This window comes from Natator depressus, chromosome 11, assembly GCF_965152275.1.
Source record: "Natator depressus isolate rNatDep1 chromosome 11, rNatDep2.hap1, whole genome shotgun sequence".
Taxonomy (NCBI): Eukaryota; Metazoa; Chordata; order Testudines; family Cheloniidae; genus Natator; species Natator depressus.
This window is the reverse complement of record NC_134244.1, coordinates 29,375,826-29,952,541: the sequence shown is the minus strand read 5'-3', so window position 1 is coordinate 29,952,541 and position 576,716 is coordinate 29,375,826. Positions and strand designations below refer to the sequence as shown.

Here is a 576,716-nt window from a genome sequence, read left to right as displayed (position 1 = left end):
GGGATGGTGGCTAGAGCTGGAGAGGAGTCAGCTGTTGTAGGGTTCCTTTCCAGCAGAGGGACTCCTCGGTAATAGGCTAGGATGGTCCAGCAAAAGGCAATGAGGGAAATAACACTTGTATGGGGGGTGGGGGAGAGAAGAAGAGGGAAGAGAAACAGCTGGAATGTGTCTGGTAGGACAATTTTTATTTGTCGTCATCTGTTTCTGCTAAAGGAAAAAATTAACATTGTGCTTCTTTCATGATATTGGTAACAAGGAAACACCACGGCCAGTAGAAAGTTTGAAAGCTAAATGGGTCATTTAGGAAATGAGTCTAGAATACTATCTTGCATGATAGCTTGGATAGTCAATGCATTCCTTTGGGGGGAGGGGTTATTCAAACATTTTCTTTGGTTTTAATCCATAGTGCTTCATGCCCCTCAAGATTTGTTCTGAGTTTTGGATTTAAATGAACTTCAAATGTCAGCATGAAACTCAGATAAAGCCATCAACGTTCTCCTGGTTTTCTCCATGAATTTCACATGGTTCCACATGAAAACATAAACTGTCCCAAATTTGCTGAAAGCTGGGTGCAGAGTCATTAAAATGGCTGGCAAGCCCCACGGAACTTTTTATAAAATCCAGCTTGAGGTACTTTGTAACAAAACCCTGAATCAAGGATGAGATCCTCATCCTCTCCCTGGGCTCTTTACACCAGAAAAAGGGCTGGAGCAGTGTAAAGGGCTCCCCAAAGCCCTGTATCCTCTGAGGACCCCCTCACAAGCCATGGCACAGGGCTTGTGCTGGGTGCCAGGTCAAGGGGCATGTTGGGGGAAGATTGCGGCCCGCAGTACTATGAAGATTCCAAGCAGTGCTACAGCGCAGGGAAGCAGCTGTGACTTAGACAGGCCCCCAGGGTGGCCTAAGTTACACTGGGGGACAATGCAGACCCTGGAGCGGCCCAGGATTGGGAGGAAACAAAGGTCAGAATGTCACCATAAGTGCATTTCCCAGGATTTCAGGATTCACTGCTAACATTCAGCCCTAAGCATCTGAAAGCACTTTATAAACATTAATTAAGGTTTACAACACCCTCATTAAAGTAAATAATGGGAAGGGCACTAGCATGGGATACCTGGATTCAAGGCCTGCTCTCCCACAAACTTCCTGTGTGATTTTGGTCAAGTGATTTAGTCTCTTTGAGCTTTAATTCCCCTTCTGTAAAATAGGGATAGTAGGCACTTCCCTACCACCCAGTGGTGATGTGAGCAAATGTACATTAAAAATTGTGAGGCACTTAGATGCTTGGTAATGGGGACCATATAAGTACCTAAAAATAAGATAGATATTGTTATTAGTAAAGCCATATTATTATACCCAGTTCACCACTGTGTAAACTGAGCCTCAAACGGATGAAGTGACTTGCCCTCGATCATATGGTGAGTCACTACAGAACTGGAAATAGAACCCAAGAAATCTGATTCCTGATTCGCTCCCTCATTCTAATATCTACAGAGCCACATGAGAGTTTATCAAAGATGTTTTGAATTAGCTTTGCAAAGAGTGGATGTTGTTCTGAATTCACTGTTGCTTAAGAGTCTCAAAAGTATGATGACTCTCTAGTCTTTCTGCTCTAATAAGTCCACCTTCTGGATTCCTGAGCAAATGCATTAGTATCCCTAATTTCAACAGTTAGTGTACCTTCTCCTTAGTTGAAGTGGAAGATGTACTTCTAATCCCTGTGAGGATGGATGGTTTGCCCTTTGAAACTGTGACATCACCATACTGAATTGTGTCATTCCCAGCTTTAACAATGAATTCATAATGATCATTTTACACTCAGACAATGGATTTTATTCTAGTCATCCCAAAACACTTCACAAATTTAAGGCTCGATTCTGAGTGTCACTCAACATGAGTAAGAGTTGCAGAATCAGGCCCTTCACAAACTGAAATGTATACTATGCACAGGTATCATTTCACCTGCCACAGAATGGCAGCCACCTCCAGGGTGAAACACAGCAGCTGTTCAACAGCTCACAGGAACACTAAAAAAATTCAGGTTTTCAATGGGAAGTGAGAATACATTTTCAAACTGAAATTACAAAAGGGATTTGTGTAGTTAGAGATTAGCTGGAATTTCCTCACAGCCTCAGGCAACACAAGAATTATGGCTGTAAATTTCTAGGAGTGATATAAAACATGGAAATCCCACAGCACCTGACATACCCATAAGAAGGTCAGGTATTTGGGGGATGGGGAGTATCCTTGGGCTGTGAGGCAAATCAATTATTTCATTACTCATCCATCTCTCATTCAGAGCCAGCCCTTGTTTGTGTTTGATTGCTGGTACTGATAATGATGATGTGGAGAATTACTGTGATGAGAAATTGCAATCAGCTAAATAGCAGAAGAGGCTCCCCTTGGGGAAGGGTAGACTAGAATTATATAATCCTATGCCAAATTGTTTGGGGCTTGTACCTTTTTGTTTAGCTGACGGTAAACCTGTGGGGAGTGATGTAGTGAGTGAATCTAATACGTATAGGACATGCAGCATATGTGCTTTCTTTATTTCTGTTGTTGCAGCCTATTAATATGCAACATATAGCGTCATTTTATTATATATTAGCATTGCATTCTAAGGCAATATATGCAACGTTTGTATCTATTCTCTTGCCTTACTTTGAAACATATAATCTGGCATTCATTTCCTGCAAAGGCATTGTATAAATTGGGTGGGGGTAGGTGTGTATTCCTAGCCAAAAACTTGGTTGCACAATAATGAAGGTAGCCACACACCGTATACCTGCCACAATAATACAAAAGCAAGAAACAAAAAGTTGAGCCTTCTGCAAGAACATATCCTCTACTCTCACAGCCACAGACCTTACACTTCCACAACTACTATTTACCACAGGACTGTTGCTGGAACTAGGCCAGCTTTCCAGCCCATCCTTTACAAAACTGCTTCCTCCAAGCACACTAGACTGCTGATCAACCCTCCCTTCCATACATCCCCTTCACCACACTACCTCTTCCCATCAGTATTCATTGTGGTGTTTGGTGAGTAGTGAAAAGAAATGTAACACAGTCTGCCTCACCTCACAGGCCAACTGAAGATGTATGATGTATAAAGGATGTCCAAAAGAAAGTCTATATTCATTAGAGCTGAGTGAATAATGTAAAAAATTCATTCAAATGGTTAAATGAATTCACTTCAGCCATAAACACACACCTTTTGTGTTCAATTTAAATAATATTTCAGCAATCCATTCAGCTGACATAAATATTGCCGAAAAGCAAATTTCTCAGTGAATGTTAATATCTTCAGTAAAAGGCACTAATTTAGAGCATGCTCATCCAATTAGGGAAGGGTATACTGGAAGGGTGACATCCCACTGGTATGGGAGTGGTCTACAGTAATTATAATAGTGGTAGAATGTATTCTGGTAAATGGAGGAATAGAGGGTTGTACTATTAGGTGGCTTAACTTTTCTTTCTTTGGTTTTGTGGATTTGTTTAATCTATGTTGTCTGTGAGGCAACCTTAAATATACTAGAATCACATTTTTGTGTGGGAATCTGCTTGTAGGCATGTATGGAAATATTAATATTAATGAGACAAGTATAAAATACAATGTTTGGGGATTTGTATTAATTTGTTTTAGTTTTTAGGATACTGCCTTTAAAAGTAATGACGGTCCCTACACTTACTCCCTCCAGATGGTACATTTTAACAAAGTATCTCTGAACAGATACCACACGTCTGCAACAGCATTTAAAATTCTATTCTACTCTGAAAAGTAGGAATCTGGGTTCCAGGTCTATGTTGTCTAGATGATTTTCATATCAATTCTGCTCAGCTTACAAGTACTAAAATATTTTCTCTAACCTCCCATTGCTGCAAACTCGACCAGCTATCTGAAAAACAAGCTGTCCTTTTTCTGGCTCATGCGTCCTCACCAGTAATAAACTCTAGGTGGGCCAAATTCTACCTTCATTTCATTACATATGTGCAGTCCCATTGTCCTCTAATTCTGCTTTCAACTACAGCTGTGCAACTATGGTGCCATAATCTAGCCTGGCTATTGGAACCTGGTTAATAAGATTTGGCGCTGCTGCCCAGTACAGAATAAAACACTGCTCATTCTCTTAGATGTGTTGGCTCTGCAGTACTTATACGAATAAAAATTTATTTTCTGTGAGCATAAGTGACTTTGTAAGCAGATATTAGATATGCTGTAAATACACACCAAAAGTAGAAATGTTGAGTAAGATGGTGACATTGTTACATAGTCACTAGTTTTAAAACTAGTACCACTTTTCAATAATGTGCCACTGTTGTACTCATTCAAAGTGAAATCCAATAGCGCTAGATCTGTACAGCATATTGGCTATCTAGTTCAGAAACGTTTAGGGAGTTAAAAAATTAAAATGTACTTTTTGGTAGTTACCAAACCCTATTTCAACAGTGAATGAGATCAGAGCCCAAGTCCATTTTATAAAACATAATTTAATCCCTGTACTTCATTCATTATTGTGATTGCATTATCATATACATGATTCATCAAGTTAAAAGATATGCAGATAGCCCTGTGGACATATAATGTACATGATGATATTTCATTGACAAAAGCAGAACATAATTGCATCTTAAGCACTGAAAAAAGTAGTGAGCTTATTTGGTAAGAGTTGAAAAAGTGCAAGTTTTCCTTTAATTGCAGCATGTTTCCTGCTCCCTTTGCTTTTTCATGGGAGCACTTCAGTTTTCAGAAGTTGTCACTGTATACATTCTGGTCCCTCAGGCTTCTTGGGTAGCAAATAAGGAAAGGAAATCTGTCTAACAGAAAAGTCTTGTGGGATACTATGGTAAAGTATATGCTATGTTTCACTAGCACTGCAAATTCAACTCATCCTTGCATTGAATAAAACTCCAAACCTTTAACCGTTTGGTGATTGGCCCGTCCATATGTAGTTTGGGGAACACATTTTCTAACCCTTTCAATTTTGTTCAGCAAACATTTGAACATACTGCATGACCATTTTAAATTAGTTTCACAGATCCATAGGTTGAAACCCCAAACGGATGACCCCATTATAAATGGTCTGGCCAAAACTGACACATCTAGAAGTGGTACTGTCATGAGATCTGGCTGGAAAACTAAATTCAAAGTCTTGAAAGACAGGGAAAAAATCACAAAATATTTTTACAGAATTTTTCCCTCCACTTTTCTTTTGACCAACTCTAATCTTTATCCTAGCCACAAAGTCCAAGGATGGGGACATTTTCTACACTGGAAATGTACCTTAATGAAATATATTTGATGCTCTTACTGTATGTGGTCTCTTGGCTGCCTAGACTCTGTCCATCTGCTAGAATGGCTTTGTGCCAGTTCATAAAGTGATCTGCCAGAACAGATGCCAAGAAATCCCACAGCAAGGAGTTTAGATATTCAAATTATATAATGTTGCTAATGCCGTGTGTCAACCCTGTTGACACCTACATTTTATGAAAGATGATATCTATGTACTGGAGGAATTCAAAGATTATTCATAGGTTATAAGGCCAGAAGGGACCATTATGATCATCTAATCTGACCTCCTGGATAACAACACAGGGGATTTGGCATTCACGGGCACCAGTAGTTTTACAGGAAAAAGACAGTGGATTGAAGAACCCTACATCAGGAAATTGATTTCTTCCCATCATTAAACAAAGCAACTTCTTATTTCTAATTGTATCCCATATCATCCCCTTTTCTCATCTAATTATAGTGTCACCACTCCTTCCCTCCACTTTCTTGCTGTCTTCTGTGCCTCCATGTATACTGGCAATGCCAACCTATTCCTATGTGTCAGATGCCCACACTTTCATCATTGAAATCCTTCCTGAAAGTCCCCTTCTCTCAGGAGAAATGCTAACTCATGCCAATTAATGCCATCACCCTAGTCATGTAAAAGGAATAAAGTGATCTACATGGTTACCTTGCTCTGAGCCCCCATGTATTTTTGTTAGATCTTAAACTTCTTGGGTCAAATTCAAAGATGATGTGTAAAGAGAAGGTGAACCTTGAACACAGTTCTCCCTACTATTGTGCAGAATCAAGTACCTAGTCAGAGACAACTGGGTTATTAAAGAGCCTGCAATGTTATCTGATAAGGCCTGAGTAATACATGTAAACTTCCTACCCTGGGTTTTGCCAGAAGCTGGGAACGGGAAACGGGATGGATCACTTGATGATTACCTGCTCTGTTCATTCCCTCTGAAGCATCTGGCATTGGCCACTGTTGGAAGACATGATACTGGGCTAGATGGACCTTTGGTCTGACCCAGTATGGCCATTCTTATGGTAATCAAGTCACAGATGATGATAACCAATACTTGCCACTGACACTACATTACCAGTGTGAAATATAGGGCAAAATCACTGTAAGTCAGTGCCTTATGGTCTTCAGCAAAACCACAGTGAAGACCAGATAGATAGATCTAGTCTATACTAAAAATGTAGTCTTCTCCAGCCTGGTCGGGACCAAAGGGTCTTCCTTGGACTTTCACGTTTCCAGTGAACAGTCACAAACTAGTGATCCAAACGGCATAGCTACCACAGTCAGGTGTATGAGCAGTGCAGTCCCCACAACATAACATAACTAATCGCTACCTTGAAAGGAGAGAAGAGACCTGCTCCGTTACAGAAAACCACCAAGAAATCCCACCCATGAGGATACAATTATTATACCATACTGGCTATAGCATCTCCATAGCTCAGCTATTAAATACAGAAAAAATGGCTTCAAATTAGCTCGGATGGAATAACCTGTAAAAGCCTGATCCAACTGTCATTAAAGATCATGAATAGACTTCTCTTGGCTTTGAGCGGTTGCAGACATGTATTCCACTCAAGTGTCTGTGTACGCCCAATATGCCAAAGCAAGATAATTTTGCCTACCACTACCCACAGGGGCAGCACTCAAGCCTTCTGGCCCCTTAGCCCCTCCCCTGACTATTTAAGGGCAGTGCTACCTCTGCCCCTCAGTTACTTCTTACCCCCCACAGTTTGAGTCAGAGTGCTCAGTGTGGTTTTTATCTCAAGCTTGTGTCCCAGTGCTGTCTGTGGTTTTTTTACTGTATATAATAGTGGTTAGTTTACTAGTACCCTTAGATTTAGTTTATTAATAATAGTTAGATAGGATTTGCCTGGTGTGATACCCTCCCTGGGTTTTAAATACTGCCTGTTGTGGGGTAGCCATGCCCAGTAGTGACCCCTACATTCAATGTCTCTTTTGCCTTGGGAAAAGAACATTAAAGAAAGGTTCTCGATCTGCAAGTCGTTCAAGGAGAGAATTCAGGTGGCCAGAAACTTACACTTGAAGCAGCACCTTATGTAACAGGCCATGAGGCCCACTTCGGCACCGGGGATCTCCACAAAGTGTCAGGCCCCCGGAGGGCATCTGAGCCAACATGGGCTGTTGTTCAGCAGGATTCCAATTTCTTTCCCAGGAGGAAGAGAGACCATTTTCCTTCCTCTGGTCCTCCTAGAAAGATGTCTCATAAAACAGACTGCAGCTGTTTCTTCTCCCCTTCTAACAGGAGTTCAGACTGGCACCATGAATTGTCTGGTACATGAGATAGATCAAGGCCATCTACCTGCTCTCTGGTACCAAGGCAAGAGCAAACGAACACCAAACCTTAGACTCCAGTACTGTCTGCAGGACATCAGTTGAGTCCACTACTGATGACTTGGTTGTCGGCACTGACTGTTTCCATGCCAGTGGTGTATGAGGCAGCATCAGACCTGCTTTGCCTGTCTGTTCCTCGCTCTCCACTAATTCAGGAATTTTCAGCTGTGGTGGCTTAATTGGAGTCCTTAGTTGTGTGAGCTGGTTGAAGACATGCTGTTATTGTCAGCACCATCTTCTATGCCTCTTCTAATTCAGGGTGCAGAGTTGAGGTTGCCTACCTTTTTGGTACTGAGGGACTTATCAGCGCAGGTACTATTTTCAATGCCGATGACCACTCCAGTGCACACTGCATATATGGGACTGGTGCTGGCTTCAGATTCTGTACCGAAGTTTGCTCTATTATCGAGTGTGAGGCCCCTATCAGTATTTAAAGCACCGACTGGTTTACTTTTGTTGGTACCGTGCATCCTGTGTTCTGAACTTTGGATGAGGCTCCTCCAGGGGTAGCTCCTTCATTGCCTGTGGACTACTTGGAAGGTTTCTCAGGGTCAGGCTCAGAGACCTCTTCCTCACTTTCTCAGTATAATTCTCGAAAGTCACCGAGATCCCCTGGCGATCACCATTGGTATTGAGACTGGCACCATTTCCATAGCAGGGATACAGGCCCTTGGCCCAATTCCTACTTATCACCTATGTCATACTCCTACCCAAAGTGGCCTCACTAGGACCCGTGGCATGTTATGCAGTCAGCAGAAATTTTTCCCAGAATCACAAGCAATCTCTGAAGACCAGTGTGCTGAGGTCCATTTTTGCAGAATGGGGCATCCTGGCTATCGACCTGATTGCAGGGAAAGACAAGAAGAAGGGCCATCAATTTTGCTCTTGAGTGGGTTTCAATCTAGACACTTTAACTAATGTTTTCCACCTGAATTGGGAATCTACACTGATATATTCCTTTCCCTGATCTCACTCATTTCTCAGCTTATTCTCAAACTGGAGCTGGGTAATACCAAATTAATTCTCATTGCACCAGCTTGGCCAAGAATGTTGGTTCTCTGGCCACCTCAGCCTATTTGTTCATCCGCCCATATCTCTTCCTCTTTATCCTGACCTACTGACTCAGCACCATCATCAAATTTAGCATCCAGCACTGAGCAGTTTGCACTCACGGTGTGGATGCTGCATGGGTAGATGAGGAGCAAGAATGCTGTTTGGAAGCTGTTAGACAAGTGCTACTCAATAGTAGAAAACCTTCCATTAGAACTGTCTATTTGGCCAAGTGGAAGCAGTTTTCACTTTGGTCACTAGCCTGGGAGAGTGAGCCAATGCGAGCCCGCATTTATGACAGTTTGGAGTACTGTTACATCTTCAGCCCTCTGGTCTCTCTCTCAGCTTGTTGAGCGTCCACTTATCAGCAATCTTGGCATTCCATCCTCTGATCCAAAGGAAGTCAATTTTCTCGAACTCTATGATAGTGAGATTTCCAAGAGGAATCATTCATCTTTTTCCAGTGTTGAAAGAAGCAGTTCCTTTTTGGGACCTTAATATAGTGCTGGTCTTCCATTTGAGGCAACTTCATAGAATATCAGGGTTGGAAGGGACCTCAGGAGGTCATCTAGTCCAACTCCCTGCTCAAAGCAGGACCAATCCCCAATTTTTGCTCCAGATCCCTAAATGGCACCCTCAAAGATTGAACTCACAACCATGGGTTTAGCAGGCCAATGCTCAAACCACTGAGCTATCTCTCCCCCCTAAACTTGTTCTCTGTCTCTACTGTGCTGAAAGACAGCCTTGCTTGTTGCTAAGTTGCTAAGAAGAATAAAAGAGCTTCAGGCATTAATTGCAGAGCCCCCCGTATACTCAGTTGTTCAAATACAAAATGGCCCTAAGGCCACATCCAAATTTTTTGTCTAAAGTAGTTTTGTAGTTTCACCTTAACCAAATAATTTACTTACTAGTATTCTTTGCCAAGCTATGTCCAAATGCAGATGATCAGCAGCTTCATGAGTTGGATGTTGGACGAATCTTGGCATTTTATTTGGAGAGGACTAGACCATTTCATTTATCACATCATCATTTTGTCTCCTATGCCGATCAGATGAAGTGTCAGGCAGTCTCTGCACAGATAATATCCCGATGAATAACTTTCTGTATTTCTATGGCATATGGAGTAGTTCATTGATCTAGGGCCCAAGTGACATTGATCACATTTCTCAACAATGTTTCAATATTGGACGTTTGCTGAGCTGCTGCCTGGTCTTCTGTACATACTTTTACCAAACACTGTGCTATTACAGCTGATCTAGATCAGATGCAAACCTTGGGAAGGCAGTTCTGCAGTCGTTCTTCAAGTAGACTCTTTGTCCACTTCTTTCTGATACAGCTCGTGAGTCACCTGAATGGAATTCACACCTGCAACCACTCGAAGAAGAAAAGATGGTTCCCTACCTGTACGGTAACTGTTCTTTGACATGTGAGAGCAGACTTGCATTCCGTGACCCACCCGCTGTCCCCTATGTATCGGAATCTCAACTCTTGACGTTCGGTGTGAAGGAACTAAGCAGAGTTGGGGCGGCCCTTAAATAGCCAGGGGTGGGGCTAAGGGGCCAAAGGGTGCTAGTGCTGCCCTTATGGGTGGTATTTAAATATCACATTAAAAATTCTTCATATATTTTCAAATTTTTAACTTTATTTTAATTTTCTTAAATGGCAAAAATAAATTCTGTGAAATAACATCAAGGGACTGATGAACAAAGTTAGTTAAAGCATTTTATGTGACAATCCATCATTCACTAAGGGCTTGATTCTCATTACATTACAGCAAGGTCCTTTGACAATGTTGTAGCATGGTAAAGAGCTCTTAAAATGGGCTTTGCCAAAATTAGTGCAAGTGAGAATCATATCTTTGTTTACCACTGCTCTCTTTCATTTCTTCTCTATTATTTTACAGTGGTTTTGTCAGGTTTTTAATTCTGCAGTTCCATTCAGAGTGTGTGTGTGTGTATGTGTATGTGTGTGTATATATATATTTATATATATATATAACACTTGACATATGATGTAGTATGAGAAATCTGTCTAGTGGTAAATTAAATATAAATATTTTAAAGAAGAGAGTACTACTAAAATAGAGAATGAGGAAGTGGTGTATATTTTATACATTTCATGTTTTGTGACCTCTTTTCATCTAGACAGTAAAGAAAGTTTAAAACAAAACGGACAGAATAGGACAATGTACAATCTAAGTTAAATAATAAGTGAAACTTTAGTCAAATGAGAAACATTCATTATCACCGAAATACTTGAAATTACATGGGAAACAGCTACAGCAATTGGCAGATTACGATTCAAGTACTTGAAAATTTTTATGACACTGAAAAGTATATTTTAAAAAAGAGTGTGAGAAAAGGTTCAGAATATAGTGACAGCTCTTAAAAAGTCCTAGTTTTTACCTAATCATAAGTAGCTAAGGTTACCTCAGTGTCTGCAGGAGTTTCTTACACACTTCATAGAACATATCTTACATAGTTCAGATGCTCACCTTATCTATTGCAAATTCCTAAGCCCCTGTCCTGTGACAAGCTCCATGTGAGGTGGATTGTCACAGGGTCCTAGAGGCTGAGCCCCAGCCTGAGCTTGAATGTGTACACCACAGTTAAACAGCCCCTTAGCTCAAGTCCTGCGAGCCTGAGTCAGCTGCCACAGGCCAGCCGTAGGTTTTTAATTACAATGTAGACATACCCAAAGAGTTAACTGAAGGATCAGGGACATAAGGTCTGAGCCAAAGCCTGTTGAATTCAATGGGTGTCTTTCCACTGACTTCAGTAGACCTTGGATTTATTTCTTAATTAACTAAGGCAATAGCCAACATTTTAAGGGCCACTGTTTTATATTTGTAATATTCTACGTATTATAAATGAATTATGGACTTAAATTTGAACTGAATGCATGTAGGGTTAGGCCTTTAAGACTCTTATAAAGTCAAATATCACAGTTAGCGTGCACCCTCAAATACTAATGTACTCTATTGTAGTTTTGAGAAGCATACACAGGGAGAACAGGTGAATTTCTAGCCATACTTGGATGAAACCAATAATAGTCTCTTCATAATTAATACAATATTAGGATCATTATTTTTAAACAGGGAACTATGCATGATTGAACATATGGATTTGGCTGTGCGGCAGTATAAATAGGGAGAGCTGCTTTTCTAAATTCTGCTATTTATCTTAAAAAAACAAAAAAAAAAACAAAAAAAACCCCCACACTAAAGTTTGACTGACACTAATTTCCCGAACAAGATACCCTAGAAACTCCAGTTTATCTCATAAAATCATAACAGACAGGGTTTGTGATGTCCCCTCTGCAATATTCTTTATTCTGTCAGTTTATAGCATTTGAAATGACGGAAAGAGATGCGTTCCTTTCATATGCCAGCTAGAAGAACAGAACCTGTCACCAACAGTGTAATGTGCTGTGTATTATCACTCTGACTGATCCAGAGGCCCAGAGACTGTCATCTTTTTAGACTGTACAAGTCAACACAAATAAAACTGAGGAGGCAAATGATAATGTCTGAGATAGATCCAGGCTCATTCTGGCCATTACTTTTTATTCAAACCTTAGAGATGACATGATGTGAAAAATGAGCCTGTGTCTAGTTCAGTGCCCATTAGTGTGTGAGCACATTATCTTCCACTTTTCACATTGAATCTCTCTGTACACAGCATGGCAGTTATATCTATGCAGCCCGTCAGCTTTAGGGTTGTGAGTACCTTTTTTTGCTTAATGTATAACAAATATTGCACCTAAAATGATATATTGCAAGCACTCTTGGACACATTTTTTAGGAATGGTTCTTTACACACACTTCACACATTTTTTCCATAGTGTAGAACTGATATAGGTCTAAACTGGTTCTTTCAGACTTTAAAAAATATTCTCACATTGGTGTGCCATGAGTGACAATGAGGTACCTGTTTACCTTTCCATTAAAACTAGATCTATAGCCACACAAGTTCCTTACTATTGTACAGTATCCAATTCATCTGCATTTCTGGAAATCTAATGTATTCACTTTCATGAATGGGAATGAAAAGTGTAATTTTGCAACATGTACAGTATATGTAGACCTTTGTTTTCTGTAATAATTGATTATCTAAGAAAAATAGACTGTTTCTATGCTACTGTCAGATGACAGGATCCTTACACTGTCTGCATATCCATAAAATAAACATCTTTGTTGCCTGCTGATGTGGAGAAATCAATTAATTTTTCATATCACTCCTTAAGTGTCACATTATTTTTGCCAGAGATAGCAAATTTCACTATGAAAATGTGCCTTTCAACAACTCTATTGGATACAAAAACTGACAGACCTCAATGTGTGCATTTGCCGCCTTTAAAAATAACAGAAGGAAAACCATGCTTCAGACATGAATCAGTTTCCTGAGGAGTTTTTAGCACAGTCACTAACACTATTAATACCCAAGTAAAATTCTCCTGTACTCTCCTGTATAATCTTTAATTACCCCCACCAACCCCCAAAATATCCCCCAATTACCCTGTGGGCAGAATTATGCATATTTTTAAAGTTCTCCTAGGGATATAACACTAAACGTTAGGTTGTTATGGTTCAGTGGTTTAAATTACAGTGTACTTAATTAAACCAGTGTAAAAAACGGTCATTATTCCATATAATCTGAAAGACTTTGATTAGTGATTTTTTTTTTTTTTTACTGTTACAGTATACTTAGCTTTGCCATTATGTTGTCATTTACTAACACCTTAGCATTGAAAGATGCTTTCATGGCTATAGGAAACGTAAACAGATGAGAATTACTATCTAAAGAAGTCAGGGCCTAAGTCCATCCTGTTGCTGGGGATCCTTGACTTATTGTACTAAAAGAGGAGCAGAAGCAAATAGACTTTGTGGTTGGCCATTTGTTTCACGTCAGAAAGTGTAAAATTTCCAATCTCGGAATATTGTTGTGTTTAGTTAATTTATTACATCAGAAAACGACTGAAATACTATGACGTGTTCTTTCTTTCAGAAACCTCATGGACATACCATATCGTTTGTAGGAACAGTAAAGAATAATAATTCAAAAGAGTGGAAGGAGCATTTGTTTTAAAAGATGTTAATTTTCTGTATGTATGGTTTGTTACTACTAGTCTTACCCCTTTGGTTAAAAAACAAAACAAAACTCACGTACACAGAGTAGGCAAACTCACTGCTCTCATGTACAAAAACTGTTGAAAACAGCAGCTCACTTTATGAATGTAAGATGTTGGTTTCATCATGTAGCTGCAATATTGTTAACTCATTCAGCAAGATGAATGGTTTGTGAGAGCGTAGTATCAGCTGAAAGGGCCTCATGGTCAGTGGATACTAGTGGGTATGTGTCTGGAGAAAGTGAATTATTGCTTGAGCACATGGGAAACTTAAGTATTCACACCTCACCTTCTTATAAATCAGTTCTTTCCTTCCATATACAAATGTTGTTAAGGGTCTGTTTTAAGCAAAAGAATTATGAGATTATGTTGACATTACAGGCTGAAAGCCCATTCTTAACTCTTTATATTGGGCATAGACATTGCAGAAGTATGTATGATCTGCAGTATATTATGCACCATTGTGTGATCTTTGTGATTGCTGAATACTGTGCTACTGATCTCTCTCTCTCTTTATAGCACTGCCAGAGGATACAACACCCAAAATTCCATTGTCTGGTGCTAGAATTTCATCTTGAATTTTGGGCGTATAATACTCTTTATTACATTCTGTGTAAAATTGGGACAATTACACCATTTTCCCAAAATTCCATTGATACCAGTGTGATTACTGAAATGTATTGTCTGCACAAACAAACAGAATACTTAAATAACCTACAGGTTATGATTCAAACCCATTCTTACTGAAGAATTACAGAGGAATGGGCAGTTAAACAGTAAATTTTCAATCCTTCATTACAGCAATGCCAAATATAGAATCATGTGAATTATTAGGAAAATGTGTATAAAAAGAGACAACTAAATATTTAATTATTTTATATTTAAAATAATCTGTTTTCCTCTTTTTCAATTATAGTATTCTACCATTATTTTGTTTAAATAAATTTTGAGAGAGTCATATTGGCAGGACTCATATTATTTCCTTCCAGTTTCTCAGACAATTTTGAAAGCTATTTCTGTAATCAAGGAGATGGCAAGATTTCTTAATACAAAGTTCAATTTCAGATGGTTTTATGCTCAAACTCAAAAATCTGATTGTCTTTCAAATGACTTTTTGGAAATTATTATTTCCCTTTAACTCTAAGTTATTTCAACATGTACAAATCCATAAGGACTGATATTCCCATAAATATACATCTAAAGAGTCTTTCTTTCTATAATTTCCTCTTAAAGACAACGTCCTTGTTAGAAGACTTCCAAAAATGAAATTTTCAGCAGTAACTGACAATCTACTTGGTACCATATTGGACATGGCTGTAATAAATGTTCCCAAAACATGTTATAAACATTTACAGTTCAATATAAAACTTGAATATGTGGGAACAATAGGATTCTTCTTAAGCATACCCAGATAGCAGCTTCAGATTTACCCAGAATTGACTGAATTACACACTTGAAGCTGAGTATTTGTCCCAGTATAGTTGAGCAACTGTACTGCTATAGCTGGAATAATCATGATTTTGAAGTGATTGTCTAATTAGCTGCAGTGGGCACAAACAATGGGACTATTTCCTTCAAAATTCAAAGTGAAATACCAAGCAATATGAATATTACTTTTATAACAGCAGAGGGCAGCATCATATGTTGGATATAGAGATCTCACTACTACATGGGGAGGAAAATAAGAGGACAAAAGGTTGAATAGCTGTTTTATCACCTATGCAATAATAATGACAATAACTCCACTAACACACCTTTCCCCTGGGATAATAGGAAGTAACAGAACTGTGTGCCCTTTTACTCTCTTGGATTATGACATTAATTTTTATAACTATAAAACTAGAACAAATATTTTGGTCTTTTCACACCTACACCCATGTAACTTTGGATAAATAAAGCCTGTTTTCTATCAAGTTATTCTTGTCAAAACATTGGTTGAAAGTTTTATTCGTTAATCTCTTACAGTTGTTACTTGTAAGCTTATTTCCTCTGCTAGGTAATTATTTTATTCTAGTTGGTCTAGCCTCATACTGCCATCCAACATCACAATCAAAGTTTGAAGAAACCTTCAGATTCCCATTTACTAACTCAACTAAGACCTGGTACATTACAAAAGGGTGATGTGTTTGATAGGCATTTAATCCTCCTCCTAGAGGTCACAGCACCATGGAATTAGCTTTGCAGATGGTTTGCATACAAAGGAAAGATGCAGTAAGTGTTACTATTATATAGTTGAAGGGGTCACTGGAAAGAAAAAGGTTGCTGTAGGCAGAAGGAGTAATGAATGGCCCATATTGAGATACCTCAGAGTGTTTGCTACTAAAATATGTACAAAATCTTTAGGAGCAAACTGCCTATCTGAGTGTGAACCTTGCTTAAAGAAACGTGTAAACAAGAGAAAAACATGTAACACTATGATCCAAAATCAATGCACAGATGATGAGCCCTGAAAAAAATTCTAGTGAAATGAGGCAGCTCATGCAATTATGATGGTATGTTTACTGATGCTTCAAGCACCTTGAATCACTGGAGGATGCAGTTTTGCCTTCAAAGATGTTATATCTTGGGGGTGGTCACCTGATCTAAAAGGTCTAATTGCTTGGGATGATTTTCCCTTTAAAGTAATTTATATTGCTGAAAGGATGACTCCCTTGGGAGAATATTCTTTGAAATTGTTGCTAACACAGAAAAGATTTTTCCTTCATTCAAGAATATCTTCTTAAATTTTGCAAATTCTCAAATTGCAAAGGAACTCTTCCGTTTGAAGAATTTTATGCCTCTGAAGGGATTCCTTTTGCCATGAGAACAACCATTATATAAAGGGTGAGCTGGTTCTCTCCTCTTACCCCTGCCAACAAAATCTGTGGCTCTAAGTGCACTAAGAAGCATACAGTAGCATCTACAGCAGACATTATGTAGTGAATCTTAATTAGGCATATGCAGGTAGTTCAAAATCTGCTCAGGATAGATTATCTGAATGAATACTAGTAAATTATCTTTTTATTATCCCTTTATCGTCCGCTGGGGAGATTGGATGGGATAGCAAGCATCTGATACTTTTTCTTCCCTGGGCTAAAGTGGAAAAGAAGCAAAATGGTGAGGGGAAAATAGCACACAGGGGCACTAAAGTTACATGTTTAGGGTGGATTCCTTAAAAAGAGAAGAAGAGACTATGGTGACATATTATGGAGTCTGCACAGGTGGAGAAGCTCCAGGTACTGTAGTGGCTCATAGCAGGTTGGGGTTCGGAGTCCAGTGAAATAATGGGTAACATTTTCAAAAGCACCTAAGTAATTTCGAAAGCTAATTGATTGTGTCTCCTTGATTTAGGTGCTTTTGAAAATGTTACCCCTTTGTGTCATGGTATAGGAGTGGCAGCGACAAAGCTTGGTGAAAGTCTTTTCTTTTTAAGTTTGCACTGTACCATTTGAACATGGCATACACTGATTATTTTTTTTTTGCCTTTTCACATGTCACTTTAGCCTTTTTGTACCAGTTTCCCCATTTGCCATATGGGGGTAATAGTCCCCAGGGTACTAAAAATGACAACAGGAATTTCTTCACAAAGATTTCAAATATCTGACAGACTAGAAGAACTAGAGTAGGATGCTGTTGCTGCCACCATTTTCGATGCCAGCTATATGTACTCTCCAGGGGAGCTTGCTGAATCTAGCTCCGTGGGCGGGAAGTCTCGCTCTGAAAGTGACAGCATTGTAAGTCTAAATGAAACATGATATTGTACCCTCAGTGATCAAGAGGAAAAGATTTTTCCACTTGTCCACATCAAAATTAAAATAAATGAAAGAAAAGAAACAAAGTGCTCGTCCTCCTATCCATCTGTTTGCAAAATTTAATATCCCCTCACCCCCCAGAAAACAACCAATACATTGGTTGCTGGCATTTTACAAGATGTTGTTCAAGGGACACATGGATACAGTGTCTCCCCAAAACATTTGGAAAAATTCTTTTATTTTTCTATTGTAATCCTTTATTTTATGGTGCTTACAGACCAGAATGTGGGCAGTTTCCACCCTTATACCATTATTATGCATTTAAGTTTGCTCATTGCCAATCATTATCCTTGGAAATATGTGGAACAGTTAGAGAGATATCATTGGCAAGAACACTATCCAACTGAGATCTTTTTCATAAGGCCTTTTCCCTGCAGACATGAAATGTCTATATCTTAAATTTACAAAGGTTGGGTTTGGTGCTTATCTTTTATAGTATATGGAAACAAGTCATTCAGGTGAGACTGCTGTAACCCACAAAAGTTTTAAGATGATATCTATATGGAAAACCCTGACTATTTAAAATGTAGTTTGCTCTCAAGGTACCCCCTGTATTCCTATCAGAGTCCTCACCACACATTCTCAAATTCTGGCATTCAACTTGCTTTTGCAAGTATAGCTTGAGTTCTGAGTGAATTTCTGAGTCCTTTGTTTCATCTTAATCTGTTTTCTCATCCACAGTGTGAACTTGGCACAATGGTCGGCACAACTGTTAGAATTCAACTATATAATGTCCAGTATAAGAGAGAGAGAAAGAATTCCATCATGGATTATTTATCCAGATTGTTAATTCCCTGCACAGATGGTTCTGCATAAGACAGTGACAGAGAAGAGTGGCTTTTTAAGCCAATTAAATAGAAACCTTGTCCAAGAAAGATTTTCAGAATGCCTACGCATCTGAATTCATGACGTATTATACTGTGTATTGCGCTTACATTGCCACCCCTCTCCCTCAAGCATTCTGCTCACTAATGACATGTCTTCTTTCCATTTCTCCATCAAGTGTCTCCACATTTTCTCCCCCTGCACAGAATACCCTTTCTGGATCAGTCCACAAGACTACTCCTTCACTTAACTGAAAACCCTCCTGAAGACCCATCTGTTCTGCAATTCCTACAAGTAAGTATGATGGCATGATTGTAGGGTAACTTGGGATTGTCTACACATAACATATACACTTAGAAACCACTATGTTATTAAGACTGTACTTTTAGGATGTGTCTAATCACCAGTTGGTGGCCACTTAACTTGTTTGCTATCCCCCTTACCCTTTAGTCACCTATTTGTCTGTATCTGGTCTATCTCCTCCTGCCCCCCCCAAGAGTATAAGCTTTTTGGGCAAGATAATGTGCATTCTTCTGTGTTTGTACAGCACCTACAAGATTGTGGGCAGTACTGGAAATTAATAGTAATGATGCTATGGAGAAAGTGAATAACGAAGTGTTGTTTACTCCTTCACTAACACACGAACTAAGAGTCACCTTATTGGGTCCCCATTAAGAAGCACCACTTTTCAGTTTTGGTGCCCAAGGAGATAAGGAATGTGATTTATTCTTTTTAGTCAGTAACTTGATACTTGTAATTTTGCTGCATTTTGTTCTTTTTATCCTCCTTTATTTGATTGATATAAGTTTGTGTAGCTAAACTAATGGTTTCCTTCTCTCTTATGTCTTTTTCTAAGATTCAGTGATTGGGCTTGTCTTTGGCTAGAAGCAAGACATCCTTCAATGAGTTGCCCCAACCCCTGGGCATATATAATTTCATGTGGGAACTGGGGAAAGAGGGGAATGAAAGATAATGAATTGGAACTAGAGAGCACCAAGGAGAACGAAATTGGTGGGTAGCCTTGTTTTTCATCTACTAACAAATGGGCTGCTCTGTTTTCACTCTTTCAGATCTGAGGACTGTTAGAGATGCTACTGAAGACATGACCAGAGGGCAGCAGTAACCCCCGGTAAATGAAGTTTGTTACATGATGGGATTGTTCATCTTTTTCATATTTCACTAGAGCTTGAATTTACTTGTCCAACGTGTATACACTTATCATTTTGAACATATCTGATGCACCAGGTCTTAAACCAGGCCTGGGAGTTCCCAGACATCCACTGCATCCTGGCCTCCACCCTATATCTGCTGAAACCTGGTAGGCCAGGAAGCTAATAGGACTCAGACTCAGCCAACGCACCACCCGTGGGATTGCCTGGCTTCACCAGTTGGTCCAGCCACACCATTTAAGCCAGAAGGAGGCATGGGAAGGCATGAGCAACAAGGTGATTTCCTGTTGTGACTACATAGGACATTGCTCATGCCTGCCTCCTGCACCCAACTCTGTTCCTTACTCCTGCCTTGCTCCTGGCTCCTGCCTCACCCCTGACTCTGCTCCTGTTCCCACCGTGCTCCTTTTTTGTTCTTGATCCTTGCCTCTCCTCTAATTCCTGCTCTTCTGCCTTGCTTTTATCAGTTACCAGCCCTGGCTCTGATTCTGTATCTGGCTTGGTCTTTGGCTCTAGCATTTGGTATCTGACCTTGGCTCTGACCCAGACCTTCAATTCTTGATTCTGACTCTGGCTTGACCCCTGGTTCTGGTAATTGGCAGTTGACTTGGGTGCTGACACTCAGCTTTGTTTCCCACCCTAGATTCCTGCTCTGACTACTAGGCCAGACCACCTACACCCCAGTCCATAACAACATGAAAACCTGGAGCTAAAAAGCAAAACTCCCTATACGCAGGAATACCAGCTCTCAGACTGGGCCCAGCAAAGCCCACATGCTATGCCTGTTCATCACTGATTGAACCTCTGGAAGTTTAGTGCAATGACTTGCTAATTCAGTATTCACCTGCTGAGCTTTGCGAGTCATTACTCTGAACTTCTGCAACATCCTGCATTACACATGCATGCACTGCACCATTATTTACAGATGCAATGAGAAGAAACCAGATAAGATGAGTCTTTGGGAGAAGGAAAGATATATAACAAATACAAAAATTAAAACACTCGGGAATAAGGCAAATACTGAAAGTAAGAAGTGGGAATGAGACAAATATTGGATTAAGACAAATACTGCTGTAGATTCCAATGTCAATTCTAATAGTGATGGTGAAGATTGGAGTCTGTTGACAGTTGAAGATGAAGGGCTAAGGCAGGAGGCAAAAAATCTTCTAGAATTTAATCCTGTGTCATTGTATTATTTGACTCAGCTGACTCAAATTACTGGGATATAACCGAATAAACTTAAACATGAACAGTGCACTTAAATACATGAGAATCCAGTAAATTAATGCATATTCTTCATAACTAGAAGTTGACAGCTATGGCAATCTTTGCATGTCATCTAGATGTTCTAATATACTTTAATTGTAAATTTTGGTATTTGGACATATCCAAAATAGGTGGTGGGAGGGAGGGGGGACTTCTGAGAGAGGGAGAGAAATAATCCATTTACTGAAATGTAGTGATGTAGAGAGATATAGAAAACATTTCAGATCTGAAATAGGAAAAGGCATTTGTTAAACAGTTATTGCATGCATAGTAAATTATTTAGAAACTTACTGTTCAACTCCATATATGAATGTCATTAGGAGTCCAGGTTTATCATCATAAAAGGCCAGATTCAGCCACTATTATTCACATTGAATAATATCTTACTCTTGGTGCAGTCCCCTTCAGTCAGGATGTTAGAATCTGGCTAAACGTGAGAAAAGTGATACTGTAGTGTTTTAGGTCATCTGTGAACCATTTTATAATATCAGAAGGGAAAAAGGATAACATTAATTATCAAAGAAGAAATAGGGAAACCCAGAAATTAGGGGTATGGTTTATGAATATTGATTATGAATTTCATGACTGGGCATACAAGTGACAGGCTATTTGTTTGAAGACAAAATTATTAAAATTTATCTTTATTTCAACTGGCAACTTAAAAAAATACTGACACATCCCAGTTTAAGTATTCAAGGGGAGATTTTTAAAGGCACAAATGACATTTAGGTGTCCTCTTTATTCCAATAAACTTCTTGTGTCACATTTTAGTATTATCCCAGGCCATAACAAAATAATAGTCAGCTGACCAACAAAAGAAAAAAAATAAACAAAACCATACACATCCATTCATACACATACTCCTACATGAAAGTTAACTCTGTGGCCTATTGGAAGAGGCAAACGTCTTCCTTCCAAATTGTTCAGTCTATATCAGAGCTCCCCACCTCAAACAGTTCCAAAAATGCCAAAGGAATGACCTAAAATCGTCTACTGTACCATTTAAAAATTATCTGTACGTGCATGATTTCTTCAAACATACACAGAAGTGTTTTTGGGGGATATGCATGATTCTAGGCATTGTGATTGAGCAGAGGTGCTTTGGGGGGAGGAGAGGTGGCTACATGTACAGAGTGACAGGGTTTAAGGCCAGAAGAGACCACAAGATCATCCGCCATGAACTTAGTGGACAGCACTTCTATGCTAAAGACAAAAGCCACACGGCTGTACCATTCTGACAATTTTTCACGGCGACTTGTCAGATACTTTGAGAAGAGTTTCCTTTAGTTCTAAAACTGTGGGCCTGATTCTGAGACGCTTTACACTGCTCTGGTGGTGTAAACAGGCATTTAGAGTGTATATTAATTACATTTTCACTTATTTTAAGGTTGCTTTACAATGCCAGGCCAGTATAAAGTGACTTTTGTGAAAATGAGAATCAGGCCTTGTGTATTGATCCCTTCCTGGAAGCATCTGAAATTCTGGCATAGCCAATACCTCAGGCATTGAGCTGACACAAAAGGATGCTTTCTCCCTCTCTCCAGACTCTTGATCCTTTCTTTTCTTTAACCTCACCTATTATGCCTGAGCCACATGTACAGTGTGTGGGTTCACAGAACATTATGTACAGTATATGAGAAAGTCATGGTATTATGTACAATATAGTAGTCTATTGTGTTGTTTAGGCCATAATAAAGAAATACCTAACTACATGTGCATGGAATTGTGTCTGCATATGCAGTTTTCTGGGCAGCCCTTGGCTTCTGTTGCTGTGATAGTCTGGACTTCAGTGGGCATATTTTTACTTCCAGAAATGAAACAGGTATACTTCAGGTACATACTTGTATCCTCAGCCACACCCACTGTTTTTTCCTTCAGTAAAACAAAAAGCCACATTAAAAAACTTTCTAGAAACCACTCCTTCAGTTCCAGCCAAGAATGATGTTTGTGTAGCTCCCATGTCTCTTGTTACTTGTGGTTAGTCTTCTGCTCCCCATATCCTGCCTGTCTCCTCCTGTTCAAGTGGACACCCATCTGGACTAACCCCTCCTGCTGATTAAAGAATGAGGGATTAGCAGTCTCCTAGGAAAGCTCCATTCAATTTGCCTCAACTGAATGGATGGATGGGATTACATTATAAGAGCTTTATGGATGGATGGGATTACATTTGGGGAAATAGGTGAATCCTTAGGGTGCCATCAAGCCTATGAAGGACTCCCATGCAGAAAACAAATCATTTTTATAAGTCTGATATTTGTGTCAGGAGACTAGAAAGAGAGATTTATTTATATGCTTTGTAGTTGAGAGTGTGGAGACAAGGGAGGGATAGGTGTGTCTGAGTAGGGGCATACTAGAATGACAATTAATTTCAGCTGAAAATAAACAACATTCTATAAAAGTCTAATTTTTGAAAGTGAAGAGGCCTCTCGCTTATTTTTTTGTCATCTGAACATCTATTTGCTTCTAAGCATTCTCAGATAATGAATGAATAGAATAACAATATTCACACATCTTAAATTGTCAGTACATAAAGGGTTCTGTTCTGATCCTTTGTATTTATGTGAACATATTCTGTTTCTCCAGATCTTCTGCTTGGCTTAATGGGTGTCCATGCTGCATACTATGTTTCTTTTATGACATGGAACAAGCATTAATGTGTAGTGGCATCAGGGTGGGGAAGTGCACAGTTCAAATTGTACATGTGCATCCACGTTCAGATTTACTCACAAGGAAGCACCTATGGTACCATTTGCTTTTTTACTGTCCAGTTGCAGATCTGGGTTGTATATCTTCATCTTGGAGCCTTGAGCTGTGTCTTTTGGATTATCTACATTTCAACATCTTTGACCAAAAAACCAGACAATCAGTATATCCCCTCTTGTAAGGAAATGTGGACACTGGAAAGTTCAAGAATTCAAAACCTGTCTTATTGCTGCTGCCTGGACAGATCCCAACTGTCTATTCCTCCTTCATTCTGTCGAGTCACTTTCATCATTGTATTGTCTGTGATAATGGCTGTGATACTCATGGCCATGTGCTACAGAAAGCCCTTAGACTTTCTGAGTCAGCAAGAAGCTAAAAATGCCAGAAGTCTGATAGAGAGACAAATTTTAAGTGACCATTCATGTGACCCAAAAGAATCAGGAGCCAAATTTTCTCTCGTACATTTGGGGTTATTTTGAGGACTTCTCTTGAGATAGATCATAGAATCATAGAATATCAGGGTTGGAAGGGACCTCAGGAGGTCACCTAGTCCAACCCCCTGCTCAAAGCAGGACCGATCCCCAATTAAATCATCCCAGCCAGGGCTTTGTTTGATGGTTGTCTAAAAGGTTGGTCTCTTGTACAGGACACAGAATAGTTATGTATCTACCTACAACAGACTGCATAGAGATTCATGTGTAATCACACATATACACAGTGGTCACAGTTAAAAGTTTCTTCTGTTTTGAACAATGTTGCGCGTTTGAAAGATATTCTGTATCCTTAAAATAAGAAACACTGGCACAAGTAATATCTCTCAAAAATGGAAGAAACTTTTTAATGTGCCCATCATAAGTAAGTGGTGTGTGTGTGTGTGTAAGGGTAAAATATATCGGTGTGTGTTTATGCTCTGCCCTCTTTAGGATTGCTACTTTCTATATGAAAAATATGAGGGAGAGGTAGTCAAAGAAAATACCAACAAATAACATTAATTATAGCATCAAAAATTTATCACTGAAAAACAATTAAAGACCAGAAGAAACTTTCTTTTAGGTTTCAGAGTAGCAACCATGTTAGTCTGTATTCGCAAAAAGAAAAGGAGGACTTGTGGCACCTTAGAGACTAACAAATTTTTTGGTATGATGTCCATCTATTTGCATTTGGAATTTGTTAGTCTCTAAGGTGCCACAAGTCCTCCTTTTCTTTTTTCTTTTAGGTAACTGTCAGTGTTGGGTATCAGTGGAGTTATACAGAAAATGAAGGTGGAAAATAAATAGGCATAAAAAGCTATTTAGGGACTGTGAAGAATACATATTTAATAGTTTTGATAAAGGTTTAAGTTCTGAAAGAAATGCAGCAGCAATATTGAGAAAAACCTACATGAAGTAGTGAAACCGAATGAGAAATTGATGCTTTATTTATTACACTGCAATCATCTTCATAATATGCTTGAAGATAAATGGTTAGGCATTCTTTCAGGAAAAAAAGCATAGCAGAATGTTGCATTTGACATAGTGATTATTGATAGTGATGATAAAGTTCAAAACATTGAACAGTGAAAAACCCAAAAGCAATACTAAAAATGGTGGAGTGGAAGTGGAAAATTATGTGAAATGTTAGGGATGTTTCATTTCAGTACCTCTGCCTAATTATACTATCAGCAAATTGTAAAATACATAGACTAGATAAATGTCCCATTAAGTCTTTCACTGTTCACTCTGGGTGCTTGGTGGTGTGCTTGAATAATGAAATATGTAGAAGGACTTTTATCACATGGGGGCAAAAGATAGCAATTTGACAAAAGGGTTTTTTTTAAATTTGGTCTATAGAATAGTATTGTATGGTAATGTATAGTATGGTACAGTATAATAAACATTAAAAAAGCGTGATCCATAAAATATCTGATACAATTCAAAAATGGTTGTACAGTACTAAGCCAGAATCTGTGCTCTTTCACAAGTAAGTGGAGATGAGCCCTGATGTGCCTTCTGAGCATTCGAACACAATATGCTTAGAGTTTAGCAACAATTTTCAAGCCTGGGGGTAGAAACTTAGGCTCCTAAGACTATATTTAGGCACCAAAATGTAATCTATTTTCCAAGATGCTATGAACCTGCAGCTCCCACTGAATTCAAAGGACTTTTCACATGTTCTGCACTTTGCAGAATCAGGCCACTATTATCTAGGTGCCTAACTATGGATTTAGGAGCCTAACTTTTGCACAGAGACATAGCTGTGTACTGGGTGCATATCTTTAAGAAACTATGGGAGAAGGTTTCCTCTCAATAGCAGCAGTACAAATCTCATTAAAGAAACTAGGAGTTGCCCCTATGTAGCTGAAAGGTGAATTTGGCTCAACCACGGTGACATACATTAGCTTCATACCTGTTTCATAATAAGCCCTGGACCTGCAAAAGACTTAAGGATATGCCTAATTTTGAGCCCAAGACTAGTTCCACTGATTTTAACAGGGCTATTCATGTGCTAAACATTAAGCTCATACTTAAGTCCTTTGCAGTACTGGGGCCAGGGTGCACAGTTTCCAACAAGATTAAATGGTACAGCAAATGGTTGTTTTCATGGCTTTCAGGGTAACTTGCAGACACTTTATACCTATCGTATCGTATACCTATTGGTTTAAACATATTGATGTTTGACTTAAGAATATAAAGTTGGCTGTAGTGAATTAGGTGCTTCAAATCAAATTTGATAATTATTTACTTATATAAATCTTCTCTGAGCTGATGACAGAGAAAGCAAGATAGCCATATGTTACACTAAACTCAGAAATACCACACACATAAAATCTCTCCTGTTAGTTATACAAGTATCCCTGATAATAATATCTTCTGAGATGCTGAAAGGAACTTCTATGCAACATACTATGGGAATGCGAGAAAACATTAATAAATTCAACACTGGTCTAAGGCTGAAACTCATTCTGCAGAAAGCCATCTTCAGATCACAATGGGCATATGCTAGAATGAGGAAAGTAGGAGTGAGAGATAATATAAGGTGTTAAAATTATGGATAGGCCAGGAATGGATATCAGTTACTCCTACTATTGAGATGCAACTTAGTTTATTTTTTTGGGAATGAAATAATAATTAGAATTAATCAGATTTTAAACAGTGCTAGCCCAAGTGCTAAATCTTTACAGTAGAAGATTCGAGCACTGTGTGCCCCAGGAACATTTTTTGCTCAGAGCAGGTGCAATTACTAAAAATACCCTATTACTTTAAAAAAAAAAGTGTGTGTGGGGGGGAGGGAGGATGGGGGAAATCCACACCAGGTTTGACTATTGTAGACTTGTACAACTTATTTAGTGAGTCATTGAGTTCTACAAGAATTTGTAGAATTACAAATTGTAGAATTAATTTCTGGAAATATGGTTCTCCATTATAGAAATGTAGTGGTTGCATTTTTCACAGAACATTTTTTCTAAGATGTTTGCATTAATAGGGACTACAATTTGCAGTATTGCAAGGCATTGAAATTATTTTCAATCTTCTTCACTATAATCTGTGATACTACTGCTATTAAGTTCTTACACAATGCTTTTTATCCATATTGCTTTTCACCGAAGTAAAAAGAGCAAGTGCTATCTCTATTGTTTTCATTATATCCAAGTTCATCGTAAGTGGATGCACTATCCACTGTTCAGAGTACAGTTGGTAGCATATTCAATTCCAGATTCAAACAGTCATGACTGTTTTTGACCAGTTTATAGAATGGTTGAAATATTTTGAAAATTGAAAATTTCAAGGCAAAGAATGTGGGGAAAATATTCATTTTTGATGAGCTCTAGCTAAGTCCAGGTCTGGGTCAGAAGTTTATAGCTTTATATCTATCTCTGTAAGAAGCCCAACCAAAACTCGAGATCTGACAATCTTCAAAAAATTTGGAGTATTAGGAATCCATTCTGGAATATTTCAACTTTGGGCCCAAATTTTACCAGGTTCACAATTTTCTGATAGTATACATGTGTCCTTTCATAATAAAAACAAGTGTCTATGGGAAGACAGAACCTTAAACTTCACTAACTGGAAACAGAGTTGAAAGTAAAAGTAATTATTTAAAATTACAGAGATCCAGAGTAATTTTACCTCAGAGTGCACAAAGTCCTATGTGGTCACTGTTTAAAGGTCAGCAAGTGCCAAAAATTATCACGAAGTGGTAAAATCCTGAAGCCATGATATTCCACCTATGTTGAAGGTTATTCTCTTCCCTGCAAATTGAATTTTATTGAATAACATTGAGTTTTTGTACAAAAGTGACTCCCCAAAAGAAAAGTGGAATTTTAAGGCTCCAGGTCTATATTTGAAATACCATAGTTGTTCCCTGTACTTCATATGACAAATCTCAGTTACATCTCATGCTGTGTAGTAGCTGCTTATAAATGTTGACTTTCAATGGTGAGCACTATATCAAGCCCTGCTGGTTGCTACCTACATAGTATCAACAATTATAGTCTCCAAGTTTCAAGATGAGATAAATTTGTAATTCTTGAATCCAAATCAGGACAAAATACTGTCCATTTGTTCCAATTTCCTAAGTGTTCTTCAGCTTCTTAAGTGTTTCCATCCTGCCGTCTCCTTTCAGACCCAAACTCTGCATGCTTTATGCCTTCGGTTTTCAAACAAAGAATAGTCAGTTAGTGATTTCTGTTGGAGCCACAGTCCTTTTTCAAGTCCTTTCTTTCAGCTCATGCTGTTTCTCTCATCCTCAAACTTCATGGCAGTGCTTTCTAATTCAATTGTGCTTAAATTTTTAGCCACCTGGAAAGGTGAATTAATATCCAAACCATTTTTATGTAATGTAACCCTAGAAAACTGCTATATTGGACATAACATCAAACCAGTTTAAATTCTCACTAATTCAAAGCAAAACTATTCTGCAACACCATCTAGTGATGCTGAAATGCACATTCATTATAAATATATATTTCTAGAGCTATTGCAGTAACTATCTTAAATAATTATACTGTGATGGTATATACAGGTTATTATTCAATATTCCTGCACATATATATTGCTTGTTTGGGAAAAAATACATTGAAAGGAAATAAAAATAAACTGTATATGCTTCCCTGAGATGTAACTGACTTGCAGAAAGTGGAAAGATAGTACAAAGATGGGAGACCATATAATATGCAACATTATGTTTATAGGAATAGCTATCTAATCTATAGTTAGAACAGTTTAAAGGATAGTTTTTGTTCTTTCTCTGAAACACAAATACACATAACTATCCTATGTTTCAGAGAATGTTTCTGTCAATTCAGAGAAACATAGGATATGTATCCTATACATATTATTCTCTTTTACATATTCTAGGTATGCTTCAATCTGAACAATTTACATGTCTGGGATAATGCATCAATTTTTAAAGGCATTTCAATTTGTAAATATTAATAAATTAGAGATTCTTAGATGAAAATAATTTATGTGAAAAGTGTATTATTATAATAACACTAATTTGTCATTTTATACAGATATACTGAATATAAAATACTTCTCCAGCAAAGATATTGCTGATAGTTTTTCTTGAGGAAGGTTAAATTGTAGGGACTTAAACAGGTTGGCAGTGTCACATGAACAGATTAATGAAGACCAAACTACTGGAGTTACTGCACTGAACTAAAAAACACTACCAAAGATAAATTACTAGCTAGATAGTAATAGGTTAGTTTTGTTTATGCTGTAGCCTCTCTATGACATTTTTGTCTTCTACTGCTTCCAGAGAAGTAGATGGACTTGTATAAAATGTAAACCTTGTTGTACTGTGCCTTTCCAGTACATTTTTTCAGTTCTGTTAAATGTATTAAAAACACCAAAATCACACTTCTCTCTGTGGCAGAATTTAAATGTCTATATTTTTAAAATAACTATAAAAAGATTGGTCTTTCTAAAATTCCAGGGGACTACTATATCTATCTGTCTACACAGCGATGGTTTTAGAGGTGGGCATTTTAATCTCTCACCTCAAAGATTTCTTGTATGTAATCCTGTTTGAGAGAGAGAATAATATCTAATACTTGTTCATTAGCATTATTCATATAACTAAAACGCACCACTGGGACTTAAAGTGATCCACTCCGTCAATTATTCTCCTGCTCCCATGCCAGGTGGCACACACACTCTTGCTACATGTGTGTTTGAATGCATGCATGTGTGTGAGAGGATGTTTGTGGTATGGAGGAAGGCTGAAAGACTGGATTGCTACAGAAGAAAGCATCTGCTATACAGTGCAGTTTAACAGAAGAGAATTTAATAGCATATTTCAACTCTTCTCTTTGCTGAAAACTCTTACTGTCCTAGGATAGTATTAGGTCCTGATTATGCAACTTCTTTTGTATGGTTGGACAGGCTCCATGAGGCAAAAATATCCATCCGCGTGTAAGAAATTGCAGGATCAGGGTCTAATCTATTTATAAACATTTTAATGACTCGTATGTTTTGCAAATCTATTTAGTACATATCACATTAGTAATTACATTAGTACATATTACATTAGTAATATTTAAGGTTATAAAAGGATTTCAGTTGCAGTCTAGTCTCCTGCTTTCGCTTGCTCTTAACCTCCCAAAACATTTTCTTTTTGAGCTTTTATTTTTCTATTCTTGATCTGTCCCTGAAGGCAAAAATTGGGGGTAATTCTATTATTAATTAATTATTATTATTATTTATTTATTATTATCTATATCACAGTAGTGCCTAGAGTTCCCCACTGAAATTGGGGTCCTATTGTGCTAAGCACAGTACATACACATAGTAAGAACTAATCCTGTAACAAAGACTGTGTTTAAGTGATTTGGGGTTATGCAGTATATAGATTAGAAATGCAAAACTCTAAAAGTTCCAGTTCAGTCTGAAATTAGTTCTCAGTGAGGTGTAGCAAGTTTAATAATACAGAAAAAATATTGAATTTAACTTACAGATGAATTCTAAGTTCATAAACTAACATTCTGAGTAGCATGGGGCAAATGAGGATGGAGACAGACATCTGGAAATTTTGACCAAGTGGCTGCAAAGTTATTTAAAACACACTCAAAAGGCAAGGCAGGGAGGATTACTTCTGAGGGGTGACCTGTCTGGGCAGAATCAAAGATGGAGGAGGGCAGGTGAGGCTGCTCCCTGGCTACCCCTAGCCCTTGCCCTTTGAAGCTCTCTTGTAGAGCCCCATAAACATTTTAGGGCATGACCCACCCGCTTAAACCAAGGCCTATGAGTCCTTCTATTGCAGGGACTGCCAGGCCCAAGATTGTGGGCCTGTTACTGTGCAGAAAAAACACTAAGCCTCATAGAAGTGCTCAGAATTCATTTCCAGGAGAAGTTAATTCCCTGTGTTGAAGAAGGGTGCTTAGCCTCTACCCATGATTCCTTGAAATCCTGTCACACCTTGTTTCTGGCCATCCTTAATGAAGGGGAAATCTGTATTTCCACTGCCACGACTTACTGCCCAAAGCTCTGATCCTGTGAATCTATAAACATGTAACTGTGTCCTAGACCCATTCGGAATCATTACCCTGACACCAGCTCCAGTCTTGCCAAATTCAAGCAAACTATTGCTACAGCCCAAAATATGACAACAAACCCAGAAGCTAAATGCATCTATGCAGTTATCCAACAATATTTTCAAACCTGCCAGTGTAACCCACACACCTCCTGGGTGTGGTGTTCTGTCCCATCTAGTGGCACCAAGACCACGCAGAGAGACATTAACGAGGAGTCCAGTGGCACCTTAAAGGCTAACAGATTTATTTGGGCAAAGGCTTTCATGGGTAAAATACCCACTTCTTCAGTTGCATGGAGTGAAAATTACAGATCCAGGCATAAATATATGTTGGCACATGAAGAGAAGGGATTTACCTTACAAGTGGAGAACCAGTGTTGAAGGCCAATTCAGTCAGGGTGGATGTGGTCGACTCCCAATAATTGATGAGAAGGTGTCAATACCAAGAGAGGGAAAATTGCTTTTGTAGTGAGCCAGACATTCCCAGTCCCTATTCAAGCCCAATTGATGGTGTTAAGTTTGCAAATGAATTGTTGTTCTGCAGTTTCTCTTTGAAGTCTGTTTTTGAAGTTTTTTTTTTTGTTGAAGAATGGCTACTTTTAAATCTGTTATTGAATGTCCAAGGAGATTGAAGTGTTCTCCTACTGGCTTGTGTATGTTACCATTCCTGATGTCTGATTTGTGTCCCCTCTGATATGGAGAGAGATTATGAGTCTGCTCTACAGCCTTAGCTAACAGCCAGTTGTCCCAGTAAGCTCCAGAGGTCCCAGGTTCGTTCCCCGACGACCGGAGTCTGTCGGTGTTACACAAGCACCACTCAAAGAGGGTTCCAGTGTCCAGCAGTGCCAAAGAGAAAGTCCCAGCATCTGGAGTCTCTGAGTCATGCCACATTGCCTGGAAAGCAAAGCCATCAAGCAGCCATCACCAGAGATCACAACAGAGGTGGAAGGTAGGATTACTGGCAACAAAGGGAAGCAGAAAAGGGCTTGTTGGGCTCCTTTATAGATTGTTTTGGCCCACAGGCAGCCAACACAAATGCCTATTAGAGGTAATATGAATTTCCCAATGAGTGGGCTCCCTTGTAAGAGAAATGCAGAGCATCCAGTATCTCATACCGTACCATGCTCCCAGAGGTGTATGGATTATTCACAATGAAATTCAAAAAGCTCAAAACTTGGACATTTTCACATTTCATTGCAAAATCAAAAATTGGTTCTGTTTTCACAAAATGTTCCTGCAAAAATTGGCTCATTTCAAGCTAAATTATTTTCACTGTGAAAAGGTAAAATTTCATAATTTTGCAGCCAGATTACTTTTCCAGAAGGTTGGTCAGATGGTCTTTTTGTAGCAATACCCCCCGTCGCCATTTATTAGGATGATTTAAAGGGAAAGGTATTTCTGTGGGAGAGTAGAGCTTGGTCCTATATAAAGAAAATTTTCAAGTCTAAAGCGTTGGTTTAGCTTCTTAAACTGATCACACACAGTGCTGGTGATTGATGGTAGAGAGGCTTAATAGGAGTGGCAATATAAACAGCGCACAAAGATCAGGAGGTTGCTGAAAAGATGACATGAACTTAGAAATTACTTTCTGAAGTATTTTTGAACCTGAGCAATCCTTTTCAGGTGGTTGGTACAGTGTCAGTACAGTTTATTTCCATGGAGAAGAGGAGTTGAAAAAGCAAAATGTGGGGTTTGTACCTGTGTAAGAACAGGTATCTGAGGAATTCTGCTATTCCAGACAGTTTTTCGGAATTGATGTATCATTCTGGACAGCAAGAAAATGTATTCTATAGGCAAGTAGATCAGTTAAACTAAACAGCACCAAGTTTTACTTTGTAAGGTTAGTACTGTGCATCTACTACTGGAACTCAGCAAACCAATTAAATAAAAAGAGACTAAACATGAATCTTCATTCAAGACCTTAACCAAATATTTGTTGAGGTTCAGAAAGGCTGGATAGTTATGTTTGCCCATTATTTTTTATTTTGTGTCTCTACGCTCCAGGGTTCCAGTCCAAAGCAGCAAGGCCCACGATGCCAGACAGAGAATGTTCTCATGCTATTTCCAACACAAAGAGCAGCATCACCTTTTTCATGAGATGCTCAGATCGGTGCTGACATTCAAGAGCTCCAGGTACTTTGGATTGACATCCAAACTTTTAGCTGCTCACCTGAACTCCCAAACCTTCATCTGTTGTTTCTTCCTTAATGAAAAATGGGTGACTCCTTTGACCAAAAAATATCTTTGCCAGTTTTAGTAGAATTCTCTGTTTTCCACTAGATGGATATGCCTTGACTCCCACACAATGGAGTTTCTTTGTGCTGCACAGCTGATCTCTGCGGTTGTTATTCCTCCCTTTTGAAAATGAAATGGAGTAGCCTTACTCTTCTTCACTCTCATACTTCAGTGTACAGTAAATAAGCATCTCTGCTGTTTTACACTCCCAGACAGCCAAGAGAACCATTTTAGTAACTGGGGACACAATCAGGATTTTGTGGCTTTCAGAGGGGACTTTTTTAATTTTGAGGGGACTATGGGCCTAAAGGGAATCTCAGTAAGCACCCTGATGCAAATAAATATTTGATATTTGCACTACTCTAATAAAATGAATTTTAAGAACTTCCCTAGTGTTGTTACATGTAAATTTGATGCTAAGGTCAATAATATCAATGTCATTAGAACACTCTTGAAGACAGAGTGTCTCTAAATTGTTTCCCAATAGTGCAATATAAATTAGATTAAAATGCATTATTGAATGTTGCACTAAGGTATTATAAAGCAGTTTCACAAGATAAAAATGTGTTTTCATGTCTATTTCCAGAAAATATAACTACATTTCTTTACTACTACTTTGCATTTTAAAGACAGAAATGCACCGACTTCATTCAACAGGATTAAATTGAGATTCACTGCTAGTTTCTTCCTATGTTTCCTGTGCATTGTAGACCCTCAGTTACAATTTGACTGTTGTTTCTTGGTTTTTCAATAAGATGTCAGCACAAAGTATTATCTAAGAAGATATGGACGTTAACCAAAACCTTGAATCTAAACACACCCACCTTTCACAAGGGCTAGGAATCTAAACTTGGGTCTGGTGTCACAGTTGACCCCTGTACAATACTGGTAATGTACACATAAATAATTATCATCCTAATGTATCTCTATAAAGAGCTAAACCAAATTCCCAGATCTAAACATCTCCTCCATCTCTAAATTTTAGGACAATTTTTGTATGCACTGTTATTGCCATGATGGCCCCAGGTTATTATTAGAGAGACAAAGTGGGTGTGGTAATATCTTTTACTGGATCAACTTCTGTTGGAGTGAGAGGCAAGCTTTTGAGCTTACACAGAGCTGAAGAAGAGCAGTTAGACTCTGAGCACGTGGGCAAGACCCACCAGCTAGACATTTGGGAGAATTCTCTGTAGTATCTCTGAGTCCTCCTTATCAAGTGTCCCATCACCAGCCATTGGAAATATTTGCTGCTAGCAGTTGCAGGTTGTCTACATGCAATTATAGGCAGTCTCATCATCATACCATCCCCTCCATAATCTTATCAAGCTCAGTCTTGAACTCAGTTTTGGTGCTCCAGTTGAATGTATATTGGAGCAGATATGTGGCAATTTGAAGGAGCCAACCCCTAGTTGGTAGAATGAGATAGATAGAAAAGTAGGTGTCACAGATATAAGTGATTTATAGCTTACAGAAAGAATAAAAACTTTTGTGAAACTGCTCTGTGGGTTTGCTGGTTACACATTATATTGTAATGGGCACTGTAGTTTAGGCTAAAGAGAGAAGCAATCCAAGGCTGATATAATTAACTGGATGAGCATAATTAATCTCCCCCTGTGTTTACCCTGAAGGAGAAATGTTCATGGATGCAAAGATGAAATATGATGAATGAGTGGAAAATGCAAATGAATTCAGTGGAATTCAGTGGTCTGGGGGGTGTATGGAATATTTGTTGGAAAGGGAGAGCTGGACTGGTAACTTGGGGTTGTGAGATAGTCTATAGAAACATTAGTAATGTAATGGCAAGGGAACTAAATAACCAATTAGGATTCCCAAACTCCTACACCGGACTAAGCCCCAGCATCACGATTGCTCATCTGCCAACAACACTTCCACATAACTCATCTGCCAACAACACTTCCACTTCCTTGCATAGGGTGAGCACTGAATACTCAAAATGGCTGCCTTTGCATAAATATTTTAGTAATTTTGGAGGGGGATTGAGGTGGGAGCAGTGATCTTGTGCATTGGGGTAAGTTTTCATTCCAGACTGAAACTTAAGACTGTTTACTGTGATATGGAGCTCCCTGTTCAATTTCTAATAAAAGTAATGACTGTTTGAGACTATGTCCCACACAAAGGTCCTAATTATAGGTATAGGAGATATAAAATGTATGTCCTGTTTTCCTGTCTTCCCCTTCCTTCTCCCTTCCCCAAAACCTCAGATTTCTATTTCCCTTTGATTAAATGGTTCTCCAACAAGCTACCTTGGACACTTCAATGCTGTTCCTTGGAAGACAGCCAGCATCCCCAAAAGACTCAGCACCATCATGAGATGTTGAATACATAGTTACAGTGGATTTCATATTTCCTGAAATTAACTCCCCTATTCATCTGTACACTGAATTGGAAAGCGAAAAAAAAGTTTGGTCACACCACCTGCCAGCTAGTAGCATTATATTAAGTGCTTACTAGTTAAACATAGCTTAAGATGCTTGAAATGTGCATTAAATCTTAAACCCATTATTTACCCAGCTGAAAACCCCCAAAACTTGGTTCTAATGAGCATATTAACATTTGTGAATGGTCTGCCTTTCAAATATATTTTCAGACTAGGTATTTAGTGTCTGCTTCTATTATTCAGTGAGTTCTAGCCTATACAAAAATAGTTGTATGAGAAAAATTTAAAAGACCTTTTACACTTGTATTGCTACCCGGGGGAAAACATTCAGTGCATTCAGCAGATTTTCCTTCAGCATGAAAAGCTATTTAAATGACTATTACTTTAAAAGCGTTCCCAATCTTCCTTCTCTGGGCTCTCTCATCCCTATTATATGTATTTATTTTGAGTTTCTAAAATACACCCATCCTCTGCTCTGGACACAGGCACAAATATTATCAAAACAGCAACTACTTATCTCCATGTACCAAAAGAACAGTGAATTTTCCCAGATCTCACTGGCTCCTTCCACAAAGCTCTGCCACTACCACTAACCAGCTTCTCCTCTCCCACATCCAGAAAAAGCATGGAAGAACAAGAAACTTTGCTATGTGACTGGAAGGACAACTGATGCAGCCTCCAGCAAACTGAGCTGGAAAGCCATCTCCACACTTTGGAAACCCTTACTGAAAATGTCCTGCCGCCAGCCTCTTCCTGAGTAAACCAGGAGTTGTTAAATTGGTCACCTCCGGTGATCTCAGATGCCACAGGAGACAGGGACAGTCTCTGAAGTAACTAGGACACAAGTCATTTAAAGCTTTATTGGTGTAAAAAACCAGCAGCCAGAAACAAACACAGACTCAGCGGCCAAGTTGAAATAGTTGTTTGAGGATAACCAATTCCAGAATAATTTATTGGATTAACTAATGAGACCCTGGTTTTCCAGCGCAGACACAATTCAGTGCACTTTAGTTTCAATGTGAAGGATAATTTGTGTAATTTCAGGATGGAAAATAATAACCAGTTATGTGTTCTGCCATTGAAATACTGAACCTTGAAGCAACAGCATATCCTTAAAGCTAGTCCTAAATAAGTGGCTTCACTTATCATTGATCATTGATGGACATTGACATTTGCTGGAGGTCTGAGCTCAGTAAGTGCCTCCCCTTGCCAGAATCTCAACACCCAGGTCTGCTTGTCAATCATCTGGTGATTGAAACTGATATCCTTGCTGAAATCCATAAACAACTGGGAGGTCTCACTGTAAGCTCAATGATTTCCAAAATATATTCAAACATTCAGCTGGATGTTTTATTGGTAATGTTCAGTGTGTGTGAAATGATAAGGGAGGCAGGAAGGAAGTCACTTATATGCATCATAAAGATGGATCAGGATTAATCAAAACAATATTTTTTACAACATTCTGTGAAGTGGTGCCAGCTGATTTAACTCCAATCCACGTGACACACACACAGAGTACCATGCTTCGTCTTATCCAAATGCAAGATTTGTCAATATCAGATAATAAAAGGGAGACACAGAGGAGCACAAAATATACCAATATCTAATTCTGCTTGTTATATTCTTTATTATGCTGTCTTCCTTAATGTAATGTGTCTAAGATGCCATCAGGCAAGAACCCATTGTGAATAAGCTGTCAAGTTTAATTGGGCCATACAGTTAAAAAAATTCTTTAATAAATAAATAAAACTGTCTCTGTGTGACTCAAAAATATGAGGATCTGGGAGCTCTGAAAGCAATTCCAATAAATTCAATAGGCAAAAATATCCTATCCTTAAAACACTATAATGTATTTTAAAGGATAAATAAATAATTGTAATTCTTTACGTGGAAGTTAAAATTCAGTGTGGGCTGCAGCCTTAAATGAAATGATCTGTTCTGCTGTTGCATGAGGCTTATAATAATTTCTATTTTCTAACAAAGGTGGCTCATTTCTGTGGAATTTGAATATATCTAAATCACTGCCAGGCTCTGAGGACTAAAATCTGATCTGTGTTAATGCTGTTGTAAATCAGTCATGTAAAGCATCCAGGTTCTGTAAGTCAAGTTTTTTTTTAACCCGATTATTGCTATTTCACCAATTAGAAATGTTAAAATAGCCACTAACTTTGGAGGTCCTGCAAAATACAAATACTAATTTTGCAGGTCTTACAATATTCTGTGCTCCCCTGATGGCTGTTTAACAGCAGCTACCTGATCAACCTCACTCCCTGAAGAATGTTAATTATAAGCCCATGATACTAGCAACAACAATGATTTAGCATGACAAGGACATGTGTGAGTTGCTGCCCAGCCACTCTGCTGTGCTAAGTTCTGCTCCTTTTAAAACTGCAGAAAACAAATCAATATTTGCCAAATGGCAAAAGTAATAACACTTACAATTTTTATAGGATGTGTGAATATTACCTATGAGGGCACAAGTGCTTAGAGTTGGGTGAAATTTTTCAGTGAAACTTTTTTGATGAAAAAAGGAATCAGTGATACCTTATGTATAACTTTTGTTCATTCACGTAGATTTTTGTCAAATTGTTTCAAAATCAGAAAAAAATGGAAACGATTTGTTTTAATTTTTTGAAATTAAACATTTCAGTATTTAATGCAAAACAACATTTCATTTAAAAATTTCATCTAATTTTATTTTTTGAACATTTAAAATGTTAAAAAAGGCTCAGAATCAGAGCAAAACATTCAACACACAATGAATCTTTTAAATTTTTTGGTTTGCCCAAAACTTCAAAATATTTTGTTTTCATATTGATCCAAAACAATTTCCCCCCAATTTTTCAGAATTGCCAGTGAACTGAAAAATCTGTTTTTTGTCCAGCTCTACTGGTATCCTTAGTCTCTCTCCTTTCCCTGCACTGAAATATCTTCAGGCCCAGTCTGTCGCCATCACACCATGAGATTTTGTCCATATCACTCAAATTCCTCTCCTCATCATGAAGGTATTTGCTAGGTCCATCTTGAACACTGAATATTTCATAACATTAGCCATTCTCAGGAGATTTCCACCACCAGCTTCTTGCTTGAATTCAGTCACACCCATGCTAAACTAGGAAACAGCTCCCTTTTGGTTTTGGATCCAACTTGGCATATACACCACAGAGGTAGATGTGGGAATTCAGATCTGAACCTTATTTCTCAGCATTTATACCATGTCCATCATTATAGTATCTGATGTACTCATCTGAAATTTTAAAGGGATTGAATTTGAAGATATTTTGGGTTTCTCCCCTCTATTACTGAACAGACTAAATCAGTGGTTCTCAAACTTTTTTTTTCATGGACCACTTGAAAATTGCTGATGGTCTCGGTGACCAACGACTTAATGATCTTTCCAAATATTGTTTGTACCATTAGCTAACTATTGTAAAGCGCTTTGGATAAAAACACTATATTAAAAAACCCTTAATAATAATTAATGTTTTTTTATTCTACGAATAAAAGCACACAACTCATATTTTAATATCAGTAGTCTTTATTTCAAATGCAATGGATGTGCCTTCTGTCCCCTGCTGCGGCAGCCCCTGAGCTGGGGCTGGGAAAGGGGGGGCGTTCTCCCTCTCTCCCCCATAGCAGCAGCCCCAGGGTGGGACTGGGAAGGAGAGGAGTCTCTCCCCTGCCACAGCAGCCACAGAGCTGAGGCTGGGAAGGAGGGCCGTCTCTCTCCAGCAGCCACAGCCCTGGAGCTGGGGAAAGTAGTTTCTTTCAATGGCTGCTGCAGCCCCGCACATCCCAAATCCCCCCACCCCCTTTTCTCACCCCACTGCCACCTCCCACCTACCCCCTATTACTCCAAGGCCACCATCTCACCTTACATGTACATCTTCTACCGGGTCCATGCACCTAATTAGTGGAACCACGCCTGCGTGGCTCCACTAATTAGGAGGGTGGCCCTTCATTCTCTCGTGTGCAGCCGCTCAGGCGTGCACCTAAGAGGGAACTATCCACGGACCACCTGAATGGAGCTCACGGACCACAGTTTAGACCGCTGGACTAAATTAAGGTTATATAAGTTTATTTATTATGATGATTATGCTCCCTTAAACCTGACTGAATTATTTGTCTTCTCCCTCTGTGTAACTGAAGTATAAAGGACCCTGATCTATTAAATAATTGTGTAATATACTAAAGGGAAAAGAACAAGAGATAGTTTACTCGATATGGGTTTGAATTTTTCAAGGAGTTTCCTAGAGCTTTGCAGGACTGGTGTGTTTATCTATTGTGCATGTGCATGTGTGTGCATGTGACATGAGACTGCTTATCTTTTGAAAGCAATGTGGGAGATGTCACAGATGTCAATGAAAGGTAGGAGAAGTAACATTAACATAACTGACCAAAACACAGGTGGAGAATTTCTTCGTTGTTAGAAGAAAACTGTGTAAAGAGGACTTTTCCCAAACAAAGCTCATACAACCCTCTTTTTCTGTTGCAAAAACCAGCCAATGTCCTAGGCACCAAACCTACAATGAATTCCAGATATTGGTAACTAGCACTGCACAGAGCCTCATTGACTCCAGTTGTGGCTGTGTGTGTGCACAGGAGCTGTTAGCTCGAAGCTCATTGTAAGTTCAGAACCTTTCTAAAATACAGGAAAAAACTTGCAAATGTTGCAAAAGGAAAGCGGTGCACAGAATGTTGTGTTTTTCCTCCCGTGCTCTGATTTACATACATATTCAATAAAAGTTGTACCTACTACAATGCAACCTCAGTAAACTCCTACAGCATTCCTCTCCATCATGTAGTTTGTATAATTTTCAGAACAAAGCAGCCCTGCAGCAAAGCCTTCGATTAATTATTAAAACATTCTGAGAATTGCTTTATTCATCCGAAGAGCTAACTAAGGACCATATAATTCTGAGTTATTAACATATAAATGCAAAAGAAACAAAAGTCCTGATACAGATATTTTGTACAAAATAATTGTTTCCTTACTTTAACAAGGTCAAATAAATAGAAAGATGTAAACTTTTGATGCACTTCAGTTCACACTGTTATGCATTCATCAATATTCCTGTAAATAAATGCTTAATAGCATGCTGAGGGTATTAGGAAGAAAACAATAATGAACAAGACCTGGAGTAAGAGAGAGCTGAACAAGAGTGAAAGAAACAACAAACATGTTCTTAGGAAAAACAAACATGCACATCCTCCAACAAGAGGATCAGATATAGCAGCATAATACCTTAGGGCAGTGGTTCTTGGGCCACGCACAGGTTTGCAGGGGGTCCGCCAAACAGGGCCAATGTTAGACTCGTTGGGGCCCAGGACAGAAAGCCGAAGCCTCGCCATGCGGGGCTGAAGCCTGGGGCCCTGAACCCTGCCACCTGGGGCTGAAGTCAAAGCCTGAGCAACTTAGCTTTGTGGGGCCCCCTGTGGTGTGGGGTCCTAGGCAATAGCCTTGCTTGCTCCTCCCTAATGCTGGCTCTGGCTTTTATATGCAGAAAACAGTTGTTGTGGCACAGGCGGGCGGTGGAGTCTTTAGAACATGTTGGAAGGGGCCTCCGAAGGAAAACGGTTGCGAATCCCTGCCTTATGGTACATTTACAAGTAGTGTGCCATGTGCACATCAAGATGTACAGCAGTGACACGTTTTTGAAAGGGACATAGACGAACAGGAGAGAGTTTGGTGGGGAGCAACAAAAATGATAAAGGTTTAGAAAATAGCACCATGAAGAAGCATTATGAGAGCTGGGCGTGTTCAGAGTAGAGAAAAAGAAGACTTAAGAGAGACATGACAACTATCTATAAAGACTTGATAAAAGGTTTGGAAAATAACACTGTGAGGAAAAGTTACGAGAACTGGGCATGTTCTGGGTAGAGAAAAAGAAGACTGAATGGAGACATGATAATGCTCTAAAAACACGGACAGGGATGTTTTCAACAGGACAGGGACCAATTATCCTCATTCGTCAATGAAGACAGAACAAGAAGGAATGATCTTAAGTTGCAGGAGGGAATATTGGGGAAAAAAAATTATAAAAAACAGTTGGCCTATAGAATAATCAGACACAGGAGGTTATGGAATTGTCATAATTGGAGCTGTTCAGGGGTAACTACATATCCATCTATTACAAATGGTTATAGAATAGGAATTTGGATGGAGCTGAGCAGAAACAATTAAGGAGCCTGGTAACAAAAGGGAGGAACTGGACTTACTGGTGCATTAAGTGAAACCAAATATTATAGAGATAATAGAAACATGGTAGAATACTAGTCATGACTGGAGCACAGGTACTGAAGTGTTGTTGTGTTGTTCACAAAAAGACAGAAATAAAGGTAAAGTTGGTGGAGTAGCATCATGTGTAACTGATGAGGTAGACTGTAAAGCAATTAGAAGTGATGGAATTGCTGAAACAGAGTCTGTTTGGGTCAAAATCACTTTGGGGAAGAAAGGTAACAGAGGCTCCACTGGAATAGTGCTTGGGGTCTGCTACAGACCCCCAGGATCTGATTCGGCTATGGGTAGAGACTTTAATATTTTAATGAACTAACTACCACTGAGAATTGTGTGATTATGGGAAATGTCAATTTCCAAGACACTAATTAGAGGACAAATGCTATTAATAATGGTAGGGCCCAGATATTCCTGTATGTGATAGCTGACAGATTTCATCACCAAATAGTCATGAACCCAACAAGAGGTGATGCCATTTTAGATTTAGTATTGGTAAGGATTGAGGACCTCGTAGAAGAACTGGTTGTAGGAGACACAACCTTGGTTAAAGTGATCATGAGCTAATTCAGTTTAAACTAAATGGAAAGATAAACAAGGTGAAAGAGAGGCTGTGGATCCTAGAACAAACAACACTGATATGACAGAACTGCAGACATTTGCCCTCTTGCTGTTCAGATTCTCTTGCTGTGAGATGGCAATTTGAAAGCCTTGCCATAAACCCCCTCAAGAATACCCAGGGAGGTTAACAAACTTCTATGAGTTAAGGAATAAAAGTCATGAATAAAAGGAACAGAAATGGACAATGGAAAACACATATATAATATAACTACTTCCTGAGACAAGGAAGAGTTGGAGAGAAAAGCCATGTTAATTATCTCATTACAAGCCTATCATTATTATTATTAGTGATCCACATACTTCAAGAAATTTGTTTGTCTTTGTAAAAGAGACTGTAACAAAGAATCAGATTGGTCTATAAAATCAAAAGTCATAACCAGTATAATAAGAACAGACCATTTAAACAAAACTCCCATTAAAATCATTGGTGTGATTACTAAAATATCATGATCACTGTAGAAACTTCGATAAGCAATCTAACCAATGCCATTATATTTAAATATTGCTGAATAAAGGACTCACAAATCTGTCCATTGCACTGTGTTAATGGATTGTGTGAGATGGGACATGGCTGCTATTTTACTGATTTTGGTGCAAACTCAATGAAGGTGTGAGAATGAAAGTTTGGTGTGAACACACACTTCTATAGCTAGTACTTGCTTTTGTTTTATTTTTAATTATTATGAAAGTGGAGGAAAGTCAGCGTTGAGCCGATGTTTTTCTTTTTGCCCCTTGCTGAAAAACACCAACTAAATCAGTGGTAGGGGAATTTTGACATATCCAAAATAGTGTGTCAGAGTAAAGGACATACTAGTACAGGTCTATTAAGCATATCCTAGTAAAGGGTGGGGTTTTTTTGGGGGGGGGGGCGGGCGTTGGTCCTAAAAGGACTACAAGAACTCCTAGACTCTTCAACTTTGTCTTTCTGGTTTCTGTGAGAGTTAGGCACTGATGGAGAATGTGTGTCTCAGTAAGTGGGAATTATCCTTTGACTTCTGTCTTTTCCTCCTCCTCCTACAGTGCAGTGTTCTACAATGGAAAAAAAAATCAGACCAGCTTTTCACTGACAGTGAGAAGGTACACAACTGCGCTTCAAACACTGGGTGGCTAAATACTGCAAATAACTGAATTTCAGGGCCTTGATCTGCAGTCTTTTAAGGGCAGTTCTCTCTGCGAACAGTCTGCAGGTGTAGTGTAGTTGACTTTTATATACTTCTACATAGCTTTGCCTGTTTGCTTACCTAGTCCTTTTTCATCCATATCTCATCTGTAAAAGACTTAGGAGCTGAAGAATATAAGACTAATGCTAAGATACTTTTCAATGGCGTGAAGTGCCCCTGAAAGAGTAGATCCCAATGAAAGCCAAGATGTTGCTTTCTATTATTTCTAACACAAATCTTTAATTTTTATGACTTATCTCATCATTCTGTAGATCCAAAAGATTTGATTTAAATAAAAATATATTCCCAATGTATTTTGCTGTCAATTTTCTCTAATTTTTCTATTTGCTTAACCAATATTACCATAGTGGTATTTACTGAGTCTGGTACTTTCAAAGGAGTCTAAGGGAGTTAGGCACTTGCATATGACCCCTTTCCCTCCCCACACTGAAATTCATCTATCTCCCTTAGATGTCTGAAAATCCCAACCTTAAAATGTTTCCTCAGTTTTCCTTTTTGCATAAACAGAAATTATTTTGGGGGTAGTTCAGTGAATAAATCTTTTCATATAGACATTTTTGCACTGTCTGATATGTTTTCGTATCACCTTCATCTATCTTTGATGCATGGTGTTAAACATGCGTCAGGTAAAATGTACTATAAGTAAAATTTACAAACGAATTATCTTTTGGAAAAACAAATCAAACTTTACCATTTGTACCAAGTGATGGAACTTGTCATTCATTATCATTCTTTGTTTTTAAATAAAAATGATTTCCTTAATAAAGAAAATGCAGCTCTGAGGTTAATTACTACCAAGTTTTAGTACATTTATGAACATGGGGAGGGGGTGAGTGGTTGAATGAGCACATTCCATTAGTAATGTGCAGGACCTAATATTAACAACTAGTCACTTAATTCAAGCTCACAAATATATGAAGACAAATGCATACATAGCATCTGAAATTCTCTTTCTCTCTCTCAAATAGACCTGTACTCTTTGAATTCTCTGTGTGGGTGAAATCAAAGTGCAGAACAAACACTGTTTTGATATGGCTTTGAAGATGATAACAGCTTCTAACAGAGAAGAAGGAGGCTTTCGGTCTGCAAGAAAGCAATGATTGACATGACATACAGCCGAAGAAAAGTTTACCTTTTAATGAGCATGCAGTAAGAACCTCTCCAAGAATGCTTCTTTTCAGTATAAAACATTCTAGCTACAGTAGATTTCAATCCTTTATTGCAGTCATTCATAAAGCGACACCTCTTCTTTTAAGCAAAAACATCTTTTGAATCAAATGAGCACACTTTAGGATCAAGATCCATACAGGAGGAATTATAGCATGCCTAAGGACTTTTTTATCCCTAGTACAAAGTTTTTTAGTAAATTCCTACAATGCTTTCCTTGAGTGGCAAAGCTTACCTATGCATTCTAGTAAATATTGAGATAAAGTGGGGATGGGAAGGGAGTTAAGTCAAACTTTGATAATTTCTGAAAGGCTTTTTTAAAAATTAAATCTGAAGTTTTATAGTTATATGTGTGTAATAGTAAACTTTAACATTTGTCTGTGCAATTGCAAATTAAGCTCATGGAAACAAATTATGCATGTTCAAAATACTATATGCACTATCATATTATGGGGAGAAATTTGAGAAAAATATAAGTGCACAAGTTCATATTTTAAAGGACTTCTATATACATATTCTATAGTCTCTGCTTTATGCACCTCAGAGCTGACTTGGTTCAAAAGAAACATTGAGAGTAGAAATTGACCTAAATGAGGTACTTCTGTCCTTATATATAGCATTTTCTTCAAAAACATATGAAAATCATTTTGCTAAGAATTATGGTTTATTCAGTTTCTACAGGGGAAGTTTCAGAAGCATTTTCTGTGGTAACCAACCATTTAGGCACTTTGAAGACTAGGTGACTCAGCTGGTGTCAGCAATTTTCTATTTGGCACTGGTTAAAATTCTAAATGCATCAGGTTGCATAAAGAGGATGGAGGACTCAGGTTGCAAATTTCTGTAGAAACCAAAATAATGGTTTGACCTGCTCTTATTGAAGTCAAGGGAAGTCTTTCAGCTGGAGTTGGTCCTAGCCCTACAATAACAGTAGAATGAACCTATTTTTTGGACATAGAATCCAAAATGGCGATGCTGTGAAGCAGCAGAGGGTATTGTAAACTCTTTGTTTAAATGCCTATGATTGTTTATTACACAACTTTATATTTACCTGGAAATTGCACTTTGTGAAAATCTTTTTGCTATGGGTTTCAGGCTCAAGCATATGGACAAGGCTCCTTCATTTTCTTCAAAACCTGGGTACATAGGAAGGTTCATGATTCATCACGAAGGGCCTTTTATCTGAAAGAACCCCAACCCTACCCCCCACATGCAGAGTGTGTGGTGTTTCAGGGACAGTGCATACACAAAATACTGTAAGTATTTTATCAATAGGGCTTACTGTTTGGCATTGTATTTTAGACAGATTTGTGATGAAATGATCTGGGCCCAGGATGGGGAGGCAGGCTCTCTGGATTTCTAAATCTGGCTTCGACTTAGTGTCCTCGGACAAGTTTCTTAACCTCTCAGCCATGTTTTCTTCATTTGTGAAATGCAGATAATGCTTAGTTACCTACTCACAAGGAGAAGTTGCTTTAAACATTAATTGATAGCTGTATACATACTAAATATGAAAAGTTATATATAATGCTATTATGTTTTTCAGAAACAGAAACAATTAAAAAATGAAAGTAGACATCTAGACTCTGAAATACATTCTCTACCACATTACAACTGTAGATCTAGTTTGGCATAAACTATTTCACAGCCTCTCTTAAATACAAAGTGCAGCATGTTTAGCTACCATAATGCAACACAGTGCTAGCCATTTAGTTTTATTCATTCATTTTTATTTAGGAAAGTTTTCTGCTGGTATCACAAGTCCTACGGACTCATTCCTTTATATGCGAAAGCAGGATGTTCCTCATTTGAGATGCACAAGCAGTTTGGAACATTGAGCCAAGCTGTCTCTGAGGATAATCTCTGGGTTTAGTCTCTTCCCACATTAGAAAATTCATAGGTGGAGGCAGGTTTGTTGTCTATCTTGACAAAATGCATAGATCTCCTCTTGGTGATCTTTTAGAGCTGAAACATTCATTAAGTGTCTTTACTGCTGTCCAGGATACAGCAGTATCGCAAGTCTCTGATAAGGTGTCAAAGATATTGTGAATTTCCTCTCCAGCATATCTCACATTCTGACAATGTCTGAGGATGATAGAATTTCTTTAACTACTTGCTCTCTGTATCTTTTATCCCCATTTGAATCCTGGAAAGGAAAAAGTGGCTTCATAGTTTTGCCACACAGTAGTGCTTCTGGTGAATTTTGCTTTTTTTTTTTTTTGTATTCTCAGTATTTCCTTTTATTTCAATAGTTCTTGTAGTTTCCACACTTAAAGGGGTTTATATTCCCTTTGAAATATGCAACTGCAGTTGGCACTGAGAAATGTACTTGCATAATAAAGAGCAGGGTGGACAGAGCAGTTGACTCACAAGTACAATTTTTTTGTCTTTCTTCAGATCCCTCTTTATTGTACATTTATTCCCCTATTATGCAACTGGATACATGTGAGCTCTGGGTACATGTGAGCACAATTTACTCTGGCATGGATTCCACTGAATTCAGTGAGACTCTGCACAGGCTCCATGGCAGGATTGGGGCCTTTTAAGGCAAAAATTGATTCTAATATGTGACTACTGTGATATAGGCCTAATGGCCTGTGATCATAGGCCTAATGGCCTGCGATGGGATGTTAGATGGGGTGTGTCATAAATATAAAGGGAAGGGTAAACCCCTTTAAAATCCCTCCTGGCCAGAGAAAAAATCCTCTCACCTATAAAGGGTTAAGAAGCTAAAGGTAACCTCGCTGGCACCTGACCAAAATGACCAATGAGGAGACAAGATACTTTCAAAAGCTGGGAGGAGGGAGAAAAACAAAGGGTCTGTGTCTGTCTGTGTGATGCTTTTGCCGGAGACAGAACAGGAATGGAGTCTTAGAATTTAGTAAGTAATCTAGCTAGATATGTGTTAGATTATGATTTCTTTAAATGGCTGAGAAAAGAACTGTGCTGAATAGAAGGAATATTCCTGTCTGTGTGTCTTTTTTGTAACTTAAGGTTTTGCCTAGAGGGATTCTCTATGTTTTGAATCTAATTACCCTGTAAGGTATTCACCATCCTAATTTTACAGAGGTGATTCTTTTCTTTTTACTTCTATTAAAAGTCTTCTTGTAAGAAAACTGAATGCTTTTTCATTGTTCTCAGATCCAAGGGTTTGGGTCTGTGGTCACCTATGCAAATTGGTGAGGATTTTTACCAAACCTTCCCCAGAAAGTGGGGTGCAAGGGTTGGGAGGATTTTGGGGGGAAAGACGGGTCCAAACTCCGTTTTTTCAGGAACCCAGATAAAGTTTGGTGGTGGCAGTGGAAATCCAAGGGCAAAGGGTAAAATAATTTGTACCTTGGGGAATTTTTAACCTAAGCTGGTAAAAGTAAGCTTAGGAGGTTTTCATGCAGGTCCCCACATCTGTACCCTAGAGTTCAGAGTGGGGAAGGAACCTTGACAGGGTGGGATCTGAGTTACCCAGGAAAGAATTTTCTGTAGTATCTGGCTGGTGAATCTTGCCCATATGCTCAGGGTTTAGCTGATCGCCATATTGGGGTCAGGAAGGAATTTTCCTCCAGGGCAGATTGGAAGAGGCCCTGGAGTTTTTTCGCCTTCCTCTGTAGCATGGGGCACGGGTCACTTGCTGGAGGATTCTCTGCTCCTTGAAGTCTTTAAACCACGATTTGAGGACTTCAATAGCTCAGACATAGGTGAGATGTTTTTCGCAGGAGTGGGTGGGTGACATTCTGTGGCCTGTGTTGTGCAGGATGTCGGACTAGATGATCATAAATAGTCCCTTCTGACCTTAGTATCTATGAATCTACTGTAATGATCTGCCACTGTGGGGCGATGAAAGGGTAAGTTGTTGCTGGGTATATTCTGATTAAATGGATTGGGTTGCATAATGAATTAAGTGGAGTTTTTTGGGTGCAAGGAGCCCCACTGCTCTTCTTGGTAATGAGTGCTAGAATTTTCTCAGTGGCTACTTCTAACCATATGGGCTTTCAGTTCTGGAACAAGCCACCCATATGGTCCAAAATTGCTCTGGTTTGCTCACTTTCAGGGCTTCCTACAAGGGGCATCTATTGGCATTAGTTGATGCAGAGGGTGGGTTTTAAAGGGGAGGTTGATGAGGGTTATCGGTGAGGGGATGGGAGTTCTGTGGCTACTTAATTTTATTGTTCATGGAACTTATGGCAGTGAAATTTAGACCCTGAAATAGGCACTCCTTCTTAGTTCTCTACAAATCTCAATAAAATAAAGTATACCATTTAATTTACTACATCTCCGGTGAGTTTGTTTTTCCATTTCTTTCTGGGTCCCTTTCTTTCACTCTATTGTTTCAATTTTGTCTTTTTTCTGTTCACAGAATATCAATAAATTGGTGAGGATTTTCCTAGAGCAGTTCATTGTTTGTAATTGTTCAAGTGTTTTAAATTGAACATATTTGAACCTGTAGGGATGGTGTGATCTTTTTGAATAAGTGTTGCTTTGTGTGTTTGATGTTTTGAATTCCATATTTTGGTTGTGCAGTTAGTCTCTTGAGCCACTTGGCAGGTTTACTGCTCGCAGATTGGCTGTCTTCAATTTTGTAAGCAGGAGGCATGTTTGAACAAGTCAGTGGGCTTTGACTTTCTCCGATACGAAAGAAGAAGCATGTGATAGATTTAGAGATGCGATAAGAGGAACAGAGAATCTTGGGATGCTATAGAGTTCAGAGCACAGAGAAAGTTGTGGAAATTTCTGGGGCAAAGACACGTAATTCCTTAAGAGAATCTTGAACAATCGAGAACAAGTATTTTACAAGTAACCATCTCATTCCTCATTCACATTTGAATGGCTGATTTCAATGGGAACAGAATAGAACCAGGCTCTTAAAAAGCATAGCAGGAGAATGGATGAAGCACTGAAAGAAAAAGGTGACATCAAACAATATGAGAAATCAGAGATTATAAAAGAATGAGGAATGGAGAACTAGACGCAGAATGAGAGGAGCCTGAGAAGAAGGTTAGGGTGATGGAATTCTAGCCAAAGAGTGTGAGAAAGAGAGCAAAATTTGAAGCTCCTGAAAACAGAGCATAAGGCTAAAGAGCAGCAGAAACAGATTCAGCTCTGGATCTGTGTGATCAAGGGTGCTGTGCCTGAAAATGTTGTTTGCATGCCAAAAAGATACTTTAGAACAGTTTGGTTTAAACATTATTGGAATCTATTGGTATGTTCTAGACTACTATAGAGTTTGTCTTCTAGCTCCTGCCAGGATTTCACTCCTTGTCTTTTCGGTAGCAATTTCAACAACATAGGTTTCAGAGTAGCAGCCGTGTTAGTCTGTATCTGCAAAAAGAAAAGGAGTACTATGCTCAGATAAATTTGTTAGTCTTTAAGGTGCCACAAGTACTCCTTTTCTTTTCACAACATAGGTGTGTGTTTTTTTCCAAGTGATTTTGTTTGGAGAAGTAGGAAAGATGGTAGTCTTCCAAACTATAGATTACATTATTTTTAAATCTGTAGTTAGCAAGAAGTAGTAATGCTCCTGATAATCTAGTCCAAGTTTATGCCTGCTAATCTTATGTTAGGAGGATAAATATTATTATTTATTTGACATTTATATTGTGGTTGTACCTAAAGGCCACAACCAAGTTGGGCCCCAATATGCTAGACATTGTACAAACACATAATAATCACAGTCCTTGCCCCAAATTGTTTATCCACTAGGGAAGAGAATGGAACCACTACATTTATTTTCAGTTGTTATCCAAATATGGACTTGAACCATGGCTTTCACAGACAAAAAGTCTAATGCACTAACCTACACCATCACCTTGTTTCCCCACAGCTTTTAAATGATTAACGGGAGTGGAATCTGCTCCTTTTCAGCCAGCTCACATGGAGATGTATAAACTTCACTCCATCCCAGACAGTATTCATCCTCTCAGTCCCTTTCTTTGGCCAAGCATAGTGCTCACTCTGGTTCCAAATGAACACAACCCTATTCAGACTGCACTAATATTGTACATACAACACATATATAGTAACCTAGCATTTCCGGGGAAGATTCATAGAATCACGGAATATCAGGGTTGGAAGGGACCTCAGGAGGTCATCTAGTCCAACCCCCTGCTCAAAGCAGGACTAATCCCCAACTAAATCATCCCAGCCAGTGCTTTGTCAAGCTTGACCTTGAAAACCTCTAAAGAAGGAGATTCCACTACCTCCCTAGGTAACCCATTCCAGTGCTTTACCACCCTCCTAGTAAAAAAGTTTTTCCTAACATCCAACCTAAACCTCCCCCACTGCAACTTGAGACCATTGATCCTTGTTCTGGTACCACTGAGAACTGTCTAGATCCATCCTCTTTGGAACCCTCTTTCAGATAGTTGAAAGCAGCTATCAAAACTCCCCTCATTCTTCTCTTCCGCAGACTAAACAATCCCAGTTCTCTCAGCATCTCCTCATAAGTCATGTGCTCCAGCCCCCTAATCATTTTTGTTGCCCTCTGCTGGACTCTTTCCAATTTTTCCACATCCTTCTTGTAGTGTGGGGCCCAAAACTGGACACAGTACTCCAGATGAGGCCTCACCAATGTCGAATACAGGGGAACAATCACGTCCCTCGATCTGTTGGCAGTGCCCCTACTTATACAGCCCAAAATGCCGTTAGCCTTCTTGGCAACAAGGGCACACTGTTGACTTACATCCAGCTTCTCGTCCACTGTAACCCCTAGGTCTTTTTCTGCAGAACTGCTGTCTAGACATTCGGTCCGTAGTCTGTATCAGTGCATGGGATTCTTCCATCCTAAGTGCAGGACTCTGCATTTGTCCTTGTTGAACCTCATCAGATTTCTTTTGGCTCAATCCTCTAATTTGTCTAGGTCCCTCTGTATCCTATCCCTATCCTCCAGCGTATCTACCACTACTCCCTGTTTAGTGTCATCTGCAAACTTGCTGAGGCTGCAGTCCACGCCATCCTCCAGATCATTAATGAAGATATTGAACAAAACCGGCCCCAGGACCGACCCTTGGGGCACTCCACTTGATACCGGCTGCCAACTAGACATGGAGCCATTGATCACTACCCGTTGAGCCCGACGATCTACCCAGCTTTCTAGCCACCTTATAGTCCATTCATTCGGCCCATACTTGGCAAGAATACTGTGGGAGACCGTATCAAAAGCTTTGCTAAAGTCAAGGAATAACACATCCACTGCTTTGCCCTCATCCACAGAGACAGTTATCTCATCATAGAAGGCATGACTTGCCCTTGGTGAATCCATGCTGACTGTTCCTGATGACTTTCCTCTCCTCTAAGCACTTCAGAATTGATTCCTTGAGGACCTGCTCCATGATTTTTCCAGGGACTGAGGTGAGGCTGACTGGCCTGTAGTTCCCAGGATCCTCCTCCTTCCCTTTTTTAAAGATGGACACTACATTAGCCTTTTTCCAGTCTTCCGGAACCTCCCCCAATTGCCATGAGTTTTCAAAGATAATGGCCAATGGCTTTGCAATCACATCCGCCAACTCCTTTAGCACTCTCGGATGCAGTGCATCCAGTCCCATGGACTTGTGTTTGTCCAGCTTTCCTAAATAGTTCTGAACCACTTCTTTCTCCACAGAGGGCTGATCGCCTCCTCCCCATGCTGTCCCAGTGCAGCAGTCTGGGAGCTGACCTTGTTCATGAAGACAGAGGCAGAAAAAGCATTGAGTACATTAGCTTTTTCCACATCCTCCGTCACTAGGAAGCCTCCCTCATTCAGTAAGGGGCCCACACTTTCCTTGGCTTGCTTCATGTTGCTAACACACCTGAAGAAACCCTTCTTGTTACTCTTAACATCTCTTGCTAGCTACAACTCCAAGTGTGATTTGGCCTTCCTGATTTCATTCCTGCATGCCAGAGCAATATTTTTATACTCATCCCTGGTCATTTGTCCAATCTTCCACTTCTTGTAAGCTTCTTTTTTGTGTTTAAGATCAGCAAGGATTTCACTGTTAAGCCAAGCTGGTCACCTGCCATATTTACTATTCTTTCTACACATCGGGATGGTTTGTTCCTGCAACCTCAATAAGGATTCTTTAAAATACAGCCAGCTCTCCTGGACTCCTTTCCCCCTCATGTTATTCTCCCAGGGGATCCTGCCCATCAGTTCCCAAGTCTGCTTTTCTGAAGTCCAGGGTCCATATTCTGCTGCTCTCCTTTCTTCCTTGTGTCAGGATCCTGAACTTGACCATCTCATGGTCACTGCCTCCCAGGTTCCCATCCACTTTTGCTTCTCCTACTAATTCTTCTTAGTTTGTGAGCAGCAGGTCAAGAAGAGCTCTGCACCTAGTTGGTTCCTCCAGCACTTGCACCAGGAAATTGTCCCCCACACTTTCCAAAAACTTCCTGGATTGTCTGTGCACCGCTGTATTCCTCTCCCAGCAGATATCAGGGTGATTGAAGTCTCCCATGAGAACCAAGGCCTGCGATCTAGTAACTTCTGTTAGTTGCTGGAAGAAAGCTTCTTCCACCTCACCCCCCTGGACTAGTGGTCTAAGACTCCCACCATGATATCACTCTTGTTGCTCACACTTCTAAACTTAATCCAGAGAGTCTCAGGTTTTTCTGCAGTTTCATACCGGAGCTCTGAGCAGTCATACCACTCTCTTACATACAGTGCAACTCCCCCACCTTTTCTGCCCTGCCGGTCCTTCATGAACAGTTTATATCCATCCATGACAGTACTCCAGTGATGTGAGTTATCCCACCAAGTCTCTGTTATTCCAATCACATCATAATTCCTTGACTGTGCCAGGACTTCCAGTTCTCCCTGCTTGTTTCCCAGGCTTCTTGCATTTGTGTATAGGCACGTAAGATAACTCGCTGATTGTCCCACTTTTTCAGTATGAGGCAGAAGTCCTCCCCTCTTGCGCTATCCTGCTCATGCTTCCTCCCGGTATCCCACTTCCCCACTTACCTCAGGGCTTTGGTCTCCTTCCCCCGGTGAACCTAGTTTAAAGCCCTCCTCACTAGATTAGCCAGCCTGCTTGCGAAGATGCTCTTCCCTCTCTTCGTTAGGTGGAGCTCATCTCTGCCTAGCACTCCTCCTTCTTGGAACACCATCCCATGGTCAAAGAATCCAAAGCCTTCGCTCCAACACCACCTGCATAGCCATTCATTGACTTCCACAATTCAACTGTCTCTACCTGGGCCTTTTCCTTCCACATGGAGGATGGATGAGAACACCACTTGCGCCTCAAACTCCTTTATCCTTCTTCCCAGAGCCACGTAGTCTGCAGTGATCTGCTCAAGGTCGTTCTTGGCAGTATCATTGGTGCCCACGTGGAGAAGCAGTAAGGGGTAGCAATCCGAGGGCTTGATGAGTCTCAGCAGTCTCTCTGTCACATCGTGAATCCTAGCTCCTGGCAAGGAACTTCTGTTCCTTCCAATAACATACCAAAGAAGAGTTCCTTCAGCACAACATGACAATCAGTCATTCTTAAAGCAGGTCTCAACTCTAAACACCTCTATACCCCAGACTGAGGTAATCTTAAATTGTCCTTTAAATCAGCTACTGTACCCAATGACTGGAAGATAGGTAATGTAACACCAATATTTAAGCAGGGTTCTAGAGGTGATCCTGGCAATTACAGACCAGTAAGTCTAACGTCAGTACCGGGCAAATTAGTTGAAACAATTGTAAAGAATAAAATTGTTAGACATACAGAAGAACATAAATTGTTGCGCAAAAGTCAACATGGTTTCTGTAAAGGGAGATCATGTCTTACTCATCTATTAGAGTTCTTTGAGGGGGTCAACAAACATGTAGACAAGGGGGATCCAGTGGACATAGTGTACTTAGATTTCCAGAAAGCCTTTGACAAGGTCCCTCACCAAAGGCTTTTACGTAAATTAAGTTGTCATGGGATAAGAGGGAAGGTCCTTTCATGGATTGAGAACTGGTTAAAAGACAGGGAACAAAGGGTAGGAATAAATGGTAAATTTTCAGAATGGAGAGGGTTAACTAGTGGTGTTCCCCAAGGATAAGTCCTAGGACCAATCCAATTCAATTTATTCATACATGATCTGGAGAAAGGGATAAACAGTGAGGTGGCAAAGTTTGCAGACGATACTAAACTTCTCAAGATAGTTAAGACCAAAGCAGACTGTGAAGAACTTCAAAAAGATCTCACAAAATTAAGTGATTGGGCAACAAAATGGCAAATGAAATTTCATGTGGATAAATGTAAAGTAATGCACATTGGCAAAAATAACCCCAACTATACATACAATATGATGGGGGCTAATTTAGCTCCAGCTAATAAGGAGAAAGATCTTGGAGTCATCGTGCATAGTTCTCTGAAGACGTCCACACAGTGTGCAGCAGCAGTCAAAAAAGCAAACGGGATGTTAGGAATCATTAAAAAAGGGATAGAGAATATCTTATTGCCCTTATATAAATCCATGGTACACCCACATCTTGAATACTGTGTACAGATGTGGTCCCCTCATCTCAAAAAAGATATACTGGCATTAGAAAAGGTTCAAAAAAGGGCAACTAAAAAGATTAGGGGTTTGGAACAGGTCCCATATGAGGAGAGATTAAAGAGGCTAGGACTTTTCAGCTTGGAAAAGAGGAGACTAAGTGGGTATATGATAGAGGTATATAAAATCACAAGTGGCGTGGAGAAAGTGAATAAGGAAAAGTTATTTACTTGTTCCCATAATATAAGAACTAGGGGCCACCAAGTGAAATTAATGGACAGCAGGTTTAAAACAAATAAAAGGAAGTTCTTCTTCACTCAGCGCACAGTCAACCTGTGGAACACCTTGCCTGAGGAAGTTGTGAAGGCTAGGACTATAGTAGAGTTTAAAAGAGAACTGGATAAATTCATGGAGGTTAAGTCCATGAATGGCTATTAGCCAGGATGGGTAAGGAATGGTGTCCCTAGCCTCTGTTTGTCAGAGGGTGGAGATGGATGGCAGGAGAGAGATCACTTGATCATTACCTGTTAGGTTCACTCCCTCTGGGGCACCTGTCAGTAGACAGGATACTGGGCTGGATGGACCTTTGGTCTGACCCAGTATGGCCATTCTTATGGTCTTATGTTCATGCTGAATTTTCTTCTCCCGTGTTACCTTACCAAAGCTTTTCCCTTAGAAGGGATAATTCGTCACAGTGTTTTTTAAGTTTTTTTTTAAGTTTTAATTGTATTTAAAGTTTTAGAAAAGTACAAAACAAACAAAGCTGCAGAGAAAAAGGAGCAACTTCACAAATGAACTTCTATTCAAGAATAGATCCTAGGAAAATATTGTTTGGTAAAGATGGCAAAGCTGTAAATGCTAGAAAGAGATAACTTGTCATAATACCTCATGAACTTTGAGAAGTTCACTACAGTCTACCGATAGCCTGAAGAGAAATGAGCAAGACAGTGTGTTTGACCCCTTTAATGCTGGAGAACAAACTTTTTAGGCCTTCATTGTTATAGATTTTGGAAAATGTTATGCTCTGCTGAATGAGCTTCTCCTTTAGTGGATTCAGGCAGAGCAAGTCTGAGGCCTCAGTTCTGGATACCTTAGATTCCCTTGCTCCACACCATCATCCCTGCTTTTTGTCTCTCATCCCTCCAGCACTAAACTGTGTATGGAGATCTACACAATTTCTGTTTTGCTTTTTTTTCTGTGATCCCATTCTCTTTTCTCTTAATGGCATGGGAGTCTCAGTGGCATTCCAAGCCCCTGCCAGGTCAAGAAGTAAAAGACAAAAGGCACCATTTAAACCTAGGTCTTCTGGTTGGTAGTGCAAGTCACCAAAGCAGTCAAAAAAAAGCTGATTTTGGAGTAGTATTGAGTCATGAGGGCTGCAGACATGTATGTTATGTAGGGCTAGGCATATTACTGACCAATGGTCCTGCCATAATTATATGTAGCATTCAGACAAATTGGATTTTACAGCTTTTCCCTGATAAATTATTCAGTATTTTGGGGGTGAGAACTTAGGGTGAAATAGTTTTCTTTTATTGTGAGAAATAGGTTTGATATTTTTGGGGTGCTCAAGATGCCCTCTAATTGGTTGATTTTCTTTTACATAGCAAAACAGAAGCAGTGATGTATTTCAACATGCTCACAACTGGTGTTTGGTAAAATACAGCTCCTTGCACTGCCGGGGAAGCACAAACAAAAGAGGGCATCTTTGGCCCTGCAGTTTTCCCTTCTCATCTCAAGAAACTACATGGAGCAGACTTCTATGACTAAATCTTCCTTGTAAACTGACAAACATAGCTTGCTCCCTGTCTCTCCTTCAGGGCAATACTGAGGGACTTCAACCCCAAAGCAGGTACTGGAGCTACCAAGCAGAGCTGCAGAGTCAGTTCCCTTCCTCACCACATCCCCCAGAAGTCGGGATAGAAGTAAGGAATTCTAACCAACAAGTGACAGGTTTCAGAGTAGCAGCCGTGTTAGTCTGTATCCGCAAAAAGAAAAGGAGTATTTGTGGCACCTTAGAGACTAACAAATTTATTTGAGCATGAGCTTTCGTGAGCTACAGCTCACTTCATCGGATGCATCAATCAGTTTAACCAACAAATGAGAGCCTCAGCAAGATCTCACCCTCTGGCTATCCACTTGGCTATCACCACGCACCCAATGTCACAGAAGCATCAGGCATGAGTGGACACCCATGAAGAGAACACAGTTCAATGAAGGAAAATAACCAGTTCAGCTGAGACAAAAACACCAAACACTGTTATAAAGTCCTTGGGCTTGATTCCCGCCACCCACACACAGCCAGAGTTGTATAAGAGCATCCATTTTTTCCTCCTGTTTTGGAGGGTAAAAGAAATCAGGCCCCCTGATTTTTTTATTTTTAATGAAAAGTGGATGTGTAGAACCCTAACTCCTGGTAGACATTGTCAGTGCACATGTTTGCATAGAATGCCAATGCCTGGAAAATAAGCTGCTTACTTTCTTGTGAACCGGCATATTATAGAGGGCAAAGCTGGTAAACCTTTTTTTACAAAGATATATATATATATATATATATATATATATATATATATATATATATATATATATATATATATATTCAAAGCTTGGCATGTCCCTGATGCAATCAGTACTAAGTAACAGCTAACTGTGCAACAGCTAACAAAACTCAGCCGTCTGCACTTCTCCCACAAAACTCCCCATCCAGACATGATCCCCACCAAAGCAATCCCTCTGCATCAGCATGAAAAAATAAATGCACCTCGCAGCATGCCCTAAAAATCAATAGAATATGACTCATTTCAGTTTATTCTATACATCTGGAAATGATAAATATCTTAGTTTTTATCAATGAATTAGGTCTTTATTAGCTGAAACTTTTGTGAATATCCCCCAACAATCTCTTCCTGTTCTTTTGAAATTTCCTGCCTTAACTTTATTGAAGTGTAATTTGCCATATATCAAAATCCAAAGCAATATTGTACAACATTATTTGTAGAGCTAGAGCTCAGCTGGAAAATTCATACCCAGATTTCAACACCCCTCACCTCCACACACAATCAGTTCAGTCTAATCTCTAATTATTTCGTCATTATCAGTAGTAGAATCTTGCTAATTTGTGCTGTCAGACACTTTGTGAATTGCCTGATTATTTTGAGTTAATGGGCAATTGAACAAACACTTATTGTTATTTATTTGTTCAGCATATAGGTGTGCATGGCTGTTTGCAGTCTAATAAAAGGCCCAGTCCCTGCAGAGAGAAACTTACATTCTGTAGCAAGTCCACCATCACTAAAACAGTCATCAAGCAAGGATGCATTTTGTTCATTTATTTGCCAACCATAGTTTAGTTTAATTATTTATAATGCTTGCTCATATACTAATAAATGTATTGTGTAGTATGTTTTGTAGAAGTAATTAAGTTTTAATAATAAGAGACTTCACTAGAGACCTCTTTTAAGCGGGGGAATGGTCCTGCTATTGTGGGGAACTTTCCTGGCTTCTGCACTACCCCGGTGAGGTGGGCTACCGAAAGGATCTGAATCCTCGTTTCCACTTCCTTTACCCAGAAGCCTCCCTGTCCTTGAGGACTGCCGTTCCACTCTCCGGTCTGGCAGAGTCCTTGTAACTCCAACAAGGCTGGGCCCAGGATTCCTGGGGGGCTCGACCCCCAACCCTGCTGCAGTCACCTAGGACAGGGGCTAAGGTGTCCCCACTCCCGGGTACTCTCTCTGCCCTGGGCACTTCTCTGACCCACTGACCATTACATACAAGTTAAAGCAAGTGCAAGTCATTTAATCAACAATTAATTAAAAAAAGAATAAGGAAAAATGGGAAAGTTTAAAGGAAAACACATCACCCTGCTTTGTGGCAGGGAACATTACAGTGTCTCTGGAATGTCAGGGCAGTTCACAGTCTGTTCCTTATAGGTTCCAGGCCTTCTTCTCAGACCCTGGCTGCACTGCAGGGATGCTGCGGGTTGGACACTTGCTCTGGTAGTGACCACACGCCTCTGGACTTTGGGTGGTGGGACCCTTCTTTCCAGCATCAGCCCGCCGTCGGGTTAAGATGCCCCTCACAGTCTGGCCTACAAGGACCCTTGGCTGGGGGTGTCTTTCTGTGCTGGGCCCTTTGCCCAGGATTCCCCCTTGGCTGGCCCCAGTTGCTCACCACACCTGGCTCCAGACTGCTCCAGTTCCACTGTTCTAGCTCCGGCTCCCACTCCACTCTGCCTCAGCACTGATGCTGCTGCTCTGCCTCCAGCCCCCAGCCCTCTGACTCTGGGGCTGCAGCTGTGCTCCCAGCACAGGATCTGCTCTCCCTGGGCCGTGTCTGTGGCTCTGTGGCTGCAACTTTGCTTCCTAGTTCAGGTTGGACCCCTGCCCTCTCCTTAGCTCAGCCCCACTCTGTCTGACCCAGGCAATTCCAGCTCACATGGAACCAACCAAAACACCCCCACTGAGTCTTAGTAAGGGGACAACAGTCCCCTTACACTCTGCTATTCAGTTTTTGCTGTGAAGTTGGGAAAATCAGCAGGGGTTTGAGCTATGGGGAGTGCAGAACAGTAAAGTATGATTTAGCAAGATTTTGCTATATCTGAAAAGAAAATAATAGGGCCCAGATCCTTTGTTAGTGTAAACTGGAGTATTTCATTGACATCAGCATGGCAATTTTCATTAGCAGAGGATCTGGCTGCAGGTTTGTTTTTTATATTTGGCCACTTTAGTATTTTACTTGGCCAAACCCACAACGACTGGCTACATGCTACCCTATGAAATGGAGTCAGAGTTTTGATGATAAAGGACTTAGCAAAGGTAGTGTTGCATTTTGATGATATATGCATTGTAGTTCCAGCCCAGAAGAGCCTGTTGTTCTGAGACCCTGAAATGATGTATCTATTTGAAGGCCACCATATAGGTATTACCTGAAAATAGTGTTAGTCAGTCAGTAAAGTATGAAGTATTAGCATATGAAGCAGAGAATTCTGCTAGTAAGATGTTGTTGGATGTGCTTTTCTATGTTTGCCTGGATTTGCTTTCTGACAGACAGTACTGCACAATGTTCTGGAAAGGTTTTGAGTTAGATGAACTTTGTGGATGGAACCCTAACCTAAACTTCCCTAGGTTCATATAAAGTGACAGCGGCTATGAATTTAACCAAATATCCTAGTGCACTTCAGATCTTGAGGCTTTTCCCCTAAAAGTGAAACAATTTACAATAATGGGAATCAGATGGCTCAAGAGATAGATAAAGGGATACAGAGTATTACACCTATGTGTCACTGATTCTATTCTAGGTCAGGTGGAGAGCAATCAAAAGTTGCTGCTGTCTGAAGGTTGTGTGGTGTACTATGTACAATGAACCTGGTGGGCTGTGCAAGATTTCTAAACCCTGCATTTCCCACAGAATGCAGAGAAACCACATGAGCCTCCATGGATGTGGAGAGGGATGATTTGATGATATGAAGTTTCTGAGGGCTTGAAACTGAAGGTTCTCTTTAACGTCTCAGTTGCATGTTCTTGCACTATTTTAGAGGAAGAGAAGATAGAAAGAGGATTATTTGAAAACTCTGAATTGTGAACCTTGAACTGTTCTTATAAATACATTAAGTTTCAATTACAAATGCGTCTCAAATGTTTTCCTCCTAGATGCAAGTTAAAGTGGATTAACACCCATTATCACTGCACCTTTGTAATGAATTAATATTCACAGATTTGTTTCCCACAGGTAGAGCCATAATTTGAGTGCAGTTTGTTTTGGCTTCCCACAGACTGAAACTGTAGATGAAGGGCAATATTAAAGTATGCTCAGACACCCTGTTATTTTCTGTTGAATTTAGACAAGCAATACATAAAAGATATTTAACAATTTCCCAATCTTGGCAGAAGATCAAAACAAACATATGTAACAATTTTCAAGAGAAACACCTGACATGCTATGCTAACTCAAGGCATGATATTTCACTTGTACATAATATGATGTTTATTCACACTTCATTCTGAGACTAGTATTGTACACTGCACTGTTTAAAATTAGAAGAAATATTTAACTATATCTTATTTGGAACTTGATTGTAGGTCATTGGGATATAGATCCAGAACAAATATAATGTACATATGAGGATATGTGTACTGTTTCCTTAAATCTGAAGCAGGAAGATCGGTCCTGGAGTTGATTATAGGCTGAAATGCTACAGTATAGTGAGAGTGTATAAAGCAGTAGAGAGAGTGGCAGAGTAGTTTTAAAGGACAATAGTGTTTTCTTTATTCTAAGGAAGTTTCTTGTTCAGTGTTAGAAGAAGGCAACACTTTTTGTGGTTCTTTTCTTTACAGGACAGTACATGCGGTACCACAGCTCAGAGTCAAATTAAGAGAGCATTGCTGCAAAGCAATTGAGGAATTGTGGCAATATTGTCCCCCGGGAAGGCTACTCCAATTCGAGACTGAGTGAGTTAGTACTCTGGAGTTTCCATTGTAAGGGATACTGGACTCCCCTAGCCCCAACTCTTCAGAAATAGCATGGGATCAGCCTCCCAAATCAGTAGATCTCCTGAGTTTTGTGGATAGCTTGTACCTCCATCGGGCTCCTGATCCCATCCAATCAGTTGACAATGGCTAGGCAGTGAGCCTCCTGACACTACAATTTATTAAGCTAGTCAGAATTGCTTCCCCATTTACCTTGTTCACCCCTCTCCTTACCCACACATCTCCTACATTTATTTATTTTATTCACATGTTGTTACGTTGTTACATGTTTAGATTTAAAACTCTGTGGGGGCAGGGACTATATTATTTATATGTACATACAGTGCCTAACACAATGGGATCCTGATGCCCAATTGTTGTTTCCAAGTGATTGTGATGGGGCAGAGAAGCCCCATACCAGCAGAGAAAGGGTTAAGGAGAGGTTTGGGGCACAGCTAGCCCTGCCCTGCTATACTTGCAGTCAATGCCAAGCCTGGAGGGGAATAAAAGGAGAGAGCCTGGCTCAGTTCAGGGCTGACTGGTCAGGAAGGAGGGACAGAGCTTTGCTTGCAGAGTTGTGAAGACAGGCCTGCTAGCCCGAGCAGCCACTTGAGTAGAACTGCTAGCCCCTCAAGAAGCGAGCAACGCTTGAATCAGAGACTTTTTAGGAACTAAGCCTGAAGGAAAGGGCAGAACTCCCGCCCCTTCTCTCCCTCTCACCCCATCCCAGAAGACGGGGATGGCCCAATATTAAGTTATGTTTGCTTTTTTTTGTAAAATGTTTTGGGGTGGAGACCCTCAAGTCCATCCATCAGGGGTAAGACTGAAGGGATAACTAACTGTTGGGCCAAACTGCCTTGTTGGATACCAGAGATACAGACTTCTTCCCCATAGGGAGACCCATCTTGTGTTGAGGAGTTGCTCCAGCCATACCTTACAGTGCTTCTGCAACACACATAATAAGTAATAATAGTAATGCTTCTACTTGGTACCTTCTGGGTCTTTAGCAGCATGGCTTATGTAGAGCTGTGAGGCTGGAGTCTCCTCCCAGGACCAAAATTCCTGAAACCACTTTTCAGGGGGAACATTCTCATTCAGAGGGAGAAAGGGAGTTGAGCTGAGTAAGCTGACTGGGTTATTATTAATTCATTCACCATGTTCCCTCAGAGTAATGGACAAGGGAGGCATCAAACTGTGGAGAGTGGTTCTCCCTGTAGCCCAGGGTTGATTGGCCAGGAAGGAGGGACAGAGCTTTTCCTGCAGAGCTGTGGAGACAAGTCTGCTAGCCAGAGCAGCACCTGGGGTAGAACAGTTAGACCCCCAAGGACCAAGCAATGCTTGAATCAGAGACTTGTTTAGGAACCAAACCCGAAGGAAAAGGCAGACAGTCCCTGTCCCCTGGAAGATTGGGGATGGCCCAATATTGAGCAACATTTGTAAGTCTAAACCCCAGTAGTGCACCTATGACGGGACTTCTGCAGGATCTGGAGAGAACTATGCTGTAGAGGCATCACTCCCCATTCCTGCCTAAGCTGGGACCCAGCCCGTTTTTGTTCCCTCCACTACTCTATGACTCTAAAAGGGCTTGTATCCTGAACAGTATAAATTAGACCCAGAAAGCCCAATACTTGGGTTCAGCTAAGCTGTGCTTGAGTAGGACCCGGTGTGAAGGGCAAAGGTGGCTATACACAACCTTTATACTTCCTCTAATCCAGGTCATGGCTGACAACCGTTATGGCCAAAGCAAAGATTAGAGCAGTCTCTGGGCTCATTTAACTTGAGCCTGGCTGCAACGACCCCCAAATAACAATTCTAGAAGCTGGAGACTGCTGGAGCACAGCAATGGTCTAGTCCACCTTTTAGTACTTAATGGCTTCCTGCTCTCCTTGCAATCATACAAATGTATGTTGTTTAATTAAATTAAATTGTATTTCAGTGGGACTACAAACATAAGTAAAGTTAAGCATGTGCATACATATACTTTGCACAGAAGCTAACACCTTAATGCTCTTTTATACTTCATCATGTAAAGCACCAGGGAGTACTGATCATGTAAAACAACAAACACTGAATGCATGTCCATGCCTTACTACTCCAGATCATTCTTTGGGCCGGGGTCCAAGTCCTTTGGGTTGTGCAGAGTCCTTGAGGCCATCTGGGCCCTGGAAAGCAAGCAGATAGGCCCCTGGCCCCATGAGGCTGCATCTGATGAGTGACCTCTTTCTCCTGGAGCCCTTCACTCAGTTTCTGTGATCTTGCTCTTTCCTGCCCCATGCTTCCTCTTCCTGGATGGCTTTAAATACTTTAAGATTTAAGTACTGTCATTAATCTTAAATAATTCCCATTGTATCTATCAGGGTATACATGATACAAGACCTGTCAACAATGGTGGATCCACATTCAGATAGGCATTCATAATACAATACCAATCAGAATTAATAAATTGTACAGATGTAGTCCCTGTTGTTTTTACTTTAACAATATTTTCTTAAATTGTGGTTGTATCTGAAAAGTGATTGTAAAATTGCATCTTTAGTGTGTCCCAGTGGTTTCCAGTTAATTTTCAGCCCTCTGAAGTCATCTGTGTTTGTTCCTTCTCATATAAAATCTCCAGTAATCCTCAACCAATTTTGGGGTATTATAAGTGTAGTTATGTGTAAAGTAGAGGTATGACTTGACAGGGTCAGATTCTGTATATATTTCAGTTACACATCACTGCTAGTTCTGGTTCTGGGGCCTCGGTTGGGGCAGGTGATGATGAACATAAAGGAAGGATCTAGGCCATCTTGGATGAGTTTGCTGGGGTAACTTAGAAAAATCATTTTTTTACTTGACCTGAAAATCACTGAGCTACAGTAAATGTGGATCCTACAATTACATTTTTGCAGAATCATTTCTGCAGAGCAGAGATGGTACAGGTTAAAGAGAACTACTTTGTGAAATAATTTAGAAAGATTTAAACAAACTCTAAATTAAGCTTTGCTATGTGAGTACTATAGAGGATTGGACAGATACTGCCCATAAACCTATGCAACCCCATTGTGGCCAATAGGTGTAGGTGACAGCAGAATTTTGGGTGTGAAAAATAGCTTCTAGTGGAGGGATGAGACCAGAAGAGAGAGCAGAAAAGCAAGAGCACCCTAGAGAGGAGGAGGAGGACAGATGCAAAGGATTTTTCTGATAATCAAAGTGCAGTCACTGGAGATCAGTGATGAAGAGGTAGGAAAGTGTTGCTGAGGGCTACTTACTCCTCACTAATCTCTCACTTTGCTTAGATTACCAGATATCATACTGCCTCAGCTCCTGGGCTTTTGCTTTCTCTCTGATGTGGTTCCACATAAGAGATCCAGCATCTCCATTCTGTGTGTCTTTCCCACCCCCCGCACTGTCTGATGACTCTTGAGCCTGCTATGCTGCCATGGGAACCTGCATGAGACAGTAGGCTCCCATTACATTTATTCCCTTTCATCCCTTTTTGAAAATGAATTAAATGTGTTATGGTGACATTGGCATGAAAATGTGTCCTGACTCAAAAGACTTGAAATTTGCAATTTTTGATGTTCTGATATGAGTCTGTAAGCCAAAAATATGTAGCTATGAAGATTGACAGCCAGAAAAGCTGTATATTCAAAACTTGCGAGTTCATAAATATTTACACATTTGTATGATCACTACTGGCAGTAATTCTCACTTGCCAATTAGAAACAGGCTGAGACTGAAATAGCTGAACTACGGGAGAATGCATGGATTATCACAGAATCATAGAAATTATAGATTAAAAAAATCCATTACAGCAGCTCATTTAGCCCACCCTCTAGGACTGCAGGTATATTTTCTAGTGCTGGTGCTTTGTCCAATCTTATATTGCTAAGAACATGTAAGGATGATACATGTAAAGAATAGCAAGAGGCTACAGCCTTGTTTATTGGACAAAACAGAAACAATCAACACAGCAAACAAAGGATTGTTCTTGTAGAAAAGGCGGACACAGCCAATCTCCCCACCATAGAATGCTACTTGTGCTGGTTTATAATAATGAAATTATATATTGAATTATATATAATTTATAATGAAATACATGTGTACTACTATGTTCCAGTCTAGCCAGTCCATGGACCAACTTGGGCATACCACTAACCAAAGCCTGGCCTGTTGGTTTACAATTTACTTCTGTCTCAATGAGGGCTACAGTGTCCACAGGCCAGGCCCCCTCTGCCAGTCTCTAATAATGAGACATCCTGAGACATCACATTTCCTTCAATTACCAGATTGAGAGATAAAGACCACCTCCCCCAGTCTAATAGGCTTGCAAATTTCCCATACAAGAACTATCCTGTCAAAATGTATGATATGTCAGTTATGAATTTAATAAATTACCTGACCACAATTTCAACTTAGTGATACAGGAAAAACAATCACAATATATTAGTAACATACAGCAGATGCAGAAGATATTTATATAGTTTACACAACCAACTGAAAGAGCCAATTCCTGTGCTTCAATGTATGGACATGCTGGTGGGAGTAATGCTGGAAGGAGAGAGGAAACAAAAGGACCTCTCTTCCCTTAGAACTTACCTTAAGAGGAGATTTGATCAACCCCTCCAACCAATCTTATGCCCAGAGGGCATTCAGTCACGCATCCCAGTGAGACAATGGTTGGCTGGAAGGGGATGTAGGCCCAGGCTATCCACCTCAAACAATCCTTATAGGAGTGCTTGACCACCAACAGGCTGGAGTAAGTGTTGCAAGTTCTCACTAATTCTCTTGCACGACTGTTGCACAATCTCATAGATTTTCATGAGGGTCCTTTTCTTATTTCTTTTCTTAATTTTTAGATATGCCCCTTATATCACAATAATAAATCCCTTCCATCCTTTTGGTTTACAGTTTTCAAATACATGTAGATGGTTATTATGGCCTGCCCGTTAGTTATCAGTTAGCCAAGCTGTAAATATTTATCTCTTTTCATTTTTCCTCTTAAAGAGATCCTTCTAGTTTCCTAATTATCTTTGTTGATCTTTTGTGAAGATCCTTTAGTTTGACTACATATCTTCAAGTGCTGAAATTAGGTAGCCCACTCTATGAAGAACATACTCATATATGGGTTAGGTGTTCTTTATCCTACACAAACTAACTGAAGAGATACTGCTGAAATAGGACCACTTGGACCCATTAGCATTCAGCACCAGTGCCATGATATAAAGGAAAATTCTGATACTTGAAGAAATATGAGGGAGGAGCCCAGAGGGGCAGCAACAAGCTATGTTGCAAAAGGAAGAGGGAGAGGCTAATATTGCTCTCTCACCTTTTATTAATGCAAACATCTTTTCAGTGCTCCATCTGCATTAGGTGGAGGTTACATTGTAAATGATGTTCCCCTAAAATACTTTCAGCATTTCAGTCATCATGCAGGAAGTCACTGATATACAAGTTCTGGAAGGCACTTCAATCTGTAGCACGAATCTGTAGCATCTTGTTGAAATTTGCATTATGCCATTTTACATGTGGTTATGTCTTGTGTCTAGTGATGCAATGTAACCCGATATAACCCCACTTGACATTATGCAACAAAAATGTCTTTTATGCCATGTCTCTTTTTCACCAAAGAGAATTGAACTGTGAAAAGTAGGTATTTTGAGCCTGGAATGGTTCTTTAATGTGGTATCTTGGAGCAGATACTTATGTCTAATTAGTAAAGTTTGACTAACACGATATGAATTTTCATTTGTACACATGTGGTTTTTGGAGTCCTGCCATTTCTCAAAACAGTAAGTTTATTCTGAAAAGTAAAATAGTGAGATTTTTCTAATTTAGCTGTATCTTTAATTTGTGTCTGACTTGAGAAAGATGATAAAATTATCTAACCAAAAATCTTTGATCTCATTAATGAGTTTTTAAAATTAAGACAGTATTAAAACTAAGCCAATAAATTAATCTCATTGTCTGTACTGAACTGACTAGAGACTTAAATACAACTTGTGGGCCTGGAAAACTTTGATATACAAAGCTGATACTGACACACACATTTGTTTGTTTCACTGGTCCCTGGCTTCATTTCAAATCAGGTATTGAAAATAATGAGCACACACTGATCAGGCGGTCTGTTTTTTTTTTCTTTAAATTTGAGGCACAGTTTGCCTCAAATCTGGTTTGCAAGTCAGTGTCTATCATCTGTTACACTCCCTCTCTCTTTGTAATGTTGCCATAGCTGATTCCCTGTAAGAATAAGTTGGACAGTTACAAGAGTCTCGCACAACTGACTTGCGTTTCAATTCTATCTTCTCCCAGTGTGATAGATGTGTCAGTTTCAGTAGGGCATTATGGGTTGCTAGATAGTTTAGCAATCAAAGTTAGCAAGGTAGACTACTTTAACATCTGGAATTTCATACCTGCCAATCTGCCTGTTTCTTTATCCCAAGGGACATCTTTAAACGCCTGGCCCAACCTACCACCTCCTCATTCAATGTAAATATGCATCTGAAGTAGGCAGTTTTCAGTTAGGATTTCAGATTAAGCTACTAGTGAAAAAGGAAGGCAGCCTACAATCTACCATTAAGTAGAGATGGCCCGAACAAAAACTTCGCATTCAAACACCCTCTAAAATTTTGGGAAAAACCTGTATCTGAACTTTTGTGGCTCTGACCCTAGGGTATATTTTTAATGCCCTGAGAATGTGGGAGAATGAGAAAATACTTAATGATGTACTTTTTTGAAGTGGACACCAGGGTAACAATAGATATCTATAAAACTCCACCAGTGAGGAGAATTAAGACTTAAAGAGAGCAAGTATCATTTTGTGATTGAGACACTGAACTGGGACTCAGGAGATCTGGATTTGTCTCCCAGCTCCACTAGAAACTTCTTGTGTGACCTTGGACATGTCAGTTCCTCTACTATACAATGGGGGTAATAATGCTTCCCTATCTCACAAGAATGTACTTTATGTAAATGAGATGCTCAGATACAATGATGATGAGCACTGGACAAAAGCTTATAAATAAATAAATTAAAAATTAGAACAACTTCTGATTATAAGGGAGAGCTCTGTGTGAATCTTAATTGCTGTAATTAACATTCAGTTTCTATGGTGATTGGTGGGACTCCTAGAAATACCTTTGATAGATGATAGATAAATGATTATCTGTATATGTATTGTCACTATTACAGTATAGCAGTCCCATTAAAAAGTCACCATTTACTCACAACTTGTACTCAGTATTATGGAATATGCTGCATGTTGACAACCACTGTAAATACTCAAGATATTTAAAATTACTATTTAGCATTATAGGTAGAAACTCCCTGATAATTCCGTCTCTACACTCATCTGATTTCTAATGATGGTACACTGAAAGAATAGCAAATCTAGGGTGACCAGTGTTCTGTTTAATACATATTGTGTTTATAGAAAAACTGTTCAAACAGATAGATACTGAGATGGCCATTTTATTTACAGATGAAAAAAATAACCAATTGATTAAGACAAATTATTTTACTTTGTTTTGATTTATAGACTACCAACTACCCAGCTCCAAACATAAGACCATTAGTAAATCAATACAGTCTCTATATCCCTCATCCCAGATTCTTCCCAAATGCTCGTGCAAAAGATGGCAGCATGTGCAATAGGCTAACAAAATTGGATTGTGATAAACCAAAGAGAGAAAGAAATTTCACAGTGGAGAGGTCCTCACAAGAATGTCTTGCTGGCTGTCTCCTATCTTTTATATCAAAGAGAATCCAGCTCAAGTGCCTCTGCTACCTGGAAGTGCAGCAGTATGGTCTGGAGAGAGAGGGTGCTAAAGCTTTGTAGGCTAAAACAAATATTTAAGATTGAACCTGGAAACTTACAGACAAACATCTGAATCTATAAGGTCCTGTAATAAGGTGTGAGAAGTGTCTTTGGTTTCTTGATCACACATGTAAAGATTTCTATACATGAGTTTTCATGCAGTGTATACTACAATCTTACCAGCCTGAGACATAATTCAAACTAATATTTCAAACTAGACTAAAGTTTCTAAAGAACACAAGGAGGGACACAAATGTTTGTAATTTTGCATGCATTGCTATATCATTTCAGTGGTAACACTGAAGATTAGTCAGCCTATCCTTCAGGTGGCTTATATTTTATTACATACCTTGACAAGACTGCTTTAAAAAAGAAACGTATCCACAATGTACACACAAAATTAATGTTTATCCTGAAATACATTGAGATTAACAAAGAGACACTGAAAAATGTTCTATCTTTGACCACTGCAATGAAAACTTTGATTTGCAGTGTGTAGTATTTAACAGAGCAAGCATCATAAGCCTACAAGAAGAACTGCAGCTGGTTTCATTTGCAGTATCAGAGCTGGTTAATTTGCGCTATAGCCATGAAAACCCATAAATAAATAATGCGCGGAACCCTTTCCCCCTCCACCAGCCTCCTCGATTTACAGAATTAAACATGCTGTTGCAGGGAATCTTAACCTGAACCCTAAGCAAGTTTGAATCAAAATCCTTTTGTTTTATAAACTGTCATTGTGTTTTTAAGCCCTGCAGAATCATTCTTTGGATTGTGTTCCTACTTTTAAAGAAAATCTGTTTATCGTATTTAGTCAAGCATTTTAGGGAATACACACACTCTCAAAATTATAGTAATTTCAGCTAATTTAATTTTAAAAGTAATTTACAAAGTTTTATAAAAGCACTGAGTTTTTTTTGTTTGTTTGTTTTTTGGTAAGGGAAAAATATTCAGTATGGATCACAATGAACTTCTTCAGAGCATACAGCTATTTGTACATTGTTTCTTATTATGAATCCATAAGGTATCAATTCATGTACTTTAGGAATTTTGATTGTACAACAGACTTTGCCAAACCACCATACTGACTTTTATCATTTAAATTCATGAACATTTTTATTGGTTTTAAAGACTCTCAGATTAAACTGTGTGGGTATTGAGGCAGGAGGAGAGCTGGAAGATTTTGAGAGCAAGCAGTAGTTATTTTTTTTTTCATATACCGAAAATGGATAGTACTACTGTAGTAATGTAAAGGGAACTAATTAGAACTGATTGGATCTAATCAGGATTTCAAATCCTAGACTAATCTAGGATTATAAAAAATGGACATTTTAAATAAAACTAGAGAAATGTATATTTCTGGATCACAATTTCTCCTGTAAATAAAACAATAAATATATAGAGATATCAGTGAGCTATATGAAATGACAGGAGCACAAAGTTCTTATTGATATGTAGGTGCAGCTGAAATGAAAATTTTTGTTTATAGGCCAAAAGATTTGGATGGGAATTTTTGTTACATGCTATATGAAATCAACGCAACAATTCAAAAACATGTGATTTGTCTGGCTGTATATTGGTCCATGCTTTTTGCCTAAATTAATAAAAATAAAAGAAGGATTTTAATAATTTACTTATTTATTTCAAAAGCTTCCTAACGTTGGTGATCTCTGCAGGGATCCTGCAAATTATATTTGGGTTGATACTACATTGGTGCTAAAACCACATCAGAATAAGGACCTTTATCAGTTCTAGGAACTGTTAATTATTAGGAAAGTCGTCTCCTTCTTTCCTTTCCTTTCTTTTCCTTTTTCTTTCTAACTATGGCAATAAATCTTACCTTGTGAGATTCCCCCAACCCCCTCCATAAAATGACATAGCTACTGTAATTCAGTCTGAAGTTGGGGCTGAATTTGCTCCATATGCCATACATTTAGACATTAGTAAATTGAAGTTGAGTTCATGTGTGTAACCCTTGTTTGCCTTCATGCGAGAAACATTAACAAGAAATATCTATCTTGCTAACACACACTTCATCATTTAAAAGTTTATTCCAAAGGATTAACTCCTTGAGTGCCCCACCCTCTGGCACTCCAGGGCCTCAGTAATTAAGTTCCCTTTTCGACAGTCGAAAATATGGATGTAAAGCATATGTTCAGAAACCTAAGAGGAAGCCTCATGCAGTGATTTCTAAAAAGGACTTAAAAAGTTACAATCAGAAACTGGAAAACAAAATATATTAAGGAAATAAACAAATAAAGCAGCAGTTCTAGCCAGAAGGTGTGTACTATAGCTGCATTACTCATTGCATGCCAAAATCACTTGCTTTGAAATCTTACTAAAACAAGAAATATTTTACAGTGAGATTTGTAATTATTGTCGGTATCTCTGCCACCTGTGTGTGTCTGTATATACATATGCATGTGTATGCACGTATTTGTGTTTTTGCAATATGTACATATTGTGGTTAAAAGCTTTACTGTTTATATTATCTTGCTTATAACCAGGTGTAAAAATAGAGTGATACTTGTCTGTAATTAAAAATGAATTCTGAATTTCTACATGTTTAATACTGATTTTTTTTTAAATGAAGGATTTAACTTAGCCTTTGCATTTTCATTTAGGGCAGGAAAAGCACTACCAAGCAACAGCACAGCAAAACAAAGCTACTGCCATGTGTTTAATACACTCAAGAAAAAGGATTCTCAGACTTCCTGAGCTGGTCTTGTTGCTCTTCTACAAAATAAAGAGGAGCCTCTTTAAATAATAATGCCACTTAACTTGATTTATAATGTGAAGTGTTAATTGAACTGAATCATAAAAATATCATGTGTTAACTGTACACTATATGTCCTGTTACCGAGTAGTCTTTTTTTTTGCTTGGCTAGAATTACAGGTACAATTTAAAAATACTAACCACTACCACTAAAAATCACATGCATTTTGTCTAGCACTGTTTTAGTGTTTAAAAAAAGTTTTTCTTTAAGATGGTCTCTGGTACGTGGAAGGAAAAGAACCCTCTGTTTTTTACAGAACGATGACTGCCAGAATATAGCAAGCAATGTTTTAAGGGAAAAGAATCCTGGCTGTAAATGTGCACAATATTCCACATTATATACATGTCATTTCTGAGTACTGTTGGAACGATGCAGTGTCAAATCTGTATGACAGATTGAGGTGAAAGCTGGGAAGAGAGAGCCTGTGAAGAAACAGCCTTGACTGAGTCAGGCACCCTATAGAATTTATCCTGCAGGCTATAAGTAACCAGTTTCATCACATAAAAGGAGGAAAGGAATAGGGATAATTGTCTACTAATTTAACTATCTCAGTTGGTCATACTACTATTTAAATTACATTTCAGTGTAACAATGCCATCTAGTGATGAAAATCAAAATGATGTTTTCAACCACATCACATGGGAGCAGGATGCCAAGCTACAGTTAGGTGCTTAACTATTATAAAGCTGTTCTATATAATATCTTGATGGTTAATCAGTTGTAACATCTGGAATACAAAGTAAACAAACATGAAACCCTGAACAAGTTTCCTGCCCTCAGTTTTCTGACAGAAGGAAAATCTTTGTATGTAAAAAGCTTTGTATGTAAGTGAAAACACCCAATCAGTCTCTGTTAGCCTGAGAACTGAGCTCAGAAGAAACAACTGATATCTGTTTATTCAAGAGAGCTTTCAAATAATTTCCACCCAGGAGCAAGCTTATTTGTTTCATCTTTACTTTTCAAAAGTATGCTTTATAAACATATCTTTTGCTAAACTGTACTTACATATTCTTCACATCTGTCCTTATTTGTTTTCAACTTTTACGGTGTAACTAACTATTCCATTAAACAAATCAGGAGATCATTTTGGTCACACCACATATTGCCTGTGTATTTGTTCCTCATTCTTTCCTCTGGCCAAATCCTTTCACAGAATTGCTTTTCCAGGCAAATATTCCTGCAGTAAAAGGAATATATGACTTATCCCAGTTGCTCATGCTTATTTTGTCTAAAATGCTAATTGAATAGGAATAGTAAATACCTGTGTTTTTAAGATTAGGGTGCCTCAAGAGAAAATAAAGCAATTATTTCAATAATGCTAGTGTGTGTGTGTGCTATATTTTTCTCCCATGCACAGTGTGTGTTTGCATTCTAACACTGCTGAAATTTGGCTAAGATTTATTTTTTCTCTCTGACAGATCATAAGGAATGATCACAATCAGGAATAAAGAAAATAAATTATTCATATAAAAATGGGCAAAATGAAACCTTGCAGCCCAGAAACTTAGAACTTACACAGTAGTATACAACTTTCTCTTGTATAGCATCTTTCATAAAAGGCTTTCTGTAGTTCGATGACACAATGCAATATTTAGTCCTGATTACAGTAGGCAATGGTTTAAAGATACTAGCCCAGATCTTGTATTCCTCACCAAAGCAAATATCTTTTTCACAGCTTTAATAAATTCTTATTTATTTCAATTTATGAAGGTGGCCTCATGGATGCTCTAAAAATTTCCACTTAAAACACCCTCACATACATATATGAGAAATCTAGTTTACCTGTCTATACTTCCACTCTACTCTTCTAAACAACAGCTAATACCCTCCCTATTCTACCTTCCTCCATCCCAGTCAAACTCACCCCTCAGAAAAAGCCTTTGAAAATAGATAGGCTTTGCAGTATGACCTTGACTGGCAGACTACGTGGAGACTGAGTTGAGGGCCCTCTATAAGAATGGCCATATCTCAGATCATCTGACTGTTGGAGTCAGATAGTGAGAGGGGGTCTCTAAGACAGGAAGCAAGTGCAGATTCTAGATTACAGGTGTGATACTGTTTGGCATGCCATGCCACTGACCATATGAGTAACTGATGTGTCTGGGTGGTCTACAGGTTTAATACCATGTGGAGTGTGTTGAAATACTGGATGGGAGGTTACAAAACAGCTCAGTTAACATTAATGCTCCACATCCAGAAGAATAAATTACAATGTCCCAGACAAGTACAGCGGAAAAAAACAGTCTTAGCCATTGTTCTGTTCTGTGGATTCCTGGGATTCAACAGGCTAACACATAAGTAACAAAACTGGGATAAATTTAACCAAAGGAAAATATAGCATTGCCATTTCTTATGGTGATTTCCTCCAAACTACAAACATATCTGTCCCATCTGGAATGAGCCTTATCTAGCTGGCTGTCAGGTAAGCTCAACTTTAGCTAGGCACTGGGGAAACTCTATTGACCATCCATGGCTGATGAAAGAAGTTTAGTTGAGTGATATCCACATACCAGTGGGGCCCCTCAACTCAAGCCACCTCACTCTGTCCTGCTGATCTCACTCCCATTCACCTTGTTAACAGAACTGGTCAGAAAATGGAGTTCGGGGGTGGATCATGAAAATGTTTAAATCTGTTTTCCTGAAGATTTCATTTCTATTACTTTTAGCCCACTGTACATATTAAACAGGTTGAGTGACATGATGAAACACTGCAAAATCTCATGTGAAATAAGTGTTAGGGCCCACCACAGCACTGGGATGACTCCTGATGAATGATGTTGGAAATGGGGCAGAGCTGGGACCTAGTGACCTTACCACTAAGTGGCACCACTGGTAAGTCCAGCCCCCATTTGAATGCTTTCCTGCACACCCAGGCACACCCAAGGAGAAAGCCTCCCCAAAGGGGTGCTCTGCAGGGGTTGGGGAAATGAAATGTTTCCTCAAGGCAGTGGAGCATCAGCAGCACCTCTCCACAGCTACTCTTGAAGCCTCACAACTACACCATGGTGAGTGCATCCCTGCTTTTTGCACAACTGCATGGATCCACTGGCCAGAATGTGGCCCACGCCACTGAAAACACACTTCCAACATGGGTAATTCTGGACAGCAGCTATCTGGGCAGGATTTCAGAGGTCTGGCCCAGTGCAGCGCAACTGCATCAGTCCCATTGTGTTCTGGACTGTGTGTGTCCTTGAAGGTGGCAGAATTTAAATTATAACAAAACGGGGAAGTTCTGCCCTCAGATTGTGTGTAGCATTCACTGACTTCAAAAAGAGTTGATGATATATATCTGAGGACAGAATTTGGGTCACCGTGACTTAGTACATTTTGAATTTATAGAGATTTTCAAAATCTCAAATTGCTCCTCCGATCTTCTGGAAGAAAATGATCATATTAAAAACCACATACACACCCCCCAAAATCATCATGATTTTTGATCTAATCTATCTTTAATGAAGATGGGCCTAGTACCTAAAGAAAGTCCTCACTACTGTTGTAGAGGAGCATATTTTTAGTGTACTGCTTGGTGGAATTAAGACCCAAAGTTCCTAGTGACAGTAATGGGAAGGCATCAAACAAAAGCACTAATCACCATACTTGGCAGTTACATTTTGAGGGTTTTTTTTGTCCTATCTAACCAAGTGGTTCAGTACACTCTGAAAGCTAGGCTGCCCCCTTGCAAGCATATTATATGTAGAGGAAGTTATACCAGCACTGAATTTCCTCTGCCAGTAGCTCTGAGTCAGAATCTATGCTGGCACAGACATGTAACTTTATCTGGCTCTCAGTCTTCATTTCAACCCCCCCGCCCCTTCCAAAAATCTGACTGGTTATTATTAGACCATTACAAAACTGTCGTGGCACTCCTAATTTCAATACACCAGTCCATTCAATACACCAGTGGTTCTCAACCCTTCTCATACTGAGACATCTCTCTGATCTGGCTTAGGACCCTCCTCCCACATTTAGTGATATGGGAAGAGTGGTCATGAACCCCAAATTGAGAACCTCTGCCCTATATTACCTCTATCCAGGGCTCAATTATGGTAAAGTATCAATATCTTTAGTTAAAAAGGAAGTTTCTAGTCCTCATGATTATGAAATAAATCTTGAAAATGTACCCTGAGAATAACACTGACACTTGTCTGTCTGCAGAAAGTCTGAAATAATAGCTCTGAGAGGGAGAACTACCCCAATCATCTCAATGGAGTGTTAAATTCAAGAGCAACTGCTCTTGAGCTCTGTCAACACCATCCCAACAATGGAGTCTGACAGAAGAAGTGTGCAGAAGGCTCAGCCTACTCATCTATGGTATGTGCCTGCTTAGGTAAATACTGGAAGGTCCTCCCACTCCCTACTACTCCTGCCTCTCCTGGGGGAGAAAAAGGAACCCCATGCTCCCACCCCTGATTCCTAAGAGGAATAGGGGCCTGCCACTGCTCTCAGAAGGAAATACGGGGCCTTGCTACCACCTCTGTCTCTCCACATGGGAGAAGCAGCATCCTGCTACTGCACTTCAGCAGAGCAATGGGAGGATTCCACGTCAGCCTGGATTGTCTTAATATGGCCCTGTCTCTACAATAGACCTGCCTTGCTTGTACGCACATCTATGATGCTATGTAAGTAATTAATAATATTTCAACAGAACCCCTGCACACATTGCTGATGACCTTTGCAAGTGAGGTCCAACTCATCTTTGCAAAAATCATGTGAACTAGTCTAAACATTTACTACACATCTCCTGTACACTTCTCACTATCGTAACATCTGTTGAGTTATCCTGTTACTCTATATAACATCAAGCTTTACCTTAGATTTTGGACTTCACTCAACTTTGCAGTTGCTCCTCAAACGGACTTTCTTAGGTTAAACAACAGAGATAATGTTGACAAGGGACAACCAGTCTTAGTTCATTCACATCAGTAATCTTTTGAAAATAGTTGTTTTCCTAATTACTAACAGAGTATTTAATAGTTATCTAAGCTGTGATCTCATAGAAAACATCAACACTGTTTCCCCCCTCCCCTTCCAAATGATTTAAATTGGTCTGGTGCTTGTTAACTGCAATAGACTCACAAGTAAGATGTGCTAGGAACAGAGAGGGTTGTAGGCACCAGGCCAATAAATATTGTAGGCTGTATAGCCTCATATTTTGGGGTGTTGCCTTACTGAAAAAAGTGACAAATGTTGGTTGAGCACCTGCTGCTGCCTTGTTAGAAAATTAAAAATATATAGAGGGAGTAACATGAAATATATTTCATTTTAAAATATTGCATTTGTAAATGAGTATGTATAATTAACAAATGACAGTTGTATTTCTTCTCTGGCAGTTTTCACACTGTTGCCACCATACATAGTTGTTAATTTACTTTGGACTACAATACCTGCATCTTTTTTTTAAGCTTTAGATTCTCTGTCTCCCATCCCCACTTATATATGCATTATGTGTGTGTATCTATACATCTATCTCTGTATATGGTGTCACGGGTTAGCCAGGTAGCATCATACTGGCGTGAGCTGAACGCTGAGGGTATATCTACACTGCTAGGAGAACTTGAGTTAGCAGACCCTGGGTTTGTTAATTTAGGGCTTCAGCATCTACACTCATTTGATTCCCAGATTAGGAATTGTTGAACCCTGGGTCCCAGCATTATGTAGGCCCGAGTCTATCCACCTATATCCCAGACTTCATAGTGCCTTCCCAAAATGTGGCTGCTCTAGCCCTTTGTTCCTGGTGCAGAGTGGGAAAACTTGACTGTCCACCAAACTTGACTGTCCAGAAGACAAAGAAAGTAAGCCCATGCGACAGTTGAATACTTTTGGTGGACTCCCAGAACACAAATCCAGTGGGGCTACATCTTCATTGCAAAGCAATAGGACTTGAACCCTGGGTCCTGGATTGACTGATGCTTGGACCCACCAACTTATGGGGTCCTAGGACACTGGTCTAAACCCTTGGTTAGTGTGAGCTGTGTAGATGGAAGAGGGGGATTAGGCTTGAGCTTGAGTTCAAACCCTGGGTTTACATTGCAGTGTAGACATAGCCTTAAGGCTTAGTTCTCCAGGGAGTTGAGAGAGAGAGTGGCTTGGTAACTGGGCCCTGAATTACTACTATATTTACAAGCTGAGTAATTAACCTAATCTGGGTGCACATGTGTACAATTCCCTTTATCGTTACAAAGAGTTCTGTGTGAGCATCTTTGGGGGACTAGACACCTTATTGGATAAACTATATTGCTTACAACAGGATACTTAACCAGAGTATGACTTGGATTTCTGACAGAAAGTATACTTCTACCAAGAACATAATATCTATGCAGGAGACTTGCTGTTTGTATTCATCTTAAAATGAACTACTCTCCGTTTCTGTATCAACTTTAAGACTTCTACATGGTTCTTGTGTTTCCTACACCCTCTCAAGGGCCTACACATTGCCCTTTGCTGTCTCCCTAAAGATCTGTGCCCCCAAAGCCACATACACTAAAGTACATACTGAAGCTTAAGCTGGTGAATAAAGCAGGTCAAAATGTTTCAAAAAATCATTTTTTTTGCAAAATTAAAAAAAAATTCTTTGGTGTTTTTTGACCAGTCAGCAGAGTGGTTTTCAATTTTTTTCAAATTCTAAGTTTTTAATGAAAAAAATCTGCATTTTCTGGACAGCTCTTTTCGTAGGAAGTCTCATTGACTTTGGTGGGACTACTCATGGGTTTAGGGTAAAGCCTATGCATAAGTGTTTGCAGGATCGTGCCACTCCCTCTCAACTTTGTGCCTTCTTTCATGTTGTTGCCTATTTGTAGAACAGCCTCCTTCTTCTCATTCACTAAGCATTCAGCTCTTCCCTCAAATCTCTCCTTAAAACTCACTTTATTCTTCTAGCCTACTCCTGCTGATCTCCCAAGGGTCTGCTCTAACTCCCACACATCATCCTCTAGAGAGCTGTACTGAAGCCAACCACATATGACTGTGTGCTCCTCAGGACAGAGAGCATCTCTTACCATATGCCATGTGCACCAATGTTGCTCTATAAGAAAAAATAACAATAATAAACTTTTCATCATTTCTTAAAGTATCTGATGCATTTGATTTCTAATGACATTTCTTCACATCTTCATTTGTTTTGATAAAATCTTGAAAGACAACTTTAGATAAGATAGTGCCATGTAATCTGTAAAGTGAAAGCACATACTCTGTGTGTATATGTTTTATGCTGTAGCTCAATTCAGCAATGATGGTAGGAAATTCATGAGGACCTAAATGTTATTCATAAATGTATGTAATGATCAGGTAATAATAAAAAAGATCTCAACTGTCAATAAATGTCTTGATGGATTTAAAAGGAAAATAATACTCCAAGAAGAGATTTTTTCCATAAATACAAGTTCTAATGTTTTGCATCCACTGGGGAGCAGGTTAGGAAAAAAAAGCCCAATAATTGACTCAAACGTTCACCCAGAATCTGAATTGAACTTTTAATGGGGTTCAAAAAATAGTCTAATTAAATTCCTTTCCTCTCATATTCCATCATATCGCTGAATTCTCAAATTCCACTTTTTACCCAACATTGAGTGTGATTCAGAAATGAATGTAGATAATTTTGTTTAGATTTTTATATTTTGCAAGTTCATACAATTTTTATGAAATAATAAATCTGCATAGCATTACATAGTTAGATATTCACATACTTCAGACACAGATAATATTTTCCCTTTATAATATTTATAAACAATGACAGTGCTACCTCTTGAAAATTAAATCCCCACCATTGTCCTTAGAAAAATGTCTCCCAAATGGATTTTGTTTCTTTTTAATTCACTGACAGATGTGGTAAGTACGGTATACAAACAACAGCCCAATGTCATTCATGTCTATTGTCTGGAAACAACAGAATGATTTTGCTCAAATTATAAATGGAAACTTATGGGGTTGGAATAATGACCAAAATGGTACTGGAGCTTTTGAATGACACCGGATAATGTATTTTACAAAGAGCATCTTTCAGATAGATTGTCCATCTTTTCACAATCTTTAAATGGGAAACGCACAGACACTGAAGTTTTGGCAAAACATCTCAAAATTGTTGGCTTTTTTCTTTACATGTACAATAGTGAGTTTACAGCATTAAAGGAAAAATCTTGATCAGAAACTATCTAAAACTGATAAAGATGCTGCTTCTACAAGGAAGGAAAATAATTGTTCAAGGTAGTACAGAAGATGGCAAAGGCAGTACTGGGAATTGTAATTATAAAGGGAGTACAAAAACTTCAGCAGAATAAAAGTAAGTGAAGGCAAAAGGAAGGTGCATTTCAAGAAAAAATTCTAGACTTAATCATTTCTTTAGGGGGGCTTCAAAGCAATAGCCGTTCATGAAGGGATCCTGCACTTCACTGAGTAGCCTGGCAGCCACAAGACAGGATTGAGGGTCACTTTCAAAAGTGACCTCAAGTAATGAGCATAAGTAAGGATGGGAAGATTCCACTGCCCTCCTAAAATATTTACCAGTAGCTTCCCACAAGTGGAAGCTCACTCCCTTGAGTTGTTTAAAACTAGACTGGGCAAAGAGCTAGAAAACACACTGTAGTGACTGCAGGCAGTCTTGCACTGGGATTTTCTAAGAATGGACCAGTGATCTATTAGATCTTTTCATCTCTAATTTCCATTCTACTAAATCTTGTTCTCTTTTAAAGTTTATAATTTGCAGTAAATTATGGCTCATAGCAATAAATAACTTTGTCTCTAAAATTCAGTGCAACTTTCTGTACAGTAGTGTGATTCAGTTTAGTATCTGTTGCCATTTGTACAGAGGCAACTGATGTGAGCTGATTGTGGTGAATAGTAGAACTCTGAAACTCAAAAACACCAGTATATCCCACAAAACTGTATAAGGGAACGCCTACTCTTATTAATTATATTTTATGAATGTAGTCTGGGATAAGACCGATCTATTGTCACTGCTACCCTCATGTTCCAACACAGATTGGTTTTTAAGCTACATTTCTTTCAGATTAATGTTATGTGGGAAAATATCTCCCCCTAGTGTTTATGTCCAGTCATATTTTTCCCCATCACAAATATTAGGTTTGATTATCTATCTATCTGTCTATCTATGTGGTCTGGAAATCATTAACATCCTTTTTGGTGTTGTCTTCTCCTACTTTCATGCTTGAATCTTATGGTTCCTGCTGGAAGGGTTGTGACTGCTCTAGGACAGGCCATCATGTATTTAGGAGGTCAAGGAGAGTAAAGGGAATGGAGATCTGCAGAGTAAATCTTCGCTAGAGTTGTGATGGGGCACTATATGAGATATCAAGGAAGCAAAACTGCAGTCAGTGTATTTATGGAAGTACAAAAGGTAGTGATCTAAGTGATCTGAACTACAGGTTTGGTGACAGAAATAAAACCTTGGGAAATACAGTTTTTCTGAAGTAGTTAGCATTCCAGATCCACAGAGGGATCCTTGGTTTCACACCATGGCAGTTTGGGAAACAGCTGGATTTCCCCAGCTGCCTCATGAGGTAGCCTGACTCAGTAAAGAGATAACAAGAATAGAATCAAGGAGCTTTCTTGTTCATGTATCCTATCCTAGGATGGCAGGTTGATTTATGATGACCCCTAAATTGATGGGGGACAGCATGTCTTGCCTCCTCTTCACCCCACAACAAGTAAGATGCTGGGGGAGTAGACCACCTTGCACCCCAGAAGACATCTGAACAAAGATCGGGGGTTATATGATGCTGGGACCCTTCTTTCCTAGAAGTCTAAAACAAGTAAGTAGAAGTCTTGGGGATACTTGGTGGGAAAGGGGATCTGAGGGCTTGTAGGATGGGTAGGATGGTGAAATTTGTCAAGAAACTGGTGGAAACCCCACTATGCACGCACATCTGCAATGTGAAATGGCTAGGCCTACTTCTGATGATTAGTGGCCAGGCAGAGACAGTTATCCTAGAGCACTGTTTGCTTGAGGACTGGGAGGAAATATCACCCTTGAGTTCCTGCTGTCAGCTCACCTCCCACTTCAAGAAGAAACCTGTCACTCCAGAGCAGGAGCTCAGCCTTCCCAACATGGAGATAGAGTAGCGGTTGTAGGGCCACGTGGTTGGTTCTGGGTCAGTTGGCTGGTAAAGCGATGGGGCTAGACAGAGGAACCACATGGCTGTGGCCTGAACATCTGTTTCTGTTGCTTCTGGCAGGAGCCAGTTCAAATGCAGCCTGAAACCAGGGGTGGGATGCAGGTTGGGACCTGAGGAAGCAGCCTGCAGCCAGTAGAGGAGTCCTGACTAACATGGTCACCATCACAATGAACCATGGCAATGCTGCAGAGACGGGAATTCACCACTCCATGCTCACACAGCACCCAAGAACCAGGTGTGCTATAGAGTAAGTCCTCTGGGAAGTGTAAAGATACCACCCTTCCTAGAAGCTCTTCATGCAATCTTTGATTTCCTGTGACATGTTTCCTGCTGGGGAGCAGAAATAAAGGAGCCTAGGACAGGGCAGGTGCAGGCTACAGCCGGGGAGTAGCAAGAAGTTTTGTTACTTTATTTCTGTACATAGTTTCTGTCCTAACAAAGGGTTTATCTTGAAACCATTCTGCTTATCAGAAACATCCTATATCACCCAGCACTACCTGGGGCAGCAGGTAACTTGCTTTGGGCCTTAGAAACTGGGCCTGGAGGGCTGTGTGGGCTTTTAACTAGGTTACAGAGTGTTGCTGTGGTGTCTATTTAGGATGGGTGTGGGGGGTATGTGTGACTTCTTATAGCTGCACTCCCCCCATGGAGCAATGTTCTGAGTGCTGGGTTCATTTCTGGGGTTAATTCCTGCCTCCTGAAAGGGATGTGGGAGGCAAGCAGGGTTCTCTCAGACACATGGCATGGGATTTCAGATCTATTTAATGAACCCCATGTGCCCCCAGCACAACCCCAATGAACTTTGCATGGATTCATTCCAAGTAGTCTCAACATTTTTGAGCTCATGCTAAGCTGAAACTGCATGCCATCATAGACCCCTGCAAACCTAACCAAGGGGTTTTTTGGATACAAAAACAGTGCGAACCATAGATAAACCAATGGGTTTTACACAGTTCTTATGTTAATTTGCATGTAGAATACCCTAAATTGCAGACTATTTATAATTAATTTCCTGTATATTTGCAAAAATGTTTGAAATGTCTGGCACATAAATGAAAGGAAATGGGGAAAACTGTCAATGGAGTTGCTGAATGACTGTTGCCTGCCATTAATTTCCAAAGTTATTTCTCTTACAGTATAAAAATGTTTGGTATGGTAGCACTTTAAGTTAAGTGTCTCAAATGTGCATTTAATTTAGATTTAATAACACCATTTTCCTTATGAAAACTCAGTCAATTATTGAAAGCATTTCTTGAGGTTTAGCAATTATTTAAGAGGTGCATTTACTGTAAAGTAATTAGCTCAAATGGCAAGTTCAGGGAAGTAGCATATTTAAAACAAATTTAAATATTTGTTAGTAAAAGGAAATATTGTATACCTTTATAATTTGATAATATTTAAATGATCTCATAAACTTTTCGAAACATTTAAGAAGATAGGTTATGCATATTTCCAGGAGAATTAGAGATTTAAAAAAGCAAGAACTACCTCTAGATATAATGTAACAAATTTTAAATTCCCAAAGCAATAACTTAGTGTGATTGTATTAAAATGAATCAGTGCCCCAGAATCCCTTGCATACCAGATCATGTGGAAATTGAAAGAGCAGAAGGAGGAAGAGGGGCCCTGAAATATAATTTTTTAAATAATGACCACCAGGGCATGTTGCATTAAATATATATATACAAAGGAGCCCGTGTGAAGGCAGTACAACAAGGCAAATATGATAGCCTGACGCCGGCCTACCAGAGAGATACCTACCAATACAACAGAAAAAAAATTCTTTATTTCAGTCACTTCACTCCATGTACCAGTTCCCAGCATGTCTGTTCTTTAGTATCACAGACCAAAGCTATGGCACCTTGGAAGATTCTTATAGGAATCTCAGGCCCCAGTCTCTGTTTTCTTATCAAGTTTGTGCTGGTCTGTGCTGCCAATTAGGTTTCTCATCAGTGACAGACTGGAATTACTACTTGGGCTGTACCTACACACCCCTCACTTGATATGATGAAAAGCCAACTAAATTAGCCTTCTATGAAATTCTGCCATACTCTTAACTCCCTAGGCATCAGAATGTTAAATTACTTTTCTTCTCTGGCTTGGTTTCTTTCATCAAAAAGAAAGGCACAACCTTTCTTTGTTCTGTCTCTTGCTTTGTCTTCTGCGCTTACCTCTCTTTATCTGTTCCTTACACTCTGCTTCTGTCCCTGTAGTAGGCTGAATATTTGGGCCAACCTGTTTATAGGCTTTTGGCATTCAAATAGGCAGGAGATGCAGTCATCCCTTCCCTCCTTGGTACAAATCCCAATAACTCCACTTCATCTTTGCAGCCATGAGTTGCTTGTCCCTTAGGAAAATGATTAAACCTAAACTTTGGTTTACAAGGACTGACCAGTTTCTAGGGTTCCTTGTGGCCTCTGGGAAGAGGGTCTGAGTTGGAATTCTTGGGAAAACCCAGGCATGACCCACCCTATCTCTTTCCCTCCCTGTTTCAGACCACCTTTCTCCCCTCCAGCATGTATTCTGTTTCCCATCTCACTCTGCAGTTGGTTTTACCTCCTTTTTCAAGCTAGGAAGAAGCAGAAGGAAGGTGGCACTTGACTGCAACTTATAACTTTACTGGAAACTGCCAGATGCTGCGGTTACATATAAGGTTTGTTTTACTGAACATATAAGGAATTAGCTCTTGGAAGGAATGCTTACTGTCAGCTATGGTGCCATTTGTTTTAAAGACTTAGCATATCATCAGTACTCTTTTCTTCTTTAATCCTACTCTCTTTTTAACCAATACAATTCTACTGCTTATACCCAAGCAAACAAACAATATACAGCTAAAAATGTTATACAACTGAGGTTGATAGTGAGGAAGAAGCATCTCCAAACTGGCAACCTGTAGTGAATGAGGAGGAAAGGCAGTGGGGAAGTGGTTGGCTGGGGTGAAGCAAGTATGAAAAAAACCTACTCACTGGGAAGAGGATTTCTGGGCCACAGTAGCTAGTCAAAGGGAGTAAACTTTGCTCCTGATTCTAAACCTTAACGCCTCAGATTCTGAGAATTGAGCTGCTCAGTAGAGCCATAATCTATACTAGGCAGCAGGGGCTGGTCGAACCCCCAAACTAAGATGGTGTTACTATATGAGCTGTCTTCAGCTGAGGAAGTGAAAATTCCTTCTTCTCTAAGGTCACTTTATTTCAGCATAATGTAATATACTGGCAAGTGTTTGAGATCACATTTCCCTCCAGTGGAAGGATCTAGAAAAGATAAGACTCTGCTACTTAGGTCATGGCTACACTTCGAGCTGGAGGTGTATTTCAAGGTCAAGGAGATATTCCCACACTAGCTCTGACCGAGCTAGTGCACTTAAAATAGAGTGTAGCTACCATGGCACTAGCAGCAGGAGGGGCTGGCCACCCCCAGTAGGTATCTAGCATCATGCATGGGTACATACTTGTTGTGGCTAGTCTCTCCCACCACTCAAACCAAAGCAGCTACGAGCTAGCATGGGTCTCCCTCCTTGAACTGAAAATTGCATCTCCAGCTCAAAGCACAAGACCTACCCTTACTGAGAGCTAACAGTTACTCCTTTTGCTCAAGAGACAAAGGCTTTTGATGCTGAGGGTTCCAGTTTCTCTCTCCATTAATGTATGCAGCCACCTTTCATTACAACAATGGACTACTAGGAGTTGGGAGCAATGCTTTAGTCAAAGATTACTTTATATGAATGGTTCTCAAACCTCTCTGCTGGTTATATTACAGATCCTCTCATGGACAACGTCTCCTCCCAAGCTGGCACTCCTGAGTCCACACCTTCTTTGTGACAACTATTTTGCTTGGGTATGAAAACGTAGGTGGAGCCCATCCAGATGTTACAGTGATGGACACAGTAGAAGTACCTAGATAGGGCAGTATTAAGGAGATTAAAATAAACTCACTTCAGTTAAATGGGTGCAGCTAGGTGGTTATATCCTTTTTTTTTTATTCCCTGTCCCTGCTTTCATTCTTGCCTTCCATGCATACTTTTTGGTGTGCTGTTTTTCCTGCTCAGGGTCTAGGGTTTTACATTCATTATTCTGATTTTTCCCCATCATTTTACAGTTTGGTGCTGTCCTCCTATTTGTTTTCCATCACTCCAGGTTTGGGGTCTTCTCCAAATCAGATCACCATTTAATGTACAACAAAGAAACTCTTGCTAAAGAAATACATGAAGCAGGTGCATCTAATTCAGAGAGGAGATTGTTTTTAAGTTCAGATGGTCAGAAAAGACTCTGGAAACCTCAAAGTGTTATGGACTGGGCAGGAAGTATCACTGCTTGAAGACTGACTGACATTTTGGGAAAGAAACAATTCCATGAACCACCTGGAAATGTTCCAATGACCACTAACGGTCCAAGGGCCACAGATTGAGAACTTGTTTATCGTCTTTCTCCCTTTGTACATGTATCCTTTCTCTGCTATGGGAATTGCATTGCCTGAAATAGCACTAAAATGCCTTGCCTAGACAGAAACTGAGATGTCTATGTTCCAAGCTCTTAGTTCCTACAACAAAAAGCAGTCTTTGAGGGACATAGTTATAGAAAAATAAGTCCCCATACAAAAATCTTATATTTGTGTGTCTAGAAACTATGTGCTCATATACCATCAGATACCTGCATAAATATGACTGAAAATGCTAAATTTGTTTCCTGAAATTGAATTATTCATAACTGAATAATAAAAGTCAAAATGAGCTCCAAAACTTAACACATCAATATTGACATGTATTTTCACCTTTGAGATGCCTAATACTAATTGGAGATAATACTCGGCTATAAAAACTAGAAAACAACTGAAAATGGGTACCAAGAACACAAATGAATTTGAAATACATCTCTTTTTGTAGAATTAAAGAAAACTTGGTTATCCATGTTGATTTCACCTTATCAAATACTGATAACAAGTTACACCTTAAAAGATGCGTTCATTGTGACTGAGGAATTTGTATTTATAGAACCACTTGAATGTGATGACAAAATCCAACATTAACAAAACATTAAAAGTAAAACTGTGGCTTGTCCTAATCATCCACACAGAGGAGAAAGGTAACGTAGAGCAGCTACCCACGTTAGAGGTTACAGTGTCTGGAAGAGCAGCATTCAAAAGGCAGCTATTCCTTCTTTCAAACAGAAGGGTGGCAGGCAGCCAGGATTACATGGCTCTAAAGGTATGTCTATACTACCCACCTGATCGTCAGGCAGCGCTCGACCCCCGAGTGCTCTCCCATTGACTCCTGTACTACAGCGCTGCAAGAAGCGCAGGCAGAGTCAACGGGGGAGCGGCAGCAGTTGACTCACCGTAGTGAAGACACCGCAGTGAGTAGGTCTAAGTACGTTGACTACAGCTACATAATTCACATAGCTGAAGTTGCATAACTTAGATCGACCCCCCCCCCCCCAGTGTAGACCAGGCCTAATATACCAACCATTGCAGCTGATAGGAGGAAAGGGGGAAGTAATCCAAAAGAGGTGAAGGCAGATGCAGATTATTCCCTCCACCACCAAGAGCAAGCAGGGAACCAGGGTCTGAATTATGACTCTGTCTCACCATTCAGTCACTTCTCTACTGCTGGGGCAGCTGCCCCTTTCACAACAGTAGCAGTAAATCCACAACAGAGCCTTAAATGGTTTCTTTCCAATCATTTTCTTGAGAGAATTGTGGTAAGGTTTTAAGCAGATGTTAGCTAGAAAACATGAAGAAATTATACTAACTTTGAATTTCTGAGGGAATTTTGATAAAACTTAAAATCTGAGAAGCAAAGAGACTAGCTTGAATCAAAAAAATACTCCCACAGTCATTTTTATGTTTCTGCAGAAAACATAGCTCAATTTCTTTAACTTTCATCTTTTGTGTTAGCTGGACTGAAGAATAAAAGGACAAGAGCTACAATCAAACCTTCTCCATTGGATGGAAAGTTTAATAGCTTCCAAAATTTCTTTGCAAAGAGAGAAGCTGCTATGAAACTCTTTCCAAGTACCAGTAAGAGACAGAAGAGAGCCAGCAAAAGAACTAAGAGGTTCTTTTAGAAAGATTGGAAGATGTATAAATCTGGAGAGATGTGTATCAAATCTGGATAATAAGCTGACTTTCAGCACAGAATCAGAACTACGGGAAAAACCCTCATTAGAGGAAAGAGGGCGTTATAGCTAAAAGGATGAACCAGGAACACTTGGGAGAGGCAGCTTTGTTGAAGAAACCAGACACAGTAAGAGCATTAATTTCTCTGAACTTCTCAGGGATAATATCACCTTCGGCAAAAGTGCAGCTAAATCTGTTAAGCCCACCACAGAGCTGCTCAAAATATTTTGTCCAAGGTTTTTATAAGAAGTGTTTTGCCAAAAACAAAATTTCTCATGGAAAGAAATTTCTATTCTTGACTAAAGCTTTTTTGGTTTTTAGAAAAATAGAAAACAAACATTTGGGGGATACAGCTGACAATTTTTGATATATTGTACAAAAATGCTCAGCTTCTCCCCATCTCATGCTTTCCCTACGCTTTTCTAATGGGGAAAAAGAGAAAGTTTAAAAAGAGAAAGTAACACTTTCATTTGAAAAACTGTTTCTTTTTAAAAAGAAACACACAATAAAAATGTTACTTTCTCCATGAAAGTAACACTTCAGTACTTCACAGTGAAGTCACCTTACTACTGTACAAGGTCTGATCTTTACTAGTGAAGTCAATGGTAAAACTCCTATTGAGTTCAGTGGTGCAGAATCAGGGCCTAGAAGAATGGTAAAACTGACTTCACTGGCAGCAGATTTATATTGTTTATGGAGCAACTAAACTCAAAATAATTCTTTAATTATTTTGCTTATACCCAGTCAGACAAATCAGAAGCATACTCCCTAACTCTGAAGAGGTTGGAGAAGAACTGAAAAAATGAATTTGACAATATTCTTTCTAGTATCTAGAGTATAGTGCCTAAGCAATTATCTATAGACATTAAAATTTAAAAAATGGACTGCAATCTCTCTTATACATTAAACTTTATGGCAAAGAGAAGTTAATTTAGAAATGTAATGATGTTGCCCTGCCATTATGTTCTCTCTCATCTATATCTATAATGATCTAGAAAACATGGCATAGGAGGAAAAATATTGTTTAGTCTGGAGAAGAGATGACTAAGTGTGGACATAACAGTCTTCAAGTACATAAAAGGTTGTTATAAAGAGGAGGGTGATAAATTGTTCTCCTTATCCATTGAGGACAGGACAAGAAGTAATTGTCTTAAATTTCAGCAAAGGAGATTTAGGTTAGACATTAGAAAACACTTCCTAAATGTAAGGGATAGTTAAGCACTGGAACAAATTACCTGGGGAGCTTGGGGAATGTCCATCACTGGAAGTTTTTAAGAACAGGTTAGACAAGCACCTGTCAGGTGTGGTCTAGGCAATAATTAGTCCCGCCTAAGTGCTGGGGATTGGACTAGATGACCAATAGAGGTCTCTTCCAGTTCTGTATTTCTATGATTCTATAATATATATATACACATACACCATTTTTCAGAAAAACTAAAATTTTGTCACAGGAAAAAAAATGTTTTTTGTGGAAAAGACATTTTTTATTGGAAAATAATTTTGACCAAATGTTTGATGAGCTCTAGTAGCATTTCCCCAGCTCTGCACAATGAACATCTGATACCAAACAACACTATCAGACACCAAAGAGCTCTTTGTTTATGCCATTTATTTGATTGATTTTATTAGGGCTTTGTGACTGGATTGCATCTTATTAAATGTAAAGAAGCAGTTTTAGACTATGCTGTTTCCATAGTAACTAAAATAATGGTGGGCAAGCATGCGGCCCATCGGGGTGATCCACTGGCAGGCTGTGAGACAGTTTGTTTACATTAACCGTCTGCAGGCACAGCAGCCTGCAGCTCCCAGTGGTTATGGTTTGCCGTTCCCAGCCAATGGGAGCTGCCGGAAGCGGTGTCCAGCACTGAACTAAAGTATTTAGTTTGGCAAGTGTTTACTGACAGCCATTAGTTCCATATTAAGTGAACTTTATTAACTGTTTGCAGCATATAGCTTGTTAAGCATGAGGAGAAAATTCTCTGTGAAGCGTCTCCCAGAGGAAGTGGCAGAAGGTCAATGTCTTGGGATATTTAAAATTAGACTATAGAAAAAGATTAGAAGAAGTAGGGAAAATTCCTATATGGAAGGGGAAATAGACTTAAGTCATCCAGTAAAAGTCTAAAATAAGTCCATAAAATAAAGAGTTAATATAATAGTTTTGATCACCTATGTAGTTAGACGATAAAAATAATAAACTGTGTCATTACCATATCTGAAAGAGGAATTTCCTGGAAGGATTCTCTGCTGTTGGAAATACCACATTAATGTACACTACACACTGCATTCAGTCCAATAGCAATGTCTCAGTCCTGGCTAAAAATTATATTTGAAAAGGAAATAGTCATAAAGCTAAAATGAGAAGGCATTTACTGGAAGGGGATGTAAAAGCAGTCCTGACCTTATTTTCCACACTAGGACACTCTTGCTGCAACAATTTTTGATCCTTTTTGTTAATCTGTTCTAGTTTGCTTCATTTTTCTTTGTTGTACACAACACTGGATTATCGATCAGTCTTTCTTTGCAAGCTTTCTTCTTAAAAGTGCACTTCACCACCACCTTTTTAAAGAGGTGCATGGCTAGTATCAGTCCAGCTCCTGTTGATGATGGGAATCACAGGATTAAATGCTTTGATATCATTTTGAAAATGGAGAGGTATTTATCATTATATTAACTTCTGACAGTACTGACTAGCAGAATTAGATCCTAGAGCTATCCACTAAGGGGCGCTCCAACCAAACTGATAAAAGCACCGAGATAAAATTATATGCTCTGTGTCTTTGGTGAAAATCTAGCACATATTTGAAGTTATATTTTAGTCTTGCGATCTGTTTGTCATAGATACAAATATTGCCACTGTAGGAACACTGCCCAAACCACTGATATGCTTATATAACTAGTTTTAGAAGAAATAATAATATTTTGCTCTGTGAGAGTAGACGTCAGAGGCAGAGCTGTTCAGGAACTTATTGTGTGAATGCTACTGTATCGGGGAATGGAGCTGTATAAGCATCATCAATACAGAGGCAGAGTGAAGATAAAACTTCTGACTTCAGAATATTTAGGCCACAGTTCTGTAATGGTAACCTCTAGTTGTCTCATGATTTTTCCCCCGAGGAATCTTCAGGAGGGATTAAACTTTCCTGAAGCACAATTCCTCTCTCAGCTGCACAGGGAAGAGCCCATTTCTGTTTGGAGGAATATACCCAGCTTCCTTAGTAAAATGACATTCTCAGTTATTCCTTCTTCTGGGTACCAAGTAGATCTACAATGGCACCTCTACTTTCTGTATCATAAAGTTGGCTTCTGCATAACTTAAGGGCTTATGCTGATATCGTATGTCTAGCTGCATTGGTTATTCATCACATGCACAATAATTGGATCTAATCAATTTTTGGTATCACAGAAACTGCTCACTATACTTTTTTTAAGGTAATTTTAAAAGCTTTTCTAACTTTATATATAATTTATAGTTTGTTTATATTGGAGACTTTAATAATTCTCAAATTGGAGTTTACTTTCTAAAATTTGTCCACAAGAACTTTCCTGGGCCTCTGCAAAGTGCCTGGATTTTTCCTTTATAAACAAATAAAGCTATCTATATATATGTGAGCATTCCATTAAAAAAAATTAAAATGGTGCCTCCGCTTTTGAAATTTGAGAATTGCCTTAAATTAGTGGCTTTAATGAAGAGCTCTTATGTATTTTGGGAGATAAAGATCAGTTTTTATGCTGTAGGTGTTCAGAACACTCTTTTCTGCAGCTATACCATGTGAGCACAGTGGGGCACTACAACTACAGATTCTACCTTCTAGTTATATAAAAATGTCTGCACATGGCATCTCCTTCTGCAGCCTCTGCTTCATGGATCTTTTGACTCTTGATGGCCAGATTGTAGTACTTCGTGAGTTATATTTTTGTTGTTTCCACTTAGTCTTTGGGGCAGTAGATTACTAGATGTTAAATTTTCAGCCAAAAGAACATATGAGCAAACTGCTGATGCTAGAGACTTTTAATGCAGCCCATCACATGGCCCCATGTTATTTCCTTCTAAGGGCTTGTCTTTGCCCAGTTTTTGCACTGATTTAGTTAAATCTTGTCGATCTAGTTAAATCAGTGTAAGCCATTAGTGTTAGCATTTACATTGTTTTAAAACTGTTCATATTAGTTTCAGCTGGTGTAAGTGTGTCTACACTAGGGGGTTGTACCGATTTAACTAAATATGTTTAAAATTAATTTAATTAAGTCTGAACAAAAATGAAGTATAGACAAGTCCTAATTGGCATTGTTTGGACTATAAGTTTTGTCTTTCCCATCTCATGAAGATCTTCTCATCAAGATGGCTGACTCTAGTAATACTTGGTCACTTAACCTGTGTTGGATTTTGAACCGTTTATTAGACATACATTATAACTAAAGGTGGTTGGATTTTTTTTTCTTCTGAAAAACACTTTGAGGTCTTGGTGAAGAATTAAAAGCCAATATATTTTGTCCCAAACCCCAAATATTTCAATTTGTAAACGTCACCACACTGCCTTGTGAGAGTTGTGGTTTGGGTGCCTTATGCTCTCAAGTCTCTTCTATAGGCTGGGTTTCTTTGTATTCAATAACATAGAAATATCAGAAGTGGAATGTTGGTTTTCCACAAGAAGAAAATATTTTTCACAAAAATCATTTTGTCAAATGCTATTTTTCTTCGAAAAGTAGTTGCGATGGAAAATTTTTGACCAGCCCTATTTATAACTTTTGATGGTTATGCCAATCCATATGTTTAGTCCAGGAATAATTGCTTTAGGGCTAATGCTTTCACTTTTCTCCCTCTAAAAATCTTGTTGAGCCAAAGTTATGGTGGAGAATAGGTTGCCCTTTGAAACAAAAGTAAAAGAATAGTTCTGTATACTTAAAAGAATTCTTAAAAGTCAGAACCTAAACCCACCTAAATCATCTTCATGCAGCTGTTTTCCACTCATCAAGGTCCTCAACAGAATGGAGTGGACAGTCATGTACCTTCAGCAGCCCCAAGGACACTGAGATTTGTGCAGATCATAAAGTCAGATAGAGAGAGAACCTTTGAAATGTCATCTGATCAGGGAAAGGATTCTGACAGACCTCTACTACATTAATATTTTCTTTCTGTTGGGAGTGAAAATGGTACATAGACATGTGTCACTGGCTAAGTAGGTGTGTTTCAGGTAAATATTTCTGGAGTGTAGTTTTAGATGTGAAAATTTATTGATATAATTTTTTATATCCAAGCATCTGTTCTTGATACAGGTGAACTTTTATTCTTGTAAGAATATGATCAAGGATATTTTTCTCCTGTACTCATGCCGATAGTATACTGTTTGACTTCTGTTGGGAGTTGAGATGAAATATGATAATATGATAATAATTATTGTACTGTAAACCAGTGGAGTAACCCAGCCGGGGGGAGGGGGGGGAGAGAAAGGTTAGTCAGCAAGGTCTCTTCTCAGAGTTTAGATTCACAGATCTTTAAGGCTAGAAGCCAGTCTTTTGATCCCTTCTCCCTCCACCCCTTGGTGTGGGCTTTTTCCTCTGAAGAGCTGTGACTCTTCCCCTGAGTACCTGTACAAAGGAAGGGGGAAGTCTTAACTCCTGATTTACTGGAGACTAGGTAGTGACCCCGGCAATGTATTATAACATGCATGTAATAATATAGTTATCAGTGTTTTTGACTTAGAGATATAGAGATAAGGGTGTATTGTTTGAAAAATAAAAATTAATAAACTTTAAAAATAACTAAATGGTAGAAATTGAAAAAAAAATGCAGGTCACGTTCCAAAACCATATTTAATTCTGTACTGGTAATGCCTTCTATATACAGGTTGAAGACCCCCACTGATTTCCATCTAAAACTTAGTTCTGCTCTGTTGAATATATGATATATTTCATGACTACTCTTCCAACTCATGTCAGATTTCATACAAAAAAACTACATTAAAGAACATTATTAGGACTGCAAAGTCAAGCATGCAAATGCTAGGAAATGAGAGGATAACCTTTGCAACATTAATTCTGTCCCCTTGTATGCCTTATGATAAAGTCTTGAATTACACTATGACACACTATTTTTATTGCTATTATTTTACAAAAATATTTGCTGAAAGTTTTAAAATCATGAAAATACTATAGATGGGGAAAAGTCAGATGGCAGCATTACAGGTGGCGAGCATTTTAAGTGGTACATAAGTGTACTGACACTCTCATTTTTATGAAACTGTGACCTTTAATATTTACAAACTTCTTTTTAGTTATGGATACCAAAGTTCTTAACAAAGTCTGCACAGGAAGAAAATAGAGCTTGCAGACTGAGTTATTGTACAAATTCCTAGGGTTTTAAGTGCACTCAAAATATCTAAATCTCCTTGGGCCTAGTAAGCATTATTAATGATAATGGTAGAAAACCAGAGTTATTGGCTAGTGACTTGATTTAAAATCATGTCATGTTCTGTAGTCTAGATTTTGGGGTTTTTCACATATTGTACAAAAAGTACTGGCAACTTTATATTGTAGTCATTCCTTACAACTCATGGTCTATAAAAGATAATGAGGTTTTGGAAACAATCTTTTTGGCTTTTTATAGAAATACGAGCCATTTCAAATGCCTTAGTCATTTTATGTACTCTTAGGACCACGACCTGCAGTCAGGCAAAATTTTCATTGGTGTCAATGAGAATTTTACCCGAGGTAAAGATTTTTGGACTGGGCCTTAGAGACAATCACATTATTGGTGTTAACAGTTCAGACTCTTCCGAGAACAAGCCCGTTATGGTTTATAGTTCACTTTGAGTTTTGTATTCTAGTATTTGAAGTAGAAGCTATTCTAGTCCCTATTTAAATTCACTCACCATCCTCTTCAGCCTTCAGTCAGCTAAAATTAAAAATGGAGCTGAGAGAGGGGCTATGTCCATCTTTTATGTCCCTGTGACGGGGTGGTCACCCTGCCATGCCTTGAAGGGCTTAAAACAGCTCTAAGAGAGGGCTATAGCCGGAGGAAAGCTAGGCTGATTGGGGGAAGTAGCTGCAGGTGGGGCCACACCCCAATCAGGCCACAGCTGGCCCTATAAGAGGGCTGTTAGCCAGAAGCTGAGACAGATATCCTCTAGCTACACAGAGAGAGGAGGACTTGGCTGCTGGGGAAGCTGAGGAGGGTACCCAGAGCAGAGCTGGGGAAGGGCAGAGGGAGCTGAGGAGCTTCAGCCTAGCAAAGCCCCAGGTAAAGGCCCATGAAAGGGTACTAAGGCTGCAGAGGAGCTGCCCAGACCTAGACAGAGGCCGCTGGTCTGACCCCCCTTGCTGATGATGAGTGGTACAGGCTGCCCCAGGGAGCGGGGGCTAGACGAAAACTGATAGTAGCCACTGAGGCAAAGGAGGGATGGGGGTTGGGGGTTCCCTTGAGGAGAGGACAGGTCACCCAGACTGAGGGGGTACTGCCAGGGGCAGAACCCTAATCTGGAAGGGCACTGGGGTCCGGAAGGGGCATGGGGCCAGTGGCAGGCGAGACACCAACCAGCAGAGAGCGCTCCTGGCTGAAAAGAGCTGATTCCCTGGACAACCAGCAGGAGGTGCCGCAGCAGTGAGTCGTCACCCTGTGACAGTCCCCAAGAATATCAGACTTGTGGGTTTGAATGGTATGCATTTAGGGCAAAGACCTACCCTTACCCTGTGTGTCTGTAACTTAAAGCCCCCTGTATCTGAGGTCCTGATCTATCTCCCACTGAAGACAATAGGTCTCTTTTTTTCATCTACTTTAATAGGACCTGGATCAGGCCCTGCAGAAGGGGGTGCTCCTTTATTTTCTGTATTCTTTAATGATGATTTATGTGTATTAAAGTAGTATCTATACTGCTCTAAGTGCTGTACAAGAGTCCTGTCCCTGCCCTAATGAGCTTGTAATCCAAAAAAGATGAAAGCAGAAAGAGGGAGTGGGAAAAGGGGTATATAAATCAGTGAGCGAGCTTGGGTGGTACTACAGATGTCTTTTAGGGGCCTTTGTTTTTTGTTTTGCTTTTTTTAAAATTATGTGACACAGTACAAATGGCAGGTCTAAGGAGAGGCAGGGAGGGTGATTGTGTGTGGGCAAGGGAATGGGAAGATTTAAAGATGGAAATGTGGTAAGGAGCATGAGGAGTAATCGATCAATTATGTCTACAGTTCATATGCAACAGATGTGAAGTTACAGCAATGATAGGTAGTTGCAAGAGATGTCGAGGTCAGCTTCTGCTGTTGATCTTGGCTGATGAGTGGGAGCAACTCTGATGGCTTAGGTCTTCTAAAAGCCTCCCTTGATGGCCCTTTCTACTCACCTGGACCACAGTGGGTGAGAGGAGTGGAGAAGTCTTTTCAGCTACTTCCCAGGGCTGTAGAATAGATTTGGTGTGTGGGAATAAGGGAGCTACCTTGACTGGACTCTGCCCATGCCCTCTGCTACTTCTGCAGCAAGCAGAGGTTACCAAATAAACAAAGAAGGGAAAACAAAGTAACAGAGTAAAATGACAGAGGTGAGATTAGGTACTTAAGTCCTTAATAACACAACATCCCCATTCCTTGCAATCATGGCTAGCAATGTTTTCCTTTCCAGTTCCCCATTCTTGCTGAACATGCAAGAACTGGTTGCAAGTGGGAGCTGAGGTGGTAACACTTCATTGTAAAAATCCTGGACTTCTTAGAGTCTAAGCCATGACCTCCAGAGGAATGTCTGTCTGTGTTTGGAAGGGAGGGTAATCCCTTTCCTTCTGGACATACTCCTGTGCGTATGTACCCCTCTTCTGGCTTGGCCCTGATTACCATGACACTGTACAATATGCCAGGCAGCCTATTTCTTTAAGTACTTTTCTTACTTTTAAGCATTTTTTCTTATATGCCCAGAGAAGACAGATGGTCATAAAGTGCAACATATAAGTGTTTGGGAAGTTTCCATTTCTTGCTCCTATTTTGTGGGAAAGGGTGACATGTTTGAACATAAGTTACACTTTTTATTAATTATGTACCATTATATTTTATGCCCAACTACTCTGTGCTAAACTTATTATTGAGGCAATAACAGATGGAAAAGAAGCATTTCCAGGCTAATTCAGAGGTTGGCCATCGCTGCAATAGGAGGACAGCAGTTTAACAGCAACAAAAAGCTACACATCTCTGGTCTTTACTAATTTGGTGGGAAACTTAAATGAGAATGTGGGAAGAGGATTTCCATAAAATGTCTAGTGGTGATGCCAGTTGGGTTAAAAATGTAGAAGAACTCTACTTTACTTAAATGGAGCTTAGATGCTATGTTTTACATATACACACTATAGTGGCTGTTTCTGCCATATTGTTTTCAGAACAATAACATAGTTTTGAATAGACAAGTGAGAACAGATCATCTGTTCTGTGGCCTAGCCTTTTTCTGATACCTCATACCTAAGGCTACGATTTGGTCATGGAGGTTGCGGAAGTCGCAGGATCTGACTGTGACAGAAGTCACGAAGAGGTGGGGAACTGCAAGGGTATCCTGCCACCTTTGACAGCCCTGGCAGCTCCCAACTGCAACGGGTGGCGGGGTACTCTGCAGCTCCTGGCTGCCGCGGGTGGTTCCTCACTCCCGGCCACAGCAGGTGGTGGGGGAAACCCCCTAGCTTGCGGGCGGCTGTGGGAGAACCCCGAGCTCCTGGCAGCCAGGGGTGGCCTGGCAACCCCCAAGCTTCTGGGCAGCAGGAGTGGCGGGGGAACCCCCAAGTTTGCAGCCAGTGGCAGGAGAGCCCCCGAGCTCCTGGCAGCTGGAGGCAGCATGGGAACCCCTGAGCTCCTGGGCAATGAGGGAACTCACAAGCTCCTGGCCACCAGGGATGGCGGGGGAACCCCTGAGCTCCTCCGTGGTGGTGGCAGAAGATCCCCTGAGCTCCCAGCTGCCATGGCACCTGGGGCTGCGAGCGCTGTGGGTACCTCACAGCTCCCGGCCCCTGCAGGCAGCAGGGAACCCCCAGAGCTGCAGGAAGCAGGGGTACCCCGCAGCCCCCAGCTGCTGCAGGTGGCTGCTAGCCCCTGCGCAGCTGCACCTGTTCAGGCGGTGTGGGGACCCCCAGACTCCCATTTTGTTCCAGACATTCTTAGTAAAAGTCAGACAGGTCACACTTCCCTGAATTTTTCGTTTTTGCCCGTGACCTCTCCATTAATTTTACTAAAAATATCCATGACAAAATCTTAGCCTTACTCATGCCCTTCACTGGGACTTTTACAGTATTTTTGCTTCTGCTACTTTCAGCACAGTCCACTGCATATCCACTTTGATTCTTTGTAGGAAACAGCCCTTTCAGTCCCTTTTTGCCCTTTCGAATATGAACTCGTTACATTGTTGCATAAGGAGAAAAACAGTACTGTCGCTGAACTGCTTTTCTGGGCAAGTTATACAATGTACATCAAACAATGTTAAGCTCGTACCTAGACATCTCATTTTGCCCTCAGCTCATTTTTCTTGCTTTGTAACATCTACAGCCTGGACAATGTTTGCATTTACTAACTGAACAGATCTTAACACAATCCACCAGTTAACTGTGTAATTCTGTCAGAATTCCCTTACATGTATTCTCCATTATTTACCGACATAATTATAATGGGTTTTTAACTGCTTCTCCTGATCATTTAGAGTTTTCTTTATTCCTCCAGTATTCTCTTCAGTGACCTCTACCCCGATCGCTTTAGTTAATTTATTTTTACTTTGTTTATAACATCTGTGAACTCCCAATGAAAAAGTAATTGTTTGGACATGATGCTTTTGCTGGGAGACTGTTTGTTTGTTTTTAACAGTTTAAGGTGAATAGAAAGTACATAGAAAATAGTATCTCAACGTCCAAAGCATGCAAAAATAGATGTTAGGACTCATCACTCTTTCTGTAATCACTAAGGAGCAAAGGGAAAATGAGGAAATGAGATGTGGGGGCTGGAAACTGTTTGAACAAACCTGTAGATGGAGGCTGGAGCAGAGATCAAGGCCAAGATTATAGAGGGGTATGGAACAAAGGAGATACAGAGCTGAAAGAAGACTGAATAATCAGAGCAGAAGGCTTGGAAAGGAAGAGAGGGTCCTTCTCTGAAAGGAAGGCTGTCATAAATATAAAGGGGAATAAATATAAAGGGTAACACCTTTAAAATCCCTCCTGGCCAGAGGAAAAACCCTTTCACCTGTAAAGGGTTAAGAAACTAGGATAACCTTGCTGGCACCTGACCAAAATCTCCAATGAGGAGACAAGATACTTTCAAAGCTGGAGGGGGGAGAAACAAAGGCTCCCTCTGTCTTTGTGATGCTTTTGCCGGGAAGAGAAGAGGAATGGAGTCTTAGAACTTAGTAAGTAATCTAGTTAGATATGCGTTTCTCTTTTGTTTAAATGGCTGAGAAAATAAGCTGTGCTGAATGAAATGTATGTTCCTGTTTTTGTCTTTTTGTAACTTAAGGTTTTGCCTAGAGGGATTCTCTGTTTTGAATCTGATTACCCTGTAAGGTATTTACCATCCTGATTTTTACAGAGGTGATTCTTTTACTTTTTTTCCTTCAATTAAAATTCTTCTTTTAAGAACCTGATTGCTTTTTCATTGTTCTTAAGATCCAAGGGTTTGGGTCTGTGTCCACCTATGCAAATTGGTGAGGATTTTTATCAAGCCTTCCCCAGGAAAGGGGGTGTAGGGTTTGGGGAGGATTTGTGGGGGGGGGCGGGGAAGACATTTCTAAGCGGGCTCATTCCCTGTTAGACGCTTGGTGGTCGCAGCAATAAAGTTCAAGGGCAAAAGGTAAAATAGTTTGTACCTTGGGGAAGTTTTGACCTAAGCTGGTAAAAATAAGCTTAGGGGGTTTTCATGCAGGTCCCTACATCTGTACCCTAGAGTTCAGAGTGGGGAAGGAACCTTGACAAAGGCTAAGTGCATGTTGTCTTAAGAGAGTGATGGGTTTTCACAGAGGAAGAGAGAGAACAGTAGAGAGGGCTAAGAAATAAAGCAAAAGATCAAACCTGAAATAGAGAGCAAGGGACAATGTATCATGAAAAGATCCAACTAGGGGGTCTGGTCAGCCAGGGAGGTTCTAAATCAGAGACTTTTTTGCCTAAAATATGATATAAAGCATAGATCTTGGAAATGGATCCATGAAGGCATATCCCTTCACCCTATGAAGCCCCACTGACTTCATTGGGGCCATGGGGCTCTAGTTACTTCTAGTAACAGGATCTGGCTCTCTTTAAATTCAAAATGTGGTTAGCTTCTAGTAAATGTAATTACTGGTCCTAAGAACTGCATGATAAGGCCTTAAATAGTGATGATAGCTTCTAAATTCAAGGCTGGGTCCCCATCAAATGCAAATCACCGTTGCCTCAATAATGTGAATAAAATGACAAAGATTTACGCCATCTGGGAAACTGTCCTGAAATATTTAATTACAATATGTTTTTTTAATAAATAAAAAAACATAATTTGGTAAAATCATATGGAGGCTTTTGAACAATTATGAAGTCTTTGAAAATCCCACACATATCTTATCCCCCAATAAAGCCGAGATGGAGTTAATATGATCCATCTGATTAAACTTTTTATTATAAAGTATATGTGATATGTTAATGTTTAGTTATAAAATTGTAATGAATGAAGCTACAATCTGTTGATATAGAAGTTCTGAACCATTTTACAACTGGACAGTTTAGAGCTACTTATTCTTTAATACTGGATAATATAACCTACATCATAACTATTAATATTGTTTAAAAATAAAAACAAATCCTAAAGAAGGGAAGAGTGGGACTGGCAGTTTCAGAGAGTAGAAATGATAGCAAATATTGGAATAAAATTCTGATGTATCTGTTTTTAAATAATTTGTCTTTGTATCTTAGTTGATATCTATAAATGTATAATGCTGTCTACAGTACCTCACAGGTTATGTTGAGGCTTAATTAATGTTTTGACAACATTTTAAGATTCTGGAAAGGAGTTATAGAACTGCAAAAATCATGCATGTTTGCACACAGCTACCATAGCTATGAGCTGTCAGTCAAAAACATGACTAGGTGTGGATGATTGTCCATCAGTTAATGTTCAGTGCCTATCCTCCTAGTTTTAGTTAAAATGATTGAGCAGTTGAGAGCCTCTGACCTCTGTCAATATCTCTGATCACTCACAGCAGGACTTCAGCAGGTGTATGGTATTGATTCCACTGGTGGACAGTCTTCAAATACACAGAGGGAAAATATCAGCTCTGCAGGCTTGGCAAAATCCAATTTTTATATAATTTTGATGGATAATATTTTAAAGCATTTTTCTACTTTTTATCTATTTAAATTTTCATGGTTGTGGGAAATTGAGTGGGTCAGATAATTATTTAATGATAATAGATGTTGGGATTCAGAGTTAAATGTTTATGACAGTTAAAACACAAATTGTCAACATCACATGTCAAAATATACAAATTAAATATCCTTTAATCAAACTCTAATAAGTTCTTAAGCAGCATTTTTTTGCCTATCTGTAAAATTTGATTATTGATGAAAATATCTTGGTTGGTCTGTGTGTGTATGGCAAAATTGACGTTTAACGACACTTACTGATAAAAATCTAATCCTTCCAATCCTACCTATCTGCTACATTTATTACAACTGAGCATCATTTGGCTCTGTCTTGTCTGGAAAGAGTAGACTGAGTCAGCTTCAATCTCTTCTCCAACCATTCCCAAAAGAAGACAAGGCAGGTAAAGTAATATCTTTCATTGATCCCAAAGGGTCACTGCTCCCTCTGCCTTGAGAACTTTTATCTGTGAGCCACAGCAGGGATCAGCTCTGCCTCTCATCTTACTCAACATGTATGGAAATCCCATGGGGGAGATAATACGGTGACATGAACTTCAGGGCCAGCAATATACAAATGACAGGTCTAAATTACCTTCACATACCAAATACAGACAGCACCTTCACCTGCCTGGAGAGTAGCTTACTGAAAGTGGACTCTATAAAGATACAGGTGAAGTATGTGAGAAGAGGAACCTATCTTTAAAAATTGGACGAAATCATATCCCTCTCAACAGAGCACATCTGCAGCCTTGCTGTGAAAGAAGCACATATTGTCATGGGCTCCTTCTTGCAGCCTCAACTGCTTCTGCATAACCAAATGGTATATGAAGCCAGAAATACCTCTTATCATGTGCAGTTGCCCAGGTGGCAGCATGAACACAGGCTTAGCTGCCTGGATCCAGGTGTTTATATCTTCTAGCCTCAGTTACTGCAGCACACTACACAAAGAGAGAATAGAAAATAGCAGGAAAAATCTTCATTTGGTGCAGTTCTAATATTAAGAAAGTAGAATATTTTAAAAAAGGAAAAAAAATCACCCTTTACAGAGTACACATTTTTGGGTTTAAAGTCAAGCTTCCATCCACAGATGCTACCTTTTGCACAATGGTAATGTCAGTAGCAGTGCCCTACTACCCTGTGTCTTTGAATGTGTTAGGGTTCCTTGGCTAAGGGGTAGGAGACTGCTTAAAGCACTTACATGTTATAACTGCAATAGGTTAGTCTGGGAAATATCTCTGAGAGAGAAAAGACCAGGGGGTATGATTTCAAACAAGGTTTCCTGGAATGTCGTTATGAATGCATTCAGTAGAAACTTTGTAGAGTGCTTTTATAAAGTAATGTTTACATCTGAACATGTACAGCTTTTAAAATAGAATAGTAGTTTTGAGCTTTGTCATTGTGCTAGATGAATGGATATATTCTGATGTATAATAGGAAACATACTATATTTACAGTATGCTAGGGAAAAGAGGTATTCAGAGTGATGATTCAAACGTTTTTTAAAGAGAAAAATACTGGCCCTCACAACTATAATACTCAATGAACCATTGTATAAACTTGTAAAATGACTAGTCCAAATCAATCTATCCTTCATTCAGTGATGGATAATTATTTTAGCAATGCACCAGCTGACTCTTATAAGCATATAGCAGCCAGGGCTGGCTCTAGGATTTTTGCCACCCCAAGCAAAAAAATTTTTGGCTGCCCCCACTTTTTTTTTTTTTTTTGTGCCTGGCCCCCAGCTCCGCCCCAAATCCCCAGCCCCACCTCCTCCCCCAGGAGTGCTGCATTTCCCCCCCCCCAACCTCTCGCCCTAGCTCACCTCCACTCCGCCTGCTCCCCTGAATACGCTGCCACTCCGCTTCTCCCCCCTCCCTCTCAGGCGAGGGGAGAGGCAGCGCGTTCAAGGAAGCAGGCAGAGCGGAGGTGGGGGGGGGGGTTGTAGAGGAACCACTCCCCACCCTAGCTCACCTCTGCGCCGCCGCCTCCCCCGAGTGCACAGCCGCTCCGCTTCTCCTCCCTCCCTCCTAGGCTTGCCGCGCCAAACAGCTGTTTCGTGCGGCAAGCCCGGGAGGGAGGGGGAGAAGCGGAGTGGCGGCGGTGAGCTGGGGCGGCGGGGGCACATTTCTAGGGGCTGCATGGCTGGTGCCGGAATACCACCCCTAGACATGTGCCACCCCAAGCACCTGCTTGTTTTGCTGGTGCCTAGAACTGGCCCTGATGACAGCACTGATACATGTCTAGTGGGCAGTGACAATGGATCAGCAACGAACCACAACTCCCCTAGATTTCAGGATGCCTTCTGCAGAATGTACCTATTGCCTTTGGAAAGGTGAGTGAGATCTCCTTTATGTGTAATAGTCTCAGCAAGAAAAATGATACATGAAACCAGTCTCCATTTTTCTGCAGCACATGATGCCTTCAAGACAATACAAAGCAATAGGCTAATTATTATTATTACCTACATAGATTTGGTGACTTATTTAGCCTGCTAGTTTGGCTGAGAGAACATCAGCCTTTATGTCTTGACCAGATTTCCTTTAAACTTGTATATTTATGTTAAGTAACTTGATGATATACTTGCTCAAGAGGGGAAATTGCACCACTTGGAGAGCAGGGAGAATTTAACAGGAGAAAATGTTTGATTATATAAACTAGCATTTCATTTAAGACAAATATAGGAGTCCTAAATTGTTTTATCTGTGTAATGGTTGCAGAATGAGCTTTAGACCCCTTTTAGTTCCTCTCAAGCGCACCCCTCAGATGACAGTCCTCACTACCTTCACCTCTGTCAAGGCTGGGACCATGTACTTCAACCACTCTGGAACTGGCAGTTCCCCTGTTTCCCAGCCATCCTTCACACACCAAGCCCAATTTTGTCTGGCACCTCTTACACCAGGGACCTATGACCAGCAGCTGATTAAAGTGTCTCAGAAACAGATTCTCCAAAACAAAACATTGTTTGTTCATTCACCCAAAGGTACATAGAGATCAGGGATGGGTTACAAAACCAAAGGCTTGTGTACGTTGTTCTTAACATCCTTTCCAGGGTGGGATCAATTCCACTAAGCCCAGACTGCCCTGCAAGAGCTGAGTTGGACCAGGTGGGTCCAACCAGCTAATTGGGCTGCAAAGAGAGGAGCTTGAGGCAGTTAGAGAGCTCACCTGTGAGCAACAGACAGGGCTTCCTGTCAAAGACAGAAAACGGAAACAGAAGGGTTAGCAGGAAGAAGGCTGCAGTCACTAGCTGGGAGTGTTTGAGGAGCTGCAGAGACAAGTTGCCTAAAGTCACTCTGGGGAGGGAGTGAAGTTACTGGTAAACCCTGAGGAGTGGGGAAGGCCAGGTGGTATCGAAACAGCTCAGAAAAAGGCAGTAAGGTGTAGAGGGTCCCTAGGCCTGAACCTGGAGTAGAGGGGGGGCCCAGGATCCCCTGCCAGCCACTGTGGGAGTGGTACTGTGAGGGAGTGTAGCAGAAGACTGCCTCAGACTGCTGGAGAGCAGGAACCTTGATTTGCTACCCTGTGGGTGGGGAAACTACAATAGTAACCACCAGAGGGCTGGTCATGAAGAGGACAGCTGTATTGCCTGAGAGCCAGAGAGGGGCTGCAGAGGAGAAACTGATGTGGTGTAATTGCTGTAAGGGCATTGACCTGACCAGCTAATCCCCAGAATTACCAGCAGGCAGCACCATCCAGTGGTGAGTAAAGCATCCTGTCACAATTCCCTTTGATTTTAGACTTGGGTCTGAAGAATAAACCTTGCTAGCCTAGCTGGAGCCAGGTATAGGCATTCATCATGTAATAGCTTCAATGTGGGATGGGGATCGTTCATAAGGTATTTTATCTCCTTGCTCTCATTGTTTTGTTTCCTGTTTGTCTCCACTCCCACCTCACACTTAAATTTAAATTCTGTGCGGTCAGGCAGGATAATCCCAAACAAATAAACTGACATGACTATAATAAAAAATTATGCACAACTCCCTCATTCTCCACACCTTGACTTTTCTATGTCAGTGCCTTTTTTTTGTAGAGGTTTTAAGGACATAATCTGCAGAATCTGTTAATTTGTAGCTCGTAGTAATAATACTGTAGTTCCCAGAGCCCCCAACTGAAATCAGTACCCTAATGTACTAGGCACCCTACAAATACATAGTCAGTGACAGTCTGAAAGCACTTACAATTAGAGCTGGTTAGAACACTTTTGGTGAAATGAAAATGCATGTGAGACTTGCTACCTTGGTGGTTAAGGGACTGTCCTAAGCTGTAGGAGACCCTGTTTCAAGCCCTTGCTCTGCCACATTCAGAATGATCTGGAATGGAAAAACTCTACTCTGGATCAGCCAGAGCAGCAACTGGAATCTGTTTGTTTTTGTTTTGTTTTTTTGCGTCCCCCGCCCCCCCCATCCCTGGCCAGTAGTCCACCCATCAGGCCCCTCTGTCCAGTTTTGGTCCTAAAATGGACATTTAGGCACAGTTCCCTTTTTGTGAAAATACTGGAACAAAAAACCCCAATCCTTTCCAATGTGGTATGAAAATAAAATTTTAAACCTCCTTACAATCTAAATAAAAAAGAGAGGGTGAGGGAAGGAATTGTTATCCCTATGTTTTAGAGATTCGGAAGTGAAATTTTGGTGGTTGAGCTGGTAATTGAACCCAAATCTGCGAAATCCCAGTCCAGTGCCTTAACTACAAGAGCATCTTACCTCTTGCTACACAAAGTGCTAGAATTAGAAAACAAACATGACCATTTGCTTTTTAAAGAAATATTTTTTTATTGAGTAGCACACGATATGTTGCCTTCTTTCATGCTTTAGTGAGTTATGTTGATGAGATATTTTACTTGATTGACAATGTAGCACATTTGTCATTTGAAAAGGAATTCTAGAGACGACATTTGCAGTTATTTAGCCAAGCAATGAAGTTATTTCAGATGTTTGTTCTTTTTTTTTAAATTTAGCCACAGAACTGGTATTAGTACATGTTACTAGGAGATGTGCTGAATGCACACCTTAGTCAAGCAGTGCAGCATCAGGTGTACATGCATTGAACAAGTAATTATGAAAATGATTAGAACTTGTTTGCTTCTAAAAGACTAGCACTTCTAAAATATGGCAATTCAGCTTCACTAATGTAGGATTGTGCAAGTGTTCTATTTCTGTCACTACAATGAGGACACTTCAATAATAACTGAAAGAGAAGACTGGCTTAACAGCACTCATATATGTGCTGCCATAAATAACATAGCATGGAAATTGTTTCATATGTTTTCATTTTTCTTGAATACTTGGTTATCTACAGTTAAATAAATGACTTTACCGTTTTGACTATGAAGAATTGGTTGCTTCTTCATGATTGAGGGAAGTTCTGTCGTGTTGATTAAACATTAATAGCCACATCAGGAAGAAAGAACAGCAGCATTTGCCAGAAGAAAAAGCTTTCTCATTATGCAATTTTCATGGAATAGTCCTTCTGCCAGACTTCTCCTGTGCTCTCTATTCCTTGGCTGGAATAGGTGGTCTGCTAACCTTGTGGTTGTGTTGCTGGAGTGTCTAGGAGCACCATCCATGGGCCAAAATCCCACTGTGCTAGGCATTGTACAAACATCTAACAAAAAGATGGTCCCTGCTCCAAAGATCTTTCAGTCTAAGTACTGTGGCTGTATTTTTGCAAAGGGTGCAGTGGTACTCTTATGTGATTACTCTGAACTGGGCCAGATCCAAACCCTATTGAAGTCAGTGGGAGAGTCTCAATTTATTTCAATAGCCTTTGAATGAGGCCCATTCTATATTCTGAGGCTTATGGCTTTGTTTTATGGTGGTGCCAGGGATTGGTAAACATTGACTGGTAACTAGTTCTGTTCACTCCATGCATTCAAACTTTTGCTATTTCTTTTAACAAATTGCTTCTGACAGTAAGAGAACTAGCAATGAGAAAAACTGGGTACACCTGGGGATGAAATTCTGCCAGCACAATACAGCTGTCCAGCAAGTAAAGGTGAGTGGGAGCACTGTGTGGCTGTTGTGCTAATAGTGCCAGTATACGGATACCAGTGTAGCATATGAATTTTCATGGCGGGGGGAGAAGAGGTTGGCAGCTGTGTTAGATGGCTGTAGAGTCTATCATTAGTTCTGTGTTCATTCCTACCATGCATATTTTGTAGCAAGCAGCCCTAGCATGGAATGTCCCCCTGGACTTTGCTGTGCATGCTCGTACAGCTGATTCTATTGACGGCAGATCCATTTGCAAGGCAGATTACCCAAGAGTGGTATCTGAATCCAGATAGACATGTTGGGGATTTGACTCTTTTCTAGAAATTGTGTTGAAAGATGTCTGAGACTGCATTTTTTTTAGCAGTAGTTAACAGCACTTGCATAGAGAGCATGGTTGGAATATGTGTAGTGAGCTCTCAAAGCAACCAGCCATGGTAGTGAATGTTAACATACACAGAGGCAAATGACTAAAGCAGTGGCAATTGCTGGATATTAATGTAGGTGAATGGTAGAAGAAGCAGCCACTTCTGCCTTCACAGACCATGTACATGACAGTGACATTTCCCATAAACATTGCTATCATGTCTGCTGCTGAAGTGCACTTTTTTCTGCCTTGATCTGCTGTGGAGTGATAGGGAAGTGATTTTCTGTGACTTGAGCAATCTAGCTTTTGAAGCTATAACCATGGTGCTTACAGGATTGTGTCCTGATATAGGAGTTTGTCAGTAGTATAAGCTATCTCATGGCTGCACATAGGATGTCTCCAACAGATTAATTACATTTTATATAGCCCTGTGGGATGGTGTTGAGTTGTCTTTCCTGCCCCCCCCCCCACCCCTTCAATTGGAGAGACAATTCCTACATTTCAGTTATTGGTGTGTTTAAGTGACTTCTTGTTGGCTACCTTACCCACAGGTCTATTACCCTGTGACAGCACAAGCCTAGAGCCATGTTATTTATGGATATGAATAGTAACTATTGACCACACTGCTAGCTCCAGGTACCTGTAGGCTAGCACCATTTGAACAGGTGTGTGTTTGTTTGTTTGTTTGTTTTGGTTTAACTGTTTAGCAGGTGTAGTGGACCTTTGTGCCATGACTTACCAGCCCACTGATGGCTGTTCAGGTTTATGTCCATTTTGTACCTTTTCATATAGTAGGGATAGCAGAGACCAGCAGAGCATCTTATAGAAATAACCACACCCACTTTGTATTGCATCTGCTTTGGCTTCGGCTTCTGTGCTATAGTGGCAATCAAGGACCAGCATGTCTCCTGTACAACTGGGTTATGTAGCTAAAGGATTGCATCTGCAACTACTGCATCCCCAGCAGGCACTTTATTCAAACATTGCACAACAATTACACTAGCACAGCAGCACAAAATAGATGGAACATTCAGGACAATCAGAAGCACTATCTGTAAAATATCAGATGAATTTAAATGAATAAGTTTATATTTAACAGTGAATGCCACAGTGCAAGTCTTTACTTCTGCTTAGAAAGTGTCTTCTTTCAGTATGTTGGAGGTGAACAAAGGCTAACCACACCAATGTGAAAAACGTTTCAAAATATATCTTAATTTCCCATTGAGACCAATTAGCTTTAATATTTAAATCCACCAAGTTTATTTGAAAATATTGTAGGATTTATTTTATCTGAGAATTATAATTCATCCCCTAAGGATTCAGTTACAGATAAATCTTTGTGTACAAGGCAGAGGATGTGTAATACAGGAGCAGCTCTGTGGATCTGATTTAGATAATGGCTGCTGGAACACACTTTCAGTTCTTTACCTGAAAATGATTCCTCTGCATTCCAAGTGGCAAAACTAGTACAGGCAGATGTTAAGTACTTCATTCATCTTCTCTTAGCTATGTCATTAGAAAACCAAAGTAACTCAGTGTCTAATGAATCTATTCATTTTCTTTAAGAGATCAGATGTAGTCCTTACTATATAACCACTTCTCCACACAAGTAAAATAAAGGTAATCTTAAACATTCTAGTTTCCTGACTGCTACATTAAAATATTTTCCATGCAAAAGGCATAAGTAAAAAAATCATCTGGAAACTTGGCATGTGATTTCCAAAATGTGAGGGATGCAGTCTTTATCAAACTCTGTATATTAAGCTTGGAATAGTATAGGGTGAAAAGATGGAAATAGATTTCCAGGCTGAAAAATACACAATGGGCAATATTTCCAAGAATATTTTTGCTTTGCTTTCAGTCTGTGTTAAACGTCCTCCTGTGAGGAGAACAAATAGCTGTAATTATGAGAGACAACTGTCAAAACAATGTCTTAGTCAGAGATTCCTTAGCTACATAAAAAATAAACCCAGTTTATCATGATGAGGCTCAACTCGGCAGAACACATGACTTCCCAAACCTAAGAAGGGGAAAATGTATAGATGAGTTTCCTTCATCCCCAGGTAGCTCTCCAAATGATTCAGAATACTATGGGGAACCTTCCCACTCTATATGCTTTCTTAAAAATATAAATGATACCTATTGTGTTACCACTGGACCTTCAGCCAGCAATCTTCTGAATATCTATGAGGAATACAATAAATAGAGAAGGAGGCAGGAGACGGGTAAGAAGAAAACATTCTTTAGCTATGCTTTTGGATTGTGCTGTTTGAATAGATTTCTCCCAGCATCTCACCCTCCAAATGGTAAGGTTTGGGAAAGGAAAGCTGCAGGTCCTTGAAGAATGGAGATGTCTGGATCATTTGGAGGGAGGGCTAGAGTTAACTAAATCATCCCAGTTTTGTGCACATTCCTAGACCTGAATTCATCATTCATGGACTCCAAGACTCCAATCCACCATCATTTTGAGTTGTGTTGAGGTTCAAGCTGAATTATTCACAGAGCTCTGGTTGATACAGTTGTCTATATGGCATTTAACTTTTTTAATCCCTATAATCAGCAATAGCTGCAATTAGAATGCTGTTTGGCATTTCTACTGAGTGTACCATTCCTGTTTATCAACTATGTGGAAGATAGGAATCTTACTTAACGAATGACTGCTAATTTTCCTTTTCTACTATAGGCAAATGGACTTTTTAATAGTGCTAACTTTGCAGAAACTGTTTTGAACTAAAAGTTCAAAAGTCTAGAAGTGGATTTGGGAAAGTTAAAACAAAGCCTTTCCAGTTAAGGGGCAGGAACATATACAACTTCAATTTCTAGCTTTGTTATACAGTAGTTTTGGCATGCAAAGGGGGTTACATGAACAAGGTGAGCAGGTTTGAGTGAATGGTTTATTGACTTCAAAGGGATAAACAGAATTTGGATCACAAGTCATTCATGGTCATAGGCTAGGAGAATACAAGAAAATAACATTTTGTTTTGGGAGGAAGGAAAAAATCAGAAAATTGGACTCAAATGAGATTGAAAGCTGACTAAAAAAACTAATTTAAAAAGCAAACATTTAAGCTTTGTTTAAACTGCTTAACCTTTTCAATGTATGTTAAGAGCCTAAGATTGGTTAAGGCTTCATAGAGTAACTTTCTAGTTGCCATTATTTCCTTATTTTTCCTGTTCATTAGTGAAGAGCATTCATTTTGTTTTTGATGCAGAGTACCTTTTACATGAACACGACAAGATCACCACAAAGGGGAAGATTTACAGTTTAATGAAAATGTGCTTTGAACCATGAATTGCAAAACACCTTTTTTGAGATTCTACATACAAGCTTATCAGTATTTATTAAAGGATCAAAACCTCTGAGAGAAATAATTGAATTACAGCTTCTGTGGAAGTTTGAATTCATTTGTGTTTCCTGTAATTGGCCCCAAGACCTATTCAAATGGAAAGGGGCAGAGGTGGGGCATCAGTTACCAAAAAAGCCACTTTCCTGGAGCCAGAAGCTGTATGCAATACCGATCTTAAAAATGGGGTAAACAAGTACAGAGAAGAATATGGAGCACAGTAAAAAAAAAAAAAAAAAAAAAAAAAAAAATAAAAAATGCAGAGGCTGATCATTTACAAGTAATTAAGTCCTGTTATGGCAAAACTGTAAAGATTTAAAAATAAACCACTTAATTTGTGTATATATAGTCAGGCTCTTACCCCATGAGGAATCTGATCATTTTCCAGTAGTGCACTGAGTGTTCTGTCATGTATGGCTTATTCTCTCATCCTGTCCCCAAAATCCCTTATTTGTGGCAGTCTAGCTTTAGGGGCATGATCTTCTTCTTCTCCAGCTTTGGTTGGATTTTTTTAAAATAAAGGGACATTTTATGTTATGTATTAGAGAGAGAACAGTTCCAGCCCAATACTTAAAACACAAGGCTAAGAAGATCTGAGGAAGTTTTCTGGACTGAACTTTGACCTTAATCTCTGTGGCTCATCTTACTATCTATAAAATGAGGGTGATGATTCCTTTGTTTTGGCTTTCTTATATTGTCAGCTCTTTGCAGCAGGTACTCTTACTTTGTGTATGTTCAACATCTAATACAATGGGACCCTGATCTCAGCTGCTCGGTGTGCTAATGTAATAGAGACAACACTCTTGACAAGGACACACATTTAACGATGAGACAGACTTAAGATCAAACTAGTTTTGTAAACCAAAAAATGATACTCCTTTTTGTCCAGAGCAGCTAGTCAATTTTCAGTATCTGGCAGGTTGTTTTCATTAGGAGAAATTGATTATGGAGTCTGGTATTTCTTTGGTGCAGTCCTGTTTGTTTACAAAGAATGTACAAAGTCCTGTTTCCTTGAACATCATAGGAATGAAACAGGAGATCATTTGTTTGCTCACAGCTCCAAGTCTTTTTCAGCTAGCACTTTACACAAATGTGTTCTCAGCATTTCTCTCAGGGTAATGCTACTGGGGTGTTCTCTAGCTGTGCGTGGGGCTTCTTTGCTCCTTCTGTGTTTCTGCTGCTTCTCACTCAAACTTCACCTGCCCCTGCATATGTCTGCATAACTTAAATTTTGCCTCCTTGTGTATATGCATTATGATAGTCTTTAATTATCTTATTGTGTACTCTTTTCCCATAGGACCCATGCCTCATTCAATATATGGGATGAATGGTGCTTACACAATGAATCCCTGTGTAGTGAATGATTTTCTCTGTAGAATCTCTGCCTCATTTGCTCAAAGTGTTGGAAGGTGTGTCAAGTACAAGGTAAGGGACTATAGGAAAAGTCTTGTGGTGACTGTCCCACATGAGAACTCGCTTCTAATCAGGACTTAAATTCAGCCAAAGCTGTCCAAAGCAGAGCCCTGGTAAATTATTTTCAAACCCATGGAAACCCCTTGCCTGCAGAGTGGGCACGGGGCTCTGGAAGATAGTTGATGAGAATTTAAGCCCTGCGTATAGCCCATAGAATGTCATGCTATGTGGTGCCATGCAAATCACTTATTAAATCAAAAATTTTCACAGGTGGCCATTAATTTGTGTCCTTTATTTTCTATGTCCCCAACTTGACACCTGGGTCAAATATATAGAAGTGCTGAGTATTCACTATACCTTATGTCAGTAGAAACTGTACATGCTGAGCACCTCTGCAACCAAGGCAGTGTGGCCTGGAAGACTGAGCACAGGGTTAGGATATCCTCTGGAGAAGGAGAGCTGGTTGGGAATCTTTGAATGAACTTTTTTGGTCAGAAAATGCTGATTCATCAAAACCAAAACACTTGCAGGAAAGAGTGAGTATTTGCTGAAAAGTTTCAAAATTGTCAGTGTCCACTTCTAATATTTTATAAATGAAAACATTCTGTTATAGGGTTGAAATGACTTTGTTCTGAAACATACATTAATTTAGAGTCGGGGAGGGGGAAGAAGGGGAAGCTTGAAAACAAAACACTTTGTGTGACCCGATCCAAACTTTCTTCATTTTATGAAAATTTTCCAGATTTTTTGACTTCTCAACCTCGTTAGAGACTCGGAAAAAAATTTGAAATCTCAAATTCCTCTTGGACAGAGAACTGTTTTCCCATCCCAACAGTCATCCTGTGTTCTGTTCCTGGCTTTGCCATTGATGCACTATGTGGCTTCAGGCAAGCCTCTTTGTCAGTTTCTCTATCTGTAAAAAGGAAAATAAAATCATCTTACAGTGAAGATAAATGTATTGATGTTTGTGAGGCACTCAAATTCTACTCCCATAGAAGGACCATGGGGAAATGCAAATTTCTGTATTATTACAGGCTTTGGATGGTAGACAGTAAAGAAGGAAGGTAACAAAAAATGGTGCAGATATAAATCTTGAACAGCTGCCTTCTTTCCTGCATACCATCCCTACTGCTCACTGAATGAGGCAGGGTCCTGGGGGAAAAAATAGAATGTGATCATGTAACTAAAATTTAAAAGGAGTACTAATGGCACTCATTGGATGAAGTGAGCTGTAGCTCACGAAAGCTTATGCTCAAATAAATTGGTTAGTCTCTAAGGTGCCACTAGTACTCTTTTTGCGAATATAGGCTAACACGGCTGCTACTCTGAAACCTGTAACTAAAATTGTATCTTAATGTGTATGCACAACAGGTTGAATTAAAGTTGCAGGGGAATAACCTTAATTATTGTATTAGTTTTTGAGAGCTTACTTTGCAAATAACATGTTAGCATAGTTTTTAAAGTAATATTATGATATTTGAAACTGTCCTTTGCTAGCACAAGAACAATGTATTGAGTTCATTCACAGTGTCTTTGTTTTTAATTAATCACACTTAGCCAGCTTCTTAACTCATAGTCACTGAATGCAGGAAAGCCACTCAAATTAATAGCCCCGGGGTACTAATTTTTCTGGTGATATTTATATTTTGAGAGATACTTTTGTTTGTAATATTTATAGCAAATGCAAATTCCAAAATTGTATACAAGTTGTGATGAAAATAGAACTTTACATCCATATAGACAAGTAGTAGTAATATCAGAAATGCTTATCCAATAAGGGAATAGCTACACAAAGTATCTTCACTGACCTATTGCAACTAACCATCAGAGAGCCAATACTGAATATTCACAGGAAACTAAAATTATTCCACGTTTTTTTCTTTGCATTTGTTAAAGAATGGATAGATTTCAGCAAATCATGATCTATACAATTATTGAACTAATCGTGGGCCAGTTCTTCAGCTGGTATTTTCACCATGCTGACTTACAATGGAGATATGTTGATTTACACCAGTGGAGTATCTAGCCCTACTCAGTAATCACTCTATACTTCATGCAAGGAATGACGTATTTTACATATTGCATTTTAAAATGTCTTGCCAACACAGCACAACTGTTTCTATGCTGATGGCGCTACAGTGATGATTGTGCTGTAATGGTAGACTTCTGAAAAAAAAAGCCATTGTAGACACAGCTATACAGCCACGTTCTCAACCTCTAACTTAAATAGCTCCACTTATTTACCCCCTTTTATCAAGCCAATATTCTGTGAGATGCTATCAATATTCTATCAATACTCCAATATTCTGTGAGATGCTATTTATAAGCTTCTTCCTTTTGAGTATAGCCCTCCCACAGACTGGGAGTTTTCAGTATTGAATTAAAATATCTGTCGGTTGTAATGGCATTTAGCAGTGTGCTAGCCTATTGCAGGTGCTATTGGTCTGAGACAGGCAGCTTCAGCCTGTTCCTGCTCAGGCACAGGATCCTACAGGCATTTGGATGCCATTCAGATTAATGATACTGAAATTGTGGGGGTGGGGCAATATATTTTTATTATCTTGTAAAATGATCTGATTCCTCTAAAACAAATATGAACTTATTAGATCCATGTTCTGGAAACCAGGACTGGAATCCTTTTGTGATTTCTCATGCTTATGCATTTTCTTCAAATTGTGAACAAAATGCCCTGGGCTGAAGGGAAAATTCTGAGCCTAACGCCAGGCATGAGGAAGTAGGCCAAATATTCAGAAGCTATGGGGGAAGGAATCCTCTTCTTGTGATGAGGAGCTCACTGAGTCAGCAATCCATATCGTTCCTGCTCCACTTTGCAGCAGCAGATCCTCTGATCCTGCCCCAACTGATGCCCTCTGCCCTACTCTATGCTGTCACTGGAGCAACTCACACTGTGTGCCTCATAATGTGACGTGACATGATTGCAATCCTCCTGGGAAGTGGCCTTGCATGTAGTTCCCCTGTCCCAGAGGAAGTGCTCCATTTCTGTGGACAAGACTCCCTCTGCATTGGAGCCAGAGAGCTTCTTAGTTGTTTTGACCCCTAAAATCCCTTAAACTTTCACTTGCTTTTTCTGACTCAAACATTATATACGAGCTTCACCAACAACTTTTATGTGATGCAGCCACAGTCATTACCCTCAGGCTCTTTAAATTAAAAATTCAGCTCCAGAATAATTGGGTGAAACTTCCTCTGAAATCAGTGGGAGGAGTTTACTTATGCCCAATGTGAATTTAGCCCTCTGTTTCCAGCCATAGCCTCTGTGCATCTCAAAACTAAATCTGAATGTTTTTTATAGTTTTCTTCTGCATGAGGTGTAGTAAAGCAATCCTATAATAATTTCCCACCAATGCATTAATCAACAGATTTCTTTTATTTTAGGTCAGCATCCATTTGTTAGATTGCTAAATCTTGTCCCACTGGTATTGTTTTCTTTTCTGAAAACTTTTAGCTTTTCACCACGTTGCCTACTTTTGATCTCAAGCAACTTGTGTTAGCTTTTGAGCCAGTGTCATTCTCTGTGCTTGAAGTTCCATCTCCAGACTTGTTACTTGACATGTGTGATGTCAGTGGGACTGCCCATGTTAGTGCTATCCAGTGTGAGTACAGGTTGAAGAATCAGGTTCTCATTTACTTCTAATTCTCCCATGATAACTGACTGTGCTACATATTTGAATGTGGAATGATGAGCATTGATAGCACGATGACCTAACCTTCCAAGTCTACGTTTAGGCATTCTTCCCCTTTGTCTGTTAGTGCTTTGTCATCACGGAATAAACCTATTTATCTATTGTAGGTATTTATAGGGCTCACATATTAATGAATTTACCTTCCCAGTACCCCTGTGAGGGAGGTAAATATCCCAATTTTACAGATAGAACCTCTCTGCCTCAGTTTTCTGGCCTCAATCCTGCAAATACTTTTATGCACTTGGTTAACTTTATCACCATGAGTAAATCGATGGGATTACTTATGGTAGTGAAAATAAGCACGCATTTAAGTGTTTGCAGGATGAGCACATAAACAGTCTGGCAGAGCTGAGATTTGAGACTCCAGCCAGTGCCTTAATCATAGGCTCTAGAAGTAGGGGTTCTTAGAGTGGTTTCCATCATATACAGGGTTTAACAATTTGGTTCAATGGCTCTCAGCACCCCCACTATACAAATTGTTCCAGCCCCCTGGCCTTATCCACAAAACCATTCTTCCTCTCCTCTTTTAACATCACCTCACTTTTTTGTCCTGCGTTCTTACTGAACTGCAAACCTGTTCTACAGCTTCATAGCATGGTTAACTGTTCCTGGTGACACATCTTTTAAACTTCTGTGTAATGTATTTAAATGTCACTTTCTACTAAAATATTCTAAAAACAAAAAATTATACTTCTTGATTAGCTGGTAATAGGAAAATATTACAGAACTAGTTTAGTGAACTTCTGTTTTGGGTACCAACTTTTTCTATAAATAGTTGCCCATCAATGATTTATGAATAAGTTTTAATCTTCATTGTTAATTGCTGCTCGTGTTAAACTTGAACTTGTCTCTTATGAACTTTATCGACTCTCTTCTCGCATTCTTCTTTCAGATTTTCCATGCATTGATAGTGACGTTCACCCAGAGTCTCACATGTGGGTACTGCCTTTTTATCATGTCTGCTTTTGAGAAGTATCCACTAGAAAGTGGCCCATTTCTATGTCCAGAATAAAACTTCTTTAAAAGTTAGTTGATTTCAAAGTTTCTGCCATCTGCTACACTCCTTTGTGTCTAATCTGTGGCTTGACAGAGCAGATGTGGTAGGACAGATTTCTGATTGACACCAGTGCTAATCTCAGACCAAGTTCCTTCCATTTAATTTATAGCAGAGCCACATGAACCATCAGAAAGGTCATGTTTGATGAGGATCAGCTTCAGAGGAAACTGCAGCTCATGAACAATATTCTATAAAAAGAAATGGGAAAAGCTGAAAGTGCTAGCAAGAAAGGAAAGTGAACATCAGTGTTTGATATGGTAGACTGTTAACTGATGTAATGGAAATGAAGATCTCTTGCAAAAGATGTGTACAAGTGAAAACTGGCCAGCTGTTCCTGTTATGTCATCTGTCTCCATAATTTAGTTTAAATAACCTCAAAAACTCCCACAAAGCAAAATCATCTTAGTATGCTTCATACAATTCAGCTTCTAAAATGTGTCCATTTATCTTGGTCTTGTCTTTTTGGCAGATCCTGTGCAGAATGTTATCGCTCCTTTTTCAAGAATTCTGCCAAAATTACATCTGTTCTTTGACTTGTTGTTTTTGGTAGCTCAGAGCATTCATTCCATGTTGATCCAGAATATTGCAAAAATGGAACTAATTAAGTGCAAGTACCTCAAACTGGATAGGGTACTTCTAATAAGTTTGGGTGTCTGTCTGAATTATCCAAATGAAATAGAAACCAAAACAGACACCACTATTTTGCAGCTTTAAATATCCATACTGGCTATATTGACTCCTGATGTCTGAAAGTGGATGTGATGCTGTTTTATTACGCCATGTGCTAATTGTTTGCCTCTAGAAAAATGACCCACAGAGAGGGAGAAACCCAAAAGAGTTTGCAAGAATACTATGGTGTAAAAGGTTTCACTAATATATCTGTTATAAAACCAATTGGGAAAGAAACTCCCCAAACCTTGAATTTCCCAGAATACAAACATTGTATGTGAGATTACAAAAGAAATACTTGAATCTAATCCAGGTGCCAATTAAGATATTAGTTTTGGCAGATGCCACATCTAGGTCCCATTTACACAGAAGCTGAGAGTAACTTGAAACATGATAAAGAAACCCCTGTGCACATGCTAGCTGAAATGCTACCAACTTCTACAACTAAAATACAGGAGTTGGTAAAATACCTTTGTTAGGATATAGAAATTCAAGTTTTCAAATATTATACTTGTAGATGGCCAGAGATAAACCAATAACTAATTCACTATCACTGGTCTGTCCATGATGGGTTAATAAAGTTAGAACTTTAACTCTTAAAGGACAAAAATAGAGATTCTAGATAGGGCTTCGTTTTTGTCATGGAAGTCACGGAAGCTATGACTTCTAGAGGCCTCTGTGACATTCTCTTTTTCAGCCCCTGGGGCCGCAAACTGGAGCTGGCAGCCAGCGGGGCCCTGGCAGGGTTCCAGCCTCCTTTGGGTTCCGCTGCAGGGTTCCAGTCCCGGGCCTATAGCCTCGCATTGGGAGGGAGGGTTGGGAGCCCGCAGCTCCCAGCCACTGCTGTGGGGGGGGGGGGGTAAACCATGGAGCTGCAGCAGCAAAAGTCACAGACAGGTCATGGGCAATAAACAAAATCACAGAAGCCATGACCTGTCTGCGACTCTTACTAAAAATAACCATGACACAATCTTAGCCTTAATTATAGGCCATAAACTGACAAAAATATACTCAAGAAAACGAAGGTTTCAGAGGGGTATTAGGTTTCAGAGGGGTAGCGGCATTAGTCTGTATCAGCAAAAACAACAACAAGGAGTCCTTGTGGCAACTTAGAGACTAACAAATTTATTTAGACATAAGCTTTTGTGGGCTAGAACCTACGTCATCAGATGCATGGAGTGGAGAATACAGTAGCAGGTATATATACATAGTACATGAAAAGATGGGAGTTGCCTTACCAAGTGGGGGGTCAGTCTAACAAGACAATTCAATTAACAGTAGAATACCAAGGGAGGAAAAATTACTTTTGTAGTGGTTATGAGGATGGCCCATTTCAAACAGTTGACAAGAAGGTGTGAGTAACAGTAGAGGGAAATTAGTATGGGGAAATTTAGTTTTTTGTAATGACCCATCCACTCCTATTCTTTATTCAGGCCTAATTTGATGGTGTCCAGCTTGCAAATTAATTCCAGTTCTGCAGTTTCACATTGGAGTTTTTTGTTGAAGAATTGCCACTTTTAAGTCTGAGTGTCCAGGGAGATTGAAGTGTTCTCCTATGGTTTTTGAATGTTATAATTCCTGATGTCAGATTTGTGTCCATTTATCCTTTGGCTAAACCAGACAGTCTCTATGCAAATGTACATGGCAGAGGGGCATTGCTGGAATATGATGGCATATATCACATATATCCTTATGTCTATACATACATACACAAATAACCAAAGAAGCCAACTTGGAATCCTCCACCCACATGATAATGGGTAGACTGACAACTACAGCTAGTTTATTTAAACCAAGTAACAGTGGCTCTATTAAGAAGATGGCAGCCTACCTATGGAACCAGAAAAGCTATTACAAGAGGACAGAAGAATTACTACTTTGAAGGCTGGTGATCAGGTGAGAGTAATAAGACAAATACAAAGATGTTCTAACATCCCATCTGGGACAGTTACCTAGGCCAAGATCTTCAAAAACAGAAGCTTAAAGCAAGGCTTAGTTCTGCAAAGCTTCAGTCAGCTCCAGGAAATCTGTGTTTTGCCTAACCATAGATCAGATCATTAAGGTCTGACTTCCTTCATTTTCCTGACTCCTTTCCTCCTGCACTCTCTCTACCATATCTACAATAATAATATACCTTATTAGCTGAAATTGTACCTCTAAAGAAATATCTCTCTCTAACTGCGTCTTGGGATTTTTCAATTAACTATAGCTAGACCCTGTTTTAAAAACTTGCCATGGATAAATCTATAGTTTGGATTATGTTGGAGCGATGCACTGACTCCAGGCTTTCCTTCTTTGTTTGCTGCTTTCAAGTCATTCTGCTGGGAGCAGTGGTTGAGAAATGCAAATCAAGGGAGGTACAAAATATGCCGAGATAGCCTCTTGGAAATTTTACGGCTTGATGTTTGGTTATGAACAGCACAGCAATTAAATATTAGTTTGCTAACTAGGATATAATTGAGTAAGTAAATATGGAAGGATAAAAATGAGGATTCTTTATATGCAAAGAAAAACCTTTAATGTAATTTCTTATTCCATGTTGTTATAATATGTTATCGCCTAGAAGTTCTTATAAACTTCTCATGAACTGTTATAAAAAAGTAAAGTAATATTATATATCCAAGTAAAGTTGCTTTGCAAAAGACAGGAACACCATAACAAAATAACATTTTCAAATCTGAGAGAGGTCAGTAGATCCCTGATCTGAGATGACAGATGTGTGTGAAAACTGGTTTATCTTTGGATTATGGATTGATACTCCAGAACTCTGACCCATTATGGATAGGACTCAGGTGTGCTGAGGTTTGGTAGAGCAAATAATGAGCGCTGTAGAGGCAGAATGAAAAAGTTAATATTGACAATACAACACAATGGTAGACAGTCAAGTTTTATTTTAAAAGGAGGAATTTTTTTTCTACACTCCACTTTGTAAAGAGGGCTATACAATATACCATGAAGACATGACAGCAAACCTATAATGATGCTTTTCAGGTTTCATTAATATGTTAATATAATTCTATGAGAGCTACAAGTGCAAAGCAAGTTAGACAAGAAATTCTTGGCCACTGTTACAATATAAATGAATGCTCTAAAAGCTAATCAGTTTTGGAATGAATTTTGATACCAGATAGCACTTTGAATTAGATGCTCTAAATAAGCATTTAACAAACAATTACAACAAATAGCTCTGGTTTGTTAACTATAAATTGTTAATAACTGTCTTATTAGTTGATTATGATAACTAGGACTCTAGGCAGCAGAGACACTAAATTTGGACAGCTGACTAGGTAGCTGCAATACCTGGGCTATGTGGCTAAGCTGCCATGGAGTTGACTTTATTAAACTGTTGTCAAACCAAGAGCTTTGTGGCAGTGTCAGACATTCATGTCCCTCTCTCTTTTCTGCACCTCTTTACCCTAGGACCAGCATCATTTGAGTAACTCGAAACAATAGCCATGTTTGAAACTTTTGCACTTATCTGTCTTTCCCATCACCAAAAAAAACCCCCAACAAACAAATTTTGACTTGCCTTCCTCACAGGGCGAGTCGTGAGGACTTAATCTTCCTATAGTGCTTTGAAAATGTAAAGTGGAAAAAGCTGAGATGCCATTTGGTGACTCTAAGCATTTATTTATTGCAGTAGCATTCAAAAGCCCCAGTTACAGTTTGGACCCCATTGTGCTAATGTCAGTGCTACACTCTTAGGTAGGTATTTTGTCTCAAAAAATTTACATTGTAGAAAGGGTGGGAGTTGTTAACTACCATCACTCTAATTGCTTTGCTTGTATCTGTGACATGTTAGTTCTGTGGATCTGTCTATATATTTTATTTGTTAAACTTCAGGTTTTTGGTGATGGTACTCTGGAAGTGGGGGAAAGAATTGCTAGAGAAGGGAGAAAGACCGTGAGGAGGATAATGGACAGGGAGACTGAGAGTGAGTAGCTGAAGGCTTGTCATGGTAGGAGGAGGTGAGAATGATGGGACACAAAATGAGAAGAAATCCCAGAATCCAAGTTTCAGAGGTCAGTGAAAAGATGGTCAGTTAGAGGCTTTTGAAAATACTTCCTGGCTGCAGCTCCGGGTCCCCATGTTGGAGGGTAGGAAGGGAGGCCACAAGGCTTGGTGCCCCAGGAGGGTCCCTCCTGGGTCTGGTAAGGAGTGGGCTAGAAGTCCCTATTTCCTCAGCTGTGTTAAGACCTGTATAATCTGCAAATGGCTTCCGGTGTGCAACAATAATTTTATTGGTCCTACTGACTTAATGTTGCATACTATGTGCTAGTAAGTTTGTGCACACACTGCCATTATCTCCATATATCACTCCTTTACAGCTTTCTTTTCTATATATAATTTCTGTAATGGGGCATATCTGTTCTGGGGAAGAAACCCAAAGAGACTTCCATTATATGCACTTTGCAAAAAAAAAAACTTCAGCTACTGCCGTTATTTACACTGTGGTCAAGGGGAAGGAAGTCCACTGGTCCTAGTGTCTCAGGAGGATCTCTGGGTGATGGAAGCACTGGGAATCTTGGAAGGCTCTTGGTAAAAAAAATATACAGTGTGTGGAAAGTGATTTAGCTAATTACTGTTCTAGCCACTATATGCGAGAGTATGAGTATGTCAAAAGATAAATAAAAACCCCTCATCCGTGGTGCCCTCTTATGGTCTTCAATTCTGATTGATTAGTAGGAATGAGTGAGGTGTTGATGCTCAAATTAATAAACTTAACCAAAACACCTTTTCATATAAATGTACAGCAAACCATTTTGTGATGAATCCTTTCATACTTTGCAAGTGTGGCCTGTGCTGTACAGCATGCACCTATGTTTGAAAATATTTTGCTCCATCTCCATTGTTCAGTGCCCCTTTGGGGGTTTTTTGGTCAGGTATTTGGAAGCTTCAGTGTCTCCTCTCAAGTCAGGCATTAACAGATTTTCCCACTCTTATGGTTTCTGGTGTTTTTGCTTTTTTTGGGAGTGAACTTTTGTTGTTTGGGGTTTTCATAAAATCTTTCTTTACAGTATAAAGGAAAACATTTGCTATCCCATGAATAAAGAGTCCAGAGGTGCTTGGTAGTGTAGATTGTTACTTGCTTCATAGAACATTGTGCAGATGAAAACAGAGTAAAATTTTCCATTATATGCTAACAGCCATGGATGGACCTATCCTCCATGAACTTATTCATCTATTTTTTGAACCCTGTTATAGTCTTGGCCTTCACAAGATCCTCTGGCAAGGAGTTCCCCAGGTTGACTGTGCGTTGTGTGGGAAAAAAATACTTCCTTCTGTTTGTTTCAAATCTGCTGCCTATTAATTTCATTTGATGACCCCTAGCTCTTGTGTTTGAGAAGGAGTAAATAACACTTCCTTATTTACTTTCTCCACACCAGTCATGATTGTATAGACCTCTATCCTATTCCCCCCCCCCCACCCCAGTCATCTATTTTCCAAGCTGAAAAGTCCCAGTCTTATTAATCTCTCCTCGTAGGACAGCTGCTCCATACCCAATTCGTCGGATAAATGTAGGGGTATTCACCCACGAAAGCTTATGCTCCAATACGTCTGTTTAGTCTATAAGGTGCCACAGGACTCTTTGTCGCTTTTCCACACCCCTAATAATTTTTGTTGCCCTTTTCTGAACCTTTTCAAATGCCAATATATCTCTTTTGTAGGGCTGTCACATGATTAAAAAAAAGTAATCGCGCCAAATTAAAAAATAATTGCATACCATTTTTTAAAATATTTTTGGATGTTTTCTACATTTTCTAATGTAGTGATTTCAATTAAAACAGGAATACAAAGTGTACAGTGCTCATTTTATATTTTTATTACAAATATTTGCACTGTAAAAAACGAGTTTTTCAATTCACCTTATATAAGTACTGTAGTGAAAGCTCTTTATCATGAAAGTGTAACTTAAAAATGTAGAATTATGTACAAAAAATAACTGCACTCCAAAACAAAACAATGTAAAACTTCAGAGCCTACAAGTCCACTCAGTCCTACTTCAGCCAATCGCTTAGACAAACAAGTTTGGTTACAATTTGCGGGAGATAATGCTGCTCGCTTCTTATTTACAATGTCACCTGAAAGTGAGAACAGGCATTTGCATGGCATTGTTGGAGACGGCATCCCAAGATATTTATGTGCCAGATGTGCTAAAGTTATATCTCTTCATGCTTCAACCATATATCCCTTCATGCTTCAACCACCATTCCAGAGGACATTTGTCCACGCTGATGACTGGTTCTTCTCAATAACCATCCAAATCAGTGTAGACCGAAGCAAGTTCACTTTCATCTTCTGAGTCAGATGCTACCAGCAGAAGGTTGGATTTTCTTTTTTGGTGAAATTTAATTTCAGTTGGTATTCTATTGTTTAGCAGTGAGATTAACTCAAAAAAATAATTGTGATTAATCACAGTTAACTCGTGATTAATCAACAGCCCTCCTTTTTTGAGATGGGGTGACCACATCTGCACACAGTAGTCAAGATGTGGGCGTAGTATGGATTTATATAGCTGCAATATGATATTTTGTGTAGTCTTATCTATCCCTTTTTTAATGATTCCAGCATAGTTAGCTTTTTGACTGCTGCTGCACATTGAGTGGATGTTTTCAGAGAACTATCCACAATGACTCCAAGATCTTTCTTGAACGGTAACAGCTAACTTAGACCTTGTCATTTTCTTTGTGTAGTTCGGGTTATGTGTTCCAATGTGCATTACTTTGCATTTATCAGCATTGAATTTCATCTGCCATTTTGTTGCCCAATCACCCAGTTTTGAGACATCCTTATGTAGCTCTTTGCAGTCTGCCTGGGACTTAACTATCTAAACTAGATTTGCATCATCTGCAAATGTTGCCACTTCACTGTTTTACCCCTTTTTCCAGATCATTTATGAATGTGTTGAATAGGACTGGGTCCAGTACAGCCACTGGGGGAAACAACTACTTACCTCTCTCTATTCTGAAAACTGACCATTTATTCTTACCCTTTTTCTTATCTTTTAACCAGTTACCAGTCCCTGAGAGGATCTTCCTTCTTATCCAATGACAGCTTACCTTGCTTAAGAGCCTTTGGTGAGGGACCTTGTCAAATGCTTTCTGAAAATCTAAGTACACTATATCCACTGGATCCCCCTTGTCCACATGCTTGTTGACTCTCTCAAAGAATTCTAATTGGTGAGGCATGATTTCCCTTTACAAAAACCATGTTGACTCTTCCCCAACAAATTGTTTATCTATCTGTCTGACAATTTTGTTCTTTACTATAGTTTCAACCAGTTTGCCCGGTACTGAAGTCAGTCTTACCAGCCTGTAATTCCCGGGATCACCTCTCGAGTCCTTTTTAAAAATTGGCATCACGTTAGCTATCCTTTCGTCATTTGGTACAGAAACTGGATTTAAATGATAAGTTACAGACTACAGTTAGTAGTTCTGCAATTTCACATTTGAGTTCCTTCAGAACTCTTGAGTGAATACCATTTGGTCCTGGTGACTTATTACAGTTTAGTTTATCAATTTGTTCCAAAACCTGCTCTAATGACACCTTAATCTGGAGCTTTGTAACCTAAAAAGAATGGCTCAGGTTTGGGAATCTTCCTCACATCCTCAGCCCTGAAGACCAATGCAAAGAATTCATTTAGTTTCTGCCTTATTGTCCTTGAGTGCTCCTCTAGCATCTCTATTGTCCAGTGGCTCCACTGGTGGTTTAGCAGGCTTCCTGCTTCTGATAGCTTTTTTTTTTCTCTATTACTTTGAGTCTTATTGCATTTTCCAGTGCTTCTCTCAATAGTAATGCAACAGAGTGGGCTAGCAGTGTATACCACCTGCAAGACAGTGCCAAACGATCTAAATGGGCTTAATCCATGTTGGTATGCATGTGTATAACATCTGTATCTCCAGCAGCAGTGTCCATACCAGTGGATACTCATGTACAAAAAAGAGAATTATTACCTATAATGCTAGTTTAGTAGTAGTTTAAAGTAGATTGAATCAGGATGGGGAACTCTCATTGCACCATTCAAAGAGGAGAAGAAACTGCGGGGGGAAAAGTCTGTTAATCAACCGCAGCAGAAGATGAGGAGCTGTGCTCCTGATCCTTGCTTCCCTTTTCTCCTAAACTATTTTTGCTTCTCAAAATGGAAGCATGAACTGGTCTGAACAGATCCTCTGTATATCAATGTCCTTGATAAAATTAAGCTTATAGATATTATCGTGTTGCTAGAAATGATCCTACCAAGCTATGTAGTTTCAGGTTTGAGGTCAGAGTGCAATGCTACAGGAGTCGACTAGGAAGATTCTGAACAAAAGAAAAGCAAACATTCTTTCTGCTTCCCCTGCTAGAGCCTATGCTGCCTCCACTATTGTAAAATCAGTAGGTCTAATGTGCTGGTGATGACCAGGCCAGTGGATGCTTCCACCATGAAAAACAAAAATGACAGCAAAGGAAGCCATTTTTGCTTTTATACTAATGATTCCTTTTTTCCATCCACAGTGTGTAAACCTGATTTGTTCACTGAGCTTTAAATGAGATTGTCCCCACAGAAATTTGTATCAAAATTAGTGTATCCAAAAGATAGACTTGCTGACTTTCTGCATGTGGAACTACAGAAGCAGGGATTTATTTCTTTTAAAGTGCCATTCTACTATCGCTGAGAGCGGGAATCAGTTTCTGTAATCTTTCTTCTAGTTCTACCCATTCTTCTGTTTCTGAATCTTTTTTTTTTTTTTTTGGTGCGATGTAAATACAGTCAGGTACCAAAATATGGTATTAAATCTAAATATCAATCTTCTATTCTTCAGTCAAAAACAGGTTATTTCACTGAAGGAGAGCTTGACTTAGTGCCTTTCCCCCAGAGGAATTCTATGAATTGCCAAATTAGAAATAATTTGGACTACCTAACTGGAAAAGAGTTCATGTATTTATTACTTATGGTCCAGACTTGCATCTCTTACTGTGCTCATGTCCACACAGGCCTCTCTTGATCTGTCAGATTTTTCAGGATAGGGAGTTTGTCTTCAGTTGTGTTTTTCATACAGCACCCAGCATTATGTAACCCTGATCCTGACTGCAAAATATTAAATATTAAATAACAACAAAACACCTGTTGGGCACTTCAGACTGTACCATCAAATCCACTTTCAGGCTATCTATAGGATGTAGTGTACCCAGAGCCTATAATTAACTTGAGAAGGCTTGGAAACATCTGTCCTGGATGGCAGGCCAAGTAGTTTTTCATAGTTGATGTTAGGATTGTCACTTAATATTAAAAATCTGAGATTCAGTTTGTTACATGTGCTCACCTTATGCTGTTTGCTGTGCTTGAATTGATTTTTTTTTCTGGCTTAATTCTGGTTTGTCATGCAGTCTGTTTGATTCATGGGAGCAATGATAATAAAATTCAACCTTTCCCTTCTAACCTGGGGCCTCATCCAAACCCTACTGAGGTCAGTGAGAATATTTCCATTGATTTCAGTGTGCTTTGGATTAGACCCCTAATATGTATATATTCTCAAGTCTGTGTATCTATTTCTTCTTCTTTGCCTTTGAATATATTAATATATTCAATCTTGAGTTGAATTAAGAGTCTTAATTCATAGACTAAGGGACAAACTGTCTCCTTTTTCTCCCAGATAAACCCAGACTTCATTAATTGTTCTAACACTAATTAGCATGTCTATTTTGCATTTTAGCTATGTAGTTGGTTATCTGGCTCTGACTTTAATGATGCGGGATGGAAATTCTAATGAGAGAGGATCCATTGTGTGTACTATTTACAAATATGACCGTTTATTTAAATATATTTTATAAGATTTATATGCTTATGCTGCTATTCCAATCTTGTCAAGTTAAATTTATTTTAGCAGTTCTTTGGCTAGTTCAGAACATTCTATTTTAAAAACTGTAGGGTTACTATAGCCTGTAAGAGGGTTTGCTTCCAAACATGTACGATTATTTGTTTTTAAAATACTAATGTTAACACTGGGTTCCATAGATGTATCCACCTAAAAATTGGTGAACAAAGCACAAAAAACACACTGAGCCACACCCAGAATTCATAGAACAGCTATATTGTAATGCTCTTCTCACCCATATTATTCACTGAAATTGATTGTAATGCAGCTGTAAGAGGTACCTTTTCTACACTAAGGGCAGTGGTTCTCAAACTTTCCAGACTTCTGTATCCCTGAGCCCCACCACCTGAAGCATATAACTTAGCTTCACAGGGCCGCATGGGGCTCCGGGGTAGCAGTGGCCAGGGGCACCAAAATACAAGTTCACCTAGGGTGCCATTTTCCCTAAGGCTGGCCCTAAAAATCCCACATTCTTTCATTCAAAGTAGGGTCCTAGAAACATTTTGAGGGAAAAGTGGTTTTTCAAGAAAGAATTCTAATAAATGACAGGGCTGTAAGCAAAAGGCACATGAGGCCTGTTTCTCCTCACTTATGCCAGTCTTACACTCCATTAATTCAGCTACATTATTCCTCATTCTCACTGATTGTGAGAGGAGAATTAAACTCAGGTGCCTAAATTAGGAGGTGGTGTAAGCACTAAACTTGTATCCTGCACCTACTTAGCTTTCTGAATGTAATTTACATGCTGAAGGGAATGAAGTAGTAGGAGAAACAGGAAGATGTATGGTAAAGTGTGGTGGGGAAGGGGTGCTGTTTAATCTGTGCTTTTTCTGATATCCTCTTAACTGGTTTCCTGTTAATATCTTCTCTGCCCATCAACCATTATAGTCATTTTGCATCTTCACTTGATGAATTGCCATTTGTCCCCATTTTTTGACCAATTTGCACCAATGCTTAACTTACTTAACTGTTAATGATGATTTTGGGTTAAAGATTTTAAAAGAATTGCATCTGCTTACACCAGGACTGACTTTGGCCCAGGGAAGATAGAAATAAGGGACTAAGAAAACTATTTTATCTGAAATTGTTCTTGGTTTTTAAATAAGTGGGAGATCTTCTGAATTGTGCCTATGAAATACAAATTTAGAACTTTTTTGTGTGCATATGTAGTGGGAGAGCAGGGTATGTTCAGGCAATATTCTGCATAACTGTTACATTCCCCTTCTTCCTGCACCTCAGTTTAACTCCTTGCTGAAGCACAAACCAGAGTTCTGTCTTCTAGGACTTTTTGAAAAAGCATTACCTGGAGTTAAACCTCAGGGTTATGTGTAAAATCCTGATATATGGATGTTAATGCCAGTCAACTTCAAAGATACAGTTTTAGTAAAACAGATATTTAATGCACAAAACACATTGTAAACAGTATTTGAAAAACTATGAATAAGTTTTACACAAAAGCCATTAAACAGTAAATCTACTGGTGTTCCTTTTATAGATGTGTCCCCTTTTTCTTTGTTACAAACATTCAGATATAAGGTTTCAGCATAACATTTTTCTATACTTCAGCATACACATCAAAACACATTCCCCTCTGATCTTCTGAGGTGATGTGTCTTCATAATGTGTCCACAGTATGTAGCGTGTGTCACTTGAACTCTTCAGAGCTTGAGAAATGACAGTATCTCTGTCCTTTCAAACATTTCAGAACCCTGTCAGCAAACAACCTCCACTGCTAGCAGCATTCTAGCCTTTAGGTTAATAGCTGACTGGTCCTCAGTTGCTGATGAAACAGAAGCCTGCAGCCCATATCCAATGTAGTACAGGTATTGGGATCAGCATAGATGTAAGCGGGGGAATAGTCCTGCTATTGTGGGGAACCTTCCTGGCTTCTGCACTATCCCGGTGAAGTGTGCTAGCGAAAGTGGGAGCGAGGACTCAGATCCTTCCTTTACCCAGTGGCCTCCCTGCCCTTGAGGACTCCTCTTCCACTCTCCTGTCTGGCAGAGTCCTCATAACCCCAACAAGGCTGGACCCAGGATTCCTGGGGGGATTGACCCCCGACCCTGCTGTGGTCACCTATGACAGGGGCTAGGATGTCCCCACTCCAGGGTACTCTCTCCGGACTAGGCACTTCTCTGACCCACTGACCATTACATACAAGTTAAAAGCAAATGCAAGTTATTTAATCAACAATTAATTTTAAAAAGAATAAGGAAAAATGGGAAAGGTTAAAGGAAACACATCACCCTGCTCTGTGGCAGGGAACATCACAAACAGTGTCTCTGGAATGTCAGGGCAGTTCACAGTCTGTTCCTTGTAAGTCCCAGGCCGCCTTCTCAGGCCCTGGCTGCGCTGCAGGGATGCTGTGGGTTGGACACTTGCTCTGGTGGTGGCCACACGCTCTCAGGCTCTAAGTGGTAGGACCCTTCTTCCCAGTGTCGCCCCCGCCCTGTCGGGGTTACAATCCAAAAGTGGCCTGCAGAGCCTCTTGGCTGAGGCATCTCCCTCTGCTGGACCCACTGCCCAGGGTCCCCCTTGCTCTCCCCAGCTGCTCACCACACCCAGCTCCGGACGGCTCCAGCCCCAGCTCCACCACTCTGTCTCAGTGCTGCTGCTGCTCTGCCTCCAGCTCCCTGGGCTGCTGCTTTGGCCCCTCTGCCTCCGGTTGCTACAGCTCTGCTCCCAGGACAGGTCTGCTCTGCAGGCTGCTTCTGTGACTCTGCTCCCAGCACTGACCTGCTTCCTGGGCTACTTTTTGGCCCGTCTGCTTTCTCTGGTCTGTGCCTCTGGCTTTGGGGTTGCAGCTCTGCTCCCAGGACAGGGTCTGCTCTCTCTGGGCTGCTTTTCTGGTCCCTCTGGATCTGGCACAGCTCTGCTCCCCAGCTTAGCTTGGGCCCCTGCTTTCTCCTTAGCTCAGTCCCACTCTATCTGACCCAGGCAAATCCAGCTCACTCGGAGGACGGGACCTTCCTGACTCTCTGATTAGCCTGCCGACGCTGTCATTCAGGCTGACCGGGCCATTGGCCTCTCCCCATTGTTCCTGGGGACTATCAGTCTCAGGGTCCTGGTTTCCCATAGACCCTTCCCCTTTTAGTACTGGGAGCTAGCCAACCAAAACACCCCCACTGAATGTTAGTAAGCGGGCAACAGTCCCTTATATATACATTTCCTGGATCTCTATAAGGGCCTTTCACTACAGGACACCCTTTTCTCCCCAGAAGCTCAGCTAAGTCAGACAAGAATTCACATACCTCACTAAGTGCTGCCCCAGTTTCTCTTTCAGTCACACAGAATCCTAGTTTAAGCACTTACATTTAGCGACCAGCTAAGTGCTATAGGCTCTGCAGCCTATAGGGGTGACAGATGTTTTCATTAGCTCTTGCTCTAGGTCCATGAAACACACACCTCACTAGACCAAACATCATAATGGAGGACTTCCCTAGTAAATAAAGCTGGACTAGCATTCACCTGCATACAAAGTGAGGGAATCAACCCTCACTGTAAACACACCTTGATTCTACGTTGATCAGCAGCTGAGTCCATAGTGCTTTAAACGCCTCTATAACAGTCTTCCCCCAACCCCTGTGCTCCCTGACTGGCTCATCTCTGAGTGACTAGGGTGTGACCTGCTAGGTTCATTGCTCATGACAAAAACTTCCTGTACAGCCTCAGAACAGCCACCAAACATGTCTGGTAATAGCCTGTTCTGAAACTGTTCCTCTGCCTTGTTCTCTACATATGTGCAAAGTCAGAGTATCCAACTAAGATACATGTCTCATCCCTACCACTTCTCTTTCTCCTCCCCCCGGAGAAACACAGTTAAATGCTTCGTTACTGAGAATGTATGTAACTAATTGATGAGGTGTATACTCCTCATGGGCTCTGAACAGATTAATGTGGGCCTAAGGAGCCAATTAGGGTAACTGGCTGCATCTGGAGGGAGAGCCAGGCTCAACTGAACAAGAAGCCCAGGTGTGCAGGAGTAGGCTAGATTATAAAGCTAAGAAGTTTGCAGTAGAAAGATGCTGCAGTCCCTCTCTCTGGAAGCAGGGGTAAATGGGGAAGAGGCTAAACACTGAGCTTCTAACCCTGGAAGGAGTGTCAACCCCAAGAGGAGTTGTGGGGAAAGAGAGTCTGAGAGGGCTGTGTAGGAAAAAGCCCAGATAAACAGCAGCAAGGGGGTAGGACTGTGTAGATTTTGGTTTCTTGTGATAGGGGGCCCATGCCTGGAACCCAGTGTAGAGGGTAGGCCTAGGTTCCCTACCAGCCATTGGGAAGTGGCACAGGAGCATTGAAGATGCAAACCGGACAGCTGGTCTGGAGAGACTTTGTTACCCCAGAAGGGGACGGCTATATAATGACCTGGCTCAAAGGTTCAGTCGTGAAGAGGGAGCTCCCAGAGTCATGAAGAGAGAGATGGGTCCCAGCTTGAATAACTGACAGAAGAGGGTGCCAGACTGGGTGAGAGCTGTTCCCCTGGAGGTGCCACCTTTTGGTGAGTGAACCCTGTCAGTTTTTGCAAGGACCTGGAGAATGGTGCTGTAGTTCTCCAGGCATAGCATGGCAACACCTGCTGTGTTTCTAACATATGCATCACTTTAACTCCTCCTTTCTCTCTCTGTCTACTGTAGTGATAAACTGCATGGTATAAACCATTATATGAGCAAATAATATTCCAGTAGCTAAACTAGAAAAAGGTGAAAAATCAAAGCTTGCTATTTTTAGACTGTTTAAAGTTCATTAAACTAATGGAATCTTAACTGTCAATCACAACAGACGTTATTACCTCATGAGAACAGTCACATGGAACATTATATTTAGAGATTAGAAAGAAAGACCAATGTCTACCTTTCCTTTGAAATTCAGTGGAACAACATGCCTGCTAAGTTAATAATCATTCTTAAATAGCACAAGTAGATAGGGACTTCTAATCCACAGAGGCCCTTTCTTGTGCACTGCACCATTTCAGAGACGGCCTATTATACTGTAAGTGCCTCTCAAACTTTTCTTTTGCTATCTTGGTGGAAAGGAATGAGCATTAAGCAATTCCGCAAAATGACTGTGACTCACCATTTGAGACGGTCTTTAAAACAGAAGATAGCAGTATAAAGGGAATGAAATGTGTATGTTTTCATTTTTCAGCAGAGCCTTCTTCATACCGAGTTTGTGTCAGTTGTTATCTTTACTGTGATTTCAAGTGGTTTTCACTCATGTGCATGTGGCAACTACATTAGTATCTGAGACAAAATATTGTTTTTATAATAGGTAGCAACACTAAATTGTTAGCCTGCATTATGAAACATAATTATTTCTTTAAAAGATAAGACACTTATGAAAATTATGAGATTCTGGGCATTAGATGATCACAACCTGGAATCAGCAAGAAATTGCCTCCAAGGTGTACTGTGCAATTAGGAGCGCTAGTTTCCTGTGAAGCACCAAGCATTACTCTATCTTGGGGAAACTAGTCTGTTCCAATAAGAAATTACTGTTTGAGGGCCAAATCTTGATCTTAATCATATCATTATCAAGCTGGAGTAACCCACGAACTTCAGTGGCAATACAGTGATTAAAATCCATTGGAATTGTTCCAGACTGAGGCAATGCATAACTGTTGATGGGGGACGGGGGCGGCACATGACCACCCCACATGTTGCCTCTGGATCTAGAGCACAGGTTTTCAAACTGGGGCATGCCCCATAGTCGGGAGAGAGGGGCAGAGGAATTCCTGCTGGGTATCGGGCTGGTGATGCCACCTTCACCCCCTGAATCCATCTTAGAAGCTGCTGCTAAAAGGAAGGCAGGGCAAGACTCGCAGCAGTGCGAGGGGAGCAGTTTCTCCTGGGCAGAGCCCCTGCTATAGGAGTAGGTGAGCGGCCTATTCCCTGGGAACAGACATGGGGCATTTGCCCCAGGGTAGGCCGCATAGAAGGCAGCGGGAAGCACTGGGACTCCAGCAGCAGGGAGAAGCAATCCCATGTAAGCGGGGGAGTGATAGGAATAGAATCATAGAATATCAGGGTTGGAAGGGACCTCAGGAGGTCATCTAGTCCAACCCCCTGCTCAAAGCAGGACCAATCCCCAATTTTTGCCCCAGATCCCTAAATGGCCCCCTCAAGGATTGAACTCACAACCCTGGGTTTAGCAGGCCAATGCTCAAACCACTGAGCTATCCCCCCGCCACTGGGAGCTGTGAGGGTGCTGCCTGCAGGCAAGAGCAGTCCACAGAGCCTCTTGGCCCCCCTGCCCAGGAGCTGGACCTGCTGGCTGCTTCTGGGGCATAGCGTGGTGCCAGGACAGGCAGTGAGCCTGCCTTAGCCCCACTGTGCTGCTGACTGGGAGCTGCCCGAGGTAAAGGGTGCACTCCAGAAGGCCCATCATAATTCTTTTGATAATTGGGAATACCTTGTGGATATGGATGATGTAACTATTTCAAACATCGTCAGACAGGCAGTCTTGCCAGAATTTATTAATTGCTTCTACCAGCTCTTCTCTACTGAAGCAACTTGCCTCTAGTTGAATGTAATGCTTCATTGAATTCAAAGCCAAAGCCACAGAATTCCAACCTGGGAACATGCTACAAGACCACTATTGTTGTATACATCCTGCAGAAGCATATTGAAACTGCTGTCACCTAATGGAGCTGTTTAATTTAAGGAACTAAATGGAAGTTCCTTAAAAAATGTTTTTCTGTAAATGGCAAAACGGTATCTTCGAAGGCTCATTACTTTGGAAGGGAGAGACAGAGTGAGTTCTGACTATTTTTATTCCATCAGACTTTGGAGAATACTATGGAATCTGCAGAAGCTTTGGTCATTACTTGTGGGTGGGAAAAATATTGCAGTTTGCAAAAATTGGACTGGGTGTAAACTTACTCACCTAACCTGCTCCTCTAGGATGTTTTGTTTTTCTTGGCACAAGTGACTTACCACCCTTAGCCTTATTATAAGTGAGAAAGGAATGAGTTGGCACATAAGCTCTTGATATTATGAATGTTAATAGAATTTTCTTACATGATCTTGCTGTTAAGCAGTTGCTTACTGGTGCCCATAAATGTAATAACAGGATACCTTCAGCTTATATAGCACCTTCCTCTTGAGTATGTGAAAGCACTTCATCAATAGGAAAGAATTAAGCCTCACAACACAGATGTAAATTCCACCCCTCTCCATTTTGCAGATGGGGAAACTGCGACACAAAGATGAGGACAAACACATTTACACATGGGTGCCTAAAATTAGACACTTTTAAGGGACCTCTTTTTGGAAATGCTCAGAAACCCATCGTCAACTGAAGTCTAGTGCTCAGCATCACTAAAAATCGCACCCTAAGACTGTTAGGTTACCTAAATAAGTGCAATGGGATCTGTGGGTGTGCAGTGCTGCTAAAAATCAGGCCACTTATTATTTAGGTAAAAATGGTTTTTAGGTGTCTACTGTTAGGCACACAACTTTTAAAACGTTGGCCTAAGTAAGTTCACACACATTCCACCGTAGAACCAGGAACAGAACCCAGATATCCTGAGTCCTTGTCCTGAGTTCTAGCCATAAATCCTCAAACACTCTACATTGTGGACTGGATGACCCATGGGATTGGTACTTACATGCAAAGCCTCTGCCTGCTAGGTCATTTTCTTAATTTGCTGTTGCTTCTTCTGTCATTTACTTATTGGGAAAATTTCTTTAAATTTGTGCTTATACATACAGTATGTCCAATATTTGTACAACATTGGATTTGGGAAAAGTAACTTTTGAAGGTTCGTTTGATATTCAAAGTAAAGGCTGATACAGTGCAAAACTAGACTCAATGGAAATTCACTACATTTACATAAAGGGTACACCAGGCAATCAGAGTTGCTGTGTGAGAAAACATGAATGAAAATATCACTCTTTAAACACTGCACTGCTTTTCAGAAAGCAAGTCTGTAGTGATTTGAACCTCATTTCTATCCCAACCTTCTGTCCCTTGGATATATGGGGGTGGGTGGGAACTGAGAGGAAGAAAGGAGTTGGCATTTCTGTTGTTAATGTGACGTCACATTTTCCACTCGTTCCACTCGTCTTTCACGGTTCAGAATTATTTCTGTTCTTCTACTGATCTATGGATGTAGTTTCATTGACATGATCTCCCTGATTTTGAAATTCATAAACTGCAACTCTTGGAAAGGATCCAGGAGATCAGAGAACTGAAATGTCACTTATCAAAGTTAATTAAACAGGGAAAGGTCCTTAAATAGTATCCTGAGTGCACCATTTTTAATAGGATAGTTACTATATCACTGACTCAATTACCAAGCCCAAAATTGATATAACACTGTCCCTAGGGCAGGAATGGGCAAACTTTTTGGCCCAAGGGCCACATCTTTCCATGGGTATGGAAATTTTGTGTCAGGCCATGAATACTCTCAAAATTGTGGGAGGGAGTGCAGGGTCTGGCTGGGGGTGCAGGCTCTGGGATGGGGCCGGAAATGAGGTCAGGGTGTGGGAGTCGGCTCTGGACTGGGGCAGGATGTTGGAGGTGTGAGGGAGGAGGTGAGTGCTCCAGCTGGGGCTGCGGGCTCTGGAGTGGGACTGGAGACAAGGAGTTGGGGATATAGGAGGGTGCTCCGGGCTGTGACTGAGGGGTTTGGAGGGTGGGGGGGAGAATCAGGGCTGGAGCAGGGGATTGGGGCATGGCAGGGGGGGCAGGCTCCAGGCAGCGCTTACCTCCAGCAGCTTCTGGAAGCAGCAGCATGTCCCTCCTCCAGTCCGTATGCGTTTCCTGGCCAATGAGAGCTGTGGGGGCTGTGCTTGGGGTGGGGGCAGTGTGTGGAGCCCTCTGGCTGCCCCTATGCATATGAGCCGAAGTGGGCACATGCTGCTGCTTCCGGGAGCCGTGCAAGCCATGGCCCCAACCCCGCTCCCCAGCTGGAGCACCAGAATGGGAGCTCGAGGGCTGGATTAAAATGTCTGAAAGACTGGATGCAGCTGCCGGGCCATAGTTTGCCCACCTCTGCCCTACTGGGTTCCTCAGCAGTGGGGATCAAACTTGGGACTTCTGGATCATAGATTCCAAAGCCAGAAGGCACCTGTGATCATCTAATATGACCTCCTGAAATAACACAGGCCACAGAACTTGCCAAAGTAATTCCTAGAGCATATGTTTTGATGTAAAAATGGTGGATTCTTCCACACCGACAATGACCCTTGGTAAATAGTTCCAGTGAGAGTAATTAACCATTAGTGTTGGGTGGTGGTGTGTTTTTTGCTTTTTTTAAGCCTTATTTCCAGTCTGAATTTGTTAAACTTCCAGCCATTGGACTGTGGAATACTTTTGTCTGCTAGATTGAAGAGCCTGTGATCAAATATTTGTTTCCCATGCAGAAATTCCTTGACCTTCTCTTTGTCAAGCTAAATTGATTGGAGTCTGTCACAATAAGGCATGTTTTCTGATCCTTTTTTCTTTCATTTTCATGGCCTCTCTCCAATTTATCAATATTCTTCTAGAATTATGGACACCAGAACTTAATGCAATATCCATAAGTGGTCGCACCAGTACCAAATATAACTTCTCTACTCCTACTCCTCTTGAGGCATCCAAGGAATGCACTAGTCCTCTTGGCCACAGAATCTCATTGAGAGCTCATGTTGAGCTGATTATCCATTACCATTTCTAAATCTTTGAGTGTCTGCTTCCTAGGATGGAGTCCCCTATCATGTAAGTATAGCCTACATTCTTTGTTCCAAGATGTATATGTTTAGCCATCTTAAAATGCATATTGTTTGCGCCCAGCTTATCAAACAATCCATATCATTCCATCAGTGATCTGTCCTTTTTCATTATTTAACCACTCTCAATTTTGGGGTCATCTGTAAATTTTGTCTGTTTTCTTCCAGGTTGTTGATTTAAAATCTTTACATAGTATAGGGCCAAGACTGATTCCTGGGACCCCACTAGAAACACACCCACTTGATGATGATTCCCTGTTCATTTTAAGACCTGTTAGCCACCATTTAATGTGTGCCATATTCATTTTTTCTATTATTTTAACCAAAATGACATGTGACAGTACCAAGTGACATGCCCTCACCTAAGTCTCTATTATCTTTATCAACCAAACTTGTAATCGCCCATTAAGATCCCTTTTCATGAGAACGTCTTCTGCCTGAACTAAAAGATCCAGCACTCTGAGCCAAGGATGGAGCAGGCTCATCTATCTCTAGTTGGCCTAATTGCCACTAGAGGGGACAGAGCACAACACCAAGCAGGCATAGCTTACATTGAGTTTTATTCACCTAGTATCTTGTTAATACCAAATTAACAATGAGCACAGTCAAGTCATTATTATATTGAAATGTGTTTGCTGTCTTGTCAACTCTTCACTCAAAAAATAATCTTTACAAAAATCAATCTTCTTATTTTGACATCAATATAATTTAAAATGTTTTGATGATCTAACAGCAATCTGTACCCTATTACAAACACTAAATAGGGGAAAAACATCTGCTAGACAAAAAAGCAGAACATTGATTAGTCAACCTTGTTTGTGCTGGCTCAAAGAGGGCAAGTGTACAGGGATTAGTGGGGGTAAAATATATTACACAATTCATCATTTTTAATTATAGACTTCAATTATGTGGAGAATAGTGATTTGTCAGATTAATAAATTCCTTAACTGTGCATCCTTCAGTAGCTGCATCCTTCAGTAACTGCAAGATGAATGAGAACAACAGTTAAGGAATTTATTAAACTGACCATGAAGCAAGCAAGTTCAAGCACTGCCTGCCTACTCGATTACAAAGCAAAAACAAAACACAGCTTTAACTAGTGGAGTGATGTACTGTACTAAATGTACCATGTTACTAATTTCTATGGATTGTGGGGCAAGGTAACTGCATATAAAACCTTTCACTTCTAGAGTCTCTATTTCAAAATGCATCAACGGTGACTGATTTGCTGCTATCTGACTTTTTTTTCCTGTGGTTTTGGTGGGCTGCTCTTTGAAGTGTAATAGACACAAGCTTTGTTTACTTAGGAAATTGGATCAGTTTATAAACTTTACTAAGCTAGTGAAAGTGGAGTCCTTATGCACATAAATTACTCTTAAAATGGAATAGGAGTGTCCATGTAAGGGGGCTGCACCAATTTAACTAAATCAGTTTATAAACCGATTGAGTTAAATCAGTACAATTTTCTCATGTAGACAAGGCCTCAGTTCTATTCCTGATGGACAGATGTTGATATCGCTTAGCACTAATCAGTATTGCTATACGGCTGCCCTACCTCGCGGACACATTGGCATGCTAGGTGCGCGGTGCACCTGCCTCAGTTTCCTTCCTTCAGAATCTCCAGTAACTTCCCACAAAATTTCATGCCTTGACATTACCCTTCCTTGGGGGCAGTTTATTATTAAAACATAGTGCAAATCTGTCTCTAATAAAAGTTACCAACATAATCCACTTCTTCCCCAGTATATATAGTCCTTACAATCCCAAGACATAATATCCCACATACCGCACACCAGTATCACCTGCCACACCTAGGTTCCTAGTCATCCTCTTCTGTCCCTCTGCCAGAGGAGCCACCCAGCCTGAACGTAACCTCAGTCTTCCCAGAGGGAACCCTCACAGCCTCCCTTTTTGAGGAGATCTTCCTCACCATGGAAGCATCCCTGCACTCTCCTCTCCTGGATCCAGCACAGAGATGTCAACGGATAAGCCCCTCTGCTGCTCTCTGGCCTTCAGCTTTCTCCAGCTCTCTGGCTGTGGTCCTCTGGCTTGGGGAAGTCAACCTGCCAACCTCTCTTCTTGATTCAGACTTCCCCCAGGATCTGTAAATAGTCTCCTAGCTCCAGTGGCTCTCATCTGCCCCTTTTCTTGACTCTCTCAGATAGTTCCGATTCATGAGATCTCTCCCTCTCAGCTTCTCTGATCCTTTATAGCCCCAGGCACTGCCATAGCCTCTTAATAGGCCAAATGGGAGCACCTGTTCTGGCACAGTGGCTATATATCACTTACAGTGACCAGCTGCCCTGTGATAGGCATCCTTATGGAAAATCTGAGCCCAGTTAGAAGAAGCATGGAAACAGAACTATACCCTGGTGCTCTTCACTCCTGTTGCCTACGCTGTGCCTGGTAGAGAGGTAAACTGAAGATTTCGTCTTCTGTGTGATCAAGCCAGTATCTTTCAAAGGCTTTACATTCACACATACCTAAATATGTGTACATTCAATACAAAAAGTGTGGAAATGCAGTTTAGGTGCTGAAGTCCTTTTCTAAATATTATAAGAAAAACCTAAAAATGTCTTAACGGTGCAGAAAAATCTTCCACTTTAAATGGAGCTCTGGATTAGACGTGATATTGCATGCTCTTGTTACAGTATCTGAATTTAATGAGCATGTGGGGCTTCTTCCTGAAGGAGGGAGATTGAAAAGGTATTCTGTCCCCCACCCCTCCGGTGTTACTGTCTCACCCTGGACAGATTGCACCTATCCCTGGCAGAGATCTGAGTGCTCTGCTTCCCACATTTGACAATACTTGTCATGCCAATAAAGTATTGCTGAATAGAGTGCCAGTGCCAATCCTGTGTGATTATGCATCTGGGAGGGTGCAGGTGAATATGGCGGCTGGCTGAGTGTGAGGAGTAACAAAGGGGTGATGAGGAATGGAGATGGCAGCAGGGACAGCCTCTAGCCCTGTTTTGACATGTTATCATGGGCCCTTTAAATCCTGGCAATTTTGCCTTGTTTGAATGCAGTCTGTCAGCTTTGTCGTGGGACAGTTCTTTGTTCCTTATGAGGTGCATTCTCCATGCAGAAGGGGGGAGTTTATCTGACCTGGAGGAGAATGTTCCTTGTCATCCTGGGACTAGCGGAGGGCCCAGTGCAAGTCAAGGGAATCTGTGTATAGGGAGTGCTTAGAAGGGAAAGGGCAGAGGAGGTGAAGGAAGTACATGCCCTACACTGGGCTCTATGGGAAATGTGTCCCAAAGTTAAGCAAGCCTTCCTTGAATCTCTCAGCATTGTGGAATGCATCCTTAAGGAGACACTGCTGAGGCCCTTCCGGGCAGCCTGGCTCCAAGGAAGTCTCAATGCATGGAAACTGGGCAGGAGAGCGGATGAGCATTGTGCAGAACACAGTGTGAGCTAGTGAAGTGGTACATGGCTTCTTCGGGTATTGCCTACTGCCTCTAAGCAGACTAGTTTGGTTTGGTGACATAAATTCTACTGGTTTTTTTTTGTTTTTGTTAAAAAAAAAGATGGAGCAAACTGTGCAAGGGAAACTTGTGGGATTTTTCTCCCCAAGGGGGCCTCCCAAGGATTTTCTATGGGGGAGGCAGTCTGGCCTCTAGAAGTCCGTCTTCCCCCCTCCCCCGCCAGCAAATAATTTAGCAGTTGTTGGCTTCTCTAGATCTCTGCTCTTATCTGATGCCCCAAATTGCAGTTTGCATGGGTGAGCTTCATGCTTATGTAACTAAGTAGGTGGTAGGAAAGATTTCCGTGACCTTTATGGGTAATGGTGACAACTCTCACCCACACAGCAGTTTGGACTGAGCAGGAACAAGCCTTCCAGCTTGGACTGACAGACTTGGGCTAGTGGGGTTTGTGCCAGAGCTCTAGAAATAGCTGGGATGCCCAAGATCCTTCCTCTGAATCTTATGGTTTCTCTTAAGAATCATGGAGCCTCTGAGGTCCGCTAGTTGTCTGTGACCTTGGCTTGTCCTTCAGTTAAACAGGACACCCATTCTATGAAAGCATGCACCTCTTTCCTGCCCCAAACTTCCTGTTTGAGTCCCTCAAGTTTACATGTCCCCCTACCATCATCTGGTTTCTTTGTTCTGCTGCTGGGAATTTTCCCTACAGAGAAGTTGGAGGTACTAGCTTCTCCCAGCTTCAGCCAACCCATCTTTCTAAGATGCTGCCACGTGAATAGGCAACCAGTAAGATTTAGCAACTGTCTTCCCTGGTTCCACATACAGGTATTCCATGATGCAACGATTTAATAGCTTCATAACATCCATACAAATTCCTAAGCTCTACATCGTAACACACACACCAAATGAATAAGATACATGTTAGTCTACTGATCATGCAGACGTCTTGCAAACCCTGACCTAATTCCATTTATTTTTACAGAGCATCTTTCCCACAAAGTTACTCGGTGCTTTTAGGTGAGAAAATGATGAGAAATCTGATGCTTAGTGAAAGTACTCATTGAAATTTGAATGCTTTCAGTGCACTGCATTTCATTACTTTAAATTGTGGCCTATTAGGTACAGATATGGGCAGAAATGTATAATACTTTGCATAGAAAAAAATGCAGAAACACCCCACACATTTTTTTTGCAAACATATAACTATAAAGCTTCTAAAGTTTGTTTTTTTTCTTAAAAAAATAAATAAGCAGAGGCAGGAAACATTAAAATACTGGAATTTGGAGAACCTGTCATTGTTCGCTCTGTATCACATGACATGACAACAAACACGTGAAAGATATTCAGTGGGCAAAACAGAAAGTTAGCAAACAAAGTGATTATGTCCTGTAGCAGACACCTGAAATGGGGGAAGTGGAGGAGAGGCGAGTTGTCATTAAGCAAAATCATGGTTTTTTTCAGAATAAACCATAATGCTTGCAAGCTCTGGCATATAAGTGAAATGAAACAAGCAGGGTTACTTAAGAGACCAGCTCTTGATTTGTATATGTGTATGTACAATGCACAGGTAACTGTGAAATAAAGATTTTGAGGGTGTCAGGGTTCTGATAACATCCTGCTCACCACAGGAACAAAACTGAAATGGTTTGTGATGTCATCAGTTTGCATCTAAATGGATGGCTTACAATGCTAGTTTCCTGTGTGGTGGTGGGTTTTTTTTTTGGGGGGGGGGTATATTCAGCACATAAAGGTAGAATTGTTCGTAATTTTTTTATATTGTATAATGTCTGCTCATCCCCAACAGTAACAAAAACGTTGGACTAAATTGATGCTTGCTGGGCTCCTCAGATTTATCCCCAGGGAGGGCTCTGCTACGCTATGACTGAATTACCACATCCTTTGGGCACTCTAGCCATACCACCTTCCTGGGTGGTGCTGGTCCACTCTGGTTGTTTCTCAAAGGTGGTGAGCAGGTGTTCAGGTACTCTCCATGACTGCATCCCTTCACCCCCAAGACAGTGTTGATGCTGACAGGAGATTGCAGAACCTAGCACAAGTATATTTGAATTCAGCCTAGGTCAGACTTTTAAACTGCAGTGGAAAGATGTTTGAGTTCAGCACTTACTCATTGGTCTCTTTTCTTGCTACCTATGTACTTCTGATCTGGAGCCTATTACTCTCCTGACTAAAGGCTTTTGCTGATATCACCTTAGGAAGAATGTCCACTGCAGTGTGATATAAGAGTGTTCCAACATGGGGCTGTAGAACCTATAAAGATATCCCCAGAGCCTTTCTGAGGTAGCCTCAATGGATGGAAGTTTGTGCATCATTAATCGGAGTGTCTAACTACTCCCACATTGAATTTGGAAGCCAAACCAAAAGACAGTGAAGCATTAATTAAGCCAAGGCCCACAGTGACACATGACAGCATCCAGTGGTGAAAAAGAACAAAAGAAAATGACACTCAAGCTGTTTTGCAATTTTACACTTACAATTTGATTTGACTTTGTGTGGGGTTTTGTTATGACCCACTGACTAGTTCTCTGCATACTTGAATTTTTGCTTAAGAGTGCATTGTACACAGAACTGTTGTCAAATTTGGCTTGGGAATACCTAAGTGGCAAAGTGCCATGTGTGGTGTGTTTTTTTTTTTTTTTAAACTTCCCTTACAGATTGTTGGGTACAACCTTTTTAGTCTTAGCCAGAGGCAACAGAAGGAGCCAGATTCTGATCCCCACTTTGGCTTCTTTGCACCAATGACTTATTTTGTCACCTTATCGCTCCATTATCTGGTATTTATGTAGTAATTAAGGAGGGAAGTAGTCTAACATGAATACTCTTGAAACATACAACTGTAAAGCTGTAGAGAGATCAGGGAGAAAACCCTTACTCCTGGGAACCATATACAAATAAAATAGGGGGTTTTGGTGGTAGCAGAAATCATTAAACTGTCTTTCTGAAGTCAAACCCAAATTCCCTTGTCTTAGACAACTTGGGGATCTTTAGGAGCTGGCTGAGACATGTAGGGCAGATTAAGTAAAAACTGTGGCTAAAATAAGAGCATTGCATGTGACCTCTATACGCTGCAAAACCGAGCTGAAGTGCTTCCAGAATCTACAACTTAGCCTCTCAAAAATCAAAGTAGCCAATGATGTGAGCTAACCCCATCTTCGTGAGTTTCCATATGATAAAAATAATTACTTACACTGTTTGCTGAGTACCCTGGCAGCCATGAGTTCAGGCTATTATCATACTTCCTTTTATGTGACACTGCTCTTCAGTGTCTATCATGTACATCAACAGTGGCCTGATGGTATACATTATTGCTAGTTGGATGAATTGCTGCTGTTTATGATGCATATTGCACCATAGGTGGGTATCTTGTTTTACACACAACTCAGAAAATAAGTTCCCTGCAGCATGGGGCTTGCGATGTATAGTCTATTTTAACTTAAGGAGAAATTGTAACAGCCCTTGAAGATGCAAGAGAAAAGAAAACCAGGGGAAATGTAAATATCACTGTCCCAAGAGTAGTTTTCTAAGAAATTCAGGTCATTGATATTATTGCTGTGTACAGTTTAATGCAGTTTTGACTAGTGAAGGCATTCTAAATTTGATTGTGTATATGAAAAAACAGTGCATGATGACGACCAGAAAAAATAAAATACTGACTTTCAGCTACTACTGAAATCGGAAGCATAATTCTCCTTGAACTTGATGTAGCTTCTACACCAATACATTTTGGAGTTGTAACAGAGGCTGGCAACGTGGCAGGAGGATGTCCTTGTTCTCTATGAATACACAATATTTACAGATTCACTAGCTGTGATGAACGCCATTCAGCAAACAGCTGAACCTTCCTGGGCTTTTTTAAATTGGCAGCTCAAGCATAACAAATGAAACAAACGTTATATTTAGAGCTAAGAATAATTCTGGAGTATGAAAGAACATGCTGTACAAGACGTACACAAAAATGCAATACATACTTTCAAAGCTTCTCTCCACCTGAGTATTGTTTCCCTTGTGATATGGGACTGTTCACTTTAAAAGGGTTGATGTGCAGCAGTTTAGAGTTTACATTTTTTTTTTTTTGTTATTGCTATTGAGAAACCATGAACAAAGTGATACATATTTCAGCTATCTAGGGCACAGCCCTTTTTAGGTATTCCCTTTTCTCCTTTAATTTTCCCCCCTCATTCGTTCTTTGGAGTACAGAGATCATACATTGCAGTAGGAAAAAAGTAGTATCGGTCAGACCACGAGTTGGGTGAGTTTGCCAAAAAGGTTTTATTTCTCCACTTGATGGAAAGGAAACACAAAAGGGGTGTTTTAGATCACATGACTCGTCATTTGGAATTAATGTCAGGATCTCTCTACATCAGCTAATTGAAATGATTACGTTCCATCCTGACTTTTTTTTTTTAAATTTTCCCTCATCCCCTTCATTATGGGCCAAAATCAACAGCCCTTACTTGGGCAAATGTTTCACTGAATGCAGTGGACTAAATCCTGGTCCCAAAAAGTTAACATATTACTTCAGTGAGGTCTTCAGGATTTGGTCCTATTGGGTAATTCACTAACTGTTCCACGTAATGGAGTACAGGAAACTCTTAAGCCTAAAAGTGTACTTACATGGTGAAGACAAGGGGCCTGAGTCTGTCACTTACCTTGGTGTAAATCATGAGTCAAGAGTCAGAATGGTATAGGAGTGATGTTAGTGAGAGAATCTGGCCCAGTATATCCAAACTGCTGTGTTTGTTTTATATTTAGTTTGGTTTGTGGATGAAAATTTGAAACCGAAAAGTCAACATGGTGATGTGTTAACTTTTTTGGTTTCTGGGAAATATTTCATGAACTATAATACAGAGCTAACGTATTTCTTTAAGGAGAAAGATTACTTTTATCTAAATTCAAGACTATTTGGAATTTAATAAATTAGCTTCATGTGATACAAAACCTATTTTAGCAATCAGATTTTTAAAATTATAGGAATGCTGGTTTTTACATACCAGGTCAGACTGTAGGCTCATAGTCTGACTTCCTGCTCCCTCTTGATGTGGCAATTTCTCTTGATGCTTCAAAAAACAGCAAATGGTAAACATGTCCCACTCCATATATAGACATACATGATGAACCTAGCCATTTATGTATTAAATACTGTACATGGGGCGCAAGAACCTGCACCAGAACCACAATGGATTCAGTGCTGTCTATGTTAATAAGGGTGGGGAGGCCTTTGTGAGTAAGCAAGTGAACTAGGGTGCAGCTAGCACTAGATGGTTCCCTTCTGGCTGTCCTGACCCTTGTAGTGGTGCTTTAAATCCTGAAGGATGAAATTTGATTTCCCTGCTATAAAGGTTGTACTCACCCCTGTTGGTATTCCAATGGAGCCCTACCCCCCTCCCCCACCCCTCACTAGGTCTCATTATTACCCACTAGAGCACAGCCTTCATAAATTAAGGTTGCTTCTAATGCATGCTTGCTTGCTTCCATTCCCTGTGTATATGTGACAGCCACCCTATTGGCTGACACACTCTGGACTAAACCAGGGATCTTCAAAGCTAAATCATGAGCCCCTGTAGCTTGCTAGTTGCTGCTGTAACAGACTCCTGTCCATTGCAGATCAGGCATAGAGGGGGACCTATAAACCACTGGTAAATGTGTCACTGTAACCCTGAGAAGCCCTTGATGTCAGCTGGCAGAATTTTCACCGTTCTGAACAGGAACTCCATCAGGCCTGATGATCTTGGTACAGTTAACACATTGCTGTCACAGTATTTATAAAGAATGTTGTGTGAGATCTTAGATGAAAGCTGGGATCATGGTGGTCACTAATTATGAAATGTAGATACTGATTATATTTAAGATGTTATGTCTATATACTGAAAATGTCTTTATAGTTAATATTAAGGTGTTACTCCCTAGCAGAGGGGAAAAAGTGGTTTTTCCAGGCAAAGGAATGTATTTTCAGATGTCTGCCTAGGTTCATATGTAGATTCAGCATCATAAAGCCAACACAATGGAAGCCCTATTTACTTCAGAAATAGGTCAGCAGGGCAGGGGGGATGTGAAAACCAAGATTATAAGAAGACACATTAGCGCAGTGGTCCCCAAACTGTGTAGGTTGTAGGGGTGTAGGGTGGAGTGGAGGAAGGTTCAGGAGTGTGTGCAATGGCGCTCAGGCCAGCCCTCATGGGGAGCAAGGAGGGAGCGCCGCTCTGCCCCTGGCCTCAGCTCTGCCTTTGACCCAAGCTCCTCTGCTGAGGAAGTCTTGGCTGTGCAGTAATGGGCGGGAGGGCGTGGGCAGACTCCATTACTGGTAAGGGGGGGCATGACCGAAAAGTTTGGTCACCACTGCTTTAGCATTAGCAGCCCAAGAAGGGACCCATGGGGGAGAAAACAGTGAGTTTGGGGAAACAGAAGAGGGAAAAAGACACTTATTCTTCACTGAGGGAGCACAAGGACCATGCTTTTTGCATTCATGAAAGGTGGATCCTGGACATGTGAGCTAGTGATGCTAAGAGGCTGCTTTAAGTGAGAAATTGCTTTAGACAAGGATTTTAGCCTTAAAGTTACGTTTAGAATCAAAGAGCCTGATGTACCTTTTTTGTTTGGATTGTAACCTGTTCTTCTCATCTTTACACACTAGCTCTTAAATCTTAATGTCGGTAAATAAACTTATATTTGTCTTCACTGTAAGTAGATTCTGGTGCTGTGTTATAAGGAACCTGAATCTGAGTTGTACCAGTCAAGCTGTGTGTACACAGTTTCTTTGGGGACAGCTTACACGTCGTCTTTAGCATCAAGCCTTCTTTCCCTGCAATGGCTGCTCAAAATTCCAGGTTGACTCATGGCTTGGCTGTCCCTTGGGATCTTGCCAAATCCTTGTGTATTTTAGGGGAAGGAAAGGAGAGGGGCTTGCAGTTGGAGTACCAGCAGTCGGGCCAGAGGGAAGGGGCCCATTACCAGTGATATAGCAAAGAAAGGTCTTAGAGGTGGAGAGGCTTTTGTCTTCACCCACATGGGCACTTCTGCTGCCTGCAATACCCATGTTCCTCTGGCTACACGGTGGTGGGACATGCCTTAGTCTCCTTTTATGCATCCAGAGCTTCCTTCCAGCTATGCCTGTATCTGACCTTCCAGATCCTACCAAATATTTAAAGAAAAGTTTGAAGAGGGGGGAAATAGGAAAGACTGAGAATAGAAAGACCCCCCCCCCTCAATCTCTTTGTTGGCCAAGTGCTGCAGAAATACTCATCTCTCTTGTAAGGTCATAAAGCTTCTCAAGAGGATTTAAGCCCTTCAGCTTGTAATGTTTATGGCTATTTACAAGATTTTATGTAACTTATTCAATTAGGAGAAGAGGCATAAAAAACTGTGGATCTCAAAGTTCTGTTTTGCAAGTATCCAAGATGTGACATTTTTAAAGTAATTTAGCACATGCTACATTTCTCCAGTCCTTACTGAAAACTTGCTTTTCCACACCTTTTATTTTTTAATTTGCTGCAGAGCAGTTATCCGGCATTTTGCATCATAGAGTAATTTAAGTATACCATGTCTACACAATAAGCCTGATTCCCTCTAAAAATATTAAATAGAAGGCACATTTTCATCTATAAAGCTGCTATTCGCTTACAAGTAATTTGTGTATCTGAAATCTGATATAGAGGTAAAGTAGTTATCTGTGAAGTGTCAGAATGGGAGATCAAGCTGTGCCAGTATCCTCATTAATGGTAAATTTCAGAGTAACAGCTGTGTTAGTCTGTATTCGCAAAAAGAAAAGGAGGACTTGTGGCACCTTACAGACTAACCAATTTATTTGAGCATGAGCTTTCGTGAGCTACAGCTCACTTCATCGGATGCATACTGTGGAAATTGCAGAAGACATTATATACACAGACACCATGAAACAATACCTCCTCCCACCCAACTCTCTGCTCGTAATAGCTTATCTAAAGTGATCATCAAGTTGGGCCATTTCCAGCACAAATCCAGGTTTTCTCACCCTCCGCCCCCCCACAGACAAACTCACTCTCTCTTGCTGGTAATAGCCCATCCAAAGTGACCACTCTCTTCACAATGAGTATGATAATCAAGGTGGGCCATTTCCTGCAGAAATCCAGGTTCTCTCACCCCCCTCCAAAAACCACACACACAAACTCACTCTCCTGCTGGTAATAGCCTATCCAAAGTGACCACTCTCCTTACAACCTGCATGAAAATCAAGGTGGGCCATTTCCAGCACAAATACAGGTTTTCTCACTCCCCCACCCCCATACACACACAAACTCACTCTCCTGCTGGTAATAGCTCATCCAAAGTGACCACTCTCCCTACAATGTGCATGATAATCAAGATAAACTTGGATTTGTGCTGGAAATGGCCCACCTTGATTATCATGCACATTGTAGGGAGAGTGGTCACTTTGGATGGGCTATTACCAGCAAGAGTGAGTTTGTCTGTGGGGGGGCGGAGGGTGAGAACCTGGATTTGTGCTGGAAATGGCCCAACTTGATGATCACTTTAGATAAGCTATTACCAGCAGGAGAGTTGGGTGGGAGGAGGTATTGTTTCATGGTGTCTGTGTATATAATGTCTTCTGCAATTTCCACAGTATGCATCCGATGAAGTGAGCTGTAGCTCACGAAAGCTCATGCTCAAATAAATTGGTTAGTCTCTAAGGTGCCACAAATCCTCCTTTTTTTTTTATTAATGGTAAACTGGATTGCCTGCTTTTGACTACAATGGAAATGGTTTGTAGTTCCATCCTTATTATAATTTGCTCTAGTTTCTGTTCTTATTAGAAACTTTTGCCACAAGCATAGATTAATGTTGTGCTGTTTCTCCTCTAATCTTTGTTATGCTAATCAGCATGGAGTAAGAATGAAAATGCAACCATTAAAACTGAGACTTCATCTTCAACATATGTTTTTACGATGAGAAAATACATAACTATACCAATCCTGCATTTTAATAAGAGCATTTCACTGAAGTCTGAACTAGCTGCCCATAAATTAATTCAGCAGTATATACAGGGTATCTGAGACACAGACAGCATGTTATCCATGAAATCATAAATTCATTGTGTAATTGTCCCCACAGATGGGGGTTGGTCACTAGACAGCTATTTTACACTATACCTCTTCAGATACCTGGGAGCAGTTTAGATATAATGCAGATCAAATTCTGAATGCACTTCATCTTCTGGGCCCCATAAGCTGTAGCATGTGTTTGTGTCCACAATAACAATAGAATCGTAGAAGTGTAGGACAGGAAGGGACCTCAATAGGTCATCTAGTCCAGTTCCCTGCACTCAAAACAGGACTAAGTAATAACTGGACCATTCCTAACAGGTGTTTGTCTAACCTGTTCTTAAAAACCTCTAGTGATGGAGGTTCTACAACCTCCCTAGGCAATTTCTTCCAGTGCTAAAGTACCCTAACAGGAAGTTTTTCTCCTAATTTCCAACCTAAACCTTATTTGCTGCAATTTAAGCTGCTGCTCTATACTCGGAGGTTAATAAGAATAATTTTTCACCCTCCTCCTTATAACCTCTTATGCACACACTGTTATGTCCCCCCCCCAATCTTCTCCAGACTAAACAAACCCATTTTTAAAAAATCTTTCCTCAAAGGTCATGTTTTCTAGACTGTCATGGTGCTGACTCACCACCACAGCGCCTCCTGCTGGTTGTGCTGGGAATTAGTTCTCTCGGACCACCAGGGCACCCTTTACTAGCAGTGTCTCACTCGCCATTACTTCCACTTCTTCCACCATCTGGACCCACGTAGGTCCTGGACCAGAGCGTCCTCTTCGGGACATGGCCTTCCGGCTGTGCCCTACCCTGCTGTCTCCCGCCTTTCGGGGGACAGGCGGTCCTCAGTCCTTCCACTTGCCTCAGTGGCTAACTGCAGTCTCTAGTCTAGGCCCTGGCTTCAGGGGCAAACTGCAGTCTGGATTTAGGCTACTGCTACTTGCCAAAGAGGAGAGTGAAAGGGGGCGGGGGAGGGCGGCAGACCTGGGCCTGACTACTACTCTGGGTCCTGACCCAGGGACCCTATAGTTGGCAGCCACTTACTGCCCCTCCTCCTAGTCCCACTGCCTACTCTCCCTGGGCTCTCCCAATAAACCCTTTTCTGATTGGCTGGGTTCTGCACAGCCTCTCCAAGGCTGCCTTAAGCCGCCTTCTGCCTGTTTTGGGCAGCCGCCACACCACACAATAATTTTTGTTGCTCTCTGGACTTTCTCTAATTTGTTCACATCTTTCCTGAAATGTGGTGCCCAGAACTAGACAAAATACTCCAGTTGAGGCCATATCAGCATGGAGTAGAGCGGAAGAATTCTCATGTCTGTCTTGCAATGCTCCTGCTGATACATCTCAAAATGCTGTTGCTCTTTTTGCGACAGTGTTACACTGTCAAGACATCTTTAGTTTGTGATCCACTATAACCCCCAAGCATTCAAAAGTCATGATCCAAAAACAATATATCATGATCGTTTAAACGATCATGAGTTTTGGGTTGGTTTTTATTTATATGGCTTTTTAACATTTAAGCTTCATGTTTTCAAGCTTTTCTTCACAAGAATAAAACAAGAAATCTTCTTTTAAAATAAAAGCAGAGATTATCGTATAATCTCTCAGGGAACTGGGGCTTCATGGAGAACACCAGATATTGTGAGGCTTGCAATAAAAATGGCAAGAATTGGCTACACTTCAATAAGCACCCACATGCACAGTCCAAAAGAACAGGTTTACTACAGTGGTTCTCAAACTTTTGTACTGGTGACCCCTTTCATGTAGCAAGCCTCTGTGTGACCCCCCCCTTATAAATTAAAAACACATTTTTTTTTATACTTATACCATTATAAATGCTGGAGGAAAAACAGGTATTGGGGTGGAGGCTGACAGCTCGCAATCCCCCATGTAATAACCTCGCGACCCCCAGTTTGAGAGCCCCTAATTTACTAGGACTGACTGAAAGGAAAGACTGAAAGTACACCAGGTATAATGGTTTAGTTACAACAAAAATTAACATTCCATGCCAAGATTTTCAGCATTCCAGACTTTCAGTGATTTTTGGGTATCACAGCTTGAGAGCTCTTAAGGGGATTGATTTTTTTTTTCAGAGGGTCAGTGTTTAGCAATCAGTCCCTATTGTGCCTTTAAGTCACCATTCCCACTGAGGGTATACCAGATGCGTGCTGCCCCAATGAGAGCTTCAGCATGCATTGTGTATGAATTGGACAAATGCTTCCCAGAGTTATGAGTGGTGTAATGATGCCATGGCCCTAGTATCGCCTTGAAAATGGTGCAGGATCTGCTCTTTAAGCAGAGGAGGAGCAGGCCTGTGATCACCTTTTCTTTGGGAAGAACCCAAAGTAGTTTGCCTTGCATAGCCCTTTCACTAGATTCAGATTGTGCCTGGTCCCCGTATAGAGAAGCCTCTTGCATTCTATCTCCTTCATATACTAGCACAGGGCTGGACAGTCTAGTCGTGTGTGTGTATATATGACAAAAGTCTTGTATATCTGGAACAAAAGACTGGGATTTTGTTCACTTTATCACAAATGTGCAGTTCAGTATACAACCACAGATTTGTTACAGAAGTCTGGATTTCAGCAAATGACTTGCCATTGGGGCCTAGTTTTCAAATATGAGTGCTGTATTAAAGTTTCCAGAGTGTGAGCTTAGGCATGTAAAAGCAAACATTCTGATAGAGACAAAGTGAATTTATTTGAAAGTTGGGTTCAGTTTAGTTAATTATATTTCCCTGGATGGAAAGGTATTTCTCAAAGTACCCATTTCTGGAAGATGACTTCCAACCATGAAGCATGGAAATTAATAACAAGTAGCCTGCATAAAGGTGCTGATATCTAACTTTGGTCCTACATGCATTTTGGTTGTATTTCTATTCTATATTAAATCTTAGACATTTTATAGGCAGGAACCACTGCAATCAACAAGATAAATGAAAGCATTATCTTTATAAATGTTATCAGAAATAAGTAGTTTTGCTAGTACCTGGGATAGGAGGCCAAGAGTTAGTTTATAGGCTTTTTTAATATCTGTTTAAAAAAAACTCATTACTTTTGCTGTTAAACTCTGATCTTGGATTTTCTTCTTTTCTGTAATTAATTGTTACTAATCCCACACTCCTTTTAGCAACAAAAATCAGTTGCAATGTGTTTTCCAATACACAGAGTGTTTGTTTCTATTCTGATTAGGAAAGAATGTTTTTACATTAATGCTTAAACTGGCATCCAGGGACACCGCTCCCTACCCCTCCTCGCGGCTTCCATGCAGGAAAGGGTGTTCCTCCACCTGCTGCGCCACACATCCCCTCTCTCTGAGACCCCTGAATATGGAGCTCCACTTCCCACCCCACATGCATGAGCAAGAATGATGAGCTTGTTCAGATCTCTGTTGGGCTTTGCAAGGCCTTAGGGAAGAGGTTGGAAGATCACTAGTGGTCCCATAATGCTCGCCTTTCTCATGACCTTTGGGAAGCAGACCCTCAGTAGCTCCCTTATTCTTGCTCTTGTCTAAAGAGCAGCATCCTGCTGTTCCCATTCTCCATATCGAGTGGCAAGGAGGAAGAACAGGCTTCCTCCCTCCACTCCAACATGGACAAAGGGTGGCAGAACAATCTCACCTCCCTCTCCTAAACAGTAGAATTAATGGACTATTGGAAATAGAAGGCTTAGACCTAGATCTGGTCAGTACTTGGAATTCATGTTCCACAGGAAATTCTGAAACTTCAATGACTTTTTGTTTTAAATTGGAACAAAATAGTCCAAATGTTCTGTTTTGACTTTGATTCAACTTTAACAATATAATTTAGTACTATGTCATATCACGACATGTCAATCTAGATAAAACATTTCATTTTGAAATTAGGCCTTAATTATTTTTGAATTATAATATAACCATATAATTGATTTGTATTCTAACTGGTAATATATATAACTGAGTCTAAATTAAACAAAATGAAACATTTTGATGGTCCTGAATCAAAACAAATTTTTTTTTCCATGGAAAATCTCAAATTTTCAGCTTTTTGTTCCAAACTAGAATGACATTTTGTTTTTAAACGTCTGAAGTTCTGGTTCCTGACCGACGCTACTAAACTATAAAACTATTTTTACATGATCCCTTATGAACAGCTTGCAGAATTTCAGAATGAGATGAATGACGGGATGGAAGTCTGTTGCTTTTCTTGTCTCCCCCCCCACAAAACCCCTATTCTCTGATACCATCGGGCAATATAAATTCTTCAGTATAGCTGATACAGTATTGCAGGTCCATATACAGTATAAAGTACTAACTATGCTGAAAATGCTGTGGCATGAAAAGTGAAAGACCTAAACACAGAATAGCAATTGTTGCCTGAGAACTCTCGAGGTACAACATAGACATAGACATCGCTGCTCTCAGCAAAACAAGACATGCAGATGAAGGCCACTTGAGGGAAGAGGGTGGAGGTTATACTTTCTTCTGAAAAGGAAAACCAGCAAGTGACAGGCGAATACGTGGTATTGGCTTTGCAATAAAAAACCTTCTAGTCAACTGCCTGACTGAGCTCCCCATTGGCATCAATGAGCGCCTTATGACCCACCACATCCAATCAGTCAATAAGTCATTTGCCACTATCCTCAGGGCATATGCATCAACTCTTGAATCTGAAGAAGAATACAAAAGCCTAGGGTTAACTCTGAACATTGGCAAAACAAAAGTTTTCCACCAGCCAGCTCCCAGTCAATCATCAGACCTAGCAAGGAAGATCTATGTCGACAAGGAAGAACGGGAAAATGTAGAATATTTTACATATCTTGGCAGCCATCTCTCACAGAGGGCAGACATAGATCTTGAGATTCAGCACAGATTTCGCTGTGCCAGCCATGCCTTTGGCAGACTGTCTTGCTGGTGTTTAACAATCTCAACATCAGAACACATGCTAGACTTTTGAAGCCCAACTCAACTCTATGGCTGTGAGACATGGGTGACCTACAGAAAACACGTGAAAAACCTGGAATGCCAGCACCAGCATTTTCTTCGGAAGATCCCCAACATAAAGTGGGAGGAACACCGCACTAATGTCAGTATCCGCACAGAGGCCATCTTCAATGTTGAGGCCCTGATTATCCTGCGTCAGCTGAGGTGGAGTGGGAACTGTGTGCACATGCCTGATGTACACTTAACAAAACAATTGCTGTGCGCCCAACTCACCAAAGGAGAAAGGAAACAGGGAGACCAAAAAAAAATGCTTTAAAGATACCCTCAAGATAAACATCAAGAGATGTGGCATCAACACTACACACTGGGAGACAGCAGCTGAGAATAGGGGTAATTGGCAAAGACTTGTCAGAGAAGGAATGTCCACTTTTGAGGAAAATCACCTTGCCCTTGTCGCAGAAAAACCCAGGAAAAAAAAGGAAAGACAACTGTCACGCAGCAATCATGGCCCAACCATGTCTTCCAACACCACCTGCAATGTCTGTGGCTTAAGAATCGGACTCCTCAGTCACCAAAGGACCCATGGAAAAATAAAACCTGTGAAAGAGATAATCTTCAACTTCGAGGGATCACAGACGATGATAGTATAAAGTTCTAACTATGCTGACAATGCTATGGCACGCTGGCTTTTCAGCTCACAGCAAAATATTCTTACTATTTATTTTTGAAACCTTGACAACATGCTTGGTAATGTACCAACCATAACATAAAGGCCGCCCCTGTGTCAAAGTGTCTACAGTCTAAAATGCAGATGTTAAGAAGGTTAGCATAGTAGGGAGAAGTGGTGGTAACTTGCTCTTTTTTTTTTATTAATCTTGCAAAAATAATGAGCCATTTTGTCTTGGGGCACTCTGCAAGTTTCAGTGGTGATTTTGAAACAAAGAACCTAGGTCACTTGATAAAGGCAATGTCACTACAGGTGGAACTTTCTAAAGCACCTGCACTATAGGTCAAATGGCTGAATTTGGCTTGTCTGTCTGTAAATACAATTTTAGACATTTGCTGGGGGCTTAATACTAACCCCAAACCACAGAGGCCTTATTGTAGGTTACTCTGCCACCTCTTAATAAAGGAAAGGAATAACCAACTGAAGCTGGAAGAGATAAAAATCAACATTTCAGTGTATTTTGTAAGTAGAAAAAATATTGAATATTTTACATGTGACTTACCTTCCAAAACCATGTTGGAATTTATTTGTGTGACATTGGAGTATTAAATCAGGCTTTATTTACTTGGGAAAACTAAATTCCAGGCCCCTTCCCCACATTCCAAATATGCATAGCTATTCAAAGCACTCTTTAGTGTACACACAGAGCCTATAGCACTCTGCAGTCCTGTAATCATTGAAATAGAATTAGGGGCCGACCACAGAATTTACAGCTGTCCACAGAATCTACAAAAGTCTGAGCGAGGAGGGTGAAAGTAGCCTCTGGTGTCTGGTAGTACAAGAGGCTCTGAGGTATCACTCTTGCTTCTCCCTTTATCTGGTGGCCAGTGGTGAGTTCAATTTCTCCCTTCTATGTGGCAGTAGAAACAGCTTCATGAGGGGCTCACCCAAGATGGAGCACTCCCTCTTCTCTCTAGTGATAGCAGGGGTGGCTTAGAAAGGGGAAGGTCTACAAACAAATCCCAACCAATGCTTTGTTGCTGCAGGATCTGCAGTTTGAAGATGCAGTTACCAGCCAGCTGCAAAGATGGGCATAGAGGTTCTGCAGTGATCTGTAGGATGCTGTATGTATCTGTGCTGTAGAGGGACACATTATCTATAGCTTACCCTCCCTCCTGTTCTTTCCCAACCTATTTGGACAGATCTAGCTAATTTAAGCAACCGAAGTTGCTAAGCAACCAAATTACTGTCTGCATCACACAGAACTCTCTACCTTGAGCCAGATGTTGAAATGTTTCCTTGTATGCCTTGTCAGCAAATCAAGAAAATATCTTTCCCATTCAGAATTTTTCCACATGTAATAAAAATCATGTACTAAAAATTTAAATAGGAATAGGAGTTCCTGCGTGGGGTTTTACGGAGGTTTGATTGAGCAATTCAGGGTAAATGCAGCATGCTTTACCTTCTCTCTTTGAGTCAGGTAGTATCTCCCCCAGAGTCATCTTATACAGCAGCAGGTCACGTCATAACACCACATGTTTTGAACCATGGTCAACATGGTTCCCAGTTGACTGACGTCTCCCTGCTCTCACTCAGCATCTCACTGCCAACTGACCACCCAGAGAGACCATGAAACCTCAACTACATCAGGCAAGGCCCACCTTAATCCCTGATGGGAGGAACACCGGGAACTCTGCTTGGGCAGGGCTTTGTATTTAAACCCAAAGAGTATGAGAGAGCTATCTTCACAACTGGGCTTCATCTGGCTGCTGCTTGGACCCCTTGCCTGCTGCTACAGACTCTGACCTGCCTGAGACCCGGTATCCTGACCTTGGGTGACTCGGTCCAGATTAGTGCAACTGGCTTCTGCCTGATTCCTGGTAACCTGAACATGGCTCTACCGAACCATGTTGCTAACTGCTGGATCAGGGTGCCTATGTCCTGGCCATGACCAGGGCACTTTGACAGATCTCTTTAGTTCACACACTTTACCTGCTTCCACTGGTTTGTGTTCACCAGTGTCCTTGTTAATCAAGTCTTGTGTGTGCGCGCAGTCATTTCTACCATGTCAAGATCCACTGTTGTGGTTTTTTTTTTTTACTGACTCTTAAATGTATATTTACATGCATTTGCCTGGGGGTCCTCTCATGAATCAGTAACTGGATAAAAAGACAGGAAACAAAGGGTAGGAATAAATTATCTGTTCTCTGAATGGAGAGAGGTAAATGACCATGTCCCCCAGGGATCTGTACTGTTCAAATATTCATCAATGATCTGGAAAAAGGGGTAAACAAGTGAGGTGGCAAAATTTGCATATGATACAAAATTACTCAAGATAGTTAAGTCCAAAGAAGACTGTGAAGAATTACAAAGGGGTCTTACAAAACTGGGTGACTGGGCATCAAACTGGCAAAATTCAGTGTTAAGTGCAAAGTAATGCACATGGGGAAACATCCATCCCAATTATACATACAAAATGATGGGATCAAAATTAGCTGTTACCACTAAAGAGAGAAATCTTGGAATTGTGGATAGTTTTCTGAAAACATCCACTCAATGTGCAGTAGCAGTCAAAAACGCTAACCATTTAGAAACCATTAGGAAAGTGATAGGTCAGACAGAAAATATCATGCCACCATATAAATGCATGGTACTCCCACACCTGGAATACTGCATGCAGTTCTGGTCACCCGGTCTCAAGATATATTCGAATTGGACAAGGTACAAAGAACAAAAAAAATGACTGGGGTCTGGAACAGCTTCCATATGAAATTGAGAGATTGAAAAGACTGGGCCTGTTCAGCGTGGAAAAGAGACGACTAAGGACGGATATGAGAGAGGTCTATAAAATCATGACTGGTATGGAGAAAGTGACTAAGGACGTGTTATTTACCCCTTCACATAACACCCAAACCAGAGTTCACCCACTGAAATTAATAGGCAGCAGGTTTAAAACAAAGTACTTCTTCACACAATGCACAATTAACCCGTGCAATTTGTCAGGGGATGTTGTGAAGACCAAAACTATAACTGAGTTCAAATGAGAAGTTCATGGAGAATATTAGCTTGGCTATTAGTCAAGATGACCGGGGTGCAACCCCAGGGTCTTCGTGTCCTAAGTCTCTAACTGCCAGAAGTTGGGACTAAACAACAGGGGATAATCACTTGATTTAATCCCTTGTTCTCATCATTCCCTCTGAAGCATCTGGCACTGGCCAGTGTCGGAAGATGGGATACTAGGCTAGATGGACCATTGGTTTGACCCAGTCCGGCTGTTATATTTATGTTCACCCTTCCCTTACTTGTCACTTGTACAGTGCTGTGCTGCTCCTCCACTTTTGTGACATGCATCCGCCCCTCCTCTTCTGTCCCCTGACAGGTATCGGGTTTTAGGCATGCTAATCAGTGGAGCCTGATCCTGAAGGCATGCTCTGAGGACATCTACATGATCAAGCCCTGCTGGCAACCAAGAGAATGGGAGTGGGGAACACCTAGTCTGAGACTCCCGCTTTGGAACAGCGAGGGCTTCAGCTTGTGGTAGAGCTCCAAGCAGCTGATCAGCTGTGAGGTAGCATTAGGGCTTAGGTGCCTTTGCAAATGCTGACCCACAGTGGGGGAGGCAGCAGCTTATGGTTTTGAGCATGTCAATGGTGCCCAGATCAGAGGTTCTCAAATTGTGGTCCGTGGACCACCTGTGGTCCGCGAGCTCCATTCAGGTGGTCTGTGGATAGTTCCCTCTAAGGTGTGCACCTGGGTGGCCGCACAAGAGAGAATGAAGGGCCACCAACCTAATTAGTGGGGCCGCGCAGCATGACTCCACTAATCGGGTGCCTGGACCATGGAGAAAACAAACATGTAAGGTGAAGTGGTGGCCTTGGAGGGAATAGGGGGCTGTGGGGTGGGGAGGGGGCAGTGGGGTGAGAAGAGGGGGTGGGGGGAATTTGGGACGTGCAGAGCTGTGGTGGCCAGAGAAAGAGGCAACTTTCCCCAGCTCCAGGGCTGTGGCTTCTGGGGAAAGACACCCCTCCTTCACAGCCCCAGCTCAGGGGCTGTCACGGTGGGGGAGAGAGGGCACATCCATCGCATTAGAAAGGTAGATACTGATATTAAAATATGAGTTGAGTGCTTTTTTTTGTGTGTAGAACAAAAAACATTTTTTAAAATCACTTTTATCCAAAGTGCTTTACAATAGCTAATGGTGTGAACAACATTTGGAACATTAAGTGGTCTGTTGAGACCCTCAGCAATTTTCAAGTGGTCTGCAAAAATAAAGTTTGAGAACCACTGGCCTAGATGATGGGTTTAAGACTGATGATGATGAACTAATGAGGAAGTTAGGCATTTAAGTACCTTTGTGAATTTGTCCCTAAGCACCCATGCCTCCTAGTGAAAGGCTAGAACTGAACACGTGAGAGACCTGCCCAAAATGGGACTGTCAGCCATGAGTTTTAAATATCTCAAATGATGGGGAAGATAACTATTCTGGTAATCTTGGAAGGTTATTCCACAATTCCATCATTAGGAAGTTTGCCCTGAAATCTGGTTTAAATTTCCTTATTTTCGCCCATTTCTGCCCTTTGATATTTGGCAGCTCATAGTTATATTAAAGCATGACCACTGAAAGAATTGTAAATCTGATATGATATAAACAGTGTAAATCTATGAACTGCACGAAGGAACAGCTAATATATAGAGTGCATACACAGAACATAGGGCCACTTTTTTTCACTTTGGCTCAAATCCTCTGACCCAAGTTTGGGTTGCAGAAAGCCCTACACGCTCCAAAAAGCATGAGATTCCACATCACAGAAAGGGGCAGAATGCAAAAAGTATGTGTGCACACACAACTGTTTGTCCGATATGCTGCTAAGCACAGTTTTAGTAGACCCCAGCAGGAATGGGGGTGGGCCACAGGAAAGATGGGTGGATCTATGACTACGCAATCTACCAGTCATTTCCACCTGCTATGAGTGTAGGGGTTTGGTGTACATGAAATGGGCTGCTGCAGCAGCCCTGAGGTTGTAGTAGTAACTCCAAAGCAGTTTTTGCTGCTACTCTTTGGCCTGGGAGAGAGGATTCCTCTCACCAAGTTTATTCACGTAGTATGCAGCAGGAATCAATACATATTTCTGTAATTGTAACCTACTCCAATTTGTATTATTTGACTTATGAAATTAAAGCGTATTAAGCATTGAGATTTGAGAAATAGAAAAGAAATGTGGAGGTTTAAATCTTTAATCCATTTCTAATTTTTGTAACTTAGAAAATATCTAATGCTTAGAAAGTGCATGGCAAACACAATATTCTTTGTATTTTAAAAATGGAAAACCTAACTAAAATCACCTGTCTGTTTTGAATATTTGCTGGAATTTAGCTACTAATTGAAAATAAAATGACCAATTTATTATAAAACTGAAAATATTATATTTAAGCTTCAGGAGATGCAGCTTTTATCTAAGCATATTTTTAATCTCCATCTGACACATTAAATAGCCATCTGCAATGCAGATAAGACTATATTTGCATGCAAAACCTGAATTTTGCATGCAAAATAATGCAAAAAAATTTGCATTTCCTTCCTTCTGTAATAGTTCTGATACAATCCCCTCACACAGATTCATTAACTGCAGAGAATTTTTTAGAAAACTTGAGGTGAAGTATCTTTGTATGTGATGCTCCAGATATTCCAGGGCCTTTCATCATTTTGGTTTACACAGTGTTTTCCCACTTGACAGAGGGTATAGGTTTGGTCACATTGAATTAATCCATCAGCAAATGCAGTCTGTGCAACTTAATTTGGAGAGAAGGGGGGAGGGGAGGGATGATGTTAATAAGCTTAACTTCTAGGCAGTGCAGCTTCATTTAAGAAAATATTCCTGGGAATCTGAATTAGCTAGCTCTTTGCAGTTTAGAAATTCAAAAACCCAAGTCTTCATAGAAAATCATTAACCTTTATGTTGGGCACTTAGGGATACTTACTGTAAATTAACCTGTTAAATAAACACTGACCATAATAAATTAGAACTCTTAACAAGCAGAATTTTTGATATCATTCATTATCAAAGCAGATGTCTTGCATATGTGGAATATTTCTGAACTGTCAGTGTTCCTTGTCATCAGAAAAAGGTTCTAATGAAGCTTATTGACACAGACCAGCAAATATTTCATTGTTACAGCAATAAATTGAGAAATATGTTCATATATCTGTTTATGAAACACATTAGGGCAAGATCAGTCAGGAAGTTTATTTAGTTGTTGACTTGAAAATGGGTGATTCACGAGCGATCCAAATTCTTGGCATAGTTATTTCACAACTATGGTAATCATGTTTGGCATGTTCAGAACACACATGCTAGTTATATTTGATTCAGAACCTGGTTACTGCTCTTAAATGAAGAAAAACTGAGTTTCTCCATTATATTACTTGTTCCAGCCCCTCCCAAAAAATTTTTAAAAAATCCACAGCTATTAACCAGAAAATATCAGGATGAACATCTAATATTAAGACTGAGTCTCAAAAACGTAACTTCAAGTATTAAGTAAACGTTTGTATATCCTAATTCTTTCCTGTAATCAGTGCACGTGTATTTGAAAATGTACTACAGCATACGACTGCAGTAATTAAAATATTCTAAAATACTATTACTGTAGAATGATAGAATAGAATATTTTGCCTGCCTAATACATAGTATGTATGTAGTCTGTATTTTTGAATATCTACACATATAATACGCACACATCCTCACAACACCTCTGTGGGGTAGGAAGATCATAATCACTATTACGATTTTACTGATGGGGAAGCAGACATGCATCAGAATCATTTAAGTGAATTGCCCTAAGATCACCAACTTGCTATAGGCTTTACATAGAGTCTATAGTTGATCCATGATTAGCATTTGGCTCCTAGCCTCATGCAGAACCCACGAGATCATAAAAAGAAAAGGAGTACTTGTGGCACCTTAGAGACTAACCAATTTATTTGAGCATGAGCTTTCGTGAGCTACAGCTAACTTCATCAGATGCATCCGATGAAGTGAGCTGTAGCTCACGAAAGCTCATGCTCAAATAAATTGGTTAGTCTCTAAGGTGCCACAAGTACTCCTTTTCTTTTTGTGAATGCAGACTAACACGGCTGTTACTCTGAAACCACGAGATCATGTTGCTCTTCTAAATATCTCTAAACAAACCTGGTAATGTAACGTTGTTCTGTGAATGTTATTGGACACCTGGAATTGCATCCTTTTTTTAGAAGGGTTGATCATTAGAAAATGCCTTTTGTATTCAAACACTCCTGTTTGAGAATGGGACATAACTTTTCTAAACCCATTTAGCCCATGCCTATATCTTTCTTTTTACTGCCACCAGCTGCTGATAGGTCTCCCAGACACAGCTGACCGCAATGGGCCGAGCTGAGAGCAAGATCTTACACAGTGGAACTTTGGCTTCAAGCCAATTCATACCAGCTGAGGTTCTGGCCTTGTGTAATATTTGCCTCTTAATTTACCTCAATGGAAACACACTATTATTGATGCTATATATATGTGTGCCCCACATATAAGGGCCAGATTTTGCCAATTTGCACCAGCTGAGGATCTGGTCCATTAATGTTTCAGTGCAAAAGAAGAGAAACTGCAGGGATACAAAGGACAAAGCAGTTGTCAAAACCAAAAGTGTAATTCTATGGGAGAAATAAGTGACATACATACAAGACAGTATACTCTTTTTAACTTTAACTGCTGCTATTGATATTAATAGCATAAGATGTGTAATCTTAATCATTAATTGTTCTAATACAATACCTGTGTTTCATATATTTTAATGCTAATCTTGAAAAGCTGTAGATTATTTATCTAACCTGTTTGATTATTCATGTGGTCTAGATCTGCCTGTTACATTATTTCAACTTTAAAATAATGTTCTGCTCATTAACTTAGCCAATGTTAAGGTTTCCTAGCAACACACTCTAGATAAACTGTACTTCTGCATCCCTGGGGTCCTTAAAATAATCTGCAAAGCTGTATCTATACTAAGGTTTGATTTTTTTTTTTCTTAAACAAAAGCCCCAAACCAAAACACAACACCCTGAGATATCTACAACTGTTAAAGTATTTAATCTATGCTATAATGCATTTTAAATTAAAATATTCACATGGTGGTATGGAAATGACTTCAAATTTGGATAGCAGGTCTTTATTGTTATTTACTAGTTTATTTTTTTATATAGTGTCAGTGGTGTACATGGTACTTTAGAAAGCAAGAGATTAATTTTATCTACCCATTTACCCTTAAAACAGCTGGCATCTTAAGAGAAAGCAGCAGCAGCGTTGCTCACTTGAGTATTCGAAGAAATGATATACAGTCGCTTCACTGTGTGGTAGAATTAATATGCCTACTATCATTCTCGCAAGGTTGCTATGGAAATTCCAAATGCTTTCAGTTTTAATACTCTGAGATTAGGGAAATCACACAGGGCTCAATTCTGCCTCCTTTACTCTCTCACTTAGTAGTACCTTACTTTGCAATTATTCCCATTTATTTGAATAGACCCTCCCAATATGGGTTGGCCCAGAGTCCCTCCAATCTGGGGGGAATATTAGGAGGGGCATTCTGTGTCAGACATGTATTTAATTTGTCAGACCATTGTGTGGTAGGAGCATCCATAGTCTTTCCTGCCCTGATGAACGAGGTCAATCAGTCTTTCTGTCCCATCCCTATGATGGCCCTTCCTTCAGATTAGAGGCAACGGCATGGCTTTGTTTCATTTTCTCATACTAATCTCCACATGATAGTGATGGGAGAAGGAAGAGAAGGGGCAGGTGGCTATTGGTGATCTAATCTGGGAAATGCTGATGGAATATAGTATCTTATTATTTTTTTTTCTAATAGTCCCTGAATTTTTTCGTCAGGGGAGGGGGATTGTAGGCCACTGGTCATCTTAGGCCCCTCACTTATCTCTTACAAGAACATAACAAACCATGTCACATACTCATACAGATGCTACAGTCGGCAGTGGAAGTTGAACCGCAGAGCTTCATCACCAAAAATACAGGCCACTGTCACTTGTGTTAAAGGAGAGTTCCTTTAGCAGTTGGAAGGTAAGAGGCTGTATAGTCATTGGGCCAGCGGGGTTATGATTATGCTCACTAGGCTTGTGTATTACAAGAATGTGTTCTGTTGTGCCAGTGACATTCTTACAAGCCTAGGCTACATGTTTATGGGATTAAAATTTGACACATGGCATTTGTTTAAGCCATAGCTTTGTTTAAGCTCTCCTTTGCATAGGGAAGTGTATTTCCATTTATTTGACTGAGGCCTTCACTCTAAATTTAGACCATTCTCATGTTAAATGTCTCCTAACTATAGGGACGTGACCTGAATTTTAATCGGGTGATATAACTGAGTCTCACCATTAGCTTACAGTGAAATAATGTATTTGGAACATGGAATCCCAATAAAATTACTGATAATCAGAAGTCTTATCTGTGCCATTAAGGCATGAGACCAATACTTCATGCAGTGAAGAAGTGCAGGAATAGAGGCAGTAATGACAGATGGTTTTATCTGCAGACAGGACAGAGACACATGTCCCCAACACAGGCACATGTAATAAGGATCTGCAGGTACATGCAAGGGATTGGAGCTAGGGCCCAGCCTCTCTATCACAAATCTCCCAACCAGGCAGTTTTGCTTGAAATGGACATGTGTGCTGCTTAGAAACTGATCTCTTGTTTTTCTCCCACAAATGTTACGGGGAGGAGCAGGGAATCTGAGACACAGTAGTGCTTGTTGAAGCCGAAGACTAGGAAAGGAAGGGAAAAATACAGAAAAAGGCTTCACATTTTGCTTATCATGAAGCAAACTTAAAAATGTTTCCACGTGGCAAGCTGGTGCGATGACTCAACAGAAGCTAAACAGCAGTAATCAGCAAAGATTTTTCAGCAGGGACAACCTGTTTCAACATAAATCAAACCATGTAACCATAAGCAAAAAAAAATTACTAAAAGATTTCCGGACCCCAGGTTCACCTCACACCTGGGTTTGGAGCCATGCTTTACCACAAGCATTCTCCACATTCTGCCCCTCCAGAAGCCATTCCTACAGCTCTTCCTTTTGAATGGTGAGAGAAGTGAAGGTGAATGGGGAATGGTGAGAGAAGTGAAGCTGAGGTTCATCTCTTGTGCAGTGGTGATGAGGTAGTGCCCGTGTGCTCCTTTATCAGAGGTACACAAATAGCAAAACAAGTGCTTTCATTCTAGCCATAGGAACATAAGATATTCCATACTAGATCAGACGAGTGGTGGTCCATGTAGTCCCATATTCTTGTTATAGGGGGGGCTGGAAGCCCAGACTACTAAGGTTGCCTAATACTTCCTATTAAAAGAACCTGTTGATACTTGCTTATAACTCTCTTCCAAGCTGTAACCATTTGGGTTATTTTTTTTTTTCTTGTTGGATGTCTGTTTCAGGCTAAATCTTTCTGGGAAATTTCAGTCAAAATGGTTCAGCATTTCCAAGAACAAGGCTAGGGAAAATACTAGCCCATGCACCCTCCCTCAACACTCCTAAAAACCATACATTGCACCTCATTCCTCCTCTACCTCCTCTTGCCCCCCGCCATGCATGTGGTACATCGCTAGAACTCACTCTGAATCCCCATGTACTTCCCTCCCCATGCACACAGTGGCTACTCAGAGCTATGGCACTATAGAAATATATAAATATAATTTAATAAAATGAAAATGAAACTTAAAAATACTGGAACTCTGGGTTGAGGAGCTTGCAAGGAAAGCTGGTAAACTCCTGCCTCCAGAGCCAAGTGGTTTGCAGTTCCTTTCTTCTGAACTAACTATCAAAATGTCTCTAGGCCACCCAAAAAGTCATAAATTCCAATGAATAGCTAGGCCTGCATTCAGCCTAAACAGATTTCAAAAGCAATCTGGATAGCTCTTCCAGTTAGAGAGTGTTGGCTGACTTTTCCAGAACAACAGGGGTGCTAGAGTAGGGAACATCTGAAACTGCTCCGGCAGAGTTCCTAAGCTCTGCCAGATCAAAGTGGAAGAGGAGTCCTGGACTGAATCAATGGCTGGAGGAGCAGGGGTGCTAGCAGGACTGGGTATGGTAAAAGGGGACCAGAAGGCAAGGGCAGAGCTGATTGAGGGATGCCATCGCCATCTGCAAAGCACTATCCTACTGCGTGAGTTACAGCCTTCCTGTCATTGGGACCCATTTTCCAGCCACTCCACTCCTGCTCCATGATCCCCCTGCTTCAGGAAAAAGCTTCATGGTGTGGGCTTGTGGGTCTTGGAGACTTTGCTAGTGGAGCTTGCAAACTCCCTGTCAAGTGTCCACTTAGGTAGCTACACACACATGCATCGCACATCTGTATTTGAAGTGACATAACTTAGTTTTCACACACAAGTGTTTTTGTTTACCACTACCATTACAAATAACACCGCTGGTTAGTATAACTGACAGAGATTAGAGAGGATATTTTTGTTCATGTATTTACTTTGTCCATTGGAGAACAATTAAATACTGAGTTTCACTGTTTCCTCTGTTTAGTCAGTTTTCTCAACAGTTTGGGTGGATCTTACATAACAGGGATAAGAGAAAATGATTGTAAAACCACAACATTTGTAAGGGAGACTTACGGGTAGGCATAATATCTGAAACTACTTTTAGCTCACTTTTCTTTAATAAAAAAAAAGGCTACATGTGAAGTTGATGTGCCTTGCTTTAAGGGTTTGAGCCAGTGGCCACTGAAGTCAATGAGAACTGGACAGTGAAACTTAAAGACTTGACTTAAAATATTTTGCTGTATATGCAATTTTTACACAGTGAAATCACTGTTAAGTCAAAAACAGTTGTCTTCCAATCAAGAAACTATAATAGGGAGGGACCCTGAAAAAAAACAGAGGAAAAGATAATCCCATAATGTAATGGAAGGAAACATAGTACAATTAGAAGGAAAACAGAATCAGAAGGTAGATACTCTGAGCAGTGGCACCCATTCAAATATTTATTTGGGTGTGGGGGGAATTCTGGTCCCTGTGTACTACGTTGCAATGCCACTCACTGAAATTTGGCTCAGCCACCCATCTGTCTTCTGGAGGGGCAGCCAGGTCAGCTTTCAGTGTTGTTGCAACCACACAGCTGGAGTATCTATTTAGTATGGAAAACTGCTTAAAAGTGTATGGGCCATGCCCCCCAGGTTTTGTGTTTATGGAACTTTGAGTTAAATATCCATCAGACATGGTACACACTAGTTTGATGTGGGAGATATAATTTAATTTTCCTGGTCACTCTATTTGTAAAATTCCTTTTACTCAATAATTTAAAGTGTGGCTTTACATTGAAAAGCAACTGTGTAAAAATGTCTCTCTACTTAACAGCTATGCTCCCTGTGTGGCTATGGAGTCACAGCTGATTATTTTTAGCCCCAAAGTAAGGTTGGTTGGTTTGTGTGTGTGTGGTTTCCCCCTCCCCCACCCACTTTTCCTTTCAGCACAACAAAGCAACACAGCCAGGAGAGCGAGCTGGATTTTCTTATCGATAGCCAACAGAATGGTTTATTAAGGGTCAGGTTTCTGAAGTGCTCAGTACTCATAACTGGGCCAGATTTTCAAAAGTGCTAAGCACCCACCTTTTATCATCAGTGGGAGCTGATGGGTGCCAAACACATCTGAAAATTTGACCACTTATCTACATGCCTAAATGGAGGCTGTTGGGTGCTGAGGTCTTTATCAGTCAGTTACACCAGTGCAACTCCATTGTTGACACTGCATTTGCGGTGTCAAGTGAGAACATAACATGAAGACAGTGGGGTTGCACAGGAGTAAATGAAGCATAATTTTGCCTGCAGAATATATATTAATGGAGGGAGATGGGGGGGGGAGAAAACCCCCAACAGCTTCTCTTTCAGAGCTCATGCTGAGTTTGCAGTCCCAGCAGTTAGAAAAACAATATTTTTATTCATGTAGTGAGCAAGTGACATATAAATTAATTAGATAAATATAGATCCCACACTGAGAATTTCACTTAATCACTTTTCAGCATGGAAACATTCTAGTCTGATAGTATTTGCCAATAGGCAGGAATTTGACTATTTACCACTTGCTGTATTGCATGTATATTAAGTTTCTCTGAACTCTAAAGTTTCTTGAGTTTTTTAGGTTTCTAGCTTATTGGGAGCACTGTAACAGTGCTTTAGTTCACTAATAACCCCACTGGGGCAAGTCCTCACATGGTCTAAAACTGAGGATCTGCCAATTGGCTTCTGGGACTATTTATAAAATAGGGTACTATTCAACATGAGTTAAGTGATCATAACTGGCCCATAATTAGTAGTTGTTGTTGTCAGCCAGGAGATCTGTTCTTTCAAGTATGTCTTTATTGAATGCTTTATAAACTCTCCCATTTTTTAAATAGAGTCTCCTTTGGTTTCCTTCTGTTAGTTCTTTTTCAGAGATCTCTTTAAACTTCAAACCATTTTCAGTCCCTGAGTTGGTTTTAAAAGCCTCTCATGTCCAGAAGGTGCCAAAAATATTCATCTCTTTTGAATGTGGCTTTATCTAGTTCAGACTAATTGGGTTTTTGTCTTATGTTAGGTGACTGCTGTGTTTACACTTTATAAATGTAAATTTTAATGAGTAATGGATTCTTCTAATAACTACTTTCTACATTAATTAAGGTCTTTTCATTATAATGACTGCTGACTCTTTCTGTTTACTGGCTTGCATATTTCATGGTTATCTCATCTTAATGATTGTAGAAGTGGGGTATTAATCACAAGTGAATGGACAGACCTCTGTGGAGCCCTATTGAAGTCAATGATGGGGGATGGTTCACAGAATCGGCGATTATGTAGAGTAGGTGGCCTGAGCATCACATGCAAATGGTGGGGAGAAGCAGTGCCTATTATTCTAGCCCAGTGATTCTGAAACGTTATTGGTTTGCATAGCATCTTAAAAATTTACTGTGAAGTGAATGGATGGGACATCTAGCTCATTTACCATCAGTGGCACACATGCCACAGTTTGGGAACCCCTGAAATGTAGCCCATATACTGTCACAGATTGGAGGCACAGATTTCCCTTCCCCAACTTGCTTCCTTAGGATTTTATCTTCAAAAAGCCAAAGTAATCAGACTTCTTGCAGGTGCAGTGAATTTCATCCTAAACAAGTAAAGAAAATAACTGAGAACCAAGCAAAACATGCAGATTGTCACGAAGTGAAGCTGTCAAAGTAGAATGAAAATCCTTCTCCTTTTTCAGCTGTAAGGACTAATGATGTTTCCCACTGGAATATTAAAACTGACATTCAAGAGTGTTACCTCTTGACATCAAATCGGAATACAATGAGGGCTGGTATACAGTGGTTCTACAGTGAATTTCAATGATACCGGGCTAAATGTAATTGTACAAATGAAAGTGTCCTGTCAGGCTTTTAGAAGTACGTCAAGGGCTATCCTTCAGAATCAGGTTTTTAAAGCTCCACCCATCTGTTAGCACAATAATGATGGTGTGAATAAGATATCCAGCTGTATTTAGTCTATTCAAAGCAGAAGTGTAGAAAGAGCATATTTTAAATGCAGTTTCACTCTGAAAGATGATTTTGTAATCGTTTGCAGGTTTGTTTCTCAATTTTCATATCCTATTTGTTCAGCTTACAAGTAAAAAATGTTCAAACTTTGAACTCTGCAAACTTGATCTGGGAGTCAAGAGGGTTCTACAGGACTTCTGTATCATCACCAACAATAGATTCCAGATGCCATATTCTACCTTAGTTACACCTGTGCAGGCCCACTGTTTTCTAATTGTGTGCTCCGCTACATCTGTGAAACCTTATTGTTACATCAGTGCAATTCCATTAGTGCAAAATTTGATCAGGTAACTGGAACTTAATGAAAAATGTGTTCTCTGATTGATTGTGTGAGCGAAAACAAAATCCAGCTATGAAGTGCTAACCGGAATAAAAACCAGCTACATCCATGCCTCAGAAGCACTCCTCCTTTTTGAAGTACTCTTCTCAGCTTGTAGTGAAGCAATGACTCACCGGTGCGGCATCTCTTGCTGGTCATCTTAGGAATTAGCTCTTGTCCAGCCCAGAGCACCCTCTGCAGGCTGGTGTCTCACCTGCCTTAGGGCCCCCATGTCCCTCCCGGACCCCAGTGCCCCTTTACCTCAGGATTCTGCCCCCAGCAGTACCCCCCTCACTTTGGGTCTCCCTTCCCAGGGGGAACCCCCAACCTTCTAAGCCCACCTTGCCTCAGAGGCTATGCTAGTCATCTAGCCCCCACTTGCTGGGGAAGACTGCAGTCTGTAATGTCCACTCATCATTGGCAGGGGGTTAGGACCAACTGCCTCTGCCTATTCCCAGGCTGCACCTCTGTAGTCCCAGTACCTTTGTAGACCTTCACCAAGGCCTGTAGCCTGGGGTTTTACCAGGCTAGAGCTCCCCAGCCCTATTCCTCAGCACTGCTCCAGTTCAGGTACCTTCCTCTCAGGCAGCTAGCCCTTCTTCCTCCAGGGCTGGAGAGAGACTTCCACAGCTCCTGGCCCATAGCCTTCTTATCGGGGCCAGCTGGGCCCTGATTGGACTGGCCCCAGTTGTGGCTGCTTTTAACCCCTGTTCTCCTTGGAGTGGGGCAGCTGCCCTACTACACAGCTGGACAGGAAAACTGAATATCTTCCCCCATGCCTACTCACCATGCTGCTGCTTTACACTTGCTGCCCAGCCAATAGTTTGTGGTAGAGGTACATGTTCTTCTGCTCCACAACTTTAAAAAGAAGCAGGGAGGCTAGAACAAAGAATTCAGAAAGAATCTGGAGAAAGCAGTTAGGCAAGAGGAGGTTGTAAAAGCCTGGGAGAAACCACATCCGGATTCCCATTTTGAACTAATTGAGTACTAGGAAAAGTGTCAAACATTTATTGCACACCTAGGAAAGCTTTTGTTGTTAAAATGAAGGGGGGGGGAAGAAACTAGACAAAGGCAAATTTACAGTTACAGTATCCTTGTAGCAGTAAGGAAGTTACATCATAGATATCTATTTTCAGTGATATAGTATACAGTTGTATGCAGTATACTCATAGCAAAAAGATTATGAATTTTGGTCCTTTTAATACCCATGTTGGAGGCCTTCCCTATGAATTTGGGGCCAAACTCTGTTCTCACTTCTACTGATCTATATCAAGAGTAACTACAATGCAGTTAGTTTGAATTCTCACTGCTGTTAGTGAGAGAGGAACTTAGTCTGATATGTAGCCAACCTTAGTTGTGAGGTCTGGTGACACCAACACAGGGCCTTTTGAAGAGGAGGATAAAAAAGGAAAAGGGTAATTGAGTTGATGCTTCTTGTACGGGGGGGGGAATGAAAATTACTAACTTTTTGAGGTTCAGTTGCTAGGACCCCAAATTAACAATTAAATGCATGTTTTTGGGGCCTGAAATTATGCCACCCATTGTATCATGACCTCTTAGTGTACTCTATATGCTCAGGTGCCTGCATTTATTATTCCACTGAGTAATTAATAGAAAAGTATTTAAATAACATGGACTCCTTACTGTCCTTACTTAATAAACCTCTTTAAGTTACTGAACTGTCAAGTCAATGTTGAAATTTTTACAGTGGTTATTCCATTTTAATAAGAGGGGAAATTATAATGTGATAAAACTTAATGACCATGTAAAACATAAAGGTGCAGCACAGTCTAAATCATGTGCACCCATGGATGTAAAAAATCAACTGAAAAGTGTTTCAATTTCATGACTCTTTCAGAAGACACAGACCTAGCAGGACTGTAATTTTGCTCAATAAGTTTGATAAAGGAAGATCTTGCAAAACAAACAAAAAAAATGTTAATGAGGGAAAATCCTAATCCAGATGTCACAAACACTACTTCTTGTCCCTATCCTTTACTGTGCACATACTGGACACTAACATTCACTAACTTTCAAAAATTAAGAAAATTAGTTAGGGAAGTGGATTGGACTGAAGAATTTATGGATCTAAAGGTAGAGGAGGCCTGGGATTATTTTAAATCAAAGCTGCAGAAGCTATCGGAAGCCTGCATCCCAAGAAAGGGAAAAAAATTCATAGGCAGGAGTTGTAGACCAAGCTGGATGAGCAAGCATCTTAGAGAGGTAATTAAGAAAAAGCAGAAAGCATATAGGGAGTGGAAGAAGGGAGGGATCAGCAAGGAAAGCTACCTTATTGAGGTCAGAACATGTAGGGATAAAGTGAGACAGGCTAAAAGTCAAGTAGAGTTGGACCTTGCAAAGGGAATTAAAACCAATAGTAAAAGGTTCTATAGTCATATAAATAGGAAGAAAACAAAGAAAGAAGAAGTGGGACCGCTAAAAACTGAGGATGGAGTGGAGGTCAAGGATAATCTAGGCATGGCCCAATATCTAAACAAATACTTTGCCTCAGTCTTTAATAAGACTAAAGAGGATCTTAGGGATAATGGTAACATGACAAATGGGAATGAGGATATGGAGGTAGGCATTACCATATTTGAGGTAGAAGCGAAACTCAAACAGCTTAATGGGACTAAATCGGGGGGACCAGATAATCTTCATCCAAGAATATTAAAAGAATTGGCACAAGAAATTGCAAGCCCATTAGCAAGAATTTTTAATGAATCTGTAAACTCAGGGGTTGTACCGTATGATTGGAGAATTGCTAACATAGTTCCTATTTTTAAGAAAGGGAAAAAAAGTGATCCGAGTAATTATAGGCCTGTTAGTTTGACATCTGTAGTATGCAAGGTCTTGGAAAAAATTTTGAAAGAGAAGGTAGTTATTGACTTCAATGTCCTTGGTAAATGGGACAAAATACAACATGGTTTTACAAAAGGTAGATCATGCCAAACCAACCTGATCTCCTTCTTTGAGAAAGTAACAGATTTTTTAGACAAAGGAAACGCAGTGGATCTAATTTACCTAGATTTTAGTAAGGCGTTTGATACCGTGCCACATGGGGAATTATTAGTTAAATTGGATAAGATGGGCATCAATAGGAAAATTGAAAGGTGGATAGGGAATTGGTTAAAGGGGAGACTACAACGGGTCCTACTGAAAGGTGAACTGTCAAGCTGGAGGGAGGTTACCAGTGGAGTTCCTCAAGGATCAGTTTTGGGACCAATCTTCTTTAATCTTTTTATTACTGACCTGGGCACAAAAAGTGGGAGTGTGCTAATAAAGTTTGCGGATGATACAAAGCTGGGAGGTATTGCTAATTTAGAGAAGGACAGGGATACCCTACAGGAGGATCTGGATGACCTTGTAAACTGGAGTAATAGGAATAGGATGAAATTTAATAGTGAGAAGTGTAAGGTCATGCATTTAGGGATTAATAACAAGAATTTTAGTTATAAGCTAAGGACGCATCAATTAGAAGTAATGGAGGAGGAAAAGGACCTTGGAGTATTGGATGATCATAAGATGACTATGAGCTGCCAATGTGATATTGCTGTGAAAAAAGCTAATGTGGTCTTGGGATGCATCAGGAGAGGTATTTCCAGTAGGGATAAGGAGGTTTTAGTACCGTTATACAAGGCACTGGTGAGACCTCACCTGGAATACTGTGTGCAGTTCTGGTCTCCCATGTTTAAGAAGGATGAATTCAAACTGGAACAGGTACAGAGAAGGGCTACTAGGATGACCTGAGGAATGGAAAACTTGTCTTATGAAAGGAGACTCAGGGAGCTTGGCTTGTTTAGCCTAACTAAAAAAAGGTTGAGGGGAGATATGATTGCTCTCTATAAATATATCCGAGGTATAAATACCAGAGAGGGAGAGGAATTATTTAAACTCAGTACCAATGTGGACACAAGAACAAATGGATATAAACTGGCCACTGGGAAATTTAGATTAGAAATTAGACGAAGGTTTCTAACCATCAGAGGAGTGAAGTTTTGGAATAGCCTTCCGAGGGAAGCAGTGGGGGCAAAAGATCTATCTGGCTTTAAGATTAAACTCGGTAAGTTTATGGAGGAGATGGTATGATGGGATAACATGGTTTTGGTAATTAAATATTCATGGTAAATAGGCCCAATGGCCTGTGATGGGTTATTAGATGGGGTAAGACCCGAGTTACCAGGAAAGAATTTTCTGTAGTATCTGGCTGATGAATCTTGCCCATATGCTCAGGGTTTAGCTGATCGCCATATTTGGGGTCGGGAAGGAATTTTCCTCCAGGGCAGATTGGAAGGCCCTGGAGGTTTTTCGCCTTCCTCTGTAGCATGGGGCATGGGTCACTTGCTGGAGGATTCTCTGCTTCTTGAAGTCTTTAAACTACGATTTGAGGACTTCAATAGCACAGATATAGGTGTGAGGTTTTTTTGTAGGAGTGGTGGGTGAAATTCTGTGGCCTGCGTTGTGCAGGAGGTCAGACTAGATGATCATAATGGTCCCTTCTGACCTAAATATCTATGAATTTAATGCTACCTCAGTTCTTGTTTGTTGTATAATGTTATGAAACATTATTAGTGTAGGTTGCCTGCAGACTATAAAGGTCAACATAAATGAATAGCATACTTGACAAATTTAGCACTAAGGTAAAATAAAAAGAGCTCTTGGTATCATCTACTATATTTATCATTAATTCTTTGTTTGGTGTATAATAGGAAAAATGAGCCTCAAATTACCATATCCCTAGACAGTTTTGAGCTTGCTGAGCTTCTGTCGAACAATTAAATGTCACTTGAAGATTTCTCATATTTAGGTTTATTTATTGCTGTCACTTGCTAAGTTTCCTGGGAAATGAATTTATCATCTTATAAGAGAGGAGCCAGTGAGAAGCTAACTTGATGACCGTACTAATTCAGATCATTCAAAGACAAAGTAATATCCTTATGTCTTGAAGTATTAATGTGACAACAAAGGAATAAATTAGTTATGTTCTAGGATTTAAATATTTTCAAGTTAGATGCTGTGCAATTTGAATGGAAGAGAAGAAAGCCAAAATTAAATTAAGCCTGCTTAAAAAAATGAGATAGAATCTCTTCCTTTTCTAAGTGTAAATCTATAATTTTGCTCACCAATTCTAATGTACCAAAAAAAAAATGGATTTGTTTTACTTCTATTTGTATAGTGAGCACAGTCTTACTATTTTCTCATGTTGCACCAGATCTTCATTTGGCAAAAACTGCCTTGACTTCAATGGAGCTCTGCCAGTTAAGGTCCTGACCTCATTGAAATGTTTACCTTGTTATTCTTTAATCTCACTTTCTTTTGATATATGAATTGGTAACTATGTATTTCTTAAGACTTTGAATGGAAGACGTGTAGTTATAGTTAAAACATAGGACTAAGGACATGCATAAATTTCCACCTTAGTTTGCACAACTTCAGCAATCTAAAATTTTCATTTATCACCACTTACTTCCCTGTATGCTACACCTGCCTAAAAGGCCCATGATCCCTTTTAATCCTATCTCAATGTTTTAAACAAATGCAAGGCATCCAGGCTCTGAAGAGTTTGTCATGTTTATAGACACACACATATTTGCAAACTGCTTTGAGATCATGGGGCTAAAGGTGTTTATAGAAGTACAAAGCCCTTTATGTAATGCTGAGACTGAATAAGTGGCATAAACTCCCCCTTTTTTCTCTTCCTGTTTGTGTTAATAACTTTTGAGTTGCAACTCCTCTGTTTGGTTGGTTGGTTGGTTGGTTGGTTTTAATATCACCCAGACAGTTTTATCTTCTGAGTGGAAAAATCTGCACTCATTCAAAGCAGGTGCAACCTTCCCATAACATACATATATATGGCTTTCTTTAATTATACTTTTTTAGTCTTCCCACAAACCATCTGCACGTTCCCAGCAGAGAGAATCCTCATCAAGACCACCTATAACTAGCTTTTATCTTTTTACTTCCAAAGTACTCCTTACATTCTAGCTAAATTAATGCTAAAATTAATTAGCAAGTCAAGATTGCTAGAGGGTTTCCATTGTGAAGAGAATGGCATCAAATTATATATCAGAGTTTTTGCCCTGTTTTTCCCCAGTTGGACAAATGCAACAGATTCATAAATTGTTGCTCTAGTTCAGTGTTTCTCAGACTTGTTCCACCACTTGTTCAGGGAAAGCCCCTGGCGGGCCTTGCTGGTTTGTTTACTTGCCGTGTCCGCAGGTTTGGCCGATCGCGGCTCCCACTGGCCGCGGTTCACCGCTGTAGTGGACATGGCAGGTAAACAAACTGGCCCTGCCCTCCAGGGGCTTTCCCTGAACAAGCGGCATCCGAAGTTTGGGAAACCCTGCTCTAATTAGTACATGCAGACTATGACCCATATACTGCACGCTAAGTCTGCTATACAGTGTTTCTTATTTTAGGGTGAATTTAATGCTCATAAAAGCAATCAATCAATCAACAAAGGCTAGAACCAAAAATACTGCACCATGTGGTTCTGTGTTGTTACACAGTTCTGACAAAGTCATAACTACCCATTGCTCAAAAAGGCTCCTCCCATGCTCTATTTCTAACCACTAGGAAACGCTTCTCCTTGCATGGTTTATGAGAAAACAGACAATTACATGTGTTAACTTAAAAAAATACATTAGCTTTCTTGTATGAGATCATTAAACAGGACAAAAGAGTACATCTGATTTTTCAGCCTGGCTACTTCCATTCCATTTTGGAAATGTACAGCACATATGTACAGAATTTTGCATTTTTTCCCCACATATGAAAGTTCACTCATGCAAACATACTTGTCTTTAGTTTGTTCAAACCCCATCAATATATTGGAATTTTCAGTAATACTTAGATGTTGAAATTTTTTTCTCAACTTTTGGATGAAAAAGATTTTTGATACATGATGATTTTTCACAAAGATTTCTGTTTTGATCAATATTTTGCAACTATGAAAACAGTAGTTTTTTGGGTTTTTACAAAGGAAACCAGAAACATTCTGGATTCAGGTTGTTAAAAAAAATCAGTTTTTGACTTTTCAATGGAGTGCGATTTTGATTTAAAAAAATTCTAAAAAATGTTCAAAGAAAATAAAATACATTTTTTGTCAGCTCTAGTAACATATCAATAATACTATATATTATTAAAGACATAAATGATCACTGGGATCTAGTGGAATGAGTTTTTCCTACTGGTACAGCACCTTACTCTCTAACATTGTATCTGGTAGCTGAGTAATTGCTAATATGAAAATGACATTTTAATTATGCTAAATATAACTAAATTATTGAGTTGAAGACAGTAGGGTATCTTCACCGTGAGACTGCTAGTATTTTCATTTTAATGCTAACTATTGTACTTGCTCACACAAACCCCCAGTGAAGTTCATTGGAATTTTCCCAAGTGAGGACTAAAGATAAAATCCTTCAGGCAGAGAAAGCTCTAGACATAGTAGAAAATCTGAGGATAGAAACTGGAGAGGCTATTCAAAACTCTGCAGCCCCTTGTCTCCATGCCATGAATCGATCCGCTGAATCTGTCTCCATGGGATCTTAAAGTGGTGGGGGCCAGGAGTAGGCTGGAGTCATGGTGAGTCTGAACTTTGCAGATCCACTGTATACTATAATCCTCTCTGTATGTGGGCATGTAGTGGGTTGTGCCTGTTTCTTGAGCCATGCAATAGTAGCTGTTAAGCTGTTCAAGTGCTCCATGCAACCTGCCTCTCAGTTGTAGAGGGTGAGTCTACATTCAATTCCTGCTCTGCTCCAACATCTGTCTGTATATCCCAGGCTAAGCGTTTTTTCTCAGATTTTTCACAAGTATCCAGAATGTCATCTGCAGTAAGGACTTCAGGGCTAAGTCCTTCTTTTTCATAAGAGAGCACGTTGTTTAATGGTAAAAGGTTTTTTTTACAATTATTGATCCAGTTCATTATTTTAAAATGGAGAAATACCAGTAACAAATGGGCAAATTCTCAGTCCTTAGCAGCATGTAAAATCTGCTTTGATGCTGCTAAAGGCTGTATTAGAATATATGGTTGCTTCAACCTCTTCTCCTTACAGCCCCTGCACTCCCTGTACCACCATCTTTATTCTGTAAATGATAGAGACGTGGACCTCAAACAGCCTGAGGGAGAAACTTTTAGTAAGCGCTAGAGAAGTTTGGCCCTTTCATAAAAAGATTACAAATGGACTAATAATAATTCATCTTAAAAGAGCCCATCTTATGTTTCATAACATAGAATTTTACTCTGTCTAGATTGAGCGAATATTTCCTCTCCTGAGGAAAGAAATGTTACTATGGTTTATCACCAAGATTTCAAAAGTACACTGCAAGTGATTTGAAGGAAGAGGTGGAAAAATATGTTCATATTGTGTTGCCTTTCTGTCTTTCAAATGCTGAGGTAGAAAGCAAATAAAAATCCAAGCTAAACAAACGTGTTAAACTTACTATGAAGCTTCTAGGCCATGGGCAGTTTGAGAGAACAAATACAGCTTATCTCTGAACATGCCCAATAGTGACAATGCTTCTAAGGTTTTGACCTATACAGTGTCTCTGTTAAGTTGAATTATCATGCATCTTCTTTGTAAGGTATGATAAGTAACCTTCAGTAATAAGTCTTTCAGGGTCTGTTTGTACTCCGACTGAAGTCAATAGGGGAGTTTTTCCATTGGCCTCACTTGGGACATGATTGGGATCTTATATAACAATGCATTTATTTCTCAAGAAAAGATTAATAGAATAACATTTTTAAATGATCAATACTCCTAAAGTCAGCTGTATTTTAAGGCAACACATAGCTCAAGTATTTTGACTATTCCCATCATCTTAAAATATAACATATCATGCTGAAACACCCTCCAAAAAACTGAGCGGCAATGGGGATCAAATGAAGCTATGTGATGTCTTTCTATGTGAGGCTTGAGCAGGTCTAGGGTTCTGTATAAAGTGGGTGTATATAATGTATGAACTAATACTCAAATTCTTTATTCCTTTATGTAAGAGTGAATTAAATTATATCAAATACTTCATAAGTAATAAGCTTAGAGGTCCAGATCCTCAGAAATTCCCGTGGGTTATTTTGTATCTCTTGGTTTTAGTCACATTTTTGGTCAACTCTAAGGCCTTGATTCAGCAATGTACTTAATGTGTTGTAACTTGAACCAATGTGACTAGTCTGGCAAGTAGTCCCATTGACTTCAGTGCAACCTCTCAAATCTGCACATGTTTAAGTGCCTTACTAAATAGAGATTTTTTTTTCAGTCAGTTGCCATGGCCCTGATTCTCCTTCTCTTACACTGGAGAAATAATTGAGCATAACTACTTAGACGTCAATGGAGTTACATTGGTGTAAAATTGGAGTGATAGGGAAAGTGGGCTTCTTGTTTCTTAAAAAGCTAAATCATCTTGGAATTAAACAGCTGCATTTCCAATTTTCAGAATGTAGCGGATCCCTAGGAGTGGAGCTTCAGAGGGTGCATACCAAGGAACTTAACTGACCTCCCATTATCACAGAATTTTAGTTAGCTAGAATTCAACACAGGTGGTTGCTGTGTATTAGATGTGATCATGATTGTGGTATGTGGTACGGTATCCAGTTAGTGGATGAGAGCTAGGCCAATGACCGTGTAACCTATGCCAAATGATTGGGCCTAGGGAGTAAATATTAGTCTTTTACCAGCAATTTCAAATGGCATACTCACTATTTCCCATTCCAAAGGCCACAAATCAGTGAAAATGTATTAATTTTGTTTCATACAGGAGAAGCTATTTATAGCTGCAATATCAAAGCAACTTTAACTACCAAAACTTGTTTTCTAGTTTAAAAAATACTGTAAAGACATGGACCACTAAAAGTGACAAGTCAGCATTTTGTGCAATGTGAAAATAGTTCAGTACTTTTACCATGGTATTTTCCAAGGCTAACATCATAATTTAATTTTCAGTTGCCTACATTGTTGTAATTAGTTTAACATGATCCAGCAAAATTTTGATAATTCGTGTTGTCCCCTCCAAAGAGAGGGGGAAAAATTTAACTCTATTCCCAATCTTTGGACAGACGGGGGCTATCGCTCCCTTCCTGTTTCTGTACTCTTAGGACACTAATATGGTCATACTCAAAAACATGTCAGTTGTCACTGATAGCCAAAAAATGTTACTACAATATTTGCAATATTCCTCAGCAGAGGGAATAACTAAGTATATTATAGGATACACTGTAAATAACTGAGTTGAAGCAGTGGCAAAGTTAAGTGGTACCCTTTTTCATCTGAGTAGTCAGCTGGGGTTCTGCAGGTTGTTTCTGGTAGGAGAAATTGATGATGGAGCCAGGTCTCTTTTGAGGTAGTCTTTTGTGTATTTACAAAGAGTGTACAAAATCCTATATCTTTGAACACAGGAGGAATGAAACAGGAAAGAATTCCTTTGCTCACAGCTCCAAGCCTCTATCAGCCAGCACTCAGCCCACGCTCTGTGCTTTTCTCAGGGCCATGATCTCAATGCTTGTTCAAGCTGTCTGCTTCTTTCTGTGGTGTTTCTCCTGTCCCCCTCTCTCACATACAAACATCCCCCACCCCACTAAAAACAATACCCAGCCAAGTCCCTCTCCTACATAGCTCATTCCTCAGTAGTCTCATGTGCCTTTGTTTTGGGAGGCAATGTGCCTGTTTCAGGTGGAGGCCACCTTATTATATAAAGGGATGAAATTTATCTTAAATGAATGGTGGTGGTCACACCCACCAGATCCATTGATATTTCTCAAGTGCAACATAGTACTTTCCTTCCTGAAGATTTGACAGGTCTAAAAGGATTCTGCAGATTATTTTTATATAACTAGTATACATAAACACACACTTATTTTCACATATCTGTCCTAGGGAACAGCAGATAAAGTGGCAATCTTCCAATAGTTTCCATTCTGTGTCTCAGCCAAAAATTTACAGCAGAGCATGTTACCTCCCCTTCAAAACCCCTCCATCTATGTCCCATCAATCCATCCCTTCCCCATCTATTACTTGTTTCACAGTATGTAATTTTGCTAAAAAGAGCCTTTTAATTGTTCATCATTGCAAATGTCCTATACTGTGAAGCAATTCCTGTGCTGCAGACAAGTCAGAGGGACTCCTGGGCTCTGCGGTTTCTGTTATGCTGACAGAACCCAATAACGGATGTTAACAAATCTGTTTGTGGTTGGCCAGATTGTTTTTCTTTCTGGATTTCTGGTCACAGAAATCAACTGACATGTTTTTAAAACTTATTTTTATTGTTTGCAAGATGAGAGTTTAACAGAGCATGGATACAAATGTAATATACAGTGGTCCTTCTTAGAATCTTACTTTGTCTTCGATGTTGCTGCTCTTGTGACTTTTGGCTCTATTTAGACATCAGTGGAAATGTTATACTAATAATGTTGAATATGGATTTAGGAACCTAACTTTAGCAAACTCAAGTTTGAAAGTTTTTTGAACTTATTTTATTATGTTTGAGTTATTTGTTTAATTTACATCTTCACTTGTGTCTGTTTTAAGGATCCAGAGTTGGCTCCAATGCCAGAGCATCTCACAGGGTCAAATGGTGTTACCCAGCCTGTTTTTCCCCCCCAACCCCAACAACTCTACCCATGATCTTCTGGAAGATCCTGGCACATTAAGGGGTAAGTTTGCAAAGAACCATTGGGGAAGCCGAGGTTGGCCTTGGATTTCTCTCTCTGTATCCCAAATCCTCTGTTTTGCCATGCACCTGCACCAGAACCACAATGGATTCAGTGCTGTCTGTGTTGCTAAGCGTAAGGAGGCCTTTGTCAGTGAGCAAATGAACTAGTGTGCAGCTGGCACTAGATGGTTCCCTTCTGGCTCTTCCATTCCTATTCAGGTTCACCACTTACTTTAAGTTTCCTAATTATTTTCCATTCCTGGGGGAAAATATGGAGTTTGTACTTCTTGAAGACCTATTCTAACAGCCTGCATGTTTTGATTAACACATTGAACAATGGATCTGAGGTTTGAGAGTATCTGCATAAAAATGTAATATTATTTAAAAAACAGGCTTTAAAAATAAACAGTCAGCTGTAGAAAGATCAGATCTCTATCAGGTCTGACTAGAATATCCCAGCAGAATGAGTGATTGCCTAGGGCAGTAAGATGTTATTCCATGAACTGTTGGTATGGGTGACACTGGGCATCTAAGGGCAGACATTTGCTGGTTCTCCTACGGCAACAGAGCCCCTAGAGCCAGCTCTGATATATGTATAAGGAAACAAGTGTTATTTCTTATCTAATTAAAAGTTTGTGTGAGAGACTTCAAGGATTTGTATATGCAACAACATGTGTGATTTTTCTAATTTATTATTCAAGTAAGTGGTGCAATTCCACAACAGAACAGATAATTATATACAAAAGGCCAGTAAGTCACATCAGGTTTCAGAGTAGCAGCCGTGTTAGTCTGTATTCGCAAAAAGAAAAGGAGTACTTGTGGCACCGGTCAGTCTCTAAGGTGCCACAAGTACTCCTTTTCTTTTTAAGTCACATCACTGTTCCTTTATTCATGCAAACAAGATGGTAAGACGTTGTGTGATAAATGCCTAGATAGCGTTGCATATACAGTCATGGTACCTGCACAAGTAAACAAAGCATATAATTGCCAATGCATATCTTTTCAATTTTGCAATGAAGATCTTTGATGTGTGTTATGCCTTTGGTGTGCTTTGATAGTAGTGTAGTGCTCTATTGCTTGCAAGCATTGGTGTGGAATGTTTCTGCACTTACAATAATGGTAGTGCTCTTTTTTGACTGAAGTCATGTCTGCAACTCAAATTTAAAAGGTCACAGTGAGGAATGAAGGTTAAGTACTTCTAGGTTGTCAAACTCTGTGGTCGTTTGTTGCTTCAGTAATACTTTATTTCTCTGCATCTATCATTTTGCTCCATAATATACTCTTGTACAGAAAAAATTAACTTATTAAAATACAAAAGACATTCTGAAATACAAACAGAGACATTGAACTCACTGCAGAGCCCAACATGATAAATATGAAATGAAAAGTAAATATGAGACATCCTGATTGGAAAACTATATTTTTATTGCACAGATCTGATTGTAGGTTCAAATGCTTTATCTGCTTTGCATGACATTCATTCTTTTTGGTTTTTATCTCTCGCTACTATGTACAAAATACTTGCTGCCCCTTCACTGGGAAGTGGGAAAAGGGATTTGACTGATGTGGTGACATAGGTGTTGGTCCCAGTACAGGACTGGCATCCTCTCATACATTAGGATGTGGTGACACTGAGCCTATGCAATGACATTCATTGCTCAGGTTGGAAACACATCCAGGATACTGCAACTTCTGTGCTCCTGCTAGCATGTATCAGTAGGTGATGGGCTCTCCAGTGCTCCTTTAAAAATATTTTATAACTAGCACTAGAGTGAGCTGTTCCCTAGCACTCCCAAAGGCATTCTCTCTGCAGCTATCCAGCTCTGCCCAACTTCTTCAGCTCCATGCCCCTCACTGACTGCCTTGTGCCACAGAGAGGACAGAAGCTACAACTTCTGGTAAAATGAAGCTGTGCTTCAGCAATGCAATTAAGCTGCCGTAATAGAGATTTCAGTTCCTTCCACTGTAGCAAATCATTCAGACAGCCTTTATGGTACTGCCATTTCATTATCGGGATCTGATTCTTCACTCTGTTTTCAAGCAACTCCCTCATTAGTTTAAATGGGCGATTTGCTTTTAAATGTCGGCACTGGGTCTTTCTGAGGAAAATGTTCATTGGCACCTGTCCTTAAAAAGTGGCAGCACATTATAATAATGCCATGTTTTCTAGTAAAGTGGAAGATTGGCATCATGAACACTATATAAAAGCACTGAAACCCACTTGTATGGTGCCTGCATGAATGACCCTAGTAAAAGTGGACACAAACTTTACTTTAAGAAAAAATCATTATTGACGAGAGATGGGCTCCAGTGCAGAGGCCAAGCAAAATGGCTTTGCATTGGGGAACTTGGTGGATGTTGGGAGGAAAGCAAGAATTAGATCCCTACCCTTGAGGGCAGGGAAAGGAGCCATTGCACAGCTTGGCTGCTTCTACACCACAGCTTCCAGCTGATCAAATTGGTTTGGATAAAAGATAAACTCAGATCTTTGTCTGGCTGAACCTGGGTTTTCTCTGAGAATATTAAAAGTTTAGGAGACTCTTGGTTTTATTGTTTCACATTTTTACTTGTCCCTGCATTTCCATTTGTTACCTGGTGCAGGAAGTAAAACAGATATAATGCAAGACAAAACACTCCAAATGCAGTTTCGTGTAAGGAGTCTATTAGGAGCTGTACCTGCTATTACCAAATCTCAGTTTGGCCCAAAGTGCAGATAATAGACATCCATTGGACTGAAAGGAGACAAGAATATAATCTGAAGTCTTATTGGACCTTTTTTAGAGGTTCCCTATGAAAAGTTAAATGTTCAAAGACTAGAAAGGTGTAAAGATATGGAGGAGATATTTTATATGCTGTAAAATATCTTGTAAATCTTCCCTTCGTGTGTAGGGGAATTATTTACACGAATAATAGTTCCACCCCTTGGGTGAATACGTGTGTGCATTCACATACGTATTCACAACAGCTAGGTTTGCCTTGTATGTAACTGCATTATTATAAGTGACTTAGGTTTGATCCAAAGCCATAGAAATCAAGGGGAATCTTCCTATTGATTTCGAAAGCCTGGAAAACTCTCCTGGAGAGGGAAGATGAAACTGATAAGATTCTTCCACTTAGGTAGCTGGAAAGCCAACAAATTCTGTTTTGGTTCAACCCACAAAAAATGTCACCATTATGTTTTTGTCCTGAATGGAGACAAAAATTTTCCAAAATCTTCAAATTTTCCACAAACTGGAAACTTTATTTCCTAGTCAGCTCTTGCTGAATTGGTGCCTATTAGGGCAAAGATCTACTTTAACCAGCATGGCAGAGTCAACACAAACAAGCAGTAGGGAGCTGGATTTTATTCTAGCACACTCAATCAAAATTGTTATCGGATCCAATCACACATCTTTACTACAGAAGATGTCATTCAAAAAGAACTCTTATTTTCAGAGGCCAGGATTAGTTTGCAAGGATGTCAATTAAATACAATTTTACTTATAAACTAACCTGAAATTGAACCAATGACAGACAGTCAATGTCTAAATCTATAGTGCCAGTTTGAAAGTCACTTTTCAAAGTTTAACCATGTTTTAAACATTCTTAAAGTATCTTGATTTAATTTTTCATGGCTGTCTTAAAATCTATTAGTTAATATTTTCCAGTTGAGCTGCAAACTATATTGGGTTTAATTAGCTAATGTTTTCAAAATGATCTGAAGATTAAAAGCACTGTGGAAGCACTAAGCAATATTATTAAATGAGTATTGTGCTCTTACAAAATTGATTTTGACCTCAAATACACTGCTTCTAAAGAACTATTAATATCCATTCTAGCTTTGCATGTTTTTTTTAAAATGCAGCAACAAAGTTGTAAATTACAACAATTCTCTATCCTTTTTGATTCTTGTAATTTAGGAATAGGTAGAGGAATCAAGGGGTCTGTTAATATCTCTAAAGCAAATAATGTAATTCAAATAGACTAAAAAGAACTAAAGTATATTCCTGTTAGTAAGTGTAGTGAGTAAACTCTTTTTGGTGGCTTAGCCAGTCCTCTGGATGGAGGCCCTTGAATATTAAGTTATGAAATGGGGTACACAATTGTAGCTGTAGCAACATATTTGGTATCAATAAATTAATCCAGCTAAATTTGCAACAGCTAGGTTTCCAGATATACTGATTTTTTGAAGTAAAGTACGTAGACATCAGGGCTTTCAAAAAGCCTTCCCAGTATCATGTAATATGATGTCTAGTATACTGAGGACAAAAGAAAAGCTGCCTGAATGTTTTTGCTTAACAAGAATATTTTGTTTCCTCACTGAATGAAAGAGTATCAGTAAGTCTGAAGATTTTGATCCAGAAGTGTGTTAGAAGGATGGGAGCTTGTTAGTGCTTAAAATTGTGACAGAATTGTAATGATTTGATGTAGTTCAGACAGTGATGATTTATATTGCTAACACTTTTGAATGAAGGCTTTCTCAATCCCTGAGAACAATGGGGAGTATGCTGCATGGAAATGAACCCAGGGGATAAAATTGCCAATTAATTGATTGGAATCTGAGTTTTATAGTCTGCATTCTAATTGCTGAGACAGAGCATGTTTTAAGACTACGGCTAATGTGGGTTATATAAATTCTAGTACCATAAATATCCACACAAAAAAGTAGGAGCTCATCCTCAGAAACACATGACTGCTTTCATTTAACTGGACATGAATATGATTTAACATATTCTTTCACATCTGCTTTATTGCATTTTGGGGGCATATATCTATTTTGTTGCAAGGATTAAATCATCTTGCAAGGGACTTCCAAATATATGAAATGAATAATTTAAAATCCATTATATTTTTCAGCTTATGAAGTGCTAGCTCACAAGGAAAAGGAACACACAGCTGGAAGTCCCGTTCAAATACAAAATGCATACAGAGGTTAACCTAACTGTTACATCATGTGGTTTCTCTCAAGAGTTTGGGACAGTGTCATAAGAACTAATCATGTTGGGTCACATAACTGTGTGGCAAGCTATCTTAGTAGCATTACAATTTCTCCAGTTGAAAACACAATTAAAGCATGTTACTATTATGCAAAGGTTAAATAATAGTTAGGCACTGATGATCTGGTATAGCTCACTCTTACCTTCTGAAAGGGCTACAGGAAGGTTTTAATTTCATCAGTTTAGACTCAGGCCCAGACTTGCAAATGGTTATGTAAGTGAGTCACTTTATGCAGATGAGCACAGTGGGACTGCTCATGTATGTAAAGTGACTCTCATGCAGGACCGGGCCCTTAGATTAATCTTTGAGTTTTACCAATGGATTTACGTAGAAGATGTATCTGTACCAGTAGCTGTAGCCTAAGTGTATCAAAAACCCTGCTGCACCTTGTGTGGCTGCCTGTTCCAATCCCAGATAAAGTGGGGAGAGTTGAATGCAAGGCTAATGAGCTAGCATTGTTTAAAAAAATGAAACAAGAACACAACCTCCTTGGTAGTCTGTTTCTATAACTGGTCAACGTGAACACTGCCGACCCTTCATGCTATGTGCATTCTTGTGGTGAAAGCCAGTCTGTGGAAGCCAGAACCCTGAAAAGTTTGCTGCTGCTGCTGAGCCTGAGCTCCAGGAAAAAAACAACTTCAGAGTTGGTTATTGGAATGTGCGAACAATGTGTCAAACAAATATCTCTCAGTCCATGAAGGAGATGGATGACTGTAGACTCAATCCTGGACATCAATAAGAACAGATCGATAAATGCAGATAAGAAGCACATCGAGCAAAAGGCAAATCATCTTGGGTATATGGGTAAATTTAATAAGGACAAATGCAGAGTACTCAATTTAGAAAGGAACAATCAGTTGCATACATACAAAATGGGAAATAACTGCCTAGGAAGGAGGACTGTGGAAAGGAATCTGAGGGTCAAGCAAATATGAATCCACTGTTGCAAAAAAAGCCAACATCATTCTGGGATGTATTAGCAGGAGTGTTGTAAGCAAGACACGAGAAGTAATTCTTCCGCTGTACTCTGTGCTGATTAGGCCTCAACTGGAGTATTGTGTCCAGTTCTGGGAGCCACATTTCAAGAAGGATGTGGACAAATTGGAGAAAATTCAGGGGAAAGTGACAAAAATGATTAAAGGTCTAGAAAACATGACCTATGAGGGAAGATTGAAAAAACTGGGGTTGTTTAGTCTGGAAAAGAGACGACCGAGGTGGGACATACCTTTTCAAGTACCTAAAAGGTTGTTAAAAGGAGCAAGGAGAAAAATTGTTTTTCTTAACCTCAGGATAGGACAAGAAGCAATGGCTTAAATTGCAGCACGGGAGGTTTAGGTTGGACATTAGGAAAGACTTCCTAACTGTCAGGGTGGTTAAGCACTGGAATAAATTGCCTAAGGAGGTTGTGGAATCTCCATCATTGGAGATTTTTAAGAGCAGGTTAGACAAACACCCGTCATGAATGGTCTAGATAATACTTAGTCATCCCATGAGGCAGGGGACTGGACTAGATGACCTCTCAAAATTCCTTCCGGTCCTATGATTCTATGATCTACACCAGGGGTCTCCAAACTACGGCCTGCAGGTTTGATTTGTCTGGCCCCCACAACCAACATTGCATCGGGCGGCAAGACCCCAGCTGGCAGGAGCCTGTGGTGGGAATCCCAGAGCACTGGCGGGCTGAGCAGCTCAGCCCACCGCTGCTCTGGGGTTCCCGCTGTGGGCTTCTGCCAGTCGGGGTCTCAGCCCGCTGCCAGCCTGGGTTCCTTCACCCAGGCTAGTAGCGGGTGCTGGGTGGGGCCAGCGGCAGGACCCCGGCTGGCAAGGGGCCAGCAGTGGAAACCCCAAAGCGGTGGCAGAACTTCATGATGTCACTGCATTCTTGCCAGGGTCGCAGAGCCAATGAGCACGCAGTAGGTAGGTTAGTAGCGGCAGAAGGAACCGGATGTGTGATGAGTCATTGTTGTTTCCCTCGGTTTTTGCCTTGGTGCTTGTCAGACTAGTGACTAACGTATATTCGTTGTGTTTACGTCTGTTGCTATTGGGGCGATTATGTCGGGAAAAGGACAGAAGAGAGAGGTTGATTCTGAATGTCATGTGTTTAAAGAACAATGGAATGTGGACTTTCGTTATCGAATCAGGTAAAGCATTGCATTTAATAGTAACTAAACTATCGCAGTGCTAAAAGAATACAACATTCGTAGACATTATGCAACCAAGCACTTGTCGAACTACTCTCAATTTACGGGAAAGCTACGTTCAGTTAAATTAGAATCCAAGAAACGTGGCTTATCGTCACAACAGTTTATATTTAAGAAGAAGTAAACCGAGAACGAAGCTGCAACAAGAGCCAGCTTCTGAATGGCACACCTATTAGCAAAACGAGGAAAACCATTTACTGATGGTGAGCTAGTTAAAATATGTATGATTCAAGCAGCTGAAGAAATATGCCCAGAAAAAGTAGATTTATTTAAGACAATTAGTGTTTTGGCGAACACAGTTGCTCGCAGAATCGAGGACATTGGCAGTAATATAATTTTCCAGCTGAATGAAAAAGCTAAGAAGTTTGAGTGGTTTTCCCTCACACTTGACGAGTCAACCGATGTTTCCAATATTTCACAGCTGCTCGCGGGGTTGGCAGTAATTTTGAAGTTATGGAAGAGCTAGCTTCTGTGCATAGTATGCATGGAACAACCACAGGTGAAGAGATTTTCAAAGAAGTTGAAAAGTCGCTTTCTCAATACAACCTGCAATGGAAACAACTGAAGTGTGCGGTTCAAAAAAAGGTTTGGTTGGACAAATCTACAAAGCTTGTGAAAGTGCGGTCTGTCCCAAATCTATGAGTCTTCATTGCATTCTTCATCAGCAAGCATTGTGCGGGAAATATTTGGATTTGTCATGTGTTATGGAACCCATAGTTTCAACCATGAATTTCATTCGCTCGCATGGACTTAACCATTGTCAATTCCAAGCATTTCTGGTGGAAATAGAATCAGAATATAACGATTTGCCCTACCACACTTCAGTTCGATGGCTTAGCTGTGGAAAGGTTTTGTCACGATTTTTTGAGCTTAGAACTGAAATTGAAATGTTCTTAAATAAAAAAAACAAACAACCTCTACCTTTACTCTCAAACAGTGAATGTCTTTGGAAATTAGCTTTTTTCATAGACTTGACCAAGCACATGAATGACTTCAGTCTTAGACTACAAGGGGAAAATGGGCTTATCTGTGACATGTACATTCAAGTAAAAGCATTCAGGCAAAAACTTGTTCTTTTTGAATCCCAACTGATGTGGGACTGCTTTGCTCATTTTACATGTTTATGAAAAGTTCAACCAAGAAACTGAATCACGATTCCAAACTAGGTTTGCACAAGAAATCATTTCTGATCTGAAACTACAGTTCCAGGAGCGTTTCTCTGACCTTGATGTGAATGCAGGAGAAATACAGATCTTCCAAAACCCATTTGATTGTGATCTCGAAAAACTGCCACCGGAACTTCAAATGGAAGTGATTGACCTGCAATCCAATGACTTGATGAAGGACAAATATAAGGAAGGAAATCTGGTAGAATTCTATAAATGCCTGCCAAGTGATCAATATGCTCATGTAAAAAACTTTGTCCGTGGATTAATGTCAGTGTTTGGCACTAGTTATGTTTGTGAAAAAACATTTTCAATGATGAAATATGTGAAATCCAACTACAGGTCGACCTTGTCTGATGAACATGTACAATCAATTTTGATAGGGAACGCTAACTTTGAACCACAGCTAAATGCAATTTTGTCAGAAAAACATCAGTACCATACTTCTCACTAATCCTAAAATAATTCTTTTTTTAACGATTTTGCATATATTTTTTTCACAGTTGCTTTGGCCCGCAAAGCCCCTTCAAAAATCTAATATGGCCCTCGTCTCAAAAAGTTTGGAGACCCCTGATCTATACTGCGCAAAAACAAAAAACCCCAAACAAAACAGCAGTGAATCTCAGAGTCAGCATCTAAAGACTCAGGCTTGCAGTACTGCAGTGTAGATGTTCCTGCTCTGGCTCTGAAGCCCAACGGGGGTGCGTCTCAAAGCCTGAGCTCCAGCCCAAGTGGGAACATCTCCACTGCTATTTTTAGTGCTGTAGGCCCAGGCTCTGAGACTTGTTGCCATGAGCTTCTTTTTGCAGTGTAAAGACGTACCCCCCCACACACTCTTACTTGGTTGGAGTGCCAACAAACACTCAGAGGGAATAGCGTTCATAATGACAGATTCCATGGGAAAAGTCACTCAAACTGCAAACCTATTAACTGATGTATCATATATGCTAGATTCCAAACCATATTCCTAAAGGTGTCAACCATATAGTGCGATGCCCCGACAGATGGTCATAGCAATGAGTTCTACAATTGTCTCCAAAGTGTGACTGACAGAATACCTAAACGCGGTTTGCTCTCTGTGATTATGACTTTAATGCTAAAGTAGGATGTAACAACTGATGAATGGAAAGGGGGGGGGGAAATTGGGTTGGGAATCATCGACCAAAATTGGGACTCATTCCATTGTGCTTGCAAATACTGTGTTCCCTCATATAGACATACACAAAGAAACATGAAATTCACCAGATTGCAAAACAAAAAATCAGATCGGCCACATCTGTATTAGCTCGTGATTCCAGTCATCTCTCCAAGACATAAGGGCATATTGAGCTGTAGATGTTAACAATGACCACAATCGGTTAAACTGAAATTGTGGGACTTTAAACAGAAAGCAGTAAAGAAAATCAGCAGTACAAAACTGAAAACAAGAGTAGCGTAAGAGATCTGACGTGTGAACAACCAGATAGTAGACTGATGTGACACTGGTGTGAAACAGGGCTGCAACCTGACAAATAGATCAAGTGGGACTCAAAATTAGTTGTGCTGAACAAAGCATCCTTGAAACCCAGACATCAAGCAGTAACACTACAAAACTATCAATAAAGTAGAAGCAAAAATATCAATAAAGTAGAATAGCTCACCTATCTGAGCAGCACTGTATTAGCCAATGGAGACCTCAAGAAGGAAGTGAATTAAGAATAGGAATGGTATCTATAGCATTTACTAATCTGAGCAATGTCTGGAAATCAAAGTTATACAGCACCAGAACAAAACTGAGAATTTTCAGTTCAAATGTAATTTTGGTGCTAATATATGGCCACTAAAGCTGGTGGTGATAGACAGAAAACTGGATGCCTTCATAAATAAGCACCTACAAAAGATTCTGGGCTTCAGATGGACAGTCTTAATCACTGATTTAAAAGACCCAAGAAATCACCAACCAGCAGCTCACTTCCATCAGATTCAGAAGGCAGTTTTGAATGTATTTGGGGCAAGTACTCAGGATGCCAACACAGACTCACACATGAAGCTGTGAAGTAGAAACCAACTGGTATCTGGAAAAAAGGGTGTCCAAGGGAAACATTCAGAAGAACCCCTAGTAATGAGAGAAGAATAACTGATTTCAGCACAAATGGAAACAGTAGCGAATGAGAAACTGGTTTCCACCCTGTGCACCAGCATAGGCACAGGGAGGATGTAGTAAATATATCAAAAAGTGAAAACTTCACTCATTCACTTAAAATGTTGTCTGTATGTCTCTCCTCTTCCTTCTCCCCGGTCCGTCCCCGCTCCAAAGGCCAAAGAATGCAAAGGTGGGGCTGAATTCTAGGAGTTACGCTGAAGGAGCCAAACTTGAGTACTGGTTATTTGGCACGCAGGCCATTTAACACTGCACTTGACCCAAATAAATGCCTGGTTTCTGTGGGGGAGAATTGGTCACCCCAATAAAGCGACATTAATAAAGTTGCAGCCCTCTACTTTAAAATCAGTCCCCCTGTCTGTCCAATCCTCATGCATGTCCTGATCAATAGGTGGCTAATGTGAAAGCCCAACATCTGTTTCACTGATTGGATTACCCCAAAATGTACAGCTAATAGACCTAGCCAGCATGACTGCAGATGCTTGCTTTTTGTTCTCACAATCTGTAGAAATAAGTCTGTGTTCTCAATACCAAGAAGTGGTAAAATATTTTTATTATTTTCATTACTGAGGTGTTTGCATGAATGTTAGGGTAAAAATGTTCATTTTTTTAAAAATTATTTTGTGAAGTTTGAGAGAATGTGGGTTTGCTACAATATCTTTGGTCTAGCCGGTTCATTTTAATAAGAATATTAATTTTGAATGAGTCTGTCACATTCATATCAGATCTTTATATAAGAACAGAATCAAGTAGAAGACCCCAAAAAATTAACTTTACACATAACTTCTCAGACTCTGACTTCCGTTTTCTCTGCACATCAATTATAAAAGACTATGCTGTCTTTAAAGTCTTTAACTTACTGTAGCTCTGTGTGAACTCTCCAGTAAGCATTAGGATGACTCTTCCTATGGCTCTTGCTGCATAAATTAGCCCCAGCAAAGAACTGAAGATTATTCTGGCCAGATCCTGCTTTGAAGCTGTCGTCTCTCACAGGGATGAGCTGGCCTTTTTAAAGAGAGAACTCCTCACTCAGCCACCTTGTGGTCACCTCCACAGTGGAGGCTAGGGGAGGAGGTGACTTGATGTATTTGTTTGCAAGATGGATGATGCCTTTCCAAAGATAGATGTGCCTTCACTTTCCTTATCCTCCAGGACCCAGAGTGAGCTCCAGGCTCTCTTCCATACCAGCATGGAAATCTCAGCGGTTCTGAGTTCATCATTTCCATAACATGAGCTGGATTTTCTAGATGTGATGCTGGTGAGGGACTTGTAGAAACTGCTGGTCTCCAGCAGGTCATGAGACTCTTATTTGTAGGATCCTTGGTGGGTTCTCTCTCTTCTGAGCTCTTCAGTCAACTCCAAGATTGAGGTAGAGAATTGGCAGGGATGTGGATCTCAGTTGACAAGTACTCACCTCATCAAATCATCCCATCTTCATCGCTGGCAGGCAATGTTAGGGAGGATACGACTCCCAGAAAAATGGCCTTTTAGCTGTAGATAATATTGACTGCTTTCCCTTACAAGATTACATTCCACACCTCATGGTAGATCAGCTCTTCTGTCTGTGCTCTCCAGAAAGCAAATGGAATTAAATTGTAAATACACTGTGTAAATTCCAGATATGCTTTCTGCAGCAACTAGCATAATAAGAAAATAGAAGATACTAGGACATGTGGCTAATGAGAGCCCTGGGTCATTCCATGAAAAGAAGGGCTGGGGCAGGTTTAATCATTCTGGTGGTACTTTAATATTCTAGAGACAGGTAAAATGTCTCTGGGACTTTCCTACTCATCTTGAAACCGAATGACCAGAAAGAGAAGTATTCTGTGCCCTACTACCACTGAGGAGTGATAAATCCCTTTGTACTATTTTACTTTAAAACTTTTCCAAGATCAGAGCAAGGAACTGACAGTCAGGAATACAACCCAAGTTTCCCTGCTTTAACCACTGGTCCATGATACTACTCCTACATGGCCTCCCCTCCAAACAATATGAGCTCGTGCCTTTGTTACCCTTGCCACTTCTATTCCCTTTGTCTATCTGCAGATGATGTTCTGTACCCAAAATTCCTTATAGTCCCAAAACAAAATGCTACATTAAGTTGTAGTTACAGTTGAATACATATTGATAACATAAGGGTTAAAGCATTACAGGTATGTTATAATTCTCCCCAAAACAAGTCTTTCTTCCTCAGCCAACTGTCTAATCGCACAAAGCCGAACACCCTAAACCCGCCCCTTCCCTGAGGCCCCTCTCACTCCATCCTTCCCTCCCTCCATCCCTCGCTCTTCCCCCACTCTTTCACTTTCACTGGGCTGGGGCAGGGGGTTGGGGTGCAGGATGGGGTACAGGCTCTAGTCTTGGAGGTAGGGCTGAGGGGTTTGGAGTGTGAGAAGGGGCTCTGGGCTGAGCTTGGGGCAGGGGTGCAGGCTCTGGGAGGGAGTCTGGAGGCGGGAGGGAGCTCAGGGCTGGGGCAGGAGTTGGGGTGCTGGAGGGGGTGTAGGCTTCAGCCAGATGGCGCTTACGTTGGGCGGCTCCTGGAAGTGACCAGCATGTCTGGCATCTAGGCTCAGGGGCAGCCAGGCACCGCCCCTGCATCTCCCATTGGTCACAGCTCCTGGTGAATGGGAGCTGCGGAATCAGTGCTTGGGTGGGGGCAGCACGCAGAGACCCCCTGGCCACTCCTGTGCCTAGTTGCTAGAGGGACATACCAGTTGCTTCTGGGAGCTGCATGGAGCCAGGGAAGATAGGGATCCTGCCTTAGCCCTGCTGCGCCACCGACCGGCCTATTAAAATCTTCTGGATTGCTTTCAATAGCCACCGGGAGATGGATTCTGGGAGACTCCTTGCCATTCCAGGAGGGTTGGCAACCCTATCAGGACATGAAGAGTATAGATAAATCTTAAAACAAATAAAAACAAATCTTAAGTATGGAAACACAGTGTTCTTTGTCAGCAGAATAGCAAATGCAAATTGTAAATGATTTTCACAATTCTATGAACAGCTAGAAAAATAATTCTACTTTTCCACACAGACCAGCTTATTGCATTAGAGCTCAGTGCAATTGAATGTACAAGGGTTAAATTACATTTAATGACAAATCCTGTTTCCAGTATGCAGCATGAACAAGTGGCTACGCTGTTTGACATCTAGAGCAGTTGGACTGGTTTTAGGACTGTTCAAGTATTTGTATACATTCCCCTTCCCCCGCCCCTCCCATTCCACCCCACCCGACCTCCAGCCATGGGAAAATGATCTTATAGCTGCTGAGCCACTTCCCCCTCCCACCAGCCTCTCTAAATCTCCCCTATGTACTGGGATGTAGAAAGTCCCTAAGAACATAGCTCTATAGTATGCATGGAGTGCAGACACCTGTGCAGACTCCCAGAATCCTACTCTCTGCACAGTTCTATAGTGCCCAGATCTCGATGCACCTGTGGAAGGTTGAGCAGGCTTTGAATCTTACTGAGAAACTGGATATGCAAAAATACTGCATTTAAATTGTTGATGGGGAGAACTCTGCAGTTTTATGTTGCTTGTTCTTTGTTCTGCATTTTCCTATCTCAGATGTACTGTAAGTCTCAGAGGACTGGAAATGTGAAATGTATTCCCAATATGCCACAAATACTACAATTTTAGCAATTTTAACTATTTTAACCTGTGCAATACAAATGTTTCTAATGAGATTTTAAGTAGTAGGTGTCAGGTTTGCTAAAAAATGATGTGCTGATGCCCAATTAAGAAAAATATAGAACTATAATTATGCCTAAAATACTTCTCACAACTCTTCCGAAAACCCACACTTGGCCACATTTCCGAATCACAGAATGATTAATTACCTAAACAAAGCTAAATTGAAGTGGGCCCAGTAGTTGCACTGTATTTCTGAGATACTAAAGAACTATGCACGCAAACTCTAGTGCTTTCTTTTTTTCAGACTGTGCAAGCTTCCCTGTTACTAATGTGTGTGGTTCACTGAGCTGAATATTTAATGACCTGAGGCTTTTTTCAGCTCAGATAAATAAGAACTTGCTTCAGCACCTTCACTTTACTTTGTCAATAGCATATATTCTTTAGCACTGAATCTTTATTTTTAGGAGCCTGATTTTATAGATGGCAGTATGGTATTCGCCACCACACCACAATGCTTCAGGGATTAAGTTAATGAGTAGTAGTGTTCAGTCTGTATTTGGGCCTAATCCAGTTCCTACTGAGTTCAATATGATTTGGATCAGGCCTTTAGTTACTACATTTAGGGCCCAACCCTCCATTTTACTCAATGAATACTTATATGGATTTGAGGGCTTAGGTGGCTCACAGGCCTTGCACTGACTCTCTGTATATGGGTGAATTTTGAACTATATAAATAATAATCAACAGAGTAAAATCTTTCCTAGCAGTGCATTATTTGACCACCATGCAACCTTAAAACACTGTTTCATAAAGGTTGATGTAGAAGAAAGGTTTCCATCTGCACAATCAGATGCATGTTGTTCCACAAAAAGAAATGAGGCTATTTTGTTGCCATTTCAGGATGAGTCTAAGATAGTTACCAATTTTCTGCAGATTCCATGCAATCACAGCAACAGAACATTAAATGTCAAGAATATCCTGAGGAGACTGAATTTTGAAAGAGTCACTAACTGGGCATTCAAACAGAATCTATAGAGAAACAGCCATTGGTAAGATCTGGAACAAATGATCTTTGGAATAGTCTGTGGTGCAAATGAAGGAGATGACAAGCTTTTGGATATGATTGACATGGTAGAAAATGAGAGGGCCTATATTGAACTGGATTGAAAAGTTAACTTGAGATATTAAAACCACTCAAAGTACAATATCTATACCTACAAATCACACCTTTTCAAGAAAAAAACTGAGAAGTCTACAAGTTTTGGCTTGCATTAAGAACCCGTCCTAACAAATGGGAATGCAGGGAGAAATTGGCAGGTCCTGTTCAGTCTCCTCTGAAAAATCAGTGGAAAACCTATCCTGTGCATTTATGGAATCACAGAATCATAGAAATGCAGGGCTGAAAGGGGTCTCAAAGTCATCAAGTCAACTCCCTGAACTGAGGCATAACCAAGTAAACTTAGAGCAACCCTGACAGGCAGGCCGGCTGACATGGTGGGGCAAAAGGGGCAATTGCCCAGGGGCCTGGGTGATTTAAAAGGGCCCGGGGCCCCTGGCTGCCACCAGCAGCACAGCGGGGCTAAGGCAGGCTTACACCAACTCTCCATCTACACCAACTCTCTCCCCAGCTCCTTCTGTTCTCCCACACAGACCTGGTCCCAGCTGTAACATCTGGCAGTTACAGCCTGTTCCACATGTAGCTCCGTACACCGGTCCTAGGGATTTCTCTCTGCATCTGACTTCTCTAAAGCTCATGGCTCACCAGGCAACGGCTGCTTTTCAAATCGAGCCTGGCATAGGCGGTGCCTCCGTGGGTGCTCTGGGGCTGGAGCACCCATGGGGGAAAATTTGTGGGTGCTCTGCACCCACCAGCAGCCAAGCGCCCCACCCTGCCTCACCACCACCTCCTCCTCCGCCTCCTCCCCTGAGCATGCTGCGTCCCCGCTCCTCTGCCTACCTCCCAGTGCTTGCCACTGCCAAACAGCTGTAGGAAGCTCCTGGAGGGAGGTGGGAGGAGCGGGAATGTGGTGTGCTCAGGGGAAGAGGCAGGGCCAGGGTGGGGATTTGGGGAAGGGGGTTGGAAAGGGGGTGGGAGGGGGTGGAATTGAGGCGGGACTTTGGGGCAGGGGTTGGAATAGGGGCAGGGAGGGGGTGGAGTTGGGGCAGGGACTTTGGGGAAGGGGTTGGAATGGGGGCAGGAGGGGGCTACTGCACTGTCAACAAGGTTCAAAAGAGTTACCGTTGGTCATTTGAGATCTTTAGCTACTGTTCTATAAAATTAACTAATATATGCTTTGCTGTTATCTGTAGATGGAAATATGATGGACAAATGGCTGGGAATAACCTCAGCAAAAAGAACCTTACTATCCCAAATATTCTTAAAAAATATCTGCATGCAGATTATTTAAAATCCTATGCTAGTCATTCAGCCAAGGACTTCATCTTCCAAGGTGGCAGAGATTTCTTGTAGATTTGCCATGTGAGCTGATGCATAGAATTGCATTATCTTCATTTTTGCATTATCTCATCTTGGCTGAATACCATGAAATGACAAAGTTCAGATTTAAGTGGTCTAATGCCCAAAGATGAAAGTATTTAAGTTATTGCTCATTTCCTGTTCAAGGGGCACCTGAGAGCAACCTTCACATTGGCCAGGTCAATAACAAAATTAAGAAGGGACATTTTCTAACTCAGAGTGTTGCAGCCAACAGGAGGGATTTCTTTATTACACCTTGTCTTAACTGATAAAGATGAACTGATCGCAGAACTAAAAATTAATGGTTGCTTAGGTACAAGTAATCATGACTTCATCTAATTTATCATGTGCAAGCAGAATAAAGTCCAGATCAGTACTATATATGCTTGGTGCTTTGATAGAGCCAATTTCACAAAACAATTGAAAACAATTATGAGCCAAATCAGCTGGGAGGGGAAAAAAATCTGAAAAATGTAAATGATGATAGGCAATTGTTTAAGAACACTTTACTAGATGTCCCAAAAGCCACAATCAAAGAAGAAGGCCATGTTGATTAAAAAAAAAAGTGGTTTGGTGAGAAAGTGAAGGTAATTTTTTAAAAAAATAACAAATGGAACAACTGGAAGTTGATGATTAATATTAATCAGAAATTAGAAATTGTAGAAAATTGATAAGGGAAGCAGAAGGGCATAAGAATCAATCTATGGCTAGCAAAGGACAATAAGGAGTTTTAAAAATATATTAAGAGAAAAAAGAATCCAAACAATGGAACTGGTCCATTACTAGATGGAAATGGTAGAATTAACAGTAATAACTTGTCAACTGCTGGAAATGGCCCACCTTGATTATCACTACAAAAGGTTTCTCCCCTGCTCTCCTGCTGGTAATATCTCACCTTAAACGATCACTCTCATTACAGTGTGTATGGTAACACCCATTGTTTCATGTTCTCTATGAATATAAATCTCCCCATTGTATTTTCCACTGAATGCATCAGATGAAGTGAGCTGTAGCTCACGAAAGCTTATGCTCAAATAAATTTATTAGTCTCTAAGGTGCCACAAGTACTCCCTTACTTTTTGCGAATACAGACTAACACGGCTGCAAGTCTGAAACCTGTCATTATGCAAGGCACTGAATTTAGCCGTATGGAGTGGAAATCTATCAATTTCATGAAAAAACTTGTACAGATACAGACAGACATCATCTTCCTTTCCAAATGCAAACAGATGGACATCAAACCAAAAGGACTGAAGGTAAAAAATCCATTACAATCTACATACCACACAGACTATGCTGACAGCTTGTGCCACACGCTCTCAGAGAAACTGTGGAACCACCTGATCAACATCCTCTATGGCAAACAGGGAAAGATTAAGAATGAGCTCTCAAAACTGGATACTCTCATAAAAAAACCAACCTTCCACACAAACTTCCTCGTGGCTGGACTTCACAAAAACTAGACAAGCCATTTACAACACACACTTTGCTTCTCTACAAAAGAAAAAGGACACTAAACTATCTAAACTACTACATGCCACAAGGGGCCACAACAGTAGTTCCCTTAACCCACCTACCAATATTGTTAATCTATCCAACTATACTCTTAGCCCAGCAGAAGAATCTGTCCTGTCTCGGGGCCTCTCCTTCTGCCCCTCCACCCCCATGAACATGATACAGTCTGTGGTGACCTAGAATCCTATTTTCGACGTCTCTGACTCAAGGAATATTTCCAACACACCTCTGAACAACATACTAACCCACAGAGACCTTCCTACCAACACTACAAAAAGAAGGATTCTGGGTGGACTCCTCCTGAAGGTTGAAACAACAGACTGGACTTCTACATAGAGTGCTTCCGCCGACGTGCACGGGCTGAAATTGTGGAAAAGCAGCATCACTTGCCCCACAACCTCAGCCGTGCAGAACACAATGCCATCCACAGCCTCAGAAACAACTCTGACATCATAATCAAAAAGGCTGACAAAGGAGGTGCTATCGTCATCATGAATAGGTCGGAATATGAACAAGAGGCTGCTAGGCAGCTCTCCAACACCACTTTCTACAAGCCATTACCCTCTGATCCCACTGAGGGTTACCAAAAGAAACTACAGCATTTGCTCAAGAAACTCCCTGAAAAAGCACAAGATCAAATCCGCACAGACACACCCCTGGAACCTCGACCTGGGGTATTCTATCTGCTACCCAAGATCCATAAACCTGGAAATCCTGGACACCCCATCATCTCAGGCATTGGCACCCTGACAGCAGGATTGTCTGGCTATGTAGACGCCCTCCTCAGGCCCTTCGCTACCAGCACTCCCAGCTATCTTCAAGACACCACTGACTTCCTGAGGAAACTACAGTCCCTCGGTGATCTTCCTGAAAACACCATACTGGCCACTATGGATGTAGAAGCCCTCTACACCAACATTCCACACAAAGATGGACTACAAGCCGTCGGGAACAGTATCCCCGATAATGTCACTGCAAACCTGGTGGCTGAACTTTGTGACTTTGTCCTAGAATCATAAAATATCAGGTTGGAAGGGACCTCAGGAGGTCATCTAGTCCAACCCCCTGCTCAAAGCAGGACCAATCCCCTATTTTTTCCCCAGATCCCTAAATGGCCCCCTCAAGGATTGACTCACAACCCTAGGTTTAGCAGGCCAATGCTCAAACCACTGAGCTATCCCTCCCCCACATAACTATTTCACATTTGGGGACAATGTATACCTTCAAATCAGCGGCACTGCTATGATTTCAACAATTTCCATCCCATCATCAACCTCAGCCTGGACCAGTCCACACAAGAGATCCACTTCCTGGACATTACGGTGCTAATAAGCGATGGTCACATAAACACCACCCTATACCAGAAACCTACTGACCACTATTCCTACCTACATGCCTCCAGCTTTCATCCAGACCACACCACACGATCCATTGTCTACAGCCAAGCTCTACGATACAACCGCATTTGTTCCAATCCCTCAGACAGAGACAAACACCTACAAGATCTCTATCAAGCATTCTTACAACTACAATACCTACCTGCTGAAGTGAAGAAACAGATGGACAGAGCCAGAAGTCACCTACTACAGGGCAGGCCCAACAAAGAAAATAACAGAATGCCACTAGCCATCGCCTTCAGCCCCCAACTAAAACCTCTCCAATGCATCATCAAGGATCTACAACCTATCCTGAAGGACGACCCATCACTCTCTCAGATCTTGGGAGACAGGCCAGTCCTTGCTTACAGACAGCCCCCCAACCTGAAGCAAATACTCACCAGCAACCCCACACCACACAACAGAACCACTAACCCAGGACCCTATCCTTGCAACAAAGCCCGTTGCCAACTGTGCCCACATATCTATTCAGGGGACACCATCACAGGGCCTAATAACATCAGCCACACTATCAGAGGCTCATTCACCTGAACATCTATCAATGTGATATATGCCATCATGTGCCAGCAATGCCCGTCTGCCATGTACGTTGGTCAAACTGGACAGTCTCTACGTAAAAGAATAAATGGACACAAGTCAGACGTCAAGAATTATAACATTCAAAAACCAGTTGGAGAACAATTCAATCTCTTTGGTCACTCGATTACAGACCTAAAAGTTGCAATTCTTCAACAAAAAGACTTCAAAAACAGACTCCAACGAGAGACTGGTGAATTGGAATTAATTTGCAAACTGGATACAGTTAACTTAACTTAGGCTTGAATAGAGACTGGGAGTGGATGGGTCATTACACAAAGTAAAACTATTTCCCCATGTTTATTCCACCCCCCCCCCCACACTGTTCCTCAGATGTTCTTGTCAACTGCTGGAAATGGCCCACCTTGATTATCACTACAAAAGGTTCCCCCAGCCCCCGCTCTCCTGCTGGTAATATCTCACCTTACCTGATCACTCTCATTACAGTGTGTATGGTAACACCCATTGTTTCATGTTCTCTATTTATATAAATCTCCCCACTGTATTTTCCACTGAATGCATCCGATGAAGTGAGCTGTAGCTCACGAAAGCTTATGCTCAAATAAATTTGTTCGTCTCCAAGGTGCCACAGGTTCTCCTTTTTCTTTTTGCGAATACACACTAACATGGCTGCTACTCTGAAACCAGTAATAATACAGACGGTAGAACTGTTCAGTAAATACTTCTGCTAAATTTTGGGAAAAAACAGATGCAGTCTAATTATATTACCCTTTCCATTCCACTACTGTTTGAGGATGTTTAAAATGTCTAACTTTAGTAGCTTCTGTTTAAATCAGCAAGTCCAGATAACTTTCATCCAAGAGTTTTTTAAAAACTGGTGCATTAATGTTGATTTTCAATTTGTCTTGGAGCACTGGGGAAGTTCCAAGAGACTGAAAGGAAGCTAAAGTTGTGCCAGTTTTTTAAGAAAGGTATACATGATGACCTGGGTAATTACAGGCATGCCGGCCTGACGTTGATCCTGGGCAATACAGTGGCTTATATGGGACTTGATTAATAAAGGAGGGTAATGTATTTAGTGCAAACAAATTCTGTCAAACTTGATATCTTTTTTTGATGAGACTTCAAGTTTGGTTGATAAAAGTAAGTGTTGATATAATATACTTAGACTTCTGTAAGGTGTTTGAGTTGGTACCACACAACATTTTAATTTAAAAAAAACTAGATATAGAATTACCATAGAACTCTACTACCCCCATGAAGCACACTATAATCCGAATGGTACTTCGGTTACCCTTGCTTGATGCAACTGACTGTTTAACTACCACTAGGTATCTAACTTAACTGAGGCATTTGCAAGGGACTTCCCACAACACCTGGGTAATGCCAATAGTCTCAGTCAGGTCAGCCAACAGGACACAGTTCCCACTGATGGATGATCTCCCTCCTAGGCATGGCCAAGGGGGACACATCTTTGTACTTAGGTTTCTGGCCTCCCCTCAGGTTTTGATAGGATGACTATGGAATCCTATTGTCACACTTCTGAGTCATAGCAAAGATTATACTAAGATGGCATCAGTCATTCACTCAGTGTTGGTTAACTATATAAAGGTTATCTGAACTGAAGACATACCACGTGACTCTATGTTAACCTATGCAGTTTTAATTGTGAGGATTCATAATGAACTGCTTGTGAGCAACCTCTAGATTAAGACTTGTTCACTGGAGAAATTCACTTATAATTCAGGGTAATGAATCCAAAATTTTCAAAATCTGTTCATAAACAATTTAAAAAATATATAAAGAGAAAATTGGTCAAATGAAATATTCATTGTGAATTATCTCCTCAGTTCTAATGATTAGGTCCCAGCATATGCAACTCTCTATTTTTTTCTTCTTAATTAAAACTAACTTTAAAGTATTAGTTTTTTGATCCACAAGCATTCAAACATTGAAATTCTATTTAAGGATATATTTACTTAAATAAGCCTTCCTACAAATCCTGATAATTTGAACGATAACTTTCACATAATATTATTTGCCTTATTAAAACACAGCTATGGTACCAGTAATGCTGAAGGGTCTAAAGCAATGTAAGATTTATCATTTTCATGTCTGAGCATCATGAGGACCTTTTTTTGCCTTTTACTGGGTACTATGTAGTTTATTATCTCATCTGTCTCTTCCACTCTACAATATAGACAACTGTGACAACCTTTTGAACTTCAATAAATGTATAATGCTCAGGGTTATATAGCAATAGGAAATTATCATTTTTGCCCTAGCTATATTTGAAGCCTTTTAAGCTCTAGTCCTTTAGCAATTACTTATCATTGAATCATTATACTAAAAATTCCTTACCTCTAAATCTTTGAAGTGTAGAAGAGATTTTATTGCTTTTTTGGTATGTCATTAATACTTTCACAGTACATGTGATTTGAAGGTAGCTATCCTATGTATTATAAATGCCTGGAGATTCCATTTTAAAATGTTACATATAGTTAGCAAATCAATGAAATGAATTCCTTTATTATTGTTATAATTATTTAACTAAGGTTAATAGTGCAATATTATTAATAAGGAAGCATTGTGGTAAAGGTATTGGACTTGGGCTGAAGAGATCTGGGTTCAATTCCTGGCTCTGCCATAGACTTTCTGTGTAATATTGGGTGGGCAAGTGACTTTTACATCTCTGTGCCTCAGTTTTCATCTGTGATATTCCTTTCTCTCACCCTTGACTATTCCTTTCTCTCACCCTTTTGTCTTTTTTTGCTATTTCGATTGTAAGTGGGGACTATCTCTGTGTCTGGGGACCATGAAAAGTTACATCAGTACAGCTATGTGTCTCAGGGCCATGAAAAATCTGCACCTCTGAGAGATGCCGTTAAACCAATTGAATTCCCAGTGTAGACAGTGCTAGGTCCATGGAAGAATTCTTCCGTCAACAGAGCTGCCGCCTCTCAGGAAGTGGATTAACTTTGTCATTGTAGTAAGTGTCTACACTGACAGTGCTGCAGCTGGGCTACTGTAGCTTTTCAAGTGTAGACGTAGCCACATTGTACAGTGCTATGCTAGCGTCTTTTCTACAGGCAGGGTTCCTATAGACAAGAGCTTATTAACTATACAACCCTGGTTCCTCCCTGAATAAGAGAGGGACTGTGGGAAAAGTAGTACGTAATCATGAAATTTCAAGACTGTATCATAATGCCTATTCAAGGGGGTTGAATTGTTTGCACAAGCAACCTTAATACTGGCATTTTCTAACTTTTGAGCTCTTGATCGTGCAACCAAACATCCTTTTAATGTAGTTTTTATATAGTATACAACTAATGAAAAGACTCTTGTAGCAGCTCTACATTAAATGTGGTCCTCTTTTCTAATCTCCTCTCTTAACTGAATATTCACTTTTATGACATTACTGGCACCATCCTATCCCATTTATGGTACTGAGCCCTGGTCTACACTGGGATGGGGGGGGGTCAACCTAAGATACACAACTTCAGCTACGCGGCTAGCAGGCATTTACCCTGCATTGTGGAAAAATCAGTGTTCTAATGGGTTCTTCAGTATCATCCTTTTCCATTTCATCTGCTCAACAGAAACTTATAGGAAATGTATGGAAGAATTGTTCCTATTTTCAAAATTAATAAAAATATCCATTTTTATATTTACCATTACTCTTTTGTCAGCATGAATGAAGCCTATAATTAAATATTAACATGAATTTAAAGAAAGTCCATAGATGTATTAGAGGACATTTTAATCAATCGAACCAATTCAACGTATTCCTTTTCCATAGCTTTAAAGAGTCTGCATATTTTATAACTGTGTAACTGGCTTCTCTAAAAGTGATATATATATATAACCTTACAAAGGAATGAGTTTTATCTTTGTCACTTCTACCACTCTTAGCTGATGTCCTTGTCGCTTTCTTTAAGGGTTAGTATATATCCCTGCAACATGTTTCTCAGTGAAAAGTTTATCCTTCTACCAGCTTCCCAATGCTCCCTCCCAGACCCCAAAAATGCCTACTTTAAAACAGGTAACTCCAATTGCTAGTGAGATATATGACATTATGCCTAAAATAGCAGCACACACAAAAAAAAAAAGAGCAGCAAGTGTAACAGCATTTGTAATGGATGCTGCATCTTCTGCCCTTTCTCCTTGAATCAGCAGTTAGTCTTCCTGTTTCTCGAAACAACTGAGTCATTGTTAGGATTGGGTGAACCATTTGGGGCAAAATAAGAGCTGTTCTAAACATTGTTCCCTGACTTGATTCCAAACTTGTTTCTAGGTTTATGTTTGTCTCAATATGCCTAAATGAAAGGGCCCTTGACCCTGACCCCACCCACTCCCTATCCACGGAGCTGTTACTTTATAGGATGCTGTGGCAGGGCAAGTAATCTCCTCTCTTGGCCTCCCTACGCTTCCTTTCAAATTTGTTTCTTCTTGAGCTGCACCCCTTGATCCAAAAATACCTTTTCCTCCTTATACAATTAATGGGTTTTGTGGGGAGGGACAGTTCTCATGCTCTGGAGCACAATTGGAGGGGGAAGTCCTAAAGACCTGTCATTTAAAATGCCTATGCAGTTTTGAAAATCCCACTAGGCACTTATCTGCATCTTTAGGCACCTAAATACCTTTAAAAGTCTGGCCCTGTGTACTTAAACTTCACTGCCACACAGGAGGCCAAATTCTGCTCTCACTTCTATCCTGATGTCAATAGTCATTCCCAATTTACATCCATGCAAGCGATACCAGATTTTGCTCCTGTGTCAGGAATGTTTTCATACAAAATAAAATGGGGGTTCATTTTCTTTTATTCCACATGAAGAGGACTTTTGCACTATAAGTCCACATTAACTTGCATTATGGAAACGGTGCTAAGTGGGTCTGATAGTTGTTGGAGTTTTGTGAGGGTTGGTTTTTGTTTTTTGGGGTTCTTTTTACTCCAAATGCACAAGTGTATCATGTTTGGAAGTGTACAAGCGTCTGTCCTGACTTCTGTCAGCTGGCTTCAACATTTTGCTGGGAGGATCTTCAGTACAGGGGACATCTTTTATGGCCATTTAGGCACTATGTTGGCTCTAGAATAGAGTATATAGTGTTTAGGGTAGACACTAGGCATTATAATAGTTGTTCCACTTGTGTATTACATGCGATCGTACTTTGCTGGTCTAATAAAAATCCCATGCCCTGGTGAGGGAGCATAGTCTAAAAGTTAAAATGGAAGATTGGTAGTCAAGGGTTCTAGATTTTTATATTTGGCTCCACCAATGACTCTGTGTGAGCTAGGGTGGTAAGTCACTTAAATTTTCAGTGCTTTGGTTTGCCAATATGCCAAATAATAGTACTCATCTCTCAGAATGCAGTAATGCATAATCTCTGCAGTTCTTGGATTCAGCCTTGCTGTGCCTTACTGCAGGACCTAAAGGGGTTGGGAAAAACATGGCTTTGCCAACTTTTGTAGTTCCCCGATTATGAGGCCAGCCCGGTAAATTAGAGCAGTCTCAAGGCTGCTGTAATCTATGCCTTGCTGCCTATAGCTGCAAGGCGCCATTCTAGCAGCCAGGAACAGCTAGAATACTGGGTGCTCTGACTATACCCTTCTTTCCATAGCCACTCCTACATTCAGACTGTGATATGGTTAGCATGAAATCATTATGCCGGCTGTTCAGGTAGCTGGTTAAGACAGGTAGCTTCACGCCTTGTTGTGTCACTGAAGTGGTGCAAAGGAGATATTTTGTAACAGAAAATCCTCCCTAATGTTCATAATGATCTTTGATCTGTGATCTATTACAAATTCAAATAAATGGTTTTAATGTCTAAAATGTCTTTTAAAACGTCATGACTAAATAACTTGATGTAGCAGCAAGCTTTTTGCAAAGCATATTGGAAAGGTGAAAAGATGCCTTTAAATTCACCCCCCCCTTTTTTTTACACCTCAGGGTATGTCTACACTATGAAATTAAATCAAATTTATAGAAGTCGGTTTTTTAGAAACTGTTTTTATCTAGTCGATTGTGTGTGTCCCCACACAAAATGCTCTAAGTGCATTAACTCAGTGGAGTGCTTCCACAGTACCGAGGCTAGCGTTGACTTCCAGAGTGTTGCACTGTGGGTAGCTATCCCACAGTTCCCGCAGTCTCCGCCGCCCATTGGAATTCTGGGTTGAGATCCCAATGCCTGACGGAGCAGAAAACGTTGTCGCAGGTGGTTCTGGGTACATGTCGTCAGGCCCTCCCTCCCTCCGTGAAAGCAACGGCTGGCAATCATTTTGCGTCTTTTTTCCTGAGTTACCTGTGCAGATGCCGTACCATGGCAAGCATGGAGCCCACTCAGCTCACTGTCACCGTACATCTCCTGGGTGCTGACAGACACGGTACTGCATTGCTACAAAGCAGCAGCAACTCAATGCCTTGTGGCAGCAGACGGTGCAATAGGCCTGATGACCATCGTCGTCATTTCTGAAGTACTCCTGGCCACCTCGGCAAGGTCAGTCAGGAGCGCCTGGGCAGACGTGGGTGCAGGAACTAAATTAGGAGTGACTCAACCAGGTCATTCTCTTTAGTCCTGCTGGCAGTCCAATTGTACCATCTTCTGCTGAGCAGCCAGGAGATGTGGATAGCTAGCAGTCCTACTGCACCGTCTGCTGCCAACCAAAGATGTAAAAGATAGATGGAGTGGATCAAAACAAGAAATAGACCAGATTTGTTTTGTATTCATTTCCTCCCCCCTCCCTCCCTTCGTGAAATCAACGGCCGACAATTGTTTCGGTGAGGTCTGTCAGGGGCACCTTGAAAAGTTTAATGGAGATTCAGTCCTGCCTGAAATATTGGGGGGAGGGATAGCTCAGTGGGTTGAGCATTGGCCTGCTAAACCCAGGATTTTGAGTTCAATCCTTGAGGGGGCCATTCTGTGTGACAGTTGTTTTTGTTTCTCCTTGATGTAAAGCCACCCCCTTTGTTGATTTTAATTCCCTGTAAGCCAACCCTGTAAGCCATGTCGTCAGTTGCCCCTCCTGCCATCAGAGCAATGGCAGACAATCGTTCCGCGCCTTTTTTCTGTGCAGACGCCATATCACGGCAAGCATGGAGCCCGCTCAGATCACTTTGGCAATTAGGAGCACATTAAACACCACGCGCGTTATCCAGCAATATATGCAGCACCAGAACCTGCCAAAGCGAAACCTGGTGAGTAGGCGACGTCAGTGCAATGACGAGAGTGATGAGGGCATGGACACAGACTTCTCTCAAAGCACGGGCCCTGGCACTGTGGGCATCATGATGCTAATGGGGCAGGTTCATGTGCTGGAACACAGATTCTGGGCCCAGGAAACGAGCACAGAGTGGTGGGACCGCATAGTGTTGCAGGTCTGGGATGATTCCCAGTGGCTGCGAAACTTTCGCATGCGTAAGGGCACTTTCATGGAACGTTGTGACTTGCTTTCCCCTGCCCTGAGGCGCAAGAATACCAAGATGAGAGCAGCCCTCACAGTTGAGAAGCGAGTGGCAATACCCCTGTGGAAGCTTGCAATGCCAGACAGCTACCGGTCAGTCAGGAATCAATTTGGAGTGGGCAAATCTACTGTGGGGGCTACTGTGATGCAAGTAGCCAACGCAATCAAAGATCTGCTGATATCAAGGGTAGTGACCCTGGGAAATGTGCAGCTCATAGTGGATGGATTTGCTGCAATGGGATTCCCTAACTGTGGTGGGGCCATAGATGGAACCCATATCCCTATCTTGGCACCGGAGTACCAAGCTGGCGAGTACATAAACCGCAAGTGGTACTTTTCAATAGTGCTGCAAGCACTGGTGGATCACAAGGGACGTTTCACCAACATCAACGTGGGATGGCCAGGAAAGGTACATGACGCTCGCATCTTCAGGAACTCTGGTCTGTTTCAAAAGCTGCAGGAAGGGACTTTATTCCCAGATGAGAAAATAACCATTGGGATGTTGAAATGCTTATAGTTATCCTTGGGGACCCAGCCTACCCTTTAATGCCATGGCTCATGAAGCCATACACAGGCAGCCTGGACAGTAGTCAGGAGCTGTTCAATTACAGGCTGAGCAAGTGCAGAATGGTGGTAGAATGTGCATTTGGATGTTTAAAAGCGCGCTGGTGCAGTTTACTAACTCGGTTAGACCTCAGCGAAACCAATATTCCCACTGTTATTACTGCTTGCTGTGCGCTCCACAATATCTGTGAGAGTAAGGGGGAGATGTTTATGGCGGGGTGAGAGGTTGAGACAAATCGCCTGTCTGCTGGTTACGTGCAGCCAGACACCAGGGCGGTTAGAAGAGCATAGGAGGGCGCGGTGCGCATCAGAGAAGCTTTGAAAACCAGTTTCATGACTGGCCAGGCTACAGTGTGAAAGTTCTGTTTGTTTCTCCTTGATGAACCCCCCCCCCCATCTTGGTTCACTCTACTTCCCTATAAACTAACCACCCTCCCCTCCCCCCTTCGATCACCGCTTGCAGAGGCAATGAAGTCATTGTTTCTTCACATTCATGCATTCTTTATTAATTCATCACACAGACAGGGGGATAACTGCCAAGGTAGCCCGGGAGGGGTGGTGGAGGAGGGAAGCACCTGGAGGGGTGATGGAGGAGGAAAGGACAAGGCTACACAGCACTTTAAAAATTTAAAACTTTAAAACTTATTGCATTCCAGCCTTCTGTTGCTTGGGCAATCCTCTGGGGTGGAGTGGCTGGGTGGCCGGAGGCTCCCCCACCGCGTTCTTGGGCGTCTGGGTGAGGAGGCAATGGAACTTGGGAAGGAGGGCAGTTGGTTACACAGGGGCTGTAGCGGTGGTCTGTGCTCCTGCTGCCTTTCCTTCAGCTCAACCATACGCTGGAGCATATTAGTTTGATCCTCCACAGCCTCAGCATTGAATCCTGCCTCCTCTCATCACGCTGCCACCACCTTTCAGCTTCAGCCCTCTCTTCAGCCTGCCACCTCTCCTCCCAGTCATTTTGTGCTTTCCTGTACTCGACATTGTCTGCCTCCATGCATTCATCTGTGGTCTGTCAGTGTGAGAGGACAGCATGAGCTCAGAGAACATTTAATCGCAAGTGCATTTTTTTTGCCTTCTAATCTTCACTAGCCTCTGGGAAGGAGAAGATCTTGTGATCCTTGAAACACATGCAGCTGGTGGAGAAAAAAAAAAAGGGCCAGTGGTATTTAAAAAGACACATTTTATAGCACAATGGGTACGCTCTTTCACGGTAAACCTTGCTGTTAACATTACATACATAGCACATGTGCTTTTGTTACAAGGTAGCATTTTTCCTCCCCCCTCCCCATGGCTAACAGCAGGGAACATTTCTGTTCAGCCACAGGCAAACAGCCCAGCAGGAATGGGCACCTCTAAATGTCCCCTTAAGAAAAGCACCCTATTTCAACCAGGTGACCATGAATATCACTCTCCTGAGGATAACACAGAGAGATAAAGAACGGATGTTGTTTGAACGCCAGCAAACATACACTGCAATGCTTTGTTCTACAATGATTCCTGACTACGTGCTACTGGCCTGACGTAGTAAAGTGTCCTACCATGGTGGATGGAATGAGGCTGCCCTCCCCAGAAACCTTTTGCAAAGGCTTTGGGAGTACATCCAGGAGAGTCACGAATGCCAGGCCAAATTAATCATAAAACACGCTTGCTTTTAAACCATGTATACTATTTAAAAAGGTACACTCAACAGAGGTCCCTTCTCTGCCTGGCAGGTCCGGGAGGCAGCCTTGGGTGGGTTCGGGGGGTACTTGGTCCAGGTCCAGGGTGAGAAACAGTTCCTGGCTGTCGGGAAAACCGGTTTCTCCGCTTGCTTGCTGTGAGCTATCTACAACCTCATCATCATCCATCATCATCATCCTCGTCCCCAAAACCTGCTTCTGTGTTGCCTCCATCTCCATTGAAGGAGTCAAACAACATGGTTGGGGTAGTGGTGGCTGAACCCCCTAAAATGGCATGCAGCTCATCATAGAAGCGGCATGTTTTGGGCTCTGACCTGGAGCAGCCGTTTGCGTCTCTGGTTTTCTGATAGGCTTGCCTCAGCTCCTTAAGTTTCACGCGGCACTGCTTCGGGTCCCTGTTAAGGTCTCTGTCCTTCATGCCCTGGGAGATTTTGACAAATGTTTTGGCATTTCGAAAACTGGAACGGAGTTCTGATAGCACGGATTCCTCTCCCCATACAGCGATCAGATCCCGTACCTCCCTTTCATGCTGGAGCTCTTTTGTGATTCATAGTCACCTCTGCTGATGAGCTCTGCACTCACTTGCAGCTTGCCACGCTGGCCAAACAGGAAATGAAATTCAAAAGTTCGCGGGCCTTTTCCTGTCTACCTGGCCAGTGCATCTGAGTTGAGAGCGCTGTCCAGAGAGGTTACAATGGCGCACTCTGGGATAGCTCCCAGAGGCCAATACCATCTAATTGCATCCACACTACCCCAAATTCGACCTGGCAAGGCCAATTTCAGCACTAATCCCCTTGTTGGGGGTGGAGTAAGGAAATCGATTTTTAAGAGCCCTTTAAGTTGAAAAAAAGGGCTTTGTCGTGTGGACGGGTGCAGGGTTAAATCTATTTAACTCTGCTAAATTTGACCTCAACTCCTAGTATAGACCAGGGCTCAGATTCTTTGCTACAGTTAAAGCATGGATAAATTACGTTGGGGCAAAGATAGAACTGTGTGTGAGATGTGTTTTAATTCTAGTTGTAGAAGTTCTTTGTAAAAATGTATTTTAATTAGTGATCACAGCTTGTGCATCTCTTTGAGTTTAAAACTGGGCATATTATATCACTTGGAATATTAATGGAGAAGCTAGGATTTTTCCATTTAAGTGAACCTCACATTCCATGACAAAGAAACAGCAGGAAGCATTTATGATTAAACTACTCCTTACTAAAAATTTAAGATTTTATCTTTTTCAGGTGGGAAACACTTATTCTTCAGTAATTAGGCTACTCTAATTGCAAAAACTTTGAATTAAAGGTACCTTGAATATTTAATGCTGCTCATCATCCTGCTGATTTGTCCTTTATTTTTTCACGAATAGTTCAGTGAAACATTACTGACTACTATTTTCAAGAACAGTGGGGTGTTTTTAATTCCTGTCAAGACATTTGTTAACAGATGAATTAATAAATGCCAAAATTAGGGTTAATTAGCACCTAGCCCACTGTGAGTGCACAAAGGATGGGGAAATTGGTTCGGAGCAGTTATGGGTTTATGGACTGTCTCCACCTCTAAAACAAGAATGTAGAGAGAACTCTATCAGTGGAAATTAGAGCTAGTGAGACTTTTTTGAATTTTGATTTTTTTCAAAAGTTTTCATCAGTTAAATTTTTGATGAAAAACGGGATATATTCTTCACATTTTTCAACCAACTAGAGAGAGGTTTGAAATTTTTTTAAATTTTAATTACAACAAAATACTAGGAATTTCTAGTAGGGGGCGGGATAGCTCAGTGGTTTAAGCATTGGCCTGCTAAACCCAGGGTTGTGAGGGGGCCATTTAGGGATCTGGAGCAAAATTGGGGATTGGTCCTGCTTTGAGCAGGGGGTTGGACTGGATGACTTCCTGAGGTCCCTTCCAACCCTGATATTCTATTATTCTTGTGATGAGGGGAAAAAAATCGCATTTTTTGACCAGCTCTATTTAAAACTCTATTTCATCTCCCCTCTGCTGGCTATTTCTGTAGATGAACAGAATAGGGCCCAATGTTTCCTTCATTCAATTCATTACTCTTTATTTTTGTGTAATTTAGCTTGCTTTGAGCAACTTCCACAGAACTCTATCTATTGAATCCCCATTAAGTGCCATGGTTGAATTTATTTCTAATTCACCTTTTTCTTTTAGATATACTAATGTTAATTGTATTTTATATTTCAGGGCTATTTTGGCTGGTAGATTTGAGCATTTACACAAATGTGTTGCAGTTGAGTGTTTAGTCTTTCTGGGCCTTTGTGTAACATCCCTTTCAACATTACTGTGGGCGATATGTAAACAATGTGTCCTATAAACTGCTTAAGAAGAAAAATGGCCTTTTTTTTACCTAAAGTGTGTGTGTATTTGAGGGGAAAGGGGAGTGTTTCTGTTTTTACAAAAACATGGAAAATGTATATCAAATGTATGTTATTGAATGAAATTTAAACCTGCACACACCACATGCAAAATAAACTCTTAAAGACATACTTCCCAATGTAAATAGTCACAGACAGACCTCAGGTGGGTGGGAAACTCTTTGACTTGAAGACTATAGGTTTCCTACTGCATCATCCCCCCAGGTAGTCAGGATTTGGCAGTTCACTGAGGACGAAATACATGCCTGTGCAAAGGGTGAGCTCAAAGCCTCTGCACCAGTTAAGTCCCACACAGGCCCTCACTCAAGGACTTAAGTGGGACTTCAGTCATGCACATGCCTCATGCTGCCCCTCTACACCAGGTGAATTTCACCCTGTGGAAGCAGAGTGTGGCCTGTCAACCCTGAAGATGTCCTAAGGCATCAGTTTTAGCTTTTCTAGGGTGACAAAATAAATACTATGTTGCATGTAAGTGAAGGCCATTGAGCACAGGTCCTGACCAGAAACACTGTAGTATTCCTCTGGTCTCCTATGTCCATAGTAAAAATGTCGCACCTGGCTACCAGCTGCCATTGCTTCAATCCCTGGACCAGTGCTAGAACAAACCTTTCTCAGAGGGCAGGTGCACAGTAGGACTCTGTAGGATTTAATGTTGATATCAGGGTGGGGAGCATGATGCCACTTTGATGCACCACTCTTTTCTTCAATGGACTTCTTGTCAACTGGGCAGTTTTTCTGCTTATTTTGTCTCTTTTTCTGGCAAAAAATGGAAAGGTTGATCTGGCCCACCATTTCCAGCTAGCAACTGTAATTTCATGAAAGCTTTTAGCTAACTTGACAGTAGCTGATAGCATTGTGCGCAGTATTTATAGGACCTTTATGGTCAGATGACATGAGAGTGTGCATTTCTTTTCATCTAAGTTACTAGAAAATTCTTTGAAAGACCAACTCCACTAAATTTAGATTTAATCATTTTCAGTACATGCCTTCAGAGCTGCAATAAAAAATATTATTTCTAATAAATGGTTGTAGTGTCTAACATTTTGAAAATGCCATGACTAAATTATTGTATGCACCCCACCAGTTATTAAAGTGGCAGGTGTTGCGTGGGCAGTTGGTTTAGAGAAGGAGCAGCAGTAACTGTAACAGCATGATAAGAAGTTAAATTAAAAATAAGCCATTTTTATTACTGCAAATAGATGACTAACTTTTTGTTATAAATATATCTACCTATTCAATGTATTATCATTTAATCAGAAAACAAGAGTGGATCTTCTAGATCTGCTTTTAAAATTAATTAACTATAGAACTTAAAAGAAAATTATATTTGGTAAATATTTTCTGCAATTATACAGAGGTTGTTGTACAAACTGGTTTATTTTTCATCTTGGAGTTGTGCTGTGTGGGGTCTATTTTAATTGACATATTAAAAGCAATCAGTTCTGTTTGGTGCTACAAAAGCAGCACAAAATAAATAGGGCCCAGATTCATATAAATGAAGCCTTTTCGATTAAACTTCTTCCACAGAGTTTTCCATCTCTGAGCAAGGGATTCCACAACTATACTAAAATATAGAACAAATCTTTGTTTTTAGTTTATGATATTATATATTGCATATATAGAAGCAAAATAAGTGATATGCAACATGGTGTGGGTGTGCTTTGAAGAGCATCTCTGGCCAAGGACTTTCAAAAGTCACCAGTGACTTTTGGGTACTGAACTTGAGACACTGCAAAGGGGCTTAATTTTCAGGATGCATTGAGTTCTCGCCCTCTGAAAATCAGGCCCATTTAAGATCTCTTAAGTTGGTCTCTGAAACATTGAGGCATAGTCACTTTGGAAAGCTTGGCCTATGTAAAAATAGCTTTGTGAGGCTCCATGCTTGTTGAATATAAATTATTACTTAACTTTTTTTTGCTTACTTACAAAGAGAGCTTTTTTCTTCTAGTTGATAGCATGCTAACTCAGCCAAAGATCTGAAAGTCAAGCTGAGTTCTTTCAACTCATGTATACCAATTAAAAAAAAAATCTGTGGCCTAATTCTACTCTGAGTTACCTCTGTGCAATCCAATTTTCTTCAAATTATGCCTTTAGTTACCTTTGAGCAAACATATAAGTCTTCAGTGGGTTGACCAGGTATAACTGTAGGCATTATTGGGCCTGCAGAATCTTTCTTGATGATTATAATGATATGTAAACTACAAGTAAATGAGATGACATGCTGGAGCTCCATATGGTCATGGAACTCAGAAACTCCATTCTGAGTTTCCTGGCTGTTGTGGTCCTTCTGTGAGTTTCTTGGTGGCAGGTGACTACTTTGCCTGTCATAGTTCATGATAAATGCAAATAGCTCTTAAAACACAAGTTTTAAAATGTGATGTAATTTGGACATCCTCATAAGATAGGTCACCTAGAAAAATGTGTACCAACTTGAGATCTGGCAAATGTAACTTAGGCATTCACCAAAAACAGGTGCACAGCTTTTACTTGACTAAAATATGCATGGATGTCAAAGAGATCATATGCACAGCTATTCATCTGAAATTCTGCTGAAGAACAAAGGAAACTCTTATACTGTAGTTTATCATCTCATTATGTATTATTTTCATAACACTCCTGAAATATCTATGGTATAATTCAAAAGCATAACGATAACAAGAATAGAGGTTGAATATCACAAGTTGTAATTTTGACCACTGGGTAAGAAGAGAGGATGGTCGAGACTCATAATTGCTCCCTAGTTGGGGTTCATTCATCACTTCCTATATTAAACACATAGGAAGGAAAAATGTAGTAGGGGAACTCCATTCACATTTATCACCCTCTAAGAAGGGAATAATTTGTGGATTGGCATTAGGTCTCCTAAATGCATGTAGCTTTAGGAACCAGAGGGAATTTTGTCTGCCCCTTTGTATTGCTCAGGGGGAACTGTACAATCACCTTCCTTTCTACTTTTCCCTGGTCCACCTTTTCCCCTCAGCAATATGGTTCATTCAGGAGCTATATTGTCATTGACTCCCTGCCTGCACCTTCTTCTCATCATCAAAGTGGTGCAGAAGGGACAGAGCAGAAGTTAATTATTCAAAAATCTTGCTAGAAATTCCACAAGTGAATTCAGCAGCAACAAGGCCATGTATAGTGGTTGTTCATTGGCTCTGCCTACCTATGGCTATGTGGTCCTTCAAAAAATACCCTACAGAACCCCAAACTTGCAACACTTGCTCAGAGGGGCTACTACAGAATCAGAAAGTATGAGATCATTGGTTCCTCTCTCCTAGAGTTTGGGGACCATGCAATCAATTTCTGCCCCATAAAGGAGAGAGAATAATATGGCCCTCAGATGCCAGAACACTAAAAGGATGGGCATATCTCTCTGCCCCATATTTCATTTTACTGTAATCTCACATAGCCTGGGGGTTTTCAAAGGAAACTAAGAGTTAGACACCCAATTCCTATTGTATCTCAGTAGGCATTGGGCATCTAATCTCTTGTAGGTTTCTTTGGTAATGCCAGTTTTAAGCAATAATGGAGTAAGGAGAAAGTTACAATATTCCTAGCAAGTTACGGCATATGTTTAAGCATGTGCCACTTTGAAAGTTCAGAAAAGGGAGTGCAGTGGTTAGGAACTAACCTAACACTTGCAAGACCCAGGTTCGGTTCCCTCGTGTGCCTGTGTGAACTTCCTGGCAAATCCTGGCTTCCTGTGTGAACTTCAGGCAAATCACTTGGTCCCATCTATAAAATGGGGATAATCATACTTCCCTACCTCACAGGAGTATTATGAGACTAAATACATGCTCACATGTCATGGAGATGGGGCCATAAAATACCATAGATAGCTTCAAAGAGCTGCTGAGTGCTTTATTTGTGACTTGGCCTATGCTTCAGTACTGCTTTTGCTCAGTGATCTGAATAAAGGAGGGGGGTTACTAATTCTAGTATTAAAACAAAACTAGAATAACATTTTTATTGTCTCTTCGATTTAAGGTTTAATATCTTTCAATGTCTCAATTCACTGGCATTCTTTTTTTCGGCTCTACTAAATAAAGGCAGTCTAGAAATGCTGCCGCAATACCACCTTTTCCTAAAGTAAAAAACAATTATGGTGAGGTAAGCCAGGCAGCAACAACGAAAATGTCAGCTATACAGAGAAAGGAGAAAGCAAATAGAGATGCAAATATTAATTTTTGGCAAGAAAGGAAATTGTTGGGAAGATATTCCATTGTAAACCCATTCAAACCCACTGTAAACCAATTCAAAATATGAGCATTCAGAGTGCCTGCTTGAAAAATTAGCGCTCGGAATTTCTAGACAGGACAGAAGGCTAATTTGGAAAACAAACAAACTAATCAAGAATCTAAGCACGTGCCAGAGAGTCTGAACCTACAGCATTAAGTTTGAAGTGTCTTCCTCAATTTAAGATTTTATTGCAAAATAAAGAACTGATATCAGTAATGTGTGGAACAGATGGTGAGCAAAGAATATTTACCTGATAGTTAGCTGGATAGCTGAATCAGAGAGTTGTTTTTCCTACTGAAATCCCAGATGATAGATCTCTGGAAGAACATGCCTCCTATAAAATGTAGATTGATAGATTCATAGGTTTTTAAGTCCAGAAGAGAGGCCATTATGATTACAACTAGGCAAAATGTTTCATCTGAAACTTTTGTTTTACTGAAAAATGCAGATTTAGGGTGACCAAAACACTTTTTGCAAATTCATGTCAAATTTGCTGAATTGTTTTGGATGAAAACCAAAACATTAATAAAATGAAATAAAATGTTTCAATTTTAAATGCCTCTGTTTTGAAATTTACTTCACTTCTATTTAAAAAAAAATGGCTTTGGAGCAAATGACACAGATGTTTGTCCCAAAACAAGATTTTTTTTGGCGGGATGGGGTATGGCAAGTGAACTTAAATCAGCTAGTAACACAGCTCTAATTATGATCAATCTGACCATTTACATAATACTGGCCTAAAATTTCTCCCAGTAATTCCTGCATCAAGACCATAAATTTTGATTAAGCTTTTTAGAAAGGCTTCTAGTCTTGATTTAAAGGCATCTACTGATGGAGAATCCAGCATATCCCATGGTAAGTTGTTCCAATAGTTATTTACCTGCACTGTTAAAAATGTGCTCCTTTACTTCTAGCCTGAATTTGTCTAGCTTCAGCTTCCAGCTGTTGGGTCTCATTATGGTTTAGCTGCTAGACTGACAAGTCCTCTACCATCAGAAAACTTTTCCCCATGCAGGTATTTATAGACCATGGTGAAATTCTTAACTTTCTCTTGGATAAACTGAATATATTGAGCTTCTTAAATTTCTCACTGCAAGGCAGGTTTCCTAGACCTTGAATCATTCTCATAGCTCTTTTCTGAACCCTTTCCAATTTTTTACAACCTTTTTTAAGTTATATTTTATCAGACCGGGTCTTGTAAGATATTGACAGATAGGAGAAGTCCTGGCTCTTCCTGTCTATATCCCACTCCCTTAACCCACTCAATATTCAGTGTTAGAAAAGCTTATTTCTCCTTCCATTGATGAATAAAATAGCTCTTGCTTCGCTCTATGGCTAACTGGAGATATGCATATACTGCCATAAGGTTTCTAATACATGTTGGCAACTTACATTTTTCTTATCCAGACATGTCTATATTATGTCTTGTGTTTTTAATTATTTTAATTTATAATACATATTTATAAAATTGGCATACACTTGATTAAAAACCCCAATTCCATGTATCAGATCTCTGGTTTACTAGGACCAGATACATGGGCCAGATTCATCCCCGCCACTAACTTCATTGAAGTCAATAGAGTTTTTGCACAGATGAATTTGTCCCATTAGGTCTGGTCTCAAATGCAGCTATAACTCAGCAGGTCAATAATAATGTAGTGAGTAACTGTTACTCTAGTGCACCATCATCCATCTAATAACATGATTAAATTTACATCACTCATCTGGTATAACAGTAATTTCATTGTCACAATTTCCATAAATGCATCTGCATTTATATAGCAGCAGGAGATCATTATCCTGTGCCAATGTTTTATACTACAAACAAGCCCCTCAATTATATTTGAGTGATGTTAGTACCAGCCCAGATCACACTTATTCACAAGAATTCCTGCCAGAAGAACTAAGGTCCTTCAGAGGAGGAAATTCTATAGTGTTCCCCTTATGGTGTTTCCTCCAGCTTCTTTCCTTCTAGGGCTGGGTTCCCGCCTCCACTGTTCACATGGAAGAATCATGTCTGGTCCCCAGGATTCAGATCCATCGAGATCTTCTTGTGTCTTGAATGAAAACCTAAGATCCGTGATCATCCACATCTTTATGCTGCTAAGCAAACCTATTCTGCTGGCAGCCAATGGGAATCCCATGAAGGTGGATTGCGCAGAATACAAAGGTTCCCTTTTGGCTGTGGCCCATTTGTGCATGTTCTGCATGGTGTTTTGAGGCAAGAATTATTCCTTCCCACCCAGGAAGGATTCAGAATTCAGGGAAAGTCCTCTCCTATGATATAACAAGTTGAAAAATTGGCCTGCTAAGTCTAGCCAGACTCTAGTCAACCTGGAATTTGGTTACAGCTATGGAACTGAACAGGATCCCAAATGAACAAGTGTTTTGAATGCTACGAAAAAGACAAATTTCCAGCTTTATAAACTATGTGAAATATACTGTTTAGAACGTTAAATACTAAGCCTGACATCTTGAACAGAGTTTGTCTATAGGGAGTCAACAGAATAAATGCGCACACATTCAGAAAAATAATGAGGACGCATTTGGCTATTCAGAAGTGGCACATGTTGTCGTCTTTGGCACCACAATTTGACATCCAATTTTTATGATATATTTTGTTGGTTCATTGTAACTGAAGTTCCTTGTTTTACCTAGATAATGTCATTTCCACTTGCTATTTCTAGCGTGTCAACAGGAAAAATTTATCATGTGATCTTTATTCTGTATCATGGGAAATAACTAGGACTGTCAAATGATTAAAAAATTAATCATGATTAATCACACTGTTAAACAATAGTAGAATATCATTTAAATATTTTTAGATGTTTTCTACATTTTCAAATATATTTATTTCAATTTCAACACAGAATACAAAGTGTACAGTGCTCACTTTATATTTATTTTTGATTACAAATATTTGCACTGTAAAAAAAAAAAAAAGAAATAGTATTTTTCAGTTCACCTAAGACAAGTACTGTGATACAATCTCTTTATCATGAAAGTTGAACTTACAAATGTAGAATTATGTACAAAAAAACTGCATTCAAAAATAAAACAATGTAAAATTTTAGAACCTACAAGTCCACTTAGTCCTACTTCTTGTTCAGCCAATTGCTCAGACAAACAAGTTTGTTTACATTTGCAGGAGATAATGTTGCCTGCTTTCTGTTGACAATGTCACCTGAAAGTAAGAACAGGCATTTGCCTGGCACTGTTGTAGCCAGCATCACAAGATATTTTACATGCCAGATGTGCCAAAGATTCATATGTCCCTTCATGCTTCAACCACCATTCCAGGCAACCATGCGTCCATGCTGATGACGGGTTCTGCTCGATAACGATCCAAAGCAGTGCGGACCGATGCATGTTCATTTTCATTATCTGAGTCAGATGCCACCAGTAGAAGGTTGATTTTCTTTTTTGGTGATTTGGGTTCTGTAGTTTCTGCATTGGAGTGCTGCTTTTTTAAGACTTCTGAAAGCATGTGCTGCACCTCATCCCTCTCAGATTTTGGAAGGCACTTCATATTCTTAAACCTTGGGTCGAGTGCTGTAGCTATCTTTAGAAATCTCACATTGGTACCTTTATTGCATTTTGTCAAATCTGTAGTGAAAGGGTTCTTAAAATGAACAATATGTGTTTTCTCATCATCCAAGACTGCTCTAACATGAAATATATGGCAGAATGTGGGTAAAACACAGAGCAGGAGACATACAATTTTCCCCCAAGGAGTTCAGTCACAAATTTAATTAACGCTTGTTAAAAAAATAATGCATTATCAGCATGGAAGCATCTGTAATGGTGGCCGAAGCACGAAGAGGCATATGAATGTTTAGCATATCTGGCATGTAAATACCTTGCAATGTCAGCTACAAAAGTGCCATGCAAATGCCTGTTCTCACTTTCTGGTGACGTTGTAAATAAGAAGAGGGCAGCATTATGTCCTGTTAATGTAAACAAACTTTTTGTCTTAGTGATTGGCTGAACAAGAAATAGGACTGAGTGAACTTGTAGTTGTGTAACAAAAAAAAATCTACATTTGTAAGTTGCACTTTCAGGACAAAGAGATCTACTCCAGTACTTGTATGAGGTCAATTGAAAAATACTATTTCTTTTGGCATAAGCTTTCGTGGGTAAAAAAACCACTTTTTCTGCACAGACTTCCTGTGTGACCTTGGGTAAGTCACTTCATTCTCTGTGCCTCAGTTTCCGATCTGTAAAATAGGGATAACAATACTTCCCTACCTCATAGTAGTGTTGTGAGGATAAAACATTAAAGACTGTGAATCTACTTATAAGTGTAAGAGAGAGAGGTGGTGGTGGTGATGATGATTTTATTACACTGGATCTGGAAAGTGTAATTTTCAGGTCAATTACACATACCTGCACTAGCTCTGATTGAATCAGCGTGCTTAAAAATAGAAGTGCAGCCACTGCAGCATGAGTGGTGGGTGGAGCTATCCACCCCAAGTACAATCCTGTCTGGTACACAAGGTATGTACTTGGGCAGCTAGCCCCTCCCACTGCTTGCGTTGCCACAGCTATGTTTCTCTTTTTAGCATGCTAGCTCCATTAGAGCTAGCATGGGTATGTCTGCTTGAATTGAAAATTACATCATCTTTGAGTATATGTCCTGTGGGGCTCCACTGTGGGACGTGTGCATGTCCGTGTGCTCTCGACCAGAGATTTGAATTAGCAGTGACCGCGGGTTGATGCCTGTGTGCTACACTTCAGAATGAGGGCAAATAAGGAAGAGTGGATCTGCAGCTTGAGACAGAGCAACTGTGTGTCCGCTGCTTCCCAGGAGCTATTACTTTTACTACTTTCTTGCTTTATTATTTAATTTCTTTAGTATTTAGTTCAAATGTTTCCCCTTTGTTTCCACAAATCTGTGCATTTTAGGGGGAGGGTTCTGGACCTGTGGGTGCTCAAACACCTATAACCACAAGGGTCTCAGGTAACAGCTTCTAAGGGACCAAGAGAGGTCATCCATCCATGGTCGTAGGGAAAACTAAGACCTTAGAAGTACTTTTTATGTAGTGAAACACCAGTAGTGGCACAGAGACAATGGTCATAGCCCCTATAGCATATGAGGCTTGCCCACCATTCTTCAGTGTGCTAAGTCTGTATAAGATCCTACATTACAAGACTGGATATGTACCATGTAATGCAAAATGGGTAAATTATTGTGATAAAAAATACTTTTGATAGTTATTCGTAACGCACAGAGCTTACTTCAATTAGCCACATTTTCTGGAAACTAATGAAACATCTTAGCATAACATTTAATTATACTAATCCACAAAAGGCTGGATAAGTGTGAAATACACTGTATGTGGCATTTACAGTATCCAATTTATAGTGTCTTCTGAGTGCTTGGCAGCTCTGAAAAATCAAGCCTCTTGTCAATTTCCCATTAAGGTCCTCAGTGAATGATCCAATCATAGGTTTGCTCTTGTAAAGCACTTTTAGTTTGTAAAACACTTTACAAACATTAACTAATCCCCAAAATACTATTAAAATGGAAAATGATTACCGTTATATTCCCTTGTAACAGAAAAACTGAGGCACAGCAAGATTAAGCTTAACATCTTCAAACTCTGAGGCCCAAGTTTGGCTGTTAAGGCAATATCGAGACATCTATAAAAATAGACTAGTTTCAGAGGTGCTGAGCACCCACAACTAATATTGACATTAAAGCCACTGATTGTGGGCCTGACCCTCCATCATAGAAGCCAAGGGAAGTTTTGCCATCTGTGTTAGTAGGTTCAGGATTGAGTCTTAAATTATTAAATATGAATTTAAGTGCCAATGTTAGGCACGCAACTGTGAAAATCTTGGTCAAAGTTCCTTGCCTGATGCTGTAGGGGAGTCTGGCTCTGACACTATTAGAACTCTGGATTTCTGGGCCCCAGTCTATGCTCAGACCATTAGACTGCAGTAGTGCTTCAGCACACATTTGTCACATAAGCAGTGAAAGAAATGAAATTTTCCTGGATTATTATATTGTCTGTGTTTGTACAGGGCCTGGTCCTAGGGCTCTCAGGAGCTCTGGTAATACAAATAATTAATATGTAGACTGTTCAGAATCTAAAAAAGCATGAAAGGTTTGAATGTCATAGTAACGCTGGAGATGGTAAGACATTGTCTCTCTCATTAAAAGTAATAAGCATTTATGAGAAATTATTGGATGTTCACATTGGCTTTTTACTGCTCCTTGAGTAACCATATTTTTTTGTTTTAATAGCGTTTGTTACTCTGAACTATCTTTTCCTTCTCTTAGGTCCTCCTCCCATTGGCTGTGGCTGAGTCACTGGGGCAGCTAGGATGAAAAGGGAGTAGGAAAGAGATACTTACAGTATCCTTGCCCATGCTATGTGGATAATCGTTCTAGATACTGAATAAAGGCCCAAATAATGAGTTCTTCACCCAGGTCTCCATTTCCCCCTGTGCAAGAATAACCCATGGAGAGGATAGAAAACTCCATGAGTCTTTAATTTGTGGAGCTCTTCCCCCACTGGGATGGTGGGGGTGTAGTTCTACTCCCTCAAACCCATAGATTACCAGGGTGGTTGGTTGGAAGAAAGAGACTTTGATACAGAAGCCACCTCCTTCCATGTAGCAGCCCATGGGCAGTGGCTGCCTTACCTCCTTGTTGCCCGTGGAACTCCCTCAGGGGGAGGGGGGAGGAAGGAAGAACATTTTAAATCAAAGGTGAATCCCTGTGTACTTTCCCCCAACTCAGAGGGATTCTAAGATTTTGTGTTCTCTCTACTTGGCAGAAGTGCTAGATACGCAGATTTCCCCCTTAAATTGGTAGAAATTTAAGGACTTAACAAACAATGACATCATCTAGGCCAGGGATGGGCAAACTTTTTGGCCCGAGGGCCACATCAGGGTGCGAAACTGTATGGAGGGCAGGGTAGGGAAGGCTGTGCCCCCCAAACATCCTGGCCCCCGCCACTTATCTGCCCCCTCCCACTTCCCACCCCCTGACTGCCCCCGTCAGAACCGCTGACCCATCCAACCCCCCCTGCTCCTTGTCCCCTGACTGCCCCCTCCCAGGACCCACCACCCCAAACTGGCCCCCCCAGGATCCCACCCCCTATCCACCCTCCTGCCCCCCGACAGGCCCCCCGGGACTCCCACGCCCTATCCAACCCCCCCGTTCCCTGACCCCTGACCGCCCTGCCCTAGAACTTCCGCCCCATCCAACTGCTCCCTGTCCCCTAACTGCCCCCCCGGAACTCCCTACCCAACCCCTTCACCGCCGCACGCATGTCACCGCCGCCCCCTTACCATGCCGCTCAGAGCAGCAGGAGCTCGCAGCCAAATACAGCAAAATAAATGTATTTGGATATTTTTGAATTTTTGGCGTGAACTGTAAAATATTAAGGGACTGATTCTGCTCCTAATATGGCTTTTGCTATCTACATCAATGAGAGGAGGATTGGGTTCTAAATCTAAGCATTTAAGTATGCTGATATAATTTCAAACCCTCCTGTTTTTCTTAAACTAACAGAATTATTAACCTACTGTAATTCACATTATATATTTTCCTCACCTCATGTACAAGTTGGACTTTCCCCTTCTCTGTTGTGCATCGTTCCATTTGTACAGTTACAAGGATGCTATTAAGTTTTACTCTCCATTATTTGCAGGCTCTGTTAGAATTTGTGAAATAACATTTCTTTCCCTTCAGCAAATATGGAATTCTTTCCACTGTGTTTCCGATAGAGCTTGAAATTAGAATAGAAAGGCTTTGGTTTCATATATGTTATTTTCAAGGTATTTGAAAACACTTTACAAAGCTATTACATACCGTTAGTACTGCTCATAAGTTGGAACAGACAGAGAATGGAGGGAAAGGACTGATAAGGGCAGAAATGAGTTATGGGACCCTTTAGTGATGCCATGGATCTACCAGATTCAAAGTTTTCTGAATATTTCAACAAATTCACTATTTGTCAAGAGACTAATTATTGCCAGCTTTACTTCCTGGAAGCCTTTGAGATGGATAGAATTAAAATTTCCTCCCTTAATAGGCCTTCATCTATTAAAATGGTAAATGCCTTTTATTACTACGAGTAAATTTTTATTATTTCTACTGTAATGCATAGACCCACTTCCCCATAAAGGATTGAGGCCCCATTGTACTAGGCAGTGTACAAACCAATAGCAAGCAGGGCACCAGGGAGTTCAGAATCTAAGTAAAAATAGGGGATCATAATATTAATATGCACAGCAACCTGTAAATGAAGGGAAACGGTCATTTACCAGTTATTGTAACTACAAATTCCACCTGTTTGTGTTTCTACTCATACTCTTGGCCATGCATAGAGATTTGTACATGGAATCATTGTCATACCCCAGTTCCTGGACACTTGGTACAACACAGTCCAAACCTTCCTGGTCAAAAATATGAGAGAAGCATACCTCACACCCTGCCTTACTTGGAATTTGATTTTTCCCCCTCCTCTGGAGCCTCATTTGACATGGAACTTTCTTATAAAACACTAAAAAGCACAGTTTTCTCCTAACAGTGATCTGTGTCTTATCAATATTCTAGGATTGTCTGCTAATGAGGGCTCAGCTGTTGAAGAGGTACAACAGAAATCCAAATTATAGTGAAAGGCTTAGAACATTCCCCCACCAAAGGCAGAAATAGCTCTAACCCAAGCCAACACATTAATAGAGTGCAGCATTCCTCCCTATTGTTGGTGGCAGTTCCACCCCCTAAATATTCCATGAAAAAAGAAAAGAAAAACCCCCACACCCATGTGCCTGCATGCACATGCACACCAATTGGTGGTTAAGGCCCTGGCTTGGGATGTGGGAGACCCATGTTCAGGTCCCTCTTCTGTCCAATTCCCAGTGATCTGGGGGTGAAAAACTCTGCTCTGAATCTGGCAGAGCAAGGATTTGAACCTGATTCTCCCATATCACAAACGAGTGGCTTAACCACTAAATTTCTCTCTTTTCCTAACAGAAAAGCTCAAGTTTTGATCTGAAAATGAACATTTTGAAACAATTCTGTTTTTGCAAAACATTTGAAAGGTTTTGGTTTCATTCCAGTGCAGAAGAAAACCTTGGACATTGCCATGAAACAGAAATATTGTGCTAAGGTCAGCTCCATTAATAACAATAATAGAAAGCCATTCTCCCCAAAACACATGAATGCAGACACTCACCTTGCTGAAACTACTCACGTGAAAGCCCTGCCCATCCCATTAATCCACTAATGTAAGTTGAATGTGGTGTGCCCATGATTAGAAATGAAATTTGCGATAATCCTCTACTAGAGAGAGATGCCTCGCAAACATTCTGCCTCATGAAAAAGATGACCATAACATGACATAGGATAATTAAAAGCATACATCATGGGAGGGCTATCAACATTTATTTGATCATTAAAAAAAGTTACACTAATAAATTAGTCATAATACCCATGTACACAGTGATCTTCTACAAAGTTAACATGGACCCCAGAATATGCTAGTTCAGAAAAAGTTCAGGATTCCAACCCCTAAGGTGTCTACACCAAAACTTTAACAGTCACAAACTTCACGATCCAAAGAACTTCTGTATCCTTTAAATACTGCCTTCTGATATGATCTATTATGGAACCTGTGCACAAATTCTTCCCATAAAATCAGCTGTTGGTGCTGAATCTGATAGTCCTTAAAATCGTGCAACAGATGTAATTACTTTATGCAAGGAAAATGCTAGTGAACCCTGTAATCAGAACAAAGAACATACATTTATGTTCGATGCATCAATATTCTTGTATCAAGTAGACTGAATTTCAGCCAACAGAATCCAATCCTAATTTATATCTTCGGATCTTGGGTGTGACTCACAAAATAATCAGAATTCCTATTCCATTCTATCCATGTACTAATGCACCCAAGTCAAAAACTGTCAAATGAAGAGGGAAAGCTCAAAGGAAAAAGGGAAGTATGAAGAAAGTTAGCAGTAACTGGACCTGTAATGACTCCCTTGAAATCAATCCTATATTCATTATGAATGGGAAACAAATCTTTGAGCTAGTTAAAATAAAAAAAAAATGCTGATTTGGGGTAGAAATATGCCTGTAGTGGGGCAGAAATGCCAATCAGAGCTGTCTGTAGAGATGCCCGGGCACATGTAGACAAGCTTATCCAGGTATATTGAATCTTATATTGCAGGCATAGTGTTTCTGCCAAACCCTGCTTGGATTCTTGAAAACTATAGTCAAATAAATAATGTCTGTTCTTCCTGGGGCTTCTGGGAGCAACCCAAGGCTGATTTTGGGCTCTAACTATTGAGGACCTGTCAGCTACAGAAGTGCCCCAAGTGAGGCTACAGGCACGTAAACAGAAGACTCTTGTCTGAGTCTAATGATCACAGCAGAGGGTACTGTATCCCTGAATGAAAAAAAAATAGTTTATATAAAGTCTGGAACAACTTTCTTGAAATGAACAAGAGAAATAATAGCTGCTTATAACTTTCCTCACAATTGCAGGAATGTTTATTATATGCACATTTTACAGCTGGGTAGCCTGAGGTATATGGAGGGAAATGACTTGCCCAAGGTCACCCAGCAGACCAGTGGCAGACCTAGGACATGAACCCATGTTCTGAGTCGCAGAACATCCCTCCACTGTGGAGGCTCCACACACTTGTGTATAGTAATCATCATTTAAAAGTTACCTCGGATACAACTGCCTCCATGTCTTTCAGAATATGGGTTAGCTATAAGTCCACTGTGTTGACTTGTGGATGGTACCTTTTAATAACTGTATTACTGAGGGGTAGGCTACTATTTTCTGTGTAGTACTTGAATTTTTTAATTTAAACCTTTAAGTGATAATGAACTTTGTCATAGGCAGAAATGAGGGGAAAGAGTAGATTTGAGTGTCTTCATGACTAACCAAAAACCCATTAGCAGCAATGCATGGTTTTGGGACTTAGTAATACTAGAGCTATAATACTGTAATTGATTAAGCAGTAATGATAGGGGCACAAAGCATTTACTTAAGGTTTAATGACTGGTTGAGAGGGATTGATGATCCTCAGCTGGTCCTTGGGCTATTCAGCCCTGGGAACTGCTCTGTGCCAAGGTCATTACTGCTGTAATAGGAACATTACTTAGCACATAAGCCAAGATTTTCAGAAGTGACTCTAATGATTTAGGGTACCTCAGTTTTTTGGATGCCCACCTTGAGACAATTTAAAGGGGCTTGATTTTCAGAAAGTGTTGAGCATCTATCTACCCTCTAAAAATATCAAGCCCAGTTAAGGCATCTCAAGTTGGACACTCAAAATCACGAGTAAATTTTGAAAATTTTGGCCATATAGTTACTAATTTATTTCTCACATCTGTAACATAAGTTGTTATCCCCATTTTTACACAAGAGGAAAAAGGCAGAGAAGTTAATATATTTGCACAAAGGAGTTATTCAATGTCAAAACCAGGATTACTGGACTCTCTGGCTCCCAGTCCTGTGTTCCAATAACTAGGGCAAACCTATTGTAAGGAGAACATGTAAACATAGCTGTTTACATATTATCTAGTTGCCTTCTCTTTCATTCTGCCTATTTCTTTCACTCTATATTTTAAATTTTGTCAATTCTTTAACTTTTTTAAAGCTAACTTGGACAGTTTTCCTCTGCTCCATTTCTTCTTCCTTTTTACAGTTCCTTTCACATGAGTTGGTAAGAATTGCTGCAGGCCTTCAATTGGGTCCATCTGGATATCACCCTGAGGTATTGCAGCCTAGGGCCAATGAGAGCTAATATGCCCAAACAGAAGATCTGAGGTTTGAATGGCTCCCACCTATCACATTAGGAATGCATGAAAGACTTAGTACAGAAGTCAAGGATTAGACAGATACTGAGTCTGAGCTACCCTCTCCATCCCTGACAGTGGTCATCCTAGCTCAGGGCTGCTGCACGTTGGCCGGGCACTATATGAGGGAATTAGAATTGCCACTCCCTGAATCTTTGCCTTCCAGTAGATAGTGAAAGCGACTTCCATTTCAAGAGCTGTCAACCTAGAACTTTTCAACAGCACACAGAAAAAATAAATATTGAAAAAGAATTTGTAAAAGAACCATTTGCTATTTACACAGGAGTCAAACAACATCTTAGGGTTTTATTTGCAATGAGCAACAAAGAAAGAATTAGTGAGGAAATGCTATGCTTAAACTACTATTTACAGTGTATATAGCAGGAGGTATATCACAGAACAGATAAGATCTGGATCTTCAATTGGGCGTTAAAATGGAATGGCATTGCTCAAGTTAGAAACTTATTCGGAGAGAATTCTAGCACCCATTTTCATGAGGTAGAAGAGGAGGACTCTCAGGGCTCCAACTCACAGCTACCCTTATACAAAAGGTGTATAGTAATAGTACCAAACTCTAAACAAGTCACTATTATTATATTCTCTTTCTAAGAATTTATCACCTTAATTATGCAGCTCATCTTTCCCTTCCATAATTCACTTTGTAATAAGGCACCATCTGGTTGCCTCTAGTGGTAGCTCACAAGAAACATGAGCAGGGAAATTCAGATTATTACTTTACTAAGAATGAGAATTAGATAAAAAAATCTGTGATATTGTAAAATATTTTTACCTGCACCTGTTTTATACCAGTACAAATGTCAATAGCTAAAATATAGCAATCCAATCTTACAAGATTCTGAGCATCAACTATATGGTTCTGAGTGTCCTCAACTCCTTACGATTGGTCCAATCATGCTCCTGTTAAAGACCTCAATTCAGGAAAACATCCTTATTCAGGATAGCAGTTAAGTATGTTGCTGAAGTGCTATTCTCTTCAAAGAAACTTTAATGCATTCTTAAGTGCTGTCCTGACCGGGGATGGATGTAAAAGTTCTGTCATGAACTGGGACCAAAACTTCAACTAACGATGCAGGATCAGGTTCTGAGTGAATGGAAGTTGTGGGTGCTCGGCATCTTGTAGGAAGTACTATGCACCTCTGAGGATTAGCCTGTAAATTTCCCAGACTCACATCTACACCTAAAGTTTGATTTGGGGGTGAATGCATTCTGGGCGCACACCTGAATGAAAAAGTCAGCTTCCACGGGAATTACCTAAGGGTCTTTGTTGCACAGCTTTGCTCCTACCTTGATTAAATATTCATGCTCAATTCATTTTCAGAAAGCTACCTAGAGATTAGTTGCAATCCCACTTTTGTATTTGTATTCTGTTTTGAATAGAAGAAAATATGTCCACCCTAACCAGCTTATATTAGTCTGCAATATTTTAAGCAGATAAGAATATGACAAAAAATCATGACTGAAAATAAATATAAAATCTAGAGTACCTCTTTACATTTTTTCATTTAGGTGAAGTGATACTCTAGATTTTATACTTAGTATTCAGAGTTTTGCAAGATAATGATATATAGAAATGACAAAGCATCAGCTCCCGCCTGATGTACTCATTAGTTTTCAATAAAGCTGTGAACACAATACAATACCACTCCTGGTAAGCAAAATAATTTCTACAACAATAAAAAAAATCAGAGCTATCTAAGATCACAAGCTTCTTATGTATATTATTATTTTACTAACTGATAGCAAAAGTTATCTCCTGCAGCCTTACCAGTTGTGCATAGTGTCCCCTTACACAAAATTCTACTCTGTTATACTGGTGTAAATCCAAAATTACTCTAATGACCTTAGATCTAGAATGACAGTAGATTTTGGGTAGGGACTCTTTGGGGAATTTTCTATTTACAGTTTTCACTACCACTCTGTTATTCTCTGGAATATTGTATTACTTTCCCTGATCAGTCATAAATCTTTCAATACTCTTAACTATTGTACCTTTAAACTTTCATTTGAAGTCTATACTTCCACTGACCTGACACATTACTACTGTTAGACCAACAACCCTTATAGGTGGTGGGATGGACAGGATGAGATTTTTCAGGAAGCCTATAGGTACTTGTTCATCTCCAGGGTTTGACTCTCCAGCTGAAACAGTAGTTAATGACTAGGTAGCCATTCCACCCTGTACAACAGATGTTTGAGACACAAGGTGGGTGAGGTAATAATTTTTATTTGACCAACTTCTGTTGGTGAGAGAGACAAGCTTTCAAGCTTACATGGAGCTCTTCTTCAGGTGACGTTGTCTCTCTCACCAACTGAAACTGATCCAATAGAAGATATTACCTCACCACCTTGTGTCTCAAATATTTACAATACAGGGTGGAATGACTACCTAGTCATTAATTACTGTTTCAGTTAGAGAATCAAACCCTGGACGTGATCATCTCTAATGCCTCCTCTAATATCCTGGGACAAACAGGGCTACAACAATACTGCATACAACTATAGATGTTTGAAAGACATTGTTTATGAAGTGCTGGAATGTTGCAGGGGCATTTTTGAGGCCAAGTAGTATAACCAGGTATTTGTAGTAGCTGGTCCAGGTTCTAAAAGCCATCTTCCACTCATCCCCGGCTCAGTGCTGAACCAGATTGTAGGCCCCCACCTCCACAGTTTGAGTTTCATGAACAGCTGGGATGATCATGCACAGTCCAGTAGCTTTGTGATGTGGAAGGGGGTATTGATTCCCTGATTGTAACCTGAGAGAGGGGCTAGTAATCTGTGCAAAGGCATGGGGGGTCCATCTTTCTTTTTAACAAACAGAACTGAGTCCTAGTACGAGAGGTAGATGGCTGTATGAAACCTTGCCAAGATTCTCCAGGAATGCAGGGCAGCCTGCTCAGGTTCCAACATCCTGTAGATATGGCTAAACGGCACCTTGGCCCCCCAGCTTCAGTTCAGTTGGCCGGTCATAATCCTGTTGTGGTGGTCGGGTGTCAGCATTCTTCTTTTCAAAGAAGTCACCACAGTCACTGTACCTGGGGGAGGAGGGTAGTGCTGGAATCTGGCGATGATCTCACCTGACCCACAGCCAGGGCCTGGGCTGTGTGTCGTGGTTCTGGGGTTCATCAGACAGTGCACATAGTCAGACTTGCTGGCAGAACTTGGAGTAGAATCTAACCTGCTGCTCATGCGAAAGGATGTGTGGATCACGAGCCACCAGACATGAATTGCTAAGGATTATGAGGAAGTGTGTTGAGCGGATCATTCCAAACTGGAGGACCTGCTGATGGTCCCAAATGGCAACTTCCAGAGGCACAGTCTGCTGTGTCACTGGCTCCCATGACAGGAGTGAGCCATCTGTGGTTTCCACAAGGTCAGGACAGTCTTTGGTTGAACTGGAATACCCAGGGTTTGGGCCATATCAGTATCTGTGAAGTTGTCTGTTGCCCCTGAATCCACCAGTGCCCACTGTGGTGGAATTCGGTAAGTCTCCCCTGGAACACTGAGGAAGACACAGACTTTAAGATGTGGGGGCTGCTCACCATGCCTGGGGCATGCCTCAGTGGGGGGTCGGGGGCGTTATCTTGGGGCTAATCCAGGCTACAGGAGACAGTTACCAAGAGGCACTGGCTGGGTGACAACACAGACCCCTTCCTTTCCTCACATTATTCCTTGAACCTATTGTCAGTGCATACAGTTAGGTCGATGAATGCAGTACTGTTGTAGCCATGTTGGTCCCAGGATGTTAGAGGGACAAGGTGTGTGAGGTAACGTCTTTTATTGGACCAACTTCTGTTGGTGAGAGAGACAAGCTTTAGAGCTACACAGAGCTCCCCAGACCTGAGTAAGAGTACCACTAGGCAATCTCTGTTGAGCAGGCATGGTGGGGATTGTCAAATAGGGCAGAGAATGCCTGGAGGAAGGTATCCCAGTTTGATAGCTTCCAGCTTGTTTGTTTGAGTAGGCGCAAGCCCAATACAATGCATCTCCTGTCAGGAGGCTGCTAATGAATCCTACTTTTGTTTGGCCAGTGGTGTAGGACTGCAGGTGGAGCAGAAACAGCAGGTGCCATTGGTTAATAACCCCTGTGAATTTTTGATGGTCCTCATTAAAACATGCTGGGAGGCCTGGGTCTGGGTATGTATCTGCGGTGAACGTTGTAGTGCAGCAGTCTCATCCTTCAGCCTGGCTGCCTGCTCTCATAGCGTCTGGTTATCTGTGGCACGCTGTGTCAGCTGGCCTGCAGTGCCACATTTTCATCCTGGAGCTGGGTGGATGCCTTCACAGAGCTTGTTTCTGTCTTGCCAGCTTCAGTACATGGGCTTGAAGCATGGGGAGCTCCTCCTGGAAGTGGTCAACCCATTCAGACATTTCCAGTACCCCCTGGGGCATTCTGGGCAGGGAGTGCTCTGCTGCCTCCATGTTCCCCCAGGGTAGGCCTTCACCACAGGTTAGGGTGGTCCAGGCAAGCAGTCAGGATCCCATCAAAGGCAGTCAGGACCAAGGGACAAACATGAGGCTAGGAGTAGCAGAGGAGTTTGTAGTCAGGTTCCAGGCCAGGGTCAATACCAAAGTTCAGAGTCCGAGTCAGGTTTCAGGGTCCGGGTCAGGAGGCGAAGTCCAAATCAAGCCGAGGTCCAAGCCAGGAGTTCAGGAGCAGGAATGGTCATGGGAGCTACAGAAGGTCCACACTGTTGCTTCCACTATTCATATTCGGATGAAGGGTTGATGTGGTGTGGTATCTTCATAAAGATTTAGATTTAATTGTTTTCAGCCCGGGCTGTCAACATTCAACCAGTCTTTTCACTTATGAATCTCTATAGATCAATGTCATACTTTACTTTACATATATCTATATACCTAATTTCTTACAATTTAGTTAGAAGTAAAACTATAACCGATCCTGTCCACAAAGGAAATGGAGTGTAGGTAGTGCCCAACACAGTTTAGTAAATAGTCTGTAAAGTTCAGGCATGTCTCAGTATCATTAATTCTCACAACCTGTAAGAAATATAGGGCCAAGTCCTGCTCCCATTGTATTCAATGACCAAACTCTTATTGACTTCACTTGGAAAAGAATTGTGCTCATAGGCTTCTAACCCATTTCCTAATAATATCACAAACACAGTCACTCGTGCATGACGGAATAAATTTAAAAGGTAGTTGACATTGGCTGTGTCCTATATCATTAGGAACATTCTGGCTTGGTTTTTTTTTTTCATATGTGAGTTTAGCCCAGCATATAATCCATTAAGGAGCACAATACTTTTATCAGCCAGAAAAGATCAAAGCATGCAGCTTCAAAGAAACCAATTAAACTTCAATGATGAATTGATCTGACTTCATCTGTTGTTTCATCTAAAAGTTGTGTTCTTACTTAAAATTGGGTCCCATATCTCGCCTTGGCACTTGCTGTCCTAGAAGAATGTGGTTGAATTCTGAAATCATTTTATAGTGTATCCTTCCCAGGCCTTTTTTTTTAGGAATTAGGAGTCTTTATAAGGGAATTTAAGTACTGCTAGTATAATCAACAATAAACTGATCTACAAACATGATTTTACAAAAATCTAATAAATCTATAAATGTATGCTGAAGGGGAGCTCCTGTTGGCAGCTGGTAACTTGCATGCTGCTGCGAATTTCTGTTAAAACTGTGTATGTGTGTCTGTGTGGGGGGGGGGAAGGGTGAGAAAACCTGGATTTGTGCTGGAAATGGCCTTCCTTGATGATCACTTTAGATAAGCTGTTAGCAGCAGGACAGTGGGGTGGGAGGAAGTTTTGTTTCATGGTCTCTGTGTGTATATAATGTCTTCTGCAGTTTCCACGATATGCTATGCATCCGATGAAGTGAGCTGTAGCTCACGAAAGCTCATGCTCAAATAAACTGGTTAGTCTCTAAGGTGCCACAAGTACTCCTTTTCTTTTTTCTTTTTACGAATACAGACTAACACGGCTGTTACTCTGAAACCTGTTAAAACTCAGTGATCCATTGTTTCTCTTCATCTTGCTCTTTGGCATTTTGACTACTTATCTTGACTGTTCTTCACTATGGTTGGTTACTGAATTTTCTTTCTGCCTTACCCCAGTGCAGGACTCTTCTGACATGTATTTTGATTTACATTATGATGCTGTTCCTTCTCACCCTCTCTCACTCCTCCACCCCCTGCACCTATATGTGTCTAATGGGTAGATGGAAAGATGTACAGCATAATAAATTGTTTGCAAAATCAATCATGAGAACCATGCTGAAACATCACAGTGTGGAGAGGCAAAAGAAAGCTGGTTTTATGCCAGAGCTGGTCATATAGTATAAAATCTAGTTTGCAAAGTTTGCTTCTCTGCTGGCAGCTTGTGTGTATGAACTGAAATATGAAATAGCCTTCACTGAAAACAGGAAGGGGCAGTGTACACCAATTCCTATCCAGAAAGAAGCTTTGCCTCCTGCTGGCATTTAAATATTGCTCCAGAAGGATCTGTTTGGGGGGGAAGGGGGGAAGATAAGGAAGGAGAACCCCAAAAGAGATGGAGAATTGGCCATCTCACAGGGAGACTTGACTGTGGGTTAGGAGGAGGGGAAGTGAGTGCTGGCTAATCAGGAAAAGGGTTACCACTTCTCAAAAGTTTGACCACAGTCATGTAGAGGTGTAGACTTGGTCTCCTTTCCTTTACTTGTCACTTAATGGCTCTTTACTCTTGTAATTATTGCTGCTGCTCAGTGCCAGAGTACAGCAAATCCTTAGAGTACCAGTAGCATGCCTAGTGCACCAATACTCTGAGACAAGCTCCGTAGGTGCTTAAGCATCTAGGCCTTGCAGGCACTTGCCCTGGTGGGTCATAATAACCATTCAGACATGGCTAAGGGAAAGGTTATTTTACTAGGGCTGGAAGAGAAGGGAAAGGTTGCAAATACCCTAGGTACAGAGGCTTAAACAGTTAGTTCAAGGTGAACAATTGTGGTAAATGTTTGGGTCCCTGGGGCAGTCCAGCTGAGAATCAGGGTTCTTCAACCCTGATGCCTGCAGTGCCCACTTCAGTCCAGTCTCTATCCAAGAAAAAAGGAGAACTCAGGTTTCCAGGCCAGGCTCAGTTAGTATCTTGCATTGGGGCCCTCTGAACTTGCTCTCTGTCAGCCACTGGTGCTTCCCCATAAATCACACACACACACACACACACCTGCATCCAGCTGTAATGTCTGGCAGTCACAGCCTGTTCCTCACATGGCTCTGCATCTGTTCCTGCCTCCACATTCCCTCCAGCTCTTTGTTTGCCATGCAGCCACTACTTCAGCTTCCCAGCAGCTCCTCGAAAGCTATGCAGTTAACTTGTCACTCCCCCCAAGAGAGCCTGGTTCAGGACCTTTCCCCTTACCTGGCCAGAAGAAAGGGAAATGTGGTCAGGAGGGGACTGATGAGTTGTCAGAGCCGTCTCTTGGGTACGGCGAATTGGGGCAACTGCCTCGGGCCCCGCGCTTTGGGGGGCCCCATGGGTGGGGAGGTGAGGCGGGAGGCGGGCGTGCAGGGTGAGCAAGTGAACAAGGGAGGTGAGTGGCAGATGGGCTGGGGGAACGAGGAGGAGCCCCTCTACCAGAACCTCCTCCTGCCCCCAGCATCTTCTGCCCACCAGTGGGCCTCGCCGATCCGCACCTCCCCGTCCCTCCCAGCACCTACCACCTGTCACGGATCAGATGTTCTGCAGCGTCACGAGGTGCTGAGGGGGAGGGGTGAGGAGCATGGGTGCAGCATGCTCGGGGGAGGGGGTGGAACTGGGTGGGGAAGAGGCAGGGTGGGGGTGGGGCCTTGGGGGAAGGAGTGGAGTTGGGGCGGGGCCTGGGCAGAGCACCCCCACCAGCAGATAGCCACTGAGTTTCTAATGTCTCAGGCCCTGCACCCCGCTAGGGATGGCCCTGTGAGTTGTAGTCCCCTGCTTTGCAGATCCATCACATTCTGCTGCCTGTAGGTTCCTGACTTATTCAGTGTCCACTTCTGCTGCTCTGCATCCAGGTCACAATATATTCTGAGGGTTGTGATAGCTTCTTCCCCAGGCATCCAATGGTTTCTTTTAGTGTGCACTGTAATTACCTGCAGGAAAAACAGATCTTCATTTTCTAGCTGCGTTACTGTTTCAAAAATTCAAGTATCCATGTCATTATAAAAATAGCAGAACTTCTAAGTTTTACCTTTAGTTATACGAAAGCATCTCCAGTGAAACCACTGGGAACTGTATATCAGGAGATATAACTGACTTCTGAAAAATCAGAGAAAGGCAAAGCAAGACCCTGCAAGTTATCTATGTGTAGCTCAAGGATTTTCAAAATGTGCCCTGCAACCACCTTCATTGTTAGTTGAGAGGATCAGCACACCAAGATTAGAGCTTGCTTCTCCTTGGTTTTATTTTTCACCTCATTTAGAGCTGTGCAAAGTGACTTCACACGGTGTCATCCTGCAGATCCCCTCTTGAAATACTGGACTAGCTAGATCAAGATTAGACAATACATGCTGTAGTCTTCACAAGCTGTATGTCCATCTTGAAGATGAGGGGAGCTGCAATCCTTTGCATGTAAAGTTAGTTGGGTTATCTCCTGGTAAACTGCCAATACAACTTACACATAGGCAGTGATGAGCTGCCAAAATCTTAACAACGGGTTCCCTCCTCACCCCAAGAGGGGGTCGTTGCCCACCCCTGCTCCCCAGGACTCCTGCCCCATCCAGGGCTGGAGCACCCATGGAGTTGGCACCTAAGGAGCCACTTTTGGCCGGTTAAATTTAGAAGCCCTTTTAGAACCAGCTGTCCCTCGCGGAACAACCGGTTCTAAAAGGGCTTCTAAATTTAACAACCGGTTCTAGCGAACCGGTGCGAACTGGCTCCAGCTCACCACTGCACATAGGTAATGTTCAGTCTCCTATGAGCCATAAGGACATTTATAAACTGAAATCAGTGAAAACATTTTAGCTCTGACTCTGTAAATCCTTTCTCATAGAAGGAGTCCTTACTCTTGTAAGTAATCTTCACCAAATCCAATCCAATCACAAAACTTTTCATTTTTAGCAACATAAAACAGAATTTTATAACTTGGTGGAAGAAGCAATTACAAGCTATTTGAGTAAGTGATTTTCAACTCTTTTTGTGGTTTGCTGGTTCATTGTGTGTGAAAACTGAATGCATTTAAAGTAATATTCTGAAGGCAGGCTTTCTCTAGCATCACTAATAGAAACAAAATATATACATACTGGACTATTTCTGATCTCATTTACACTGGTATAAAAACTCCACTGAAATTAATGGAATTACTCCAGATTTACATCAGTGAGATCAGAATTTGGCCTGTCATTCCTGTTTTGTTAATATGGCTTTAAAAAATTTTATTACATCCATTGATTATGTGTGTTATTGCAAAACAAGTGTTTTCGGAAACCATTTTTGAATGATGAACATTTGTTTCAGTATCTCTTCAGACTGTGTAAAACTAAAAAATCAGTGTCACTGAATATAATGAGTGAACAGTAATTTCCTGTGGTTCCTGGTTTACTTTATGAGTTCTTTCCTGTGGTAACTGGAAGCCTAATAGGGTTGTCATTTTTGATATGCTGTTCTGTTAATAGATTCTGCTGAAAGGACAGCTTCATACTGTGTGTCAATCTACCACCATCTATTTGTGTATATCACCTTTATTGTGGCAGTTTGTGCCATAACTTTAAGCTATTTAAACAGGTACAAGAAAAAGAACAAGAGAAAGACTGAAAAGGAAAGAAAATTAAAAGAATTGTCTGGAAATTATATATCCTAAAGGCTAGCTTAGTTATTTGAGATTTCTATTTCCATAACTTTTTTTAAAAAGATGCAAATTTTATATACATTGAATTCTTTGTTCTGTTATTTCAAAAGAGCTAGGAATTTTATTGTGTACAAAAATGATCTTTATAAAAATAGAATATTTAAAATCACATAAACCAAAAATTACAATAACATGTGGGAAAAAGCTCATGTAGCCACTGTAATTACAATAATATATTCTGCAAGTGTAAGGGCTGCAACTTATCCTGGGGAAATTTTAAGGCAAAACATTGAATGGAAATCACACAGTTTGTTGGAAATTATAGTTCTCTACAGTTGTTTCTTTGCACGTATAAATAATTCATCGTGTGGAGTACTCTTTTTCTATTTTTTTTTAAATTACAAAATGTATTTTATTTTGGAGTAAGAAAAAGGGAGTTAGGGAAAGGGTACATAAAAGAGACCTTGTATGTGCATATATGTATGAAAGCAAAACACACATGAAAACTATATCTATGAATATACACAAGCAAATTACTATATCAAATGTGTGATATATAGATTATAGATTATATTGTTGCTCCTTTTCAACCTGAGTTGCTAGTCAAATTTCTGGGTCATGGGGGTGTTCCACTTGGGAGTTGAAATTGGTGATAGTCAGGTATTTCTCTGATGTAGTTTGATTTATGTACAAAGTCCTGTTTCTCTGAATGCAGAAGGAACCAAAAGCAAAAGGAGCAGTTAGCTGACAGCTCCAAGCCTCTTTAGCCAATGGAACCAAAACCTTGCTCTCTCTTTTTCAGGGGTTACGTTGTGCTCACCAGCTACGGCTTGGCTTCTTGATTATAGAATCATAAAATATTAGGGTTGGAAGAGACTTCAGGAGGTCATCTAGTCCAATCCCCTGCTCAAAGCCTAATTTTTTTTGCCTCTGCCTCTCTCTGTGCTCTGTTCTCAGTTTCTGTGTGTTCTCTCTTCCCTTCTAATATACTCTCTTACCCAAAACTATACTCAGTCAAAAGCTCCTGCATGATTTTACACATACCTTTTGTCTTAGGTGGGGCTTATTCTTACAGTTATGCTATTTGAAGGACAACTTCACACCTATCAATCTCAATGGGGTTTTAACTCATCCTGTAACGCAGTTTTACCCAGCTCATAATAACATTGCGACTGCCGTTCCAATGATAACATACCTTTGTAAGATTTTGATTACAACATAATTAAAATAAAGATTACAACATAATCTTCACCACACATTGATATTGTTTGCACACAGTCACCAACAGACCTGTAAGGAAATTCTTGCTGAGGATGTTGAGCATGAAATATCCTTCTAAAAAATAGGGCCTGCTCTGGACATCACTTAAGCCCCACTGAATCACTCATTACAGGATTTAAGAGGGAATTAAGTACTGCATAATACCATGTGCGGGTGTTTCTGCACAGAATAGTGTGTCACTCTTCATGCCCAATCTAGGCAAAATTAGTTTTGTTTCTGCAGACCCACAAAACCTCCATGGGCTTTTTGGGCTCTGTGAAAGCTGAGTCCACTCCTTACTCTGACATGAAAATCTTGTTTCTTGGAGTCATCTGTATTCTGGAACTACTTCTGTTTTCTCCAGCCAAATCCTCAACTAATATAAATCTGTGCAGCTGAGCATCTGCCCCTCAAGTCCAGTGGGTCTCTTGATGTCTCTATGAAATGTCAAGTTCTCATTTTGGTTGACAAAAAGTCAGTTAGGGAAGAAGTTTAAGGGGCCTTAGGCACAAAGGAGATTCAGACAGTGAAATGGAGCCGATCAGACCAAGGCCTCCCCATAAAATCAGAAAACAAAACAAACAACCTGGACAAGTAGGAGATAGACTCCTCATTAAACAGCCAATGCTAGAAGCCCCTCCCCTACCCCTATTGTGCCATTCCACTCCCCAGCATGGTCTGCAGCTGAGTGAAGTGTTCCTCTTGTACATTAACAGAAGACATGAAAAGATGGTACATAAAGTTCATCCCCATTTCAATTGTCTGTCAGGCAATTCGAGGGAGTGAGTCCTTTCCCTACCAGAGGAGCTTGGTTTCTCTCAGCCTAATACACATTTCTGAGCAGGATTTGCACAGAAATTGGTTGGTGACCTAAGACCATATCCTGCAGACCTTCATGTGTGTAACTCCCTTCAACTTCTGTGAGTGTTGTGCACATAGAAAGCTTGCATTGTTGGGCTTGTGAGGTGAAAGTCTCTAACAATCCATTCCCAAACACTGAGACATCTAAGGTATGTTTCCTGGGAAGACAGACTCAAGCTATTTGCAATGTGGATATTGTGGCTGTGGCTCAGGCTAGCTATCTGAGTCCAAGCCCTCTTGACTGCCAGTGTCTGAGTTCAGGTAGCTAGCTCAAGCTGCTGCCCATGCTGCAACATCCATATGCTATTTTTAGCATGGTAGCACCACCACAGCGAGCACAAATCTATTTACAGGCTGCGAGGCACATTCCCAACTGCAGTGTAGATATACCTTTAATCTCCTCAAAGACTGTCCAGCCAAAGTAAAACGAAGAATAATCAAAGTATTTGAGTGGCTGCTGCTACTCACATATAAAGATGCCCCAGGTATTACTAAAATGAATTCTTGTTGGTTTTTTTTTTTAAGTGCTTTGTCCTTTAGATCAGAGGTGGACCATGTAATTCTTGCAGACTGCTTCTCAACTGTGTCAAGAGAGTGTCGGGCAATTGCTTTACTTAGCCGTGATCTACACTACAGGGTTCGGTCAAATTTAGCCGCATTAGGTCGATTTTATAATGCATGAGTCTATTCAAGCAACCTCGTTCCATCGACCTAAAGGGCTCTTAAAATTGACTTCTGTACTCCTCCCCGGCGATGGAAGCACTAAAATCGACCTTGCTGGGTCGAATTTGGAGTAGTGCGGACACAAATCGACGTTATTGGCCTCCAGGAGCTATCCCAGAGTGCTCCATTGTGACTGCTCTGGACAGCACTTTCAACTCCGATGGACTAGCCAGGTACACAGTAAAAGCCCTGGGAACTTTTGAATTTCATTTCCTGTTTGGTTGGCGTGGCGAGCTGATCAGCACAGGTGACCATGCAGTCCCTCCTGAATCGCAAATGAGCTCCAGCATGGAGTGAACGGGAGACACTGGATCTGATTGCTGTATGGGGAGAAGAATCTGTGCAGGCTGAACTCCGATCAAAAAGAAGAAATGCTAATATATACACCAAAATCGCACAGGGCATGATGGACAGAGGCTACAACAGGGACACACAGCAGTGCTGTGTGAAAGTCAAGGAGCTCAGGCAAGCCCACCAAAAGACAAAGGAGGCAAACGGTCTCTCTGGGTCAGAGTCCCATACATGCCACTTCTGTGATCAGCTACATGGTATATTCTAGGGGGGGACCCTACCACTACCCCACCACTGTCCGTGGACACCTGCAAGGGGGGAGCCTCACGCAACACAGAGGAGGATTTTGTGGATGAGGAAGAGGAGGAGAATGCTCAGCAGGCAAGCGGTGAATCCGTTCTCCCCCGCAGCCAGGACCTTTTCATCACCCTGGGGCCAAGGCTCATAAGAAAAACAAGATTGTGACAGTGGCTGATTTTAATCTCAGTAAATCCTCCCAGATGTGAACTGATGGAGACATAAGTAAATAATATCTACCATATGATTTAATAAAGCTTGGAACTGAAAACTGCTGTCAAAACTGAGGCATATAACTCACACCAAATTGAATTTAAAGAAAAAGAGAGGAGGGATCACTGGCTTGAAATTCATATTTTATTTGTTTGTTTACTGTTTTCAAACTGTTGATGAGAAATGGAAATATCTCTATATGTCTCTGTAGCCTATATAGGATCAAATCTTACTATCTGTATCTAACACAGGTAGTCCCATGGAAATCAGTGGGATTCCTCTCAAGCACAAGGTATGCAGAATATGGCATGCCCATTGCATAAATTAATGTAAAGTTCTACAAGAAAACTATGCACATAAAATGTATTAAATCAGTGGTATAATTCATTTGAATATGGATCACTTGTATGAGTAAGAGTTTGCAAGACTGGGCTTGTGGGGGGAACTTTGCACCCAAAAACCAGCACGCAGAGATGGTTCTCAGGGTATGGATCTATCCCTTTCATGTGGAAGGGCAGCTCAAGCACTTCTACAGCTCTATTTCCCCTTTTCTCTGGACACTTTATAGTCCTCTCTAGTGGTATGGTTGGCGAGGGGGGCTGGTTGGGGCAGAGATGGTGTGACACTCCTCAGGGAAGCCCAGAACTGTAAGCCACTGTGTTACTCCTCTGCCTTAGCAAGAGCAAGCTTTGCTGGTGCTTAGACTGCGTGTCAGCTCGCTGCCACGTCAGCCTGTCCACTTCGTCAGCAAACTCCTCAAGACCTGCATTGCAGGTAAGTCAGTGAACCCAAGTTCCCCAGACATATCTTTCTGTAGCTTCCAGTCCCTCTCACTGGACGCTCACAGAAATTATTAAGTTTCCTGCCTTCAAGGAGACAGTGTACACATTATCCTGTTAGGTTAGCTAAGAACTTACTCTGTACTTCAATATAACAGCACTAAGATGGTTTATAGTAAACTAAGAATAAGTTTTATTAATAAGAACCAAGATTTAAGTGATACTAAGCAAGAGACAGCAAAACAAAACATACTTCCTAGTGATTAAAACATAATTTTAGCTAGTTACAATGTTTGCCTATGTACTTTTCTCACTTACATCATTACCAGCATCTCCAGTCATCCATGCCAGAGGATCCAACTTTCACAGAATCAGAGGGTGTTATCTCCTTTGTTCCCTAAGTGATGGATAACTTGAAGGTCTTTTTGCTCCCCCTTATATTTTCCAAGGTCCATTATCTTTGTCCCAAGAGCCAGGAAGATTCTGCACTGCGCTCACTAAATGATTTCCTTTGCCACTTGTTAGCTTGATTGCTTTGTTTACCTTATATGTAAATGTACTTTCATTGTTCTCTGCCTAAAATGAAGCTGACTAGACAGGTAAATCCACATTCCTTTGGGTATGTCTTCACTACCCGCCAAATTGGCGGGTAGCGATCGATCCAGCTGGGATCGATTTATCACATCTAGTCTAGACATGATAAATCGACCCCTGAGCGCTCTCCTGTCGACTCATGTACTCCAGTGCTGTGAGAGGCACAGATGGAGTCGATGGGGGACTGGCAGCAGTTGACTCACCACAGTGAAGACACCACGGTAAGTCAATCTAAGTACGTCGACTTCAGCTATGTTATTCATGTAGCTGAAGTTGCATAACTTAGATCGATCCCGCTCCCCTAGTGTAGACCAGGGCTATGTCTAGTGTAGGATTCATACAAGGTTCATGCGCTTGGCAACATTCAGGGCACACCCGGAGTGTTGTGCTGGACCTGTGCACACACAGCTCCTCTCAAGGGCATCAACCTTGGAATCTCGCCAAGATGACATGAACCGTGGGAAGCCTCTCAGGACTGGGCTCAAGGCCCGAGAGCAAGGAATGTGGTAGATAGAAATTGGTAAATAAGAATGTTAAACAAAGCCAGTGTATTCCTTTTATCTGTTGGAGAATGTAATGCGCGGGGGGAGAGAAAGAATAAAGGGGGAAGGTGGAAAGCTGACAGGCAGAAGCCCGTTAGCAGACCAGCTGCTTGCTTGCTAAAAGCTGTGTCCCATCTTGTCATTGAACCGCCACAGTCTAGGGCAGACTTGATTTGTTCATTGCCTCCAAAACACATTTTAAGAATGTATTTCCAGAACACACATACAATTCTTTAAACATAACTTGTACATACATCAGTCAATGATATTCCTGACCAGCACATCACCAGTTTACATATGATACCTTATAAGATACCTTTTGGATGACTTTTATGACATTAGTGTGTTATGAGTTACAAGTATAGAGGGCTCTCTGACAGGGGGAATTAAGGGGCTCCTAAAGTCACAGAGAGTGCATTTTATGTCTCCTATAGCCCCGTGGATGTTACAGAGAACAAACAATACAGCCCCAGGTTGCATCATCATTCCTGCAGAAGCTCCTGTGCAGTTGAGGAACCCTGACCTACTGACAGAAGGATGTTGTTGGGATATGTTAGGGTTAAGTAAAGACCCAGGAAGGTGCTGGTATGCTGACATGGCATTAGGGAAGGAAGTCACAACCAGGCAGTATTTCTTTGTTTAATAAATAAGTTGCCATATTTTTCCCTTCCCTGTTGCTTGTTGAGAATTGATAAGGCAGCTGCATAAGAAATGTAGTTGTCTAAAAAAAACCCACTTCTTTTACACAAAGGGTTTTTTTAATCTCCCCCTCCCTTCTTTCCCAGCTACACAAGGGTCATGCCCCTTCCTCCCTCCCCTGAGAATCTCTGATTCAGGGAGATTTGTGGCAACAGATTGTTGCAAAGAAATGTATTTTCAAGGTAAAAATGCCTGTGTAAGATGCGTAATGCTGTGCACAATAGATAGGAGTGGGTTTACTAACAGAATGGGTGTTTTTATTACTTAAGGATTTTTGGGGTGTTGTAACGGATGTAGATGTGTACATACTAACTTAGACAAAAGGAGTGTGCTGTAACTAATTCAGTGCTTACTCGACAATTGGGTCGAGGGGAGCAAGTCTCGCAATAAAGAAGCCCGTACTCAAATCCGCCTCTCGGTCATAGAATCATAGACTTTAAGGTCAGAAGGTACTATTATGATAATCTAGTCTAACCTCCTGCACAACGCAGGCCACAGAATCTCACCCACCCAGTCCTGTAACAAATCCCTGACCTATGTCTGAGCTATTGAAGTCCTTAAATTGTGGTTTAAAGACTTCAAGGTGCAGAGAATCCTCCAGCAAGTGACCCTTGCCCCACGCTGCAGAGGAAGGCGAAAAACTCCCAGGGCCTCTGCCAATCTGCCCTGGAGGAAAATTCCTTCCTGACCCCAAATATGGCAATCAGCTAAACCCTGAGCATGTGGGCAAGACTCACCAGCCAGACAACCAGGAAAGAATTCTCTGTAGTAACTCAGATCCCACCCCATCTAACATCCCATCACAGGCCATTGGGCATATCTACCACTAATAGTTGAAGATCAATTAATTGCCAAAATTAGGCTATCCCATCATATCATCCCTTCCATAAACTTATCAAGCTTAGTCTTGAAGCCAGATGTGTCTTTTGCCCCCACTGCTTCCTGCTTCTTCTTCTAACAGATGTGGTGGCATCTTTTCCAGAGATTTGCTTCCCCCCAAATCTTCTCATGCAGGTGTTATTGTGGGAGGGGGAGATCTGTGCTGCTATTATTAGGATCTCAGAAAGCTGTTGAAATATTTCTCAATCATTTGTGTAATTTTCCTAATGAGTCCAATTCTGCAGACCTAAATCAGATAAAATTCCCATTAAAGCCAATGGTAGTTGTGCCTGAGTAAAGACTGCAGGATTGGACTCCTGTGGGAGACCAAAGGTATTGCAAGAGTTTTGCCATTGATTTCAGTGAGAGCAGTATCAGCCACTGGGATAACTGATGCCTCTTGTTAACTGAAACTCCCAGTGTACCAAAACTTGGTTACTGCTCCAGAGTTTTCATTGCTAAGTCAGTTGGACAGCAATGGATCATCTTTGCTGCATTCAAGGTCCTAGGACTTCATTGCCAGAGATAGCTGACCTTGGGGGAGGTGGCCTATGAAGGGTCGTCTTCACTTGTGATCCAGAGTGCAACCTGAATAGAGCCTCTAAAATTAGGATTGCTGGTGGGCAGTCTTTAAAATCTGCGTTTCCATTTCCTGAGTTTCAGGGAACACCAGAAACCTTTTGCTTACACTGTAGTGATGACTATTTGATTAATTGTTCTCCTGAAATTAATGGGGTAACTAGTAAGTCTGGCAGCACTGGAGATACATCCTGCTGGACGGATTTGGACACTTAGCAGCAGCAGCAAAGCAGTTTTAAAAAAAAGTGTTTGGAGACTTTTACTCAAAGTCATAAAAACTCTCTCATAAGCTTTATTTGACATTACATCCCACTGATGCTTTCACAGATTTATGTATAAAGATAACATTTTTTGTGGCTTTTTGGACTGCACCTTTTGACTTTTGAGAGGAAAGTCAGGGAGCTTATTATTTATATTAAAATAAAAGACAAAACTGTCAGGAAAAATAAATACTTTATGTGATAAGAACTGTCCTCATGTATATTATACTAATTGTGTGTATCTATAGTTTTCTCCTGTAAAGAAATACATTATTTTAAAGTAGCCCAATATTTTTATGTTACCAGTGCTTATTTTTTTCCTTTCTTTAAAAAAATCTATCTTTTATAGTTTAAAATATGACAGAATATATTCCGGTCACTAACAGTGAATGCCCATTTTTATTTTAGTACACTTGCTGTGCATGGAACAATTAACAGCAAGGAAACACTATTTCAAAGACAATTAGCTACCTGAAGATGCCTACTGAGATTTTCAAAACCGCTGACAAGGTGTTAGGCCCCTAGGCACTTTTGAAAATCATACTAGATTTTCAGGTGCCTGAAGACCTATAAAAAATCTGGTACCACATGGTATCCTATTTGATTCTGCATTTCATTATCACTTAATTTGCTTTGGCTACTTTTCATTGACTGTGCAGTTATTGGTAAACCATGACTAAAAGAATAAGTCCGTTCATCCCACCTATTCAATTCACTTGGGTAGTACTAGTTTGGTATTTCTGTTTTTTGTTTTAATTCTACTTAAATGGAAGATAATCACTAGAAAGCAGCAATTATATTCATTGATTCATAGAGTTTAAGACCAGAAGAGACCATTAGGTCATCTAGTCTGACCTCCTATGTATCACAGACTGTTAAATTTCACCCAGTCAGCCCTGCATTGAGCTCAATAACTTGGGCTTAACTATAGCATATCTTGTGTTTGGCTGAAGTATATCTTCCGGAAAGGTATCCAGTGTTGTTTTGAAGACATCAAGTGATGGATAATCTACCACTTCACTGGGTAGTCTGTTTTAGCAGTTAATTACCAACACTGTTAAAAAATTGTGCCTCATTTCTGATTTGTATTGGTCTGGTTTCTGCTTCCAGCCAGTGGTTCTTGGTATGCCCTTCTCTGCTATATTAAAGAATCTTTAGTACCTGGCATTTTTTTCCCTGTGAGGTACTTATACAAGTGTAATCAATCTTCTTTCTTTTTTTTCTTTTTTCGATAAGCTGAACAGATGGTGCTAAGTGTCTCACTGCAAAGTATTTATTCCTGCCTTCAAATAATTTTTAGTGGCTCTTTTCTCCACCTTCTCCAATTTTTGAACCTCGTCTTTAAAACATGAATGCCAGAACTGTACACGCTTGTGACTGGTTCAGTCATAGGGACCCCCTTGGGACTGTCACCTGATGTGCTGAAACTACCGATGAGTGTGTTTTCTTTGTCACCCTGGACTCCAGAACCCTGCCTTGTTGAGCCAGATATGCTAGCCTGCTGCAACACAGACCCAGGGTTTGAACCACGCCCCCAAAGCTGCAAACTTAACTGAAAACAGCTCAGCAAGTACTCCTGTCTCCAGCACCCAGAGACTCAGTTCCAAATGGGATCCAAACCCCAAATAAATCCATTTTACTGTATAAAGTTTATACAGGGTAAACTCATAAGTTTTTTGCCCTCTATAACACTGATAGAGAGAAATGCACAGCTGTTTGCTCCCTCAGGTATTAATCACTTACTCTGGGTTAATTAATGAACAAAAGTGATTTTATTAAGTAAAAAGTAGGATTTAAGTGGTTTCAAGTAATAACAAACAGAACAAAGCAAGTTACCAAGCAAAATAAAACAAAACATGCAAGTCTAAGCCTAAGACATTAAGAAACTGAATACAAGTAAATGTCACCCTTAGAGATGTTCCAATAAGCTTCTTTCACAGACTAGACTTCTTCCTAGTCTAGGCCCAATCCTTTCCCCTGGTACAGTTCTAGTTAGTTCCAGCTCAGGTGATAACTAGGGGATTTCTCATGACTGGCCGTCCTTTGTTCTGTTCCATCCCCTTTTATATCTTTGGCACAAGGCAGGAATCTTTTGTCTCTCTGGGTTCCCACCCCTCCTTCTAAATGGAAAAGCACCAGGTTTAAGATGGATTCCAGTACCAGGGTCACATGTGCTGTGAGACCCCACGCCTCCATTCTTCACACAGTAAGGCTTGCAAATAAACAGAGCCATTTACAACCAATTGTCCTAGTCAATGGGAGCCATGAAGATTCTAAACCACTGTTAGTGGCCCACACTTTGCATAATTACAATGGGATTTCAGAGTAATACTTCATATTTCTTGTTTCAGATACATGAATGATACATTCATACAAATAGGATGAACAGACTCAGTAGATTATAAGCTTTGTAATAATACCTTACAAGAGACCTTTTGCATAAAGCATATTCCAGTTACATTATATTCACACTCATAAGCATATTTCCATAAACATATGGAGTACAACATGGCAACACTATTCCCTGCTCCTGCTCACTACTCTTCTGTTTACATATCCAAGGATTACACTAGCCCTTTTTGCACTGGTACCTCAGCATTGAGTTGCTTGTCCACTTATGACCCCTATATCCTTTCCAGAGTCTCTGTCTTCCAGGACCTATCCCCCATTCTGTGGATATTGCCTGCATTCCTTCATCATTGATGTATAACTTTGCATTTGGCTGTATTGAAACACATTTTGTTTCAACAGTGGGCCCAGGTCCCCACGTGATCCAGGTCACTCTGTGACTGCCCTATCCTCAGTATCATGTGCAAATTTGATCCGCAGTGATTTTATGTTTACTTCCAGATTATTGATGATGTTGAATACCATCAGGCCTCATACCAATCCCAGTGCAACAGCACTAGAAATACCCCCATTAGGTGGTGATTCCCAGTGAACAGCTACTTTTTGAGATCTGTCATCTATACTTCTCACTCCCTTTAATGTGTGGTTTATTGATGTTGGATAGTGCTATTGTTTTAATCAGAATGTTGTGTGGTACTAAGTCAAATGCTTTATAAAAATCTAAGTATATTACATCTACGCAGTTATTTTTATCAACCAAATTTGTAATTTCATCAAAGAATGAAATAACATTTGTTGACAAGACCTATTTTCCACAAAACTATGTTGACTGACATTAATTATATTCCTGTCTTTTAATTCTTTATCCATTGACTCCTGTATCAGCTTTCCATTATTTTGTCAAGCTAATCGATCTTTAGTTACTGATGTCATCTCACTTAACCTTTATTAATATTGGCACAACATTAGTACTCTCCCAGTCGTCTAGAAAAGCCAAGATTTATTAAAATTAAGCATCAGCGGGCCAGAGATCTCCTCAGCCAATGGTTTTAGGATTCTTGTGTCCTAAACTGATTAATCCTAATTATTTTAATGTTGTAATTTAATATGCTATGCCTCTGGATATAAACAACTGTACCATTTGTTTTACATAGCTCATATAATCCACAGTTCTTACTGATGTATATGGGCCAAATTCTGCAGTCCCTACTCAAAAATTCTTATCTAAGCTGTGAATTTTGCCTGAGTGGGGACTTCGGGATTTGTCTGAACATCATATTCAATCTCCAGTATTTATTCAGATCTTTTTAAAGCAAAGATACTCTCTAGCTAGAATAGATGTTTTCTTTCTGTAGAAATACTGTGGGCTCTATGGAAAATATCAAATTTTAAGATGTCTGTGAAATATAGAGTACTGTAAGGTTGGAAGGTAAAATATGTTTTTATCGGATGCTAGTTACTTTGGTTATCATATGGTTCCACTGTCTTTTCCATGAGTTACAAAAAACACTTAGTAGTCATCAACCTACATAAAAGTAGGTAAATTGCAGGTAATACATTGATAGTACTGCTAAATTTTAATGGAAGTTAAAGGTAGAATTGGATTGATGAAGTAGGATATGCTTATGGCTTATAAGTGAGCCATCAGATACTAAGATGTTGACAGCCATCAAAGTAACTAGAAGAATAGAGAAATTATTGAAGTTGATAGTTTCTAATTTGGACAACAAAATACATAATTTTATAGCTGAATTTTGCACGTTGCCTCTATTTTCATATGAAAGCCATTTTCTCAAACTTATATTAGAAAATCCCAATAATCTTTTCATTTGTGAGGTTTCAAATGTTCACTACTCTATCTACAAACAGCAGACTGTGCAAGCCTTTCTGAGCTTAGTACTTCCACTGCAGGAGTAAAATAAGAAGGATTTGGCCCAAAGGAAAGGAATACCAGGAATATTGTTAGGGTTTTTATTCTTTGCTTCAGCAATCACTTTCTGAAGCAAAAGAAAAATGTACAAACAGGAACCTCCACAAAAGAATGGTCCCTTTAAACTCCCATTGAAGCCAGTGGCTAAAGTCTAACTAACTTCAGTGGGAGTAGGTAACCCTATTGCTAAGAATGGGCTGTTGTTATTCTGTGAACCATGGTTCAAAGTTACTATTTCATATTGTTCTTTCAGTCAGTAGAACTAAAAGTGGGATCCCGCACCCACACCATGGCTGAAAAGAGTCAAAACACAATGGATCCAATATGTTTCCATTTTTCAGCTTGATGAGGAGACTGCAGATCGTATAAGTCCAATAAACTGGGAGTCTACAACTGACAAATCTACAAGCCGACAAAGCCATGTATGTGAAGAGTCAGAGCTCCTGTCTGTGCCCTGCAATAGAGACCTTACTGCAGGATATGGCTGAGGATTCCGTTCCTCAGCCTTGCCTGCACACCCATTTATTCAGGATGTCCTGCTATTTCAGGTCACATGTTATCTGAATTGCTCCGATAAAATGAGTTAAATTACCCTAATTTAACTAGGAGGGGTCAGGTACAGGGGTCACCGACCTGCAGGCAGGAAATATTCTGCTTCTTGCAGCACTTTCTAAGCTCATGGGGAAAATTGCTTTCCTGTGAATCAGCTGTGTGAAATGTACATCAGAAATAGAGAGAAACTGCTGCTTCCTCCTGTGAGTAGGAAAGGAGCAAATAACTTCTATAGCAGTTGTTCTTCAACTGTTAAATGTGTGAGCACAATTCTTTGATATATAAAGTGCCTTCACCTCCCATTGACTTCAATGGGAGTTGAGGGCATTCAGCACCTCAGGGTTCAGGGACCCTGGTACAGCAGATTGAAATAATGGTGTTCTAACCCCCCTCCCCTTGCTTTTTATTTCCCATGACCTGAGTAGCTTGTTTTTCAATTTAAAACTATGGGCCAAATTCAATCAAGGGACACCTTGCAGGAGAAAGTATCCCAGGGAGAGATTCATGCAACCACCTCTCCATAGAAGGTGTCGGCCCATCCTCAGGTGAATATCCCACGGGCAATGGGTTAAACTGGTGCGGGGGGGGGGGGAGTTGCTGCAACACAGATCATCTTTCCCCAGCTAAAGTGAACCTGGCCAAGTGACTAAAATCTCCAAAATATATCTAATGTGAAATAATGTACAGAAAGGACAACAGAAAACAAATTTCTCCTTCTATTGGGGGTATCCTATTTTATGTAGAATATAGTCTTGTATATGGCCCATTTTGATTCAAAAGTTTACCTGCAAATACTGCATGGCATTGTGCCCTTCAGTAAAATATTATATATTGAATGAACGAGATAAAAGCTTATTTAAAATACTACAATGCTGCTTCTGTCCAAATGGATTGGTTTAATGGCTATTTAGTAGGAATAAATTCTCTCTGGCACTATTGTAACAGCAGCAGGAGAATCCAAATATAGCAGCAGCAGCAGCAGGCTCTGGTGTATAAATTTTCTTACAAATGCCATATTGTTTTTTAACACTGTCAGGGAGCTAGAAAGTGATGCTGTCATGATTCAAAGAAGCTGTGTTGCTTTTTATTTTTAGAGATTCTTTAGTAGCACAACAGCTACATGATTTTGTTCTCAGTGAATTCAACCCCCATTCCCAGACCTGCCATTATTTTATCCATGTTTTAAATGAGAACTCATTATTATTATTTATTATTTATATTGCGAAGCACCTAGGAGACTATAGTGAACTATGGCCCTGTTGTGCTAGGCACTGTACACGAGCAGAACAAAAAGATGGTTTCTGCTCCAGTCATTTTTGCCCACAGCTTGATGAAAAATTATTCATATGTTTTTGCGAGTGCTCTCTATTTTAACACTTGCTGCAAGTTATGATACACCACAAGCTGTTTAAAAATGAGGATTTCTGCAAGGTGCTGAGCATCTCTAGCTCCACTGCCTTTAGTAGATTTTTGGTGGCCAGGACTTCTGAAAATCAGGCTACATTTAGGCATTGAAGGTTACAAATAGAGCTGGTGGAAACCGGTAATTTCTGTTCAGTGGGAAATTTTGACATTTCAACATTTTTCATTCCTAACTAACAAATAAGCAAGTATTTTTGAAAATTCCCATGAAATGGAGGCACTTTGATCCAGAAAATAAGATACGATGTTTCAGCCAGTACTAAACAGCAGTTGTCTTATTCATTTTAAAAATAAATTAAAATAGAATGTTTGACTCTCATATCATATGCTGACATGTCAGTAGTAGAGGATAATGATGTGTCATACTATCCACTACTACTATTGACATGCCATGAAATAAATTTAAGTAATAAAAATGAAAAAGGAAAATACATTTTTCAAATCAAAAATTTCATTTTGAAACAAAATTTTGAACATTTTTCCAAAAGGAAGGCTTTTTTAAATATTTTTTTTCTTTTGAAATATCTTGTGTGGGAATTTTTATGGAAATCAATGGTTTCATGACAAATTTAGGTTTTGTCAAAATGGCATTTTTCCGATGGAAAACAGTTTTGACAAAAAGTTCCCAATCAACTCTACTTGCATTTCTGCAATCAGATCTATGTGGGCATACCTTTTGCCTATGTGGAATCCAATTAAGTCATGCATGGGATGCAATGATCCACCTGCATGGGTCTGTTTGTAGGACTGGGGAATAAATATGGTGCTGAATACCTAATCTGAAGCATTCAAGTTTAAAAATTTGGCCTAACAGCTTAGAAGGGTTTGGAATGTTTTCAACTCTGGAACAAATGCATTTACTACTTATGTTTCATTTTTCTCAATAATTAACTTAGTGCAGATACTGTATTTTAAAATAGTGCACAACTTTCGTAAATTGAAATGGGTTATTCTGAAAGCGCTGAGCATAATGACAAATAATAATGAATACAATAAAAAGACAATTTAATCTGAATTGGTAAATCCATGTAAATGTCTATTAGGAATATGAAGGTAGTACAAAAAGAAATCTACTTATTTGGCTTAATAAAGATCTTTCTAAAATGATCTCTCCTGAAGATTTTAAGTAACCTACTGTACAAAATAATCTTGTAAAACATCTTCTTTGCTGATTCCCTAACACTAGAAGTTTGTAAGTAGTTTAATGATAATGAATAATTAATTACTCTTCAAGTAGTCCTCTCCATGGAAGGATCTCAAAGCAATTTACAAACATCTTGAAGTACTGTAGACACTTGTTATATCCAGTTTACAGGTGGGTAAACTGTGGCACAGAGAGTTGCCATGACTTGTCCATAACCAGACAGTGAACCAGTAATATGGCCGGATTGGGGACAGCTGACTTGGGTCAGAAAATACTGCCACACTTCCTGGCAGAGTTAAGCAGAAATGTTCATCAAAAGCTGTTCTTTCCAGACAGTAGGCCAAACTCCCCCAGGGTCTATGCTAGCAGAAGCTGATACAGACCCCCACTGAGAACTCTGGTGATGAAAAGCCACCTAGTGAGAAAGGTGCTACAGCAGAAAGGAGACACAACACCTTTCCATTCGTCACTGGGCCTCCACATTAAATAGCTGAGTAATTAACACAGCCATGCACTACCACTGGTTAATTTTATCCAGTATGTGTAATGTCTTTAAATGGCTGGAAGTACTACGCCATTACACAAAATCTGTATTGTCAGTTTTTATGTTCTCATTTGGTTAAAGACTTTTCTCCCTCTTTGGGAAGGACAGATTTGACTCCTGCCAAAATATTTCTGCTCAGTGAACAGAATTAGTCTATAGTTTGCCAGTTAATGTATCCTCGGGCTCTCATGAAAGTAGAGGGGAAAACACTTATTAGACTTAATCAGGTGGCAAGCTTTCATTATAGCTGCTCTAATAGACAAGGAAGCTGTACTCCTGGAATTGAATTTTTAAACACATTCTGTATAGGAGGGTTAAAAAGAGGGTTAGTTCACTGCCCTGAGGTCTAACCTTTAGGAGCCTCCAGTGTTGTTGAAAACAATTTCATATAAAGGAGCCGCCATGCTCCTGCACATACACTATTCACAATTCTTTACTGGTGCTTCTCCTTTGCCAAGAAGTAGAAGATTTTCCGGGCCTTGCAAGTTAGTTTCACAAGTAGGGCAGAAATTGTGATGTGGGGTCAGGTATTTTCTTAATGTAATTTGTATATTTCCAAATTGTACACAAGTCATCTTTTCTTGAACAGGGTGGTTATAAGGATGTAGAAACAACTGCCTCCTTGCAGAAACCTTGAGTCAGGCTCCTCCCCTATGCCTACAAGGAGTTGCCTTGGGCCTCGGTCTCTTTCCAGTGTCTCTCTGCTTCGTGAAATATCCCTTCTTCTCCCTCAGCCCCTTACTTTGTTCTGGGAAACCCCTAGTCCAAAACTGCTCACTGAGACTGCAGGGTCTGGTTAGATGGGCCTACGTGCTTACCCTTCTATTGTGGAGCTGCTCTTCAAGACAAAGGAACCTCAGAGCTGTAACTGCCAGACAAAGCATAGAGCTTTAACTCAGACAATACCCTGAATGACTCCCAGAATGCAGTTGCTGCAAGGTATCTTTACTTAGAGATTATTGATGTATAAGCACTCTAACAGGCAAGCCATGATGTTGAGGTCACCATTGAAAAGTCAGCTGCCTGATAGCATACACTGGGCCTGACCTAAGCCCGTTGAAACTCCCCGGGTACCTTTCCATTGACTTCAGTGGCTTTGGATCAAGCACAGTATCTGAGATACCACAGTTACTTCCCTGTCTAATTATAGTTTGGGGCATGGATTGGAAGAGACTCTGCAAGGACAGCTCGCTACTTCCTGCAGAACGGGGGAAGTGAAACCCAACGATCTCTGTAGCACCATCCCCCTTTTCTCCAGAACTCATTTAGTGTGCTTCACAGGTCCGGAACCCACAAGGAAGGGAGGGTGGAGACTAGGCAGACTCTGAGTAGGGAGTGAGTGGTCTGGGGTGGGGTTGGCTATATTATATTTGCTATGGAGCCTCCACCGCAAATAGCCCTGGGCAGTGCAATGGATTAGAGCATCTAGTAATTGCACTGCCAGATATCTGCTGGGAGCTGGCTGGTATGAAGGAACAGGGCTTCTATGCAGATGACCCTGAGGATCCACCAGGTTTGAAGAACATGCCTTTGAGTTATTCTATGAGGGGGCAACACTCCTGTGACTGAACAGATGGGGAGGGATTCTGAGGATATCTTTGGTCAGAGAGGGGGCGCAATTTGGCTCACTATGAGGAAAACACTGATGTTTTAATGGTGAACCGTCTCTGTCATGTCTAATTAAATAAACATTGAACACCATATGTTTTTAATTGTTCTTACAGTAAATGGCAACTTGTAGACAATTTGCAACTCATCTTCTCCATCATACTCTTGCTAAGTATTTGTCACCAATTTTTAAGCTATTCAGGAAAAAGAGTTCATTTAGTGTCAGGGAAAGTCACGTGCATTTCTGTGTCCTCTACTGACATATTCAAGGAGCTGCTGGGTCTGAGTTCTGTTTATAAGTCTTAATACAAGTCCAGAGTGAACCTCTGCATCAACTCAGCATCCGGCAGCTTTTATCCTCATCGTGTGTTCAAAATTGTTGATATTTTTTTCCTTTCTATTACTGTCTCAAGCACAGAAAAACATTTGCATTGGTACATTCATCTCATGTCATTTCTAAAACTGAAATCTCAGGAGTGCAGACTGAACTTTGCTATATGAGCTGTAGCCATAACTTATGTATTTTAGGTTCTTGGGTTGCCTTATAGGATAGAGATTATAGGGCTTTCATTAACATTCTGTAGTTATCTGCTCTGTCTCCAGTGTTATTGTACTTTTACATCTATATTTTTACACATATATTTATATATTTACCTGCTGGGCATATTGCTCTCAAATGTTTTGATCTGGATTTTTCCAGCTTGTTGATACTCCCACAGAGATTTAAAAGCACTTCCACTTCCTTCAGAAAAATCAAAACATTTTATAAAAGTGCCATCATGCACAAGACAATTATTTAAATTCCAAAAATCACTCTAAAAATATTTGTTTTATTAATGTGATTTAATAAAAAAAAATCAAATCCATCTTTAGATTTCTAATGAGTCAATCAGAGTGATATCTGCTGAGCCTGTAATATCTGTAATTGTTTAAAAAAAAAGTTATGACCAGACAGGATCAAGACAATCACAAGTTTACAAAGTCTTTTTATTTGCTGAGATCTGAAAAGCTTGGGGTTCTGGGCCAAATCCAGCAATCCTTAGATAGGCAATACATCCTTATTTTCACAATACTGTTGTTCTGTCTCACTGCTTTCTTCACAAGGTTTTACTGAATACCTGTGCTATAGTATCATTATACATTTGTAATAGGCCTTTGCTTTGCTAAGCATGTGCAATTAAAGCTTGTTTGGAATTCCATGCAATGGTATTAAAAGCTCAGTGAGATGTGCCCACAAGTAAGAGATGTGTTGTGTTCATGGATTGGGAAAAGGATGGATTATTTATTTTTTCTTTTTCTTTCCATTTATTTCTTACAGACCCAGAAATCTCTCTTATTAATTTCAGTGAGAGATGTTTAAAGCTAGGTAGGAAAATGAAAAAAAAAAGAATATGGAAATTGTATTTTATTTCTGATTTTCATCAAAATTGTGAAAATTTTCAAGTAGTTCTAGAGATTTGTTTGTGCCATTGTCCCAAAACCTAGGACTTCAAATCTATTATTTTTGTGACCTAGAAAAAACAGCTGTTGCATTGCCAGTAGAGTAAAACTAATACGCTGCATGTAGCCGGACAGTGCCAGCAAGTGTCTTTTTATGGATCATTTATTCACAGGATAAATAGCCTTTTAATAATACAGAACTTTCAGAACATGCTTCTCAACATACAATTAAAAGAGAAGTTCCTGGAACGAGAAACAACATCAGAGTGTGAGTGCATAAAAACAAATTATTTTGTGCCACGCACCTACCACACACACACACACACACTCACTAGCACGCTCTCTCTCTCTCTCTCTGGCACATGCACACACGCACAACTTGGGTGTTTCTATCCTCTTCAGGTTGAGAAATTTATCCGTGTGTCAGATGACAGCACATAAAATGCTATAATGGAATTTTATTTGCGGAATATTCTTTTCTTTTCTTTTGTATTCAGATCTGTGACACTAGCACTAGGACAATATTTCATTTAAACATTGTGCTAGAGAATCTGTTCCAGCCAGGACTTATTATATGGCTACCATTTAATAAAGAAAACACAATAGGGACATATTCTCATGAAGCCTAATGTGTACATATAATATCCATTATAAGCATAGGCTGGAACTAGGGTGTTGGGGTGCTGCACCCCCTGGCTTGAAGTGGTTTCCAACATATACAGGGTTTACAGTTTGGTTCAATGGCTCTCAGCTCCCCCACTGTACAAATTGTTCCAGCCCCCTTGATTATAGGGTGACCAGATAGCAAGGGTGAAAAATTGGGACGGGGTGGGGGGTAATAGGCACCTATATAAGATAAAGCCCTAAATAATGGGACTGTCCCTATAAAATCGGGACGTAAAATCGGGACATCTGGTCACCCTACCTGATTAAAAAGTAGTAATCTGAGATACTTCTGAGATCAGATACACACAGTTCTTCCTGTAATTAATGCTTTTTATTAGCCAACCAACCAAACATAAACACTTTACAGAGAAGAGAGAGAATGCCAAATGGCCAGCACTTGTATTGCTCACATGATCATTTGTGGGGATACTCAAGAGTCAGTACATGGACGTTGTCCTGGTGTCTCATACAGCACTCAAGCCAGGAAACATCTTTTATAATATGATACTCTAAACCCCCCCTTTATGTTATGCATATTTATAATGGTACCGATCCTTTATTCTTCGCTAAATTTCCACACCCCACTTTGTTTAGGGGCCCCACATTGGATAGATTAATTACCCATTTACTTATTGACATAAATGCTAATGATTACTCAGTTGCTATAGCATTTTTGTGATCAGTATATGAGAATTTCGGTTACACATATTCCTTAAAAATACCTCAACATGAATAACTCGTATTGTGGTTTCTTGCTTCATGTAAGTTAACACTTGTTTATTTCTACACTTCATCTTGTGACTTAAGGTCACTTGCCTGCTAGTTACTTGTGACAATCTTCAACCGAGGCCTTGATTAGTTATGCTAAGCTATTTTACACTACAGGCCCTGGGCATATTGGTCCTCTACTTGCATTACTGCATCTATCAATACTTATACAGTTATACCTTACCTATATATGTGTATGGCTGACTACAGTCAGCTGCATTAGAGCACCTTTGTTCTGCTTCTCCAACACAAAGCTTCCCTAAACCTGCCTCACTGGGCTCCTGGAAGCTCTAATCTGCTTAGTGCAGGGGAGGAATATTTGGGAAGTGAAGAGTCACCATAGCAGCTTTTATGCCATCCACCTCTTCCTGTGGCAATGTGCCATGGATGGCTGAAAGGGAGCATACAGGAGGGGTCCTGGCATCCCAGCATCCTGGACCAGCACTTTGGTGCTACAGACAGCTGGTACAATTTTAGAGCTGCCCTGCACCAAGCACAATGTATCAAAACTTCAGTGGGTCTACTCATATAAGTAAAGTTAATCAAGTTAGTAAGCATTTGCAAGATTGGGGCTCAGTCAACAGGAGTTTGCCATTGACTCAGTGGCAAAAGGCCTAGATTCACTCATATTTGGGGAATATTTTTATTATGGCAAAAACTGTGCTAGCTACATCACAAAGAGCATAGAAAGACATGGTGCCCCAACAACCTTACAATCTAAATTTAAGTAATGACTTGCAAGTAAGGGTGGAGCTGGGGCAAAGGACAAGGAAGCATATGTGTGTTCGTAAAAAGAAAAAAGAAAAGGAGTACTTGTGGCACCTTAGAGACTAACCAGTTTATTTGAGCATGAGCTTTCGTGAGCTACAGCTCACTTCATCGGATGCATAGCATATCGTGGAAACTGCAGAAGACATTATATACACACAGAGACCATGAAACAAAACTTCCTCCCACCCCACTCTCCTGCTGGTAACAGCTTATCTAAAGTGATCTTCAAGTAGGGCCATTTCCAGCACAAATCCAGGTTTTCTCACCCTTCCCCCCCCCCACATACACACATACAAACTCACTCTCCTGCTGGTAATAGCCCATCCCTCTTTGAAACCTCTCTTTATAATGCGCATGATAATCAAGGTGGGTCATTTCCAGCACTAATCCAGGTTTTCTCACCCCCCCCCAACACACCCCCCTCCAAAAACCACACACACAAACTCACTCTCCTGCTGGTAATAGCCCATCCCTCTTTGAAACCTCTCTTTATAATGCGCATGATAATCAAGGTGGGTCATTTCCAGCACTAATCCAGGTTTTCTCACCCCCCCCCAACACACCCCCCTCCAAAAACCACACACACAAACTCACTCTCCTGCTGGCAATAGCTCATCTTACAATGTGCACAGCAATAATCCAAGTTTAACCAGAACGTCTTGGGGGGGGGGTTTGTAGGAAAAAAACAAGGGGAGATAGGCTACCTTGCATAATGACTTAGCCACTCCCAGTCTCTATTCAAGCCCAAATTAATAGTATCCAATTTGCAAATGAATTCCAATTCAGCAGTTTCTCGCTGGAGTCTGGATTTGAAGTTTTTTTGCTTTAAGATAGCGACCCTCATGTCTGTGATTGCGTGACCAGAGAGATTGAAGTGTTCTCCGACTGGTTTATGAATGTTATAATTCTTAACATCTGATTTGTGTCCATTTATTCTTTTACGTAGAGACTGTCCAGTTTGACCAATGTACATGGCAGAGGGGCATTGCTGGCACATGATGGCATATATCACATTGGTGGATGTGCAGGTGAACGAGCCTCTGATAGTGTGGCTGATGTTGTTAGGCCCTGTGATGGTGTCCCCTGAATAGATAAAAGGACTGAAGGTAAAAAATCCATTACAATCTACATACCACACAGACTATGCTGACAGCTTGTGCCACACGCTCTCAAAGAAACTGCGGAATCACCTGATCAACATCCTCTACAGCAAACAGGGAAAGATTAAGAATGAGCTCTCAAAAATGGATACTCTCATAAAACCTTCCACACAACCTTCCACACAAACTTCCACACAAACTTCCTCGTGGCTGGATTTTACTAAAACTAGACAAGCCATTTACAACGCACACTTTACTTCTCTACAAAAGAAAAAGGACACTAAACTTTCTAAACTACTACAGGCTACAAGGGGCCACAACAATGGTTCCCTCAACCCACCCAGCAATATTGTTAATCTATCCAACTATAGTCTTAGCCCAGCAGAAGCAGCTGTCCTATCTCGGGGTCTCTCCTTCTGCCCCTCCACCCCTCGAACATGATACAGTTCTGTGGTGACCTAGAATCCTATTTTCGATGTCTCCGACTCAAGGAATATTTCCAAAATACCTCTGAACAACATAATGATCCACAGAGGCCTCCCTACCAACATTACAAAAAGAAGGATTCTAGGTGGACTCCTCCTGAAGGTCGAAACAGCAGACTGGACTTCTACATAGAGTGCTTCCGCCGACGTGCACGGGCTGAAATTGTGGAAAAGCAGCATCACTTGCCCCATAACCTCAGCCGTGCAGAACACAATGCCATCCACAGCCTCAGAAACAACTCTGGCATCATAATCAAAAAGGCTGACAAAGGAGGTGCTGTTGTCATCATGAATAGGTCGGAATATGAACAAGAGGCTGCTCGGCAGCTCTCCAACACCACTTTCTACAAGCCATTACCCTCTGATCCCACTGAGAGTTACCAAAAGCATCTACAGCATTTGCTCAAGAAACTTCCTGAAAAAGCACAAGATCAAATCCGCACAGACACACCCCTGGAACCCCGACCTGGGATATTCTATCTACTACCCAAGATCCATACACCTGGAAATCCTGGGCGCCCCATCATCTCAGGCATTGGCACCCTGACAGCAGGATTGTCCAGCTATGTAGACTCACTCCTCAGGCCCTACGCTACCAGCACTCCCAGCTACCTTCGAGACACCACTGACTTCCTGAGGAAACTACAATCCATTGGTGATCTTCCTGATAACACCATCCTGGCCACTATGGATGTAGAAGCCCTCTACACCAACATTCCACACAAAGATGGACTACAAGCCATCAAGAACACTATCCCCGATAATGTCACGGCTAACCTGGTGGCTGAACTATGTGACTTTGTCCTTACCCATAACTATTTTACATTTGGGGACAATGTATACCTTCAGATCAGCGGCACTGCTATGGGTACCCGCATGGCCCCACAGTATGCCAACATTTTTATGGCTGATTTAGAACAACGCTTCCTCAGCTCTCGTCCCCTAACGCCCCTACTTTACTTGCGCTATATTGATGACATCTTCATCATCTGGACCCATGGAAAAGAAGCCCTTGAGGAATTCCACCATGATTTCAACAATTTCCATCCCACCATCAACCTCAGCCTGGTCCAGTCCACACAAGAGATCCACTTCCTGGACACTACAGTGCTAATAAACGATGGTCACATCAACACCACCCTATACCGGAAACCTACTGACCGCTATTCCTACCTACATGCCTCCAGCTTTCACCCTGACCACACCACACGATCCATCGTCTACAGCCAAGCTCTGCGATACAACCGCATTTGCTCCAACCCCTCAGACAGAGACAAACACCTACAAGATCTCTATCAAGCATTCTTACAACTACAATACCCACCTGCGGACGTGAAGAAACAGATTGATAGAGCCAGAAGAGTTCCCAGAAGTCACCTACTACAGGACAGGCCTAACAAAGAAAATAACAGAACGCCACTAGCCGTCACCTTCAGCCCCCAACTAAAACCCCTCCAACGCATTATTAAGGATCTACAACCTATCCTGAAGGATGACCCAACACTCTCACAAATCTTGGGAGAAAGGCCAGTCCTTGCCTACAGACAGCCCCCAACCTGAAGCGAATACTCACCAACAACCACATACCACACAACAGAACCACTAACCCAGGAACCTATCCTTGCAACAAAGCCCGTTGCCAACTGTGCCCACATATCTATTCAGGGGACACCATCACAGGGCCTAACAACATCAGCCACACTATCAGAGGCTCGTTCACCTGCACATCCACCAATGTGATATATGCCATCATGTGCCAGCAATGCCCCTCTGCCATGTACATTGGTCAAACTGGACAGTCTCTACGTAAAAGAATAAATGGACACAAATCAGATGGAGAATTATAACATTCATAAACCAGTCGGAGAACACTTCAATCTCTCTGGTCACGCAATCACAGACATGAGGGTCGCTATCTTAAAGCAAAAAAACTTCAAATCCAGACTCCAGCGAGAAACTGCTGAATTGGAATTCATTTGCAAATTGGATACTATTAATTTGGGCTTGAATAGAGACTGGGAGTGGCTAAGTCATTATGCAAGGTAGCCTATCTCCCCTTGTTTTTTTCCTACAAACCCCCCCCCCCAAGACGTTCTGGTTAAACTTGGATTATTGCTGTGCACATTGTAAGATGAGCTATTGCCAGCAGGAGAGTGAGTTTGTGTGTGTGGTTTTTGGAGGGGGGTGTGTTGGGGGGGGGTGAGAAAACCTGGATTAGTGCTGGAAATGACCCACCTTGATTATCATGTGCATTAGAAAGAGAGGTTTCAAAGAGGGATGGGCTATTACCAGCAGGAGAGTGAGTTTGTATGTGTGTATGTGGGGGGGGGGGGAAGGGTGAGAAAACCTGGATTTGTGCTGGAAATGGCCCTACTTGAAGATCACTTTAGATAAGCTGTTACCAGCAGGAGAGTGGGGTGGGAGGAAGTTTTGTTTCATGGTCTCTGTGTGTATATAATGTCTTCTGCAGTTTCCACAGTATGCATCCGATGAAGTGAGCTGTAGCTCACGAAAGCTCATGCTCAAATAAACTGGTTAGTCTCTAAGGTGCCACAAGTACTCCTTTTCTTTTTTCTTTTTACGAATACAGACTAACACGGCTGTTACTCTGAAATATGTGTGTTGTCCACCTACAGTAGGGTACTTAAAAAGTGCATTCTGATTCTAGGTGTTACTGGTTATAGTGGAATTCTTCAGTTTAAGAATAGGATAAAGCACTAGAACTGGCTACTGCTAGCTTTTTAAGTTTTCCCTTTGTATGCACATATATAAAAAATGTGTGTGCGCGTGTGTGTATAAGTGAAAATAATTAACTCCCTAAATGAAGGAATCACAGAGAGAATGAGTTTTCATGGGAAATTTTATATGAAAGCGTGTTAGTTGGATGGTCCAATTTAGGAGATTATTGCATGCATAGGGTTTCACATGAAAATTAGTTCAGAGATGATTTTTTGAGAAACAATTACACTGATTTTAATGGAGTTGTGCTCATTTTTGTCACCTGTGAATTTGGCCGTTAGACTTTGCAATCTTGCATAGCTTGAGCCACAGAAGAAAAATTAACCAGACCGAAATCTTCAGGAAATCTTCTGTTTTTGATGTGGAAATTTCATGGTGCAGTTTCACTCAGTTATACACTATACAGTGAGCTCACATTTACAGTGTAGTCACTTTTTCCTGCTGGAGCATTCTTGGCAACAGTTGAGTCTCTCACATTTGTGTGCTGGCCACGACATGTCTAATTTATTTAAAAAAAATAAAAGCCTATTACTATTCAATAACCATGTTTTGCAATCCTACTCCAATTATGATTATATGTGAAAAAGATAATAGCACAATTTCTCACTATTAACCCTTGTAGTTAAGAATTACAATGAGTTACCATTGTGTTTTGATTACAAGCCTGCTCAACAATGGGAGGCAATTTGGCAAATGGTTGAGGCAACAGCTGCTATGATGGTCCCACTAAGAGAGACATAACAAATATAGCCTAGCTCCATAGGCCACAAGTTGGTTCTTAGCCAGGATATATGGGGCATCACATTCCAGAGTCATGTTAAATTAATGCATCTTCTATTGCACTCTACATCAATATCACTCTTGTGTATTGCTCCTTGTCATTAAGTGCATCACTGTGGGTTTTCAGTAGCTGGACTTAGGTGCTTAACAATTTGGCACCAAAATAAATAGCACACCTCCAATCTTCTTTACCTTGTTTGTTGTTTCATCATTTTGCCTGTAATAAAAAACAAAGGAAAAGAGAATGAGCCATGAGCTTTTCAGAAATAATTTATTGGGGGACTTTAGATGGATCCTGGTGGCATAAATAGCTTCCTCACACAGAGAAATAAAAATGGTTTTAATAAAGTGAAAGTGCAAAGATTACTGTTGGATATTTCTGTTATTTCCCCAAAACTTTGTGTTTCCTCAAGATAATGCTCTGAAAGTTACTGTGCATTTCAAGAACTTATTAACAAAATGGTTTTATGATCTGTTATGCCCCAATAGCCAAAACACATTTCGCTGGGGGGAGAGAAGGGTGAGAAATCAACCTTGCAGAACTTTAAATATAAAATTTAAATGACGGTCATACAAAAAATGTAACAGCAATTTGGGGACACTAATTTCAAATCCTTTATGAGGTTGTAGATATACAGATGAAAAATTATGCATACCCGAGGAAAAAAGCAAGCTTAAAGATATTCTGAAAGGGGAATAAAATGTGTTTATCCCTTTTTTTCTTCTTTATAATGTGTACCTCTTTTCAAAAACACTAGTATAAGTTCTACTTGTTTTCTACATGAGACTGTCTTGCCTACCCTGCTTTGCCAAAGACTCTATGGACTATTGGAGAATTGGTTGGATCAAGTATTCACAACAGAAAGAACAGAGGGAAGTGTTTTTTAGTCAGATTGTTTAAAACTCTCTGCAGCAAACTCTCCATTCCACCCAAGCTCCACATGACAGGGGGAAGCTAGAGGGAACCATTTGTGCCTCCCGGATCTTCAGTGCTCTGGTGTCTGTGCATGTTAGAACTGTGCAGGAGCAGATCTATCTTAAGCCAGTGAAGGATTAGGTGTAGCAGAGCTGAATTCCACCCCCCGCCCCGGCCAATGCCTCCATCTCCTTATACAAGTGATAGAGTGGCTGAGCTGTCTCCTTCAGCTTTACATCTGTGAAGAGTTTCTGAGAGGCTACTACCAGACAATTTAAGGCCACTTTGCTCTGAATAATCTGTTTTTATTTGTTTGTTTTGCTTATGTTAACCTCTATTTTTAAATAAATACTTGAGAAAAAGGATGTCTTTTATATTCAGCACCTCTCACCTGAGAGCTGAGAAAGCTCTTGCTCCAGTTCTCTGATCCTCCAAGTAGTTCTCTAGCAAAATCAGGGAGACAAGATGAGATATTAATAACTGACTTTAATGGGTTTTGGATGAGGTCCTTATTGGGTAATCTTTTAGTCTCAGGATTTGAGTTTGTTACTGTGTTACTGGAATTTCTTTCTTTTTCTGTTTCTTTTTAACATTATAAAAAAATAAGAGAAATTTAGCGTGTGTTAGTGTAACACCGACTTGTCGGGATCAAACCTAGAATCTCTGGAGCTTAGTACATGAGCTTCTACTGCATGAGCTAAAAGCCCTATGGCCCTTAGCTAGGGCTGTAGAGCCGATATCTCTCTCTCGTGCTCTCTCTCTTTTCCCTCCTCCCCCACCCCGGAGGCACTAGATGGGACAGAACACCACACTCTGGAGGAGTGTGGGTTACATAAGCATGTGCACACTTGGTATCAGCACATACAGGATGCAGCCTCTAATTAAAATATATGCAGAAGTATATTAATATATCTAACTTAGATTGCAAGCTTTTTGGGGCAGAGACATAGTACAATAGGGCTGGGTCCACTCGGTGATACCTCAGTACAAATAATAAAGTCATTTGGTTATGGGAGCATACAGATCTTGCTCCTCTCTGCTATGTATGTGTGATTAGATGTGGTGTCTGTCGGCCTGGTTTTCAAACCAGTGACCTCAGTTTTGCAACAGTGCACCTTCATTTGCCTTATTAGTGTTTCTCCTGACTTATGCCATTGCAATCAAGCTCCAAATTAGACTGTGTGCATATAGGATTAAGGCCTGGAATGGATATCGATTATGTATGGCACATGTGATGGATTTTGTTTTGTACTGTTCATAGACTGGATTGTGCAATTACAGTCTGTCCTGTGTAAGAGCGGTGACGGTGTGCGCCACCCCAGGAGCACTCAGAGAGGCGAGATTCCTTCCTTGCACTACAGGGAGAACATGTTGTTGGTCCTATTCAGTAGCACGTTCTTACTCTGTTCTCCTACCTACCGCTCGCTGGATCAGCTGTGTTTGCTGGCCTGTTGGGGTTGGAACCAGAGGCCCACACATTCTCTGTCCCACTTATCCACTGCCTTCCCAGCAGTTTATGTGCAGTGAGGGTTCTTAATCCCATTTACACCCTGATGTGGCTGTGAAGTGCAGGCCGCTGTCTAGGTCTTTAACAGTATAGATCAGGACTAAAGCACTATAAGCCCTCTAACTGTGGTTCAAAACTGATTATCAAATATTGTGCATCAGAACCAGCTTGCATAGGTCCTAAAGTTCAGAAAGGATCAGGCTTCAATTAAACTCGTCTTCTCATGTTTGAATCTTATAATAGAGTTGCCAACTTTCTAATGGCACAAAACTGAACACCCCTGCCCTGCCCCTGCCCTGAGGCCCCACCCCTGCTTGCTCCATCCCCCCTCCATCCATCACTCACTCTCCCCCACCCTCGCTCACTTTCACCGGGCTGGGGCAGCAGGCTGGGTGTGGGGGTGGTGGTGACAGCTCTGGCTGGGGGTGCAGGCTCTGGGGTGGGGCTGGGGATGAGGGATTTGGGGTGTGGGAGAGAGCTCCAGGCTCAGGCATTGAGGTGGGGGGGTATGAGCTCTGGGCTGGGGGTGCGGGCTCCTGGTGGGGCTAGAAATGTGTGGGAGAGGGCTCTGGGCTGGGGCAGAGGGTAGGGATGCAGGGGGGATGAGGACTCCAGCTGGAGGTCCAGGCTCTGGGCTGGGGCCAGAGATGAAGGTTTGGGGTGCAGGAGGGGGCTCTGGGCCAAGGGGTTTTGAGTGTAGGAGCGGGCTCCAGGCTGGGGCAGGGTTTGAGGTGCAGTGGGGGAGTGAGGGCTCCGGCTGGGGATGTGGGCTCTGGAGTGGGGCCAGGGATGAGGGGGCTGGCGTGCAGGAGGGGTCTCAAGGCTGGGGCAGAATGTTGGAGTGTTGGGGGGGTGCGGGCTCCAGGAGGGAGTTTGGGTGTGGGAGAGGACTGTGGGCTGGGGTGCAGGAGGAGGTGTGGGGTCCCGGTGGCGCTTACCATGGCTCCCAGGAGGCGGCCACCAGGTCTCTGCAGCCCCTCGGTGCTTGGGTGGCCTGGTTGGCTCTGCATGCTGCCCTCGTGCCTGCAGGCACTGCCCCTGCAGCTCCCATTGGTCATGTTTCCCAGCCAATGGGAGCTGTGGAGCCAGCACTTGGGGTGGTGGCAGCACGTGGAGCCTCCCTGGTTGCACATGTTGCCTGGTTGCACAGGGGCCATAAAGACCTGGTGGCCACTTCTGGGAGCCTTGCAGAGCTAGGGCAGGCAGGGAACCTGCCTCTAGCCCCAGATCCTTGCTGTGCTGTCAACTGGACTTTTAGTGGCCTGTTCGGTTTTGCTGCCAGGAGCCTCCAGGGTCCCTTTTCGACTAGGTGTTCAGGTCGAAAACCGGATGCCTGGCAGCCCTATCTTATAATGGAACCTTGGTCAAGGTATAAGGTCACACAGGTGTACTGGTTCACAGGACTCAGAACTAGGACCATATTGAAAAGTATCAGTGTAAGTTTTTGTTAGAATATAAGGGAGAGGAGAGAGGTAACTTAGGAAACAAATAACTTTCACACATAGATTTAATAATAAATATGGAGGAGAGAAGGATGAGAAGTGGAGGAGAGTGATATGGTCCAAGTCCTGTTCCCTGTAAAGTGTGACATGGGGTCTAGAATCATTTTGCTGTAGGATTTACCAGGCAGTGAGTCCTTTGCAATCACTATTACAAGAGATGAGCTGTGGTGTAAAATAGTGTGGGAAATGTTGGAGGGGCAGGATGGGCATGGTGGTGGTGCTGCAGAGCCAAAGCAATACTGCTGTCATGAAGACTTAAATGTAAATGCACCTACTGCTGCTGTGTATCATCAGCAGAAGCCAGGTGTCAAGGTTCCTTCCCTACTCTGAACTGTAGGGTACAGATGTGGGGACCTGCATCAGATGTGGGGACCTGAAAGACCCCCTAAGCTTATTCTTACCAGCTTAGGTTAAAAACTTCCCCAAGGTACAAACTTTGCCTTGTCCTTGAACAGTATGCTGCCACCACCAAGCGTTTTAAACAAAGAACAGGGAAAGAGACCACTTGGAGACGTCTTCTCACAAAATATCCCCCTAGCCCTACACCCCCTTTCCTGGGGAAGGCTTGATAATAATCCTCACCAATTGGTACAGGTGAACACAGACCCAAACCCTTGGATCTTAAGAACAATGAAAAAGCAATCAGGTTCTTAAAAGAAGAATTTTAATTAAAGAAAAGGTAAAAGAATCACCTCTGTAAAATCAGGATAGTACATACCTTACAGGGTAATCCGATTCAAAACGTAGAGAATCCCCCTAGGCAAAACCTTAAGTTACAAAAAGACACAAAAACAGGAATATACATTCCATCCAGCAGAGCTTATTTTACAAGCCATTAAACAAAAGAAAATCTAACTCATTTTCTAGCTAGATTACTTACCAACTTTACAGGAGTTGTAAGGCTGCATTCCTGTTCTGTTCCTGGCAAAAGCATCACACAGAGAGACAGAACCCTTTGTCCCCCCACCTCCAGATTTGAAAGTATCTTGTCCCCTCATTGGTCATTTTGGGTCAGGTGCCAGCGAGCTTACCTTAGCTTCTTAACACTTTACAGGTGAAAGGGTTTTGCCTCTGGCCAGGAGGGATTTTATAGCACTGTATACAGAAGGGTGGTTACCCTTCCCTTTATATTTATGACACCAGCTCTTAATCCAGGATCTTAAACCCAAGAGATGCCATGATATTTTTAACTCCAACTTGGAAAGCAAAAGCTAGCTTGGTTTAACATCTAATCAGAAGGGCAGAACACCTGGTGAGACAGCACCCCCAAGTCTTGCACTGCAGGTTCATCGTTTGAGGGCAGTAATGAAGTGCCTACCATGGCATTTCTTACATAGTTCAGTGTGAGTATTGAGTGTTCCAGGAATACCAGATCAGGCCCAGAAGACATAGTTATATCAAGAATATGTCTCATTGAATGTATTATTTTTGCTAGCTCATGTTCAACATGTGACTAAGAAACATAAATCAAAAACAGAAAAGTTGAATCAAGAATTTTCATTTTTCATTTTTTTCAGCGATAGGCTTTCACAACGCAAATAGTATGTTGGAAATATTCTCAAATAACTCAGCCCCAAGAATGATTTTCTCTCCAAAAACATTTAATCAAATAAAGAAATTTGTGCAGAAAGTGGTGATATTCAGCTTCTCAGGAAAAGCCTTTTATATGGAGAAATATCATTGTATAGTTTTCTTTTTCCCAGAATAATATAAATACATATTTTTACAATGTATATTTAAAACTTGTAATCTTTAATTTCAGCTTCTCTGTAGAAAAATTCCTTCTGTGTAATTACGTTCTTAATGGTGGGACACAATGTTTACAATTACTTCCCCCAGAACAGAACTTGAAAGACTGCATCTACAACAGATAGTGTAATGGTTCTAGCTAAGAAGTTTTCTTGATATTCTTTATCCACTTAGTTATTTCATGCAATTCTTTAGTGTATTGAAAGAAGAGTTTCAAAATACTGTAGTGATATTTGAACCTTAAAGGAGTCAGAAGTTCAGTTTGTCAAAGTTGGGCTGCTTATCTGAATTTCATGCATATTCAGAAATGAGCTGGTAACCTCATAAATTCCTGATGACATTTCTGTTACTTCCTGTTTTTGATCTACCCAGAAAATGCATGATTTATTAAATGCCACAGTTTGTGTTTGTTGGTATAAAATATTTTTAAAGAGAAAGTGTTTCTATTCTTATACAAACTGAATACAAATGGAGCTATTCTTTTTGTTAAAATACATCCCAATTTAAAACAAAGACATAAGATGGATAAGAAAAGCTACATTCAGCCCTGAAAAGCTTTAAAATAAATATTTTCTCTTTCTTTCTCCTTAAAAAGTTCATATCATAAAGCTGTAGGTGCTTAAACAATTATGTAAAATAAAACAAAATGGGGATGAGTATCAAAACAATAAACCTCCATCCATCCAAGTGCACCCTGAATATTATCAAATCAAGGCCATGTCATATCAAATGGACAGTGAGCCCCTAGTTAAAAGATACTCTCTGAAGAACCACTTAAAAAGGACAGATTCAGCAACTTGGCCAGGTATTTGTGACTTTTACCCTCATAGTTTATCCATTTGGGAACTCAAGCCTTGATTCAGCAAAGTCAATGGGACTACTTGTGTTTAATGTGCTGTTCCTAGATTAGGACATCTGTGACTGCCTTCTTTTTTATGTTATATAAAAATAATTTTGTGGCTATTGTGTTTATAAAATTCCTGAGATTATATAGGTAGAAGTTTGCTGCTGATCAGATTTTGGCAACTGTGTTAAAGCAAACAAAATTATTGATTTTTAGACAGGAAGACTATTAATTTAAAATTTAAACCAGGAGCTCAGTCCTAATGCTGTAATGCAATATCATGGCCCAATCACGTACAAAAATCCATCACTGGATGTTTTTAAGAATAGGATGGTCAAAAACCTATCTGGGTGATCTAGGTTTACTTGGTCCTGTCTCAGCACAAGGGGCTGGACTTGATGACCCTTCCAGCCCTACATTTCTATGATTCTGTATTTACTCACATGAGTAATCTTATTGACTTCAGTGCAGTGGTTAATGGGAGTAAGGATGTGCAAGATCGAGTCCTTAGACGTAATACTTTTCACTGTTCCATCTATTTGAGCTCTTATACTGAGATTCCATCTGCTTATTTTTGGAACGGTGAATGTTCAGATTACTAACAGTCTTCTGCCTTCTGCCCTACTCAGTGTAGCATTCAAAGATAGTCACCCCAGTGTCTTGGCTAACACTTTGTTTTTCAAAGCACCATTACAGATTAATTGGCAGTAATACAAATACTCGCTGCTGGAGACAATATGTTACTGAGCACATTAGTGGGCCTTGACTACATATTATCACTTCACTACTAATACATGCAGATAATTATTTCCTTAGCCATTGGTTTCAACATGATGAAATATTATATGAATAACTTAGTCCTACAGTCTGTCTGAAGTTCCCTTGTTTCATTCACTTGCTTAGTCTTCCCCCCCACCAATCTTTTAACTATGGCCTTAATTATATGAGAATCCTGGATCTGATCTCCCTCCACCTTTGGGGAAATTCAGATGTGAATTTCTCAGTTTAAGTCCATCTTTAAATATAAGGCAGATAGTCCCTGTATATTTTAGTCTCTTTTACTAATTTTCATCTGAATTAGTTTGGGTATTTTTTACTCTAAGTTTCTGCATATTCTCTCCCTTGTCAGTGGAATAAATAACACTATTTATGTTAAAAAGAAAAAGAGAGAGATACAGAGAAATAAAAGAAAAGGGGTAATCAGCAAATGGGGATGTAGTTTGAGTCCACAGGAGGCTTTTTGCCTCAGGATTCTGATCCAGCAAAGCACTTGTGCAGGTGTGTAACTTTAAGCACGAGTAGTCTCATTGAAGTTAATGGGACTGCTCATGTGCTTAAAGTTATGCATGTATTTTGTGGGTCAGGGCTGAAAAGCACAAGCATCATAGGAGTGGGAAACACTGGGGAATCAATCAAAAAGTAAATAATCAGGTGGCGAATGTTACATATTCTTCATGTCCCAAGAAGTTTTACAATACAATATATTTGTACAAACAAATTTAATAATCTAGTCCTCCTTTTCCACCCTGCCATTACTTTTTTTTTCTGTACAAATCTGAAAACCTGAAGAAGAGCTCTGTGTAAGCTTGAAAGCTAGTCTCTCTCAACAACAGAATTTGGTCCGACAAAAGATATTGCCTCACCCACCTTCTCTCTAACATGCATTGAAGAAGAACTTTGATTTGACTAAGGCTATGTCTACGCTACAGCTTATATCGGCATAACTTATGTCGCTCATGGGGGTGAATAAATCTCTTCTGTATTTACACTTACCGGTAGATCGGCACTGCTGCAATCGATGCCGCGAGTGTTGATTTACCAGGTCTGGTGAAGACACGCTAAATTGATAGGAGAGCACTCTCCCATCGATTTATGTACTCCACCTCCCTGAGAAGCATAAGGGAAGTCGACAGGGGAGACGCTCTCCCATTGACACAGCGCAGTGTAGCCACCACAGTAAGTGGATCTAACTACATCAACTTCAGTTACTGCTTCAGAGGGATTTCTAGCCTGTGAAAGGAATACTTGGGGTTTTTAAGCTGCAAGCAAGTGCAGCTGGCCTCTCAAGAATCTCTGCAACTAGCTTAAATAATTATTTAGGGTGAGAATTTGCTATTCATGTCCAATCTCTTCAGTATATTATTGTGTTTTTGTTTATTTGCTAGGTAATCTGCTTTGATCTGTTTGTTATCCCTTATAATCACTTAAAATCTATCTTTTGTAGTTAATACATTTGTGTTTGCTTTATCACAAACCAGTGTGTGGGAGTTATAACTTGGGGTAAAAAGCTGTTGTATATTTCCTCTCCATGTTGAGGGAGGTGGCAAATTTCATGAGCTTACACTGTACAGATCTCTGTGCAGTGCAAGATGGTATAATTTTGGGTTTACTCTCCAGATAGGGGTGTGCACTTGAGTATCTGGGCAGTTCCTTAGCTGAAGCCTTCCCATGCAGAGCTGATCTCAGTGTCTGTATTCAGCTGCAGCTGAGTGTGACCCTACCTGTTTGTGTGCTGGAGGGGGCTGGAGGGCCTGTCACAGCAGTACAGTGTAAAGGGAACCCAGGCCGGTGGGTCAGGCGGGCTCAGAGGTACTAGAGTTCCAGGTGGCACCCTGGGGGGTACCCATTACACTGTTTTGTTCTAATTTTAGTATAAACAAGGTTTATAAGAATTCACCAAGGGTGCAGTATTGAAGACATTGGGAGTTTTGCCATTGCTTTCAACGGGAAAAGTATTGGACTTCAACCCAATTCACCTCAGTGCAATTTTTTTCTGGATTTTGTTTCTTGCAAACACGTCCAACAGAATATAGCATTAAACTCTATCAAGTGCATAAAGAGTATTTCTCTTTATCTTTTTTTCAACTGGTAAATAAACTAAGGAAGTTTAAGTTTATTTTAGGGTAACTGTTCCTTTTCTATCTTACTGGTCAGTCTGAATGGACAAATACTGGATACAATAGACACAACCCTTTGATATAGTCTTTGTCATGACCGTGGGCCTCAAATCTAGGTTAGGAAGGTTCACAGGAGCAGCCATGCTCCAACTCTCCACCTGACAGCCTTCTGACAACAGCATACCTAGGACCCATGAAGCCCAGCCCCAGTTTGAGGTTCCATCTCTGAGATCCTATTGGCAGAGTCTCAGAGCAGCTGATTGGCCCACTGGTCCTGCCTAAGCCAGGAGCAGGAACAGGAAGCTATCTGAACAACAAGAATCCGTCCTGCTCCTGCTCCCCTGTCTTGACTCCTGGCATTGGACTTGTGGTTCCCGACTTCCAGTTTGTCTCCTGCCTCTGACCCCTTGGTATCCTGATCCAGCTGACTCTTGACTCCTGTCTTATGACTGTGGACTCTGGCTCTGACCACTAGGTCTGGCTGCCTACACCCTATCTCTGACAGCCTTCCCTTGTGCTTTCTGCTGGTACCACACACTATTATATGTTCACAAATACCATCTATTCCATATTTCTCAGAGCCACAATTAGTACAACATAAACTCAGTCAAAGGTATAAAAACTTACTTTAACATTATTACTTCTTTTAGTCTTCCTGCACTATTCTATAGAGACTAGGAGCACAAGCTTCTACCTATCTTTGTTTATATCAGGAAGCTTGTCACCATTCATCTTGTTTTCCCCTGCAAACTGAGCTGGTGCTTCTGTAAGCACAAAGGATATGAGCTACTGTCACTGAGAGGCATCATTCACCAAGGAAACTAACTGATTGCAATGAGGTGTGGTTAGAGAGAGAATCTCATAAGAGTTTTCAATCCAGCACTTACATTTTCAGAATCAGAAAAAGAATACAAATACATAAAAAGAGAGTTAAAACCAGCCCTCTGCAGAAAAAGAAAAACAAACAAAAAAACAGCAAGAGCCCAATCTAGCTAAACGAAAAGTGAAAACACAAATTCATCTCGCTTTCCATTGCTGTTAGCTTGCCAGAATCTAAATTTGCCTGTCATGACTTAACACCTGTATGATTCTTGTCTGTGTAGAATCAGTTTATGTGTTGGCCTCAATGATAAAGAAAGCAACAGTAGAATTTTAAGAGATCCCAGATAGGAACAGTTTTCTAATGAGACCCTTGCTGTATGCTCATGACATTAATCTTACCGCAAGTGATATTGAGGCTGTCAGAATCCTCCTATCTGTACAAAACCTGTGTTTCTGGTTTATTTTTATTGACTCCCCTTCTGTCTACGTTTTCCATTATTTTCACCACAACTACAAAATAACACTTATCTTGTAGAAAAACAAAGCACAAAGCAATATTATAGCTCTCAAAATAACTATTAATTACTTGGGGGTGTGGAGGGGAGGGGAGAGGAGGGAAGGTTTGCCAGGAAACTACTGGGAGAATTAATAGCTAAATTGATCATTCCATTTGCATTCCTTTTATTTGGCACGTTTTCCCTAGAATGTGTGAAAGTTTGTTTCTGAAACAAATAAAAGGAAGGTGTTACCATTTCACCGCTGACCTATGGATGAGTGTGGCAAACCAAGTTTGTCTTAATAGTCTTATTTTCCATTGAGCAATACATATTGACCTGTTATGTTACCTTATATTGGAGTCAATATTTTCAAAAGTGATTAGTGGTTAGAGTACCTCAATTTTGGGTGCCCAGTTTAAGACACTTTAGGATCTGATTTTCAGAAACTGCTGAACACCTCTTGAAAATCAAGCTTTTTAAAAGTGGTTCAAGTTGGTCGCCCAAAAATGGAGACTATCAAAAATCACTGGTCACTTTAAAAAAACCCTGATCCCCATACACTAGTTGTATCACAGGAGCGGTCTGAATGTTATTTATTGGTTACTCATCTATGCTATACAAAACACAGAGGGAGACATGATCTCTTCCCCAAGGAGCTTGAAAAATAAATCTATATCTGTAGTCTTACAATTATAAATAAGCATTTAACAGAAGGGTGCACACTAGGGCTAATATTTTGCACTTCATACAATTGATTAATAGTAATTTTTGTAGTGCTAATAAGTAGCATCTAAGTGCCCAGTTTTTGATGAAGATTATGCTCTTCATTGTAGTCTTACATGTGGACAGAAAAAGGCAGTGGCATGTCTTATAATCAAGAAATCTTCACAATTTTGCCTATGGAGTTCAATGAACTCAGTGAAGGATGACTCATAGATTTGAAGGTCAGAAAGGACCATTAGATCATCTAGTCTGACCCTCCTGTATAACATAGGCCATAGAATTCCATCCAGTTATACTGTATTGAGCCTGATAACTTGTGCTTGACTAAAGCATGTCTCCCTGAAAGACATCCAGTCTTTCTCTGAAGACTTCAAGAGATGGAGAATCTATCACGTATCTTGGTAGTTTGTTCCATTTGTTAATTATCCTCGCTGTTAATGTGTGTCTTATTTCTAACTTGAAATTGTCTGGCTTCAGCTTCCAGTCATTGGTTCTTGTTATGCTAGAAATTATTCCAGCTGTAAAGCAAGCAGCAGATGAATGCTTTTTAATGAACTTTTCCCCTTGTGTTGAACTTCCCAGTGAAATTCTTGGTTGCAGATAGTCTATTGAGTAATGAGTGCCTTTGAGATTGACAGGGAAATATACATTTGTTCACTGGTTTGTAGAGGCTGATATAAATTTGCAGATGGAAATATAGGATCTGTCTATGGTATGTAAACCAAGATGCCGTCAGTCAGTGGTCAACAGTATCTGTCACCAACTGCCAATTAGTTGTCATCATTAGGGCTTAGAGTTCACAACCTATAAAGATGAACAGGGGCAGTTCAAAGATCTAGTGATACTGTCAGGATATTTATCTGCAGATTCCATGAGACAGAACTGCTGACAGGGCCAGATTAAGGCAGGGGCTTTAGGGGCTGTAGCCCAGGGCCCCAGCTCAAGGGGGGCTCTGCAAAAATGAATAAATGTTGTCTTTTTTTTATCTGAGAGGCAGTGCAGCCGAGTGGATGGGGCACTGGACTGGGAGCTGGTAGACCTAGATTCTGTTTGCAACCCTGCCATTGACCTTTTGTATGACCTTAGCCAAGTAACGTAATTTCTCTGTGCCTCTGCTCCTCCTATCCTGTGTTGTGCTTGTCTGTTTGGATGGTAAGCTCTTTGGAGCAAAGACTTTCTCTTTCTATGTGTTTGTAAAGTACCAAGCCCAAAAAAGCCTGAAGAAGGATTCTTCTTGATGGGGATACCTCAGTGAGGTTCTCTAGAATGACTGTAATACTAGTAATGATTAATTATAAGTGAGAACAAACTTGCCCTATATTGGATTGGAATGCTAAGCAAATTTGTAAAGCCAAGACAAATACGACTAGCATTAAATTCTGTCAGCAGGACAATAGATGATTCTGATCACATAGCATATATAATTAATTTCTTCATGATAAATTTAAGTCATCAATCTGGTGTCAAAGGACAAATAAAGCTTCAAATGTGAGCTATGCAAAAATGGTGATTTTTCACACAGTATCTAGAAGTATGAAATAATTCAATTTTTTATTTATCGATATATATATATCTAGAGAGAGAGATCACACACAACAAATAAAGAATGACATGGATTCTCTTACAGTTTTGTACAGGTTTCTACACTGAAAAGTTTTTTTTAAGGGTTCTACATTTTCTTGTAACACTTTTATATTATTGAGACTTCATCTTACTAGGAGATCAGAACATTTTATAACACTGTAAAGATTTCCATCAGTGAATTCCCTACAGTAACTTAGCCTTCTGCTCTCCGGGTGAAATGTTAGTCTGTAGAAATTACATGTTGGATGTTCTCATGTACTGCATTTATTTACTTATATTGGATTATAATTCCATTAGATATTTTCTCCCTGCAACCAATTTTATTTGTATGATAGGAATGATTTCCTTCATTACTATTGAAAAGAGCAGCTTTTAAGGCCCTCAGCTTAGTGGGCATTGAACTGTTAGTTGAGCAGATTCTAAAATTGGTTTAAAACTAGCTCAAGCAAACATTGTTTAAACAGGATTACTCTGGCCACAGTAGACCATTCTAAAATCAGGTCAGTCTAACAGTGTCAATCCCAGAGTGGGCTAATCAATAGCAGATTTAAAAATAATTATGTTATACTGGTCTACAAAGCCCTGACAAACACTCCCTACATCAAATTAGTCAGAACTGGTATAAAAATAGTTTAGCTATCAGTGTAAACTGTGATTTTCAAAAGAATCTGGACAGCTTTGAAAATCTCAGCCTTCAATTCCAGGATAGACAGGGGCCTTAGGAAAAAATGTTATTCAATGTTCATTTAACTAAGCAGGTGATTCAATAGGCAGCACCTTCCCTTTTTGAGTCAGTACTGATCTAATGCTCCAGAAAATTGCTGGAGGTGTAGTCTCTTGGATGAGAACCAAAACCAAAGTATTTCCTACTTGGGTTCATTAAGAATCCCATGACTCTTTTCAAGGACAAGAGGTGTCTTTGTCAAATCCCAAAAGAGGTTGTTACAATCTACCTGGATTTCTCCTACAGTTTCAATTGGTTATCATCCTCTGCTTCACTTATTTGTCCTGTCCACTGCTGTTTGTTAGTAAAAACTTTTAAAGTTTCACAAAGAGGTGGCAGAATTTAGATGGTGCATGAGGTGTTTTATATATTACTTATCGACAATGCCACACAGATGAGGAGTACTGTGGAGTTTAGTTCACAAAGCACTTTCAGATCCTCAGAGGATCAGCTTTGGGAAATGCAGCATTTGCTAGTAAGAAATTGCAAAAATGCTGTTATTGTAGTTAAAACAGTTAAATGTTTTAAATATCCATACAGATTAGAAGTTCAAAAAGTGCTTCATTGTTCCAAAACCTACAGCTCAGATTTCAGAAAAGATGTGATATTCATAATATTTCTTGTATCACGTAACTTTTATTCAACATATCAAATACTACACTAACAAAAGTGTGTTTCATATTTGTTGGGAAGACTGCATTATTTAGTAGCAGTGGATGAGCTCTGAGCTTTCAAAATAAGGCTTAATTCTGGCATAGGCTTTATGCTGGTCCTCTGCACAAGGGTGTCTTTCACCCCAGGTGACCTGAGGCAGAATGGATGATTCAGAAATTTTCCATAGCAAAAAGAAGACAACTTAAACAATTCCGCAGAATGAACCAAAAGTATTGCTGACAACAATATGAGTGAGTGGATAGAGATAAGGAAAAGTTCAATAACATGGTGGAGAGGATAGCGTGATATTCAGATCAGAAGAGAGGAAAATATAATAAGACTAAACATTCAGAACAAGATACTGTTGTATTAAAAAAGAAAATGATGCAATAACAGAGGAAAGTAGTACAGTGACCATGCAGAACTACCAGAGAAAAACGGCACAGTGATATTAGGAAAGGAAAAGAGAAAGAAACACCATATTGATGTTGGAACCTCAGACAATGAGGTGTATGAAAAAGAGGAGGTAGAATGGCATGCTTTGTTGAACATTTTACTTGGCACAATATTGACAAAGAATGAGACAGAGTATATTCATAGGTGAGGTAAATATATAGTTGTTAGATAGACAATGGGAAAGGAATCTGCAATCTTAAAGTAGATTTGCATTGTCTGTGGTTACAGATCTGGCTACAAAGACCACACACAGATCTGAGGGGAAAGGAAAGGGATGGGGAATATTAGTTGCCGGTAAGAAAGGGGAAATATGGTTGAAGTTTAAGAAAAATATTCTGCTGCCTGGCCCATTGGAGACTAAAACTTCAAATGTGGTTGTTCCAGTTTCCAGGTTGTGGACTCCTTCCTTTCATAAATTAAAAAGAAATCTCCTTTTTGCTGTTACTGTATAGAAACATTTCTCTGCACTCTACTTGTGCTACTTTGGGTTCTTGTGCCAAGATTTCTCATTTTATGCTCTTGTTTTTTCTGTGCCTGACTCTCTTTTGTTTTAGGTTTGTCCTCACTTTAATATAAATGGCAGTGCTATTGCCATTGGTGTAAGGCAGAACTGAGATTGTGCAATAACTTAGTTCAAGTTCAAGAGTTTTAATACAAATATTCTTGTCTCATACTCATCTGGTTTGAAATCTACATCTTATCATACAGAACAAGACTAGATTAGTCCTCCATTAGTGCTGTCTGCTATTGCTGTTGAGTACTCACTGTGACTATGTCCACAAATATGTTGTTCTTGGTCCCTTTTCAAGCCAACAGAGATTAGCCAGATGGGGCTGGAAAGGATCAATACTTGGCCTATTTACTCATCAAGTCCTGCATATGCATGAGCTTGTTTAGATTATGTTCACTGAGGAAAACTCAACTTCTACCTCTACAATTGTAGTGCTACAAGAATCCAATTCTGTGAGGCACTAAATGCTTCTGTAACAAAATTGCCACTCCAACATAGCTGCTCATGTCCAGCTGTAGTGCTGCAGCAAGTTTGACTCAGTTTTCCCTGCTATTCTTTGGCCTACTCAGGCCATGAGTGTGACCAGTCACAGAGTCCAGCCCCTTCTGGGCCTCAGTGTCTTTTAGCAAAATCCAACCAAAAATATGAACCAACCAAACCTTCCATCCAGCTGGGCTCAGTGGGGTGCCTCTTTCTCACAGGTTCACTCATTGTCTTTGCGCAGGCCTCCTCGCCAGCTCCTGTACCTCAAACAGCCCCATTGCCCAGGACTGGCACACTCCTCCCCTTTCTCAGTGGTTCAGGCAGGCTGCCACTGGTCAGAATTCCTGCCTTCAGTCAGGCGTCCAGCTCACCCTGGGAGTTGTCCTCTTCTATTTGCTTCTCAGCCTTCTTACAGGCTGCTTCCCATAAAGAAGGAATTTCCCATCTCAACTCTGCTCTGGGATTCCCTTGTCCAAGGGGGCTCACCGAACTCCTTATGGAAATCCCCAGCTCTCCCCCATCTGGTTCTGATAATTAAAGGAATGATCTACACAGCAGTTGGGAGAGGGGAGGGGTGATTCCCAGCTTGGGTAAACATGCACACACTAGCTCTGCTTGAACAAGGTGCTAAAAATAGCAGCGTGGCTGGGGCTGTGGCAGCATGGGTGGTGGCTCAGGCTAACTGCCCGAGTGCATGCCCTGCGGGGTCAGGCAGGAATATGCTCAGGCAGCTAGCCTGAGCCACTGATCATGTCACCACAGCCACTCTGCTGTTTTTAGCGTGCTTGCTCGAGCAGAGCTAGTGCGTGTATGTCTACCTGAGCTGAGAAATACACTTCCCAGCTGCTGTGTAGACATGCCCTATGTCAAGTCACCTGATCTCCAACTGATCAGGATCAGCTGTTGGGGAGGATAGCTGATGCATCACAGGCTAAGCCCTTAAAGGGATTTCTATGACAGCTTTCTATCAGGCACTGAGCACTATTGTCTTCAGTGGGACCAGAGAATACCCTAATATCTCAGGAGGCATTCAGCACTTCATATGGTCAGATCCTAATATAGCAAGATGAAAACAATAAAAGGACAAAACCATATTTTTCTGGAATTTTTTAAAATCATGGTTTTGTCCTTTGCTTATGTGTTGTCTTCAGCGTGTCTTTCTTCCTGACTTTGAATGGATTACTGCAGTTATTCACTGTACTAAACTACAAATTTGTTGCTAGACCACTTTATGCCTGGCTTTCAATAGGTTTTTATTCTGGAGTTTTTCTCTCGTGCATGTGGTGAACTTCCTTGGCATTCCCAGATTCTCACTTATCCAGTGCCTTGCATAATGACAGGTTTCAGAGTAGCAGCCGTGTTAGTCTGTATTCGCAAAAAGAAAAGGAGTACTTGTGGCACCTTAGAGACTAACAAATTTATTTGAGCATAAGCTTTCGTGAGCTACAGCTCACTTCATCGGACGCATTCAGTGGAAAATACAGTGGGGAGATTTATATACACAGAGAATATAAAACAATGGGTGTTACCATACACACTGTAAAGAGAGTGATCACTTAAGGTGAGCTATTACCAGCAGGAGAGCGGAGGGGAGGGGAGGGAGGGAGCTTTTTGTAGTGATAATCAAGATGGGCCATTTCCAGCAGTTTACAAGAACGTCTAAGGAACAGTGGGGGGGATAAACATGGGGAAATAGTTTCGGCCCACCTTGATTGTCACTACAAAAAGCTCCCCCGCACTCCCCCGCTCTCCTGCTAGTAATAGCTCACCTTAAGTGATCACTCTCTTTACAGTGTGTATGGTAACACCCATTGTTTCATGTTCTCTGGGTATATAAATCTCCCCACTGTATTTTCCACTGAATGCATCCGATGAAGTGAGCTGTAGCTCATGAAAGCTTATGCTCAAATAAATTTGTTAGTCTCTAAGGTGCCACAAGTACTCCTTTTCTTTTCACTTATCCAGTGTGCCTTGAAATAATACTAAATTCACCATCAATATTTCAGCAGGTCATGGCAATCAAAGCTTATGTTAAATTTAAAAGTCTATTATGGTTCTTACAGGGTAAAAATGTCTGATCCTGCAATATCAACATTGCGACAAACGTTCATTCGATCCATCATAATATCTTGTTTCAACATGTTCTGCAAAGAGATAAAATGTCTCACCTCTGTGGTCCAAAACAGTTCTATTAAATGAATATAGCACTGTATTTTAATTAATGGTAATTGGTAAAAGAATAATTGATTTGTCCAAATAACCCTTTTCGGGATTTACAGTCCAACTGATTCTATAAATATAGTAAAGGAGTCAGACTACTCAATTTTCATTTAAGGTCCCCATCCAGCAAAACACATAAGCACATTCTTAATTTTAACCATATGACTCATCCCATAGTCTTGAATTAGAATACTTTTGTGTTTAAAGCTAAGCACGTGTTTAAGTGCTTTGCAGAATAGAGTTGTAGGCCCATATTTTTAAAAGCACCTAACTGCCATTGATTTCAAGCCTAAGTACTTTTAAAAAATATGGGCTTTAGGGCTTTGATAACTATTAAACATCCAGGATTCAAAACTGTATGGGGCTAGTAAGGTGGACATGAAACAAGGTATGAAATGAATAGAAAGTATGGCATGTATTTCCAGTTTGAATTATAAGAAAGACAGCAACATAAGGTGAACAATATTTGTAAAGTATCTATGTGATTCAGTTTCTACATACAAATTCAGGTACAGAAATGAAACATGGTAAGCATGACTTAGTGGAATATGAATAGTGTTAAGTGCAATTTATATAATAAAGTTGGAAAGATAGAAAAGTAAGGAAAGATGGAAGGGTGTCAGAGGTCTTTACTGACAGCCAGAGAGGTGAAAAATGGATAATGAAGAGAGGTAGTGGTAAAAGAGGTGCGTTAAAAATATGAGAAATTACAAAGAAAACTACAGTAAAACGTTACCATAAGGATGAGAACAGAAAATGTCTGGTCCAACTGTTGATTAATTTCAAATGACTGAATGCTCTACTCATGGGGAACCTAACTACTAAGGCTTTTGTGGGACAACTGGTTAATGTACTGAGTTGAGGGGAAGTATTAGATTGAGTGCTTCAAGAATTGATTTCTGTGTCTTGTTCTTTATTGGTGATCTGGAAGAAAAGTCAAACACCAATAGTTCTAAAGAAAACGTAGATCTAAAAGACTTTGCAAACATCAGAAGGACAAAGAAGTAATATAAAGGGACTGAGAGGTTAGGAATATGGACAAGAAAAGAACAGATGGTGGCTGATCCTGGAAAAATGCAAGCTAATACATTAGAGGAACGGTAATCTGAAACACAAAAGGGAGGGAGAAACTATCAACACAAATCTGACTTGTGTATTTATTTTTCAAGTTTTCAATTATCACTGGATCAACATAGTGCAGGGACTCTCAAACTGGTGGTTGGGACCCCTCAGGGGGCCGCGAGGTTATTACAAGGGGGGTCACGAGCTGTCAACCTCCACCCCAAACCCTGCTTTACCTCCAGCATTTATAATGGTGTTAAATATATAAAAAGTGTTTTTAATTTATAAGGGGGGTCGCACTCAGCGGCTTGCTATGTGAAAAGGGTCACCAGTAAAAAAGTTTGAGAGCCACTGACACAGTAAATAAAACGTTTGTAGCTATTTTGTACACATTTCCAGATCATGATAAATAGCTGCAAAATTTATAGAGCTCAGGAGTAAAAGCTCCTGAACTGTTAAATGGTAATTTAATCATGGGCCACATTCTTTCCCTGCTCCTTGTGCTGCATAAGGACATGATTGGGCCATTTGACACTACATGGCCCAATCATGCTCCACGCAATTGGAATATTAATTGTATTCAGAGCAGAGGACACTGTCTTTCAAGTGGTCACATAACACCTCCTGGCCCTTGAACACCAGACCTCTAGTCAGGGGGCAGAATCTCTGGCTCTGTCTATCTGTAGGCTGATTAGAATGGTATTGGGGAGATGGTGAACGGTGGGATGGAAAAGGTGTTTCAGGTTGTTGAACACCAAGCAATTTTAATCCTCCAAATTGCTAAAACTTTATGGTCTAGAGAAACAAGAAATGACAGGCCAAATCTTGACAATTCTCGCGCATAATGCCAATCCAGGGATGTAACTCCCCCTGTTTTAGTCACATAGAGTTCTTTACCATGCCTTAGGGGACGCCACAATTAAAGAAAAGCAACATAATCATAGTTGAGCTTGACTATGATTATTATTATTATTACCGAAAGAAAAATAAGTAAAAACAAAAGAACAATGATTACTTCAGTTATAATCTCTTCTGTATGTCTCTCTGTGACAGAAATATATTATTCCCCCAAATTTGTAGAGAGTCCTTGTTCAGTATATCACAGATAATGAAACCATTTTATAGATGGCCAAAGAAACTTCACTTAAGTGAATGCTATTTAGTGCATCCTGGATAACCTAAACAGTTTATAAATGAACATAGCTGAGCTTAACTTAAGTCTATGAAACAAGGAAGTATTTAAGTCACTTACTAAAAAGAAGCCATTAAAGAAGCTGTCTTGAGACCAGAGAATTAATAAATATTAACAATCTTAAATCCTACTGGAGTACCACTATTTCTCACTGTTTACCAAAGGTTATCTTATGTTTCCTTTCTAGGAATACATGGTTTAACATTTTGGTGTTTAACAGGAGGAGATGTTAGTACTTAAGTACAATAGCATTTCAATAAGTAATTACAAGAAAATTTAAATCGAATCCCTTGGCAGTGCTTTTAAAACTTTATCTCACCAGCACATGCTGAGGTCCTGGTGATAGTATCATCTGACTTGGAAGGTTGCTTCTGCTGGATGATGGTCTGTAACTGTTTCCTTCTAGCTGTTTTGGTTGTAAAGACAGGCTGAGCAGAGATGTGGGGCTGCAATGAATGCTGTAAAATGGAGGATGGGAGCAGAATGTACTGCTTGTTGCTCAGTTCAGAAAGTTGTTATACCCTTCTCTTTCCTATAATTTTGTAGAAGGTGGAAAGCACACCTCTTTCAGGTCTGACTAGATTTAAAATTAGCTGTTGTCAACTATTCATTGTCTCAGCATCTCCACAGGTTGTCTTGTTAGCACTTTCAGCTCATGAGTGATCTGCTACTTCATATGCAGCAGAGTTGTAATTTTTTCTTGACTTGATAGTTATACAGCCTTTGTCTTCATAGCAGGGAATTCTCATCTTTAAAGTTAGAGTTTTACCTTTTTCCTTCTATTCAGTCTGTTTTCTGATATCTCTCTTTAGTTTCACATGGGCCTGGCAACAACTGAAATTCTATTCCAAATAACTCAAAACACTCTTCCTTTCTACATAAAAGTTATTCAGCTCACAAAAATGGTCTTTTTAAATCTAACTAATTCTTAAAGAGAGTTTTTTAACCTTGAATTGTTATTTAATAAGTCATTGTCCTTTTTTTTAACAATCTTTGGAGAGGTGATTTGTCTTTCAGAGTTTGGTAAAGAAGTTGTGAAAGAATTACCAGAGAACTAATTCCCCAATTAATATGAATACTCTATAGTCAAATGGCTTCTTATGTTAATCACCAGTTATAACATAAAATAACCTTGTTATATTTCTACATGAAACATCTCCGGTTCACATAACAATGACATTAGGGAGTTATTACATACAAAATATTTGGAAATACACATCTTAAAAGGAACTAATTTTAAGCATTTAAGAGTCACTTATGATGGCAGAGAAATTCATTTATGTGAACTCTCTATTCCAGAAGAACAGGCCCAGAGATGCCCCCTCATCTTTTTGTCTTGCTCAGAAAAGTTCAAGCTAACATAGCACCAGAATAGAGGGTTTATGCACTGTTATATTCAGATGACACCGTGGCCCGTGATTTGGCCCAAAACAAACAATGTGTTGCAAATGCTTTGACTAACCAACCAGCACCAATATTTTCGTAGAATTAATTGCATCTGGAAAAAAAACAAGGATTTTACAAGAAAATACACAGTATAACATTCTTTAGGGTGATGGCAAGAACTGAGGACTTATGCAGAAAAAACTAGGCCAGAAAAACAGAGGGAAGCTGTGCGGAAGCTAGCCAGCAGTGAAATGCAGAAGAAAGGGGTGGGGCCTTAGGGCCCAGATACTCAGAGTTGTTTAGAAGCCTAGCTCCCATTTGATGAGAGTCTATAGGTGCCTCAGTTACCTGCACCCATACACACATTATGTACCATTGGCAGGGGCACTATATCGTCAATATTAGTACTGGAGCAGGAGTAATCTAGTGGTTAGGGCATTTATCTGGGATATAGAACTCCTGGCTTCAAGTTCCTGCTCCAATTAAGGCAGAGTGGGGATTTAAATGTTGGTTTTTTATGTCCCAGATGAGCACAGGTGCCAACTTTCCAATGTGCTGGGGGGTGCTTGACCCGTGGCTCTGCCCCAGGCCCAGCCCCACACTCCACCACTTACCTCCAAGACCCCACCCCTGCTCCGCCTCTTCCCACCCCACCTCTTCCCTCCCAGCCTCCTGCACACCATGAAACAGCTGATCGTGACAGGCAGGAGGCATGGGGAGGGAGGGGGAGGTGATGATCCGCGGGGTCTGCAGGTGGGAGGCAGTGCAGGGGGAGCTGAAAGGGGGGCTTTTTCCCATGAGTGCTCCGGCCCCAGAGCACCCACGGAGTTGGCGCCTATGCAGGTGAGTGTCCTAACCACTGGACTTTGGGGTACTATGGGAGACACTCTGAACAAGCCTACATGTTATGCAGGGGCATGCCTAGTTTGAGAATCCCACCAGAGTTTAGACATGGCTGACACTTCTAAGCAGCTCATTAACTGTGAGAGGTGTCAGGACTTAGGCAGCTTTGCACATGCCCACTTGGAAAAAATTTATCTAAAAAAATTTAGATAGCAGCTGAGTGAGTGGTTTTGTGAACATTGGACTTAGGCACCTAAAGATGCAGGCAGGTGCCAAAGTCCCTTTGTAAAACTGTCCCTGAGCTCTTAAAAAAGTAGCACAGAGTTGTATCTGACTGATACAGTCTTCTAAACCTGATTTCTCTTGATTCAGACAAGCATGATGCGTGTGTTTTTTCTGTCTTTCCCCACCTCGCTTAGTCACTGTATAGCTGCTATTTCTGATTGTTATGCTAAATGCTATTATATCTGTTGACCTTAACTAGTACAGTTTTCCCTCTTAAGTCACTGGGCTTAATTGGCATTCTGGTTACTGAGTTGTAAATAATGTTTGCTCTTCAGAGAATTCTTTCTATGTAAAACAGATGAACATTTCAGGCTGCAATGTCTGTTGATTATTATGATATAGTCATAGATTACTATCAGAGCACTGGATCAGTGTCATCGCTGGTGTTCAGCTTCACTGAAGGCAATAGAGTTAGATTACAGATGAATCTAGCCCCAGTTATTTTTCATGCATCAAATTAAAGGATATTAACCTGTTTATTTCAGTAAAAAGAGTACAAAGGAACAATAGAGGCATAAAATAGACATATATAATTCTAAGACTTATATAGGCTTTGGGAGTACATCCAGGAGAGCCGCGAATGCCAGGGCAAATTAATCCTTTCACATGCTTGCTTTTAAACCATGTATAGTATTTTAAAAGGTACACTCACCGGAGGTCCCTTCTCTGCCTGCCGGGTCCAGGAGGCAGCCTTGGGTGGGTTCGGGGGGTACTGGCTCCAGATCCAGGGTGAGAAACAGTTCCTGCCTGTCGGGAAAACCGGTTTCTCCGCTTGCTTGCTGTGAGCTATCTACAACCTCATCATCATCATCATCATCATCTTCTTCGTCCCCAAAACCTGCTTCCGTGTTGCCTCCATCTCCATTGAAGGAGTCAAACAACATGGCTGGGGTAGTGGTGGCTGAACCCCCTAAAATGGCATGCAGCTTGCCATAGAAGCGGCATGTTTGGGGCTCTGACCCGGAGCGGCCGTTTGCCCCTCTGGTTTTCTGGTAGGCTTGCCTCAGCTCCTTAAGTTTCACGCGGCACTGCTTCGGATCCCTGTTATGGCCTCTGTCCTTCATGCCCTGGGAGATTTTGACAAAGGTTTTGGCATTTCGAAAACTGGAACGGAGTTCTGATAGCACGGATTCCTCTCCCCATACAGTGATCAGATCCCGTACCTCCCTTTCAGTCCATGCTGGAGCTCTTTTGCGATTCTGGGACTCCATCATGGTCACCTCTGCTGATGAGCTCTCCATGGTCACCTGCAGCTTGCCACGCTGGCCAAACAGGAAATGAGATTCAAAAGTTCGCAGTTCTTTTCCTGTCTACCTGGCCAGTGCATCTGAGTTGAGAGTGCTGTCCAGAGCGGTCACAATGGAGCACTCTGGGATAGCTCCTGGAGGCCAATACCATCGAATTGTGTCCACAGTACCCCAAATTCGATCCGGCAAGGCCGATTTAAGCACTAATCCACTTGTCAGGGGTGGAGTACGGAAATCGATTTTAAGAGCCCTTTAAGTCGAAATAAAGGGCTTCATCGTGTGGACGGGTGCAGGTTTACATCGATTTAACGCTGCTAAATTCGACCTAAAGTCCTAGTGTAGACCAGGGCTAAATGGAAATACCTTTAAAAAATCATAAAGATTTCTACCTTTTACAGCCAGGTTTAATAACTACATATGTACAGCAGACAGTGCTGGGAGCTTTTAAAGATGGTAAAATTGGAGATAGCAATTCCTGTGAGATTTTATGAGGAAAAGTTATGTCTGAAAAACATTTTTTTATAAATTCTAGAAATTGATTTATTTATTTAAGAGCTTTCTGGTTATACAATGATTTTGTAATAAAATAGTTATTGATTTCAAATACACAAAGTCCAAAGTGATGACAAAAAAGGACCTTCAAAGAAGAAATGTTGTAACTAGTAACTGTACACAGCTGCCTTCCCCCAAACAATTCCCCCCCTCTTATATCTTTAATGGCTGTGATATTGGGGTACACTTTCCCAGGTCTAATAGTAGCCAATGCTGAGTTAACCATAATTACTCATAATTAATCAGAGTGAAACTTTAATATGTCAATTCTAAGAAAAACAAAAAACAATGATTTAGGCTATTTTAGATCACAAGGTCCCAAACTGACTACTGTGTTACTATTCTTAGGCCAATGTAACTACATTGAAATCAATGGAATATGTAAAATTGGGGAACACAGTGAAGATTCACCCCCAAGTTACACTATGGACTCCACTTTGTCCTCCCTGAACTCATTGGTGAAACTTCCATAGCTAGAGCTGGTCAATATTTAGAATTTAAACAAAAAAAAAACCTAGGGCTGTCGAGTAATCACAGTTAACTCACTCAATTTTAATCACACTGTTAAACAATAGAATACCAATTGAAATTTATTAAATATTTTGGCTGTTTTTCTGTTTTCAAATAATATTGATTTTAATTACAACAAAGAATACAAAGTGCACAGTGCTCACTTTATATTATTATTTTGATTACAAATATTTGCACTGTAAAAATGACAAACGATAGTATTTTTCAATTCACCTCATACAAGTACTGTTGTGCAATCTCTTTATTGTGAATGTGTAACTTATAAATATAGATTTTTTTGTTACATTGCATTCAAAAATAAATCAGTGTAAAACTTTAGAGCCTACAAGTCCACTCGGTCCTACTTCTTGTTCAGCCAATCGCTCAGACAAACAAGTTGGTTTACATTTGCAGGAGATAATGCTGCCCCCTTCTTATTTACAATGTCATCTGAAAGTGAGAACAGAAGTTTGCATGGCACTTTTGTAGCCGGCATTGCAAAGTATTTATGTGCCAGATATGCTAAACATTTGTATGCCCCTTCATGCTTTGGTCACCATTCCAGGGGACATGCTTCCATGCTGATGATGTTTGTAAAAAAAAAAAAATGCAATAATTAAATTTGTGACTGAACTCTTTGGGCAAGAATTGTATGTCTCCTGATCTGTTTTACCCACATTCTGCCATATATTTCATGTTATAGCAGTCTCGGATGATGATCCAGCACATGTTGTTCAGTTTAAGAACACTTTCAATGCAGATTTGATGAAACGCAAAGAAGGTACCAATGTGAAATGTGTAAAGAGAGCTATATCACTTGACCCAAGGTTTAAGAATCTTAAGTGCCTTCCAAAATCTGAGAGGGACGAGGTGTGGAGCATGCTTTCAGAAGTCTTAAAAGAGCAAGACTCCAATGCAGAAACTATTGAAACCGAACCACTAAAAAAGAAAATTAGCCTTCTGCTGGTGGCATCTGACTCAGATGATGAAAATGAACATGCTTCAGTCAACACTGCTGTGGATCGTTATCAAGCAGTACCTGTCATCAGCATGGATGCATGTCCTCTGGAATGGTGGTTGAATCATGAAGAGACCTATGAATCTTTAGGGCATCTGACATGTAAATATCTTGTGACACTGACTACAATGGTGCCATGCGACCTCCTGTTCTCACTTTGACATTGTAAACAAGAAGCGTGCAGCATTACCTCCTGCAAATGTAAGCCAACTTGTTTGTCTGAGTGATTGGCTGAACAAGAAGTAGGACTGAGTGGACTTGTAGGCGCTAAAGTTTTACATTGGTATATTTTTGAATTCAGTTTTTTTTTACATAATTCTACATTTGTAAGATCAACTTTCATGGTAAAGAGATTACACTATAGTACTCATATTAGATGAGTTGAAAAATACTATTTCTTTTGTTTTTTACAGTGCAAATATTTGTAATAAAAATAACTATAAAGTGAGCACTGTACACTTTGTATTCTGTGTTGTAATTGAAATCAATATATTGAAAATGTAGAAAACATCCAAAATATTTAAATAAATGGTATTCTATTATTGTTTAACAGAATGATTAATTGTGATTAATTTTTTTAACAGCTTAACAGCCCTAAAAAAAAAAACCCTTTAAAATATTGTTGGTGGGTTGTTGGGATTTTTTGTTTTGTTCTTGTTTTTTGCTATTTTTATTCTCACTATTTTTTAATCCGCTGTAGCACTGGATAGATTTTTTTAAATTTAGAATTTCAAAATTTCAGTTAAGAAAAAAACAATCCATTTTTCAATTCTAATTTACCTTCCCTCCCTCCCTTTTTTAACTAACTTAACCCAGAAGCTTCCTAGTTTGCAGAACAATGTTCCTGATACCATGATTAATTTCTATTCTCCTTTCACTAAAAGTGAGATATAAGAATGAGACATGAAGTTCAAGTAGAGCAGCAGGGCAGACTGTTATTTCATTTGCGGTATTAAACATCCTTCTTTTCTAGATTGACCCCTTAACAATTCTGACTTCAGAGGCAGGCTTCCAGAACAGCACTTGCTATAAAGGAAAAATAGTTATTTCCTGGCAATCTGCACTTATAATGTCAACTCCAGCAGAAGTGCATAGGTCATTTGTCTAACTGACTTTATGAAATTATTTTCAGTCTGTAAGGATGTGAAATTATCCTGTGCAGTTGAGGGCAGAAGTTCAGTAAATCTTATGTGTTTATGATCAATGCTGCCTCCATATGGCAAAATGTTTGATCTATAGTTGATTCACAATTAACAGTGAATGTTTCATAACTTCCTATTGTCTGCTGAATGAAAAATAGTTTGTGTCTGCAAGTGTAGCAATCAAATATAAACATAATGGGTAATTCATGCAAAGAATGCTACTGATCACATTTTTAATGTAATATTTTGATTAGTTTATGAAGTGTAGAGAAGCAAAACAGCAGTTTAATTTATATTCTTACTGTTAATCTTGTAATTATAGCATTATCATCTGCCATATCTTTGCCTAAGTCTAATTCTGATTAATGGACATCATTCTGGTTTAAAAAAAACTGCAGAAGAGAAAATAAAATATGAAATCTTATTTCGCTAAGATTCTGGAATGCATACATTTATTATATAAATTGTTCACACCAGAACCATTCACTCTGAGATATTCTGAGTGCAGCACTGCATAGTAGTCACTTATTGCAAAGTTCTTTTCCATTGCATCTGAGGAAAAGAACAAAAAGCTTTCCAACATGTTCCCTTGAAATTTAAATGAAGAAAAATGACTTTTTAAGGAAGAGACTTAAGATTCGTTCTGTAGCAGAAATCTGTTAACCCATACTCTTCTGTTTCTACTGCTTTTATAAGGGATACATTAAAATGTAAGAGTAAATGTGAATTTAATTTATTGAACAAGCAGACATATAAGCAATTCATTTTTAAAAAACAAGCTTCATTACTATGTTTTCACTTTGCCAATGTTTTTTCAAGGTTCTCTCTATTTTAAAGAAATATATATGGTTTCTTCGATCAAGGTTTTGTTTTTTTTTTTGTAAATGGACTAGAAAGTAATGTGATGAACTATGTCAAAGCAAAATTGATTTAGAAAATCCATGACATTTGGCGGTATCTGCATTTTATTTCTTTTCAAAAATCATTTACCCATTATTCAATCAAAACTAATGTTGTTTTCATGAAAATGTCATAATCGAACACCTAACACCTATACTTACCAAATTGTACACCATGCATTTGATGATACAAGGGGGTGTCCGCCCTGCAGAAGGTCTGAGCAGTTTAAAAAGGGTCAATTAACCTTATAGGCTGCACCTAGAGGAGAGTCAGGGACAGATACAGTCTAAGCCCTGGTCTACACTACAGACTTAGGTCGAATTTAGCCACTTTAGGTCGATTTAAAAATGAATGCGTCTACACAACCAACCCCGTTCCGTCGACCTAAAGGGCTCTTAAAATCGACTTCTGTACTCCTCCCCGGCGAGGGGAGTAGCACTAAAATCGACCTTGCTGGGTCGAATTTGGGGTAGTACAGACACAATTCAACGTTATTGGCCTCCGGAAGCTATCCCAGAGTGCTCCATTGTGACTGCTCTGGACAGCACTTTCAACTCCGATGGACTAGCCAGGTACACAGTAAAAGCCCTGGGAACTTTTGAATTTCATTTCCTGTTTGGTCAGCGTGGCAAGCTGATCAGCACAGGTGACCATGCAGTCCTCCCAGAATCGCAAACGAGCTCCAGCATGGAGCGAACAGAAGACACTGGATCTGATTGCTGTATGGGGAGAAGAATCTGTGCAGGCTGAATTCCGATCAAAAAGAAGAAATGCTAATATATACACCAAAATCGCACAGGGCATGATGGACAGAGGCTACAACAGGGACACACAGCAGTGCTGTGTGAAAGTCAAGGAGCTCAGGCAAGCCTACCAAAAGACAAAGGAGGCAAACGGTCAGAGCCCCATACATGCTGCTTCTATGATCAGCTGCATGGCATTCTAGGGTGGGACCCTACCACTACCCCACCACTGTCCGTGGACACTTGCAAAGGGGGAGTCTCATGCAACACAGAGGAGGATTTTGTGGATGAGGAAGAGGAGGAGGAGAATGCGCAGCAGACAAGCGGTGAATCCGTTCTCCCCAACAGCCAGGACCTTTTCATCACCCTGGAGCCAATACCCACCCAAGGCGGGAGCCCCGACCCTGAAGCTGGAGAAGGCAGCTCTGGTGAGTGCACATATGTAACTACAGTACAGGGTTTAAAAGTAATAGTGTTTAATGTTTGATTTACCCTGAAGAATTGGGATGCATTTGCAGCCAGTACAGCTACTGGAAAAGTCTGTTAACATGTCTGGGGATGGAGCGGGAATCCTCCAGGGACATCTCCATGAAGCTCTCCTGGAGGTTCTCTGAAAGCCTTTGCAGAAGGTTTCTGGGGAGGGCTGCCTTATTTCGTCCTCCACTCTAGGACACTACCACACCAAGCCAGTAGCAAGTAGTCTGGAATCATTGCAGCAGAAAGCATGGCAGCGAATGGTCCTGGGTTTTGGTCACATTCAAGCAACATTCGGTCCTTGTCTTTCTGTGTTAGCCTCAGGAGAGTGATATCATTCATGGTCACCTGGTTGAAATAGGGGAATTTTTGTAAGGGAACAGTAAGAGGACCCCATTCATGCTGGGTTGTTTGCGTTTGGCTAAAAGAGATCATCCCAGAGAATAGCCACGTGGCGGAGGGAGGGTGAAGGGATCATCCCAGAGAATAGCCACGTGGCGGAGGGAGGGTGAAGGGATCATCCCAGAGAATAGCCATGTGATGGGGTGGGGGGAGGTGTGTGCTGCACAACTACCTGAAAACTGCAGCCCCTCCTTTTAAATGTGAAACCCAGCCAGCATTGCTTGCTATGGGAAAGGATGGCGCTGCAGTTTGAAAACATTCCCACATGTTATGAAGGCGGAAGAAGCCAACCCCGCATACCAAAAGGCTTACCATTGCTGCCTGGAAACCGAATTCTGTTGCCCAGTCATATGGGATGCGTCACCATACCGACAGGTGCTCAATACAAAAGGCAAAATGCGACCTTGTACCTAAAGCACATGTGCTGTCGGCTGTGAATTGCTTGATTCACTGTGAAAGAGTCTCCCTTTTCTTCTCAGAAATGTATCATCTTAAATTTTACTCTCCCTTTTTATCTCCCCCCAGGTGCAAATGTTTCTATGCTCCCGCTATCATCTCCGTCCCTGAGGTTATCGCAGATTAGAAGGCGAAAAAAAACACACTCGTGATGACATGTTTTCCGAGCTCATGCAGTCCTCCCGCACTGATAGGGCACAGCTTAATGCATGGAGGCATTCAGTGGCAAAGGCCAGAAAAGCATTAAGTGAGCGCGAAGAGCAGAGGCAGGAGGCGATGCTGAGGTTAATGGGGGAGCAAACGGACATGATGAAGCATCTGTTGAAGGTGCAGGAAAGTCAACAAGAGCACGGACCCCCACTGCATCCATTGTATAACCGCCTACCCTCCTCCCCATGTTCCATAGCCTCCTCACCCAAACGCCCAAGAATGCCCGGCAAGGTGAGCCGAGGACGGGGCTGCAAGTAGAAGCTCTGTAGTCACTCCCTAGAGAGAAAGGGAATTGGCTAGGGATAAGGAGGAGTTCCAGGGGGAGAGTAAACCCTTAAATCCTGGCCTCACAAGAAGCTGAGAAAGGCGATGGAGCCCCTGGATCAAAGGGCTGATAAACCTAGAGACCAGCCAAGAAATAGAGAAGTGAGGTAGGACGGAGCCTAAGGAAACAGTAACAGGGTCTGAGATTGAGTAGACTGTAGTTGCTAGGCATAGGGTCCCTGGGCAGACTAGTGGGTGGACAGGCTGGTTTCCTCTACCAGCCACCGGAAAAGTGGCACTGGACCTGGACTGGGACAGGAAGACTGCCTGACCCGGCATATGGACAGCTTTTCTAGTAGGACTTTGATACCCTGAAAGGGGAGGAATTAATAGTGACCTGGCCCAAGAGAATGAGAGAGAGCACAATGCAAGCAACTGATGGAAAGGGGTGCCAGACCAGGTAAGAGCTAATCCCCAGACCTAGCCACAAGGAGGCACCCAGGCAGCGAGTGTACCCTGTTACAGATTATAAGATTCTCATGAACCCTACGTTCAGACTGTCTTTTGTGAAAATCCTGGTACAGAATTGCTGCTTACTTAAGAAGGTCATCAGAAAAGAAAGTCTTGGATCTCCACCAGTGGAGTGTTGTACACAATGGTAAAATTAGATTAATCATCATTAAATCAAGGGCCAGTTTTCCAAAAGCATCTGTTTTCTGAAAAAGGCTGCATTTAGTCACTATTAATTCTTGGTAGTGTGATGGAACTGGCATTACTGGCTTGGTTCGTATTTCCTCCCCCTACAGCCCCAGTGTTAAGTAGGTTTGTTAGCTCTCATTTTCTGATAGAGATTTTACTTAATCCTACCCATTCTATTACCTTGTACATTAAAATGTTTGTAATCCCTAGCTGACCACAATGCTGTGGATACTTAAAAAGACAAAAATTGATCAGATACACGTAGCAGATCTCAACTGGCTTTCTGCTCTCCATGTGGGATAAATCCTGCCCCAACCAGCCCTGACCATGGAATCTGTGCAGTTCTACTGTGCCTGGGGGCTGAATTCAAAAGGTCCAGCTGAGTGTCCGTGTGCAGGAAGAGTTGGTGCAGAAAAGATGGTGCAGGACCAGAGGAACTGCTGCTGCACAGGTTCTCTCGGCTCTACTGTAAAGTTACACCCATTAAAATAAATGGAGATGTTTTGATTACTCAGCATGATCAGTAACATACTTCTTACAGTTAAACAACACAGCCTGTAGGCCAGAACTCCTAGAAAGTCCATGATCTGGTTTCTAAGGAGGGAGATGTAGGCATCCGGTATCTGCCCCAGCATCTGCCTCCAAATTATATGTTGACTTGAAAACAAAAGAATCCTAATCTCAAAGTTCTTGATGGTGTCATTCTACAGCAAAGATGAGACTCAGGAGCAAGACTGGTCACAGTCCTTGAGCTCTCTGAAAATAAGGACTTCTCCTGCTTAGCACCACCACCAGCAGCAAGAGGACAGAAGGATGGAGTAAAAGTGGGGCCCTGGCAATGAACACCTGCATTGACTAGCAGACCGGGGCCAATATTAGAAAAGCACATGCTGCACCTTTTCAAAGAGTGGTGGAGCAGCTGCTGCAGCATGCACTCCTCCTCCCGAATTCTGGTGGAGTTAGACAGAATTTCTGTGGGTTCTCTGCTGTGTCAAAGTTCTTCCTTCTCTTCCCCATCAACCACTAATGGGAGCTGTTGTTTAAAGTGGGGATCTGACCAGAGGATTTCGGCAGTGGCTATGATGTAATGTAACTGCTCTGGAGATATTTCCCTGTGGTCCCTCTTGCCTCCCATGCTACTTAAGACACATTTGCTAGGGCTGCCATTCAACAGAACACAAAGTAGTAAAGTGCGCATCCACAGGAATAGCTACTACCTCTGTGAATGTGCACCAGGTCACAAGCTGTAAGTAAGCATTTTGCCCTATCCTGAAATAAAAAAGGCATGCAGTTAGCTATCTAGAGGAGCTAGTAGGTTAACAAACACCAAACAGAAAAAAATAGAAGGAAATGTAATAATTTCAGTCTTCTATCACTCCTGGTTTAAATAACTGACCATATAAATCTACACCTCAAAAATCTTAACATACATCGCAGCATCTATGCATGAAAAGCCATAAACTCAGCTGAGATGAAAATATTCTTCCCTTGCTGTGAACTACTTCTCCATCATATTCCTGTCACTGCAGCCTGGAAATTGTGGCTGCTCCGTCTCAGAGCTTTTTATGTGGCTAAAATCAAAATGGGGGGGGAAATCCCTCCAATTCCACATTGGTGACAAGCAAAATAATTTGACACTTGGTGACAAGCAAAAGTGCTAGCTTCTCAGCAAGTCCATGGATAAAAGGATTGAGGTGGGCCTTTTTTTCATTGAATGTTGCAGATAATCTAGTCAATATTAGGCTCTTTGCTAAGGACCACTGTGGAAGTGTATCCTCATCTAGCTTTCTTAAGATAGCTGTTGCAGTGAAAACGGAGATAGGACAATTTGTTTACTAAAGCCACAAAGGACAGTATTTCTGTTATTACTAAGCTTAATACTCAAGTGCTAAACTATTTAATGTAACTAGTTATTTAATTATTGTTGATTTAGAACCAGCAGGCTAAGTACTATAACCTCACATTGCACAAGGGTCAATACAAAAATGTATCTTGTGTAGATCAGCTAACCTCAGACTATAAAAGTTTCTGGCATGTAACACAGAGCCTTTTGTCTACTGCTTCTTACTGAAAAATAATAAACATCCAGGTGGAGTTGCACTTCCCCAAAGGCAGCACCAGCAGGTGCTCTGCCTCAAAGTTACAATAGCATTTGCTTCGGGGTATAAATCAATCTCTGTTAGGGAATAGGAGATTTTCTACACCTTCCTCTAAGGCATCTGGTACTGGCCACTGTTGAAGACAGGATACTGGACGAGATGGACCTGGGGTCTGATCCAGTCTGGCAATTCCTACTTAAAGGCCTGATTGTGCCACCAGTAACTGCACTGATTTCGAAGCAGAATAAAGTACTATTCAGCATGAATAAGGTCTCAGAATTGAACACTTTTGTTGTTGTTATTTTATTCTATTTTTTTAGCTAACATTTGTTCAACCCATTAGCGTGTTAGGCATTTTACAACGTTATTGATGAGGTTTTGCTCTGAAGAACTTATGGTCTAACAGTAGACAAGTGTTGACAAATGCTAGGGTAGGTAAGGCATAAGACTGCAAAGGTTACATCAATAATCAGACATGTTGGTGGAGATGAAGAAAATGTAAGGTATAAAAGAGAAGTGAAATGGTGGAAGGAATGAGTTTAACAGCAGCAAAAAGAGGGGTACATAACAAGGAGGGGAAGAAGAAGAAGAGATGAGGACAGAGGCAAGAAAGGAAAGAAGGAGGTGAGGAAAAAGGGGGACAGAGTGTTAGAATCGGGGCTTGTGCATAGTGATAGATGCTAGAGTCCAAGACAATCAGTGGATGGCATGGTACAAGAGACTACAGAGGTAGGCCTCAGTTTCTGCTCTTGCTGCTAGTGGCTGTGTATCAGGGACTTATTGGGGCAAGGAAGCTTTATAGAGCACCACAGAAGCCTCTACATTCCTCTCTTCACAGACCTTGCGAACAATATGGGAATGGAAAGCTGGAGCTTGGTGCCATTGAACCTGGTTTCTGGTGTGTGGGAAGCAGCAGAGGGGCTTGCAGACCCAGCACTCACTCAGAGCTCCCTGGTGATGCTGCTGCTAGAAATGGCTGAAATTGGATTTCTGAAGACAAATGATGCATTAGTCACATCAAATGCACTGCTCTTTCAAGAACCCTCTCCTCAGAATGTCATGCTGCCTTTTGTGAAAGAATAAAACAACATGGAAAAAATGCCACGTTCCACTTCAAGGTGATTTAGGTCACTTAATGAGATCAGCTGTCAGTAGAAATTAATACCTTTAGAATCGTAAGGAAATAAATATTAAGACATACCTAACAGTAGAAGAAATTTGTCTTTCACTTCTTGGGCAGATACCTCCAGCCTGTCTTTTAAGTAATAGATGAATCATTTTCTTCTTCTGAGTGTCTAACTGGCAGACAATCTTTTCATTTAAACAAGAAAAGTTACCAGATTTGATCAAGTTTTTTTAAAAGCTGCAGAAGGTTTTAGAGACATTCCTGTGGCTTGTAGAATTCTTTTATATGGAACACCAGATCCCTTCCTTTGTATTATGAAATGGGTTTGTTAATTACATATGTATTGCAGTCTGGGATCTGATTGTCCATGAGTTAGATAAAGTAAAGTCACATCCATTTGTAACTTGCAGGTGTTTCTTTAATGCAAATTTGAAAGAATATTTAACTTTGGATATTGCCTATGAATATGTCCTCAGTGTTTTGTTTGTGTTATAGCCCTAAATTCTTGAAAAAATGTTTACAAAAAGGACTTTTATTTTACCATCATATAAAACTAATTTACATAAGCATAAACTGGCCTGTTCTGTAGCTTTTAAATGTGGATGAAATAACTGCAAAAACCCAAAACAAAACACAATTCTACATCATAATTTTTAATAATAATGGCAAAGACTAAAGCACTTAATTACAGCACTGTAAAACAGGAGAAACTCAACTGAAATAATAACAAATAAGATCAATGGAGTTCCTCTGCACTGACACCAGTGTGACTAAGAGCCTGCAGTCAGATCCTTATGGGTGAACTACTATATCCTCACAAATTTCCACTGAAGTTAGTGGGTCTTCCTGCATAGATCCCGTTGCAAGATTGGGTCCTAAAATCAAAATCTAGCCCAGTTAGATTTCTGATGAAATGTGTAGCACCTAGGATCATGCAGAATGTTGCTACAGTACAACAAACTTTACAGCTATCAAAAACTTTTGTTGAGAGAGAATTTAAAAAAAACCCTCTCAACTCAGTTAAATATCCTGAATTGTCTGAATATGCATAAATAGTTCCTCTGGAACAACATGACAAATCACAACAAAGCAATTTACATTATCGCTGCTCTTAGCAACCTGGGAGACCTGACTCTTCCTGGATATGTTGGGGGCGGCGGGAAGGAGTCTCTCTTTTTGCTTCTGCTTCAGCACTGAATAATTAATTTCAAAATGTAAAATCCAGAACACAGGGGAGAAAAGGAAAGTTGTTACCATGGTACCCAAATGCCAGTCTCACTCTAGCACTGCTTACACTTGCCTGTAGTGCTAAGAATAGTCATGATATGGAAGATGATTATTGCATGAAGATTTTGGGCCAGATCTGCAGTAAAATTTACACCAGTTGATTATCTGGATCTTTTGTTGCACTTCAGGTATAGAATCATAGAGTCATACGACTGGAAGGGATCTCAAGAGGTCATCTAGTCCAGTCCTCTGCACTCATGACAGAGTATTATTTAGACCATCCCTGACAGGTGTTTGTTTAACCCGCTCTTAAAAGTCTCCAGTGATGGACATTCCACAACATCCCTAGGCAATTTATTCTAATGCTTAACCACCCTGAATTTTTCCTAATGTCCAATCTAAACCATCCTTGCTGCAGTTTGAGTCCATTGCTTCTTGTCCTATTTCTAGATCTACTGGTTCTCCTTAGTGCAAGAAGTTTATTTTATAAAAGAGCAGTTTGATCATTGCTTATCATAATTGTATTATTGTTCTCTTGTGCTCCTTCTGTTTCTTGCATCCACACGTTGCCTGTTGTCTTACGCTTAGATGCTATGCTATTTAGGGCAGGGACCAACTTTTTGTTCATGCAGTGCCTGGCATAGCGGGTCCTGATTCTTGTTTGGGACCCCTCAGCACTACTGAAATACAAATAATAAAATTTCTATTAGTATAATTTATTTTTCTTAGGTTCCTCATTGGTTATTTAGATTATCATTTCTCACAGCAAAAAACCCACTTCATCTTTCTCCCTTATTGGATCTTGTGATACTACAATATTCCCAGATCAAAAAATGTCATTAAAGTTCAGAGTATGTATCAGTAATGTAATGCTTAAAAACATTATGGGGATTTTGTATTTATTGCAAAACTAAGCATTCCGAAGCCAGGAAATTCACAGTGACAGTTATGCTTAAAAGAAATCCAAACATGTTAAACTAAGAAATGGACAATTAAGGAACTCACACTTAAATCAGACAGGTAATGATGCTGTACAATAACCATACAATTGTGATTAAGGTATTTTAATATTTGATGTCCTAAATTAGATTAAACTGATATTTAAAGACACAGGGTTTTTTCATATTTTTCCCCTCACTACCAGGCAGAGTTAGTTATTTGTTTTGGGTGTTTTACCTGCACTGTGTTGTGGATTACTGAAGAGATTGGATGAGATTGGGATTGAGAAATTAAGAGATGGGGTCCATGGGGTCCATATTTTTGAAGTGCCCACAGTGTGAAAATGCCTGAGAAACACTGACTTTGCATGTCTATTTCTTTAAATTATTCATTTAAAATTTACTCTGATGAAGACAAGCCATATTGTAAGGCCCATCCAGACCTCTATTAGCTCCTGCATGTGGGAACCACATGCTGGCCTGACCAATTCTAAAAATGTACAAGTTGTTGTAATAAAAACAGAAAAGTAGCTGTTCAGCAAGAATGCAGCCAGGACACTGCTCATTCCACTTGTTAGTAAATATTAACCCTTTTAGTCCCCTTTTCCTTTTTGTATATTAAATTTAATCACATATTAACTGTTCTCCCAAAATCTGTATGATAATAGCAAAGAGTGTGTTTCTAAGGCCAGAGAGCTGGTTTTTAATCTGTGAGTGAGCTGTAGTCAGGAATTTAATGTGACCAAATATTTGACCTGTAATTTATTGTGGCTGGTACCCCCAAATCTGTGAGGAAAATAGATGTCTATTGAAAAGACCTCTCAAAATACAGAAATATGATATAAACAATGTCTGGGTGATTTGTTAAGGGGTGCCTGACATCAGCTGTCAGTAATAATGACTGGATTAGAATTCTCTTTAGCTTGTCAATCATGTAACCTAAAGGAAGTTCCATAAGTAATCAGGTAAAATGAAAATGTCAGAACAAATGGTAAAATTAATCGTGGGAGAGTATTTTCCCTCCAAAAAGAAGTTTCTTTGTCTCTGACCCTATAAAAGGACAAAGGTTTTGGGAGTTAGACTGGAAATGAAAACTGTCAGTGTTCCTCCAGGTACAGAGGAAGGAACCAAACTACCTTCTCTTCACCATCTAGAGGGGGTAGTAACGTATGTCCTCTTTCTGTATTCTGTATAGTGCTGTACTAATCTCTGATTGTTTCTCTTTGATTAAATAACTCCATTTGAGCCTATTATTTGACAATCTTGAATTATTAAATACAAACATGCAACCGCCTAAATGGAATGTCTCCTCCTCCCTCCCTGCAACACACACAAAATTTACAGATTATGCAAGATGCATTTTGAAGGACAGGATTAGAATTCAAAAGGAACTGAATAAATTGGAGAATCAGTTTGTTATCAACAAGATGAAATTCAGTAAAGAACAGTGAAAATAATATACTTAAAGGGGGAAAATCAAATGCATATATACAAAATGCAGAATAAGTGGCTGGGCAGTAGCACTGAAGAAAAGGACCTGGAAGTTATAGTAGATCACAAATTGAATATGAGCCAACAATGTGATGCAGCTGCAAACAAGGCTAATATCATTCTGTGGTGTATTAACATAAGTGTCATATGTAAGATATGGGAGGTTCTGCTCCACTTGATACTGGTGAGGCCTCAGCTTCAGTACTGTGTACAGTTTTGGGGGCCACACTTTAAGAAAGATGTGGACAAATTGGTGAGAGTCCAGAGTAAAGCAATAAAAATTATAAAAGGTTGAGCAAATTTTTCCTCATAGGTCATGTTAAAAATAAATTGGGGATGTTTAGTCTTGAGAAAAGAAGATGGGGGGTGGAGGGGTTGATAACAGTCTTCAAATGTTAAGAGGATGGCAACCAATTGTTCTCCATGTCCGCTGAAAGTAGCACAAGAAGTAATCTGTTTCATCGATTGCAAGGGAGATTTAGGTTAGATATGAGGAAAACCTTTCTAATATAAGAACAGTTAAACACTAGAATAGGTTACCAAGGGAGGCTGTGGAATCCCCATCACTGGAGGTTTTTAAGAATAGGTTGGACAAACATCTGTCAGGGATGGTCTAGGTTTACTTGTTCTTGCCTCAGTGTGTGTGGGGTGGGCTAGATGACATCTCCAGGTCCCTTCCAGTCCTACATTTCTATGATTCTGTATGCATGCAGTAGTTGTCTGTATTAATATAAAGACTAATGAATACCGATCCATAGACTTTAAAACCAGAAAGGGAATATTATGATCATATAATCTGATCTCCTGTAGAACATAGGCCAAAGAACCACACCCAATAATCTCTGCACCAAGCCCATAACTTCTCTTTGAGTTATAGTATATATATATTTAAAAATATGTAGTTAGTCTTGGCTTAAAGACTTCAAGTGATGGAAAATCCACCACATCCCTAGGTAAATTCTTCCAGTGATTAATTATCCTCAATGTTCAGACTATTAATCAGGTGTAAACTTTTAATTGTCTAATTCAGCTTCAAACAATTGAATCTAGTTGTGTCAGTTTCACGGCTAACTGCACCTTTGATTCCACCTCCTGGTCTTCTCTGAGGGCACCTACTTACGGTTTTTGGCTCCCAAGCCATCAACTCTCTTGGGGCGGAGAGTCTCCTCTCTCTCCATTCAGACTGGGATTTTAGGCTTGCTGTCCCATCTTCACCTCACTGTGAATTTCCAGGAGGTCTGACCAAGGTCCAGAGCGTGTGGTTAACTCTTTCTCCAGAGGCTGTAACAGTGTACACCAATTGCCAACCATCTTTCATAAACAAACTGCATTTATTCTTAGACCAAAAGTATTACAGAAATAACATATAAAATAACTTGTATGCATGCTAAAAGCTTACCAGAGGTCACCCCCAGCTCCATCTTAGGGCTCTGGTAAGCGTCAGTCTTTCAAACTCCACAACCAGGTTTGCCACCTTGGTTACAAATTCATGTAAGTTTTTAAATCAGGAACTAGACCCCGACTGGACAGTTCAGCTGTTTCTTTATACAACTTGAGCCTTTGATCTTCCATGTCTGGAAACTGGTAATCACCAGTCAATGGCGCTCTCGTCAGGGCATAGCTTCAAAAGGCTGGGTTTTTGCCTAACTGGGGTTGTGTACATCGTATTAATCTCTCCTCACGGATTCTTCAGGAAGCCCACTTAACACTCACTGCCCCAAAAATCCATGCCTTTCTGGTCACATTTCTATATAACCCTTTGAACTCCTTACGCTCCCCAGGGCTCAGGTCTGTCACACTAGTTATGCTTTTTTTCTTCTAGATTAAGGAGCCCTCTGCTCTCAGAAATCTCTTCCCCATGTCTTGTAGATTGTGAGCAAGTCACCTGTCAGCCTTCTCGTGGATAAACAAATTGAGTTTCTTTAGTCTCTCACTATAAGACATGAGGGACCATCTGGGGAGTTCATTTTTGTACAATTTATTTATTCTGTGTAAGATTATGAATTTAGTAGGTATTTTTATCAACCCGCAAACTCAGTTTTGAATGTGCTGTTTCTTTGCCCTCTTTTTTTACCTCTCTGTTCGACTGAAATTCCAAGAGGTGGTAGCATAAAACTAATAAAGGGTCATTAACTTAAGTGCTCTACCACTGAAATGAAACCACTGTGGACAATAGGCTGGCTCCTACCCTTAGGAACCAGGATGCCTAGGTGTCGGTTAACTGAGCAACAGATGACTCAGTAGGGCATTCTGATAATTTGATAAGGTTGATCAGGGAGTATCCTGACAAAAGGGAGCTGGAGGTTATAAAAGAGTCAGTAGTCATTGGAAGAGAACAAATCCTGGACTCCTTAGAGGACTCTGCCCCAAGTCTGAAGAACTCTCCAAAGTAATGAGGAAACTGAGCCAGGGAAAGTGTGTATAGGTGTGTTTATTATTTTGATTTTTTCTGTGTATTTCTTGTGATAGGTGAGGAGTAAATTGTGGTTAGGATCCCATGTGAAGTCTTTATGTGTGTTGGGTTTTACTACTGTGTGCCCCTGAAGAGAGAAGCTGTAAACCAGAAGGGCTTGGATTTTGGTGGGATTCTGGAGAATGTGTAAGAGTTGCTGGGATGCTAGGGGAAGACAGCACTAGTTTCTGCAGCTAGGCAATTGAACTGTGCGGTCCCCACTGCCAAGAAGGGTGTCAGATATGAGGCCTAAACCTGGAGTGCACACCTAAAGTCTCAAAGTCAGGAACAGTGCCTCAACTCTGCCCAGCCCAGCAAGGATTCAGCTTTTGGATTCCTGCTCAGCAGTCTGGTGAATGTCCAGCTGGCGAAGCTCCACCAGATTTGTAACAAATGGTTTCCAGATCTCAAAGGGGCGAGTCTCATTCTTATTTTACAATTATGTTTAAAGGCATCAGTTGGTTTGAATGGGGTGTAAATTTATTTTAAAAAATTGGCCCAAATACATGCATATTTATCTTCTCATCTATCATCTGCATGGCAGAACAGAAGCCTTTGCTTCATATTATGACACACCACACACTGATTTGAGCTGACTTTGTAGGTGCTGTGTTTGAATCTGAATGTGACTATGATCTGTATTGGAGTGTAAAGCAAGTCCTAACTAGGAGCGTACTCTCTTACAGAAAATTCCTCTGTAAAGAGGCAGCCCAGGTGAGTGGCTAATGCACAGGAACAGTTTGAATTACCAGAAAATCAGTGATAAAACTATTTGATTTCAAGTTTGAGCATGCTGCTGTTCCTAATGGTTCCCCTTAAAAGTCTCCAGTTCTGCAAGCCTTGCTGGAGGTGGTAATGCACACAAGGTCTCTCTATAGATACACCCTTAACACATGAATATAAGACTGAATAGTAAAGGTAAATTAAAAAAAATAGTTACCAGACCAGGCCCAATAATCTAGACAGGTCCCAAAATACTATATTGTTTATAATTTAATATACTAAAGAGCATTTATCACCATAGCAGCTAGATGCCTATTTACAGATAGATGCAGAGTATTTGATCCCAGCAGCCAATGGCAAGAATCCTAGTATGCTAGGATTTAGGGTGAAAGGCTGCCCCTTTCGGTATCTTACTATGTAGTATCTTAAAGATTATCTTTAGCAGCTTGAATTGAACCCAAAAATAAACAGGGAAAGCTAGTTCCAAATACAGTGGGATTCCATTAAACTGTAGTGATTAAGGCCAATATTAGTTGGTATTCATGTAACTTGTTAACTGTTTCAGATTTGAAACCCAGTCTAACATTCTTACACAGGTTTTATTTTACACCATACATGCTTAATGAAACTCATTTCTCTCTCTCCCTTTTTTCCTGTAGATTGTAAAAATACAGATTTTTGACACGACAGCCAGACTTCCTCTTTGTGAGTGCTCCAGTGTTAAACGTGAGGGATGATAGAGGTCAGTTTAACTATTTGTCTCTCATATTCACTAGCGTTAAAATCTACTAACAGGGCAGTCAAACCCATTCGGTGAGAGGGACTGGATTCCAGTTCCGATTTGGTCTGTAAGCCGGTATCCAAATTTAGGATTACACACAGTAGGTGCTATTAAAAAGTTAATTCCAATTTTAGAGGTATTACTGGTCCCAGCTGTATTCCCAATGTCAAGTTTGGAATCATCACTGGACTTGCTAATACCTTTAAAACTAGAATGCACTTTTTGTGGTGCTCTCTGTATTACTCTCAAGCCACAGCAAGTCTCCCACTAATGTCAATGGGACGGTTTTTGTCTTCTTAGTATATGCACAACATAGCTCAGGTGGCACATGACCATGATTTAGCATCAAATTGGGTCTGCTAGTTAGATCATTAGCTTCCCTGGCCCAGGCCGGGTACTGACGTGGAGTGCAATGTGGACACTGATCCATGCCCCCGGGAGGTTTGTCGAAAGATAAGCATGAAATCCTGGCTTCATTGAAGTCAGTGGGAGAAATTTTGTCATTGACTTCAACGAGGCTAGGATTTCAATCCCATGAAAGTTGCCACTCTCAATATTGCTCAGAGGGAAAGCATTCTGACCGTTAGCATCAATGCTACTTCTTCCCTTTGTTTTTCTTCTTTTTCACTCTCCTTTCTGTTTCTCTACCGTTTTCCTCCGGCTTTCTGGCTGCATATCCTTCCTTGAAGCAACTCCCAATGCCACCTCTAATTTTTTGTGGACCACTCCCACTCACTTTCCTGTCCCATCTGCTAAAATGGTCAGCAACAAAATAGTTAATGCTGACGTTTAAAGTCTCATCAACAGGCTGTAGAGTTAACACCCTAATGTGATTAATAACAGGCAGAAGAGAGCACATCGAAGCTATTATTTCAGTTTATGTGACGACTCAGAGAGAAAAGCTTGCATTCAGTTCACATTTGGAATGTTGTTATTGCTACCATGTGTTTCTTGATCTATTGGTTAGGTATTATTTACAGTTTCCAATTAACATTCCATGGTTTGGCAGGGTCCAGTTGCCTCTGGATCAACCACAGATTTACTTTGGGAGTGAGGACCCCGGTAGATGCAGGAGAGAAACTCGCACTTAGGGATGACCTTCTGAATTTGTAATACTTTTATTAGCACAGTTAGTAATATCACAAGCCATACAACATAGCAAAGTAGGGAGAAATGATATAGAGTGTCAAGCAACCTCATACTCACATCATCTCTTGCTGGAGAGCCAGTAAGAGATAAGATGACCCACAAGCAGTCCTTGGCATGGCAGATTCCAGAAAATCTCTTTGAAATATAAGAGGCCAAGTACCTATTATCATAGGTTAGCTAATGCCTAGATTCCATGGGGGTTTCAGTCCCTTTTCATTATCTTATACTAATGTTGGGGTGTCCTCCTTTAGATCATTAAATCTTCTACCTCAAACTTATTAGCATACACATCTTGTACTATAAGGTCATTTATGGGTTAGTTACCTATGCTAAGTCTTTAGTCCTTCAGCTTCAGTTACTGTGGCTAAGCTTTTGTCTTACAGGTTTCAGATCTGTAGGCTTTTGTGTTACTGCTTTAACTCAGACCTATTCCTTAGCTATATGCCAATATCACTGGCTATACATAAGGGTTAGCAATTTTATTCTTGAAAGAAAGCAGAATATGACACTTGGGCCATATAAATCCATTAAGTGGTCCTGTGTGTCTTGCATTCTGGCACCAAGACTGCAAATTGTTTTTTACGGTATGTCACAAATGAAATACATTTGCTGTTTTCAGATTAGCCACAAATGGATGGTTTTATACATCACAAAATCATGCCACATCTTACACAGGCTCTGGCATAAAAGCAGTTCTTCAGCTTAGAAGAACATTTTGGTTGGAGGGCAATACTCAGGATGCTTGCTGCAGTTTGGGCAGTTTAATTTTTTCTTAAGTTTTTATGAATGGATAAGCATAGTTATTGCTTTTGATCTCGGAGCATTCCTTCTCTGCACAGGGGAAAGCAGTCTAAAGAATGTCAAAAGTGTATGCTTTTCTAATGTTTGTCCAACCATAGAAAAATTGAAATAGAAAGCTGAACCTGCAATTACAAATATATTAGCCACAAAATAGAAAAGCCAGACAAACAATATGGATGGTGTGCGTATATAAAATTGTAAAAGAGAATTTCATACCAATAAACCTGTTGTACCTCACCATCTACTATCCTACACATGCCAGTGTGTTTCTGGGCTTTGCTTTTCTTAAGGTAAAACTTTACAGAGAAAATAATAAAAGAACCTACATCCATGCTTAAAAGCTTATCAGAAGTCACCCCCAACTCCAGCATAGGACTCTGGTAGATTTCAGTAATTTAGTGTCCAAAACTGGGTCTTCCCCACGCTTACAAGTTCATCTCAGTATTAAATCCAGAACCCAGGTGGGCAGATCAGCAGTTTCTTTATAGAACTTTAGCCTTTGATCTTAGCCTTCTGAAAGCCACAGAAAATTACCCTCTCCTCAGGTTATAGCCTCAAAAGGATGGGTTTTTGCATAACCTGAGTTGGGTAATTTGGATCGTGATTCTCCACGAAATCCATTTAACCATTCTTGTCCCAAAAGTCCATACTTGTCGGGCACATTTTCTTTTGAACTCCCAGTTATTACATCTGTCACATCTGTTCCCTAGGGAGGTTACATTCAATCCTGGTCCACAATAATACTTACACTTAATACAATAACGTCTTTCAAAGATATTGCAGGAAATTGTCCTATCTGTCACAAAGAGATTTAAAAATATGATTGGGCCTCTTTTTTGTATCATTCCACTTATAACACTATGTTTTGATTCTCCTCTCACTGACACTTTTTTATTATACATATATATAACTCCATCTGGAGTCATAGTCATAGAACCATAGAAATGTATGGCTGGAAGAGACCTTGAGAGATCATCAAGTCTAGCCCCTGAGTCTGAAGCAAGTGACCATCCCTGCCAGGTGTTTGTCTAATCTGTTCTTACAAACCCCCAATGATGGGGATTCCACAACCTCCCTTGATAACCTATTCCAGCAGTTAACTATTCTTATATTAGAAAGATGTTCCTAAGATCTAACCTAAATCTCCCTTGCTATAGATTAAATTGATTACTTCTTGTCCTACCTTTGATGGACATGGAGAAAAATCGATTGCCGTTCCCATTATAACAGCTCTTAACATATTTAAAGACTGTTACAAGCCCCCCATCTCCCCACCCACCCAGTCTTCTTTTCTCTATACTAAATTTTAAAACCTTTCCTCATAGGTCAGGTTTTCTAAACCTTTTATTATTTTTGTTGCTCTCTTTGGGCTGTCTCCATTCTGTCCACATTTTTCTTAAAGTGTAGCACCCAGAACTGGACACAGTACTCCATCTGAGACCTCACCATTGCCAAGTAGAGCAGAATAGTTACCTCCCACATCTTACGTACAACACTCCTGTTAATACACCTCAGAATTATATTAGCCTTCTTTGCAACTGCATGATATTATTTGCTCAAATTAAATTTGTGATCCACTGTAATGTCCAGATTCTGTTTTGCTGTTCTACAGCCGAACCAGTTATTCCCCATTTTATTTTTGTGCATTTGATTTTTCCCCCTTCCGAAGTGTACTATTTGCACTTGTCTTTGCTGACGTTTCTATTTCTTCATGTTGGGTTCAGATTCATTCTCCAGTTTATCCAGTTCCTTTTGAATTCTAATCCTGCCCTTCAAAGTGCAGCTTGGTCTCATCAAAAAATGTTATAAGCATACTCTCCCCTCCATATCCAACTCATTAATGAAAATATTGAATAGTGCAGGACCCAGTTAGATTGGGCCATCTGGGTTATACAGCTAACCATTGATAACTACTCTGAGTATGGTCTTTCAACCAGTTGTGCACCCAACTTATAATAATTTCCATGTTTCCAGTTTTTGTAAGATTCCTTTTTTATTTACAGGTTATTAAAGAGCTCCTGATGGAGCTATATTGGTCTCTTACCATTGTTCCTTTGCATCATAATAGTTAGCAATAGTGTGTTTAATATTGTCTCCTTGAGAAACCGCTCTCCTGAACTCCTTTATCTCTTACTTAGGATCCTATGGGAAGAAAATCTGTCAATTCTCTGAGTTTTAGTCTCCATTTCTGAAGTCTATTGTCCTTATTCTGCTGCTCTCATGCTTTCCTTTCCTTAGAAACAACAAATCTATCATTTCATGATCACTTTCACCTATATTGCCTTCCACCTTCACACCAATTCTTCCATGTTGGTCAGAATCAAGTCTAAAATGGCTGTCCCCCGGTTACTTCCTCCACTTTTTTAAACTTACTTTTTATTATTTTTATATAAAATATAAGTATACAATGAACCAAAAATATATAAATAAATAAAGTGGAAATAGCATATAAATAATGAAGTTCAATATTCATTATTTGCAAAACCTGGGGTGGGGGGAACCTCTGAATCTCTAAAGGTCATGCAAGATATTAATTATTAAAGTGACTAAATAGACAAAGAAGTGAGAACATACTCTACAAGTATCAGGGACTAATATATACTAAACTGAAAAGATATGCAATAATTTCAAGTGTGATCAGACATCCTCATATTGTTTTCCACACGTTTCTATTAGACAGTTACTTTTTCCATTAATGCAGAAGTAGAGAGCTCACTCAGCAAGTCTGTGTATTAGGGAGGTTGTCCACTGGTTACTTCCTTCACTTTCTGACACAAAATGTTGTCCGTTATACATTCAAAGAATGTATTGGACGTTGTGTTTTGCAGTATTACTTTTCCAACAGATGTTTGGGTAGTTAAAGTTCCCCAATATCATCAGGCTTGTGTCTTGGATATTTGCTCTAGAAATGCCTCATCCACCTCCTCTTCCTAATCTGGTGGTCAATAATAGATTCCAACCATGTCCATGACATCACCTCCTTTCATCTTTACCTAGAGACTTTCAACTGGTCTGCCTCTCACCATGTTCTGGACCTCAGAATAAGTGTGTATATATTTGATGTATAATGTAACACCTCCTCCCTTTTTTCTCTGCCTGTCCTTCCTGAATTAGTTATGTGCTTTCCGTACCAATACTCCCATCATGAGATTTTTCCCACTAAGTCTTTGTGATGCCATTAAGACATAATTTAGCTTACGTACTAATACTTCCAGTTCTTCCTGTTTATACACAAATGCAAGGAGTATGGGGAATAGAGATCTAAGATGTTGAGTAGATTCCCTTCCTAATTTCACTCTTATTGTTCATATGTCCCTATTCTAATTTTCCATGTCGCTCCCAACATCTAGCTCTCTGTTCAAGTCCCTTTTTTATGCTTACGTGTGCGCTTTTGAGACATTTCCCCTTTGAATTTAGTTCAAAACTCGTCTCACTAAGTTAACAAGTCAGTGCATGAAACATGCTCTTCCCCTTCTTAGTCAGTCATGGGAGAGTCCCAGAGCTCAGATGCCAGCTCAAGCCTGGAAGTCTACACAGCAATGAAAGAGCCCACAGCCTGAGCCTCGTGAGCCTGAGTCAACTGGCATAAGCCAGCTGTGGGTTTTTACTTTGCTGTGTAGATGTCACTCTTGATTCAGACTTGTATAACAGAGCATAATCAAGCCACATACAAACCCTGAAGGAATTTTTCGTTCTAGTCATCACAGTTTTTATATGTTTTTAATCATAAAGAAAACTTTGTTTTGGTCCTCTGGTTTCCTTTTTCAAGTAAGTACATTCCAATGCACCTTAATAGCTTTTTCATGAATTAGTCCCCACCTCACGGATAAAATGGAATGATGGCATAAGTGTGAGTGAATACTCATTTAGGTACTTATAGTATTATTCATTATACAATAATATTTTTATATAAAGGCATTACACTGTTTTTTCCAGATGCCACAATATGGTTTGCATTATTTAAAGTCAAGAAATAAAACAACCGTTCTGAACAAAGCAGACAAAGGAAGTGGTTTCCCTAGCAACAGGCATCACAGAACAGATCCTGTACTCCTACTCAGGTTTTGAGGTTCATACACAAACTCTTGCAGCTAAAGCTGAATACAAGTCCCAAAAAGCACATGCACCCTCAACTGGAAGCTGAGTGAACCTGGTGTTAAATGGAATTTAAGAAATTGCTTCCTAATTTCTTTAAAGCTCAAGAATCACTACATGGGATGTGCTATTTTCGCTCTTAGTGCAAGTATACCCCGACACTAGTCATAGAGTACTGTAGTTTGGGAGCTGTATATCCGTGTCTTCAAAAGTCATCTCTGGCATCTACTTAGCCGCTAAGGGCTAAGCAAGCAGTGAAAATGTCTGTCTTCAAAACCAAAACAGAGAAAGAAGCATAATTCTATATAACAAGGTTTTGAGAAAAATCTTGACAACTAAGGGAAAACAAGTATCGGGGTAGCCATGTTAGTCTGTATCCACAAAAACAACAAGGAGTTCGGTGGCACCTTAAAGACTAACAGATTTATTTGAGCATAAGCTTTCATGGATAAAAACCTCACTTCTTCAGATGCTTACTCTGTCACCACAGCTTCTCTTCCCATTCTTCAGCTCCATTTGCCTATTTCAGCCTAGCTTCATCATCTCCCTTGTCGTATCTCCTTTATTTTTAACATGCACTCTGATTTTTTTTCTTCCTCATGTTTCAGCAGAAATTTTCCTGTAATTGTCTTTATATTTTGGCTTTGTTTGGGTGACAGCATGTTATCTACAGTTGCCCACCTTCTAATTTCCTCCCTTTCAGACTGTCATTTTTGCCTTTGGGGGTATGCAAGAGTGAAACATTTACTTACATCTGGATAGAGGTTGGTGAGAGGGGTGGGGGGAAGAAACTTCCTTTGACTTACCAGGCATGTTCTCGTGGTGTTTATTTTAACAATCTCTCAGTCCCTCTGTGCAGAATACTATTGGCTTAGTAAGGTTACAAACATTAATATTTGTATTCAATTGTGACTTAATGTTATAGCGCTTGACAGGGAGCAAGGTAGAGCTGGAGTCCTTATGGGTAGATAGGCACAATGCTGCCTGGAGCCCAAGGGCAAGGTTCCTATAAGTCCCCGATAAACACATAGGGCCAGCTTTGCCCTGGAGGAGAAGATCGGCTCTATGGCCCTACCCACCCATTTCTCTCACAATCCGAGTGATACTCATTATACCACATCCTTCTCATGTTAACATGCCTAAGCGTCATTGCTTATTATGCCCTAGTCTTAATACCTATTTTCACTGGGCCAGCTTGAGGTCCAGTTTACAAAGCAGCTCCAAGTTGTAAGGGGGTTAAGATGCTCCCTTATTCTCTTGTGCTGGCTACTCATGCCATGACTTGCAGCATGGGGAGGAGAACATGCTCATGGACTCACTTTGTTCTTCCCACGCAGACAGTCTTGGCTCCACTCCCATCCCCCAAAAGCACTGGCTAGAACAGGCATGCCAGTGTACCAAGGGGAAATATACTGTGCCTACTGTAGGCCTGGCACTGAGTACTTCTCCCTAAAATCAAGTCTGAACAGGATCAGGTTGTGATTCTCCTAGACACAAGTTGCTTCCTTGTCTGCTCCAGAGGCAAGGCAAAAATCTGCTCTCCTTCCTTGAGATTGATGTCACAATTCAGTCTTTAATAAAGTCAGTCATTTCTTAAACTAATGTGTATAATTTGATTTACATATGTTATCTGACACATTACCCATTACCTTTGTAGGAAATACTTCACCTGCTTTCCCTCTTTGCTGTTAATTAACCGCTCTACGGACTGAACTCTGATACTTGTGTGTGAGCATGGATCATCTTTATCAAACCTTCTCATAACGCTGGTTGCTTTTATTCAATTTCCTTGCACCCACAATGTTTTTTTAAAAAATTGATCCATGGTAACAAAAACAACCTCTGAAAACCTGAAATAATTTGCATTTTCCAGTATTGTAAATTCCTCTAACATTACACCCTCCCTAGGAAAAGATAATCCATTATCCTAAGTAAAGTCTAATCTATAGGTCTCGTACATTTTTTAGAGTCACTACCCTTCATCTGTATACTATTCTTTGTTGCAACACCCCACTTAACTATTTGCTAATGTTTCCCACCTTAGACAGTAACTGTTTTTCCAGGTCAGTGTGTTGGATCTTTGTTCTCTTATGGTGACAATGTAGTCTAATGGATTGACCAAGGGCCTAAAAGATTGGAACGGCTGAGCTTTAATCCCAGCTGGGCCAAAATATCGCTTACCTTGGGCAAATCCTTTTACTTCACTGTCTCAGTTTTCCCATTTGTAACATTAGGAATAATAATTACTTAAGTTTTAAATGGCGTTATAAGGATTAATTAGCTAATGCTTGCAAAGTGATTTGAAACCTAAGCATTAAATATCATTATTTGTGTGCTCTGTATCTTGTCATCTGGACCCAAAACTACTTAATTTCATCATTTTATCTGCTGGCCTTGACCTATCATTTTTCCTGTGTTTGAGAAGTTTCTGTGCAAAAAGTGTTTCCTCCCCTGTAGCCAATAATCTATGACATGGAACCTTGCCTTCTAATTAACTTTCCAGTTATTTTCTTAGACGAGTATCTCTTACATTTACTGATAATAGGGCCTTGAAGGCTTGATCTCTATCTACTATTGTCACAGGACTGCATTTGAAATGTACTTCATCACTATAAATCCTATTTCACCTACAGAAATAACTATTACATTTTTATTTTTTCCACAGGCACAGATGAAAGATTCCCTTTCTCCCCTGACACCATGGCACATGTAAAGCAATTTACTCCACTCAATCACATTCTTTAATGGCACAGAACATGGATGTATACAACAGCCCAAAATATCAGACAGGTATGAATAGCAGATTGTGAACAGTAGCAACAGCTTGGTATTCTTACCTTTTGGCTTCCTGCACACAGATTATTTGTATCTCTCAAGGTAAGAATGATGTCATCATTTTCAGATGGAGCAGGATTTAAGCAGCACCAACTTTATTAACGTACACTAAGGTGGGGTGTTAGACATCTGTCACAGCTCCAGATGAGTGCCCTCTTTTGGCCACTCACTAGACTGCACAGGGACCCAGCCTCTGTTTCCCCAGGTTTTTTTTTTAGCTTCTGTAAGTCTGAGTAGGCTGAAGCACTGTTTGCTTCCTGGCCCTCTCTGTCCGATTTCCTGGGCACACACTTTCAGTTTGTTATCCCTTCATGAAAATAGAGCCCCTCAGCCCATTTGCCTAGGCCCCCAGATCCACCATTGACATCCAAGATATCCCAGCAGCTTAAACACACCCTTTTCCAGAATACCATCAAAGGTGTGAATCGTCTGGGCTACAGTTTAACTCTATCAGGAGACATGTGAAATTTGTAGCATATAATGCACACAGACACTGCCCAGACTTCTACAATGTGGTTGCTCTTTACTGAATCACATGAAAAATACAGATCTATACAAAAATAATAAACCCTACAGGCATTTGCCTTCACTCCCTTGGGAGTCTTTGGAGGAACACTTGTGTTCAAGTCGGCAGCATCTTCCCAGTTCATCTGGCTCCTGCAACAGCTTCCCTCCTCTTTTGCTGGTGAAAAATGTCCCAAGAGAGCAAATAGATCAGCTCCTGACTGTCCCATATAACCTTCTTTTTGTCAAGTGACTCCTGGGTCATCCTCCCCAAGTGACCCCAGACCCTCACCAAATGAATTTGTTGCTAGTTGACCTCTCCCCAGATAATCTAGTTCTCCTGGTTGGGGACCAGTGTTTTGTCTAGAGTGATTTACATTTCAGTGGTTGGACACGAAAATCAACAACTCGCTTTTGTCCCTTTTCCTTTTCTTTTTCTACTTCCATGTCAGACTGCAATTCCAAAGGCAAAGTGCTGCACGTTGAAAATGGGATTTGCAGCTTGATAAAGATACATAAAGAGTGTTCATAATCTCACACTGAATTAACAAATTGCACAGACAGCTTCCCCAAATCATCACAAAACGCACCACCTCTCACATACCAGGCACTGAGCTGGGTCCAGTGTAAGGTTGCAGTACTCCATTCTGTAACCTTTGATTTATGTGTCCCTGATTAGTAGTTTAAAGACAAGGAATAAAACCAATCTGAATTCTTTAAGGTTCGAACCTCCAGGGTGGTTACAGACAATTTAACTTAGTAGAGGATTGGAAATGGCACAATGAGTGATAAAACTAAAGACTTTATATAAAATAGCTAGTTAAGCAAACAGGCATTACAATAAGACCATACACTGCAGCAATGCTCATGTTCTGAGATGAAATGATGCAGCCAGGATGATGAGTGCCTGGATGAGAAGAATGAGTTGTCACACTGTCTGGAGTGGTTCACAACCATGAGTGCCAACCTCAGGGCAGACTGTCAAGAAGCAGGGCAGAGACCTCAATCAAGTAACAAGTGTGAACTTCTAACGCACTATAACAGTCTTACCATAGAGTTACAGACAATCCCCTTGGGCATTCTGGTCTGTCTTGCCACCCAAGCAAGGGATAGATGGTTGCTATATGCCAAAGATCACAAAGTATTGTAAGCTATCTAAAGTTTATTAAGGTTTATTAACTAAGAACAGAAATGAGAATTATTACAAGGTTAAAGTAGGCAAATACATATATACAAATGAGTTACAATCAATGGTTTCAAAAGGTGACAGAGTTTTCAGCTCTGTAAGTCTTTGAGGGCAAAACCAGGTTGATCCTGGGGATCTCTGTTTCTGTTTCATAGCTCCAGCCCTGTGAGCAGGGGTGCCGGAACACGGTGGCCAGGGAGCCATGCCCCCTTCCACTTTTTACCAGCTATAAGAGTGAACAACGGGGGAGAGGGCAGGGAGGAGCGAGTCGGGGGTGGGGTCTCAGGTGGAAGAGGTGGCGTGGGGGCAGGGGAAATGGGTGGCATGGGGCAGAGCCTGGGGACAAAAATGCAGAGGGAACAGTTCAGGCCCCTCTGCTCCCCCCAGTTTTAGGGCGTTTCCTCCGCTCCTGCCTGTGAGAGTCCAAACAGCAAAAGATTAAGTATTTTCTTGTCAGCTATTTTTATTTCCTTCTTCCAGAATTCAACCTGAAGGGATGAGCCCTTTTGTACCTCGCCTCTTCATGGATTTGAGGGGGCAATTAATAAAATCTTTGTATTGTGATGTCCCACAACGGCCCATTTAGTTTTGATAGGCCTTCTTAAGGGGCAGGAGATGATCCCTCTGACTGGGTTCACAGTATCAGAGCAAACATATTTTACAGTTACAAAGCAAAAACTGAAATATTACCTTATAGTAAGTGATAAAGATATTATAAGTGAAATTAATGCAAGCAGCAACTTAAAATCATTTCATAAAGTCTAAACACTAAATGCATTGTTATAAGTCCAATACCCATCTTAACCATACTAACACACAGGTGGAACAGACTGGTTTCCAGCAATGAATTTGTCAGTGCTCGGCTGAGGCCTAAAACCTTGGCAAGACATGGCACCTGGTCTGCCAGCCTCACGCAGGTATAATCCTGTCCCTACTCATATCTTGATGGTGGATGGTTGTGCTTATCTAAAATCGGCAAACTGCCCTTTTTATAATCAATGATAATAACATCCCTTAAATAATTAACATTAAATCTACCTTTTACCATATGTATATTCTGCTACCAGGAGTAAATATTCCCTATTTTCTCATTGACTAATTAATAGTAAGCATAATTTTAATTAACAACTGCATAAATACCATACCGATAACTATCAATATAGATAGCATTTTCCAAAGCATTCACATTTTATTTAAAACACTTGTAAAAACCAGTTAGGACCAAACCATGTTTACAACATGACCTGGAGTTATGCCGTAACTGGTCTCTGAATTGTCTCACTTCATTTTACTCATATTTTACCAGGCCTCACTTGACTTTTGCCAAACCTATTTGTAGAGAATAGATTTTTGGGCCTACTTACATTTGAACACATTTCTATATAACATAAGCAAGCATCATCTCTATAGGCTACACACTGTATAACCACCAATAACTCATGGGAGACCCTCTCAGGCTAGCCGTAGATCTCAGCTTTCTTCGGAATCCCCTCTCCCTCCCATTCATGAAGGAGGCAAAGGGTACCAAGGTGGAGTTCATTTGTGAAGACTGCAGGTTTCCCCTTCTCCTTACTTTACTAAAACAAGGTCTGCTAGGGACACACATCTGGGAGCTGGCCCCTTTTTTTCACCTTTATGTGCCCTGGACACCAGCTGCAAATTGCAATGAAGTAATTGTTTTCTATATTATCTCTTAATAATACATCCCCCTGCCCCTGGAACACAATTGATCCTCCACAATTTTGCAAGGAAGGCAAAAAAATTGCCAATTATTTGTCAATTTGCCTAACGGGAAAAATTTCCTTCCTGAGCCCCAAAAGAGAGGACCAGCCAGACCAAGAGCATCCTGAAAGCACAGAACAACTATAGAAAGGCAAGGAGGGCAGGGCAACCATAAAAGCAAGATGGCTTCTGCAAGGCTGGGCAGGTTTTAAATTTGAAGGAATGGGGCAAAAATAGACAATTAGTTCCTTCACACACACACCCCACTGCTTCCTGGCTGGCCAATGGGAGACAATAGAAAACAACCCTTCCCCCATGCATGTTCCTCACAGATATAGGAGAAGGGGCCCCTTTGTTCCTTTCCCCCTCCCGCATTCGGGATTTTAAGCGTCATTCCTTTTAGTCCAATCAAACATTCTTCCCCTCCTACTTGCGGATGCTGGGGTGGGACATTCTTTCTTCTCCTATGATGTACAGATACTTTGAACCTTGATTTTCCTGCTAAAGACGACACCTAAATCCTAATCCTGGAACAGTTTGTGTACATGCTTAATTTTGCACACAAGTAGTCCCGCTGAGTTAAGCACATACATAAACCTTTGTAGGGTTAGAGACTTAGAGTTTACCTTTTAAAGATGATCAGATTATTTTAAAATATGATACAATGGTATAGATCTTATGTGTACAGAGCAGGTTTATTGGCACCCTTGTGCAGGATGTACTACTGTATACTCAAAGACACCACAGGATAAATTGTGCTTGAAATTACTGATGGTTTCTACACTTTTTCAATTTTTTTTGTGGATTTATTTCTAGGGCATTAAATTCTCTTGCTCAGTAGAAATGTAGCTTTCCAAACATTCCCAGACTCGAGATTGAACAATCACTTTATTTATTTTGAAAACACAAGTGAGACAGGTGGTAATTTATACCATTCAAAAATTTAGGAGATTCAAATGTTTAAATTATACCTGATTCAAAGGGCAATTTTGCTGAGAAATCTGAGTGCTATGTTGAGAACCACATTAGGAAAGAGGTGTGAATTCTAATATTTTAAATAATAATGATTTATACTGAGCACTATGTCTACACTGAGGTTACATAATAATAAAAATATCATATGCCAAATCTTGAAGTTTTTAGTCAAGTATAGTGTTTACAATTGGCTTCTGAGATGAAAGTATTTCTTTTGAAATCCAGGAACAGCACATACAATTTATGTATGAGTGAACACACGCAACTCCTATGGACATCACTGGGAGCTGTGTATGCATGTGGAGGGAAAATTTTTAGGTACTGAGTCTTTCAGGCGTGGATTAAGAATATGAATGGACTGACCTTTATTTCCCCATGAAAAAGAAAAGCATACATAGAACACCACTATCCTCCTGATAAGATATTCCTCTGCGCTCTCTCTCCTCCTCCCCAAGAAAATTCTTTTATATATGTGCATAAACACAGCTCTTAGCCTTACCCTCCCTCTGCTTTTTCAGCTCACAGTGACATCGATCTAGTTATGTATAAGGCATTGATCACTGAAATATCTGAATGAATCCCAAGTATTTCAAAATAGAAATATTCTTTTTTTCTTTCTTTCCTTCTCTTTCTTCTTCCCTCCCTCACCTCCCCCTCGCCCCCTCCCCCCCCCCCCCACGCATTCCCCCTTCCCAGCTTGTAGCAGAACTAGCTGCATTACAGGGTTTTTGTTTGTATGTTGTGGGTCTGGATATATTCCAGGAAAGTTTCAGCTGTGTCTCTATTACAAGTTGCCCTGGTTTAACCAAAAACCATTTTAAAACTGATTTAGTTCACACACAAGTTTGTGATACTTTGGCACTCTTAAATGAATTTATCCAGTCTTGCACACTCAGAAATCAACTACTTCACACAGGCCTAAAACAGAACCACCGCCATCAGTGCAAAATCTGTGGTCAGTAAACTTCTTACCAAATCTGTGATTCCAAATCTTCCATTTTGGTCTGAAACACAGAAATCTAACTTTCAGCTCAGCATTGCCTTACCTCATCCCATACCTCCTTCCCAAATATCTTGTTTGTCACAGACCCAAAATCAGGGAGAACAAATCTAGAGGCAAGGTAGCCATTATGTTTCTTTCCAAGGTCATAGGTAGAAAAAGTTCACTCACATAAAAATCTTTTTAGTGCTTCTACCCAATTTGTGAGTCCAGAGACAAGACTAATTTGAGTGCCCTGCTAATCTATAAACCCACAGATGTTTTAAGAAACTTAGTACAATAGCCAATTCTCACAATCAATGGGAAAAATCCCCTTGATGTTGATGAGAGCGGGATTAAATCATTATTGCATAGACTGTAACTCATGCCTGCTTGGTGTGGCACTCTGTCCCCCTCTAGTGGCAACTAGACCAACTAGCAATTGATGAGCCTGCCACAGCCTGGGCTAAGAGAGATGTGTCTTTTATCTCATGTATTAAACTCCAGAGATCCCAGGTTTGAGCCCACGTGACAATGACTGGGGTCTGTCGTCATTACAACAGCACATGAAACAGGGCATTAAAATGAACTGATCTGCAGCAAAGAAAACTTAGAACATTTTTGAAAATTCACACATCTATACTATAATGAAAAAAACCAAACAACTTCCCCATGCACACACACACACAGAGGACAGATGTGTATTTTTCAATTCACAGGTTTGTTAGTGATCATGGGATGTTTCTGTTCCCTAGTCCTCAATATTTATCCTATATGATTCACAAGGGCCCAGCTCAGAAACATAAAGTCAGGTTCTATTTATCTCCTAAATTCCTAAGAGCGAGGCTGTAATTGCTATTAGCGCTAATGAAACAGGCTACTCCCATCTGCAGTTCTGTTACTGTGAGTCTTCACATGCTAAGGCTTGTTGTGATCTCATTAGTTACTCTCAGTTTATGATACTTGGGAAATAATGTGCTGTATTTTCAGTGATGATAATGGACACCTTGTTGAAAACAAAGTAGAAGACAGCCAGGGCTGCATCCCATTTGTTCTTATCTGTCACCATAGAAACAGATAAGATTCCACCAATGGTGCAATTTTATAAAAATAGTTTACAAAATGATTCAGTTATTGGACAATTTGTATTTGAGAGCCCTTTCCACTTACGTCTTGTAAGAGGACTGAAGCTGGCTTAATCTGGGCTGTAGCACAATGAAACTCACAGATGCCACATCCCATGCAAGCAACTGCAGTGGAGGCCAGGCAAATATATGTCTAGCCAGTAAAGATTCATCCTCCTGACTTTCATTTAAAATTGGTAGATGTTGGTCATGCAGCTCCCAGTGGATCATTTCAGTCTCTGTTGGACATACAGTTGGAGAGAAGTAAAGCATCCAGCAGGTCATTTCTAACGTTTTTTTCATGGATATTTAGAAAATGTGGTGCTCCCATTTCACCTGTAACTAAAGATTGTAGTACATCTGGACCCTGCCTTGATAACATTACAGCCCATGAAATGTGTTTCTGCTATAAAACACAGACTGAGAGGAAACAAGAAGTACAGGAATCAATTTGATTTCAAATTTAAGACCTCAGGCAAGGGCAATATTAAACTAAAAAGGAACAGATACTATGACTTGCAAAAAAGCTTTCTCCATCAGCTTGGATTCCAGCTTGGAGGTGTGCTGTCGGCTACAATAAACTCTATTTACAATAGTGTTTCATGGCTACATACCCCATGTGGTTAATAAACAGGTCCCAGTCAAATGCAGGAGGAGGAGAAGCGGGGACTTTATATCATGTGCTGCTGCATACACACTAATAAAATTATTTTGGAAAATTATAGCCACACATTGCTAATTATGACAGATGCCCTTAGAAGCTGAAGATTGCATGCTGGGTATATAATCTGCTATTCCACTATTGTGACAAACAGCAAGTACATTATCGATGATAATTGTTAATGACTGTAGCCACATTATGACAGGCAGCTGCTAAAACATCTACATGTGATTGTCTAAGCAGCACGTAGTGTGATGAACTGATGACTGTGTAGGAGTTGCAAGCTACGGCTCTGAGAGTGTGTGTGTGTGGTGGGGGGTTCTGGCCCTGCTGGCAGGCTAGGTGGCTATAGGGAAGCTTGCAGTTGGAGCTATTCTGCAAGAAGCCTGCCTAAAGCAAGCTAGAATGAGTTGTGCTTCTCTGCCTTAGGGAGTAGCCCATGCTCGATTTCTCTGTTTTTAGTTGTTGTGGGTTAATGTTCTGGATTTTCAGATATAAAGTAGTCCGTCTAGCAACAGCATTTCATGTTTTTGTCTAATTTGTCTGGTTGCATGCCAGGAACATCAAATGTTATGGCAATGCAGAACACTTGCAAGCTGCCAATGATAAGTACATGGACAATTTAGAAATCTAGATTCCTTTCTAATTTTACGTCTTAAAATGGATTCTAGCAGGAATTATGCCCAAATCCCTGAAAAAGTTTGCTCTGTGTGGCTGAAATAGTCAGTATTGCATGTCAAGCAATATTTTACTGTGTGTGGTTATTATTTCCATACAATCTCTCTGTGTTTTCCTGGCAGTGGGTCCCAAACTTTTCACTAAATTGAACCACCAAATGCAATCCACCCAAGGTCCAAATTCATGGTGGGGGAGAGGCAAAATCATAGGCCTGCATCCTTCTCCTCTGCCTCCTTATCCTGCCAATGGAGCACCAAACACACACACACAGCACCACCTTCCACCCTGACACCGCAACCCTGATCCTGGCCTGGTACAGAGGGGAGTGCTGGGGCAGGAAGTGGGGGTTGAGAGCAAGCACACCCCATGCTCACCCTGCAGTTGTGGCTCCTGTCCTGTGGGACTGGGCCCAGCTCTTCACTCTGCATGTTGAGACTTGGCATGTGGCTTCACAGCACCGCTCAGGTTTGGCACAGCCTCCTTCCATCATGACAGAAAGGTGGCTGGGCCAAATTTAGGGGCACTGAGAATCTGTACATCAGGTCGCAATGCCACTCACTCAGATTTGGTATGGCCACCCTTCTGTCATGATGGAAGGGCAACCAGTGGCGCTGCAGACTCATGCACCAAGTCACAATGCCCGAATCGGGGAGCTTGGCCCAGGCCTATGGGACAAGAGTAGCCACTGTGGAGTGAGTGCAGGGGAGGCTCCAGCAACCCTCTTTCCTCTGGCCTCCCCACCACAGCACACTGTGACCCACCTAGAGCCTTCCCATAACCCACTGGTGGTTTGCAACGCAGTTTGGGAAACACTGTTCTATGGTGTCCACCACTGTGGTATTTAGACTCTGCACATGTACATTAGGTCTGCAGTGCTAGTCCACTTCAAAGTGTGTTCTGTTTGTCTTCCCCAGGACCTAGGCCATGTCTTTGGGATTAGAGTTTGCCTGAACAAGAACTGAGGGTCACATTGCCTCCGCCAGTGGAAAAATCCACTGGGACAGGGACAGGCGAGGAAGATGCTGCAAAATGCAGTGGGGGTTGACTCCTTATGCAATGGGTAATGAATTCCACCTCCAATACTTTCAGACACCCCCCCTTAAGCAGTGCATGATTTTCTTATTGCGATTTAAAATATGTGAAGAAAAGATGAGGGGACAAATATCTAAGGTATATTGGCCATTACAGGCCAGATTCATAGCCCAGTTCCACTCCACTTTATGCCAATCAGCTGGCACAAAGAATGGAAACTGCCTGAATGTTCCAGCTACGGACCACCCCAGCAGACCTACAGTATGTAAAGCCAGGAGTGTTGGCTTGAATAACCTACCCTCTGCACCCCCAGCATAGAGGGGGAATGGCTGGAGTGTGCTCACCAGCTGGTGGACAGTCTCAGACAGGCAGCTCTAACTTGCAACAGGGCTGGGACAGAATCAGGTAGAACCATCTCTCTGCTGTGTAAGCAGATTTCTGGAGACTCATCCCAAGACAAGACTTTCTGGAGATTCATCCCAAGACAAGACTTTCTGCTGGGGTAAAAGACTCCACTTACTTCAAGGTGATTTAATTTCTCAGTGGCATACCAGAAACCTTTCCAGTTTGTCTCTGACAGTGAGGCAAGCAGTAGTGGAGCTTAAGGCTAAGTTTGTTTTTTTTTTAAAAAAAGAGACAATTCTTGTAAATGATCATTTCTTTATTAAAATGCTTTTAATATTTTGTGGTGGGTGTTGAGGGAAGAGCTGTCTTTAAATGTTCAAGGTAGAGCAGTTTATTGCCTGAGGGAGAAAGTAGGGTAGGGTAATCAAGGTTGGTGAATGGAGCACAAAAGATGGATATCTAACAATCACACACACACACTCTGACTGTAGTGGCTTTTTCTGCTTTGTTGGGTGAACTATAAAGGTCAAATTCCAGTCTTCTTGAATTTCCATTGGACTCAGTGGAGTTACACTAGGGATGAATTTGTTCCTAAATGTTTAATGGCTGTAGTACAGAATAAAACATATAGGGATATTCAGCCCATTAGCTTACTTGTTTGACTGAACATAAAACATCTATTATGAATTAGACAGTGCCTTGCGTAGTGGAGCAGATTCACTAACAAATGAACTGTTTTTCTGCATGGTTGGTCTCCAGAACTGTAAGTAGGGAAGGATTACAAGATTTTTTCTTTAAATTGTAATTTGTATCTTGCATGCATGTTATAAGGTGTATACTTTTAAGGTTGCTTTATTAATTGGACTCTCTGATCCCATGTTATACCCTCTATGAATTTCTGCATCTGGAGCATTGCATTCCATGTCCTCCTTTAGAAAAGTAGATCTCGTAGATTAGTGCTAACTCAAGTCATCATTATTCAATGGCTGTACGTGAGTCAGTGCTCTCCAGTCCATTTCTAACAGATAGATGTTCTGATACGTGAACCACCACCCCCTACTGACACCATGTGTAGTAGTTTCAGCAGGAAGACCTGGGCTGATGGGGTGAGAAGACAGCTTCATTCCCCTACCTGCAATTCATCTAGGTTAAGGGTGAGGCAGATGGCTGTATCCCCTTTGCAAACCATAATGGATTTGGGCCTTTGCAAGGGCTCAGCTTCCTGCTGGCAGAAAGATTGGTGCGAGGCAGAGGGTAATTTCCAGTGTCACTTTTAGTTATTTACAAAACATACGCACAGGCCTCTTTACTTTCAACAGGGGTGGCCAAAACTGCACACAGGCAATTCTGTTTGCAGACCACTGGCTGAGACAGTCATGAGTGAAGCCCTGTTGCCAAGAAACAGCATCTTTTGTTTGCAGCCTTAGCCTGCCTCTCTCGCGTTGAGCACACTGGTTTTCTCCCTGGAAGCCTTTTAGCCCAGAGTCACTAGCTTTGTATTTCATGGAACTCATCAGTGTAGTCCAGACTGGCCTGCCCATTACCCTGCCTTTTGTCCAGCTGCTCTGCAACACAAAGGCACCTCAGTCAGGTTTGACTATGCACAGTGTCTAGCAGAGAAGACTTTTACTAATCCCCATTTAGGGGTTGTCTTTGCCAGTCCTCGTGTGGGTCCTGTGGCTAGACTCACAGGTTAATATGAATTGGTTTAATACTATTGATGCTCAGGCAACTGTAGAGGCCTGAGAGAAATAAACAAGTCTCATAATAGGAAAATTTGTAAACAATCACTTGCAACCCTGTTGTCAAGGTTCCTTCCCCACTCTGAACTCTAGGGTACAGATGTGGGGACCTGCATGAAAACCTCCTAAGCTTACTTTTACCAGCTTAGGTTAAAACTTCCCCAAGGTACAAACTATTTTACCCTTTGCCCTTGGACTTCCACTGCCACCACCAAACTTTATTTGGGTTCCTGAGAAACCGTTGTTTGGAAACGTCTTTCCCCCCAAAATCCTCCCAACCCTTGCACCCCACTTCCTGGGGAAGGTTTGGTAAAAATCCTCACCAATTTGCATAGGTGACCACAGACCCAAACCCTTGGATCTTAGAATAATGAAAAAGCATTCAGTTTCCTTACAAGAAGACTTTTAATCGAAGTAAAAAAGAATCACCTCTGTAAAATCAGGATGGTAAATACCTTACAGGGTAATTAGATTCAAAACATAGAGAATCCCTCTAGGCAAAACCTTAAGTTACAAAAAAGACACACAGACAGGAATATTCATTCTATTCAGCACAGCTATTTTCTCAGCCATTTAAAGAAATCATAATCTAACACATACCTAGCTAGATTACTTACTAAGTTCTAAGACTCCATTCCTGTTCTGTCCCCGGCAAAAACATCACACAGACAGCCACAGACCCTTTGTTTTTCTCCCTCCTCCCAGCCTTTGAAAGTATCTTGTCTCCTCATTGGTCATTTTGGTCAGGTGCCAGCGAGGTTACCTTTAGCTTCTTAACCCTTTACAGGTGAGAGGATTTTTCCTCTGGCCAGGAGGGATTTTAAAGGTGATTACCCTTCCCGTTATATTTATGATACCTGTGTATTGTAGATGGAGGGAAAATATACCCCTTTAAGAGTGACCATTCAGTTCACGTTGTTCAGAGAGGCACTGTAGGTAGCAGGAAAACAGTTTGTTGTCGTAGGCCCTGTCTACACTAGAGAGCTTACAGCAGCGTGGCTGTACCGATGAAGCAGCGCCGCTGTAAGATCTCTTGTATAACTGCTCTGTGCTGACGGAAGAGAGCTCTCCCATCAGCATAATTACTCCACCCCCCAATGAGTGGCGGTAGCTATGTTGGCGGGAGAAGCTCTCCTGCGTTGTCCACACTGGCACTTATGTCCGTAACTTATGTCACTCAGGTGTGTGTGGCATAAGTTATACTGATATAAGTGGTAGTGTAGCCACAGTCTAAGTCTCCATGGGAACACGTTTTTACGCGGTACCTAACATTTAGAAATGTTAGCTAGGTTTTGTTAAGAGCTGCACAAAGGAAGTCATTTGCAGTGCACAAGAAGTTTTACTAGTCCTACAAAACCCAGGAGCTGAGGTGCAGGTTCCTGGGCACCAGCTATGGACACTTCATCTATCAACTATTTACATATACAGAGCACTCTTGTAACAGGAATCCTTAACCATAGGAAGGAGTATCCTCATGTTAGTATAGGAAGACATTGAATTTTTAAACATGAAAAGCTAGATGACGGTCATGGGTCTGTAGCCTATAAAAGAGATAAGAGAGTGGTGTCAAATTGCCTGCTCGTGGGTATGCGAAGGATTCAGAGTTTGAACTCTGAGTTTCTGCCTGATAGGTGCTAGAGGCAAGAAAGAGGGAGGAGTGGTAGATACGCTGGAGGGTAGGGATAGGATACAGAGAGACCAAGACAAATTAGAGGATTGGGCCAAAAGAAATCTGATGAGGTTCAACAGGGACAAGTGCAGAGTCCTGCACTTAGGACGGAAGAATCCAATGCACGACTACAGACTAGGGACCAAATGGCTAGGCAGCAGTTCTGCAGAAAAGGACCTAGGGTTTACAGTGGATGAGAAGCTGGATATGAGTCAACAGTGTGCCCTTGTTGCCAAGAAGGCTAACGGCATTTTGGGCTGTATAAGTAGGGGCAGTGCCAGCAGATCGAGGGACGTGATCATTCCCCTCTATTCAACATTGGTGAGGCCTCATCTAGGCCTCTGTCCAGTTTTTGGCCCCACACTCCAAGAAGGATGTGGAAAAATTGGAAAACGTCCAGCGGAGGGCAACAAAAATAATTAGGGGACTGGAACATATGATTTATGAGGAGAGGCTGAGGGAACTGGGATTATTTAGTCTGTGGAAGAGAAGAATGAGAGGGGATTTGATAGCTGTTTTCAACTACCTGAAAGGGGGTTCCAAAGAGGATGGATCTAGACTGTTCTCAGTGGTGGCAGATGACAGAACGAGGAGTAATGGTCTCAAGTTGCATGGGGGAGGTTTAGGTTGGATATTAGGAAAAACTTTTTCACAAGGAGGGTGGTGAAGCACTGGAATGCGTTTCCTAGGAAGGTGGTGGAATCGCCTTCCTTTGAGGTTTTTAAGGTCAGGCTTCATAAAGCCCTAGCTGGAATGATTTAGTTGGGGATTGGTCCTGCTTTGAGCAAGGGGTTGGACCTCCTAAGATGACCTCCTAAGGTCCCTTCCAACTCTGATATTCTATGATTCTATTATTCTATGCACAAGTAGAGATATTGAGCAAGGGGTTGGACCTCCTAAGATGACCTCCTAAGGTCCCTTCCAACTCTGATATTCTATGATTCTATTATTCTATGCACAAGTAGAGATATTGTATTTGGTTGTCTTAATATTTCATTTCTTCTGATGTTCATACCGGATACAATCCTAAGGAGCATCAGATGAGATATTTCGGAATATAAAAGTAACTGGATTTGTAAGTAAAATATGCATTACATTTACCTCTTATTTGAACAAAGTCATCATGACTTTTCCATTCAGATATTCATAGTAAGATGACTATTGAGAAAAGTGACTGCTTAGTATTAATACTGGTTATATAAATCATTTAAAGCCTTCCAAACTTTGCAAAGGTCAGGAAAGTAGTAGTTGTCAACAAACTGTCTAGAAAAGTTGCAAGATTTTTGCACGACTCAAGGCAATTTGAGATTGTATCCATGTCACTGCATGCATTTTGGTTTTTTAATTTGAGCCATTGTAATCTAGCATTAGAGCATGGGAATTCTAGTGCTGGCTAGTCATGTGTGTATGTAAGAGTGGGAAAAGCGTTGAGCTTAATATCCCTGTGCCTCAGTTTACACATTTGTAAAATGGGCATAAATAATACTCTTTGACCGACAAAGGAAGAGAAGTTCAGACCCAAAGACCCCTGCCAGCTGCTCTCTCTATTACATTGAGTGTGCTTCAATTTTAGCACTTCCATTAATCACAGTCATAGCAGTATGGGCCAAGAAGGAAAGCAGGGTCCCAAATCAGGACTTCATAGATTAAAACCCGCCTCGAACTCCCTCAGAAATGTATCAGGAGCTAAGTATGGATGTTACACATTCCCTGCATGCTGCTTTCTGTATTACCTTATGCTTCCAAATGGCGGCCAATCATCATCCTGTGCAGAGAACTCTACAGGAATCTCATCTAGCATTGGCAAAGCCATGGATGATAGTAGCAAGATCCACACAGGAAAGAAACATTAAATTAGATGCAGATGAAAAAAATTGCTTATCTGGCTGCATCTGCTATTTGAATTTCCACCAGTAGCTGTGTGTCTCATAGAATTCCAGGATCATGAAACTGAGTCACTCATGGTAGTGTCACCCCTTCAGACAGGGAGGCAGGTATCATTCTTGCCAGTTCTCCCCATAGCCAGAAGCACTGAAAAATGGAGACATGACATGGAGTCAGTTAGGTGTAGAGACCATTTAAAGGAAGGAGAGATTTCTTTCACCCATGCTGGAAACAAAAAGGAGATGCGATAAAAACTTCCAATACTTGAGGAGAAGAGGAAATGGGCTGGAGATTGGATGAGGGAGGAAGAGGGGAATCCATTAGGGGTTTTAAAGAACAGAGGGGAAATGGAGAAAGAGCCAGTGAAGAATCTTGAGGATGGATGGATGGTGTTTGCACTTCAAGGTACAAGGAGAGGTCACCATATTTACACTTGTAGAGTAGAGATTTAGACCAAAAAGCAATATTCCTCCCTAAAACTTTGTGCGACAACGGTAACATTCATGAAATTACATGGAGTGTAGGGCAGGGCAGAATATAGCACAAAGGTGTCAGTCAACTATAATTATCCATACGAAAGAAGATAATATGAATAAAGTTTCAAGCAGAGGAGTTGAAGATAGGTGATGTTTCAAAGCTGACTAGGCTAGGCAGAGAAAGGTTTAGATTAAAGATGAATAGTTGATACTGGGAGAAAATGTGAGATTTGAATTAAGGAGTGTGATAAAGTTTGCGGAGTTTTAAATGGAGTATTTTGCCATCTGAGACTGGTTAACTCTTTCTTGGGCCACGTCTGATTTTCAGTGACTGGTAAGTAGCTAATCCACCGAAGTAGAGCTACATCTTCTAATGTCAAGACAGTGAAGAAATGAAGTAAAATGATCTTGTAATGATCTTCCCAAAGCGAAGCCAAATTGTACAAGGCTTGCCTCACTCATTCAAATAGTCCCCATTAGAGCTGTGTGGAAAACAGTTTTCTATTTCTTCAAATATTATGCGGGCTCAAATCAGAACAAAAAATCAAATGCTCAAAAATATTCAAAAACCAATTTTTTTTCAGTTTGTGTCAATCTCAATCTTTCACATCATTTCAAAATGTTTAGTTTTGATTTTAGAAACTTAAAAAAAGAGAAGGGTTGAAGTCTAATTAGCTTAAATTTTGAAACAAAATGTTTCAACCATTTTTAAATGGTTTCAACATTATTTTTCAGGCAGAAGAGTCATTGAATATGAACCAGTTTCACAAACAGTTTCTGTTTCAAGACATCAGCATTTTTCAGGGAAAAACGATTTGCTGAAAAATTCCCAACTAGCTCCTGTCCCAATGACTTCAACTGATTTTTCACTCACTCCATTGAGACTTCTTGCTTGAGTAAAGAGATCAGAATTTATCCCACTAATTCTGAAACGTGTGTTGCAGTGAAATGCATATATTATTATGCTCAAGTGCAAACTTATGGCTCTTTCTAGTTCTGAAATATTAGTCTCTGACTGTAAGCTGTTAATATGGCTGTGTAGTCCCTGTGTAGGAGGAGGAAGTTACCAATTGATGATTTTGTATCAGCCTGAATCCCTGACACACACAGTTTGGAATAGAACAAACATGATTTTGTTCTTGATTTGATACCATTGCAGAAATCTAGGTACTTATATGGAGTATCTGCTCAAGGAATATTTAAAGGATAGATTTTTTGCAACAGTCTGCACTAAAAACTAGATGAATTCAACATTATTTTGAGCCACATTTTAGAAAATATGTTCACAGTTGGGTAGCATAAATGGCATGTGTATCAACGAGCTTATACAGCTGAATACTAGAATAGAATTCTCAGCTCTCTCTTAACTACAGAGTTGCAACTAACCAGAGCAATAATTTGAGCTTAGAAAGCTCTTCTGGTGTTAAATCAGGGGTGGCCAACCTGTGGCGCCAGAGCCACATGTGGCTCTTCAGAGGTTAATCTGTGGCTCCTTGCATAGGTGTTGACTCCAGGGCTGGAGCTAAAGACACTAACCTTTCAATGTGCCAGGGAGTGCTCGCTGCTCAACTTCCTGCTCTGCCCCCAAGGCCCCTGCCCCTTCCTCCGAGCCTGCGCGCGCAAAACAGCTGATTGCGGTGGGTGGGAGGTGTGGGGTGTGAGGGGGAGGTGCTGATTGGGGGGGCTGCTGGTGGGTGGGAGGCACTGGGGGCTGGATGCAGGGAGCTGATGGGGGGCTGCTGACGTATTACTGTGGCTCTTTGGCAATGTACCTTGGTAAATTCTGGCTCCTTCTCAGGCTCAGGTTGGCAACCCCTGTGTTAAATACTTCATTATTTGAAAATATTTACCAAGGGAGTGTGCATGGAGAGATAACTACACTTCTAGTTATAGTTCAGACAAGCAGAAGGAAGCCCTCTGGCTACAAAAACCCGCCTAGAATAACTCCAGCATTACAAGAATTTGATAACTCATCATGTAGTCAAATAGGAAATGTCTGATAATCTTGTTCAGGATTCTCTCTCTCTCTTACTTTTCCACAGTGCTTATAAACAGCCTGCTTCTACTGAAGTTAATGAGAGAATTGAAATGGGCCAAAGCTTTACTCTTATTTTGGTCTCCTATAGCAGTCTGCTCTGACTTTCCAAACTTAGGTGAGCTGTGAATTTGATTAATACTTACTACTTTTTTCTAGAAGAGGTAAGGGGTCAGTGTTCCAGACACGTCGCCCTCCTAACCCTCATTTATATCCCTCCTAAAGGTCCATTTTTTCCACAATGTCTACATGAAGATGGCCAACGCTGTTTCATCAATTTATCTGCGTGTGATCAGTTCATTTTTGTTGAGGGAAAGGATCAAGTATTGGGAGAAACATGGATGGATATGAAGTTGAGAATGAATGTGGGGGGGGGGGGGAACGAGGGGCCTGAATTGTGGAGGAAGGATGAGAAAAGGTTAAGTTAATGAAAACTTTAGGGAAAAAAAATTAAAGCCCTGCTGCTAATAGGATACATGTGTATCAGCACCCTGATTATAATGCTTGTATGAAGCATTCATTTCCCCCACCCTTTGTCTCCCTTAAGTTATACATGCTTCAGAGAAGGGCTTGTGTCTTCTGTTGTTTGTGGGAATTGCCTACCACATAGAATGCACTACTGTAATCTAAATGATACTCACCAGGTAAAATTCTAGCTCCATCAAAGTCAATGGCAAAACTCCCATTGATTTCATTGGAGCCAATATCTCAACCAACGTGATTATATTCCACCAAAGAAAGTTAGAGCCTTAGCTGAATTTGAAGCTAAACTTAGGCCTAGTCTACACTACAATGGAGCTCCTGCTGATGTAAGTCACCTACTACATTGACTTCATAACTCCACCTCTGCGAGAGGCATAGTGCTTAGGTCAGAGGTGGGCAAACTACAGCCCACGGGCCACATCCAGTCTGTGGGACCGTCCTGCCCGGCCCTTGAGCTCCAGCTGGGGCAGCTAGCCCCTGGCTCTTCCCCTGCTGTCCCCCCTCCACCACAGCCTCAGCTCGCCATGCCACCAGCGCTCTGGGCTGCGAGCTCCTGCCGGGCAGCATGACTGACTCCAGCTGGGCGATGCAGCTGCCAGTCCTGGTGCTCTGAGTGGTATGGTAAGGGGGTGGGGAGCGGGGGGGTTAGATAAGGGGCAGAGGATCCCAGGGGGCAGTCAGGGGACAGAGAGCGGTTGGATAGGCATGGGAGTCCCAGGGGGGCCTGTCAGGAGGTGGCGGTGCGGATAGGGGTCGGGGCAGTCAAGGGACAGGGAGCAGGGGAGGTTAGATAGGGGGTGGGGTCCGGGGGGGGTGGTTAGGGGCAGGGGGTCCCAGGAGGAATTGGTCAGGGGACAAGAAGCAGGAGGGGGTTGGATGGGTCAGAGGTTCTGAGGGGGACAGTTAGGGGGGCGGGAAGTTGGAGGGGACGGATGGGGGCGGGGCTCAGGCTGTTTGGGGAGGCCCAGCCTTCCCTACCCGGCCCTCCATACAGTTTCGGAACCCCAATGTGGCCCTCGGGCCAAAAAGTTTGCCCACCCCTGGCTTATATTGATGTTATTAAAGTGACAAAGTGTCTGTGTAGATACTGCACATTCCCTGGTGGCTGTCAACCTAGTATGGGGCTGACAGCTGGAGCCCTCCACACCCGGGGAGAAGGGCTCCAGCTGTCAGTGCCCCACTTCAGTCAGTGGAAGCACTCCTGGTGAGGACGCGCACCGCTGACAGAAGGAGCATAGTGTGCCCATGAACCACCACTTTAATTACTGCAGTGGATGTACGTCGACTTAACTTAAGTCGACTTCAGTTTGTAGAGTAGACAAGGCCTTAGTTTCAATAGTGTTTTAGTGCTGCCTGGTACCCTTGCTGGCATAGAGTTTTGAAGAGAAGTTTCCCTGCCCATCTCAGTCTAATATTGTCGATTCTCAGCCCTTTAATGATGCTCTTCATCTCTTAATGAAGAAAGTGCAAAAAGTTGGAGAGAGAATTTTTTATGCCATGCTAATGCTAAAGCATTTATTAAAAAGATTTTTTCCTATGGGATGTTCAGTAGACAAGGACTATTCAAAACACTTGAACGAAATTCATCCCTGATATAATGCCAATGAGTTTTGTGCACCAAGAATAACATTTCAGTGATTAGTATTGTGGGAGTAGTGCCTCAAATTCTGCAAAGTTGGATCTTACTTAGTAAGTCACTGAAATAAATTTACCTAACTTGACTCCAAGTGCATTTATGATATATATCTATTAGACCTGACTTCCAGTCACTATATATATTACAGCTATAGTAACCTATTCATAACAATTGGCAACAACTCTTGTGAACCAACCTCTCACATTCTTTGTGCTCTCTGCTGCTTATTGAGCATTTTCATCATAAATCCAACTGTGTCCATTAGGCTATTGAGAAATAATAAGCTTAACAAATGCAGACGAATGTCACTCTTCTTAGCCATCAAACGCTGTAGTTACAGAATTCACTGGTGCTGGTGAAGTAGAAGTTAATCTGCAGAAAAAAATCACTGCCTCAGAATCTTATTCTGTGTATTTTTTTTAAAAAAGCCCAAGGGCAGAATGATGTGCATCACATGGAGGGGGAGAGAAGCGAGAGCACTTCAAAATCATTTGCTATTAGAAAGAGCAAAGCAGCAAAAAGAGAGAGAGAGAGAGACAGCCAGCTAACTAAAGCAGTATTATTTTGCGTACATATAAGGAACAAAGTGCTAGATTGGGGTATTGCCTTAATATGGCAACAAATGACATAATTGTCTAACCCTAAACCCATAAACACCCTTTTAAAATATTTCTTCTAATTTTGACTTGTTCTGGCTTCTGAGTTATCAGACCACTTTTAATTTTCTGTCCTATTAATTTCAGTCTTAAGCATTATAAGCAGCTTACATTTTTATAGTGTAATTTCTTTCACACTGGCATTCTAAAGGTTTTATAAACTAACCACACACACACACACACACACACAAGTATTTAATCTATCAGTGCGGCATAATATAAAAGATTTTATTGGTATCTATCTGGGGTGAGGTCAAGAATGAGTTATGTAGCTAATACCAAATGAGAGTTGATAAAAGCTTAAAACCACACCAAACTCTCATGTAAACTATCCATGCCACATGTTACATCATGCTTCCAAATGTTTTTAAATAGAGCTGGTCAAAGAACTTTTTTTTTTGGCTGAAATTTAAAATTCTGATAAAATGTTGAAAAATTGTGATCATCGCTATTTTGAAGTACTTTCTTGGATCCCTCCAGCTATAAAGTGATGTTCTTTAGTTACTATGATCTATTTGAGTGAGGCTCAGAGACAGAGTAAAAGTGAAAAGAAGACCTGTAACTAGTCTTTCTGTACATAAAAATGTTCCAAGGCTAGAGGTAAGTAATAGGTCGCATAAGAAAGAGGGGAATCTACCATTTCCTGGAGATATGTAGCGCTCATTTGTAGCCTGTAGGGTCATGAACAATTGGACTTTAAAGCAAAGATGTTTTTTATAGCAAAGGAAGTTCCTGTTGGGCCAGGACTGAAAATTGCCCAACTTGTGTATTCAGCAGGAGTAATTTGGAGGTGGGAAAAGGTCATATTTTGTGGTCATCATCATCATCATGTTCCTATTACGCCTCTGGCGTTCAGGGCAGTGACGAAGCTCCTCCGCTCGTGTCTGTTTCTGGCAAGTCTTTTAATGTTTCTCCATCTGTGCCCCAGGTTTTTCAGCTCGGTTTCGACAGCTCTTCACCATGTAGTTTTTGTCCTCGTTTTCGCTTGCCTTCAGGTGTCCACCTTATTGCTACTCTGATGGAATCAGTTTCCATCCAAAGCACATGACCGATTCATCTCCAGCACCTCCTGGCAATGATGGTGCTCAGATTCTCTTGTCTGCACTGTGTCAATCAATCTTGGTTTGAGATTGTTCTGGGACAAAAGATACAGAGGATTTTTCGGAGGCAGGTTGTATGGAATGAGGACAGTTTGGACATGTCATACTTTCTCATTCCCCAGCATTCTGCACTATAAAGTAGTGTTGAAAGTACGCAGCTCTGATAAATCTTGAGTTTGGTTTTGGTGTTGTATTTTGATGATTTCCAGACTGTATTTAAGCTCCTGAAGGTATTTCTGGCTTTATTGATTTTGTTCGGGATGTCCTGGCTTGTTCCACTGTCCTGGCTGATGGTGCTGCCCAAGTATGTGAATGTTTCTACATTGCTGAGAACATAATCCTCTAACTGTACTGGTGATGGTGAGGCAATGTTAAAGGTCATGATATTGCAATTGATTTTCAGTCAAATTTGCTGGCTGACTGCGTTGAGTCGAGTTGTTTTTTCTTGTATATGGTGTTGAGTATTTGATAGGAGAGCGACATCATCTGCAAAGTCCAGGTCTTCAAGGGATGAGAAGAGTGTCCATTTAATGCCTCTTGGCATGTCTTCTGTTGTATGCCGCATTACCCAGTCGATGGCAATGTTGAAGAGGATTGTAGACATGACACACCACTGATGTACTCCTGTTTTGACTTAAAACTGAGTTCACTGTGATCAATACTGCATGTAAAGTGGAAATAGAAGCTTTTGATTACGTTGATTGTACAGAAAGGAATTCCATATGCCCGCAGAATGCGCCATAGGCTGGTCCTGTGAATGCTATCAAAAGCCTTCTCAAAGTCTATGAAATTTATGTAGAGTTGCTGTTGCCATTCTAATCACTGTGCTATTATGTTTTGTAGCATGAAGATCTGGTCTGTGCATCCACGCCCTTTCCAAAAACCAGCTTGCTCTTTTCTGAGAATGCTATCAACTGCCTCTGATGTATGGTGGACTATGATCTTTCATAATACTTTGCTTGGCACAGATAAAAGTGTGATACCACGCCAGTTATTATAATCACAGAGTTCCTTTCTTTGGTATCTTCACTATAATGCCATTGGTCCACTCATCTGGCACTTTTTCCCTTTCTCAGACTGATGTAACTAGAGGGACCAGGATAGATGCTGCTAATTTAGGATTTACCTTGAACAATTCTGCATTCAATTTATCATTGCCAGGAGCTCTCTTATTTTTTAAGGATTTGATGGCTTGAACAATCTCTTCCTTAGATGGGGTGTCTGAGTTGATATCAAGATCTTCTTCTGCCTCCTGGATATTTGCTTCCTCTTTAGGTGGCTCCCTGTTCAGCAATTCTTTGAAATGCTCTGCCCAGTGCATTTCTTGGTTTTTTTTGGTTTTTAGTAGGTGTCCTTGTTTGTTCCTGATGAGAGTGTTTGTTGCTGTCTGCCGTTTACCACTGATAAGCTGCGTCATTTTGTAGACGGTTCCTTGTTCACCACGAGCAGCTGCATCCTCTGCTTGTGTTGCCAGATTATCAATATATTGCCGTTTGTCCACTCTTACAAGGTGTTTGACCTCCCGGTGTGCCTTGCTATACTGCTTGTGGTATTTGTCCTTTAGCTTCTGGCATTTTGTGTCTAAAACTTTTTTCTTCAGGGCTCATCTGGTTTCTATGGCATTCCATATGCTGAGTGTAATCCACTCCTTCCTTCTCTTCTGCCTGTAGCCTAGACAGGCTTCACTGCTCTGTTTGTAAATTGCTGTTACTTTGTCCCACCTTTTGTTGATCTCCTCATCTGCATTCCCCTCCTCCTCGTCAAGGTCTGCAAATGCTTGAAACCTGTTCTCTAACTGCAGAACGAAGGCTTTCTGTATTTCAAGGGACGTTAGCTTGTCAATATCATAACATCTATGTCCCTTGTTTGGTGGATCCGTGCTTCTCAGTTTTAGCTTGATGGAGGCTGTCACAAGATGGTGGTCACTGCCAACATCTGCACCCCTTCTCACTTTCACATGTTTGGTGGTAGGAGGAGGAAACGTTTTCCTAACAGGTTGGTTTATTTTAAATGGCTTTTTTTTAAAAAATGCTGGTAGTGGTTTGGGAATGTTAGAGTATGTCTTTCAGAGATCAATTAATGGACAGTTGAGTTACCTTTATTTATCGTATGTGCCTGTGCAATTTATCACATGGATATCATCTGTATAACATGTGTATGGTTTATATACATGTGTACAGAACAGCATACCTTGGCTTTATTGTTGAGTCAGATTCCAGGAAAGGTTTTAATCACCTGAACAATAAATACTGCTCCCTACAACCTGATGGGATGTATATGGAAGTCTCTTACCCACTTACTAATGAGGCCGGGCTGTATAGGAAGTTCACAGTCTTAGGCCTCAATCCTGCAAAGGGTGCCACACAGACATAAGGGTCTGCCCAAGCCAAAATCTTTGCAGTATTGAAGACTAAATTGTCCTGGCTGCAGACCACAATAAGTCACTCAAGGCTCATAAACTTGGTAAGCTTAGAACATTTATCTTCAATGTGAGCTTTGTTCAACTAGCAGATTTCCCCAGGCTTACATCACAGCTAATCCTAGATATATTAGACGTCACTTTCCACATGTGTTTTCAACTCTTTGAGAATACTGTCACTTTTTAGTTCTGCAGGTACAGTAGCTTGTAAATTGTCCAGCTATAGCATACATTAAGATCATGACATGGCCTTTAGCTTGAGTGCAAACTCTGAATGTCTGCTGCTAATTTTTTGACGTTTGCTAGAAAAAAACATGACTGTTATTTTAATTGTAAGTTTCAATAGGATAGCATGATAGCAGCAGGCCAAGACAGCAACTAGTTGTTTCTGGTTAATTGCTAGAAAAATTAAGCATACAAATTCTCCTCTACCCGGCACCACTTGTAGTCAGTTACCAAATGAATCTTAAATGCTACCAAATTAGAATTTTCCACTCATTTACACCAGTTTTAGAACTCTTTGCCCAGGTGTACATGAATTCATAGGATGAACAGCAATGGAGAATCAGGCCTGGTGCTTTTTTGGAGGTGTGTTTATATCTTCAAAATGTATTCCAGATGTGCCTGCTCTCTTACTGTTGAGATTAAGATTGGGGGGAGGGGCAGGAAGTCTTCTATTTTTAGAAAATGTGTTTTCTGAAACAGATCCCTGTTCTTCTTTTCGCATATGTACTTACAGGCTTTTGTCTTATGTGGCGTTTCTTCAATTTTTACTCCCAAATATGTCTGCAAGTGGCATGAACATCATATTTAAATGTCCTCAGGCTGGTGCAGCTCAGTCAGAGACTCCTGTCAGGAGTTCAGAAGATTGCTGCATCTGTCTTATAATTCTGGCAACAAAACACTGAACTTTTATAAAGTGCTGTTCATACAAGATAGCTCACCTGCTCTGACAATGAAATTAAACTGTAATGACAGTTGTTAACTTGAATATTTTTTTTCTATCCTGGCACTCCACATTTAGTCCCAACCAACATGCCTCAATTTACAAGTCCTAGGGATTTTTCTTATCACCAGTACTGAACCGAGTGAGGAAACTGAGGTTAATTGCACACCTTCTTATTCCACTCAGGGGTTTGGAGCTGAGAAGAGAATTTGCCTCAAGTAATTTATTAGATTAATTTATCTCTTTGTTGAAAAAATATTGAGGCATTTGCCCACTTCATAGGAGATTGAAATACTATCACTGTACAATTTGAAAAGCAGAAAATGCATATTTTACTAGCTAAATATAGTGAGCCTTTCTTTTTACTTGTTAATTTACATTACAATAAAGTTAGCTTTTAAATACTAGTAGATTTTTTGGGCATTGTACAAGTTGATTCAAAGTTTATAGATGTGCTCCTTCCCTGAGTGGGATAGGAAGGCATGCTAATTGACAGGTGACATTCATCTTGAGGCTCAGAGATGACAACTGCAGGTTCCAGTTGGTCAGGTTTGATGCTTGGTTTTTAGTTTTAGAGCCTTTAGAGAGAGCTTCCGTCAGGTTTTCAAGTTCTTCTCTGCAACCATAAAGGAGGCCAGAAACTTTTGTTTTAAATATTAAAGTTGGGAGTCTCACATAATCACGTCTCTCTGAGCTAGTGCTTGAAATAAAACACTGAATATCATGAGACATGATAAAATTACAAGAGTTAGCAACATTGCTCTCCATTGTACCAATAAACCCTGTTGTGATGGGGCATCTGCCCCACACTGGGCTCTAAGGGGTTAATAGAGACCTAGGAAGGCTGCACGGGAGGCAGCCAATCAGAGAAGGGCTGAAAGAAGCAGCCAATCAGGGCCAAGCAGGCCCATATAAAAGGGGAGCTGCAGCATAGGGGAGAGTAGTTCTTTGCTAGGAGCCTAGAGAGAAAGAATGGTGTCTCTGGAGGACTGAGAAAACTGCCAGCACCCTGGACAGAGCAGTGCTGTTAGCAGGGAGTGACATACAGCTAGCTAGCTGCTGAGGTTTGTAGGCTGAGGCCCTGTGGTGAGAGTGAAGAGGATGCTGGGGCCACAAGGAAGTGGCCAGAGAATTTGCTGCAGTAGCCACTAAGGGAAGTGGCTGAATAGTAGACTTCAGGTCCCCTGGGAGGTGGGAGCACAGTGTTTGGCATGGCCGGAGGGCTGTGTTGCTGAAAAGGATGCTGCAGTTTTTGGAGAACTGTGGGTCCTGGAGCAAGAGTGATGGTGGCAAGGTACCACCCAAAGAGGGTGCACTAACATGCAGAGCTAATCCTCAAGACCGCCAGCAGGAGGTGCTGCAGTGGTGAGTCTCATCCTGTTACATCTGTTTATGCTTTAATTATGTCTCACCTTGACTACTGCAGCCTCCTCCTTTTCTTGGCTCAAACTAGAGAGTGGAGATGTGGGAAACTAACCAAAATGCTGCAGCTTCTCTAGTCTATTCAAAATGCAGCTGCTCCATACATATGCCTCTCCTCCAACACCCTGACTCTCCTCAACTTCCTTTACTAATGTTCCCCTCTAGCAACAGATGACATTTAACCAGACACATGGTTCTTGACCTTATCGCCAAGGCTCTACTGAGCTCCACTCCCATCTACATCTTCCCCTGAAGCTCTCAATGACTTTTCTATTGGCCAATTTCCATTGCTTAATGCTCCTTTTGCCTCCTTCAAGTCATGTTCCTCTTTTGTGCTAGATAGTGCACCTGGAAAATCCTCTTACTTCCTATGCAATAAACAATGTAACTCACTCTCCTCCTCCAAACTCACTTCTTTTGTTCATTTAGGGACATTGTCATCATCTTGTGTGTGTGTGTGTAAAGTGCTACACACGCTGATACCACAATATAAATCATTCAATAACAGGTTCAAATGTGTAACTATTCTATGCTGGTAAAGCACAGAATATATTTATAGTACTTTATAAATGATTTAACAACACTGTTCAATAGAACTGCAGGACCATTCCAGAGGTTCAAGCTTATATATTGTCTATATTCCTCAACAAGTTGGGACTGAAACCATCATCAAATTTAATCCAGTCCTCTTGAGTCTGGTCATGAAAATAAGTCTGAAAATCCAGACTGAGTTTGAGACTCTGGCCCAGAATGTTGCTAATTGCATGGATTCAGGATCTTGTCCAGAACCTCAGACAGTTGGTTTATTCTTCCCCACAGAAAATTAACAGAGAGCAAAAAGGAGACCATGTTGCAGAAATGCCATTGTTGCTTCAAATGAATATTCCAGATATCACAATAATGGACAAAAGATCCCTTCCACTGCATGGCAACAGACTTTCCTATTGCCACACTCTGGTCTAAGCAAAGCAGCAAACTGAGTTTGGGATTATTTATCACCTCACTGCCAAGGTGACTTCTCTCCCCCCACGCTGAGTACAAACTTGAAAAAACTGGTTTGTCCTGAGCAGCAGCTGCCGTCTCTTTGAGGATTGACCATCCAGGTGACACAGTTTCACAGCCTATTGTTAGCCCTGTGCCAGCACGCCTCTGGAATTCTATTTCAAGATGGAGGTCAACAGGCAGTAGGAAAGTAAAAATCAGCCTTCTAATCAAAATGGAATTTTCAGTCTGAAACAGATGCATGCACAGAGTTCATAATCAAATGTAATAAAAGTAATGGAATAATTTCAATACTGAAAATTCTAGAGGTGATTGTTCTAGAAAACAATAGATTCATCCTAAAATGAGGTCAAGACCCCATTAATTGAGATTTTACTTTTCCTGTCCCATTGCACCTTGGGTTTAAACAATTGTGGGGTGCGCTGATCTGTTCGAGAGATAAATGAAGCAATAAGAGGTAAGTGACTGATAACTGATCAGTAAAACAAATTAAATAAAACAGAGGGAGAAACAAGTACCAGTAAATAAGTAGGTCCAGAGTAAAATTCTTCTCATGAGTTGGTTTCAGAAATAGCCATATAGTAATTTATGGATACTAGACTATAAATCCAAAAAGGATCAAGTACTGATGAATACTGAAATTGCCCAGCCCAGAGGGGATGTTAAACACAGTGCACATTTATTAAGCACCATGCAGCTTTAAAATGCTATATATTTACCATATAATAATAAAAGTTGGGAAATTTTCCTTTGTAAAAGGAATGTGTGTAATTCAGGATGGTCAACATTATCTAGGGCAAATTAAAAACCTATACCACACATGGTATTAATTTATACATGATTTAAGTACAAGATGTATTTTCCAGTAGAATACAATGAAATCTGTTACACAGATGACTCCATATTTTTATGCCATTGTAATAACTTAACACATTATAACAAGAAACCATCCAGACACCTTTCACTTTTGCATGCTACAGGTTTTACAATGCTCTTTCACACAGGCAGAAATTAAAATATTCTTAACTAGAATTCTTCACATTTAAAAAAATCCTTTCCAATTTTCCTACCCGCTTGCTTGCAGTGCTCTTTACACGCTGATCAGGTCTGAGTGTAGCTGGGAAAAAATGTTAGGTTATTTCGGTGTGAATGGGAGTTAAAATGAAGATGATAAAGCTCTTTGGAACAGAGATATTGTCAAGCCCTTAGCACAGATGACTGGTGGGGGCAGGCAGCCACGAGTATAGGTCTCACTCACTGGAGACAGTCAGATATAAAATAGTTTTTATAAATCTTAAATTTTTGCTGAAATAAAACATACAGGAATTCATTATCTTTGTTCTTTTATTAGCATATTTCTATGCTATTTAAAAAAACCAAGTGATAAAACAGGTTACCTGAAGTATGATATTAAGAGAACTTCATTCTGCTTATATGAGGGGAACAATGACACGTTGTTTTCTACAAATGGCTATGACTGGTGAGGGTCAAAGGATGCCTGGCACCAAAAGTTTGAATTCACCTCTAGCAACAGGTGATATTTAACCAGGCACATTTATAAAGTCAAGACAAGGACTCCTGTAAAACACAACAAGCCTGAATCTAAAAAACATGGTGCAGGAAGGTGTAAATTACAGAGCTCCTGGTTCCCTGCACAAAGCCGAAGTGAATGGCCAGAAATGTCAGAGAAGCAACAGGTGTTGGGGATAGTTTGGATGTTAGGGAAGGGGTAAAAAATGACACCAAAATCAAAAGTTTGAGTGTTTGGAAAGTTAATGGAATTAACAATTGTGACAGGGAAAGTGGGGTGATCTGATAGGGCATTGGGCTTTAGGGTGCCTGCATGCATCCCACTCTGCCTGTTACAAATCTGAGGCCATTTCTGAGCTATAGTTGCAGGTCACTTGCTTACTCCTAGTCAGGTGTTGTACAAGAAACTGCATGTGCGACTTTCTGCATCTCTGGATGGGGAACTGAGAAGGCTCTCTGCACCAGGCAGGTGGAAAACACCTGCAGGAGAACAGCTGGGGGAAGTGTCTGCCCTGGAAGAAGGGCTGTAAGGATGGTGAAGCTCTGGAAACAAATGCTAAGAGTTGAGGAGCAGTGAGACTGTTCCATATTGTGGTGTTCTGAATATTTTCAGTAAAGAATGCCCAGTGAAGAGAACTGAAGCTGTGTCATTGTTTGGAATGTGATTTCACCTTCCCCAGCTGGTGAAAGGAAGATGAAAGTGGTTTGAATATTGACTTTGGGTCAATTCCCCCCCCCCCCCCCCCGAGCATCTGGTACAATAATGTATAAAACATCTTTACAATGGGGAAGCTTACAGCCTCAAGGTATATATTAGAATTATCTTGCTACCTGGTTTTATGGTTTCAGAGCTAGGTATACCTTTGACTTCCCTCTCAATCTCTCCCCGGGCATCCTTTCCAAGTGACAGGCCTTCACCTGTACTTCTCTCTCAGTGGAATCCTGAGATTCACCCCACTTTTAAAATGAATCACCAGGCTTCAGAATCCCTTGCTTACCAATTGTATCACCTCAGCATTTCCAACTGCCTTTGGACCTTGCTATATACTTCACTCCAGGAGCTGTGACCAGTTTGAAAATGCAGTGACAGAGAACAGTTTGTTTGAAACAAAATATTATTTATCAATAAGGAACTTAACAGAGAGAAAAGGCTTAAAACAAGAAAAGACAATATTAATATGTATTTAAGGATTATCTAAACTTAAAATTTACCTATTGCAGTTAGATAGCTTTGGTACCCCCAACCTATTCTACTTGCTATCAAGCTGCAGCCCTTGTCTCTTCATAAGATCAGCTTTTTAACTGCTTTCAAGTTCCACACACCTTGATTGGACCAACCCCGTGCTGATTCCACATCGGTGGAGGTAAACCTCAAAGGAATAACATCCATGTTTGAGTACTATCCATTAGGACAGTCTATGGCCATTGATATTTGGTTCCTGCAAACTTAACTAAGCCTGATTTAATTCTCATTTATTCTTTAGCCAGAAATATAACCACCAGCAAGCCCACAAAGATAATTTTATGAATGTTATAAATCTAAGACAGATAGCTCCCACATTCATCACAACTGGGCACAATTGATTATCTTGCTAAATCTAATATATATACCTCGAAGTCTATTGCCCTATGATCTCTCTGAAGAATTTATGGTGTTTAGATACATCTTTTGTTTTGTCTGCATGTGACAAAAAGCAGATCTTATGAAGAGACAAGGGCTGCAGCTTGATAGCAAGTAGAATAGGTTGGGGGTACCAAAGCTATCTAACTGCAATAGGTAAATTTTAAGTTTAGATAATCCTTAAATACATATTAATATTGTCTTTTCTTGTTTTAAGCCTTTTCTCTCTGTTAAGTTCCTTATTGATAAATAATATTTTGTTTCAAACAAACTGTTCTCTGTCACTGCATTTTCAAACTGGTCACAGCTCCTGGAGTGAAGTATATAGCAAGGTCCAAAGGCAGTTGGAATTATTGTTCACCTTTCTTTGTATTTCAGGTGGGTATTTTTAATTTAACTTCAGATCTACTGCTGTAAAATTATGGAGTTTAATAGTTACGTATATATTAGTTGTAGGTGGTAGGAAAAGAGACATTTTACAGAAAAATGTCTGAATATAAGCCTTTGATTTTAAAATACTTTCATTAGAAGCGCAACTTAAAAGTTAACTGCTCACTCCATCAACAAGAAGGCTGTCCTGGGATTCTGATGATAAAATTAAAGAGCATTAGATTTATTTATATGGAGTCATCCTGCTGGTTATAATGCCATACCATAATAGAGTAGGCTGGGCCTTTTCACCTCTTCATAGAAGATGATGCACAGATGTTTATCTTTTTGGAATAATAATTCAAGTGCATTTTCATAGCAATCAGAGTACTTGGAAGTATTGTAAACAGACTAACAAAACCAGTATTGCACTTGTGTTAAACAGTACTTATAATCATACAAAAATTAAGCTGTCATAAAAGGGTCAGTTTTTTCTCTTTTCTCGAAGTGGAAATGTGAATGCATAAACATAAGTTACCTTGAATCTATGAAAATGGTAATTTCGTTTATCATAAACGAATAGAGAATTGCCCCCCTCATTCTTCCCCTTACAAACATAAGAACATTAACACAGTGCACAGCATATGCTGGGTCTGAGTACAACACACATTCTAGAATGACAACTCATGATTAAAATGTTTTTAAAAGCAAATCACTCTACCCATCTTTCCCTGAATTATTGGTCTATGAACACAGGCAGTGCTTGGGCGGGGGGGGGGGGTGGGGGGGTGGAATCGGTACTGTCATGGCTACACATTGATATGCCACTGGCCTCATGTGGGGCTCAATAGTGTCCCAGAAAGCTAAATCACCCCTTCACAGCCTAGAAGCTAAGTTCCCTATTCTCCTGCACAGAATCAAACTCATAGCCCTTATTTAAAAGTCCATTCTTCTCTTTCTGCCCTACTCTCTGCATCATTCCATCCTGATACCAAATATGATGATTGTACAGATTTATTTTAAAAATATTTTAACATCAGCATCCATAGGATATCTTATTCAGAGTACTCATTTAAACAAATATTAGATCTAAGGTCAAACATCTTTTCTAGGATAATTAAACAATTTTGAAAATTAGGGGCCCAGTTCTGTTCCAACTGAAGCTAATGGAGCAGGATTGGGCCTATAACCCAGGTTTTGGCTTACTATTTTACCAGATTTTGTGGTTCACTTTTACTCCAATTTTCTTCACATTCACCTCCCAGGCTATATTCTTCTGAAATATTTTTAACCCATCAGCATTTTCAGGTTAGTCTGTTTTTGTTTTTTTTTAAATGTCGCCAGTTCACTTGGTTATGTACATGGCTGAGGAAATAGGTTTCAACATGTCATATGTTTTATGACCCAAAATGACTGACACCATTCTGTAGCATCATGATATCTTTTTGTCAGACATCTGCCCATTTCAACAACAGATTTTGCTACAAAAATCTTGATAGTACTATGCAGTGTTTTTCATTTCATTCATAATGTTACTTCAAAGACTGTTTTCCAGTTCCACATATGTTTGCATTAGAAGCCTCAGCTCTAATATTTTTTTCCTGAGGTATAGCTGGGTAGATACCTATGAGACATTCCAAAGAAGCAACACAACACACTGATCATCAGATCTTATCATGGTGATACAAATGAGCTTTAATTGATTTTGTACTGGGAAATAACACCAGTAAATAAAATAATGAAATGCGTGCATTCCATTCCCGGTGTGCCCTGCTTTATAAAGTTGATTATCTACCGCAGGAAGGCATAGACCATAGTACACATGTTCACATGAGCCAAGCTTTCACCCTAAATTGGAAATTTTGTGATTAGCTGTAATAGGGCCATGATTATACCTATAGTACCTAAAGATTGGGATCCTTAAATTTGTTGTACCTATAATTAGTGCACTATTATGGCTCAGTGGTTGCCTAGGAATTGACAAAGTGGGCACTATGAGTTTCTTTATCTCTTAAAAAAAAAAAGATACAAAAAAGCAGACTCCAATATGTGCATTGTGCACATGCCTCATCTATGTAACTACATCTCCCTATCTCTGTTACCATCATGTTCGGTTTGTCAAACTCTTGTTCAATGGTGAGAGCTTCAAGACTGGAACTGTTTCTTCCAACATGCTGGTACAGAATCCAGCACACTAGAACCCCAATCCTGATTGGGGCAGATGGACTCTAAATTAATGCAAATAATAAGAAACTCTCAATCTGGGAGGACAATTCTTCAGTTAAATCAGAAGGGCAAAAAAACAATAAAGAAAATGTTTTCCCATTGAAACCTTGCACAACATCAAGTTGAACATGTCTTCATGAATCCAATCATTGACATTATGAATCAAGCAAATCCTTCCGATCAGCTTCCCAACATACACTTCTTGCTATCCAATTCCCATTCTATATAGATGGTTAAATATTTATAAAGAGGTTTGGATGAAAGCTTTACTAATGACAATTTAATTGACCAGTGACTCAGAGCAGGGCTTCATCTTCATTTATAAAGTACTCTTTGTGTCCATGGCAATTCACCCACTGGATCTATTCCTGCTCCTACTAAACCCACTCAGTTTTGTTACTGACTTCTGTGGGAGCAGATTGTATTCGCCGAGGCTACAGCAGAGATTTCTAGGGCCTGGTTTTCAAACATGGGCAAGTGCAATTGCCACTTTCAGGGACTTGTGTGTGTGCAACTAGGTATCTGACTTTCCATGAACAATTTTGTTTATATCCACAAATTATGAACATGTGCTTTCTATTCTGTTTAGGTTCTTATGCTGTATCTATCACCACAATATCTGTGGTTTTTTTGACAATTAGAGAGGCCTCAAATATTTGCAATTGCCCAATGTTGTTGGCTGTCTTAGAACGTAGGGTCAAATTCTACTTCCAGTTCACCAGAGTGAATCCACAGTAACGCTACTGACTTTAGCCCAACTATTATTCTAGGGCAAGACAGTGTCTTTTTATTTGTTCTGTAATGCACAGTGCATGTTTCCAGTATTATGTAATTACTAATGGGTAAGTCATAACAGGAGTAGAAATAGCAATTTAAAGAAAAATATTTCCACCTTTTCAAGATGAAATTTTAATGTAAGAATCTCTAAAATAGCACATTGCGTGAAAACATGGGTTTCTCCTGGAATCAGTTCAATTTTAAAACACCACAAGCACACTTGCAGCACAGCGATTCAGCTGTCGGAGATGGTTGAGATAGTAAGTATTGCTGGTATTCTAAAAGAAGCTATGGATTATAGGATTCCATTTTCAGTTCAAAATGGACTGACAATGGGGAAAAATAATGTAAAGGAAGATTGTATATAAAACAGATTTTATATACATAACACTATGTATACAAAATCAAAGTATTGTACTAATTTATAAATGGAGAAAGGAACTTTAATCGTTTTCATTTATAGAAAATGTTTATCTTCAGATAGCTGGATTTCTCACATCATTGAGCACTTGGCCCTTAACCAAGTGTTATGGATTGCATTCAAAGTGTGAAGGTAAATCATAACAGTCAATCGATTTACATCAGGTGATAGGGTGATGGCTGTAATAACACCAAATTGCTATATATTCTCAATTTCCCTTACAGTGACACTTTTCACTCTTATCTTGCAGAACAAAAAAGATCCAGATTTTTGAGCTCCAAACTTTCCTGTTATAATTTGCTGTTAGAAATTCTGTCTTAACATTTAAGTTCTGCTTACTTTTTTTTAATTAAAGATAAAATCCTATCTAAAGTATTTATTGCAAGTGTAATTTGAATCAGGGTAACATTTTCAAAAGCTCCTAAGTGGTTTCAGAGCCTAGGTTCCACTTTTCAAAAAGTGACTATGGGCCAGTTTTTTAAAGGTAGTAAGGTACCAAATGATACACACAGGTGCTTGCAGAGGGATTTTCACTTTCCAGTTGCAAAACTCCCATTGACTGCAATGAAATGGGAATGTTACCCTCAGATTATACACGCAGACAGAAGTTCAGTTTCCTTCCAACGAGTTCATGTTCATGGACCTCCAGTGAAAAATTACCATGTGAAATTCCCTTCTTGGTGTATATAAATGTGTCATACAAAATTTCTCACCCTCTCTCTCTCTCCTCTTTTTCTTTTTGTTTGCCCATAATTTCCATGCCCCTACCCTCCAGGCAAGGTTATACAAACATTACCTTTACTCTAGGATAATAAAGCCTACTTCAGACCCAAAGTCTAAATGTCCCAGTAATAATTCTCCCCTTTAAATAATCCTACCTGATCTGAAAGTGCTGATCCCAATTTCTCTCTTGATCATGCATTTTCTAGCATCAAGGGGATGAAAACACAAATGAAGTTATCAATGTTTCTTTTTCAAAGCATTGTGACTATAAATCCTTGATGCAAATTGAGTTTTTCCCATAATAATGTGAGGATGAAACAGTCTCTGCCTTAAATACAGAAGTTTAAGTCTTCCCACAGTGTACTTCAGTACCATTCTCCCTATCTATCCATGGCCCACAAATATTGCCCTCACCTGTAAAGGGAGAAAATTCAGAGAAATTCTTCACAAAATATCCAGGCAGCCCAGATCTGACATGCAAAAAGTGGCATGTTCCCCCCACCCCCCCGCAAACTGCTGACCAGTTCACAGGAAAACTTGGGAGTTAATCCTGCCTGATTCTATTTATTTACATGTGCCAATGGCTGTAGTGCCTGAGGACTCCACGACTTCCTGAGGTAGGCAACTGTTCTTAGTTCCATTGTGCTGTTGGGGGAGCGGAGGCTCAGAATGATTACAGTTTCAAAAGTGGCCACTGATTTTTTGGAGCCATCTTTTGCCTGATTTTTCAGGGTTAGGGGAGTAGGCCACAGTAGGCCACTTCTTTGTGCAGATGGGACGATAGTTAATGGAAAGAAATATAGGACCTAACAATGATACCTTCCCACAGAGTATGACCTATATTATGATATGGGAAGCTTAAAGTCTTCAAATTTAAAAGAGAACATGCTGCTGGTAGGTATTTTGAACAGCTCCATTCTGTCTGATGTTCTATGATGGATCATCCACTAAATTTCTATTTTATTAGGTTCCTGCTCTCATCCCTGCAAAAAGAGTTTGTGCACCACGAGGTTAAAACATCAGGGAACAATATCAGCAGGATGTTTCTGAACATCAGGGTATACTTGCGTAACTGAACTGTGTTGTAACTGAAAAATGCTATTTATAAAGGCCCTCCACGCTATGATGCAATGGATGGTAAATCGTCTGAGGTAAATAACATCAGAGGCTGTATTAGGAAGATATTTTTGGCAAGGGAACAGCTTGGTTGGTTTTGTGACATTGCAACTAAAGTCGGATTCACAGATCCCTTCATATCAAAACTGATTCTCTTTCCTGAACCGGCAAATTTGGATGACTTGGGGAAAAAACCCACTACCATATTATATAGAAATGGTTTTAAAAAAAAACAAACACTTACAATAGTGGTAAGAGGTGTTTTGGTTTATTAGTTTAGAATAATTTTTTTATTAAAATGAAACAATTCTAGAAACTAGTAGGTATATAAATCCATCTCAGAAGAGAAAATGAACTATGGAAATGTCTGACATTCAAAGACTTTGTTTCAAATGGACCTGTATTAATCAACAATATGTAGGTTAATTGAAACCACATCCTGTACCCTCCTAAGTAAACAGCTTTATTAAGAAGGGCTGCATTCTAAAGAAAAGCCAATACGAATATATATCAGGAGTCCACTTTCAAAGAGTATTTGGCTATTACTAACGCAGGTTTGGGGAAAAGGAGTTTTCCTCCCAGAAAAACTTTTAAAATTACATCACATGTGGGGGACAGGAAGTAGCTTTTAATAATGCTCTTAAAGAGACATGATAGATCTATCTGTGCCAAAGACAAGAAAGTGAGGTGACAGCCTGTCGCTGGTTATTTGTTAACTTAATTTTGATCTTGACTTGTATGAGGTGCATAGAGGGACACGCAGGTACAGAAGGTCAAATTACCTGGAGGCAATATCATACAATTTACAAGCAATAATTATTACTGAGCATAGTGTTTCCTGAGAACTGATGACTGCCTGGAATTAATACGGTCATGGGCCATCAGTTCTTCCCAGCTGGTCAACATGATCATGATCCAATATTAATTAGTTGAAGTCTTTCCAGTAACTTCAATAGGAGATAGATCAGGCCCAAAGCTCCCCCAGAAATGTCCTTTTGTGTGATCACTTTTGCTTAAAAACTGAATCACCTGAAGTCCTGTTCTTGTTTCCTGATTTGAAGTGGACCAGTCATTTTTGTACAGTATATGACAAATCATAAGGCTACCGCCTCATCATTTAAATAATTGTACAAAAATCAAAACCCTGAATTTTTATTCACTTCTTAAAAAATATACATAGGGTACATCTGATAAATGACAAGTACACTATGACATTTAAACCCAACAATTTTTGAAAGTTTAATATAGCTTTAGATAAAACTGAGCTTGCAGTATGAACGAATACAAGAGTTTGTAATTTTGTATAATCCAAATAAACTTGTACATTTATACAATTATAGATTGCATGCCAGAAAATGCAATTAGTTGATTCTAATTTGAATATATACAATTTACAATAGAATTCAAGCATAAATTCAGCAGTAGAGAACACAGACCTGCTGTGCAGTCAAACAGAAATACTTTTGTAGCTTAAGCACTAGGGCTGGGCAAAAACAAAACATGATGAAATGAGAGAAGTGGCTGTGCAAATAGAAATAAAATATTAACCCAGAATAACTTCAGTTTCTTTTTTAAAAAATTACAAACTAATTTATTCATGTTTGTTTGCATTTATCAATATTTAATCTTAACGTACATGCCACAGGACTCAGCAGCCTTATTCCCAGCAGGGAAGGGTGAATGTTTTGTGTTAATAAAGTATTTTGAATTAATCATAACCGAATATGTAGCAATATTTTGCAACGTCTAACATAAAAAGGACAGTACTGTCCAATTTCAAAGCATGATTTCTTCAGATTACTAAGGCCTGGTCTACACTACAAAGTGAGGTCAACCTAAGTCCACTTGTGTTGACCTAATTGTGCACGTGTTTAAACCAAAGCCCATTTCCTACCAACATAAGTGTCCATCACACAGCACCACCTCCCTGAGTGTCAGAGCCATGGTTGGCCTACTTAGGTCGATGCAGTGCAAGTGTAAATACTGAATTACCTCTGTTGATCCTAGCAGTCCTCCGGCAGCAGTCCCACAAGATGCATGTCCCCGCAACAATTTTGAACTCCATTGCCAACCATCACAGAGACTCGAATCCCTTAACCATCCCACCTCCCCATTAGCACCTCCCATGTGATTCTGAAATGACTCTTCCTGATTGCCTACCTTGGCGAGCACACCTACCAGCTCACCTTTGTTGTGTGCATCTGGCCATGCTCGCTCTGCACACAGATTGCTACTAGACATGCTCCTACCTGCAGTAAACAAGAAGTCTTGGATCTCCTTGCCCTGTGGGGAAAAGAGACTGTAAAAGCACAGCTATGGAATAGCTGCGGGAAGTATAGACATCTATGTGCAAATTGCAAGGGGATACTGAAATTGCAGCACAATGGAGATGACCAGCAGTGCTGTGTGAAAATGAAGTAACTTTGCCAGGGATACCAGAAGGGGAGGGAGGCAACAAGAAATCTGATGCTGCCTTGAAGACCTGCCACTTTTAGAATGAACTGCAGGCCATACTTGGCAGTGACCCTGCCAGCACCCTGCATTCTACTGTGGACGTTTTGCAGGCGCCTGAATTGCAGACCTGTTTGAATAGTAAGAAGGAGACAAACCATGTCATGAGCCAGAAGCGGTTTGATTTTTCCACCAGACTCAAACCAGTCCCACCATGCAAACGCAGATGAGCTGGCTGATGTGAAGGGAGCTTGGGTAAGTGTGTACAGGCATTCTTTATAATCATTCCCCCTTTTCATTGTCAGTTATCTCATCTCCCTCCCAATCTTGCTCTTCTTCCCCATTTAAAAAATGGTGCCCAACTCATCAGCAAATTTAGAGAACAAAAACTGGTATAATGTTAGAAAAAATGGTAGAGAATAAATTCAGAAAGAGTAATATGGCAGTCTGATTACACAACTCCCATCAAATTATTGCCCTGTACTCAGGCAGAAGTAGAACAAACAGAGGTATAATTGGTGTCTGCTTTTCTATTCTTTGGTTTGTTGGGCTGGGCAGGGGGCCATGCAGAAAGCTTTGTTCATCTGATTGTCCTTCTTATTCTCTCAAGCAATCTTGATGAAACATCCATGGAGAAACTGTGATCCTCTCCCAAACCTTTCTAGGGATGACAGCCTTGTTTCTTCACCCCCAACATGAGATTTTCCCATGACACTCTGTGTTGCATTTGGCTGGCACCATTGCAGTAAATAGGCTAGCTGCACAGCATATGGGTCCAGGCAGCTTTGGGATGCCATTTGCAGTGGCATTGTCTGTGCTGAGATATCAGCCAAAGTTACCACTGCCTGTGAAAATACTGCCAATATTCACTGCAATTTGCCTATACCCACACTCAGGGGCACCTAGCATTTAAACCTTCCATGCAAAAGAACAACCCCACACCGCTACTCACCATGGCTTGAGCTGCAGAGTGGTGCTGTAGTGAGACACTCCACAACTGAAGTGACAACTGGCATTTCTTATTACAGGGAATAACATATGAGAGATTTTAGACTTATCGTTCCCTTTCCATTGTGGTTATAAGTCTAATGCAATATCGGTCTGTTTTAATCAGCAACCTCTGAGGTGGTAGTTTTGAGAGGTGCCCCCTCCAGATCTGCTGAATGTTTGATCCTGATCAGAAGGAGAAAAGTGGACTAGGGAGAATATGTTCTGTGAGATCTTCCAATGCTCTACAAACTCGGACTGTACACACAGGGCTTGGAGTGGCCATATGACCATGACAATTGAGACAGACGAAGAATGGAGAAAGTGGTTGCTGCAGGAGAAGGAAAAGGCCCAAAAGGCATACTGGGCAATGCATCAGGACATGATGGGTTTGCTCTGACAACAAACTTAGATGTTACAGAGCATTTATTGGCCTATATGCCCAGAGACCTCAGACTCAGTAGCTTTTCCAGTCCTTGGAAAGCACCACGGTCTGATACCCACCCCCAAGTAACAAGTGGCAGAATGGTATACATCTTTACTGCTACCACTCCACACTGGGGGAAAACAAGGAGAACCATAGCTACACATACACCTACCTATGAAAACCACAGGATCAGCCACACTTAAAAGTATACCTTTCTGTTGATGTAATCACTGGCAAGATATACCCCACCACAGTTTGGAAACCCCATTGCTGAAAGTCCAGCCACTATTTTCTGCACATTGCCAAGAGTCACAGTCCTGTGCAGCAGGACACGCTTAATGGCCTTACACATTTGGATGACAGCAGCTCCTACTGTGGATTTTCCAACTGCAACATGATTGGCCGTGATTGATAGCAATTTGGTATTGAAAGTTTCCAGAGTCTTCTCCTTTGTCAATTCAGCTCTTATTTTGGTGTGTCTGCACTGGAGGGCTGGAGTGAGCTTGGCACAAAGATCCATGAACATGGTCTTTTGCATCCAAAAGTTCTGCAGCCACTACTCATCATCCTAAACCTGCATTACAATGCAATCCCATCAATCAGTGCTAGTTTCTCAGGCCCAGAAGCAGAGATTCACCATGTGGAGCTGCTCTGGATATGCCTCCGCCCCCCGGCTATGTCTGTTTGCATCCAGTTATTGTGCTTAAGCATATCCGTATCTTCCTTACTGCATGACCAATTGTAGTAGTACTCATTCAAGTTCTGCAAATACAGGAGAATTGTTCATCTTGTATTAGCAATGCTCATGAGAACTGTGCTGAGCTATGTAGGTTCCAGGCTTCTGCCACAGATGGCAGAGACAGGAAAGCAGTTTGAATAGGGTGACCAGATGTCCTGATTTTTATAGGGACAGTCCCGATTTTGGGGTCTTCTTCTTATATAGGCTCCTACTACACCCCATCCCGTCCTGATTTTTCACATTTGCTGTCTGGTCACCCTAAGTTTGCAGGACTGTGGGAGTTTTAAAAAATGGTGCAAAAATTATAGGATTGGGGCAAGCACTACAGGATGAAGAAAGTGGCATGGTGGAAAACTGACTCCTAGTTACCAGAAATCCCTGGCATTGCAGCAGATGGTGGCATGCGGCATACTGGAATACCTATCTCTGGTGCACTCCACTTTACACTAGTGGGGAGTATTCACAGCGCCAACACAAGCACCAAGTGTGCGTGTGCCCAAGTGTATTCAAAAGTCTGCAGCTGCATGCCAATCAAACTGTTTCATGTAGACACAACCTAAGTAATTGTGCTTCACTTACACTTTATCAACAGTTCTAATTCTTATACCATTTGTATTCAGGTCCCACTAGCCTAATTTATTTACTTTTAAAAAAATATATACTTGACATTCTTGCACAAACTTACTCCAAAATTTCCCAAAAACAAATGCTAAAGTAAATATCTTAAGAGTAAGATTTTTTTTTTTAAAGTCCAACTTCCACGCTGCAGAAACTTACACAAGAGAAAAACAGGTGCCAAAAATTGCTTTGACAGGACTTTTTCAGACTTGTACGGCACAGATGTCAAATGTATTTTGTAAGAAACACTGCCATAAAGTATCAACAACAAGGGGACAATGAAGCTGTCAGAATTCATCTTTTAACACATTACAATTTTGCTCAACAGGCTTTTACAGCATGGTACTACTACACACCCCAAATAATGTGCAAAGGGCTGAAAGTTTAGCCAATGGTCTAACAAGCATGCAATGTAGATCACAGATCATTATAAACTGTGAAACTCAAACGGTATATCTACACTACCCGCCGGATCGGTGGGTAGCGATCGATTCCCCGATTGCTCTGTTGTCGACTCCTGTACTCCACGGCAGAGAGAGGCGGAAGCAGAGTAGACGGGGGAGCGCCGTGAGGATGCAAGGTAAGTCGACCTAAGATATGTTGACTTCAGCAACACTATTCTCGTAGCTGAAGTTGCGTACCTTAGGTCGATTTTCCCACCCCCAGTGTAGACCAGGCCTAAGTAAATGTGAAATCCATAAGTACATAATTGGCAGATGGTAAACAGTGCTGAGTATCATTTGTTATATTTGAATCTACACTTCTAGCAATGACAGGTTTCAGAGTAACAGCCGTGTTAGTCTGTATTCGCAAAAAGAAAAGGAGTACTTGTGGCACCTTAGAGACTAACCAATTTATTTGAGCATGAGCTTTCGTGAGCTACAGCTCACTTCATCGGATGCAACCGATGAAGTGAGCTGTAGCTCACAAAAGCTCATGCTCAAATAAATTGGTTAGTCTCTAAGGTGCCACAAGTACTCCTTTTTCTTTTTACTTCTAGCAATGTAGGTTCCTTCCCTATTTTTCATTCCTTGCAACCAATTATAAATGAATTTTGCCAGATACTGGTAGATCTGCTATTATTATTATTTATCACTTTATACAGTACTAAAATGTGCACTCTCCCACTTAAGATGGTCCAAAGCCCTTTGAGTCAGAACTGCCAATACATGATTGAAATCAGTTAACACCACACAGCCTGATCAATGTACGTTCTGAAAGTAAAAGGATTCTTGTTCACTGGTTCAAAACTATTTTTGGATAATTACATCACACAACTTTGAGATCAGGATTAGTAGTAATTATTATTATTTTTGCTGTTGTCTTATTTAATTACCCTGTTTCCAAAAGTGCACCAGCTACACATTTATGGTCCAATTAATCACACTGACCCTTTTATGAACAGAATAGAGATGAGCCAACATAGAAATACTCATTGCCTGAAGGTACCCTGAAAGCCAGACCTATTCCTGAAACTCCAAACCAGATGCAGGATGCAGGAACCGTGATGCAGGAACCGTGCAGGAACCGTGCCAAAGTACCACTTCTAGTAATATCATAAAAAGAAAAAAGAAAAGGAGTACTTGTGGCACCTTAGAGACTAACCAGTTTATTTGAGCATGAGCTTTCGTGAGCTACAGCTCACTTCATCGGATGCATAGCATATCGTGGAAACTGCAGAAGACATTATATACACACAGAGACCATGAAACAAAACTTCCTCCCACCCCACTGTCCTGCTGGTAACAGCTTATCTAAAGTGATCATCAAGGAGGGCCATTTCCAGCACAAATCCAGGTTTTCTCACCCTTCCCCCCCCCCCCACAGACACACATACAAACTCACTCTCCTGCTGGTAATAGCCCATCCCTCTTTGAAATCTCTCTTTATAATGTGCATGATAATCAAGGTGGGTCATTTCCAGCACTAATCCAGGTTTTCTCACCACCACCACCCCACACACACACACACACACCCCTCCAAAAACCACACACACAAACTCACTCTCCTGCTGGCAATAGCTCATCTTACAATGTGCACAGCAATAATCCAAGTTTAACCAGAACGTCTTGGGGGGGGGTTTGTAGGAAAAAAACAAGGGGAGATAGGCTACCTTGCATAATGACTTAGCCACTCCCAGTCTCTATTCAAGCCCAAATTAATAGTATCCAATTTGCAAATGAATTCCAATTCAGCAGTTTCTCGCTGGAGTCTGGATTTGAAGTTTTTTTGCTTTAAGATAGCGACCCTCATGTCTGTGATTGCGTGACCAGAGAGATTGAAGTGTTCTCCGACTGGTTTATGAATGTTATAATTCTTAACATCTGATTTGTGTCCATTTATTCTTTTACGTAGAGACTGTCCAGTTTGACCAATGTACATGGCAGAGGGGCATAACACGGCTGTTACTCTGAAACTAGTAATATCATAGCATCAACTAAGGAACATTTTCAGATGCTGTGATGTATGCTATATAGAAGTTCAACTTTTAGTGGAAGAACTGAGACAACTCCAAGCAGAGGCAGAGGATAGGTACCAAAATGTTACCTACCCATGGTTGGCTGGAGATACCTATACTATGCCATACCAGGCTGGCTCACCTCTGCAAAGAGAATTTAGAACAAAGTGAAAGGAAGAATAAGTTCAAAAATACATTTAAGAAGAGTTGACCTTTTGCCCTTCAAAACACATCTAAATGTATTTTTATCAGTTTAAAATATTATCACCATATAGAAAGCAAGAGGGAAAAATTCCCGTAAAAGAGAGGGGAAAGTTGCCTAGATGGACTTTGTGGGCAATAAGAGAGCATTGACATTTTTTGGCGTTTCAGTAAATGATTTAGCAATTTTTGAAAATTCGGACAAATAATTCTGATTGAGACATTCCAATTTGGTTGGAAAACTAAAGCAAAAGATCCTGCAGACTCTTACTCAAGGGAGTAGTCCCTAATCAGACAAGTAGTCCCATGATGCACAAGTAACAGTTTGTGCACACTCAGAATTATTTGTCCGAATTTTGGAGGGTGAAAACCCAAGAGTCTGCAGGATCTTTTGCTTTAGTTTTCCAATCAAATTGGAATGTCGCAATCAGAATTATTTGCCCTAAATATGGAGGGTAAAAACCCAGTCCCATTGAAGCTAATCGGTATTTTGCCTTTGATGTAATCGAGACAAAATTTCACCCAGAAAGTCTAAGTAGTTGATTTTACATTTTCCTATTAAGCTGATACTATGGACATTAGAAAATCAAGCAAATGTGCCCATTTTGAATGTTTTGTTACACAAATATTATTAGTCATGAAACAAAATCATCTCATTATTTTATTTTAAATTTTGTACTTAATGTAGATATTTTGCCCAGCCCTAAATATTACATTTTTTTGCTAACACCTCTTATAAAGTACACTTTAAATTCTCCCAGAATTGTAATGGCAGAAAAAAAATGAAGAAAATATTAAAGCAAATTATAAAATGGCAAATAATTTAAGGCTAAGAAATTTGGTATTTCGAATTGACTAATGCTTATAGCCTCATTTTTAAGAAAGAAAACATGCACCATAACTACTTTGTTTGAACAAAACATCACAATCTACATCAGAAAAAAAATACACTTTAAATTAAATTAACTTGTCCTGAAAATTTCCTACTTATGTTTTACCTACAACTTACCCTTAAGAAATATAGATGAGAGTAACATCCCCCTTTACATATTTTCAGAATATACAATATAAATATAGTAAGAATCATGCCAGAAAACTATATGCAAAAATTGCACACTATTATTGCATGCTTGTTGTGATACTACATGCCAATTAATATTAGCTCTCCTCTGACCTCAGTCGGGACTTCAGGTCTTTCATCATAACATTATACTTACAGTACATTATCTGGGAAGAACACTGCTGTCCCAGTTTGCATGTAGTGCTTAGGAAACTTTCACCTTTTAGCAATAAGACTCTTTCCAGAGGGTATGCTTTCCTGCTCAAATTGGATTGACTAGTAATTCAAACTTTAAATAATATCTAAATGTCTATTCTTGTTATGTAAAGCGATCAGAATTCATCTTCCTCAATTTTGGAGGAATTTTTCCCTCCATTCTAGCTCCTCCTCCTGACAATTTTTGAAGCTTTGGTGGCAAATCAGCCACAGACTGACTCATAGGATCTGACATCATCTTTGTAGTTTTAGATACCAGTTTCTCTTCTGAGTTGCCAGGAACTGAGCTTATTCGCTGAAGTTTCATAGGTAAATCCCCGATGCTGTAGGCCTTTTCAGAGGTTGTAGAACTCATCCTTAGCAGTTTTTTGGGAAAGTCTTCCCTTCCAGTCATTTTCTGCAGTTTTGAGGGTATCTTTGTACTAACGTCATCTAGACCATCTAGACATTCTACAGAATTATTCCTTTCTTTACTGTTACTTACAGCTGGTCCTATTAAAGGGGAAGATATAAGAAGCATTTCTTCCTGTTCTTTCACACTGTAGGGTGTAGTAGGGACTTCAAATGTTGCATGGAACTGGGAATAGTCTACTTTAAAAAATCCTTCCTCTAAGGAAATCACAGGGAAAAAACGGTGACCCCAGAGAACTTCATCTTCGGTATATGAAGTTCGGGCTTGACATGTCATCCCTGCAACAAAGAAGGAAATATTTCTTGATAAATTATTAAGAAATAAAATTGCATAAGTCAAATCTAACTTGATTTTTGGATGTATAGAATTTTGATTTGTAATATGTCATATAAGCATATGTTAAGCTTTTTTCATGCATTTAACACACCAGTACTAATTAAACTCTGAAATCATTGACTAGCTATTTTGGAGATATGTTCCTGTATAAGAGAGATTGCTACATAGTCCTTTTTGTTGACATTCCCTGCACATTTTGCATTTTCCCCAATCTAATAATTCTCTTGAATCAAAATTACTGTAGTCTCCAATATAGAGCTGGTCAGAAAATGGGGGGGTTGGGAGGAAGGGAGGGGTGTCACAAAATATCTGAACCACTTCAGTTCTGTTTTTCATTTAATTTTTACTTTTGTCATTTCATAAATTTAAATCCTGTAACTGATCAGTGAACAGAAAACAAATTTCACAAGCATTTTTTGAAAAAAAAAAAAAAACCCACAATTATTTATCAAAATTTGACAGCCTGCTCTTCTCCAATGGGAGTCATATGCAAACAAGATTGCAGATCAGAACCTAACTGGGTACCAGTACATAGATTTACCACTGTGACTGGTACACCTAAATGACACACAGATTAGACAGAGCTCTGAAACCTAGAAATTGGTTGCTGAGAGCTCACAGAATAACTATTTATTTATTTTTCTCCATCAAAACTTGATAGTTGAGATAGGCAATTTTTTATTTCTGATTGCATGCTCCTTATGCAGACTCCTGTCCCTTGACCTGGGCATCGCAGCACTGTGAGCTCTGGAATTAACATCCCTTTGAGATGCCAGTTCAAACCTGTCAAAGCTATTGTTTCTGGCTGTCTGCATATTCTTGGTTCACGTTTTTAAGTTTTCTTTGCAACAATGAGGGCTATCAAAAATTAAACCATAAATTCTGATATTATCACATGACTCCTCAGTGTTGGGCCCTAGGCCTATAGTGCTTAATCCATAACCCAGGCCTGTATAGACCCCAAATATCTGGGCTTTATATCAGTAAAGTAAATGTGGTTGTTTATCAGGAGTTAAGTACAGTTGTAATAGGGCTACCCATACACAGGCATGCAGCAATCCCATAGCTCCTTTGGGAATGGAATGTGTGGAATGAGCAGATTGCTTCTTCTCTCTCTTCCAATTATGTTATGTATTTAAATTTGGCAACCCATCTAGCAGGCAATTCAGGCACAATACAAGACCCATTTATTTTGTTTAACAGTTCACTGAGTTTTGTTCTTAGTTGTTTTTGCTCATTTTTGTTTTGATCTCTGTAACTGAAGTATGTAGCTTCCCCAGCAGTGGACACTAACCAAAAGAACAAACTGCACGAAACAGTGTCGTTGTCCCACAAATACCAGCTACCAGAGGGGCCAATAGCACTCAGAGTGTGGGTCACGACTAGTAATGGAGACATAGATTTTAAAGGTTTAAAGAAAAATGCTGGGGGGGGGGGAACCACTCATGCTGCCAATCATTCCTGTATTATTGCTTATATTGACCTCAAAGCAGTGTACTTCAGTTACAATGATTGTTTATGTGGTGACAGTTCTGTTTCCAAATTTGTAGATAACAGTAATGTAGTTTAATGACCAGTTATTTAGATTAGAAATTAGAAAGTGACTAATATTGTTACATTAATGTTTAGCTGCGTCTTCGGGGTTTAAATGAATAGTACCAAATCTTGAGGGCTTAAAAGTTCTTGTTTACTCCTATCTCAGCATAAAAGAGGCTTTGTTTATATTTTCAGGGAGCAGACCATCTGCAATGCAGAACTAGACACAGATTAGTCATCTTGCTATCCAAGGAACATTACCTTCTTTGGGAGCCGAGAACTCCCAGGTTTTGCACTGACATAGAATATGGCAGGTCATTTAACCGCCCTTAGTCTTAAATCCCCCACAGGTAAAATGAAGATAATACATTGCCTAAAAATGCTTACGTTAACTACTAGATGTGATGATTAATCAATTCATATATGTAAGCACCTTGAAGATATGATATATGCTAAATAAATGCCAAGTATTATTGTTACTATTTCTCTGTAGCATTTTACAGGCCATATTTTTAACATGTTCCCCTTTGTGTGTCACTTGCAAGAGTATATCGGCATGATCCTATGCCCACATAGGTAATGGGTTCTGCATATGTAAGTTCTACCAACTGCACATACAAATGATAAACATTTTTCTTAAAGAAGTTTTATATCTGTAATGTTTTAGAACATATTTTGATGTATTGGCATATCCCACATGATATATAATGTTGTTAGACATTGAAATTTTTTAAAAAGAAAGTTAAACAACCCTCCCAAAACTGGCAAATTCTTAATCTTTTCCCACAGAATTTATATTCTCACTCTCACTCACACACGAGTAGCAGGAACCTGCACACTTTTGAGATGTATATTTAGCCAGATTATTCATAAAAATAATCCGTTTTGCAGAACTTGCTCTAATATTTGCTTAATTTCAAACACTGCTATCACCGAATACTTGATGTACCTGCCCTGCTCATCCAACTACAAAATCCAAACAACCCTTACTAATAGATTGTTTCAACTCCCCTACTTTACTTTGAGACAGCATTAACTCTCCACTATGTATTTTGCAATTTCCTTCTCTCTGTGGCCTCACAGAACTGTGAAATAGTGAGCAACTAGCAGGAAGGGCTGTGTAGGGCTATAAAAGAAGGGGAATCACTCCTGGAACTGGTTCTCCAGTCCCTTTTCTGGGTTACCACTGTCCATTCGGTATCTCAACTGGTGCCCTGTACCTGGAGCATGAGAATGGTCAAAGCCACAGTATTCTAGCATGAATTTGTTCCACTCCATCTGCTTTTGCACAGAAGTAGACAATTATTAGCAGCTGCATGTTTTATAACAAAGACCACATATGAGCCAAAAGAGATCCCAAACATGGAAAACCAATTAGAGGAAGTATAAAAAGAGAAGCACAAGTCATGGCAAAAACTAAAAGATGCAAAATTGACTCAAGGCTGCTAAAGGGCATGGCCACTTATATGTTCATGGAAGAAAACTAGCCACAATTCAGTCAGCCCATACATATTAAATGTTTATTTGTAAACATGACATAGGGTACCTCAAAATTGCACCCTGTAACCCCAATACTAGTATATGGTTATATTTTGTACAAAGAATGCCTTGTAAGGTATCAGTAAAAGGTCATGATCTGCTGAAACTCATTGTTCTATGGAAAAAAATGCAGATCATCATTATATATGGAGTTATGAGATTTTGCTATATGGTTATTATTGAAATATGTTGCGAGTTTAGGAGATGCCCACAGCTAGCTCACCAGTGGCTACAAAGGAGGTGACCTATACCCAGGTGGGTGTTAAACAACCATTATCAGCCATTGACCAGCAGGGGAACTGTGAACAAGAGATTTACAATTCAATAAGAGACAGTTATGCAAGCACCACACAATGGGGATTGCTCAACTCTGACTCACCAAAGCCCACCAGGACATGCCTGGGCCAGTATTTTTCCAGATACATGAATTGAGAGCACAAAATAGAGGACAGTGGCATCATGAGATCACCTGCCCCATCTACTCTGAAGGCAACAAGAACACTAGGAAGACAGAGATTTTGAACTCATGAGATTGGGCCTGTCAAGGTTCCTCCCGCACTCTGAACTCTAGGGTACAGATGTGGGGACCTGCATGAAAAAACCTCCTAAGCTTATCTTTACCAGCTTAGGTCAAAACTTCCCTAAGGTACAAAATATTCCACCCTTTGTCCTTGGATTGGCCGCTACCACCACCAAACTAATACTGGTTACTGGGAAAGAGCTGTTTGGACACGTCTTTCCCCCAATATACTTCCCAAAACCTTGCACCCCACTTCCTGGACAAGGTTTGGTAAAAAGCCTCACCAATTTGCCTAGGTGACTACAGACCCAGACCCTTGGATCTTAAGAACAATGAACGATCCTCCCAACACTTGCACCCTCCCTTTCCTGGGGAAATGTTGGATAAAAAGCCTCACCAATTTGCATAGGTGACCACAGACCCAAACCCTTGGATCTGAGAACAATGAAAAAAGCATTCAGTTTTCTTACAAGAAGACTTTTAATAAAAATAGAAGTAAATAGAAATAAAGAAATCCCCCCTGTAAAATCAGGATGGTAGATACCTTACAGGGTAATTAGATTCAAAACATAGAGAACCCCTCTAGGCAAAACCTTAAGTTACAAAAAAGATACACAGACAGAAATAGTTATTCTATTCAGCACAGTTATTTTCTCAGCCATTTAAAGAAATCATAATCTAACACGTACCTAGCTAGATTACTTACTAAAAGTTCTAAGACTCCATTCCTGGTCTATCCCCGGCAAAGACAGAATATAGACAGACACACAGACCCTTTGTTTCTCTCCCTCCTCCCAGCTTTTGAAAGTATCTTGTCTCCTCATTGGTCATTTTGGTCAGGTGCCAGCGAGGTTACCTTTAGCTTCTTAACCCTTTACAGGTGAGAGGAGCTTTCCCCTGGCCAGGAGGGATTTCAAAGGGGTTTACCCTTCCCTTTATATTTATGACGGGTCCCAAGCTGCAAAGGGAATTCAGCCTGTGTATTAAGAACAGTAACCTGCCTGCAACATCCAGTGGGGTGAGAAAAGCTTAATGAGTCTGATAAAGTTTAGGATGTAGAATGTGTGTTTACTTTTTTTTTCTTATGTAACCATCGCTGACCTTTATGCCTAACACTTATGACCACTTATAATCTATCTTTCTGTAGTCAGTAAACTTATTTTAATGTTTTATCTTTACCAGTGAGTTTGTCTAAAATTCTTGGGGAATTTGCTCAGATTACAAAGGCTGGTGCATTCCACTGTGAAGCAGCAAACTAATGAGCTTGCATTGTTCAAGAGATGGTCTTGAACAGTGTAAGAAAGTACATTTCTGGGGTGCAAGGCTGGGAACTGTGAGGAATTTGCTCGCATTTCCTTCTGTACAGTTCATGAGTGGCTTAAAGAGCATTCATACAACTTTGTTCGCTGTGTCTCTGTATGCCAGTGGACACGTGATAACAGCAACTGGAGGAGTTTGCTGTTTGTCACTAGCAAAGCATTGAGAGAGACACAGCCTAGGCTGGAGAGATAAGGGGCACAGTGGCCCCACAGTTCCAGGCTGTATACCAGGGGGCTGGGCATAGTAAAGCAAAGAATTTTCTGGGACCCAGAAAGGTGGGGAAAATAGTTATCTCTTCAACAATGGCTAAATGTTGTTTTGTAATATTCACTTTTATGCACTGTACAGTACTATATGGTAATCCACTTTTATGCACTGAGCTTTTGCTAATCTCAAAACGTTTGTATTGGCTCCTGTTATAATCAAGTGTTTAAAAATGGGGTTCTTCCTCTCATTTTTTGCTGCTAATGTCAACCCAATTCCTGACATCATCCCAATTCACATACCTGAAAATTTGAAATAAAAATCAGTTTTCAACCACAATACAGTTTTAATCAGGAGATTTAGGAGAAATAAGGAGAATTGAGTGTAAGGAACAGTCTATATATTCAACAACTACATTTTCATATCAGTCATTGCAACTGATTCCCATGGTGGTTTGATTTGACTTTTTTTTTATTTGCAGTAATCTGTGAACATAATTACATTCTAAATCTACCAACATATTTTGCAACTTTGTTAATTGCAATTTTACGCTATTATTACAAACAGTAGGAATGGCTAGTTTTGGGTAAGATACACATACATGAGCAAACGTCCTTGTTTTTAGACAGCAACAAAGGACAACACTCAAAAATGAGAAATAAAGTTAAATGAAGGCTTTGAAAGGTTAAAAAAAAAAACCACACACACTATTGTCAGAATATAATCTTTGACAAAGCCTTACCAAATCCACCCCGTTTTGCTGATTAACAGTCTTTCCTGGAAACATATCTTTCATTTTCAAATTAATTATAATAATGCAAACAGGTATGCTTCAGTTCATCATACTAGTATTATTCTTCCAGTTTTGTTTTAGTTCTTTTCATGGTCATTTCAGCTTTTTATTAAAATGAGGAGAAAGAAAGCATATCATCAAAGTCCTGCTGCACAACAAATCTTCAACCATAGACATCTTCCACTCAGGTAAGATATATTATTTATACACTGTGAATTTCTTTCTAATTATGTCTCATGTATATAAATTAGATTGATGACCTGCTTTCTTTTTATCCCAGGGCCTTTCAATTTTTATTATGAATTTACCATGGGAAAGAATCACATCACACAACAGATCGCGAAACACATTTTAGAAGAGTGTTAATTATGTTGAATACGTGGCCCATCTGTGTCCTTTATTCTGCAGTTGTTCATTATCTATAGAGGCACAGCCAAAGAACAATCCGAACAACAGGACCTTCAACTTCAGCTTCTTTTTATCTCATGTTAGCTAGGGAACTCATTAGTAGATGGGTGTTTGTCAGCAATATATGGAAAATGAATACAGCAGCACTGGAAATTAGATCTATGATTACTGTAAACATCATGGTTGTTTAGCTCTGTTGACCTTTTTGTTTAGTGTAGTTAACAAATTACATAAAATGTAAATATCTCTTTACAAAAGAGATAATTGACAACACACCCAAACTGTGGGCTTTGATGATGCAGTTAAAATTATATGTTATTCACTATGAAAGAGACACCTTAGTGAGATGCAAAGTAGGAACAGCTCAAGGGTTACTGTCTAGTGTACACTGATGACTAGAAAACAGCACAGATATTACGGCATTATTTTTGGAAGAGGACTTTTTGTGAGTCACCAACTCGTAAATTACAAACACACAAGTTTGTGTGTCATCAAAAATGAGTCATCTATACAAGTCTAACTCAGGCTTGGCCTACACTAGCAATTATGTCAATATTACTAATCCCTGAATGACATAGTTATACCCCTAACTCCTAGTGTAGACAGCACTAGGTTGATGGGAGGGCATCTTCCATCGACATAGCTACTGCCTCTCAGCAAGATGGCGTACCTCTGCCAGCGACAGAAGCCCTCCCATCGGTGTAGGTAGCATCTCCACTGAAGCACTAACGCAGCACAGCTGCATTGGTGCAGCTGCACCTTGGCAGCCTTCTAAGTGTCGATAAGTCCTAACTGACATGCTGGAGTAATTTATTTATTTTATTTAGCGTGTGCATAGTCATCTAACCAAGTGTTGGCATCTTCAGTTCTTCCAGGCCACCGCTGAACCTAGTCAGCAGGCATTCAGCGACAATGTGCGTCATTGTCTGTATTGCACCACAGCTGCACAAAGGGCTGTCACAAAAGTCCCAGTGATACTGGTTGGCTGCACAGAGACTTTGTCTGGTCCAGAACCTGTTCAATAGGGACCATTGGCGATAGGGCAGGTCAAAACCAGGCGGGCAGATTGTGGGGTCGGCGACGAGGGACTGGTTGGGGATTATAACAGACATCCATTCCGCTCACCAGAGTGTTTCCACCCTAACAACCTGGCGTTGCAGATGAGACCATAATGGCTGATGTGATGGCAAACGTGCAGCTGGTGGTTTAAAAAGGTCATTGTGCAGCAGCAGGCTTCAGTCGGCGCATACTTTCTCTAGTAACTTGCCAGTGGCAACCTCGCGTCTGACATGAGGAGGAGCAATATTGCTCAGAACTGGAAGCCATGGGAGGGAGTCAGACACAGGGTGATGGAGACAATAAGCATGGCAGCATGTAACTGCGTATCCACAAGTTTGATGTGTGCCAGTCGACTCCACATTGGTACGCAGTACTCTGCCACCAAATACGAGGTAGCAAGAGCTGATGTCCGCAAAGTTGAAGCATGGGCACCCCATGTCAAACCTGCCAGTTTGCTAAGAAGATTGTTACGCGTCTTAACTTTAGCTGATGTTTTCTTCAGGTGGCCATGGTAACTCAGTGTGCAGTCTAAGGTCACACCTAGATAAACTGGTTCTACTTCATGCTTCACCTTCTGACGATTCAGATAAACATTCAGTTCTTGGGTTGTGCTGGCATAATGAAGATGGAACAAACTGGAGACTGTTTTTATGATGCTTGGCTGGAGGCGCCAAGTCTTACAGTAGTCAGCTAACTTTATCATGTCCCAGTTTAAGATGGCATCAAGCTCATGAAATGTCCAGGCCTCGGTACTGCAATAGATGTTGTCTGCGTAAATGAACTTTTGTGACTCTGTTATTGGCAGGTCATTGATGTAAAGGTTGAACAAGGATGGAGAAAGCACACAGCGCTGGGGTAACCCATTGCTCTGTCTCCAAGCACTCGTCTTCTCCCCCATATGGATTCTAACTGCCTATTGCAGAGGAACAGTTCAACGATGCCTGTGACCCAAGGTAGCAGGACCCGTGATACCTTCATGAGCAGGCCAGTGTGCCATACCATATCATATGCCGCTGTTAGATCAATGAAAACAGCGCCTGTTTTCAAGTTTCTCTGGAAGCCATTTTCAACAAATGGTCACATGTACTATGTCCTCGGCGAAAGCCAACTTGGTCAAGGCTCAAAATTCTCTCCGCATCGGGTAATACGTGCTGTTCCACTGCCTTGAAGCACACTGACAGCAATCGTATGGGATGATAGCTTGATGCTTGACTTGGGTCCTTTCCAGGCTTTAGGAGGCCAGTGATTTTTGCGGTGTGCCGTATCTTCGGTAGCCTGCCTTCACTGATGACTCTGGTGAAGAATTTCACAAGCCAAAGCCGAGCACGGGGCCTAAGGTTTTTCAGGAATTCTGGAAATATGTTGTCATAGCCCACAGCGGTTCCACACTTGATGCTACCCAGTGTCTGTTCCAGCTCTCTTACAGTGAATGGTTCTGGGCAGCTTCTGATCTGGTGTACACATTTAAACATACACCATTCGTTCCTCACTTGTCTTCGCACCTGTTTTTCCAAAGGTGCTCTGGCCACTTTAAGTAGGTGTCTAGCTACCTGGTTGGGTGTCATTGGTTGGGTGTCACTGCTGGAGTAATGCAAATCAGCAACACATCTGTCTCTAGAAACTACTAAAGAGACAGATGCTGCCATGCCAAAGAGGGTGAGGAAAAGATAGGACAATGGTCCTGTCCCCTTTTGGAATCTGCCTGCCAGAGGTTTGAGGAATATGTTGACGCCTTTCCCTGGTTTAGGCGTATGTAGGCCACTTCTCTTCTGTTGAAATAACTTCATAAACATCAACAGAAGAGCAGAAAAATCCTCACTTTTTTTTTAAAACGTGAAACACTGAAAACAAATTAAGGGTTTGCATGCGAGAGAAGCTGAACCAAGCTTCACATACAGAGTGGTTCCGAGAAGACAGTGTCCTAAGGGACAGAGAAATCAATTGATGTTTGTGGTTCCAAATTTGTTGTTTATTGGCTAGCTTAATTTTTATTTGTTTTTAAATAAAAACCCAAAGTAAAAGTTCCTGCATGAAAGTAATCCACATAACTATGAGGGAGTTCTATCTTCTCACAGGAGACAGTTCACAGGTAGCAAACTGACCTGCAGATAAGCAGAGAGCTAAAAGACTACGTGCAGTATTCACTGATTTGTACTGGCACAAAGACGATGATAAAAGAATATGTAAGACTGTCATCTGATAGGTATCTGGGCAAGCATGCATTTAATCTAATTGCTTAAAGTAATCTGTTTTGCAACACTTGGGAAAAAATGATATTTCTTTCATTGCTTTAGGCTACAATTAACCAATGTTTATTGCCTATGACTAAGGAAAAAGTTTTACCAACTTGATTGGACTATAGCTACTGATGGATGCTGAAGAATTATGGGCTAAAAGTTCATTAGTGAATTTTCGCCTTAAGTATCTGCGGCTGCAATCACTCAGGACTGTAACTGAGTAACTAAAAAGAACATTTTAACTGAAATATTTAAGTGACCCAATTATAACCAAATGCATTGTTTTTCAGAATTTCCGGGAGCTACATTTTACAGCCAGATGGCTTTAAAGAAAGCTGTGGTGAGATGGCATAAAGAGTCTTCTCAATGGTTTCTTTTGTGCTATTATATGTGCCCACTCTGTTCAGTTGCTTACATGATGTGACAAAGTCTTATACCAGTACATAAACTGGCCAGATGTAACTTAGGTAAATACAGTATAATTCCAGTTATCCCAAATTCTTTTATCTGAAAATCCTCGTTATCTGAATCCATCAGTGCATCCCCCATGTAGTCCTACATTAGTTAATCAGTGCTGTTCATCGGAATGCCTGGATATCTGAAACTTTTGATGTCCCCCAGGCCATTTGGACACTATCCTACAGGACAAGGAAAGCAATTATCATATGTAATAGAGAATCAAAAGCAACCTGTATTCAAATGTGAAAAGATGGTCAAACAATACATTTTGTAAACTAGCTTTAATAGCTATCTTCTTTGATAGTACAAAATGTTTGAATCTGTTCCCTCATGCAAAGTGTTAAGAGTCACCAATGTGCAGAAATCTTGGCCAAAGAAATCATGTAATTGGGTTCCTGTAAATGTATGGGGGTTCGCTGTGTGAGAACAGATCTCTAGACCTGAAGTGGTTTTATACTGAGAGGAGGAACATCATCCCTGTGCTGAGAGCTGGCACATGCCCTATGTATCATTTAAGTCTCTCTTACATGGGACTAATGTATGTTCAGTAGGCCTTGTGCTGGCCTCCTGCACAGAGGTGAACTTCACTCCTAATGAGAAAAGGCTCTAATAGTTTATGGACAACTTGATGCAACAGGAATACAATACCCTGCAAGGTTCTGCGGCTCACAGCTTTAAAGAGTACAGATACCTTGATCATAAAACATATCACACTGTTTGAATATTTATTGCCATTGATTCCACATCACATACAGCTCTATCTTTACATGTAGGGTAATGAAAAAGCCCAGCTAAATCATTTATCTCAATTCAGTTTTGCTGCTTTCTAAACTAGGATAAAACTTGGTTTATACCTATTGTAAGGAAACGTGTGTTAATAACAACAATGTGCAATCAGGTTAGCATGAGGACAGATAATATAACATCACAAGGAAATATCTGTTTATGAACAAATAGCCTCTAATAAAACAGAACAGTTTTAAGTGGTCTTGGTTTAATCATGTTTGAGGTCATTTTTTTATAGTTATAGACTAGTAAACATTTTTAATTGTTGCCTAAGGGAACAGTATAAATGCAATTTTTTACATTGTAACGAAATTAGTTCAGTTTACTTTACCAATTAAATTATAAGACTGTGTTAAAATACCCATCAATGTCCAGTATCACAAATTCATTTTTGGTAATCTCTTCTCTTCTCTCTACCCCCACCCACCGCAAGGTGGACAAGCCAATGAGTGCTTCCTGAACGCTCCAACTGTCAGCATGTTACAACCATTTAAGATTCACCCAGATACAAAACAGGTGCTCAGACACTATGGTGATGAGCGCCAAATGCATATCCGCAATAATCTCTTTATCTTTCTGTGTTCCATTGTCACATATACATAGCTTTATGTTAATTACACACCTAGGCATAGTCCTGTTCCCACTGAAATCAACAAGAGAAAATCAGTCACTAAGGATGTGGAGTCACATAGAAGTGCTACCTCTCATTTCAGGAGGGTTAACTGTTCTCTGAACCATACGTACAAATCCCTTTGAATTCCATTGAAGTAGCGCACACACAAGAATTTATAAGGAGAATTTGACCTACAAAGTTCTTTGTCCATTGTTAATATGCTTGTTGCAATATGCCCTTTAGATTTTCTTCAAGTCATATATGTGAAGACGTAGCCTGAATATTGCAATTAGTAGTCAATCTTGCATAAATTACTCTAGAATGTATAGCTAAAATTTATCAGTACATAACAAATAGCTAACTGAAAATTTGCATATGCCTGTGTTATCTTTATTGTCCCCCAAAATAATAAGCAAAACAAATTCCTCAGTAAAGTAGTCTGCACACTGGACAAACTATTTAGTGTGAAACAGCCATGCCATTTACAGTCTTTTAAAACTTTCTTCTACGACAACCAACAGTAGAACTGTGAGGATTGTGTGGCCTGCTTCTATCACTGGTCCAGCATATTCTGTCATCGAAAGATGTGACTTTTATTCAAAACGTTTTGTTTCAAAATATAGGTTAAATTTTTTTTTGCATTATTTTAAAATAATGTCCTCCACTGACAGAAATTCAGATATTCTTTTTATACGTCTACAGACACAGATTAAATAACATTTGCAACTCAGCGGTTGTTTAGAATAGACTTTTTCCTTTCTAAAGTCACAGGGAGTAAGCATACCGTTTCACAGTTGTGTTACTTGTACACATTTGAGCTGCAAATAAACCGTATCAGGCAATATTCTACACTACTTCAGAATTTCTCTTTGCTATGCACAGGAAACAACAAAATATCATGCAGAGAGTATTCTGTGTTTTAATATTTCTATTTACTTAAAATATGCCTGTTATGCTGAAACAAAGACTATACCGACCATGTTAAAGCCAACGGGTGTGCCAGGCACTCTCAAACTCAATTGAACGAGCAATGAAACCCCTTTAGTTAAACGGCTTCATTACCTGAGGGACTAAATTGCATGGCTTAAGTAGGGCTAACCCAGGTTGATTAGATTAACTGGGGCTAGGATACTAATTATAGGCAAAATGCCAAGAGATGTAGTTGTGAGCATGACCCTTCAAGGAAGCAGAGAGACAGAGCTTCTTGGGCACAGAGGTCACTGGAGTGGCAGATTTAGGGATGTCTGAGCAAGGAAAATGCCTGCTGTTTGTATGTTTCTATGGGGTTCAGGGAAACAGGACTTCATGTGCATTTTTTGTAAACAACAAAGATTACATCAAAAATTTTCCTGATTCCTTTTCTCTCCAATAGCTCATCCTGTCAGAAATAACTCTACAAAGCCACCAATGCTGGTTAACCACTCAGGTCAAATACACAACATTGCCTATCTGAGCACATATACAGAGTTAAATAAAATTCATATGAAATTTAAACTAATATCCATAACCAAAACTGTCCCAAACCAACACAATCTAAAAGTCTTCCACAACCTCACCCCTCCTTTGGGTTTAATATTGCAAGAGAAATTCTGAAGCAGTGTAGAAAATCCGGACAGGTCATGGGCAATAAACAAAAGTTCATATAAGCCGTGACCTGTCTGTGACTTTTGCTGCTGCTGCGGCTCTATGGATTCCCCACACCACCATGGTGGCTGGGAGCTGTGGGGTTCCCCCTCTGCCCGTGGCAGCTGGAAGCTGCACCCAGCTGGGAGCTGCAGAGTGACCACTTTTCCCAAAGAGAAAATGGATTCTGTGACTTCCATGACCTCTGTGACATAAACGTAGCCTTATTCATTACTACTCATTCTCCCCACCTGGGGAGATGTGGTAAGTTTCTCAGAGGTCGATTGAGGCCCATCTCCCCTTAAAGGGATCACCCATCCTGTGACAGACAGTGCCCTCTCCCAAAACAATAGTTGAAGATTGATTCTTAAGATCAGTCAGCTGTAAGGGTCTGTATCAAGGAACTGAGATTAACAGAAATATATCTATAGTATTGAGGTTCAACCCATGTAAGCATCCCCTTAGGCAGAGTTTCAATTCACTTACCATTCCAAGGAATATATCAAACTCCATTTTTCAAGCTGGGTAGGAAGGAGCTATAATACTCTAACAACACAGGCCTACTACAGCTACCAGTTTGCCTTTCTCCACAGTGGCAACCCATATTTATAGGATTGCTATTTCCGTTCCATTGGATGGAGCGAAAGAAAAGTACCTTGTGACATAACCACAGACCCAAAAGGACAACTGATCACTGTGATGCAAAGTCCAAGTTAGGAAGCTGATCCAGAGAGACCACCTTTCTTTGAAACTGAAGGCACAAGCAATATGATATCTAACAATCTCAGAGTTCATTAAATAACAAATCAGTGAATGAGAAAGGAAAAAACCTTTTTGGTAAAGAAACCAGTTTAAATGTGAATTTATATTTTAAGTAGGGCTGTCGATTAATTAGAGTTAACTCATGCAATTAACTAAAAAAAATGTAATCATGATTAATTTCACTGTTAAACAATAGAATACCAATTGAAATTTATTCAATATTTTTGCATGTTTTTCTACATTTTCAAATATCTTTATTTCTATTACAACACAGAATACAAAGTATGCAATGCTCACTTATGTTCTGATTTTTATTAAATATTTGCACTGTAAAAATGATAAATAGTATTTTTCAATTCACCTCTTATAAGTACAGTAGTGCAATCTCTTTATCGTGAAAGTGTAACTTACAAATGTAGATTTTTTTTTTGTTACATAACTGCTCTCAAAAATAAAACAATGTAAAATTTTAGAGCCTACAAATCCACTCAGTCCTACTTCTTGTTCAGCCAATCACTAAGAAACAAGTTATGGAAGATACTACTGCCTGCTTCTTATTTACTTCACCTGAACAAGAGAACAGGTGTTCACATGGCACTTTTGTAGCTGGCATTGCAAGGTATTTACGTGCCGGATGTGCTAAACATTTGTATGCCGCTTCATGCTTTGGCCACCATTGCAGAGGACATGCTTCCATGCTGATGATGTCCATTAAAAAAATAATGCATTAATTAAATTTGTCACTGAACTCCTTGGGGGAAAATTGTATATCTCCTGGTGTGTTTTACCCACATTCTGTCATATATTTCATGTTATAGCAGTCTCGGATGGTGACCCAGCACATGTTTGTTTTAAGTACACTTTCAAAGCAGATTTGACAAAATGCAAAGAAGGTACCAATGTGAGATTTCTAATAATAGCTATAACACTTGACCCAAGGTTTAAGAATCTGAAGTGTCGTCCAAAATCTGAGAGGGATGAGGTGTGGGGCATGCTTTCAGAAGTCTTAAAAGAGCAACACTCTGATGCGGAAACTACAGAATCCGAACCTCAAAAAAAGAAAATCAACCTTCTGCTGGTGGCATCTGACTCGGATAATGAAAATCAACATGTGTCGGTCCACACTGCTTTGGGTTGTTATCAAGCAGAACCCATCATCAGCATGGACACATGGAATGGTGGTTGAAGCATGAAGGGACATGTGAATCTTTATCGCATCTGGCACATAAATATCTTGCAACACCGGTTACAACAGTGCCATGTGAATGCCTGTTCTCACTTTCAGGCAACATTGTAAACAAGAAGTGGGCAGCATTATCTCCTGCAAATGTAAACACACTTGTTTGTCTGAGCAATTGGCTGAAGTAGGACTGAGTGGACTTGCAGGCTCTAAACTTTTACATTGTTCTATTTTTTTTACATAATTCTACATTTGTATGTTCAAGTTTCATGATAACGAGATTGCACTACAATATTTGTATTAAGTGAATTGAAAAATACTATTTCTTTTGTTTTTTATAGTGCAGATATTTATCAAACAAATATAAAGTGAACACTGTACACTTTGTAGTCTGTGTTGTAATTGAAATCAATATATTTGAAAATGTATACAACATCCAAAAATATTTAAATAAATGGTATTCTATTATTGTTTAACAGCATGATGAATCACGCAATAAATTTTTTTCAATCGCTTGACAGCCCTAATTTTAAGTGCTTTTTAATAATCAGCTGGTGCCTCAGATCTTTAAATGTAACCAACAAAAACCCTCAGGAAGCCACTGTGATGCTAATCTCCAGTAAGAGCTAAACATTGAAACTTTTTTCTGTTTGAAAGTACTTGTTTCTACACAGATTCTGAATATTATCAAAATATCAGTTAAAGTAAGGCTACTTTGTCCTCCGCACATGGATGAATAGCTGACTACTTACAGTACATATATGTATAAGGACAATGACAAATAAAAGAATAGTACAGAGCACTGAGGAATTCTTCTCATAATTGCAATCAACTGATAATTTTGTCCGATTCCTTAAACAAATTCTTATTTCCCAAACAAGTAAGGCAAATTATTCCAAATAAGAGTTCCAAAGCCAGAGATTTCAACTTAATCAATAGTTTTGAACTATCAATAGCAGCAAAAGCCACAAAAAAAGTTTATAACAGTACTGGTAGCATGTGCATGACTAATAGTACTATAGAAGTCTTCTGTTAGTCAATACAGTGAAGATATGGAATGCTTTGGTAAAAATTGTTTGAATAGGAATGAAATTAAAACATATATTTTTGCAATATTTCATTGATACATTTTTGAAAGACATTTCCCCTGTGTAAAATAGAAGTTAAGAGTAGAACAATTTACACTGTCACTTTGTATACATGGAGGGGAAAATTTTATCCCTGTAAGAAAGTTACTATGCCTAGCGTGAGCCACAAGTGCAGACCTTTCTGTCCCTGCAGAGTCCCAGGGATGTGAATGCCTGACTAATCTAATCGCCTTTTATGATGAGATTACTGGTTCTGTGGATGAAGGGAAAGCAGTGGATGTATTGTTTCTTGACTTTAGCAAAGCTTTTGACACTGTCTCCCACAGTATTCTTGTCAGCAAGTTAAGGAAGTATGGGCTAGATGAATGCACTATAAGGTGGGTAGAAAGCTGGCTAGATTGTCGGGCTCAACGGGTAGTGATAAATGGCTCCATGTCTAGTTGGCAGCCGGTGTCAAGTGGAGTGCCCCAGGGGTCGGTCCTGGGGCCGGTTTTGTTCAATATCTTCATAAATGATCTGGAGGATGGTGTGGATTGCACTCTCAGCAAATTTGCAGATGATACTAAACTGGGAGGAGTGGTAGATACGCTGGAGGGGAGGGATAGGATACAGAAGGACCTAGACAAATTGGAGGATTGGGCCAAAAGAAATCTGATGAGGTTCAATAAGGATAAGTGCAGGGTCCTGCACTTAGGATGGAAGAATCCAATGCACCGCTATAGACTAGGGACCGAATGGCTAGGCAGCAGTTCTGCGGAAAAGGACCTAGGGGTGACAGTGGACGAGAAGCTGGATATGAGTCAACAGTGTGCCCTTGTTGCCAAGAAGGCCAATGGCATTTTGGGATGTATAAGTAGGGGCATAGCGAGCAGATCGAGGGACGTGATCGTTCCCCTCTATTCGACACTGGTGAGGCCTCATCTGGAGTACTGTGTCCAGTTTTGGGCCCCACACTACAAGAAGGATGTGGATAAATTGGAGAGAGTCCAGCGAAGGGCAACAAAAATGATTAGGGGTCTAGAGCACATGACTTATGAAGAGAGGCTGAGGGAGCTGGGATTGTTTAGTCTGCAGAAGAGAAGAATGAGGGGGGATTTGATAGCTGCTTTCAACTACCTGAAAGGGGGTTCCAAAGAGGATGGCTCTAGACTGTTCTCAATGGTAGCAGATGACAGAACGAGGAGTAATGGTCTCAAGTTGCAATGGGGGAGGTTTAGATTGGATATTAGGAAAAACTTTTTCACTAAGAGGGTGGTGAAACACTGGAATGCGTTACCTAGGGAGGTGGTAGAATCTCCTTCCTTAGAGGTTTTTAAGGTCAGGCTTGACAAAGCCCTGGCTGGGATGATTTAACTGGGAATTGGTCCTGCTTCGAGCAGGGGGTTGGACTAGATGACCTTCTGGGGTCCCTTCCAACCCTGATATTCTATGATTCTATGAATGGGATATTGTGAGGGCGTCACAATCTGTGCTGGTGAATCACCAAAGGGTCAGGGCTTCATTCTACAACAAAAATGTCATTATTGGAAGACAATAAACTTTCTTTGGAAGAAGCTGGTTAAACATTTCAGTCTTAATGTTTTTTTCACATTTGCTTTGCGTTCAAACTGATACTGTCCCATGATTTTCTTCAGTCACTATTTCTTTATATGATTCTACCAAACATATTCAATAAGTAAACTGTGTTTATGAAACTAACACTGATCAGAGTGAAACCCCAGACCTTGGAATGTCAGAATTTATGACACTCTAGATTACTGAGTGTCTATCAAGCCCTGCAGTACTGATTAATGAGATTAAAGATTAGGGATAACCTTGCAGACTCAGCTCTGAATGTTCTTGATTTTGTTATCAAATCAAACTTACTGTTACCTTAATATATTTTCCTTTTCCAGTTCCTTTTGATTTTATGGGAGTGGTGTTTTTAAAAATGCTGTGGGGCCAACAGTGCCTTCAGTGTTAACATGTTAACGGACCTGATTTAACTGTAATACTGAACTGAAAAATTGCTGCTCGTCCTTCACTCCATCGTAGAGACCAAATTCTAACTGCCCACAAAAATGTTTCCATGATGTGCACATGCATATACTGCAAAAGCAGCATTTACAAGTTTTAAAAGAAAACAAAAGACTATCTTGATATAGAATCATTGCTATCAAGGTGACACAGGTGGAGTAGGTTATTGTGCCTTTGTATACTGTACTGGGCAGGACTGTCAGTTCTGGATATTTGAGAAGTGCTTCATCTATATTACCTTTGGATATCTCCAGTGATGGAGTATCTTCAACTGAATTCAGTAGCCAGTTCTTTATATTCACTCTTCTTACTATTAAGAACAACAACATTCCTGAAGCCAAGAAGTCAATAGACAGAAGGTGCTCATCACCTCTCGAGATCAGGGCTGCAATATCTAAGTTTTCCTTCATGCTATTTCAAACCGTAATTATCCCTACTGGCACTACTTTGAACAGTTTCTTTCACTTTTCATGTTGACACCTTTCAGATATTTGCAGATGGTTATGTCACATTTTAATCTGTTTATTCCCAAGCTATACATATTCACTTCACTTAATCTGTCAACTCCTAGAAATCCTTTATCATGTACTAAATAATATAAGAGGAGCAGTCATGTTCACTTAGAAGTAAACCCAAGCTACCAGAACTAGGTGCCCCCTCAGTCTTCTCTTCTCCAGACTAAGCAAATCCAGTTTTTTCCCCAATCTTCACTCACAGGTCATGTGTTCTAGAACTTTGAGATCAAGTACATAAAAGGTTGTTAGCTTGTGATCCACTATGACCCGCAGATCCCTTTTTGCAGCACTTCTTCCTAGGCAGTCATTTCCCATTTTGTATGTGTGCAACTGATTGTTCCTTTCTAAGTGGAGTACTCTGCATTTGCCCTTATTGAATTTCATCCCATTGACTTCAGACCATTTATCCAGATCATTTTGAATTTTAATCCTATCTTCCAAAGCACTTGTAACCCCTCCCAAGGTGGTCAGTTGAGGCCTAATCAGCGTGGGGGAGAGTGGAAGATCATTGAAGATCTCCTGGTTAAGCCAGCATGGTCTCTTGCCAAACTTCCTATATTTCCTACGCAGTGGGATAATTTGATCTTGTGCCCTTAATAATGTCTCTTTGAAAAACTCTCCTGAACTATTTTTCCCTTTAGATTTGCTTCCCATGGGAACTTACCTACCAACTCCTTGATTTTGCTCAAGTCTGCCATCTTGAAATCCATTATTTTTAGTGTGCTGTTTTCCCTCCTACCATTTCTTAGAATCATGAACTCTACCATTTCATGATCACTTTCATCCAAGCTGCCTTCCACTTTCAAATTCTCAACCAGTTCCTCACTATTTATCAAAATCAAATCTAGAACAGCCTTTTCCTCAGTGGCTTTCTCTATCTTCTGAAATAAAAAATTGTCTCCAATACATTCCAAGAACTTGTTGGATTGCCTGTGCCCTGCTGTGTTATTTTCCCAACAGATGTCTGGGTATTTGAAGTCCCCCATCACCACCAAGTTCTGTGCTTTGGATGATTTTGTTAGTTGTTTATAAAAAGCCTCATCCACCTCTTCTTCCTTGTTAGGTAGTCTGTAGTAAACCCCTACCATAACATCACCCATTGCTTGAGCCCTGGCACCTACCTAATTGCTTGAGCTCTGGCACCTCTTTCATTACAAATTAAGCACTGCAACTATGTCATAGTTGTTTATTAACTAGCATTTCTAATTCTTCCTGCTTATTCCTCATACTTCTCAGATTAGTATACAGACATCTAAGATACTGATTGATTCCCCCCTATATTCTCTCGTCTCTCCCTTATCCCTGCTATAACAGCCCGTACTCCCCTCAGATTCCGACCCTTTGTCTGCTGCTCCCATCAAACCTAGTTTAAAGCCATCACTAGGTTAGCCAGTCTGTCTTCAAATATGCTCTTCTTCCTTGATGGGTGGACCCCACCTATGCTTAGCAGTTCTTCTTCTCAGAACAACATCCTGTGGTCAAGGAAGCCCTCCTGGTGACACCATCCTTGCAGCCAGGCATTCACCTCCAGGCATCTGTCTCTGCCAGGGCCTTGACCTTGAAAGAGAACACCGCTTGCACCCCCAACTCCTTCCACCCTTACTCCCAGAGCCCTGTAGTCCCTTCTGATCTACTCAGGGTCATACCTCGCAGTATCACTAGTGCCCACATGGATGAGTAGTATGGGGTAGTAGCCAGAGAGCTGGATGATCCTCGAGAATATCTCTGTAACATCTCAGATACAGGCTCCTGGCAGGCAGCATACCTCCCAGGATGCAGTGTCAGGCCAAAAGATGGGTGCCTCCATCCCACTCAGAAGAGAGTCACCAACCACCACTATCCTACGTTTCCTCCTGGGAGTGGTGGCTGTAATCCTCCCAGCCTTGGGGGTACATGGCTTCTCTTCCTCTACCTTTGGGGGCAATTCCTCATTGCCATGTTTGCATAATGGATCGTCATTGCTATGGTGGTGGGTTGGGAGTAGGGATGGAGCACAGCCTTCTACGAAAAAATAACCAGCAGCCAGTGTCCTCCCTGTGTTAGAGCTATATCATCCTCCCCCGGTGGTGTGACGGCAGTCCTCTCTAGCTGGATAGCTTCCTCAGCCTTGGACATCTCCATATGAATACTCTCAATGAATTCCTCATGTGCACGGATGCTTCTTAGCCTAGCCACCTCCTCCTGTAGCTCTCCCACTTGCATCTTCAGATTCCACCCAGCAGACACCTTTCACACTAGACGGTCCCCCCAGCCTGGCTTTCTGAGAATAGGAAATGCAGGTCACAGTCTCTGCAAATCCACACCAGGATCTGGGTAGAGGAATCCATGGTTAGGTTGTGTGTCTGGATACAGGTGCAGGCAGAGGAGACAGGAGCAGTGTTGGCACCGGCGATGCAACCTTTCCTAATCATAGTGATTATGTGTGTACAACGTGTACTTCCCCTTCCTATGACTGTTATCCTTACTTTGACAGAAGACAGCCAGGATCTGCTTTTCACAGAATCATAGAAGATTAGGGTTGGAAGAGAGTGCAGGTCATCTAGTCCAACCCTCTGCTCAAAGCAAACCTTGGCTCAAATTTATCACTGGTCTAACTCCATTTAATTAAAAGTAAATTCACCACAGATTAATTTAGTCCCTTGTGTCCAATCATATTGATCTTTTGTCCCTTTGTTCAGACTGTCACATAACACAGTGGTTAGTAACAGGGAGGGCATGCAGGAAAAAATATCATTCATACTGAACAGAATTTCCATTCACGGTTTTAATTGAAGAAAATAAAAACAATTCTGGAAGACTAGTGTGGGGTTTAGACTAGCTTTTTTGCTTCATTGATGATTACGTTATTAACCTTCCCGGTAACATTTATGTATTTTTCTGTTATGTGCTTTATTTGTAAGAAACAATTTAATTACTGAATAATGCATCTATTTGCCAAATTATAAATGATTAATTACAAATTATTACATCTAATGAGGTAGAACTTTTTGTCTTCAGAACGGAAGATCTATGAGTCTAGTCATGACTGAAAAACTGGATGTAATTACTTCAACTCAGCCAGGCAGTAGACTGTCTAAACCTTTATCTTCTTGTGTAGCTAGTTAAGATTTCATGACATTTTGGCACCACTGAGATGCAGTATCTTATTTCCCAGGGGTACCAATGAGCAGAAAACAAGTTGGATTATGCAAATATTCCAGCACAGCACATTAGAATTAGATTTCACATGACACTTTATACAAATAATTAAATAAAAATAGAAGTAACTTTGACCAAAGTCTTTATAGTGTGTCTATCGTAATTGCTTCTAAGTACAATATGAGCTAAGTGCCTAATAGAAAAACAAGAGTTTTGAAATTATTTGGAAATTTAATAATCATTAGATTTTAAAATGATTGTAATAAAAGTGACTACTAAGAAAATAACCTAAGAGTCATTAAGTTTATATGAGTTGCCATGACCATGAATCATTATTTTTATGAGCAAATCTAAAAAGTTTTAAACTGTCTGTAAGTGGATCTAACCTCTGTGACTCTAATGGAGTGGCACCCACTTACCTGAGGGTCTGATTTTTGGCTCCGCAACTTGTACTAACTCTAGTTAGTGCAGTTATGTTAAATGGTGTATTAGGTGGGGTCACTACCGTGATGAGTACTTCACATGAACCGATTAGATATGATCCCTGATTAAAATGTACAGGGATAAGTACTAAAAACCTAGCCATGGAATCCTAAAGGTGGTTGAAAAAAATCTTAATGCTTTCCCTGGAAACTATTTCTTAGAGAAAACATTTCTACAAATGATATCAGTTTTACTCACTGTGCTGTCATTCAGCAAATGCCTATTTTCAGATGCCGTACTTTCTTGCAGTGGCAAAAGAATGAAAAAAGCAACATCCCAAAAATTTGAATAGAGTCTCTGGGAATTTTGTCATTGACTTTGAAGGGGGGTAGGATTATGCCAAAATTTGTAGGTAAATTAAGCCAAAATGCTTGTCTTATTATGAGCCTCAAAACATTCCTGAATTCTGAAGTATCCATATGGAGCTGAATCTATTCAATTAATCTCTAAAACTCATAATACATCATTATAAGGATGGGATATGCATATTCCATTATTACTGAATGTAGACAATATCCTATCATTCATTAACTGCCATTTTCATTTTACTAATATGTACTACCTTTTATCAGAGTATCTCAAAAGACTTTACTAAGTTTTCTTTACTGAGATTACTAAAGCAGAAGAATACTCCTAATGAGGTAGGTATGCACATTTCACAGGGAGTTTACCAATGCTCAGAGATATTAAGGGACCTGAGCAAGGCAAAACAGCTTGTTAGTGATGAAATCTGGAATGGAAACTAGGAGTTCCAACTCCTACACTTCGTACCACACTTTGCCCCATGATACATTCTCCCCCCTACTTCAACTACCACTTTCAACTATGCCAGTTTTGCTTCTCTCCCCCACCCCAACTCCAGAGTGGTGCCACCAACATTTCAATTTCTATTTTTGGTGTTTCATTTATTAACCACAGCCTCTATTTCTCAGCACACCTTCAGACTCAGCAATTGCTTTACTTCAGCTAAGTAATAGGATTGAAATGCATCTAGTTACAAATGCTTGCCAGGTCCCCTTCTTGAACACTAAATCCAACAACCAAAATTATCTGACCACACTCACATTCTCATACATTTTGAATTAATTAAAACAGACAGAGTTTAAGCACTGAAGACTGAATTGTGAGATAAGCCAGGAAAATGCATGCAGTTGACTTTTTCTTTTTAAATTTCGGGTGTGAATCCTCACTGCTTGCAATATCCTGAGATGACATATAATATACTCCTAAGAAAATAAAACCCTACATTGGTCTATCATAACTACACACATGTACACGGGGAAATAATTGATTTAGAAAACAAAATTATGGAACTAGATAATAAGCATATTATCACAGGAAAAAGTAAAAGGGCAGGTGACTTTTTTGGCCTAGATGTAACTTTACCATCTGCGCTAAGTAAGCATAGCTGCACCCAGGAACAGAGTGGTGAATGAATTATTACAATTCCTCCTGAATTCCTCCCTTGATATGTAGAGGAGAGTGAGTTGCTTCTAGAGCTCTTTATTTCCCTCTGAGCACCCAGCCAGCTCCTCTGGCTAGAGGGTGGGCATGGCATTGGGAAAGAGAGAGGCCAGAGTCTCCTCCTTACTCACTCACTTGCAGGGGAGCATTAGGTGAGCACAAGTCATAATCGGGACTGGGCTAAGCAGGGCAGTAAGGGTTAAAGTCCTGCATTCCCAGGTAAGAGTTCTAACAATCTAGCCCTTTATTTGTAAACCAAATACTATACTGAAATTAACAGACTGGATTCTGTGTTAACAAAGTATTTGAAATTCAAACAATCTTGACCAAAATCAGAACTCTCTTCTACACTAAAATACCAGAATATCTGAATATCATCGACAGCAACTAATATTCTCATAGAGATTGATGTCCTTGGTGGCAGTATTCACTTATTGTATATATTTTGTTTTGTGTTATATGTTGTTGGCCACAGAAAATAGAGACATTGTAAATAGAGGTAAAGAAATGTAAATTGGAAGTCCCTGATTATTCAGGTGAATACTAAAATTTTCTATAACCAAGAGAAAATTTTAGTAGGTCAAAAACTTTTCAAAGAGCTCTGTCTTCAAAGGGGCTCACACTATTGATGCTTATGCCCCTTTTATTTTTATGAAAACCCTTGAAATTAAATTTAGAATGGCAACCCAGAGAAGGGGTTATTATGAAGAATATGTAATCTGTCTACCTAGCCAAGGGATTCTAAGGTGCTAGTCAGTTAATATCTAAACTGTATAAGTTTTCCATTTATTTTGATGAAGTTTTGCTATTTCTAGTATTAATGCTTTATCATAACATGCTATCAGAACATGCTGTGTATTAGATTGAGAATAATCAGTGCCAGTGCTGTGAAGTACTTTGGGTTAAATTGTGGCTGCCCACTCTCGGTGTGCTACACCTTGTTAAATGTATCATCTTGCTGTGCTTTCATTTTTGTAACTTGATTCTTTTCAGTAGGACTGAGATACGTAATCCACCCTCACATTGATGGCTACCTACTGTATGCACTGATGGATAGTGTATGAATCTACTGATTACAACTGGAATAATTTTTCAATGGCTTTACAACACAGACTTTTATAAATGGGGAAGATTTAAGAATTTTACTGGAATGTAACAGACAAAAATAATTTTAAAGATAACAGAAGCTATCCGATATACCTAGTTATGAGATAGTGCAGGGGTGGGCAAACTATGGCCTGTGGGCCGGATCCAGCCCTCAAAACTGCCACCCCCATGTCACCATGAGACTAAGGCAAGCTCCCTGCCTGCCCTGGCCCCACGCCGCTCCCGGAAGTGGCCGGTACCACGTCCCTGTGGCCTCGGGGGGGAGGAAGGGAACGGGGGGGGACAACGACAGAGGGCTCCACGTGCAACCCTTGCCTGCAGGCACCACCTCCTTCAGCTCCCATTGGCGAGGAATGGGAACCACAGCCAATGGGAGCTTTGGGGGAGGTACCTGCAGCAAGGGCAGCATGCGGCGCCCTCTGCCCCCTCTCCCTGAGGGGCCGAATGGTTGTGGTGCCAGCTGCTTCTGGGAGCAGCGCAGGGCCAGGGCAGGCAGTGAGCCTGCCTTAGCTCCGCTGCCACTCAAGGTAAGCGGCACCAGACCGGAGCCCGCACCCCAAACCGCTCCTGCACCACCCCAACCCCCTGCCCTGAGCCCCCTGCACTACAGCTGGACAGGCGGGGTTCAACCTTTTCTGTTTATTGTAAAATAAAACAGTAAGTAAATGATTCAGGTTAAACAGTGAATTTTGATTACTTGGAGGCTACACCCATCTTTGAGCTTCATAAACCAGCAATCATATTTTGCTGATACTAGATTAATTAGCCTTCATTAAGGCAGAGTATTAATTTCTCTGTTATATGACAGGAAACATTAGCTGCATTCACTACTACACTGTAGCTCTTTGCTGGTACTAAATATAATTTAAATTATATCACGTGGTATACAAAATTGTTCTAATCCCCATATGACTCCAGATACTCTCACAAGATTTAGAGAAGAAGATGAAAACACTGCAGTGGCTCCTTTTTCATTTGCCTTGTTTCTATCTACTAATATTTTTGTTAAAATCATAGCAATTTGAGAGGTATAGCAGAGGATAATAATTATGTATTGTGATACTCAGTCTATAAACAGGAATATAACAAAACAAAGCCTTTTTATATTGTCTTACTCCAAAGGGGTATGCATTTTATAAAATTAATATATTGTTTTTTATGCAAGAGGTGTATATGTAAGCTACAGGCAGACTCAGTCCCTGTACCACTGTCAGGGAGAGATGCAAAATAAAAATTACTATGATGAATAAGACATCAGGAATAATTAATACAAATATGATTTAAGTGAAAGCTATAAGAACTTGAAAAGACCTCCTTAGACCAGCTGGTGTTTTATATGCAGTGAAAGGGGTGGAGGTAATGGAAAGGCTCACAGAGTGTGCAAGACTACTGACAGAGTAAACATAAAATAAATCTGTGTACACCAATGAAAAACTAAATGCTCTACTGTGCTATGTACAGTTCAAACACATATAGTCAGGTTCCCTGCCCTGAAGACCTTATGGGTTAATCTGAAGAAAGACGCAACATGCAAGTGTAACAAACAATAAGAGGGGAAGCAGTGAGGGAAAGCAGGATAATGGTAACAAGAAGATGCTATTTCACAACTTGATGGTTATAAATCATTTGAATACCCTTCTCCCCCACTTAAATAAATAAATAAGTCAGCTATCCCCATTGTCACACAACCTAGATATCACTGGTTGGCTGATTTTTTATAAGGGCGAAAGTAGATCTTGAGAAGAGGAGATCTGAAGGACAGAGGTAGTGGCCCTATGCCCATATCAGCAAAAGTAAAAAATACCAAGTCATTTTATGAGAAGCTGACAAGTCTGGCATCATTGGTGGACTGGTGGCATAAAGGCAAGGCACTATGAAACAAGACTAGGTAAGAGAGATAGATGCAGAGGACATGAAGCTGTATAAAAAGGCGATAATGAAAAACAAAGACTCAAGGATTCAGAGGCAGTGTTGATATATTTAGGGTGATAGATGTTCTTGACAGAGTATTTGCATGTAGTGGAGTGCAGCAGTTTGGGAATCAGAATAACCAGGGGGTACAGGAATTAAGACATAAGAGGCAGGTCTGGATAACAATATTTGCAATCTAAGTTTTTGCACTGTGCCTACTTTATTACCATATTTGAGTACTTTACAAAGAGATCATTGCCACAGTTGGCTAGTGGACAAATTTCCTCCCTATTTCATCCCTTTCCCTTCTGTCCATCACCCTCTTTCTCGCCTTACCGCTATTCATCCACCTCCTATGTTCTTCATTGCTTCTTGTATTGTTCCATGCAATATTTGGAAGTGAATTGCAGCTCCCTAGTGGCCCACAGACCAAAACTTTTGAGAACTAGGGGATTAAGAAAAATGGGATGAATTTAAAGGATATTTTGGATAAATATCAGATCTATTAGGCCGTCGAATAATTTTCAAAGTGGCAGAAACACAACTGCTTGAGTCACTTAAAACTTTAATGGCCAATGCACTGAATAATATTGAGAATTATCCTAGATAGTACACAGATGACCTAACACATAGCTCATTTTTCTCTCTGATTGTTTGGGAAAGTCCTCTTCACAGGACTCAGATTAAGTAAATGTGCTATGTGCTGGAGGTGGTGGTGTATGCAGGAGAAGGGATAAGAAATCCTCTCATAGATAACCAAGCCTCCATCATAGGGGTACACATATGGAGCCACAAGAAGCAGATCCATTGTCCCTGACCATATCCCAAACTTCTCTCCAGTAGGGTGCAAAGAGCTGCTGCAAAGCTTTGTTCTGCTGTGCACAGAGGGCCCACGTACTATATACCCACCACACTGCTTACTGCAGAACCACACTGATTCTATTGCATTACGAATTGTAACCCTTAGTTGGGCTACAAGATTTGGGCCTCCTCATCATCAGGAATCCCTCAAAGTCCAGGATGATTGTCTTTTATGGATTGTCCATTTTAAATTATCTGTGGGTCTGCTGATGGCTGATAAGGCCTCATCTAGAGCCAGAGACTCTGCCACATTGTAGACGTGTGTTTCTGAACCTGGGATATTGGTTCGAGCCACAGCATGCTCTGTCTCTTCCATTTTTCCATTACATGTAGTAGAGTCTGATTCTCAAAATGCTGAGTTCCCTGCCTCAAGTAGTTCCTCCACTGTTGTTGGTCCTGTGTTATACGTTCCCATGAATTGATATCAATGTTGTATTTCCTCATACTAGCCTTTGAGGACGTCCCTGTAGTGTTTTTTCTGCCCTCCTGTAGCGCGTTTACCTTGGCTGAGTTGAGAATAGGAGACTTGTTTTGGCAGTCTGGAATCAGGCATCTAGACAACATAGCCTGCTCAGCATAGTTGATGGTAAATAATTATTACCTCAATGCTCATAATATTGGCTTGCAAGAGGACACTGATGTTAGTGCATCTATCATTCCATTTGATTGGAAGAATCTTAAGTATTTAACGTTGATGATACTTCTCCAGTTCTTTAAGATGTCTCCTGTATGTTGTCCACATTTCAGCCCCATACAGTAGGGCAGGGATCACAATAGCTGTATGGACCATGAGTTTGGTTTTGGTTCTGATGTCGTAATCTTCAAACACCCTCTTTCTCAGACGACCAAACGCTCAGCTTGCACATTTGAGCCAGTACTGGATTTCTTTATCAATACCAGCTGTCTGGGAGAGGAAGCTTCTAAGAAATGGAACATTCTTTACAGGATCTGTATTGCTGGTGCTGGGAATTGTGCACCAAGAGCATACTGATACAGGACCTTTGTCTTCTGTATGTTAAGTGTCAGTCCCATTTTCTGATACGCTTCAGCAAAGAGGTTGATGATCACATGAAGTTCTATTGCCAAGTAAGCACATGCTACAGCGTCGTCAGAACATTGAAGCTTGATGACTGAAGTCAGCAATGTTTTGATTCTGAATCAGAAGTGGCCTCCATTCAGTAGATTAGCTACATTCCTACCAGGATCTTCTCAGTGATCAAAATAGAGCATCCCAGCAAAGAGTATCAGGGCAATGACAGAGCCCTGCTTGATGCCTGTCTTAACCTTAAAAGGAGATGTAGTAGGTCCATTACAAAGGATCACCACTTGCATGTCATCATGAAAGAGATGAATAATCATGACAAATTTCAGTGGCCATCCATACTTCAGAAGGATTTTCCACAACACTTTCCTGTTACTGGAGTCAAAGGCTTTTGTGATATCAGTGAACCCCAGGTATTGTGGTCTGTGTTGTTCTCTACATTTTTTCTGCAGCTGACGAGCAGTGAAGATCATATCATTAGTGCCTCTAGATGTTCTAAACCCACACTGAGATTCAGGAAAAATGTCTTCGGCAAGAGGAAGATGACGGTTCCGGAGAAGTCTTGCGAGGACCTTTCCTGCAGTTGCTTTATAATTTCCACATGTTTTGGGATTACAACATAGTTGTAAGATTCTATGTAATTCTGTAACTGCTTGGTAGATCAGTTGAAAGATTTAAAATTCATTGTGAGCTAATAAGAAATAGCACTGAGCTTTGAAGCTTCTTCAGAATTCAGTGTGGATAAGATCTATCTGTCAATGTGTCTCATCACTCTAGTGAAACCCCCTAAAAAACCCAATTACTACAATATTCATTATTTAGAATTCATACTAGACCCAAATAGTCACTGCTGATATAGATATACTGTATAGAAATTTAAATAGAAATTCAGCGTTACAGTGGGATAAATTGATTTGGGATTAATTACAATGTTAGGGCTACTGAATGCTTTATGAATCTTTGGAGTGAAAAACGGAACAACAGTTAAACATAAAAACATGGGAAACTATGGCAGTTTCCAGATTATCAGAAAAAATGTTGATTTTTAACTGCAGTGAGTGGATCGTGTTTTAATTCTGCCTCTTCCCATGAATCAGTTTATCATGTCTCAGGCATGGCACTGATGTGGCTTACTGTTTGAGAAAGAAAACCTTATTAGTTCTCTTTGGAATTTAAATCTTCAGCATGCTGCTCATAGAAAGTTCTGCCCAGCCCAATCACTTTTTATTAATTAAATCTATAAGATGCTCTAATAATTTAATTTCCTACCACTTTTTAAGCGAATAAAGTGTAAAAAAGGAAGAGACATACAGTTCATCAGGAAATAAAATACATACATTCAGATTATTAACATTTAAACATCACAATATGCTGCTATATTTTATTTCCCATCATGCTGCATAGCAAATTGAACCTTTTATTTTGCAGCTCAATTTAGATGCTTTGTTTATGCTCCAGTACTATGAATACATCCCTAGCTTGTTCAAATTGCAGGGTTCTCCCAGGAGTTATCTCAGTTCTTAAAAAACCCCAGCAGTGACAGCCAAGATATTTTTGATCCAATATATTATCCTCTTTTTAAGACCATTTTTAATCACTCACTAAATATAGCGATAATTTTGTGGGGCCTTGAAGATAGCTGGTCTTGATCCTTATTAGGGAAGTAACTAGCTATTATTAGTGTTTATCATAATACATTTTTAACATATGCACAGTGTGACCCGTGGTGCCTAGGGCAGCTCTCATTGGAAATGCCAAGGACAGGGCAGGCTGCAAAAGGGAGAGCAGATACTCCCAAGACTGGTGGGTAACACTGAAGTTAAACGCCTCAACCAGTCACAAACTGTGCTACTGATACCCCACTTGTTATCAAGAAGCAAAAAAGAAATCATACAGCCCCCTTTATATCATTCCAATTCCCTGGCTCCCAATCAGCACCTCGGTCCAGTGCAGTGAGAAGTTATTTTAAAACTCTACTCACATATACAAAATGTTCTTTGGACCGCAAAGGATCAGCCACGTTACCAGGTCAGTATAGTTTTGGATCTACCCCCAAATACCACACTGCCAGCCAATCCTTTAGTATCAAAAACTAAAGGTTTATTATACAGAGAAAAGAGAAAACAAGAAGAGAAATGTTAAATGGTAAAATAGTCACATACATACAAAGATTTCAAAGTCCATATATCAGGTTCTTAGCAGTACGGTTGAGTTTGCTGGCTTGAAAGTCCCTCTGGAATACATCCACAGCTTGGATGGGTCATTCAATCCTTTGTTCAGAGCTTCAGTTTGCAGCAAAGTTCCTCCGGAGGTAAGAAGCAGGATTGAAGACAAAATTGATAAGATGAGCTGCCTCTTATAGTCGTTTGCCATGCGGCCTGTGCTGCCTTTGTTTCAAACAAAAAGCTGCCCAGCCAATGGCTTGGAGGCCTTAGAGTTCTGTCCATAGGCATGCCCCTGCACGCCTTGCTGAGTCATAAGGAGTATCTGCCTTCTCTCAATGGGTCAGTTGTATAGCTGATGGTCCTTAATGGGCCATCAAGCAGGCAAGGCAGAGCTGATGTCCAAACTATCTGGGGGTGGCACCCAGAAGCATAGCACAAGTTTGAAATACAGACATACATATCTATAACTCATAATACAAAGGGGATACAAACACATAAATGAGATTATCATATCTGGCAAGTTATAACATTTTTGCAGGTACCTTACATAGCATATCTGGCATAACACATTACAGTTTTACAATATTAATATTGATAATATCCTCAAGTGTCCTCCAGAAGAGAAACCCAGGATTGGTTATTAGTAAGGCTACATTATGTCATGGAAGTCATGGAATCCGTGACTTCCAGAGAGACCTCTGTGACATTCTCTGCTTCAGCCCCAGGGGCTGCGCGACTCTGGGGCCCTGGCAGGGTTCCAGCAACAGGCAACAGCAGCGAAAGGTAACAGACTCCTGAGGGGGCCCTCCCCAGGAAGTGGGGGCAGAGAAGCCTTGGGCAAGCAGCTGGGAATGCCCCATTTTCTCTTTGGGAAATATGGTTACCTTGCAGCTCCCAGCTGCCTAGGGTGGAGGGGGGCTGATGCGAGCAGAGGGGGAACGCCACACCTCCCATCCACCAGAGTGGTGGGGGAAACCATGGAGCCGCAGAAGCAAAAGTCACAGATAAGTCACGGCTTCCGTGAATATTTGTTTATTGCCTGTGACCTGTCCGTGACTTTTACTAAAAATAACCACGACAAAATCTTAGTCTTAGTTATTATTATCAGAGTTACCCTCACTTACCACATAATGATCAACTGTAAAAGAACACTCTATTTTCAGGACTGGAACTTTTCAGTAGCAGCTTCCTCTCTTCCAAGAACACAGGACCATACTCTCTCAACTAGTGTAAACTGGCATAACGTCATTGGCTTCAATGGAGCTACACCAATTTATACCAGCTGAGGACCTGTCCCAACATTCCTTTTATGTAGAATGTATTAAGAAACACAAATGTTGTTTTCTGAGCCATTTTATCGACTTCTCTGGTTTACCCCTCACCTTCTGTGTATAGGGTTAAGTGTAGGTTGAGGTTCAAGGCTCCTTCTTGAGGAGATACGTCTAAAGGCCCATTTGTCACACTCCAATTTTTGCACCGTTTCCTTCCTACTAGTATGTTACTCAAATGAGTGACAGCACCAGAGTGAAAAGTAGTTAATGTCCTGATCCATAAAGATCATGATCATGGATCCCTCAGAGAAAGGGATCTTAGTTACTTCCTGCTAGTACCAATAATAGACTCACAGCGTAAAAAGACAGCAGACAACTAATGCAGAGGCCAGTGGAGGGGAAGGGAGAAAAAAAAGGAACATGAAGTGAAGAGAGAACAGGGAGAAGATGTATTAATATGCCTAAGATCAGGAAAGAGGCACTATCAGATATATCCATATGCCAGATAACAGGCAGGAGTTACAACCCATACTGTCTTACATGATTTTTATTTTAACCGATGACTTCTTTGTGATACTCTGAAAGTGCTGTTCTCTGATACAAAATGCAGTCAACTATGTAGTGAGATGAAAAGCATTTAATTTTGTATCTTGAATCACTCTCACCCAAATGATAACGTTATCCAGAAGTATTAAGAGTGGATCTTTCTTTTTCATATCCCACTCTAATAAAATCTCTGAAAATATCTATTCTCATATTTTCAATACATTTTAAGATCATGATATTTTAAATGATAATGACATATTGCTGGCACTGTCCAAATAATAGTAGTCTGACACATCCATGGCACCAGCACAATGTAATTTGTGAGATATGTACTTCATAGTCCTTACTTTGACAAACGCATGCTATTTAAAAAGCTAACAAATCTGCATATTTTAATATGCAACACATTGATACTTTGGAGAGCTTAGACATTAAAAAATAAATTCAGCTTCTTAACAGATTACCAGCAGCATTCATCCCTTTGTTATTTTCCAGTCATTTAATAGTGCTATCATTAGGAATCATTGTATGTAGAGTAATAGGAGTTATACATTATTTCTCTCTACAATGCAGTTATATTACATAGCATAATATTTTCTCTCAAGGAAGGTCTACTCAGCTATGCACCAAAGGAGTGTGTTATTTCAAAAGGACAGAATCCCTCAAAAAGGAGACTTTCATTGATCTAAAAGATAAAACACACTGTATACAGTATGATCCATTTAAAAATATATAAAAAAGATGACTGAATAAGTTATTGAAGCAGTGAAAAATAAATTATTACAAACCATCAAGATCTGGAGGGCTTATAACTAGATGAATGGAAGGTCCAAGTACGCACCAGAATTCTTATTTTTGTTTCGCGATATTTCTGTCCATAGCCCTTTTCTAGTATTAACTGCAAATGGACATAACAGCCAAAAGATGGCATGAACAAAGGAATCATTTAGCATAAATTATAACAGATTTCCTCCCTCCTGCTTCCCAGACAACCAATTTCTATTTATAATGGAACCAGAACTGCCAAAGTGTCATCATATATACAGAACAGAATTAATGATAACAGGAACTTTTGAGCAGTGTTATATACATATAATATAAGGTTTCTTCTCTTTAAGCTATTGCATGTTCAATCACATAAGAAATCCAGCAGTAAAAGAAAAAGGGGTAAAAAATACATCTTTCAAACATGGGCAGGCTGTGTTTGCTTGTGTCACTTAAGAAAATAGTAATCGTGAGAGCTCCATAACAAAAGGCAAGGCATAAGATTATAGTATGTATTGCATTGTTTTTGTTGTAGTAAGGATTCATGCATTATTTATTTAATTTTTTAATGCATCGCACCTATGATCCAAAGGATTGCACTGACACTAATGCCAAAATAAATCCAAGCATAATTATTTAAGACAAGTAATGGAAAATAGAGCTGGAAAAGATTATCTTATCTGCCATATTCCCTTGTGAATTGCAATGACTCTGTGGCTGTACAGTTATTTATAGTGCACACTGTGGCCACAGTGTAATTACTAGGGATACATGAACACAACTTTCTCTGTCCACTCAAAAAATCTTAGGCCTTTAACTGCTGAAAAAAGAAGACTTTCCATTAACTGCAGTGGTTATAGGCCTTACAGCTATATAAAATCATAGAAGATTAGGGTTGGAAGAAAACCTCAGGAGGTCATCTATTCCATCCCCCTGCTCAAAGAGGGCCAACCCCAACTAAATCATCTCAGCCATGGCTTTGTCAAACTGGGCTTTAAAAACCTGTAAGGATGGAGAGTCCACCATCTCCCTGGGTAATACATTCCAGTGCTTCACCACCTTCCTAGTGAAATAGTTTTTCCTAATATCCAACCTAGACACCCCCCCACACTGCAACTTGAGACCATTGCTCCTTGTTTGGTCATCTGTCACCACTGAGAACAACCTAGCTCCATCCTCTTTGGAACCTCTTCAGGTAGTTGAAGGTAGTTGAACCCTCCTTCAGGTAATTGAAGGCAAATCCCGCCCTGCTCTTCTCTTCTGCAGACAAAATAAGCCAAGTTCCCTTAGCCTCGTCTCATAAATCATGTGCCCCAGCACCCTAATCATTTTCATTGCCTTCCTTTGGACTATCTCCAATTTGTGCACATCCTTTCTGTAGTGGGGGGCCCCAAAACTGGACGCAATACTCCAGATGTGGCCTCAACAGTGCCAAATAGAGAGTAATAATCACTTCCCTCGATCTGCTGGCAATGATCCTACTAATGCAGCCCAATATTCCATTAGCCTTCTGGGCAATAAGGGCACACTGTTGACTCATATCCTGCTTCTCGTCCACTGTAATCCCCAGGTGTCATTAGAGGAGGTTTTGGAACAAATTGATAAACTAATCAGTAATAAGTCACCAGGACCAGATGGTATTCACCCAAGAATTCTGAAGGAAGCCAAATATGAAATTTCAGAACTACTAACTGTAGTCTGTAACCTATCATTTAAATCAGCTTCTGTACCAAATAACTGGAGGATAGCTAATGTGACGCCAATTTTTAAAAAGGGCTCCAGAGGTGATCCCGGCAATTACAGGCCGGTAAGCCTGACTTCAGTACTGGGCAAAATGGTTGAAACTATAGTAAAGAACAAATTATCAGACACATAAATGAACATAATTTTTTGGAGAAGAATCAACATAGTTTTTGTAAAGGGAAATCATGCCTCACCAATCTACTAGAATTCTTTGAGAGGGTCAACAAGCATGTGGACAAGGGGGATCCAGTGGATGTAGTGTACTTGGATTTTCAGAAAGACTTTGACAAAGTCCCTCACTAAAGGCTCTCAAGCAAAGTAAGCAGTCATGGGAGAAGAGGCAAGGTTCTCTCATGGATTGGCACCTGGTTAAAAGATAGGAAACGAAGGGTTGGAATAAAGGTCAGTTTTCAGAATGGAGAGAGGTAAATAGTGGAGTCCCCCAGAGGTCTGTACTGGGACCAGTCCTATTCAACATATACATAAATGATCTGGAAAAAGGGGTAAACAATGAGGTGGCAAAATTTGCAGATAATATAAAACTACTCAAGATAGTTCAGTCTCAGGCAGACTGTGAAGAGCTACAAAAGGATCTCTCAAAACTGGGTGACTGGGCACCAAAATGGCTGATGAAATTCAGTGTTCATAAATGCAAAGTAATGCACTTTGGAAAACACAATCCTAACAATAGATACAAAATGGTGGGGTCTAAATTAGCTGTTACCGCTCAAGAAAGAGATCTTGGAGTCATCGTGGATAGTTCTCTGAAAATATCCCCTCAATGTGCAGTGGCAGTCAAAAAAGCAAACAATGTTGGGCATCATTAAAAAAGAGATGGATAATAAGACAGGAAATATCATATTGCCTCTATACAAATCCATGGTACACTCACATCTTGAATATTGCGTGCAGATGGGGTCGCCCCATCTCAAAAAAGATATATTGGAATTGGAAAAAATTCAGAAAAGGGCAACAAAAATGATTAGGTGGATGGACGGCTTCCATATGAGGAGAGCTGAATAAGACTGGGACTTTTCAGCTTGGAAAAAGATGACTAAGGGGGGCTGGGATATGACAGAGGTCTATAAAATCATGACTGGTGTGGAGAAAGTTAATAAGGAAGTGTTATTTACTCCTTCTCATAACACAAGAACTAGGGGTCACCAAATGAAATTAATAGTTTATCTATTTATTTATTTATTTAAAACAAATAAAACGAAGTACTTCTTCATACAACGCACAGTCAACCTGTGGAACTCATTGCCAGAGGATGTTGTAAAGTCCAAGACTATAACAGGGTTCAAAAAAGAACTAGGTAAGTTCATGGAGGATAGGTCTATCAATGGCTATTAGCAGAGATGGTGTCCCTAGCCTCTGTCTTCCAGAAGCTGGGAATGGGTGACAGGGGATTGGTCACTTGATGATTACCTGTTCTGTTCATTCCCTCTGGGGCACCTGGCATTGGCCACTGTCGGAAGACAGGATACTGGGCTAGATGGACCTTTGGTCTGACCCAGTATGGGCGTTCTTATGACTCAAACACACTAAAGGGAAGAAAGGATGGAGCAGTGTTTCAAAATTCTTTGTCCACAGACACTGAAGCAGAAACCCAGGCTCACTCAGCGTAATCCTCCCTCCCTATGAGAAGAGATCAGGGAGGTATCAATATCAGTTCTGGATTTTCTCCTCTGTGGGAAACTGCCATTAGAGTGTGTCTTGCTCTGAAGTGAGCCCAAGTAATCCAAAACAAACTGGATGTGAATAAAGATCATTAAAGAAAAATACCAATATATTTAAATATAACATATATAGAACAGAATGTAGAAAGTAACATGAAGCATCCCAGGTATATAAATAGCACTAGCAACTCTGCCTCTGTATAGAAGAAGCAAAAATCTTTATGATGTGACAAATAATTTTTCATCTCTTAAATTTTAGAGTCTGCCCCCCACCCCCAACTAAAACATCCTGTATTTAGTCTTTTCATATAAGAGGAAACTGAGATACTATTATATTCCACCCTTGTTTTTCCTGAGAAAACCTAAAAGCTTTAGGCTTCAGGTTTTTCAAAGACAGGATTTCTCTGTAGATTTTACTGAATCGCAGTCTCAATGGAAACCCCTCCCTTTCAACCTGAGACACTCTTGGCGAAATGAATGCAAATCTTTAAAGAAAAGTTACTGGGGGAAAAATGATGTTACTTAGGGAAGAGGTTGTAAGAAAAAATATGAATTGGTTTGAAATAAGGACTGGACAAATTCTTTGCGATAAAGTTTGGACCCACATAATGTGATATTAGCTTTGATTCTGAAACATTGACAGCTTTGGCTGTCATTATGCAAAATATTTATTTAAATACTTTACATTCAGAGGAGCTCTGCACTGGGCCTCAAGTCATCATTCAGGCCTGTTCCATTGCCTCTCTAAACCCAGGTTTGTATTACATCTTTTACCATTCTAAAAGGACTCTCATGCATGGTTTACCTGGCTATGAAAACTCTACGTAGTAAAACATGCTGGCTAGGGCTCTGTCTGATCAATGGGACTAGTTACAGTAACGAGCACTATGGTAGAAAATGTTTGCAGGATTCAATCTGCTGCCATACTAATGAGAAGATGTTATAATACAGGGACATACCTCCTTGTGATAGCAAAATACTGCAAATGTATTTCAACTTTTTAAAAAAAAATTTACAGCTGCTCTTGAATTGTGTACAATCTACACTGGCTATGAAAGGCCATCACTATACCAGTAGCACGTTCTGATTTTAGCAGTGAGAAGTTTTAAATTACCCTTGATCAATATCAGAATATCTGGAGGGAATAGCCTAAATCATCATCTTAATTTAATATTGGAAGTGAACTCCCTTTTAACATGAAGCCTCATAAATCATTTGTTTTCTTTGACTCCTCATAGGAAAGTTAAGGGAGTATGCAGTTCTGTGCTGTGCGTCCTTGTACTCTGTAACCAGTTTTTATTGGGACATTTAGTTGGCCAAATTGTGCTCTGCAGTTAATAGTTACTTTGGATTTACACCAGTGAAGCTGAGAACAGAATATGACCTATTACAGATTAGCAATGCGGCCAGAAATGCAGTAGTTTCTGTGCTTTTCCAGATTTTCCATCTGGAAGAGTTTTTGACCAGAAAATGCTGTTTCAGGTCAGTTCATTTATCAAGAGCTTTGAATCAGATAAACACTTAACAGAAATTCAGCAATCATACATTCAGAAGGGGAAATTAAAGAGAAGTTTTTAAAAAAAGCATGCACTAAAAATGTTTACATTCTGAAGCAAGAAAAATAAAAATGAAAAACAGCCCTTTATGTTTGAATAAATTCATTCTTCAGTCATTCTATACCTCTCTAACACCCACTGGCCCATCTGTTGCTGGGACAATGAAATACATTGATTTTCATATGCAGCTGTTTGTTGGATTTAAAAAAAAATAGAATTTGAAGAAGTATTTCACATAAGTGATCACCCTTCTGGGAATGACAGACTCTTTCTATTTACCTCTCTGTTGAAAACTGTGATTTGCTAGTACTATATAGCACTGCCACATACTTAGCACTTTTTTTTCAGGTCAGAGAAAATTATAAATTTGCTTCTTAATTGCTTCGTTTCAGAGAAAGTTTTAAGCTGAGGAATAAGGACAATCTGAGGTCTATTCCTGGCTCTGACACTAACTCCTTGTGAACTTGAACAAGTTAAGGAAATTGAGAAAGAAAAGCTACCTGCAAAAAGAGGCATGATAATACTTCCTCAACATACTGTTGTGGGGATTTAATTAGACAATGTTTAAAAAATCCCCTCTGAACATGAAAAACACTATGAAAGTAGTATGTATTACTAGAAAATAATCTACCACTAGGTATAATAAACTGTGTCTGTAGAAGGTATTTTTCTTACCACGTACTTATGTCCTACAATAAGCTTCCCTTATTTAGTGCAGATGGAATAATTATGTATATGTTTGTTAGCCAAATTTCTCCACAGTGTTGCCAACCTTAAGTGTCCAAAACATGAGTTACGCCCCCCCAAAACATCATGAGATTTACTTAAAAAAACCTGCAGGTGTTTTGGTGTAGCTTTAGATTTGTTATCTCCCACCCCTAAGTTGTATGTGGTCATTACATGTTGAAAATTCAACATAAACAAGCATGCAAGCCTCTATCCTGGCATGTGTAAGGGGGACTCCACTGATCCTCTCCTCTCTCCAGTGGTGGGGAACTGCAATTTATTATTAATTATAGCAACAGTGCCTCAAAAGTGTATTAGTTGCCTCCCACTACAGAGAAGACCCAGTCCTTGTTTCAAGGTGTTTACAAATTAATTTAAGACATGGCAGATAACAAAATATTAAGGAGAGGCAGAAGAGGAAGGACAATGAGCTTGCACTTGGCAAAGGCTAAGAAATAGCATAACACAGAAAAATAAATGAGATATTTAAATTGGCAAGTTTTGGGTAAGCATGTGGAAGGGAAAGTTAGAGGCTTTGAGGACTGGCTTAGGAAGGGTGATTCCTGGGGAAATGGAGACATGTAAGAATTGTAGAGATGGTCATGGAAGAAGAGGACAAACAGGACATTGAGGTTAGCATTATTCTGATGGACCGAGTTGAAGGAAGGAGAGCACAAGGCTGACCTAGAATGAGGCTCGAAGATGAAATTTTGAGGGATTTAAGAAGCATAAATCAGTGGTTCACAAAGAACCACATAAATCAGTGGTTCCAGACTACTGTACCCCCTTTCAGGAGTCTGATTTGTCTTGCGTACTCTAAGTTTCACCTCACTTAAAAACTACTTGCTTTCAAAATCAGCCATAAAAATACAAAAAAGTGTCACAGCACACTATTACTGAAAAATATGCTTTCTTTCTCATTTTTACCATATAATTATAAAATAAATCAATTGGAAGATAAATATTGTACTTACATTTAAGTGTATAGAGCAGTATAAACAAATCATTGTATGAAATTTTAGTTTGTACCGACTTTGCTAGTGTAGCCTGTTGTAAAACTAGGCAAATATCTAGATGAGTTGATGTACCCCGTGGAAGACCTGTGTACCCCCAAGGGTACACGAATCCCTGGTTGAGAACCATTGGTCTAAATCCTCCCATTCCAACTCTTGCTGAAGGAAGATGACTTGCAAGGCACCACTGAAGATGGAAATCCATTTTGCATGCCACTAAGGCTGTGTGTTAGTCATGGGTATTTTTAGTAAAAGTCATGGACAGGTCACGGGCAGTAAACAAAAATTCACGGCCTGTGACCTGTACTATATATCCCTGACTAAATCTTGGGTGCTCTGGGGCAGGGGGCACCGCGGGTGCTCTAGGGAAGTGATGGCCTGGGACCCTGCTGGTGCTGGAGGGTGGGTGGCAGCCCGGGACCCCCGCTGCTGCTGGAGGGGGGGAGAAGGCGGGGCTGCCAGGCTGTCTGTCCGGAACCATGCGGCTCCCCAGAAGAGGCAACATATTCCTCGGCTCCTAGGAGGAGGAGGAGGTGCGGTCATGGGGTCTCTGCGCACTGCCCCCACCCTGAACGCCAACTCTGCAGCGCCCATTGACTGGGAACCCCTGAGCCCCCTCCCACACCCAAACTCCTTCTGCTGCTGGGGGAGGGTGATGCAGTGGCCCGAGAAGTCACTGCAGAAGTCACAGAGTTCCCAGAAAGTGGTGGAATCCATGACCTCCGTGACAGACTGGCAGCCTTCATCATAGCCATGTGAATCTGCTGCTGCTACTGCCACAAACATGTACAAGTAGTATGTATAACAAAGGACAGGCATAACTTTGTATGGGAGGGTGGCACAACTGAGCTATGAAAGGGGGAGGCATAGTGATAACAATTCTATGGTTTCTGCGAGTAAATAACAATTTCAAAGATTTAATATACTTTGAGTCATTATCAGCCTGCACTCCAAAATAACATGACAAGAATGCCTCTATCCTGATGATAGGTGCAATTTGCTATTTACCATTACTACATCATACATTTACATGACTAGCAGACCAAAAGCCTTTGTATTCATGTCAGAATGAGCGCTTTTCCATTTTTTAAATAGCTTTAAAATAGGTGGAAAAAAAGCCAGATGGATGCCACAGACACAACACTAAGAAAGAATATTTATTGTACATACTGTTCATTGTTTGCGTGTTTTGGCAGAAAACTTTCTATAAAATAAAACCTCTGCCAACTTTGATTTATGTTTTATTCCCTCCCCCTTCACTATACAAAACGGTTACTTACCTTCTCGTAACTGTTGTTCTTAGAGATGTGTTGTGCATATCCATTCCACATTAGGTGTGCACGCGTCACGTGCACGAGCGTCGGAAACTTTTTCCCTTAGCGGCTCCCGTTGGGCCGGAAAGGCCCCCCGAGTGGCGCCACTGCGCCGTGCATATATACCCCTGCTGCCCGACCCCCTCCGGTTCCTTCTTGCTGGCGACTCCGACAGAGGGGTAGGAGGGTGGGTGGTGGAATGGACGTGAACAACACATCTCGAAGAACAACAGTTATGAGAAGGTAACCGTTTTTTCTTCCTCGAGTGCTTGTTCACGTCCATTCCACATTAGGTGAATCACAAGCTTACCTCTGGAGGAGGGTAGGAGTTACGGAACAACTGATTGGAGGACCGCTCTGCCAGCTGCCGCGTCCTCTCTGGCCTGCTGGTTGACCGCGTAGTGGGTCGTGAAAGTGTGCACCAAGAACCAGGTGTCTGCTCTATAGATCTCCTGGATCAGGACCTGTGCCAGGAAGCCGTGGAAGTCGCTTGCGCCCTGGTCGAGTGGGCTGTGACTGCCGGGGCCAGAACACCTGCAAACTCATAGCACTCAAACTCCCAGATGCAGCTTGTTATCATCCTCTCGGCTACGGCCACGAACAGCTGCGCGGATTTACGAAAGGGTTTGGTGCACTCCAAATAGAATGCCAGTGCTTGATGGACATCCAGGGTGTGTAGGCTGCAGTGACTCGGGTCCGTATAGGATTTTGGAAAAAACACAGGCAGACAAATGTCCTGGCCCAAATGGAATTGCAAGACCACCTTCAGGAGGAACTTGGGATGCGGTCGGAGCTGCACCTTATTCTTGTGAAACACTGTTTACGGTGGCTCAGAGGTGAGAGCCCTCAGCACTGACACCCTTCTGGCCGAGGTAGTGGCCACCAGAAATGCCACCTTCCAGGAAAGTGGAGGAGGGAGCAGGTAGTGAGGGGCTCGAACGGGGGTCCCATGAGTTTAGAGAGGACCAAGTTAAGGTACCAAGGAGGGACTGGAGGGCGTGAGTATGGAAACATCCTCTCCAATCCTTTAAGGAACCGTCCCACCGTTGGGTGGGAAAATACCGAGCCCCCCGAAAACCCCGGATGGAAGGTGGAGATGGCCGCCAGGTGTACTCTAAGTGAGGACGGGGCCATCCCCTGCTGCTTGAGGTGCAGGAGGTACTCAAGAATGGCTTGCACCGGGGCCTGGCATGGCTGCACCTGTTGGGGCTCACACCAACAGGAGAACCTTTTCCACCTGGCCATATAGGTAGCCCTGGTAGAAGGTTTCCTACTGCCAAGCAGAATCTGCTGCACAGGAAGGGAGCACTGGTTCTCCAAGGCATTTAGCCATGGAGCTTCCACGCCGTCAGGTGTAATGATTACAGGTCAGGGTGGAGAAACCGCCCACCATCCTGCGTGATGGGGTCCCAGTGTAGGGGCAGGACTACCGAGGCCTCCACCGACAGCTCTAGGAGCGTTGTGTACCAGTGCTGGCGGGGCCACACCAGGGTGATGAGGACCACTGCCGCCCTTTCCCTGCATACCTTGAGCAGGACCTTGTGTACCAAGGGGAGCGGGGAAAACGCATACATCAAGCACCCTCCCCACGGGATCGCAAACGCATCTGCAACTGAGCCCAGGCTGTGACCCTGGAACGAGCAGAATCGCGGGCACTGGGTGTTGTCCCTGGTGGCAAACAGGTCTATTCGGGGAAACCCCCACCTGCGGAAGAGCGAAAGCACGACGTCTGCTCTGAGCTTCCATTCGTGCCTGTGATAAGACCTGCTGAGGTAGTCCGCCAGCTTGTTTTGCACCCCCAGGAGATATGACGCCTTGAGGAGAATGGCGTGGGCTATACAAAAGTCCCAGAGGAGGAGAGCCTCGTGACAGAGCGTCGAGGAACGGGCCCCGCCCTGCTTGTTTATATAAAACATGGCAGTAGGGTTGTCTGTCAGAACTGTCATGCTGTGACCACTCAGAGTGGCGTGAAAGGTCTGGCAGGCTAGATAAACCGCCCTGAGCTCCTTCACATTGATACGGAGCGACTGCTCTGCTCCGGACCACAAGCCCTGAGGTCCCCCAGGTGAGCCCCCCATCCGTGGTCTGACGTGTCCGTCACCAGCGTCAGGTCCGGCTGTGGGGCGGCAAAGGGGATGCCTTCGCAAACCACAGGTTGGGACTGCCACCACCGCAGGGAGTCCAGCATGTCCCTTGGGGCTGTCACTACCAAGGCCAGGGGTCCCTGCCTGGGCAGTACACCTGAGTGAGCCACGCCTGCAGAGTCCTGAGTCTCAGTCTGGCATGCCTGAAAATGTGCGTGCATGCTGCCATGTGGCCCAGCAGCTGCAGGCAGCACCTGGCCATTGTCGTTGGAAACTGGTGGAGGGCGGCCACCGCTTGCTGGATAGCTCGGAAGCGGGATTCTGGAAGGCTTGCCCTGGCCTGCACCGCGTCCAGGACCGTCCCTATGAATTCCACTCTCTGCGTGGGCACGAGAGTGGACTTGGGGACGTTGACCAGGAGCCCCAGCTCGCGGAACAATCTCAGGGCCACCTCCACGTGGCCCCGCACTTCCGCTTTGGATCGACCTGCCAGGAGCCAATCGTCGAGGTACGGGTAAACCCGGACCCTCTGCCTCTGTAAGAAGGCTGCCACCACCACCATACATTTCATGAACGCCCGTGGGGCCGCAGCTAGACCGAACGGAAGAACCGCAAACTGGTAATGCTCTTGGCCGACAGTGAAGCACAGGAACCTGCAATGAGCTGGGTGGATGGCGATATGAAAGTACGTGTCCTTCAAAGTACATGTCCCTGTCGAAGGCAGCGTACCAGCCTCCCGGATCCAGGGAAGGGGTGATGGTGCCCAGAGAGACCATGCGGAACTGGGCCTTGACAAGGAACTTGTTGAGCTTTCGCAGGTCTAAAATGGGACAAAGGCCCCCTTTGGCTTCAGGGATGAGGAAGTACCGGGAGTAGAAACCTTTCCCCCTTACACCGTTCAGCACCACCTCTACCGCCCCCGCCTGTAGCAGAAAGCGAACCTCCTTCTCTAGGAGATGCTCGTGAGAGGGGTCCCTGAAGAGGGACAGGGAAGGGCTGTGGGAGGGAGGCAAGAGAATTGCAATGAGTACCCGTTCCATACAGTGCGTAAGACCCAACGGTCCGACGTAATGCTGGACCACGCACGGGAGAAACAGGCCGGGGGGTTCAGGAAACAAGGGGACAGATCCGGTGACTGATCTGGTACACTGTCCTCGAGCGCACCTTCAAATGTGGCTGTAATGTGTCTTCCATCAACAACTGCTTTAAACGAAAGTCTTTCTTTCTTTGTTCTTAGCTTGAACGCCTTGCAAATCTTACACCGCTCAGTTTGATATTCTTCCCCCAGGCAATGTAGACACGAGTCGTGGGGGTCACTGACTGGCATAGGCTTGCGGCACGTGGCACAAGCCTTAAACCCGTAGGCCTCCGGCATGCCCTACAGCCCGGGGCGGGTGCTGGAAGCCTCCAAGCACCTAATCACTTAAGCGTCCACAACAAAGGTATGCTAATTAACTGATAACAGCTATCTATAAGAGAAAGGCAAAGGGACTGCTCTCATACAAGAGAAAGAGGTTGTTCCAACGCCGTCACGGACGGTAAGAAGGAACTGGAGGGGGTCGGGTGGCAGGGGTGTATATATGCATGGTGCAGTGGCGCCACTCGGGGGGCCCCACCGGCCCGACAAGAGCCGCTAAGGGAAAAAGTTTCCAACGCTCGACACACGACGCGCGCACACCTAATGTGGAATGGTCGTGAACAAGCACTCGAAAAAGAATTTTTGTTTCCTTCGAAAGGTTGCCATATCCCACCTCCCTGCACATGGGGAAATTGAAGAACGGCTAAGACCCCAGCCAAAATTGGGAAAACTGAGGCATGGGATGTGTGCAGCCTGTGGGAGTCTGCACTCTATAACAGAGGACTCTTTACAGAGGGTGGTCCTGGATATCAATGGAGATCTCAATCAAGACACTTGCAGCACACACTGAGGCAGGGCACAGAGAGGAAGCTATCTCTCAGGAAGGAACATAGTGTTAACCAGAAAGAGGGAGATGGTTACCTCAGATACACACAGTCCATGGGAAGAGCCAAACCCCTAGGAAGGCATGCCAAAGGGTTGGGGGATAAATCCCTTCCCCATCTGGGTAAGTGAAAGCTAGGTGTAACAGTTTACTTAAGACCAGCTTTGCATGTGGTGGTGGGCCACCTGGATACATGTTTGTTTGAAGCAAAGAAGGAGATAAAAAAAAAGGTACAAGCCTGTTTCCTTTATTGCACATTGGCCGGTAGGTGAAGAGTACTGCCAGGAAAATGAAGTACAGAATGTTTCACCCCATCAGGCTCACTTGTCTGGAGATAAGTTACAGAAAGGCCGGTATCTCTATTCTCTGTTAATAAACTGGCAGGATCAAGGGCATTAGCTAGGAGGATTGAAGCATCCAAGATTATTTTGCATGAACTAAATGCTTGGTCATTTCAATTTCACATCCTTGGAGTGGGTGTTTTACACTTGGCAGTTGCCTGCCTTCTCAGTCATGGCCAGACACAATTTAGTCAGGAAAAATTAAGAGATGGAGATTTTATTGAGTGTTGGACAATCCTTCCATGCAACATGGTTTCCTTGTAGGTAGGATGGGGTGCCAGACTCAGATTGAAAATTGAGCAGTACTCATTGGATCTGTAAAGAGACAGGAACATAATCCTGTGGGAGCTATTTCCTGTCTGAGTGGTAGTGACTACTTACAAGAGTGAAGCCAGGGGCAAGGGAGGCAAGTCAGGAAGGGACAAACATTGGTACTGGCCAGGTCTTCAAGTCACTCAGACTATGAGGTGGGTGGAATTTGAGGATTGGTACAGGGATTCAATAAGGAACCCATTCAGGTACAGTAAGATCTCAGGAAGCCTGGTTCTTTATCAATAGAGCCCTGCACAGATACAAAAAGGTGTAGCCACATCCGATCCATGATCCACAAAAATTTTCTACAGATATCAGCAGATACAAAGCAGATACCCGCGGATTTGCAGGGCTATTTTTAACAACCAATTTTGCCTTATGCAAAAACCTAGTATGTGGAACATTCATTTGAACACAGAAAGGGTGGGGGAATTTACTTCCCCTTCACTCTCCGTAAGCTTGGAGAGGGGAAAAAGCATGATGGATCATTAGTGGTGGTCTGAACAGCAAGCCCACCCCCCACTCACCCAAAAGCAGAGGCTCCTGTCCCTCTGCGGGCATTATGACCTAGCACGTGGGATCGCAGAAACGTTCAAGGTTGATCCATCCGCCTCTCCAGAATGATGGAGGCGGGTGGGAGGCCAGGCCCCATTTGAGCATGTGGGCACAGTGCTAAGCAATCTGTGCACCATGTCACAATGCTCAGAGAGGGGAACCTGGCCCACCCGTGCAGAACAGGAGCTGCTGCTGGGGGAAGGTGCCACTCATATACTAAAAGGCTGGTGGATGGGGGGTTGGCCTCCCCCTCACTAGTTCACCCCCACTGGTACTCCTCGACATTTTAAGTGAATAAAGTTGCAGCTTAATTAAACCACATCCATAGTTTCCTGTCTGTCTTTTGGTGTGGCCAGTCAATGCTTTCTCACACCATACTGCTATGACCGCAGTCAGTCCAAAGAGACTTTCCACCACATGCTAGGGCTAAAATTGCCCACTCTCCCCCGTCTGCACAGAACATGAAGGCCACCATACTACTAGATCCTCCCTCGCCCACCCATCCCCCAAGAATCCAGCAAGTAGAAAGAATGATCGCTCTTCTAGCTGAATGCAGCTGAACCATGGAAATGCATCAATTTATCTAATTTCTAGAATCGATGCACTGCAAAAACTAATGTTTTAGGGTTCTATCAAACTAAATACAACTTAAAGATCCATGACTATAGAACTTTTGAGTTTGCATCTTTGTCCCAGAGGGTCAGGGTGAAGGTCTGTGAAGTTGGTAGAAATTCTCTTAATCTTTAACAATTTCACTGAAGTTAACAGTGAAAGGTAAAAGTACTTTTTGCTTCCCTGCCTTCCCAACCCCCACAATTCTAAATAAATCAAAGGTTGCAGAGCTGGTACCCTACAAAGATGATCAAGACTGCAAGTTACTGCATCTAAAGTGGACAGTACCTTTGTTGTGGGGCAACTGCCCCACCCGATAGGCAGGCGTTAAAAGGCCAAGCTAGGCTGATTGGGGAAGCAGCCACAGCTGTGGCCAGCTTCGGCTCCTGGCCCTTATTAGAGGGCTGGGGGCCAGGAGCTGAAGCAGTCTCTCTCCCTTCCTGGAGGGAGGTACCTGAAGTGGAGCAGTGCTGGGGAAGGGTAAAGGGAGCTGGGGAGTTCCAGCCTGGTAAACCCCTGGGCTTCAGGTCTTGTTGAAGCCCTACAAAAGGTATTGGGGCTGCAGAGGGGACAGGCAAAGGCAGCAGGTCCTAACCCCTTGCCAATAATGAGTGGCTGTTATACACTACAGTCTGCCCCAGTGAAAGGGGGCTAGATGATGACTGGCAGTAGCCACTGAGGCAAGGTGAGTTTAGAGGGTTGGGGGTTCCCCTGGGAGGGGAGACCCCTGAGAGTGGGGATACTTCTGGGGCAGAACCCTGAGGTAAAAGGGCACTGGGGTCCGGGAGGGATATGGGAGCCTGAGGCAGGTGAGCGACCGGCAGAAGTAGGTGCTCCATATGCTCGAGAGCTAATTCCCAGGATGACCAGCAGGAGGTGCCACACCGGTGAGTCATCAACCTCGCTAAAACCTTATACTGAAATGTGGACCCAACTAAACTCATTCTGGATAATACAAATTATTATTGAATTATTTTACTAATTTCACCTATCTTTAGTCGAGTCACAACATCCAACACAGACATGGCAACACACCGATTTAGAGATTCTCTTTTGTTTTATGGAGGGTGAACATAAGTGTTTTTTCCCCCCCGAGTTGTCCATTATAGCTCTGATCCCATAGTACTGAATTCAACAGGAATGTGTGAGTAAAATTAATTGCACATTTAATTGTTTGTGGCATCAAATCCTGAAAAGTTTGTGTTAAAGGATGCCCTTCTCTGCTAAAAAAAATAGCAGACATATAGAAAGAACAGCAATGTACATTTTGCTCTATCATGACCACAGATAGACATAAAAAGAAAATTGCCAACCACTAGTGGGCCCTGTTTTAAATAAAGTGTAACTTGCAAGAAAATACTGAAATCTGTCAAAAATGGTGTAGAATGTTTACCATCTCCTTTTCAAGTGTATTTAATGGCATAGTGTAAAAGTTGCACTACTGGTCTGTCTGCCATACATATTTTGTCTGTCTTTCTTATTTTAAACACAGACTGGTATAATGTGATGTAACTATTATAGGGCCCAGTCCTACAAGCCTTTACACACAACTTTACTGACCTGAGGCTCTCTTGTGATTGCTACATGCCACATCTCCCCAGTCACAAAAGTGTAACAGAACTATATATATATCAATCATATAAAATGAAGGCAGAAGAGCCCATAAAACTGAATACCACAGAGATAGTTACGTGCACTAATATGGAGATTTTTTTAATACAGCATTTTCCCATGCTAGTGCAATTTTTGAGGTTCCTGGCATGAAAAAAACCGACCTCTGGAAAAATATGTTAAAGAAACACAAAATCCATCACAACATATTGATATTCACGATTCAAAGATGTAACAAGGATTTAAATATTTGCATTCCAGTTTACTCACAAGAAGAGAGTTCTGATTATTATTATTATGACTGCATTATCATAGTTATTTTAAACTGACATCTTTAATTAAAAAACATTGAGTGAGTAATGATAGAGAGCCTGAATTCAGCAAAGGGAAATTACATGATAAAACAATTTTCTGCATGAACTACTCTATTTTAGAGATCAAGAAAAATATATTTTTTGTACAAAACTGAAGATTACTCTTTTTAAATCTGAACCTTGCTCATTATTTGATGCTTGTCATGTAAAGTTGTGAAAATGACTTATTTCTACTATAACTAGAAAAGTATTTATAGAATTAATATTTTGGGGATATGCGATGCATACTTTCCACACAAGATCAGTTACAATCAATGAAACTGAAAAAGTTGAAGTTTCAATAGAGATCTTGAATAGCAATAGATTAAGATATCAAAAATTCATATTTGTTCAGTGTTTTGATAATATTCACGTAAGCATGTGTTCAAAGTATCATCATGTTTTATGTTTTGAAAATCTCTTCAGTCTGATGCAGACCCTGTGGAAGCATATATCCTCAAGAGAGTGTATAACTGGTTTAATTCTTCTCATGAGGTTAATGTTCAACAATTATTGAAGTCAATGGACTTATGAGGGATGAATTTGGCTAAAAATCATTAAAACAATATGAAATGAAAAAAGCAGTAGCACATGCACTGATGACTTTCTTCATAATAGAAATCTACAGACTATATTTTTCAGCAGTACCCAAATGTTGCAAGGAAGCTTATTTATAGTGGCTAAAATGTTGTTTAATATGAGTTTAACAGCTTTACCATTAATTAGTTCTGAAAATTCATCACTTACTCCCGTGCAAAATAATTCCTGCATAACAGACAGGTAATCATAACTAATGTTTGATACTATTATTTTGACATTGTACCATGTCATTAAATATTATATTAATATGTACACTTTCTCTAGAATACAGCAGTATGAAGCAACTGTGCAAATCAATCTTCAAATTCATTGTTGAAAGCAAAAGTAAAACATGCTGTTTATCATTTTACAGTATAATTTCTTCCATGAAATTCCGAGCTGAATAAACCTTTAACACTGATTATAATAAACAGTTAGAACCTTAGGAGGTTTAGAATTCTGGATGACATAAGTCACACATCTCCACAGGCTTCTATGAGAGGAAGAGAATAGCTGATCACAATGTACTGTGCTTTGTGAATCTGAGTCCAAAAAAAATATAATAAATCTTAATTCGAAATGCATAATTGTCTTCAAGTTTATTTTAAGGGATAAAATTAGATATTTTAAAGAAGTTCATGAACTAAATCTCATACCAAGGGAAATTATAATAGCTCTTTTAATACATATTGCATTTAATTATTTAAACATAAGCCATAAGATTTCAACTTCTATTTTGTATACCGGGTTTTTTTGTATTGCTTCAAATGCTGGTATTGAACTACAAGTATCCAGAACAAGATAATCTGTTAGCTCTCCAAAACTGTAACATGGATTTCAACCTAAGAAACTAGCATTCAAAATCTGATATCCTGAACCAGAAATATAGATGATATTGTACTAAAGTACTGTGCAACAAATCTCATTGTCTTTAAGAACCATAGGTCAGTTTTTCTAATCTAGTTCAATGGCTTGCAGGCTATAGACACATGTCCAATATCTCTGGATTCATAGTAACTGAGGAATGAATTTGGACCTGCATGTTTTCCCTCCTTCCTTAAGATGATAAATATTACTTAAATATTAGTGTTCATGCAGAACTTTAAAAATATCAAGTTCACTTTCACAATTTAACCTAAGGATCCCAAAATAGTAATTTACATCTTGAAGGGAATATTTTATTATCTCCTGCTACAAGAGACTGATAATGTGTGATCTTGTGTTTCCACTAGCTTTTCATCCGCATCTACCATATTTCAGATGCTCTTTCTCTATTTAAACGGCATTCTTAACTACCAGTTCTATCATAATGAGCATCTCCCAGTACAGTACAGCTTGTGTCATGTTTTTAGACTTCATTCGCAGTACTTCACAGGGGATCCTTTGAACTGAACACAGACTTTGCTGCATGGTATTCAGTTTTCTGATATTAATTGACAAAACTTCTTGAAAATACTGTCAGGCACACTTTTTTCTAAGAAACTAATGCTCAGAATGACCAAATTGGCTCAGGTTCTGTCAGTTCTGATCATGCTGGGTATCGGAAAATAAAGCACCATCACTAGATTGTAAAATGTTTGGGGAAGTAACTGTGCTCTCCTTTACATATGTACAATGCTTTTATATATGCACATTATGGGCATTGCCAGAAACAAACAGCTTCCAGACAAAATGGAAGTATACCTCACCCAGGTGAACTAATCTGATTTGTCAAGCTTTCATAAAACTAGAGGATATGAACGGTTAGATGCGAAGTAGTAAGATTACTAGTTTTTCTTTACAAAAAGCAGTCCAGCTAATTTATACTGAATTGTTATGCAGTGTTTCCCAAGCTCAAATGCCAGTGCCTGGGCTGGTGACTCAGACTTTTGACTGGTAATTCCCTTCACTACTTTAATGAAAAGTACCTGAATTGGTTTTGGTGTCCTACTGCCCCCTGCTATTCAAGTGTGGGTGCCTGTCACTATATACTTTCCACTTACCTTTGAGTAACTGATATAATGCACATTAGGATCCACTTTTTTTATTTTGAGTGGGATGTCATGGAAGAGAAGGGGGTTGTAATTAAAATGATAGGTTCAATATCTCACCCTATAAACCACATTTGTGAGCAGTAACTTACATGAGCAACCCCATTGCTTATTTGTGTTAGTAAATGTTCCCTGTTGGGAGTTAGAAGGTCACATTCTGGCTCAGATTGCTAATGGGACACTTGTATTAAACATAAATCCATTATATATTGTTTGTTAATCCATACACTAAAATTACACCAAATACATACTACTGTTATAGGTTCAGCTGCGCAGAAGTGTTCAGCACCCGAGGGCTCTTCTTTAGATACCTACATTCGTAACCAGATTTTTCAGAAGAGGCCAGCTCCCATTTTTGACACCTACATGAATGTAATAGATTTTCAAAAGTCATCCATACCCATCAGCTCCCACTGAGAACAACAGTGGCTTGATCAGGATATGTAGGAGAATGATAAATACATAAAAATGGATTAAAAGCAGCAACAAGGCAACATTAGCATTGTTATCAGTGAAAATAGTTTTTAAACCGTTTTAGCCATAAACCAGTAGGTCACACCTAATTTTACAGTCAACATACTGTCCTCTTAGGTTTATAGTTATTCATTCTGTGTTTTATCCCTTTATTTGCTGTGCCATTTTTAGATATGTGCATGATTAGGCCTCAACTGGAGTACAATATACAGTTCTGGGTGCCACATTTCAGGAAAGATGTGGACAAATTGGAGAAAATCCAAAGAAAAGCAACAAAAATGATAAAACGTCTAGAAAACATGACCTATGAGGGGAGATGGAAAAAATGGTTTTGTTTCTTCTGGAGAAGAGAAGACTGAGGGGGGACATAACAGTTTTCAAGTACATAAGCTTGTTACACAGAGGAGGGAGAAAAATTGTTCTCCCTAACCTCTGAGGACAAGACAAGAAGAGATGGGCTTAAATTGCAGCAAGAACCATTTAGATTTGACATTAGGAAAAACTTCCTAATTGTCAGGGTGGTTAAACAGTGGAATAAATTGCCTAGGCAGGTTGTGGAATATGCATCGGATCCTGTACTGAATACAGGATCTGCTGTGCCAGCACACCCTTTGGAAGACTACTCAAACAAGTCTTCAATGATAGGGATCTGCAAGCCGGACTAAACCAAGATCTTGGTTGTCATCCCCACCCTTCTCTATGGGTGTGAGACCTGGGTAACCTAAAGACAACATCTCAAGTGGCTAGAGTGGTTCCAGCAGCGCTGCCTCAGGAGGATTCTCAGGATCCGCTGAGAAGACTGACATACTAACATCCGTGTTCTCTCTGCAGCCAACATCAGCAGTATAGAAGCGCAGGTCATAAAACACCAACTCCCCTGGGCTGGACACTGTGTACATATGCCTGACACTGACCTCCCGAAGCAAGTACTCTTCTCTCAGTTAAGTCAGGGAAGAAGGGCTCACAGAGGACAGTAGAAGCGCTTCAAAGACATACTAATACCCCTTAAAGGGAGGCATCAACCCAACAAACTGGGAGGACTCGGCGTGGAACAGAACACAGTGGTGCCACATCATACACCAACCCACAGCTCACTTTGAGGAGAACAGATGTGCTCATGAAACAGAAGTGACGGAGAAAGAAAGGGCATAACAGTCCAGCCAACAACTATGTCTCCTCCAAGATTACACCTGTCACTTCTGTGGGAAAATCTGTAGGGCACGAATTGGACACCTCAGCCACTTAAACCCACCAATGAACCCCTTGGCAGACATCATCTTCGTGTTGAGGGACAGCCAAAGAAGAAAAGTAATCTCCATCATTGGAGATTTTTAAGAGCAAGCTAGACAAACAGCTGTTAGGGATGGTCTAGATTATACTTAATCCTGCCATGAGTGCAGGGGACTGGACTAGATGACCTCTTGAGTCCTACAATTCCACAATTTGAGTGGAGTCTGTATATCCTATTATAATGCATTAAATAAAGTACATTTAATTTCCAAAATAAGAGATACAATTTTGTGGGAAAGATCTATCTTTAATATTTCTAAAATGAAAAATAAAAATTGATTTTAATACAACATCTTGAACAGAATTTTCTTATCTTTCAATTTTTTAGTGGTTCTTTTTCAGTGAAAGAAGCTTATAAAAATCGGTTTACATTATTTTAATTCATGATGATTGTGAACATTTCCTCACGGAAGCCTGACTTACATGCTGCATCACATACTTAGTGTAACTTTAAATGAATCAGCTTTGCTTCTCTTTGATCATGGCATTAAATTTTCCTTTTACAAAATTATGATAGATCACTTTAGAAGTCAACATGTGAGATGAGGTTTGGATCCTTGGGCATGCCTATTTGAAATGGTGCATGTGTAGCAATGACAATAAGAATGCTAAACCTGAAATATGGGCAAAAAACCCACCAACCCTAGAAAAACACCTCTCACTTTTAGGCAAACAATTTGCAAAGGCTGCCACTTCTGGCAGCAAGTCACGGCAGCTGTGCATCCGTATTGGGGCCAAAGGCTATCAGGGCCAGATCTACCAAGGTACTTACACTCCTAACTGCCTCTTTAGTTGCCATTCTTAAAATTACCACCAAACTGACTAGATGCCTTAGTTTTTACCAGTAGGCAGCATAAAGCTGGTAAAGCCCTGGTGGCCTCAAAGTAGGGTTCTCAAATGTGGTATTCCCCTGCTTATCTTGCCAGCTTGGCCTGACCTTGTAGGTGTACATTCCACTCCGGGCTAGCTTAGGTGGCTCCCTGCTCAGGCCTGTCCCTTTTCTCTGCATTTCACTCTTGGATAGCTTAAGCAGCTCCCTGTTCAGCTTGCTAGTTTCTCAGGACCCCTTTCATAGACACTTAATTTTTCCCATATAATGCACAGGGAGCCTTGCACTTAACTCAGGGCTGAGGATTTCTGTAGGTGGAAGGGCACCTAAGGATAAGGTGTTGCAGTGTCTAAGTACCTTTGTGGATCTGGCCCTCGGTACTTAGGGAACAGAGAACAATGATGAAGGGATAAGTCTGTAGATACCATTTCACAATTACACTTTCACATGGGGTTTTCTCCCTTTCCAAATTCTCTAGTCTCCTTTTCCAGATTTCTCATTGATACACTGAAGCATAGATCAGTGATAATGACTCAAAGTTTTGCCATATTTTTATCAAATAAAAAATAAATGTAATTTTTCAAGTCTATTAATAAAGGATGCAAAACCTATACATTCTCATCCTCCTTTTTGTGCCAACAGCTCTACATATATTTGAGTCCAAAAACAACAATGCATGCTATTTGAATTGAATTACCAATTTTGCAAGTAGACTTAGGAGAACTTAACTATATGAACATGGCTCAAACAGAAAATGAAGTTAAGATTTTTAAGGATACTCTTTAGTATTAATATAAGTTCAATTGTTGTAACTTTTCTAAGAGCCACAGCTGAAATCTAGCAACCCAACGGTCATGGTACACGTAGATATCATTGACATAAATAGGAGAGAGGTTCTGAAGGCCTAATTTAGGCTGCTAGGTAAGAGACCTCCATGGTAGCATTCTCTGAAATGCTTCCAGTTCCATGTGCAGGGCCAGTTAGACAGGCAGAAGTGCAGTGTCTCAATGTGTGGATGAGACTATGGTGTAAGGAGTAGAGGGTTTAGATTTCCTAGGAACTGGGGAACCTTTTGGGAATGGAAGAGCCCATATAGGAAGAATGGACTCCACCTAAACTAAAACAGAACCAGATTGCTGGCATTATAAAATTAAAAGAAAAGGTTCTAGAAGACTTCCTAAACTAAGAGCTGTGGAAAAGCTGGTAGGTGCAGAGAAGCACATGGTTCAGGCCAAGACATCCTTTAAGAATAAATTTAATTAAGGAGGAACTCTATATCCTAGTAAAGAGATTAGGAAAAAAGTTGGTAAAGTACAGGTAGGAGCTAGTGAGGAACAGTGAAACATAAGAGAGTCCCATTTAAATACAACACATGAAGGTAAGCAACTGAATATTGACAAACTATACATGTGCTTATATACAAACACTGGAAGTCAAACACTGAAATAGGTGAACTAGAGTGCATGGCATTAAATGAGGATATTGATATAATAGGCATCATGGAAACTTGGAGGAATGAGGATAAATCAGAGGGACACAGTAATACCAGGGTACAAAATATATAGCACTGACGGAATGGGTCACACTGATGAGGGAGTGGCACTGTGTGAAAGAAAGCATCGAGTCAAAGTACAAATTTGTAATGAATCAAACTGTACTAGAGAATGTCTATGGATAGAAATTCCATGCTCGAACAATAAGAGTATAGCAGTAGGAATATACCATTAACCACCTCACCAGGACAGAGATGGTGATTGTGAAATGCTATGGGAGATTAAAGGGGTTATAAAGACAGAAAAAACTCAATAATAATGGGGGGTTTCATTTCCTGGGTACATGTCACCTCAGGAAAGGATGCAGAGATAAAGTTTCTAGAGACCATAAATAACTGCATTTGGGAGCAGCTTGTCCTAGCACCCACAAGGGGAAATCCAATTCTTGATGTACTCCTAAGTGTAACACAGGATTTGGTCCAAGAGATAAATATAGCTAAACTGCTCAGTAATAGTGACTATAATATAATTAAACTTTCTTGTCCAGGGAAAAATGCCAAGGAAACGCATCACATTACCATTTAACTTCAAAAAGGAGAGCGACACAAAAATTAGGAAGCTAGTTCAACAGAAATTAAAAGGAACAGTTGTCAGGGTCAAGTGCCTGCAAACTGCATGGAGACTACTTAAAAATACCATAACAGAGGCTCAATTTAAATGTATATCATAAATAAAGTAGTAAGAGGATAAAAAAATGACACCCTGGTTAAACAGAAGAGTAAAAGGTAGTTGGAGGCAAAAAGGCATTCTTTAACAAGTGGCAGTCAAATCCTAGTGAGGAAAATAGAGAGCGGCATAAACTCTGGCAAGTCAAAGGTAAAAATATAATACAGTAGGCCAAGAAAGAATTTCAAAAGCAACTAACTAAGGACATAAAACTAATTTCTGTTTTTTTTTTTTTAAGTACAGCAGAAGCAGGAAGCCTGTCAATCCGTCATTAGGGCCACTGGACAATTAAGGTGCTAAAGGAGCACACAAGGAAGACAAGACAATTATGGAGAGGCTAAATAAATTATTCGCATTGGTCTTCACTGGAGAGGATATGGCAGAGATCCCAACACCTGAACAATTCTTTTTAGGTAACAAATCTGAGGAACTGTCCCAGACTGAGGTGTCAATAGAGGCAGTTTTGAAACAAATTGATAAATTAAACTGTAATAAGTCATCAGGACCAGATGGTATTCACTCAAAGCTCTGAAGGAACTCAACTATGAAATTGCAGAACTGTGGTATGTAACCTATTGCGTAAATCAGTCTCTGTACCAGATGACTAGAGGGTAGCTAATATAATACCTATTTTTTAAAAAAAAGTCTCCAGAGGCGATCCAGGCAATTAAAGGCCAGGTCACCTAACTTCAGTATCAGGCAAATTGGTTCAAACTATAGTAAAGAACAAAATTATCAGACACAGATAAACACAATATGTTAGGAAAGAGTCAATAGAGCTTTTGAAAGGAAAATCATGCCTCACCAATCTATCCAGCATGATCCAGTGGATATAGTGCACTTGGAATTTCAGAAAGCCTTTGACAAAGTCCCTCACCAAAGGCTCTTTAGCAAAGTAAGCAGTCATGGGATAAGAGGGAAGGGCTTCTTGTGAATCAGTAACTGGCTGAAAGGCAGGAAACAGGGTAGGAATAAATGGTCAGTTCTCACAATGAAGAGAGGTAAATAGCAGGATCCCCCACGGATCTGTACCGGGACCAGTGCTGTTCAACATATTCATACATTATTTGGAAAAGGGGGTGAACAGTGAGGTGACACAATTTGCAGACAAGACAATATATATGACAATATAAAACTACTCAAAATAGAAAAGGAGTACTTGTGGCACCTTAGAGACTAACCAATTTATTTGAGCATAAGCTTTCGTGAGCTACAGCTCACTTCATCGGATGCATACTGTGGAAACTGCAGAAGACATTATATACACAGAGACCATGAAACAATACCTCCTCCCACCCCACTCTCCTGCTGGCAATAGCTTATCTAAAGTGATCACTCTCCTTACAATGTGTATGATAATCAAGTTGGGCCATTTCCAGCACAAATCCAGGTTCTCTCACACCCCCCCCCCTTTTTTAAAAATACCACACACACAAACTCACTCTCCTGCTGGTAATAGCCCATCCAAAGTGACCACTCTCTTTACAATGTGTATGATAATCAAGTTGAGCCATTTCCAGCACAAATCCAGGTTCTCTAACCCGCCCCCCCTTTTTTCAAAAAACCACACACACAAACTCACTCTCCTGCTGGTAATAGCTTATCCAAAGTGACCACTCTCCTTACAATGTGTATGAAAATCAAGGTGGGCCATTTCCAGTACAAATCCAGGTTCTCACCCCCCACCCCACCCCCAAAACACACACACACAAACTCACTCTCCTGCTGGTAATAGCTTATCCAAAGTGACCACTCTCCTTACAATGTGTATGAAAATCAAGGTGGGCCATTTCCAGCACAAATCCAGGTTCTCACCCCCCACCCCACCCCCAAAACACACACACACAAACTCACTCTCCTGCTGGTAATAGCTTATCCAAAGTGACCACTCTCCCTACAATGTGCATGATAATCAAGGTGGGCCATTTCCAGCATAAATCCAAGTTTAACCAGAACGTCTGAGGGGCGGGGGGGGGGGGGTAGGAAAAAACAAGGGGAAATAGGCTACCTTGCATAATGACTTAGCCACTCCCAGTCTCTATTTAAGGGGTGTTACTGTGCGGACACATCCCTGGAACCCCGACCTGGGATATTCTATCTACTACCCAAGATCCATAAACCTGGAAATCCTGGGCGCCCCATCATCTCAGGCATTGGCACCCTGACAGCAGGATTGTCCGGCTATGTAGACTCACTCCTCAGGCCCTACGCTACCAGCACTCCCAGCTACCTTCGAGACACCACTGACTTCCTGAGGAAACTACAATCCATTGGTGATCTTCCTGATAACACCATCCTGGCCACTATGGATGAAGAAGCCCTCTACACCAACATTCCACACAAAGATGGACTACAAGCCATCAAGAACACTATCCCCGATAATGTCACAGCTAACCTGGTGGCTGAACTTTGTGACTTTGTCCTTACCCATAACTATTTTACATTTGGGGACAATGTATACCTTCAGATCAGCGGCACTGCTATGGGTACCCGCATGGCCCCACAGTATGCCAACATTTTTATGGCTGATTTAGAACAACGCTTCCTCAGCTCTCGTCCCCTAACGCCCCTACTTTACTTGCGCTATATTGATGACATCTTCATCATCTGGACCCATGGAAAAGAAGCCCTTGAGGAATTCCACCATGATTTCAACAATTTCCATCCCACCATCAACCTCAGCCTGGTCCAGTCCACACAAGAGATCCACTTCCTGGACACTACAGTGCTAATAAACAATGGTCACATCAACACCACCCTATACCGGAAACCTACTGACCGCTATTCCTACCTACATGCCTCCAGCTTTCACCCTGACCACACCACACGATCCATCGTCTACAGCCAAGCTCTGCGATACAACCGCATTTGCTCCAACCCCTCAGACAGAGACAAACACCTACAAGATCTCTATCAAGCATTCTTACAACTACAATACCCACCTGCGGAAGTGAAGAAACAGATTGATAGAGCCAGAAGAGTTCCCAGAAGTCACCTACTACAGGACAGGCCTAACAAAGAAAATAACAGAACGCCACTAGCCGTCACCTTCAGCCCCCAACTAAAACCCCTCCAACGCATTATTAAGGATCTACAACCTATCCTGAAGGATGACCCAACACTCTCACAAATCTTGGGAGAAAGGCCAGTCCTTGCCTACAGACAGCCCCCAACCTGAAGCGAATACTCACCAACAACCACATACCACACAACAGAACCACTAACCCAGGAACCTATCCTTGCAACAAAGCCTGTTGCCAACTGTGCCCACATATCTATTCAGGGGACACCATCACAGGGCCTAACAACATCAGCCACACTATCAGAGGCTCGTTCACCTGCACATCCACCAATGTGATATATGCCATCATGTGCCAGCAATGCCCCTCTGCCATGTACATTGGTCAAACTGGACAGTCTCTACGTAAAAGAATAAATGGACACAAATCAGATGTCAAGAACTATAACATTCATAAACCAGTCGGAGAACACTTCAATCTCTCTGGTCACACAATTACAGACATGAAGGTCGCTATCTTACAACAAAAAAACTTCAAATCCAGACTCCAGCGAGAAACTCCTGAATTGGAATTCATTTGCAAATTGGATACTATTAATTTAGGCTTAAATAGAGACTGGGAGTGGCTAAGTCATTATGCAAGGTAGCCTATTTCCCCTTGTTTTTTCCTAACCCCCCCCCCAGACGTTCTGGTTAAACTTGGATTTATGCTGGAAATGGCCCACCTTGATTATCATACACATTGTAAGGAGAGTGGTCAGTTTGGATGAGCTATTACCAGCAGGAGAGTGAGTTTGTGTGTGTATGGGGGTGGGGGGGTGAGAAAACCTGGATTTGTGCTGGAAATGGCCCACCTTGATTATCATGCACATTGTAGGGAGAATGGTCACTTTGGATAAGCTATTACCAGCAGGAGAGTGAGTTTGTGTGTGTGTCTTTTGGGAGGGTGGGGGTGAGAAAACCTGGATTTGTGCTGGAAATGGCCCACCTTGATTTTCATGCACATTGTAGGGAAAGTGGTCACTTTGGATAAGCTATTACCAGCAGGAGAGTGAGTTTGTGTGTGTGGTTTTTTGAAAAAAGGGGGGGGGGTGAGAAAACCTGGATTTGTGCTGGAAATGGCCCAACTTGATTATCCTACACATTGTAAAGAGAGTGGTCACTTTGGATGGGCTATTACCAGCAGGAGAGTGGGGTGGGAGGAGGTATTGTTTCATGGTCTCTGTGTATATAATGTCTTCTGCAGTTTCCACAGTATGCATCCGATGAAGTGAGCTGTAGCTCACGAAAGCTTATGCTCAAATAAATTGGTTAGTCTCTAAGGTGCCACAAGTACTCCTTTTCTTTTTGCGAATACAGACTAACATGGCTGTTACTCTGAAACCTACTCAAAATAGGTAAGTCCAAAGCTGACTGTGAAGCGTTACAAAGGGATCTCACTAAATTAGATGACTGGGCAACAAAATAGCAGGTGAAAATCAATCTTGATAAATGCATAGTAATGCACACTGGAAAAAAGTAACCCTAGCTATAAATACAAAAAATGGAGTCTAAATTAGCTGTTACCACTCAAAGTGTTGGAGTCGTCATGGAGAGCTCCCTGAAAATATGTGCTCAATGCATAGTGGCAGTCAAAAAAGCTAACTGAATGTTTGGAACCTTTAGTGCCTGAGTAAGCAGACTATCATAACCTCAGTGACTACTCACAACATACATTTTTCATTGCTTTGAATCCACTTAAACACTAGCGAGATAAATTTCACATTGGGCCTGAAGCCAAACCACCTTGGGCTATGGTTCCATCAGATCTCACAAGTTAAACAGGGTCAGGCCAGGTCAATAATTGGTTTACTGAGCTCCTGAAAAATGTGCAGGTTTTTCTTGATGAAATCACAAAACAAAGGTCCAGTCAATTGGTAACATTTTCCAAGTGACTTCTAACTTTACATTCTGGTATGAAACTGCAGAAAAACCTGAGTCTCTCTGGATTAAGTTTAGAAGTGTGAGCAACAAGAGTGATGTAGTGGTGGGAGTCTGCTATAGACCACCGGACCAGGGGGATGAGGTGGATGAGGCTTTCTTCTGGCAACTCGCAGAAGCTACTAGATCACACGTCCTGGTTCTCATGGGCAACTTTAATCTTCCTGATATCTGCTGGGAGAGCACTACAGCGGTGCATAGACAGTCCAGGAAGTTTTTGGAAAATGTAGGGGACAATTTCCTGGTGCAAGTGCTAGAGGAGCCAACTGGGGGGGAGCTTTTCTTGACCTGCTGCTCACAAACCGGGAAGAATTAGTGGGGGAAGCAAAAGTGGATGGGAATCTGGGAGGCAGTGACCATGAGTTGGTTGAGTTCAGGATCCTGACACAGGGAAGAAAGGTAAGCAGCAGAATATGGACCCTGGACTTCAGGAAAGCAGACTTCGACTCCCTCAGGGAACTGATGGGTAGGATCCCCTGGGGGAATAACATGAAGGGGAAAGGAGTCCAGGAGAGCTGGCTGTATTTCAAGGAATCCCTATTGAGGTTACAGGGACAAACCATCCCAATGTGTTGAAAGAATAGTAAATAGGGCAGGCGACCAGCTTGGCTTAATGGTGAAATCCTTGCGGATCTTAAACATAAAAAAGAAGCTTACAAGAAGTGGAAGATTGGACAAATGACCAGGGAAGAGTATAAAAATATTGCTCGGGCATGTAGGAATGAAATCAGGAGGGCCAAATCACACCTGGAGCTGCAGCTAGCAAGAGATGTTAAGAGTAACAAGAAGGGTTTCTTCAGGTATGTTGGCAACAGAAGAAAGCCAAGGAAAGTGTGGGCCCCTTACTGAATGAGGGAGGCAACCTAGTGACAGAGGATGTGGAAAAAGCTAATGTACTCAATGCTTTTTTTGCCTCTGTCTTCATGAACAAGGTCAGCTCCCAGACTGCTGCGCTGGGCATCACAGCATGGGGAGTAGGTGGCCAGCCCTCTGTGGAGAAAGAGGCGGTTAGGGACTATTTAGAAAAGCTGGACGTGCACAAGTCCATGGGGCCGGATGTGTTGCATCCGAGAGTGCTAAAGGAATTGGCAGCTGTGATTGCAGAGCCATTGGCCGTTATCTTTGAAAACTCGTGGAGAACGGGGGAAGTCCCGGATGACTGGAAAAAGGCTAATGTAGTGCCAATCTTTAAAAAAGGAAAGAAGGAGGATCCTGGGAACTACAGGCCAGTCAGCCTCACCTCAGTCCCCGGAAAAATCATGGAGCAGGTCCTCAAGGAATCAATCCTGAAGCACTTACATGAGAGGCAGGAACAGTCAGCATGGATTCACCAAGGGAAGGTCATGCCTGAATAATCTAATCGCCTTCTATGATGAGATTACTGGTTCTGTGGATGAAGGGAAAGCAGTGGATGTATTGTTTCTTGACTTTAGCAAAGCTTTTGACACGGCCTCCCACAGTATTCTTGTCAGCAAGTTAAAGAAGTATGGGCTGGATGAATGCACTATAAGGTGAGTAGAAAGTTGGCTAGATTGTCGGGCTCAACAGGTATTGATCAATGGCTCCATGTCAGGTTGGCAGCCGGTATCAAGTGGAGTGCCCCAAGGGTCGGTCCTGGGGCCGGTTTTGTTCAATATCTTCATAAATGATCTGGAGGATGGTGTGGATTGCACTCTCAGCAAATTTGCAGATGATACTAAACTAGGAGGAGTGGTAGATACGCTGTAGGGCAGGGATAGGATACAGAGGGACCTAGACAAATTGGAGGATTGGGCCAAAAGAAATCTGATGAGGTTCAACAAGGATAAGTGCAGGACCCGGGTCCTGCACTTAGGACGGAAGAACCCAATGCACCGCTACAGATTAGGGACCGAATGGCTAGGCAGCAGTTCTGCAGAAAAGGACCTAGGGGTGACAGCGGACGAGAAGTTGGATATGAGTCTACAGTGTGCCCTTGTTGCCAAGAAGGCCAATGGCATTTTGGGATGTATAAGTAGGGGCATAGCGAGCAGATCGAGGGACGTGATCGTTCCCCTCTATTCGACATCGGTGAGGCCTCATCTGGAGTCCTGTGTCCAGTTTTGGGCCCCACACTCCAAGAAGGATGTGGAGAAATTGGAGAGAGTCCAGCGAAGGGCAACAAAAATTATTAGGGGTCTGGAACACATGACTTATGAGGAGAGGCTGAGGGAACTGGGATTGTTTAGTCTGCAGAAGAGAAGAATGAGGGGGGATTTGATAGCTGCTTTCAACTACCTGAGAGGTGGTTCCAAAGAGGATGGTTCTAGACTATTCTCAGTGGTAGAAGAGGACAGGACAAGGAGTAATGGTCTCAAGTTGCAGTGGGGGAGGTTTAGGTTGGATATTAGGAAAAACTTTTTCACTAGGAGGGTGGTGAAACACTGGAATGCGTTACCTAGCGAGGTGGTAGAATCTCCTTCCTTGGAAGTTTTTAAGGTCAGGCTTGACAAAGCCCTGGCTGGGATGATTTATTTGGGGATTGGTCCTGCTTTGAGCAGGGGGTTGGACTAGATGACCTCCTGAGGTCCCCTCCAACCCTGATATTCTATGATTGCACCAGTCGTTGTTCTTGGAAAAACCTGCATTTGTATGCCCAAATCACAGACGCTAACTAATTTACATACCCAAAATTAAGGTTCATATTTAAGGCCAAGTTAAAGCCTCTTTGGAAATTTTGCCCTACAGATCCTATGGCAGTTTTTGAAATGGTTAGTATTCTGGCCAAACTCAAAATGAAGTTTTCTACTTATCTAAATTTTTCTCTTACTCTTCATTTCCAATCCTAAAATGTTACATACTATTCGCTGCTGTTAAACACCAACTTTATTACACTGCCGAGTGAAGTGATGCTAAGTAGCCTGCATTTTTCTCACAGATGTTATGAGGCTTAATTAATGTTTGTGAAGTGTTTTTAGATGCTTAGGTGAAAAGCACTACAAAAATGCAAAATATTTATTACTTGTAAACTCATGTTCAAAAGTAAGTGACACTCTGCATTGTTACATATGAATAATCCCATGCTACACTCAACATGTTGTAGAATTTGCTTGGTACGACTTCTAGTGTCTCAGTCCTTGATCTCTCTCTCCTGCCTATACTTTATTGAGCCTGCCTGTGAACTCATTTACACTATTTCATACATTGCTTTGGCTTCTGATTTACACCAGTGTAAGATTAGAATCAGGTTTGTTGGTTCTAATGATCAGGCAAATGTGTCTTACGACATCAGTAATAGGCGGTCTGTTCATTTAGGTTCTAATTCGGTCACACTTACTAATGCTGACCAATACCTTTCTCCAAAAGTAGTTAATGGGATGACTTGTAAGTGGCAGTGACAGAATCTGCCTTCAAATATATAATTCCAGGTTAATTTGATAACCTACATGAACGTAACAATTCAGAAGCTGTAAATACAGAGAGCACGTCCACGTGTCAACTACAGTGAGCATGCCTGCTCTTTACCATTAAAGACTGTGCAAGGCTGATTGGGACGCTGTATGGAGAATTATGGAAAGGTTTCAAACTATCCTGAGACTTTGAGGCCACTTAAATGAGAGAGACTGATGGCCTCAATCATATCCTGTTTCCCATTTAATCTATACATGAAAACTAATATAAAGCCAATGTACTGTAAATCAACTGGTAACATCTTTACTATAAATTTGCAATCTCAATCTCACCTAGGTTGCTGCAGTGTATTTTAAGGAACAGCATATCACCTAAGGCGGAAGAATCCAAGGACATTAACAGATCAGCAGCCATGTGTTTAGGTCTATCGATGAAAGACAATATGCCCATTTTTCTCTCCATAGAGGAGACAGATTAAAAACACACAAGTTTTTCTTCATAGGCATAACAAAGTGAGCCATTGCAAGTGAAATACATACAACTGACCAGATCTGAGGCTCAGCAGAGCAACAACAAATGTAATTAGCCGTCGCAAGCTCTGGCTATATAAAGCTTTGTATTAACTTTAAAAAAAAGAATCTTTTCAAGATGGAAGATGTAACTAAAATCTAATGCAATTCTCAAATCTAAATACCTCTCCTGATCTTAGTGATTTGCTAAAAATAGCAGATGATATGTTTGCATACCTCAGTTTGAAAGCATAGCCTGTTTACTTGTCTTTCAGCATAACAATCTCTTTCACAGGAGAAGAAGAGGACCTCCAATTCCTATCCAAGCGCTGCAATGGGTGCAGAGTGGGAAAATGAGATGTGGTTGTTAAATTTCTCTTCTTTCTTTTCGTCTCAAATGATGATATAACCAAGAAATTTGTTCTTTCTGAACATCCCACTCTTGCTGTTGAATGACGTGGCTGCCTTCCATCTTCTTTACTCTTGCTTGTGCCACTTAATGTGCCATGATACCAGAAGCATCATCTCAAGCTATTTATGGCAAGAAAAGGAATCTAAATTTTACTCCTTTGACGTCTGAAATTCTAGTATAAAAGAACACCAAACACATTTTGTAAGTAGGCCAGATCCATCAGTGATAGTTACAGAGTTCTGAAGCCTGTGAGTGCCATGAGATATTATAGAAGGCCTCAACATATACAAATCTCAGAACTTTATAAAGTCACCCTGTCCTGGAGACAGGGAAAGTTGGTATTTTTAAAATGGGGACTTAGTGTTAAAATCAATGAAATTCACCTTGTATGCCAAGAAGGCACACAGAGAAAGTGAAAGGCTCCAAGACCGTATGAAAAGATATTCATGAAGCAGCGACAAAGAATTACATAGACTGCTTTAATGAATAACATGAATAAAATTTAATAATGTTGGCAAGTACAAAAGAAGATAGCAAGAAAGGATGTTGACCTACAGTAGTAAATGTTATAAGCATTTGGAGAAAGGGTATTTATTAATGTTAAGACACTCACAGTAGCAATGGTATGACTTCACTCACTTTAGATGACATTTTATAAACTTACATAACAAATGCAGGGAAGCACAACTGAAATCCTGGCTACAGTTCAATAGATGTCCACAAAATATGTTTCTCTCTGTTTGTAATGAGCCAAATTTTGCCCCTGGATATACCTACATGGCCCCTCATTGCAAATATGATAGCAAAGACACTTCTCTTTGGTTAGTCCTGACTGTATGCCCTGCCTTCTGCATATCAGTGAAGTACTCACTGAATTTTTTGAGAGCCAATGTATTTTCTTCACTTCTCAATTAACTACTAGAGCTGGTTTAATAAAATTGGGTAAACATTATTATTTGATGAAAAACACACAAAATTAACCAATGAATCTGAAGAAGAATATTCAACCAGTTTTACTAACTACAAATTTATAATTATGTCCAAGCAGAATCAAATGCATTTTACCTTTTTCTGCTCTTCTGATCTGTTGAGTGAATACATACGTATACCTATTTCTGCATAATATATTGTGTACCCAATAGACTGTAACAGCTTCAATTTCAGATTTAAGTACAATATAAACTACAGGAAGAACAGTTGCCAATATAACAGATATGCTGATACAATCTTAAGCAAAAGTGGGAAGCAATGATATTAATGTATTATGATAAATTAGAATAGTTAATAAGTAATCCATTTATATGTCAGTATATTACAGCATTACAGTAATACCAGAATCCCAGTTTTTCAATTGTGACACTTGCATTAAGATGGTTAATTCTACCTTTTGGTTCTTAAATTAGCATGTACAAGCAATGTTCTGCTCTCCATTACATAGATGTAAATTTGATTTCAGCTTCCAAGATTTCAATATTTATTCTAGATTTATACCGATGTAACAGCAATGCTTGACAGTATGTCTAAATATGATTATTTGAGCACACAGGTCCCAAAGTCAGCAACCAATGTGAACAGGTGCCCTAAGTTAGGTATCCAGGTTTGAAAACAGTGCCAATAATATTCACTGGTCATTTATGAAAATGTGCAAAGCCTTTTAAGGTTTAAATGGCTTAGCCTTTTAAGCTACATGTTAAGAAACCATTTCAAGGATTATCACAAGTGCCCCTCAAAATACAAGTATAACTCCCCTATATAGGGTATGGTCCCCTAAAAAAAGTTATGTATGCTAAGATCATGTTTTCTAAATCATGCTGCTCAGCACTTAAACCCAAGAAAAATCTTTTGTGTGAGTGCCATGAATGCTGTTCAGTTGTCCTGTGTGCAGAGAGAGTGTAATGAACTACTGAGCAAAGATCCAACTACCCCAAGAGCTAATTAAAAAGCAGCCTTGACAAAGAAAGATTCTTGTTGCTGTTCAGTCCCCCTATGCCAGAAGAAGAGTGCTACAATTCAAGGCAGAGAGTAGGCTTATTGAGAGAACTGGAATTTTTAGAGGTCTTGGCTGGGAAACTGAGACCCCCTCCACCCTGCAGGGAAAAAAAAAAGACATTTCACACCATGCATAAATGGAATCAATTTACAGCAGCAACCAAAGACCCTCAATTCTTGGGGTGCCTGAGGGTGCACACTATGAGAACATGTTTTGAGAAAAATTGGTGCAGCGAGGTTCACGGATGAAAGAGCAAATAGGTTCCCTCCCTGCCAAAATGATAACTTTAATGATAGCACTGAATTCTGAAATTGAGCACGGCAGGTAGGAAATCCCTGCATGGTTTCCATGAAATACTGCACTTCTCTCTGCCAAAGCATAATTTTAAAGCCCGAGGATTTCCCCTCTGAAAAATACAAAAAAGCTCACCGGTAGATATACACCCTGTGCTATGTAGTTGGACCTAATTATTGATGCACCAATTTAAACTTTACTGTGAAAATGGGAGTCTGAACTCGAGGACCTACTGTCATCTTCAAAGAAATATAGAATCACATTACAAAAAATATTCCCAAATGCTTCTAGAGCCAATAAACTTTCATTACAGCCAATTTAATAAATATGGTTTTGAAGGGCACATATTAGCCCCCAAGTCAAATCCTTCACAGCAGCAATAGGAATTACTACATTGATGTGAATTATGTTTCACTAGAAATACTACATTAAAGAGAAGGTTTCAGCATTCTGGATGCATGTAAGAAAAGAAACAAGGTTACAAGAAAATTAATGCTCTGGTGTAGTTTTCTGAGCTTGAGATGGAGAGCTGGTGTAGCACATGAGTGGGGGCCGAAAGAGGCATTAACCTTGCAGAGACATGGAGCCTCAAAGGACCTACAACTAAAACACTTTTTGATAATCCTTTTCATACATGTATATTAGATGATGCCTACACTCCTTCACTTAGTGAAGCCTCACAGATGACCAGTGCTTGTCCCTAATTCTAATTCTTTTCTCCAGCTCAGCTGGAAAAAACAGACTTTAAATATTTTTAGGACAAAATAAAGAGGGGGAAAAATCAGGGTAAGGAAACAAAAGCATCAAAGAGAAATTAATAATTGTAGATACTCTGTCAGAGTAATCTAACTGAATCATGAGAAGAGTTGCTGCTTTGCTGGCCTAACATTGAGTTTATAAGATAGTAACTGCATTTTTGGCTCAATGCCACAGCAAAATACAAGCCTCAGACTGGAAGAGCTGGTTGCAGGATCCTAGACTGAATCCAAAGAGGTAAAGGACATCATAGATAAGTTTAAAATCTATTAGGAAGGAAAGCCCAATGCCTAAACTGGTATCATAGAATCATATAGAATCACAGAATATCAGGGTTGGAAGGACCTCAGGAGGTCATCTAGTCCAATCCCCTGCTCAAAGCAGGGCCAATCTAAATCGTCCAAGCCTGACCTTAAAAACTTCTAAGGAAGGAGATTTCACCACCTCCCTAGGTAACGCATTCCAGTGTTTCACCACCCTCCTACTGAAAAAGTTTTTCCTAATATCCAACCTAAACCTCCCCCACTGCAACTTGAGACCATTACTCCTTGTTCTGTCATCTGCTACCTCTGAGAACAGTCTAGATCCATCCTCTTTGGAACCCCCTTTCAGGTAGTTGAAAGTAGCTATCAAATCCCCCCTCATTCTTCTTTTCCGCTGACTAAACAATCCCAGTTCCCTCAGCCTCTCCTCATAAGTCATATGTTCCAGTCCCCTAATCATTTTTGTTGCCCTCCGCTGGACTCTTTCCAATTTTTCCACATCCTTCTTGGAGTGTGGGGCCCAAAACTGGACACAGGACTCCAGATGAGGCCTCACCAATGTCGAATAGAGGGGAACGATCACATCCCTCGATCTGCTGGCAATGCCCTTACTTATACATCCCAAAATGCCATTGGCCTTCTTGGCAACAAGGGCACACTGTTGACTCATATCCAGCTCCTCGTCCACTGTAACCCCTAGGTCCTTTTCTGCAGAACTGCTGCCTAGCCATTCGGTCCCTAGTCTGTAGCGGTGCATGGGATTCTTCCGTCCTAAATGCAGGACTCTGCACTTGTCCTTGTTGAACCTCATCAGATTTCTTTTGGCCCAGTCCTCTAATTTGTCTAGGGCCCTCTGTATCCTATCCCTACCCTCCAGCGTATCTACCTCTCCTCCCAGTTTTGTGTCATCTGCAAACTTGCTGAGGGTGCAATCCACACCATCCTCCAGATCATTTATGAAGATATTGAACAAAACTGGCCCCAGGACCAAGCCTTGGGGCACTCCGCTTGATACGGCTGCCAACTAGACATGGAGCCATTGATCCATACTAGGTTGGCTAAAGGGAAGAAGATCATCTCCACAGGTCAGCAATGAAGATTTTACTTCAGAAAAAGGAAATTTGTCCATTTACAAAGGTTTGTGTGTGTTACCTAGAGTGGAGTAGGCTAAGCATTGTAAATACTACATGACATTATTTAGCCCAATATACAATTATCTTTTTCCTCATGGGGATAGTTAAGTGGAGAGTTATTCACTGTTGAGCAGGAAATTGTTGACGAATTTTTATACTAGTTCAAATACTGTATCTATGTTATAAGGGCAGGATGAATTTTTGAATTTCTTATTATAGCTATCTTATTGTTAGGGAAGTATGACATTTTTTATAAGTAAACATACAGAACCTATATGTACAGTATTGGAGATCTCGTTTCCTATTTTTTCACACCTTTGCTAATTATTCAGTTTATTTTCCGCAAATTACCTTAAATGTCTAATTTTCTAAAGAAAGTAAAAGACAAAAAACAAAAACACAAAATTGAGACATTACATCCAATGACAAAATCATGAATGCAGATCAGTTCATTGGCATATTGTTAGGGGCAAAACCTCCAATGCTAAAATCTTGGAGATCCATCGGGAAAACCAACAATTTAAAAAAAAGAAAAAAAAAAGAGGGTCTTTATTGTGCAAAGAAACATAAAAGGGAGTTACAGGGAATTATCAAGAGGAAGGACCCTCCTTTGTTGGGTGTTATTTGACATTAGCATATTATGCAGCCCCCCCCCATCCCCAATGATTTCAGCCATTTCTCTATCACTTTCCTACCCTGTTAAAATACTCTGAAGTAAAAGGTGGCACCGAAGATACTGAAGGCATAGAATCGGATTCTTCTCTCAGGTACACTGGAGTAGTATCACTGATTTCCATGGAGTGACTGCTGCTTTCCAGTGGTGTAAGTGAGAGGAAAAACAGGGCCATACTATATATGCAACAGCCAAAGGAAAGGAACAAGGTCGATATAGATTTGGGTAGATTTGTACCAACAGAGAATTTGGCCCAAGATAATTATTGTTTGCACTTATATAGCATCTTGCCTCTGAGTATTTCAAAGTTCTTTACAACTGAAATATTTTAATGTTTTCACAAAGCCTCTGTAAAAACTAAATAGGTTTGGGTAAGAGTATAACTGCTCCTTCCTCTTCATCTTGTCTTTTGATGCTCATCCCACTGCTAACCTGTACCAGGTCAATTTCTGTACAGCTTGGGTTTCTTGTTGAGACCAGCAACTCTACAGTGTACTACGTTTTCCCAGATAAAGCAGTGAGATTAGACAAAATAATTAATGATTAGACTAGATTACACAAAATATACATTTAAAAACTGAGCAGAGAAAGCATACAGGAACCTATGAACAGTAGGCCAAAGTCACTGGGAGGCTGAATTTGGTCCCTATCTGTAGAAATGCATGGGGGGGGGGGGAGGGAGACATAACACTGGACACAAAAGTAGAGTTTAAACAGTTACATTGTTCCCAGCTGGGTTTGATTCACATTCAGCTGTCTACTTCCAGAGCCATATAATGGAGTGACACAAATCCCACCTACCTAGGAAGTGCAACATCCCTACTGACCCTGATCCTTTATCAGTTAGAGGCCACTTCTTTGAAAAAAGGTCAGGACACAAAGATTCATTTTCAAGCAGAGTGCCCCATGGGTTGGTCCTGGGGCCGGTTTGGTTCAATATCTTCATTAATGATCTGGAGGATAGCGTGGATTGCACCCTCAGCAGTTTGCAGATGACACTAAACTGGGAGGAGTGGTAGATATGCTGGAGGATAGGGGATACAGAGGGACCTAAACAAATTAGAGGATTGGGCCAAAAGAAATCTGATGAGGTTCAACCAGGACAAGTGCAGAGTCCTGCACTTAGGACGGAAGTATCCAATGCACCGCTACAGACTAGGGACCTAATGGCTAGGCAGTAGTTCTGCAGAAAAGGACCTACGGGTTACAGTGGACAAGGAGCTGGATATGAGTCAACAGTGTGCCCTTGTTGCCAAGAAGGCTAACGGCATTTAGGGCTGTATAAATAGGAGCATTGCCAGCAGATCAAGGGACGTGACCATTCCCCTCTATTCGGCATTGGTGAAGCCTCATCTGGAGTACTGTGTCCAGTTTTGGGCCCCACACTCCAAGAAGGATGTGGAAAAAATGGAAAGAGTCCAGCGGAAGGCAACAAAAATTATTAGGGGCTGGAGCACATGACTTATGAGGAGAGGCTGAGGGAACTGGGATTATTTAGTCTGCAGAAGAGAAGAATGAGGGGGGATTTGATAGCTGCTTTCAATTACCTGAAGGGGGGTTCCAAAGAGGATGGATCTAGACTGTTCTCAGTGGTGGCAGATGACAGAACAAGGAGTAATGGTCTCAAGTTGCAGTGGGGGAGGTTTAGGTTGGATATTAGGAAAAACTTTCACTAGGAGGGTGGTGAAACACTGTAATGGGTTACCTAGGGAGGTGGTGGAATCTCCTTCCTTAGAAGTTTTTAAGGTCAGGCTTGATAAAGCCCTGGCTGGGAGGATTTATTTGGGGATTGGTCCTGCTTTGAGCAGGGGGTTGGACTACATGACCTCATGAGGTCCCTTCCAAACCTGATATTCTATGATTCAAACAAATCATAGTTCTTTCCCATTACTATGTTTAATTCTTCCAGTGAATGTTTGATTTTAATCACTCACTTTACTAGATCCATGTAATCTGTTCTCTGAGGCTCCTGAATAAAATAATTTCTCCCTAGGTACTTAGGAGCAATGGGAAATGATATTTACTGTACCCAACAGTGTTGTTCTGAATTGAGTATAAATTTCAGAAATACCTCAGGGCCTGTCAAGGCTAATTTCCCACTTTGGCACTTTGAATGCAGAAAGTGGGGGCCCGCAAGGATTCTAAAAATTAATACTGGCCACTCCAGGCTTGTATTAAACTCGCAAGGTTACAGCTTTTCTCTGACCTTGGTTTGGTAGATGCTGCCACCACTCAAGTGCAGAACCCCTTTGAGAGCCCAGGAAGGCACACTTGGGAATTTTTTCCTTTGGGGTACCCTCAAGCCCTTTCACCCGTGCCCCCTCCAGGGAAGAGCTGAGACAGAAAAATGGGGGGGGGGAAGGAAATCAGCTGTTGCCACCAGCTAATTAAACATGCGCACAAACGTCTAAAGACACAAACATCCAATTCTGTTCTTAAAAAAGATAAATTTTATTAATAAAAAACATGAAATAAAATATCTGGGAACTCAGGCTATTGCTAGATTTTAAAAGAGCAACTACAAGGATTAAGCACCAAGAATAGCTTTCTTGAGGTCCAGCTTAAAGGTTACAAGCAAAACAAAAGCACCTGGGGTTAGTACAGAGGAATCCACAAGCCATAACAAAATAAAAGGGATAACCCTAATTGTGTCTTCCTAGACATTTCCGGTTCTACTTACATATCTGGGGTTTTAAATGAGTAGTTTCTAGGTATGATACTGATGATTTTTTTATACCTGGCCCAAGCTTCTTGCAGCATAGCTGCTGCCCTGTCCCCTCTCCCCAGGAGAACAACAACAGACAGACAGATAAAAGGGGAGTCTTTTCAATTTTAAGAAGTTCTAGCCTTCCTATTGGCCAGGTGTCCATTCACTTTCTTTTACCTATGCATAGCAGTGAGACTTTTTAATCCTTTACAGGTAGAGCAGTTAGAGAACAGCTACTAAGAGGGATTTTATAGCTACTGGCTAGCTGGGTGTCCATAAAAAGGGAGCTACCCCACTCCCCTCCTTCATTTATCACAGGGCCAGATTTTCTACAATATTTAGATGCTTAAACAGGTGCTTTTTAAAATCCCACTAATCACCTATGCAGGTTAGCCCTTAACTCCAATAGGTGAAATCAATCTGCACCTTAAGGTGTCTAAAGACGTCTGAAAAAAATATCAGGCCATAAGTAACTTAGGAGCCTAAATCCCTTTTTCAGAAGTAATTTGGGTGCTCAAAGATGCAGATAGGGACTTAACAGAATTTTCGAGACACCTCAACAAGTTAGGTGCTTATTTCCCATTGAAATAAACTCATTTGTGCACTTTTGAAAATTTCACTCCGTGTGATTAAGTCTCCCTGACTCCCTACAGCTTTACACATTTCCTGCAAATATGTACACAAATGCATCCATAAATGGATACAAAATTGACATGTGCAACTATGCTATATGTTACAATGATTTTGAATAAAACCTGGGCTAAAAGAGACCTTTATCTTTTCATCCGTGTATTCAACTGCGAAAGTTATCTGAGCATATTAGACAATATTTTTTGCCTATGCATTTGCACATCTCAGATTGTTGAAAAAATAGATTCAGTATTAGTATCTATATACATCATAGTATTATTATATAATTACTATTTGCATTTACACGCCCTTATTATATTATCTTTTGTTTCACAAATTCAATTTTTTTTCTTGAATGGATTTATCAGGAGACCCAATTCTATCATAGAGTACAAACATTGGAAGTCACAGTACATCATGCTACTTTGCTGGATATAGATTAAAACATCTTTATGAATGGGATACATTGTTTCTAGAATCTGATCTAAATTGATTGGTCCAGACATAGCAATCTACTACTGTGAGCGTGGTCCTAACAGTGTAAAATTTCATTTTGGACAACCAGAACCTCCTTTAAAATTACTTAAAATACTACATAAAAGGAAATCATACAGCTCAACAGCCCTCCACTCATCTTTGCCATCCTGACACTACTTCATAATCTGCTGTCAGGTTGAGCTAGGACCCTCAACAGACTTCGTATACAGTATGTAGTTACTACTCTGGTCCTCTCTATGTTCTCTGAGAACTGTTCAATAAGCTTCTCTGCAGGTCTCTGAAGCTGTGTGTTCATGAGACAGAAAAAATAAAGTCTGTCGTAAATAGTAAACTTACTTAAACATTTACACAACATCTTAGATATGCACCAAGGTCTAAAGATAACAGTGGGCATGGAGTGTGATCACAGCCCTGGGTAAAGACCAGAATGTAATCACTAATTAGCAGCTATAATGGTATGTCACTAGACGAAAAAATAGGAAGTAGGTCAATGAAAAGGTACAGCCCTCCATCCCCAAATTAATGATATTAAATTTACAAAGTGCTGGGAACCATCTGTGGCACTGACCCTTGTCTGGTTACTGCAAATAAGGGTCAGTCTGTGGTACATGACAAATATCACAAAGAAACTACATACTGTTGTATTATACAGTGTATGATTCAACAGAGAAGAATCATGTCTCATAAGCCAAACTGGAAAGTAAGTTAAGACACTGAGTTTTGGCAACTTCTGATATGTACAGTCTTGCATAAATTTGCCATTAAAAAGGCTATAGTCATTGATGACTTAAAAACAAAAAATATTAAACAATGTGTCTGAGAATAAAACTGAAAGCCTTTACTGCTAACAGAAAAACAGAATTTGAGAGCACATGCAGGAAATTCTTGCCTTTCACATACTGAAAGGATTCAACAAAATGTGACAGTGTTCCTAAGTTTCCACAGTGTCTTTATATAACGGTCACATTACCAATGATGTACTCCTTTTAAGAACAAAAACTTTAGGCTGATGTTAATGTGTGAAGGAGCAGCTTTCAAGTATTGAACCAAAATAACCTACAACTGTGAACATTCTTTTTCAAATCTTCAAATATTTCTCATCTGAAGTTTGTCCTGAGTCTTATTCAACGACCTGTAATTACTGTACCTATTTGTGGTGGTATATTCTTTTTTTAAGAAGCCTCGGTAGACACTCAATGACAAGCAGAAAGTGAAGATACTATATAGCCTATATTTGTGCTAATCTGTCTGCTCTTTCTGTTGTAGTTGGCGTCTAGTGCTGGAGGGAAATGTAAAGTGTCTGTGTCCTCCATTGATTATGGAACATTTCAAGGCAGTATGACATTTTAAAGAGTCACTAGCTAGGTCTTGGCATAGAAAAAACAGTTGAGAAAAAGCCCATTTTCATTGCACAAGAAAGAAATGCTAGTATAAAGGTCATAACACACTGTCAATACTGTTCTGACATGGAGTTTTGAAGGGATAAATCCTTTCTGCAAAGTGCAAAATGTGGAATCATACCTTAAACTAGATCAAGCTCCATATGAGTACAAATGAGAACTTAATACTTAAGTAGCTGGCAAACCTCCTGCTCGGGCACCTAGACGAGTCCTTGCAGGAAAGGCAGTTAAAAAAATGACCATCAAGCTTTTAGTTGATGACAACAGATACCCAGTTGCTACAAATCTACCTCAATCCAGCTGGGTGTCTAACAGCAAGAACAGCATGCATTAAAGCTTCGGAGTCAACTGTAAGTAGCCAAAACAACACAAAGCCATCCTAATCAACCTAGCATAGCAATTTACATATAACTATGGTGAGCCAGATTTGGCCAAAGTTCTGCCAGAACAGGCCCTGGGAAAGGCCCCTGGCAGCAGGAAGTGTACCAGCTGCTACCATTGGCAGACCTCCTGCTAGGGCACCAAGATGACAATGAAAAATAGTTGCTAATGTTCAGATTATTGGGGAACAGCATTTATAGTGACCATGTAGAAGAGCAGGGAACTTAATTCAAAAAATAAGTCTTACTGATAGAGTGTCTAGTTTCAGACTTCCCTGGTTCTTAATAACAAAAGGTCTGATTTGGGGATCTACATCAAGTGGAAAAACATGTAGAAAAAGCAAAGCTAAACAGGAAAATATTTCTTATTCCAGTGTGCTTGTGGAGGGGCAGGTGCCTTTGCACTTGGTCCTGGGCCTCCTTCCCCCAGCTAGCTGTCACAGCCATACTGCCACTCCTTTACTCTCTGCTCCTACTCCCAAACAGGGGGATGTTATAAAACAGGAGCAAAATGTGCAGAAATTATTATGGACAAGGTCAACATTAATTCCTATAGGAATTCCATTTTAGATTTGCTGAGAGAACGCTGTGACCGAATAGCTGTCTCAGGCCATTCTGTTCAGGCATGGTTCCTTTAAATGCATAGACCCCACTGAGACAGAGGTGCTTCTATTCATTCAGATGGAAAAAATAATGTGTTGTTGTCAATGGCATTAGAGATGCTAGATCAAAATTACAGCTTTCATTCTCTTTGTGTCACTAAGCTTAAGGGAATTATATGACCCCCTTTTCTTTAATGTTAGTGAGGCGATCCATTTCTGTATCTGTTTCTTCTGTTTTAACCTCTCAATGCTGTGGCACATGTAGGAGAGCAGGGAAAACCTGAGTAACTTAAAAAAATTGTCGCATGATCATTCATTAGTCTTTGTATCCTTCTTCTAATCTTTAACAGGAGCCACAGAAAGGGCTAGCGGAGTATGCGTATAAATGGTAGACGTGCTTTGCGTGTTTTAAAAATCCAAAAGCTCTTTACTGTGATGGTGATTCAGTCACAGAAAATGGCTGACTGAGGGCATTATCAAATGTTTATCTTGATTACTTTTAGTGAAAATTTTACAGTGTGAATTTAATATATTGTGTATTAAAATAACTTGCCCAGCCATATATGAAAAGTGGATAGATTATGTCTTTCAAGGCGTCAGGTAACCTTTGGATGAATCAAATGCCCTGGGAAACATATATTAGTACATTTTTAATGTAACTTTTTTTTTCTAGCAAGGAGTTTAAATATAGCTCTATGCTATTTCATCATGCAACATTCAATTAACATTGAACCCAAAGGAGCTAAGTCAATTTACACCATGTGGCAATTTAGCTAAATAAGAGAAATAAGTGCTATAGACAAGATCCCAGAGAGTTTCTGTCTAAATATAAATATATCCAAATTATGCTTTGGGATGTTATTCTTTTACCAGACACTCGAGAAGTATTTGATTAGACGAAGTCATTGCATAGGGCACACGCTGTTGTGCTATTCTTGACTGTTTATTTCATTGAGGGATAATTCATCTTTCTCGTTACATTTGCAGTTTGAGTTAGAAGCCTAAAATTCAAACTTGTAAGCAGCAATGAGGTTTACATTTCCCACAGTGAAACAACACGGATTTAATCATGCATGATGAAATAGCATAGCTCTATATTTAATATTTCTTTTCAAGAAGGGAGACATATGAAGTGGCTAGCTCATCCCACCAAGCATGCATCTGTGGCTACACTGCTGTTAGCTCGACCGGAGCTAACGTAGGTATATCTACCCAAGCTGGAAATTATATCTTCGGCCCCAGAGTAGGCACATCTCAAAGGTATGTCTGCACTGTATGTATGTAGAGTACATACATTACATGCCCCCCAAAACCCCAAGAACAGGTATCAATAGCAATGTATATGGTGAGACACTGCTTAGGCGAGTAAAGACATGTTTGAACTCTATGGGTATGTACCCTACATGGCTCTGTATTTGCACAAGCAGTGCCTCCCCTGTCCACATTGCTGTTTTTAGCAGTGTAGTGTCCTGTTACCTCCCCACTGCCAGAGCCTTCCCCCCCTGCAGGGAAAGGCTCCAGCAACTCCCTGAGGTGGGGAAAGGCTCTGGCATGAGGGAGACAGCAGGGAAAAGCTTGCATAGCTACACACCACACATGGAAGTGGCTTGCTTTTCACTGCAGCATGTAGCTACCCTTGCCCTACATGACACCACTAGAGGTGTGCAGTGTAGACATATCATAAGAGGAAATAATTTGTTTTGTTTATAGTCTAGTAAAAGCCCTATTACCTGAGCACTGGAAAACAGACTGGGGAAATCGTCAGATAATTTAATATGATGAACAAGCTGGCATTGGCATGGAAATGGACTAGAAGATGATATAACAGTTGACAATTATGCTTACTTATCCATAATTCCAGTCAGACTGTTTTCATGTTGTATCTAGGGTGAGATGCTGGCCCCACTGAAATCAATGGCAAAATTCCCATGACTTCAATAAGGCCACATTTCACCCATACAGCATATCCTAAGTTACCTTTGCCTTTAAAGAATCAATAGCCACAAATATACCCTATCACTTAATTGGCATAATGTTTACTTGATGTAAAATTACTTAATTAAAATCTGACTATAAAATATTGTGAAGAATAAAAAATGGCTTTTCAAAAACATGCCTATGCAGAATCTTGCAACTTATTTAAACTCTAGTTAACAGATGCTCCAGAGTCTTTCAAACTGTGAAACTATCATGTCAAATGAAAAAAAAAAAAAGATGTATTAAGGTAGGTAATTAAACATCAGTTTGTTTGACGCTTCTCCAACCATTTAAGATAAATACAAAGGAAGCCAATACTGACTACACATCTTTAAGTAATTCTTGAATCCTAGAAATGAAATATCTGAACAGTTTCTTTATGAGGAAAATTGCTGAAGGCAAAGGAGACACCACTTTAATTGTGGTCATAAAATACGGTTTGCAAACAATGTCCTGAAAACAAATGAAATAGTTGTTAGGAAGAGATAGGAATTGACGTCATTACATGATCAATATTTCTATAAAAATATGATAAATCTCCAGTGCATGTTTGAAATAGGAATAGCTTTATGGACAGCTCTACAGTAGTTACACGTAAAATGTTTATACTATTTTTATTTTACCAGTTTGAGAGATACTGTCTATACACATAATGAGAAATACTGTAAGAATACTGGTAAATTTTCAAAACATCAGAAAATTTTAAATTAGACCACTGGAGAGGGATAGGTTCTCATAACTTAAGCAACTCCCAGTCTGTAGAAAAGTCCTTAACAAATCCCAAATTTTAACAACCAAAACTTTTGGCACAGGAGGTTTTAAAAATCTGAACCTGCATCTTGATTCAAATTTCACATCTGGCCAATATTTTTATGATGAGCAAAAGCAAACTGTTGGATCTAAACACCTACAAACTATGGGGTGTTGAGTACTGAGGCTTGAGTAGACTCCATGTTGCGGTACAGGGCTTAATCCTAAAATGAAATCCTGGCCCCAGTAAACTCAATGGCAAAACTCTCATTGGCTTCAAAGAGACAGGATTTCACATTTAGAATTCTATAAACAGCACTCCCATTTCATTCCCTCTTCAAGACTGCATCCAGCTAGATACCCTCAATGTGGTATGTTTATATTAAAACTATTTTTGGCAAAATGTGTTGTTTTGAAAAGCTAATTTTATTACAAAACAGACTTTTGCTTCTCTCGAGTGAAATTATTCTCGTGTGCTATTGCCCCATAATGCAGATGCAATCTAGATTATAATATTCATAGTCTTCTTTACTAGTATGTTAAGTTTCCAGGAGTGACAAACACTTACTGTAACAACTATAAATCATAAGAAAATGGGGATAGACGTGTTTATAACAGTAATCTAACTTTTAAAATATTTTCCCATGGTGGGGGGTAATAAAACTTTAACTGCAAGGTCTTGATCAGGGAGCAGGTCCCTTTATAAATAAAGCAATTGGTATACTCTCATTTTCAAAACTTCAGATCAAGGTTGCTCTTTGCTCTCAGGTACAAAACTAGAAAGTATTTACTAACAGATTTTTCTATTTAGTTTCACTTGCATGTTCTGATTTTGTAAAAATAATCTTAATCTTATTCTCTGCCTTCCTGTGCTCTTTTCTTCCATGTCAACAAAATACTTATTGGCAGGTACAAGATGAGATCTGTCAGAAAAATTTCCAGAGAAATCCATCCAATGTTATCAATTAGAGGAGTTCACCAAATTCACATCCCAGGAACTGTCTAAAATCCTTCTTTGCCCCTAGAGGCATAAGAGAAAATGTACAAGGTAGAGTCAGTGACACAATCCGCCATCCCAAGCTTCTGAATTATTTAGAATCAATATGGATGAATTGAAATTGAATAATTATTTTAGGTTTGAGCCATTTCATTGGCTAAGGATTTTTTTTTTTTTAAAAAAATCAATCCAGTCTGTTTTTATGTAACTTACAAAAATCTATTTAGAATTTAAAAAAAAATTATGATGTTATGTAAATGAAATAAATTTTCTTTTTTAAAAAATAAGCTTAAGGTTTAAGGTTATGACAACCTATGTTAAGGCCTAATCTTACTAAAACCAAAATCATTTAAATAAAATATGCTGCATCAATGAGCACTCCTCAAATTTTAATAAGAGTGCTTATTTGTAAATTTTATATAAAATCAGGGGTAAAACAACATCTTTAACTCTTGAGGTCAACTCAAGCTTTAATGATGTCACAATATCACTGCACTAAGTAAATATCTATTATTTGCAGGCTTTACAATGGACGGAATACCAGTGTTTATCTTTTTCCAGATGCAAGCAGTTTCAGTTTGTTGGGCTTTAATTTGTTTCACTTTAATTACTTTTGGTCTCTGTTTAGCTATCAGATACTGAGATACTATATTCTTTATTTGGACTAATTCATTCAAAGTTGGGAATTGAAAGCAGGAAAAAACTTGTTTTCCTTTTCCAATCTATGAGAAAAATCCAGGTGGGAGAGGATGAGAGAGAACTGCAAAGTCTTGAGGGACACAGGGTTGTCTGATTTCAATGGGAGTTAGGCACCTAACCTAGTGCTTAGGCACTTAATGACACAGATAAGAAATCAAAGGGAAACAGGCCCCTAAGCTGCTTGGATACTCTTGAAAATTCCAGTAGGCACTTATCTTTAGGAACCTAACTACCTTTGGAAATCTGGCCCACGGTGACCAGAAACAATCCATCCATTCACCAACGACAGTTAATTCTTCCTTTGTTTAATGTCAGTTTTGAATGCAAAATTTTGATAAGATTTTTTTTCTTATGTATCCAGAACATTTATAGGCAGTTTTAACTAATAAAACTAATTTTAAAAGCTATTTTCATATAATTTTAATTGAATTCAATTTTCTATCCAAATTAAGCTCTACCTAAATCCAGGTAAACATTTATCTAATAATTAAGAAATGCATCATTCACCACTTTGTAATTTAATAAAAAGTAAAAAAGTCAGATCTGAATAAATGAATATTAAGCTAACTTGTTTAAATGTGTATAGATGTATCCTCGTTTAGGAAAAAAGTACCAAATTTAGTGTAAAAGCTACATTTAGTTGTAAATCAACATGTTTTAACGAATATACCAACCAGCTAGAACAAACTTTCCTTTAGGAATAAACTAAAAATTAAAAATGCAGAAAAAGATTAAAATTGACAACTTAGATTTAGGTTTCCTGCTTGCTGATTTAAACCATCCACTAAATTCAGTAATTTAAATCAATCTACTCTTCTCAGTAAATTGTATATTCGCACTCTTTATTTCATCTAATAAAGCATAGCCTGAATTTACCCCCTCTAACTGCTCACCTGATATCGTTTTTAAACTCTGTATACCAGATTCTCCATTGCCTTCCACCTTGTGTAGTCACTTATGCCAAGCACACACTAAATCATAGCAGTAGCACTTTGCAGAGGTGTAATTATAAAAGATGCAAGACAGTGGAGAAACAGGCTCAAATTAAAACTGAGCAGGTGAATCTGAAGTGTCATCCAAAATCTGAGAGGGACGAGGTGTGAAGCATGCTTTCAGAAGTCTTAAAAGAGCAACACTCCAATGCGGAAACTACAGAACCCGAACACCAAAAATGAAAATCAACCTTCTGCTGGTGGCATCTGTCATAAACATACAGGTAAAGGTAACAAAATCCCTCCTGAGCAGCTATACTGAATCTTTACCTGTAAGGGGTTAAGAAGCTCAAATAACCTGATTGGCATCTGACCAAAAGGACCAATAAGGAAAGACGATACTTTCAAATGGACGGGGAGGGGAGGTTTTGTTTGTGCTGTCTTTGTTTTGTTCATCTCCTGAAAACATACCTAAGCATCTAAGATTACAAAAAATCTAAGATTATCTTTTGTTTTAGCTTGTGAATTTTCCCTATGCTAAGAGGGAGTTTTATTCCTGTTTTTTGTAACTTTGAAGCTGAGCCTAGAGGGGAATCTGCTGTGTTTTAAATATTTTTATTACCCTGTAAAGTTACCTTCCATCCTGATTTTTGCAGGTGTGATTCTTTTACTTTTTTTTAAATAAAGTTCTTCCTTTAAGAACCTGATTGATTTTCAGTGTCCTAAAAACCAAGGGGTTTGGTCTGTGCTCACATTGTAACCAATTGGTTAGTATATTATTCTTAAGCCTCCCCAGGAAAGGGGTGAAGGGGTTTGGGGGAATAGGGACTCCAAGTGGCCCTTTTCCTGAATTTTTGTCTAAATCACTTGGTGGAGGCAGCAATACCGTCCAAGGACAAAGAAGGATTTGTGCCTTGGGAAAGTTTTTAACCTAAGCTGGTAGAAATAAGCTTAGGGGGTCTTTCATGCAGGTCCCCACATCTGTACCCCAGAGTTCAGAGTGGGGAGGGAACCCTGACAGCATCTGACTCAGAAAATGAAAATGAACATGCGTCAGTCCGCACTGCTTTGGATTGTTAATTGAGCAGAACCTGTCATCAGCATGGACGCATGTCCACTGGAATGGTGGTTGACACATGAAGGGACACATGAATCTTTAGTGCATCTGGCAAGTAAATTCTTGTGACATTTGCTACAACAGTGCCACGAGAATGCCTGTTCTCACTTTCAGGTGACATTGTAAACAAGAAGCAGGCAGCATTATCTCCTGCAAATGTAAATAAACTTGTTTGTCTGAGCGATTGGCTGAACATGAAGTAGGACTGAATGGACTTGCAGGCTCTAAAATTTTACATTATTCAAAAATAAAACACAGTTTTTTGTACATAATTCTACATTTGTAAGTTCAACTTTAAAGAGATTGCACTACAGTACTTGTATGAGGTGAATTGAAAAATACTATTTTTGTTTTTTCACAGTGCAAACTGTAGTCAAAAATAAATATAAAGTGAGCACTGTACACTTTGTATTCTATTACGTAATTGAAATCAATATTTGAAAATGTAGAAAACATCAAAAATATTTAATTAAATGATGTTCTATTATTGTTTAACAGTGCAATTAATCACACGATTATTTTTTGTAATCGCTTGACAGCCCTAGTTCAAAACAGAAGCATGTTTCATTTTTTCTAAAGGTTTTACAATTTCCCAAAAATATTTATTAAAAATGTGTTCTAGAAAGGGTTACTGACTTTTTTGTTGACTAAAAACCTAACTAAAAAGTTATCTATATCAGTCAATATCCATAGGTGCTGGAACTAGGGAGGGTAAGGGGTGCTGCTGCCGAACTTCCTGGCTTGAAGTGGATTCCACAGTAGTATAGGGTATATGGTTTGGTTCAGTGGCTCTCAGGACCCCCACTATACAAACTGTTCCAGTACCCCTGTCAGTATCCAGTATATATCAATGCAGCATCCCACTGAGTAACTAAGCTCCTGTCTGTTGGGTTGATGGATGATTTTTCTGTTTCCAGTTGCAGCCATCACTATAGTAACTATGAATAATTGCATCTAGTTGTATGTGTTATTAACAAGATATGGCATGTGTCTTTGTGATCTAGGATATATTTACAATATTAAAAACAGGTGCACAATCTAACATTTCAACTTCTGTTCAATCTGGAGCTCCAGCTCAGCTGGTACCACTGCAAAATCTGCTCCTTTTGACTTTAATTCTCCAAAAAACAATAGGAATAAATCCACTTAAAATACTGGGTGTACCAAACTCATATGGCATGCCTAATGAGAAGAGGATAATGCAGGGGGGAGAGGGGGCAGTTGTACCTGGGCCCTGAGCCTAGGCTATTCCACAAAAACATAATGTAAAAATAAAGTGAAATGGAAGAGGATGAGGTCCAGTGAACATGATGTTTCAGGGTACAAATTTCTCATCAGTCCTAGCGGTTGTAACAATGTCTTAGCTTTGTAAAATGCCTTAAATACTAGAGAATATGCTTCACTCTGGGAGGACTGAACACTTCACTAAGAATGAAAACAATACTTGTGAAGTTATCTTGGTATACAAAAGAAAAATAAACTTAACAAGGGAAAATAATGTTGATGTTTATTTGTTGCCTGTATCCTCATCTTCACATCCTCTCAAAATATGTCCTGTAGAAAGCCAGCACTGAGAGAGGAATGTCCTTGGGAGCAGGCAGAGCAAAGTTCACTAACTTACGGAGTTACATAAGTTAACAGCAGTTAGAGAACAGGATTTCTAAGCATCTCAGATATTTCATGGACCAAGCACCATATGAAGCTTATATTTCAGTTCTGCCCAGGCTCTACTTTATGCCTCCTTTGTGTGTCTCTGTATTCTGGGATCAGCTGCTCATATTTGTTGTAAAAGCCTTAGGGCCGCTCTCACTTACAGTGAGCTGCCCTGGCTCCAAGAGCCACTCAGGCAGCTGAAAATAACTGGAAAGGAGCCACATGCACTACGAGTCCCAAATACCAATGGCAAGAAAGGGCCTGGGGAGCCCATGGAGCCATTTTGCCTGCTGTACGCCAAGCAGGGAAAAATCAGTCTACATCTGGGCTATTTTGTGGTCAGATCTGCTGGCTTAACAGCTCATTTATGTTACTTTGGCTGTAGGTCAAAGCACAGTCAGGCCCAATATATTTACAGGCTCCTGAGTGTGAAATTTGGTCAGCAGCGGATGTTGGCTCCATAGCTCATCAGGAGAAAGTTATGCATCAGAATTACCAGAACACCACAAAAATAAAATCTAGGTTGCTTGCAAATTCAAGTATACTCTTCTCAGAGAAGCCACTCCAGGCCTTGTACCTCATGCTGCAGAAAACTTAGAACTGCTAACAGGAGTTGATGCAATGGAGACTTACAGGCTTCAACACAAACACATAACAATTCCACACGGAGAGACAGAGGAGTCCTAGTCGCAAGCACAGCCTGACCAATTTTGCTAGTGTTTAATTACCCAAGAGTGAGAAACTCTTATCTTCTCCTGAATCACCCAGTTGCAGCTGAAGGATTCCTTTCTTCTGAAATAAGAGTATAAAAGCATCTAATTTCCTACAAAATTGACAAAGAGTGCAGGGAAACTCCCCCAAGCAACAACAACAACAACAACAAAAAGATATCACTGACCAGGAGACTTTATCTCATTCTTACAGGATCTCCTTCCATTGCTAACCCTCTGTGTTGTATACTCAAGGCAACCTCTCCCGGACTAACCTCAAGAATTGACATATTAGACAGTTTGGGCACTGTGTTAGGACAGAGGTTCTCAAACTTCATTGCACCATGACCGCCTTCTGACAACAAAAATTACTACATGACCCCAGGAGGGGGGACTGAAGCCTGAGCTGTCCCGAGCCCTGCCACCCCAGGCAGGAGAGGGCTAAAGCCAAAGCACGAGCCCCACCACCCCACGTGGGGGGGGGCAGGGGGTAAGCTGAAGCCCAAGGGCTTCAGCTTCAGGCAGGGGGCCTGTAACCTGAGCCCCACCACCCAGGGCTGAAGCGCTTTGGCTTTGGACCCAGGTGGTGGGGCTCAGGCTTCAGCTTTGGCCCCCAGCAAGTCTAACCCAGCCCTGGCAATCCCATTAAAATAGGGTCGCGGCCTATTCTGGGGTTCCGACCCACAGTTTGAGAACCGCTGTGTTAGGACATTGGGGCAATGGACTCCCAAAACATGCTCAAAAATTTCTCTCTAGAAAGCATTCTGAACTACCCATTTTCCATATATGGGAAAGAGGCAATCACTGCATTCCGCAGTTTCTGTAAAAAAGTCACTTTAAGTTTTAATATAGGGGCCACCATTTTTGACAGCCACACAAACTATAGTTCCTGCTCCCTCTGCTAGCTGTGCAGCTTATATTCTCCATTCCCAGAGCTGTGTTCAGTTCAATTGATGACACTGGTTCAAAAAACAAAAGTGTTTTGGCAAGAGAATGTGTTATGTGACTTGATGGTTCTGTTTATAAAAAAAAAGACATCAGTGTCAATTTCAGCTGTATGTGACACAGGAAAAATCTTGAGGGTTATCAAGTGGAAAATGACAGGATTATTAATGGAACATGGTATTTCTGAGCAGTACAGACAGCAAGTAACTGACGAAAACAATAAAATAAAATCTATATACAATTACTTGACACTTTTCAGAGTAACAGCCATGTTAGTCTGTATTCGCAAAAAGAAAAGGAGTATTTGTGGCACCTTAGAGACTAACCAATTTATTTGAGCGTAAGCTTTCGTGAGCTACAGCTCACTTCATCGGATGCATACTGTGGAAACTGCAGAAGACATTATATACACAGAGACCATGAAACAATACCTCCTCCCACCCCACTCTCCTGCTGGTAATAGCTTATCTAAAGTGATCACTCTCCTTACAATGTGTATGATAATCACGTTGGGCCATTTCCAGCACAAATCCAGGTTTTCTCACCCTCCGCCCCCCCCCCCACACACACACACAAACTCACTCTCCTGCTGGTAATAGCCCATCCAAAGTGACCACTCTCTTTACAATGTGTATGATAATCAAGGTGGGCCATTTCCAGCACAAATCCAGGTTTTCTCACCCCCCCCCTTGGTTAGTCTCTAAGGTGCCACAAGTACTCCTTTTCTTTTTACTTGACACTGTCCCTTTTTGCAGGACTCATAAAAAACAACTGTTCAGCTCTTTTTGCTGGCGCTTAAACAAAGGTTATCAAATTAGTACTGTTCCTAGAACTGTACTGGTCTCAAAGATGCTGATTTACACTCACAAGAAAGTACCAGGTTAATTTACTCCCGAGGGAATTCTGAACCAAAAAGTTTAAAATTCTGTGCCAAAAAATTAAAAATTAAGTGCATAATATTTTCAAATTCTGCAAATTTTATGTCAATAAATAAATGTGGCTCCAGCATGGCACTGGGGAGCACAGGCCACCGGCTGCATTGGGGTGGGAGATCATCCTGATGCCCCCACCTCCCCTGGTACAGAGACTCGGCAGCGAGGCTGCACCTGACCCTGACACAGTGCAAGGGCTAGGCCTGCCACAGAAACATCCTGGGGCCCTGTCCCTCTGCGCCAGGTGTGGGTGGGCAGGCTCAGCCCAGCAGGATCCAAGTTTGGAGGGGCTTAGTGTGGGGTGATCCAGGTGTGGGGTGAGAGGTTTCTGTGTGGGGCAATCTGAATGCAGGAGGCTCAGTGGGAGATCTGGATGCACAGGGGCTCGTTGGGGGGTTCGGATGCAGGGGCAATGGGACTCTTCAGAGGATTCAGGTGAAGGGGGTTGGAGCTCAGGAGGATGGGGGTTGGGTGTGGGGGGATTGGGGAGGTGGGGTAGTGGGGCTTGATGGGGTGAGGATCCAGGTACAGCTGGTTGGAGATCAGTGGGGTGGGGGTCTGGGGGACTCATCGGAGGGATCCAGGTGTAGTGGGGTAGGGCTTGCCAGGGTGAGGGTTCGATGGGCCTGCTTAATGGGGGAGCCTAGCTGCTGCTCGGGGGATGCAGCATGCCGGGCTACCACTTCCCCCCCGCGATTCCCCTATCCCCTTTTCTTCTTCATCCCCCTCCCCGCACTCCCACATTCTGCTGCCCCTGCCCTATTCCATCCACTTCCTTCCCTACTGCCTCTTCCCTCCACCCCCCTTACCCAGCCCCACTGAGGGCACTCACTGTTTCAGACTAGAAAACAGGAAGGCTCCCATACACAGAATGGTAGCCCAACTGGCACTAAGACCCAGGAGGCAGCATTCAGCTGCAGAGTCAGTGGAGCTGAGTCACAGCCTCCTGCAGGTGGGCAGCTCTGCGCTTCCAGAATGAGGGGGGGGGGGAGGAATGGAGGCATTTTCTGCAGCCGTGAAGTTCTGCAGAATCCCCCCAGGACAGTAGTTAATTACACAGTGCCATTGGCATGCATGGTGCTTTACAGGCAAATCAAAAACAACAGAACTCCAGTTCAAGAACGTTACTGTAGTGTATGGTAACTAATCATTCTTCATGTTGTAACACAAGGCCATGTGCTCCCGCAACCTGAGACAGACCCTTATTGAAGTAATTGGATGAGAGTGAAGATCTGCTAAGACACTTTGAATGGTGCAAAATCTGACATGAGGCAGGAATGCTCTTACGAAGTCAGTTGACTTGGTCAGGATGAGAACAAACTTGCTATGGTTGACCTTGAGACCCAGCATGGAAAAAGAGCTGGAGAATGAAGTGTAAAGCCTTGGTAACTGTGGAGATGATTTCTCTCGAATTAACCAATCTTCAAGGTAAGAACAAATATAGAGACCTCCTTTCCTTAAATGATCAGCTACCACTGACAGATATTTTGTGAATGCCCTCGGGAGAGGAGACAGGCCAAAAGGGAGTAAACCTCTGAATTGAAAATGTATGACTTCCTCCGTGAAGCAGATACTTCCATGTGTCTGTCCATCTGGCTCACAGGAAGTAAGCAACCTGCAATTCCAGAGTTATGAACCAATCCTTGGGGGTCTAAGGAAGGGATTAAAGACATGAGAGTCACCATCTGGAACTTGATGTGATGGATGAACTTGTTCAGATGCCCAACGGCCAGGGCAAGCCTCCTTGCTTATCTGGAATCAGGAAGTATGGAGAACAGAAATCTGTGCTGCAAAATTCAGGGGAAACTCTCTCAAATGCTGTCAAGGTTTCTTTCCCACTCTGAACTCTAGGGTACAGATGTGGGGACCTGCATGAAAACCTCCTAAGCTTACTTTTACTAGCTTAGGTTAAAACTTCCCCAAGGTACAAACTATTTTACCTTTTGCCCTTGGACTTTCGCTGCCACCACCAAACATCTAACCGGTATTATTTTATTAGGAAAGAGCCCGTTTGGAAATGTCTTTCCCCCCCAAATCCAAATGTTACCTCCCCTTTCCTGGGGAATGTTTGATAAAAATCCTCACCAATTTGCATAGGTGACCACAGACCCAAACCCTTGGATCTTAAGAACAATGAAAAAGCATTCAGTTTCTTAAAAGAAGAATTTTAATAGAAGAAAAAAGAATCACCTCTGTAAAATCAGGATGGTAAATACCTTACAGGGTAGTTAGATTCAAAACATAGAGAATCCCTCTAGGCAAAACCTTAAGTTACAAAAAGACACAAAAACAGGAATATCCATTCCATTCAGCACAGCTTATTTTCTCAGCCATTTAAAGAAATCAGAATCTAACACATATCTAGCTAGATTACTTACTAAGTTCTAAGACTCCATTCCTGTTCTGTCCCCGGCAAAGGCATCACACAGACAGAGATAGAGAGAGAGAGCTTTGTTTCTCCCTCCCCCCAGCTTTTGAAAGTATCTTGTCTCCTCATTGGTCAATTTGGTCAGGTGCCAGTGAGGTTATCCTCGCTTCTTAACCCTTTACAGGTGAAAGAGTTTTTCCTCTAGCCAGGAGGGATTTAAAGGTGTTTACCCTTCCCTTTATATTTATGACAATTGCACTCACGTGAAATAGAGTATCCATCTCCTGCTGAAGTAGATGCTTGTGAAAATGGGTGATAGGGAGGAGGCAAAGACTGAAACTGGATCATATATTCTTCTTGAAGGTCCTTGAAGAATGTTATTCCAGTCCAAGCATCCTTGAAAAGTGAAAGGCAGGTAACAAAGGAGGGAGAAGATCCTTGCAGATTAGTCCAGGACTCCCAACCACATCATTAAATTTACTGACTCTGAGTAGGTCCTGACTCAGATGTCAGATGAAGAAGCAAACTCCTTTCTTTTCTGAAAACATGGTCTCTTAGAAGAATTGGTCAGTCTCTGATAGTAAAACTATTAAGAAGCTTGTCTTTGCCTCAAAGTCATCTGAGATTTGAATTGTTTCCTCCTATGTGATGGGCGGAGAGCCCTAAACAATGGTGGGTTGATTGTGTATCCTTCAGTGAATAACACCTCATTAGTTTTTGAGCTAAACAAATCATAAGTCCTCTATTGTTGCCTGGACTACTTTTGGAATCTCAGAAGCAACCAACAAAGAGGCTCTCTGCATTATGACACTGATCTTGCAGTTAGGGATTACAGACAGTAGCATCTAGTGTTGCCTGCAAAGTTGTCTTAGCAATTAATTGTCACCACCAGCCATCCCAGGGCAGGAGGAGCACGTTTATGTACTTTTGTGAGTATAAAAATGCTCAAATCCTTTCAGGGCACTTGATATCTATGGTCCTTTTGTTTCATCACAGCAGACCCCAAAGCCAGGGTCTGCCACAATCCTGCCTACTATCCCTCACAACCCAGTCTCCACTTCTCACCTCCAAATCCTCCCTGTAAGGCTCCCTTATTTTTGTTATGAGTCCAGGCTACAGACAGACACTCTTCCTATACGGTAAATTGAACTGCTGCCTATGAGATTCCTTTGTTTGTAGCACCAGGCATCCTAGGGGCCTTGATTTTCCTGTGAACCAGGCTGGTCCAGAGTTCTGATTTGCACCAAAGTCAGTAGGGTTGTGCTCACTGATGCCCATGACATTACCTGAATTTTTTGAATTTATTGGATGTTGAATTCCAAAACTATGTTACAGATCAATCAATAATGTAGATGATAAGCAAACCTAGGGAAATTGTTAGCCTCATATATGGTGGTGCCTACTTCCCAGCCTCTTGCTTCCTCAAAATTAAAGACTTGGAGTGCTGCATAGGCAATGAGCTGAGCCCTTATGTGTGGCATGTCACTCACACTGTTCACCTGACACCCTCTGGCCAATTATGGAGTAGCACTGAAAGAATATGAAGCCCAATTTTCCCTAACCAGGAGGTTCAGATACATGCCCTGAAGGGCTAAAGGGTGAGGAGGAAGCCTCAGTGTTCCTACAGAATACAAACAAAGGGAAACCCAGTTGACAATTGACAGCATCGTTTTAGAATGCCTCCCCAGGCTTCGCTTGAAATGTTTCTGGACTTCAGCTGGGATCAAATTTAACTGCCATACTTGGGAAACTCAAAACCATTCAACAGTGACTACTGTGTTTTCAGCTGTGCAAACACTGGTAGTTATCGTGGTTACTGCAGGAGTTGTGGTTGAAATGAAAGCATCTGTCAATTCTGGACTACCATCTGGTATCAACCTTGTCAGACATAATGCTTAAAGAAGTTCACATCCATCAGCACGGTCTGGGTGCAGTAGGATCTGCCAATAGATCCTGCTTTTATGACAGCGGCAGGGTGCCAATATCCATTTTGGTTTTGGATGATCACTAAATCATCTTTGACTAACAGAACAAGAGATGTGGTGGTACACTGTAACTATAAATCAATTCATAATTTTACCTCTGATGGTTTTGTTTGCAGCAAAATAGGTGCTTAGGTGTGATGCTGTAAGTGGTAACAAGGCTCAGATTCAAGATTTCATTAATAAAATTGGCCTGAAGATCAGAAGCAGTAAGTAGGTGAATTGCAATGTTCAGAGACAGGCTTTTGTTTAATAATACTTTGAGATTTAGATCATTTTTCCAGCTAGTTTTTCATGTGAGTAATGGACAATGGGGGCTACTTATAATATAGCCAGTTTTATTTATACAGAAAACTCAGTCAAAACTTACTCCCTTGCTATACCCGCCATTGCTCTGAACACAGCAGCAGCTGTGGTTACTGTAATCTCTGTTCCTCAGAGAACCTGCTGAAACGCTGTACTCTATGTATTCCTGATTATTCAAACCCAGTTGATCAAGTGGGTATCATGTGCCATGAATGACACTGCATCCATAGCAAAATCACTGGTTCTTTGATACCTTCTTCATGTTTTGAGGCAAATAGAGAGAAATTCAACTAGTGGCTGCAGCTTGGTTTGGTAAAGTGACCCTTCAGTGTAACACTGTTGCAAAAAAAAAAAAAAAAAAAAAGCCAACAGCATTCTGGGATGTATTAGCAGGAGTGCTATAAGCAAGACATGATAGAAGTAATTCTTCCGCTCTACTCCGCACTGATTAGGCCTCAGCTGGAGTATTGTGTCCAGTTCTGGTAGCCACATTTCAGGAAAGATGTGGACTAATTGGAGAAAGTCCAAAGAAGAGCAACAAAAATGATTAAAGGTCTAGAAAACATGACCTATGAGGGAAGACTGAAAAAGTTGGGTTTGTTTAGTCTGGAAAAGAGAAGCCTGAGAGGGGACATAACAGTTTTCAAGTAGATAAAAGGTTGTTACAAGGAGGAGGGAGAAAAATTGTTCTTCTTAACCTCTGAGGATAGGACAAGAAGCAATGGGCTTAAATAGCAGCAAGGAAGGTTTAGGTTGGACATTAGGAAAAACTTCCTAACTCTCAGGGTAGTTAAGCACTGGAATAAATTGCTTAGGGACATTGTGGAATATCCATCATTGGAGATTTAAGAGCAGGTTAAACAAACACCTGTCAGGAATGGTTTAGATAAGACTTAGTCCTGCCATGAGTCTCTTCCAGTCCTCTGATTCTTTTAGGAATCCATCTCCAGGTATGTACATATGTATGTATGTAAATAATCTCTCTGAAGCTACATAATTATCTGCTAGATAATGGGTAATCTGTAGGACATGAGATTCAATGGAGGTTTATTAGTGCCCCAAATGGTGCATACTTGCCTAGCTGAGGGGGTTTAATCAAAAATGACATGAGAATATATTTTTGAGAGTCTCTCATTAACATTTTGGCAGCACATCACTGGCTAATCGCAATATGCTCAGTCTCTTGAGTTGAGCAGAATGTTGATGCTATCACTAGTACAATGTTTCAACAGAGCGCTAAAGACTAAGGATTGAGAGTTTATCCAATTTATTTTTATGTACAAATTTCTGCATTGTTCCCTTAATCTTGAAATAGAAACCGAGACGTATAGGAGAAAATTTCTGACCTGAATTACACCTGTGCTCCATGTTAGCTGCAAAGGATGAGTGCAGAATTTGGATATGTTAATTCATTTTAGGGTTAGAAAATAAATGCATGATACCACAGCATCTGTAACAATGTTCCCTTTTGTATACATTGCAAATGGGGGTTTGCATCACAGTCTTAGTAAAAGTATGCACTAATACAAAATACTGTAGTAATTCTTATTAACATTCAATTGAATTGTTGACATCTTATATTATTAAACAAAGACAGCACTCACTATACTGGGAAAGTACATGAAAGAAAATAGAGCAAGAGTTGAGGTAGTTTATATTATGGATTAAATCTACTCAACATTTAAATTTAAATTCTTTTTTTTTAAGCAGTTCATCTTGCTCTGATTGTTCTCAAATACTTCAGCAGTTAAACTAATAGAATGACTACAGCTTGCCATGTCTTCTGTTTACGTACAGCACATAGTAGGTATCTGTATTCAGCCATAGTGATACAACATACACTGTCATGCAGTTGAAAGGATTTTAATGAGGTGTTTGTGATTGTTCAATTTCATTAGATCAGGACTTTGCTCTAAAATAACAGAGATTTGGGTTACTGACTCCTGAAATGATTTTTCTGACATCAGATCAGAATTCTTTCAATTTGTGACATTCCCAGAAACTACGAAGATGGTTCCCTTATGCCATGCATGGCAATCCTTTTAGTGTTTTGTTGTGAATTTTGCATGTATTTTGCTGAGAAAAATCTGATCATATTTTTTCCATGTAACCTACTTACACGTGCCCTGATCCTGCAAACACTTAAGTATGTGAGCAGTTCCACTGAGTTCAATGGTCTAGTCACGAGTGAAGTTACTTATGTTCCTAAAACCCTGTAGGATCAGGGCCCGAATCTTTATCAGTGGAATAGTGAAGAAAATAATGCAGTACCTTTCCATTTCAGTATACTGGAAAGTATGTCTACACATGTAATAATGCTCAGTATCGTGTGATGCTCAGGTAATTGAGAGACCACTGTGTAGAGAAGCAGAATTAACATTGCTAAGAGAAACACAAGTGAATTTTCCTTACTTTATGAAAGTAAATTTAAACCTTTGGGCAACTTTGCCTTTTTTGTATTTACTTTCCCTGACTGTTAAGAAGTATAGAAAAATAACCTTAATAATGACTAACTAGGTTAAGATTTTGTCATGATTATTTTTAGTAAAAATCATGGACAGGTCACGGGCAATAAACAGAAGGGCATGAGAGCTGTGACCTGTCCACTTAAAATTTACTAAAAATAACTGGGGGGGGGATTGTAATGAGGGGGGACTGACAGCCCGAGTCCCACCATCGAGGGGGGAGCGGGGGTTGAGGGGAGGGCACGCAGCCCCAGCTGTGAGTGGGGGCACAGCCCCAGCCAAAGTTATGGAGCAAGGCTGCACAGCCCCAACTCCAACCCCAACCCCGGCCAAAGTTGCAGCAGTGTGTGTGTGTGTGCGCGCGCGCAAGCGCACTCCTGGCTCTGGCGACAGCCATTGACAGCTGAAGCATTTACGGAGGACCGGTAAAGTTATGGAATCCATGATTTCCATGACAAATCGTATCTTCAGTCATAATGTGCCTGTTTATCTGAATGTGTGATCTTTATAAACAGCTACGTGAATTTTCTACCAACTTAAAAAAAAAATAAAATAAAATAAAATAAAAGATTCCTCTGGGTTGAGAACAAGCATGAGAAATTTCAGACTAAAAGTAATTGTATTGGAAAGTATAAATCACTGAAGTAGGGGATTAGAATTAAAGTGCAATTTCAGCCAGATATACTATAAAGGAAAAGCAGGGAATAAGTAAACATTCTAGGAAGAAGAATACAAGCGGCAACGCCTGATGTAGAAAAGTGCTGAACACAAGGGTGACCAAGGACATAATCAAAAGCAGTTAGGTGACCTGAGCTAAAGAAGAATTTACTTTTCCTCTTAGTATTAATTCTATTTTGAGGCCTGGAACACAGGCCTCAAAAATTTAAATTTAAAGCTTAGACCTTGAGCAAGTACCCTTAAAATTTCAGCACAAATGGTGGAGCATACTAAACAACATCTGACTAACCCTTAAACCAGGTCAGTTCTGGACTCAAGATAATAAGATTTATCATTATCTCCTTATGGCACATTTCTAAGGCCTCATTTCTAGTAATATTAATGTTTGAGCATAGCAGTGTTTAGACACAAATTATTTTCCTTACTTTGCTTAACTACACACAATTCAGTATAACAACTAATATTAAGAAAGACCTTGTTTACATGCTTCCAGAGATGTTTTCAAATAAACAAATCTTTTTTAAACTCAACTAGCTCATAGTGTGTTCATTATAAAGGTACAGGACATTTAAAGCATGCAGCAAACCAGCTGCTTTATTCCAAAAATATTTTAGCTGAAAATTACAGATGTGCAACTGAGAAGCCCAGTCAGGACCATCATCTTAAAAATGCTATCGGAAGGAGCGTGTGTTCAGCCACATTAAACCAATATATGCAGGATCCATGTTGTTGCTAGAGTACACGAGCAGCATTTTTCATCATTTATTGTTATTGCTTACATTTCAAGTATGTAACATAAGCATGAATAATATATGCAACTACAATAAGTGAAAGTTATAAAGCTTGTAATTGATTCTCTTACACCCTGCAGACTTGTCTAATGGCAATGCCACTACGATTAAGAAGTTTTCTGCATTCCGATTGCATAACACATTTTTAATTCATTTTGGCTGGAACTGGTTGGGAAGGCTCTCAGCACAAATACATTCCCATAAAATTATATTTAAATTGATTTAGCCTCCATAACTCCTCCCAAATTGCCAAATTAAGATTTTTTTCATCTCTCTCTTGCCAAACAATTTAATTATGCAATTAGCTGCCTTCTTTAGGCTCTGATCCTACAGTGCCTTCGAAAGTTTTTAAGGCTAGATGCTGAAAATTCCTGAGTGTCCTCAATGCCTACTGATTTCAAACAAGAAGTGAGAGTGCTCAAACCTTGTAAAAGGTGCTCAGCACTTTGCAGTTCAAACCCTTAGAGTTTTTCATTCAGGGCTTGATTCACTTCCCAGTGAAATGAATGGGAGTTTCCCCAGTGCTTTTAATCAGATAAAGATCAGGCCCTCAGCCCTTCTTCTCTAATAAAGTTAGAATAGTCTTTCTTAGGCTTTGGGTAATATTTACATTATGAGAAGTTTTTACAAACATTTTTCTTCAATAATTAGTGGACTTGAATTTTCATGATTTATTTTGTTCTTTTTGCTAAAGTGAAGCCATATGAGAAAAGGAAATACTTTTCAGTTTAAGGTGTACTCTCTTGAAATCCTGCCTCCTTCCCCTCACATAGCCAAGCAAAGGTCAAAATGCAGAGGAAACATCTTCACCTACACACTCTTGTATAGTGCCACAAAAATACCCATAAGCAGTTCTGTGCCACTCAGCACAAAGGAATGGTGGGCGGTCAGAAGGCTCCAGCCATTTCTTTTCTTCATACCCAATAGTAAGTAGTAGATGACAGGTTTGAGATGAAAACATAAGTGACTTGAGGCTGGAAATGGGAATTTAGGGCACTAAGTCACACTTCCCATATGGAAGGCCATTTGGCCTGTATCTCACAAGGCAGTAACTACCATTATGAGAGGTATCCTCTTCTCACATGTGTGGTAGAGATGATATTCTTACAAATAGCCAACAGATGTCCAAAGAGTTTTGAGAAACAAGACTCCAAACCCAATACGGAAAAGGCACATGCACTAGAGGAAATACTCTGTGGGCAGCAAAATGTATCTATTCCTGCTGTAGTACAACTGAGTATACAACTACAAAAAAAAAAATCTACATTCCTTCAATGCAGTCATGAAGACACACGTAACCCTAGTGGTACATGAAGCAATGGTTCCATAAACTGGGGTATTGCAATGACTGAGCACGTGAGGGTGAAAGCTGAAATCACAACTCCTCTCCGCGATAATCCTTCCCCTATGGAAGAATTCATAAGATGATCCTGAATATAAAAAAAAAAACCCAAACCACTAGAAGTTAGGGTGTAATCCAAGGCGATCCACGATCTGGTGTGGATTCTTACCTCAAACTGAAGACACTGGTCCAGTAATATAGAAGTGGTGCTAACTTCAGAACTAGGATATTTGAACCAAACTGCCAAGACTGTTACAACTATGGCAACATCTCAGCTGACCTCCTGAACTGACAAAATCAGAAGGAACATGAGGAGGAACTCCTGATTCTAGTCCAAGAAAAGGGAGTTTGCCAGTGACACTGGGTTTTGTTTGATCCCGAAGCGGAGCTGAAGACAATGGGTGTTATGCTTAATATTAAAAGAAGCCTAGTCCAGACTTGCTTGATTTATAATACATAATGCCAGGCTGAGACCCAAGACAGACATTTGTATGATTCCAACTTACTGGTCCTTCAATGGTTAAAGAACTAGAAGGCAGCTGGAACTACTCTCCCTTTCGTACCCTTGGAATCCTTCATGAGGGACTTGGAGGGGCAACTGGCACCAACAGATACCGCTCACCAGAAAAGTTCCAACAGATTGATGCCAGAGGCACCAGATCCCATACATTGAAATATACAGATGCCACTTGAAGAAGCCTGTTTAACTCCTCCAAACAGCTCTTCCCACTACAGGTGGAAGTTGTGAGCTGTCTTGTTTCTTTTTTTCAACCCTTGAAGAACATGTTGGGGAAGACCATTTGCGTTCCCATCATCATCCCTGTGATAAAATGCCAAAGGTAAGGTGAAAGGGGGAGGGATTATATCCTATTTTTCCCACACCTGAAGAGAAGTCTGTATCATTTTGCCCATTCCTAATGTAAACTTTGTAAACTACAGTACCACACACAGAAAACAAAAAACAAAAACAAACAACTAGTACAGTACATCCTTAATGCCTTACCATCCAACCTAAACAAAAACCTTGTATGCTCTACCACAATGTTTGGAATCCAAAAAAAGCATTTCACTACAAAGTAACAGTGTGGTAAGCTATATTTGAAATTTTTTAAAACTCCAATTTTGTATACATCTTGGATAAGGAAGGATTTTTCCCCATGATCAATTATTTCCAAATAATTGTATTAATAAAGTTATTAAGATATAAAAATCATTTAATCTTGCTATTCTCATTTTGGCATTATCTTTAACTAAGACATAGTTTAGTCAAATATTTCAGACTTCACTCAAATAGCACAGTCATTTCATGAATCATTACATTTCTACAGTTTATTCCTAGAAAGGTAAACCAGTGATTGAAGTATGGAACAAGATACCCAAATTAAATCTCATATTGATAGAAATATTATTTAAGTATAAGAAAAGTTCACTGTATTCTGCTGTACATTCAAGCATGTTGATCCAACAGAATAGCTTAGTCATATACATGCTGATTATGTTGCAGCTAGTAAAGTCTGGTGGCACTATAGAGTAAACCCATCCCTCTAGTGGAGGGATGCTAGAACCAAAATGGTTTTAGATTTTTCAGTCCCATGTAGTCTTTGGGTATTTATTCTCAGAAGTATATAAATTACTCCTAGGTCTTTAGCAATTCTAGGAAGTTGATTAATGTGTGATCTTCTGTAGCCCAGTACATTAATTCTGATCAAATGAAAAATCACTAACTCTAAACTACAGACAGGAAAGTTGAATTTGCAGAATTGGTAATGATAGAAGAGATCATTCAAAATATAAAAATCAAAAAGCAAATTTTGTAGATGCCTTCTTTTTCTAAAATTGTGTGTGAAATCCTGCTTGTTTTAATTACTTGAGTTGTCCTGTTTGAAGTTTTACAGGGGCTGTCACCTACCCTGATTGGCCACTTTCCCTAGTATCTCCTGCTCTATGGCAGAGGAAAATAGATAAGCATTAACAGTCTTAATGAAGTCCCTACAGATCTGGAGAAAGGGGAGTGATACTGCAAAGGCAGCGCAGCGCAGCGCAGCGCAGCGCAGCACTCACTCACTCACTCACTCCATCCATCCATCCATCCATCCATCCCACCCACCAGGCTCTTCACCCCCATTAGGTACCTTCTATACTTATGGAAAGTGATACAGGAGGGCCAAGAAGCAGTAGGAGAGTGCTAGAGGGGAAATATATAAGTTCAAGGCTAATTAAGGTGTGGTTCCCTGTAGACTAGGGAAGGTGGCTGCAGGTTAATTGGAGCACCTGTAGTCAATTAAGGCCCTGTTAGGAACCTAATAAAACCCCCTGCTTCAGGCAGGCAGACAAGAAGAGAGAATGGGAGCTTGGAAAAATCAGGGAACTGAAGTATGGGGGACCCTGCCCCAGTAGGGGAGGGAGACTCCCTTCCCCAGCATCTAAGGACTGCAGGGTACCCCACCCAAGGGGGAAGAGGGTAAGAAACTGCAGGGGTTGAGAGGGGCTGAGGCTCAGAGTGAGGAGCAAACCCAGACCCCCTCCCCCACTTCCCTCCTTTACCACCTTCCTGGGCCACTAGTGGGGCCATCGCTGCCCCAAGAACAGGGGCAATGGGTGGTATCTGAGCTTCCTGCCTAGAAAAGTGCAGGACCCACCAGACTAACATTGGCCATTCCCTAAATATAAAGGGAAGGGTAACAAGCTTCCTGTATACAGTACTATAAAATCCCTTCTGGCTAAAAGCACAATCTTTTTACCTGTAAAGGGTTAAGAAGCTCAGGTAACCTGGCTGGCACCTGACCAAAAGGACCAATAAGGGGACACGATACTTTCAAATCTGGAGGGAAGGTTTGGGTCTGTCTGTCATCTGTGTTTGCAGGACACAGATCAAGGAAGCAAGCAATCCAACTCCATTAGAACTAAGTAAGTACTACAAAGGGAATGAGTTTGCTTATTTTTGTTTTGGCTTGTGATTTTCTCTGTGCTAAGAGGAAGGTGTATTCCTGGTTTTCTTTAAACTTTGGCCCAGAGGGAAATCCTCTGTTTTTGAATCTGATTGCCCTGTAAGATTATCTTCCATTCTAATTTTATAGAGGTGCTTCTTTTACCTTTTTTTCTTTATTATAAAGTTGTTTCTTTTAGAATCTGATTTGGGTGGGTTTTTTAGTGTCTTGTTTATTCTCAAGCCTCCCCAGGAAAGGGGGTGTGGAGGCTTGGGGGGGATATTAGGGGGGAGTAGGAACTCCAAGTGGTCCTTTGCCTGAGTTTGTCTAAATCACTTGGTGGTGGCAGTGTTAACTAATCTAAGATACAAGTGAGAATTTGTGCCTTGGGGAGTTTTTAACCTAAGCTGGTAGAAATAAGCTTAGGGGGTCTCTCATGCAGGTCCCCATGTCTGTACCCTAGAGTTCAGAGTGGGGAGGGAACCCTGACAGCCATCTTGTCACACATGGTGAGAGAGGTGGGATTTCTTTGAACATAGTCCAGGGGGGTTACAACCACCCTGCCTCCAAAATGGAGGATGTAGTCAAAGCACTGGTGCAAGCCACTGCTGCCCAGGAGGAGGCTACCCGGGTCCAGGCAGCTGCCCAACAGGAGGCCATGCAGCTGCAGCAAGAGACCAATTGCCTGCTGATGACCCAGGCCACCCAAGATCAGGCCATGCTGCAGGAACTAGTGAACCAGGTGAAGGCCCTTACAGAGAAGAGCCGTGGGTATGATGGGATGCAGACCATACGGGCCAGCTACTGTCTGCAGAAAATGACCCGGGAGGATGATGTGGAGGCAAGCCTCCTGGCCTTCAAGAGGACAGCCTGGCCCCAAGACCAGTGGTCAGGCATCCTCGCCTGGCAGGGATGGCCCAGAAGGCCTACTATGATATGACCGCAGAGAAGGCAGCAGATTACCCCCGACTGAAGGCAGAGATCCTGGCCAGGGCAGGGGTAACGACGGCCCTGCGAGCCCGGAGGTTCCATGAATGGCAGTACTGCGAAGACAAGACACCATGATCACAACTATTTGACCTAATTCACCAGGCCTGGAAGGAGTTACGCCGGGAGGCTCTCAGATCAGAGAAAACTATGGAGCTCCTGGTGCTGGACCACTATATGAGGGGGACTACCCTTGGGTCCCCAAGCCTGGGTAGGCCAGAATGACCCCTCCACCTATGATGAACTGGTCACCCTTGTTGAGAGACAACTGGCAGCCCGTGAACTGTTCGAAACCCCAGGAGGTGGAAACCAGTCCCAACCCTGGGGACCCAGATCATTGAGAATGCCAGGAAAGCCATAGCTGGAGGAACAGGCCCCAAAAAGACTTTGGGGTCCAGGGTGAGAGAGTTGGGGGAGCAAGTCAGAGGGTCTAAGATAGATGGCAACCTCTGGGATGAGATCGCTGTTATGAGTGTGGGGAGTTGGGGAGTATAGCAGCCCAGTGCCCAATACGGAGGAGCCCATGCAATGTAATCTAGGGGATCCTGGGGACAAATGTGGCCTAATCAGTCTGGTGGGGGTCACAAAGGCCCCACATGAATACACCAGACTGGTAAAAATGAACAGCATCAAGACCATAGCTTTGGTGGACTCTGGGAGTGCTGTCACATTGGTCTCAGGGAAGTTAGTGGGGCAAGACCAACTGAGCCAGACCAAGAGCACCGGAGTGACATGTGTCCACAGCATAGTAAATTTCTACCCCACAATTCCAATACGTATTGAGATTCAGGGAAACACTACCAAGATGATTGCAGGGGTGGTCCCCAAGCTTCCCTATCCGGTCTTAATTGGCAGGGACTTTCCTGGGTTTGAGAGCTTACTCCCCCCCGCCCCCCATCAAGTTAGGGGAGGGAAGTAAACCCCCAGAAGAGTTTGAGATGCCCATGGATGACGCTACCACAATTTTTGTGGTGGTTTCCCCAGAGTTATTTTCACCCCCTGGGAAGTCCCGGAAATCTAGGTGGGAAAGGAAGGCAGATAAACTATTGGGAACCAGGATTTTGGCAGCAAATCAGAGAGCTGCCCTGGTTGGGAGGAGACCCCATCAGGGAACCCGCAAGGTAGTATGGATCAGTGGAGACCCAGAGACGGTTCCCAGCACAAGTGCAAGCACCCCAAGAGAAGGAGGGGAGCCCAATCCAATAGAATCAGGCCAGATCAGTGCCGCACGCGAGTGTTTTGGGCAGGACCAAGCCAATAACCCACTGTATGCAAATGTGAGGGAGGAGGTAGTAGAAGTAAATGGTGTGCCAACAGAAGAGAAGAGCAAAGGCCCAGGGCCATACTATATAAATCAAACAGGATCTGTTATACCGGGTAGTGCCAATACATGGGGAAGTAATAGAACAACTCTTGGTGCTACAGAAGCACACAAGGACTGTATTAGAGTTAGCTCACAGTCATCTGTTTGGGGGACATCTAGGAGCAGACAAGACCCTGGATAGAGTCCTAAGGAGGTTCTACTGGCCGGGGGTATGGGCAGAAGTCCAACACTATTGCATCTCCTGCCCAGAGTGCCAGCTGTATAGCCCCCCAACCTCAGTTAAGGACCACGTTGATACCCTTGCCTATAATTGAAGTCCCTTTTGAAAGGATAGCAATGGATCTAGTGGGCCCCCTAGAAAGAACAGCCCGGGGCCACCGAAACATACTCATCATCCTGGACTATGCTACACAGTACCTCAAAGCTATTCCTTTAAGAAATCCAACATCCAAGGCAATCGCAAAAGAACTGGTGCAGGTTTTTGCTAGGGTAGGCATCCCTAAAGAGATCCTGACAGACCAAGGGACTGCCTTCATGTCAAGAGTAACGAAAGACGTATGTACCTTGCTCTGCATTCAAGCCTTGTGGACCTTGGTCTATCATCCCCAAACAGATGGTCTGGTTGAGTGATTTAACCGCACTCTCAAGAGCATGATCTGAAAGGTGGTGGCCCAAGACGGAAAAGACTGGGATACCCTCCTACCATACTTGATGTTTGCAGTGCAAGAAGTTCCCTAAGCATCTACTGGATTCTCCCCCTTCGAGCTACTGTATGGATGCCTCCCACGTGGCATATTAGACATCACAAAGGAAGAATGGGAGGAACAACCCAACCCAGGGAAGAACGTCACTGCACATGTAGCCCAGATGAGAGAACAAATAGCCCAAGTGACCCCCTAGTATGATTGATTGCATTTGGAGAAAGCACAAGAGGCCCAAACAACGTACTACAATCATCTGGCAAAAACACAGAAATTTCAACCAGGAGAACGGGTGCTGGTGCTGGTACCAACAGAAAGTAAGCTCCTGGCCAGTTGGCATGGACCCTATGAGATCATGGAAGCCGTTGGAGGTGAATTATAAGTTGAATCAGCCAGACTGCTGAAGGCCAGAGCAGATATACTACAACAACTTACTGAAACTTTGGCTCAATCGGGAGATGTGCCTGGCCATCCTGCCGGCTCCATCCCAGGCAGATGGCCCACGAGGGCAGGTAAAGAGATCCCCCAAATTAGCCCCAGAACAATGAACAGAGGTCATCCAAAATGATCCAGCGGAACCAAGACATGTTCTCCACACAACCAGACTGTACGACGCTGATCCAACACCACACTGTCTCCTGTCCTGGAGCAAGGGTGACGATAAAACCGTATTACATACCCGAGGCAAAAAGAGAAGAAATTACGGCTGAAGTAAGGAAGATGCTGAAACTTGGGGTAATTGAGGAATCAACCAGCCAGTGGTCCTGCCCTATTGTCTTGGTCCCCAAGCCTGATGGCAGCCTGAGGTTTTGTAATGACTTCCAGAAGTTAAACAAGGTATCCCAATTCGATGCCTACCCAATACCACGTATTGATGGGCCTTGCCAAACTGATCCACCAGCTCAATACCTGACCACCTTGGACTCGACAAAAGGCTACTGGCAGATCCCCCCTGGCTGAGGACACCAAGGAAAAAACAGCTCTCTACACCTGATGGCCTCTTCCAATATACCATCCTCCCTTTTGGGCTCCATGGGGCCCCTGCAACTTTCCAACGATTGATGGACAGATTACTTCGATCCCATGACAAGTATACTGCTGCCTATTTAGATGATGTGGTTATCCATAGCCCTGACTGGGAGATGCACCTGGGGAAAGTGGAAGTGGTATGGGATGCTCTTAGACAGGCTGGCCTCACTGCTAACCCATCTAAATGTGCAATAGGGTTAGCTGAGGCCAGATACCTCAGGTATGTAGTCGGAAGGGGCCTGGTGAAGCCCCAGTGGAACAAAGTGAACACAATACAGGAATGGTATCACCTGATCCACAAGAAGCAAGTTAGAGCATTCTTAGGGATAGTAGGGTACTATCGCCAGTTCATCCCTCACTTTGCCACAAGGGCAGCGCCTCTGACAAACCTGATAAGAGCTCGGGGCCCGGAAATAGTTAAGTTGACAGAGATGGCAGAGGAAGCTTTCAAAGACCTAAGGATGGCCCTTTGCAGCCATCCGGTGGTCATAGCCCCAGATTTCAAAAAGGAATTCATCCTACAAACAAATGCCTCAGAGGTAGGTCTTGGGGCCGTCCTTTCACAGATGGTGGGGGATGAGGAGCACCCAATCCTTTACCTTAGCCGAAAGCTCCTGCCCAGGGAGCAACAGTACGCCATAGTAGAAAAGGAATGCCTAGCAGTTAAATGGGTACAGTACTACTTGCTTGGGCAGAGGTTCACCCTTGTGACAGACCGTGCCTCACTCCAATGGATGAGCACAAACAAGGAGAAAAATGCATGAGTAACTAGATGGTTTCTATTCCTACAACCTTTCTACCTCCAGATACAGCATAGAGCCAGAAGCCAACACGGACAGCCTGTCATGACAACACTGTCTCTCATCCCAAGTAGCCCAACCCTGTGGTGTAGCCCAACCCCTGCTCCCTGGCCCTCCTGTATCACATTCTCCCAGGGGGAATATGTGATACAGGAGGGCCAGGGAGCAGTGCTAGAGGGGAAATATATAAGGTCAAGGCTAATTAAGACATGGTTCCCTGTAGACTAGGGAAGGTGGCTGCAGGTTAATTGGAGCACCTGCAGTCAATTAAGGCCCTGTTAGGAACATCATAAAACCCCGTGCTTCAGGAAGACAGAGGAGGAAGGAGAGAGGGCTGGAGCTTGGAGGTGTGCTGTGAGATGTGGAAAATCAGACTCCATTCCCCAGCAGCTAAGGACTGCAAGTACCCCACCCAAGGGGGGAAAAGGGTAAGAACAAAAGTGTATGTACAAAAAAAAACTGCATTCAAAAATAAAACAGTATAAGACTTGAGAGCCTACAAGTCCACTCAGTCCTACTGCTTATTCAGCCAATCGCTCAGACAAACAAGTTTATTTACATTTGCAGGAGATAATGCTGTCAGCTTCTTGTTTACAATGTCACCTGAAAGTGAGACCAGGCATTCGCATGGCACTGTTGTAGCCAGCACTGCAAGATATTTACATGCCAGATGCGCTAAAGATTCACATGTCCCTTTGTGCTTCAACCACCATTCCAGAGGACATGCCCATGCTGATGATGGGTTCTCCTTGATAACAACCCAAAGCAGTGTGGACTGACACATGTTGTTTTTCATTATCTGAGTCGGATGCCACCAGCAGAAGGCTGATTTCTTTTTTGGTGGTTTGGATTCTGTAGTTTCCGCATCAGAGTATTGCTCTTAAGACTTCTGAAAGCATGCTCCATACCTTGTCCCTCTCAGATTTTGGACAACACTTCAGATTCTTAAACCTTGGGTCAGGTGTTGTAGCTATTAGAAATCTCATACTGGTACCTTCTTTGCATTTTGTCAAATCTGCTCTGAAAGTGTACTTAAAACAAACGTGCTGGGTCATCATCTGAGACTGCTATAACATGAAATATATGCAGAATGCGGGTAAAACACAGAACAGGAGTCCTACAATTCTCCCCCAAGGATTCAGTCACAAATTTAATTGACACTTTTTTAAACGAGCATCATCAGCAAGGAAGCATGTTCTCTGGAATGGTGGCCAAAGCATGAAGGGACATACGTTTAACATATCTGGCATGTAAATATCCTGCAATGCTGGCTACAAAAATGCAATGCGAACATCTGTTCTCACTTTCAGGTGACATTGTAAATAAGAAGCAGACTGCATTATCTCCCGTAAATGTAAACAAACTTGTTCAGCCAATTGCTAATAGAAACAAGAAGTAGGACTCTGGACTTGTAGGCACTAAAGTTTTATATTTTGTTTTTGAGTGCAGTGATAAACAAAACCCTACATTTGTAAGTTGCACTTTCATGATAAAGTTTAATTTCAATAGAATACCAATTAAAATATTTAATTTCAATTGGTATTCTATTGTTGAACAGAGCAATTAAAACTGCAATTTTTAATCAGTTTGAGTTATTAGCATGAGTTAACTGAGATCAATCAACAGCCCTAGTCATTAGTACAAATTAAAGTATTTTTTCATATCTGAGTCTGTAAACTAGAAGGAAATGTTCAGTCCTCTTGAAAGTATTGCAGATTAAACTGACACCTGAACTATGCAAGAAGATTCATGAGAATTGGAAAAATAAAAAACAATTGTTATAATTGGTTCAAATATGTATTTGGTAATTTCTCTTTATTCTAGGATAAGGTGTTAATGTTAATTAGGAAAATTAAAAAATACAGTTTCAAGAACTCTTCCTAATAAGCAGCAATTAGAACTATTACACTTCACAGCTTCTATTTACCTCATTCTGAGAGGTCACTCTAGGTTTGTATTCATACCTACTGAAAAATACAAATGTGGTACCTCTCAGTGAAAAACCACTAGATCCTCAACCGAGGCAAGGTTTCACTTGACACAGCTCAGGAGGGTACAAGGGGAGGAAGAAAGTAGCTCTAAGACACCTTTTTATTCCCCCAAATCAGAGGCCCCTGACAGCTCTAAATTATGCCAGTTGGAGCTGCCCTATGTATGCTCTTCTAGCCATGGATCAGTCTGACCACTATGCACTCCAAACCTGCTCTCTCACCATTTCTCCCGGTTGCCAGAAGGTGCAAGGGTATTGTAAAGTTTGCTATGCCATGTTTGTACCACCAAAAATTTGTTCCCAGTATTTTGTGAGCACCTGTGGTATGCTCCACATAGATTTATGGGTTTAAAACACTGTTCCCCAGCCCCCATTTTCTGAACACTGTCACATTCTTAGTTTTTTTAGTTTAAGACCTATACATATTACCAGCTCTCACATTTTATGCATAACTCCCATTAGTGTACACGAGAGAAAAATAGCTAGAGCTCAGTGTTTAACTAAGAATATACCTTGCAAAAAAAGTTGCAGTCAATCATTAACACCTCAAACTATTTAACTGCTTCATCGACAAACAGTTAATGTATTATGTGAGATTAAATGAAGGAATTATTCTATTCTACCAAAGTCACTGCCCCTCACATATATCTGTGTGCACCTGTACTTTGGTTTTAAATTGCCATTTTTCCCTGGCACAACAGCTGCATCAACAGGACATCATGCAAGGCTTCCCTCAAATGCTCAAGCTTGGAGAAGAATACTGGTCTATGAATAGACAAATCATTTTAATGCATCATGTACGTTTTTTTTCTAGCCATATAATCTACAACTGCCCAATCTCAGATGTAGGGATAAATTCTGTCAGCCTTCCACAGAATAAGCATTTAAGGCCCCCCAAATCAGTAGAACCACCAACTATCAGCCATGCAGAGAGCAGGCATCAAAGAACAGATTACAAAATTTGGTGCCAAGCATTTACATTCTGAACCACGTAACAAATTCAGAAGTAATGCCTGGTGCACCCTGCTGAACACTGCTCTACAGGGGCTTGGTCCATGGAAGCACAGAAGAGTGTTGAGAGGAGGCCGGAAGTGAGACAGTGTTGGGTTATCATTAAAAGCTACTAAGTATCAAGGCCCTAAAATTGAGACATGCATCAAAATACACTCATGAAGTTTTTGTCATGATGCACAAACAAAACTGAACTTTGAATGAAAACCACATGTTTAAAGAAGATACGAACCGTTGACATCAAAGAATCATAGCATGTTCTCCAAACTCCCCTCCCCAAATAGGTTAAGGGGATACATATACTAACTTATAACACTGAAATATAAAAATGAAGGATTGCTAAATGGTAAAATTTAAAGCTTTGTCAGTTATATTTTAATGATTTGTAATTACAGGTAGTGAATGAGTACAGATCAGGGAACACTTAGGCCAAGGCCTTGCTGGCATAAGTGCTGTTTTGCCTATTTACATAGAATTGCTGTGTTGCTTAAAATAACGTTATTACTGACAGAACAAAAATTAACATTGTGCTGGAGGTTGAGGTAAAAAAGGCCACACAAACCTGTAACAACAAAAAGACCTTTTTCAGGGAAGACCCAGGGGAGGATAACATGACCCAGAAACTGCAAAACCAACAGGAAAAATGCAGAAATTGGGTAATTGAAGCCTGCATATGCATAATGTACGGGTTTCCTAAAACGAGAAGGGTTAATGTGTTAAAAGCCAATTGGATTAAGTAGTCTAATGTAGATAAAAGGCCTATGTGAACATCGGCACAAATGGAGAAAGACCAGCCCAGCCCAGACATAGGCCCAAACTAGAGAAACACCAGACTAGAAACTGAAGGGTGGGATTGAAGGACCAGATCAAGGGATCAGAGAAGGCGATGACTATCATGGAAGGTGGAAGGACTTCCAGGTGCCCTAGAATGTAGTGACCTAGGCCCGTTTACCAATTCCATCTTATCTGTTATTTGTCTGGAACAAACATGTTTAGACACTAAGTGACAAAAATTCCATCTAAAATTGTATAAATAAAGGCAAAAAATGATTAAGCCTACATTAGGTGGACTTGTGACTTAGTTTCCCACTTTTACTCCCCAACAACACCCAGAAGGTCAATACACTACACAGATCTAGAAACAAAAATACCCATCTGGCGGGAGTTGGGGGGGGGATGGTGGGGGGAGCAGGCGGTGGGGGGGAAGAACAGCATGCTGTTCAGCCTGAAGACTGCAGTATGAGCCACAGGAATGCACAGCTGCTCCATGCCCTGGACTTGGTTGGGGCAGAACGTGTATAGATTCAGGGGTTCTCAAACTTCACTGCACTGCAATCCCTTTCTGACAACAAAAATTATTACAGGACCCCAGAAGGGGGGACCGAAGCCTGAGCCCGTCCAAGCCCCGCTGTTTGGGTAGGGGCCCAGATCCAAAGTCCGAGGACTTCAGCCCCAGACAGGGAAGCCTGTAACCTGAGCCCTGCCACCCAGGGCTGAAGCCCTTGGGCTTGGACTTTGGCCCCAGACAGTGGATCAGGGTTCAGCCCCGGGCCCCAGCAAGTCTAACTCCAGCCCTGGTGACCCCATTAAAATGGAGTCATGACCCACTTTGGGGTCCCAACCCACAGTTTGATAACCGCTGGTCTAGAGGATTCCCATAGGCCACATAGAGCCCCTTTAACTACATCTTTACCGGCAGAATGAGCATTTGGCCCTTAAAGTATTAAAATCCTTACTCTTATAAGAGTCTTTTTTTTAATAACCACCACCCTTGATAAATAAATAAAACCACCAGCAGAGGTTACAGAAACAGTGGAAAACCCTCTCTCGTTTCTTCACTAGTGTCCAAAACCTGCAATTTTCAGTTCAAAGACTGAATAAGAATTACGAAGTTTGGTACCACGCATTCATCTAGCACGGAACTAGATACTACATGTATTGCTTAATTAAACCGGTTGTTTGGACTTGTTAATCTGTGCCCAGTCTATTTTTTTCCACTGATACTGTTAACTTTGAGGTAAAAAAACTACCAGTCTATGAACAGCACAAAAAACATTTTGCTGTTAAAAGATAGAGATTTTTTAAATCTCATATAAAACATAAGAGAAGGTGGGTGAGGTAATATCTTTTATTGGATCAACTTCTATTGGTGGAAGAGAAGCTTTCAAGCTACACAGAGCTCCTCAAGTTTTCCACATATATTACACACACACTTGCAGTGTTGTTGTATTGCATTGTTCATTCACATGTTTATAAAAATATGAATGAACACTGAAACCATTTTTACACACACACTATTTATAGTGAATCAGAGATCCACAAAATAGGAACGTATTAGAACCACTCTCTATTCTCTACCTAAATGCATTAAATGATACTAAATGCTTTAAAAATTAGAATAATCTAACGGTCAAATTTCTTTAACTCCTAGTATTTGACTAGCTAGGTATAATGCTATGTGATTGTGCACAGAAGCCAAGGGCAAAGCTCTCTCAGTGGCTTAACAGTGAGTATTTTGATTTACTCCTGGTTTCACCTTTCTGTGAAGAATAAGGCTAAACTGTAAAGATCTGATTACTAGTTACTGAAAAGTCTGCCATCTTTTTCGCTGCATCTACTTTTCCTCTAAGAGAGCGTGTGGGAAGTCTAATGTTAATGGGACTTGTGTGTACATCAAAAAAGAAAATACTTGCCTCTCATGGTCAAAAACAAAATCATTATGTCTAAGTGGCAACAGTGCTCATGCTTCTAATGGGCATGATGGGTACAGAGAACTGCTATACTCTCTATAATTTTAGTACGATCTCAAAACATGGTAGTACTAAAAATGAACAGAGGGCTGATCATCTCAGAAGAGACACTCAACACATTTCAAACACTTCAAGTTTGTTCTCACTAAAAGAACAATGTTTCAGTCTGGAGAAACATTTAGGCATGTATGTGCCTGAATTAGGAGCTTGTAGCAAAGTTATCATTCAAGCACACCCGTTTTTGGCCACACAGTGATGTAGCAACACTGCCTCAGTTTTTCCCACTGACTTTGGCCTTCTCTGGCCATAGGAACAACCTGGATCACCAACCAGGCCACTTTACAGAGACCAGTCCTTTCCAGGGCAACAGATTTTTTTTTTTTAAACTAAAGGCAATAGAAACATGCAAACAATCAACCTTTCATCCTGGCTGGGCTCGGCGTGCTGCCCCCCCATTACAGCTTGCCTTTGCTGCTAGAAGCTGTCCTCCTGTCTAACCATAGGGCACCTGTGTCTTGATCAACCCCATGGTCCAGAAGCTGGCACAATCTTTCCCTTACTCAGAGGTTCTGGCAGGCTACCGCTCACCAGGGCCCCACCCAAGCAGGCTTCCTGCTTGCCCCAGGCTGCAAAAGCGTGTCCCAGCTTCTCTCTCTTTTAAGTCCTTCACCCAGACCTAACAGCTAATACAGATGCACTTGGGAAGGGGCCTCTGATTGAGGCTCTAATTGAGCCTCTGGCAGCAACATAGCCTCCTCCGGACCAGGAGGGATTTATATTCCCCATTACAGGACCTTAATGATTTCTTTGTGTCATAATTTATGTAATAGCTTATGTCTAAGACGCCAATCCTGCAAACACTCACTCGTGAGGAATTCTGTGCAGGGGACAAACACATGAGCAGCTTTCAGGACCAGGGCCAAAGGGTCAATATACTGTAACTTCATGGAAACCATCATCATTAACTTGATTAGTCTTATATCAGATTATGTCCCTCAATGCATCGTCTTAATTATATAAAAAAGTAACAAGCCGATGCTCAGGTTGTATAAATTGTCATCACTCCACTCAAGTCAATGTATAACAATTTACACCAGCTGAGTCTCTCCTGACCCACTTTTGCCTCACATGTTTTTTAAACACAAGTGTTTGGCTTTGCATTGAGGTACAGAAAGTCTGACATATCTTCAGGAAGACTGTGCTTGACTATGTTGAATGGATTATATAAATATTTATCATAATAAATAAAACATTAAAAACAGCAGCCAAATTTTTATTTCTTTAATCTAATAAAATTAATTTACTAAAAATAATTCTGTTCAAAAAGGATCAGAGAAGTGAATAATGCTTGCTGTATAAGTTCTTAGACATTACTGCATAGTAATTTCTAAATTATTGCATCAAGTAAGCTACAGATCAAATACTTTCCAGAACATACATTCAGCTTTTAAACAGTTCGGATGAGGTGGCAGTCTAGACATTTACTGAAAAATGTGGTTATAAAAAAAAAGTCAATAATAAAAAATGAGTTTTAGAAGCTCTGGTTTCATGCTAAACAGTTGTATTTAAAACATCAGAAGGACATGAGCTCTCAACACTGCAAGTTCACTGTGCTGGAAGCCCATCTTCTCAGCAGTAACATTTTAAAAACAAACAATTGCTAATGCACTTGTTACATTACTATATACCCTATCAGGAAGATTTTACTTTACCCCCAAAGTAAATCACTGTAGACTTTAATGACCATAAATATTGACTGCAATTTTCTTCTTGTGCTGATTAAAAATATACACATGAAAATAAGAAATAACAGAGACAAGAAACAAAAATGCTCAAAAGTGAAACGTTTGGACTATTTGTGACTCAAACCTTTTTCAAAATGATACATGAGGAGCTGGCACTGAGACACGCATTTATTAGCAATTGCATATTTAAAATCCCATCAACCATTCTGAAAACATAATATAATGTTGGAATTCAACAACCTTTCCACATCTAGAAACTCACACAGCAGATTTATTCTACCTGCCTCTTTTCAAGAAATTCCACAAAGTCATATAAGCTTAGTTTGACTTATTCCATGAAGGAAAAACAGGGAGACTTTTTAAATAAATAAATAATAATACTAAATAATAAAGCTTTACACCACCATTTTGAAAATCAGGATCCCTTCAAGCTTATGTGCTGTACAAAGCAAGAAACTATAGTAAGAGAGAGTCTATGCTCCAAACAGCTTACAATTCTAAATTTAAGACCAAAAGCAACAAGCGATGCTAACAAACAAACAGGATTGGAGTGTGGTTATTAGGTAACTTTAATCTGAACACATTTACTGCACAATCTCTAGTAGGCAAGGTATTGTCGGTTTTTACTGAAAAGCAAATACAGCAGTAACATTAGTCCCAGCTTACTTCTTTCCTCCTCATTAAGGACTTCATCCTGCTCCCATTCAAGTTAATAGGAAAACCAGTCTGCTGCCTTATTTCAGATGGCTAAATTTTGATCCTTAGTATCTTTATTTTTGACAGATAAGGCATTTTGGTTTTAGATTACCAGTTTCACACTACATTTCCTTAGCCATAGAACCATAAAGCTCAGAATGGACCCTCTTTTCCTTTGAAAGCCTTGGCTAGATGCCATCCACCCTCATGACTAGGTGGAGGAAATTGAGGGGAACAGTCCCAGTAGCAAGGCAGGGAGACTCTCGCCAAGGGACAACAGGTAGTTCCTCCCCCTGGGAGTAGGGAGACTACGTGTCCCAAATTGGGCGGGGCAGTCCCGAAATGCACAGTTCAAGTCTTGGTTCCAGGCTGAATGACTTCTGGACAGCATTTGTCCCAGATATCCTGCAGTGCCAATCCACGCCTGCCCAAGACTCGGGAGCAGCACCAGCCCAGCCCCCTGCCCAGGACAGGTGGAATGTCCCGGGCTTCCTGGGCGGTTCTTACCACAGCCTGGCTCTGGCTTCTGGCCTCTGGCCTGGCCAGAGCCTCACAGAGAGGAGGGGCAGGGGCCACAGAGGGCTAGGACTATATGTATCCCACTTTTGCCTTTTGAAAAGGTGGTCACCCTACCTAGGGGGTCTCTGTCACCCACTGGCCAGCCAGGGGAGATGGATGCTGATTGGCCAGCATTCCCAAGCTCCCAGGATTTCTTCTAGTGCAGGGGCCATGTGAAGCCTCTTTTGCCTCAATTCCAGCAGCCCACCCTACCCGCCTGAACTAGGAATCACTTATAGTATGTACATTACTGCTAACAGGTTAGGCAGCATGGTATACGGACACAAATGAATCATTAGACACTGGAGCAGGACAGGGTTTAGCCAGACATCCTTCACCATACCTAATATAACATGTCTTTATACAGTCTCTCTTGCAATTAGCTGAAAGCAGCACAATTGGAACAGTCATAAGATAAGATCAATGGCTCAGCCTCACTCGACCTACAAAACTATCTTTCCCACATTAATTCATGGTGATTAAGCTGGCTTCTTTTCCTCAGAGAAAAGAAGCTATCAAAAAAAGAGAGAGATCCTTCAATACTTTGAACTTAAAGATAACATTAACAGGGGCCCGTTCCTAGACTCAGAGAAGGCTGTAATAAGAGGCCAGTTAATTAGCAGATGCTCCCAATTAAAGAAGATACAAAAGAAAAGATAGATTGGTAAGAACATACTTAATCTGGAACAGTTATATAAATAAAATGGTTCAAAGAAATTTTGTCAACAATTACAAAATACAAGGATGAAATTAAATAGACTCAAACTGAAAAAGAACTTAGATAAATAAAACAAATATTAAAAAAAACAAAATAAAGGGGCAGGCTTTTGGTTTGGAAGTTAAAGAGTTTTGCAAGAAAAAATATAATGCTCTGAATAAAAATATCCATAAGTAGGTAAAATTTTATGCTAGGAGGTGAGGTATGGGCCTCCAACTCAGATATAAAACCAGGTAAAGCCACTGCCTCAGCTAGCCTGCTGAATTTCACAAAACTTTTCAAGAAGTGTTAATAGGCCCACTGACAGACATTTGTAAATTCTATACTAAAGGGGAAGAACCTTGCAGCATTAGTGAGAGTAACTCTAAAATAATCCTTGCCACAGTAAGATGCTACTATATACCCTTCCTACTGACCTATTAAGCTACCATGTAACATAACAACCAAGGTTTTGGCTAATACAGTAAATAAAATATTAGCTCGGATAAGGAGGACTATCAGTGGTAGGAAATACTGAAATCACACACAACCACCGCTTCTTTGGACAAAGAAGAAATAATATGGTCTGCTATCAATATTCAAGGACTATAACCAAAATACCCCAAACCTTTACATGAAAATATTAACTTTACACCTCTTTGCAACAGAAAGTATCTTACTGATTCAGGCATTGTAGAAATACCATAAGAATGCTTTGTTGTAATTTGATAATCTTTCTTGCTTTATAAGATATTTAGAAATAAACGACGTTATTAAAAAGGGAGATCATGGACAAATTCTCTCCTTGAATGTCTGCAAAGCTCCTGCTGACATCAGTGGGATACATCCATATGCATCCAAATACAAGCAGGCATATAAATTAAGGAATGTGTGAACACCATTAGTACATAGATGTCTTCCACTTTGTGAATTAAAAATGTAGAGCAGTTTGTGGAAAAGATAAATAAATACAATTTTAGCAGTGTAAGAGTGACAAATTTTATATACTATGACAGTTTAAGGTCAGGTAGAAAAAGAAAGGCCACCTGTTCTTTTTAAACTTAAAGGGTTTTGCTTGTTTTTTTTTTTTAAGTTAATACTACTGACGGGTTCTAATCTCAGTCAAGCACAATTCTACATTTAGATTAGGTTGTGACCGTGTCTCTTCCATGGAAAGTAAAAGCTTGCATTGCCCATCTGTATTCATCTGTATGTCTGAAGGTGCAAATGTGTTTAATAAGTCCTACATGTAAAATTAAAAGAACTCAGATACTGCAACATAAAAAATATTTAAAAGTTACAACGATACTTCATTACGTTAGAAATGACTAGTATGGATTCAGGCTCTTTATGTAAGGTATTTAACTCCTTCCAGTTGGAAGAAATTTTTGGTTTTCTTTAGTAAAGTTTTAAACTGAGTTTTAAAAAGTTAAATTGAGAATGAACAGAGATAAAAATGAACAATGAAGCACTAAAGCAAACAAAACTTTAAAATAATAGACTTATAAGAGTGAAACCATTTCAGGGAAAAAGAAAAAAGAAAAGGAGTACTTGTGGCACCTTAGAGACTAACCAGTTTATTTGAGCATGAGCTTTCGTGAGCTACAGCTCACTTCATCGGATGCATAGCATATCGTGGAAACTGCAGAAGACATTATATACACACAGAGACCATGAAACAAAACTTCCTCCCACCCCACTGTCCTGCTGCTAACAGCTTATCTAAAGTGATCATCAAGGAAGGCCATTTCCAGCACAAATCCAGGTTTTCTCACCCTTCCCCCCCCGCCCCCACAGACACACATACAAACTCATTCTCCTGCTGGTAATAGCCCATCCCTCTTTGAAACCTCTCTTTATAATGCGCATGATAATCAAGGTGGGTCATTTCCAGCACTAATCCAGGTTTTCTCACCCCCCCCCCCACACACCCCCCTCCAAAAACCACACACACAAACTCACTCTCCTGCTGGCAATAGCTCATCTTACAATGTGCACAGCAATAATCCAAGTTTAACCAGAACGTCTTGGGGGGGGGGTTTGTAGGAAAAAAACAAGGGGAGATAGGCTACCTTGCATAATGACTTAGCCACTCCCAGTCTCTATTCAAGCCCAAATTAATAGTATCCAATTTGCAAATGAATTCCAATTCAGCAGTTTCTCGCTGGAGTCTGGATTTGAAGTTTTTTTGCTTTAAGATAGCGACCCTCATGTCTGTGATTGCGTGACCAGAGAGATTGAAGTGTTCTCCGACTGGTTTATGAATGTTATAATTCTTAACATCTGATTTGTGTCCATTTATTCTTTTACGTAGAGACTGTCCAGTTTGACCAATGTACATGGCAGAGGGGCATTGCTGGCACATGATGGCATATATCACATTGGTGGATGTGCAGGTGAACGAGCCTCTGATAGTGTGGCTGATGTTGTTAGGCCCTGTGATGGTGTTCCCTGAATAGATATGTGGGCACAGTTGGCAACGGGCTTTGTTGCAAGGATAGGTTCCTGGGTTAGTGGTTCTGTTGTGTGGTATGTGGTTGTTGGTGAGTATTCGCTTCAGGTTGGGGGGCTGTCTGTAGGCAAGGACTGGCCTTTCTCCCAAGATTTGTGAGAGTGTTGGGTCATCCTTCAGGATAGGTTGTAGATCCTTAATAATGCGTTGGAGGGGTTTTAGTTGGGGGCTGAAGGTGACGGCTAGTGGCGTTCTGTTATTTTCTTTGTTAGGCCTGTCCTGTAGTAGGTGACTTCTGGGAACTCTTCTGGCTCTATCAATCTGTTTCTTCACTTCCGCAGGTGGGTATTGTAGTTGTAAGAATGCTTGATAGAGATCTTGTAGGTGTTTGTCTCTGTCTGAGGGGTTGGAGCAAATGCGGTTGTATCGCAGAGCTTGGCTGTAGACGATGGATCGTGTGGTGTGGTCAGGGTGAAAGCTGGAGGCATGTAGGTAGGAATAGCGGTCAGTAGGTTTCCGGTATAGGGTGGTGTTGATGTGACCATCGTTTATTAGCACTGTAGTGTCCAGGAAGTGGATCTCATGTGTGGACTGGACCAGGCTGAGGTTGATGGTGGGATGGAAATTGTTGAAATCATGGTGGAATTCCTCAAGGGCTTCTTTTCCATGGGTCCAGATGATGAAGATGTCATCAATATAGCGCAAGTAAAGTAGGGGCGTTAGGGGACGAGAGCTGAGGAAGCTGAGGAAGGGTGAGAAAACCTGGATTTGTGCTGGAAATGGCCTTCCTTGATGATCACTTTAGATAAGCTGTTAGCAGCAGGACAGTGGGGTGGGAGGAAGTTTTGTTTCATGGTCTCTGTGTGTATATAATGTCTTCTGCAGTTTCCACGATATGCTATGCATCCGATGAAGTGAGCTGTAGCTCACGAAAGCTCATGCTCAAATAAACTGGTTAGTCTCTAAGGTGCAACAAGTACTCCTTTTCTTTTTTCTTTTTACGAATACAGACTAACACGGCTGTTACTCTGAAACATTTCAGGGATTACACGCAGTTCTTCAAAGGAGGCTGGAAATTCAGTGAAAAAGCTACTAGTCACCCTGGCAGTAATTTTTAAAAAGATCTGCCTAATAACTTATGCTAGAAACAAACACTAAGCAGCAGCAGCACTATCTCACTTCTATCATCACTTCTCTTTCCAAATAAGAAAAGCCGAGAGCCATTTTCTAGAGGCATATAATAAAATAAAAAGTGGAGAATGTGTTTGGCAAAGCTGGGTTTATCTGAAATCCTCTGTTGCCCAAAACAGGGTCATGTCCCTCTGGAGATAATGGTTTTTAAGGTAAAGTAGGTTCAGATATTTATAAAGACTGACATACACTTTCCAAGGCTGGTGGTTAAGGGCATAGTTTGGATTGGGGCACTTTGATGTGCCCTACCACTACTGTGCCCTTGGGGTTGTCAAATAGCCTTCATAAGTTAAAGCCATTAAGTGTCTCAGGGCTTCAGCACGAAGTTTTCTTTTGGGAAAAGTTGCCCAGTAGTCTACAGTTGAAATTGTCAGCTATGCAAAATAAGCCTGAATTCAGTTTGCAGAGCTGGCACCCTGGCTATCTGAAGGTTTTGGATGTGCCCTGAAACTGCTAGCTAATTGAAGCCATACTGTCAATAAAATAAAATTTAATTAAGTACTATATCAAGTCTTATTTATCTTAACTTTATTCCTCTCTCACTCCCTCATTTATTCTCCCCCTCCATGTGCACCTTCTTTCTTTCCTTTAACAGATCCTGATTGGTTTCTTTTAAAGGTTTATTGCTGTTCCTATTTTATATTATTTCTCATCTCTTTTATTTCTTTCACCTTCAGTTTAAGTTGTCTCCTTCTCTGGCTTGTTCTAGCTCCATATTTGAAGACCAAAAAAAAAAAAAGAAGAAAAGAAAAGAGAGAGAGAAGCTGTGTTATGAATTCCACTGGACAAGTGCTTTTCAAAAATAGGTGCTCTGCTTGAGAAATACCTGCCCCGAAAACACAAATAGAAATGTCAAAGCCCTTGCAATATATGCCACCTATGCAAAATTCTACCCATTTCCTAGTACTCATAATTCTCAGTGTTCTTTCAAACAACAACATTGATTACTCCATAAAAGTAGACATTTTAGTTTGCTGAGACTATATATAGACCAAAGTTGCTTGCACAAATTTATATGCATAAGATTCTTCAAAAAGAAATCAAATACTGTCTGTATTTCCCATATGTTCAGTATCTACTTGGATTGGCTTTTGCTGATAGTAACAACTTTTCACCTTGAGGTTGTGGAATGGGAATTAAACTTTGGTTTTTTTAAAAAAAACCAAACAGCTGCTTATCTTTCCCTATAGGAAAACCTATATTTTTATTCACGTTAGCTGGAAAAGCCTAGCTATATCACTCTATGCTGTTTGACCTGAATCTCTCTGCCCAGCTCCAGGAAAGTTTTAAGGCTACTTTGAGGTACATTTTTTTCTCCAAAAGTCTTATTGACAAAGATGACATTTACTGCTGTCAGCAACAGAATCCAGTTACAGAACAATAGAATTTGGTTTTCCACAGCGCATTGCCACTCACAGTATCTCTAAGTTCTACATAAAGTAATGACTAATAAATTCTGGAGGTGCAGTTTATGTGTAGACAAACAGAGCAGCCCTGAGCTCAGCAATAGCTCATACACAGTTTGACATTAGACTGGTTTAATAGGAAAGAGATTGTTAGCCAAAATACCAGGTTTCCTGGACACGCTTCAGAAGAGTCTGCAGTCAGACAGGAGCAATACTAATTTGAGGTTTGGGGAGCTCAACTCATAACCTCAGCAAGGAGAGGTTTTGTGATAGTGGCGGACAGAAACATGGGCTAAAGAGCTTTGCTCACTATCTTCCTTTTCGATCAGTGAAAACCCCCAGTCCAAAGCTCAGAGCTCCTTGCTGGGGGTGCTCTTCAGTAGCTGCCAGGTGGCCATCTGACACCCATGCAGAGCATTTGCTGCTTCCAGCTCCTTTGTTCCTTTACTCTGAAAGATCTGCTGAGTCTGGGAGCAGAAAGGCCTGGTTTTACTAATTGCAGCAAGAAGATAGCCACAAGGAGATGGATACAGCCTATTCAAACAACTGGCCGATTGCTGCTTGTTCAGCTCAGAACAGCGTGATGACATTAATGCCAAATCAATGGTGCATGTTTTAAATCATAGAATATCAAGGTTGGAAGGGACCTCAGGAGGTCATCTATTCCAAACCCCTGCTCAAAGCAGGACCAATCCCCAACTAAATCATCCCAGCCAGGGCTTTGTCAAGCCTGACCTTAAAAACTTCTAAGGAAGGAGATTCCACCACCTCCCTAGTTAACGCATTCCAGTGTTTCACCACCCTCTTAATGAAAAAGTTTTTCCTAATATCCAACCTAGACCTCCCCCACTGCAACTTGAGACCATTACTTCTCGTTCTGTCATCTGCTACCACTGAGAACAGTCTAGATCCATCCTCTTTGGAACCCCCTTTCAGGTAGCTGAAAGCAGCTATCAAATCCCCCCTCATTCTTCTCTTCCGCAGACTAAACAATCCCAGGATTTGCATAGGATTTGTGGTCTGTGTATTTTTTGGTACTGAAGAAATCTGTATGTTTGATACTATTATTTTGCTTACATAGTATTTGCAAACTGTCCTCTTATAAACTTAAAGATTTTTAGTCTTAGCAGCTTTATGACATTGTGATGTCTTTATTCCAAACTCAAGCAACCCAGGGTACGCGCATCCATGACAGCCCAAATTTGCATATTTATCTTCTGTGTTATTACTCATAGACAGGAGTTCTGCTGTCAAAACAGACTGAACCCGCTCACGATTCATGCTGTAAAATGGAATTACAGTGATTATACAAGTACCCTAAGTGTAGCGGGTTACACAAGCTCAAAGAGAGCTAGATGGCTGCTGCAAACAGCAATTGCAAAAGTCAAGTCCCCATGTTAAGCTACTGATTAGGAAGAATTAAGAGAAAATGAGTAGCTCAAGGACCCCTGCTACATGTCTTCCTCTTCTTCACAGCGACAAGAGAGAATCTGCTGCTAACACTATACCTAGTTTGTTGTAGGGCAAGAAAATGCTCTTGGCCTCTCCTACCTGGGGCTAAAAAGCATTCCACTGGTGAGTCCTCCCTAGAAGATCTGTTGCTGGCAAACTCCCCAACAAAGACAGGGTGTACCATAAGGAAACTGGATTTGATAGGGGGCCCAGGAAACCTAGCTCAAGATAATGATTAGTTGGTGGAGCAGGGTTTAAGGAGTATGTTCAGTTCCTGCCCTGCAATCAGCTCATCATCTTTTATTTGGACAGCACATGAGACAGACAGAAGGAACCTCGATTTAATATTTTGCCAGATGCAGGGCACCTCTTTCACCCCTCAACTTTGCGGTATGAGCTTTGGCAAGTAGCTCAAATCCTGGGGTGGGACATGACAGGACAACTGTTCCTCTTTCAAACCAAGAACTAGTATTATCAACTGAGCCTTACAGGAAGTGAAGGCAATTTAAAAAATTCCACTAAAAGCTACAGTGTGCTGCATACAAAACACTTCAAAAAATCAGGAATCCCCCTTTAAACAGAACATCCATTTTCTACTGAAATAAAAAAGAAACTCTTCTCCCCCAAAATCATAACAGAAATAAAGGTTGCTGGTAGTAACGTTATAACTTTTGATTACACTCTTTGCTCATGAAGTTTGGCTCAGTAAAATAGCAACATTCTAAATATTTTTTTTCCAAACCTACAAAGATCGCTAAGGTACCTATTGACTGATAATTTGTGAATAAAGACAGAAATTATAAAAAGTTACCATTGTGCAGAATGTTTAAAAATATGCTTGCATGCTTAAAATAACAAATTTACTAGTGCTTAGATTAATATTTATAAATGTAAACCTTGGACCCTTAGACTAGAGTGCAATTTTGGAGTCAAACTGGTACTTGTGACGATCTATGCAGAGACATCAAAATATCAGTAGATCTGCTACCAGATTCTGGTATTTAATATTACAATTATTACTGTGTTTATATTTTGATGCTAGAGGGCAGAGGTTCCAGAGCCATAATTCTGCCAGATATAATGAGTATTTTAATATAATTAAAGGTCTATTTGAATCTATACTTACACTTACACACTTTGTCCATTAACTACATCAGTGGTTCTCAGCCAGGGGTCTGGGGCCTCCTGGGGGCCCGCGAGCAGGTTTCAGGGAGGCTGCCAAGCTGGGCCAATATTAGACTCGCTATGGCAGAAAGCCGAAGCCCCTCTCCCTGGGGCTGAAGCCCGGGGCCCTGAGCCCTGCCATCTGGGGCTGAAGCCAAAGTCTGAGCTATGTAGCTTCACAGGGGCCCCTGTGGTATGGGGCCCTGGGCAATTCCCCAGCTTGCTGCCCCCTAATGCTGGCCCTGGCTTTTATATGCAGAGAAAGAGTTGCTGTGATGCAAGTGGGCTGTGGAGTTTTTATAGCATGTTGGCGGTGAGGCCTCAGAAAGAAGACGACTGAGAACCCCTGAACTACGTGGATCACGACATGCAGGCAAATGAAGACAGATACAGGGATGGATTTAAGTGCCAGGCCATTTATTAACTTAATACTAGAAGGAGGTGCTACATGCCCATCTCTCGCATACTAGGCATTTAACCAATAGCTCGGGGTAGACCATACTCTGCCAGCCCCTAGGACTGAGCTCACTCTTGAACCCAAAGAGGTACCTCAACCTGTAAAGACTTCCGGTCTCCCTTTCGTTCCTTCCCTCCCTATTCATTTGTCCACTGATCATAATGAACCACCACATAAAAGGTACATTGGCAGGTTAAAAAAAAATCATTGTTCAAAAAATCCTCTTACATTATGGATAAGTGCAGTCCTGGACGAGTTAGTATTCCATCTGTTCTACAGAAAGGGCATGTCTTTTACAGGCGGGGTTTTCAACCTTTTTTTTCTGAGGCCCACCCAGCATGCTATAAAAACTCCATGACCCACCTGTGTCAAAAGTCCAGCTATGGCAAGAGCATTTATTTCAGTCAGTGAATAGATTCAAATAAGTGGCGCGCTCAGTGGAGAAGGTGGAAAAGAGGCAGGGAAGGGGTGGGGATTTGGGGGCGGGGATGGGATGAATAGTCACGGTGATCTTTCTCCCCTGAGAATCTACAGGTTTGAGAATCCCCTCTTCATCTCCTTCCTTGATGAGTCGGGGGAGAATGGGATTACCTGCATTGTTCTCCACGTGTTCATAACAATAGCAAGTCTGCATGAAGATAGTGTCTATAATTAAATTGCATGCTTCAGGTAGTCACCTGCAGGAGCCAGGACGGTTTTCTTCACCCAATGCACAATTGGCTAGATGTATCCCAGGGGGTTTCCACCTTCTCCTGAACTACTATAGATTGGCCAGGTGAAACAGTGCTTTGAGGTGGTACAGAGAATCCTCTTTCTAGATGCCTGAGTGGTACATCTTGCTCAAACACTCAAGGGTCATACTGCTTGCCATATATTGGATCAGGAAGGAGTTTTACCCCCATGTCAGATTGGCCAGGACATGGGGAGGGGGAGAGTTCACCTTCTTCGGTAGCATGGGATATGGTTTGCCCACTGGTTTCATCTGAGCATATCTCAATTCCCTGTCATTGAAGGGGCCTCAGGCATTGGTAGCACCTTGGTCTCTCCTGTTCTCTGCCTGTGCACACAACAACAAAGTCTCCTATGGACTGAAATGGTTTAGTCTAACAAGTCTTTGGATTTAGTAGAAGGGTACCTGGGTGAAATTCAATGGCCCATGATATAGAGAAGGTCAGATTTAATGATCCGATGGCCCCTTCTGGCCTTAAAACGCTGTGAAATGATGAATTAGGCCCTTAAGGAATCTTGCAACTGTAGGGCGTGAGAAGATATGTGACCTTCATAGGAGGAGGAAGAACAGAAATAGCTGCCAAGTGGACTCTCATGGAACTGATGGAGAATCTTGGAAGTCTAGTAAGTAATCCAGAATATCTGATATTGGGGTTTCTAATGGGAATAGTTGCTTATGTGTTGCCCAGATATAGATCATCTTCCATTTTACTGAATAAGTCAGTATAGTGGAATCTCTTCCACTACAAACAAGAATGTTCTTGACATCTGTGAAAAAGGCTCTGAACATGAATGTCAGCAAGCCAACATCCAAGCTGTGAGGTGCAGCAACGCTGTATCTGGATGTAGAATCGGCCTTCCATTCTGTACTATCACATCAGGCTGTACCAGAAGCATGGCTGGGGTCTGTGCAGAAGATAGGAATTTGGTAGAGTGGGGTATATGGATTTTGGACAGCCCAGAAAGAAACTTGACACCAAAACAAAGGAGCAGAAAACTTTGTCACTCCTGGAAGTGGATCTCTCAGTTTGGGAGGAGGTTACCAAGCCTCTGGCTTTCCCCAATGTAAAATAAAATGGATAATGAACTGAAGACCTTATGTGAATTTAATGACTTGTTTATATTTGATTATAAATACACATTAGGTGAAAATTATGTCATGCAATTGTCCATAATTGTAACAATTAGTTTTATACCATTCAACCTAGACAAGCACAGAAGATTCTGATCATGAGGTCAAAAAATAACAGTAATTCTTTCATTTGTACAGTAATGAGTGCAGCGGTATATAGAAAGTGCAATAATTTCTCAGTCTGGAACACACATCATTTTATGATGTTTTCTTAATCCTGTTGAATTTAATTTCTTATCTCGTCACAAATTCCATGTTGTGATTATGAAACCACTATAAATGTTAATAGACCTCCACTCCATCTGATGTCCTTAAAGTTGACTTGCATTAATGTTTTGTAAGAATCATGCTGGGTCATTGATATTCAGTACCAATAAGCCACACTAAATTTTGGAAGAAATCACTTCACACACACATTCCCAGATCAGAAAATTGAGTAAAGGACTAGACAATTATGAATCTGTTCTAAAAACTGGAGCAAAACTGTCATAAAGAAGATTGTTTTTTTGACAGGTTTTGACTGGGTGACAGCATTAAAGAAGGCAATAGGCACTGGCTAATGCTGTTAAGCATCAACACAGCTTCAGTAAGCTGACTTGGCAGATTGATTAGAAATGGTTTCAAATCAGTAGTAAAAAGTTGTATTACTAGAACTGTACTTTACTGAACGATTTAGTCTTGGAGGATTTCACTTTCACTATCATTTGTGCTGTTTCATATAATGGCAGAAAACAATTTTTACATATCTGCTATATATGTGCTGTATTGTGTGTGTGTGTGTATATATATATATTTCATAGGTAAATTTTGTAGTGATATAGTACCCTATTAATGTTATTGTTAATTACTGTATTTAGATTAGGGGAGGCTCATTTTCCTGGGCTTCATATATTTGTACTTGCTTTCCAGTATTTTTCACATTTTACACACACAAAACCATGAATGTACCCAGCTTCTCCAGGGATGCTCAAGAGAGAAACAATTGGCGGGGTACACAGTAGGAAATATACTGCATCCCTAACAGAGTATAGCAACAGTTGGACTGGGGAGCTCTGCACTGTTGGAGAGCAGTGTCTATAACTGAGCTGTATGAAAATCGAGAGCTAAATTCACCTTTGATGTTAAATCAATGGAATTACACCAGGGAACACTTTGGCTCATGTTTTGTTATCTTTAGCCTTTCAATAGTAGCCTGTAACTCTATCTGGTGTTGCTATGTCTGTGGAACAACTTGTGTACAATTATCTGAAATAAAACCAAACCACATAGAAAATTCATTCTATCATTTCAATACAATCCATTTTCCATCCCCTTATAAACCTAATTTTTCTAAATTTCAACTGAGAACAGTTGCTCTTGTGGTTCTTCTGTGAGAGGAATCAATTTACATGCAACAAAAGTTGATTGGCATTTGATTACATACTGTAGCAAACAAATTATTCTAACAACTTTAAGAATCAGATTCAAAGCAAAACATTCATAGTTAAAATTGAAACTTCCTTCTTTGTGTGACCAACTGAGTGTCTGGATATTACAGAAAACTCAGAACAGCAAGTACATTTATGTACAATATTGCTCCCTCAACATTCGCTATGAGGAGATGTGCCTTGTGTACTTCAGAAAGATAATTATTATAAACAGGGAGTTTATTATAAATATTGATGGGGTGCAAAACTAACTGACTATATGTAATTTTACATCAGATCCTCCATGTTCTTTTATAAATATAAGGGAGGCAAATTTATTTGCACATACAAGTAGAAATAATTTCTCTTACTGTGGAATGGAACATGTGCAGAGCAACACCAAACAAAAAAAAGTTTAAGACAGGAAATGAAAAACAATAATACCATTCTAACTGCACATGTAATTTAAATGAGTTAGTTTTACTTTGTCACTAAGATTCACTTAAAAGGTTTCACCTCTATTTCCCCCTCTCAATTACAGGAAAATCTTTCACGTATTCAAATGGTTTCTAGAAATGAGAGCAAAGCCCTAGTCACACTTATAAATGTTTAAAAACTGTGATACCAACTAAAAAGTATGATTTTTGTATGACAGGTACGAACTACACTTCTCTTCAGAAGTCTCATTTTAAACTGCTCCTTATTTAACAGAGCGTGAGGAGCAGAATAAATAGGTTTATACCAGTGAAACAGAAAACACATCTTCCTAGTCCTTTCAAATTACATAACTCACAGACAGAGTACATTTTTCTACTGTGAGTGCTAAACCACAGAGCTATGACTTCTCTCATTCACAACATGAATTATCATGGAACAGCATGAAGGATATAGATTGTATTGGTTATTTGCAGGTCCTACTTGTCAAAAAAGTAGTGATTTATGTTTTTCACTTCAATTCTTGTGTAGTTCTTGGTGCACATTTAATCTATTATAAAAACATATAGCAAGAGACCACCGCTATGTGGGAGGTCTTAGATAATTTAAACAATGTAGCTTTAAAAAATAAAAAAGCATTAAACCCATTAAAATAGGGAAAATATTAAAACTATCATTTTCCCATCTAAAAGTCAGAATGTGAACCTAAGAGTATCTGCCTTTTTGGTTTGGGTAGATACTCCCATGTTCAGATGTTTGTCTAATCCTTCAGAGTCCTCCTCCCTTCTCTGGACCCCAAGACGTTCCAACTCACTTCCACATGTCTTCCAGTCCCTTTGTAAGGGAGAGGGTGCAGGGTGGAACATTTGCTGATCCCAGCAGATAGCCAGTTTCTTTATTTGGCTTGAGGCCAGTTTCTCCTTTCCAATCTCACAAACTGGCAGTTTCCCCATAAGCAACACATTTTTGGCCGGATTCTCAGCTCCATTCCCCACAAAAGTCAATGGAGCTATGCCAGCTGAGAATCAGGCCCAATATGTCAGAATCCTCTAAGCTGGAGTTTCACCTTCAATTTTAAACCCACCATTTCAGCTACTTATGATGTTCTCAGACACAATCTCTGAGGTTAACATTTTCCATGCTTGTTCTCTGTGACACTGTATAGAAAGAGAAAGGACCATATGTACACTAAGGTATCACCACTGATGTATCACCACTATTGCACAATTGTGCTAAATCTTATGCAAAGTATGCCTTGTAAGGTACCACTGGAAAAGCTGTGTGATCTGTTGAACAATGTTATCTTGTTTATATGTGTGTATTAGCATTATGTATGAAGTTATGATTGTTTTCTATGTGTTTGTATCTCAAACATGCTGTTTTCGTGGGTAACACCATGAGAGAGATTTATATCCAGACCAGCCAGCCATGGTTGATGGGCCATTAAGGAGAATCAGCTCTTCCAAAGGGCCCCTCTCGAGGATGCCTCAGAAGGCATGGAAAGAATGGATGCCCCATGACTCAGCAATGCCATGTAATGCCACATGATCCAAGACTCCATGTTTGTGCCAGCAACTTTCCAGGCACATGGGCCGAGGATATAAAAGTGGAGACTGTGACATTACTAATTTTCCTCTTTCCTGCTCCATATCTCTGGATTATGATATCTAACAAAGAAGAGCTTTGAACAATGGACTGAGGAACTCAATATTTGGGAGGAACTAGAGACACTTATAACAAACTGGCAGATTAAACATCACTGATATTATCCTGATTTACAAACTCGGAAATAAGCTGTAACCCATCTGGTTCATTTTAACCTATTAATAACTCTCTTCCTTTTTTATATTAATAAACCTTTACTTTTTAGTTACTAAAGGATTGGCTACCAGTGTGGTTTTTGGGTAATATCTGAAGTATACTTTGACCTGGAGTGTGTCAAACTGGTTCAATGCTCCCACTACTTCTCCCATGGTTCTTTGGAACTAGAAGAACCTAATATATGTGATTCTTGGTTTTAATAATCATTTATTACAGAAGTCTGGTTTGTCTGTGTGGTGCATGAGGGAGACTGTCTGTGGCTTCACAATAACTAGTGTAGGATTTTGGAAGCACACATTTGTTACTGGCTTGGTGAATTCTTATGATAGAATATACCACCAGTTTGGGGAACATGCCCTGCTTTAAAGCAGTCTGACCTGAGATTGGTGCTCTTAGCTCTGTCCAGTACCAGGCAGCCTCATCCCAACTTTATTGTATGTTTTACAATTTGAGCAGATAGAGAGTTAAGCTGTTCATGAAGTTAAGAACAGCTAGGTTTGGGAGATTTCAGTGAAAGATCAGTTACGTTCAAAATGCAGCAACACAAATAGCTCCAAATGCAGAAGCCAGAGGCTCCACAAATCTAGTAGCTACAAATCAAAGGAGTGGCAAACTGCAGAAACTGAATAGCTCAGATTTTCTTATCTAAAAAGAAAGGGAGGTGTGAGGGAGGGTTAAAAAAAATTCCATGACAAGATGATGCAGACCAATAACAAAGAAGCCACTCCTTTCCTTATCTCACACAGCAAGCAAAACTCTATTTTTATTATATACTTTAAAACTTTTCCTCAAAGCTGCCTAAATGACATAGTCTCTGCTTTTCTTCCCACACACACACAGACACGCACATGCTCTTTACCCTCTCCTTCTCCCATGTGAACCTCTCTGCCCTATCAATGTGTGGCCCAAAGGATAATTCTGACTCTCACTTTCTATTTTTTTTAAAAGCTAAATTAAGAGCCTAAGTTTTATTTTTTTCTGGGGAAAAAGATGTCACATTCACGGAGGTTGCTAGGCCACAGGCCGAAAGGAAATCCAAACTAATGGGGAAGAGGAAAAAGAAACAATTTCAAACTGCCGCTGTTTTTCTCCTCTGCTTCCCCCTTTCCTTCTGTATTTTTATATTAATTAACTGAGCTTCCTATGGCAAACTTTCATTTGAAGAACGTTTTTGGTAGTGTCAGGATCCCAACATGGGCAGTCGGGGCCAAGGGTCAGAGCAGGGGCAAACATTTGGCTAGGAGTAGCTGAGGAGTTCATAGTCAGGTCCTGGCCATGGTCGATACCAAGGGTCAGAGTCCGCATCAGGTTTCAGGGGCTGAGTCAGGAGGCAAAGTCCAAATCAAGCCGAGGTCAAGCCAAGAATTCAAGAGCAAGGAGCAGGAATGATCATGGCAGCTACAGAAGATCAACGCTAGTGCCTGGACACTTTCTTTAGTGCCCGTTGGGTTTATATGGGGCAGGGAGCTAATCAGCTGTCATGGGGCTGTCATCTGTCAAATGCTTGAGGCGGATCTTCCCATGGTCTGTGTTCACAGCGTGTCATGGGAAGTGGAGCACCAGGCTGAATTTAAATGAACATTTACTGTAGAACCATGAACTGGTTCAACACTCCAAATTCAGTTTAAGATGGAACATTTGTTGAAGATGGGAAGAAGCTGGGAGGAGGAGAGAAGTGCAGTGGAAAAGGAGCTGGCATACAAATTGTGGGATTATAGCCTTTGGCTGCTGATCAAGATAAAGCATGTATAGTTTTAAACAAAATGCCTACACCCAGAATGTTCAAGAGTGGGACAAGGTTTCAGGAAATAGAGGTAAACTAGAATAATGTGTATCTTTATTTCTCCTTTCTTTTCTCTAATTTAAAATAATTGGTGTAGGTATTTCTCCCTCCTTTATCCTCCCACTGATGACATCACTAGGAAATGCATGCACTGCATCACTTGGAAATGGTCCATGCCTACGACATAACCATAAGGCCCCGAAAGGCCTATGAGAACGTAGTTTAAAGCTATCAAGATCCAAAGCCATGCACCAAAACTCTCCAACACCTCTAGCAGGGAAACCTCAGACTTCTCCCCAAACTCCATCAAAGAAACAGATCTCTGCTAAGTTTCATAATGAGATCTTCAAATTAGCAGGTCTGTATTTAAAGCTAGCTTGCCTACAGGGAAGGAACATTGAACAGTTGAAAAAGAAGGAGAGCAGCTGCTTATTTAAACTTGTTCAAAACTAAACATGTTTGGGGATATGGCTACAGTTTTAATATTTTGCAAAATGGTTTGTTGGTTTGTCTATCTCTACTTACAACAGTATTTAATATAAATAATGTACCACTTAGTATATCCTGTGTAAAGCATATTATCCACATATTTAGGGATATATCTAATTAACAGGTAAGTTACTATATGTATATCCTGCATAGTTTCTGTCAAATAGACTAGTGCTACCTAAAATCTCCAGCACATCAGAAGCCACTTTTCTGGAAGAATTTGTTTTCTTTATTGTTCTTAAAATAGTGTACAGAATATTTTAGAACCACTTATCTTCCAAATTGTCACCCAATTTCCAATGCTTTAAGAGAAACAGACATTTATAAAACTACACTAAGCAACAATGTCAAGAAGGATATTAAAAAGTGCATATTATGTGCAGAGTTCACAGCACCCCATGTCCTGAAAAAAATGGATGAAAATCATACATAACAAAGGACACCATTTTGGTATTCCACATTTTTAAGTGCAGTAGCTACTGTTTACATAATTGAGCAATGTAGTCCAGGGGGCGGGGAAGCCAGTCTGAAGCTCAGCCCAAAACTGAAACCAAACTGAATCTATCATATATTGGTAACAACCTTGCCCCTAAATTGATTCCCAACCAGGTACCTATGCTAAAATCCATCTCAGGGTCTTAACCAAGGACTGGCTATTTCTACAGCACTAACTTGTGATTGTAAATCAATTTCACTTGGATGAGAGAAGAAACACAGGAATCTGGAGTAGCTCTGACTTTGGAAAGCACAAAAGCATGCAAAACTAAGTATTGGACAAGGCACGGTAGAGAGGTGCCAGACCCTGTGCCCTCGCCAATTCTCATTACTACCACCATCACTGAGACATGGGTCAGGACTTGTGGGATCTGTGGAAAAGAAATATGGGATGTGGAAAGGAAGGACAAGGGCAACTTCAAAAGGTTGAGGTAAGCTCACTTCTCTAAGCTTATCTAAGCCAAAGCAAACCTGCAATTGTTGAGGGGTTTGCCCATTACTTGGGGCACTGTGAACACATGGGGCCAAAAAATGTTGCCCTATTTAAGTCAATGGCAAAACTCCCATTGACTTCAGTGTGGCAGAATATTATTGAAGATTCTGCACTTTGCTGTGGATTTGGGGTTGCTTCACAAATGTTATTTTCTCCACAAAATAAGCTCTTTAAAAAAACAAACAAACAAATCTTCAGCCCGTTTTGTTGATGAAGCTATTCCCAGGAATGTGAATCAATGCAGTACACGAGGTACTGGAGGAAAGGCATTCTCAATGAAGTGTACTCTCTAGGGTGACCAGATGTCCTGATTTTTGGGTCTTTCTTATATAGGCTCCTATTACCCCCCACTCCCCGTCCCGATTTTTCACATTTGCTGTCTGGTCACCCTAGTACTCTCCCCTGGAACTTACTTTTCCTGCTCGATTTGCTGTAGCATGAATTTGTTGATCTTAAGCTCATGCAGGAAAGCTCATTTTCTCTCATGCTTTTTCCTGTGAAAGGGGGTTGCCATGGATGCCAAGAAGTCCCTCAATTGGGTGGGCTTTGCAGGATTTTATATTTTGGACAAGGTCATAGTGTGTGTTGTTTAATATTTTTCCCATCATATACAAACATTAGACCACTAAGTTCTGGATGGGAACTGTAGCAGAGAGACTTCAATACTGAAGCAATAATAATAATTTTATTTAATAACTTATTCTTATAATATTAGGTCATCAGCAAGCCCTGTGACTTTACTAAATTTCAGGAGATATTTACTGTTGCATATGATGCTTGGAAAATATAACTTACATGCCTATGGTTTTGGTGATTAGTTTATTAAACAGTAAGACTTTCAGGATAGTTAAAGAAATTGCAGGAGATTTCTGCTTTCTGTCACTCAATGACAAGTCAAATGTCAGGAAGATAGCCCACCTTAGCCATAAGATCGTGTTTATTACACCCAAGTACGTTTATACAAATCTAAAATACAGTTTTTAATTTTACTTTGCTTTAATTTTACACTATTTTCTTTTGTTCCATGTTTTAAAAGATGTATTGGTTATTAAAATTTGTGCTTTGTACAATATTTCACAGAAATTTAATTGCTGCAACGAACAGGAGATTGGGTTATAAGCCAACATAAACCCACCAGAAGAATTTTTTATCGAGAGCAGGATATCTCCCTCTTATATAAGGTACCAGACTGGTATAGGTACAAGCTTTATCTCAAGAAAACAAATGTTGCAAAGATGATGATTAGGACAGTAGTTCTCAAGCAGGGGTCTGGGGCCCCTTGGGGGGGTCACAAGCCGGTTTCAAGGGGTCTACCAAGCAAGGCCAGCATTAGACTCGCTGGGGCCCAAGTCACAAAGCTGAAGCCCCACTGCATGGGGCTGAAGCCCGAGGCCTTGAGCCCCACCACCCAGGGCTGAAGTCAAAGCCCGAGCAGCTTAGCTTCACGGGGGCGCCTGTGGTATGGGGTCCCAGGCAATTGACCTGCTTGCTACCCCCTAACACAGGACCTAGCTTTTATATGCAAAAAACTAGTTGTGCCACAGTTGGGCCATGGAGTTTTTATAGCATGTTGGGGTGGGGGGTGGGAAATACCTGGTCATTAATAATAATTTCAGGGTGCTCCTTATTCTGCATATACTAAAGAGGAATGTAGGGATGTGGTATCTGCTAAGCCATAAAGTAAGACCTTCCCACACACACTTTGTGAAGAAAAGCCATTAAGAAAAACATGTTTAGTTGGAAATGTTTAAAGCCTTTATTATTATATTATTATTATTTCTGAGCTGTTGAAATGGTGAACACCTTTGTGAAATGCACACCTGCAAATATATTAGCTATATTAAAAACTTCCAGTGTAATTTCCTAATATCACTGCTAGGTAAATAGTAAAATAGTTTATGAACCAACCTGAAATCTAATGACCTTCCTAAACTGACTATTAATATAAGAAGTCATTTAAATATAGAATATTGATATTAATGTGGGGAGTTGATTAGTTAGTTATCTGGCAAGCAAGCAACTACTTCACCCACTTAAGGTAAATAACAAGAATCATTTCCTCAAAAATTGTAAAAGAATCAACAACTTCTTTAATAACTATTTAAGCTAAAGACTCTCTAATAGTTATTTAATTTTTAAAACTGTTTTGAAAACTAAAAGCCTTTATATAAAGAACAGGTGTGTTTGGACTTTCTGAAAAGATTTCATTTCCTGTTGAAGCCTAAGGAAACTGAAGAAATCTCTTAGAAAACTGATTGAATAAAAGAGTTAAAATTCCACATTTAATGATGTTCTGAGACTCTCCCACCAGAGAGACAAAGAAAATATAACTGTAAAAGGAAGAATTACAACCCTAATGCTCAGAGTATCAGCTGTGTTAGTCTGTATCCGCAAAAAGAAAACGAGGACTTGTAGCACCTTAGAGACTAACAAATTTATTTGAGCATAAGCTTTCATGAGCTACAGCTCACTTCATCGAATGCATTCAGTGGAAAATACAGTGGGGAGATTTATATACACAGAGAACATGAAACAATGGGTGTTACCCTACACACTGTAACAAGAGTGATCAGGTAAGGTGAGCTACTACCAGCAAGGGGGGGGGGGGAACCTTTTGTAGTGATAATCAAGGTGGGCCATTTCCAGCAGTTGACAAAAACATCTGAGTAACAGCGGGGCGGGGGGGGGAATAAACATGGGGAAATAGTTTTACTTTGTGTAATGACCCATCCACTCCCAGTCTTTATTCAAGCCCAAGATAATTGTATCCAGTTTGCAAATTAATTCCAATTCAGCAGTCTCTCATTGGAGTCTGTTTTTCAAGTTTTTTTGTTGAAGAATTGCCACTTTTAGGTCTGTAATCAAGTGACCAAAGAGATTGAAGTGTTCTCCGACTGGTTTTTGAATGTTATAATTCTTGATGTCTGATTTGTGTCCATTTATTCTTTTATGTAGAGACTGTCCAGTTTGCCAATGTACATGGCAGAGTGGCATTGCTGGCACATGATGGCATATATCACACTGGTAGATGTGCAGGTGAACGAGCCTCTGATCATGTGTCTGATGTGATTAGGCCCTATGATGGTGTCCCCTGAATAGATATGTGGACACAGTTGGCAACGGGCTTTGTTGCAAGGATAGGTTCCTAGGTTAGTGGTTCTGTTGTGTGGTGTGTGGTTGCTGGTGAGTATTTGCTTCAGGTTGGAGGGCTGTCTGTAAGCAAGGACTGGCCTGTCTCCCAAGATCTGTGAGAGTGATGGGTCGTCCTTCAGGATAGGTTGTAGATCCTTCATGATGCCTTGGAGAGGTTTTAGTTGGGGGCTGAAGGTGATGGCTAATGGCATTCTGTTATTTTCTTTGTTGGGCCTGTCCTGTAGTAGGTAACTTCTCGGTACTCTTCTGGCTCTGTCAATCTGTTTCTTCACTTCAGCAGGTGGGTATTGTAGTTGTAAGAACGCTTGATAGAGGTCTTGTAGGTGTTTGTCTCTGTCTGAGGGGTTGGGGCAAATGCAGTTGTATTGTAGAGCTTGGCTGTAGACAATGGATCGCGTGGTGTGGTCTGGATGAAAGCTGGAGGCATGTAGGTAGGCATAGCGGTCAGTAGATTTCCGGTATAGGGTGGTGTTTATGTGACCATCGTTTATTAGCACTGTAGTGTCCAGGAAGTGGATCTCTTGTGTGGACTGGTCCAGACTGAGGCTACTCAGACACACAGCACTCAACATAACTCACTACGTCCATCTCCATAAGCAAGCTGCCACAGACAGCTAAGAAGAACCAACCCAAGGAAAGCCTCCTCAAAACTTCCTTTTACCAGTCTATGTTAAAGTTAACTAACACTGCCAATGAATTACATTTAATAACTCTTGTAATGATTTTATTGGAATATTGAGGTGCTACTGTAATTTAAGATACTAACAATTTGTTGTTAATCACCACAAGGTTAAACCTTTTATTCCTGGAGAGGAGACAGGGGCTACTAATCACTGGCTAACAAAGAAACAGTGGTATGTAATTGGACTTAAGACTCTTAATATTTGTTAATTGGTCTGTCATAAGACAGCTCCTTAAATGGCTTCTCCTAAGTAACTGATTAAAATAACTTTTGATTTCATAGGATTTAGTTAAGATTGCTTACCTTGCTCATCTATCAACTGTCTGGTGATTAACAATAAGCAGACAAGCTCACCTGCCCTTAAACTTATTCTTTTGCTAATTAATAAACAGACTTTGCTTTTGTATGGTACTCTAAGCTTGGACTCAATCATTTTAGGCAATCAGACCTTGGTTTCAGTGTACCAATAGGGTTGCCAATTCTGGTTGCATGTATTCCTGGAGATTTCATCATATGACAATATTTAATTAAAGATTAATCTTTAATTCCTGGAGATTCCAGGCCAATCCTGGAAGGTTGGCAACAATACGTAACAAAAGAAAAGTGCTTCACCAAGGTCAGTCCCATTTTCAAAGATGTAATCTCTGGCTACAGCTCTCCACAGAGACAAACAAAAGAGATTTCAATGTAAGTAACAGTAACGATCTTGGGGTTCACTAAATAACAAACCAGCGAATGAGAAAGGAATAAAACTTTAATAAAACAAACTGGAGAGGGTCTCTGGAAAACTGCTGCACATGCCCACAACCATGTGGTGCTCCCAACCCCCACCTTCAGAACATCTCCAAATTCCTATGTTCATAATACTGTCCCTTACGAGGGAGTCTCTAAATTATAATCTTCTACAAACATATCACTACAGTAACCACTATCATATGTTTTGTTTAATATTTTATTTTTCCTTAATAATAGCTATGGTTAATAATTGTGATTATTTTGCTTGGTTTTAATCAGTGTTCCTGAAGGTATGTAAAAGAACCCCCGTGACTAAAATAGTGGGAGTCACATCCCTGAACTGGCAGTAAGAGACACAATTAGAGCTGGCCTACTATTTCTTGTTTCTCTAGCCCTTTTACAATAAAATTATTTCGTGTTCAACAATTTTAAAATTTACCTTTGTCCACCATAGCACATTTTAAGGACATAGCTTTTTTAAGTATGTGAAGTGCAAGTAGACAAATATTTAATTTCTTTATCAATGAGCTTGAAGTTTTTATTTTATTACAGCTGAAACAATAATAAATACTAAGCAAAGAAAGTTAATCTGTATCTACAGCAAGACCTTTTAAAATACATCAGTACAGACCCATTGTCTCTCACCAACTGTTATTTGTGAATTAGCCTAATCTAGATTGTGGTTGTAATTATTATTTACAGAACGCCAGATTTGCTTGAAGGCATACAGATGTGTAAGAAAAGGCAGCTCCTCTCTCAAAAAGCTTAGAGTAAATATTATACAGATAGTTCAGACCTTTCACTTACATGCAGATCTGAAATACACAGAATATGGATGAGAAATAAGTGGAAGATCACATCATGATGTAGGTTTTCTGTCTCTTATCCCTACCAAATTCATGGTCCATTTTGGTCAATTTCACAGTCATAGCATTTTAAAAATAGTAAATTTCATGATTTCACATATTTAAATCTGAAATATCACGGTGTTGTAATTGTAGGGGTCCTGACTCAAAAAGGAGTTGTGGGGGGGTTACAAGGTTATTGTAGGGGGGGTTTTAGTACTGCCTCCCTTACTTCTGTGCTGCTGCTGGCAGCAGCGCTGCCTTCAGAGCTGAGCGGCTGGAAAGCGGCAGCTGCTGGCCAGGAGCCCAGCTCTGAAGGCAGAACCACCACCACCACCAGCAGCACAGAAGTAAGGGTGGCATGGTATGGTATTGCCACCCTTACTTCTGCGCTGTGGCCCTCAGAGCTAGGCTCCTGGTCAGCAGCCACCACTCTCTGGCCACCCAACTCTGAAGGCAGCAGCGCAGAAGTAAGGGTGGTGTGGTTTGGTATTGCCACCTTTACTTCTGTGCTGCTGCTGGCAGCGGCTCTGTCTTCAAAGCTGGGCACCTGGTCAACAGCACCGCTCTCCAGCCACCCAGCTCTGAAGGCAGCACAGAAGGGTGGCAATACCGAAACCTCCATAAAATAACCTTGCGACCCCCCCGTAACTCCCTTTTGGGTCAGAACCCCCAATTTGAGAAATGCTGGTCTGCCCTGTGAAATCTGATTGTATAGGGTAAAAGCACACAAAAGACCAGATTTCACAAGGGGAGATCAGATTTCATGGACCATGACGCGTTTTTCATGACCGTGAATTTGGTAGGGCCTTACTTATATTGTACAAGTTTACCAATATGTCTTCCATACAGAGTTCTCACCAGGAAAGTGTCTAACAGAATGAGTTGAGGGATTTGATTGTGGTAATGGATTTTAAGATGGTAAAGACATTTCTGCATTTGTCAAAAGATATGCCTCTATAATCTTCTACTGCAGTAGTGGATTGGAGAATCCTCAGAAATGTAAAACAAGGACTTTCTCTGCATGTCCAATGCAATTTTTGGAAATTTTGGTTTTAACTCAAATTCCCAGATGTAAACAAACAAGCATCAACACTTTGGGGTACTACAAGGACATACCACAGCTAAACAGCTGTGATGAACTAGCAAAAGTAATAATAGTTTGTCTAGCCGCACCAGAAAAAAGGCAGGAGGCAATGGATGTGGTTTAATTAGGCCGCACCTTAATTCACTTAAAATATCTGGGAGAACCTAGCTGTGACATTGGTAAATCACGTGCCAGCTATTGCCAAGTCTGTAGGCATCAGGTAAAGAATGATATTCGTATCTGGAAATCAGACCAGCTCACCTATATGTTACTAATGTTCAAGATAGGTGTTAGACTCTATAAAAGGCTTGTGAGTTCCTGCATACATTGCATACTTGTAATGTCTGTATTCCATGCTAGAAGGTAAAATATAAGTTTGTTTTATAATTGTAAAAATGCCTGCTCTGAACTTGTGAGCTCATATAGGAAGAATAGCTCCCCCTGCGAATCAAGAAGGACTATCAAAACTAAGTCGGCCACTGAAAGACAAAAGCTTTCTTTATTGCCACGTCCACCCATGAAGAACTAAATGCAGAAGTTCTTGATCCATCAGTTTGAATGCTGGAAGAAGGAAATAAAGATAGTTGGCAAGATTTGTCATCTCTTTGCTGTTTGGACTCTTACATGAACAGGAGCCAACAAAAAGAAAGCAGAGATCCCTGGGTCAACCTGGGTTAAGCCCTAAAAAGACATTCACTGCTGACTGATTACTATATCTGTCACCTTTTGGAACCATAGACTGAACTCATTTGTACATATATGTTTCCTGCTTTAATCTGTAAATAACTCTTTTCTTTTTCCTCGTTAATAAATCCTTAATTCATTTATTATAGGAGTGGCTACCAATGTTGTCTTTGGTGCGAGATGTAAAGGTACAAACTGATCTGAGGTAAGTGACTGGTCTCTCGGAATGGGAGCAACCTGAATATTTTGTGATTTTTGGTGTAAGTGATCATTTATCACTAAGTCCAGCTTGCCTGGGTGGCAAGATAGACTGGAGACCCTAAGGGGGCAGACTGTGACTCCACGACTGTTACAGTGATCCAGGAGTCCACATTTGTTACCGGTTTAGTGAAAATCTAATTATAGAACATGCCACCAGTTTGGGGTGTCTGGCCTGCTTTTGACAGTCTGCCATTAAATTGTCACACTCAGTCATGAGCCACTCCAGACAATATAATACCAGCAACAAATTGCACAGTGAAGGTCACCCTCCTTTCCTTAAACATTTCCAAATAATCCTCAGCCAGGTTCCAACTACATAGGTGAATGAACTAGGGTGCGGCCTCACCCCTTGTCTTGAAGTGGTTTCCAACATACACAGGTCTAATGGCTGTCAGCACCCACACTGTACAAATTGTTCCAGCACCCCTGCCCAACTATCCTGCTGCTGGGAGCCTGCTGCCCTTCCCTTGCATAAGGTGAAAGGGCACTATAAGAGAAGGGGGTTGGCTCCCTGCAGTTCTAGGCATAGGAACTCCAACCCCCCTAATTCAGCTGCCTTAAGGGATGCTTTCCTTGAAATCCTTTTCTAATCCATTTTATCCAATATCTATAGCTCTTCCATACAGACTACCTGCACTGATATCTGCCACAAGGTTTTACATACTAAATTGCAATATCATAACCCAATCCCTCTACTTCCACCCACTGGGTCCCAGACCTGCTGTGGGGAAAGTGAAAAAACCCACCCCCCAATCTGGCAGTGAGGGAAAAATTCCTTTCCAGCCCTACAAGGAAAAGGGCAACTAATATAATGTCCGCAGCAGGTCAAAGAGGAACCAGATCCTCCTGACAAATTTGAGAGTGAGTTGCTGCTGCCCACCTGATCCCAGTAAAAAAGGGCCTTGCCAGGACTTCATGGGATATTATTAACCCCCCACTCTTCTGGTCAGCAGAAAGCATAATTCAATATCTTCTCCTTACCTGGCGCCAACTGCTTCCTGCCCTTCCTGTCCATCCCTGTAAACTTTCCCCCTTCTCCCACCTGTTGTAAGGGAATCTCTAAAGGGGCAATACCCCTTTCCGTTCAGCTAGCTAGACAAAGACCCCTTTGCTTGAGGGACATATTCTAATGGCAGTATATAGATTCTAGAAGTCTGACATTAATCTAAAACAAATCACTCAATTTATGCTAGTAAATTGTAGCAAAAAGTGCTTGTTGCCATTCTGCCCTTTTCTATCTAATATACCTTGATGACTAAAGGCATCAAAATGGCTTAATATTGCTTTAATAATAGCCTATTTGGTGAGGAGGGGAGAGTCACGCAGGTTCTTCTCCAATTTCATCCCCTCACTGCTCCCATGACAGATACACACACATCCCTCCCCCAACCGCTGCCTAAAACCCTGCATCAGGATGTGACCTTGCTCTACACCGTGTCAATACCACTCATAAAATCAGCCAGAGGGTACATTGGGAGTGACGTAAATCAGTATCAGTATGTTGAGTGTGACAACTCTCTCCCCCACCAGGACTGATTTCATTACATTACACAACCCAAGGTTTGCAGTGCAAAGAAACTTAGATCAAAATGCACTTAAAGGCCCTTGCCCAGGCATTGGCCACAGTAGTCAGAACTCCTTCTTCCCCAGGCCATGGAGTATCAGCAGAGCTGTTCTGCAGCTGCTACTGTTCAGAACCCTGGGCTTCTACTTTCCCCTCTCTAAGCAGAACATTTTACCCAGTGGATCAAAATACATGATGATCCACTGGTTATACTCTTTGCACAGTAATGTAAGAGAGAGCTGCCACACATTCTGCTCTGCACTGTATAAGCTGCAGAGTACTTGTATTTCAGCAACCACCAGTTTTAGTTTTGAGTGGAAGGAAAAAATGCTTATAATATCAAACAAACTGTGGTCAAAGAAATAGAGCAATGAGAGTTTCTTCTTTTTGAAATAGAAAACTAACTTTCCCCAACAGTCAATATAGTCTCTTCTGCATAGCAGAATATGTAGTATCTATCTTAGACACCAGATAAAAACCTAACGCAAGCCTGAAGAAAAATCTCAGCATGTAAACACCATACAGCAGTACAAGCCTAAAGAAAATTAGAAATCCTGTTATGTTGTGTTACCTTACCCTTCTCCTCCCTGACCTACCTTGCTCCTCTTATAGGTCCCACTGCCACACACTAGCACAAATAATTGCTGGAGACAAAGTTCTGTAGGGTAATGTCCCGCAATGGATGGTTTCATTTTTTGCTTTCTTTTAGCCTCACTCTATAAGGCTTACAAAACTAGGTTTCACATACATTTCTCATGAGCAAGGATTACTCGGGTGAAAGTCCACAAAAACTGTTTTATTCATGAAAGTTAGAGCTTCACCCATCTCTGGGCCAAGAACAATCCTTTCAGAACAATATTTCGATGTGTGGTCTATGTGCGATACCAGCACAGCCCTGAAATGGGCTCCCCAACCACCTCAGTATGCTCATGTCTCCAAGCACCTTGCGAGTGATCACAGATTCATTGCACCACTGTGTAAAACATTGTCTGAATTTTGTCATTTCAATACGGATATTAAAATAGTTTCTGAAAAATTCTCTCTCAAAAAAACCGAACAAAAATACTCTAAAGCATGTTAATCTGAAAATGATAAACAGTAACTAAATATCTACATTAATACTGAGAGTATATGGAAAAAAATCTTATTTTATTTTCAGCAACACATAAAAAGCCATAACAATTCTAAAAGCATGCAAACACCTGAAAGATTTTAACATGGGCTTCCCTCTTCATGTTCAAATGAAATTGCCACTATCATTCTAGCCAATAACAATTCAGGTAAATCCCCTGTATATGATTACTATCTCAGGCAAACACAGACCTCTTTGTAGTCTGGATGCTCTCTTCTAACTCAACTATCCTCCAGTGTTTCTCCCTTATAGTTGGATGGAAATCAGCATTGCCATCCATTGCTAATAACAATCCAGGTAAACACCAGGGGAAGTCAGAGCAATTCAGATAGACATGTCCCATCCATATAATGTGGCGCTCTTGGAACTTTCTGCAAATGATTCCCTATTATGGTTCACGAAGTACAATATTTAGAAGAATACTAACCAGCTGAAATACCATAGGTATAGCATTTTTTAAAATGGACAATTAAAAAAAGACAGACACTTTTACTAAAACCCAGTATGATATTTTGTATACTTATGTATTCAATCCATAGCAAGTTCAGTAAATAATATGAAAGGACACTATTGTTTTTTTCTGTAGTGATCCAGAACATATTCCTGATTCAGCCAAGCAGTTAACCACATGTTTAAATGCTTTGCTGAGTAAGGATAGACCACAGTACATAAAAAGCAATTACTGAAAAAAATAAAAAGTTTCATTTTTATAATCAGATTATATTTAAACTAAATACAGATTTATTGTTTAAAAATAAACCTATTTAAAATATAAATTAGAAATTGACAGCCTCTATTAAGGCCTAAACTACTTATAAGCTATTAAGATCTTTTAAATAAAATTAAAAAAATAATATTAAGTGGTACATGTTTGCTGCCAAGTTTTAAAGAAAGCAAACAACTGACCTGGTGGAAGTCACTGGCTGAGCTCCTGACTTTGCTAAAGTGCTAAAACAGATTTGGACAGCAGTAGCCTCTTCTACAGGTACAGAGAGAATATTTTCTTCATTTCAGTTTATTCAACCAATTCAGTTCAATGACTAGTTCATTTAAAGTTAAGAAACCAATTGGAAGCTGAGAAAACAGGAAAACTTGTTTTCCTCTTTCAATCTATGAATGAAAACTTGGTGTGAAATGATGAGATCTACTAGTTCTAAAACCCTGAAGGACTCACTGACCAGAAACAAACAGTTCATTGCACTAACTAAAGATAATATTTCCTTTGTTTAAATTAACCAGTTAGTTTTAAATGCAAAACTTGTTTGATAAATTATTAGATAAACTTTTCCTTTCTTATGTTTCTAGCACATTTAAGGTAGATTAATAAAAAAAAATTAAAATTCTGTTCTGAGACATTTTTAATTTAATTTGAATTTCCATCCAAATAGAGACTGACACACGACAAGTAAAAAATTAGTCATTTAGTAACTAAGAAATGCATCATTTGCCATTTTTCTAACATAATAATAGATATAAAAGTAAGACTCTGCATAGGTAAATTAAGCTACATAATGATTTATGTAAATATGTGTAGGTGTGATGTATCCTCCTGCTTAGCGAGCAGCAGCACCAAATTTAGTGTAAAGGCTACAGTTACTTGCAAATGAACATGTGAATCGCCCTTTGTTTAAGAGAATAACTAACAAGTGTGAATGCAAAACAAAATTAAAATCAATTACTTAAATCAAATTTTCTGCTTGCTGATTTAAACCATGAATAAGATCAATTACTTATATCACTTTGATTTAAATCAATCCATCCTGGGATGGGCTGAAGCACATGCTTAAGGTTATGCTTGTGCTTAAAAGCTTTGCTGAATAGGGGCTTGTAAACTGTACTTGAAGACGGCAGGCTCACTTGATTTATATTTCTACAGATTACACTACATAAATCAAGACTCACATATTGAATTGCAGGAAACTGTTAGTGAATCAGTGTAGGGAAGGAAAAAATTAAATACTTAATGATCTGTTCATTACACTAACTTAGAATCTCTTCTAAAGACAGATTCATGTCAGCTAGCAGAATGCTTCAACGTGCCTGTTGGAGCAATGTGGAAAAGAACTCTGCTTGCATGTGTTTGTTTAAATCTATGAAGATTTGATTAATAGCTCAGACCATGGTAAAGGCTCTGATGTGACCTCAATTCTCAAAGTAAAGAATGAAAGTTAAGGCTTACATTTAAAAATATTATTTAAAACCCAATGGTAAGGGAAATGATCTTTTAAAGGGGAAAACGAGATCAGTACCAGTTTATTCATTTTACAAAGCCTCATGCAATTGAGAAACCAAAGAAAAATTTTCAACTGACAGAATTCTACTTGTATGCAGTGTTGTAGCCATGTCATTCCCATGATATTAAAGAGACGAGGTGGGTGAGGGAATATCTTTTATTCGGCCAACTTCTGTTGGTGAGAGAGACAATCTTTCAAGTTACACAGAACTAGCTTGTCTCTCTCACCAACCAAAGTTGGTCCAATAAAAGATATTAAAGTAGAACCTCAAAGACAGGAACACCAGAGTTACGGAAGTAACCAGAAGTAATCAATCAGGCAGCAGTGGAGCAAAAGCAGCAGCAAATAACGTACTGCAGAAGTTCTCAAACTTTTTCTTTCAGAGCCCCCCCCAAAAAACATACTAAAAAAAACTCTAGAGCCCAGGGGGCTCCAGACTTCAGCCACAGGGGGGCTGAGCTGAGGGCTCTGGGAGGCTCGGGGCTTCTGATCCTTGGAAGCACCAGGGCTTAGGGTTTTAGACCCGGGGGGGAGTTCTGGGGCACCGGTCTTCAGCCCCGCAGCTCTGCTCCCAGCTTCAACCCTGTATCTCCGTTCCCGGCTTCAGCCCCACAGTTCAGACCCAGGGGGAGGGGCTTCAGCCCCCTGGCTCTGTTCCCAGCTTCAGCCCCATGGCAGTCGCCGGGGCTCGGAGCTTTAGCTCCTTGCAGTTCTGCTCCTGGTTTCAGCCCCTGCGCTCCCCCAGTAGCTAAAGCCCCAAGCCCCGACGCCTCCCACCCCCGGCGGAAACCGTCAGTGGAGCCATGGGGACCCCAGCCCCCTCCATCAGGCTGAAGCCAGGAAGAGACTTGCAGGGCTGAAGCCCTGAGCCTCAGCACTTCCCAGGTGGTCTAAAGCCCTGAGCTCTGGTGCTCCCGTGGGGCAGAAGCCCTGACACCCACCCGCATGCCCAGGGCCCTGACCCCCGCCTGGAGCCCTGACCCCTCCACCCCCTGCGACTGCAGCGCCAACCCTCTCCTCCCCATGGCTGAAGTCCGCAATGTCTTGTTCAGAGGTACAAACATTTCCGAGTTAAGAACAACCTCAGTTCCCGAGATGTTGATCTCTGAGGTTCTACTGTTCCCCACCCACCTTGTCTCTCTAGAAATCTACTTGGGCATTTTTAACTTATGAACGCCTGAGGTTGGCCGGCTTGCAGGGCTCAGGCTGTGGGACTGTTTCATGCTGTGTAGACTTCTGGGCTCGAGCTGGAGCCTGGGCTCAGGGACCCCTCCACTTCACAGGGTCCCAGAACCCAGGCTCCAGCCCGAGCCCAGAAGTCTACACAGCAATAGCCCTGCAGCCCGGACCCCACAAGCCGAAGTCAGCTGGTACTAGCCAGCCATGGGCTTTTCTTTTCTGTGTAGACATACCCTCACAGGGCTTCACAGTCAGTGTAACATCCTGCCACGTTCATTCTCTCTCCTTAATGTTACAAAACTTTTTGCCAATCCACCAAACTTGTTCACAGCTTCAGGACCAGGGCTAGAATATCTCTTCATCTAATATTTTTAAATATTTTTTATAAAAGGTAATTCAGAGCAGTACACTAACTTTGGCATTTAAACACACTAATATACTTCCCAAATATTCTAACTATGCTCATATCAAAGAGTACATTTAATTATATGCGGTTAGCACTGCAATGCATTCGTCTTTCAAGGACAAATCACGAAGTAGCAGATTTTGAATTTGCCTACAACAGTGCTGATTCTGAGTTTTCCAAAACTGATTTGCAGGCAGAAAAGAAGCTATCATACTTAAATTTACATTTATGCAATCCATCGTGAAACTATTTTTAAAAACAATAGTTTTGCTGATTATGGTCTTTAAGGTTGTCATTGAAGTACATGTAACAACTTTTCCATATTGCAGAGGGACAGGCTGGACCCTCTAAAGGTCTATTCCAACACAAATTATTTGATGGTAATATTGTGGCTCATTTTATGTGATGAAAAAGTTGCAGTAACCAAGGCAGATTTTGATTGAACTGTTCTTTTCCTTGTTACGAGCCCGTTATTGCAATAATGTTAAAAAAAAATTGACACTTAGAAGGAACATGGCAGGGGAATGATAAAACTTGAATGTTTCCCAAGTATTTTCAAAGAAGGGGGCCCTAATGGAAGAAATGTTGAACATATGGTAATTGAATCCTCATCTTACCGTTATTAGCTAAATCAGAAAGGGTGAAATCTGGGCCCACTGAATTCAAAGAAGCCAGGATTTCACTCTAATATTTATTCCCTGACAGAAATACTTCATTAACCTGGTGTTACGGTTCAGTACATATAACAATGACTTAAGGATTAAAAAGCATTATAATAATATGTTTACCCCCAAAACAAGCAATACAAACCCAGGAAGTTCAGAGTTAAGATTAAATTTGAAGACATCCAAACATGGTAATGTATGGAAAATGCAGAGTTAAGGCACTCTAAACAAACACTACTTTGCCAAAAACTGACTCCAGGAAGGTGATGGTGGTAGTAATGTGCAGGAAATGAACTTTAAAAAAAAAAATCAGTTATATCTGGGATCGCAAAACACGAACATTCCTTCATCATGGAATGGCTATTGCATGGCAAAACAGTTAGTGCCCGATATTGATGATTCTGAAAGGTTGTATGTGCTGCAGATCCAGAGGTATGAATTTGGGGGAGGGGGGTTAATATAGCAGTTACTTGCCAAGTTTATGTATCATTCTGGCTTCACTTGAATCATCTAAAATTAGACAAGACAAAGAATTTAACAACATACTGTAGGGAATAATCCCGCATTGGCAGGGTTATTAAGAAGATACTGTAGTTTGCTTTCATTACTAATTACTATGCCATTTTATACCATTATACTATAGTATTTTAATTACTATGCCAGCCTGTCCCTCTGCAATATGAAAAAGTTGTTATATATATATTACTCCTGGGGGAATTCTGCACCGCTCCACAAGCACAGAATGTGCCCCACAGATTTTAGTCTTTCTCTACAGAATAATTGATTCGTGCACACCACCCAGGCAGTAGTCCCAAGTGGCACATCGGGAACAGCTGGGGGAGATGTAAATCACTACTTTGGGGGGCAGGGCTAGGCATGAGTGCGAGACTCTATCCCTCTTACTTGCTATCATGGTATGCCTGGATCCAGAGAGGGGCAGAGCTAGGGATGCCCCAACCAGTGGATCCTACCCCACCCCAGGCTCCAGCTGCTAGGCCTGGCTTGGCGGGGGGGGAGGGGGGGTGACTTCATTCTTCCCTGCACAGGCCAATCTCGGGGCCGGGGCCGGGGCCGGGGCCGGGGCCGGGGCCGGGGCAAACCCACCCCGGGAACCTCCCCCAGCTCCAGGAAACTCCACAGCCCATTCCTTCGCTTTCTGCCCCCATCGCTCCCCTGCCCCTGTCTGCCCAACCCTCATACTTCTGGACCCCCACACATATCCAGAGCACGCCCACCAAGCCCCACCCTCTTCATCCAGACCCTCACACACCCCCAGACCACCTCCCTGCTAGCCTCCCCTGCACTGGAACCCCCACCCTGCCAAACCCCACCCTGCTGCATGTGGACCACCCCACCAAGCCCACCTGCACCCAGATCCCCACCCCACTAAGCCAAAGTCCACCAGCACCCAGACTGTACAGTGATGGGCTGGAACCCAGGCTTTAGGGCCCTGTAGGGTGGGAGGGTCACAAGCTCCAGCTCTAGTCCAATCCCAGAAGTCTGCACAACAATGAAACAGCCCCACAGCCTGAGCCCCAAGTTGGCTGGAACGGGCCAGCCACAGGTTGGTTTTTGTTTTTGTTTCTGTTTGCTGTGTAGACATACCCTTAATATGTTCTGTGCTTAACATAGATGAAAGTATTAGTATTGCCATCTGCACTGTGAAGCCATATAGATGTGCTAATATGCCTAGTAAGGAATCTATTTGTCAAAAAACATTCCCTGAATCTTTTGTGTTATCTGTATTGCTACAGACATATTTGCTGACAGGTATTTTGAAATAAATTACCAAAATAATTGAAAATCAAGTATTTTGCAGAATTTTAAAATATTGTACACGGAATTTTTAATTTTGGGTGCAGAATTCCCTCAGGAGTTATATAAAACCCTAAAAATGTACATTCAGGTAATCTGGCATCTAAATTCTATCTTTGAGCTCATAGTTCTTTGCAGGGACAAATTTTGTAGTCAGGTTAGGCTTCTTCAAAGTGGTCCATCAGTTGCATACTGTAGAGTTTGAGCTTTTAGATCAAATGATCTTCCTCAGATACTGTACATTAATGAAACAAATCTCATGGCATGGAGAAAAATATTTTTCACAAGTAATAACAGTATCTATCATACTTAATAGAACAGTTCAACAACAGGGGATAGAAATAAACTCAAACTGTGTATATACTATTTCAAATCTAAGCTGTAATTATATGCATAAATTAGAAGGCCAGAAGGCACCATTGTGATAATCTAGTCTGACCTGTATAACACAACACTTTTGAAAATAATTCCTACAGCATATCTTTCAGAAAGACATCTGATCAGCCACAATCCTCGGTAAATTGTTCCACTGGTTAATTACCCTCACTGTTAAAAAATTATGCTTTATTTCCGGTTTCAATTTGCTTAGCTTCAGCTTCCAGCCTTTGGATTGTGTTATACCTTTCTCTACTACATTAAAGAGCCCATTATCAAATATTTCTTCCCATGTAGGTGCCTTATGTATGTCCTTTGTCTGAAATACATGTTTCTATACTATTTTATCCCAGTTAGTTTTCACCTGTTAATGAAGAAGAGCTATAGTTTTAATTAATGAGTATAGTAGACTCTCCCTAAGCTGTATATTTTGACTTTACACCCAATGCATTCCTCCTGTTGTAATAACTGGACTTAAACATTTACTCTAATGGTGAGCTCAATTCTGAAAATTGAAAGTTTATAAAATGTCACAATAATCTATGACAACAAACATTGATGGAAAAAGGTGTGAAAGAGACAGAAAGAATGAGTTAGTCCCAACAAAAAGGCCTACTGATATAATTCAAGGACTGTGTTAGGATCATGCCTGTTAAACAAAAGTTGAGGACTGAAAATTAATTGGCAGAGAAAATGATGAGTGAATGGGCTATTCCACCCACCACTCCCTTTTGGAGTCCTTAAACATAAAGATTGGCTACTGTAACCATCCTGGCTACCACCCCAACCCTTCCTGGGACCCGCTTCATCTTATTTGGGAGAGATGTCCTGACCAGACTGGGCCAGACCCAGAGACCCATATGACATCGCACCTCCATGGGCTCCAACTAAATCCCCAACACCACCTGGGATGTGAGACTTTGTTTGCCCCTCCCACCTCAGTGTCTCCTTTTCCTTCCTAACTTTCTTGTTCTTCCTTCTCTCTAATAAGGGTCTGGCTAAGCAGGCCAAAACTGCTGTGAGCATGTGGTCAGAAAGAGGCAGATAAAAGCAATGCCTTAAACAGCCCAATGCTGACACAAGTTTGCCAGGTCTCAGAGTGGCTGATAAGACCATGTGCTGTGCCTGTGTTTTTCCAGCTGTGAGGTTACAAGTGACAGTCTACAGCAAACATAGACGCTGCTATCTTTGCTATACTTTTCTCTCTCTTTATGTGTGTGTCTTGTTTTCTCTTCTAGGAAATGGGGTCAAAATTTAACAGCAACAGCTGTTCCAGTCCATCTCAACTAATTTCTACTCTTTCCCCCCGAAAAGGACAGTTATTACCATCTTTAAAATAGTCTAAAAGGCTAACAAGGAGGTTTTTGCTTCTGAAATCTCTCTCCAGCTAAAAAGATGTTAAAATTAAAGCCTTATTTAATACTCCACATTTCAAATGCTTTAAATTGTTCTTCCTTTTTTCTCCCCTGTATTTTTAATAAAAGGCTTAAAGGATTTTTAATGGTATTTGCACCATGTACTAAGCAGGCTGAGGCCTCTGTTACCAAGCCCCAAACCTTGTTTAAATGTTGGAGAGTGATGGAGTTATGTTAACACCTTTGACTATTTTGGCCCATATATTTTCCATCTAAATTAATACAACATGTCCTTCACTGGCTTCCATTGGAATCGTTGGCTAGCACTAGTGTTTGTCCTGAAAATGCAGGAAAGAAAGACAAGATGCAAGAAATGTGTTTTACATAGGCTGCAGCCTTATTAAGTAACATATCTGGGAACTATCCAACAATAACTTGTACAGGTCATGATTCCTTCCTTAATTGTTTCCACCAGCTGGAGGGCTGCTAATATAACTCCTCAGATGGGAGCTGATAATCAGGGTATGAGAGGGGGCTCCAGCTGGAGGGACAGAGTTTATATACCTTCCGCCAGGTGCACAGGGGCCCAATGGCTAACTTGAGCCCCATTGGCCCAACCACTAGTTCAGGTGATGCCTTTCCCTGTCTCCCAACCCCACACACTGCCTGCCTGCCAACCCGCACGGGAAGGGGAGACCCTTAAAGGAGCCACTACCCTCTTTTCCCTGCCAGTCCAGGCAAAGCACTCCCATCTTTGAGGCAGTGGTAGTTGCAGTGTGATCAACTCACTGATGCTCTTTGCAACAGCATGTTGACCTGAAGGAAGAACCTAAGCAAAAGGGCATTTGTAATGATACGGGTGAGCTTTCAAACCTGAGTGGTGCTGCAAATCCGTGCACCAGGTTGCAATGCCTGGAATGGGAAGCCAGGCCCAGCCTGTGGGACAGAAGCTGCTGCCTTTAGATGATTGTGAGGCAGGCTCACTCTCAGTGATAGGTTAATCTGACCCTGGGCATAACAACCAATCTAGAATCTTCCCAGGATTCACCATTAGGGAAAAACTGTTACAGATGACTCCTGACCCTCCACACACTGTAGTCTATGTGGTGCATAACACATTGTATGCACCAGCATAGCAAGCTATGGTGCGAGATTCTGTCAGCTGTGTCACACCAGAACAAAGGACTCTGAAATATTTCCATAGGGAAAAAAGGCAATGCAAAGTATTAACTGACTCCCTGTTCACAGCAAAATTTTACTGTTCTATCACCACAGATGATACTGCTGTGTTACTGCTCAACACTACACAAATAAATCTCTTTGGTCCTTTACCATGCACAGCTGGTGAAACCTGACTTTTGAAGTTTCCAGCAATCCCCTTGGGATTTGGCTTCACCATCCCTGTTAAAAAGGGACTGAAGGTTGACAGTTCTTCAAACAGTTTTCACTTGGGCATAGCATTGTCAGTTTTCAAGCTATTGCTTCTGTTTGATAGATGACAGATACAAGAGACCTTAACTACTGAAAATACCAACTCCTTATGAGCACCTAATGCAAAGATTTTGCCAGGATATAGATCCACATATAATAAAAGACTTACTATTTCCTGCTGTTACATAACTCAGGTTTGTTAATGATAAACCTGGCATGCGCTGCAACATATTGAATATGAGCATCTGTTCTAATCAAAGACTCGTCAATGAACACAGTTAACTGTGCTACCATATAGAGACGTACATCAGTTAAGAAATTCAATCTGGCTGGTCTATGCAAGAGGTCATAACACTGTCTCTACAGCTTCTCACATCTACCTAAGTCATATGACTGATTTTTGTTTAGAGATGAACAACATTATTAAGCATTCTAATTTCAACAATGGAAACCACCACCACCCAGCAAAAAAGGAGTGGTGAAAGCAAGACTGGTTCTGCACAGAAACGGAGAAGCTAATGTAATGAAGCTCACATTCCTGAATCATCTATCTAGTCAGGATGATTTTCCCCATTTCTTTGCCAGGATGTGGAGGCAAGGCACCAACAAAATTGCGTCACTGTACTTACTACAGTTTTATTTTCTGTATTTCTCAAAGAAAGTCTCATGAAAAATTACAAATCAAAAGGAGAATACTGATACACTGGCATCACCCCATTAAAAAAAGGGAACAGGACTTCTGATCCTTGTAATGCTCACTGCTTTTGCTGGTGGTCAGTGTCCATCTCAATGGAAAGCTTTAGGGTAGATCTACACTGGAGTTGGAAGATATCATTTCTAGTTCAAGGAGACATCCTCGAGTTCTGTGATTGAGCTAGTATGCTAAAAATGGAAGTGTAGCCCTGGCAGTGGGAGGGGCTAACTTTCCTGAGTATGTAGCTAGGGTTTAGGATGGGATCGTACTTGAGGCGGCTAGCCCCCTCCCACCACTCGCACTGCCATGGCTACACTTCGTGCTAGCGGGGTATGTGCTTGCCTTGTGATGTCAAAGAGACATCTCCAGCGTAGGCATACCCTTAGTATTGTTATGCCTTTTTCCCATGCTCACATAATGAAATCTATAACTCATTACGTCATTGGAAAACAAAAGACTAATTAGAAGGGAACTGGTCAAGCTTTTAAGTTGACTGGCTGGTATCCCACCTCAAAGGTTCTACACCCACATTGTTTTATTGAAAGAAATGTGACTCAATCAGTTTTATTTTATTAAAATTCAAAAGAGGAAAACAATTAATTAATATTATTATTAATATTATTATTATTGTTAATAATATTAAACTAAACTCAAAGTATTAAAGCTATCAGATCAATTCAACAAATAAACAAAGTTAGCCTCAATTTAGGATTGGAGTTAAATCATTACATACCAAAAAAAAAAATTCAATATTTATAGATTCTAAGAACTAGAGTCAATTCCTACACCGTGGCTAACCCTTTCCACCCTGACCCCAAAAGATGACATAATACAGACTTTAAGAGAATGCTTTTGATAAACAGAAGTTTAACTACTCTTATTTACCTGAAGTTACAGATGACAACTGAAACAGAAATGGAACCAAACTGCCTTAGTTAAACTGATGAATGATTTCTTCCAGTCAACAGATAGAGGATATCCTCCTGGACGTCTCTGCAGCATTCAGCTCTGCTGACCATAAGATTCTGCTGTGTCACGTGAGAGAGGTGGCTAGGGTCCAGGGTCAGGCACTAAAATGGTTTAAGTCCCTCCTGGAGGGTTGCACCCAACAAGTATTGATGGAAATTTGCACCTTCACCATTAGGCCCTGCCCAGCTGGTGAGTGAGCAAATGGGGCCAGTGACAGTGGGGTTCCAGGAGGCTCCCTGCACACATGTGAGGCACAGGATACTAGATCCCTGTGGATGAAAGAGGCAGAGGGAGGGCAGTGCTCCCTGATTATACTGATGCATTTTTTTTCAATTTCTGCATGCCAGATAAAATGGACATTTACTGACGACTAACGATTTAAATTGAATCTTTCCAAGCCTACATAGACGCTATTCTCATCATACACATATTAGAGTTTTCATTGGGTTTGCAATAGGATGCCATTTTAGCCAAAATACTCTTTCCATATTTTTTACCCAGGAAATCTACAGTTCACACTTGTGGAAAGCAGCAAGAGACACAGTATACAAGAAGAGTGAGATAATGACTTCAGGCTGCTCCAATTCATACTCCCATCAAGGACAGGATGATAGAAGAGAAATTTCACAGGGATCTCCTTGTGTAGTTTTCCTTTCCCTTGAAGGGAGCGATTCAATACTTTATTTGCAAAGTAGAATCCACACCTTCAAGACTATTCTCAATGTTAATATGATAAAAATGCATCCCACACAGAATGTGACATGAGCATTGCAGCACAGAAGAGATAACAATAGCCACTCTAGTATTAAAATCACTTTGTGGGGAAATGGAAGTATTTTTCTCCTCTATACAAATGTCTAAACAATGTTCATGGATTTTGCAGGATGCAATAAATCAGTGCCTGCCATGGCTGTGCCTTCATTTTACTACACTTACCTAAAGGTTAAAGTGCACTCACTCCTTCTAAGCTACATTTAAGATACAATATTTTAAAAAGAAAATAAAAATGCTTCACTTGCACAGGGGACATAAATCACATGTGCTTAGGGAGCTGGGAATTAATATTTTTCCTGTTAAATATGTTATACTTGCTGCAAGCATTGCTCAGATTTATGATACACTCAGAGATCACAATTTAGTGTGCCTAAGCTTTCTGGATCATCGCACAAGTCAGCCCCGCAGTGATTACTAACTCATGCTTATCACTTGAATACTTGTTCATGAAAAGACTGAAATACATGTATACATAGACCACATATGGTCAATTTTATGTATGCCTCTTAATCACTAAATGAAGGCTAGTCCCAGAGGGTTAAATACCACTGGATTAAAGGATGAACAAAATGTTTTTAAACAACATGACTGGTTTCCAGGCATTCAGGTTATGTAAGGTAAAATGAAAGCTCCAAAAGACTGACTCATAATATTTAAACCTCTATGCTATCATTTCTCTCCGCTGTCTCACCAGGATTGTTCTGGCTATTCCCTACCCAGAAAAACAAGCCAAAACATCAGTCTTTTCTGATGGGGAAAAAAGTGAAGGGAATAACCTATACATGTACCTTGTATTAAGTGAAACGCAAAATGTTAAATAATTCACCTTGTTAGCATATTTATGCCTCAAACATTAAAATGCAAACACTGTTCAAAACGAAAAGCTTGCAATTCTGTAAGTAAAACACAAGAGAACAATAAAGACCCCAGTCTGCCAACTAGATACTACTGTTTTTGCATCTGCCTCTAGATAACAATATACTTTCACCAAATTATTTGCTTTTTCATTACCTACCCTGTCAGGGTTCCCTCCCCGCTCTGAACCCTAGGGTATAGATGTGGGGACCCGCATGAAAGACTCCCTAAACTGATTTTATCAGCTTAGGTTAAAACCTTACCCAAGGCACAAATCCTTCCTTGTCCTTGGTTGGGTATTGCTGCCACCACCAAGTGAGTTAAACAAAGATTCAGGAAAAGGATCACTTGGAGTTCCTGTTTCCCTAAAATATCCCCCCAAGCCCTTCACCCCCTTTCCTGGGGAGGCTTGAGAATAATCTACCAACCAGATAGGTAAACAAGGTGAGCACAAACCGGACCCTAAAAACCAGTCAGGTTCTTAACATCAGAATTTTATTATTAAAACAAATTAAAGAAGCACCTCTAAAATCAGGATGGAAGGTAATTTTACAGGGTAATCAGATTCAAAACACAGAGGATTCCCCTCTAGGCAAAACTTTAAAGTTACAAAAAACAGATATAAACCTCCCTCTTAGCACAGGGAAAATTCACAAGCTAAAACAAAAGATACTCTAATGCATTTCCTTGCTGTTACTTACTATTTCTGTAAATTTAGATATATCATTCAGTAGGAGCTAGATTACTTGCTTGGTCTCTTTCTTTGTCTCCCGAGAGAACACACGCAAAGAACCAAAGCAAAACCCTTCCCCCCACAGATTTGAAAGTATCTTCTCCCCTTATTGGTCCTTTTGGTCAGGCGCCAACCAGGTTATCTGAGCTTCTTAACCCTTTACAGGTAAAGGAGGGATTTTATTGCTACCCTTAGCTGCATGTTCATGATATACCCCATTATATATTTTGAGCAAAACAAATGAATGTGCAAAACACACTCTTAATTGATGCTGATCTGGCTTGACTGACATGAAAGTAATATAAAAACCCCAAAATTCAGGATTCAACTGTCCTGTCCTCCATGATTTTACTTTCACATTTTCCACTATTTTAATGCCACACACTGTGACATACCCTTCTTCACAAACATAGATTTGAGTTAGAAATCTGAAGTTTCAAGAAAATATTCTGAACCAGGAGATAAGGAACTAGATCAGCATTTTCATCTGCCACATTTCAGCCTTTTCTTCCTGTTTTGGGCTCAAGCTATGGCCTTTGTATTTGAGATCAGTTATGCTGGCTAAGTTGGAGAATGTCCAAAACTTCTCTGAATCATTTTTTATTATTTTAATCCTTGTTTGTTATTGCTTAAACTAGTTTTCCACGGTGAATGCAACAAAGTGTTTTCAGCCTCTAATCTGTCAAGTCCTCCCAAAATCTCCTTCCATTGTTTTAGAAGTTTAGTACCTCACTGGAGAGTCCTTAAAATATTTGTGTAAAACATTTTCTATGTTTTGCATAGTTAAAGTTTTAAATCTACGTATAGTAGTTGGATGCAAACAGAATCTTCTTGAGAGCTCCATCAGACAACCAGGAGGTTGATGGTAATTGTGATTTTTGAATTTGAACATGCTTTAGGACTGTGCTAGGTGTTACTTCTTTCAAATGATCTTTAAAACTATGTTATATGCCCATACATCAGAAGTTTATGATGACTGACAAGTTCTTTTATGTTTATTATTTGTTGTCTGGCCTCAGTTACATTTTTTTCCCTCTGTATTCTCAGATGGCGTCTTCAGAAACTCAGATAATCTTATATGGTTTTCTTTTTAGATTTAGAAACAGTAGCATTAATTAGGAATTCATTTTTTCTTCTAAGATTGTTTGTAACCATTATTGAGTTATTTCCCATGGCCCAACCATTTGCATTAAAATAGCAATACTGATCGTTCAAGTTCTTCCTTTAATTCTCCTGTACAACTCCACTGGCATCACTTAGTAGTAGAAGTATAACTCTTCCTGATAGATTATATGCAGGCAAAGTGCACCAATCATTTCTTTAGAATGCTCATTCTTGGTCTTCAAAGTTTCAATGATCTTAGCAGTCTTATCAAGGTGAGGTCTTTGCCTTTCTGTAGTTTTTAAGGAATAATCACCAATTGCCCTTGCCAGTTTTGGCGTGTTGAAAATGGAGAGATTACACATGAATGCTGCAGATCTTCGAAGGCCTGGAACCGGGACTTAAATCATCATCAAGGCCACAAGGGACCTGTGATTATGTAGTCTGACCTCCTGTATAACACAGGCCATAGAACTTTCCCAAAATAATTCCTACAGCATATCTTGCAGAAAAACATCCCATATTGATTTAAAAATGGTCAGTGATGAGAATCCACCACAACTCTTGGTAATTGTTCCAATGGATAATTACTCTCATCATTAAAAATGTACGCCGTATTTCCAGTCTGAATTTGTTTAGCTTCAAATTTCAGCCATTGGATCATGTTATACTTTTCTCTACTAGATTTAAGAGACCATTCTTAAATACTTGTTCCCCGTGTAGATACTTATGGACAGTAAACAAGTCACCCCTTAATCTTCTCTTGGTTAAGGTAAATTGATTGAGCTCTTTGAGTCCTTCACTATAAGGTATGTTTTCTAATCCTTTAAATCATTCTTGTGGCTCTTCTCTGAGCCCTTTCCAATTTATTAATATCCTTCTTGAATTATGGGCACCAGAACTGGATACAATATTCCAGCAGCAGTTACCCCAGTGCCAAATATACATATAAAATATATACATGTATCTAATTCCTACTTGAGATTTCCCTGGTTATGCATCCCAGGATCGTGTTAGCTCTTTTAGCTACAGCATCACAATGGAAGCTAATGCTCTCTGACTGTGTAAGGTTCTGGAGATGGCTGTGGGGATGTTCTAGGCAGAGGTTGCACCAATTAAGAACATAAGCATGACCATATGGGTCAGACCAGTAGTCCATCTAGCCCAGGACCATATCTTCCAACAGTGGCCAGTGCCAGATGCTTCAGAGGGAATGAACAGAAACAGGGCAGCTTCCAAGTGATACATCCCGTTGTTCAGTCCCAGCAACCAGCAGTCTCAGGTTTAGGGACTCCCAGAGCATGGAGTTGTGTCCCTTACCATCCTAGCTAATAGCCAGGGATGGAGCTATTCATTATGAACTTGTCTACATTCTTTTTTTAACCCAGTTATACTTGTGGCCTTCACAACATCCCCAGCAAGTTCCTTAGGTTGACTGTGAGTTGTGTTAAGAAGCACTTCCTTATGTTTGTTTTAAACCTGCTGCATATTTATTTAAATTAGATGACCCCTGATTCTTGTGTTATGTGAAGGGGTAAATAACACCTCCTTATTCACTTTCTCCACACCAGTCATGATTTTATAGGGTTCTATCATATCCCTCCCTTCATCATCTCTTTTTCCAAACTGAACAGGCCCAGTCTTTTTAATCACTCCTCATATGGAAGCTGTTCCATACCCCAGTCATTTCTGCTGACCTGCTCTGTACCTTTTTCCATTTCTAATATATCTTTTTTGAGACAGGCTATTCAAGGTGTAGGCATACCATGGATTTCTATGGTGGCATTATGATATTTGCTGTCTTATTATCTATTCCTTTCCTAATGTTTCCTAATGTTGTTAGCTTTTTGACTGCCGCTGCATATTGAGTGGATGTTTTCAGAGAAGTATCCAAAATGACTCCAAGGATTTATGAAGTTCCTTACAGCGTATGTGTCTCTCTGTGCTGAAATCAATAACAAACATTTAGCAGTTATTTTATCTGCAAATCTCCAAGTGCTTAACAAACTCTCCCACCCCTCCCCATCGTGCCTGAGTCTGTATTGGAGGTGACAATTTGGATCAAAAAATAGAAACAATGGGAAATAAAAAAAAGATTAAAAACATAAATTGTAAGTTCCTTTTAAGCAACAATACGAATAGAGTAACCTTGAGGACAATACTTAGTACGTCACACATTTTAAAACCAGATTAGTACTTATATAAATTATACGCAGCTTTCAAATTTGTACTGCACTTCATTGATCACTTAAGCATTTTTTATTAGATAATATTTATATTTGAGAAAGCTCTCTGAGGGGATATCTAAATTTTCATTGTTCAGAAAACATCAACAATGAAAAATATGCTGTTATATTCTCACTTTTTTGATTAATGTGTGACAGGTAGTTTGATTTCTGTGCTCTGTTTAAACATTTTCAAAACAACATTAAATAAGCTTAAGAATGAATTAATGAACCAATTTCCTTCTAGGTGCCTACAAGTTTCAGATTCTGATTAAATGTTCACTTTGTAACAGTTTCAGTAGCTTATCAGTAAGTTGCAGGATAATACTGCAATTTATAAAGGATATGGGCTCCTAAGCATATGCAGCAATTGAGGCCTCTGATGGAAATCCAATATAAGACTCAAACATTATTTTTCTCTAGCAACAATTTCTTGAAGTTTCACTATTCCTATATGAACAGCAGATTTCTAAAAAAAATCTTTATTACAACGATGTTTCACAAAAATAGGACAGTACTTCAGTCAATTTTGAAAATAAATGCTTTGGGGGCACTTCAAAAACTTGTACATCTTAATACTCTGGGGACTAGATACATATCAAATGATGATTTTCAGGTCCTTAACTATTAGAAATTACCCTCACGAGTCATGGCCACTCTTGAGCACCTTAGCTGGTTATTTATTTATTCCCCCCCAAAAAAATTTTGCACGATCTTTGAGAAGCAAGGTAATGCTAAGCTGACCTTCAAATACAAAAAAGAAGAACAGAAAAAATGACTGCAGTATTAATCATTCAGCTACATCAATGTAAACCTAGAGTAACTCCGTAACTTCAATGGCTCTACTCCAGATTTACAGCACTAATAGCAAAATTTGGCCCCAAACACCTCAGAAGTAGGCATCTGAGATAGGGTTGAGGAACCTGGTAGAACCACATGGAATTGCTTTGCAGCTTTCTTTGAATAATCCAAAAATGTTGGCAACCTATTTTTTCACGTTCCCAAAGCATTTCCTAAGCATAAGCTTTTATGCACAATTCAAACATGTACTGTGAGGTAAGGAACAGAATTGGGAGATGAGTAAAAATTACACAAAAGCATTTCAAGGACAAAAAGGATTACATCTTCTGCAATATTAGTGTCACATCATGAGACCACCAAATATTATTGTGATGTGCTAGATATGATTTCATACTCAGACTCTATTAGTCCTTTCAGTAAAGGCAATCACAGTTCAACACTTTCCAAATGCATTAACATTAGACAGAAGGTAATAGAAATAGACCATCTTAAAAAAGTGACGGACTAGGATTTAGCAGATGGAATAAAGAAATGGAAAATCTGCCTCATTTATTTTGCTTCTGTCTCACAAATGAGTGGGTGGATGGAAAAGTACCTGTCAAAGGGTTATATTTCCCTGCATGACAGGAAGGAATTACAGTAAATTCATAATTCAGCTATTAGCTGAAGAGTGAGGTGGATTTACAGAGCTGCCACACAAAGACCACCAACTTGGATTTTCTCCTGATAATTCATAACTTAAAAATTACAGATGGGAGACACATAAATAAGGTCATCTAAGTCCATTTCTCTGTGCATCTTCCAGTATTCTATCCATTCTGGTTACAGCCTTTAGAACAGAAAAGGTATACTGATATGTACTGGTCTGCACAGAGGTTCACAAGATACTTAGCACTTCCTATGCTTTTACCCCCACCCGCTCATAATTAGAATCCTGCCTCCCCCTTCCCAGAGGAGAAAACTCTTCTAATTTTTCTATTCCTCCCTATTTAAGTGGGACAACTTTCCCACCTATTCCCATCACCTCTTCTCAAACACTAGCCTAGTCTAGCTTTCTATAACAGCATTGTGCCAAGAGCAACTGTGAGAAGTCTTCTGTTTTGTTTGTATTCTCTATTTTTTGGATCATAAAGCTGTTCTCTGATGTGTGTGTTTGGCTACAGTTATTACTCAATATATGTTTAAGTAGGTAAAAATACCCCTTAAGTTACAGCTGTTGCTCTTATAAGCAATATCTGGTCTTTTAAAGAATTATGGCTTTTAAGGTGAACTATACTGAGGAACTCCTAGACGCCCCATACTTTTAAAGTGATAATGTTTTAAATTCTTATGAAAAAGTATGGAAATTTTTAAAATATGCTAAAATGTTATAGCCCTTAGTTTGTTCAGATAATAACTAAATTGTAAGATGGTGGTAATAAAATCTTAATATACATTTCCAGAGGTTTGCACAGTTCAGATAAAATGCATGAGAACTAGATAGCGGTTTAGTTTAATTCAATTTTGAAGCAACAATTCTCAAACACCATTTGATAAGGCGCCACATAAAAGTTTACTGCAAAAAGCAAAAAGACAATAGAGAATGAAACAGTTCTGTGGCAATTTGATAAACACCAGTGGCTATAAATGGCTTCATGGTCCCTGGAAAGTTGTTGTTTCTGGGTTTCATTGGTAGTTGTAATTTATAATATATACAGGCCTATGTTAGAGTAAGAAATGTAGGGTACATTCTGACACTTATTTGTAATGCAGTTACACCCAGGCCACAGTCAGATCAAGATGCCATTGTACTAGGCATCGTGCAAGCATATAGAGAGTCACTGTCCCTGCTTCAAAAAACATACAACCTATTCGACGGTAAACATAGAGGGAGGGGCAGAGAGAACATACTCTTGCAATGCTACAAAGGACAACTTCCTCTCTTATGTTCCCCAGGTGACAAGAGAGGGCTGAGGGGTCCAGAAATAACTGTCTGGTTGTCCCTTCTCCTGATCCTTCAAAGGACTGAAAACCCACAGTTCCTACTCCCTCCCCTGTAACATTCATGCCTACTAGCAACACATAGAAGATATTTCTCCACTCCTCTCAGAGACATATAATCCTATGGAAGATTAAAGCTACTTTAGAAGAAGAAGAAAAATAAACTATGTGCTTCCCTGAAGACAGCGCACTGACATCTCACATATTACTACCCAGCCCAACAATTCAATAGCCTTCAGAGCATGGACACTACCGCAGTACTTGGAGCTTGGTGCATACAACAACAAAAATAAAATATCTACAATTTTTATGACATAAATGCAGATCTACAAGCTCTCTCATCACCTCAAATTAGCAAAGATATTAATACTCTGGAGAAAGTGCCAGAGTAAAAAGTGCAAGTGGCCAGTACTAGAGAATTTCAATAGCTTCTGGGTGAGCAATAATAAATTAGTCAGAAATCACATTTTGATAAAATGTCACCGTCCAGTTCTTGACCTGCAACTCAAGCCATAGCAGTTTAAAAAGGAAATAAAGAGCGGGTACTTGCCCTATTGTAACTGTGGTTCTTTGAGAACCCACTTTTGAGAACCCACTTCAGGGGTGTATGTACTTCATGTGAGTGAGACTGGAATCTTTTTGAGTGGCAGTGTCTGTAGGGGCTGCCCCTGCACCCTGTATGCCCTCTAGCACTCCACCACCAAGGGCTTAAAGGGTGGTGAGGCTGCAACTGCTTGCCAGTGCCTTAGCTAACACAAAACCAAGCAGACAAGGACTCCACAGTAGCATGGAAGGAAGATGGGTGGGGGAATACATGTGGATGACACATCTCAAAAAGCCACAGTTGCTATAGATTAAGTAACCATTCTTTCTTCCACATAGATTCCACTTCCGGAGACTCACAAGCAGTAACTTGTGTCCTGTGGTGCTCGCAGTCTACTAGAATAATGACTGCAAGACAGTTCTACTGACACAGGCGTCTGATCTCAAGCCCTCCAACAGGGAATAGTGCAGGGTGAAGGTGTGAATGGAACTCCAAGTAGCAATTTTGCAAACATTTTTTGAATTAGAATGCCTCAAGAGTTGCAACAGAGGCTGCCTGGACTCTGGTGGAATGAGCCCTAACTTGCACAGGTGGGTCTAACTAGACCAGCTCATACTATGTCAACAGTCTGAAACCAGTTTGATAGGTTGCCCTTTCATTCTGTTGAGAAATGTTAGAAACAGTCTAGGACAGGGGCACTGTTCCCTCTAAGCTCTGCGCATGTGCGCGCACACACAGATCCTAAACCCCACGCACACAGCAAAACACAGCACACACAAAAATTTGCACAGAAGACAATTTTGCGCACACGGCCTGTCAAAAATTAGAGGGAACATTGGACAGGGGTTGTCAATCTGTTTCTTTCTGAACCCCACCCCCCCAACATGTTATAAAAACTCCATGGCCTAGCTGGCCACAACAACTGTTTTTCTGCATATAAAAAGGCAGGACCAGCGTTAGGGAGTAGCAAACAGAGCAACTCCCCCAGGCCACACACCACAGAGCAACTGCCCCATGAAGCTAAGTTACTCAGGCTTCAGCTTCAGCCCAAGGTGGCAGGGCTCGGGGCCCCGGGCTTCAGCTCCATTAAGTGGTGCTTTGGTTTTCTGCCCTGGGCCTCAACAAGTCTCATGGCAGCCCTGCTTGGTGGACCCCCTGAAACCTCCTCAAGTCCCACCAGGGGGGCCCAGACCCCTGTTTGAGAATGACTGGTCTTGGAGATTTCCTGAAGAGCTTTGTTCAGTAAATAGTGAGAGAGGCACCTAGCAACATCCAAGGTATAAAGCATGGCTTGTCACCCAACTACGGTGAGGTTTGTGGAAGACGACAAATAGGTGAATCATCATATTAAGATGAAAATCAGAAACCACTTTAGGTAAGAACCTTGGGTGAGGTCTCAAAGTCACTTTGTCCTTCTGGAAAACAGCATGGGAAGATCCCAACATCAGGGAGCTGAATCTCCCCTATTCTTCTGGCCAATGTAATGGCAATTAAAAGGGCAAATTTAATAGACAGTTGGTAGAAAGGAGAATATGCTAGCAGTTCAAAGGGAGAACCCATCAGATATGTTAAAACAATACTGAGATTCCAGCAGGAGGGTGGGTATCTCTGATTGGTGGGAAGACTTGAATAAGCCCCATAAGGAATCTAGTCATGGCTGGATGGAAGAAAGCAGGGGGGCCTTCCACCAGAGGGTGTTGAGCACAGATAGTCTCCCTCTGATGGCACTAATGGAGACACCTGAGTGTTCTAAGGTGAGCAGGTAGTAGAGAGTGATGACAAGCAGAGCCCCCACAGGGGACAGCCAATTCTCTACAGCTCAGATGAAGAATATCTTCCATTTGGTAGCATATGTGGGTTTAGTGGAGTCTTGCTGCTCTATGCTACAATATTTGGAACTGTCAAAGAGGAGGATCTATCTGTAGATGTTAGCCAGCCAGCATCCAGGCAGTCAGAGGGAGGGAAGAAGAGTCCAGCTTCAAAACTCGCCCCTTCAATTGTATGATCATATCTGGATATGTTGATTGGAGGCCGTACTAACAAGTTCATGAGGTCACAGTACCAGAACTACCTGGGCCATGCTGGGGCTATCAATATCATCGCGGCTGCATCCTGTCTGATCTTCCCAAGCACTCTCAGTATCAGGAGAATAGAGGGTAGGCATACATGACCCTCAGTGATCACAGAATGAGAAAGGACCTGAGAGAAAGCCATGACCAAGTTCCCCAATGGAGCAGAATCTGTGGTATTTCTTGTTTAGGTCTATTGTCCAATACCCCCACTTGCACAAGATGTCTTGAATCCTAGAAAGACCATTTATGGTTGTCTGAATATTGTCAGCAAGAACTTGTAGGTAGTACACCATAGCGTTCTGTAGACCAGGAATGTGAAGGGTTGGTACTCATGTGACTTGGTGACTGATGCACTAGTCCTAACAATTGATTGTTTCCTGATGCAGTGGCAATGAGTATGCCTCTCCCTGTTTGTTGACACAGTATATTGTTGTAGTATTGTTACTAAGCACTTGTACTGTGTCACCCTGAAGTAACAGGAAGAAACTCATGCACGCCAGTGGAATAGCATTCAATTCTACATCATTTATGTGGACATTTGACTCCTGGGGAGACCAGAGGCTGTGACTCTGAAGGTGGCCCACATGAGCTCCCCATCCTACTCTTGATGCATCTGTTATGAGTATCATGCTCGGATGGAGTCATTCAAGGGGGAAGGAGAAGGCAGATAAGGTGATCATCAGCTATCCAGACTTCTCCCCAAAACATGCTTCTGCATAGGGAGTTAATAGCTTTGCTCAAGTTTCACTTCTCAGAGACACAAAAACAAGGGCAATCAGGAGTAAAACTTGCTATTTCACTGCAAGAGTAATAAGCTGTCAAATCAGCCCATCAAAGCAAATGGTAAAATCTATGTGAGCTTAACCTTAGAACTGAAAAACCAAAGAGATGTTATTAATTAGGGCCTCAATTATACCTATGCTTATTTAACATTAACCTAAAATGGTGTGATATGTCCTCCCACTTCTAAATACCATTTTTATTTACTTTAACTTAACATGCCACTATTTTGGTGTAACACGCAAAATGTGTGCACTCCTCTTGCAACTCTGAGTTTTCTATCGAAGATTATCCCCCAAGCAGAGCCATTCCCAATGATCTAATCATGATATTACTAGTTCGGTTGCAGTAGAAACACTCAAAAGGCAACCAAATGTGCTTCTATTATTTAATATCACATTTTAAAACAGTTTTATTTCCAACTATGCTGAAGCCCATATATTAAAGGAAAACTTTTCATTTTTAAAGATCTTCTCAAATAAATGTCTGTAAGAATTTAAAAAGTGAAAAGTCTCAAAATATAAAACACGTTAAAAAAATTGAGTGCTACATTGTTTCCCTGATACTTTTCTCATGAGTCCAACTATCTCATATTTTTTTCTTAATATAATTGGAATTCTATATTTTCCTTCACACAGGTTTTTGTTTTGCTTTAGGTTTTTTTTTTTTTTTTTTAAAGAAAAAAAGGAAATAAAGTTCTTCCTTTCAACCTCATATACTAGATTTTTATATAATGCAATATCTGGCATGTCAGTATCAATGAGATGATAGAAAATGCTGAAAACAGTTGAAATGAAGATTCTTCAAATGTTCACTGGAATTCTTGACATTAAAAACAGCACAGTAGCTTTAGTAATTTACACTCACTCTCTCAACTAAGGATTTTTTTTACACTTTATTCATTATAATTAGATTATTAAAATAGGATGAGTTTAATAGGTAGAAGTCCTCCATGGGCCTAATCCTATAAACCACCCATTTACAGAACTCAGTAAGATTTCTTTGTGCTGGGAGACTACAGGATTGGCCCCTATGTTCACAGTACTTTTCAAGAGCGTATTGAGAATATTTTACCATAAAAAAAGCAAAAACTGAGTTTAGGCAGATGGGTATTGAATTTCCATTTAAACTCAAGCTATAGAAACAATAAGCACTAAGAAAGGCCTTTGCTGTTCATTCTGTCATGTTAGTATCAACAAATGCACTGGACTAAGAGTCTAATATGAACCACGAAGAATTAGTTTGCGAGCTCTTCACAACTCAAGGGGAAAACACAGCTCCCCCATATGATATTTTTATTATTTCTAAAGTGATCCCTTCTCCATGGTAATGACTGTCTGCAAGTCAATTTTATAAAAAAAGAAAGCAGCTTCAGAAAACTGACTGTGTTACAGGGCTGCTTAAGGTTTTGAAATTCAGATATATTATGTTATCATATCCCCTGTGCTGACATGCAAACTCAGTTTGGAAATAAAAAAGGGTAGATGCAAAATGGAAGAAAGGCTGTATAGCATTCTAAATATAAATTCATTGTGTTTGAAATTCACCCCTGTGCTGATCCTCTGTCAAGAGCGAGGTTCACCCTTACTGAACTAAGGCATCGGAACTAAAAATAAAATATTTTGATACTGTGAATTTGAAAGTAGAGTCAGATTTTAAGTTTTAAAAAAGCAGTTCTCTAGGCAAACAATAGTTTACTTAATGGCTACAGAGAAGATCTTTGTCTAAAGAGAGAAACACCAGAATAATAGAAAGGCATTATGTAACGTGAACAGGTGCATACAGTACATTGTTGCATATGCCTTAAATTTGACTTTTGGAATCAACCATATGCCAGGATAGACGTGGCAACAAATTCAACACGTTGTCATTATAATATTGGAATGTTCAGTAATCTGAACACTAAAAATTAAATTTCAAATCTGTTTGAATAAAATAAGCTAAAATATTTTAATAGACGGTTTTGCCATTACAGCAAAAAGATAATGGCCCCTATCATTCCATCAGCTATCAGACAGGATGAGGCTTGGACAGAGAAGGATGGAAAGATTTGGACTCTGTGGTTAAAACTATGCCCTGCTTTCTTCCTGCAATCCCACAGAAGAATTTGCATGGGAATAAAGTTCTGTAGGAAACATGCTATCTGGAAGTGGGATGGGGGGCTTCTTTCCTAAGTGGCTGACACCCTCACCTAGATTAAATGAAGCTGCAAAAAACACAATCCCAATCCCTTGCTTGCAACTCCTTCAGAAAAACCCTTGCTCACTTTTAAGGCAACTGTTCTCCGAGAACACTTCCCACATTGTGGGAACTTAAAAGGGGGAAGTAATGTTGGCCGGAGTAGCAACAGAGACAAATGCTAGGGAATAAGAAATTTTACTCCCTTGCATATCCTCAATCATGCAATCACTGTGGTAAATAACGTAGTAAAAAGCAGTCCCTTCTACATGTACATTTTGAGATACGGGGCATATTCCTGATTCCATTGCAGTCAATAAAGTCATTTTGCTACTGAATTCAATGAGGCCGGGATCAGGACAATTAGGATTATCACTGAATCATTGCTTCTCATGTGTTCATTTGACATAGCAAAAATGTTCCATCCTTCATTACATTTAAAATGATACATTAAACTACTAACCTTCACCTCATATTTATTATCACTGAAGAATAGTAATGGCATTAACAGACTTATCATATATATGAAACATGACCAACATCAAAAATAAAGGTTTTGAACTTACACTAAATGCAGATTTGGAATGAAACGATGCTAATCAATTAAAATTACTGATCTATCATAAACGTATATTTTTAAAAGGTTAGGCTTTCTGTATTCTTTTTAACAGGAAAATTTGTACACTTTCCACCTTTCTTTACTGGATAATCAATAAACTCCTTAGCCAACGGTCATAATCATACAGCTAAGGGTAGCCTAGAATTCCTCCTTACCTGTAAGGGGTTAAGAAGCTCAAATAACCTGGTTGGCACCTGACCAAAAGGACCAATGGGGAAAGAAGATACTTTCAAATCTGGGGGGCGGAGGGGGGAGGAGGAGGTTTTGTTTGGGCTCCTTGTTTGTGTGTTCTCTGGGGAAGCAGAGAAGCATCAGGTCAGAAAAACTCCTTCTCCTAAAATCATCCTAAAATGAGTCTCAATATTGCAAAAAGAGTAAGTAAATAAGGCAAGGCACATTAGATTATCTTTTGTTTTCAGCTTGTGAATTTTCCCTTTGCTAGAGGGAGGCTTATTCCTGTTTTTTGTAACTTTGAAACTAAGCCTAGAGGGATCTCCTCTGTGTTTGTGAATCTTTTGTTACCCTGTAAAGTTATCTTCCATCCTGATTTTACAGAGGTGATTCTTTCACCTTTTCTTTAAATAAAATTCTTCTTTTAAGAACCTGATTGATTTTTCAGTGTCCTATAGACCCAAGGGGTTGGGTCTGTGCTCACCTTGTTTACCTATCTGGTTGGTAGATTATTCTCAAGCCTTCCCCAGGAAAGGGGGTGAAGGGCTTGGGGGGGATATTTTGGGGGAGATAGGGCTCCAAGTGGCCCTCCCTGAATGTTTGTTTAAATCACTTGGTGGTGGCAGCATACCATCCAAGGACAAAAGGAATTTGTGCCTTGGGGAAGTTTTTAACCTAAGCTAGTAGAAATAAGCTTAGGGGGTCTTTCATGCAGGTCCCCGCATCTGTACCCTAGAGTTCAGAGTGGGGAAGGAACCCTGACACCAACCAAGTAAGGACTTCTATGAAAGCACAGATGAAAGTATTAAGCGTGAAAAGCTACTCTTCAAAAATTTGGTGCACCAGATCTTGGAAGCCATGAAATTTCATTTTTATTGAAGGGTATTTGTCAAGAGGAGATATTTGTAACAGTTAGACAGTATTTCGTTTCAATCAGCACATATTTTATGACAAAGATAGATAAGTAATGAAAGTAAAAATTAGCTAAACTGAACCACAGCCTAAATAAAACAAAACAAAAATAAACCTTTCTAGACTAGAGCTCTGTGAGAGAGTCAATTCAAACTCTCATAAAAAAAAGGGGGGGGGGGACATGCTTTGGTTCAAATTCTGCCACCAATGCCATTTACAAAAACTGCTGAAGTTCATCTGAACTTCATCAACACACATTGCAATTTTTTTTGCCATCTAAACATTCACAAGCATTGAGGTTCTTCTGTGCTATCTGTAGAGTCTGACTAGGATAGGTCACATGAGGCATATCACAAGCTGTTTTCCAATATTGCCATTAGTTCCATCTAGCGTGACGTGCAAACCAGGTTCATTCAAACACAAAACTTAATGACCTGTTCACTGAATTTCACAAGACATTTGTGAAAAAAACCTGAAAAGAAGCTTTACTTTGCATATAATGGAAAGTGAAGTTCTAGTTCCAGACAACAGCAACAATTTCAGCTGTTTGTTTAATATTCCATTGGCCTGATGCTCTTTTCAGTGAGTATATTCATAAAGAGCCAGCACATTTTAAAACTTTCATTCTGCTTTCCTGCGTCATTTAAGCAGTACACTGGAGGCAGCTAACACTATTTTATTTACGATTCCAAATAGCCTGACAACATAGAAGGCTGAGTTTTCTAAAAGCCTTTTTCCTGAAAAATTCTGCAGGGAGGGTGGCAAAATACATAAAATCCTACAGAAATCTCCACTTCCACTCTGAAAGACCTGCTAGCATTTAGAAGCAGTATCTAGCCCTAGTTGCCAACATTTACAATGTGTGTGTTTAAAAGCCAGTAAGGTACCCTGATATGTATTTTACCACATTAAAGTAGAACAAGTTTTTATACTACAGTGGAGTCGCATCTTACACGGGGGTTAGGTTCTAAAGTCAGCGCGTAAGGTGAAAATCCCGTATAGTCAAAATTACCCTTGAAAATCCCTTAAATCGCCCATAAAGTACAGTATACTGTAAATGGTTTTGTGTATACAACCCTGTACAGTAATATGTATAAAGGTATAATGTATACAGTAACGTACAGTATATAATAAAGAGTACATATGCAAAATATAATTTTACAGTGCTGTATTTTTAATTACAGGAGGTAATTACAGGGAGTCATCAGGGCTTGATGTCCATCCAGGAGACAGAGGTGACGGAGAGCTTGGGTGATGGAGAGCAAGTCATAGACGAAGTGGTTGGCTCTGGTTCAGCTCAAGAAGTTGATTACGTAGGCTCATCTGCTGCTGGTTGTTTTTCCTTGAAAAACATGGTGATTGACAACTGTTGCTGTTGTCTCTTGAGCTGCTCAAACATTTCTTGATACGGTCTCAAATTGTCCATAATATTACATGTGACTTTGAGGCTTCATTCCATAGAGGAATCGTATTCAGAAATTAAATCATTCAAGTGTTTCGCTGCTTGGAACACTTCGGCAAATTTATGAAGATTCCAACTTGCTGGCTCTTCTTGTTCATCATCATCATCTTCATCTTCTGTAGACAATTTTGTCAGGTCCTCTAACTCTTCGTTACTCAATGTTTCTCTATGGCTCTCAATTCTTCAATTTCTTCCTCAAGGATGTCAACAAAGCCATCACCACCCACTTGCCTGGCCTCCTGAACAATGCGTTTCGCTTCTTTGTGAATGGTCGGGAAACCCTTAAAATCATTTACACGTTCTTTCCATAGGTTTCGCCAACATGCATTGACTGTTTCAGGATTGATTGCATCCATTGCCTGTTTAATATAAGTGATGCAGTTGGCAATGTTGAAGGACTTCCAACACTCCATCACATTAAGACTGGGATCAGCATCCATAGCGCTACATATCCACAAGAACGTAAGCCTCATGTACGTGGCCTTGAAACAGCGAATCATGCCTTGGTCGAGAGGTTGAAGGATGGAGGTGGTATTGGGGGGGGAAGAAAGACAACCTCAGTGTCGTTATGTGCAAACCAGAGTGCCGCAGGGTGGCCAGGAGCATTGTCTGCAATCAGCAACACTTTAAAGTCAAGTCCTTTCTCTTCGAGGTACTGCTTGACCTCCGGAATGAAACACTTGTGGAACCAATCCAGAAATTATGCTGCCATCACCCAAGCCTTTTTATATGATTGCCAGAACACAGAAAGGAGATTTTTGTTCTTGCCTTTTAGGGCACGGGGATTTGCAGCCCTGTAGAGCAAGCACGGCTTTATTAAATATACAGCCACATTGCCACAAAACACCACAGTCACACGGTCTTTAGCTGCTTTGAAGCCAGGGGCTTGTCTTTCTGATTCTGAAGTGTAAGTGCGGTTGAGTATTTTTTTTCCAGAAGAGCCCAGTCTCGTCAGCATTAAAAACTTGTTCCAGAAGATAGCCCTTTTCTTCTATGATTTTCTTTAATTGTTCGGGGTAGGCTTTTGCTGCCTCTTCATTGGCAGATGCAGCTTCGCCAGTAGTCTGCACGTTTTTGAAGTTGAAGCAGTTCCTAAAACTGTTAAGCCAACCTTGGCTGGCTTTGAATTCCTTCTCATCAGAAGGCTGTCCCTCTTCGGCAGGAGGTTTGAACAGTTCATAAAAGCTAAGAGCCTTTTCTCGCAAAGTGTTGCCATCGATAAGCATACGTTTATGGCTCATGTCTTCCAGCCATAAGTTTAATGCCTTTTCAGTCTTCACTAAAGTCTTATCACACACCTGGCTCGTCACCTTAGCAGTTATTGGAGCACTTGATGCCACAGCTTGACGAATTTCTCTCTCTCGAATCTTGATGGCGCGGATGCTAGATTCATTGTGGCCATATTTATGCGCCACGTTGGAGACCGACATACCATCTCACAATAAGTCCAAACACAGTCAGTTCTTCCTCCAGCCTTGGAACAGATTGCCGTTTCTTCAGTTGAGCACCAGAGGAAGTAGTTGGCTTGCGTTTAGGGGCCATGTTGTATGAAAAATACGTACAGTATCTTTAAACACTAGAATCACACTCAGCGCGGTGAGATGCTCACACTTAGCCCTGGTCTACACTAGGACTTTAGGTCGAATTTAGCAGCATTAAATTGATGTAAACCTGCACCCGTCCACACGATGAAGCCCTTTATTTCGACTTAAAGGGCTCTTAAAATCGATTTCCTTACTCCACCCCTGACAAGCGGATTAGCGCTTAAATCGGCCTTGCCGGGTCGAATTTGGGGTACTGTGGACACAATTCGACGGTATTGGCCTCCGGGAGCTATCCCAGAGTGCTCCATTTTGACCGCTCTGGACAGCACTCTCAACTCAGATGCACTGGCCAGGTAGACAGGAAAAGAACCGCGAACTTTTGAATCTCATTTCCTGTTTGGCCAGCGTGGCAAGCTGCAGGTGACCATGCAGAGCTCATCAGCAGAGGTGACCATGATGGAGTCTCAGAATCACAAAAGAGCTCCAGCATGGACCGAACGGGAGGTACGGGATCTGATCGCTGTATGGGGAGAGGAATCCGTGCTATCAGAACTCCGTTCCAGTTTTCGAAATGCCAAAACCTTTGTCAAGATCTCCCAGGGCATGAAGGACAGAGGCCATAACAGGGACCCGAAGCAGTGCCGCGTGAAACTGAAGGAGCTGAGGCAAGCCTATCAGAAAACCAGAGAGGCGAACAGCCGCTCCGGGTCAGAGCCCCAAACATGCCGCTTCTATGATGAGCTGCATGCCATTTTAGGGGGTTCAGCCACCACTACCCCAGCCGTGTTGTTTGACTCCTTCAATGGAGATGGAGGCAATACGGAAGCAGGTTTTGGGGACGAAGAAGATGATGATGAGGAGGAGGTTGTAGATAGCTCACAGCAAGCAAGCGGAGAAACCGGTTTTCCCGACAGCCAGGAACTGTTTCTCACCCTGGACCTGGAGCCAGTACCCCCTGAACCCACCCAAGGCTGCCTCCTGGACCCAGCAGGCGGAGAAGGGACCTCTGGTGAGTGTACCTTTTAAAATACTATACATGGTTTAAAAGCAAGCATGTGAAAGGATTACTCTGCCCTGGCATTCGCGGCTCTCCTGGATATACTCCCAAAGCCTTTGCAAAAGGTTTCTGGGGAGGGCAGACTTATTGCGTCCTTCATGGTAGGACACTATACCACTCCAGGCCAGTAACACGTACTCGGGAATCATTGTACAACAAAGCATTGCAGTGTATGTTTGCTGGCGTTCAAGCAACATCCGTTCATGTGTTATCCTCAGGAGAGTGAGATATAATCCATGGTCACCTGGTTGAAATAGGGTGCTTTTCTTCAGGGGACACTCAGAGGAGCCCATTCCTGCTGGGCTGTTTGCCTGCGGCTGAACAGAAATGTTCCCCGCTGTTAGCCACAGGGAGGGGGGAGGGTTGAGGGGGTAGCCACGCGGTGGGGGGAGGCAAAATGCGACCTTGTAACGAAAGCACATGTGCTATGTATGTAATGTTAACAGCAAGGTTTACCCTGAAAGAGTGTAGCCAGTGTTTTATAAAATGTGTCTTTTTAAATACCGCTGTCCCTTTTCTTTTCTCCACCAGCTGCATGTGTTTCAATGATCACAGGTTCTTCTCCTTCCCAGAGGCTAGTGAAGATTAGAAAGAAAAAAAAACGCACTCGAGATGAAATGTTCTCCGAGCTCATGCTGTCCTCCCACACTGACAGAGCACAGACGAATGCGTGGAGGCAAATAATGTCAGACTGCAGGAAAGCACAAAATGACCAGGAGGAGAGGTGGCGGGCTGAAGAGAGTAAGTGGCGGGCTGAAGAGAGTAAGTGGCGGGCTGAAGAGAGGGCTGAAGCTCGAATGTGGCGACAGCGTGATGAGAGGAGGCAGGATTCAATGCTGAGGCTGCTGGAGGACCAAACCAGTATGCTCCAGTGTATGGTTGAGCTGCAGCAAAGGCAGCTGGAGCACAGACTGCCACTACAGCCCCTGTGTAACCAACCGCCCTCCTCCCCAAGTTCCATAGCCTCCACACCCAGACGCCCAAGAACGCGGTGGGGGGGCCACCGGCCAACCAGCCACTCCACCACAGAGGATTGCCCCAAAAAAAGAAGGCTGTCATTCAATAAATTTTAAAGTTGTAAACTTTTAAAGTGCTGTGTGGCATTTTCCTTCCCTCCTCCACCACCCCTCCTGGGCTACCTTGGTAGTCATCCCCCTATTTGTGTGATGAATGAATAAAGAATGCATGAATGTGAAGCAACAATTACTTTATTGCCTCTGCAAGAGGTGATCAAAGGGAGGAGGGGAGGGTGGTTAGCTTACAAGGAAGTAGAGTGAACCAAGGGGCGGGGGGTTTCATCAAGGAGAAACAAACAGAACTTTCACACCGTAGCCTGGCCAGTCATGAAACTGGTTTTCAAAGCCTCTCTGATGCGTACCACACCCTCCTGTGCTCTTCTAACCGCCCTGGTGTCTGGCTGCGCATAACCAGCAGCCAGGCGATTTGCCTCAACCTCCCACCCCGCCATAAACGTCTCCCCCTTACTCTCACAGATATTGTGGAGCACACAGCAAGCAGTAATAACAGTGGGAATATTGGTTTCGCTGAGGTCTAACCGAGTCAGTAAACTGCGCCAGCGCGCCTTTAAACGTCCAAATGCACATTCTACCACCATTCTGCACTTGCTCAGCCTGTAGTTGAACAGCTCCTGACTGCTGTCCAGGCTGCCTGTGTACGGCTTCATGAGCCATGGCATTAAGGGGTAGGCTGGGTCCCCAAGGATACATATAGGCATTTCAACATCACCAACAGTTATTTTCTGGTCTGGGAATAAAGTCCCTTCTTGAAGCTTTTGAAACAGACCAGAGTTCCTGAAGATGCGAGCGTCATGTACCTTTCCCGGCCATCCCACGTTGATGTTGGTGAAACGTCCCTTGTGATCCACCAGAGCTTGCAGCACTATTGAAAAGTACCCCTTGCGGTTTATGTACTCGCCGGCTTGGTGCTCCGGTGCCAAGATAGGGATATGGGTTCCGTCTATGGCCCCACCACAGTTAGGGAATCCCATTGCAGCAAAGCCATCCACTATGACCTGCACATTTCCCAAGGTCACTACCCTTGATATCAGCAGATCTTTGATTGCGTGGGCTACTTGCATCACAGCAGCCCCCACAGTAGATTTGCCCACTCCAAATTGATTCCCAACTGACCGGTAGCTGTCTGGCGTTGCAAGCTTCCACAGGGCTATCGCCACTCGTTTCTCAACTGTGAGGGCTGCTCTCATCTTGGTATTCATGCGCTTCAGGGCAGGGGAAAGCAAGTCACAAAGTTCCATGAAAGTGCCCTTACGCATGCGAAAGTTTCGCAGCCACTGGGAATCGTCCCAGACCTGCAACACTATGCGGTCCCACCAGTCTGTGCTTGTTTCCCGAGCCCAGAATCGGCGTTCCACAGCATGAACCTGCCCCATTAGCACCATTATGCATGCATTGGCAGGGCCCATGCTTTCAGAGAAATCTGTGTCCATGTCCTGATCACTCACGTGACCGCGCTGACATCGCCTCCTCGCCCGGTAGCGCTTTGCCAGGTTCTGGTGCTGCATATACTGCTGGATAATGCGTGTGGTGTTTAATGTGCTCCTAATTGTCAAAGTGAGCTGAGCGGACTCCATGCTTGCCTTGGTATGGCGTCCGCACAGAAAAAAGGCGCGGAATGATTGTCTGCCGTTGCTCTGACGGAGGGAGGGGCGACTGACGACACGGCTTACAGGGTTGGCTTCAGGAGCCTAAAATCCACAAAGGGGGTGGCTTTACATCAAGGAGCAGTTCAGGCAGGACTTCACGGAGGGTTCCAATAAGAAATGGTGCACCTAAGTTATTGTTCTTATTGGAACAAGGAGGTTAGCCTGGCCTCTGATTGATACATGGCTAGATCTACCTCGCAGCACCTTCTCTGTGAGTGACTGCAGTGTGACCTAGAGGAATGAGTCCCCTAGACAGGGCAGGAGGCAAATGAGTACAAAACAAATCTGGTCTATTTCTTGTTTTGATCCACTCCATCTATCTTTTACATCTTTGGCTGGCAGCAGACGGTGCAGAAGGACTGCAAGCCATCCACATCTCATGGCTGCTCGGCAGAAGATGGCACAGTACGACTGCTAGCCATCCTCATCTCTTGCCTGCCTGGCAGAAGATGGCACAGTACGATTGCTAGCCATCGTCATCTCTTGCCTGCCCAGCAGAAGATGGTACAATACGATTGCTAGCCATCGTCATCTCTTGCCTGCCCGGCAGAAGATGGTACAATACGACTGCTAGCAATCCGTATTGCCTGCCTGCTCACCATTAGACGGTTCAATACGACTGACTGCAGGACTAAAGAGAATGACCTGGTCAAGTCACCAAAAATTTAGTCCCTGCGCCCATGTCTGCCCAGGCGCTCCCAACCGACGTGGCCAGGAGCACCTCGGACATGACGAGGACGGGTACCAGTCATACTGCACCGTCTGCTGCCAGAAGGCAATGGGTTGCTGCTACTGTGTAGCAATGCCGTACCGCGTCTGCCAGCACCCAGGAGACATACGGTGACGGTTACTTGAGCGGGCTCCATGCTTGCGGTGGTATGGCGTCCGCACAGGTAACTCAGGAAAAAAGGCGCGAAACAATTGTCTGCCCTTGCCTTCACGGAGGGAGGGAGGGAACGGGGGCCGGACAATATGTACCCAGAACCACCCGCGACAATGTTTTAGCCCAATCAGAGTGCTCCATTGGGCTGCTCTGGACAGCACTCTCAACTCAGATGCACGATTGTTTGCCGTTGCTCTGACGCAGGGAGGGGCGACTGAGGACACGGCTTACAAGGGTAGAGTTCACGGAGGGTTCCAATAAGAAATGGTGCACCTAAGTTATTGTTCTTATTGGAACAAGGAGGTTAGCCTGGCCTCTGATTAATACATGGCTAGATCTACCTCGCTGCACCTTCTCTGTGCGTGACTGCAGTGTGACCTAGAGGAATGATTCCCCTAGACAGGGGAGAAGGCAAATGAGTACAAAACAAATCTGGTCTATTTCTTGTTTTGATCCACTCCATCTATCTTTTACATCTTTGGCTAGCAGCAGACGGTGCAGAAGGACTGCATGCCATCCACATCTCATGGCTGCTCGGCAGAAGACGGTGCAATAGGACTGCTAGCAATCCATATTGCCTGCCTGCTCACCATAAGACGGTTCAATAGGACTGACTGCCGGACTAAAAAAAATGACCTGGTCAAGTCACCAAAAATTTAGTCCCTGCGCCCATGTCTGCCCAGGCGCTCCTGATCACACAGGCGACCAGGAACACCTCGGACATGACGAGGACGGCTACCAGTCGTATTGTACCGTCTGCTGCCAGAAGGCAATGGGTTGCTGCTACTGTGTAGCAATGCCGTGCCGCGTCTGCCAGCACCCAGGAGACATACGGTGACGGTTACCTGAGCGGGCTCCATGCTTGCGGTGGTATGGCGTCCGCACAGGTAACTCAGGAAAAAAGGCGCGAAACAATTGTCTGCCCTTGCTTTCACGGAGGGAGGGAGGGAAGGGGGGGACTGACGATATGTACCCAGAACCACCCGCGACAATGTTTCAGCCCCATCAGGCATTGGGATCTCAACCCAGAATTCCAATGGGCAGTGGAGACTGCGGGAACTGTGGGATAGCTACCCACAGTGCAACGCTCCAGAAGTCGACTCTAGCCTCGGTACTGTGGAAGCACTCCGCCGAGTTAATGCACTTAATGCACTTCTGTGGGGACACACACACTCGAATATATAAAACCGTTTCTAAAAAACCGACTTCTATAAATTCGACCTTATTCCGTAGTGTAGACATACCCTATGAGAGGCACGCGGGAACTGAGACTGACTGAGGGAACAGCAGATTCACGTCTCCCATCTCACACTCTCTCCAGGGCATACACTCATTGAGTGGAATGGTGGGCGGAATCGCCTGTACTATTTACAGGTATCTTGTTATTTTTCATTGTTTTTGCCGAGCGCGTATAGTTGAATTCACATAAGTTAAATGCGCGTGTGATGCGACTCACCTGTATACTCTTTCCACAAATATAAATAAAATGAATCTATTTTGCATAATATTTACTACAAAAGAGAAAATGAGATTGAGTATATACTAATACAGTATTTCAAAGAAACCTGTGTGATGTGGTTACTCTTACCCCTTGAATCTAGTGTGCATGACCTAAATGTTCAGTCTTGCCAAAACTTTCAAATTTAATTCCTTAGGAAACAACTTATTCTTTTTCTCTCATTCCTGAGGCAATCAACCAGTCTGTATGAAATTATTGAGATTTTTCCCTAATAGTAAAGGTACATATTTAGAGGTGGAATAATATAAGAGCCAGGATAGCTAAAAGCCATCCTTGATACAGAGCTCCAAACCACTGTTTAGGCTTGTTAGTCAAGGATCATCTAAGGTAAAAATAATGTACTTTCAAGAGAACACAGAAATCCCAATGAAAGTGTGAGGGAGACCAAAGGGTGAAGAAATTATGTAAAAGCTAATTTTTTCTATAAAAAAGGATTAATTTGTTAACAAATGGAATTATTTCTAACATTACAAAACCTCCTGCAATGACAAGAATATTTCTGAATATTATGATTCAGCAAATGTGCATGTAACAGTCTAGGATGTAGTTTTCTTTTCTATCAGAGATACTGGTATCACTTTATGGATACCTACAATTTACAGCTCTCATCCTAAAAGATGTGCATCATTAGGTTACCAGGACAACCCACCAAGATACAGGTCAAGAAGTCTGGTGGGCTTTAAATTGAGGGAAGGTTCTGAAAGTTTGAGAGGGGGTCAATGGAACCATGTTTTGGGAACCTGCATGTCACTCAGAGATAATTTCATGGAAGGAGGAGTAAAGTCCATGCCTGTCAATCCTACAGAAGGCATCAAGAACAGCAATGTTTAAACAGGGACCATAAAGGGAATCATCTCAGACATTCCAGTATACCCACTTACACTAGCACTGTGTCTTCCTACACTCCCTTAGGGCAATCATTGTTCAGCAAGGCACAAAATGTCATTTTGTTGTAGGTGAGTATATTAGGCTGAGATTTAGGGACCAGTTCACCGAAGAGTGTTGTTTGCCAGAAGGCCATTTCTTGCCTGAAGGCACTGGTCCTACACTACATGAGGGAAGAAGTAATTAGAATAAACCCCCAGATGATACACTGCTGGCAAGGAAAGCGGCCCAAAACCCACAGCAGAAAAAGCTCTAGCCAGGCTGAGTCCTGTGAAGGAAAAGTGGCAGGCTGTTTCTTCACAGTCCCCATCCACCTGCAGGTATGTCCTCTTGCATTACTAGTGGTATTATAGCCACTAATGTAGCTGGCAGTAGAGCCGCTGCCTTTCACCTTTCTCCTCCTTTCTGCTGTTACATTACATTCAGCAAATTTTAGCAAGCGTGTGTGTTAGTGGGAATGGCATTTCTCCAATGCCACCTCATACATTCACTGCTACATGGGTCAACGCCAACCTATACAGAAGTACATCCTCCTCTTCCTACCAGGAAACCATCACTAACAAAGTAGGCAGTGACACAGGAAACTACTATTTTCCTTTGGTGTCCTACTTCCACTTTGGGGCTCCATGTGATACAGGCACACCTAAAAGCTGGGTGAGTAACGTGAACGTTGACTTTAGACGTGGCCTCTGGGGAGACGTATGTTGGTAACTGGGTAGCATTTTGTTGCAATTGTGATTCAGAATATACAGAATACATCCCAGATTATAATTTTACTATAGGAATGTTTGTAATATACAGTGATGTTGTTGGTAGTTTTTCCTGGTTCTAGGGGTTGTTTGGCAGGAAGATTTTAATCCTTCTAGATGGGAATTATTGTTCCTCTCTTCTGTATGGACTGATCCTGGTAGATGCTATACAGATGCAATGCCCTTTGTTCAGCAACTCTAAAGATCAGCATCATCAAGAGGGTTGAGTTGAACAGCTAAGGGAAGCGCTTAAGCAACTGTTAAAAATAAAGGAGCAAGCAGAAACCTAGCTGTAGCAGTAGGTTATGACTGAGCTGAAATACTGCCCTATTGAAGTCAATGGGAATTTTGTCATTGATTTCAGTGAGGCCAGGAGTCTTAATGCTTGTTTGAGCTGTAGATTAGCAGATCACTTTTAAAGAAGATAGAAGGAATATTTTGTAGGGTTGAAATTGGGAGGCGGGGAGGATTGGTTTGTTTTTGGACACTTGTTTCTCTACTGAACTTTAAAATTAAAAAGAGTAGTTTTTATATAACCCTTACCTGGTTCTTCAAGGAGATATCCCAACTTCTCACAATAATGGAAGCAGGGCACTTAGTCATCATAATTTACATCATATTAGTTCGGAATACCACTGGAATAACAGAGATACTCTTCTATTTAAGATACACTCATTATAGTAAACATACATCAAGCTGCACCTGCTGTCCAAATTTGGAGGAAAAATTCCTGCTTCAGACTATATCTGCTGGGAAGCCTATGAAAGCACATATTGCTAGTGCAGACAGAGAAATCTGTCCACTTTTGTTCTAACCCATTTTGTTTCCCTGGAACTGCTTTGGAACATTTTTGTGTTGAGGAAATACAGTCACTCTTCCAAAGGAGTTTGGATACTACAGTTTCTGCGTCTTTGTTATGATTCAACTGTGACCATTAGATGACACTACAGAAGTGACATCTATATGAATACAAGTCATAGCAACATTATTATTATATTTTCAAAAGAGGATCCTCTCCCTTAAAGCTATGCTCTTAAGGCCAAATGTGTGGGCTGATGCTGTCCCCAAATAAAAGCAGAAAAGGAGTTCCTCATTAGCCTCAATTTACCATATGAAGGCGGTAGGGTCTGTTGCCAATTCTACTCCCCTTATTGAAAATATTACATCAGAAACTTCCTTAGAGCGAGGAAGAGCTCACAGTGGTGAAAAGTGATCCAAGGATCTCAGTTAAACTTATAATGAACACACCATTAAAAAAGGCCAGTAAATGGATCCAATAAATAAAAACGTCAGTGTGCAGTATTTAAGGCTATGCATTGTGGGGGGAACCCAAATGATGTGAAAGAAGCTAAGTGGTGTTTCCTGGTCTCAGAGATCACAGAAGCCTCTCTATGTGAAAACCATGTGGTCAGAGGGTGACCACCTCTCCACAGCATCATCAGCCCAGAATCCCAGGCAAAATAATAGTGGACGAGTTAGTGTTACCCTACAGAGGTAGCACCTTCCACTATAAGAAGTGATCTCCCAAGGAAAGATTCAGGAGCAATCACAAGACAAGTGAGCCTAGGAACTAGTGCATAGGAAAGGATGTCCATGTGCACAGCCCTGGCTTCTGCCAGGTATCCTGAGATCCATGGGGTTTCCAGAGATTTATGGGGGTAAGCCTTCTTCAAGGTCTGTGTGTGGGCAAATCCTGCTTCCCATCCCCCCCAAAAAATCAGAACAGTCTGAGTGGGAACTCTGAGTTTATCCCAGGTAGATGACTATCTGGTCCTTAGAGAAGATCAGAACTGGTATGTTTAAAAAGAAGGTGACATGGCAGTTGATAAAATTTAAACAAGTTTTCATTTTAAATTGCAGTATATTTTGGGAAGAGATGGTAGGAAGGAAAGGAAGGAAAAAACTGGAGAAGGATTTTTTTTTAAATGTAAAAGGTAATAGAGAAACTTTCTAATTTTTCACTTTATTTCCACTAGATTCAGTTTATTGTTCAATCCAGAAACATGTGGTAAATCCCTACAAGTAATATGTTTAGCACCAGAAACTAGACTAGACTGCCTTTTTATTTCAGTTTTTTATTTGTATCACTTGTATTTTTCTTCTCTCTAGATCAGATTCATGGTAAAAACTGTTCATAGTGCAGATGCCAAATGTATTTTGTATGAAATCAGCCCCCCCCCGCAACTTCTTCTTTCTTAGTCCTCTTACAGTACCAGCCTTTTCCCATTTAATTTCTCAGAGCCTGCTTTCCCTGCTGTACTCCACTGTTTCTTCTACAGTCTCAAACTCTAATCGTCTAATTCTGCTTCATCTCTCACCAGTTAATTCAAGAATTGGGTTGCTTTCTCTCTGAGCGTCTCCTCTTCTATCTTCTGTTCACATTCTCTCTATTGTACTCTAAGCGCTTTCATTTTTTTCATGCTTTATCCATATATTATTTTTCACTTCGTTTATCACACTTTTGTCTACTTCTATACATCTAGCTCCTGATCCTAGAAATTCATGTGAGTTAGGGTTTGCAGAATAAGATCCTACTCCCAGCAGCTTATTTTGATAACATGAAGACCATCTTAAGACTAGAATATTTACAAAAAGTGAATTAAAAAGGGGGTGAAAACACAGCCTAAGCAAGTTTAAAATTTCCATTTATTATTTGCAGAATTCTTTTTCCAATATCACCAATCTCTAATAAATAGCATATGCATAGTAGTTCTGTTTATATAAACATTCTGAGTCTCAGTTCTTAAGATTTTACACAAGCAAAACACTCACTAATGTTAGCAGGAGTTTTAGTTGAATAAGGATAGAGAACCTAATTCTGCTCTCACTGACTTCAGTGAAAGCTGAACTGAATTTATTCAAGGACTGCGAGCTTAGTCCCTCTTGCTTCTATCCTGCCACAATCTCTGTGCACGTTGACTCTTGTCCACACGCTCATGGCCCTATATTATTCAATATTCCATCCTCAAAAAACTGGTATTTTTTGGAACCAAAAGGTGGTGTATTCAAATTACATTACTGCTGACAATGTTCAGGATTAGAACAGTATGTTTGGATTAAAAATACAGTTAGTGGCATAAATTCTTCATAAAATATACTCCCTTGTTTATGCACAGTGTACTTTTCCCTTTTAGAAGGAATCTAATATCAAAAGTTTCTCTTTATTTTAAATATTTCCCCCCTATTACATTTGGGTAGTACAAAAATATTTAAAAACAAAAATATGAACTGAAAAAATAGTAAATAGAATATTTTCCTAAATATATTATCTCTAAATATTCTCCCATTGAAGCCATGCTTATCAGCATGCACGCAAGCATACTGGTGAGTCTGTCCACTAGTAACTCCAACACAATCATGCATGTACCTTGCAGCAAACATAAAATACATTATTCTACAGTAAAGACTGCAAAGAGAACAGACCTGCATGCATCTGTCATTTATTTTCTACTTTCCAAAAGGCCCGATAGAGGCACAACTGAGCAGCTGAATCAATTTCTACAGATATTTACTGTTATTTTATTAGCTTACCAACCCTCTTTGGCAAGCAGATGAATATACATTTTAGTTTTCAAAACAATCGCTCAAATAATATGTAGTTCATATGAAAATAGGTGTACAGTAACCTTGTATTCATTAATGACATTCTACGACAACAGAATAAAAGCCATTGTAAAAATCTATTTCGCTTTTGGAAAAAGCAACACAATTATAAACTATATACAAACATAATTTTTGCTGGGTGGTTGTTTTTGTTTTGTTTTGTTTACTCACCAGTTGTTTCCACAATGCCCTCTAGGATGACGACAATCTCAAACTGTTCAGTTTGCATGCTTCGCTGAGAGAGGTCATAGAAGGGGCTTTTGGCATCAATCACATGGCAGATTGTAAGTGGGGAAACAAGAAAAAGTTGATCTGCCCCTGTGCTAAAACCTACATCCAGTTCAAGTTGATCGAGAGGGAGGAACTCGCCCTCAGGTGTCTGCCGAGACTAGACAAGCATGCAGAAAAAAAAGAGAAGAAATCACCGCTAGTACAGCAATTTTCAAGACAGCCTGAAAGCAATTCACATCATTGCCAACACTTTGCACTATCAATCATCTGAGACAAAATCCAAACAAATCATTATGCAGCTATGTTACAGAAAACCAGGCAGAAACCCAATGTTGTTCATATAGAACATGCATGAATTATTTACAATATACATCTAACTATAATTACAGCTCACTAACTCAAGAGCTTTGGAAAAATGCCTGGCCCCAAAATGTCTGTTCACACAAATTATGGAAGTGGGTGTACATCAGTGGTGGTTCTGCCACCAGGACACTGCCACACTGAAAAGTTAGGAAATAAAATCAGAGTAAAATAAATGTGCCTTTAATCTAATTCTGCAGCTCATTCACAGCCTTAATTTTACAGAACAGCTCAGTCAAATGAAGTATTCATGTAGGGGCAGCTCCTCCCATAGCTCAGACTACAGAGTGTAAATGTGCATGTTTGACTAGGGGGCCCCAGAGAAAAGCAGCAAGAGTTCATTGAAAAGCCACAAAAACAGCTGAAAGGAAATTTTAAAAGTACCCTTAATTAGAGCCCTACTACTATTAGGCAAGTGGTTGCAATCAAGTCCATGGGACTATTCATATGTAAGGGACTACTCCCTGAAAGTCAGGGTGACAGATTCAGGCCATTAATAAGTATCTGTGCAGCCAGAGTATGTTACATTGCCCTTCCTACAAGTTTAACCTATTACCAACTGGTGTATATATGTTAAAGTGTAATATAAAACCACTGCATGCTACAGAATGTATCCGAGCAGACCAAAGAGTCAGAAGTCCACGTACAGGCCTATTATAATAAACTTATTTCATACATCTGCTGCATTTAAACATATTAATGGGCTGCTCAACAAAATATAGGTGTATGGAAGCTGATTAACAATGATTAATGGCAGTGTAAAAGTGAGTAGAAAACGTATTTTAAAGTATTCTCTTAAAAGTTTTTACTCTGTAACTACATACTCAGTGTGCATAACTGCATAATCACAGAGTAGAGTGGTGTTTGTTGTTGTAGTTAATGGTTTCAACTTCTTTCCTATAAGCTGTATTTGAAGAACCTCAAAACAAATCTGTAAAAATATTCTGAGTTGAATGTTGAAGTTCAAGGTCTCAGCTCCAATGAACCTAGTTTAAAAAAATCTGCATATTTAAGTTAAACTTTGCAGGTCATTATTATTTCAGCACCTGAACTAACATCTGTTTAATCTCAAACGCACTAGCTATGCCTGCCACCAAAACACCACACCTCCCACTGCCCTTCACAATGCAGTCGTAGAGCCCAACTCTATTGCATACAAGGAGCATGGAGTCCTCTTTCCTTGTCTGATGCATCATAACCATAGCAGTTCTCCAGCATTAGGAACTTCTGTGTCTCTAAAGAAGCTGGGTAAATTTCACCATATCTAAATGTACACTGGTAATTATAAGTTGCAAATAAAGCCTGTGAGATTTATTATTATATGATGTATAGATTCTCAGGGCACTTCTACACTGCCCTGAAGTTCAGACTACGGTGGCCTGAATAGCAGTGTACACCAAGTGCTACACTCAAACTCCCTCATGTGGATGATGCAGGTGTGAATGAAAAGGTTCCTAGATCACTTTAATGTAATACTGTCTGAAGAGGATTACATTACTATGAACTAGGAACCTTTTAGTTTGCGCCAGCAGCATCCACACAGGGGAGTTACAGTGCAGCACTTTGGTGCACATTGCTATTCATAGCCCCATAGTTCAAACTGCATGGCAATGGTGACAAGCCCTTCAATTTTTCTCTATGCTTTGTTTTATATTTAAAATATATCATAAGACTAACACCAACAGTTAAAACTGCCTTTTATCAAAAACAGGTCATATGTCCTCCTTCATGTTATTCTTTTGCATGATTCTGTTTGTTAGTGAACAAGGGAAAACAGGATGCAAGCTTTCTAGGTTTAATGTCAAGTCATTATGAAAGCTATTTGGTAGGTAGCAGAATTGGAATATCAAAGGCAATTCTGCAAATCAAGATTCAACTGGAATCTATTTTAAAGCAGTTTGGAAAAATTCACAGATTTCAAAATGTTGATGACAACTGTCACTTTTTTTCCATTTCTGATCATCTTAATCTACCTGTATAAGGCAGCAACATTGCTTAAAAAACGTAAACCTTCCGAGTTTAACACTTTAAAAAAAAAAAGTCATATTTTATGGCTGTAACTATAAAGATGAAAAATATCATTCCAGTGCTGTGAAAGACACTTTTTAATCTGATTTAATTGAAACTTTTGCTTTATAGGCTACATTTTTTGTCTATTATTCAAATGTACATAGTTCAAAATTTAGAGAAAATTGTTTTTCTTTCAGTTACAGTAAGTTTAGGTATTGTAGCCATCATTGGTTAAAATGCTGCAGACCAAAATGTGATTTTCCACTTTGTTTACGTTGCCCAGTTCTACAATGGGATCTGCATGGACACAGCACTCCTCTTGTGCAAAGGCAGGTTTGGAGCCTTAGCTTGTCAGTTTTCTTTCTGTTTGTGAAAATTATTCACTCTGCAACAGAGGATGTGAGGGAAAATGTTTTGTTTAATAGGAAAATGTAATGGTAAAAACCACAAAAATTGGCAGAGGGATTCAAGGACAGGTATAGAATCAGAAACCACTTTTAACACATTTATTAAAATTTGACTAGATTTCAAGTTTATGATACTCATTTAAGGTTTGTTCTGGAAAACCTTTTTCCCAGATGATGAGTCCTTACTCACACAAGTAGTCCCTTGGCCTTACTTTCATGAGTAAGAACACGTGTGGCTACTCACATGTATAAAATTTAAATTTAAACAAGATTGGACCATTTTCAGATTAGAAATACGGTGCACAAATTTTAAAAGAGGATAATTAACCATTGGAACATCTTATCAAGGGCTGTGTTAGACTTTTCGTCACTGGACATTTGACAATCAAGATGTTTTTCTACGAGATATGCTTTAGTTCAAATTGGAATAATTCAGGGAAATCCTAACGCCAGTGTCATACAAGAGGTCAGACTACATCAGTGATTCTCAAAGCCGGTCCGCCTCTTGTTCACGGAAAACCCCTTGCGGGCCAGGCCAGTTTGTTTACCTGCCACGTCCGGAGGTTCGGCCGATCGTGGCTCCCACAGGCTGCGGTTCGCCACTCCAGGCCAATGGGAGCTGCAGGAAGCAGTGCGGGCCAATGGATGTGCTGGCCACCCTTCCTGCAACCCCCATTGGCCTGGAGCAGCGAACCATGGCCAGTGGGAGCCGCGATCGGCCAAACCTGCAGACGCGGCAGGTAAACAAATCGACCCGGCCCACCAGGGGCTTTCCCTGAACAAGCGGCAGACCGGCTTTGAGAACCACTGGACTAGATGACCACAATGGTCCCTTCTGGCCTGATAATATATGAAGGAATCTTCCATTTTATTTCCAGTTAGTTTTAACCTTGTAAATTACCAGCTTATAAAGAGAAAATTATCCTACCTTCAAGAACTAAATATAACAACTTTATGTACTTAATTTCATCAAGCGGCTCAGGCAATAAATTGAGTGAAATGCAAGTGGTTTGTTAATATAGCCATGATCTCGCACAAAAATTGAATCTTAATATAATTTTTGGATTACTAATTTACATATGATGTATAGTAACAAAGGACACTTTGCAATTTGTTACCATATATCACCCTCCTTCTTCTCTTCCTATTGACTCAATACACCTCCTTTCCTGCTGCTCTGCCATATTTTTCCCTTCTTCTCTCCCACCTCCTGCTGTTGCTCTGATTCTTTATTTCCCTTTCTTAGTGCTCTGACTATGCTGGCTAGCACAGACCACTGTAGCCTTTGCTGGTAACCACGGTTTGTTGTTGACTTTACCTCATAAAACAGAGAAGTTAGTTCACTTTTACTTAGAAAAAATAAGTCAAAAACTGGCACATCTGCAAATACCAACTTTTGATATAAGTGACCAAAATGAAGTTTCTAGTTTAAAGTAATATTTTAATACCTTTTTAAACTATGCATTACTGATGTAGGCCAGATCTTGCATGCAACTTTACTTTGCATGCAACTAACATGGATAGTCTTATTTAAATCAAGGGGATTACACACACTGATAAAGTTACATTCTTAAATGTTGGCAGGATCCAGTTTGTATTATTTCCTCTAATTATGTCTTTGATTGTTATGTTTCAGAGTAACAGCCGTGTTAGTCTGTATTCACAAAAAAAAAAAAAAAGAAAAGAAAAGGAGTACTCGTGGCACCTTAGAGACTAACCAATTTATTTGAGCATAAGCTTTCGTGAGCTACAGCTCACTTCATCGGATGCATACTGTGGAAAGTGTAGAAGATCTTTTTATACACACAAAGCATGAAAAAATACCTCCCCCCACCCCACTCTCCTGCTGGTAATAGCTTATCTAAAGTGATCACTCTCCTTACAATGTGCATGATAATCAAGTTGGGCCATTTCCAGCACAAATCCAGGTTTTCTCCCTCCCCCCCCCCCAAACAAACAAACAAACCCACTCTCCTGTTGGTAATAGCTTATCTAAAGTGACCACTCTCCTTACAATGTGCATGATAATCAAGCTGGGCCATTTCCAGCACAAATCCAGGGTTTAACAAGAACGTCTGAGCCTCTGATAGTGTGGCAACAAAGTCCGTTGCCAACTGTGCCCACATATCTATTCAGGGGACACCATCACAGGGCCTAATAACATCAGCCACACTATCAGAGGCTCGTTCACCTGCACATCCACCAATGTGATATATGCCATCATGTGCCAGCAATGCCCCTCTGCCATGTACATTGGTCAAACTGGACAGTCTCTACGTAAAAGAATAAATGGACACAAATCAGACGTCAAGAATTATAACATTCATAAACCAGACGGAGAACACTTCAATCTCTCTGGTCATGCGATTACAGACATGAAAGTTGCGATATTACAACAAAAAAACTTCAAATCCAGACTCCAGCGAGAGACTGTTGAATTGGAATTCATTTGCAAATTGGATACAATTAACTTAGGCTTGAATAGAGACTGGGAGTGGCTAAGTCATTATGCAAGGTAACCTATTTCCCCTTGTTTTTTCCTACCCCCCACCCCTCCTCAGACGTTCTTGTTAAACCCTGGATTTGTGCTGGAAATGGCCCACCTTGATTATCATACACATTGTAAGGAGAGTGATCACTTTAGATAAGCTATTACCAGCAGGAGAGTGGGGTGGGGGGAGGTATTTTTTCATGCTTTGTGTGTATAAAAAGATCTTCTACACTTTCCACAGTATGCATCCGATGAAGTGAGCTGTAGCTCACGAAAGCTTATGCTCAAATAAATTGGTTAGCCTCTAAGGTGCCACAAGTACTCCTTTTTTGGTTGTTGTTATAATTCAGAAGGCATCAGTAATTAGTTATACTGGGACCGTAAACATTTACATAAAACTATACACTATATCTGCATATATTTAATACACACACACACACACACACACCCTTGGATTGTAGTGTTGAATGTATTATAGTCAGCATAGCAGTGAATTACAAAATCTGACCAATTATGGCACCGGAGGAAGTCATACTAGTTGCCCTGAGAGAAAGATCCAGCTTTTAAGCAACAGAGGACTCTGCTCTGGCAGCTGTATATTAAAAGCCTCTGAAACCTAAAGACCCTTTCAGATAGGCAGTGGAACAGAGGGTCAGAAATGGGAAGTTCAGGGAGAGAGAGAGAGAGACAAATGAGGAATTCTCTGTGAAATTTCAGGGTTAACCAAAATAGGAGCAGTGGAAGAGCAAGAACCATGAAAGCCACAGGTCTAGCACTCTGAAGCATCTGTTCTAATTTTTAAATGATAGTGCTATAATTCCATTTTGAGACTGGATACTCATGTTTTAACATAATAGTTTATAACGTCATAAGAACCCTTTGTAAAATGTTTGTTCTGTGATATAATTGCCTGTTTATTTTTTATGGTCCCCTCTCAGGATTTAGTCCTATACATTTTAAAACTATACCAAAAAACCCAAAGCCAGTCTCTAAGAAAATCATATTTCAGATTCATATGTAATCACAGGTTATATTTTATAGCCCTGAAGTTTTAGCTGTGAAATATGGGGTGGGGTGAGAAAAGCCCAAGAGATTTTATTGCATTTTATTAAAACAGGATTCCAATACGACAATGAATTCAAATCCATCGTAGATAGAAGTGACTGAGTTGCCTCTGCTACCACAAAACAGTGAGCTTTATGTAAATATATCAAATTAAACATCTAAAACACATCTATATAAATATCCTTGTCTGTGCTTCTCAAAGGAACAATATTTTGCCAAAAACATACAGGTGGGCCACCAGACAATTTTGGAAGGGAATTGTTTTTGTTAGCAGTCTTGTAAAAACACAATGCAACTGAATAAGGGTGCTGTACTTAACTTGGTGACATGGTTACGACATGATGGCATCTAAATCAGTAGCTGCCAAAATTGGCGCTACTCCACTGTGTTTTGTATGCACTTTGAATAGCTGAAAATACTTTGCATACAACCATAAACTTCAGTTTATAGGCAACACAAGCTGCCTTAAGCACTGACGGAGGTGGGGCATGGAGCTACACAAAACTCAAAAGTCATAGATGAGGGAGTGTGTGTGTGGGGATGGAGGGGGTGCATGCTGCAGAAAGTCTGGGGAATGTTAAGGTAGCTAAGATGGATGCTGAAGGCTGTAGGGGATAGTTAGTTGCTGCATAGAGCTGTCTGAGGTAAAGCTGGGCTTTTCCCCACACCTTCTGCCACTGCCTAAACCCTCCCAGCAACATCTCTCCCTGGATCCAGTAGGGGAAGCCAGAAAGAGAGTAGGTATGGAGGCCTCCTGGCTGCCTGCTCAGCAGGTTACACAGCAGCCCTTGGTGGTCAGCAGCAGCAACTTCTATGACCATGATGGACACAGGAGATCTCAGCTAAGCTACAGCACAACAGGGTAGCTGAATGAGAGTGCAGTATTGCCACCTCTCTCCATTTTATCATGACTAGCGATTTGGGGGTGTTCACTTACCTGTCTCATGAAAAAAATAATGAAAGGCTGACATTGACAACTTATTAATTTTCATAAATATTCAAAATGGCCACCATCTCCTACTACTGCCAGTGGGGCTGAAGCCAGCAAGATGACCACCATTTCCCTACAATCCAGATGCATGTGGAAGTGAGGCTGTCCTTAATAAAGGATATGGGGTGGGGGGGGGAGAAGGAGGCAAATGTAGGAGTTGCAGAGGGAATGGAGAGAGCAGGGAGGTTGAAGGGGGTGCAGAGAACAGTGATGGGGTGGGAGATGGAGGTATCAGGTGGTAACTCTCCCAGCCTGGTGGTAGCTGTGGGAAAGGGGAGTCCTCCCAAAGCAGCCAGGGGAACGCAGTGTTGGTTGGGATCCAGGCAGAGAAATCCTGGGGGGCAGTAAGGCAAGGGAGTGGGAGAGCTGAAGAAGTGGTACTCCTGGGTCCAGGGAAGAAGAGAAGCTCCAGGGGGCATCAAGGCAGGAGGGAGTCAAGATATTAAAAGAAAATGTACGGAAGTTGCCACAGCTTAGGGGTGAGGAGATGGTAAGTGAAGTCTCCATCTGAGCAGCCAGGAAGAGGCTTTTTTGTGTGCATTAAAGGTTGACTTTTCAACCTGAAATTATCTCACACACATAGCCAGAAGAGTAGAGGGGAATTAAAAAGTCAAAAGACAGACTAAAAAACATGGTTTGATGATGTTTCTAAAACAGTGGTGCTCAAAGCCAGTCCACCACTTGTTCAGGGAAAGCCCATGGTGGGCCGGGCCGGTTTGTTTACCTGCCGCATCCGCAGGTTCGTCCAATCGCGGCTCCCACTGGCCACGTTTCGCTGCTCCAGGCCAATGGGGATTGCGGGAAGCAGCGCGGGCCAAGGGATGTGCTGGCCGCCCTTCCCGCAGCCTCCATTGGCCTGGAGCGGCGAACCGCTGCCAGTGAGAGCCACAGTCAGCCGAACCTGCAGACACGGCAGGTAAACAAACCGGCCCGGCCCTCCAGGAGCTTTCCCTGAACAAGCGGTGGACCAGCTTTGAGAACCACTGTTCTAAAAATCTCAGGATTTGTTGGGCAAATCTCATGAGGTTTTGAGCTCTGCTTTATGATTTTTGATCTTGAGAGGGTTCAGCTCAGGATTTTTGATTTACTGAGATTGCAGATACTGAGAAGATCATGGAAGATGCACGATACTTAACAGCCTTGCAAACCTCTTGATGCTTTACTGCATTATATGTATATCCCAAATAAGGAGTAGTGTCTAATAGCACCAACCCATGAATAGAGTCAGGAGCATCCCGGTTGTACTGGAAGTGGGGAGCAATTTGCTGCACCCTTTCAATACATAGCATGCTCCCAAGTGGTTGACCAACTCAGTAGGCTGAAGGAGCAAGAGCCATGGCTCCACCCACTCCCTGTCCCTCCTCAGCCACTTGTCCTAATGGATCAGCAGCTGGTCAGTGTAGATGAAATCATGATTTTTTAAAAATAATTTAAAACATGTGTCAAGGTTCCTCCCCCACTCTGAACTCTAGGGTACAGATGTGGGGACCTGCATGAAAAACCTCCTAAGCTTATCTTTACCAGCTTAGGTCAAAACTTCCCCAAGGTACAAAATATTCCACCCTTTTGTCCTTGGATTGGCCGCTACCACCACCAAACAAATACTGGTTACTGGGGAAGAGCTGTTTGGACACGTCTTTCCCCCCAAAATACTTCCCAAAACCTTGCACCCCACTTCCTGGACAAGGTTTGGTAAAAAGCCTCACCAATTTGCCTAGGTGACTACAGACCCAGACCCTTGGATCTTAAGAACAATGAACAATCCTCCCAACACTTGCACCCTCCCTTTCCTGGGAAATGTTGGATAAAAAGCCTCACCAATTTGCATAGGTGACCACAGACCCAAACCCCTGGATCTGAGAACAATGAAAAAGCATTCAGTTTTCTTACAAGAAGACTTTTAATAAAAATAGAAGTAATTAGAAATAAGAAATCCCCCCTGTAAAATCAGGATGGTAAATACCTTACAGGGTAATTAGATTCAAAACATAGAGAACCCCTCTAGGCAAAAACCTTAAGTTACAAAAAAGATACACAGACAGAAATAGTTATTCTATTCAGCACAATTCTTTTCTCAGCCATTTAAAGAAATCATAATCTAACACATACCTAGCTAGATTACTTACTAAAAGTTCTAAGGCTTCATTCCTGGTCTATCTCCGGCAAAGACAAAATGTAGACAGACACACAAACCCTTTGTTTCTCTCCCTCCTCCCAGCTTTTGAAAGTATCTTGTCTCCTCATTGGTCATTTTGGTCAGGTGCCAGCGAGGTTACCTTTAGCTTCTTAACCCTTTACAGGTGAGAGGAGATTTCCTCTGGCCAGGAGGGATTTTAAAGGGGTTTACCCTTCCCTTTCTATTTATGACACGCCCCCCAAATCTCAGCTAGGGTGAAACACTGGCTGGGATTTCTTCCTGGAGCTCTAGGAAAACAGAGTTAATAAGACACATGCATCTCTAAATATACTACCAAGTACATAAAGACTAACAATATTTTCCACATCTCAAGGACGATTTTAACCAGTTGATTCTGGGAAACTTTCACGTGAGAGTGCATCAGCCACTTTGTTAGAAGCTCCTGAGATGTGTTGGATGTCGAAATCAAAATCTTGGAGAGCTAAACTCCACCGAAGAAGTTTTTTGTTAGTTTCTTTGACGGTGTGAAGCCACTTCAGTGCAGCATGGTCGGTTTGCAGGTGGAAACGCCGTCCCCAAACATATGGGCGTAGCTTTTCCAGAGCGTAGACAATGGCGTAACATTCTTTTTCAGTGATTGACCAGTTGCTTTCCCTCTCAGACAGTTTTTTGCTGAGAAACACTACAGGGTGGAATTCTTGATCAGGTCCTTTCTGCATTAAAACTGCTCCCACACCACGCTCGGACGCATCTGTGGTTACTAGGAACGGTTTGTCAAAGTCTGGGGCCCTTAGTACAGGGTCAGACATGAGTGTCGCTTTAAGCTTGTTAAAGGCCTTCTGACACTTTTCGGTCCACTGCACAGCATTTGGCTGTTTCTTTTTGGTTAGGTCTGTCAGTGGGGCGGCGATTTGGCTGTAGTGCGGTACAAATCGTCTGTAATAACCGGCCAAGCCTAAAAAGGATTGAACCTGTTTCTTTGACTTTGGGACAGGCCACTTTTGGATAGCATCCACTTTGGCCTGTAGGGGGCTGATAGTTCCTTGACCCACCTGGTGTCCAAGGTAAGTCACTCTGTTTAGGCCTATTTGACACTTCTTAGCCTTAACAGTTAGTCCTGCCTCCCTTATGCGCTCAAGGACTTTTTGTAGATGTTCCAGGTGGTCTGCCCAGGAATCCGAAAATATGGCCACATCGTCAAGGTAGGCGACTGCATATTCTCCTAATCCCGCTAGGAGACCATCTACAAGTCTTTGGAAGGTGGCGGGTGCATTTCGCAGCCCGAAAGGGAGTACATTAAATTCATACAGCCCGAGATGTGTGGTGAAGGCTGACCTTTCCTTGGCAGATTCATCTAGCGGTACCTGCCAGTACCCCTTGGTTAAGTCCAAGGTAGAGATGAACTGGGCCCGTCCCAGTTTCTCTAATAGTTCATCTGTGCGTGGCATTGGATAGTTGTCTGGGCGAGTTACAGCATTTAGCTTACGGTAGTCCACGCAAAAACGTATTTCCCCATCTGGTTTGGGAACTAGAACCACTGGAGATGCCCATGCACTTTCAGAGGGGCGGATTACACCCATCTGTAACATATCCTGGATCTCCCGTTCTATAGCAGTTTTAGCTTGAGGAGACACTCGGTAAGGTTGGACTCTAATTGGGCGAGCATTGCCTGTGTCAATGGAGTGGTATGCCCGTTCAGTCAGTCCTGGGGTGGCTGAGAACGTTGGCGCGTAGCTAGTGCACAGCTCCTGGATCTGCTGTCGCTGCATACGCCCAAGGGTCATGGAGAGGTTCACCTCTTCCACACCACCAGCACATTTCCCTTCGTAGTAGACACCTTCAGGCCACTCAGCGTCGTCTCCTCCCTGGGCTGTAAACTGACAAACCTTTAATTCTCTGGAATAAAAGGGCTTTAGAGAATTAATATGGTACACCTTAGGCTTTCGGTTGAAGGTGGGGAATGCTATGAGATAATTAACAGCTCCCAGGCGCTCCTGGACCGTGAATGGCCCTTCCCACGATGCTTCCATTTTATGGGCCTGGAGCGCCTTTAAGACCATGACCTGGTCCCCTACTTTGAAGGAACGCTCTCTGGCATGTTTATCATACCAGGCTTTTTGCTCTTTTTGAGCATCCTGTAAGTTTTCTTTAGCAAGGGCTAAAGAGGTTCGGAGGGTGTTTTGTAGGTTGGTTACAAAGTCCAGAATGTTAGTTCCTGGAGAAGGTGTAAATCCCTCCCATTGCTGCTTCACCAACTGCAATGGCCCCTTAACCTCACGGCCATATACAAGTTCAAATGGGGAAAACCCTAAACTGGGGTGTGGTACAGCTCTGTAGGCAAAGAGCAACTGCTGCAACACTAGGTCCCAATCATTGGAGTGCTCATTTACGAATTTACGTATCATGGCCCCCAAAGTTCCATTAAACTTCTCCACCATGCCATTTGTTTGATGGTGGTAAGGAGTGGCAACCAAGTGATTTACCCCATGAGCTTCCCAAAGGTTTTTCATAGTTCCTGCCAGGAAATTAGTCCCTGCATCTGTGAGGATGTCGGAGGGCCAACCTACCCTGGCAAAAATGTCTGCTAGTGCCTGGCACACACTGTTAGCCCTGGTGTTGCTTAGAGCTACTGCTTCCGGCCATCGGGTGGCAAAATCCATGAAAGTCAGTATGTACCGCTTTCCTCTGGGGGTCTTTTTCGGAAAAGGACCCAGAATATCCACAGCTACTCGCTGAAATGGAACTTCAATGATGGGGAGTGGCTGGAGAGGGGCTTTGACCTGGTCTTGGGGCTTTCCCACTCTTTGGCACACCTCACAAGACTGGACATAGGTAGAAACATCCTTGCCCATTCCCTCCCAGTGGAATGACCCCCCCAAACGGTCTTTGGTCCGGTTCACCCCAGCATGACCACTAGGGTGGTCATGGGCTAAGCTCAAGAGCTTGGCCCGGTATTTAGTTGGAACTACCAACTGTCTCTGAGGATGCCAGTCTTCCTGGTGTCCACCAGAAAGAGTTTCCTTGTATAAAAGTCCTCTTTCTACAACAAACCTGGATCGATTAGAAGAGCTGAGAGGCGGTGGGTTGCTCCGTGCCGCCGTCCAAGCTCTCTGGAGGCTTTCATCTGCTTCCTGTTCGGTCTGGAACTGTTCCCTCGATGCTGGAGACATCAGTTCCTCATTGGATTGTGGACCTAGGCTTGGTCCCTCTGGAAGCGATATAGGGGATGGAGCTGTTTCTGTTGACTGTGAACCGCTCTCCGCTGGTGCACTATGTTGGGATTCAGGCTCCGGCTGAGCCTCTTGTGTCGGGTTATCGGCTGCTGCCAGTTCAGGTTCGGTGGGGCCCTCTGGTGTTGAGGTTGCAAGTACTGGATTCAGTGCTGGCAATGGGTCTGGTGTTGGTTGTTCGGCTGGTTCCGGTTCTGGGACTGGTTCCGTCTGGGTCTCTGGGACTGGATCCACTACTGCTGTTGCAGACATTGGTCTGGGGTCCGGGTCCATCACCTCTGACCGGGTCCTGATAGAAGTTTCCGGAACAGAGCTAGGCCTCACGGCTTGTTTAGCCTGGCTGCGGGTGACCGTTCCCACCCTCTTGGCCTGCTTCACATGATTGGCCAAGTCTTCCCCCAACAGCATGGGGATGGGATAATCATCATAGACTGCAAAAGTCCACATTCCTGACCAGCCCTTGTACTGGACAGGCAACTTGGCTGTAGGCAAATCGAAAGAGTTGGACTTGAAGGGTTGAATCGTCACTTGGATCTCTGGGTTGATTAACTTGGGGTCCACTAAGGAAGCATGGATAGTTGACACTTGTGCTCCGGTGTCCCTCCACGCGGTGACCTTCTTCCCGCCCACACTCACAGTTTCCCTCCGCTCCAAGGGTATCTGGGAGGTATCTGGGCCTGTGGACCTCTGGTGCGATTCCGGTGCAATGAACTGTAATCTGTTGGGGTTCTTGGGGCAGTTGGCCTTTACATGCCCCAGCTCGTTACATTTAAAACATCGTCCAGCTGACGGGTCACTGGGGCGAGGAGGGTTGCTGGAGAACGGGGTGGTGGGACGATAAGGGGTCTGGAGGGTTCTTTGGGAGGTAGGTGGGGCTTTGGGCGGCCCCCGGTAATAGGGTGTGGCCTGGGGTTGTCCCTTCTGGTCTCCGCTCCAACTGCGACCAGTTTTTTTCTTCTCTGCCACCTCCACCCATCTGGCTCCAATCTCTCCTGCCTCGATTACAGTTTTGGGCTTCCCATCTAGGATGTACCTTTCTATTTCTTCAGGAACACCCTCTAAGAATTGTTCCATTTGCATTAGGAAGGGCAAATTTACTGGAGATTCAACACTTGCTCCGGATATCCAGGCATCCCAATGTTTCACAATGTGGTAGGCATGTCGGGTAAATGACACGTCTGGTTTCCACCTTAGGGCTCTGAACCTCCGACGAGACTGCTCGGGTGTTATCCCCATTCTGACTCTCGCCTTGGATTTAAACAGTTCATACTTGTTCATGTGTTCTTTAGGCATTTCAGCTGCCACCTCAGCTAAGGGTCCACTGAGCTGCGGCCTCAGCTCTACCATGTATTGGTCAGTAGAGATGTTGTACCCAAGGCAGGCCCTTTCGAAGTTTTCTAAGAAGGCCTCAGTATCATCACCTGCCTTGTAGGTGGGGAACTTTCTGGGATGGGGAGTGGTACCTGGAGAAGGATTGCTAGGGTTTGTTGGTATATTCTGCTGAGCCTTTACCTTCTCCATCTCCAGTGCATGCTTCCTCTCTTTTTCCTTCTCCTCCTCCACATGCTTCCTCTCTTTTTCCTTCTCCTCCTCCACATGCTTCCTCTCTTTTTCCTTCTCCTCCTCCACATGCTTCCTCTCTTTTTCCTTCTCCTCCTCCACATGCTTCCTTGCCTCCATTTCCCTCCTGTGGGCAGCCTCCTGTACCTCCTTTTCCAGCTGCATGAGTTCTATCTGTCTTTCATGTTCCTTTTGTTTTTCCTCAGCCTGAAATCTGGCTAATTCCATCTTTTGTTGTGCTGTGGATTCTGTCATCCTAACCTCTCTGTTTTTAACTAACTTTACACCCGAGGCTTAGAAATAAACAAACAAAACTTGGCTGTAAAATTTTGCTGTGCTGGAATAGAATACCTATTCTCTGATAGTGATTGTCAGCCTACAGAAAAAGACAATTCCCTTGTCTCTGCTCTGGGCCCAAATCAAAGCAAAAACTTCCAACTACTTTGAAACCTGGTTACCCAGCCCAAAGAAAAAACAAGTTTCCTTTTTAAACTTGTGCTCCTTGTAAAAAATCAAAATCCAAAAAAAAACCCCTGCCACTTTTGTCTCCAGGCAAATGGGTAGAACACCCCTCCTTCTATTTACTTTTAGGGAAACAAAAAACTCTGGGTTGGAAGACTGTGAATTTCCCTGCAGGAGTTAAGTACCCTGCCTCCAGGCAAAGAAAACCTGCAATTCACAAAGATAATCCCCTTTTGTCTCTGCTTGGCCACAAAGCAGAGAAAAACAAGCTGCTTTCAGTTTCAGCAGCTTCTGGACTTCCTTTTTTTTTTTTAAAATCTGTATTTCTAGTTCAAAAAAATCTCAACTGGATCTCAAAATGATTTCAGGTTAATCCCACCACTCTGCCACCATGTCAAGGTTCCTCCCCCACTCTGAACTCTAGGGTACAGATGTGGGGACCTGCATGAAAAACCTCCTAAGCTTATCTTTACCAGCTTAGGTCAAAACTTCCCCAAGGTACAAAATATTCCACCCTTTTGTCCTTGGATTGGCCGCTACCACCACCAAACAAATACTGGTTACTGGGGAAGAGCTGTTTGGACACGTCTTTCCCCCCAAAATACTTCCCAAAACCTTGCACCCCACTTCCTGGACAAGGTTTGGTAAAAAGCCTCACCAATTTGCCTAGGTGACTACAGACCCAGACCCTTGGATCTTAAGAACAATGAACAATCCTCCCAACACTTGCACCCTCCCTTTCCTGGGAAATGTTGGATAAAAAGCCTCACCAATTTGCATAGGTGACCACAGACCCAAACCCCTGGATCTGAGAACAATGAAAAAGCATTCAGTTTTCTTACAAGAAGACTTTTAATAAAAATAGAAGTAATTAGAAATAAGAAATCCCCCCTGTAAAATCAGGATGGTAAATACCTTACAGGGTAATTAGATTCAAAACATAGAGAACCCCTCTAGGCAAAAACCTTAAGTTACAAAAAAGATACACAGACAGAAATAGTTATTCTATTCAGCACAATTCTTTTCTCAGCCATTTAAAGAAATCATAATCTAACACATACCTAGCTAGATTACTTACTAAAAGTTCTAAGGCTTCATTCCTGGTCTATCTCCGGCAAAGACAAAATGTAGACAGACACACAAACCCTTTGTTTCTCTCCCTCCTCCCAGCTTTTGAAAGTATCTTGTCTCCTCATTGGTCATTTTGGTCAGGTGCCAGCGAGGTTACCTTTAGCTTCTTAACCCTTTACAGGTGAGAGGAGATTTCCTCTGGCCAGGAGGGATTTTAAAGGGGTTTACCCTTCCCTTTCTATTTATGACAACATGACATTTAAAAAATGTTAAATAATGATTTTTATTTAAATTGATTATATTTAGATCATATTTTTTTTTAATTTCCATTTTTCTAGTTCTTTACTTTCTTACCACTTTAAACTGCTAATGTAGATGTTTTGTGGTTGTTTCTTTAATTAGTTTCCGAACTCTGCGTAGTGGTGTTAGAATTTCATTAGTCATAGTAGTAAATGTTAGCAGAATTTCAGATTTACATGGAAATTTTTTTATTTTATTTTTTTTTTTACTAATAAGTTTCACATTTAAAATCCTCATCTGTGCTGAAAAGGAAAAGTCCAAGGTTTCAATGCCTCTCTTATTATAAGCAAAACAAATTCAGAAACAAAACCAATAAGCGAACAGTCCATGTTATATCTGCCACTTTCTGATATATTAAACTTCCACAAGTCAAGAAGGCTGAAATACTTAGACCAGGCTATATTTCTCTACCAAGATTCATAGTTTGAAGTCAATGGGACTTAGGTGCTTTGGAAAATCCCACCCTCAGCTCCCTAAATCCTAGGGTTTAGGATCCTAATTTTAGGCTCCTATTTTTGAAAATTTTGGTCTATGTGCATAAAAAAAGTTCACCAATACCTTTGCTAATGTATTGAAAGTCTAAATTACTTTTCATTGTTAATGCTGAAGCTATTTTGTTCTGACATGACAATATTTTATGCTACAAAGACTGGTTTTAATAAAATGCAATTTTAATGGCTGCTGCTGCAAACGTTTTTGCACATGCTTAAACTTTAAGCACACTGGTTGTCCCACTGAAGTCAAGTGGTGTATTCATAGGAATAAAGTTACCTCTGTACATGTTTCTAGGATCAGAGCCTTAATTTGCATTTTTAAAAACCCAACATTTATAATCTGGTTCATTATAAGTTTTAATATGATGTTACAATGACATTTTCAAATTTGCTTGACAAAGCCTGAAGCTAATTTTTATTAAAAATAAAGTCTTCTATAGTAGTGCCTAAGAATGAAATGAGAATGGAACCCCATTGGGCTAGACCTGGGGTCTCAAACACGCGGACCACGGAGTTATTTTCTGCTGCCCGCCAGCTCCCCGCAGTCCCCAGCGTTTACCTAGAGCAGCTCCGGCCAGCCTGGTGCGCACGAGGGGCAAGGGTAGGCTCCCCGCCTGCCTGCCCTGCCCCCGCGCTGCTCCCGGAAGCAGCCGGGACCAGGGGGAGGGGGGACACAGGGATCTGTGTGTTTCCCTGGCCGCTCCTCCAGGTACCTCCCCCGAAGCTCCTATTGGCCGCGGTTCCCTGTTCCCAACCAATGGGAGCTGTGGGGGGCGGTGCCTGGAGGCGCAGCCAGGGCAACACACAGACACCTGTACCCCCCCTTCCCCAGGTCCCGGCTGCTTCCTGGAGCGGTGCAGGGGTAGGACAGGCAGGCAGGCAGGCGGGCGGGGAGCCTGCCCTGCCCCCAGTGCATGCTGGGCCAGAGCCCACCCACCAAACCCCTCCTGCACCCCAACCTCCCTGCCGCATCCCACACCCCTGCCCTGAGCCCCCTGCTGCACCCCACACCCCTCCTACACCTTCTGGGGGCAGGGAGGGGACAGAGTTGGGGTGGGAATTTCAGGGAAGGGGTTGGAATGGGGGCTGGGAAGAGATGGGGCAGGGGCGGGGCCTCATGCAAGGGGCAGGGCCTCATGGAAGGGGTGGAGTGTGGGCGGGGCCAGGGCAGCATGGGGGGGTCAGTGATGCAGCCCTCAGGCCAAATGTACTAGTCCTCATGTGGCCTTCGTGGTCATTTGAGTTTGAGACCCCTAGGCTAGACACTCTACACACAGAGTAAGAGACAACTGCCATTCCAAAGAGCACACACTGTAAATAGACAAGACAGACACAGAGTAAGGTAGGTGACCAGATGTCCCAATCTTATAGGGACTGTCCCGATTTTGGGGTCTTTTTCTTATATAGGCTCCTATTACCCCACCCCCTGTCCAGATTTTTCACATTTGCTGTCTGGTCACCCTAGAGCGAGGGAAGGGGTATAACACACAGAGTGAACAATGTGATGGTAGCAAACATGTTAGCTCCACAATTTTTTTTTCAGGTGAGGGGAGGGGAGAAAGGGGGTTTGGTTTAACAGGAATAAGCCAAAAAACAGAAAGAAAAGTGAAGGGAGAGGGAATATTCAAAGGAAGGAGAGAGACGACAGGGGAGAAGATAAGAAGGGCAGGTGCGGAGGTGAAGCAATTGTGAGGGAGGAGAAAGGAGAGGGTTGGAGCAAACAGCGACTCAGTACAGGGCAGAGAAAGTCTAATCAAAGCTATAGAATGTTCTGTGGGTGTCCAAACCATGATATGAAATCACTCTACCCTGCATATGATGTTCATCACTGTGCTCCCTCTAGTACTCTGAAGTAGGGTCAGGATACCCCCAATGTTACGCTACAGAATCTTTACATTTCTGTGATATAATCCATTATTCCACAAGAGGTCCTAACAAAGTCAAGGTGCTACTCAATCTGAACAAGAGTACAAGCGTCTGGCCCCTACATCATTTTAAACAATAGAACTGTAGTTTGCCAGTGATCTCAAAAGACCATTATGATGATGGGCAGAGTTAACCAGAGCAGGCTGGGAAATATATATTTATGGCAGAGGAAAGGGGGTCGGGAGAGAAAGGAGTCAACAGAAATGACATGGTTTTCACTTTTGTCAAAATCTTTGGGGTTTTGTCAACAAACCTCAAAAACCTCAAAACCAAATGTTTTCCAGAACTTTTAGTTTGAGTTTTTCGGTTTTTCAGCAAAAATCAAAAATATTTCAACAACTTACATTTTTGTGAAAAATTCTAATTTCCCATCAAATAAGCATCTTAACAGAAGGTTTTTTTTTTAAACCAGCTGTAGAGATAACTTTGAGATTCCAATCTTATTACTTTGTCTTGGGATAAAACAATGTTTCAGTAACCTCTAAAATGAATCTCCTGTGTTCCCCAAACAAAGAAAATCCAGCATAGGTCACACAAATCAGAGGAAAATGTTTTCCATGTTGAAATACTGGGGTATCCTTAAAATACTATACTGGAATGGAAAACTTTTTAAAAAGACTATTTACACATATCAGTACTCTTTGTTGAAGTTTTCCTTTTCCTACGAGATCACTCTCACTGCAGAATTTTTTTATCATATAATTCTATCTAGGGGCCAACTTTTGTCCAGCATGCTCTGGGCTCAGCTCCCAGAACCTGCGCATGTTCGAAGATCCATGGTGAAGAGAGATTCACAAACTTTTCAGAGTACACCCTGCAGAGCTAGTTGGGGTCAGTGTACATAGCTTCTAGCCATTCTCTGGCCCCTAACTTACCCTTCTCCTTTAGGTCACTCCACACACACATCCCCATCCTTGCAGAGAGCGCTCCACAACGTCTGAAAAATTGAGGACACATTTCCACAAAACCACCTCATCCTTCCACAGTCAGGGAGAAATGTGCGGGGGAGAGCACCCTCTATGCATGTCAGCTCAGGGACACAATCCATCCAAAATTACGATAATGAACAAACGCTCATACTGTTACTGTTTGTGTGGCACAGTATGTATGAACATTCTACAATACAATTTTTAATATAATGCCTTTAATTGTAGCCTGGTTTTATGTGATTTTATTTCTACATATTACAATGCATGTGGTATTTTATTTAAATTGATACTAAGACAAGTTTTCTTCACAGAAATATTTATATTCAACAAATTTCCACAATAAATCTCACTCATGGACTGGCTCACTCTTCTAAACCAAGCACAAAAAGTGATTATAGAGTCATGCACTCACATCTGTAATATTTGCTAAGTTTTGTGGAATCATGGCAAGTTCTAAAAGCAGCTTCACCTCTTATAATCCTTTGCAGGGGCATGCCAAAATTATACAAAGGGAGAACTTTTTAATTCACAAAACAGCATTGTTATTGAAATGTACCTCAAGGTTGAACTCCTTAAAATATTTAATTTAAATATAAGATTGGGCTAAAATCAGTAGCCTAACTTCTAATTGGATAGTACAGCCTAATAATGTGAAGCAATTCCATGGTTTATTTTGGTGCCCCCTAAAGACTAGATGAACACCAACCAGGCTATTTCACACACAATTTTATTTTAGTAATTTAAACAACTGATAATAGAAAACAATCCCCTTTAACCAGATACGGAAAATATATAACTAATGTCTGATTTCATTATCAAAAAGATCTAAAATAGCTGCGAAGGGGGAAAGTTAGAGTACCTCCGTAACTTTTCATTTTTGATCTATGGAAATTATCCTGGCAGGGTAATAAAGAAGCAACTTAATTTCTATAATTTCTTTAAACATTTCTATCCTATGATGCATATAAGAAATTCACTGAAGTTGAGGACAATGTGTGTGCTAACACCATAGTTGGAGGTTAGACTTTACCACGAATTAGTACATAACTATGGACCTGGTTCTCCAAATACTACTGAAAATAGAGAATAATCTCATTTGGAAACATTTGTTCAGGTCTAAATGCCACAATCCTGCCACTGAATCCATATAGTGTGACACTTGCACTGGTGCTCATCTGGCTAGGCAGTGTGCATCGTTGATGGGTCCAGGAGCAATGGGGACACCCCCACAAGTGGGGGGGGGGGTGGAGAGAGAGCTCAGGCAGGAGCAGCTGCAGCACAGCTCCTGCACTTCGCCAGGTTCTCCCTCCCCATAGCATATGTGTATGGGAGAGGGGGGAAGGTGCTGCTTCTTTCTCATTTCTCACCCCCGTTCCCTGTGCTGTAGGATGGGGGAGGGGCCCTGTTCTGCCTACTGCTGCTTCCATTGGACATGGAGGGTGGGGATGGGGCAGCTCATTACTTCTCCCCTACCGGGCAGCAAGAAGGTGGAAGCTGTGTCTGTTTGGTGCTTGGGAGCTTGGGCTCTTTTCCAGGCTCCCCCTTCTCTAGTGAGCTAGATCTCTTATGATGCCAGGAGAAAGCTGATTGCCAAGTTTTCTTCAGGCTCTGGAAGGGATTTTTCCCCATATGACAAAACTGTCAAATTTCTGTGTGGGATTTTTCACCTTCCAGCCAGCATCCTGGAGGTCCAGATTTAGGGTTTAAATAACATCTGTCATGACTTTAAAAGTTTCTAGTACGGTTGGTGGGCTCAAAAGGGTCCAAGGTGAGATCCATGTAACCCAATGGGCTGCTTGAGCAAGGACCCCAAGCACAGCATTGCACAATAAGAGGGTATGCTCCCATGTCTCACACACTGTGAGGTCCCCTCATCTCTTCTACCTCCTGCATGGAAGAGGGGGAACAGGTTGGGACCCTGGCTTCCAGCCAGGGTTCCTGGGCAGGCCTGAATGGGCATAGCCCTCACTTCCACCCTCACGTCTGCCAAGCTGAAGCCATTGACGATCAATTGAAACCTGCTCTAGAACAGCCCTTCCAGGTAATTTACAAAGTTTTAATAAAGTTGCAGCCTCCGCATATAACCGTACTGTGGCATATATGCCTCATTGTTTGGAAATCAATGGGATTCTGCCAACACTTTTCAAATTGCAGGACTGGGGCCTTAGTTAAAACCATGATTTTAAAGGGCTTGCACAGGTGTAACTGAGAACAGAATTTGGCTCGGGGTGGGGATCTCTTAACCTTTCTTACCAATAACGCTCGAGAATATTAAAAAAATGTTTTTAGTTTTCAATATTTTAGTGTAGTGAATATCTATTTCCTAGACAATGAGTATTTTATAGTCATAGAATCATAGAATATCAGGGTTGGAAGGGACCCCAGAAGGTCATCTAGTCCAACCCCCTGCTCGAAGCAGGACCAATTCCCAGTTAGTCAGATTTTAGTCAATTTCATTTGCAGACTACGATAATGTAGGGCAGGGGTGGCCAACCTGAGCCTGAGAAGGAGCCAGAATTTACCAATGTACATTGCCAAAGAGCCACAGTAATACACCAGCAGCCCCCGCATCAGCTCCCCCACCCCCAGCTCCCAGCATCTCCCACCCACCTGCAGCCCCACCAATCAGCACCTCCCAATCAGCTGTTTTGTGGTGTGCAAAAGGCTGTGGGAGGGAGGGGGAGGAGTGAGGTCATGGCAGGCTCAGAGGAGGGGGTGGGAAGGAGTGGAGTGGGAACAGGGCCTATGGCAGAGCCAGTGGTTGAGCAGTGAGCACCCCAGGGCACATTGGAAAGTTGGCACCTCTAGCTCCAGCCCTGGAGTGTGCCTGTACAAGGAGCCACATATTAACTTCTGAAGAGCCACAGGTTGGCCACCCCTGATCTACGGGCTTCATCCAAAGCCCATTGAAGACAGTGGGAGTCTCTCCAATGACTTCAATGGGTTTTAGATCAAGCCCTATAAAAATACTGAAATGTCTGAGCTGCAAACACTTCAGGTGGATATTTTAAAATATGTACTGTTTACCACAGAATTTTTCTTGTGGAACACTACAGAAACATTTAAATTGTTTTTAGGTTTTGGACCAAATTTGATTTGAATCTAAGTTTGTAAGGATGTTAAGTTATATTTAAAATGTCAGTTAAATGGTCAGTTTTCCTTACAAATCATCTATACAATTTTAAAACCCACTATCTTGAGATTCGGCCTCCCAGGAAGTTAATGAACTATCTGCGCAAAAAAAGGGTCTCCGTGATTAGCCCTCATTATTATTCAAAAAATATACAGCAGAAAATTGACAAAACAAAAGGTAAAACAATAACCAGAGATTCTGAATAGAGATTGCTTTTTTTTTTTTTAAATAGATCCTGTTTACTTAACAGCTCAAAATGTAGGCTGCATAATGTTAAGGTCAGGAATCTACCTATTCTGTCTATAAAATGCACACACATTACAGTGCTGAATAGACATAGTAACCAAACTGCAAATGTGTTGACAGCAAATTATAGTGTAAAGGATGTAGAGACCAAAACTTAAAGGCCAACTGTATGAAGGAGGAATGAATGAAGATGAATTCTGGGTAGAGTGGGAATGCAAGTGCTCTGGAGAAAGAAGGGGAAGGTGGAAATCGGAGTGCTCAGGAGGAAGGTGATGGGGCTGAGAGTCCTGTAAAGGAAGAGAAGAAAAGAAGGAGAAGCAGAAAAAAGGACAATGCTAAAGGGAATGCTCTGGAGAGAAGAGGAGGAAGGTACTGAAGTCAGAAGTGGTAAGGTGGAGAAATAATCTTGAATGCTCTCTGGAAGAGGTGGGAAAGTAGAAGGGGAACTGAGAGTGGTCTGGAGAGAAGGAGGTTGGTGAAAGGGGAAGAAGGTGTGAGTGCTTCAAGGGACGGGGGAAAGGTTCAGGAAAAGGTGAGAGAATTCTGGGGAGAGGGTGAAGTGTGAGTACTCTATGGAGGAAGAGGCAGCATGAGGACTACAGGAAGCAGTGGAATGTACAGGAGGTATTAATATCCTGCAGAGGAGGAGGAAGAGATGGTGTGAAGGTCTTAGAAAGAAGAGGAAAGTGGAGGAGGAGTTGGATGGGCTCTGCAAAGAAGACAGCAGCACAAGAGCTGTGGGGAGAGATAAATCGTTCAGGAGGAAGTTTGAGCGCCAAGGAGAGGGCAAGAACAGGACTATGCACTTACTTTAAGTAGCTTGCAGCGGATCTGCGCGGAGACCATGTGGCTGTTGCGAAGGTTGCCTACCCTGAACATAAGGGTAAGTTTGCCATCCCGCATGGAGATGACAGCATGCTCACTGAACATCAGTGTCTCTGCCCGCTTCTTAGGCTGTGACATCTTGATAAACATGCAGCCAATGAGGAAGGCATCCACGATAGAGCCCAGGATGGACTGGAAGAGGAAGAGGATGATGCCCTCGGGGCATTTGTCAGTGATATAGCGGTAGCCATACCCAATGGTAGCCTCAGTTTCAATAAAGAACAGGAAGGCGGAGGGGAAATTGTAGACATTGGCCACACAGGGAGTGTAGTTATCATCATGGGCTTTGTTCAGATCACCCCGCATGTAAGCGATGAGCCACCACATGGAGGCCATGAAGAGCCAGGCCACAGTGTACGTGAGGATGAAGATAAAGAGGTTCCAGCGCCACTTGAGGTCCACCAGGGTGGTGAACAGGTCCGACAGGTAGCGGCTTGTCTCGCTGCCCAAGTTGCCATGCTGCACATTGCAACGGCCATTCTTGTCCACAAATCGCTGCCTCTTTCTCCTAGGAGCTGCTGCTGCAGCTTGCTGCTGGTGGAAGCCTGAGCCACTGGAAGAGGTGGTCACTACCTGGTAATCGTCCCCAAATTTCCTTCGGAGTGCAGACATAATACGGAGGGGCTAGCCAGAGTCACCAGAAAGGAGGCACCTCTGGGCTTGCACAGCACAAGGGGGGAGGGTCTGCTGCTCCCCTTCACTCTCTACTTTTCTGCTCCTCTCTCTCCCTGCCTCTTTCCTTCCCTGTTTCTCTGCCCTTCTGCATTTTTCCGCCTCCCTTCCTCTTTCCTATTCCCTCTCCTTACCTCCTCTTTTCTTTCCCTTCCTGCTTCTCTCCTCACTCCCCTCCTTTTTTCAGATGCTTCCTCTTTTTCTTTCTGCAGCCCCTTACTTTCCAATCGCTCCCTATTTAACAGGCAGAACCTTCCCTTCCCCCCCCCCAAAACCAAGAGCCACACAAAGACATGCAGTCCCGTTTTACCTTTGTGCAGCTCGCTGGCTCTGTATCTCCCTTATTCCACTTCCCTCTGCTGCACCTGCATGTCAGAGGGGGAAAGTGGATGTATTCCGAGCAAACTAGCTGCAAAGCCTGCAATGAGAGGGGCAGATAATTGCCCCTCTCCTCCCTGTCTTCCTCCTCCACGGCGCTATCCTTTGGCGAGGATCGGGCACAAAGGTATCTCTTCCCAGGCTCAGTGCACCCCTAGAAAGACGGGGAAGGGCAGCCTTCCTAATCCCCCCACCCAGCAAGATGCAGCAAGGGAGTCTCTTTCTGGCCGGGCTCTCACTATCAGCCACCCCCAGCCGGACACAAGTCAAGCACATGGGCGGAGAGGCGATCGGCGAGCACCAGGCGAGGCGCCCCAATCCCCGGGAGGAGGCAGCTTCCTAGCTGCGCCTCAGGAGCTGCTCCCCTCTCTTCTCAGCCCCGGTTCTGCGGCTTACAGGAGGGCTTGAGATACGGGTCCCCCGTTATCCCCCGGCGGCGCCTGGTAGCAAGGAGAGAGCCCCTGGGAGCTCAGCAGGAAGAACCCCCTGTTGGGCTGGCAGCTTCTCCCCTTCCTCTGCAAGCCGCGGGGCGGGGGTTACAGCCTGTCGGTTGCTCCCGGTCCGGTTTTTAGCTGGAACAGAAATCGTGCTCCAGGGTTTTTTTCCTCCTCATGCTAGCGGGCAGCGAGACGCGCGCTGTGGCGAGGCAGCGGCCCCGGAGCTGTGCGCGCGGCGGCGCGTGCGAGGAGCTGCGGAGCTCGGCGAGCCCCGCCTGCCCCTGCCTCTCCGCTGCTCCTCACTTGGCTCCGCAGTGCCGGGCAGCACCGCCACCCCGGAGCCCCCAGAGCAACGGGGCTCCCCCCAGCGGCTCCCTCCTCCCCTGGCTCCCGCAGAGCAACAACTGCCAGGGAGGAGGCTAACGGGCTACGGTTTATGGCTCGCGTCTCACTGGCTTGGGAGCCGACAAGCTGCCGCGATTGTGGCACCTCAGCAGCAGCTGAGACAGCGCTCCGTGCAAATGAGTTGTTCTCCCCCTAATGCAGAACATATGAGAGAGTCGCCACGTGATTTTTGCCCACACGTGGGGGGCGCAAAGACCCTCACAGTACCGCAATGTGTTCCCTCCCCGCTCTATGCACCGCCCTCCTCCCCAAATATTCCCTAATTCTCCGTCCTCTCAAACCCTCCGTTTTCCCTGCCTCACACCTCTCCGCTTCCCCCCACACCCCAGCGCTGCTCCTTTCCCTCAGGTCTCTCACCTCTCCTCACACTCCCCCTCCAGCCCAGCCCCTTTCCCCAAACACCCCTTGCTGTGCCCCAAGCCTCTCAGTTCTCCCCCACTGCCTACCCCTTGTTCTCCCATCCCTATCTCCCCACACTCCTCCCTCTGCCCTCCCCTTCATATCCCCCCACCTCCCATTCTGCCTTCCATCTAAATACCCCTGCCTCCCTAATTCACCTCCTCCCAGTCCCCCTCTCCTGAGCTCCCCTCAGCCAAAGCAACCCCCACCCTGCGCATGTCCCTCCAGTTCCCTTTTGTGCCTTGGCCGCTCCAAGGTCCTCCCACCTCTCCTCTCCCAGGTTTCAGCTTCCCTCTCCTACTGGTCTTGTATCCCACCCATGGATGAACTAGGGGTCACCAGGGCCGGCTCTAGGTTTTTTGCCACCCCAAGCTCCGAGAGCACAACTGCCCAAGCAAAAAAAAGAAAGAAATGGAAAAAAGAAAGAAAGGATGGCCGGAATGCTGCCCCTGGAATTGTGCCGCCCCAAGCACGTGCTTGCTTTGCTGGTGCCTAGAGCTGGCTCTGGGGGTCACCAAATGAAATTAAAAGGCAGCAGGTTTAAAAGAAACAAAAGGAAGTATTTTTTTCACACAATGCATAGTCAACCTGTGGAACTCTTTGCCATAGGATGTTGTGAAGGTTAGGACTATAACAGGGTTCAAAAAAGAACTAGATAAATTCATGAAGGATAGGTCCATCAATGGCTATTAACCAGGCTGGGCAGGGATGGTGGCACTAGCCTCTGTTTGCCAGAAGCTGGGAATGGGCGGCAGGGGATGGATCACTTGATGATTTACCTGTTCTGTTCATTCCCTCTGGGACACCTGGCATTGGCCACTGTCAGAAGACAGGATACTGGGTTACATGGACCTCTGGTCTGACCCAGTAGGGCCGTTCCTGTGTTTTTTTCACACCCATGGGGCTGTGCATGGGCCAGCTCCCCTTCTTTCCCTCTTGGCAGTGGGGTGTGGTATAGGAGTGCCTGGGGCTGGCTCAGTCTCCTCGCTTGCTCCTCTGCTCTGATCTAGCAGGATTGGTTTGCTGGGGTTGGTAGGACTTTCACCTGCCCAGCAAGGCAGAACAGCCCCTAGAGCAGGGATACTCAAACTGAGGTTCTGCAACTGCAAGTGGATCTTTAATGTGATATTAAAACACTGTGTGGTAGAATATGTAGTCCTATAGTGAAGGAAACAATGAATTCACAAGACTGTGGCTCTTTCTGGTAATGTTGATTGCTAATTCCTGAACCACTAAGGTCTGTGTATCACTGCCCTAGAGGCAGGTGGGTGCATTCCACTGAGCCCAAGGGTTCAACAGTTGATGGGCAACAAGCACTCCCATGCTGTAGCCCCCAACAGTGAATTTTACTAGCCCCCCCCCCAACAAAAGGTCAGGAGAGGGAGAGCAATACACCCCCCGTCCCCAACATTATGCTCATACAATCACCAGGCCAATATACCCACAGCACAGATACAGGACACCATGGAGCTTTTTTACTTTTCTAATAAAAAGCTGATGTTGTTGAGCTCCAGAGATAACACTATCGTTTGGGATTGGGCTGATCAGACACTTCCTATTCTAGGGCCCCATCTCATCCAGTTGAACCTTTTCAGCATGAGGGCCAACTACTCTCAGGAGGCATGGGTAACCACTGCCTGGTTACGGCTGCATTGAAAGAAACAGTTAAAGCAGCAGTTTGCTCTGACATTTTTATTTTTACAACTTAATAGGTGGTTGCTTAAAGTTTAAATGTGTATGGAGGTGGCAATAAAATAATTTCCTACATTCTTTCCTTTTAAAAAAAATACCCTCTTTGTGTTTAAAAAAAGCACTCAAAAAATTTTCGATTGATGAACTTTTACCTGTGTCACTATTTTTTGCCCTTCCATAACTTTTTGAGGGAATCCCATTAACCCAGGGGTTGGCAAACTTTTTGGCCCGAGGGCTACATCTGGGTATGGAAATTGTATGGCGGTCCATGAATGCCCACAAAATTGGGATTGGGGTGCAGGAGGGGGTGAGGGCTCTGGCTGGGGGGCAGGCTCTAGAGTGAGGCTGGGGAGAGTGGTTTGGGGTGTAGGAGGGTGCTCCGGGCTGGGACTGAGGGGTTCAGAGTATGGGAGGGGGATCAGGGTAGGGGTGTGGGAGGGGATCAGGGGTACAGGCTTTGGGCGGTGCTTACCTCAAGCAGCTCCTGGAAGCAGTGGCATGTCACCCCCTCCGCTCCTACAAGGAGGTGTGGTCAGGTGGCTCTGCGTGCTGACCGTCCACACACGCCACCCCTGCAGCTCCCATTGGCTGCAGTTCCTGGCCAGTGGGAGCTGCAGGGGTGGCGCTTGGGGCGGGGGCAGCGTGCAGAGCCCCCCTGGCTGCCCCTATGCATAGGAGCTGTGGGGGGACATGCTGCTGCTTCCGGGAGCCCCGGGCCAGCCACGCAGAGTGGCCCCAGACCCTTCTCTGCAGCTGGAGTGCAGGAACAGGGCAAGCCCCGACCCCATGCCCCAGCTGCAACTCGAGGGCCAGATTAAATCGGCTGGCAGGCCGTAGTTTGTCCACCCCTGCATTAACCCCTCATATTTTACACAGCTGTCCCTTCTTGCACCTATTAGTGCCCACAGCCGTTGGTTTCCTTTCTTTGGCTTTTCCCCCTTATTCTCCATAACACATTTCTTTAGGGAGGCTGAGGGAGAGCCTGCTATGCGCTGGCGGCTGCTGGTCTTCCAGGCTCTACGCCTGCTTTCCTGCCTGCAGCCGTGGGCAGCTGTGGGAGGCCAGTGGGCAGGCTGCGCAGCAGGGCAGCTGATGGGGGGCTGGAGGCCGTGGGGAGGAGGGAGCAGAGAGGAGAGAGGGCGACTGCTTGGGGAGCTGCAGTCGGAGTGCAGCTACTAGCCGGGCTCCTGACACAGCTGAGGCGGTAACTCACCCCTCCAGACACAAACGGGCCACTTAGGGATCTGCCCCGGGGAGTGAGAAAACCCTGTGCTACGCGTAGCTGAAGCGTGGGAAGGCGGGGAATGGAGAGGAGAAGCACCTGGCAGAGGGAGAGCAGGGGGAGCTGTCACTAGATTTGAGGCGGGGGGGGGAGCACGGCTAGCAGTCCACTGGTGCCCTCACTGAAACGTCCTAAAGTTTAGGCTCCTTGGTGGCGGACGGGTGGGTGGGGGTCCGGGCCCAGCGGCGCTTCGCTGCCGCAGCGCAACCGCCGCTGCTCTCCCACGCCACCTGCTGGCGGAGCTCCGCTCCCGTCCGGAGCGCCAGTGGCCCGGGGAGCTCGCCTACAGCGGGTGTCGCAGGTCGAGCCATAGCCGGGAGCCGGGCGTCCTCAGCCTGCATTAGCAGCAGCCCTCCCTGGAGCCTAGAGGGCATCAGGGTGCCAAGAGCAAAGCTCAGCCCATCCCCAGATCTTTTCCTTCCCCCTGTGGCAGGCAACGACAGCTTGTCCCCACCCTGGCTCTGAGCCAGGTGTCCCATGGAGACAGAGCAGTCCCCCTCTCTGCCCCCTGGCACGGTGAGGGGAGCCTTTACCGCCTGCTCTGTCA

The 576,716-nt window shown here is 41.0% G+C and overlaps 2 protein-coding genes across 6 annotated transcripts; one reads left to right on the top strand and one right to left on the bottom strand.

Annotated features, from left to right (window-relative positions):
- Positions 1–266,214: 266,214 nt before the first annotated feature.
- On the bottom strand, positions 266,215–572,930 carry KCNJ3 (potassium inwardly rectifying channel subfamily J member 3). Of its 5 annotated transcripts, none has more exons than XM_074967364.1 (5): positions 570,830–572,930; positions 547,148–547,364; positions 268,263–268,314; positions 267,148–267,172; positions 266,215–266,674 (listed from the first exon to the last, which is right to left on the bottom strand). In XM_074967364.1, the coding sequence occupies exons 1-5, from the start codon at positions 571,514–571,516 to the stop codon at positions 266,567–266,569; spliced, it is 1,089 nt and encodes a 362-aa protein (XP_074823465.1). In that variant the 5' UTR covers positions 571,517–572,930; the 3' UTR covers positions 266,215–266,566. The 5 variants fall into 5 exon arrangements, 4 of the variants coding, with proteins under 4 accessions (XP_074823465.1, XP_074823467.1, XP_074823464.1 ...); XR_012641426.1 differs by lacking the exon at positions 266,215–266,674 and adding an exon at positions 271,599–271,647 and having other exon boundaries at positions 267,143–267,172; positions 570,830–572,928; XM_074967366.1 differs by lacking the exon at positions 268,263–268,314 and having other exon boundaries at positions 266,632–266,674; positions 570,830–572,928.
- LOC141995764 (uncharacterized) lies at positions 535,854–545,498 on the top strand. The gene is made up of 3 exons (XM_074967148.1): positions 535,854–536,606; positions 537,186–537,477; positions 545,483–545,498. The coding sequence occupies exons 1-3, from the start codon at positions 536,024–536,026 to the stop codon at positions 545,496–545,498; spliced, it is 891 nt and encodes a 296-aa protein (XP_074823249.1). The 5' UTR covers positions 535,854–536,023.
- Positions 572,931–576,716: the final 3,786 nt, after the last annotated feature.

What these genes read in the sequence shown, in the direction of transcription:
- KCNJ3 (XM_074967363.1), bottom strand. Translation starts at nt 571,516, where the DNA reads ATGTCTGCACTCCGAAGGAAATTTGGGGACGATTACCAGGTAGTGACC. An exon ending in TCCGCTGCAAGCTACTTAAA is followed by an intron (nt 547,365 to 570,829) that starts GTAAGTGCATAG and finishes ATGCTTGTCTAG; the next exon opens with TCTCGGCAGACACCTGAGGG. An exon ending in GGGCATTGTGGAAACAACTG is followed by an intron (nt 363,453 to 547,147) that starts GTGAGTAAACAA and finishes TCTTTGTTGCAG; the next exon opens with GGATGACATGTCAAGCCCGA.
- LOC141995764 (XM_074967148.1), top strand. Translation starts at nt 536,024, where the DNA reads ATGCAGAGCTCATCAGCAGAGGTGACCATGATGGAGTCTCAGAATCAC. An exon ending in AGGCGGAGAAGGGACCTCTG is followed by an intron (nt 536,607 to 537,185) that starts GTGAGTGTACCT and finishes TTTCTCCACCAG; the next exon opens with CTGCATGTGTTTCAATGATC.